Source organism: Colletes latitarsis, chromosome 12 (assembly GCF_051014445.1).
Source record: "Colletes latitarsis isolate SP2378_abdomen chromosome 12, iyColLati1, whole genome shotgun sequence".
NCBI lineage: Eukaryota > Metazoa > Arthropoda > Insecta > Hymenoptera > Colletidae > Colletes > Colletes latitarsis.
The window spans coordinates 21443294-22006108 of record NC_135145.1 but is presented as its reverse complement, the minus strand read 5'-3'; the positions used below and the strand labels follow the sequence as shown (position 1 = coordinate 22006108).

Genomic DNA, 562815 nt, shown 5'->3' with positions numbered 1-562815 from the left:
CCCGAAAAACTTTACGGTTTCCGCGTTTATTGGCGGCCCTACGCGTTCCCTCGACAACCAAACTGTGCCCCGTCGCGTTCGTCACGCCGAGACGCGTGTGGTGCTGTGTAGAAAGTGACCGTTCCGCGGACAAATGTGCCGACACGAAACGTGACTGCTGGTTATGCGGTGGTTCCTGTCACGGACAGCAGCCCTCGTTCAACCCCCGTTTCACGAGTCTCGCAGCAACGAAGGTGGGAAGCTCTGCATGATACTGGCGCGGAGGTCACTGCATTGCGGTGAGCACGAACGTTATCTCCTCGCGTTCACGCGGATATCTCGTCGAGCGGATCGGTTTTTATTCGCGATCCGATACACAAACCGACAGGGTTCATTACCCTCTCCGCGACGACAGTGTGCGCTCGCGATCTCGCGTTTCGGGGTTTTCTTCTCCCATCGTTCCCCTTTCTCTACACGAAATACGCGCGCCTCGGTTCGGAAATCTCAACGCGTACGATTCTCGGTGGGATCGTCGAACACGAGGGTAACGAACGTTCGTGGCGAGTTTTTATTCGACGCGTGACGAAGCGTCCCGTCGCCGGGCCACGAAAATTCCGGCGGAGACGCCTCCGTGGCTCGACCAATTTTCCCGCATCGCGTGCCGCGGCTCACGGTGCAATTAAATCCGTTCGCCGGCGGTTCGACATCGAGTTTTCGGACACGTACGCGTGCATAAAATATTCGCGTGCGCACGCAGGCGAGCACGTAAACCTCGGTGCGTCGATCGCGATATTCTTGTTGTCGTTTCGTCTTGAAGGCGATCCAAGGGCAATCGTCGCGATAAACGTCCAAGAAACATCCCGGTAATCGTCGAATCGAATCTACCCCACGGTAGTATCGTCGTGTTTGCGTAACGTGGTCGTAAACAATAAACGCCGGGAGAAAATAGACGCGTCCCGAGGTGCGTCGAACTCGTGTCGCGCGTTCGTGTGCCAAGGATAATTCGTAATCGATCCGCAGGATCCGAAGGTAAATCCCGGAATACACACTCGATCGTTGAAACTATTATTGGATTTATGTTTTATTTTCTACTTTTCGTAGGAAATTTTCCTTTTCACGAACCTTTTCCGGCAACTTGGTACATTTGACGTGCTTCGCGCGACCTAACCTCTTTCGATTACCTTTTATGGGTTCGCTAGGAAAGTTCGAATCGCAGAAGCGTGTCCATAGATTTCCCGCGGAACCATCGACGTGGTCGCGATCAGAGAGCAAATGAGTAGAAATCGTTTGCATGGAACTGGGCCAAATGCTCGATCGAGTAACCACGAAAAGAGACTATGGGTGTTAGGTTAACCGTGGGAAAAATTTTAATGGGAGATTCTAGGGGCCAAAATAAGACGAAAATCAAGAATATCAATTTCTTCACTGAGGTTTCGTTAAAAAGTTATTTACCTTTAAAGTTCTGATTGTATTGAATTTTTTTCTCGAAAATCCGCATGATTTCGGGGGTATGTCTGTTCACCAAAAATGATCGTAATTGACCCCCGTAACTGAAAATAATTTTTCCAAAACGATTTGAAATTTTTGTTTTTTCTGTCGAAAAATTTAGGCTCCTAATCAGATTTTCTATAATTTCTGATTTAAACAAAGTGAATATTCTAGCAAAAGGGCCACTTTCAATCCTTAAATTAACTAAATTGTATCAAAATAAAGATCTAAATATTTACATATAAGTCTGAGAAACCAATATGGCCACCATATCAATTGAAACTTATATCGTTCTTAAAAACCCCCTAAGACATTAACATCTCTATTAAAATTATAATTTCTGATTTAGAAAAAGTGAATATTCTAGCAAAAGGGCCACTTTCAATTCTTAAATTAACTAAATTGTATTAAAATAAAGATCTAAATATTTACATGTAAGTTTGAGAAACCAATATGGCCACCGTGGCAATTGAAAGTTGTATCGTTCTTTAAAAAATTTACCTCCCTTTTTCCCATAAATTCGCGTTAATTTATCTCGTTTTCGAAAATTTATTCATATATCCTATTTATTGGAAAACGGAAGGTAAATTGGTATTAAAATTGATTCACGACGGAAAGATAAATTATGGAATCGAATGTGGTGAAAATTGATGTTAAATGTGCTTTTAAAAAACTGTATTTACGACGAATAACTCGATATAAAGGAACGTAATCTCTATGGATGAGAAAAGAATTTATTGTTGCGGTCCAGATAGTTGAAATTGTTACCATAGGATATTAAAGTAGAATAAATTATTCAGTAAATATTTGACGGAGTATTCGTTGGAGAAAAAAATTTAGCGATTAAAGTATATTATTATCCATACACTCTTTTATGAGTTCTCAATAGTATTACAGTAACATTGTTGGTACTAAGAGCAATATCTCTGCGTTTGATCACGTATCTGTTAATTAGGCTCATTAGTAAGGCGTATCTGGTAGATCGTGCCTTCGAGGCAACGCGATTAATCGTTTGAATAATCTATTCAAACTAATTATCTACTAATAAATTATCGATTAATTTTGGGCCATTCCAACGATTATATCTGCTACAGGTAACGCTTAGTTTGTTGTATAATTATCATTGTTACAACAGAGAATAGGAATTTATTCGTATCAGTTATTGTTTAATTTCGATTCAGGTGTTTGTCTATGAAAAAAAAGGTTTGTTTTCGTTTCAGGAAACATGAAAGATTTTCCCTTGTCCCTAGTCGGCCCTCTGACACACCGGTGGCAGAGAAAAAAGGCGAACCGAATAGATTACTCGTCTCGAAAATTGATCACAGCCCCGAGGCTCGATCACTTTTCACGACAAATCTGTATTGATTTAGAGCCGCGGTGTCAAACACGCGAGACCTCGGTCCCCGGAAGCTTGAAATTGATTTTATTAAAACTTTTATGCTTCGTGGTACCTACGCGAGTTATTTTCTCTTTTGACGATCGATAAGACTCCCCGTGCCAGATTAACTAACGAAAATTTAACATCTGCATCGAAACTACAATTTTAGTTGGCAAAAGGATCCGTTCCAATGTAATTTTCAATCCTTAAATTAAATGAATCTTGTTAACTATCTACACAGAAGTTTGAGAAACCAATATGGCCACCATGCCAATTGAAACTTATATCGTTCTTAAAAAACACCTGAGAATTTAATATCAGCATTAAAACTGCAATTTCTGATCTAAAAAAAGTGAATATTTTGGCAGAAGGTAATCTTCGATTCTTAAATTAATCGGATCACGTGAAAATAAAGACCTGAACATTTACAGATAAGCCTGAGGAACCAATATGGCCGCCATGATGACTGAAACTTATATCGTTCTTAAAAAACACCCGAGAATTTAATATCTGCATTAAAACTGCAATTTCTGATCTAAAAAAAGTGAATATATTGGCAAAAGGTAATCTTCGATTCTTAAATTAATCGGATCACGTGAAAATAAAGACCTAAATGTTTACAGATAAGCCTGAGGAACCAATATGGCCGCCATGACGACTGAAAGTCGTATCGTCTCGGCGAAAACTGTCCAAAAAGATCGTATTTTAACCCCAGCATCGTTGACTCTGTGGTCAGTTTGAAGATCTGGCGAATTTTCGCCGGTCCTGCGATCTAGGGAACGATCGACGAACTTTTTAAGCGTGAATGCACGCGACTTTCCATTAATCTCCATCGGGACCGGTCGAAAACGGCTTACACCGCGCCTTACGCCCAAAATCAATACGGTCCTGCATCGCGTTCCCATTATTAAAGATGCTAGCTGCCGCGGGGATACGATTGTTCCCGTAGTGGCGGGTTGATAAATATTCCGGAGGTTGCGAGGAGAACAATCGCCGGGTAACGACGACGCCAGTGTCAGCTTGCGCCCCGATGCACGGAGGAGACGACGCTTTTGTACGACTCGAGCACGTAGCTTGCATTAGCGTTACACGGTAGAACAGTTATAATAGCTGACAGGATTCCAAGGAGTCGGTAATCGACGTGCTGTCCATACAGCTGTCCGAGTACTCGAAATTCGAGACGAGTAGAAGTCGTTTACGTGGAACCGGGCCAACCACTCGCTGGATCGTACGGGTAATAACTACGAACAAGAGTAGAATGCGACGTAAAGTTCGATTCGTCCTTAAATTTCGACCGATAAGTCTTCCACGAACTTTTCTCGTTGATAAATTAAATTAAAATTAACGTTGTATCGACCGCTGGCCAATTAATCGACTTACGAGGGTCGATCGATTATCGACCGAGAGTCGATTAATCGCCTGTGGGGGGGAGTCGAACAGTTATCGACCGAGAGTCGATTTATCGCCTAGGGGGTGTCGAGCAGTTATCGACCGCTAATTAATCGATGTGAGTCTTTCGCAAATTGTCGCTGAATTAAATTAAAAGTGTTTTGCGTTCTTCGTTACCCGTGTAACAGTTCAAATGGCGCATGGACGTGTATATTTCGTCGATATGTGTATTTAGCTACGGTGAGTGTCGATAATCGCGTGCAATTTGATCGATAACTGGGGGAACGATAGAATAGTGCATGGAAACATTATTGGACGGTTCGTAACATTCAGCGTACAAATTAATATCGATGAAACGTCAGAAGGCGACCGTTTGAAATTTAAAAAAATTATTTATGTAATGTGAATTATATAACTTGTCGATATATCGAATTCTTTAACGTGGTTGTTCTACATAAATTAATATCACCAAAATGTAGGGTCGAAATGTTCAATTAAATTCGATGCTCGTTCGGTTATGAAATTTGTATTATTAATTTCAGGTACAAGTTTGCAAAGTATGATTAATGTTTACGGGCACGACGATGGCATTTGAGATCGCGGAGGCGAAAAACATTCGTAAATAGAAGAGGGGACGATGCATATTTTAGTGATATTTCAACGATATTTCGAGTCTGCAAAGGTGCTTAAAATTTATTGCAAATTTTTGGAAAAGCGGAGGAACAGGATGTTTGGTCAACCCTGGGAAAAATTTTAATGGGAGATTCTAGAGGCCAAAATAAGACGGAAATCGAGAATACTAATTTGTTGATGGAGGCTTCGTTAAAAAGTTATTAACAATTAAATTCAAAAATTTCAAATCGTTCTAAAAAAATTATTTTTAGCTAAGGGAGTTAATTACAATCATTTTTGGTGAATAGACGTATCCTCGAAATCCTACCCATTTTCTAGAAAAAAATTCAAGAAGTGAAATTTTTCGACGGGGAAAAAAAAATTTTCAAATCGTTTTGGAAAAATTATTTTTAGTTACGGGGGTCAATTACAATAATTTTTGGTGAACAGACATACCCCCGAAATCCTACCCATTTTCGAGAAAAAAATTCAAATAGATGGACAAATTGCCGTTCTACAGCCGCAACTTTAAACGTTAATAACTTTTAAACGAAGCCTCCATCAACAAATTGATATTCTTAATTTTCGTCTTATTTTGGCCTCCAGAATCCCCCATTAAAATTTTTCCCATGTGTGGCCGAACACCGTCTATACGAAGACGTTGAAAACGAACTCGAAGACTCGCGTTTCGTCTTATTTATTCGCACGTATGTCTGCTCCACGTTCGCTGGCGAACGCTGGTTAATTTTACATCGACTCGTCCACGGAAGAGTAACTCGTTTCGGGCGAGTTTGACGCGAGCAAGATCGGTAATGCGATTACGTTAAATGGCTCGTAAGTGTCGTGCATCCTTTACGCGCGTCGGAAGCACGGTTTAAAGTGAATTCAACGATTCTACTCCGCGTACTTTCGCGAAATTAACGCGGTGCTGTATCTAGTTTTGAAGTTCCAATCCCCCCCGCCGCTCGCTCAGTTCAGCGAAACACGTGTCATCCGATTCCCTCGGCAGTTGCACCGCCCGCGATGATTCTGTACGTAACTTCCGGGTGTCTTTGACCAAATTCATTTAACGTAACCCCGGAAAGAGGATCGCGGGATTTAGCGCTGGAAAAGTAGCTTTTTCGAAAGTAATTGTCGACCTGGATGGGCTGTTTAATGTTAGGAAAAGTTGATGAATTTCTGTTTGCCTCGTATTTTATTCTTCGTAGCAGAATAAATTATATTTGTACGAATAATGAAATCGGTTGATCCTCGAAGAGTTGGACAATAGTGTTCATTGTTTCGCGCGAGCAAACAGAACACACATGCATGTGTAAACATGGCGTCACGTTTCCGTAACGTGCTCGAGACTATGGCGGGGCTGGAGATCGCGTGCGATGGTTCGTCACGAAAGAAACACGATTTACAGTCCACATCGTGCCCTATGCACGATCGACTACCGCGAATAGTCGGATACTTTGATGGATGTACAGACTGTTCGATAAGAAAACGATGTCCTCGAGTTATGCTGCCACATATGTTCCCGCAGATATCGAGTAAAAGTTCTCTTTTGATTCGGCTCTGGTAACGAAGATTGAGCGCGAAACGTGCCGCAGGGAGAAAGAAAGATTAGTTCTGGAAGTAACGGCGAGCCGTACTGGGTCAGACGTTTTAGTTAAGTCGGCGATTACGTAAAATTTATTAAGGACTGGCTGTTACCCACGGCTTCGCTCTTTAAGTTTTTAAATTTAATCTCCAACAAATTGTGTCGTAAATACTTTTGCTGTGAAAGCGAGAGATCGTACATTTTATAGTTGACGTCCCCTTTCGCCGGGAATTTTGCGATGTTGTGCAACTTATATTTCAAGTTGCCCTAGGAATCCCTTCAGCCGTTTCCTCGTCGAGCGGTAGCAAACACTAAATCACATTTAACAACAAAATTTCATTTGCAATTCCATATTTTAACATCTTGGTACTTTATTTACCGCTTAAGGTAAAAATAATGAAATGAAGATCGGTCGATAACCGTTCTCACTCAAAAATCGGTTAATGGATTAGCGGTCGATAATCGTTCGACCCTCAAAGCGATTAATTAACTAGCGGTCGATAACTGTCCGACCCCCCATAGGCGATTAATCAGTTAACAGTCGATAATCGATCACAACCCCCATGAGTCGATTAATTGATTAGCGGTCGATAATCGATCGACCCTCAAAGGCGATTAATTAACTAGCGGTCGATAATTGTACGACCCCCATAGGCGATTAATTAGTGAACAGTCGATAATCGATCGACCTCCCATAGGCGATTAATCAGTGAACAGTCGATAATCGATCGACCCTCAAAGGCGATTAATCGACAAAATCGGTCGATAATCGTTTGATCCCCAAAACACAAACGAAGTATACGAGTGGGCCCTTCACCTTATGGGCTTTCTGACTTAATCTGACTGCCATACCGACCTGAAAATTTGGAGGTGATTTTAGCGTCCTCTTCTCATGGATGACGGTCAGTTGAATTAGTATTGATAGACAAACAGCTGTAGTATGTACGTAAATAGTGAGTTGACTATGGAAGGTATTGAAATTCATTTCTTAATCTGTCGGTAATGTTGCAAATGACACGAAAATGGTAATGGGGTTTCGAGACCCCATAAAAATGAGCCGAAAAAATACATTGGGTTGAAGATCTATTAGTATATCTCGTTTTTGACAATATTCTAGAATCTTTGATGCATCAATGAGAATCAAAAATAATCTAGCGAAGAAGCTCTATATTTATGATGACCTATGCAAAGCGGATCGTAGTCAATTTGTTAATATTATTTAGTTTTTAATTAACAATTGCATTACCCAGCTGAGAGTATTACGATTATTAATTAAACGCTAAATTATATTAAGAATGGAGACCTAACCACCCTCCATTAATAAAGATCTTCTGTGACCAGCGATCGTTGATCAAAAAAGAAACAAACGAAAGTGCAATCAATGAAAGATGCACAACCAACGAAGTTGAAAGAGTTTCCAAAAGAATTTCTCTTCAAATAAGAATAACCTCCCCAACATAATGGCTAACCAAACACCAGCCTAACTATAAATCTAAATTCGTTTATTACATCAAGAAACAATTCTAAATTCGCAGCCATTAGCTCGGTGTCACCACGTGTAGGTTGCTGCAAATGGAGACCCAACCACCCTCTATTAATAAAGATCTTCTATGACCAACGATCGTTGGTCAAAAAAGAAATCAATAAAAGATGCACAATAAACGAAGTTGAAAGAGTTTCCAAAAGAATTTCTCTTCAAATAAGAATAACCTCCCCAACATAATGGCTAACCAAACACCAGCCTAACTATAAATCTAAATTCGTTTATTATATCAAGAAACAATTCTAAATTCGCAGCCATTAGCTCGGTGCCACCCACGAAGAGTAACTTTTCTATCGTGGGTGACACCGATTACCAGGTCTCACCACGTGGAGGTTGCTGCGAGTGGAGACCCGAAAGGAGATAGATGGAATCCAAGTTCCATCGATCTCCCTTTTACATCCTTAGAAACTAGATTAGTCGTGCCAAGTAATTATTTTGTTTAAAAGAGGGACGAAGCTAAATCGTGGGCGACGCGACGCGATACGACGCGATGCACCATGCAATAGTGCAAGGAACGAGGGACGCGAACCGAATAGCGAGGTCAAAAGGGCCAGCTCGTTGCCTCTTGGCAAGTCCGATCGAAGGGTAAGGGAATCGACGCACCCGACACAGGTTCCCCATTTCCCCCAAGCAGCCTGTTGGGAGCCAAATGGACCCAACTCGGGATGTCTGACAGAGAGAGGGATCCTGAGTCGGGGCTACCGTAGACAGGAACAGTCCCTGATCCCCTCTAAGGCCGAAATACCCTTTCCCTTGGATCGTCTCGCTAGAGGACGGCAACTGACCCTTCGGGCCAGCTAATCGGCCGATCACTTGCTTTCTACATGGAAGCAGTGGTGATCGGAGGGGACGCGAGACGAGTGAAAGAGAAGCTACTTGTTACATAATTACTTGGCATGACACGCGACTACACTAAAGACTTAAGTCTAAATACCAAGTAATTATTTTGTTTAAAAAGGGATGAAGCTAAATTGTTGGAGACGCGACGCGACGCGATGCTGAACCGTGCAGCAGATCTTCGGATCGAATCGACACTACCCTTGATAGACTGATTTCTATTTCTAGAAATCGATCTATCATTGGCAGGCGATTAGATCTTTCGGACAAACTGGACGGTCGATCACATGTTTCGTTCGACGAAACAGCGGTGGTCGAAGCAAGAAACGAGAGAACGAGTCGAGGGAAGCTACTTGTTAAATAATTACTTGGCATTATTGGGGGACGCATACAGTAGGGACTTAAAATTAACGTCGAAGCTCAAGTGTGGTCAAGTTGAAGCTAAAATTCGGACGATTGAAGGAAACAAAGTTCCTTGACTTAGTTCTACCAAGCAATTATGTGGTTAAAAAGAGGGATGAAGCTAAATCGTGGGATACGCGACGCGACGCGATGCTGAACCGTGCAGCTGATCCGAGGATCGAACCTACTGCCCTTGCTAACTCGATCTCAACAAGAAAACAGAGAACTGCAACCCCGAATCGAGGTCTCCATTTCTCCAACGCAACCCGCCGGGAGCCCGAAGGACCCGACTTAGGCTGTCTGACAAAGAGAGAGTACCTGAGACAGGGTCGACTTCCGCTGGAAGGTATGCGTTTCCGCAGAATACGGAAACTCCACACCTTCCAGCGAAGTGCCGTTTTCCCTCAATCAAGCTTACCAGGGGAAGGCGATTGGATCTTTCGGACCAGATGCACGGCCGATCACATGTTTCAATCGATGAAACAGCGGTGACCGAAGCTAGGAACGAGGGAACGAGAGAAGAAGCTACTTGTTTAATAATTGCTTGGTAGAACGCGGACATATGTACAATAAAGAAATCTTCGACGTTAATTTTAAGATTCGCGACGAAGCTTAAATCTAATCGACTTGGAATTAAATGTCCCTCGGCGGCTGTGGCGTACTCCCTCGATGTCCCTGCGAATAACCTGAAACTAAAATTGATACACGTATTAGTGACATACGAAAGGGAATTTAATAACCAACATGCAAACTAAACGAAGCGATGTACCTAAAAGTGAGAATCTATAAGATTCTCGATGCTAGACCTACCTAAGGAAATGTACAAAATTTACACATGTTAGGAACAAAGTATTCTACCTATACCTTAACCAAAAATTATTCGAAGAACCACACAAATTTCAAAGACGAACAGAAACACAGATTGAAAATCCAACGCAGAATTGAAAATCCAACGATGAAATCAAAGAAAGAAAATACCCAAGAATCAAACAAAATATCGTAGCGAAATAGAACAAGAATAAAAATCCTATTCTAATTAGTGACATTGAAATTCATGAAATAATATACAAACAAAATGCAGAAAATAATATGGAAACAAAAATGGTGCATGATCCAACACAATCATGCCAATTCAGAAAATAAGGCAGAAGTAGAAATAGAGGAGGACAACATAACAATCAGATAAAACCAGACAGTAAAACAACACAAAATTATGACCAAACAAATAAAATAAACTGGTCAGTTTTGTGATAATAATAGAAATAAGTAAAGTGGGCTTACTACTTGTTGAGCATTAGTTACCATTACCAAGGAAGCAGCACCAGAGGTCCAGCTGTAACATAAGAAACGATTCGTAATTTAGCAAACCCGTTGAACAGTTTCATAACGTTGAATTGGTGTCAAACGACAAAATAGAAGTGGGGAGAGCAATTTTAAATAGTTCTTACCAGTGGTCATCACGGTCCGGCACTGGTCAGTAGTGGTCAGTAGTGGTCAGTCGCCGGATCTCCACTGGTCAGCACTGGTCAGCTCTGGTCAGTAGTGGTCACTCCTGGTCACTCCTGGTCAGTCCTGGTCCCCCCAGTGGTCAGCACTCCACGAATAGCCTGACGTAGGCCCGCGAGACCCGAGTCCCCTGGATGCTCCAGGGGTACTGAAGAATTTGTCCAGCGGTAGTCTTCAAGTGGGGAAGTCGAAGAGTGGGGAGACAGTGTCAACGTGAGGAGTCAAGAACCGTTTGGTCTAGAGAATAACGCTATTTCGATTGGTCCCATCTCTTGACCATTTCTGCGTCTTCACTGGACCACTGACCTTGATGTCAGCCTCACTGTTGACCACCAGTGACCATAAGCTAGCCATTAATCGACCCATTAAAACCATTAGGAAGATTCAAGCCTTACGAGGATCCCCTCACAATTTGATGCATGATCTTTTTAACATTTTGTTCCACTTTGGAGGAGTGTATCTCATGTTATAAAACACACATGGTACAGCGATAGCTCTTTACCTCGTTTATGTGTAATAGGTACACATGGGTCAAGAAATAAAAATGCCTGTTGAGACTCAAAATCAAATAGGATTTCAGCCATCTCGAAAGCAAGAAAGACTCACATTCGCCTTCTTTCTCGAATTCCTGAAGCTGTCCAAAGCATCTAACCACACATACACATGATCGTGGATGGAGGAGTATACCTCGTCTGTGCTCATAAGTCGATGACTATCCGACCTCCCACATAAGCGACTAATTGGCTAATGGTCGACGACCACATGCAACAAAAAATTAACAAGCCAGTTGTTGACAAAGCGTTAACTCTAGAATGAATTTGTTGGTCCCACGTTGAGAAGTTCTGTGAGAAACGTGCGTCACAACGACGAACCTAGCGAGACTCGTTTCAGGGTAGAAATCGTGACCGTGTGTGTAAGTTTCGCGAGGGTCGGTGGACGCTGACAGGGTAACTTCGATTACGTGAAAACTTGGAAATGGTCATCGCGTCGCAATCCCACGGCGCAGTCGAGCTAGAAGTCCTACACGCTCGCCACGATTTCTTTGTCTCGTTCCGTTTCACTTTGGCCCCGGCGATAGCCGATGCTCCTGGTCAATACGTTTACCGGTCAATCGTTATCGACTTTCCTTTTGCACGGTTCCCTTTGTACGCCGGGGTTCTCGCATCAGTGATTCACCATCGCTACGGCACGATAACAATATTTTGTCGACCGATAACGCGATCTTCCCGGGACAAAGGGGCGCAGGGAGTAGGAGGAAAGGTGAGGGGGGGGGGGTGGCGAGGGGGGGGGGGATCACCTCAAGCCGTTTGTTCTCGATCTCTTCCCAGCAGGGCCGTTCCGTGTTTCTTCGACGTTCTCGTCGAGTTTAAAGGGATAAAATACACCGGGGCGTTCGATTTTTTCCCCTCCACACCCCCCCGCCTCTGCTATCAGATTATCGGTCTCGACTGCGTCCGTGTTCCTTTTCAGACGACGTGTGTACCTCCACGGTGCTCTCGCCCGGCAACTCGCGACGAATTGCGTTACGCGAATCGCTACGGAATGCGTTCCTAAGCTTATAAAGGAATTCAGGCTAATATGACCACCTGTGGGGGAATATTGCCCGGTATTGTTCGGGCGCTTTGAATACTCCCGCCTGCGGAATTTGATTGTCTCCTGGGCGGAGGGAGGGGGAGGGGTTGCGTCTGTTGTGACAACAGGGATCACGTTGTAGAAAACGAGACTTAAGTGATAATTCCGTCTTGAATTGTGTATGCTAACACGTTCACTGTCTGTGAACCGTATATGGGTCGTAGAGCCATGCTTTTGAATACGTCACTGAGAGACTGGACAGTGGAAACGTGTTAAAGAATTGTAAGTGAGATATCGGGTAGTCAGTCGAGCGCTTGCGAGAAAGTCGAGAGCGTAGACCTCTGGCGGAGAAGACGGGAGGTGACAGAGTTATTATTACTTCTAGAGTAAGAAAGTACACTTAAAATACAGGGTGTTCGGCCATCCCTGGGAAAAATTTTACTGGGGGATTCTGGAGGCCAAAATAAGACGAAAATGAAGAATAACAATTAAATTCAAAAATTTCAAATCGTTCTGGAAAAATTATTTTCGGTTACGGGGGATAATTCTAATCATTTTTGGTGAATACACATACCCTCGAAATCCTACCCACTTTCGAGATAAAAATTCGAGTATGGGGCAAATTTTTCTACAAAATTAAAAAATTTCAAATCGTTTTAAAAAAATTATTTCTAGGTTCTGGGGTCAATTACAATAATTTTTGGTCATTAGACATATCCCCAAAATTCTACCCACTTTCGAGAAAAAAATTCGAGAAGTGAAATTTTTCGACGGGGAAAAACATATTTCAAATCGTTTTGGAAAAATTATTTCTAGGTTCTGGGGTCAATTACAATAATTTTTGGTCATTAGACATACCCCCAAAATCCTTTCCACTTTCGAGAAAAAAATTCCAGAAGTGAAATTTTTCGACGGGGGAAAAAAAAAATTCAAATCGTTTTGGAAAAATTATTTTCAGTTACGAGGGTCAATTCTAATCATTTTTGGTGAATAGACATACCCTCGAAATCCTACCCACTTTCGAGAAAAAAATTCGAGTAGGGGGCAAATTTTTCTACAAAATTTAAAAATTTCAAATCGTTTTAAAAAAATTATTTCTAGGTTCTGGGGTCAATTACAATAATTTTTGGTCATTAGACATACCCCCAAAATCCTACCCACTTTCGAGAAAAAAATTCCCGAAGTGAAATTTTTCGACGGGGGGAAAAAAAAATTCAAATCGTTTTGGAAAAATTATTTTCAGTTACGAGGGTCAATTCTAATCATTTTTGGTGAATAGACATACCCCCGAAATCCTACCCATTTTCAAGAAAAAAATTCAAATAGATGGACAAATTGCCGTTCAACAGCCGCAACTTTGAACGTTAATAACTTTTTAACGAAGCCTCCATCGACAAATTAGTATTCTTGATTTTCGTCTTATTTTGGCCTCTGGAATCTCCCATTAAAATTTTTCCCATGTGTGGCCGAACACCCCGTATATAAATACAACTTTTGCAACTTTTCTATCTTGACGAATAAATTGAAAAAGTTTTCTTTTTATTAACACGTGCTTAACTAACGATACTTACAAGCAAAATCGAATCCCCGCCGGAGGAACGAAAATTAAAGCTAAACTCGAATTTAAAAATTACCCTTTTGTCGTAAAACGCGAAGATGGCGAGCCCTGTAATGGGAGGGCCAATGTGTCGCGATAAAAGGACACACCCGGTGTATGACGAGAAAAAAAAAGGAACTTATCGCGACAATAACAGTTTTTCCGCAGCCCTCAGCGTTCGTAAAAAGTTGCAAGGTGCAGGGGAGGGGGGGGACGATTCGTGAAACTGGCGGAGCCGTTAACCGACTACCGTGGATAAAATTCTTTTTGCGCGCGAGAAAAAGTTTGTCAGCCGCGGGGTCGTCGTAAGAAGAACGAAAAGAAGCTACACGGGAAGCGTATCGCGGAGGATGCGGAGTCCGTCGGTGTGTCGTTCCATCAAAGTCGCTCGTTCAAGGGCTGGTCGATCGTCCTTGGTCGCGCGATCAATCGAACCTTCCTCCCACGCCCCTTTGCCAATCTTGCGGCCGTAGACCTCTCGGCTATGACAGAATCCCGACACCCTGGCCGTTCGAAATTAACCCCGCGGTATATAGAGAGGCGAATTTGCATCGTATTTCGCTTTTTTTTTTTTTTTTCGCTTCTTTCCATCCGTCCTCGTTTTGTTTGTAATAAAATCGATAACGATGTCCATCGACCACGGACGGCCGAAGTGAAATACACTAAAAATTGCGGACCTCGTTCTCGCGTCGAACGTGTTTCGCGTTATCAACGACAAAGATAATCGACGAGCAAACGGGACCGGGGGACTTTTTTGCCCCTCGATCGTTCTCGACGGAACCCCGGAGTCCGCGCGGACGAAAATCTCCGCGATAAATCCCGCGAGGTGTCAGGGACGCGAGAACCCGGAGGTTCGAAGGTTATTTGTCGATGGGGTTAGGTCTGGGACACCGAACTGATTCGCTGGATGTTGTTCGATTAATTTTTCTAGCAATTTTTAGGCGTTTTATGGGAAACCCTTTCATAATGTCACTCGTTCCAGACTGAACAGCGACATTACGAAAGGGTTTCCTGTAAAACTAACATTTTTAGGCGTTTTATAGCGAACCCTTTCATAATGTCACTCGTTCAGACTGGAACGAGTGACATTATGAAAGGGTTTACTAAAAATTGCTGGATGAAATTCGATCCATCCTTATCTCTGTTCAAGTTTCAATAGGGGAATCTTAATTTATTCAGGTGATAAAGTATCGCAAGGAAGGTGTAATTAATAATGCAATAATACAGAGTAATTGTCCTTTTGGAATTATCATTTCCTCGTAACTAAAATGTTCTTGTAAATATCCTGCTCAGGTTGCTATTATTCGTTAATAAACTATTATAATTGAAGTTTTACAGATACCCATTAATAGTAACTGCAATATCGGTAAATCTAACAAAATAGACTCAATATATCGGTAATTGGTAATGTATGTACCCCCATGAAAAAATATGTCGGTAAATTACCGATAATTCCCGGTTTTGATCGGTAATTCGGTAGGTAAATAAAATCGTCGATAAATTGGCAGTCCCCAATCGTTACGTTTCTTTTCTTCTGTTGGGACTCGCGATTCTCGAGGGCTCGAAGCTTCGACTAATCAACTTTCTCGACTATCTATAGGTGTAGAATCGATTAGGGGCGCTCGAAATCTCTACGCGCGTGTATCGACCCAGGCCTCCGAGATCCCGTCTCGCCTCGCGATATATTACACCGTGGCAATGTAGGCGCGTGTATATAGCTTATCAGAGGGGAGACTGAGGTCTCTCTCGAAAATGGATGCAATTCCAGGGGCGTACCGAGCGTTCCTCTCGCGTTTAGTTCCGCGATCTTCCGCCCGTCGGTACATATGTATATGCATACATAGACCCCCGGAGGGGGTGGTGGGGGGTCCAAACCTAATATCGTGTTTTGACCTCTCTCTCTCTCTCTCTCCCGACTCCAACCGCCTCTCTCCCCGCCGGCGTAATCGTCGTCCTCATCCACTCGTCTCCCCGTCTCTGTCTACCTTTTGTGCTTGCGTAGGACGACACCCAACGGCAGTCATCGACACACAAGTTTGATGTTTACTGGCTGCGGTGGTGCGTACCGTACACACTCGCGTGTGCACAGGCACAAAGTGTTAAAAAGCTCGTGTAACCGCAATGCGGATATCTCGTGTGCCTATCGTCGGCGCGTACACGGATCGCGACGATGGCACTCGCTGGTTCAACAGTACCAGTCGTCGGTTGTTTCCTTTCGATCGCCGCCATCGATCTCCAATCGCAACCCCTTTTTGCTTTACGATTCTTTCGCTGAATCGCTCGCATCTCGAAGTTAAATTTACTAGGATTCTATAATTACCGTCCGAAAGTAATCGTAATTGTGAATATTTGTGGCTGTTGGCGGAAGAAGTGAGCTAAACAGCATCAGAAAATGAGAGGGATGCTTAATTTACGGATGTTTGGCAGAGCACTTGCGAGAAAGATAGTCCGAGCGTGGCCCCCTAGCGGCGAACTCGAGAACTGTTCCACGTATTTAGTCATATTATACCCATTAATTACGTGTTTTAAGGATGTTTCAAAATATTAAAGCAATAGTATCTATAGATAATCAATATATTATAATTGTTTTGCAACATCGTTACACCAGGGTGGTTGCTAATTAGTGTGTGCTGAAATTTACCAAGCAATTTATATCCCAAATATTGCATAATGTTGTTCCAGTAGCTAAATATAATATTAATCGCGTTCGGTGTTAATTAATACTGACATTTAGTGGCTATTTACTTACTTTATCGGTCGTATTTAATTGCAAAGTAATTAAAAGTGTTCGCGACACGGGTAGCAAACTAGAAATCGTTTCTCATTTCGCATTTGGTCGAGCACTTGCGAGAAAGACAGGTCAAGCGTAGCCACCCAGCGGTGAACTTAGGAATTGTCAATTGCCATTAAATTGTGTTTAATGGGAGATTCTAGAGGTCAAAATAAGACGAAAATCAAGAATACCAATTTGTCGATGGAGGCTTCGTTAAAAAGTTATTAACGTTTAAAGTTGCGGCTGTAGAACTGCAATTTGTCCATCTATTTGAATTTTTTTCTCGAAAGTGGGTAGGATTTCGAGGGTATGTCTATTGACCAAAAATGATTGTAATTGACCTGTGCAACTAAAAATAATTTTTTTAGATCGATTTGAAATTTTTTTTTTCCGTCAAAAAATTTCACATCTTCTTGAATTTTTTTCTCGAAAATGGGTAGGATTTCGGGGGTGTGTGTAATGACCAAAAATTATTGTAATTTACCCCAGAACCTAGAAATAATTTTTTTAGATCGATTTGAAATTTTTTAATTTTGTGAAGAAATTTGCCCCCTACTCTAATTTTTTTCTCGAAAGTGGGTAGGATTTCGGGGGTATGTCTATTCACCAAAAATGATTCTAATTGACCTCTGCAACTAAAAATAATTTTTTTAGATCGATTTGAAATTTTTTAATTTTGTCGAAAAATTTGCCCCCTACTTGAATTTTTTTCTCGAAAGTGGAAAGGATTTTGGGGGTATGTTTAGTAACCAAAAATGATTGTAATTAACCCCAGAACTTAGAAATAATTTTTCCAGAACGATTTGAAATTTTTGAATTTAATTGTTAATAACTTTTTAACGAAGCCTCAGTCAAGAAATTGATATTCTTGATTTTCGTCTTATTTTGGCCTCTAGAATTCTCCATTAAAATTTTTCCCAGGCTAGGCCGAACACCCTGTATACTATTACTCAATTTACAAGTTCTATTATAAACAACTATTTTCCAATCTCATTAGAGGGCGTTCGAAAATTAAGGTTTACCGAAATTTGCCAGCCAATTTATATCTAAATACATTCTATAATATCATTCCCAGTAGCCAAACATAATACCGGGGTATATTAAAATATTAATCGCGTTCGGTGGAAATTAACACCGACATTTAGCGGTTATTTACTTACGGTGATATTCGGTTGCAAAACAATCGAACGTTTCCGCGACGCGGGTAGCAAACCTGGAAATTGGCTCGAGAGCCAAAAACCAAGCTACGCAGCGCCAAAGAAATTTTCCAGACTCGAAATTCTGACCGCTGGGCGTCGAACAGCCGAGGAAAATTGAAACTCGTCGGATATATAGGGTGTTCGACCACCCCTGGGAAAAATTTTAATAGGAAAATCTAGAGGCCAAAATAAGACGAAAATCAAGAATACCAATTTTTTGATGGAGGCTTCGTTAAAAAGTTATTAACAAGTAAATTCAAAAATTTCAAATCGTTCTGGAAAAATTATATTCGTTTGCAGTGGTCGATTACAATCATTTTTGGTGAATACACATACCTCCGAAATCCTAACCATTTTCGAGAAAAAAATTCGAGAGTGTGAAATTTTTCGGCGAAAAAAAAATTTTTCAAATCGTTCTAAAAAAATTCTTGTCAGTTGTAGGGGTCAATTGCAAGCATTTTTGGTCAACAGACATACCCCCAAAATCCTACTCGATCTCGAGAAAAAAATTCCTTACCGAAAATATAATTTCTGACCAGAAATGATTCCCTGAAATTGCATGTATATCTTTAAAACGCTATAACTTCTGAACGGATTGGACGATTTTAATGTCTAAAAAAGCAAACGACGCGTATTTTAGTGTAGAATATGTAGAAATTCTAAAAATATTCGAAAAGTTGATCCTTCACCCCCAGAAATGTGAAAAACCCCATAAATATGGTCCAATTTTCAAACAGCCATAACTCCTATAATAGTGAATATATTTCAATGAAACTTTTTTCTGGAGTAGAGCTCATGGGTTCCTACGAAAAAGTATTAGACAACTTTTCTGTAGGGCGTCAAATAAAATTATCAAAAATGAAAAACTAATTTTCAAGAAAAATCGACAGGGGGTAGGTGCCTAAATTTTTTGGCGAAAAAAAAAATGTCAAATCGTTCTAAAAAAATTATTTCTAGGTTCTGGGGTCAATTACTATCATTTTTGGTTAATAGACATACCCTCGAAATCCTAACCATTTTCGAAAAAAAAATTCGAGTAGGTGGACCAAATTTTCTCAAAAATTAAAAAATTTCAAACCCTTCTAAAAAAATTATTTCTAGGTTCTGGGGTAAATTACAATAATTTTTGGTCATTAGACATACCGTCGAAATTCTACCTAATTTCGAGAAAAAAATTCGAGGAAGTGAAATTTTTCAACAAAATTCAAAAATTTCAAATCGTTCTGGAAAAATTATTTTCGTTTGCAGTGGTCAATTACAATCATTTTTGGTCATTACACATACCCCCGAAATCCTACCCATTTTCGAGAAAAAAATTCAAGGAGATGTGAAATTTTTTGACGGAAAAAAAAAATTTCAAATCGATCTAAAAAAATTATTTTTAGTTGCAGAGGTCAATTACAATCATTTTTAGTCAATAGACATACCCTCGAAATCCTACTCACTTTCGAGAAAAAAATTCGAGGATGTGAAATTTTTCAACAAAATTCAAAAATTTCAAATCGTTCTGGAAAAATTATTTTCGTTTGCAGTGGTCAATTACAATCATTTTTGGTCATTACACACACCCCCGAAATCCTACCCATTTTCGAGAAAAAAATTCAAATAGATGGGCAAATTGCCGTTCTACATCCGCAACTTTAAACGTTAATAACTTTTTAACGAAGCCTCCATCGACAAATTAGTATTCTCGATTTTCGTCTTATTTTGGCCTCTAGAATCTCCCATTAAAATTTTTCCCTCGGATAGTTGAACACCCTGTATTATACGGGGGGGGGGGGGGGGTGGGGCAATCTAATGGTTGTTCCCCGGTAGCACTTGTAAGATTCGATGTTTACTGGCTGGTTACAGTCGGGTAAGGGGTCGACTTTTCCAAAAGGGTATCAATGGAATCGTTTGAAGCCTCGCGGAGCGCGTTTTAACGTTATTCGCGAAACGGTGCTCGTGGTAAATCGAGCTGTCAGGTTGGTAATGTATATATTTTTCCACGGGCATTACCGTCCGCGACTTTTCCCTCGTCCGTTTGTTTCCACGTCCCCCCCCCAACCCCTTCGTTCGCCGTCTCCGCTGGCTTCCATTATCGTCGCATGACAAGAGCCCCGCGGAAAATAGGAGTTTGATTGGGACAGAGGGAATTTCAATCGGAATCCCAGGACCGTGTCGCGGCAAGAATGCCCGATTTCTCTGGCTCCGTCGACAACGGCGGGCGTCTTTGCTCGTAAATAACATTTGCCTCCTCGCGCGAGAAACGAAGTTACGACCACGGGAGGAAAGACAGAGGCTGCAGCCAGGTGGTAGGGGTCCTCTTCCGAGAGCCAAAGAAAGAAACGACGATTTACAAAGCGTCGAAGACCTCGTGGAAATCGAAGAATATGCATACCGCCCGCGTTCCGCGATTTAACTTGTTCGTAAATACGCGAGCACCCGAGGCGAGAGAGATTTCGCCGCGTATAAACTGCGGGAAAGAATGCTATGACCCGTCTGGCCTAACCAGCAGCGGGAAATTGCGTGTAATTGCGAGTATTCGTGACGAAAGATTCGAGTATGTAGAAAACTGGATTCCCAGTCGGTAAAGTCGGGTTAAAGAGTCCCCGGCGGTCGGGGGATCGAAATGCATGCTACGTAGGCGCGACACGAGCAGAAACGAAAAGTCACGGGGCGCTGGTAACAGGATTTATCGCGTTCCGTAGATCGTGCATCACGATATCGGTGAATTTACAGTTCGTTCCCCGTGCACCGGGCGAAAAATCGACGAGGAGACCTGCTCCGGGAATATTGGAAGAGACTTTCTACCGATTTTCGCTACCCGGGGATCTCCGTCGGGCGAAATGTTTGGGTGAGAAACGGGGAACGGTATTGCCGTTGGTCGCGAATGATTTACTAAACACGGGAGACTGCGGGGCGGCGATGCAAAACGAGAGGAACGCGCTACCGGGATCAACGGAGACGCCATCGGGAGAGAGAAAGCACCAAGACGTGCAATTTGCAAATCGTCGTGAACGCGGAAGCTTCGAAAATCAATTCCCCAGCGCCGAGAGGCCACGGGAAAACCCTGCTTTCGCGAGCAGATGTCTCTGCAAAGAGAAGAAAACCTGCGGGATGAAAGCGAGAGGTAGACCGAGCCAGCGTTTCCCAATCTTATCTTGACCGCTCGGAGAAAGTATGTAATTTACTCTACCGTAATCTTTTCTTTATCGCGAGGTTACATCTTATCGAAGTGGGCCACTAACGCCGCCTTCGAGCTGTACAATCGTAAACTAGCTCGCAGGAACTCCGAACTGGGTCCAATTGAAAACTAAATCCAAAGAAAATCGAGTTCACGCTGGTGAAACTTGCTCCGAACGCGAAAAGAAAACGTTACGATAGCTTCTCGGTTCATATCTTACCAACTGGCAGCCTGTTAATCGGTTATCGGCCCATTAATCGACTCCTTACCGATCGGTAGTTACCGACTGCAAGTCTATTAATCGGCTCTTTACCGACTGGTAATCTATTAATCTGCTTTTTACCGACCGGTTAATCGGCCTTTTGCCGCCCATTCTTACCGACTGGTAGTCTATTAATCTGCTTTTTACCGACCGGTAGCCTGTTAATCGCCCATTCTTACCGACTGGTAATCTATTAATCTGCTTTTTACCGACCGGTAGCTTGTTAATCGCCCATTCTTACCGACTGGTAATCTATTAATCTGCTTTTCACCGACCGGTAGCCTGTTAATCGACCTTCTGCTGCCCATTGTTACCGACTGGTAGTCTATTAATCTGCTTTTTACCGACCGGTAGCTTGTTAATCGTCCATTCTTACCGACTGGTAATCTATTAATCTGCTTTTTACCGACCGGTAGCTTGTTAATCGTCCATTTTTACCGACTGGTAATCTATTAATCTGCTTTTTGCCTAGAAATGCATAAAACATGTAACTTTGAAAACTATCCCGTTAATCCGGTAAGAAATCCGCATGCAGCACATTAGTGGGAGTTTGAGTAACGCTGTGGGGGGGCGGAGAACGAGCGAACGAGGGGAAGGGAAGAGGGATGACTAGAAAAATAGACTAGAGTGGCGAGTACGTTCGAAGCATTCGCGCACACGGGCGGCGCGCTGAATTCGTCGATATTTCGGTTTTCCCCCATCCCAGTTTCCGGGGTGGGGATCCCCCTTCGTCCTTTGGAATAGCTGAAGCGGCCCCGTCGCTGTACTTTCGGACGCGGCTTAATCACCGTGAAGGCTTCCCTCCCCAGTCAACGAGAAAGGATCCGGTCTTTATCTCGAGCGGCACACGTTGCGTCGCCGCCAGGATTATTCTGCATCCATTCAGTCGGTTCGTTAATTTCACCCATAGAATTACGCTAGCTCGGCTTTCGAACGCGATATCGAGCCCCAGAAAGTGTTCGGTTTCGGGCGCCATCTGGGAGACTTCACCACCGCCGCAAATAATAACGAATCCGATCGTTCCTTCACGCGATTAATCAGAAACGTGTAGGACATCGACGACGGTGCATGCACGCTATCGAAACTCGTACAAAATACAGCATTAGGGAGTTCCTCTACGTCGAACGCGACGAATTTCCGCGGTGGAAATCGTGTCCTGCCACCACCCACGCGTGGTACTTCATAAATACGCCGCCTGTGACCATAAAATCCTAACCAGGCGATTATGGTTGTGGCTGTATTCTCATCAGTCCCAACCAGCGATTTTTCATCGTCTTTCTTCGTCACCAGGCCTTTGGAATTCGTCGAAAACGTCACACGCGGGTCTTTGAACGCCGCTAATTATATTATCGTTAAATAAATTATCCAAAGAGACGCCAGCCTCGCGAAAAACGTCCCCTGGGATCCGACGCCGGCGCTCGCGTACGTCGAGACCTATTCACCCCGATGTTTTTTCTCTCCTTGGGCACGTAGATGTAATATATTCCGCTCTTCCGACCGCGTACTCTTTTGCGCGAACGCTCCCTGTAATTATCTCTTGCCCTTTGCGCGAGAGGTGGTTCACCGTGAACGAGGCGCTGGATGCTGCGTGTGTGCGTGCCCCTAACGGTATATTTATCGTTTCCGGATGCGCGCCGCCCGCGACGCTCGTGGAATCTCGTCCGTGTTTCTCTTCTGCCACTCCCCCGCCCCCGCCTCCTCCTTCCAGGTTGCTGGTTTCGCTGTAACTCCATCGCAACGCGACACGATTCCCCCCTCCAACCACGACACGCACACTCTCGGCCAAACAGTAGGTGTTCCGGGGACGCTTTCGAGCCTGCGAACCCCTTCGTTCGATCACGAACAACTTTACTTTCGACAAACAGTTTAGAGATGTAGCAATGATTAGCTGTGGTCTTCTTCATTCGATTAGGAACACCATTGGTGGTCAATAGTGGTCAGTTTGTGACCATCTGTGGTCAATAGTGGTCAGTTTATGACCATCTGTGGTCAATAGTGGTCAGTTTATGACCATCGACGTTCAGTAGTGGTCAGTTTATGCTCACCTGTGGTCAGTAGTGGTTACTTTATGATTATCGATGGTCACTAGTGGTCAGTTTGTGGTCATCGATGCCCAGAACTCTTCTCTGGGGTCATTGTTAGGGTCTAATGCATCAAACTCTAACAAAGATGATGATCAACCTAGGTAATTTTCACTCGAAATTCATTTGATTCATGAACTACCTGGTCCAGAAGAGGTAAGACCCTAACATGACTCCTCCATAGACAAAACACTAGTTGTTTCAGACTTCTTAACGATCCCAGGGTTGCTCAATTCACCCTAATTGCACCATTCATCCTGAAGGAAGTGTTTTACACTTCACGAGGTAAGTTTTTCCTCGAATGCCTCTCGCTGAAATCTAACGCAGCTCTTCCAGCAGCCCAACAAGGAACATCCCAGGCTCTAGAGCCTATAACCTCCCAGATCCGAAGATCACGGAACATATTCTACCCTCCGGGAGGGTTTGAACTCGGAATAACTAGCCCTCCCCGTCGTTATCCGCGTCATAAAGGAACGGTTACGGGGGGGTAGAGCCGCGGCCAGGCGCTGCGAAGTTTTCTCTCGGGCCATTTTAGTCGCTCGGAAATCTAATACAAGTTCCTACGGTGCCGTCGCGGCTTTCGAACGTTCGAGGTCTTCGAAATACGCGGGTCTCGTCGTTGACGGGTCTGAAAGTTTCGTCCCCTCCCCCCTTTCCCGGTAACCTAACACGGGGATCACGCGAGCGCTTAAGAAAACGATCGAATTAAACTCGCCTCGACGGAACCCCCTGGTATTTTTGTTATCTCCGTACTTAACGTTGCACAATATAATCTCCGGCCGTTATCCGTTCCGCCATTCATTTCGCGTTAGCGGCAGAGCTCTGGGAGCCTTATCCCGTCGAGCGCGCGAAGCTGCATGAAAAAAGACCGTCCAGGCGTCCGCTACGCTCGCTCCTTTTACGCCCCCGTCTCCCTCTGTTCCTCGACGACGCGCCACAGCGCTATCTCCGTCCCTCCGGCGTTAGGCGGTGCATTCGGTGCTCGGAGAAGTGCTTAGCCAGCGCCTGGCCCCGGCACGGAACACCGTGGATGCCTTGATTCCGCTGCGCAACGAGACCACCGGTGCATAGACGTTACGTCTGCTTCCCCGAGGGTCTACGAGAGAGGGGGGGGCACACGTGTGTCCGTGTACGCGTAGACTTACACGCGGATACGGCTGAGCCCCGCCGGGGAGGGGGAGTTTAATGCGGATACAGCTGGGGAAATTTATTTGGGGAAAAGGCACGGTCCGATGGAGTGCTCGAGGATGACACGTGAAAAACTTTCGAATCCGGGGTAAGGAGATTTGCACGAACAACTTTCCACCCCCCCCAGAGTGGAACGCTGGAGTTTGATACGATGGGTATGGGATGGGGATGAGAAAAGAAATTCTAGAGTTTGGTTCCCTGGGTTTATTAGCATTTTGGTACTTGCGGCTGCTGGGAGGCTTTGACGAAACCATCACTGGTATCTTCAAACTGTTCCCTGAGAGTAAAGACCATAAAGTGACCATCGATGACCACAAAGTAACCATTGTTGGCAATCGATGACGATAAACTATCCACTACTGGCCATCAATGCTCAGCAGTGGTCACTTTATGACCACTGATGGTCTCCAGTGGTCACTTTATGATCTTTACTCTCGGAAATACCATTGATGATGAAAAGACTGCTTGCTCCCAGACTTTTGGATCGGATCTAAGGGTCCTCGAGTACCACGGACGTCGAAGAAACATTGTTCGAGGGGAATATTTGACTCGAGTCGTATTAAGTTTTTTAAAATGGGCCCAAGGGAAGACTTCCTTACGCCGACTAAAGACCGTCGAGTCTCCCTGGTACCTTTGTGAGTCGTACGACGATGAAAGGACTAATTACTCCGAGCCCAATACCCCCTTACTGATGCGCTGGAGGGTAGAACATGTTCATGATCTTTGGATCAGGCAGGTTATAAATAGCCTGGGTGCTCCAGTGCGCCACGACGCGGAACGTACACTTAACCCCTTGCCTTGCGATTTAATACGAGACCGTGTATGCTATAGTCAGCCCCTGAATTTATCACGTGCCGGAACGGTGCCTCCAATACGCCATTGACGATCTAAAACAGGCGGAACAACGTGAGAAGGGTTCGAAAAGAATTCAGTTGTTGGATGACCGACCTTGTCCCTAAATTAAAACCAATGATCCTTAAGACGAGCATCGTTTCGATAGTAATATTCTTAGTTTAGTAGTTTTCAGGGAAGGGACGAAATTTGTTGGTTCCAACGGGGTGTTCCAGATCTTAAACATCACGATTCTGGTCGAGCTTAACAAATGGCACGCAATAAGCATGAATCTTTGCTAAAGCATTTAGCAATCGGGGATGAGGAACGGATTTTATACGACAATTTTTAACGAAATCGTAGCTGGACGATAAAGAACCATAGCAACGATGTCCCGAGCCAGGTTTATGGCCTCGTAAAGTCTCCGATATGCGTTCGCTAGGATCATCGAGGCATTTGGTATTTTGAATCGCGGCCAAGTAATAAAACTATTATGCCCCATATGCGATGGGTCAATTAGAAAAATTACCTTTCGATTTACTGTTGAAGCTAAACCTCACGTAGTAAAAAAATATATAAGAATTCTAGTTAAAAAGATGAGAAGTCTGATCAGGGATGGTACAATCCCCTTATATTCGATTATGTCCATAATCAGAGTGATCAACGATGTTAACGTCTATTTCGTGTGACCAATGACCATAAATTAACCATCATTGACCATTGTTGACCATTAATGACCATAAATGGACGACTTTTGACCATTAATGTTCATAATCTAACGACTGCTGACCATCAGTGACCATTAAATAATCACTGGTCCACTAAATCCACCGCAAAGTCTAAGATTAAAAACTTCATACAAGAATCTTCTTAAAATTTGATGTTGACCATATGTTTCGATCGAAATAAGAATGAATCCATTAAAAATTACCACGAGAATGATACCCTAGTTTATAAAACAGTTTAATTCTTGTTGAAACTAACACCACGGAACATCCCCAAAGCTTGTCCCTTTGTGCTCTTCGCTTCCGTGCGCCTTGACCCGTGCAGACCGTGGCACGTGTACCTTCGAATCCTTACGTTCGGTCAATTTAGGTTAAATACCGAGAGCTAACGCCCCCGGGAGGGTGAAGGGGTCACCGGTTCGAAGGGGGTGGCCGCGAACGGGACAGACCCTCGTGCTGCCTGGCAGGAAACACGAGAACCGACCTACCTTGCCGCCGGAAAGATGCCATCGGTGTATGGCGAGCTTCCGGCGCACGCGTTTTTCCCCTCCCGTGACTGCAGCCCATGCTCGGGGATGCATGGGGTAACGAACGAGCTGCACTCACGCGAAAAGAAATTGCGCGTAGTCGACTCCTGGCCCCCTCTTTCCGATTTGGGGGGGAAAACATCTTAAATGGTACCTTATTGCCCATTAGAAATAGTCGAGAATCAGATAGGGCTGTAAAAATGGGGTTCGTTATTTAATTTGGAAGATAACAAAGACACGACAACAGAGATATTTTGTTAATTGTTAGATTGTCCCATTTAGTTTGGAAATTTACCGTTTGGGAGGGTTTTGATGGAACATCGATGGTCGAAAGTGGTTAGTTTATGGTCATTGATGGTCAATAGTGGTTAGTTTGTGGTCATCGATGGTCAGTAATGAGAGCAAGGATCAAATGAAGAACCAGGAATGTTTAGAAGGTTTTAATCTGCAGTTTTGTGAGGATTTTAATGAATCAGTGGTCATCGATGGTCAGCAGTGGTTAGTTTATGGTCATCAGTGGCCAACAGTGGTTAGTTTATGGTCATTAATAGTCAATAGTGGTTAATTTCTGGTCGTAGGTGGTCAACAGTGGTTAGTTTGTGGTCATCGATGGTCAGTAATGAGAGCAAGGATCAAATGAAGAACCAGGAATGTTTAGAAGGTTTTAATCTTCAGCTTTGTGAGGTTTTTAATGAATCAGTGATCATCAATGGTCAACAGTGGTTAGTTTATGGTCATCAGTGGCTAACAGTGGTTAGTTTATGGTCATTAATAGTCAATAGTGGTTAATTTCTGGTCGTAGGTGGTCAACAGGGGTTAGTTTGTGGTCATCGATGGTCAGAAATGAGAACAAGGATCAAATGAAAGTCCAGGAATGTCCAGAAGGTTTTAATCTTCAGCTTTGTGAGGTTTCTAATGAATCAGTGATCATCAATGGTCAACAGTGGTTAGTTTATGGTCATCAGTGGCCAACAGTGGTTAGTTTATGGTCATTAATAGTCAATTGTGGTTAATTTCTGGTCGTAGGTGGTCAACAGTGGTTAGTTTGTGGTCATCGATGACCAACAATGAGAACAAGGATCAAATGAAGATCCAAGAATGTTCAAAAGGTTTTAATCTTCAGCTTTGTGAGGATTTTAATAAATTAGTGGTCATCGATGGCCAACAGTGGTCAGTTTATGGTCACCAATGGCCAAGAGTGGTTAGTTTATGGTGTATAAGACACTCTTGATTGACCCCGTATTTCGATCAAACTAAGATTACAACAAAACACAGATATAATTCATAATTATTTCCCTCCAGTATAAATTCCAGTAGATACTAAATTTTGAAATGATTCCGGAGGAAAGTACAGTGTCTAGTAAAGTCGTAGTCCGTTCACGGAGGAGCCAACACGCCGTGAAACGTATTATCCCAGCAGATCGAATTTAAGTAATGGAAAATAGTAAAATTCGTCCGTATTCCGTCGATTCCCACGGTGTCTGCGTACGTTTCCTCGTGCGCACAGGATAGCTTCGATCGGCCGCCATATAAAAGGACCACGTCGCCAACTTGTCCGGCTGATCGACGTCCACCGGTGTTTGCCGATATTTCCCAAACGCCGCGGTGCCGCCAGCACGTCGATTCGGGTTCAGTGGCCTTAATGGAAGCGCGGGGCGTCTACGTTCCGTCCCGCGGGACGAGCAGGTTGCGCGTTTCCGCGACGTAGACGCTTCTTCTTCTCGTCGGTGACGAGTCGAGCGTAACTCCGCGTTCTCATAAATCCGCGAATGCTTGGCGGAGTGTACCACGAGCCCCAGGTTAATAGATTTGTATGTTTATGGCCGCTGCACGCTCGGCTGGGCTCTCGTCGTTATATCGCGTGCAATTTATTCGCGTCCCGTGCGCGCGCGAGGGCGCCTCGTCGTCGGGACGTCTCCGTCGTTCGCGTCGCGGGACAACCAGCCACCTTTTACCCAGTTGGCAGCCTTTCCCCGTTCCTGCGGGGTCAAGAGTCGCTGAAATGGATCCGCCAAGACTGCTCTCTGTTCGTCTTTTCTTCCTTTTTTTCCTTCCCCCTCTTTCCCCCGCGTTCGAAGAAATACGCTTTTTCGGGTTACGACGTTCCCGTTCCGGGCTCCGGAATTTTCGAGGTCGATTCCTCCCACGCGTACGTGTTTCCGTTCCGGGTGTATCCTCGAGAACGTTGAATTCGCAATACGAAGATCGAACGATACGGTTAGAGTTTTATTTCCGACCGGGCTCGTAAGTGGAACGCGCCCCGGAAAAGATTCAGGCGAGGAAATACCGGGCGTGCAGGTATGAGAGATATTTATGCGTCGCGGATGGGTATGGCTGAGCACGAACGACAGGTGTTTCGGACGTAACGGACGGGATCGGGCGAACATTCCGATCAGGGCAGTCGACGGACTTTTTCCGGAAGGAGGTCGAATTATGTATCCACAATATACATAATACTACGTCCAGAGAATTATCGAGTAAATATTCCGGTCGAATGTGGAGTCACACTATCCTCGGGGCCAGCAAGTCTGAGACAATATCGTTTGCACGGTGAGATCTCACCTATTTTGGTAGAATTTTCCGATATAAGCACATTAATTTCATTGTTACAGGCCATCGATGGCCATAGACTAACCACTACTGGTCATTAATGGCCATTAAGTAACCACTACTGACCATTGAAGGCCATAAAGTTACCACTGGTGACCATCGATGGCCATGAACTAACCACTACTGACCATTGAAGACCATTAACTTGCTGGCCATCGGTAATGACCTCCTTCATTCCATCACAAACGACTTTGATGGTCAACAGTGGTAACGTTATGGTCTTCAATGGCCAACAGTGGTAACTTTATGGTCTTCAGTGGCCATAGACTAACCACTACTGATCATTGATGGCCATAAAGTAACCACTACTCACCATCAATGACCGTAAAGCAATCACTGTTGACCATTGAAACCCATAAAGTTACCACTGTTGGCCATTGAGGACCATAAAGTTACCACTGTTGACCATCTATGGCCATGAACTAACCACTACTGACCATTGAAGACCATTAACTTGCTGGCCATCGGTAATGACCTCCTTCATTCCATCGCAAACAAGTTTGGTGGTCGACAGTGGTAACTTTATGGTCTTCAATGGCCAACAGTGGTAACTTTATGGTCTTCAATGGCCAACAGTGATTGTTTTAAGGCCATCGATGGCCATAGACTAACCACTACTGACCACTGAAGACCATTAACTTGCTAGCCATCGATAATGACCTCCTTCATTCCATCACAAACCACTTTGGTGGTCAGCAGTGGTCACTTTGTGGCCATAGATGGTCAGCAGTGGTTATCTGCCATGACATATGATTCATCACGATCTATAGTCTCATAGATCCTATCAATCTCAATAATGTTGACCTTCCTTTCGAATCACAGCTAAATTAAAATTTACTTATTGGAATTCGTCATCTACACACCAAATAAAATGTCTCCACCAGTAAGTAAAACTGATGCTAATAAAAATTCACATTTTCGACTCTGCAGAAGAGTTTTGATGTAGGAAAAATTATCTAGAGGTGATCGATCACCTTCCGCGGGCGATGTCAGGGATTTTATTGAAATTGAAATATGATGTCCACGCGAAATTAATGGAGGTTTAAGTCATCCTTTTTCTGGTCTCGAATTTGTTTCTATATCGCTCGAATTTTATTTGATATTGCAATCGTTTCGTGCAGAATTAATGTACAAAAATTCTACTAATAAATACATTCTCACATTTAATTAAATGTATCTTTATCAGTATGGTACAAATTTTCTTTTACAAACGTCGCTCTTTTATTTATTCGGTGAGTTTTAGAGGGATTTTCTTAATTATTTATCGTTTGCCAATATTTTCTTTTAAACACTTCGTCCAATAAAATGTTCAGTGACCTGTAACCGAGTGGCCTTAAAACGATTTCAATAAATTGGAATTATTATAAACACAAGGGGCACGACCACTAACATACTTTATGTGCACATAAACTGAAAGAAAATAATACAGTTTTGGCGGTGAAGATCACTTTGTTACAGGTCATTGAATTTTTATCGGCTGAAATCTGTTAACTAAATAAAACACGTCGAGCTATTTAAAATATTTAAAGCCATCTCGTTGCCTCTGGGGAGTAGAAGCCGCGAGAAAAAGTGAAATGTTTCGACGAGCTCATTGAATACAACGCATTTCATTAAAATCAGCCTCCCGTAAAATCGATAATTAACGCGTTATTTAGATGGTAATACTTATTGTCTCGGCCTGTCCATAAAATGGGGAATAAAGGTTCATACAATTTTTGTGTGAATAGTCATTGAATATACGGAAATAATCGCAGTTAAATATACTATTTGTTTATCGAATTAACCGAGTTGTTTGCGCCAGACGCGGCGGTCGAATTGACTTTAAAATGTGCAACAATGCCAGAGCGAATAAACGAATGCAAAAGATCGAACAGAGAGGCAGTATTCGATCGAATGTGGCATAAATGTGGGGTGCTTTAATACACGCTTATAAAAGCTAACTATATACTAATATGTATCTGTTTAGAAACGCAAACGAACATGGTTGCGTCGCTGAAACCCTTTGACTCGTTGCGTATGGCGAAAGTCGCGTGAATAGTTGGAGTTTACAGTAAATTAGAGCTTAAAGGGATACGAATTCCGAACTCAAACAGTGCTTAAACTGGAATATATGGTTGTTTATTTAAACAGAAAATTGCAGAAGTGAAGCACAATTGGCGACTGACGAAACGGTGTATCTAAAAATTGGTATAAAATTGTATTGGGGTACAGAGAAATTAATCATTTAAAATCATTATTGGTGCAATTTTATTTTAAAACTCTACTCGATTGTTTGCAATTATCTGTGGAGACTTGTTGAGTTTGCTCCAGTGCGCATGCGTGGATATGGACGCCATGATTTAAGAAATTGACCAAGCTTAGTTTCTTCTAATCAAAATGATACATTTAAAAATTGGGGTAAAAGTGTTTTGAGGTAGAGAGAAATTCATTTTTTAAAATCATTAATGGTACAATTTTATTTTAAAACAATATATATTGCAAATTTTATTTTAAAACTATATAAGATACAAATTATGTATCTGTGGAGACTTGTTGAGTTTGCTCCAGTGCGCATGCGTGGCTTTGGACGCCATGATTTAAGAAATGGACCAAGCTTAGTTTCTTCTAATCAAAATGGTACATTTAAAAATTGGGATAAGAGTGTTTTAGGATACAGAGAAATTAATCTTTTAAAATCATTAATGGTGCAATTTTATTTTAAAACTCTACTCGATTGTTTGTAATTATCTGTGGAGACTTGTTGAGTTTGCTCCAGTGCGCATGCGTGGACGCCATGTTTCGATCCAAGAAATGAACAAAGTCCATAATTAAATCGTACGAGTTATTCTGAAAACTTTGTTTCCTTTCCACGTGTATATTCGATTCCCCAGCCCCTTGACTAGGGGAAGCTTGAAATATTTATCCATTCAACCCTTCTTGTAAACAGGTCGTCGACCCCCTGTGGAGGTTGTAGAGCTCAGTGGTAATTTAGTTTACAGGCATACGTACGTCTCTTTTTTCCCCCAATGAAACTCTCTGTCGTCTATCTAAAATTCCTAGAATCGTTTCTTTGATACGGCGACGTCGAAAGCGCGTCCCGCTCGTTAGGGGTGGTTTTCTATACGAGACGGATCGACGCGCGGGTGAATCTTTGCGACGCGGGGGTGGCTGTCACGTCGCCCGGAATTTCTATCGGGACGAGAAACATTGAAATGCACTTTTCTGAAATATGGGACGCCCGTTTCCTCGAATATAAAGCGATAAACGGACAGGGGAGTGTTTTATCTCGTAATATCGTAAACGGTACGCGCGGAAATCCGGTATAAATAACCGGAATCGATCGGTACACCGGGTGCCACTTCGATACAGACAATTAAGTGTAAAAATTACACGAATTTCCCGGGCGCCATTCGCCACGCGTATCATTCATCCCCGTTTTCGTATCGAGCGAAAAATTAACGTCGTGTAATTAACCCTTCCATCGTTGCACGAGGCTCGATATATACCACGGCCGCGTTTAATTTCACTAATTATACGCGGCCAGCGGGGATTAGCTCTCTGTCAGAGCCAACGGCCGCGTCATTATGCGATATCGTTCGGAACTAAAAGGATTAAAATCGCGCAACAGAGAGCGCAAAAAGAAAAAAAAAAAAAATTTAAGCCCGTGGAAAATGCTAGGCGCCTCGCGAAAGATATTGAAAAGGCTCGAAAGAGTCAAGCAGCCGGGCAAAAATCAGACAGAAAAGTCGATGCAACCGGTGCGCCGACGGTGCATTGAACGAGTGCATCTCGTGCGGATGCAGAGCTGCGCATCGTGTGCCGCAACAAGGTAGCCTCCTCTTCGCTCTTTCGACGCTTCTCCACACCTACGTCCCTCCCCTTCACTTTTTTGCCCCTCTTTTTCTCCGCCGAGGTTGCATTTACAAGAGCTCGTATTTCCATCGTCGATGCGCCCGCTGAAAATCGAAACGCACCGTTGCTTCTTCCTCCCCCCTCCCCACCGTCTTCCGCCACGGTCAAACGATGCTCGAAAACATCGTTGATGCGTCAACAGTGGTTACTTCGTGGCCATCGATGGTTTACACACTAAAATCTTACCTTATTTGGTAGAATCTTTCGATGTAAATAGATAAATTTCATGTTAAAAGGTTGTCAGTAGCCATCGATGACCACTAACTGACCACTGCTGAACTCCATTCGGTCACAAACAACGTTGGTGGTCAATAGTGGTTAGTTTGTGGTCATCGATGGTTCACACACTAAAAGCTTACCTTATTTGGTAGAATTTTTCGATGTAAATAGATAAATTTCATGTTAAAAGGTGTTATAGGCCATCGATGGCCACTAACTGACCACTGCTGAACTCCATTCGGTCACAAACAACGTTGGTGGTCAACAGTGGTTACTTTGTGATCATCGATGGTTTACACACTAAACTCTCACCTTATTTGGTAGAATTTTTCGACGTCAACAGATAAATTTCATGTTAAAAGGTTGTTACAGGCCATCGATGGCCATAAACTAACCACTACTGGCCATCAATGACCACAAACTGACCACTGTTGAACTCCATTTAGTCACAAACAACGTTGGTGGTCAGTAGTGGTTAGTTTGTGGCCATCGATGGTCAACAATGAGGTTAACATCGAAGACAGTGGATCATAAAGATCCAGGAATGCCCAGAATGCTCTAATCTTCAACTTCGTGATGTTTTCAACGAATCAGATCATTTTTCTAGTAGTCTCTTCGCTTTTTCTCACTGTTCTTCACACCTACGCCCCCTCACCGCTGTGTTACCCCTCTTTTCCTCCATCGAGGTTGCATTTACAAGCGCTCGTATTTCCATCGACGATGCGCCCGCTGAAAATCGAAACGCCCCGTTGCTTCTTCCACCCCCCTCCCACCACTTTCGCCACGGTCGAACGATACTCGAAAACATCGTCGATACGCCGCGGCTTTTCAGATTAGAATTTTTAAATATTCAACAATCCATTGTCCTCGCCGAAGACACCCCCTCCCCCTCTGGTTCCCTCTTTCTTTGTCGACGATCGATCCCAACGCGGCCCCATTCTGATATCGAAACGATCTTCGAACCGTTAGATTGCATTTTATATGGGCGCGTTTCCTGATAAATTAGATCCAGCGCGTGCCCGCGCAACGCGAATGAATTTTTCGAACCGCGTCCTGCTTTTACGGCCGATGCATCGAAATTGAAGAACGAACCGGGGAAAGTTTCGAAGCCCCCCCTCCCCAATACAGGAAATGGCGCCGAGTGTCGCAGAAATCGGCGCCCATCGTTCGAAATTCTCGTCGATGGGTCTTCCATTATCGTCGAATCGGTCTTTCAGTCGTCGAATTAGTCACGAACGAACGATTATTCGAGCCCATCGTGTGCACGAATTTCCCAGCGGCTTGAAAATCGATGTCTCGAAAACTTCTTCGCCTTTTTTTCCTCTCTTTTTCAAGGAAATAGTCCCTAAAGTAAGTTTTGTACGATTGGAGTCCTATTGCTGCTCTTCTTTGTCAAGTTTTTTAGAAGAAAATAGTCTACAAAGCTATTTGATATACTTGGACTGCTATTGCTAGTCTTCTTTGTCAAGTTTTTTAAAGAAAATAGTCTCCAAAACAAGTTTTGTATACTTGAAGGGCTATTATTACTCTTCTTTGTCAATTTTAAAAAAAAAATAGTCTTTCAAGCAGTTTTTGTATAGTTGAAGTGTTGATACTACTCTGTTTTGTTTTTAAAAGATGACAAATAGTCTTCGAAGTAGTCTGCAATGATATTACTCTATTTTCTTTTTAAAAAATGACATTGAAAGTAGTCTCCGAAGCAATTTTATATACTTGAATTGCTACTTCTAGTCTTCTTTGTCAAGTTTTTTAAAGAAAATAGTCTCCAAAGCAAGTTTTGTATACTTGGAGTGCTATTGCTACTCTTCTTTGTCATTTTTTTAAAGAAAATAGTCCACAAAGCAAGTTTTGTATACTTGGAGTGGTGATACTACTCTGTTTTCTTTCTAAAAGATGACAAATAGTCTTCGAAGTAGTCTGCAATTATGTATACTTGAAGTGCTAGTACTACTCTATTTTCGTTTTAAAAAATGACAAAGAAAGTAGTCTTCGAAGCAATTTTATATACTTGAATTGCTACTTCTAGTCTTCTTTGTCAAGTTCTTTAAAGAAAATAGTCTCCAAAGCAAGTTTTGTATACTTTGGAGTGGTGATACTACTCTATTTTCTTTTTAAAAGATGACAAATAGTCTTCGAAGTAGTCTGCAATTTTGTATACTTGGAATACTGGTCCTACTCTATTTTCTTTTTAAAAAATGGCAAAGAAAGTAGTCTTCCAAGCAATTTTATATACTTGAATTGCTACTACTAGTCTTCTTTGTCAGTCTTTTAAAAGAAAACAAATAGTCATCAAAGCAATTTTTGTATACTTGGAGTGCTACTGCTAGTTTTCTTTGCCATTTTTTCAAAAGAAAACAAATAGTCTACAAAGCAATATTTATACATTAGTTGCTCATAAAAGACTTGTGTTATTTAAAATTCTAATAGTAAATTATTTGCCCAATCCAGTAGCCAAAGAACAGTGTTTGAATTTCGAATTTAGACTGCTGCTGTTACTCTTTCTTGTTACTTTTTTAAAAGAAAACAAATAGTCTTCCAAGCAATTTTCGAATAGTTGGGCGTTCACGAAAGGTTCGTGCTATCTAAAATTCCAGTAGATTAGTCGTGAAAGCCAAGTACGAGGCCGCGGAATAGTGTTTGAATTTTATTCAACCAGCACAAGCAGAGTCGCTGAAACGTTCGAATGGCCGAGAAGTCGCAGCCTTAGTTCCCGGTAATAGGAATGTAATTCAACCTTTGTCAGTTTTCCTTCTGACAGTTAAATCTATTTGTCTTTCTCTCTTATTTGCACGTCTACTTTCCCATTCTTCTCGAGGGAATCGCTAATGCATTCGGTGGTCAACCGTAAGAAGACCGTACGACGCGTTGTACGAGGGCAGGTTCGCAAAAGTGAAAACCAGTTATTAACGATATCGGGCACAAGGTAAATACTCTGCACTTATTCTCGACACATAAAACACAGTAACTTTCACGTTGCTGGTTATTTAGAAAATATTACAAACTTCGCCGAAGTCTAATCTAGATCGTAGATCCTGGATTAGGCTTGTCGAACACGCTGTGGGGGCTCGATCCATTAAATTTCGCGGTCCGCTTGACTCTTTTATTACCAGCGTTATTATTCCCTCGCGACGCTAATCCTTTAACAATTCGATACACATTTAGTTCGCACGGATTATATTCCCACTCTGTTATTTTCTTGATAATATTCGACGGTTTATTTTCTGCTCCATAAAGATCAGTAACAATAGGAAATTCTCAAAAAACCACAGACTTTAATATGCAATAGCTCCCATTTCATCAATTCTGTTAATAATAATTAAATCCACCATTTTTGGGGGAGATTTTTAATTTAGAATCGCTTGGAGGTTTGACAATTTCGGTTAATCACTGCCAATGAGGCTAATTCGAGGCTCAATTATTTCGTTATAACTTTATGGGCGATAATACCTACTATGTATAATCTGTACATTTTTTTTTGTCCCAAATGTATTGCTTGTTCCAAACTAAATGGTTTCTTTTCCTTTCTGTTAATAAATGAGTAACAATAATATTGCAAGATATACCACGAGTCAGAGGGTTAAATTTTGGTGGAAAAACACGATTTAGAAACCTTGGGAGACGAATTAAAATGGAACGCCAAAACACGGTTAATCACTGCCAATGAGGTTAATTCGAGGCTCAATTATTTCGTTATAACTTTATAGGCGATATTACCTACTATGTATAATCTGTACATTTTCTTTTTGTCCCAAATGTATTGCATGCTCCAAACTAAATGGTTTCTTTTCCTTTCTGTTAATAAATGAGTAAGAATAATATTGCAAGATATACCACGAGTCAGAGGGTTAAATTTTGGTGGAAAAACTTGATTTAGAAACCTGGGGAAACGAATTAAAATGGAACGTCAAAACACGGTTAATCACTACCAATGAGGCTAATTTGAGGCTCAATTATTTCGTTATAACTTTATGGGCGATATTACCTACTATGTATAATCTGTACATTTTTTTTTTGTCCCAAATGTATTGCATGCTCCAAATTAAATGGTTTCTTTTCCTTTCTGTTAATAAATGAGTAACAATAATATTGCAAGATATACCACGAGTCAGATTGTTCAATTTTCGTGGAAAAACTTGATTTAGAAACCTGGGGAAACGAATTAAAATGGAACGCCAAAACACGGTTAATCACTACCAATGAGGCTAATTCGAGGCTCAATTATTTCGTTATAACTTTATAGGCGATATTACCTACTATGTATAATCTGTACATTTTTTTTTTGTCCCAAATGTATTACATGCTCCAAACTAAATGGTTTCTTTTCCTTTCTGCTAATAAATAAGTAACAATAATATTGCAAGATATACCACGAGTCAGAGGGTTAAATTTTGGTGGAAAAACTCGATTTAGAAACCTAGGGAAACGAATTAAAATGGAACGCCAAAACACGGTTAATCACTACCAATGAGGCTAATTCGAGGCTCAATTATTTCGTTATAACTTTATGGGCGATAATACCTACTATGTATAATCTGTACATTTTTTTTTTGTCCCAAATGTATTGCATGCTCCAAACTAAATGGTTTCTTTTCCTTTCTGTTAATAAATGAGTAACAATAATATTGCAAGATATACCACGAGTGAGAGGGTTCAACTTTGGTAGAAAAGCTCGATTTAGAAACCTAAGGAGACGAATTAAAATGGAACGCCAAAACACGGTTAATCACTACCAATGAGGCTAATTCGAGGCTCAATTATTGTGTTAAAATTCTATGATCAATAACACCTACTATGTATAATCTGTACATTGTTTTTTTGTTCCAAATGTATTGCATGTTCCATAATAAATTACAGTTCATCTTGCCCTCACAAACAGTAGAAAAAATCTTTAAAGAATCGTTTGGAGATTTGACAAATTCAGTAATGAAATAAAGAAATTTTCTTTGGTAATGGACGTATTTAAACCTGTCGAATGCACCGCTATCGAGACGATCTTCGAGGATTTCGTTTCCGGTATTCTTCGTTAGCTGGTCTTCCGGTCGGGTCGTTCGAGTTTTCGAACGGGTCGCGGCAACGCGCCAACTTCTCCGACGGATTACAATTTTTAAATATTCAACGTCCTTCCGTCTTCGCGAGGAAATACGAGAACGGCTCGCGCGTCAGCTACATCCTTCGGTATTATGATATATCGGAACGATCTTTGGTTTTAAACCGCGTCGCGCACCGGATTCGGCGGACATAAATTTCCCTCTATCGGGATCCCCGCGGTTTCGCAACGCGAGATTGTACTCTATTAACGAACATCCTCCTTTTGGGCCAACGAGCCCGGGGAAATGGATCGAGAGCGTATCTACGCCCCTGACGACGCTCGTTTCCACGAAACTTGCAATCGAGGCACTCCAAAACGCCCCATCTCCGGTCCAGTGTTTTTTAAACGACACCGAATCCTCTCTTATCAAATTTATTCTTATACAATCGCCCATTTGTCAAGTTTGGTAATGTATACAATGATTTGAGCCACTAGATACTCTGTTAACATTAAAAATCGTTCTAAAATCCATCAAACTCCCCCAAACTAGCCGTTTAAGAGCATTGGGATGACGCTTGTTCGATTAGGCTGTGGACAGTCGAGGTGTCCATTGTCCAAAGTGTTTTAATCCATTCAAACACTAAGCTACCACCTTGGTAAAGTGGGAAATAACTTATAAAAATGGTCTAAGTTAAAAATTTTGGCGGAGAAACTTTTCAGCGAAATTGAAAAATTTCAGATCATTCTGGAAAAATTATTTTTAATTGTAGGGGTCAAGTGGAAGCATTTTTGGTCAATAGACCTACCCCCGAAATCCTACCCACTTTCTAGAAAAAAATTCGAGAAAATGTGAAATTTTTCGATGGAAAAAAAAAATTTCAAATCGTTTTGGAAAAATTATTTTTAGTTGCAGGGGTCAATTCCAAGCATTTTTGGTCAATAGACATACCCCCGAAATCCTGACCGTTTTCGAGAAAAAAATTGTTTACTGAAAATTTCATGTCTGACCATAGCGTTGATATGTTTCACTGAAATTTCATGTGAATCTTTAAAACGTCATAACTTCTGAACCGATTGGACGATTTTAATGTTTAAAAAAGCAAACGACGCGTATTTTAGTGTAGAATATGTAGAAATTCTAAAAATATTCGAAAAGTTGGTCCTTGACCCCGCAAAATGAGAAAAACCCCCATTAAAATGCTCCAATTTTCAAACAGCCATAACTCCTACAATTGTGAATATATTTCAATGAAACTTTTTTCCGAAGTAGAGCTAATGGGTGCCTACGAAAAAGTATTTAACAAAATTTCTGTTCAGCGTCAAATAAACTTATTAAAAATCAAAAACTAATTTCTAAGAAAAATCGACAGGGGTAGCTGCTGTAATTTTTCGACGAAATTAAAAAGTTTCAAATCATTTTGAAAAAATTATTGTCGATTGCGGGGGTCAATAACAATCACTTTTGGTAATTAGACATACCTTCGAAATCCTACCCACTTTTGAGAAAAAAATTTGAGAAGGTGTGTAATTTTTCGCCGAAATTTAAAAATTTCAAATCGTTCTAAAAAAAATATTTTTAGCTAGGGGAGTCAATTACAATTATTTTTGCTGATTAGACATACCCTCGAAATCCTAAGCATTTTCGAGAAAAAAATTCCCATAGTCGGAGAAATTTTTCGTCGAAATTAAAAAATTTCAAATCGTTCTAAAAAAAATATTTTTAGCTAGGGGAGTCAATTACAATTATTTTTGGTGATTAGATATACCCTCGAAATCCTAAGCATTTTCGAGAAAAAAATTCCCATAGGCGGAGTCATTTTTCGTCGAAATTAAAAAATTTCAAATCGTTCTAAAAAAAATATTTTTAGCTAGGGGAGTCAATTACAATTATTTTTGGTGATTAGATATACCCTCGAAATCCTACCCACTTTTGAGAAAAAAATTTGAGAAGGTGTGTAATTTTTCGTCGAAATTTAAAAATTTCAAATCGTTCTAAAAAAAATATTTTTAGTTAGGGGAGTCAATTACAATTATTTTTGGTGATTAGACATACCCCCGAAATCCTAAGCATTTTCGAGAAAAAAATTCCCATAGTCGGAGAAATTTTTCGTCGAAATTAAAAAATTTCAAATCGTTCTAAAAAAAATATTTTTAGCTAGGGGAGTCAATTACAATTATTTTTTGTGATTAGACATACCCTCGAAATCCTACCCACTTTCGAGAAAAAAATTCCCATAGTCGGAGAAATTTTTCGTCGAAATTAAAAAATTTCAAATCGTTCTAAAAGAAATATTTTCGATTGCGGGGGTTAATTATAATCACTTTTGGTGGATATCTATACGCATAACAAGAAATGTTTCCACGAAACTTAATGCGTACGTTTAAAAAATCACAATTCCCAATCGAATGGAAGGATGTTATCGTTTTCGAAATGCAAACGACGCGTATTTTGATGAAAGATATCCCGAAATTCTCAGAATGTTCGCTCCGTTGATCTATCGGTGCTCGTTACCGATTCCCGCGGACTTGGAATGTAACCGTTGCAGAAAATCTGAAATATTCAACGGCGTTGTTGCGCAGAGCAAGATGGCGTCCTCGGAGCACAGTTTTCGATAGTCACGCGCGCGATACTCCTGATATCCGGGGAATACGAAATCGCGCATAACTATAACGCCCCCGGAATACGACTCCGGGCGTTTCTGAAAATATATATCTCGAATCGCTAGAACCGATCGGTCGTTATACTCGGGGACGTAGACCGTCCACCGTTCCCCACGTCGCGTCGTCTGCGTCCCCGGATGGGGGGAGAAGTTTTGACGGCGGCGGGTGCCAAGTAACTTTATTGAAAAGTATCTAGGTAAGTCCTGAAGAACAAAGGTAGTGCTTCTCTCGCGGTTCCTCCGCCACCCCCTCTTCGCGGCCGTTCCTCCCCCTCCTGTTCCACCCTCCGCGCGAGCTTCGTGCCTCTCGATCGCCCAGCTCGGCCCCGCTCTGGAACGGAATATTGCCTTTTCGTCGTCGTGCAAGCAAAATCCTTTCCTCCCGCTCGAACACTCGCTGGAAATTGACTCTGCTTATATCGGCTTACCGGCGGCTTTGCAGCCTCTTGGCTTGCGTTTCCTTTCTTCTCCGAACCCCCCCCTCCTCCCCCTCGTGTTCCTCGTCCTGATCGCGGGCCGCGCCTTCCGTCTGTCGACCGGGCCCCCTTTGTCACGTGTCTTCGCCCCCTGGAAACCACGCAAAGTACCATCGAATCAATTTTCGGTACCGATTTTCTCCTAGAATTTCATTCCACCCCCCGAATGAATAATTTATAGTTAAGAACACACGAGTGATAACACCCCCCCGAAAAGGCTCTTTTAATATCAGGGAACGGGTGGGGCTCGAACGAACGCGGTTTAAGTTTCTTCACGTTCGAGAAAGTCTCAACTAGAAAACTACGGTCAGGCTCGCCTGGGCTGCAGAACGATATTTGAAAAATAAATTTTATTTACTGGTGGATTGTTTGGTCCACTTTGAGGATCTTTTTTGGGAATTTCGTTTATTTAATGGACAGTGAAAGTTTAAAATATATAATTAAATGTATGCATGAGATAAATTCTAGTAATATAGATATATAATATAAATTCTAGTGTAATTGTGGCAAATTTACAATGAATCATAGATAAGATATAATAATATTTATTGAGCTTAGATTATTCAAAGAGGGAGACATTTTTTGCTCGAGAAATATTCAACTATAAAACTACGGTAAGATTCCCCTAAACTATAAAACAATATTTAAAAAATAAATTTAATTTCCTGTTAGATGGTTTGGTCCACTTTGAGGATCATTCTCGAGAATTTCGTTTATTTAATAGACAGTGAAAGTTTAAAATACATAATTAAATTGTATATATACATAAGATAAATTCTAGTAATATCTATATTACATAATATAAATTCTGAGTGTAATTGTGGCAAATTTCCAATGAATCATAGGTACGATATAATAATATATTTATTGTGTTTAGATTGTTTAAACAGGGAAATATTAATAAGTTTCTTCTAGCTCGAGAAATTCTCAAGTATAAAACTACAGGCAGATTTCCCTGGGCTTCAAAACAATATTTTAAAAATAAATTTAGATGGTTTGATGTGATGGTTTGGTTCACTTTGTCGAGAATTTTGTTTATTTAACATCCAGTGTAAGTTTAAAAAACATTGGATATGTAATAAAAATTATATTATAATTGTGACAAGTTCCCACTGAATCGTAGGTACTATAAAATAATATATTTATTGTATTTAGATTGTTTAAAGAGAGAAACATTAATAAGTTTATTACTCGAGAAATTCGCGAGTATAAAACTACAGGCAGCTTCCTCTGATCTATAAAACAATATTGAAAATATAAATATAATTTTCTGTTGGATGATTAGATGATTTTTGGCCCATTTCGAAGACCTCTTTTAAGAATTCCGTTTATTTAATCTGCCCTGAAAGTTTAAAACAAATTAAATACATAATATAAATTCTACTATAATAGTGACAAATTCCCCCCGAATCATAGATACAATAATATTTAATTTTCTCAAACTGTTTAAACAGGGAAATATTAATAAGTTTCTTCTTTGCTCGAGAAATTCTCAAGTACAAAACTACAGGCAGATTCCATTGATTTATAAATCAGTATTTTAAAAATAAATTTAATTTCCTCTCAGATGGTACTGTCCACTTTGAGGACCTTTTTTAAGAATTCTATTTTTCCAATATACCCTGAATATTTAAAATAAATTATATCCATAATATAAATCATATTATAATAGTAACAAATTCTCATCGAATCATAGAATATAATACTATTTCTCCCAAACAATTTAAAAAAATAAACATTAATAAAATCATTCGATTTTCAATTCAAGTATCTTCTTGCTCGAGAAATTCTCAAGTACAAAACTACAGGCAGATTTCCTTGATTTATAAATCACTATTTTAAAAATAAATTTAATTTCCTCTCAGATGGTACTGTCCCCTTTGAGGACCTTTATTAAGAATTCTATTTTTTCAATATACTCTAAATATTTAAAATAAATTATAATCCATAATATAAATCACATTATAATAGTAACAAATTCCCATCGAATTATAGATACAATATAATAATATTTCTCCCAAACAATTTAAAAAAATTATTCGATTTTCAATTCAAGTATCTTCTTGCTCCGAGAAATCCTCAAGTACAAAACTACGGGCAAGTTTTCCAGATGTGTAAAAAAATATTTAAAAAATAAGTTTAATTGCCCGACGTTAGTTCCATTTCGAGGACCCTTTTCGATAATTTTGTTTGATATACCCTGACGCAGTGTAACTTGCAAATTTCTAATTATTTTGTATGTACATGAAATTAATTGCGGTTCCCAGTGTCGGGGGCAGCGGTAATTTCGCGCGAAATGTATTTATTTAATCAAAACTGTTTCTGCGGTTTGCAAACGGTTGTACAAATATTTTTGTAAATTATTTCTCCGTCCGCCGATAGGACGTTCGCGTTTGTCAGACGATAAACGTCGGTTTAAATTACGCTCACCGATGAAAATTTACCGCCGCGATAAATTTGTTTAATACTTAGTCGGGTGGTTTTTTTCACGGGTACGGGCCGTGTATCAGTTTTATGCCTCCGTGGACAAGCGGGATAGCGTACGTGTGCCTGACACAGTCACGCCCGGAATGCACGCGTGTTCTTCTAATGACTCGTACCCCCGCTTCAGTATATCTTCTTTACGAGTGCTCGTGCGTGACTTATCTCCGTTGGTCGAAATTTACGCTGCGTAAATGCAAAATTAGGAGCGCAAAGATACTAATTGTAAGTCCTAATTACTATGCGCGCAGCCGCCGTTTACCGCCGACGCGTATTTCATCGTAATATCCGGTCCGAGCGTTGTAAAAGCGTCGCGATCGGACTGAAAATTGCGAAAACGTCGGCCCGGGAACGAAGATCGACCACCCTGGGAGCGGAGCGGGGGGCAATTGGTTTCGTTCAACGAATCTTGGACGATTTTTGACTAATTTATGGCCCCTTAAAAATAAATCTTAACGAACTCGAGGATCTGAATAAATTTTACTGGAAATGGGGGGTTCGAGTATATTCGTGGGGTTGTTAAATTTGAATATACCTTGTGTCGAAAGTTTATTTCGATTGGATTCTGTTTTAAGAACGCTGGAAGTTTCCAAACGCCATTTTGGAGAACCGTTAGTAGCGAATATGAGATTAATTTCTTGTTAGTAAAATGTTTTGAAATTCAGGTTCGATTAAAGTGTGAATCCACAGAATAATTTCGCGAGAATCGAGCTCTGTTAGGTAGAATCAAATATGCAATAGGAATTTCTATTCTGTTGCTAAAATTCTCAACTACAAAACTACGGTCAGACTCGCCTGGTCTGTAGAACGATATTTAAAAAATGTATTTAATTTACTGTTAGGTGGTTTGGTCCACTTTGAGGATCTTTTTCGAGAATTTTGTTTATTTAATATACAGTGGAAGTTTAAAATATATAATATAAATTATATATATATGCATGAGTGTTATATATATATGATGCATTTAATTGTCACAAATTTACAATGAATCATAGATACGATATAATAATATTCATTGAGCTTAGATTGTTTAAAGAGGGAGACATTTCTTGTTCGAGAAATACTCAACTATAAAACTACGGTAAGATTTCCCTAGGCTATAAAGCAATATTTTAAAAATAAATTTAATTTCCTGTTAGATGGTTTGGTCCACTTTGAGGATCTTTTTCAAGAATTTCGTGTATTTATATATAATAAAATTTCATAATATAAATTATATATATATACATAAGATAAATTCTAGTGTAATTGTGACAAATTTACAATGAATCATAGATACAATATAATAATATATAATTTTCTCAAACTGTTTAAAGAAGGAAATATTAATAAGTTTATTTTTGTTTGAGAAATTCTCAAGTATAAAGCTATGGGCAGATTCCACTATAAAACAATATTTAAAAAATAAATTTAATTTTCTGACGTTAAAACTATACTCTGAAAGTATAATACAACTCAGATCCACAATACAGACTCTAATCATGATAAAATGGCGAATGTATGCTTTAAGATAAAATTAGATAAAATCGATTATTCATTTATTGCTAAAGATTCTCAACTATAAACGCACGAGCAGATTCCTGTGGTCAGTAAAACAATATTTAAAACATAAATTTAATTTCTTGTTAGATGATCAGATCGTTTGGCCCACTTCGAATTCCTTTTTCAAGAATTTTCTTTATTTAAAATTCTCTGAAGAAAGTTTAAAATAAATTGGATAAATAATATAAATTCTAACGTAATTCTGACAAATTTTCAATGTATCATAGGTACGATATAATATATTTATTGTGTTTAGATTGTTTAAAGAGGGAAATATTAATAAGTTTATTCTTGCTCGAGAAATTCTCAAGTTTAAAACTACAGGCAGATTCCTCTGATCTATAAAACAATATTGAAAAGGTAAATATAATTTCCTGTTGGATGATTAGATGATGTTTGGTCCATTTCGAAGCCCCCTTTTAAGAATTTTGTTTATTTAATGTACCCTGAAAGTTAAAAACAAATTAAATACATAATATAAATTCTACTATAATAGTGACAAATTCCCCCTGAATCATAGATACGATATAACTATATTTAATTCTCTCAAACTGTTTAAAAAGGGAAATATTAATATGTTTATTCTTGCTCGAGAAATTCTCAAGTTTAAAACTACAGGCAGATTCCTCTGGTCTATAAAACAGTATTGAAAAAATAAATATAATTTCCTGTTAGATTAGATGGTTTGTGGTCCATTTCGAAGACCTCTTTTAAGAATTTTGTTTATTTATTATACCCTGAAAGTTAAAAACAAATTAAATACATAATATAAATTCTATTATAATAGTGACAAATTCCCCCTGAATCATAGATACAATATAACAATATTTAATTCTCTCAAACTGTTTAAAGAGGGAAATTATTAATAAGTTTCTTCTCGCTCGAGAAATTCTCAAATACAAAACTACGGGCAAGTTTTCCAGATGTCTAAAAACATATTTAAAAAATAATCCTAATTTTCTGACGTCAGTTTTACTCTACATCGAGGCCAAAAATATACCCCGAGCAAGTAAAATAAATGATAAAATATTGAATTAAATTAAAATTAGACGTGCAATTAAACTCGTCGCTGTAATATCCAGAGTTTCGTTAATTCCAATTGGGGTTTGTAAATGGAGGGAATGGTGTGCAACTGGCTATCGTTAGACAAATATCTTGGGCCCCCTGGTCGCATCTGCGTAAGCTTTATCTCGCATGTGGCGTCCTATGAGTCACGAAACTCCCATGCATACGTCCTGTGCACTTTTCTTACCCTCCACTAATATTCTCCGCCCTTTTTCCGGGCTGTGACTCCGACGGAGGACGTTAATGTTTCCGTGGGAGACTCCGTGTCCCATATTTCTGTTTTCCTTGGCCCCCCCTAACCACCCTGTCGACCGTCGTCCCCTTTTCTCCGTCAATTTGATGGATTCCATATTTAAAATTGCAGAACACGTAAATATTATTTTTTAACAATTGAATTTGATCGATGCAATGGCAAGAATAGATATTCTAATTAAAAGAAAAATCGTATTTTAAGGCAATCGTCAATATGGGAGGTATCAATGACTATACGTGCCTCTTGCCGGGGAATTTCGTAAAAATTCCGGGCGAAACAAACCGCGAACCCGGTCTAATTTACATCCGTAACGCGTACGCGCGGCTCATCGAGATTTCCGCGGCTGGTTTTTCTCGCGGGGGGCGTGTTTTCCAGTTAATTCGAGCGAAGTGCTACGGAGGTTCGTAAATAGCCGTGGAAACATAGCAAACGCGCCGGGGCGAGTACACCGTGGGTGTCTCGGTTAACTTCTCATACGTTTAAGAAACTTTCGTGCTAATTCTGTGCAGCGCCCAGGCTCGAAGCATTGTTCTTGACACGGCCGCGCAGCCTCGAAATTTTGTTTAAGTAAACTACGAAAGAGCGATTCGATGTCGCCGGGAACAACCTCGCCTGCGGAACTGTTCTTAATTTCATAATTATTTCACCACGGCTCGCTGGGAACGTTCGACCAAACGTTCGGTAGAAAGATTTTTTGGGGAAATGTAGATCGTTTTTGAAGGGGGTCGGTTGCTCTAATGTGGAAAATTTTGTGAATTTATGGGGAATTTTGTGCTCTTTTGAGTGGGTAATAGATAAATTTTAAATAGAATTATGGTTTGGGGAATGTTTACTCTTTTTAGGGGAGTATATTTATATTTATAATAATACAAAACTAATGCATTTATCTTATTACGTGTAATATTTGGTCAAAGGGTCAGTTTCAATGTGATCTTCGATTCTTTAATTAGGTGAATCTTGTTAAGATGGAGATTTAAATATTTAGAGAGGAATATGGGAAACCAATATGGCCGCCGTGACGACTGGAAGATGTATCGTTCTTAAAAACCACATGAGAATTTAATATCTGCATTAAAATTACAATTTCTGATTTAAAAAAAGTGAATATCGTGGCAAAAGAGTAAATTTCAATTCTTAAATTAACTAAATTGTGTTAAAATAGAGTTTAAAATATCTACACAGAAGTTTAGGAAACCAATATGGCCACCATGTCACTTGAAAGTTATATCGTTCTTAAAAAACACCTGAGAATGCAACATCTCTATTAAAATTACAATTTCTGATTTAAAAAAAGTGAATATTTCGTCAAAATAGTAAGTTTCAATTCTTAAATTAACTAAATCGTGTTAAAATAGAGTTTGAAATATCTACACAGAAGTTTGGGAAACCAATATGGCCACCATGTCACTTGAAAGTTATATCGTTCTTAAAAAACACCTGAGAATGTAACATCTCTATTAAAATTACAATTTCTGATTTAAAAAAAGTGAATATTGTGGCAAAAGAGTAAGTTTCAATTCTTAAATTAATTAAATCGTGTTAAAATAGAGTTTAAAATATCTACACAGAAGTTTGAGAAACCAATATGGCCGCCATGCCACTTGAAAGTTATATCGTTCTTAAAAACCACCTGAGAATTTAATATTTGCATTAAAACTACAATTTCTGATTTAAAAAAGTGAATATTTTGTCAAAAGAGTAAGTTTCAATTCTTAAATTAACTAAATCGTGTTAAAATAGAGTTTGAAATATCTACACAGAAGTTTGGGAAACCAATATGGCCACCATGCCACTTGAAAGTTATATCGTTCTTAAAAACCACCTGAGAATTTAATATCTGCATTAAAACTACAATTTCTGATTTAAAAAAAGTGAATATTTTGTCAAAAGAGTAAGTTTCAATTCTTAAATTAACTAAATCGTGTTAAAATAGAGTTTGAAATATCTACACAGAAGTTTGGGAAACCAATATGGCCACCATGTCACTTGAAAGTTATATCGTTCTTAAAAAACACCTGAGAATGTAACATCTCTATTAAAATTACAATTTCTGATTTAAAAAAAGTGAATATTGTGGCAAAAGAGTAAGTTTCAATTCTTAAATTAACTAAATCGTGTTAAAATAGAGTTTAAAATATCTACACAGAAGTTTGAGAAACCAATATGGCCGCCATGCCACTTGAAAGTTATATCGTTCTTAAAAACCACCTGAGAATTTAATATTTGCATTAAAACTACAATTTCTGATTTTAAAAAAGTGAATATTTCGTCAAAATAGTAAGTTTCAATTCTTAAACTAATTAAATCGTGTTAAAATAGAGTTTGAAATATCTACACAGAAGTTTGGGAAACCAATATGGCCGCCATGTCAATTGAAAGTTATATCGTTCTTAAGAAACACCTGAGAATTTAATATTTGCATTAAAATTACAATTTCTGATTTTAAAAAAGTGAATATTATGGCAAAAGAGTAAGTTTCAATTCTTAAACTAATTAAATCGTGTTAAAATAGAGTTTGAAATATCTACACAGAAGTTTGAGAAACCAATATGGCCACCACGTCAATTCAAACTTATATCGTTCTTAAAAACCACCTGAGAATTTAATATTTGCATTAAAACTACAATTTCTGATTTAAAAAAAGTGAATATCGTGGCAAAAGAGTAAATTTCAATTCTTAAATTAACTAAAACGTGTTAAAATAGAGTTTGAAATATCTACACAGAAGTTCGAGAAACCAATATGGCCACCATGTCACTTGAAAGTTATATCGTTCTTAAAAAACTATACCAACGCAAAACTAATGCACTTATTACGTATAATATTAGGTCAAAAATCACCTTTGCAAAAACTCTTGCAATATTTTCTTGAATATTTACATTTATGATTTTATTTAAATCGAATTCTTTAATATTTTGGTGGTCCAAATTGGGAATGTATTCCATTTCAGTGCAACTCGACCCTATTTATAGCAGAGGCCATAATCCAAATATTAAAATCTCCGTCTAATTAGTGCGAGTATAATAATCGTGCTTATCAATTTCTAATTTAATATTCTTTTTTCGTCCAGCCGGGGAATTTCCCCGGGCGTTTTTTGTCTCGGTTACCAATTTAAGGGATAATTATTTGTAACGGTCTGCCGCGTTTCTCGTTACGCTCGCGTTTTTTTCGCGAATGTTTGTCGACCGCCCCCGCGGGTGATATTTAAAAATTTGCGCGTGCTCCGGTTGTTTACTCGTTAACCGCGAACACACGGTGAAAAGAAAACCCGGGGAGCACGTAGATTTTTCACGATTAAATTTCAAAAATTTCTACACCACACAAATTTGGGGGAAATGTTAACTTGGATTTCTTACCTCAATTTATCACTCTTTTAACCCCCCCTGTGACCCCCTAAGGGGCAATCTTAAGCAAATTTTAGATTCCTTTAGTCACAAATTGGGCCTCAAAATTAATTTGCATAGCCAAAGTTGCCCCAAATCAACAAAAAACCATATTAACATACGTCGATTTTGGGGATGGAAATTTCAGAACAAATATTAACTTAGATTCTCTGTCTCAATTTTTTACTCTCCATAGGTCCATCAAATGGGCAATATTGGGCAAATTTTCGATTACTCTAGCTCCAAATTAGGTCTCAAATTTAATTTTCATACGCAAAGTTGCCCCAAATCAACAGAAAACAGTATTAACATACGTCGATTTTGGGGATGGAAATTTCAGGGAAAATATTAACTTAGATTCTTTGTCTCAATTTTTTACCCTCCATAGGTCCATCAAATGGGCAATATTGGGTAAATTTTCGATTACTCTAGCTCGAAATTAGGTCTCAAATTTAATTTTCATACGCAAAGTTGCCCCAAATCAACAGAAAAAAATTCTAACATACGTCGATTTTTGACCTCCCCAATTTGTTACTCCATCAACCACCCACTTTATTAACCCTTTCATCCTTCACTGTGTCCATCGAATGATCAATGCAGGGCAAATTTCAGATTCCTTTAGTCACAAATTAGGCCTCAAAATTAATTTGCATAGGCAAAAGTGCCCCAAATCAACAGAAAAATTTGTCACTCGAACCACCCACTTTACCAACCCTTTCATCCCCCCTTGCACCCATCTAGCGAGCAATTTCACCCAAATTTCAGATTCCTCTAACCCCAAATGAGGTCTGACACTTAATTCGTACAATAAATGTTGCTCCAAATCGACGTAGAAAAATTGTAAAATTCGTGGGAAGAGCTCGCCGGCCATTTTACACGTTTGGAGGTTTAAATCGGTCGGGAGTTTCCGGCCCGACGGCCACGCGGCTTCGAGGCTCTATTTTTATCCCTGGGGTATCCTGGCTCCAAGACGAAAAGCCTCCTTTCCTTTTTCATTTTTTTTTTCCACGTCGTGGCTGCCACCGAAACAGAACAGAAATGTCTGGCGTTGACAGGAAGCCTCGTCTCGCGGCGAAGGGCCGGAGTTTCGCTGTTTAGCAACCGAGGGCTGCGATCGTTGTTTAAATTAGGCAGTCGACCTATCCAATCACTTAAATTTCCCGACCGTACTTCCAATTTCTTCGCGCTATTCGCGTGACGGGCACATACAGCGTAGCGACGATCGATGCGTAGCTATTTCGGACCAGCTAAGCTCCGCGTCCTCTTTTAAACCGTACGGATATAGTTTAGATTGGCGTGGATCATAAAAAAGGCAGGTATCGGAGCCCCAGGGGGGTGTATTTTCGAGCTAAAGTTCTCCAGGCAACGGTGTGATTATATTTATTGCGATCAGACTCTTTACAGAGGGATGAAACATTCAGTTGCTTCGAGAAACTCTCGAGTTACAAAGTACGGGCATGGTTGGACTCCTTGGTTTGTACAATGATATTTTAGAAATTAATTTAATCGATCCTGGACTTAGGTTTGGTCTTTGAAGACCTTCTTTGATGAAATGAAATTTTTGAGAAATTTGTTTATTTAACATGGAGTGAAAGTTTAAAACAAATTGGATATGTGGTATAAATTTTAGTGTAATTTGGACAAATATTCATGGAATCATAGGCACGATATTTATTGCATTCAGACTGTTTACAGGGCGATGAAATATTCACTTGCTTCGAGAAACTCTCGAGTTAAAAAGTACGGTAATAGCAAAATTTCCTTGGTATGTAAAATATTTTAGAAATTAATTTAATCGATCCTAGACTTGGGTTTGGTCTTCGAAGACCTATTTTGAGAATTATCTTTATTTAATATACCCTGAAAGTTTAAAACAAATTGGATATGTAATAAAAATTCTATTGCAATTGTGACAAATTTTTATGGAATCATATATACAATATAATAATATTTCCAAACTGTTGAAAAAAGGAACCATTAATAAAATTATTCGATTTTCAATCCAAGTATCTTCTTGCTCGAGAAATTCTCAAGTATTAAACTACGGACAAATTGTCCAGATCTATGAAACAATATTTAAAAAATAATTTCCTGGCCTTACTTTTGATCCACGTTCGGAACAAGAATATACCCCGAAGATGTAAGGCAAATGAGACAATATAAACTCTAATTTTGGCAAAATGGCGGTTGCATACTCGAGGAATAAAAGGTTGTAACGAATCCTAGACACGAGTTACGAGAGCAGTAAGAATTTGGATCACGATAGATAGGACAGAATAAGTCGTTGTCGCATCTGGTGACAAAGAATTCATCGCGGCGTTAATCACGGCTTGAATAGAGAAATGCACATAAATACGAAGGCTCCGCCATAGAAACGACGAACAATGGATCGAGTGGCGTTTGCGCGAACGTTGAAGAGATTGAGATGGTCCTGTTTTCAGCAAAGTTTAAGCGCATTCACGATGAACTGGTTTTTGAATTAACAATGTGGCTGCTGGACGATGCAGCCGCTAGAACTTTGCCCAAGATCGATCCTGGTTTTGTAATCAAGCCAGGAGGCGAACGATTTATCGTAATCGAACCGAGGATTATTTATAATCGAGGATTAACGAAAGTTTTCCTACGAGAAATATTTCGAGTTTATGGAAAAATCTGTGTTTATGGGGAGTATTGAATTGTTTATTGGATTTCCAACTCTATCTGACAATCGACGTGTTAATGGTACTAGATTTGTCGCGTTTTACGTGTTTTTAGGATACTGTAATGATTTCTAAAATGATTCCCAAATGTGATTCGTAAATTGAACATTTCTATTTCTTTCAACCTTATTTGACAATCGATAATGATATTAGATTTGTTGCATCCCACGTGTTTTCTGGATACAGTAATGATTTTTAAAATGATTTCCAGACGTGATTCGTAAATTGAACATTTCTATTCCTTTCAACTCTATCTGACAATTGACGTGTTAGTGACACTAGATTTGTTGCATCTCTTGTGTTTTCTGGATACAGTAATGATTTCTAAAATGATTCCCAAATGTGATTCGTAAATTGAACATTTCTATTTCTTTCAACTTTATTTGACAATCGATAATGATATTAGATTTGTTGCATTCCACGTGTTTTTAGGATACAGTAATGATTTCTAAACTGATTCCCAGTCGTGATTCGTAAATTGAACATTTATAATTACAAATTGACATTTTATTAAATTACTGGGAGAATTTATAAGTTAATTTAATTCAGACCTAAACGTCAAGAAAATTGACCATGAAACTGTGTAAAATAAATAAAATAATTTTTGCTCATAGATTTTATATTATATATCTAGTTTTGTTTATGGAAAAGAATTTTATAGAATTGTTTTTGTGATATTTTGAACCTTTTTTGAGGTCTCCCCTGAATTTGTCTCTGTAAAGACACATTAAATTCACATTTGAACACCCAAAGTGGAGGCCATTTTGTTTTTCAGTAGATCTTTCATTGTGCACCGATTTAAACAACAGTTAACTGCACAATTTTAATAAACACACATAATAATATAAATAAATATATAAATCTCACATAAATAGCAATATTATTGCCAACGCCAACCTAATTTCATAAACATTTTCTCGGCGTTTCCGGTATTATTTGTTTTTATTTGTTTGTTTTACGATACTATATTGTGTATTTTCGAATTCTGTCGTGTGCATTTCAATATTGCTCGCTAATATTTGTTTTGCCAAAATATTGGAATATACTCACGGTGTTCTAAAAAATTCCCCAATCATGCTTAATATTAGATATTTCGATTATTAATATTAGATTATTTCGATTCTAAGAATTTTCAAACCCTTACTTACTAATAATATTTAAAAAATTACGCTTATAATGATTAACATAAAAATAAATACACCTCAGATAGATAAAAACATTTACTATTATTATCAAATTTTTCTAAACGAGATACAAATTTCCATAAAATATTTTTCCCCCATTTTTTTAAGTCCAAAGAGTACATTGACAAAATTTAGCCAAAAAATTTCTTAATAATATTAACAAAAATTACTTTCATAATGATTAACATTAAAATAAATACATCTCAGATAAAAATAGATTCAAAATGATAAATAAAAACATTTAACGATAGAAATTTGCACTGAGAATGTTAAAATGACCATTAAAGTCTGAAACAACCCCTAAAAAAATGGAGTACACGTCCTGTTTGCGTATCAGATTTTTCCAAATATTGTTATTCGAAAAGAATGCTCTCAGCATCGACGTACGTGCGTTTTAACTGGCGCAAGCAGCCAGCGACATAAACTTGTTTACAAGCGTAATTCGCGCCCTCTTCGTCGGCAGACAGTTTTATTTTTATCGAGAGGCTACCGGAAGCAGCGAGTCTTTTTCCATCGTTCTCCGGGGTAGATGGAACGCTCGCGAAGGAACCTGATGGATTTTTATGGATGTTTTTAATAAATCGAGGGTGACGAGCGGACGAGTCCCACCCTCTCCCCGCGACGTTAATTTCCATTTTCACTCTTACATCGTTGGAACTTATCTCCCGTCAATTTATCTTTCACGAAACGGCGTTAGAAATATAAAAAGTTTCCTCCCCGGGCTTCCGCTTTAATTATGTATCTATTTATCGGGGAGATTTTCAATTTACATGAAGTTATGTACCAATATCGAGGTACATTCTCCGTTAAGTCGAGATACCTCTCAACAACGCTAGAACCTTCCACCATTTTGGAGAACCGTTAGAAGCAAATATAAAATTAATTTCCTGCTAATTAAAATTAAAATGTGAGCAGATGGAGTAATTAGAGAATCGAGATGTTAGATAAAATCTATGCAATACGAATTTCTAGTACACGCTGTGCATTTGTTGCTAAGATTCTCAAGTATAAAAGTACGAGCAGATTATCCTGGTTGGTAAAACAATATTTAAAAAATATATTTAATTTTTTGGTGGATGATCAGATCGTTTGGCCCACTTCGAGGACTTTTTCCGAGAATTTTGTTTATTTAAAATCCTCTGAAGAATGTTTAAAATAAATTGGATTGATAATATAAATTCTTGTGTAATTGTAACGAATTTATAATAAATAATAGACACGATATAATAATATTCATTGAGATTAGATTATTTAAAGAAGGAAACATTAATAAGTTTCTTTTTGATCGAGAAATTTTCAACTATAAAACTACGGTATGATTCTCCTGGTCAATAAAACAATATTTAAAAAAATTAATTTAATTTCCTGTTAGATGATCAGATCGTTTGGCCCAGTTTGAGGACCTTTTCCGAGAATTTTGTTTATTTAAAATCCTCTGAAGAATGTTTAAAATAAATTGGATTGATAATATAAATTCTAGTGCAATTGTGACAAATTTATAATGAATAATAGACACGGTATAATAATATTCATTGAGATTAGATTGTAAGAAAGAGGGAAACATTAATAAGTTTCTTCTTGCTTGAGAAATTTTCAACTATAAAACTACGGGCAGATTCCTCTGGTCAATATTTAAAAAAATTAATTTAGTTTCCTATTAGATTAGATGATTTGTGGTCCATTTTGAGGACCTCTTTTAAAAATTTCCTTTATTTAATATACCTTGAGAGTTTAAACAAATTAAATACGTAATATAAATCATATTATAATACTAACAAATTCTCATCGAATCATATAATATAATAATATTTCTCCCAAACTGTTTACAAAAGGAAACATTAATAAAATTATTCGATTTTCAATTCAAGTATCTTCTTGCTCGAGAAATTCTCAACTACAAAACTACGAGCAGATTCCCCTGGTCAATAAAACAATATTTAAAAAAATTAATTCAATTTCCATTCTAGTAATCCATTCTGAGGGCCCCTTTTAAAAATTTTGTTAATTTAATATACCCTGAAAGTTTAAACAAATTAAATACATAATATAAATCCTATCATACCAGTGACAAATTTCCACTGAATCATAATAATATTTCTCCCAGACTATTTAAAGAGGCAAATAACTTCCTTCTTGCTCCAGAAATTCTCAACTATAAAACTACGGTAAGATTCCCCCTGTAAATAAAACAATATTTAAAAAAAATAAATCTAATTTCCCAACTTTGTCTCCATCCACCTCGATGGCAAAAATATACCCTGAAAATACAAGCTCTAATTTCGACAAAATGGTGGATGAACAAAAAGTCGAACAAAAAAATCTCCTTCCCCTGAAACACTCGTCCGTTTCAGAAGCAAACCATAAAATTAATTTGTATTTACACAGAGTTACGTAATAATATCTGCGTCCATTCTTCTTTGAGTCCCGGGATCTCTCTCGCTTTAAGACCGTCGTTCGCGACAACGAAACCGGTTCCAGACTTTTCCACGGCGAATAAATACGGCAATACGATCGCGGCGTTACTCGAGTGGCGCGTAACAGTCCAAGTTAATGATATCCGCGCTCGTATTCGCGGAAGACCAGCTTCCCAAGCGACACGGATCGCCCCCCCACGCCGACGAGTTTCGCTTTTATACGAGTCGCCTTTTGTTCTCGCGTATCTGTTATCGGCGGCCATTGTAATCGTCGTAAACGGATTTGCACGTGCAAATCATCGTTCCCGTCGTATCGGGCTAAAATTCAATTCCGCCCCCCGCCCCCCGCCAACCGTCGCGGAGGAAACATTCTTTTTCTTCTCGAATGGAAAGTCGATCGTGCGAATGGTGGAACGTCGTGGGGAGGGGGGAGGGGAGACAGAGAGAAATCGAGCAGAAATCCAAGGAGAGAGCATCGCAGGAACTCGGAAACGACGTAACGAAGTTTCGACTCGACGGAAGTCGACCGATACTCCGGGGTGCGTGGGTGGGACGCGATTTTTCCGCCCCCCCCCCTCGGCGGCACACGTACAGGCCAAAAATGGCGGTTAGGAATTCGCGTGCAAATTGAAATTTCCGCCAGTCGAGACCCCTTTTTTTCCTTTCCACACCCCAACCTCCCATTTTACGATCCCTTTCACTGGCGTTACCTCGAAGACGTTTCGAAGTCACTGGGACAAATCGATATTCAGGATCGGCCCCCGGCGGGGGATATTCGAAGCGTAATTACTCGCCCGGAATCGCTCTGCGATTTTTCGAGAGGGATTTCGAATAACGGGAATGTAGGTCGCGGGCGATTATCATGGAATTTTTATAAATCACCGAAACCTGCCCCCCCCCCTCTTGGGCTCCGGCGATGCGCAGCTCGTAATTCCGCGGACCCACAGGGACGTGAAAGGGAACCGGAAAGGGGATCCCCGAGACGCGAGAATCGAATTACGTCGGAAATGATTTATATTACGCGCACTCGCGGACGTAAATCCGTTTCTACGAATTTTAAGACGCCCTCCGTCCCCCCCTGTTGAACTCGTGGGAGAATGATAAAAAATTATTTTGGTCTCAAAACGGAAGCTTCGAGGGTGTCCAATTTGACGCGGGTTAAATTCTATTTTCTATTTTTATATTGCTGTTTATCGTCGGAGATAATTTTTGGCGGGAAAATTGAATTATGAAAGTAGTGGAAATTGATTTGGGCGAAATTTTATGGAAGTTCGAATTTTTTGGGTTCTTACCTAGTTTCTGTGAGTTTTAAGGCGATAAATAATATATAAGTTTGATGTAGGTTATTTTTCTTCAATTTTATATTGTAATTTATTGCTAGGAGTAATTTTTGGCGGGAAAATTTAATTTTAAAAATAATAAAAATTGATTTGGGCGAAATTTTATGGATGTTCTTCGAATTTTTTGGGTTTTTACCTCGTTTCTGTGAATTTTAAGGCGATAAATAATATAATTTTGATTTAGATTATTTTTCTTCAATTTTATATTGCAATTTATTGTTAGGAGTAATTTTTGACGGGAAAATTGAATTTTAAAAATAATAAAAATTGATTTGGGCAAAATTTTATGGAAGTTCTTTGAATTTTTTGGGTTCTTAATTCATTTCTGTGAATTTTAAGGCGATAAAAAATATAATTTTGATTTAGATTATTTTTCTTCAAATTTATATTGCAATTTATTGCTAGGAGTAATTTTTGGCGGGAAAATTGAATTATGAAAGTAATAGAAATTGATTTGGGCGAAATTTTATGGAAATTCATCGACTATTTTGGCTTCTTGACCCATTTCTGTCAATTTTGAGACGTTGCTCTTCTTCCCTCTCTATTGATATTTTGGAAAATGCTAAAAAAAAATAATTTTGGCCTGAAAATGGAAAATCTACACAAGAGATTCAAGTGTGTTCCCCTCAAGACAACTTAGATTGTTTTTCTTCAATTTTATATTGCAATTTATTGCCAGGAATAACTTTTGGTGGGAAAATTGAATTCTAAAAATAATAAAAATTGAAACCCCCAAACCGAGAACACCACAATTTTATTTTTAAATTTTTAAGCTTGCAATTTATCGCCAGGAATAATTTTTACCAGGAAAATTGAATTCTAAAAATAATAAATATTAAATTCCAAAAATAATAAGTATTGAATTCCAAAAATAACAAAAATTGAATTCCAAAAATAATAAAAATTGAACCCCCCAAACTGAGGACGACACAATTTTATTCAAAAATTTTTAACCTTGTAATTTATCGCCAGGAATAATTTTTACCACGAAAATTGAATTCTAAAAATAACAAAAAATGAATTCTAAAAATAATGAAAATTGAAGTCCCCCCAAAACCGAAGACGACACAATTTTATTTTTAAATTTTTAACCTTGCAATTTATCGCCAGGAATAATTTCTACCAGGAAAATTGTATCCCAAAAACAATAAAAATTGAACCCCCCAAATCGAGGACGACACGATTTTATTTAAAAATTTTTAAGCTTGCAATTTATTCCAAAAATAATAAAAATTGAACCCCCCGAAACTGAGGACAATTTTATCTAAAAATTTTTAACCTTGCAATTTATCGCCAGGAATAAATTTTGCCACGAAAATTGAATTCCAAAAACAATAAAACGTGCAGTCCCCCCACTGGAGGACGTCGCAATTTTATTTAAAAATTTTTATCCCCGCAATTTATCGCCACGAGTAATTTTTGGCGTAAAAATAGATCACTTTCCGAGATCCTCTTTTTGGATTTCCCGACTCCCGCCCCACCTTTCGTCGATTTTTGCCCCCGTTCGTCGCCTATCTCGCGCCATCTTTCTAGAAAACTCTTCGTAGAAGTTCTCCCCGTGCGTTACACGTTTCCGCGAGCCGGAAATTGTCCTGTCTCGCAAATCATGCTCCCGTTCCCCCTCCACGGGCGACTCTTCTCTGTTTCTTTTCGCTGTGCGTGAGTAACACTCGCGAGAACAAGGAGGCGCGACCATAACTCGTTGCACGAATACGCCGTAGCCATTCATATACCCGGCGCTCGAGAAAGCTTTCGTTTCTTTCGCCCATGGTGGCTGTTTTATGGATTTCAAGCTCGTTACTGTGTTCCAGATCCCGCGGAAGGATTTTAGATCCACCCCCCCACCCGCCAGCTAAATAAATTGCTTTATTTGAATTCGCTAATTAAGCCTCGAATTAGCCCCACTCGCCGCGATTAACCGTTTTTTGCCGTTACACTTTAATTCGTCTCCCTCGGTTTTTAAATCGAGCTTTTCTGCCAAAATTTAACCCTCTGACTCCTGGTTATTTATTAACAGAGGGAAAAAGAAACCATTTATTATGGAGCATGCAATACATTTGGAACAAAAAAAAAATGTACAGATTATACATAGTAGGTAATATCGCCCATAAAATTTTAACGAAATAATTAAGCCTCGAATTAGCCTCATTGGCAGTGATTAACCGTGTTTTGACGTTCCATTTTAATTCGTCTCTCTCAGTTTTTAAATCGAGCTTTTTCCACCAAAATTGAACCCTCTGACTCGTGGTATATCTTGCAATATTATTGTTATTAATTTTTTATCAGAAAGGAGAAGAAACCATTTATTATGGAGCACGCAATACATTTGGAACAAAAAAAAAATATACAGATTATACATAGTAGGTATCATCGACCATAAAATTTTAACAGAATAATTGAGCCTCGAATTAGCCTCATTGGCAGTGATTAATCGTTTTTTAACATTCCACTTTAATTCGTCTCTCTCAGTTTTTAAATCGAGCTTTTTCCACCAAAATTGAACAATCTGACTCGTGGTATATCTTGCAATATTATTGTTATTAATTTTTTATCAGAAAGGAGAAGAAACCATTTATTATGGAGCATGCAATACATTTGGAACAAAAAAAAAATGTACAGATTATACATAGTAGGTAATATCGCCCATAAAATTTTAACGAAATAATTAAGCCTCGAATTAGCCTCATTGGCAGTGATTAATCGTGTTTTAACATTCCACTTTAATTCGTCTCTCTCAGTTTTTAAATCGAGCTTTTTCCACCAAAATTGAACCCTCTGACTCGTGGTATATCTTGCAATATTATTGTTATTAATTTTTTATCAGAAAGGAAAAGAAACCATTTATTATGGAGCATGCAATACATTTGGAACAAAAAAAAAATGTACAGATTATACATAGTAGATATCATCGCCTGTATAATTTTAACGGTTGTTTAATTGCTGATATCGTGTAATTATTCACCTGATTCGTGTTTAGAATTTTTCTTTTTTAATAGAAGCGATTTAAAAGCGAGTTAAAATCGAAAATAACTCCAACTGCTTACATAACTAGAAAATATAATGAACCGTGTACAGAAGTGGGTAATAAAAGCATTTTAATACCTGCTGTTTCAAAGTAATTGCCCAACGTAAAATACGAAATAGCTCGTAAGGCGTTACCGGTTTCCGTGGTCACGCTTCCTGAAAAATCAATTTACGTAAAACAAAAAAAAATACACACTTTCGTTTTAAATAATTGTTCAGAATAAAAAATTGTATCATCCTAGGTTTCCATTGAAGTATTATATTATTTAAGATTTATTAAATTTCCATTTAATTTTCTATTTAAAAAAAACAAATGTGCAATTTTGGTTTTAAATGAAAAATTACATCATCCTCGAACTCTTTTTGCTATTTATTTAAGATCTATCAAATTTCCATTTAATTTTCTATCTATTTAAAACAAAATGTGCAATTTTGGTTTTAAATAAAGAATTATATGCAATATGAATTATGTGTAATAAGAAATATCTTGGTGTAAAATCTAGGATATGTTATTTTAAATAATTAATTAATTTGATCATTTCAACCCCCTGCAACGTGTATCATCAGTGAGAAAATTGAAATAGAATTTCTGTTGAAGTGATTTGCCCAGTTCTGTATTATATTATCGACGATTCCAGTTTTATATTGTGTTAATATGTTTTTGGTTCGATCGTGCGTCCGCGTATGGAATATGAACAATAATATACACTTTGCACGTTTCGCGAAGGGTGCCTTTGCCGCGACAGTATCGATGTAATAAAAGCTTCGAAACTGTTTTTCTCTCGGAGCATCGGGAGCCCCGGTATTATGTAAATATTGAAGTATTACCGCGGCCATACATTCCATTATTAAATAAAATTAAATACACACCAATTTTAGTAATTTACACGGCCCTTCGTCATGGCTGTAAATATCGAAGGTAGAATCGACACGTACCTTACCCATTGTTCTCAAAACATTTTCGTTAGAGAATATTTTAGAGTTAATAAATCCACGTTCCACGATTTCTGTAATCGAAACCAGATTAAATCACGCCACGCAGATAGTATTTTAATGTAATATTTAAACGTTACATTGTTGTTTTCGTGTCCATTCGAACAAAATTTCATTTCAATTATTCTATGGGAATATTTAGATCATTCAAACATTGTTTTCTCCTTTATTTGAACAAAATTTAATTTCAATTATTGTATGGGAATATTTAGATCATTCAAACATTGTTTTCGTGTTTATTTGAACAAAATTTAATTTCCATTATTATAATGAAATATTTACATGTTGCAAATATTGTTGTTTTCGTGTCCATTCGAACAAAATTTAATTTCAATTATTGTATGGGAATATTTAGATCATCGAAACATTGTTTTCGTGTTTATTTGAACAAAATTTAATTTCCATTATTATAATGAAATTTAGATGTTGCAAATATTGTTGTTTTCGGGTACATTCGAGGAAAATTTAATTTCAATTATTGTATGGGAATATTTAGATCATACGAAAATTTTTTTCGTGTTTATTTGACCAAAATTTAATTTCTATTATTATAATGAAATATTTAGACGCTACAAGCATTGTTGTTTTCGTGTTTATTCGAGCAAAATTTAATTTTTATTATTGTATGGAAATATATAGATCATTCAAACATTGTTTTCGTGTTTATTTGAACAAAATTTAATTTCTATTATTATATTGAAACATTTAGATGTTGCAAATATTGTTGTTTTCGTGTCCATTCGAACAAAATTTAATTTCAATTATTGTATGAGAATATTTAGATCATTCAAACATTGTTTCCGTGTTTATTTGATCAAAATTTAATTTTAATTATTCTAAGGGAATATTTAGATGATACAAACATTGTTTTCGCGTGCATTCGAGTAAAATTTAATATCTATGAGGGTGAAATCAGGAACAGTTCAGAGCGATTTCTACTGTGGTAAGAAAGGGTATTCCCGCGGGAGTTCTCCAGATACTCTATCAGTCAAGTAGGTCTTCTCATGACCCCCTTCTGACTCGAATAACGACGATAGGGCTAGTTATTCCGAGTCCAAAACCCTCCGCTGTGGATTCGTGTTCTTTTGATTACGACGAGAATGAGCCTCTTCAACTTCAACCGTTGCTACGCGGATCTCGTTCTTCACGAAGCTCAAAAATCGGGGGTCGGAAACGTTAAAGGGCGACGACAGGGGGAAAAAAAGAAAATAAATACGTCACGTCTAAAACACACTCAACTTTTAATTACGCGACTCCCACGTCGAATCAATAGTGTTGATTGCAACACAGATGCATCGTAGCTTCCTTCAGACATCAAAGCATCGATTGCGTGTGTCGTAAACAGGGGTGAAAAATTTCTTTTCATTCTGGACCTTATTTACGTACGTTTGGATTATTTATTTTACTTGTGATGTTGATTCTCTTCTTCGAAGTATCTGAAATGATCGGAAAAACAATTTTCTGGCAGCAATTTTGAGTTTCGTTTAGTAATCCAAAGGGGTGGTTTACATATTTCCATTTATCTCATTTTTATTCAGTCGATTATTTAGTCTGATGTTCAAAGAAATTTATAAATATTCTGGAAGTGTCTAAAATGGTCAGAAAAACAATTTTGCAACCCCAATTTTGAGTTCCATTTTATAATTTAAGGGGGTGGTTTACATATTTCCATTTATCTCATTTTTATTCAGTCGATTATTTAGTCTGATGTTCAAAGAAATTTATAAATATTCTGGAAGTGTCTAAAATGGTCAGAAAAACAATTTTGCAACCCCAATTTTGAGTTCCATTTTATAATTTAAGGGGGTGGTTTACATATTTCCATTTATCTCATTTTTATTCTGTCGATTATTTAGTCTGATGTTCTAAAATGATCAGAAAAACAATTCTGCAACCCCCATTTTGAGTTCCATTTTGTAATTATGGGGGTGGTTTACATATTTCCATTCATCTCATTTTTATTCACTCGATTATTTAGTCTAATTTTCAAAGAAATTTACAAATATTCTAGAAGTGTCTAAAATGATCAGAAAAACAATTTTGCAACCCCAATTTTGAGTTTCATTTTATAATTCAAAGGGGTGGTTTACATATTTCCATTTATATCATTTTTATTCAGTTAGTCTAATTTTTATTCATTTAGTCTAATTTTCAAAGAAATCTACAAATATCCCGAAAGTGTCTAAAATGATCAAAAAAACAATTTTGCAACCCCCATTTTGAGTTCCATTTTATAACCCAAAGGGGTGGTTTACACATGTCCATTTCTCCCGTTTGTACCGTCGACTATTTAGAACAATTTTGCAACCCCAATTTTGCATTCTATTTCACAATCCAAGGGGGGTGGTTTGCACTTTACCATCATCGAAACAAACCTCCAAAACAGTACAAAAATTCACTTTCTTTACCACTGTATTACCTATATGCCCCCAATTTTAATTTTAATTTTCTCGAATTGCGTTTCGATCCGTCTCCAGTTTTTGCAACCCTCATGGAGGGAAAAAAAGAAACTCGAATTAATTATTCGACGGGGCGAAGTAAGGACGAAGGATATACGGTTAACGGCACACCGGGGGCTTGATTATTACCTCGTTTATTTTTCTCTGGCCAAGGTTGCGCGAGCCTGAGCGAATTCAAGCAGGACAGGGGTATCCAATTTAGCGAAACTAGCCGCGTTGACGTGTTTACGGAGCGTCGCCGATAAAACGGGCCCCCCGGATCAGTTCGGGGTTCCCCGATTCCGCAATACTCCGACTAATTAGCGCGCGTTGCTAATCTCAGAGCCGTAACTAGACGAGCAGATTATCCCGGGGGCGATCTTCGCGAGGCGTACATGACACATGGCTATAGTCTGCGCGAGACTCCCACGCAGGACCATCGACAACGGTACAGCTTCGCGATTCCTGTTCCTGTCTAGCGAGTAACTTATCGAACTAACTCCACAGGGGGGGTGAAACGAGAGATTGAAGCAAAATTGTGGCCGAGGAAACTGCAATTTTACACTGTGGTCGGTTGCAAATCGAAATATTTTGAGCTGCGCCAATCAGGGTGTCTTTTGAGTTTGTTTTTAAATTACAGCGAGCTTTATTTGGTTTATTTTGTTTCGGAGGTCTCAATAGGTATACAATCTTAAATGTAACATGAGAAAATATAATTTAGTGTGTTAAAATTGTTTTATAGAAACATAGGGGTAGTTCGTTTGGACTTGACTTCGTTTCTTATTTATAGAAATTTTATTTACCCAGTTTATTTCATTTGGAAGATCTCACTTCCAAGAGAAGTGTACAATTTTACATACAGGGTGTTCACCCCCGGGAGAAATTTTAATGAGAGATTCTGGGGGCCAAAATAAGACGAAAATCAAGAATAGCAATTTGTTGATTGAGGCTTCGTTAAAAAGTTATTAACAGTTGCGTCTGTAGAAGCGCGACTCGAGAACAGCTGCGCACGCACGACAGTGGCTCTCACTCAGAACACTGTAACGCTGTCGATACGTCACTGAGTAGAGCCTCCTGTGCTGAGTGGGAACCACTATCACGCGCACGCAGCTACACACAGAACTTCAAACGTCAATAACTTCTTAAAGAAGCCTCCATCAACAAATTGTTATTCTTCATTTTCGGTTTATTTTTACCTCTAGAATCTCCCATTAAAATTTTTCTGCAGACTAATAAGAAAACAAGCAAATATTGAAAAGTTAATTGCTCGTATACTATACAAAAATTCGTCGACTTAAATGTCGCTAAAATAACATTGCAAAAATGGTCATTCGAGTGGTCGTGGTGCACTTATTCATCATTTACTTCATCCCTCCGTAAGAAATAAAAGAACACTCAGATTTTCTGGATTTCATCAACGGACCTCGCGAGACACACACACTTGTGCATCCACGCTCGATAAGAATTTAATAGTTCGTTCCGCGTCGCTGGCCGGGTTCGTTTATCTTGGAGTGTCGCTTCCGTTTCCGGAATTTTTAAACGAAGGCTAAAACTAAACTAGATGCGCCTCGATTACCGGGGGCTACGCGACGCCCAAAGTCTTTTCGAGATCTCGTAGTCCAGGAAACGCTCTCCCCCCCACAGCCCCCCTCTCGTATGAAACTCCGATTTAAAAACTCAAACAACTTTGACCCAGAAAGGGAACGGCCTCGTTGCCGGACGATTAATTCGAAACGACTTAATTAGTGTATCTTCGTGTCGAGGGGGTGAGGGGGGTGGGGGTGGGGGGGGGGAGCTCTGATTAGGTGGAAGCAAAGGAACTCGGGCGAGGAAAGTTTTTTAATCTATTACAAGACCCAAGTTTTTCTTTCCCCCGCGGCGAGCTCGTGTATCGGGGACGCGTGCACCCCCCACCCCCACCCCCCACACCCCTGATCGACTTATTTCCGGCGCGGATGGGGGGGAGGGGGGCCACTCTAATTTACCGAGACGCGAACACCGTTCTTCTTCTCACGCCCCCCCCCCTCCTCCTACCCCCCTTAAGAACCCCGCGAGGCATCGGTAATTCATCGTGTTGCCCTCGTCACGGGGCACAATACGATAGATCGTGATCGATCGATGCTATTGTTGATTCATTGAAAACTCCCGGGAAACTTCATTTCCGCGATCCGAAACGCGTTGGGGCGAGTTTGCGAAATTGATAATATTTTTCGAAGTTTCCCCGCTGCCTCCAATGGCCGCCATTAATGGAGTTTTAGGGTGCACTGTGCACTTTTGGTTACATCCACTGTCGTAAATATTGGGCCCCAACTGTATTAATATAGATGAAGCTAGATTTATTATTAAATTTAGGTTATTCAGTGAGTCGATTAAAAATAATAAATTTTAATGATCGTTGATAATTTTATTGTTACATTTCATTTATGGGGCCCCAAATTGTATCGATGTTTATTCTGATTTCGTGAAATATAGATGAATATTGATTCATTATTAAATTTAGGTTATTCAGTGAGTCGATTAAAAGTAACAAATTTGAATGATCGTTGATAATTTTATTGTTAGATTTCATTTATGGGGCCCCAAATTGTATCGATGTTTATTCTGATTTCGTGAAATATAGATGAACCTAGATTCATTATTAAATTTAGGTTATTCAGTGAGTCGATTAAAAATAATAAATTTTAATGATCGTTGATAATTTTATTGTTAGATTTAATTTATAGGGCCCCAAATTGTATCGATGTTTATTCTGATTTCGTGAAATATAGATGAATCTAGATTTATTATTAAATTTAGTTTATTCAGTGAGTCGATTAAAAATAATAAATTTGAATGATCGTTGATAATTTTATTGTTAGATTTAATTTATAGGGCCCCAAATTGTATCGATGTTTTGACTGTTCTGATTTCGTGAAAAATAAATGAAGTTTATTCAATGAGTCATATAAAAATAAGTGATCGTTTTTGTGGGGTATTGTTAAAATTGCAACTCTTTTAGTTTTTGACTGGGAAAAGTTTCGATTTGGGGGTTGAAACCTCCCTTTTAATAGCCTACGATCGCTAAGAATAATTTTAACCATGACATTTTGAAGACATCGAGGCCCAAGTGATATTTTCTCGAAGAAATAACGAAAGATCGAGTGGAACTTTGTTCTGTTTAATTACACCCCCTGTGTTAGGGGCAGTTTAATATACAAACGCATACACGGACGATTAACGAACCCCCTTTGTCTCTGACAGATATATGCACGCATTAGTCGTTGCTTTGAAATGGGTGACAATCATCATTAGTAGCCATTCTAGCACCCTCGTGTAAAAACCACCCTTACGGAATGAGTAGTACGATGTCCTTCGTCTCGATCTTGTTTTGTAAAATATCACACATCCAGGAACACAAAATTACAGTGCATATACAGGTATTTCTCTATGACAAAGGTTCGGTTCGCTGGCGAGAGGGAAAGTTGAATTTTGGGGGGTGAAAAGAGGGTGACGACCATGGAAAATTCCAGAACACAGAGTGGACCTTATGGGGGATGGTTTATGGCACTGCCTTCGCCGGTAGTTTGGGTCAGACATCGTTTTGAGGAATATTTCAATGCATGGTAACTACCCCTATTTTTGTGGAGAATTATTCCAACATAAAAGAAGTTTAGCACAAATTTTAACTCCATTTCAAAGTTCAATATGGTTATTTATTATATTATTCTTGGGGAAAATTGTAATGGGAGGTTCTAGAGGCCAAAATAAGACGAAAATCAAGAATACTAATTTGTCGATGGAGGCTTTGTAAAAAAGTTATTAACGTTCAAAGTTGTGGCTGTAGAACGGCAATTTGTCCATCTATTTGAATTTTTTTCTCGAAAATGGGTAGGATTTTGGGGGTAGGTCTATTCACCAGAAATTATTGCAATTGACCCCTGCAACCGAAAATAATTTTTCCAAAATGATTTGAAATTTTTTAATTTTGTCGAAAAATTTCACACATTCTCGATTTTTTTTCTCGAAAGTGGGTAGGATTTCGGGGGTAGGTCTATTCACCAAAAATTATTGCAATTGACCCCTGCAACTAAAATTAATTTTTCCAAAACGATTTGAAATTTTTTTCCCCCCTCGAAAAATTTCACACCTTCTCGAATTTTTTTCTCGAAACTGCATAGGATTTCGAGTGTATGTCCAATGACCAAAAATGCTTGTAATTAACCCCCGTAATCGAAAATAATTTTTCCAGAACGATTCGAAACTTTTTAAATTTGTCCAAAAATTTCACACCTTTTCGATTTTTTTTCTCGAAAGTGGGTAGGATTTCGGGGGTAGGTCTATTCACCAGAAATTATTGCAATTGACCCCTGCAACTGAATATAATTTTTCCAAAACGATTTGAAATCTTTTTTCCCCCTCGAAAAATTTCACACCTTCTCGAATTTTTTTCTAGAAAATGGGTAGGATTTCGAGTGTATGTCTAATGACCAAAAATGATTGTAATTAACCCCCGTAATCGAAAATAATTTTTCCAGAACGATTCGAAATTTTTTAATTTTGTCCAAAAATTTCACACCTTTTCGATTTTTTTTCTCGAAAGTGGGTAGGATTTCGGGGGTAGGTCTATTCACCAGAAATTATTGCAATTGACCCCTGCAACTAAATATAATTTTTCCAAAACGATTTGAAATCTTTTTTCCCCCTCGAAAAATTTCACACCTTCTCGAATTTTTTTCTAGAAAATGGGTAGGATTTCGAGTGTATGTCTAATGACCAAAAATGATTGTAATTAACCCCCGTAATCGAAAATAATTTTTCCAGAAGGATTCGAAATTTTTTAATTTTGTCCAAAAATTTCACACCTTTTCGATTTTTTTTCTCGAAAGTGGGTAGGATTTCGGGGGTAGGTCTATTCACCAGAAATTATTGCAATAGACCCCTGTAACTAAATATAATTTTTCCAGAATAATTTGAAATTTTTTAATAACTTTCTAACGAAGCCTCAGTCAAGAAATTGCTATTCCTGATTTTCGTCTTTGGCCTCTGGAATCTCAAATTATTCCCAGGGGTGGCTGACCACCCTGTATAAAATTCGAGGGGTTAATTTTAAGGGTCTCAGCAGCAAACTGTTCGATAAAGGATCGTCGACCTCGAAGGATTCGAAAATAACTAAAAATTTAAGAAATATTGTCGAACTACGGTTCTATTTACCATCGAATTACCGATCCGCGTATCCGGACTTGCGGTTTCGTACGAGCGATTCGTTAACGATCAAATCCCTCGTCCAGATTCTTCCGCGTCGATTTTAATGACGCGAGTCGAACGTATTTTCGTGGATTCCACATTCACCCCTGTCGAGATCCCGTCTCGACGAGGGGGCGCGTCCCGAATGTGGGTTAGAAAAATAGAAACCCGTGGAATCGTCGTCGCGGGAGTGCTTTCCTTCGATTTTCGGCGACGGAGGGAAAGCCCGTGTTTCCACGGGAAAAAGAACGGGCCGCGGGGCGGAGCGGCGGTAGAGAAGGGGATCGATAGCCGAACAACGGGGCAAATCCCGATGGAAAACGCGTGGAAAACGCGGATACGTTGCTCCGGCACTCGTCACGAAGGGTGAGAGGGCAAAAGTCGCGGCAGTCCGTTCGAGCGATCGAAGGGCGTGGAACAAAACCCAATTAAGTCCGTCGAACTCCAACTTCCGCCTAGCCCGTTACATGGAAAACATTTTCTGGGTGAAACTGGTTAGGCCATTTAAGCTGAGTCCGCGTATACCGTCGAGCTACGTTGAATACCAGCTTTAAAAAAAAAAAAAAAAGAAAAAATATAGGGAAAAAGGTTGCGCAGGAAAAACGTTTTCTGGATGGTTAGACTCATTGAAACCGAGGTCCGCGTACGAAGAATCGGGAATAATCCAGAAAGGGAGGCCGTGGTCACCCGAAAAATTCATTGTTTCGATCCGGCCACTTTAATGGGGACCCTTACAGGGTGTTCGTGGGAAAAATTTTAATGGGGGATTCTGGGCGTCGAAATAAGACGAAAATGAAGAATACCGATTTGTTGATGGAGGCTTCGTTGAAAAGTTATTTACAATTGAATTGAAAAATTTCAAATTGTTCTACAAAAATTATATTTAGTTACAGGGGGTAATTGCAATCATTTTTGGTCATTATACATACCCTCGAAATCCTATGCAGTTTCGAGAAAAAAATTCAAGAAGGTGGATAAATTTCTCGGCGAAAAAAAAAATTTCGAATCGTTCAAAAAAAATTATTTCTAGGTTCTGGGGTCAATTACAATAATTTTTGGTCATTATGCATACCCGCGAAATCCTATGCAGTTTCGAGAAAAAAATTCGAGAAGGTGTGAAATTTTTCGAGGGGGGGGGAAAAAATTTCAAATCGTTTTGGAAAAATTATTTTTGGTTTCAAGGGTCAATTGCAATAATTTCTGGTGAATAGATCTACCCCCGAAATTCTACCCACTTTCGAGAAAAAAATTCGTTAGTGAAAGTATGTCTGATCGTGAATGAATTATTCCACTAAAATTTCGTGTGTCTCAGATCGTTCTGAAAAAATTATTTTCGTTTGCGGGGGTTAATTGCGATCATTTTTGGTTAATAGACCTACCCCCGAAATCCTACCCAGTTTCTAGAAAAAAATTCGAGAAGGTGTGAAATTTTTTGGCGAAATTAAAAAATTTCAAATCGTTCTAAAAAAAATATTTTTAGCTGGGGGGGTCAATTACAATCATTTTTGGTCAATAGACATACCCTTGAAATCCTAACCATTTTTGAGAAAAAAATTCCTTACCGAAAATATTATTTCTGGCCAGAAATGTCTGCCCGAATTTTTATGCGAATCTTTAAAACGTCATAACTTCTGAATGGATTGGACGATTTTAATGTTTAAAAAAGCAAACTACGCGTATTTTGGTGGAGAATATGTACAAATCGCAAAAATATTCGAAAAGTTGGTCCTTGACCCCGCAATATGAGCGCAATATAAGAAAAACCTCATAAAAATGGTTCAATTTTCAAACAGCCATAACTCCTACGATAGTGAATATATTTCAATGAAACTTTTTTCTGAAGTAGAGCTCATGGGTACCTACAAAAAAGTATTAGACAACTTTTCTGTAGGGCGCCAAATAAAATTATCAAAAATGAAAAACGAATTTTCAAGAAAAATCGACAGGGGGTAGGTGCCTAAATTTCTCGGCGAAAAAAAAAATTTCGAATCATTCTAAAAAAATTATTTCTAGATTCTGGGGTCAAATACAACCAATTTTTGTGAACACACATACCCCCGAAATCCCACGTACTTTCGAGAAAAAAATTCAAGAAGGTGGATAAATTTCTCGGCGAAAAAAAAAATTTCGAATCGTTCAAAAAAAATTATTTCTAGGTTCTGGGGTCAATTACAATCATTTTTGGTCATTAGCTATACCCTCGAAATGCTACCCATATTGGAGAAAAAAATTCGAGAATGTGTGAAATTTTTCGAGGGGGAAAAAAAATTTCAAATCATTTTGGAAAAATTATTTTCTGTTTCAGGGGTCAATTGCAATAATTTCTGGTGAATAGACCTACCCCCGAATTCCTACCCAGTTTCTAGAAAAAAATTCAAGAAGGTGTGAAATTTTTCGACAAAATTAAAAAATTTCAAATCGTTTTGGAAAAATTATTTTCTGTTTCAGGGGTCAGTTGCAATAATTTCTGGTGAATAGACCTACCCCCGAAATCCTACCCAGTTTCGAGAAAAAAATTCAAGAAGGTGTGAAATTTCTCGACAAAATTCAAAAATTTCAAATCATTTTGGAAAAATTATTTTCGGTTTCAGGGGTCAGTTGCAATAATTTCTGGTGAATAGACCTACCCCCAAAATCCTACCCATTTTCGAGAAAAAAATTCAAATAAATGGACAAATTGCCGTTCTACATCCGCAACTTCGAACGTTAATAACTTTTTAACGAAGCTTCAATCAGCAAATTAGTATTCTTGATTTTCGTCTTATTTTGGCCTCTAAAATCCCCCGTTAAAATATTTTCCAGGGATGACCGAACACCCTGTATTTTTAATTATTCATCGACGGATGGATGACTTCGTCAGGAATTCGAGGATTTATATAAAATATTTTTAATCGGGCGCTTAACATCGAATAAAGTCTATTTAACGCCGTATTAAACGCGACGGATTGTAATTCCGTAAAATCTCCGACCAGAATGATAATATTGAATCCATTATTGGATGTAAACGGCTAAAATATTTGGAAATATCGACGAATCGTTTAACAGATTCCCGGAAAGTAACGCTCGGTGAACGTAATTTAAAAGCAAACGCCATTACGCGTACGAAAGAATCGAGATTTTTATATTAATTTTTTAAACTCGAATTCGTTCTCTCCGAATTTTTTTTTTTTGGAGATTCTTGTCTCGAGTATTTATAATTAAAAGCTAAATACGTTAATACGAAAGAAATTAAATTTTTATATTAATTTTCCGACTTTAAAATTAATCTTGCAATTTTTTTAATACGATAGTACAAAAGAAATTAAATTTTTATATTAATTTTCCGACTTCAAAATTAATCTTGCAATTTTTTTAATACGATAGTACAAAAGAATAGAAATTTTTATATTAATTTTTCAAATTCAAGTTTGTTCTCTTCGAATTTTTTCTTTCTTGTAGATTCTAGTCTCAGGGATGATTTTCGTGAACGTCCAAAAATTTTGTGGAAAATCGTCGGGGTTGTTTTTGATATTTCTACGTTCACCCCCGTTTCTGAAAGTGTGCTTTAAGGAAAATTGCATTCACCGTTCGAGGTTGCCCGTTTCCCGAGTTTATCGGGACTAGGGATCCCCGGCAGTTTATGCAGATGGTATTACAAACATCGTGTCTCGATGGCTATAGTGCAACGATTCGAACGGCGCATACTTCTATTAATAAAGTTATCGGAAGCAAAAGTAGAGAAGCGTATTCGTGTCCCAGCGGAAGAAACGGATGTCTATCTGCAGATACGTTCGGAGCAGAGCCAAGTAGACGATTTATGAAATTTTTCAATGCATCTGGACTCGAGAATACGGTGAAAATGTTCAACCAGTCGAGTATCTGAAGGATGCTCTTCGAGGTAAACAACGCTGATATTTTCGAGGAATCATCTCTGAAGAAATGCAATATATACTACATAAAAAATACATACTCTGAACAATATCTCTAAAAATTTTCAATACCAAAATATAAATTTCCTGTTTGAATAACGAAGATGCTCGAATAAAACTGACGAGCACCTGATATCGCTAAAAACTACGTCTGAATAAGTCTCTTTTGAGTTCACTGACCCTTTGCACCACGTATTCGATCCGTTTCGTAAACCGAGATAAATTATTAAACAATAGCGTCGAGCACGCGCGCCGATACCGTTTAAACGCGACTTGAAAATCGGTCGTGGTAAGAGAGATTGCACGGAATTGAAATCCTTTGGCGACGACAAGGCATATATCACTGACCTAGAAGAAAGATATTCGCCGCAGGCCGCGCGACACACTCGTTACACACGGCTCCCACACGTCCGTCTTTGACCGCACAAACGCAAAAGTAATCTCCCCTGTCACCTGTCGCTCTTCGGCAATATACTTGATGAATCCACGGTTGCGTGGGAGGGCCTTTTTTTCTCATTTTATCGACGTTATCCTCGGGGTATCCGGGTCGGGTTATACTTCACGCGGCCCTTTTCATCGCTACCCAAGGATTCGACCTTCCGTTCGTAGGATTCTGCGAATACTTTTATTTTAATTGCTGAAACTTCTTCAGGCGCGTAACGTCGAGGTAATATCAAACTAAATATAGAAGACAGCGAAATTGTAGAGAAAAATCGTGATATAGAACCTGAAAAAGCCTTCCTACGAAGCAATTAACCGGTACAGTAATTAGTAGGAACTGTTGAAACTTCTTTGGAAGTATAACGTCAAAGTTAATGTCAAAATAAACGTAGAAAACAGCAAAAATATTAACGACTATTATGCCCGTCAGATAGGGGATGAAATGCCTTTTAAAATGAGCGGTCGAACGAGGAGATAGCGTTATTAGTTCCGGAGATATGGCGATTTTAGTTTCAAGTGGATCGCGTGGCTTGTTTACGTTTCATTGTTTACGTCGCGAGGTCGTTCACCTCGCAGTAAATAGTAAACATGATGTCACCCAGTCACTCGGTCAGTCGGTCAACGTGCGACAAGGAGGTCCGACGCGACGCGTTAGACGGAGACACCGATAGTCGAATTAAGAAAAACTACCTTTCACATAAATTACGATATCTCCGAAACGGAAAGTCCGATCGTCAAAAACCAAAAACCATTTCAAAGAGGAAGCCTTGCCGCTTCTAACAGCGCCTCAATTATGAATAAAATACCAATAGCTTCAGAGCTGTACACGTGTAAAGTTGAACTACTTTTAATAGGGTTGTTAGACTGTTCTAAGACAGTGGAAACTGAACTCTTTCACATTTGCTATTTACTTCCTGTTCACATCGGAAGCTGAACAGAATTTGATACAAAATTTTATTTTTTTACTTTTTGTGGTCATTCGAAAAAATTTAAATGGTGACAAAGCGAGAGAAAAGTGTTGGACAGAGTCTTTGGTCTCGCGGGACGATTTCGCGAGCGTCTCTCCTTGCACCCTTCGAATCATCCCTCCGACGAGATCCTCGAGCGCACCCTTTCGTCGCCCCTTCGGCGAACGTCTTTCCTTCCGTCGTCTTTGATCGTTCTTGTACACGGTGCATAGCTTTCAAGCAAGAAAGAGAATAAAAGCTTCCACGACGCAAAGTGGGCTTCACCTTTTCCGATTCGCGAGCGAGTTATCCAATGACACGTCGTCGAACGTGTCGACAAAGTGATTCTTCCGACGCTGGGACTCTTGTTACGCGGACAAAAGTCTATTTAAAAAACGCTGCGACGGTTGCACGACGTGGAATTAAATTAAATCGAGGTTCTTCTCGGTTTTAATCCACCGATTGTTGTCTTAGTAATTTCTATAATTTTGCTCTATTCTTACCGAATAATCTATCGGATGATTGATCTAGATTTTTGCGTTAATAGGTACGCGTCCGACGGGTAATTTCAATATAGAGTTATTTTAGAATTGACATTTGGAACTATATTTAATCTTCACTGGTATCGATTCGAATTTGATTGATTTGGGACAATTTTTACATATGCAAATTGGGAGAAATCTGATAGATTTAATTCTGTGTATTGAACCGCCATTTTATTTTTACTTGAGCCTCCGGATTTAAGGTTTATATTTATTCAAAGGTTATTTGGAACTTTTCTGTAAAATAATATTTGAATTTGTTAGTGTAAATTCTATTTTATTATAAAATTGAAGGATATAACATTAAGTTTGTGCTATAATATGTGGTGGTATAATAAGAAATTTAGTATCTCCGTATAAATTAACATTTTGCAATTGAAAATTTACACAACTATTATTCAAAGTACATACTTTTAATATACCTATTGGAAATTTATATTATACATTGCATATCTTCGGAAATAATTCTCAAAAATCAACATTGTTTACCAGTTTTTCTCCACTTTTTCTTGAGCTTCTCTCCATAAAAATAAAAAATTTAGTATCTCCGTATAGATTTACATTTTGCAATTGAAAATTTACACAACTACTATTCAAAGTACATACTTTTAATATACCTATTGAAAATTTATATTATACATTGCATATCTTCGGAAATAATTTCCAAAAATCAACAGTGTTTCCCAGTTTTTCTCCACTTTTTCTTGAGCTTCTCTCCATAAAAATAAAAAATTTAGTATCTCCGTATAGATTTACATTTTGCAATTGAAAATGTACACAACTATTATTCAAAGTACATACTTTTAATATACCTATTGAAAATTTATATTATACATTGCATATCTTCGGAAATAATTCCCAAAAATCAACATTGTTTCCCAGTTTTTCTCCACTTTTTCTTGAGCTTCTCACTATACAAATAAAAAATTTAGTATCTCCGTATAGATTTACATTTTGCAATTGAAAATTTACACAACTATTATTCAAAGTACATACTTTTAGTATACCTATTGAAAATTTATATTATACATTGCATATCTTCGGAAATAATTTCCAAAAATCAACATTGTTTCCCAGTTTCCCAGAAGTCTGATAGATTTAATCCTGTGTATTGAACCACCATTTTATTTTTACGTGAGCCTCCGGATTTAAGGTTTATATTAATTCAGAGGTTATTTGGAATTTTTGTGTAAAATAATATCTATGAATTTGTTAATGTAAATCCTGTTTGATTATAAAATTGAAGGATTTAAAATTAACTTTGATCCATAATATATCACTGTTTATCTAAAAATTTTAATGAAAAAAAATAATGCATTTTACAATTTATCTTTTATCAATTTCCAACGATTTTGTAAACCATTTTGAACGAATTTCTTTAACAAAAAGACCACGTGAAAAATCGTTATCAAAGATAAGAAATAATTTTGCAAGCTCTAGTCCCAGGTTTTTAAACAAATGAAAAGGTCCACTGTTTTTATTAATATTATAAAATTGAAAGATTTAAAATTAACTTTGATCCATAATATATCGCTGTTTATCTAAAAAATTTAAAAATAAAAACCATGTATTTTCTAATACTGCAATTTATTTTTTTATCAATTTCCAACAATTTTGAACGAATTTCTTTAGCAAAAGGACCACGTGAAAAATCGTTATCACAGATAAGAAATAATTTAGCTGTAGTCGAGGCTTTTGAACACTGTTTTTATCAATATTATAAAATTGAAAGATTTAAAATTAACTTTGGTCCATAATACCTCACTGTTCATCCAAAAACTTTAATAAAAAAAATCATGTATTTTCTAATACTGCAATTTATCTTTTATCAATTTCCAACGATTTTGTAAACCATTTTGGATGAATTTCTTTAGCAAAAGGACCACGTGAAAAATCGTTATCACAGATAAGAAATAATTTAGCTGTAGTCGAGGCTCTTGAACAAAGGAAAATGTCGACTGTTTTTATTAATATTTCATTGGTCGTGTCGAATCGTCCATTATCCTCGCGCATCGCTGACCGTTCCAAGCCAGCGGCGTTTAAAGGCGCGCGTAGCGAGCCGGTCGCTGGTTTCGCGTATTATAGAGGGCTGTTCTGGCACAAACGCGTCGAAACCTGGCCAGGATGCAGCCCCCTGTCGCGCACACGACCAATCATGGCCGTAGGAATTAGGGGGTTCGACGTACGCCCTGCTACTTTTAATTCAGCAAATTAATGAACAGCGTCAACGTCGCCGACGTAGCGACGGCTGCCGCATACAGATAACCGGGTACGGAAAATTTTCGACGAACGCGGGTAACGTCGTTATCGCGGGGCAGCTGGGGTAAAAATCGACGCGGATTTTCGAGAGTATCGTCGCTTGTAAATCGGTTATCGCGTGTATTCGCGACTTTCGGTTATTTTCGCTCCGTACTCGATCGAATATTACGCGCCGTATTTCCCCTTTTCGTTAACACGGTTGTAACATTTCAGATTCACTTTTAAATTTAGATTTTTAGATATTCGTGTTGTTCGGTAATTTTGCACGGGAATAATTTGAACCCGCGTGCTTGATTGCGCCCGGGTAACCTTTTTTCCCTCCCCCCTGGGCCGATGAAAACATCGATGGAAATCATCCGCGCGTGGGAAGCCTCGATGGGGTATTATTAAATAAACATGGCGTTTTTTCGCGTTACTCGTCGCAGGGGCCCATCTTTTTCCCGTGGAATATCCGCGGAAGCTTCGCAAACGTAACGAGATGATCGTTAGCCGCACGGTTATTACGCTCTCTCAGCACCCTCGCGCAAATAAAGCGTGGTGAAATCCGTGCCGGCGCAAATATCCCCGCGGAAATTCGGGTCAAGAGCCAACGTCGAACAACGCGCCGAAAAAGAGCAAGAATCTGCGTGGGTAACTCGAGATAATAATTTGTCACCTGACGTCGGAGTGCGTTTTACATTAATCAAAACGTTACGCTAAAAAAAAACAACAGTTTTCGTCGCGGGCGTCTTAAACCGTCGAATCTGGAATAAATGCTGTTTTTTTTCCTCGTTGCAGATTGGCGGCGCTGCAGTAGCGTGGACGAGATACCAGCGACGAGGACGTCGAGGACGACGGCGGCGTGATCGTGTCGCGGGGGCGGCGGGGGTTGAAAATCGGCGCTTGCCCGGTGTCTCCTGTGTGTACCTCTCCCTTCGATTCCCCTTCCCCGCGTCCACCGTCCCCCCTCTCGCTTCTTACTCTTACCCACGTGCGTGAGGGACGAGCGTGCGTGGGCGGCGGCGCGTAGGACACGCACACGCGGGGACGCGCGCGTCAGAGAGAGAGAGAGGAGAAACGGTGCGTCGCGCCGGCGCGTCACCGTCGAGCGCGTCTGGTGGGGGCGAACGGCGTGGTGGGGGTCGCGTGTCACCTGTCGCGGCGCTGCACGGCGTCAGTTCGGTGGCGACCGTCGGCGGTTGCGGATCGTTTTTTTTCCCCCGTCGCGTGTTTGTACAGCGTCGTCGAGTGACTTCGTCGAGAGACACACTTCGATTGCGGCTCTCGGTCTCTCTTCCCCCCGTGGTTCTCCCCGCCCCTCTCGCGTCTTGCCACGGGTTGTCGTGCGATTCTCGTGAATGTGCGCGGCCAGGAAGCCGGTCCCGAAGGAAACATGCGTGAGCAGAGCTGGAGGACAACGACTGCGACGACGAGGAACACGCGGCACGTGACTGCGGCACCCTCGCACGTTCTGCTGCAGTGAAAGTGGAGAGAGAAAGGGAGGGAAAATCGAGTGATAGAAACACCACGTCCTTTCTCCTTCCATTGTTACCGGTATCGGAGGCTGTGCGTCGCGACAGGGAGTAAAATTAGAGTGCCCCGGTGGTTTGGTGCGGTATACGTATATCTGTACACGTGAGTTTTCTTTATTCGCGCCGCGGAGGAGGAATCCTGGCACGTTTCCGGCGACGCTCGAACCAACCCAGAAAAGATGAGGCGTACCATCTTGGGAACGAGGATGCATCCTGTGTTGTCCGGCTGGTGCGTCGTCGCCACGGTCACCCTGGCCCTAGCTGCCTGGCAGGAGAACATCAGGCCGAAGATGTACGTCCAGCTCGGTGAGTGACATCGTTATCTGCGCTTTGCCCTTGTCGCGAGGCGCGGTCGAGCCGCGTATGGCAATAACAAAGGACTCCGACGAAAATAGCTCGCCTCGAGTAACGGCGGGGAGATTAAGAGCTCCCTGGAATTCCTACGCTTCGAAATAAAAATGATACACCGCTCGTCTCGCTCGTCGGGTGCGTGGTCGAACGACGATGCGGAACGGAAGTTGCACCGGGTGCAGGGTCATGGACCTTCCCCCACTATTGTTTCACCCTTAGCGCGAAGGGGAGCTACGCGTGCAACCCGGTGACTGTAAACCCTAATCAGTGACATAACCGGGGGGGGGAGGGGGGATACCAGGAAAGAATATAAAGCTATCGACCACTTCGGTGTCCCGTTTAAATGATTAAAGCGCGCCGATATAACCGCGGTTCGCGGAAAAAGGAAACCTCGTATCGTTATTTCGCTCGTGCATCGCCGTTCGTTTGCTTCCATTTTCTCGCGCCTCGATCCAGAAATTCAGGGTGTGGGGGAAAAAAAATAAAAAAATACGTTCGATGGAGCGTGACGGATTAAAGTGTCCGGCCGTAATTAAAAAGCAACCACCACGGGGCACGACGATCGATCGGGAACTCGAGGAAATGCTTTGACTGTCGCTGACGGTCACCGGTGACCCCCGATTTAACCACTCGTCCCTTAAACGAAGGTTTCGGGGGAATACCTGGATACGAAAAGTCCAACTGCAGGTACCGTTGTTTGACCTCCGGTCATGGAAATTTTAGGCTCCATCGGGACCGATAATTATACCCATTGGATCCATAATTTCCCACCAGACTGCTGAAACCTTGATTAGAATTGCATGCAGTAATGCACGCGACAATTTCGACCGTGTTAAACACGGGATCCATTAGATATCATTAATTTCTTTCTTTTTAATTATCTACCGTTATTATTTACTCTTCGGACGAGAATCGAGTACAGTCGAACGAGCACAAAGGGAACGAAAGTTAGTTTGGGAAAAGAAACGGTTGGAACGATGAAGATTAATCTACACCTTTCGTCTCGATCGATGTAGAGAAGATTGTTATAGTCACCGTGCTCGAGAACAATGATATTTACGTTAATTAATGGCCCGGGCCAGCGGTGATCTTTCTTCATTAAAAACGTTTTATTACGATGTGACGTTTCGACCATCTCTTGGGATCTTCAGAGGAGCTATTTGAAGAAACTTTTCCTATTTAATTTATTTACCATTTTGTGTATTGATTTGTACGCCAGTTTATCAATTTTGTTCGTTAATTCTCGGAGGAAATAATTTTGTAATTAGTGTTACGTGATGAGTAGTTTATTCTTTACTTTTTATTTAAGATATTCCTCTCTGTCTGGCCGATGGCGGAGCACGGACGCGTTTCAGCGTGCAGTGTCGTCCCTTTTGGATCTTTTAGCCGTGCAAACGCGTCAGACGCGATCCTTTTTTTTCCCCATCCGATGAGTTTGTGCCGATGAACCCTTGGCATTGACTCGCGATCGCTGTTCGCTCTGATAACCCCTAGACTGGTCGTTGCTACGGCATATTCCGCTCCAAAGGGCCACCAATATCGCCACGCCTGAGAAATTAGGTTCACCGTTAATCGTGACGCGTCTGTTTCCAAGATATAAAAGTATACAGATCGCCACAACCCCTAGAATCTCGCATTTCTTCGATTTGAGACGCAAAGATCACTGATTTTTATTAGATTCGTTTCTGGACCACGTAACAATTTTTTTTATTTCAATTCTACATTGTAAATAAATTTTTTTTAATGTTGACGATCTTTCAGGATCATCTTACAGATTATCTGCAAATCTTCCTTGAATCACAATGGTATTTATAAACATTTTCTGAATTCTTTCGAATTTTTTTTTTATTATAATTCCACACTGTAAATTAATTTTTAAAAATACTGAAAATTTTTCAGGAATATCGTCATTAGAAACTAGGAAGTTTTCCCTCAATCACAATGGTATTTATAAAAATTTTTATAGTCAATATCTCATCAATTCTTTTGAATTTTTTTTATAATTCCAAGCTGTAAATTAATTTTTAAAAATGTTGAAAACTTGTCAGGGATATCGTTATTAGAAACTAGGAAATTTTCCCTGAATCACAATGGTATTTATAAAAAATTTCATAATCAATATTTTCTGAATTCTTTTGAATTTTTTTTTATAATTTTAAGCTGTAAATTAATTTTAAAAAATGGTTAAAATCTTGCAGGAATATCCTCGTTAGGAACTACGAAATTTTCCCTGAATCACAATGGTATTTATAAACATTTTTATAGTCAATATCTCATCAATTCTTTTGAATTTTTTTTTATTATAATTCCAGACTGTAAATTAAATTTTAAAAAGGTGTAAAATTTTTCAGGAATATTCTCATAAGAAACTAGGAAATTTTCCTTGAATCACAATGGTATTTATAAAAATTTTCATAGTCAACATTTTCTGAATTCTTTTGAATTTTTTTTTATTATAATTCCACACTGTAAATTAATTTTTAAAAATGCTGAATATTCTCATTAGAAACTAGGAAATATTCCCTGAATCACAATGGTATTTATAAACATTTTCTGAATTCTTTCGAATTTTTTTTTTATTATAATTCCACACTGTAAATAAATTTCTAAAAATCGTAAAAATCTTTCAGAGTCATCTCACAGATTATCTGCAATCTTCCTCGAATCACAACGATAGTTACATTCTCGTAAACATCTTCTGAATTCATCATAATTTTTTTTATTATAATTCTAAACTATAAATTAATTTAAAAAAATGGTTAAAATCTTGCAAGAATATCCTGGTTAGGAACAACGAAATTTTCCCTGAATCACAATGGTATTTATAAAAATTTCCATAGTCAATATCTCATAAATTCTTTTGAATTTTTTTTATTATAATTCTACAATACAAATAAATTTCTAAAAATGTTAAAAATCTTTCAGGGTCACCTGCATGTCTTCCTCGAATCACAGCGAAATTTGCAAACATTTTCGTAATCAACATCCTTCGAATTCGACTTCGAAAAAATTGGTTCCCCCGTAAATATTCCACAACAGTAATCGTCGAGTGTCGACGAACGAAACGGCCGATTAGAAGAAACCTGTGGTAACATTAAGGGCGGTTTTATGGCCCAGACAGATTAAAGGATAGGCTAATGACTGTGCACATTCAAACACGGCGCACGCGACAAACGTACTTGTAAAAGTTATTCGTGTTTTGCCACTTACGTTAATTGACGGTCGCGTAAATATACTTGTTCCGCAACTGTCGTGTTTGAACGCGTTACAGTTATCGTTACGACGCATCTGTTTCAACCAGTCGTTAGGATGCGAGCCGTTTCGCGAGAACATCGGCGCGAGGTGTATCAGAAAAGTGATAAGAGCAATCTTTTTCTCCTGTAACGGGGAAAACAGAATTGCCTCGAGCTACATCCTCCGGGTAATTTGAATACATGCGGTTCTATAATCGTTTGTAGACAAACAGGTCGCGAAAATGGAAAAACTATGTTACGCGATCGAGTTTCGCCGAGAAACCGTGTAAAGGATTCTCGATGGGGGGAAAATTTATTCGAACTTCATACGTTTCAAATATTATTAAAACACAGACTGAAAATATTTTATAAATTTGCTCCAGACCAATTACTCCACGGTAATCTCAAAGACCCAGAAAGTTAATTATTTTTCAAACAATCGGTATTGTTTAATTTTTTACGAAAAGGTTCACAGACACACTCGATGATAATACCCTTGTTTTGATCAATTTTTTAGTAACATGGTAGTGAAGTTTGTACGAAGTCCCGAGGTGACGTTTTCGAACGCGACAGCCGCCATATTGGTACTCGATATCTCTCGAACTAATCGAGATATCGAGAAACCGCAAGAGCAACGTTTTGTCGCTATCGAAGGGCAGAATATTTTCCAATGTCGAGAAATTATTCCACTGTACACAAATTGTGCCCAGTAAACTGTGCAGACGCTCTCGAGGGAGATCGGGGCCGTAGAAACGGGCGAAAGAGGAGTTTAACTTTCAAGAACGACCCGCCGGACGAAATGGTCGCAATTTTGGAAGTTTCGAGGACGGAGTCGGGATTTAGCGTACCGTGTAGGCTCGTTTGGCGATCCTCCGGATCTAGGGGGCGCTGGTAAACCGGAACGTAAGCTCGTTAGGTCGTTATGAATTTCGTCCGTGCGTTATTTTCCGATGGAGACGCGTATAGAGCCGCGGCAGGAATTGAAATTACACGAGCCACGTGTTATTAATACGCCACTGGCATTGCGGGAACGGCGCTGTTTTGCCCACTGAGCCAGAATTTCTGCTAATTCTACAACGCGGGGAAAACCACGCCGCAGAACCGAAATTGTAATCACCGGGAAATGCATATTGCCGTTATGAAAGGCGCTGGAGGAGGGGGAGGAGGGGGTGGGGGACATCGAGGAGGAGACTAGCCTTCGCTGACGCGAACGTTTTCCGCGCGTTGCGATTCCATGAACTGCTAATGCTTATTTTTACACGGTACCGCTTGAAAAGATACGCTGTTATCGTTAGCCGGTTACACCCGCCAATTAAATCCTCTTTGCACCGGTTTTGGCGCGGCTTGTCTCAACCATTAGACGCCCTATACTTTGACGACTTTTGTTCATACGCGATGAGAACCACGTTAACGCTGCATAGGCGTGACTATTGCACTTTCGAAGAGTACTCGAGTCTAAATAGGGGTTAATATACAGGGTGTTCGATGAACCGTGGGAAAAATTTTAATGGGGGATTCTAGGGGCCAAAATAAGTCGAAAATGAAGAATACTAATTTCTTGATGGAGGCTTCGTTAAAAAGTTATGAAACGATTAAAGTTGTGGCTGTAGAACTGCAATTTGTCCATCTTCTCGAATTTTTTTCTCGAAAATGGGTAGGATTTCGGGGACATGTCTAATGACCAAAAATTATTGTAATGGACCCCTGCAACTAAAAATAATTTTTTTAGATCGATTTGAAATTTTTTAATTTTGTCGAAAAATTTTACACCTTCTCGAATTTTTTTCTCGAAAGTGAGTAGGATTTCGAGGGTATGTCTAATGATCAAAAATTATTGTAATGGACCCCTGCAACTGAAAATAATTTTTCCAAAACGATTTGAAATTTTTTTTTTCGTCGAAAAATTTCACACCTTCTCGAATTTTTTTCTCGAAAGTGAGTAGGATTTCGAGGGTATGTCTAATGACCAAAAATTATTATAATGGACCTCCGCAATCGAAAATATTTTTTTCTGAACGATTTGAAATTTTTTAATTTTGTCGAAAAGTTTCACACCTTCTCGAATTTTTTTCTCAAAAGTGGATAGGATTTCGAGGGTATGTCTAATGACCAAAAATAATTGTAATTGACCCCTGCAACTGAAAATAATTTTTCCAAAACGATTTGAAATTTTTTTTTTTCGTCGAAAAATTTCACACCTTTTCGAATTTTTTTCTTGTAAGTGAGTAGGATTTCGAGGGTATGTCTAATGACCAAAAATTATTATAATGGACCTCCGCAATCGAAAATATTTTTTTCTGAACGATTTGAAATTTTTTAATTTTGTCGAAAATTTAGGCACCTTCTCGAATTTTTTTCTCGAAAGTGAGTAGGATTTCGAGGGTATGTCTAATGACCAAAAATTATTGTAATGGGCCCCTGCAACTGAAAATAATTTTTCCAGAACGATTTGAAATGTTTGAATTCAATTGTTAATAACTTTTTAACGAAGCCTCCATTAAGAAATTAGTATTCTTCTTTTTCGACTTATTTTGGCCCCTAGAATCCTCCATTAAAATTTGTCCCACGGTCGACCGAACACCCTGTAGAGGAGTACTTTGAAAAAGGTATTTCGAATGGAATTTTATTTTGGACGAAATTAACAGTTATAATGCAGTGGTAATAATTTGTGTGAAGAATTCTTCTATGGGTTTAGTTTGAAACGGTGTGGGGATTGAGTAGCCTAAATCCCCTGATAGCTGGGGATCTAGAGATTTCGAGATCCCCATTAACATATTCGGATAGAAGCTACGGTTCAGCGTTTCTCTGTTTGAGTTTCTAGGGTTTCCTTTAATAATAGCACTCCGTTAACACTATCATGAGAGCCACAATTAGTTTCATATTGCGAATAGTTCGTCGTAAACCGAAGTGGAACGGTGAACAGGATTCCACGAGTTGGTTTCCCATATGTTGCGCTGGTGTATATTTTTATAGGCAATATCTCGCGATGCCCTTTCCGAGGGAAGCTCGAATGCTCATTGGTGATAGCGTGGAGACATCGTATCGCCATCTTCGGATTGCAAAATGAAGAAAATGTTGATCAAAGTACCTTTAAAATTGGCTGCATTTATAATATAATGTCACAAACATTAACGAAAGAATTTTACATATATGCGTTAGAATATTTCCACGTTAAATGTATTAACAATTGTCCATAGTGGTAAGTTTCTCACAGAAAAGAAATTATTACTATTAGAACAATAGCGTCGTGGTGGTAGGGACGCTGGTAGAGTGGCTGGTCAGTCGATCTAAAAAGTGCAGCTGCATGGCGTCACGTACCCGACGGGATGGGTGACCGCTCGTTTTTCCCTGAATTTCTACATTCCACTAAAATTATTCCACAAGTTCTACAGCTTAGACGACTAATTCACAACCATCTAATGCACAAATATGTGGGTTATAAACAATATAAACAAATAAAATACATCTTCACTGTAAAACAATCTGTAAAAGGATTGTGTTATCGTATTCCCCCAGCACAAAGGGAAAGGTTATAAAAGCCCAACTAGTTACAGAGGGTTACTTTCGTCTATTAAAGCCTAGGTAATGCGCTTAGGTATTGCTGAGAAGTTACCTAGAGTAGGGCCGGGAATACTTGTGCACAATTTATCTTGGGATGTTTCTCCCGTGCTCTCACGTTTTAGGAACACAAGCTGTATAATAAAAAGAACGTTCTCAAAGTGAACAGAGAGAGAGAGTATTCGCGTGTAACCGGACTGGAACAAAATGGATACAGATCAAAGAACGGTAGCAAACCGGACGATGCAACCAAAAAGGCGGATGAAAACGTTCGTGGCGTATATATTCGCCCCGGCGTATATACGCGGCCATAGCAGTTAAAGGGTTAATCCGTAGACTTGCCCGTTTCGCGGAAAGGTCTCTCTACACGGGTACTGCTCGTTTTCTCTCTATTTCTCTCCGGGGCTTTTATCTTCCGGATCGTTGACCCCGAAACGTAAAAATCATCGACGCGACCGGCGGGCGATATATTTCGACGCATCGCGGGAAAACGGGAGCGCGAAAAAAAAAAACAAAAATATATATAGCTGCGTGAAATATCCACGCGCCTTTCGAACGTCGTAAATCAAGGCTCGGTGCGCGGGGGTGGGGGTGGGAGGGACGTTTAAAAATCGAAACCGCGACGCCTGGCCGCGCTGGCTGCCGATTACGAATAAAAGGGAGATCGCTGGACTGGAACCGCTCCCTTTGCTGGTCGAAAACTGCATTCGAATCGATAATAACGAGCCGCGAAAACCTATCTACGCGATGTGCTCTGGAAATTTCCCGCGAAAACCATTTTGGCGGCGCTAAATTGGACAAAGCGACGATGCACTTGTTAGCGTCTTTAAATTATTAAAGATAGGGGGACAGTTTGGAATTAGTATAAAAATGCGATCTTTCCTATGTTACGATTTTTATTTTTTATGAAAATGTACAGGGATATTATGGATTGTAAGGTAATTTATTTATTCCTGGTTCTTGGATTAATATGCTGATTTTTCTGTCCACGATTTTTGTAATAACAAATTACTGGATTTAAAAACGAAAAATCCCCGGATGAATCAATATGGAATATTATGAGAATTATTAGTATCAAATTTGAAGGTAATCGGTTGATCCGTTCAGCGGCGAGTCGTTTTTAAAAAACAGCTTTTCAAGGGAAATTTGTTCAACGATTCGTAATGTAATATCTTGCGCGTACGGGATTTAACTTGTTTAATAATGCATATTTCAACGTGTGATCACTTCTGTTTTACACGAAACGTCGATTGACTTTGACGAAAAACAAAAAATCCTTTTTCATTCACGAATTTAAACAAAAATTAGATATTATACATTTGAAAAATTATTTTAAGCAAATATATATATATATACTATTCCAATTAAAGTGTCTTTTATTTATATATATGACGTTGCATTTAATTTTGTAAAAACGATTCCATTTTTCTCATATTTTCTCATTTTAAAGTAGATAAATTCTGCGAAATTATCCCTGTAAGTCATTTGTACTGGAAATATGATAACACAATTTTTTTACAGTGAATTTTACAGTGAAGATGTACTATATTTATATTTTTATTTGTTTATATTATTTATAACGCTCAAATATGTGCATTATTCTGCGAAATTAACCCTGTAACTAGTTGTCATTTGTACTGGGAATATGATAACAATTTTTTATAGTGAATTTTACAGTGAAGATGTATTATATTTATATTTATATTTGTTTATATTATTTATAACGGCTCAAATATGTGCATTATTCTGCGAAATTAACCCTGTAAGTTATTTGCACTGGGAATATGATAACAATTTTTTACAGTGAATTTTACAGTGAAGATGTACTATATTTATATTTTTATTTGTTTACATTATTTATAACGCTCAAATATGTGCATTATTCTGCGAAATTAACCCTGTAACTAGTTGTCATTTGTACTGGGAATATGATAACAATTTTTTATAGTGAATTTTACAGTGAAGATGTACTATATTTATATTTTTATTTGTTTATATTATTTATAACGGCTCAAATATGTGCATTATTCTGCGAAATTAACCCTGTAAGTCATTTGCACTGGGAATATGATAACACAATCTTTTACAGTGAATTTTACAGTGAAGATGTATTATATTTATATTTTTATTTGTTTATATTATTTATAACGCACATATTTCTGCATTAGATAATTGCAAGTTAGTTGTCTAAGCCGTAGAACTCGTGGAATAATTTTATTAGAATGTAGAATTCAGTGAAAAAACGAGCGGTCACCCATCCCGCCAGGTACGTGACGCCATGCAGCTGCACTTTTTAGATCGACTGACCATCCACTCTACCAACGTCCCTACCACCACGACGCTATTATTCTAATATTAATAATTCCTTTTCTGTGAGAAACTTACCACTACGAACAATTGTTAACACATTTAATATGGAAACATTCCAACGCATATATGTAAAATTCTTTCATTAATACTTGTAACATTATACAGCCAATTTTGAAGGCACTTTGATTTTCTCCGTTTTGCTTTTAATTACCTTGAGACGCAGCGATCGAAAGTACGAGATTACCGAGTCCCGGCTAAACTTATGGTAGCCGGTACCAGAGTTTATTTTATTCGGTTCTTCCCTTCGGGAAATTATATTAATGCATCGGAACTCCCTGCTTTGAGGCGGGGGGGCACGTCACGATATAGCTAACGTCGGAGGAAACAAGTTTCTCGACGGGACTCGATATTAAAGAATTCGCCCAAGTTCTCGAGTCGATAACAGAATGGCCAACTAATCGTCCAAAGGGGGGGGGGGGACGCATTACGGTAGTCGTCAGAAATGACGCGAGAGAAACTTCATCCAAGTTTCGCGGGGGTTTAATCGTATTTACGATTCCCGTTTCGGCCCCAACCCCCCGGTTGCATCGCGGGGTCGAGTCAACACCCCCGATAAGAGGACACTTTAGCTCGTATTCTGCGAGGAACCAGAGCTCGGATCCGCCCTGACTCTCGTCAGCCCGCTTTTGACCTTTTGCTTTTTCCCTGGATCGAGCCGCAGAGAAGGGGGATCTTCTCGACAAAAGATTTATGAACCCCTCGGCAATGCCAGTATGCTACTTATTCTATCGTCGAGTACACACTCGAGGCACACAAAAAAATGCAGAGGGGGGGTGGTATGTACACGCGAACGATCCTCAAAGAGAAATCTTAAAAAGGGCGACCCCTCCTCGCCCCCGGTATCGAATCAATCATTTCCAGGCTCGAGGCCTCCTACACCTCGCCGATTGTCTGCCATTAATCTGGATTCGCGTTCCTACACCCCCTGGTGGCTTTACAAATTCCACCCCCTATGGGAAAATCTTGCAAAAATCCTCGAATTAACTCAATAAACTTGAATACTTATATTCGTACGTTCTATGGGCTTGGGAAATATTTTTTGAAACTATTTCAAAATGGTAGGAGAAACTCACCCCCCTTGGGGCTCGAATTGAATTGGTAAAAATTGACACGAATTAATCATACAAAATAAATGAATAATACATTATTTTATGAATACGTGAGGCACATATTAAATATTCTTAATATTTTTTTTTATTATTCGGAATTCACCCCCTTGAGGATCATTTGAATTAAATAGATAAAAATCGAGTTTGGAATTAAGCGAGTAAATTATAGTACTTCTTTGTGAATTTTACATTCTACTTGCTGAATATTAAATATTTATTAAAATTATTCATATAGGAAGAATTCACCCCCTTGAGGATCGTTTAAATTAAACAGTTAAAAATCGAGTTTCGAATTAAGCCAGTAAATTATAACACTACTTTGTGAATTGTACATTCTACTTGCTAAATATTAAATATTATTAATATTTTTTTTAATTATTCGGAATTCACCCCCTTGAGGATCGTTTAAATTAAATAGTTAAAAAGCGAGTTTCGAATTAAGCGAGTAAATTATAACACTACTTTGTGAATTTTACATTCTACTTGCTAAATATTAAATATTATTAATATTTTTTTTAATTATTCAGAATTCACCCCCTTGAGGATCGTTTAAATTAAATAGTTAAAAATCGAGTTTCGAATTAATCGACTAAATTATAATACTACTTTGTGAATTGTACATTCTACTTGCTAAATATTAAATATTTATTAAAATTATTCATATAGGAAGAATTCACCCCCTTGAGGATCGTTTAAATTAAACAGTTAAAAATCGAGTTTGGAATTAACCGACTAAATTATAACACTACTTTGTGAATTTTACATTCTACTTGCTAAATATTAAATATTTATTAAAATTATTCATATAGGAAGAATTCACCCCCTCGAGGCTCGTTTAAATTAAATAAATAAAAATTGAATCTCGAATTAATCGACTAAATTCGAACACTGCTTTATTAATACGTGAGCCACATATTAAATATTCTTAATATTTTTTTTAATTATTCAGAATTCACCCCCTTGAGGCTCGTTTAAATTAAATAAATAAAAATTGAATCTCGAATTAATCGACCAAATTCGAACACTGCTTCATCAATACATGAGCCACATATTAAATATTCTTAATATTTTTTTTAATTATTCAGAATTCACCCCCTTGAGGCTCGTTTAAATTAAATAGTTAAAAATCGAGTTTGGAATTAACCTACTAAATTCGAATACTACTTTATCAATTTTACTATTCATATAGTAAGAATTCACCCCCTTGAAGATAGAATTAAATTGGTAAAAATCGAGTCTTGAATTGATTAACTAAATTCAAACACTACTTTATGAATTTTACTATTCATATAGAAAAAATTCACCCCCCTGAGGGTCGAATAAATAGTTAAAAATCTACCATAAGAACACTAGCCTATCAACTGTACATTCTACGAGCCAAACAATAAATATTTCAATTATTTTTAAAACCCATTTATACATCAGATCGCCCCATATGTATCTATCGTTCAATAATTCGTCGATTCTCGAAATTTCTGAAATTCGACAAATTTGAAATAAAATAATAAAAACATTAAATTCGAAATAATAAAACGTACAATAAAATTCCATTACATATTTAAAATATTGCACTAGTAAAAAATTAACAAACATGTAGTACCACCCTAATAAAAAAAATTCACGCTTTCGAACGATTAAAAATTATATCCATACGCAGGAAGATCGCAAATTATTTTCAAAATTCATATTCCAGAGAATATAAACCTCGAACCAGCTTGTAAGCTCTTCTAATAAAAAGAAACTAGGATGAAAATAAAAGTAATCGCGTTGGTAGTTTTTGAACAGCAATCTTAAATTAATCCCAGTTTACGGGGGGGGGGGGGGGGGGTATCTTAAATTGCTTTCCGTACTTAAAGGATCGATTCTTCGAGATCTCGGTTCCCTCTCGAGGCTTCGTTGCATTCTCGTCGCTCCGCGAACCGATCGATCGGGCTCGAGGGGGTGGATTTTTCGGGCACCGTCCCTCCCTCGACGTACGTACCCGAAATTTCGATTACTTTCCCGATGTAACGGGCGTCGAAAGTGGAATTACGTTTCACGGTTCTCAAGCGCGGAGTCAATTGACACGATTCCCAGTAATTTTACCCCGCGGTCGGCCCGAGGTCAGGTTATACGTGCCGGGTCGCGTGTACGGTATGCTGAAACTAATCATAATGTATCCTCTCATCGGTTAGGGGGGCCCGGGCTGTGATTGGTCCGCTGCGGTATTCCTCGCTGCCAGATAAAGTTACCGTAATATGGATTAACTGGCCGCTATAGCCCCATATTCCGATCCGACGCTCCCATTTGACTGCGATGCAGTAATGAACTCGTAACCGGCGCTATTATCAACCGCGAATCCGATCCACGGGTGTCTTTTAATAACGCGTGAGCGTAAATGCATCAACGACGCGTTTACATGCCCCACCAGCGCCCCCCTGTCCCCCGAAAACAGCATTTCGACGACTGAAATTTTAATATTGATCGAGAGTAACATTTTGTGGCGTTTCGCCAGGTCTGAGGGAAATTTTAACGGGAGATTTTGAAGATTGTGGCGTGGGTTCCCACGCTGGCCGCCAGAGGGATCCGCGCTCTCGCAAGCGCTCGATCGACACCTCCGTTACTATGCAGAGTGATCGATAAATCCTGGGGAAATTTTATTGGGGGATTCTAGAGGCCAAAATAAGACGAAAATTAAGAATATCAATTTGTTGATGGAGGCTTCGTTAAGAAGTTATGAAACGATTAAAGTTGTGGCTGTAGAACTGCAATTTGTCCATCTTCTCGAATTTTTTTCTAGAAAATGGGTAGGATTTCGAGGGTATGTCTAATGACCAAAAATTATTGTAACCGACCCCCGTAACTAAAAATAATTTTTTTAGATCGATTCGAAATTTTTTTTTTGCCGAGAAATTTAAGCACCTACCCCCTGTCGATTCTTCTTAAAAATTCGTTTTTCATTTTTATTAAATTGATTTGACGCTGTACGGAAATATTGTTTAATACTTTTTTGTAGGTATACATGAGCTCTACTTCTCCCCAAAATTTCATTGAAATATATTCACTATTGTAGGAGTTATGGTCGTTTGAAAATTGGACCATTTTTATGAGGTTTTTCTCATTTTAGGGGGTCAAGGAACAACTTTTCGAATATTTTCATAATTGCTACATATTCTCCACCAAAATACGCGTCGTTTGCTTTTTTAAACATTAAAATCGTCCAATCGGTTCAGAAGTTATGACGATTTAAAGATTCACATGAAATTTCAGTGAAACATATCAACGCTATGGTCAGACATGAAATTTTCGGTAATGAATTTTTTTCTCGAAAGTGGGTAGGATTTCGGGGGTATGTTTATTCACCAAAAATGATTGTAATTGACCCTCACAGCTAACAGTATTTTTTTCAGAACGATTTGAAATTTTTTTTTTCGCCGAAAAATTTAGGCACCTATCCCCTGTCGATTTTTCTTGAAATTTCGTTTTTCATTTTTAATAAATTTGTTCGATGCTCTACAGAAAAGTTGTCTAATACTTTTTTGTAGGTACTCATGAGCTCTACTTCAGAAAAAAGTTTCATTGAAATATATTCACTATCGTAGGAATTATGGCTGTTTGAAAATTTGACCATTTTTATGTGGTTTTTCTCACTTTACGGTGTCAAGAAACAACTTTTTCAATATTGTTAGAATTTCTACATAATCTTCATTAAATTACGCGTTATTTGCTTTTTTAAACATTAAAATCCTTCAATCCGTTCAGAAGTTATGACGTTTTAAAGATACTCACGAAATTTTGGAGTGACATTTCTGGCCTGAAATTATATTTTTGGTAACGAATTTTTTTCTCGAAAATGCATAGGATTTCGAAGGTATATCTAATCACCAAAAATATTTGTAATTGACTCCCCTAGCTAACAGTATTTTTTTTAGAACGATTTGAAATTTTTTAATTTTGCCAAAAAATTTCACCACCTACTGGAATTTTTATCTCGAAAATGCTTAGGATTTCGGGGGTATGCCTAATCACAAAAAATGCTTGTAATTGACTCTCCTAGCTAACAGTATTTTTTTTAGAACGATTTGAAAATTTTTAATTTTGACAAAAAATTTCACCACCTACTGGAATTTTTTTCTCGAAAATGCTTAGGATTTCGAAGGTATATCTAATAACCAAAAATAATTGTAATTGACTCCCCTAGTTAACAATATTTTTTTTAGAACGATTTGAAATTTTTTGATTTTGCCAAAAAATTTCACCACCTACTGGAATTTTTTTCTCGAAAATGCTTAGGATTTCGAAGGTATATCTAATCACCAAAAATGATTGTAATTGACTTCCCTAGCTAAAAACATTTTTTTTAGAACGATATGAAATTTTTTAATTTTGGCAAAAAATTTCACCACCTACTGGAATTTTTATCTCGAAAATGCTTAGGATTTCGGGGGTATGCCTAATCACAAAAAATGCTTGTAATTGACCCCTGTAACTAAATATAATTTTTTTAGTACGATTTAAAATTTTTTAATTTCGTCGAAAACAGTCGATTTTTCTTAAAAACTAGTCTTTGATTTTTATTAAATTTGTTTCACTCTGTACAGAAATTTTGTTAAACACTTTTCTGCAGGTACCCACAAGCTCTACTTCAAAAAAAAATTTCAACAAAATCCATTCAATAACTTTTCAATGAACCCCCCAACCAAATATGCAAAAAAAATAAATATTTCCCCACAATTTTCCCCTTTGAAAATCAGATGTTACAATAAAAATTAACGTGACAAAATTCATTCAAATAACATCGATGCTCCGTATTACCATCGCGATAAGATTTTACTCGAAAGAGGGGGTCGTATCGTATGAAAAATATTATTTATTATTGGAATATGTTCGAAATAATTGGATAGCTGAGTGCTCGAATTTCGAGCAGTTTCCCGGAGCATCGAGTAATGCTTACGAACGGTCTATTAACTTTTTGTTGGAAATATTGCAAGCACGGATTTCGCGTAGCGTGCATCCCCTTGTTTATGCGCAACACCGGGAACGGCGGAGCAGCATAGTTTACGCGGCAAACAACCCTCCTCCATTGTTTATGAAGTTGATTCTCGCGGGGGGCGACCGTTGCGTTGTTGCTTTTGCGGAAAATATCCGCGTCGGAGAAATTCAATGGAGAGAATCGCATCATCGAGGCAACGCAACCCTCCAAGTTTCGTGCCGCGCGCGACCAGACGCTCGAGGAACAATCGATTTTCGCAAATCAGATCGGTTCTGCTCGGCTTCCAATACTAGACGGAAGTGCGATCGATTTTCCGTCCCATTAGAAACATATCGTCAACAATTCTGACGCAACGAACGCACCGTTATACAAAAACGAACTATCATAATCGATATTTCTTTAGTAACAGTTTTATACATTTTACGCTTCATCGAGGAGTATAAAATGTATAAATATAATTAGTTGAATCCCTTATCGTGCAATTGCAAGTCCATAAGCTGTCGATTTTTATATTAAAATCACATTTATTATTGTAGGAGTTGTGAACCTTCGAAGATGGAACCATGTTTATGTGGTTTTTCTCGCTTTACGGGGTTAAAGAGCAACTTTTTCAATATTGTTAGAATTTCTACACATTCTTCGTTAAAATACGCGTTGTTTGCCGTTTGAAACTTTAAAATCCTCCAATCCGTTCAGGAGTTATGATTTTTTGAACGTACGAGTGGAATCATTCAGTCTCTGGTCAGACATTGTGTTTTCGGTAAAGAATTTTTTTCTCGAATATGCGTAGACTTTCGAGGGTATGTCTATCGACCAAAAATGCTTGTAATCGACCCCTCCAACTGAAAATAATTTTTCTAAAACAATTAAAAAAATTTTTTTTTCTGCCAAAAAATTTCAACACCTACCCGATTTTTTTTCTCGAAAATGCGTAGGATTTCGAAGGTATGTCTAATGACCAAAAATGATAGTAATTGACCCCAGAACCTGGAAATAATTTTTCCAGAACGATCTGAAATTTTTGAATTTAATTATTAATAACTTTTTAACGAAGCCTCCATCAACAAATTGGTATTCTTCATTTTCGTCTTATTTTGGCCTCCAGAATCCCCCATTAAAATTTCTCCCGCGGTCGATCAAACACCCTGCACATCACTTTGAAATTTTAATCTACATAAGTCACTTGTATCGAAAAACGTTCCACGATTATATTTTAGATGCTCAATAACTGTATTTCCGTTCCAGGGGTCCCAATCTCTTCAATCCCAAGTATACTAACTACCACACGCTCTAAAACATAATCGTGCAACCGTCCTCGACGACACACGTAGCCCAAAGTTAGCCAAAGATTCGCGTAATTCCGCGAGACGCGTCCCGCGAGCGAATTCAATTCGAAAACTCGATTAAAGGGAGGTTCGCCGCGTAAAAACCGGGAACCAAAGAAACGTATCAACTGGCCTGTATCCAGTGCAACGGCGTGTACACTCGCGAGGAACAAAGATGTCACGGAAAAATCGCGAGCGAAAATCAACAATGGAGAAAAACCGATGTAATCGAGTTTGCGAAACTTGTTCACGAAACGCAGCGATGTCACGTACGTTGCTCTTCCGTTCTTCCTCATTTTTTGTTATATTCCCTCTTTCCCCCCTCACCCCTCTGTTAAACTTCCCGCCAACTCTTTTCCCCCGATCTTGCCCCCCCCCCCTTCGGTTCTTGGTCCCCTGCAGTTCCATTTTCGGGAGGGTGGTCTCGTTCTAACCGTGTACCTTGCGCTAATTCGTCGCGCTAAATTAATTATGCATTGCTTTTAGTTTAGAACACCGACATTTGCCTGTTTCGAGTCGGCGCCGTTATTATACAGACAGCAACGTTTGAGTTGGAAACGGATTTGAACGACGCAAGTGGTTGATTAAATATCCATGGATACGTTCTTAAAATAACTGGCGGCTTCAATAATCCAACGAGCAAAATTTTCTCCAAGAAAGACGGAAGAAAACTTTTAACAATTGCTCGAGAGACGCGAGAATAATTTGTTTAAAGTATATAATTGATAATAACGTAATTATTAACTTTAATTGTAATTTTTTATTACAATTTTTGTCATTTTTATTTGCAATTTCTATTTCAATTTAAATTCGTATTCGTAGATTTTATTTATTTATCAAATAAATATTTATTAATTCTCTTACAGAAAAGTACAGAAAATTTGCAAGAACCTAATCGACTTAATTTGTTACGATTTTTATTAGAAACGACCAACGTTTCGACAAATTCCATAGTTCCAGTTTTAAATTTCGCGCCAAAAGTCTTTTCACGATATAATTGATAATAATGTAATTATTAACTTTAATTGTAATTTTTTACTATAATTTTCCTAATTTTTATTTGCAATTTTTATTTCTATTTCAATTAATTTTAATTCCGATTTAATTTAAATTCGTATTCGTAGATTTTATTTATTTATCAAATAAATGTTTATTAATTCTCTTGTAGAAAAGTACACTAAATTTGCAAGAACCTAATCGACTTAATTTGGTACGATTTTTATTAGAAACGACCAACGTTTCGACAGATTCCATAGTTCCAGTTTGAAATTTCGCGCCGAAATTTGACCGAGGTCTCCGGGGGTCCGCAAAATGGCGTAGGGATCGAATAAGTTCGGAATTCCGTTGTTCGGGGCTCGCCTCGGGGCGTCTACGGACGCGTCGCGCCTAATTATTCGCGTGTCCTTAACCTACAGATTAAAATATCGCGTCCGGAAGGCGAGAGTTCCGATAACGAGGCGCTCCCGGTAAAAGCGAACGAGGAAGAGGTTAACGAGATTCTCCCCCCGTTCTCCTTTTTCTCGCGCGCTTTGGGTCAACCTGGCTCGATAAAGCTGTGGAGCGTCTATTTTCCTTCTCGAAGGCATTTTCCGCGTCATTGGATCGAATGATGAAATTAAATGGCGTCGTTCGATGATCTCGCCGCGGTTAACTGACCTCTTCGGATTCGCGTGACGCTTTCCTCTCTTGTTTTTCACCCCCCCTTTTATCGTTTCGGCTCGTTGTTGGCCCTTTGTTACCCGTTGCACACGTCCGTGCGCCCCGTGGACGATCTTTTCCTCGATTTGGCCGACGGAGAAATTGGTTTATCGACGGACAAAGTATGAATAATTCAAACCGGACGATTCACAGTCCAATCAATTCGGATACGAAACGCTGGCGGACCAAGGGGGTTGGAGACGCTCGATCAGGGTGGGACGAAAAGGGCCATCAGTAGTACGGTCTAGTCTAATGCGAAGGTCGGGTCATCCGTCGCGACGCACTCGCCCCAATCAGGTTTAATCACCCTCGAACTAAATGGCAAATTGTACGGACGGGAATACGAAAATAGAAAAAAAAAAAGAGAACGCTCGTTCTTTTTCATTTACGCACTTTTCCTGTTCGAAGGATGGAAACTTTGTTTCAATTAAACGAAACAAATTAGAGTAATACGGTCGACCGTTGCTACGGGGGTCATCCGCCCAATCAGGTTTAACGACCTTTCGAGCAAATGGGAACAATACTACAGAGGAAAACGAGCTTTTTAATTTACTTGGACAGAAATACATGTATAGGTGTTTTGTGGTGACTAACGGTACTTTTCAATATGATATTTTTCTCTGAACTGGGAGAAAATTTTAATGGGAGATTCTGGAGGCCAAAGTAAGGCGAAGAATACTGATTTGTTGATGGAGACTTCGTTAGAAAGTTATTAACAATTAAATTCAAAAATTTCAAATCGTTCTGGAAAAATTATTTCCAGGTTCTGGGGTCAATTACTATCATTTTTGGTTATTAGATATACCCTCAAAATCTTACCTACTTTCTAGAAAAAAATTCGAGAAGAAAATGTGACGTCTGATCATGAATGAATGATTCTCCTGAAATTTCATGTGTTTCAAATCGTTCTGAAAAAATTATTTTCGGTTGCAGGGGTCAGTTTCGATCATTTTTGGTGAATACACATAACCCCGAAATCCTACGCATTTTCGAGAAAAAAATTCAAGTAGGGGGCAAATTTTTCGACAAAATTAAAAAATTTCAAATCGATCTAAAAAAATTATATTTAATTGCAGGGGTCAATTACGATCATTTTTGGTGAATAGACATACCCTCGAAATCCTACGCACTTTCGAGAAAAAAATTCCGAAAACGGACAAATTTTTCAACGAAAGTAAAAAATTTCAAATCGTTCTGAAAAAATTATTTTCGGTTGCAGGGGTCAATTACAATCATTTTTGGTGAATAGACATAACCCCGAAATCCTACGCATTTTCGAGAAAAAAATTTAAGTAGGGGGCAAATTTTTCGACAAAATTAAAAAATTTCAAATCGATCTAAAAAAATTATATTTAATTGCAGGGGTCAATTACGATCATTTTTGGTGAATAGACATACCCTCGAAATCCTACGCATTTTCGAGAAAAAAATTCCGAAAACGGACAAATTTTTCAACGAAAGTAAAAAATTTCAAATCGTTCTAGAAAAATTATTTTCGATTGCAGGGGTCAGTTTCGATCATTTTTGGTGAATAGACATACCCTCGAAATCCTACCCGTTTTCGAGAAAAAAATTCAAATAGACGGACAAATTGCCGTTCTACAGCCGCAACTTTGAACGTTAATAACTTTTTTACAAAGCCTCCATCAACAAATTAGTATTCTTGATTTTCGTCTTATTTTGGCCTCCAGAATCCCCCATTAAAATTCTTCCCACTGTAGACCAAACACCCCTTATAAATTTGAATTTCTTTCTGTATACATCTCCGTGCCCCAATTAGTAAATTTATTAAAAGAATTTCTTATCTTGTATTTTCAAACCGCGTGCCTCCCCCAACGCGTCAGGATAAAGTCGTTAAATAAAAAGGAAGGGAACGGAATTGCTCGACGAATTTCCCGCGAAAGATTCGTCGGAAGCTGAGCGAAAGTTGGGCCCGGTTCGATGCCCTGCGAAAGTGTTTCCGGTTCGCTTAATTGACGCGCGAAAGGCAGATCGGTGGAAGAGAAGTTTAAAGTCGTCTCCTGGATCCCCCTGTAATCCGTTCGAAGGGAACGTTTCCAGCGGAGAAAGAATATTGCTCGCCCCCCCCCCCACCCCCCTCCTTCGCGTTTCATCGATGCCCCGTTAACTTTCCGGAGATCGTCGAGGATCCGTCCGTTTCGGCGCGGTCGAATTAATCGCGGGATCGGGGACCCGTTCGATCGAAACGATGATAATCGTAATTCCGCGTCGAACTTCCCGTCGGAGGGCTTTTAAAGATCTTAACGATACCCGCGAAGCGGCTGAAAGAGGTCTCGGAAGGGAAGAAAGGGCGACGCGGGAGGGACGGGGGTGGAAACCTCGGACAGAGTAGACGGAAACTCCAAGTTTAGAAACGCAATAGAAAGAGAAACGAGGGGAGGGGGAGAGAGGCTGGTATTGATCCGGCAGATACCGCTCGATTAAACCGCAAATTGCAACGGATTGGCGTAAGTTACAACCTACTAAGACTACTAATACCAAGTACGTTCGGTGGTTTCACGATGCTGCCGGAAGCTGCTGATAGCGACGCCCGGCGTCTGATATTAGACTGACGCGACCCGCGCGCGCGTTCAACGCGTGTCAAACCGCTGGAAAACAGACACACGCCAGGGCGAGACCCGCTCGACGAACTACACGACCCCGGATAACGTTTGGGTGCCTCCCTAATTCCATTTGGCACGATTCAGTGGGACTGCAACGTTTGAACTAATTTTATTCGTTAATGGAATGTACTAATATCGAATTTCTTTCTGTATATACCTCTATTGGGGTCCTATTGGTAAATTTTGTAGAGGAAGTTTTCGTATAAATGTGATATATCGAGATTTACGGCACCTCCGCGATAAAGCACACGAGTTCGGGACGCTTTAACGAGGTTGTGGCTTATTTCGATTCCTGGAGGCCTCGATTGCTTTAATTTCGGGTTCGTTAACGTTTGTGCAATGTAAAATATAATTATGGAATATCCATTGATGCAGCTGACATAAGTAGACTACAGTTTCAAAGTGGTATATATGAAAATATCAAATTTCTTTCTGTATATAGCTCTATTGGGGTCCTATTGGTAAATTTTGTAGAGGAAGTTTTCGTATAAACATGATAGATCGAGATTTATGGCACCTCCGCGATAAAGCACACGAGTTCGGGACGCTTTAACGAGGTTGTGGTTCATTTCGATTCCTGGAGGCCTCGATTGCTTTAATTTCGGGTTCGTTAACGTTTGTGCAATGTAAAATATAATTATGGAATATCCATTGATGCAGCTGACATAAGTAGACTACAGTTTCAAAGTGGTATATATGAAAATATCAAATTTCTTTCTGTATATAGCTCTATTGGGATCCTATTAGTAAATTTTGTAGAAGAATTTTTCGTATAAACATGATAGATCGAGATTTACGGCACCTCCGCGATAAAGCACACGAGTTCGGGACGCTTTAACGAGGTTGTGGCTTATTTCGACTCCTGGGGGGCCCCAAATTGCTTTAATTTCGAGTTCATTAACGTTTGTGCAATGTGAGATATAATTACGGAACGTTCCTTGATATAATTGACATCAATCAAAGAATACCAAGAAAATCAAGAATACCAATTTGTTGACTAAGGCAGCCATTAAAAAGTTATTAACATTTAAAGTTCTGCTCGTACTGAATTTTTTTCTCGAAAATGCGCAAGATTTCGGGGGTATGTCTATTCACCAAAAATGATTGTAATTGACCCCCGCAACCGAAAATAATTTTTCCAAAACGATTTGAAATTTTTTAATTTCCGTCGAAAAATTTCACACCTTCTCGAATTTTTTTCTCGAAAGTGGGTAGGATTTCGGGGGTATGCGTAATGACAAAAAATGATTGTAATTGCCCACTGTAACTAAATATAATTTTTTTAGTATGATTTGGAATTTTTTCATTTCGTCTAAAAATTTAGGCACTTTCTCGAATTTTTTTCTCGAAAGTGGGTAGGATTTCGAGGATATGTCTAATGACCAAAAATGATTGTAATTGACCCCCTCAACTAAAAATAATTTTTCCATAACGATTTGAAATTTTTTAATTTAATTGTTAGTAACTTTTTAACGAAGCTTCCTTCGATAAATTGGTATTCTTGATTTTCGTCTTATTTTGGCCTCTGGAATCCCTCATTAAAATTTATATACCTCTGTCCATGTCAAATTTATATTATTATAATCCAATATCCAATTTATATTCTTTAATTTCGAGTTTATTTACGATTATTCACTGTAAAATAGAATTATGAAACGTTCGTCGAGGCAACTGGTATATATATACACTAAAATTTCAAAGTGATTCGTAAAAATATCAAATTTCTTTCTGTATATACCCCTGTCCATGTCCCAGTAGAAAATTTAGTAAACTATTTTTCAAATCAAGTTACATTGTGATTTACAACACCTCCGCGATAAAGCATTCAATTTTTTGATGTTTTAACGAGGCAGAGACTGTATTTCGATTCCTGGAGTTCGAGTTTCTTTAAACTTGAGTTCATCAACTATCACACCCCGTAACATATAAAAATAACAATTTAAATGCACCAAATTCGAACTCTAAAAATCCCTCCGTTTCCTCCGCTACTTTCTTTCCATTTAACGACTTTATTCCAACAAAACTGGGGAGGAAAATGCAGGGACTCGAGCCACGCGCAACGTAGCTCAAAAGCACAAGACAAGAAAATGTTTCAGCGAATAAATCGAGAAACAAATACGAACGATGAAAACGCGCCGAGGCAAATGATTCGCCGCACGCGTGCATACGCTGCCGTTTAATTAGCCTTTAAAGAGAGCCTCCACAAATAACAATCGAAGTCGAGAGGCAATTGGGAGGTTCGTAACCCAGATCCATCGAGGGTTAATCCGCCATTAAGGCGAAACAACGAGTACAAACATTTTAATCGAATCAATTATGCTCGGGGCTCGTTGCAGTAATTAAAAATGCCCGAAATTGTGGGGGGGGGGGGGCTCGAAATTTAATAGAGGCCAGTGGAAACGTTTAACCGGAACGGACGATAATTTTTCGATTACGATTTACCCCGCTGGCCGTTTACAACGCTCTTCCATTAGCAACGGGTTTTCACCCCCTCCAGCTTGGCTGGTTCCCGTGTCGCGGATTCTTCTCCCGTGAATTTCATGGAAATTTCATAGGGAACGCGTATTACGTTAATTAACTTCGACAGAATTCGAAATCGTTCCCCGGCCCGTCGTAAATTTAAGAGGCGCACGCGAATCTCCAATTCCAAGCTGCCGCGAGAATAATTGCGACGATCGTCGGCGCGGTCGTGATAAATAAGCGTAATACCGCGGCATTTTAGCGCGGCTTTGTTTCACGGATGGTAATATCGCGGCCAGCGGAACGACGCCCGTTTTCCACCGCGGAGGGAATCCATTACGCGTATACCTTCCGAACGCTGTACAAAGAAAAGAGCTTTTCACGGGTTAGGACTCCTAACTTGGCGCTGCACGCTCGGCGTTTTGCTTTTTAACTCGTTCGCCGTACCGCCACTCGACGTTCTTTCCCTCCCGCCATCGAACGTTCCGACATTTTCAAACGCTCGACGATTCTTTCGTCGATGAAAGGCACCCTATTTTTATTTTATTTACAAGTGGCTCCAAGAGGAGGCCATTCTGCAAAATGAAATACAGTTCCTTTCGGAATAGAATTAACGTGGAAAGTTTGGGATACAATAGATAGCTGAGTTTCTATTCTTTTAAGTGGGAGCATAGAGAAAGGTGCTGAAAAGTGTTTTGAGACTTTGAGGATTTACAGTAGTGAGTGCATTGTAAACAAGTCGTCTTTGACGAATAACTATTGTCGGAAGTGGCTTTTCAAATGGTTTCTGGACTATTTTCGTTTTGGAGGTATCCTAATTTATATAAAAGGGCAGTTTTTTAAATTCCACTCTCCGTCTTACATAGGTCTATCAACGCGTATTAAAAATAGTAAAACTTTAGACACGTGCAGTTTCGAAACTATCAAAGCTTCGTCCAAAATTAAACCACCATTAGCAGCGGCAGAGCTTCCTCTTTAAAAATGGTTTCTGGTTTTTGTCGATCGGACTTACCGTTTTCGAGATATCGTAATTTATATAAAAGATAATTTTTCAATTTCCGCGTATTGAAACTACTAAAACTTTGGACACGTGTAATTCGGAAACTAATAGTGTTTTTTGAAAAACTCGACCACCATTAGCGGCGGTGAACCTTCCTCTTTAAAGTGGCTTTTGGTTTTTGTCGATCGGACTTACCGTTTGAAAGATATCGTAATTTATATAAAAGATAATTTTTCAATTTCTGCGTATTGAACCTACTAAAACTTTGGACACGTGTAATTCGGAAACTAATAGTGTTTTTGGAAAAACTCGACCATCGTTAGCGGCGGTGAACCTTCCTCTTTAAAATGGTTTTTGGTTTTTGTCGATCGGACTTACCGTTTGGAAGATATCGTAATTTATGTAAAGGGGTGGTCGAGTGACTCGGTGACCTATTTTCTACGAGGTGAATGACCTCGCGACGTAAACAATGAAACGTAAACAAGCCTCGACACGAAACTAAAATCGCTATATCTCCGGAACTAATCGAGCTATCTCCTCGTTCGACCGCTCATTTTAAAGGGCATTTCATCCCCTATCCGACGAGCATTACAATCATTATCATTTATGCTCTCTTCCATGTTTATTTTAACAATAACTTTGACGTTATATTTTCAAAGAAGTTTCAACAGTTTCTATTAGTTACTGTAGAGGTTAATTGCTCCGTAGAATGGAATATCCTCATCCATAATGAAAACTAAATTCTTTACATGCTTCCACGGCGAAAGATTTATCAGTTCTATTATTTCACGATTTTTCTTTGCAATTTTGGAGTCCATCCGCTTTCACAACGTATTTTCTACGTTGCTCTTCCCCCATTGTTTTCCTCCCGAACCAAGATCCTTCGTTTGAAACTCACGGTTCGAGAACCTCGTTCATTCGGTACCTAGTAACGGTCTTCAAAGGCACCGATACGCTCAGCAGCAGAACGCAAACGCTCGTGTACCGTAGCCCTTAAGGCGCGTTTCCACTAGAACATCAAACCCAATATCCACGGGGAACAATGTTGTTGCTCGCAAGGGTATGTAATTCCGAAAAGTATCTTCCACCACTTAAGAATAAATCTTCTGGGTAAATAACTTTCCAATAGAAACAGGTTCAAGAAAAACACTATTACACCAAATATTCTCGATGTCAAGTTTCAATTCACAATGGCTACTTGTCAAGCTTCATATTAAAATATTAAAATCAACACAGTTTTACATTCATCCGTAAAACAAATCTATCATTTCTCGTTCGAACAAATTTAAACGAATTTAAAAAATTATTTGGAATTATTTGGCTTATATATACAAATCTTTTTGCAAATTTTGGGCTCCAAATTGTTAATTAAATATTATGCATTTGAAAAATTGTTTAAAATTAAAGAAGTCAATAAAATATTGTCTAAATATTTACAAAGCTTATATATACAAATCTTTCTGCAAATTTTGGGCTCCAAATTGTTAATTAAATATTATGCATTTGAAAAATTATTTAAAATTGAAGAAGTCAATAAAATATTTTCTAAATATTTGCAAAGCTTACATTTAAAAATTTTTCTGCAAATCCTGGTCTGCAAATTGTTAATCAAATGACATGCATTTGAAAAATTATTTAAAATTAAAGAAGTCAATAAAATATTGTCTAAATATTTGCAAAGCTTACATTTAAGGATCTTTCTGCAAATTTTGGGCTTCAAATTGTTAATTAAATAACATGCATTCGAAAAATTATTTAAAATTGAAGAAGTCGATAAAACATTTCCTAAATCTTTCGAAACGTTGCATTTAAGAATCTTTCTGCAAATTTTGGGCTCCAAATTGTTAATTAAATAACATGCATTCGAAAAATTATTTAAAATTAGAAAAGTCAATAAAATATTTTCTAAATATTTGCAAAGCTTGCATTTAAAAATTTTTCTGCAAATCCTAGCCTCCAAATTGTTAATTAAATAACATGCATTTAAAAAATAATTAAAAATTAAACCGAACTTCAAGAAGTCAATAAAATATTTACGAAGCTTGCATTTAAAAATTTTTCTGCAAATCCTGGTCTCCAAATTGTTAATCAAATAACATGCATTCGAAAAATTATTTAAAATTGAAGAAGTCGATAAAACATTTCCTAAATCTTTCGTAACGTTGGATTTGAGAATCTTTCTGCAAATTTTGGGCTCCAAATTGTTAATCAAATAACATGCATTCGAAAAATTATTTAAAATTAGAAAAGTCAATAAAATATTGTCTAAATATTTGCAAAGCTTATATTTAAAAATTTTTCTGCAAATCCTAGCCTCCAAATTGTTAATCAAATAACATGCATTTAAAAAATAATTAAAAATTAAACCGAACTTCAAGAAGTCAATAAAATATTTACAAAGCTTGCATTTAAAAATTTGTCTGCAAATCCTGGCCTCCAAATTGTTAATCAAATAACATGCATTTGAAAAATTATTTAAAATTGAAGAAGTCAATAAAATATTGTCTAAATATTTGCAAAGCTTACATTTAAGGATTTTTCTGCAAATTTTGGGCTTCAAATTGTTAATTAAATAACATGCATTCGAAAAATTATTTAAAATTAGAAAAGTCAACAAAATATTTTCTAAATATTTGCAAAGCTTGCATTTAAAAATTTTTCTGCAAATCCTGGCCTCCAAATTGTTAATTAAATATTATGCATTTGAAAAATTGTTTAAAATTAAAGAAGTCAATAAAATATTTTCTAAATATTTACAAAGCTTATATATACAAATCTTTCTGCAAATCCTGGTCTCCAAATTGTTAATCAAATAACATGCATTTAAAAAATAATTAAAAATTAAACCGAACTTCAAGAAGTCAATAAAATATTTACGAAGCTTGCATTTAAAAATTTTTCTGCAAATCATGGCCTCCAAATTGTTAATCAAATGACATGCATTCGAAAAATTATTTAAAATTAAAGAAGTGAATAAAACATTTCCTAAATACTTCCAAACGTTGGATTTAAGAATCTTTCCGCGAATTTTGGGCTCCAGAACGTTTCGAGAAATATCGATAGCCGAACTATTCGAGCAGTGGGAACGTACACGGGACGATAATTCGTACGGATGCGCATACCCTTCGAAAACTATGCTCAATTTCCAATTAAGGAGTCATTGTGCCTCGAGGTGGGGGGGAGGACTCGCGTTACGCGCATTGTCGATGCGTTTGCGGCCGCGTTTCGACGGGGCAACGTGCGTGGAGAACGATAGCGGTTCCTCCACTTATCCCACAGTCGTACAATTTGCATGATGAGACGGTAAAGCCGGATTGGGCCGGCTACGACGACGGACCCTTCTCCGCCTTTCGACCCACCCCCCCCTTTCCGCTTCCTCCTCGTTCTGCACGTCTCTTCCGTCCCTCTCTCGGGCACATGGCTCTTCCATAATCTCCCCCGACCGTGGACGAGACAGGGACGGAGATATACGCGCGCTTGGAACGACGAGAAAGTCGTAAAGTGGGGGTGGGGGGTTGGGGGGGGTGGAACGACAAAATTCTATCGCTCGATGCATACGTATTGGGAACTGAGGTAGGAGGAGGGCTCTTTGACACGGGGCCAAGTCGACGTTTCGTCTCTGATAATTACAGCCTTAACTATCTGCCCCCCACCACCCCCTCGAACTAAAAATTTAGAACCCCTCGATTCTTTGCGATTTTTTTTTCAATGACAGGCGGGGTATTTTGCGCTGAGATTTTGGAGATATATTTACTCACGTTAGGAGGACATACTGTATTTTTTTTAGGGGAAAATATGGAAATTTGGGGGAGTTTTTCTTTGAAAACTGATTTCCATGATATTTCGAAATCTAGTGGACGGATTAAGTTGAAATTTGTGGGGAATATTCTGCAGACACGCCCCCATCGCTGGGGGGGTTAGAAACTCCAAAAAATACTGAGTTCTACTATTCTTTTTAATACACCAAACACCAAAAACAGAAAATCTCTTTCCGCCTCGGAAAGGGCGTTGAACAGGGAATTGTAACTCCCACAATTTTCGATATTTCTCCCTGAAAAAAATACCACACATGCTCGTGAGGTGGCTAAATATATCTGCCAAATTTCAGCCCGAAAGAGCTTGCCCTTCCTTATGAAAAAAATTTTGAAAAAAGCACCGTGCCCCTTAACGCGATTTCGCGAGGGCACGACGAATTATCGTGGAAATAATCGTCGAATAGGAAAGAAACTAACGTGGAGAGAGTGTCGTGGCACTCCAGGGGGGGATCAGCGCGGAGTGCCACCCGTGGTAGATTAAATTAAGTGGATTAGCAACACGGGAACGAAGGGGGGTAGAAATTCTGTCGATTCCACGGCCCTGCAAATATACCGGCTTCGTCCAACGCTCGAGGGGAGGAGGGTAGGATATTGGAAATGGCAATCGAGCATCGTGGGACACGCTACGAGCCACCGCCACCACCCTGACGCCTCCTTTGTTCGCGAGGACGTGGTCGTGAGCCAGCCGAGTCACGCCGGAACAGACGGGGAACGATCGTACCTCGAAATGCCGTGGCGTACGCGAGCTTTGTTCCGATCCTGCGTGCTTTCGTGTCGCCTTGGCATGCAGGTAGCCGGTCACCGTCCCAGAAGGGATGGGGAACAGATGCGCCGCAGCCCGTTTCAATAATGGAAACTATAACCGATGGTGCCCGAGACCGTTACGCGTTTGGACGACTGGGCAGGTGATTTAACATTTATTTTTTGGGGGTAAACAGTAACTCTTACTGAGACTCCATTGATGGAATGTTTGGTGTAAGATTGTGGTGGGTAGTATTTGTTTTTATTGTGCAATATGAGTAATATTCAAGTTTAGGAGCCATATATTCAATTTATGTAGGTTTTATTTTAGAATTATTGTGCATATTTTAATGGGGTAAACTGTAACTCTTACTGAGACTCCATTGAAGGAATGTTTGGTGTAAGATTGTGGTGGGTAGTGTACATTTTTATTGTGATGCAATATGACGTGGATAATATTCAAATTTATGTCTCATATTATATTCGATTTTATATAGTTTTTATTTTGGAATTGTTATGGACATTTATTTTCGGTGCTTTAATGGGGTAAATAGTATCTCTTACTGAGACTCCATTGAAGGAATGTTTGGTGTAAGATTGTGGTGGGTAGTATTTGTTTTTATTGTGATGCAATGTGACATGAATAATATTCAAATTTATGCTTCATATTATATTCGATTTTATATAGTTTTTATTTTGGAATTGTTATGCATATTTATTTTCGGTGCTTTAATGGGGTAAACAGTACCTCTTACTGAGACTCCATTGAAGGAATGTTTGGTGTAAGATTGTGGTGAGTAGTATTTGTTTTTATTGTGCAATATGAGTAATATTCAAGTTTAGGGGCCATATATTCAATTTATGTAGGTTTTATTTTAGAATTATTGTGCGTATTTTAATGGGGTAAACAGTACCCCTTACCGAGACTCAATTGCAGAAATATTTAGTATAAGATGGCTACCTAGCATTGGTTTTTATTGTGATGCAATATGACATGAGTAATATTCAAATTTATGCCTCATATTATATTCGATTTTATATAGTTTTTATTTTGGAATTATTATGGACATTTATTTTCGGTGCTTTAATGGGGTAAATAGTATCTCTTACTGAGACTCCATTGAAGAAATGTTTGGTGTAAGATTGTGGTGGGTAGTATTTGTTTTTATTGTGATGCAATGTGACATGAATAATATTCAAATTTATGCCTCATATTATATTCGATTTTATATAGTTTCTATTTTGGAATTGTTATGGACATTTATTTTCGGTGCTTTAATGGGGTAAACAGTACCTCTTACTGAGACTCCATTGATGGAATGTTTGGTATAAGATTGTGGTGGGTAGTATTTGTTTTTATTGTGCAATATGAGTAATATTCAAGTTTAGGGGCCATATATTCAATTTATGTAGGTTTTATTTTAGAATTATTGTGCACATTTTAATGGGGTAAACTGTACCTCTTACTGAGACTCCATTGAAGGAATGTTTGGAGTAAGATTGGTGGGTAGTGTTCATTTTTATTGTGATGCAATATGACATGAATAATATTCAAATTTATGCCTCATATTATATTCGATTTTATATAGTTTTTATTTTGGAATTGTTATGCATATTTATTTTTGGTGCTTTAATGGGGTAAATAGGACCTCTTGGAAGACCCAATTGTAGAGGGTGAACTGTACCTCTTAGAAGATTCAATTGCAGGAATATTTAGTATAAATTAAAAAATATGGATAATATTCAAATTTATGCTTCATATTATATTCGATTTTATATAGTTTTTATTTTAGAATTATCATGCACACTTATTTTCGGTGTTTTAATGGGGTAAATAGAACCTCTTGGAAGGCCCAATTGCAGAGGGTGAACTGTACCTCTTAGAAGATTCAATTGCAGGAATATTTAGTATAAATTAAAAAATATGGATAATATTCAAATTTATGCCTCATATTATATTTGATTTTATATAGGGTGTCCGGTCGACCATGGGAAAAATTCTAATGGGGGATTCTAGAGGCCAAAATAAGACGAAAATCGAGAATACCAATTTGTTGATGGAGGCTTCGTTAAAAAGTTATTAACAATTAAATTCAAAAATTTCAAATCGTTCTGGAAAAATTATTTTTAGTTACAGGGGTCGATTACAATCATTTTTAGTCATTACACATACCCCCGAAATCCTAACCGTTTTCGAGAAAAAAATTGTTTACTGAAAATATAATGTCTGACCATAGCGTTGATATGTTTCACTGAAATTTCATGTGAATCTTTAAAACGTCATAACTTCTGAACGGATTGGACGATTTTAATGTTTAAAAAAGCAAACGACGCGTATTTTAGTGTAGAATATGTAGAAATTCTAAAAATATTCGAAAAGTTGGTCCTTGACTCCGCAAACTGAGAAAACCCCCCATTAAAATGCTCCAATTTTCAAACAGCCATAACTCCTACAATTGTGAATATATTTCAATGAAACTTTTTTCCGAAGTAGAGCTCATGGGTACCTACAAAAAAGTATTACACAACTTTTCTATAGGGCGTCAAACAAAATTACTAAAAATGAAAAACGAATTTTCAAGAAAAATCGACAGGGGGTAGGTGCTTAAATTTCTCGACGAAAAAAAAAAATTTTGAATCGTTCTAAAAAAATTATATTTAGTTACAAGGGTCAATTACAGGCATTTTTGGTGATTAGATATACCCCCGAAATCTTACCCACTTTCGAGAAAAAAATTCGAGAAGGTGTACAATTTTTTGACGAAATTAAAAAATTTCAAATCATACTAAAAAAATTATATTTAATTACAGGGGTATATTACAAGCATTTTTGGTGAATAGACACACCCCCGAATTCCTACCCACTTTCGAGAAAAAAATTCCAGTAGATGGAGAAATTGTCGTTCTATAGCCACAACTTTAAATGTTTCATAACTATTTAACGAAGCCTCCATCGACAAATTGGTATTCTTGATTTTCGTCTTATTTTGGCCTCCAGAATCTCCCAGTAGAATTTTTAGGGGTGGCTGAACACCCTGTATAATTTTTATTTTAGAATTATTATTCACAATTTAGTGAAGTAAATATTACCTCATACAAGTCTCAATTGCAGAGGGTAAACAGTATCTCTTAGGGTTTAAATAATTTTCTATTCTTCCTCCAAGACTGTACTCAATATTAATTTAATTACTATGAACAACTATCAATTGCAATTTAAAAAATAAAAAAAATACACAAATTTCATATATTTTCTAAACTGAATTTGTGTTATCATAAACACGAATCCAGTCATAGATAAAATACACAATAAAATTACGTATTTAAATTTAAAAATAATTTCTATACAATATTACAATTTCTATTAGAAATTTTCGATTTCTGATAAACCATATTCCAATTAGTGAGCCTTTGAGACACAGACAAAACGATCGACAACAATTTCAAGCATCGAGGCTGGAAATATACGGCGATACGATGGTGCCCCATGCGAGATAAATTATTTAGTACAGTCGCGTAATTCCGGGGGGCGGGATGAGGACACCGGAAGTCGATTAAGGCGCGAGCTGACGATTCGAATCTGATTTCCTCGGCGACCCAGAGCCCAAGCTTATCTGCTCGAGGTATCCACGGACGCCAAAGTTGTTTTCTCAAAGGATCAGGCACGGCTGATAAATTCTCAGCGGTCCGTAGTCGGAACAGCAGCCTTAGTCCTGTTAATCGCAACTTCGTGGACAATCGTAGCAACTTCCTGGCCGACGTAAAAGTCGAGAACCTTCTAACAAATCGCCATCGTTGCATCCACCAAACGCAATTATGCTACATTTGTACCAAAGCAATTGAAACGAACCAATAGAAATAACAAATAAAAGTGTTCCATATCCTGGAAATACTCTGATGGCAAATGGGGTAAAAACTACCCTTAAATTCTGCAATTTTTGGGCTTTGCTACTCTCTGTAAAATTCAATCCTCTAGAATTTTTACAGAACAGTAAAATAATTAATTTTATTTGAGGGGGTTGTTCTAAGCTTGCTCTGTACTGAGGGGGTAGTTTTTAAAAAGTGTTGAAAAATTTATTCAGGCTCGTTTACTCTGTAAAATTCTTGGTAGAATTTTTATAGAACAGTAAAATAATAAATTGTATTTGAGGGGGTTGTTCTAAGGGGTGACTTTTCAAAATTGAGAAATTAATTAGGGCTCGTTTACTCTATGATTTAACACTAGAAATATCGACAATTATTGTCTATTTATTTGCACCAAAGAAATTAAAACGAACGAATAGAAATGGGGTAAAAACTACCCTTATGTCCAGCAATTTTGGGGCTTTGTTACTCTCCGTAAAACTCAATCTTGGTAGAATTTTTATAGAACAGTAAAATAGTAAATTTAAGGGGGTTGTTGTAAGCTTGCTCTGTACTAAGGGGGTGACTTTTAAAAATCACTGAAAAATTAATTAAGCCTCTTATTACCCTCTGATTATTGTCCACATACTTATACCAAAGAAATTCCAATAAATAAATAAATTTTCCAAAAATTCAGTCACTGCTCTGCACTAAGAGGGTGGCTTTCAAAAATCACTGGAAAAATTAACTAACTTCATTTACTCTCTGATACAACCCCAGTTCGACAATTGTCTATTTATTTGAATAAAAAAAAAAAAATACTCAAAAATTCCAGTCGAGTGTTTTCAAATTTTTATTAGAAATGGTAGTTAATATCGTTGACAAAGGACGATGCACCTGATAAATTCGTCGGAACAGAGTCGATTCTCCAGCTACCCTCCCGTCGTCACGGTGGAACGAACAGCGTGAGGGGGATGGCGTAGGAAGATACGACGTTGACCCCCAAAATGCCAGAGTTTCCCCGACGTTGGCATCATCGTCGTCGCGCGTGCATAACTTCGTGCTCTCTTGGCTGTGCCAGCAGCCGGCTATGGTATTGATCGGGGTGAACTCGCGAGGACCACATGGCGACTCGGGGTTCGCGCGACTTCGTGCGGGATCGGGCTGCCTCGTGGCCAACATGGCGCCCGTGGGCGGTCACGTGGTCGGCCACCCTCTCACCCAGCCGTACCACCACCGACGCAGCGGGCGCACTCGACCGCCACAAGGGATATATGATGCAGCCACCGATTCCTCTCCCTTGCTCCCTTGTTCTCCGCCATCCACCCACCCCCTCTACGGCTCTGCGGCTGTCGTACTCGTTTCCTCGCTCTTTCTTCCCCTGTCCCGCCCCGGCACTCTCTGTCTCGTCGGCCCGTGTCCTCTTCAGGGACGGCTTAAATATTTGCACGGCCAGGTTCAATGATATTACCCACCCCCTCCCCCCGTGGAAATTCTGGTCGCGTCGCGATAACGAGAAAACTGACCGTACGGCGTTCCCCGCGACCCTAAAACCGGGGGAAATCATTTTCTACATTCGCGAACGTTGACTAGCTCTTTTCGCTCGAAAGATGCACTGCAACCCCTTTGTGGACGCAAATTTTGATACCACATTTTTGAAAGGGTTTATTAATCCGGAATTCTGGCGTTAAGGGTGGTAAAAAGTGTCTACTTGGAAGATTGCAACCCCTTTGTGTGATGATTCTCAAATTTCTATGTATTCCATATAAAGTTTTGTTAATCCAGGATTCGAGATTTTAAGGGTAGTAAAAAGTGTCTATTGGAAGGGTTACAATTTCTATGAGATAATTCTAAAATTTCTGTATATTGCAAATGAAGTTTTAAAAAGAATTTATTAATCCAGAGTCGGAGGCGTTAAGGGTGGAAAAAAGTGTCTACTTGGAAGATTGCAACCCCTTTGTGTGATGATTCTCAAATTTCTATGTATTCCATATAAAGTTTTGTTAATCCAGGATTCGAGATTTTAAGGGTAGTAAAAAGTGTCTATTGGAAGGGTTACAATTTCTATGAGATAATTCTAAAATTTCTGTATATTGCAAATGAAGTTTTTAGAAGAATTTATTAATCCAGAGTCGGAGGCGTTAAGGGTGGTAGAAAGTGTCTACTTGGAAGATTGCAACCCCTCCGTGATGATTCTCAAATTTCTATCTATTCCATATCATATTTATGAAAGAATTTATTAATCCAGAAGTCGAGGCCCTAAGGGTAGAAAAATTGTATACTCAAAAGATTTCAACCCCTTTGTGATAAGTTTCAAATTTTCATTTATATTACTTATCACATTTTAAAAAGAATTTATTAACCCAGAATTCGAGGCGCTGAGGGGGGTAAAAAGAGTACTTGGAAGATTGCAACCCCCATGTGATGCATCTCAAATTTCTATGCATTCGATATCACATTTTTAAACAAATTATTAACCCAGAATTCAAGACGTTAAGGGTAGTAAAAAGTGTCTACTTGAAAGATTGCTACCCCTTTGTGTGATGATTCTCAAATTTCTATTTATTCCATACCAAATTTGAAAAACAATTTATTAACTCAGAATTCGACGAATTAAGGGTAGTAAATACCCCTTTGACTCTTTGAAAGGAAAGATTGCAACCCTTTCGTGATGTTTCTTAAATTTTTATATATTGCATATGAAATTTGAAAAACAATTTATTAACTCAGAATTCGACGAATTAGGGGTAGTTAAAACCCCTTTGAACCTTTAAAAGGAAAGATTGCAACCCCTTCGTGATGATTCTCAAATGTCTATTTATTCCATACCAAATTTTTGAAAGAATTTATTAACCCAGGATTCGACGAGTTAAGGGTAGTAAACACCCCTTTGATCCTTTGAAAACAAAGATTGCAACCCCTCCGTGACGATTCTCAAATGTCTATTTATTCCATACCAAATTTTTGAAAGAATTTATTAACCCAGTATTCGACGAGTTAAGGGTAGTAAACACCCCTTTGATTCTTTGAAAACAAAGATTGCAACCCCTTCGTAATGATTCTCAAATGTCTATCTATTCCATACCACATTTTTGAAAGAATTAATTAACCCAGAATTCGACAAGTTAAGGGTAGTAACCCCTTTGACCCTTTGAAAACAAAAATTGCAACCCCTTCGTAATGATTCTCAAATGTCTATCTATTCCATACCACATTTTTGAAAGAATTAATTAACCCAGAATTCGACGAGTTAGGGGCAATAAAAACCCCTTTGCCCCTTTGAAAAGAAAGATTGCAACCCCTTCGTGACGATTCTCAAATGTCTGTTCATTCCATACCAAATTTGAAAAAGAATTTATTAGTCCATCCTCCCAGCGAGGGTAGTTAATAAAATATCCGAGAATCTTCCCAGTCTGTCCGCGGTTGTCCCCTGTTCTCCGCGAAAACCACCCCTTTTTCGCGTACGATTTTTTCAACGCGTTCGCCAGCTCTCGCAGGAAGAGGGGGTCGGGGAACGAGCCAACTTTTAACCAACGTCCCCAACTTTGACCGGATTAAACGCGAAAAAAAAGGCTCCGGACGAGGGGTTGGGGGGGTGGGAAACTCGTATTCTTGACTCGTGTAAGTTGATCCGCGGAGAGCAACTTCTCTCGACCGGATAATGGAGTACGTCGCGGTAACGATAAACTTACACTGGATACTGTTACCGTTAATGTAACGGCGAGGGGGGGTGGAAATACGATGGAAATGCACGGATACGGTGGAAAAAGGGGTGGTTTTTCCACCGATCGGGACAACCGGATCGTAATCATTACGTTAAACTGCGCCTTTGAACGCGATCGAGTTTTCTCGTCGGAGCGCGACGAGCTAATTCGATATCTGGATTCGTCCCTACTGGTTGGAGGGGGTTGGTTTTTTTCTCCCCCTGTTCGGGGACGATTCCGCAGAGATGCACCCGGTCGATCGTACGTGTATCGGACATCTTAAGCCACGATATTAGGAGGAAGCTGCCAGGGGGCGAGAGAGAAAGGGGGTAGGCGACAGAATCGAGGGGGATGGGGGTGGGGAGGGTAGAAATGCAGACGCAGGAATCAGAGGGAGGACAGGGGTGGGAAAAGGAGGAAGAGAGAGTCGTTTCCGAGAGCAACGGTGGCCCGAGTCGAAGTACCCTCCGGACACCCTCCATTTGTCCCTACCATTCCCTCCCTTAGCCCTCCACTATCTCACAACTGACGCATCGTCCTGCAGAACGGAAGGGAGACGGAGAAAGAGACGGAGAAAGGACGATCGATCTTCCAGGATGCCAGTCGTACCGACGACCGATTGAAAAGCTTCTGATTCGCGAGAAATCCCCACCCCCCTCAGCCTCGAGGATCGATGTTTTTAAATTTTGAAAACATCCCTTAGTGGAATGTTTAAGAATCTCTTGATCGAGTGTTCTTGAAGACGAAAAACTGAGGTATCAGTCAAGGATGCTTTGGAAATTTTGGGGATTGTGGAGCAAAGGGTTTTAAATTTTAAAAAACATCCCTTAGGGGGTATTTAATAATTTCTCGATCGAATATGCTTGAGTTCGAAAACTGGAAAAGTGAGGTATCAGTCGAGAATTGGAAATTTTGGGGGTCGAGGAACAAAGGGTGGGTCAATTATGTTTTAAAATTTTAAAAAACATCCCTTAGGAGGCATTTAATAATCTCTCGATCGAATATGCTTGAGTTCGAAAACTGAAAAAGTGAAGCATCAGTAGAGAATTGGAAATTTTGGGGGTCGAGGAACAAAGGGTGGGTCAATTATGTTTTAAAATTTTAAAAAACATCCCTTAGGAGGTATTTAATAATTTTTCGATCGAATGTCCTTGAGTTCGATAACTGGCAAAGTGAAGCATCAGTCGAGAATAGGAAATTTTTGGGGGTCGAGGAACAAAGGGTGGGTCAATTATGTTAAAAAATTTAAAAAAACATCCCTTAGGAGGTATTTAATAATCTCTCGATCGAATGTCCTTGAGTTCGATAACTGGCAAAGTGAAGCATCAGTCGAGAATAGGAAATTTTTGGGGGTCGAGGAACATAGGGTGGGTCAATTATGTTAAAAAATTTAAAAAACATCCCTTAGGGGGTATTTAATAATCTCTCGATCGAATATGCTTGAGTTCGAAAATTGGAAAAGTGAAGCATCAGTCGACCATTGAAAATTTTGGGGATCGTGGATCAAAGGGTTTAAAATTTTAAAAACATCCCTTACGGAATATTTAATAATTTTTTCGATCGAATGTCCTTGAGTTTGATAACTGGAAAAGTGAAGCATCAGTCGAGAATAGGAAATTTTTGGGGATAGATGAGCAAAGGGTGGGTCAATCGATGTTTTAAAATTTTAAAAAACATCCCCTAGGGAATATTTAATATTCCTTTGATCGAATATCCTTGAGTTCAAAAAAAGTCAAGCATCGGACGAGAATTGAAAATTTTAAGAATCGAGGAGCAAAGGGTGGGTCAATCGATGTTTTAAAAATTTTAAAAAACATGCCTTATGGAATATTTAATAATCTCTCGATAGAATATCCTTGAGTTCGAAAACTGGAAAAATGAAGCATCAGTCGACCATTGAAAATTTTGGGGATCGTGGATCAAAGGGTTTAAAATTTTAAAAACATCCCTTAGGGGGTATTTAATAATCTCTCGATCGAATATCCTTGACTTCAGAAAAAATGAAGCATCTGTCGAGAATAGGAAATTTTTGGGGATAGATGAGCAAAGGGTGGGTCAATCGATGTTTTAAAATTTTAAAAAACATCCCTTATGGAATATTTAATATTCCCTTGATCGAATATCCTTGAGTTCAGAAAAAATGAAGCATCAGTCGAGAATTGGAAATTTTAAAAATCGAGGAGCAAAGGGTGGGTCAATCGATGTTTTAAAAATTTTAAAAAACATCCCTTATGGAATATTTAATAATCTCTCGATAGAATATCCTTGAGTTCGAAAACTGGAAAAATGAAGCATCAGTCGACCATTGGAAATTTTGGGGATCGTGGATCAAAGGGTTTAAAATTTTAAAAACATCCCTTAGGGGGTATTTAATATTCCCTTGATCGAATATCTTTGAGTTCAGAAAAAATGAAGCATCAGTCGAGAATTGGAAATTTTAAGGATCGAGGAGCAAAGGGTGGGTCAATCGATGTTTTAAAAATTTTGAAAAACATCCCTTAGGGAATATTTAATAATCTCTCGATCGAATATCTTTGAGTTCAGAAAAAATGAAGCATCAGTTGAGAATTGGAAATTTTAAGGATCGAGGAGCAAAGGGTGGGTCAATCGATGTTTTAAAAATTTAAAAAACATCCCTTAGGGAATATTTAATAATCTCTCGATCGAATATCCTTGAATTAAAAAAAAGGTGAAGTATCAGTCGAGAATTGAAAATTTTAAGAATCGAGGAGCAAAGGGTGGGTCAATCGATGTTTTAAAATTTTAAAAAACATCCCTTAGGGAATATTTAATAATCTCTTAATCGAATATCCTTGAGTTCGAAAACTGGAAAAGTGAAGCACCAGTCGACCATTGTAAATTTTGAGGATCGTGGAGCAAAGGGTTCTAAATTTTGAAAAACATCCCTTAGGGGGTATTTAATAATTTCTCAGTCGAATGTCCTTGAGTTCGAAAACGAAAAAAGTGAGGAATACTTTGGATATTTTGGGGGATCGAGGAGCAAAAGGGTGGCTTAAAAACAGCATTCGTAAAATCGAGGCACCGACGTCGAAGATTATATCGCGGGGCTGTGGGGGGCGAACGCGGTGGAAATTAATAACGCGACGTGTACGCGCGTGTGTGAAACTGATGTTCCAGGAGAAGGATCGGTGTACACAGGCCCGCGAGCGGACGGAATACGCGCCACGGTGACGCGTCCTGCAGGACACTCGAGAGACCGATCGATCTTGCAGGACACGAGTCACCGTTCTGCGGCAATGACCGCTGAAAAGCCTCCGCGATATCTCCCCGTTAGCCATTAACGAAACAACCGGATGAAAACGATAGACACCGCCTCTTGGAGCCGCGAACCGTCGCGTTTTGAACGAATTTTTGCTCTGAAGACTGCAATTTTAGACGTTATTCTGCGCAAAATGGAATTTCCCGAGAGAAAAACTCGTATTTTGAGGGGAAATCCCGTGTAGGATACGAAAATATAAAGGTGGGAATTAAATCAAATTAGATGGAGTCATGATTCGTAAAATGAACTCCTAATTCGTAAATTGAACGAGTCAATGAAGCCTGAAAGGGATTTAAACAATCCTCTAGAGTCGAATTTTGCCTTCTGTGTATGAAGAATGAACAAGTATTAACCCTGGAGGAATGATCATTTAAAGAATCATCACTATATATGCCTCAGGACAGGAATTCTGTACACTCTTAAATTCCTCGTCTAATAATCCTAATTTAGTGCATAGTTTGGTTCTCAAACAACGCAGAAATCAATTTTATTCGTTAGCTGTGAATCAAAGCAGAATTTTTGAAAAGAAAAATAAAATTGTTAAAGAAAATATGAAGTTAGTAATTAAATAAATTTATTATCTATTTTGACAAATGTTACAGAGTGAAAATATGAAACTAGAAATTAAATTAAATTAGATGGAGTCGTGATTCGTAAAATGAACTCCTGATTCGTAAATTGAACGAGTCAGTGAAGCCTGAAAGGGATTTAAACAATCCTCTAGAGTCGAATTTCGCCTCCCTCATATGAAGAATGAACAGATATTAATCCTGGGGGGATGATCATTTTAAGAATCATCACTGTATATGCCTCAGGACAAGACATTTCTGCACATTCATAAATTCCTCGTCTAATAATCCTAATTTAGTGCATAGTTTGGTCCTCAAACAACGCAGAAATCAATTTTATTCGTTAGCTGTGAGTCAAAGTAGAATTTTTAAAAATCAAAATAAAATTGTTAAAGAAAATATGAAGTTAGTAATTAAATAAATTTATTATCTATTTTGACAAATGCTACAGCGTGAAAATATGAAACTAGAAATTAAATTAAGTTAGATGGAGTCATGATTCGTAAAATGAACTCCTGATTCGTTAATTGAACATCCCCGTCCCCTGAGAGCCAGTGAAGCATGAAAGGCGTTTAAACAATCTTCTGTTGTCCAGTTTTGCCCCTCTTATATAAAGAATGAACAGGTATTAACCCTGGGGGGATGATCATTTTAAGAATCATCACTGTATATGCCTCAGGACAAGACATTTCTGCACATTCATAAATTCCTCGTCTAATAATCCTAATTTAGTGCATGTTCTGGCCCTCAAACAACGCAGAAATCAATTCTATTCGTTAGCTGTGAATCAAAGCAGAATTTTTGAAAAGAAAATAAAATTGTTAAAGAAAATATGAAGTTAGTAATTAAATAAATTTATTATTTACTTTGACAAATGCTACAGAGTGAAAATGTAAAGCTAGAAATTAAATTAAGTTGAATGGAGTCATGATTCGCAAAATGAACTCCTGATTCGTTAATTAAACATCCCCGTCCCCTGAGAGTCAGTGAGGCATGAAAGGCGTTTAAACAATCTTCTGTTGACCAGTTTTACTTTTCTTATATGAAGAATGAACAGGTATTAACCTTGGAGGGATGATCATTTAAAGAATCATCATATACCTGCCAGTTTCATCCTAAAACTTAGCGTTTGATCATGTTTGTTAGGATCTTATCAAACCACCCAGCAAATCTCGCAACATTTCGATGTTATTTTCATGCAAGTTCTTCTAAAATTGCAAAATAACCATAAAACTCAGTGTATCCCTTCCAAGCCCTTCCAAAAGCCCAATCAACTTAAAATTTGCATACCTCATCCCTCGCGAAGTTTAACGTGTACTCGTCTAATTAATTCGAGAAATAATTCAGGCGAAATCTGGAATGCAAACAAGTGGATTGGCAATTTTTAAATTATGGGGGTGAAATCGAGTTTCGGGGATGAAAGGCGAGGGGCGAACCACGTCGAAGATTTCGCCGAAACGGATGCCCCCCCCCCCCCCCCCCCGTGGGGCGTTTTTGGCGTAGACGATTGGACGATTAATAATTTCGACGAGCGTAATAAACTGCCTGGCGCTGAAAATAACTCCGCGGGCACGTGAAAAAGGCTCTGGAAGCCGATCTAGACGAGGTTTTCGACGGTGAATAGCCATCCAGCGATCGTCAGACTCTCAATGCGTGACGCAGATCCTCCAACAGTAATTAAGCGGCTAACGACACTCGTCAAATTGACCTGCCCCGCTATCTGGCTGCCATCAATTTTTATTAAAGCATTTAAAGTGCTCTCGTCTTCCCGCGTTCCCTCCGCGGGAGATCGATGAACCCTTTCGACGCGTCCGTTCGCCCTTCGCGGAGGGAAGAAGGAACGGTCGACCGGTTATAGGAGGAAAACTCGCGTGAAAAGAGAGAAAAAATAAACCGCGGGGGGGGATGAAGGGAGCAAACAAGGAGACGGTCGTAAGGGGCGCACGTGCCCAGACGGCGCGGCGCAGATGCGACATCCTTAAAGCGTTAAGTACACGCCACTATTTTCCGTGGGATTAAAGTCGGGAACGAAGGGTAAAAGAATGGAATACGTGGCTACGGCGGAGAGAAGTAGCTGGATTTCGCGGTGCACGGGCACCGAGCCTCATTGTTGCTATATTTTTATTAGCGAGTCCGGCGAACGGACTTCCCAACGCAGTCGCTAATTTCTCGTATAACCGAGCCCAGGACTCGAAAGTCTCGAGCAACTTTTAAATGCGAGCCGCGAACGGCCTGGGAAATATTCTGGTTAGCTTTGCTAATTGTCCAAACCCCCCCCCCCAGGAAAGTAAAATAAAATTGAAATGTTGCTTGGAGTTGCTGGGTGGTTTGGGAAGGTTGCATCAAACACTAGGTTCTGTGGTCAGTTTGCAACTTTCAGGATTGGGACTTGCATGAAAATAGAGTTGAAATGTTGCTTGAGTTGCTGGAAGTTTGAGAAGGTTTTATGAAGCATCATCATATAATAAATTCTATCATTCTGCAACTTTCAGCGACGAGACTTGCGTGAAAATAAGGTTGAAGTGTTGCTCGAGTTGCTGGGTGATTTGGAAACATTATCATACAATGAGTTCTATGAGAATGTTGCAACTTTCAGCAACGAGACTTGCATGACAATCACATTGAAATGTTGCTTGAGTTGCTGAGTGGTTTGAGAAGGTTGTATCGACCAGCATCATACAATAAATTCTATGAGAATGTTGCAACTTCCAGCAACGAGACTTGCATGAAAATAACACTGAAATATTGCTTGAGTTGCAGCATACAATATTCTGCAACTTTCAGCAACGAGACTTGCATGAAAATACAGTTGAAATGTTGCTAGATTTGCTGAGTGGTTTGAAAATGTTGTATCAAATATCATCATACAATAAGATCTATGATGATATTGCTACATTAAGCAACGAGACTTGCACGAAACTGAAGTTGAAATGTTGCTGTTATTGCTGGATGGTTTGAGAAGGTTGTATCGAACAGCATCATACAATAAATTCTATGAGAATGTTGCAACTTCCAGCAACGAGACTTGCACGAAAATAACATTGAAATATTGCTTGAATTGCTGAATAATCATAGAACTTATCGTATGATGACGTTCGATACAATAAATTCTATGATCATTCTGCAGCTTTCAGCAATTAGACTTGCATGAAAATCACATTGAAATGTTGCTCTTTGCTGGGTGGTTTGAAAATGTTGTATCAAATATCATCATACAATAAGTTCTATGATAATATTGCTACATTAAGCAATGAGACTTGCATCAAAATACAGTTGAAATGTTGCTTGAGTTGCTGGATGGTTTAAGATGATCATATGAAGCATCATCATACACTAGGTTTCATCACCAATTTGCAACTTTCAGCAATAGGACTTGCACCAAAATAACATTGAAATGTTGCTCTTGTTGCTGGGTGATTAGACACGGTTGTATGGAACATCATCATACAATAAATTCTATGAGAATGTTGCAACTTTCAGCAACGAGACTTGCATGAAAATAACACTGAAATAGTGCTTGAGTTGCAGAATGATTATAGAATTTATTGTATCAAACATCATCATACAATAAATTCTATGATCATTCTGCAACTTTCAGCAGTGAGACTTGCATCAAAATACAGTTGAAATGTTGCTTGAGTTGCTGGATGGTTTGAGAAGATCGTATGAAGCATCATCATACACTAGATTTTATCATCAATTTGTAACTTTCAGCAACAGAACTTTCACGAAAATAACATTGAAATGTTGCTCTTGTTGCTGGATGGTTTAACAAGGTTGTATCAAACATTATCATACAATAAATTCTATGGTAATTCTGCGACTTTCAGCAACAGGATTTGCACGAAAATAACGTTGAAATATTGCTTGAATTGCTGAGTAGTTCGTGAAGATTGTATCATACATCATCATATAATAAATTCTATGATCATTCTGAAACTTTCAGCAACGAGACTTGCATAAAAATAACACTGAAATATTGCTTGAGTTGCTGAGTGGTTCGTGAAGGTTGTATCATACATCATCATACAATAAATTCTATGATCATTCAGCAACTTTCAGCAACGAGACTTGCACGAAACTAAAGTTGAAATGTTGCTCGAATTGCTGGGTGGTTTAAGAAGGTTGTATCAAACATCATCCTACAATAAACTCTATCATCACTCTGCAACTTTCAGCAACGAGACTTGCACGAAACTAAAGTTGAAATATTGCTTGACTTGCACGAAAATAAAATGGAAATATTGCCAATAGAATCAGCAATAATCTCCACACTTAACTCAATATTTATCACCCCCCAAAAAACTATAAAATTTATCTAATTCAAGAGATACCTTGATGGGTACAATGCAATACATTTGACCAAAATTTCAGGGAAAAGAGGGTGGTTGGAAGGTCAACGTATGTGAGACTAAAAGTAGTGTTTGTAACGTACTGTTTTATTTCCAAAATTAATAACAGGCCAGATTTAGGAGCATCTTGTGGCTCCTTGTTTCCTCTCCTTTTCGAAAGTCTTCGTCGGTTTGAAACCAGTGGCCCAGAACGTGTTCCTTTAATTTTGGGGGCGGAGATTGCATTTGTGGGAAGTCTAGACAACACCGTGGACGGGGGCAAGACTTCAATATCAGACTTCTCGATTACTTTTGCGGCGTTTCCGGGCCTCTGTGCGGTTTGATATTGTCCGTAGCAACGAAATTTGTTTCCTGTTTCTCCAAACTTTTCGTAATCGTTGATCTAACCCCCGGTATTGCCATACAGCGTCTGGGGGTGTTTCTTGGACATCTAAATCGACCTGGAAAATCGAGATTTTTATGGAGTTACGTTTCGAAGTTTCTTGGTCGCGCGGTTGACGGTTTATGGCGATGCTTGTTGCTTATTAAACGCGTAATAGAAATGTCAGGAAACAATAGACCACATGTAATGCGTCAGTCCTACGGACCATTAATAATTAATAACATCGGAGGCATTACTTATTCAGCCCGCGCGCGCCCCGTGAATTAATTAATAGTTAAATTAAATAACAAATGAATCTACGAGGCCACCGTTGCATAAATTCTGCAAAATTATTAATTTTATTTGGGGTTATTGGATTTTATGGGAAATTTTTTTAATTTTATATTTTTATGTGTTTAAATTAATTAATAAAGTGAATAATAAATTACTGAATCTACGAGGCTATTGTTATTAAATTATGTTTATTAATTTTATTTGGGATTATGGGATGTTATGGGAAATTTTTTCAATTTTTATATTTTTATACGTGTTTAAATTAATTAATAAAGTGAATAATAAATTACTGAATCTATGAGGTTGTTGTTGTTAAATTATCTTTATTAATTTTATTTGAGATTATTGGATTTTATAGGAAATAATTATATCAATTTTTCAACCCCTTTCTGTGAATTTTATATTTTTATTAACATTAATATTATTATTTTATACTATTTTATATTTTTATACGTGTTTAAATTAATTAATAGTCAAAGTGAATAATAAATTACTGAATCTACGAGGCTATTGTTATTAAATTGTCTTTATTAATTTATTTGGGGTTGTTGGATTTTATGGGAAATAATTATATCAATTTTTCAACCCCTTTCTGTATAGTTGTGAATCTTATATTTTTATTAACATTAATATTATTATTTTATACTATTTTATATTTTTATACGTGTTTAAATTAATTAATAGTCAAAGTGAATAATAAATTACTGAATCTACGAGGCTATTGTTATTAAATTATTTTTATTAATTTTATTTGAGGTTATTGGATTTTATGGACAATAATTATATCAATTTTTCAACCTCTTTCTGCGAATTTTATATTTTTATTAACATTAAAATTATTATTTTATACTATTTTATATTTTTGTAAGTGTTTAAATTAATTAATAGTCAAATTAAATAATAAATGACGAGGTTATTGTTGTTTACAAGAAAACATAATGCATAAATTCTGCAAAATTATCTTTATTAATTTTATTTGGGATTACAAATTTTATGAGAAATAATTGTATCAATATTTCAACCCCTTTTTGTATAGTGGTGAGTGTAATATTTTTATTAATATCATTTTCTACTATTTTATATTTTTATACACACTCTTTTTGGACAATTAATTTCACACAAAATTTGATATACAGTATCAATGTTTTGGTGATCGATTTTTCCCCTAAAATTTGAATCGAGGACCCTTAAAAAGGCCCTTAATTATTTAAATTATACAAGCTCGATGGATAGTGTATTTTAGTTATGTTTACTTCTGGCAAATAATTATATAAATGTTTCAAACCCTTCCTCTACAATATTGAATCTCATATTTATTATTAATATTATTTTCCAACAATTTTATCTTTTTATACATCCTCTTTTTGTACAATTAATTTCACACAAAATTTGATATACAGTATCCAGTTTTAGTGACTAAAATTTTCCCCCCAAAATTCAAATGGTACCATAATTATTCAAAAAATAAAAGTTCGATGAATAATATATTTCATTAAAGTTTAGATTTTTCGTTGAATGACGATAAAACTACATAATTTTGTTATACATCCCCTTTTCGAACAATTAATTTCACTCAAAATTTGATACACAGTCCTAGTGACTAAGATTTTCCCCCCAAAATTCAAATAGTACCATAATTATTCAAAAAATAAAAGTTCGATGAATAATATATTTCATTAAAGTTTAGATTTTTCGTTGAATGACAATAAAACTACATAATTTTGTTATACATCCCCTTTTCGAACAATTAGTTTCACTCAAAATTTGATACACAGTCCTAGTGACTAAGATTTTCCCCCCAAAATTCAAATGGTACCATAATTATTTAAAAAATAAAAGTTCGATGAATAGTGTATTTCATTAATGCTTAAATTTTTCGTTGGCCAACGATAAAGTTGCAAATCAGCCGTTCCAAAGTAAAAAACCCCCGTTTAGTTGTCGGCCATTACGTGTCACGGTCGTGTACGTTAAGAGGTTAATTAGCTAGCAGCGCCATCTTCGTAGCAGTGGCTCCCCCTAGCTCGCGAACACGGTTTTTCTACCATCCGAAATTAATTGCCGGCGAATTCGAGCGACTCGGTGGAACTCGTCGCATTGGCCGGCGAACACAAAGGATTAAAGTGTTATTGGCTCTACGGCGGGGGCACGGTTTAGATTTATGACGCGCGCAATGCATTCTGAAACTCGACAGCGACCAGCGTGCATGCGCGTCGCATAATTAATCGGCGCTTTCGGGGCTCTGAAAAAGATCCCCGTGTTTGCCGGGACTTTGAATTCTCGAGTTTTCGTTTCGTTAATAATTCGAAATTATCCCTTGTTGCGTGGTCGTTGTATCTTTATCGTGCGTTAAATTCACCACCCCCCACCCTCTGTAAAAAGCAAACAGGAAGTTTACGTCGGGGGGTATAATTTCTGGATGGATTTGTTTGTCGGGCAATGTTTGGGTTAGGTCTGTGTGCGAAATAAAGCGCGGAATTTGAACGCGCGACAATAAACGCCGATTTATGGGATCGTCAAACGGCGAACGCATTTGGGTCGACCGAGTGTAACTTGTTAGCGACCAGCGGGGACGCGGATGGCGCGATACTCGACGCCACAAAGGGTGCAGAACGTGGCCTTAAACCGAATTCGTGGGGCGATAAAAATACTATCGAAGTCGGGGTTTTGCGTCCACGAAAATTGAAAATTGTGTCACTGTCGCGGGGGGAATTAAAAAAGGGAAAATCGAAGGTAGTTTAGTTTTAAATCGAAGCAATAATTGTCTTTTGGGGTTTAAAAAGAATTAAAAGCTGATGTTTATGTGTTTTTTTTACAATTGTTATGGGATATATTTAGGAGAAATGCTTGAAGAGTATTTAAGAAATATTTTTGATTATTTTTTATTTATAGGGGGGGAGAAATTGGTCCAAAATGGGGGGTTTTAATTATGGTGCATTCTAATTGAGGTGTGAGGGTGAAACTTGGCTCGAGTTGATGATTTCTTTTTTTATGGGGTGTCAAATTTGATTATACGAGCGAATTTTGGTATTTTTTACTCCCTTATTTGTATACACCCTCAGTATTTATGTAGAAATGCTAAAAAATTATTTTTTAAATATTGTAGTATTTATACAGTGGGAGAAATTGGTCCAAAATAGGGGTTTTCAATTTTCATCCCTTTAAATTGAAATATAAGATTGAAACGAGGACCAAAATTAATGATTTCATTTTTTATGGGGTGTCAAATTTGAAGAGGAAAAATAAGAGGGAATTTTGGTATTTTTTTCCCTTATTTGTATACACCCTCAGTATTTATGTAGAAATGCTAAAAAATTATTTTTAAGATATTGTAGTATTTATTTTTAATTTATACAGTGGGAGAAATTGATCCAAAAAGGAGGTTTTCAATTTTCATCCCTTTAAATTGAGATACAGGGTTGAAACTTGGCTCAAAATTAATGATTTCATTTTTTATGGGGTGTCAAATTTGAAGAGGGAAATTAAGAGGAAAAATAAGAGGGAATTTTGGTATTTTTGACTCCCTTATTTATAGACACCCTCAATATTTATTTAGAAATGTTACAAAATTATTTTTAAGATATTGTAGTATTTATTTTTAATTTATAGGGTGGGAGAAATTGGTCCAAAATAGGGGTTTTCAATTTTCATCCCTCTAAATTGAGATGTAAGATTGAAACTTGGCCCAAAATTAATGATTTCATTTTTTATGGGGTGTCAAATTTGATTATAAGAGGGAATTTTGGTGTTTTTGACTCCCTTATTTGTATACACCCTCTGTATTTATGTAGAAATGTTACAAAAGTATTTTTAAAATATTGTAGAATAATTTTTAATTAATGCAATAGGAGAAATTGGTCCAAAAAGGGGGTTTTCAATTTTCATCCCTCTAAATTGAGATACAGGGTAGAAATTTGACCTAAATTAATGATTTCTTTTTTTATGAGTTATCAAATTTGCTTCTACAAAACAAATTTGTTATTTTTTACTTCTTTATTTGCACACACCCCCTCAGTATCTATTTACAAACGCTTCAAAAATATTTGAAAAATGTCATATTTGAAACCCCATCAAAATTAATATTTTCTTTTTTAATAACTCATCAAATTTGATTATGTAAACTATTTTGAGTACTTTCGACACCCTTATTTGCACACACCCCCTCAGTATTTATTTACAAATGCTTCAAAAATATTTGAAAAATATGATATTTGAAACCTGACCAAAATTAATATTTCCTTTTTTAATAACTCATCAAATTTGATTATACAAACCATTTTGACTATTTTCGACACCCTTATTTGCACACACCCCCTCAGTATTTATTTACAAACGCTTCAAAAATATTTAAAAAATGTGGTATTTGAAACCTGACCAAAATTAATATTTCCTTTTTTAATAATTCATCAAATTTGATTATACAAACTATTTTGACTATTTTCGACTCCCTTATTTGCACACACCCCCTCAGTATTTATTTACAAACGCATCAAAAATATTTAAAAAATGTGGTATTTGAAACCCCATCAAAATTAATATTTTCTTTCTTAATAACCCATCAAATCTGATTATACAAATTAATTTGCCCCCTTTCGACACCCTTATTTCCATACCTCCTCCTCAGTATTCATTTAAAAAGAATATTTAAATCCAAGAATATTTAAAAAATCTGATATTTGAAACCCCATCAAAATTAATATTTTCTTTCTTAATAACGCATCAAATTTGATTATGCAAATTAATTTGCCCCCTTTCGACACCCTTATTTCCATACCTCCTCCTCAGTATTCATTTAAAAAGAATATTTAAATCCAAGAATATTTAAAAAATCTGATATTTGAAACCCCATCAAAATTAATATTTTCTTTCTTAATAACCCATCAAATTTGATTATACAAATTAATTTGCCCCCTTTCGACTCCCTTATTTGCACACACACCCCCTCAATATCTACTTACAAACGCTTCAAAAATATTTGAAACCCCGTCAAAATGAATATTTTCTTTCTTAATAACCCATCTCGTACAAATTAATTCCCCCACTTTCGACTTTCCACGCACAATCGATAAAATAATCCATCCTCGTCCCCAGTACTATTTCATCGCGCACGCATTAGCGTTCCTAACGGTTCGACGCTTTGATTGGCGATTCGAAAACACGTCGAAATTGGATTCGACGGCGGGCGGCGCCTTGGGGACGAAAAGAAAATACTGCCTGGCAGGTGGCAGTATTTCATCGGCGCGAGGGGGTGGCGGTGGCGGGCGTTAAACCGGCCCCGCGTCGAATTCCGCGCCAACGGAGACCGATATCGCGACCCAATCAGTTATTCCATCGACGAGCCGTCGTTACGAGCGTGTTCGACCGGCCTCGCGTTTGTCTCTATACACGTTGTACGACGTCGACGCCCGGCGTCTGTTTTTATTGGCAATTTCAGAAATTGCGTCCGAGACGTATCGTTTATTCCGTCCGATGGAAACGCGCGAAGGCACGAAAATTCCCCGCTTTTGTTTCCTGCCGGCGATCTCTCCGTTTTCCCGCCCCCGTTCCTCTTCAAACGCTCGATCCCCGCCGGAGGGGGGCAAGTTTCACTTTGTGGCGGTCCCCGCTGCAGGGGGAACCGTTATAGTGACTTATTGGTTCGCGATCCGTACGGACGCGTCGCCAGGGAAAAAGCGCAAGTCCGGCCTTTGTCTTTCCTCCGCGCGTTTTTGCCCATCGGCGACGAGGACGATCGAAAGTCCAACGAAACCAGGCCAGAATTTTCCAACGACCCCCCCTTCTGTTCGTATTGTCCCAGGGAACCCCCACGAGGACCGATTTCCGAATCGTAATCGAGCTAGCCCCCCCCTCCACATTTTTTCACGAGCAGAAACAGAGGGATTTCGAAATCAGGATTTTATATTTAATCTAGAATCTATTTTTTAATTTAAACTTGTGAAAATTGATTATTTCTCTATTTTTAATGAGATATATAAGTTTGTCACCCCCTCTACTAGTATTTCAGAGTGTTTTATTGAATTAAAAATAGTATTACACTCGAAGAATCTCTTCTGTATGCTTGTACAAGCGACAGAGCATCGAGTTGCTTCGGTTGGAACGCGTTATCGCTTCAGGATGAGTGTTTTTAGCTCAAATAACTTGTAAGCGACCATTCGGGAGTATCTCGCCCCATAGGAGTCAATTTGTCGTTTAACAGCGATATTAATCTATTAATTTGATAGAAACGTGTTATTTGACTAGTGTAACAGTAGCAAATCGATGGAATTAAAAATCCTAGACCTCCACAGAGTGTTTTATTAAATTAAAAACATATTACACTCGAAAAATCTGTCCCATATTCTTGTACAAGCAACAAACTATCGAGTTACGTCGGTCAAAACTCGGCACCGCCTCTGGATCAGTGTTTTTAGCTCAAATAACTTGTAAGCGACCATTCGGGAGAATCTTTTCGCCCCTATAGAAGCTAGTTTATTGTTTAATAACAGTATTAACTTCATTTTTTTTATTAAAAAGTGTTCTTTACGCAATGTAACAGTAACAGATCAGTTTGAGATAATAATTATCTGCCAATAAAAATCTTAGAGCCCTCTCACTCGAAGAATCTCTACTATATTCTTGTACAAGCAACAGAGTATCGAGTTACTTCGGTTCAAACGCGTTACCACTTCAGGATGAGTGTTTTTAGCTCAAATAACTTGTAACCGACCATTCGGGAGAATCTTCTCGCCCCTATAGAAGCTAGTTTATTGTTTAATAACAGTATTAACTTCATTTTTTTTATTAAAAAGTGTTCTTTACGCAATGTAACAGTAACAGATCAGTTTGAGATAATAATTATCTGTCAATAAAAATCTTAGAGCTCCCTCACTTGAAGAATCTCTCTCATATTCTTATACAAGCAACAAACTATCGAGTTACCCCAATTCAAACGCACTGACGCTTCAGGACGAGTGTTTTGAGCTCAAATAACTTGTAAGCGACCACTCTTAATATTATTTTCTTCATTAAATCGAGTTCTTTACGTACTGTATCAATAACAGATCGGTTTGAATTAATAATTCTCACTAAATAAAAAGTCTAGAGCCTCTTGACCCAAAGGATCTCTCCCATATCCTTATACAAGCAACAGAATATCGAATTACCTCATTCCAAACGCGTTGTCTTTCCTCTATGAGCGCTCACAGCCCAAATAACTTGTAAACGACCATTCGGGAGAATCTTTTCGTCCCCATAGAAGCCAGTTTATTGCTTAATAACAATATTAATTTTACTTTCTTTATTAAACTGTATTCCTTATCTACTGTACCAGTTACAGATCGTTTTACACTAGTAATTCTTAATAAATAAAAATTCTAGAGCTCCCTCACTCGAAGAATCTCTCCCATATCCTTATACAAGCAACAGAATATCGAGTTACCTCATTCCAAATGCGTTATCTTTCCTCAATAAGCGCTCACAGCCCAAATAACTTGTAACCGACCATTCGGGAGAATCTTTTCGCCCCCATAGGTGCCAATTTCTCGTTTAACAGCAATATTAAACTATTAATTTTATAGAAACGTATTCTTTGACTAATGTAACAGTGACAGTTCGTCGAAACTAAAAATTCTGAAGCTCCACAGGACGTTTTAATAAACTTTCGTATTGTCTCAAGGAAACCCCCCATAGGTCCAGTCTTCGAATCAGAATCGAACCAGTTTTCCCCACCCTCGTTCACATTTTCTCACCCCCAAAAGCAGAGGGATTTCAATTTCAAAATTTCAGATCTGATCTAGAGAATCTTTTTTTTTTTTTTAACTTTCAAAAATTAACTTTTTTTTTTATTTTTAACGAGAAATATCCGTCTGTCATCCCCCCCTTCACTCGTCCTGTTGCGTTATATTTTCTGACCGAGTTTTGGCAAGCAGAGATTGACGTTCGGCAATATTTTCGAGCATATTTATCGCCCAGCGTCGAGCAATTCGCGTCGTTGAGCTTTGACGGTGCGTATAAATAAAAAAAAAGCTGTTAGTCGTACGAAGAATCGTTCCCGGGGCTCTTTGTTATCGTTCGAAATTGCAGACGCGAGTCGTAAGAGGGGTAGAGGGTAGGTTTTTTTTTTCTTCGTAGACGCATTTCCATCCTTTTACGGCGGTAGCCGAATTCAACGAAACGTATACGCGCGTTTCTCGACGAGAAGCGTTTTCCCTTCGCAAGACGCTTTCTCCACCTCTCTGTCTAGCGTCTTTTCCATCTCAAAGAGTGGACTCGCGGTGGATCTTTTGCAGCGACTATGATGCACGACGGGGATGGAAAAAAATTGTCGCCGCGCGAGTACGTCGGTTCAGTGCCACGTATCCACCCCTCTAACTTAATAAAAATTATTTTTATTCGATGCTCTCCACCATACACGATTGTAAATTCAAGCATTATTGTGTGTTTTTTAATAATTGTGATGGATTTGTATTAAATAGTTGGATAAAATGTGGTTAAAATGTGGTGAGAGTATTATCAATGTATTGGTGAGATTCTCCCGATGAAAATGAGTACAAACACGACCTGGTTCGGTCTACTTTTAATTTTGACTCACTCAAAATATTTTTGAAAAATTTTTAATTATGTGTAATTAAAAGTTGTCCGAATGGTGTCGTGTTTGGACTCATTTTCATCGTCAGAATCTTGCCAATACATTAGTTATAGTGAAATTTGTATACTTATATCCTCTCCACCATATACAATTGTAAATTCAAGCATTATTGGGTGTTTTTTAATAATTGCGATGGAATTAATTTTTTTCATGAAAAATTAAAAGTTCTGTCGTACTAGATCTTTAGGAGCATTGAAGAGAGATTCGTAGAGTATAGGAAAATATTTTTTTAGTCCATTTCTTATTAAATAGTTGGTTAAAATGTGGTGAGGGTATTATCAATGTATTGTTGAGATTCTCCCGATGAAAATGAGTACAAACACGACCTGGTTCGGTCTACTCTTAATTTTGACTCATTGAAAATATTTTTAAAAAATTTTGAATTATGTATAATTAAAAGTTGTCCGAATGGTGTCGTGTTTGGACTCATTTTCATCGTCAGAATGTCGCCAATCTCATTTTGCAAATGATTCTCAAGAGTCTCTCATCGTGTTCCTAAAAACTGAAAAAGAAACTTTAATATTGACATTGTTACTCAAGAATCCCCCTTAAGTCTTTCAGATTAGGTGGATCAGAAATTGTCCCATACTTTGCTCAGTTTTCTATGCATTTTCCCCCCACTTTTTATTATTAAAAACCATCCCATGCAACTTGAATTTCGTTCCCTTTAAAATCCATGTGCCTCAAAGAGTTAAATTAATAATATCCAACTGTGAAAAAAACCTCTACTATTTAGGGTATCCCAATATCCATACAACCAAATAGGGGATGATTCCAGATAGGGAAAAAGCATCCCAAAAATGCATAATAAAATTTTTCTATTCCTCCCCCAAAAAACCAAAAAATCGACTCTAAAATATTCCATACTCCCCAATAAATAAAAACAATTATTACTACCAAAGTAACTCCAGTCTAAAAAATTTAAAAATTCAATCATCCCCCAAAAAAATCGTCAGTAAATATTCAGACCTATTCCATTCCATAAATTTCTAATTCCACCCCCTCGATTCGACATTCTAAGCAATTTAATAAGAGTACTATCGACTTCTGCCAATCTTTTGCAATTTTTTGGGTCCCTTTGGTGTACCGTTAATGACGGTCACATACTCGCAGGACGTCGTTGCACCGCCTCGGTGCATAATTATCAGTCTCCGAAGCACGGTGTGCGCTAATTACAGGGTAAGGTATTAGTTCGCGACGTCAGGCGTGTTAGGGTCGGTGTAAATATTTGGCAAGGGTCGAGCAGTGGCACGAAGTAGGGCCAACGGGCTCCCTGTCCTTCGGTTACACTGTCTTTAAATCACTATTAACGACCTGGTACACGGCGAAATTTGAATTTCGGATTCGGTTAATTGCCCAACGTTTTCGTTACTTTTTCCCCCGTCGAGCGCTAACAATATTAATTTTACTTTCTTTATCAAACCGTATTCTTTATCCACTGTAACAATTACAGATCGTTTTACACTAGTAATTCTTAATAAATAAAAATTCTGGAGCCCTCCCACTCGAAAAATCTCTCTCATGTTCTTGTACAAGCAACAGAGTATCGAGTTACTTCAGTTTAAACGTGTTACCACTTCAGGATGAGTGTTTCTAGCTCAAATAACTTGTAAGCGATCATTCGGGAGAATCGTTTCGCCCTATAGGAGTTAATTTGTCGTTTAACAACAATATTAAACTATTAATTTGATAGAAACGTGTTATTTGACTAGTGTAACAGTACCAAATCGATGGAATTAAAAATTAATTAACTAAATATAAATTAAAAACATATTCCACTCGAAAAATCTCTCTCATATTCTTGTACAAGCAACAGAGTATCGAGTTACTTCAGTTCAAACGCGTTACCACTTCAGGATGAGTGTTTCTAGCTCAAATAACTTGTAAGCGACCATTCGGGAGAATCTTTTCGCCCCCACAGGAGCTAGTTTATAGTTTAATAACAATATTAATTTTATTTTCTTCATTAAACCCTATTCTTTATCTACTGTAACAGTTACAGATCGTTTTACACTAGTAATTTTTAATAAATAAATATTCTGGAGCCTCCTCAGTCGAAGAATCTCTCTCATATTCTTGTACAAGCAACAAAGTATCGAGTTACGTCATTCCAAACGCGTTGTCTCTGCTCTGTGAACGCTGACAGCACAAATAACTTGTAAGCGACCATTCGGGAGAATCTTTTCGCCCCCACAGGTGCTAGTTTACAGTTTAATAACAATATTAATTTTATTTTCTTCATTAAACCGTATTCTTTATCTACTGTAACAGTTACAGATCGTTTTACACTAGTAATTTTTAATAAATAAATATTCTGGAGCCCCCTCAGTCGAAGAATCTCTCCCATATCCTTATACAAGCAACACAATATCGAGTTACCTCATTCAAAACGCGTTGTCTCTGCTCTGTGAACGCTGACAGCCCAAATAACTTGTAAGCGACCATTCGGGAGAATCTTTTCGCCCCCACGGGAGCGCTGTCTCTTTCCCCCAATTTTCCGTTCATTTTATCGCCACGCGATCCTCCATTCGACGAAACTCATTAACGTTTGTCAACGGAGGCGCGATAGAGGCAGGGGAAATTTGATATTTTCGCCGGTCGCTTAATTATGCGCCGCCGCGGATCCGCGGTCGATTCTTCCCGTCCCGTCGGCTTTTTATTTTATTTTCGCGCCCCGGAAAAAGTGAAATAGACCGTTCCCGGCGAATTAATCGAAGTTAAACAGGGGATTAATGGCATTTTTACGGGGGGGCGCGGGACTCGAGCGGAACTTCGTTTAAATATTTGACTTCGGCGTTGTCGGTGTCGATTGGATTTCGCCCCCGAAACTCGCTCGACCCCGTTCGCTTGTATGCGCTTTCCAAATACATTCGAGCCTCGTCGAACGTTGTTGCAAAACCGTCCGCAGGGAATCATCGAGCGACAAAGTCTCCGCTGGAAAGAAAGGAACGTTTTCCCCCCCACTTTCGCGACTGTTTTTCGAGCGTAGAGCTTCAAAAAAAAAAATGGCCGGAGAGACGTTTATTTCGATATATCGGTGCTGGGTGGAAAAATTTATCCCGAATGCTCCTGAGATGTTATTAAATTTGCAAAGTTTACGGTAACTTTATTGAAATTCGTTGAAAATTGTTGCGACTCAAATTGAGTTACGAACTTTCTACTTGTTGAGCTCCGTGGTCGAGTTTCGAGTCAGGGGAGGGAATCTGGAATTGCTGAGGGGGTTGAAAAAGCGCTGGAAGCAACAATTTTTGTGTCACAACTGCTTTTTATTACCGACTGTGAGTTAACCTCAAAATCAGATAGAAATAAATATTCTACTATGATCTGTGAATAATTTATCATGTTAGTGTCCTTACAAGAACATGGTTGACGTTTCCTTTTTGGTAGTAGAAATTCTAGACCTCCACAGAGTGTATTATTAAATTAAAAACATATTTCATTCGAAGAATCTGTTCTATATTCTTGTATAAGCAACAAACTATCGAGTTACGGCGGTCAAAACTCGGTATCGCCTCAGGATCAGTGGTTTTAGCTCAAATAACTTGTAAGCGACCATTCGGGAGAATCTTTTCGCCTCCATAGGAGCTAATTTATAGTTTAATAACAATATTAATTTTATTTTCTTTATTAAAACGTGTTCTTTACCTAGTGTAACAGTAACATATTGGTTCGAATTAATAATTCTCAGTAAATAAAAATTCTAGAGCCCTCTCACTCGAAGAATCTCTCTCATATTCTTATACAAGCAACAGAGTATCGAGTTATCTCATTCCAAACGCGTTGTCTCTCCTCTATGAACGCTCACAGCCCAAATAACTTGTAAGCGACCATTCGCGAGGATCTTTTCGCCCCCATAGAAGCTAGTTTATTGCTCAATCACAATATTAATTTTATTTTCTTTATTAAAATATGTTCTTTACCTAGTGTAACAGTAACATATTGGTTCGAATTAATAATTCTCAGTAAATAAAAATTCTATAGCCCTCTCACTCGAAGAATCTCTCTCATATTCTTATACAAGCAACAGAGTATCGAGTTACCTAATTCCAAACGCGTTGTCTCTCCTCTATGAACGCTCACAGCCCAAATAACTTGTAAGCGACCATTCGGGAGAATCTTTTCGCCCCCACGGGAGCTAGTTTATACTTTAACGAGGATCGTATAGCAAATTTAGCTGGTGTTTCGCGAATTCTGGAGGAAAATCGTGGTCGTCCACGGGATTTGAATCGGGAATGTTGGCGCCGTGTCCCGCGCGCGCGAAAAAGGAACAATCGACGTGTTCCGGAATCCACTTGCTTATCCACGTCATGCGCACACGCACGCAAAGTGGGAGCCTGTATGCCGTATAAACATATATTACGTTTCGGAGTACGTTACCTGAATTTCGCGTGGTAAAAGTGATTCCGTAGTCGCGTTCTACCCCCCGTATTCCCCGAGATTTTATATTCCAGATGCACTCGAGTTTACAAATATCGACTACGCCGGGGGTTTCTGGCTTGCCGCTGTAGAGTGACGCGGCGGAGAGAAATTTGCTGAAAAATCGTTCCGCCGCGAGGAATCCGTGCGCGGAATAATTCCCCGCCGCCTCGTCAAGACGCCGACGCCGACTACGCGAGTGATTCTTTTTAATTCGAACGAGCGCGACGCTCTCGCGCTCCTACGCGACGGAATGCGCCGTTTTATGCTCTTCGTCCAGCCTTGGGGGCGCGATGGAGGCACGCCATTGCGTCGAAAGAAAGGAACGGTATTAAATTCAATCTTGTTTTATTAGGACAAGATAAACAGTAAAGGCAATCTGCATTTTTATTAGTTTGTTTACACTTTGGATCGGTTTGCAATTCTTTTATATTTTCGAATTTATTTTTGCGGGGACATTTCTTAACAATTATTTTCATATCATTTTTCATTGGTGGACAGTGTGGAGTTTTTAATTTTGTTATGGTATTTTCAAATTTATTATGATAGTTTAATATTGCTGTGAAACGACAAATTGTCTCCTATGGGGGCAGAAAGATTCTCCCGAATGGTCGCTTACAAGTTATTTCAGCAAGAAACACTCATCCTGAAGTGGTAATACGTTTGAACTGAGGTAACTCGATACTTTGTTGCTTGTACAAGAATATGAGAGAGATTCCTCGAGTGAGAGGGCTCTAAAATTTTTATTTACTGAGAATTATTAATTCGAACCAATATGTTACTGTTACACTAGGTAAAGAACATATTTTAATAAAGAAAATAAAATTAATATTGTTATTAAACAATAAACTAGCTCCCGTGGGGGTGAAAAGATTCTCCCGAATGGTCGGTTACAAGATATTTGGGTTGTGAGCGTTCATAGAGGAGAGACAACGCGTTTGGAATGAGGTAACTCGATACTCTGTTGCTTGTATAAGAATATGAGAGAGATTCTTCGACTGAGGGGGCTCCAGAATTTTTATTTATTAAGAATTACTAGTGTAAAACGATCTGTAACTGTTACAGTAGATAAAGAGTACGGTTTAATGAAGAAAATAGAATTAATATTGTTATTAAACTATAAACTAGCTCCCGTGGGGGCGAAAAGATTCTCCCGAATGGTCGCTTACAAGTTATTTGGGCTGTGAGCGCTCATAGAGGAGAGACAACGCGTTTGGAATTAGGTAACTCGATACTCTGTTGCTTGTATAAGAATATGAGAGAGATTCTTCGACTGAGGGGGCTCCAGAATTTTTATTTATTAAGAATTACTAGTGTAAAACGATCTGTAACTGTTACAGTAGATAAAGAGTACGGTTTAATGAAGAAAATAGAATTAATATTGTTATTAAACTATAAACTAGCTCCCGTGGGGGCGAAAAGATTCTCCCGAATGGTCGCTTACAAGTTATTTGAGCTAGAAACACTCATCCTGAAGTGGTAACACGTTTGGAATGAGGTAACTCGATACTTTGTTGCTTGTACAAGAATATGAGAGAGATTGTTCTAGTGAGAGGGCTCTAGAATTTTTATTAACTGAGAATTATTAGTCCAAACCGATCTGTAATTGTTACATTTCTGAATTTTTTTCTCGAAAAACGATCTGAAATTTTTGAATAATTTTTTAACGAAGCGTTAGCCAAGAAATTGATATTCTTGTTTTTCGTTTTATTTTGGCCTCTAGAGTCTCGCATTAAAATTTTTCCGAACACCCTGTATATTAATGCATATTATATAAAACATATTTTGGCTTCCAATATAGCCTAAAACTAACAAAATATATATATATATATAAACAATAGTCATAAATAAAAATACAACTCTCTAATAAACGATACATAAGGGTTAACTATTTCAATTTACACATACAGTGATGCATTTACTAAACATATTTTGCCTTCCAATATTACCTAAAATTAATAAAAAAATATGTACATAAATAACAGCCACAAATAAAAATACAACCCTCCAATAAACGACACGTACATCACCAACATTAATTCCCACGTACACTAATGGATTCATTAAACGCATTTTCGTAACGCGATTTAAAAATTAATAAAGACGGATCCCGAATTTTCTCGGGGGGGGGCCTGCGAGCCATAATAAACGCCTCACCGCGGGGTACGGCATTAATCCCGCGAGAAACGATTCCCGGGCCGATTTTCAAAGACATAATGAAACTTCAAAGCCATAATTAACTTCCGCGGGTACGTAGCGGCGCGTTATATTTCTCCGAACGTTCCCGCGGAAAGGATAAAAGTAATCTCGTCGCGGAGGGGGGGGGGGGCAGAGCGCTCGAGGAATTTAATGCCTCGAAACACTCGTATATTTTCAGCGGCCATAAAATTTTCATAGGACCTCCTATGAATTTCCTTTTTATTCCCCGGGAAATATAATAACGGGTGACGCAGAAATCAACCCCCAAGGCTCGCAAGAGGAACCCTTGGGAAAAATTTTACTGAGAGATTCTGGAGACCAAAATAAGACGAAAATGAAGAATACCAATTTGTCGATGGAGGCTTCGTTAAAAAGTTATTAACGTTTAAAGTTGCGTATGTGAGAACAGCTGCGCCCACGCAACTTTAAACGTTAATAACTTTTCAACGAAGCCTCCATCGACAAATTGGTATTCTTCATTTTCGTCTTATTTTGGTCTCTAGAATCTCTCAGTAAAATTTTTCCAGGGGTTGTCGAGCATCCTGTATGAAAGCATCGCGAGTATAGGATTCTAGGGGGTGAAACGATTCACTTGGACGGTATTGCCGTCGCGGGGGCAGTAGGTCGATGACGTCACTGACCCAGGGTACATCCACCCTCCTCGGAATAATTAAAATACACCCCGGGTTCTTATCTGACCGCGCACGTAACGTCGTCCCGCGGCCAACTTTTACCCAGGAACGTTTTAAAAAAAATGATATTAACCGGAGTCGTGGAAACACCGAACCCGCGGAGAAAGACGGCATTAGTTTCACTCTAATTATACTATTTCTCTTTCGAAGCGGAGATAACGTTTAAACCGCGAGTCGGATAAAAACGTTACCGGGACTTTTCCGGCGAGTTAATTGGTCCGTGGTCCCTCCGATCCTTTTCGAAATCATTTTTTCCCAGCCCCCCTGGACTACGGTCTGAAGTCTCAAAGAACGACTGAACCGTGATCTGGGGAAAATTTGAAATAATTTAATGTTAAGTGGTAAACGTTGAAATACACATACGTGGAATGCTGTTTCGTTGAATGTTTAAATCGCGAGAAAATACTGTTTATACACTGGGTTTCGTGGGGAGGAAATTGGGGGTTGAAAGTAAAGGGTGCAAATTTTGGAATGTATTTTCTAGTGGAATGAGTGTTTTTTTGGAAATGTTTTTTGAATGCAGACGTCTTATTTTGAAGACAAAAGTATGTAGTATTATTGAAGAGGTAAAGGATAAAAATCTCTTATTTGCAATATTATTATTCTAAATATTGTAGTGTGAAATATTAGTGTTTGATGAAATATTAGTTTTCTATATTTTAGTGAAGTGTTTATTCCATAATACTGTTTCTGTATGGATAAACATGGGAAGATGAAAATGTTTACTTTTTATTTATTATTTTTTATTGTGTTTACTTTTTATTCATTATTTCATATTCACTATTTTTCAGCAAATATTTTCGTACGAGTTACTATTTTGTTTCACTATTTTTCATCGAATATTTACATTGTTTTTGTTATTTCATGTTCACTATTTTTCATCAGTATATTTACATTGTTTTTATTATTCCATGTTCACTATTTTTCATAAAATATTTGCATTCTATTTACTGTTTTATATTCACTATTTTTCATCGAATATTTTCTCGTTCGAGTTACTATTTCATTTCACTATTTTTCATCGAATATTTACATTGTTTTTATTATTTCATGTTCACTATTTTTCATCAATATATTTAGATTGTATTTACAGTTTCATATTCACTATGTTTCATCAAATATTTACATTCTATTTACTGTTTCATATTCACTATTTTTCATCAAATATACGCATACTATTTACTATTTCATATTCACTATTTCAATACAAATATTTACATTGTTTTTATTATTTCATATTCACTATTTCTCCACAAATATTTACATTGTATTTACTGTTTCATATTTACTATTTTTCATCAAATATTTTCGTTCTAGTTACTATTTCATATTCACTATTTTTCATCGAGTATTTACATTGTTTTTATTATTTCATGTTCACTATTTTTCATCAATGTATTTACAATGTATTTACTGTTTTATATTCACTATTTTTCATCAAATATTTACATTCTATTTACTGTTTCATATTCACTATTTTTCAGCAAATATTTTCTCGTTCGAGTTACTATTTCATTTCACTATTTTTCATCGAATATTTACATTGTTTTTATTATTTCATATTCACTATTTTTCATCAATATATTTAAATTGTATTTACAGTTTCATATTCACTATTTTTCATCAAATATTTTCGTTCTAGTTACTATTTCATATTCACTATTTTTCCACAAATATTTACATTCTATTTACTGTTTCATATTTACTATTTTTTCACAAATATTTACGTTCTATTTACTATTTCATGTTCGATATTCTTCCACAAATATTTACATTGTATTTACTATTTCATATTCATTATTTTTCCTTAAATATTTACATTCTATTTACTATTTCATATTCGATATTCTTCCACTAATATTTACATTGTATTTACTATTTCATATTCACTATTTTTTCACAAATATTTACGTTCTATTTACTATTTCATATTCGATATTCTTCCACAAATATTTACATTGTATTTACTATTTCATATTCATTATTTTTCCTTAAATATTTACATTCTATTTACTATTTCATATTCGATATTCTTCCACTAATATTTACATTGTATTTACTATTTCATATTCATTATTTTTCCTTAAATATTTACATTCTATTTACTATTTCATATTCGATATTCTTCCACTAATATTTACATTGTATTTACTATTTCATATTCATTATTTTTCCTTAAATATTTACATTCTATTTACTATTTCATATTCGATATTCTTCCACAAATACTTACATTCTATTTACTATTTCATATTCGATATTCTTCCACTAATATTTACAAAAAATAAATTTCCTTCGTACTTTAGTCACTTCCACCCTTAATTTTTTTCTCATACTCAAGAATTCATCCCTCTCAGCTCCCGACTACCGTCTATTTGCCCTTCTCTCGTATAACGTTCTTTGAATTTCGACGGTTCACCAAGGAGAATGGGAATTTCGACTTGTAAGGCAAAATTGACTGTTTAAAGTTTGATAAAAAGTTTACGGTTTTGATACTTAGGAACGGGGAACGACTGACCCGCAGCAGCTGTTTTCTCGGACCAGGAATTCGCGTGTGTAAATTTTTAATTTTTAATTTCGCGTGTTCCGTGCACTCCGCTCGTTGCACCTGAATCATTGCACCGGAGGTTATCGGTGCATACGGAACGAGTCGCGTGCATCGTCGACCCTCTGTGATTTCCCCGGAACCCGTAGTTATTGTTTTCGAAAATTTATTTATTTTACCACCCGGTGGAATTTCAAATGTCTATTTGCACTCACAAAACAATTGTTTAATTCTCTCTGGGGGGGCACTCATAATTTTTCTCTAAATTAGGTGGATGAATTTTGGGAACCCCTTTTATTAATCCACATTTCTATTATTAGTCAATAATTTTGGCAAATTCTCTCTTGGGAGGCACTGAAAATTTTTCTCTAAATTAGGGGTGGGGGGATGAAGGTTCAGAAGCTACCAATTACGTGTCCCAAAATGGCGTTCCCCTTAAGTAATTCAAATTAAAATATCGTTTTTCTAAGCACAACTTTGGAAACCCCTTTTATTAATTCATATTTCTATTATTAATCAATAATTTTGGCAAATTCCCTCTTGGGAGGCACTGAAAATTTTTCTCTAAATTAGGGGTGGTAGGGTGAAGTTTCAGAAGCTACCAATTATGTGTTCCAAAATGGCGTTTCTCTTAAGTAATTCAAATTTAAATATCGTTTTTCTAAGCACAATTTTGGAAACCCCTTTTATTAATCCACATTTCTATTATTAGTCAATAATTTTGGCAAATTCTCTCTGGGGTGGCATACAAATTTTTTCTCTAAATTAGGGGTGGTAGGGTGAAGTTTCAGAAGCTACCAATTATGTGTTCCAAAATGGCGTTTCTCTTAAGTAATTCAAATTTAAATATCGTTTTTCTAAGCACAACTTTGGAAACCCCTTTTATTAATTCATATTTCTATTATTAATCAATAATTTTGGCAAATTCCCTCTTGGGAGGCACTGAAAATTTTTCTCTAAATTACGGGTGGTAGGGTGAAGTTTCAGAAGCTACCAATTATGTGTTCCAAAATGGCGTTTCTCTTAAGTAATTCAAATTGAAATATCGTTTTTCTAAGCACAACTTTGGAAACCCCTTTTATTAATCCACATTTATATTATTAGTCAATAATTTTGACAAATTCTCTCTGGGGTGGCATACAAATTTTTTCTCTAAATTAGGGGTGGTAGGGTGAAGTTTCAGAAGCTACCAATTACGTGTCCCAAAATGGCGTTCCCCTTAAATAATTCAAATTAAAATATCGTTTTTCTAAGCACAACTTTGGAAACCCCTTTTATTAATTCATATTTCTATTATTAATCAATAATTTTGGCAAATTCCCTCTTGGGAGGCACTGAAAATTTTTCTCTAAATTAGGGGTGGTAGGGTGAAGTTTCAGAAGCTACCAATTACGTGTCCCAAAATGGCGTTCCCCTTAAGTAATTCAAATTTAAATATCGTTTTTCTAAGCACAATTTTGACAACCCCTTTTATTAATCCACATTTCTATTATTAATCAATAATTTTGGCAAATTCTCTCTTGGGAGGCACTAATATTTTTCCTCTAAATTAGGGGTGGGGGATGAAGTTTCAGAAGCTACCAATTATGTGTTCCAAAATGGCGTTCCCCTTAAATAATTCAAATTAAAATATCGTTTTTCTAAGCACAATTTTGACAACCCCTTTTATTAATCCACACCAATATTATTAATCAATAATTTTAACAAATTCTTTCTTATACTAACTCGATTTTTTCTCTTTTGTTTCAGGTAAGTCAACATACACAAATCTACACCTACGTTGCAAAAAAAATTTCTCCCAGCAGGTATTTATTCCAATTACAAATTGCAAAACTATACAAGATACGAATTCTCACATTCAGGGGTTGAAGCAACCCTCTACAAAGCCCCCATTTAATTAATTCTATAAAAATATTAATTTGCATAAATATCCACAGCCTACCAATGCTTGATAAATAATCGATGCATATTTAAAATTGAAAGAAGTATAAATTTTTATTGACTTTCTGTCTCCCCCACTTTGACACGCGTTTCAAGTGGGAGCGAAAACACGTATCGCGGTTCGATTAATAATTAAATCAGAGGAATGGACAATTACGAAATTGCGATATTGTTACATTTGCTGGGCTAATTATGTCTCGATTAAAAAATACGCGGATCGTGCTGGGAATACGTGGTCTACGTTTTCGGTACACGATGGTCGTAAATTCGATACCACCCCCGCTTTGGAAGCTACGGTAGAACGCGGTGGGGGTGGATCTTTCCACCTTTGTTGCCCCGTCTGGGCGACTCTTAACGTCGTTTCTCGTGCTTACCTTGCCAATCTCGTACGTTACAATCTTCCGTATCTCTCTCCTAACTCTTATCCTACTCGAAAATTCGCAGTTCATACTGTGATCGTTTATACGGGATCCTGGGGAACTGGGACGAGCTTTCGCGAATCTTCACCGAGCGAGGATATTTAAAATTCATGGTGGAAAAGTGTACAGCAGCATTTTATTTTGGCTAAACGAAGTCAAGTAACGTTCTCTAGTTTTTGATGTGCTTTGTATTTATTTTACAGCTCAATTTTTATTTTTTTTATTGTGTTGAATTGTTTCGTGTATGACAAGAGGGGAATAGTAGATTTTGTTCTATTTTTGAGGATTTTATTTGGTGTAATGAAGTCAAGTAACATTCTCTAGTTTTTGATGTGCTTTGTATTTATTTTACAGCTCAATTTTTATTTTTTATATTGTGTTCAATTGTTTCGTGTATGACAAGAGGGGAATAGTAGATTTTGTTCTATTTTTGAGGATTTTATTTGGTGTAATGAAGTCAAGTAACATTCTCTAGTTTTTGATGTGCTTTGTATTTATTTTACAGCTCAATTTTTATTTTTTATATTGTGTTCAATTGTTTCGTGTATGACAAGAGGGGAATAGTAGATTTTGTTCTATTTTTGAGGATTTTATTTGGTGTAATGAAGTCAAGTAACATTCTCTAGTTTTTGAGGTGCTTTGTATTTATTTTACAGCTCAATTTTTCTTTTAATATTGAATTGATTTGTTTTATGTATAACAAAATGAGAATGTTCAATTTTGTTTTATTTTTGAGGATTTTATTTGGTGTAATGAAGTCAAGTAACATTCTTTGTACTAGTTTTTGAGGTGCTTTGTATTTATTTTACAGCTCAATTTTTCTTTTAATATTGAATTGATTTGTTTTATGTATAACAAAATGAGAATGTTCAATTTTGTTTTATTTTTGAGGATTTTATTTGGTGTATGAAGTCGAGTAATATTCATTTACAGTAGTTTTTTAGACACTTTATATTTGTTTAACAGCTCCATTTTTATGGTAATATTGGATTAAATTGTTTTGTGTAAACAAGATGAGAATAATAGATTTTGTATCTTTTTTTTTGTGTTTTTTATTTGCAACAATAGAGTCGAGTAATATTCATTTACAGAAGGTTTTTTAGACACTTTATATTTGTTTAACAGTTCAATTTTTATTTTAATATTGAATTGACTTATTTTCTGTATAACAAGATGTGAATCTTCAATTTTGTTTTATTTCTGAGGATTTTATTTGGCATAATGGAGTGAAGTAATATTCATTTACAGTAGTTTTCAAGATCCTTTATATTTATTTAACAGCTCAATTTTTCTTTTAATATTGAATTGACTTGTTTTCTGTATAACAAGATGTGAATCTTCAATTTTGTTTTATTTTTGAGTATTTTATTTGGCATAGTAAAGTCGAGTAATCATTTATACTAGTTTTCAAGATCCTTTATATTTATTTTACAGCTCAATTTTTATTGTAATATTTGATTAAATTGTTTTGTGTATAACAAGATGAGAATAATAGATTTTGTTATTTCTTTTATTGTGTTTTTTATTTGCAACAATAGAGTCGAATAATATACATTTACAGTAGTTTTTTAGACACTTTATATTTGTTTAACAGTTCAATTTTTATTTTAATATTGAATTGACTTGTTTTCTGTATAACAAAATGAGAATCATCAGTTTTGTTTTATTTTCGAGTATTTTATTTGGCTTAATGAAGTCGAGTAACATTCATTTACAGTAGTTTTTCTAGACACTTTATATTTGTTTAACAGTTCAATTTTTATATTAATATTACATTAAATTGTTTTGTGTATAATAAGATAACAAAAATAGATTTTGTTATTTTTTTTAGTGTTTTTTATTTGCATCAATGGAGTCAAGTAATATTCATTTACAGTAGTTTTCTAGACACTTTATATTTATTTAACAGCTCAATTTTTATTTTAATATTGAATTGAATTATTTTATGCTCAACAAGATAAGAAGAATAGATTTTATTATTTTTATTTGACACAACAAAGTTGACTAACATTTATTTAGGCTAATTTTATAAATCCTTTATATTTATTTAACAGCTCAATTTTTATATTAATATTGAATTGAATCGTTTTGTGTATAATAAGATAAAAAAAATAGATTTTGTTATTTTTTTTTAGTGTTTTTTATTTGCATCAATGGAGTCGTGTAATATTCATTTACAGTAATTTTCTAGACACTTTATATTTGTTTAACAGTTCAATTTTTATTTTAATATTGAATTGACTTGTTTTCTGTATAACAAGATGTGAATCTTCAATTTTGTTTTATTTTTTAGTATTTTATTTGGCATAACGAAGTCGAGTAACATTTATTTACACTAGTTTTCAAGATCCTTCATATTTATTTAACAGCTCAATTTTTATTCCAATATTGAATTGACTTTTATATATACCAAAATGAGAATCATCAATTTTGTTTTATTTTTGAATTTTTTATCAATCACAATGAAGTTGAATAACACTCACTTCCCCTAATTTCTAAGATCCTTCATATTTATTCATCCCAATTTCTGGCCAAAAATTCTATTGAATCCTATTACCTATAAAAGGATGATGAGAACAGATCTCTCCAAAGAAAATACATAGTTTAACCTTACGGGTGGGACAAGTGCAAATGGATATTGCACCCTTCCGAACAAGGAAGCCATGTCATCAAAAGAAGCTCCGGCGGTGGGAGGTACAACATTTTCCTCTATGAATTTTTTTGCATCTTCGAAGAAAGCTTCCTAAAATTATTCCGTCTATAAAATTCCCTCCCATATACATTTTAACATACTCCCAGTCGAGACAAAGGTACACATTTACATACTCTCTCGAATCTGAAGAATTATCCATCAGAACCAAAAATAACATCGCGTTTAGAAGTCCGTGAAAATATTCTTTACTCTTGTATTTTATTTCCCTACTGTTGCTTTCGTTATTAAGAAACCCTCACCCCTTTTATTCCCTTTTTTCTAGCTTTCTCTTTTATTCCCCAAACGCTTTGTACAACTTTCCCCTTAGATTTTCATCTCGGTTTGATCTATTCCCCTTTCCTCGGATTAGTTTTATTCGCCCGCGTTTCGTACCTTCCTTTTCATTACTTGGATTCTCCACCCTCTGAAATTCATGATCTCTTTCAAACGCGCCACCTTTTATTCCCCCGAAACACTTTGCACAACTTTCCCCAATTTAGATTTCTATCTTATTGGATCAATTCCCCTGCTTCGTCTTGTTTCTCTTATCTGCGTTCGAGGTTAGATTTAAACATTAACCTTATACCTTAGTCGTACAAATCGTTTAATAAGTACAATCTGAATTTTCGCAGAGGGTGAACTTTACCAGCTTTATACAGTGTTCCCCTCGGGAAATTTTAATGGGAGATACTAGAGCCCAAAATAAGACGAAAAACAAGAATATCAATTTCTTGATTGTTGCTTCCTTAAAAATTTATTAACAAAATTAAATTGAAAAATTTTAAATCGATCTGAAAAAATTATCATCGGTTGCAGGGGTTAATTACAATCATTTTTGGTGAATAGACATACCCTCGAAATCCTACCCACTTTCGAGAAAAAAATTCAAGTAGGGGGCAAATTTTTCGGCAAAATTAAAAAATTTCAAATCGATCTAAAAAAATTATATTTAATTGCAGGGGTCAATTGCAAGCATTTTTGGTGAATAGACATATCCCCGAAATCCTACCCACTTTCGAGAAAAAAATTCAAGTAGGGGGCAAATTTTTCGGCAAAATTAAAAAATTTCAAATCGATCTAAAAAAATTATATTTAATTGCAGGGGTCAATTACAAGCATTTTTGGTGAATAGACATATCCCCGAAATCCTACGCATTTTCGAGAAAAAAATTCCTGAAGATGGATAAATGTTATCAATAATTTTGAACACTAATTTTATGAATAATAATGGAATCTACCATTAAAATTTTTCGTAAGGGTGATCGGAAACCCTGTATATTTCTCTCTACATAAAACATTTCCGTACAAAAGTCTCGTTTTTCCACAGAATCATCGATGACATTCTGTTTTTTGAAAGCTCGATTTTGTATTCCAACGTTTCAAAGGGGAAACGAGTCGCAATTTAAAAAAAAAAAATATTTTACATGGTATGATACGAATAAAAAAAAATCAAATTTCTATTCCTCGTATTGCAGTAGAAGTTTGCTAAATTTCGATTTGCTAGAGGGCGGTGGGGTCAGTGCAATAATAGCAATAACGATAGACGTCGACGGCCATGATGGTAATTAGTCGAATGCGTGTCAGTGGTTTCCGGGATCCTTTCGTTGCAACGCGTTACCATCGTACCGGAAGGCGGAACATTATTTTGACTGGCGTTTTGACGCGAACGGATCGATGGAGCGTCGCAAAAAGTTGAAGCGTGAATCCGTTTGATTGAGAACCCCTCCCCCCTATCGAAATTGGTCGTGAAGCGAAAATTGCCCAGGCAGGGTTCAACGACCGATTTCCGCGCGGAAATTAGCGTGACCGCGGAGCATTTTTGCTTCTCGCCAGTAATTTTTTCAAATGGACCCCTGCAATCAGCGCCATCTAGCGTCGCGCGCCAAATCCTCTCAAACTGTCGCTGCCTTGGCACTGCCTCGTGACATTATGAGAGACACTGTGACATTGGAACTTTCACTCACTCTCTCTCTCTCTCTCTAGAAGGAAATTAGTTAATTAGAACTTTATAATTAGAACTTCATAAGTTGCAAACTTGGTAGTTTAGCAGATATGTTACTGATATATTTATTACGTTGCTGAAGCAGTTTCTGCTCATTTATTTTTGGGTAATTTTGAGGTGGAAAATTCATTATATATTTGTTTGTTTTTGAGGTGGAAAATTCATTATATATTTGTTTATTTTTTAGGTGGAAAATTCATTATATTCTTGTTTATGTTTGAGGTGGGAAATTCATTATATCTTTGTTTATTTTTGAGGTGGAAAATTCATTGTATTCTTGCTTATGTTTGAGGTGGGAAATTCATTATATTCTTGCTCATGTTTGAAGTGGGAAATTCATTATATTTTTGTTTATTTTTGAGGTGGAAAATTCATTATATATTTGTTTATTTTCATGGTGGATAATTCATTATATTCTTGTTTATTTTCGAGGTGGAAAATTCATTATATTTTTCTTTATTTTCGAGGTGGAAAATTCATTATATTTTTGTTTTTGTTTGAGGTGGAAAATTCATTATATTCTTCTTTTTGTTTGAGGTGGAAGATCCATTACATTCTTGTTTATGTTTGATGTGGGAAATTCATTATATATACGTTTATTTTTAACACCAAACCTACCGCGACCGGTCAAATGACCATTTTCAAAATTTCGTTTAGAATTTCTAACACACAATATTATTTTAGCACCATTTAACTTCACAATTTTTCTTACAGTATACATACAATGAGTTCTACAATATTCACTTCTATTCTTATTGTTTTTTCCTCGAGAAAAATCTGTAATTTGTCTTGCCTACCACGACCGGTCATCTGACAAGTTGATTTATAGTTGAACTGGACAAAATTTGGTACCAAATTCTGGTTAACTTCCGATGTATCAGTTTCCACTGTCTTAGAACAGACCAACAATGCGTATTAAAAATAGTTAAACTTTAGGCGCGTGCAGTTCAGAAACTATTAGTGTTTCATTAATTATCGAGGCACTGTTAGAAGTGGCAAAGCCTCCCCTTTAAAATGGCTTTTGGTTTTTGACGATCGGACTTTCCGTTTCGGAGATATCGTAATTTATGTAAAAGCTAATTTTTAAATTCCGCTGTCTCTCGCTATCAATGCGTATTAAAAATACTAAAAGTTTAGGCGCGTGCAGTTCCGAAACTATTAATGTTTCATTAATTATCAAGGCACTGTTAGAAGCGGCAAAGCCTCCCCTTTAAAATGGCTTTTGGTTTTTGACGATCCCACTTTCCGTTTCGGAGATATCGTAATTTATGTAAAAGTTAATTTTTAAATTCCGCTGTCTCTCGCTATCAATGCGTATTAAAAATACTAAAAGTTTAGACACGTGTAATTCCGAAACTAATAGTGTTTTTTGCAAAACTCGACCATCGTTAACGGCGGTGAACCTTCCTCTTTAAAATGGCTTTTGGTTTTTGTCGATCGGACTTTCCGTTTCGAAGATATCGTAATTTATGTAAAAGTTAATTTTTAAATTCCGCTGTCTCTCGCTATCAATGCGTATTGAAACTACTAAAACTTTAGACACGTGTAATTCGGAAACTAATAGTGTTTTTTGCAAAACTCGACCATCGTTAGCGGCGGTGAACCTTCCTCTTTAAAATGGCTTTTGGTTTTTGTCGATCGGACTTTCCGTTTCGGAGATATCGTAATTTATGTAAAAGCTAATTTTTAAATTCCGCTGTCTCTCGCTATCAATGCGTATTGAAACTACTAAAACTTTAGACACGTGTAATTCGGAAACTAATAGTGTTTTTTGCAAAACTCGACCATCGTTAGCGGCGGTGAACCTTCCCCTTTAAAATGGCTTTTGGTTTTTGACGATCGGACTTTCCGTTTCGGAGATATCGTAATTTATGTAAAGTGGTATTTTTCTTAATTCGACTATCTCTGTCTTCGTCTGACGCGTCGGACCTCCTTGTCGCACGTGCGTGGCGCTGACCTATCCCGCGTACGTGACTGTCGTGACCTAGTTTCGAGCGTAGTATTTCCAAGAATTTACTACGCATTGATCAATGAACTCGCGAGCGCATCAGAAACGTAAACAAACTTCGAACTCTTCTATCTCCGTAACTAGCCACCGCATCGACTTGAAACTAAAAACGCCATATCTCCGGAACTAATTACGCTATCGACTCGTACGAACGCTCATTTTAAAGGGCATTTCATCCCCTATCCGATGACTATAAAACCAACTATAATTTATGTTATCTTCCATGTTTATTTTGACATTTACTTTGACTTTATATGTTTGAAGAAGTTTAAAAAATTCCTATTGATCATACGATTGATGTGGGATGAAACTTTATTGTAAATTGTTTATTTAATTGAAAATTAATTTAAATACGGGATGTTTGCGTAATTATTAGTTAGCAATTTTTATTAAATAGTTGTTTTCCCTGGAATTGACTACGGTATCGACTTGGAACGAAATTCATTTTCAAGGGTGTTTTATCTTCTATTCAAACGAAAATTCATTATATTTATTATGTTCTTGTTTATTTTCGAGGTGGAAAATTCAATATATATTTGTTTATTTTTGAAGTGGAAAATGTTCGGCTGGGAAAAATTTCAATACAGGATTCTAGAGGCCAAAATAAGACGAAATTCAAGAAAACCAATATGTTGATGGAGGCTTCGTTAAAAAGTTATTAACAATTAAATTCAAAAATTTCAAATCGTCCTGGAAAAATTATTTTCGGTTGCGGGGGTCAATTACAAGCATTTTTGGTCAACAGACATACCCCCGAAATCCTACTCAGTTTCGAGAAAAAAATTCAAGTAGGGGGCAAATTTTTCGACAAAATTAAAAAATTTCAAATCGATCCAAAAAAATTATATTTGATTGCAGGGGTCAATTACAATCATTTTTGGTGAATAGACATACCCCCGAAATCCTACTCAGTTTCGAGAAAAAAATCCAAGTAGGGGGCAAATTTTTCAACAAAATTAAAAAATTTCAAATCGATCTAAAAAAATTATATTTGATTGCAGGGGTCAATTACAAGCATTTTTGGTCAACAGACACACCCCCGAAATCCTATTCAGTTTCGAGAAAAAAATTCAAGTAGGGGGCAAATTTTTCGGCAAAATTAAAAAATTTCAAATCGATCTAAAAAAATTATATTTAATTGCAGGGGTCAATTACAAGCATTTTTGGTCATTACACATACCCTCGAAATCCTACCCATTTTCTAGAAAAAAATTCAAGTAGGGGGCAAATTTTTCGACAAAATTAAAAAATTTCAAATCGATCTAAAAAAATTATATTTAATTGCAGGGGTCAATTGCAAGCATTTTTGGTCATTACACATACCCCCGAAATCCTACCCATTTTCTAGAAAAAAATTCAAGTAGGGGGCAAATTTTTCCGCAAAACTAAAAAATTTCAAATCGATTTAAAAAAATTATATTTGATTGTAGGGGTCAATTATAAGCATTTTTGGTCATTACACATACCCCCGAAATCCTACCCATTTTCTAGAAAAAAATTCAAGTAGGGGGCAAATTTTTCGGCAAAATTAAAAAATTTCAAATCGATCTAAAAAAATTATATTTAATTGTAGGGGTCAATTATAAGCATTTTTGGTCATTACACATACCCTCGAAATCCTACCCACTTACGAGAAAAAAATTCAAGTAGATGGACAAATTGTCGTTCTACAGCCACAGCTTTAAATGTTTCATAACTTTTTAACGAAGCGTCCATCAACAAATTGTTATTCTAGATTTTCGTCTCATTTTGGCCTCCAGAATCCCCCATTAAAATTTCCCCCACGAACACCCTGTATTTCTGTTATTTTTTATATGCAAAATTCATTATATATTTCCACAGAGTATACGACAAATGCCTAACCAAAAAAGCCCCCCAAACCCAAATAAATTCACTCCCCCGATGCACCAAATTGTTTCCGTACGCCCAGGTCGCCAGAGATAATTTCCCCAGCAGGCGTGCGGACCTGGAAGTTGCAGAATTGGGTCGAGTCGAAAAAGAGACACACCGCGAAGGCAGAGGGGGCACACGGGGGGGTTCGCGCGTGAGGGAACCGGAACCTCGTAGCAGGGGACCTCCGCCATCTGCTCTCAGCCAGGTTCCTCCGTGAAGTTTCCGCGGCTGCAGCTGCATTCGACAAACTTTCGCGTATCTCATTTCGTTCTCCTTCAGCCATTGATCCTCCCCCCCCTGAGCTCTTCTCTCTTTTCTTGGGCGCAATCTCGCCTGATCAAGAGCCCCGAATACCTCGGTACGAGATCGTCGACCTCGAAATACGCGCGGCCTCGATAGACCCGGGTTGTATCTCGCGGTCACGTGCCCTGCATCGGATGAATTTCGACTTTTCAGCCGCGGAGATTGCCCTCGTACGCAAATACTGGAGGGAGCACGACGGATGCGAAATCCCGGAGCTTCCAACCACTCTTCGTATATAGGAAATCGAATTCCGATGGCTGGTGGGGGGGGGGGGGGCTCTTGCAGATCGATAGAAAAAAAGAGAACCGACACGAAGGTGGAAAATCGGTGAAAATCTTAGCGGAGAGTAATTTCGAGCAGAGTGTTTCGAAGGTGAATGCTTGGAGGTTCAGTTTGGGGGTACGTGGACACCGGATGTCAGTTTATTACCTGCAAACATCGTAAACCGGAATTCGTGGACGGCGGTGCACACGTGTCATGGTTTGCGAGCGTCAGTTGTCGTAAAGTGATTTCCACAGCTAGGTACAGTGCAGGGGGCCATATTCTATCCGTCATCCGTCCCTATGGCAGCCAAGGTGTCAAATATTTTGGCTGTGGATTGTCTGTTGTCCGTGACTTCCTCTACCGGGGCTTCAGCATCAGTTGTCCCTGCAAACCACGGGTTTGGAGGACCGTTAGAGAAGATTGGGTCGTTCGAAAGGTACGCAAATGATGGGTTGGAAGGTCGATTTATTTTTATCGTTGCGTGGTCTCGCGTTTGAGACCGTTTGAAGTGATCTGATGTGGTTTGAGAGCGTTTGTTTGAAGGTTTGAGGGGAAGAAATTGCAATTGGGCTACTAGAGTTGTTCGGAGGCTGAGATTTTTTAAGTGTTTGGCAGTTGTTTATGGTAAATTCAGTAACTCAGTTTCAGTAGATCACCACAGATTCCCTCTGTGAGGATCACGATGTTTCCTTTAATAAAACAATGCAAATATCTAAAGAACACGTTAATAATGATGCGGAGACCTACCAAAGCATTTTTCTAATCAATGACTTACGAAAATTCTCAATAAATCCTCAGTTTCAGTAGATCACCACAAATTCCCTGTGAGGATCACGATGTTTCCTTTAATAAAACAATGCAAATATCTAAAGAACACATCAATAATGATGGAGAGACCTACCAAAGCATTTTTCTAATCACTGCCATATCAAAATCCTCAATAAATCCTCAGTTTCAGTAGATCACCACAGATTCCCTGTGAGGACTGCGATGTTTTCTTTAATAAAACACTACAAATATCTAAAGAACACGTTAATAATGATGGAAAGACCTACCAAAGCATTTTTCTAATCAATGACTCACCAAAATTCTCAATAAATCCTCAGTTTCAGTAGATCACCACAAATTCCCTGTGAGGACTGCGATGTTTCCTTTAATAAAACACTACAAATATCTAAAGAACACGTTAATAATAATGGAGACACCTACCAAATCATCTTTATCATCACTACCTCATCAAAATCCTCAATAGAGAACAATTTCAGTGCACCTCCAGAGCCTGTACTAGTAAACAACACACGAATAACGATGGAGAGACCTACCAAATCATCTTTATAATCACTACCCCATCAAAATCCTCAACAAAAGACACTTTCAATGCATCTCCAGAGCCTGTACTAGTAAACAACACACCAATAACGATGGAGCAACCTACCAAATCATCTTTATAATCACTACCCCATCAAAATCCTCAACAAAAGACACTTTCAATGCACCAGAGTTGCTCTCTCTAAGGACTACGATGACTCCTCTACTGAAACGCTCCATAGACCTAAAGAACACATCAATAACGATGGAGACACCTACCAAATCATCTCTCTAATCCCTACCCCATCAAAATCCTCAACAAAAGACAATTGCAGTGTACCAGAGTTGCTCTCTCTAAGGACTACAATGACTCCTGTACTGAAACACTCCATAGACCTAAAGAACACATCAATAACGATGGAGACACCTACCAAATCATCTTTATACTCACTACCCCATCGAAATCCTCAATAGAGAACACTTTAAGTGCACTTCTAGAGTCTTCCTCCATAAGAACTGCGACGAAAGACTCCCTCTGTAAGGACCACGACGAAAGATCGTCACCCTAACCCTGTACAAGTAAACAACACATCAATAACTATAAAACAACCTACCAAATCATCTTTCTAATCACTACCCCATCAAAATCCTCAATAGACAACACTTTCAATGCACCTCCAGAGCCTTCCTCCATAAGGACCACTATGTAAGATCATCTTCCTTACCCTGTACAAGTAAACAACACACCTATAACGATGGAGCAACCTACCAAATCATCTTTGTAATCACTACCCCATCAAAATCCTCAGCAAAAAACAATTTCAGTGTACCAGAGTTGCTCTCTCTAAGGACTACGATGACTCCTCTACTGAAACACTCCATAGACCTAAAGAACACATCAATAACGATGGAGCAACCTACCAAATCATCTTTGTAATCACTACCCCATCAAAATCCTCAACAAAAAACACTTTTAGTGCACCTCCAGAGCCTTCCTCCATAAGGTCCACTACGAAAGATCATCTTCCTTACCCTGTACAAGTAAACAACACACCTATAACGATGGAGCAACCTACCAAATCATCTTTATACTCCCTACCCCATCAAAATCCTCAGCAAAAAACAATTTCAGTGTACCAGAGTTGCTCTCTCTAAGGACTACGATGACTCCTCTACTGAAACACTTCATAGACCTAAAGAACACATCAATAACGATGGAGACACCTACCAAATCATCTCTCTAATCCCTACCCCATCAAAATCCTCAACAAAAAACACTTTCAGTGCACCTCCAGAGCCATTCTCCATAAGTACCACTACGATCTCTCATCGTTCACCACACGACAGTCCACCATACTCCACCCGGGTCACCCAGAACATCGCGTGGTCCTCACCCCCCCGGGGGTTTGCTAGCCAAAATTCCCGTGTAACGACACCGCGTCGGGCGTCGTGTATCGATCGGGCGTCGATGCGTGCGGTCACGACGGATGAATTTCGCATGGTCCCCGGCAAATGGTAAACAGCAAACGGGCCGGAGCTTAACTCCACCGCAAAGTTTCCACGCGTTGCGCCCCTGGTCGGTACGCCATCGGGGCATAACCGTCTCCCAGCGTTCTCTCTTTGTTCCGTCCCCCCTCCCTGCAGTCTCCCAGACCGCACGGCGGTGCAACGCGGTGGCTGCGGCGTTGCGTACGTGTGTAAATCCAACGTTGGGAGGGTGTGGCACTACGGCGTCGTGTGAATATGCATGTACGCGCGCCCGTGACACGCTCGGGCACACAATGCTCGCGCGTCGCCCGAGGACCACGCGTTGTGTACAGTCGCGCGACGACCGCTGGGAAATTCGTCGATGCAACCGGAGATGCACTACTCGCACACGGAAGATCATGCGTGCGTGAGCTCGTGGAGTTTCGGAAGGTCGACGAAGACAAACTGACACGTGTCCTCTTTCTCGACTATCCCGAAGCTGCCCGAAGTAATTTCGGACCGCCTCGTGGGAGGAGAGAGAGAAAGGCTCACGTATGCCTTCTCGCTCTTGAACAGCTGAAATCTTTTTACTTGCCTTACCTAGAGTTCATTACTGAACGCAAATTACTCCTGGTTTCTATTTGCCTCTGATGACCTCTCAGTAGAGAACTCCTGACAACTTTTGACACCATACAGCGACTGTTAGCGACTGCTCCTGATTACTGCTTGCCTCTGCTGGCCTCTGCTGACCATTGCTTATGTTTCTGACAACCTACAACGATTACTACCGACTTCTGCTAACCCCTGTTGGTGTTTGCTGATCTCTGTCAGCGTGTGCTTGTCTCTGCTGAATTTTCCTGGCCTCTGCTGAACGCTACTGACCACTGCAGGTATTTCTGATAATGTATAACGATTAATACTTACCACTGATTCTACAAGTCTCTGCTTGCCTGTGCATGCCTTTGCTGGCCTCTGATGAACACTGCTGACCACCCCTGATGCTTCTGACATCGTATAACGATTACTACATGCTACTGTTCGTCTCTGGTGATCTCTGTTTGCCACTGCACGCCTCTGCTCGTCTCTGCTGACCACCTCTGATGCTTCTGGCAACATATGACGCTTACTACTTGCTACTATTCGCCCCTGGTGATCTCTGCTGACCACTGCTTGTATTTTTGGCAATGTACGACGATTACTGCGACTCCTGCCACCCTCTGCTGACCTCTGCCAACATCTCCCGACGTCATCTGACCATCACTGACCACTGCTGACCACTGCTGACCACTGCTGACTATCGCTGACCACTGCTGACCATCGCTGACAAATTGTGATACGATGTAATATAATATAATATGTTTATATGTATCAAAGTGTCGTGTAATGTAAATTTACGGCAATAAATGATATAATTTCAAAGAATTCTATCTGTTTTCATCATTTTTACCCTTCTTTTCCTATCGAAATCATTCCCTTAGTTATAAGGCACTTCGAATCTTTTAAAATTTTCCAAGTTCCCCAGAAGGATTTCAAATTTCCCGCCGCCGGGAATTTTTGCGAATCCCTGGAACTTACCGGGGTCCCTGAAACTTCTCGGAATCCCTGAAATTTCCAAGAAGCTTCAGGCAACGGCGAAAATTCCGGCCTGAATTTTTCGGCAAAAATTTTGAAGAGCCGTTACGTAATATTACGTAATATTACATAATGTTACGTAACATTACGTAATTTTTGCCGAAAAATTCCGGCCGCGAAAGATTTTAGAGAGCTATTACGTAATGTTACGTAATATTACGTAACGGCTTTTTAAAATTTTTGCCGAAAAATTCAGGCTGGAATTTTAGCCGCGGCCTGAAACTTCTTGGAAATTTCAGGGATTTCGAGAAGTTTCAGGGACGCCGGTAAGTTTCAGGGAACCGAGAATTTTCAGGAATTCTTAGAAATGACGTCATTTCCAGGAATTCGAAATTTAAAGAGGGAAAGAGGGGTAAAAAATGATGAAAATACATGGAATTCTTTGAAATTATATCATTTATTGCCGTAGATTTACATTATACAAAACTTTAATACATATAAAGATGTTATATTATATTACATCGTGTCACGAGTTGTCAGCAATGGTCAGCAGTGGTCAGCGATGGTCAGCTGACGTCGGGAGATGTTGGCAGAGGTCAGCAGAGGCTGGCAGTAGGCAGTAGTAATCGTTGTACGTGGTCAGAAATATAAACGGTGGTCAGCAGTGGTCAGCAGTGGTCAGTAGAGTCCAATGAAGGCCAGCAGAGGCATGCAGGGGCAAGTAGGGTCCAGCAGGGGCAAGCAGTAGCAAGTTGTAATCGTTATACGTTGTCAAAAGTATCAGGAGTGGTCAGTAGTGGTCAACAGAGGCTAGCAGTGGCAGGCAGAAGTCAGTAGTAATCGTTATACGTCGTCAGAAGTATCAAGAGTGGTCAGTAGTGGTCAGCAGAGGCTAGCAGTGGCAGGCAGAAGTCAGTAGTAATCGTTATACGTCGTCAGAAGTATCAGGAGTGGTCAGTAGTGGTCAGCAGAGGCCAGTGGAGGTGACAGAAGTCAGTAGTAATCGTCATACATTGTCAGAAATTCCAGGAGTGGTCAGCAGTGGTCAGCAGAGGCTGGTAGAGACTAACAGTGGCCAGTCGTAATCGTTATACGTTGTTAGAAATTCGAGGAGTGGTCAGTAGTGGTCAGCAGAGGCCAGTGGAGACCTGTTGACGGGAGGTCGGATATTAGTTGTTCAAGAGCGAGAAGGGAAGTGTGAGCCTTTTTAAATTGGGGAAATCGATGAGTCGTCGATCGATTTGACCCCCCCTACTCTTGTTCACCGTAGGCATGGGGGACAATTGCCCGTTTTAGCACGTCGAGGGGGTGAAAACCATTCTTGCGCTCGGAAAAATGGCGGGGAACTGGGGGACTTCTAGTGATTTTCTTTTGGCGAAATTTTGATATGTCTCAGACTTTCGATTCTTTAAATTAATTAGGATTTTACAAATTTTAATTGTGTGTTGTTTAGAATCGTTTGGAATCAAAATTTGGTCTTGTAAATGATTGTACAATTTTTATTTGTATTCAAGGGAAATTTCATTCAATAAAAATTTGGAAGACCTTCGTTCCTGTTTAAATAAAAACGAAATTTAGTGGAACTTTTATTTTTGTTCGAAATAAATTGAGAAAATAAAAAACAGTGTGATATGAATTATCGATTTATTAAGATTGACGTAATTGGGCGAATTCGGTGGGATTCCATTGTTTTGAGTGGGAGGCACGCTTTGCAAAACGCATTTGGATGGATATGTGTCGTGTTTATTGCTTTAGTTATCGCGTTGGGTAAATAATTGAGGTTAGAAACGGTTTTATGGAGAGATCCAATATGGCGGATGAACTCTTCGACAATTAAATAGTATATGTACTTATACTGACTGGTGAAAGTAAACAACCATCGATTATTTATTATAATGAAGATTACATGTTTGTTCTGGGGCGTACTTTTTGTTTACGACTTGATTGACAGCATGGAACGGGGCTTTAGATGCGGGCCAACCACGGGAAAATACATCGGAGGGAGTTATTTTTGCTCGAAACTGGAATGAAAATTTTACATGCACGGAAAACTCATTTCTGCGGTAAAAGTATGGAATTGTTTTCCCGACCAGGGCCAAAAATTGAAATTGAAATATATTCAAACCCCCTCTTGCGTTGCGACAATTCTTTCGTTTGAAAACCTGCTCCATTTTTCGATTCACCAAGGAACATGGAAAAACAAATTATCTCGTTCCTATGTATATCTAAGAAAATTATTATTCACCAATAGCAAATCGTAAACGATTCAGATTCTGATTTAATACATTCATCTAGCTTGAAACAAACTATAAACATTGGTCATCTTTCCAGGAGGCCAAACCCTTCTCGTGGCCGTCTTTCGAGCTTCGAACACTACATTCGTATTGGAAGCGTTGAAACTTCTAGTGTTTCTTTGACGCTATTGGACCATGATATTGGGCTATTAACGAACGTGTTTATCGACTTATTAAATTGTTCTGCAAATGTAGACCAAATCCTTCTCGTGGCCGTCTTTCGAATTTCGAACACTACATTCTTATTGGAGACGTTGAAACTCGTAGTGTCTCTTTAACGCTATTGGGCCATTAACGAGCGCGTTTATCGACTTATTAAATTGTTCTGCAAATTTAGTTCTGCTCGAATCCAGTCCTAACCCAAACCTCACCAAGTCCTAACCCAGTCCTAACTCAGACATAATCCAGTCCTAACACAGAAATAACCCAGTCATAATCCAGTCCTAACCCAGATCAAACCCAGTCCTAACACAATCCAGCCCTAACCAAATGCAGACCTAACTCAGAGTTTGTTCTTTCCTCGACTTTTAACCTAGACCTAACCCAGTCATAATCCAGTCATAATCCAGTCCTAACCCAGAACAAACCCAGTCATAATCCAGTCCTAACCCAGATCGAACCCATACCTAATCCAGTCCTAACACAATCCAGCCCTAATCAAATACAGACCTAACTCAGAGTTAGTTCTTCCCTCGACTTTTAACCCAGACCAAACCCAGTCATAATCCAGTCATAATCCAGTCCTAACCCAAACCAAACCCAGTCATAATCCAGTCCTAACCCAGATCGAACCCATACCTAATCCAGTCCTAACACAATCCAGCCCTAACCAAATGCAGACTTAACCCAGAGTTTGTTCTTTCCTCGACTTTTAACCCAGTCCTAACCCAAACATAATCCAGTCATAATCCAGTCCTAACCCAGATCAAACCCAGCCATAATCCAGTCCTAACCCAGAACAAACCCAGTCCTAACACAATTCAGGTCTAACCAAATGCAGACCTAACTCAGAGTTTGTTCTTTCCTCGACTTTTAACCCAGACCAAACCCAGTCATAATCCAGTCATAATCCAGTCCTAACCCAAACCAAACCCAGCCATAATCCAGATCAAACCCAGTCCTAACCCAGTCCTAACACAATCCAGCCCTAACCAAATGCAGACCTAACCCAGAGTTAGTTCTTTTCTCGACTTTTAATTCAGACCTAACCCAGAACAAACCCAGTCATAATCCAAACCTAACCCAAACCAAACCCAGTCATAATCCAGTCCTAACCCAAACCAAACCCAGTCATAATCCAGTCCTAACCCAGCTCTAACCAAATGCAGACCTAACCCAGAGTTTGTTCTTTCCACGACTTTTTTTTCAGCGAAATTATACGAAGAAGAGTGGGGGAAAGTGGAGCGTGCAAGGGTCGCCGGAAAGCTCTGGCAGCGTCCTTTTTTGGTTTCGAGAAAGATTCGAATTAAAATGCTGCTGGCGGCGCGCGCGCCTCGCGACGAATGCTAATGAGCTCGAGAGCGCTGCCGGGCCTAGTAAATATTAATTACGAAATTAATAATAGCGCGGCTGGGACGGGACGATGCTCCTGGGACGGCCTTCCTTCCACCAGGATTTACGCGGTACGCGTTTAAACGTCCTTAACGCGAAACTTATTTCCTCCGCGATTCCTCCGGTGGGGGGCGGCTGAACGTCGGCCATTACTGTTTGACTTTCGACTTAAATCTAACCCCGAACCGCCCGCGCTGGAAAACAGATGTTAATTGCCGCGATTTTGTCGTACTCGCCCGTCTCTGACCGACCAGTTTAAATTGCCGTTTAATTGGTTAGAACCGAGCGTTAATTAGGATTAAATTGGGATTTACCTGTTTTGCAGGTCGAAGATCGACGTTGGACTGCGTTCACGTGGTCGAGGTTCGTCTTTTGCAGCGTCGAAACACGACGATTTGATATTTTTGGCGTTTTTGAGATTTAGTGGGATTTTATCGATTTTCTGAAAATTTTTGCACCTGGTTTTTTTGTAAAATGAATGAATTAATTGGGAGTTTGAAAATAAGAGTACTAGTCACAATTTTACTCTTTTTCTTTTGTAGCGAAATTGATTGACAATTTTTGGAATTTTTTTTTTATAAATAGTGTTAGAAAATTATACTGTGGTTTTGTGATATACAGGGTGTTTGGCCACACGAGGGAATTTTTTAATGGTGGATTCTAGGAGGACAAAATAAGACGAAAATTTAGAATACCAATTTGTTGATGGAGGCTTCGTTAAAAAGTTATTAATAATTAAATTTAAAAATTTCAAATCGTTTTGGAAAAAATATTTTCCGTTGCAGGGGTCAATTATAAACATTTTTGGTGAATAGACATACCCTCGAAATCCTGTCCAATTTCTAGAAAAAAATTCCAGAAGGTGTGAAATTTTTCGACGAAAAAAGAAAATTTCAAATCGTTTTGGGAAAATTATTTTTGGTTGCAGGGATCAATTAGAATCATTTTTGGTCATTAGACATACCCTCGAAATCCTACCTAGTTTCGAGAAAAAAATTCCAGAAGGTGTGAAATTTTTCGACGGAAAAAGAAAATTTCAAATTGGTTTGGAAAAATTATTTTTGGTTGCAGGGGTCAATTAGAATCATTTTTGATCATTAGACATACCCTCGAAATCCTACCTAGTTTCGAGAAAAAAATTCGAGAAGGTGTGAAATTTTTCGACAAAATCAAAATATTTCAAATCGGTCTAAAAAAAATACCTTTGACTGCAGGGGTCAATTACAATAATTTTTGGTCATTAGACATATCCCCGAAATCCTACCCATTGTCGAGAAAAAAATTCGAGAAGGTGTGAAATTTTTCGACAAAATGGAAAAATTTCAAATCGTTCTAAAAAAAATATCTTTGACTGCAGGGGTCAATTACAATCATTTTTGGTCATTAGACATACCCTCGAAATCCTACCCATTTTCGAGAAAAAAATTCGAGAAGGTGTGAAATTTTTCGACAAAATTGAAAAATTTCAAATCGTTCTAAAAAAAATACCTTTGACTGCAGGGGTCAATTACAATAATTTTTGATCATTAGACATATCCCCGAAATCCTACCCATTTTCGAGAAAAAAATTCGAGAAGGTGTGAAATTTTCGAGGGAAAATGGAAAAATTTCAAATCGTTCTAAAAAAAATATCTTTGACTGCAGGGGTCAATTACAATCATTTTTGGTGAATAGACATACCCCCGAAATCCTACCCAATTCCTAGAAAAAAATTCCAGAAGATGTGAAATTTTTCGACAAAATTGAAAAATTTCAAATCGTTCTAAAAAAAATACCTTTGACTGCAGGGGTCAATTACAATAATTTTTGATCATTAGACATATCCCCGAAATCCTACCCATTTTCGAGAAAAAAATTCGAGAAGGTGTGAAATTTTCGAGGGAAAATGGAAAAATTTCAAATCGTTCTAAAAAAAATATCTTTGACTGCAGGGGTCAATTACAATCATTTTTGGTGAATAGACATACCCCCGAAATCCTACCCAATTCCTAGAAAAAAATTCCAGAAGATGTGAAATTTTTCGACAAAATTGAAAAATTTCAAATCGTTCTAAAAAAAATATCTTTGACTGCAGGGGTCAATTACAATCATTTTTGGTGAATAGACATATCCCCGAAATCCTACCCATTTTCGAGAAAAAAATTCGAGAAGGTGTGAAATTTGTCGACAAAATGGAAAAATTTCAAATCGTTCTAAAAAAAATATCTTTGACTGCAGGGGTCAATTACAATCATTTTTGGTGAATAGACATATCCCCGAAATCCTACCCATTTTCGAGAAAAAAATTCAAATAGATGGATAAATTGCAGTTCTACATCCGCAACTTTAAACGTTAATAACTTTTTAACGAAGCCTCCATCAACAAATTAGTATTCTTGATTTTCGTCTTATTTTGGCCTCTAAAATCCCCCATTAAAATTTTTCCCACGGTTGACCTAACACCCTGTATTTGTTTACAATTAATTTGCAATTGGAAAAATCAGAGAAAATTCGGGGAACCAAAATCCATCTTTTATGGGGTGTTTCGAGTTTCGTGAAGGCCGGTCTAATAACGATGCAGAACGCGAGAGGCGAGCTACGGCCCACCGTTTTCTTTTAACATTACGAACACGACTCGGTTGCATTAATTATTTATTCGACGTAACAGCGGCGATGAACATTAGCGATATGCCGGCCACGTTTACGTAATACCCACTGGCAGCGAATATAAATGTTCTTCCTGCGGATGGATAAGAGCCGCCCCAGCTCGGCGCGAACGCGAATCTCTCCAAATGCGTTTTGCAAAATGGTCCCCCCCCACTCAAAACAATGGAATCCCTCCAAATTTAACCAGTCAAATCGGTGTTAACGCTTTAATAATATTCATCAACACTGTTTTTCATTTTTAAAATTTCTTCTCTCTAATTTGTATCAAATTTTATTTTTATTTAAAAACTGTGTCTTCAATAGAAATAAAAGTCCCCCTAATTTCTATTCTATTTAAAAAATATGTCCTAAATAGGGTGAAAGTCGCCCCAATTTCTATTCAATTTCTTAAAATAATAAAATCCTCAAAATTCCAAACTACCCCAATTGAAATTGTCGGCCCATTTTCGTGCCCCCCTCATTTTCTCGAAAATAAATAGCATCGTTAAAAATCGTAGTCATTCGTTGGATTCAAAATATCAAAGTGGATGAATATAATCGTGTTGATAGGGGGGTGGCTTTAATCGCCACGAGCAAACTTTCCTGGGCCCCCCTCCCTCCCCCCTACGGGGTTGGCCCACTGACTTCCATCAGGAAATAACGTATTAACGCGAAAGCTACTTCCCCAGACCGAGTCGGGAGACAAAACGATCCGCGAACGAAAGTAACATTCTCGCCGGGCTCTTTTGTGCCAATTACAGCCCCGGCGTCGTTCGGCGGAAATTACTTCGTTAACCCCGGCGCTCGTTCTCGCAGGAAATCCACGCCATAGTGGCGCGAAAAATAATTAAAACTGTTCGTTGCGTCGCTGGCTCTCGACTTAACGTTCCAGGGGGGGGGCGCCCATCTCCTCGCGTTTATGTCTTTTACGAAGCGTGGGCGTTCAAGGCTCCTCGTATGATATTTATCTTGTCGACTTGTCCTATCACGCGAGCTCGATAGACAGTCTAATCAATTTAGGAGTTAGAACTGTCAATTTTAATTCGAACGATTGGGCTGTTGCGTTGGTCGTTCGGATTCAAGCAAAGTGGTACTGGGGCTCGATGAATAACTCATTTGGGAGTGTTAGTCGATATTAAATCTAATTTTTTTAATTTTTTGATGAAGAGTATGCTTTGCAAATGGGCTTGGAAAATATTTGAAGGCCTCAGGCCATTCTTTGTTGAATTTTCATTCGATTCTGGCGTTCGGATTCAAGCAAATTGATTCTTTTAAAGAGTAGAAGATCTGGTTTTGATGGATAATTAATTCAGGAGTGTTAATCGATATAAAACCTAATTTTTTTAATTTTTTGATGAAGAGTATGCTTTGTAAATGACCTTGAAAAATATTTTAAGGTCCCAAAGCCATTCTTCGTTCAATTTTAATTCGATTGGACCGTGGTGTTTGGATTCAAGCAAATCGGTACTGTTTCTCGATGAATAATTCATTTGGGAGTGTTAGTCGATATTAAATCTGATTTTTTTAATTTTTTGTTGAGGAGTGCGTTTTGCAAATGGGTTTAGAAAATATTTTAAGGCCTCAAGATTTCATTTGTGCAATTTTCATTCGATTCTGGCGTTCGGATTCAAGCAAATTTATTTTTTTGAAGAGTAGAAGCTCTCCTTTTTGATGGATAATTAATTCAGGAGTGTTAATCGATATAAAGCCTAATTTTTTAAATTTTTTGATGAAGAGTATGCTTTGTAAATGACCTTGAAAAATATTTTAAGGTCCCAAAGCCATTCTTCGTTCAATTTTAATTCGATTGGACCGTGGTGTTTGGATTCAAGCAAATCGGCACTGTTTCTCGATAAATAACTCATTTGGGAGTGTTAGTCGATATTAAATAAAATTTTTTTAATTTTTTGAGGAAGAGTATGCTTTGCAAATGGCCTTGAAAAATATTTTAAGACCTCAGACCATCCTCTGTTGAATTTTCATTCGATTCTGGCGTTCGGATTCAAGCAAATTGATTCTTTTAAAGACTAGAATCTCCCCTTTTTGATGGATAATTAATTTAGGAGTGTAAATCGATATAAAACCTAATTTTTAAAATTTTGTGACGAAGGGTACACTCACATAAATGGCCTGGAAAAATATTTTAAGGCCTCAAAGCCATCCTCTGTTCAATTTTAATTCGATTGGACCGTGGTGTTCGGATTCAAGCAAATCAGTACTGATTCTCGATGAATAATTAATTTAGGAGTGTTCCTCGATACCAAACTCATGTAAACATCATTGAAAAATATTTTAAAACCTCATGCTATTCTCTATTCAACTTTAACTCGATTCTGGCGTTCGGATTCAAGCAAATTGGTTCTTTCAAAGTCTAAAATCAATTGTTTAAATCTTGTGACGACGAGTACACTCATGCAAACGTCATTGAAAAATATTTTAAAGCCTCAGACCATCCTCTATTCAATTTTAACTCGATTCCGGCGTTCGGATTCAAGCAAATTGGTTCTTTCAAAGTCTAGAATCAATTTTCAAAATCTTGTGACGACGAGTAAACTCATGCAAACGTATTTAAAAATATTTTAAAGCCTCAGACTATTCTCTATTCAACTTTAATTCGATTCTAGTGTTCGGATTCAAGCAAATTGGTTCTTTCAAAGTCTAGAATCAATTTTACAAATTTTGTCACGACGAGTACACTCATGCAAACGTATTTAAAAATATTTTAAAGCCTCAGACTATTCTCTATTCAACTTTAATTCGATTCTGGCGTTCGGATTCAAGCAAATTGGTTCTTTCAAAGTCTAGAATCAATTGTTTAAATCTTGTGACGACGAGTACACTCATGCAAACATCATTGAAACACATTTTAAAGCCTCAGACCATACTCTGTTCAATTTTAACTCGATTCTGGCGTTCGGATTCAAGCAAATTGGTTCTTTCAAAGTCTAGAATCAATTTTACAAATTTTGTCACGACGAGTACACTCATGCAAACGTATTTAAAAATATTTTAAAGCCTCAGACTATTCTCTATTCAACTTTAATTCGATTCTAGTGTTCGGATTCAAGCAAATTGGTTCTTTCAAAGTCTAGAATCAATTTTCAAAATCTTGTGACGACGAGTAAACTCATGCAAACGTATTTAAAAATATTTTAAAGCCTCAGACTATTCTCTATTCAACTTTAATTCGATTCTAGTGTTCGGATTCAAGCAAATTGGTTCTTTTAAAGTCCAGAAGCTCTCCTTTTCCATGAATAATTAATCCAGGTTTCTTGATACCATCCCCTATTATTAACATCTTCTGACACAGTGTACACCCATGGAAACGTCCTTGAAAAATATTTTAAGGCCTCGAGCCTCCCTGGAAACGAAGGGCAGCGTTCCTCGGCGGGTTTCGGAGTGAATTATCGTTGAAACGGACCGAAAGATCGATCCTCGGGAGCTATCGAACTGGACCAGCGGTAATGTGGGTATAATGCAGGGGTTGGCAAATGACTGGGAATTTAAAGCGCGAGCCGTAGCCGTGATTGCGCTCGTTTCCAGCGTATTCGGGCCACGGATTCCCGAGGACAAGGCGTTTAACAAATTCTCCGACGATGTCACGTGTACAGGCCAAACAGGAAGCGCGAGTACAACGAAAAAATGTGGGGCTTCTATTAGAGGGAATCGTTTAGCCGGACTTCAAAGACCGGTAACGACGGAGAGAAACGAGAGAGCGGTACGCTTGAAATGGTTTCGAGGGTTCGATGTTCCTCGAATTCGTCGATACGGCAATCGAGGCGGAATATTTTAAACTCGATTAACCTTCGCGCGAAATGGCCGCGTTTTTACAGGCGAAACGGGGCGATAAATCAATCGACGCGTGCAACGACCGATTAAAAATAATCAAAGGCAACCGCCGAGGGGTGGTGGGGAGGGGAGGACGATCGAAAGTTTGGCCATTCTGCTGGCGAATTTCGGTCTCGAAAAAAAAAAAAAGAGAAAAAAATTGGAAATAAACGTAAAAACGGTTCGTTACGGTATTTTATCCAACGACGGCTCTATAAATTCGATTCTCCATTATCGCTTCCGGGTTAATGCGCCCGAAGACTCCGGGAATTCCTCCCCTACGCGCCGGAATCGCGAAACGTTCCATCGGTTCCGGATCATCAAGGAGTTTCGCGCTGACACTGCTTACGTAATTACTGGGTTATAACTTTGACACGACCGGAACGCAATCAGCGACGATTGTCGCCATTTTCTCCCTTGGAACGACTCGAGGCATGTTAGTCGACTGATTGGTAATCCATAATTTAGCGCGGAATTGTAAATAGTAGATATTCTTTAATATTTATCGATGATTTTTTAAATTAAAAATTTTCATACAAATTTTTTATTTTGATACTCTGAAAATTATTGAGGCTTGTTATTCGAGTGATTGGTAATCTATAATTTAATGGAGAATTGTAAATAGTAGGAATTTTTTAATATTTATCGACGGTTTTTTAAATTAAAAATTTTGATACAAATTTTTTGTTTCGAGACTCTGAAAATTATTGAGACTTGTTATTGGATTAATTGGTAATGCATAATTTAGTGCAATCGAGTAATATAATCGAAGTTGAAATTAAACATGTTTCGATAAACAATTATGACTTTAATTCTAAATTTCTGAAAGCTATTGAAAATTATTCTATTACTCACAGATGAGGAAATGATGTCTTACATTTTTATATTTTCCTGCTATTGTACCAATAATAAACGGGATGGCCTTACGAATCAAAAATTTCAAATTATTTAAATGTACTGAGTTGTTTTTCAGCCATCGTTTAAACTTTGCGTGGCTAATTTTAGCTTGACCCACGCTGGACTTTATTTCCCGTTCGTGTCTACGTACGCGGACTGTCGGGACGTAAACTTAGGCCGTTCTCGTACCTAACCGTCGCCGGAGCGATGCTTCGCGCGAATTATGGCTTGACAGTCGCGTTGCACGTTGAACGTTTAAGCCGTTCTGCCACATAAACGACGCCGCGACGATGCCCTCCAACAAATTACAGCGTGACAGTCGCCTGCTTACGCCGTTCTTCCACCTAAACTACGCGTACGACGATCCTACGAACAAATTATTACTCGATAGTCGACCCGCTTCCACCTAAACGATGCTCCCGCTAAATTACAACTTCATAGCTTTGCTTGTTGAGTCGTCTCTCGACCTGGGGGAATCTTCAACAAATTATGGCCTCGACAATTATCTTGATCGTTCTACTTATAGTGTTTTGAGGCCTTAAAATATTTTTCAAGGCCATTTGCATGAGTGTACTCCTCGTCACAAAATTGTAAAAAGTGGCTTTGGTATCGAGAAACACTCCTGAATTAATTATTCATCGAAAAGGAGAGATTCTAGTCTTTAAAAGAATCAATTTGCTTGAATCCGAACGCCAGAATCGAGTTAAAATTGAACAGAGGATGGTTTGAGGCTTCAAAATAATTTTTAATGACGTTTGCATGGATGTACTCTTCGTCACAAAATTTAAAAAATTGATTCTAGACTTTGAAAGAACCAATTTGCTTGAATCCGAACGCCAGAATCGAGTTAAAGTTGAATAGAGGATAGCATGAGGTTTTAAAATATTTTTCAATGACGTTTACATGAGTTTGGTATCGAGGAACACTCCTAAATTAATTATTCATCGAGAATCAGTACTGATTTGCTTGAATCCGAACACCACGGTCCAATCGAATTAAAATTGAACAGAGGATGGCTTTGAGGCCTTAAAATATTTTTCAAGGTCATTTACAAAGCATACTCTTCATCAAAAAATTAAAAAAATTAGGTTTTATATCGATTAACACTCCTGAATTAATTATCCATCAAAAAGGAGAGCTTCTACTCTTTAAAAAAATAAATTTGCTTGAATCCGAACGCCAGAATCGAATGAAAATTGCACAGATGAAATCTTGAGGCCTTAAAATATTTTCTAAACCCATTTGCAAAACGCACTCTTCATCAAAAAATTAAAAAAATTAGATTTAATATCGACTAACACTCCCAAATGAGTTATTTATCGAGAAACAGTGCCGATTTGCTTGAATCCAAACACCACGGTCCAATCGAATTAAAATTGAACGAAGAATGGCTTTGGGACCTTAAAATATTTTTCAAGGTCATTTACAAAGCATACTCTTCATCAAAAAATTTAAAAAATTAGGTTTTATATCGATTAACACTCCTGAATTAATTATCCATCAAAAAGGAGAGATTCTAGTCTTTAAAAGAATCAATTTGCTTGAATCCGAACGCCAGAATCGAGTTAAAATTGAACAGAGGATGGTTTGAGGCTTTAAAATAATTTTTAATGACGTTTGCATGGATGTACTCTTCGTCACAAAATTTAAAAAATTGATTCTAGACTTTGAAAGAACCAATTTGCTTGAATCCGAACGCCAGAATCGAGTTAAAGTTGAATAGAGGATAGCATGAGGTTTTAAAATATTTTTCAATGACGTTTACATGAGTTTGGTATCGAGGAACACTCCTAAATTAATTATTCATCGAGAATCAGTACTGATTTGCTTGAATCCGAACACCACGGTCCAATCGAATTAAAATTGAACAGAGGATGGTTTGAGGCTTTAAAATAATTTTCAATGACGTTTGCATGGATGTACTCTTCGTCACAAAATTTAAAAAATTGATTCTAGACTTTAACAGAACCAATTTCCTTGAATCCGAACGCTAAAATAAAATAATTTTCAATGACGTTTGCATGGCTGTACTCTCGGTCGCAAAATTTTAAAAATTGATTCTAGACTTACATTGAAAGTGTAGCTAAAAATATTCTTATTTTCTTAAATTGAAAATTCAGTTGAAAGCACTCTTTTCAACACTCAGTATATTTGAAGCCAATCCAGTGGGCTTCGTTGGAATCATAGAATGATAATCGATAATTAAAAAAACTCAAACAGTAAAAGACGTGTACAATTTACCCCCTTAAAAAAATAGATAGAAGAAAGTATGGATTTTCAGGGGCGTCTACGAGTGGTCTAATCCCTCGCCCCGGCGCTTGTCACCTGTGTCTTTTGTCCCTGCCGTAATTTTCGCGATGCTCGCCCCCCCCCCCCCCCCCGCGCGTTCGTGACCCCGATTCCACTTTGACGTAGCTCCAGCGACGGCCGAGTAAATGGATGTCGGCTACAGAGTAACGCCTCTGTCTAAAACGGAACACTTCAGGGTTTCTTTACCGGGCACCGAGCTTCTTCCTCGTCCTCGAGCTTTTTTAAGTAGCTGCCTCCGGGTAAGAAGCGGAAAGGATAAGGAGGACGTTAAGTGTATTAGTCGTGGCTCCTCCCGCTGGCCGGAAGCCCGCTCTCTGTAAAAATATCACCCCCAGAACCGCCAGCGCGCGAAAACACTCGGATTCCACGAAACAACAAATTCCCCCCTCAAAAAAAAACGAAAAAACCCGATACATTCGACTTCGGTCGACCTCGTACGAGCTGGTTGATTCTATAAACGGGCTGACACACATTCGAGCGGCCGATTACCCTTCTCAATCGACGTCAATTGTCCGTGACAGTGAGCAAAGAGAGGAAACAAGAGGGAACGGACGAAGGAGGGGGGGAAATTTCATTGCGTCGAATCGCATTGAAACGCGTCGAAAGTTTTCCCGCTTTATTTCCTCGTTGCTAAACTGCTCACGTAGAATGAATGGATAAAGAAGACGGGAAGGGGGGCAAAGGGGCCCTGTATATACGTCACTGTGGTCGTTTGGCGACTCGCACAATTTCGTTGTCCCTGTTCTCCAAAGGCACGCGCGCGCGCAGGAAGTTTAATGATTGGACGATACTTCAAAAAGTTCCGCGCTTTTTACCCCCTCCCCCTCTCTGGCAGCTCTTTCAGGGCTCGAGTCGACTTGTTTCCGCGCGGAAGAGGTGTTGTTACATAACCGTAACAAGGTTGAAAGCCGCGGAACATGTCCGGAATACGACTCGACGTGGAACGTGTCTACGCTTTAACCGAGATTCGAACGAGCGCGCCCCGGTTCGCGCGTGTGCTCGATCGAGGGAAGAGGGTGTGTTTGATCGATGGGAACCGCCAGCGGGCGATCCTTAAAAATTTAGAGCGATTTCAGGGGTTGGGAATCGTAAAAAAGTTGATAAGGGTTGTAGAGTCCTTTGGGGTGGTCAAGATTTGTTAAGGGTAGGTTGGGAATGGGCAGTTTTATTAATTTCAACAGCCCCCCGGAATTGTGTTATTGAATGTGTTCGATGGAAATTTATATTTATATATTTATTGTCGAATTTTTTTTATTCAGGGACACTTATATTTATGGGGATTTTAGGGGATGGAATTGTATAAAAGTTGGTAAGGGTTGTGGAATTCTTTGGGGTGGTCAGGAACGGTTCTTGTAACGCTGGGATTTTTTAAGGGTTGGTTAAAACATTATATTAATTTCAACACCCCAAAAATTACATTATTAAAGGTGTTCGATAGAAATTTATATTTGTATAATTATTATCGAATATTTTTAATTTAAGGACACTTATATTTATGGGAATTTTAGGGGGATGGAATTGTACAAATGTTGGTAAGGGTTGTGGAATATTTTGGGGTGGTCAAAATTTTGAATGCGTTGAAAATAAAACAATAGAGCTTGAAAAGTGATCCAAATTTGGAATCTACAGATCTGGAGACTGTGGGGCATCTTCCTTAAACAATTGTTCAATTTAAAATCACATTCTTTATATAATAAATCACAAAAAAGTGAAACAATTGAAGTGAACATTCCTAGAAGCTTACTTTCTAGCTTGCAAATATTAAAATAGCAATTTTTCAGTAAAAGACCGAAAAATAGGAGTATTTTTGTGTTGAGAGATGCGGAGGTGTCAATGGGGGTGTTGAAAATAAAACAATGGAGCTTGAAAAGTGACCCAAATTTGGAATCTACATGTCTGGGAACGGTGGCGCTTCTTCCTTAAACAATTATTCAATTTAAAATCACATTCTTTATTTAATAAATCACGAAAAAGTGAAACAATTGAAGTGAACATTCTTAGAAGCTTACTTTCTAGCTTGCAAATATTAAAATAGCAATTTCTCAGGGGATGGAATCATACAAAAGTTGTTAAGGGTTGTGGAATTCCTTGAGATGGTCGATTTTTTAAGGGTAGGTTAGAAATATAAATTTTTATTAATTTCAACACCCACACAATATCATTGAAGATGTTCGATGGAAATTTGTGTATACATATTTATTGTCGAATTTTTTAAATTTTGGGGACGTCTGTATCCAATTTCATTGATTCGTTTTTACTAATTCGCGCGCGTGCCCCACGGAGTTCGAAGGCCAATTATCTCGGATACGAAACCAATTACGAAAAAATATTACCGCGCGTTTTCGATTTATTTCCATAAATTGTGCCGCTCATTGCTGGATACACAAAAATAGTAAATTGTCGAACCGATAGTTTTCCAGAAAGCTGGCGATATTTTTCGACGCGTGAATTTAGTCAAATTACATTTATTAAGGGTCGTAGAAAATATTGAACTTACCACATATAATAAAATTTTTATCATTTATAGAGTTTCAAATTCTTTGCATAATTATTTGTAACAGATCGACTGTGAATAACATTACAATTATAGAGAATTTCACAGTAGAATTTATTAAATAGAAAATAGAATTGTAATGGGGGTTGAAAAACTCAAGAATCTTTTATTTGTTCCCTTGGATTGAAAATCCAGAAATTTACATGGAATGTTTACAAATGAGTCCAAAGATTCTATTCAATTTTTATAAACAGAATTATTTATAATCCACCCTTATATTTTTAATTTCAATTTAGTCTCGAATAGCCTCTTACATTCTTAAATTTACACCCCCTATTTTGGCCTCAATTCTCACAGTCAATTTTCATAAATAAAATTAATCATAATTCCGAATTCCACCCTTATATTTCTAACTTTAAATCAATTTCTAGACACCTGTCATATTTTTTAATTCACATCCCCCATTTTGATCTGCGCCATAAGCTAAAAAAAAAAAAAGAACCTCCATTTTGGACGATTGCAGAGACACTATAAATTCCCACAGTCAATATTCATATATAAAACTAATTACAATTCCGAATTCCACCCTTATATTACCCTTAGATTTAGTTTCTAGATCTCTGTAATATTTTATAATTCACATCCCCCATTTTGACCTGCGCCATAAGCTAAAAAAAAAAAAAAGAACCTCCATTTTGGACGATTGCAGAGACATTATAAATTCCCACAGTCAACATTCATATATAAAACTAATTACAATTCCAAATTCCACCCTTATATTACCCTTAGATTTAGTTTCTAGATCTCTGTAATATTTTATAATTCACATCCCCCAATTTGACCTACGCCACGAGCTTGAAAAAAATTAATAACCCTCATTTTGGACGATTCCATCCACATTTTGGATTCCCACGATCGTCCATGAGAAATCAGTTATCCGGGGGATGGGGGGGGGGGGGGTCAGATCGTCCAGTTTCCGGCCGTATATGGAAACGCAACGAACTATTTCGTAGGGCAGATCGTGTCCCCGTCCGTATAATCGAAAATGAAACAGATATTATAGTCGTCGCTTCCCCCCCACCCCCCCCCCCCACCCCCCCGCCATTGAGCGTATTTGCACCGGGCGGGCGAACGTCGTTAGAAATTAATTTAGCGAACAAATTGGTTGTGCCGATGCATGATTAAATTCTGTTCCCCGTGTAAATTGGCCCCGGCGCTAAGAAAATCCCCCCCGCGCCCGGGGAGACGACGATCACGTTTCGAGATTGTTACTCGAAAATCCTCCGCTATTTACCCGCGTCGCGATCAAATCGATTTCGAAATTTCAATATCCATCCGTCGAGTCGGCGCTCTCCATGCCCGATGACCCCGTTGCTCCAGGATACGATCTAAAAACGAACGGCCAACGCGCCATTTTTCTCCATTTTTCTCCATTTCGTACGATTACAATTTTACTACCCCTTAGGAGCACCTTTTTCGCATCGATTTAGTCACCGGGGCAATAATTTCATCGATTTTCCCCGAGAAATTCCAATTATTCCGAGCTCCACTTTCCACCCCCTTTGAAACTCACCCCCGAGAATTGCCGGAACACGGTGGAAAAAATCGCTGGCAAGGGGGGGGGGGGAGTTGCGTTTACCTGGCGTTCCTTGTGTATATTTTCATTTAGCAACTCATCCAGGGACCCGGTGTGCGATTACAGGGTGGCCCAGGGTGCTTTGACCCTTCGTCGATTACAGGGGGCGAATCCTGGCAACCCGACGCCGGCCTCTGATTGGCGAAACGCTCCGCGAGAGGATCTTTCCGCGTAAAAATTGCCAAGGGGTTGAAAAAAAAAAAAAGAAAAAACGCCCTCCCGATCTCGTTTTTATTTCCTCTGTTGCGTGACGCCTCCACTCGACGTAGGTCTTGTTAGCTCCGCGGGGGTCCTCGTGTTGAAAAGGGGTGACTGCCCCCGTTTCGCCCGGGTCCCGGTTCACCCGAGCGTATTTCACCACCGTGGTAACGCGATTAATAAAGATATCGCGATAGCCTTTATATATCGCCCCCCTCTCTTCTCCCAGAAGAGAGATCGGAGTAATTACACAGGTGAGAAAAGGCACGCACTCGTAGCAATCAATCTGTCGTTGGGGGGGGGGGGGATTGTCTGTCAAATTAATAATAATAGGGGACCGATAGCGTGCATAATTAAGCGACAAGACGCTCCGAAAGCGGTTCGAGAATAATTACGCGGCCCAGGGTTGGCAAATTGGAAGAAAAGATTTGCTCACCGTGCTCTCTCGTTAACCCTTGAGAGGTTGTTCCAGCTACCGTACACCGACTTTCAACGAGAACCGCCCTTTCAGCCCTTCAACTCCCTTCCCGTCGCCTGCAGCTCGGTTCTCGCGAAAAAACTGCACACTTTACCGACTGGGAGCCTATTAATCGGTGTTTCTTTACCGACGATGCTCCACCGATCGGTAATACATCAAGCGGTTTTTTACCGACAGCGTTCTGTCGGTCGGTAACGTGTGGATCGGTCGGTATAGTGGTAATATAAAATCACAGACGAGGCGAGTAGACCTAATCTGGAAATTCGTAGGTAATTTTAGCGTCTTCTTAGGCGAAATTAAAAAATTTCAGATCTTTGTACAAAAATTATTTTTGGTCGAGGGGGTCAGTTGCAATCATTTTCGGTGAATATACATACCCACGAAATCCTACGCACTTTCGAGAAAAAAATTCTTTACCGAAAATATGATGTATAAGAAACCATAACTCCTGAACGGATTGAAGGATTTTAATATTTAAAAGTACTTTAGTGAAGAATATGCAGAAATTCTAGCAATATTGAGAAAAACTCTACAAAGATTGCTCAATTTTCAAACGACCATAACTCCTACGATAGTGAATATATTTCATTAATCCTGACTCTTGGTACTTCTTTGGTCTTCGCTAGATCGCAGACCTCGATGCCCTTCTATACACTTTACCGACCGGTAGCCTATCAATCTGTCATTTTTACCGACAGTGCTCTACCGGTCGGTAACCTACCAATAATTTTCTTTACCGACCACGCTCCACAGTTCGTTGGCCGCTGAATCGGTCGGTAAAGCGTCAACGCAAGATCGCGAGACACGTTTGTGGGGCGATTCTCGTCGAAACGAGTCTCGCGGATAAGATACCGTAACGCGAATTGCTCGATCGAGTCTTAGGGGGCGATAAAGGCGGGGATGGAGCGGGTGGAACGATCTACAGGTCTGGAGACTGTGGCGCTTGTTCATTAAACAATCGTTCAACTTAAAATCGCGTTATTTATTTAATAAATCAAGAAAACGTGAAACAATTGATATAAACATTCTTAGAATCCCCCTGTCCAGGTTGCAAACCTAACAATTTAATATTTCTCATTAAAAGAACCCAAAAATAACGTATTTGGGAGTCAGAGAGATGTGGAGGACTCTATGGGGGCGTCGAAAATAGACCAGTGAAGCTTGAAAAGCGATCCAAATCGGGTGTCTACAGGTCTGGAGACTGTGGCGCTTGTTCATTAAACAATCGTTCAACTTAAAATCGCATTGCTTATTTAATAAATCACGAAAAATTGAAACAATTGAGGTAAACATTCTTAGAATCCCTCTGTCCAGGTTGCAAACCTAACAATTTAATATTTTTCAGTAAAAAAACCCAAAAATGACGCATTTGGGAATCAGAGAGATGTGGAGGACTCTATGGGGGCGTCGAAAATAGACCAGTGAAGCTTGAAAAGCGATCCAAATCGGGTGTCTACGCATCCAGAGAGAGTGGCGCATCATCATTAAACAATCGTTCAACTTAAAATCGCATTACTTATTTAATAAATCACGAAAAATTGAAACAATTGATGTAAACATTCTTAGAATCCCTCTATCCAGGTTGCAAACCTAACAATTTAATATTTCTCATTAAAAGAACCCAAAAATAACGTATTTGGGAGTCAGAGAGATGTGGAGGACTCTATGGGGGCGTCGAAAATAGACCAGTGAAGCTTGAAAAGCGATCGAAATCGGGTGTCTACGCATCCGAAGAGAGTGGCGCATCATCACTAAGCAATCGTTCAACTTAAAATCGCGTTATTTATTTAATAAATCATGAAAAACTGAAACCGGTCGGTAACCTACCAATAATTTTCTTTACCGACCACGCTCCACAGTTCGTTGGCCGCTAAATCGGTCGGTAAAGCGTCGACGCAAGATCGCGAGACACGTTCCAACGTTTGTGGGGGCGATTCTCGTCGAAACGAGTCTCGCGGATAAGATACCGTAACGCGAATTGCTCGATCGAGTCCGAGGGGGCGATAAAGGCGGGGATGGGGCGGGTGGGAGCTCGCGAGTGTCGTTACGAGGTCGGGAATTAAAAGCGCGCGGCTTCGTTCCGGCCGCTCACGCTCGTTAGCTCCGGGGGAATCGTCGGAAGGCTCGTTCCACGGCGGCTAGGTCGGAAAGGTAAGAATGGAAGGGTGCCCTCGGTCCGTACCGGGAACGACCGCCGCCCCCCCTCCGACCCTTAACTGCGCGCGATTACGTTACGGGTCTCCGTTCCTACGGCGGCGTCGGAATAAAGATGCGGGGCCGGGCCCCGCGGAGCCAACGTCGAAGACGCGTAACTGGGACGTCGAGGGGGATGGAGTCCGAGGAAGGGGTTAGGGGAGGCAAAGCAGAAGGGAGAGAGGACGGAGGTCTCATTAGGAGCTCTAACGACCCGGGTGCAGTACTCCCATCCCTATCGCGCTGAATCACCTCCCCCTTTTCTAGCGTACATTCTCTTCCTCCGACACACGAACGCCGACTTGGCACACACAACGACCCTCGCTAGGGTTCCTCGTGTCCCCCACCCCAGCCCCTCACGGCCTCCCTTTGTCCGTTGGCTCGCGCAACCCCAATCTGAAAGTCAAATTTTCTCGTGGCAACGGGTAGATGTCGTCCCTCCCGCCCCGCGGCACCTTTGGCCCCGTCGACCAGCCCAAACCATCCAGCGGCGGCAATAAAACTGATAACATCATCGGGAATGTAATTACGCGAGAACGAAGCCGCGGCTAGGGACGCTGGATCGAATTAAGAAGATACCGCCAGATGGCTGGTCACTCTCTTTCGCTTTTCACGCCACCCGGAGACCCTCCATTTCATTCCGCCGGGCGGATTGCGCTCGCTACACCCTCCCACCCTGCCTCGTCCCTGGGCTACCTGGCTCCGGTTTGGAGTCCGTCGTGGACGAGAGGTTGGATTTTTGCCATCGCGGCGGTGTACTCGACTCCGGTTTTTCTCGCTGCCGCGCGCGCGCGCCGGTGGATCGAGAAACGGGTCAATTCCGGTCGTTCCGCGCCCCTTATCTCGGTCAGCGGGCAAAAAGGCCCCGAAAGAACCCGGGAATTTCGCGGTTCTCGCCCGTCTACGTGTACTCGGACGGCTGTAAACGCGATAACATCGACCTGGGGGAACCTAATTACCAGCGACAATCCGGCGTGGCTATCGAATTAAACGGGGGAGGGGAAAAGGAAACGGGGTCTCTTTTGTTGGTTTCAAAGGGTTGATCTCGAGACACGAAGAGTCTCTGTAAGTTCGTTTTAACTTGGTTTTGGGAGTTGAAGCATCGAATGGAAGTGATATATAGGAGATCGAATTATTTACTTGTTTGGGGGGTAAAAATGCATTTGCAAGGGGAAATTTAATAGTTTTACAGTTGAGGTAGGGAATAGTGATTGGAGATGAGCAAGTAGTGGAATGTGAGAGATGAAATTATTTCTTTATTTTGTTATTGGGGCATAAATACATTTACAAGTGGTCAACCGTGGGAAAAATTTTAATGGGAGATTCTAGAGGCCTAAATGAGACGAAAATAAAGAATACTAATTTGTTGATGGAGGCTTCGTTAAAAAGTTATGGAACGTTTAAAGTTGTGGCTGTAGAACGACAATTTGTCCATCTACTTGAATTTTTTTCTCGAAAATGGGTAGGATTTCAGGGATATGTCTATTCACCAAAAATGATTGTAACCGACCCCTGCAACTGAGAATAATTTTTTTAGAATGATTTGAAATTTTTTAATTTTGTCGAAAAATTCACACCTTCTCGAATTTTTTTCTCGAAACTGGGTAGGATTTCGAGGGTATGACTCTTCATCGAAAATGATTGTAATTGGCTCCTACAGCCAAAAATATTTTTTTTAGAATGATTTGAAATTTTTGAATTTTGTGGAAAAATTTCACACCTTCTCGAATTTTTTTCTCGAAAGTGGGTAGGATTTCAGGGATATGTCTATTCACCAAAAATGATTGTAACCGACCCCTGCAACTGAGAATAATTTTTTTAGAACGATTCGAAATTTTTTAATTTCGTCGAAAAATTTCACACCTTCTCGAATTTTTTTCTCGAAAGTGGGTAGGTTTTCGGGGATATGTCTAATCACCATAAATGATTCTAATTGACCCGAGAACCTAGAAATAATTTTTTTAGAACGATTTGAAATTTTTCTTTTCGCCGAGAAATTTAGGCACCTACCCCCTGTCGATTTTTCATGAAAACTAGTTATTCATTTTTAATAATTTTGTTTCACGCCCTACAGAAAAGTTGTCTAATACCATTTTGTAGGTACCCATGAGCCCTACTTTAGAAAAAAGTTTCATTGAAATATATTCACTATTGAAGGAATTATGGTCGTTTGAAGTTTGGACCATTTTTATGGGGTTTTTCTCACTGTACGTGGTTAAGGAACAACTTTTCGTATATTTTTAGAATTTCTACATATACTCCATTAAAATACGTATAGTTTGCTTTTTTAAACATTAAAATCGTCCAATCCGTTCGGAAGTTATGATGTTTTAAAGATACGCATGAAATTTCAGTGAAACATATCAACGCTATGGTCAGACATGAAATTTTCGGTAATTTTTTTCTCGAAACTGAGTAGGATTTCGGGGGTATGTCTGCTGACCAAAAATGCTTGCAATTGACCCCTGTAACTAAAAATAATTTTTCCAAGACGATTCGAAAGTCTTTTTTCTTCGCCCAAAACTTTCAGCACTTACTCGAATTTTTTTCTCGAAAATGGATAGGATTTCTGAAGTATGTGTATTCACCAAAAATGGTTGTAATTGACCCCCGCAACCGAAAATAATTTTTTCATAACGATTTGTAATTTTTGAATTTAATTGTTAATAACTTTTTAACGAAGCCTCCATCAACAAATTGGTATTCTTAATTTTCGTCTTATTTTGGCCTCTAGAATTCGCCATTAAAATTTTTCCCAAGGTTGGCCGAACACCCTGTATAGATAAGAATTTTCAACGAGTCAAAAATAAACATTCAATTTTTTTATTTGATCTCAAATAATACAGAATTTTTCTGCTCCATTCACGAATTTAAATTGCAAAATTATTTGTTATTATTCTGTAAAGAATCCTCGAAACACTTAACAGTGTTAGAACATTTATTAATTGTAAAATAATTGGCTCTTAAATATCTGTAAATTCTTGTTATTAATAATTCAAAATTGTAACAACAAAATTGAAATTTGCTAGATTCAAGATATCCAAATTTCACGTTTCTAGGTAACTCAATACAGTGAAACGCTTGTTTAATCACAAAAAAATAACTCCCACGCAACAACAAATTTTTGTTATTAATAATTCAAAATTGTAAATCAAGATTGAGATTTTCTAGATTCAAAATATCCAAATTTCGCGTTTCTTGATAACTAAAAAAATTGAAAGGCTCGTTTAATCGTGAAAAAATTGGCTCTGAAACGATTACAAATTTTTTTCATTCACACTTGCACCCCAAAATTGAGATTTGCCAGGTTTCAAGTATCAAAAATATTCTTGTTTAACGCGACGAGCAAAAGTTTTCGCCTTGGCGGGTCCTCGTTTATCATTATTCGTGCAACACGCGATACAGTTATAAAACTGAAAAACGTTAATTTGAATTTTCGGTCCATGTTTTCCCCCTGACCGTGTCCCGGTTTTCGTGCTTTTTACGCCCACGCGTACGCGTTCGCGTTCCACGGGACTTCCCCTGTTCCGTCATGGAATCGTAAAACATTCGAAATGATTTTCATTTACAGCGAGCCGGCGGAATTTATCCTTAATTAGCGGCGAAGCGCGAACTTTAATACGAGCCAGGCGTAAATATATCGGTCCACGGTTGCGTGGGCGTAGCGCGACTGCAAAACGGGACGATTCGTTTAACGGGATTTACTTGTAAAATCGAATCGCTGAGAGCGGACAACAGTAACTTTTATTTCCATTCCCGTCCATAATTACAACCATTCGTAAACACGGAAATAATTGCAGCCAATAAGAATCGATTTTTTATTTAAACAATTTTCTAAGATCAATTAATCCTATTTCTCATTTTGTTTAATACAAATCTATCCTCAAATGGGTGTATTTCGTGTAGTAAATGGATTAAAAATTAAGTAAAGAAGCCAAAAAAATTCTCAAAATTCGAGATAAAAAAAAAAAACAACTCGCCTATCAGGTAGACAATGTTAAGCTGTGTAAGTATCGTATAAGCGAAAATACGCGTTAACGTACTCGTTTTCGAGTTATTGACGAAAAGCGGTTGCGAACGATCGGTCCGGCGCGTGAAATTTTCCAAATATATCACTTTTCAAATATATTAGAAAAATTAGCCCCTTTGCTCGAACACGGCCCACACGTGACGATTTCACAGTAAAATTTCACATTTTTAACAACATTGAAACGGCAGAGTTTTGCAGAAAGGAGTGAAGAGCCTAGGTGTCGAGAAAATGGCGACAGTTAAACGCGAGAAACAGAGGGGCGGTAACGCGGGACCCGCGCGGTATGCAATCACGACGTTAATGAGCGCTGTTAATTATGAAATCCCATAATTAAATTAAATGCACTCGTCTGCGTGTCGCGCGCGGCTCTTTTGGCGGTCGTAAAACCAGCGACAATTTGTACGCGGAACGAGATACGTGTTGTCATTCGCGGTGAACGTACGGACCGCAGTCGGTCGCGGGCACGTCGAAACGAACGGCTGTTAGTATTGTTAAATTGCACCAATCGACGCGCCATCATACGTTTCGAGCGTAATTAACGGTGTATTAATTTCTCCGCCAGTTACATCGACCGGGGTTCGACCAGCCAGGCGTCACACTCTGCAAATAAAAAAAATTCCAGCAGCAATTGCAGCGTTTAGAATGTTTGACAAGGGTCACAAATTTTTGTAAAAATATCTTTGGGAATGGATCTGAGTCGAATCGTTAAAAATTCGTTCGATAAATGAGCAATTCCATCTCGTGTATCCTTTAAAAATTGGTTTGACGATGTTCGACTAGGTTTGAGTGGGTTTGGAGACTGTGATCCTTCTTTATTTCGAGAATAAGTGTTTTCCTATTCACTCGTTGAAAATTCTCATGTATCCCCGAAAAATTCCAGCTGGTTTGACGATGTTTGACTAGGTTTGACTGGGTTTGGAGACTGTAATCCTTCTTTATTTCGAGAACAAGTATTTTCCTATCCATTCATTGAAAACTCTCACGTATCCCCTAAAAATTCCAACTGGTTTGACGATGTTTGACTGGGTTTGAAGACTCTAATCTTCTTTCACTTCCAAAACAAGTGTTTCCCTATCCACTCATTGAAAACTCTCACGTATCCCCTAAAAATTCCAGCTGGTTTGACGATGTTTGACTAGGTTTGAAGACTGCAATCTCCTTTCATTTCAAAAATAAGTGTTTTCCTATCATTGAAAACTCTCACGTATCCCCTAAAAATTCCAGCTATAATGTAAGTGTTTTAGTGTCTTAGAATCATGCTTTATAACCACGTACTGAAAATTGTTTAAGCAAAGTCCAGAAATTTGAAGCGAGCAGAAATAAAGAAACGTTTGTAAACATCGAATGTCGCAATCGCGTTGAATCTTCGAGTGGGGATGCCCAGTTCAAAGGGTTAATATCAATTGCCGTTGAGTCCCCTCGATTTTCCGTTTCTTTATTCGTCACCCTTCTCCAATGTGACGCATCGCGACAATTACGCCAGTGGACGATCCACGCGTGGCGAGGGGGGGCGTGGCGGCGGGAATAATTGTGCGGCGGGGTGCGGTTTTGCGACGCCCGGCGACAAAAATCGCGGGGGACTGCCATTAAGAAGATGAGAATTTATTATCGCGTGGAACAGTCCGGGCTCCGGAACGATTCCCGTATCCAGGGCCTCCAGGAACCTGGGGAATTACGGCGCAAAGCGGCTCGAACCGCTTTTGACTGACCCCCCCCCCTGTTAAGTGCAACGCACGCACCCTCCAACCATGTCAAACACGCGGATCCATTAGGTTCCCCACTTGATCCTTTCACTTTCTCTTTTGCTATTATCGTTCTTGGGAACTTTCATCGCTTGCAGCTCCCGAGTATCACGATGGAACGTAGCCTCCACATTCGTGGAGGACTAGACATCTTCAAACCTTGTCAAACAATCAGTTTGATTTGGTTTTTGATCATATTAAAATTCTTTCATTATCATTCCGACAAGCTATGTTACTTGCAATTGAGTGTTATGATTTTTTAGAATACTGGATTTAAGGATACTGATTGTACACACGTTAATAAACATCTTCAAACCTTGTCAAACAATCAGTTTGATTTGGTTTGAAGATCATATTAAAGTTCTTTCATTATCATTCCGACAAGCTATGTTACTTGCAATTGAGTGTTATGATTTTGTAGAATACTGGATTTAAGGATACTGATTGCACACACGTTAATAAACATCTTCAAACCTTGTCAAACAATCAGTTTGATTTGATTTTTGATCATATTAAAGTTTTTTCATTATCATTCCGACAAGCTATGTTACTTGCAATTCAGTGTTATGATTTTTTAGAACACTGGATTTAAGGATACTGATTGCACACACGTTAATAAACATCTTCAAACCATGTCAAATATCCAGAGTGACTTAATATATTTCATATTTCTTTTATTACTGTTATTTTGATAAGCTTGTTTAATACATGTGACTCTGAAACCTTCAACTCTTCCAAGACTAGACTTACTGGAGACTGACTTCAAACATCCTCAAACCCACCATGTTTGCGATTAATCAAATTAAACATAAATTTCTAATAAAGATAACCTTATTTTCCTATAAAAGGAGTCTGAAATTCGTCGAATTCCATAAATACAAAATTTAATTCACAAAGAATGATCGAACTGTCTAATCAGACTCCTGTTTGACGAAGTTTGAAGTAGTATAAACCCAGTCAGATTCCTGTTTGACGAGGTTTGGAATAGTATAAACCTTATTTCCCTACAACGAGAGTCTAAAATCCATCAAATTCACCACCATATTAATTTCACAAAGTACTGACCAAAATCTCCGTTTGACGAAGTTTGACGAAGTTTGAAGTAGCATAAACCTTATTTCCCTACAATCAGACTCTAAAATCTATCAAATTCCATACCCACCCTATTAAATTCACAAAGTACTGACCAAAATCTCCGTTTGACGAAGTTTGACGAAGTTTGAAGTAGCATAAACCCAATCAGACTCCAGTTTGACGAAGTTTGAAGTAGCATAAACCTTATTTCTCTACAACCAGACTCTAATATCCATCAAATTCCACAACCACCCTATTAAATTCCCAAAGAACTGACCAAAATCTCCGATCAGACTCCCGTTTGACGAAGTTTGACGAAGTTTGAAGTAGCATAAACCTTATTTCCCTACAACCAGACTCTAAAATCCATCAAATTCCATACCCACCTTATTAAATTCCCAAAGAGCTGACAAAAATCTCCGATCAGTCTCCCGTTTGACGAAGTTTGACGCAGTTTGAACACCAAAATTCGGCCATTTTCGTGCCCTGGGGCCTCCCGAGCGCTCCCTTGCCCCTAAAAACGATACGACTCGTTGCGAGTCCAGCACGCGCGACAGTTGGCGGCTGGACAACTTCGTAATAACCACGGGGACGAAATTTGCGACAACCCGAGGGACAGGACGCGTATGCAGGGGTTCGGACGTCGCCTCAGCGAAACGGAGAGTGACTCGACCCTGTCCGCGGCGTTCAGGCGATTCTACGGCGTGTCGAGTATTCGCGGAACGTTTCGAAATGGCGGACCAGGGCCAGGGCAGGCCAGCGGATTACGCGGAGGGGAATAATACCGCCGATTAGGAACGAGTAATTATCCGTTAATCGGAACGCAACCGAGCGGGGGCCGCGTATCGCCGTGAATTAATCGTCGACCGAGTTTCCTAATCGTCCGCTGATTATTTCCCGAAGACGACGCGATCCGTTCGAAAATGAAACCGTAAAGTGTGACGTTCGGTCGACGGGGGCTCGTCGTGCTCGTCGAATCAATTAATTTTATCGAGCGAGCATCCGGCCGAGCCCGCGTAGCCGGCGGCAATCTACCTAAATGAAAATCGATTCGTTCTCCATTACGGAGGTAAGTAGCGACCGAACGGGGGCTGTGGGAGGGTGAAGGTACGGCAAGACGAACGATCCAAGTCGGATACAACAATACCTATTAAGATAGCATCGTGACCGACCGCGAGCAATCTTAGCGGACAGCGATTTCAAGGGCTGTCGTTGCGCTTCCCCGATTGCACCTGACGTTATAATCGAACCCTTTCGATTTGTATCCGTCGTCTCCACATACCCCAGCAGCCACAAAGGAACTGGAGGAACCCCGAATCTCGAGGGATTGGCTCCAGTAATTTTTATCGATTCATTTCTCTGGGAATTTTATTTTGTGAACTCATGGTTTCGGTAGTGGAATTAATTAAATAGCAGACCCTCAACCCCTAAACAATTTTTTATGTTTTTGAATATCGAGTGCTTTCCGTGGTTTTTCCGAGAATTAAAATTCCCCCATATATCTTGGATCACAACACAGATGGCGCCACATGGTCGCATCCAGCGGCCATCTTGAATCTTCTCACTCAAGAATTAAAATTCCCCCAATAAATGCATAAAAATAATCAATCCCTGCGCATTACGAGGATCGTTTAAAACCCGAAATACCACGTGTGACAATCTATTTCGTAAAAATCGACCCAATTCAGGGCCCCTCTTCATTCCCAGCCTAGAAATCGAGCTGAAAGCCGTGGCAAAGTTCTCGCGATACCGTTGTCCCCCGAATCAAAGTCCAGACACTCCGACAAATTCCTTCCTCGCTTTCTTCTCTTTACTTTCTGTTTGCTCGCGGAGGAGCACCCGGGGGTAGACAAATTGACACTTCTATTTCTCTACTTCTCCACTTGGCTCCCAGTATCTCTTCCTGACTTAATATTTTCGAACGCTTTCCGTTCCCAGTGGCTCAACACGCGACTCGCACGAAACCACACGCCATTGAATCACCCGGAAAATAATAACACGAAACCACCGAACGTCGCTGTTCTTCGTGGCGAAATTTATTCGCTGAATCGAGATTTGATCGGGACGAATGCTCGTCGTTTCGTATGCCTGGCGCCCGTGTACACCCAGGAATAAACTTTGAACATCTCGTACGTATACTTTTTTTTATAGTTAGCCAGCCGTGTATGTATTCAAATCGCGGGGAGCCAATATATTCCCACAGTGTACCAAGAATAACGACGAGGGACCCACGAAATAAAAACGTAAATACACGTCGGTTGCGAGGAGGGGGGGTGAGCGTCGCGACGCCTTGGAATTTCTCGATCCAAACTTAGACTTCGCGACGCGCGATTTTTCACGAAAAGGAAACCACCGGGTTCACCCCCCCACCCATCGTCGCGGTTGTTCAATGTCGCAATTAACTAGGAACGTTCCGTAGAAATATTTCGGTATGGACGCAATATTTCGCCCCTCAGCAAACGAAATGGGCATTTTCTTGGGTCGTTACGGCGCGTCTGCGTTCTTACCGGTAGCCATTATTTTTATTAGCGAGCCTGGGACGCTCGAAATAGCGAAATGGAACCGGGAGATGAGGTCCAAACGTTTACGCCACGGCCACGTTGAATGGAGAAGCAGGCTGTGGGTAATTTATTGGCCCAACGGATCGGGATTTCTGAATTTAGTTTGAGAATCATCAAGCTTGGAACAAGTCGAGATATGGGGGATAATCGACGAAGAAAGGGGGATTGTAGTTTTGGGGAATTGTGGAAAATATTGCGATAGGATTTTGGAAAGTTTGGAAAGGTGAAATGGTTGATGGGAGGAAGGATTTTTAATTGGAGAATAATATGGACTCACCACGAGTAGGTTATGTTGTATTTTTTTTTGGGAAATTATCAATGAAAAATGTTAAAAATGGGGATTATAATTGAAAAGGGCTTCAAAGAATATTATGATAACACTAGATAAAGTTTACACGAATGGAATTATTAAATGAAATAAGAATTCTTAATTGGGGACCAAAATGGACTCCCTTCGAATGAGGTACCTTGTACTTCTTGGGAACCATTGATAAAAAATGTTAAAATAGTGGATTAAAATTCTACAGAGCCTCAAAAAGTATTATAGAAATATTATAATTATAGTAAATAATATTTAGAAAGGTGAAATGGTTGATTGAAACAAGAATTCTTAATGGAGAACAAAATGAACGTTGTATTTCTTAGGAACCATTGATAAAAAATGTTAAAAAAGTGGATTAAAATTCTGTAGGGCCTCAAAAAACATTGCAGAAATATTATAATTATAGTAAATAAAATTTAGAAAGGTGAAATTGTTGATTGAAACAAGAATTCTTAATTGGAGACCAAAATGGACTCCCTTCGAATGAGTTAACTTGTATTTTTTGGCAACCATGAGTGGAAAATTAAAAAAAATGGGGATTAAAATTCTCTAGGGCCTCGGAAAACATTGTAGAAATATTATAATTATAGTAAATAATATTTAGAAAGGTGAAATTGTTGATTGAAACAAGAATTCTTAATTGGAGACCAAAATGGACTCCCTTCGAATGAGGTAACTTGTATTTTTTGGAAACCATGAGTGGAAAATTAAAAAAAATGGGGATTAAAATTCTCTAGGGCCTCGGAAAACATTGTAGAAATATTATAATTATAGTAAATAAAATTTAGAAAGGTGAAATGGTTGATTGAAACAAGAATTCTTAATTGAGGACCAAAATGGACTTCCCCCAAATGCCTTACGTTGTATTTTTTGGGAAATTATCAATGAAAAATGTTAAAAAAGGGGATTACAATTCCTGAGGGCTTCAAAGAATATTATAATAGCACTACAGAAAGTTTACAAAAAGAAATGGTTGATTGAAACAAGAATTCTTAATGGAGAACAAAATGGACTCCCCCTCCAATAGTGTGCATTGTATTTTTTAAGAGTTATAGGTGAAAAATGTTAAAAATAGAGGGATTATAGTTTTAAAGAGCCTCAAAAATTATTATAATAATATTATGAAAAGTTTACAAAGCTAAAATTGTTGATTGAAACAAGAATTCTAAATTGGAGACCAAAATGGACTTCCCCCAAATGCCTTACGTTGTATTTTTTGGAAATTCACAATGAAAAATTGTTGGAAAAAGGGATTACAATTCCTGAGGGCCTAAAAAACTATTATAATAGCACTACATAAAATTTACAATAGCAAAATGGTTGAACAATAATTTCTAAACACATGTATCCTCCCCAATGAACTGTATTATATTTCAACACACAAATAAAAAATTTAAATAAATAGAAGATACTACATCTCCCGAATAACCCCTAAAGACTATTATAACCCAATCTACATATCTAAAGTTTACCAAAACTCGTAATCATGCTTCGAATATTGAATAAAAAATTAAGAAAGCATCTTAAAACAATTTTCTTCGATGGAAATACTATCGAAACGACACGTCGGTTTCCCCGAAGGAAGTTCGTCCACGTTAATTTTACAGGTCGTGTAACGAGCTCTCCCCGCTCTCTCAAAAGTAAAATTGTCTTCTTTACTGTACGTATCCACCGTGTAAAAAGGGAATTAAGCCGTATACTTCTTCGAAGCTGCATTTCCTCCTGGTTATTCAGCTCACGAGTCTCTCTATTCCTCTTCCACCGTCGCGATCCATGGCAATTACAACAAATTAGCCAAATTACCCGCACAACCGACCGGACGACCGGGCAGTATTTCACCGGAAAACGAACATCTTACTGCAATTTTGGATTAACAAGGAAAATGACCCCGGAACTTCTCCGTCTTTAATCTACCTTTGCAGGGATACTGGGAACCTTTTAGGGTACCTTTGCGCGAAATATTAGATCCCGTAAGTGGATCATTTCACAACAAATGGAGTTACACTATTGTGGGGAACGAAGAAGGGATTCACAGAAAGTAACTACTCACTCTAAGTCCCTTTTTGTTGGATATACTGGTTGTTTACAAGCCTATTTTATTTATAGATTACATCCCCTTTGTACTGGAAACAACAGCGAACGTGATATCACATTTTGCAGTGAAGATTGTATTTTGAACTGTTAAATCGTCTTTGTGTAACTATAGTGAACAACTATATTATTTTAAACAATAGAATTTATTGTTTCTGGATATAGGAAGTACAATATTATCGCATTAGAACACCATTAACTCTTGAACCTGTTGAGTTTCTAATCTTTTGAGGAATTTCGATGTTGGATAAACAATCTATCTGTAATTTCATAATTTATACATATGTTAAATTAACAATTTCTGTAAATCAATGATTTTTCGCCTATGGATAATTAAACAAATGGATAAAACTATTTATGTGTAAGAATTACGAGAAAAACTGGAGCGGTCACCCATCCCGTACGGGTACGTGACGCCATGCAGCTGCACTTTTTAAGATCGACTGACCAGTCACTCTACCAACGTCACTATCACGACGCTATTATTATAGAGTTAGTGATTCCTTTTCTATGGTGTTTGGGGATTACTACACCGCACTAATATATCTTAATTCGTTTTTGATAGTCAATTAAAACCCTGTTGCATGCTTCACTAGGGTTGTTTACATTTTTTAAATAATTCCAATCACGATTAAAATGGAGGGTTTCCTACATTATCGTCTAAAAATTTGTTTACAGATTATTGCAGGCCTATTATCGACCCCGATGCTTCACTTGTATTGTATTTATTAAATAATCCCCGTTGCTGCTATTTAGCAGAAAGTGACAATCTGGAATCCGAACGAGGGAAGATTAAAATCGAAGGCTCTTGGTAACAGACGCGTGGGCGTAGGAAAAGAGGGCGAAAAAGAGGGTGCGTGGGTGGAGCGAGTCTTTCGGGAACGAGGAATGTATGCGCGGAATATCGTCGCGTTACGTGTAACGTCCGTATCGATTGCTTGGCCCCGAAACGGGACCGAGACACTCGTAGCGAACGCCTCGTAGCTCGCCAGAGCCTCCCCAAAGCAAACAAGCCCCGAGTATTGCCGGCTGCTACTTACGTACCATGAATATTATTGATGCGTTAAGCGGCCTCCGCCAGAGGAATATTATTGCGCGATAATTGCCGCGCGAATTGGTACCCTTTGCTCGCCCGATTAAATTCACCGTCGATCCGAATAAGCGAGCAACTCGCGACTCAAACGAAGACAGCGCGGTTGAAAGGGCCGCCACTCGGTGGAAATTACACGGAGGGGCGCCGGGACGAGAAAACGCGCGATCTTAAATTAAACGATTGTTTAATGATGATGCGCCACTCTCTCCGGATGCGTAGACACCCGATTTGGATCGCTTTTCAAGCTATACTGGTCCATTTTCAACGCCCCCATAGAGTCTTCCTCATCTCTCTGACTCCCAAATGCGTCATTTTTGGGTTTTCTTTACTGAGAAATATTAAATTGTTAGGTTTGCAACCTGGACAGTGGGATTCTAAGAATGTTTACCTCAATTGTTTCAATTTTTCGTGATTTATTAAATAAATAACGCGATTTTAAGTTGAACGATTGTTTAGTGATGATGCGCCACGCTCTTCGGATGCGTAGACATCCGATTTGGATCGCTTTTCAAGCTTTACTGGTCCATTTTCAACGCCCCCATAGAGTCCTCCACATCTCTCTGATTCCCAAATGCGTCATTTTTGGGTTTTCTTTAATGAGAAATATTAAATTGTTAGGTTTGCAACCTGGACAGAGGGATTCTAAGAATGTTTACCTCAATTGTTTCAATTTTCGGTGATTTATTAAATAAGTAATGCGATTTTAAGTTGAACGATTGTTTAGTGATGATGCGCCACGCTCTCCGGATGCGTAGACACCCGATTTGGATCGCTTTTCAAGCTTTACTGGTCCATTTTCAACGCCCCCATAGAGTCCTCCACATCTCTCTGACTCCCAAATGCGTCATTTTTGGGTTTTTTTACTGAGAAATATTAAATTGTTGGGTTTGCAACCTGGATAGAGGGATTCTAAGAATGTTTACCTCAATTGTTTCAATTTTTCGTGATTTATTAAATAAATAACGCGATTTTAAGTTGAACGATTGTTTAGTGATGATGCGCCACTCTCTCCGGATGCGTAGACACCCGATTTGGATCGCTTTTCAAGCTTTACTGGTCCATTTTCAACGCCCCCATAGAGTCCTCCACATCTCTCTGACTCCCAAATGCGTCATTTTTGGGTTTTTTTACTGAAAAATATTAAATTGTTAGATTTGCAACCTGGACAGTGGGATTCTAAGATTGTTTACCTCAATTGTTTCAATTTTTCGTGATTTATTAAATAAATAACGCGATTTTAAGTTGAATGATTGCTTAGCGATGATGCGCCACTCTCTCCGGATGCGTAGACACCCGATTTGGATCGCTTTTCAAGCTTTACTGGTCCATTTTCAACGCCCCCATAAAGTCCTCCACATCTCTCTGATTCCCAAATGCGTCATTTTTGGGTTTTTTTTACTGAGAAATATTAAATTGTTGGGTTTACAACCTGGACAGAGGGATTCTAAGAATGTTTACCTCAATTGTTTCAATTTTCGGTGATTTATTAAATAAGTAATGCGATTTTAAGTTGAACGATTGTTTAATGAACAAGCGCCACAGTCTCCAGGCCTGTAGATTCCAAATTTGAATCACTTTTCAAGCTCCGTTATTTTATTTTCAACGCCCCCATAGACTCCTCCGCATTCTAGACCCTCAAATCTCCCATGTTCCTATCTTTCTCCCAAGAAATATTAAAGTTTAACACTCGCAACCCAGAAAGTAAGCTTCTAAGCACATTCACCCCAATTGCTCCACTGTTTTCGAGCCCCCAACTATCAAATAAAGAACGTTTCGAGGTTTCGCGGTGTATCAGCGACCATTAGAGACGAGCTTTCAAAGGAAACGCGTTGGAACGACAGGGGTTTCGGCCGGAAGAAAAATTATTCACCGCCGTAGTTTGCCCCGAAATCCCCCCCCCATCCACGATTCGGCCGCGTCATCGCGCTTTCCAGCCTCGTGGTTTCCAGGCTGACGTCGGGTTCGGTGGAAAATCCAAGTCACCGTAAGAACACCGGGGGACCTCCATCTCGAGGCATCGACGAGATAAGAAAGGAAAAGAGAGATCGATGTTGCCTTCGTCGAGGGAAGCTCTTACCGGGGTCTCCTCTCGCCGATTCCATTCTCACCCCTCCCCCTCCCCAGGCAATCCTGTTGTGTCGTTGGATGTCGAAGTTGTAAATGCTCCTCCCGACGCTGTACCGTACCGTTCGATGACACAACTACGCCGTGTCTATCGGAAATTGATGCGACGTAGCCGAGTTTAGATTGGCGAGTTACGTCCGCCATACAAAAGAAGAGTTGCGTATCGGTTTATCGAGGAATAGATGCGGGTGGAGCCTATCCGTGGACGCGTGTTTTCGTTCTAATTATGCGGGCCTCTCGACGATAATCACCGATAATTATTATCAACCCTCCACGAACGAGGAAATCGAGCAATATTTTGTCAATTCTCCATTGGCAACACATCCCCCGATTAATGGAGCTTTCGTGCAAGTACGGAGCTTGAAATACTGGTTTAAAATTCCGCGAGGACTCGATGTAACAGCACGGGGGAGCCAGAGGCTATTTTCAAACCCAAAAAGTTCAAGTTGATAACCGAAGGAGAAGTTCGAAGCGTTGACGAATGAAAAGGTACCAGGATGGAGGAGCGCTGGATAGAGGATCGTGAATCTCGAGGAGAAAGATAGGGGAACGAGACTTGGAATTTAGAAGCTCGATAAGACGGAGTAGAAACAGATAAGTGAGAACGAGTGTTGGCGATATGAAAGATCGTGAAACCGACAGGGCAAGAAGAAGAACCGGAAATTAAGAGTCTCGAAGATGAGGCAACAAACGTGCAGAAGCCTGTGCTTCGTATCGATCCTATCTGGCTTCCACAACAACAGAGAAACGCCATGGAACTGAGAAAGAAAGAGAAATTATAATTTGGGACCAGTGGACCCAAAATATAAAATTGCAAAGCTTGAAATTCCTCAGTTAGTTTCAGGCTTTTATTAGTACCAGACTGTCCATGCAATTGGCAACAATCTAATCGAGAAATTATCATTTGGGACCAGAGGACCCAAAATATAAAATTGCAAAGTTTGAGCATCTGCTTCGTGTCGATTCTCTTTGACATTCTAAAGAATGGAGAGACACCATGAAACCATCTACAATCTTGCAATAAATGAGAAATTATAATTTGGGACCGGGGGACCCAGAATATAAAATTGCAAGGCATTCTCAGCTCCATATCGATCCTATCTGACTTTCCAAAGAATGCAGAGACGCCAAGAAACCTTGTACAATTTTTCAATAATCGAGAAATTGTAATTTGGGACCAGGGGACCCAGAATATAAAATTGCAAAGCATTCTCAGCTCCATATCGATCCTATCTGACTTTCCAAAGAATGCAGAGACGACCTAAAACCCTGTGCACAAATTTTCAATAATCGAGAAATTATAATTTGGGGCCTGAGGACCCAAAATATAAAATTGCAAAGCTTGAAATTCCTCAGCTAGTTTCAGGCCTTTATTTTCGAGACATCTCCGATCGATCTGACGTTCTTCTTACGGGGCAACAACAGAAATGCAAATAGTCGTTCCCGTTCCGGACGAACAACTCCCCCGCAGTCTCCATGGAACCGGAAACGCGAACTCTGGTAACGAAATATGTCCGCTGTATTATTCGGAATCGTTCCCCGATCCCCAGGAAAGTTAAATCTTCACGGGTGTAATCGTATTCCTCGGTCACGGTTTCGTTACGCGATGGAATACCGGAATATTCCTCGAGTTTCGTCAGACGTCTTCCATTGTTTCCGGTTTCGACGTCGACGGCTAAGAATCAAGGGGGAGGCTTTTACGCGGCGATTCGAACGTCTAAAAACCGATACAACCGGCGTCAGATTTCTTTTCAACCGGAAACATTACCCTCGAGCCACTAAAAAATCGATCTCTTAAAATTTGATATATTTAACAAATTTATTTAATTAACGTCCATTTACTTTTCATCAGTTTTTGTAAGATTCTAGTATTAGGACAACTTACATAAATTTCATAAAAATTGTAACTAGGTATGACTTCTGGTACGTTTATGTTTAGTTGCAATCTGTAATTTTGTTACTCGTTCATTGTTATATAGTTTATAAGTTGTTCACATCAACTGTTTCATTTTTTAAATCGAATAATTGTCTAAGGAAGAAGCGCCACCCTTCCCAGACATGTAGATTCCAAATTTGGATCACTTTTCAAGATTTATTGTTTTATTTTCAACGCCTCCAAAGACACCTCCGCATCTCTCAACACAAAAATACTCCTATTTTTCGGTTTTTTACTGAGAAATTACTAGTTTAATATTTGCAAGCTAGAAAGTAAGCTTCTAAGAATGTTTACCTCAATTGTTTCAGTTTTTCGTGATTTATTAAATAAATAACGTGATTTTAAGTTGAATAATTGTTTAATGAAGAAGCGCCATCGTTCCCAGACATGTAGATTTCAAATTTGGATCACTTCTCAAGCTTCATTGTTTTATTTTCAACGCCTCCAAAGACACCTCCGCATCTCTGAACCCCCAAATACTTGCATGTTTCCATTTTTTTACCAAGAAATATTAAATTTTGATACTCACAAGCTAAAAAGTGAACTTCTAAGAATATTATGACAACTTACATAAGTTTCATAAGTCTTGTACCTAGGTATGATCTCTGGTATGTTTATGTTTAGCTGCATTTATAATTTTGTTACTCCGTTTCAAAATAAATAAATAAATAGGGGAATTTTATATAAAATTTTTGGGTGTAAAATCTCTCGTTATTTCTGTATTTAGTATTGAATTGCGAGCAATTATGCGTTAAGTAACAACGTGGCCAGCCTGACCCCGATTTTGGGTAGCCATTTGCGAGAAAAACCCCTTTAAAAGTTTGACACGAGCTCCATCGCGGGGAAATAAACTGCTCGGTCGACAAATTACTACCGAAATGCACTCAATTTCTCTTTCTCCTTACTTGACTCCCGGGGTTCCTAATGCGAAACACAATAGCGAGTTTAAAGTGGGTGGAAGAGTAATTGTTAGTCGCTACTTGAACGAAAACTACCCGAGGGTCGGCCTGAGCCGGAACGCCTGCCCCACTTCACCCAGGACGCTGTATCTCCGTCGGTTTCGCCAATTGTTAAACCGTTTACTTAACAATAATCTCCCCCCCAAAACATCTGCACAATTTCTATCCGCGACAATCATTTATTTACAGTCTTCTCCGAGGCATCGTATTCGTCAAACTATATTATTTAAACACAACAAATTTTTTTTTATAGTATCGTTCTGGAAAAATTATTTTCGGTTGTGGGGGTCAACCACAATTATTTTTGGTCATTAGACATACCCCCGAAATCGTACGCATTTTCGAGAAAAAAATTCGAGAATGTGTGAAATTTTTCGACAAAATTGAAAAATTTCAAATCGTTCTAAAAAAAATACTGTTAGCTGTAGAGGTCAATAACAATCATTTTTGGTCATTACACATACCCCAAAAATCCTACGCATTTTCGAGAAAAAAATTCAAGTAGATGGACAAATTGTCGTTCTACAACCGCAACTTTAAACGTTCCATAACTTTTTAACGAAGCCTCCATCAACAAATTAGTATTCTTCATTTTCGACTTATTTTGGCCTCTAGAATCCCCCATTAAAATTTTTCCCAGGTGTGGTCGAACATATATAATTTGAGGTAAAATAAAAAATTGATTATTTTTGACTCGTTGGAAATTTGTACCCTGTATTATTTAAGATCAAATAAAAAATCGATTGCCCATTTTTCACTTGGAAAATCCTATCTATATAATTTCACATCAAATAAAAAATTGGTTTATCTTTGACTCGTTGAAAATTCCTAAATAAAAATTGTTTATTTTTGTGAAATTCGTATCCAGATGGAAGTTGGTTAACGTTTGCAGGAAACTTGGGACACGTGGTGGCTGAACATTCGTCAGAGTGCCATGGACAGTTACTCTTGGCCGGCAGTCCAGTTCCCAGAATTGTTACGTTCCCAAGTTTTCGGGAACCCACTTACCCTCGAACCATTTCCTTAACCCCAACGACTTTCCCTCGGTCTGCACCGATCCGTCATCCACGCAGACGTGGCTGAAAACCGAGAGTTATGTTCCGACTTCCGAGAGTTACGTCTCAACCTTCGAACAGTTGCGGTCGAACGTCTCTAACAGTCAATCTTCCTAACGACACTCTTATCCCGCAGGATTCTCGTGTGTAAATTCCGTCGATGAGTCCCAGTGGTCAAAAAAGCATGAGAAAAGAAAGAATGTTGGACATTTCGTATGTAAATAGGGACCAGGTGGCCCCGGTACCTGCCATTGTTATTTTAGGGTACGCTGGAACGCTTCAAACAAGCATCAACATGGACCATCTGCAACGAGAATTCTTTGAAATATTGTGAATAGATATATTAAGGGTTGTTTGTTCATTGGGATTCATTTTTGAAAATATTTCGGTGCAGTGAAACGTTAGGAACTTGTCGATACTGGAAGATTTTGAGAGTAATTTCTATTTGTTGATGTTATAATTGTAGAAGAAACGTATGGATATTGATTATTGATTAGAGGAGTGTTAAAAGTATTGCAAATTAACCAAATGGTACCTAAAGAGTAGGTTTCTGATCCTCATGTCAGCAGCCATCTTTGTTCTCCAGTGACAAGAAAAATGGCGATTCCATAAAAAAATCATCAGTATTCTATGTTAAATTTGTAGGATAGAATTATCATCCCCCAAAGCTTTCAATAATTTAACCAAACCAACTGAGTCTCAGTAGCCATTTTGTGCTACAATTAGTAACAAGAAAAATGGCGATTCCATAAAAAAATTATCGATATTCTATATTAAATTGGTAGGTTCAAATTATCATCCCTCGAAGCTTAACATAATTCAACTAACTCTAACCTCATTTCAGCGGCCATTTTGTCCTCTAACTAGTGACAAGAAAAATGGCGATTCCATCAAAATATCGTCAGTATTCTATATTAAATTGGTAGGTTAAATTTATCATCCCAAAAAATGTTTCTTTCTTTCATCTTTGTTCTCTAGTTCAAAACAAGAAAAATGGCGATTCTATCCAAATTTTTATTATCAAAATATCATCAATATCCTATATTAAATTGGTAGGTTAAAATTATCCCTCAAAGCTTCCAATAATTCAACCAAACCAAAGTCTGAGTCTCTGATCCTCATTTCAGCAGCCATCTTTCTTCTCTAGTTCAAAACAAGAAAAATGGCGATTCTATCCAAATTTCTATCATCAAAATATCACCAATATCCTATATTAAATTGGTAGGTTCAAATTATCATCCCCCAAAGCTTCCAATAACTCAATCAAACCAAAGTCTGAGTCTCTGACCCTCATTTCAGCAGCCATCTTTGTCCTCCAACTACTAACAACAAAAATGGAGATTCCATCCCAATTTCTATCGTCAAAATATCATCAATATCCTATATTAAATTTGTAGACTAAAGTTATCATCTCCCAAATTATCATCTCAGCAGCCACCTTTGTCCTCCAACTACTAACAACAAAAATGGCGATTCCATCCCAATTTCTATCACCAAAAAATCACCAATATCCTCTATTAAGTTGTTCTATTAAAATTATCATCCCCCAAAGTCTCCAATAACTCAACCCAACCAAAATCTGAGTCTCTAAACAACAATCTTTGACCTGCGACTGCCAACGAAAAAAGATGGCGTTCCCATCAGATTTCTCGTTCTCTCTGAACTGCACCCCCTCTCCCCCCCGTGTCGAATGCCTCCCCGCTTGACTTCGTGACCGCGGCGAAATTCCGAGCCGTGATAACGATCGGTTGGCTTCCGAAACAGCTATCGTCCTAATTAGCGCCTCATTGTTCGCGTCCGTGATCAAAGCTAACGCGCGGCGCAAGATCGGCCGGATGGCGGATCCGACTGTGTGCGTTTCTGTTTGTGTGTCAGGGTCGTCGTCGCCGCGGAGGTAACCTTCCTTGTAATTCTCCGACACCGTTTCAACGAGCTAACGAGCTTAATGCAAAATTTAAATACCTTAAAAGCGATATTAACGCCGCGTAACGGGCGGCGCCCATGGGTATCTCGCGGCTGGCTGTAACCGGTTAATGCAATTTTCCCGTCACTCAAACCAGCACGAGTCCAAACATCGACCATGCCGACGATAACCGCGGAATTAATCGCGTTACAACCTTCATTGTTATTAATTATTACTACACCGAGTCCCGATCGGGGGAACCAGCCAACTTTCCGCGGGACTATTAAACGAGAAACCCGGCGAAACGATGGTTTGACGTGGTTTGAGCTGCGTCTGGCCTGCACACTTTGCGAACAGTGTCTCAAATTTTAATCACCTCAGGAAAGTTTCGATTAAAATTTGAAGTTTGACTACTTAAATTGTGAGGTGTTTACACTTCGTGTCAAACATGTGCAAACCAGAGCAAACATCGTCAATTTGCTCTACTTTTGATTAAATTCATGTTCCAAACTTGACTACTTAAATTGTGAGGTGTTTACACTTCGTGTCAAACATGTGCAAACCAGAGCAAACATCGTAAATTTGCTCTACTTTCGATTAAAGTTGTATTCGAAACTTGACTACTTAAAGTGTGAGGTGTACGTTTATATTCTGTGTCAAACATTTTCAAACCAGAGCAAACATCGTCAATTTGATCTTCTTTTGATTAAATTTAGGTTCCAAACTTGACTACTTAAATTGTGAGGTGTTTACACTTTGTGTTAAACATGTGCAAACCAGAGCGAACATCGTCAATTTGCTCTACTTTTGATTAAATTTTGTATTCGAAATTTGACTACTTAAGTTGTGAGGTGTTTACACTTCGTGTCAAACATTTTCAAACCATAGAAAACGTTGTCAATTTGATCTTTTTTTGATTGAATTTATGTTCCAAACTTGACTACTTAAATTGTGAGGTGTTTATACTTCGTGTCAAACATATTCAAACCAGAGCAAACATCGTCAATTTGCTCTTCTTTTGATTAAATTTGTATTCGAAACTTGACTACTTAAAGTGTGAGGTGTACGTTTATATTCTGTGTCAAACATGTGCAAACCAGAGCAAACATCGTCAATTTGATCTTCTTTTGATTAAATTCATGTTCCAAACTTGACTACTTAAATTCTGAAGTGTTTATACTTCGTGTCAAACATGTGCAAACCAGAGCAAACATCGTCAATTTGATCTTCTTTCGATTAAATTTATGTTCCAAACTTGACTACTTAAATTGTGAGGTGTTTACACTTCGTGTCAAACATGTGCAAACCAGAGGAAACATCGTCAATTTGCTCTACTTTTGATTAAAGTTGTATTCGAAATTTGACTACTTAAAATGTGAGGTATTCGTTTATATTCTGTGTCAAACATTTTCAAATCATAGCAAACATCGTCAATTTGCTCTACTTTCGATTAAATTTGTATTCGAAACTTGACTACTTAAAATATGAGGTATTTGTTTATATTCTGTGTCAAAAATTTTCAAACCAGAGCAAACATCGTCAATTTGCTCCTCTTTCGATTAAATTTATGTTCCAAACTTGAGATAAAAATTGTCCCAATATGGCACCTGTTGTAAGCAAGGAACTGCTGCATTTGGGGGGTGAATTTTCACCCATATTATTAAGGGTTAAATTCTCAAAATATTGCAAAACTCTCCACAAATAAATTTCTTTTTTTCCAACCCGCCAATATTCAATTTCTAATTTTCCTGAAACCTGAGACAAAAATTATCCAAAATGGCGCCGGCCAAAAGTAAGGAACTGTTGCATGCGGGGGTGTAGTGGTCTCTATGGCGGAATTCGGGGCATTTCGACGGTGGCCCGGGAGCGTTAATCAGGAGGATAAGCTCGGAACGACGGGATCCGTCGTTCTGGGGCAAAATTTTGGTCACGCGCCTATTCGCGCGCTAATTGACCGGGAAAATCGCGGACGTTTGAGTGGCAGCGAAACGACATTAAGCGCTCTGCCAATCAGTTTGCGCGGCCGATGATCGCCAATTCCTTTCACGCGCGCGAATTCCCAGCGCGTTCGAAACGCCACGAAAAGGGTCCCTTGGAGCCGCGAAAGAAGCTCGAGTTCCATTTTGCAGACTGAATTTCGATCTACCAGTTCCAAAGAAATTATTCCACACCTCTGGACCGAGTTAGGGGTAGTTTTTTGAAAAGAAGAAGGTATCTAAATTTCGTGTTGGAGCGTTGGTAAGACAAACAAAATTTAAACAAACGGAAGTTGACAAACGGTTCTGTGTTGTTTTGTATTTTGTGAAACTCAGTGTTTGTTATCGATATTTCCTGGTGATAAATCGTGGACGTAGTATCGACAGCAACGGAGGTATTTATACAGTGCTCGAATTAAGTGGGACACCAGGTATATTGATCAATAAATTTGTATCTAAATATAAAAAAACTCGCCTCTTAAATTTGACCTAAAAATCAGAACTTTACGTTCGAGCCAATAGCTATCGACCGATCGTAATTTCGCTAAATAAGCTCAAACTCCTTCAAACTATCGCAAACTTCTCAGTAACGATAATAATGTCCAGTAATTGGCGAGGAAATATCTCTCTGGGCTTAAATATAGCAAATAAACCAGAGTTTACTATTAGAATATTTTAAAAATTTCCTTTCGTTGCCGGCCAAAGTCACGTATACGTGAGTAGTATACTTATTCAAGTCACGAAGTGGTGTTCAAATTAAATTTTCAGAGGCAATTTTCATTAAATATCTCTCTGATCCCAAATATATCAAACAGAACAAAATTCACTATAAAAATTTTCTAAAAATCTCCTCCCGTTGCCAGCCAAACTCACGCATACGTGAGTACCAAGTCATCCAATCGACAAAGTGGAGCTCAAATGAAATTTTCAGAGGCAATTTTCATCAAATATCACTCTGATCCCAAATAAATCAAACAAAACAAAATTCGCCATAAAAATTTTCTAAAAATCTCCTCCCGTTGCCAGCCAAACTCACGCATACGTGAGTACCATTGGCCCAATCGACAAAGTAGAGCACAAATGAAATTTCCCCGTACAATCTCTTTGAAATATCGACGCATGGGTAATGAAAATCGATTTTTTGAACCTGTTACGCAGCTTCTGCACCCGGTACGCGTTAATATCCGCGCGTTTCGCACTTTCGAACATTCGTCTCCAGCGTCGAAGGTAATAACACGGCAGCTGCCGTACAATAATTCTCGTTCCAGCATTACCGCTCGTTTTTAAAGCATCGCGCCGTTGAGAACGCCATATTTCCATCTTCCTTCACCCCATGTGCCGCAACCCACCCCTCCCGCCACTGTTGCGCCCCTTTTCCCCCCCTTGCGTCGAGTATTTCACCCCTGGCTACCACCGACGGTCGAAATCGCCGCGAATATTACGTAATAAAGTACGCACTCGGCCGTTCGGACCTTCGAGCTTTACTCTGGCTCTCTGCTAATCGTGATTCAACGAAACCACCCCCCTACATTTCGATATTTCTTTTTATCCGGTGTCTTTAAGCCGAACGTTTCAATAACTTTCAATTTTTGTTTAAATTGGGAACTATCGAAAAACCGGAAGCTTCCATTTCAGTGGCAGGAAGATGTTCTCGCGTTTACTTCGTCGATGTGGACTCACGACGCCCGGGAAATTCAAACTTTTCGCCCCGCGAGACGCTTATGATGTTCGACTGCTTTCCTGTCGAAACAGAGTTTACAAGTTGTGCTGTTTCTATACAGGGTGTTTGACCGCCACTGGGAATAATTTTAATGGAGGATTCTAGAGGCCAAAGTAGACGAAAATTAAGAATAAAAATTTGTTGATGGAGGCTTCGTTGAAAAGTTATTGACAATTAAATTCAAAGATTTCGAATCGTTATGGAAAAAATATTTTCTGTTGCAGGGGTCAATTACAATCATTTTTGGTGATTAGATATACCCTCGAAATCCTATCCAATTTCTAGAAAAAAATTCCAGAAGGTGTGAAATTTTTCGACGGAAAAAATAAAATTTCAAATCGTTTTAGAAAAATTATTTTCGGTTGCGGGGGTCAATTGCAAGTATTTTTGGTCATTACACATACCCCCGAGATCCTGCGCATTTTCGAGAAAAAAATTCCTTACCGAAAATATAATTTATGGCCAGAAATGTCTGCCTTTATGCGAATCTTTAAAACGTCATAACTTCTGAACGGATTGGACGATTTTAATGTTTAAAAAAGCAAACAACGCGTATTTTAATAGAGAATACATAGAAATTCTAACAATATTGAAAAAGTTGTTCCTTAACCCCGTAAAGTGAGAAAAACCCCATAAAAATGGTCCAAACTTCAAACGACCATAATTCCTGCAATAGTGAATATATTTCAATGAAACTTTTTTCTAAAGTAGGGCTCATGGGTACCTACAAAATGGTATTAAACAACTTTTCTGTAGGGCTTCAAATAAAATTATTAAAAATGAATAACTAATTTTCAAGAAAAATCGACAGGGGGTAGGCGCCTAAATTTCTCGTCGAAAAAAAAAATTTCGAATCGTTCTAAAAAAATTATTTCTAGGTTCTCGGGTCAATTAGAATAATTTTTGGTCATTAGACATACCGTCGAAATCTTACTCATTTCCTAGAAAAAAATTCGAGAAGGTGTGAAATTTTTCGACAAAATTAAAAAAATTCAAATCGTTCTGAAAAAAATACTGTTAGCTGTAGGGGTCAATTACAATCATTTTTGGTCATTACACATACCCCAAAAATCCTACACATTTACGAGAAAAAAATTCAAGAAGATGGACAAATTGCCTTTCTACAGCCGCAACTTGGAACGTTAATAACTTTTTAACGAAGCCTCCATCAACAAATTGGTATTCTTGATTTTCGTCTTATTTTGGCCTCTAGAATCCCTTATCAAAATTTTTCCCAGGGTTGGCCGAACACCCTGTATAATGTACCTTCGAAAACTCGTGGATATCAAAAACAACGAATAATGGAACCATCAAAAATTCGAAGTCCCTTGTATATTTTTTCCTCGCCCATAAAGGAGTATATCTGTTGAATAAAAGATTTTTAATTCGGTTGGCAAACATTCGTTCCACCCAGTCTCCTTCGATTAATTCTTTTCTTGTTGGGGGGGCGTGGGGGCCAGGAAAATATTGAAACATATTTCTCTGGCGATCCTTTGTCGTGAATATCGCCCTTTTTATGGATGGAATTTGTCGTAAAACCATTGGAAACGGATGTCGTACACCGCGAGCATATATCATAGTGCGTGTAACGACCAACGAGAAAGTAAAACGTGGAATAAAATATTTTTTTCTACCGAGAGTTACGTTATCCGGAAAATTCATTTTTAAAATATTCCTTTTTTCTAAAGGGTAAAAGAATTTTTTAAATATTTTTAAACATCACGCAGGAGCGCAATAGATGGTTAAATTCATCGAACCGTTTAGCAAATAGCGTTTCAAGACCAATTATCTCGAAAACGGAGCCAATTACGAAAAATCGTTATAGACCGTTCTCGATCCATTTTTTTTTTTTTTAATTCATAGCTAGTCTGCACCGCTGATTGCGGGACACTTTGTACAACAAATAACCCAACAATATGAAATTGGTGTTGAATTGATAGTTTTTAGAAAGTGAGAAACATTTCGAAAACTCGATTGTCATCGAGTCGCGTTTGATAACGATTGCAAATATTGCGATCGAACCGTGGCAGTCATTAAAGCCCTCGACTGTGTTCTACAGTGTTTAAAATTTGCTCTAAAATTACTCAGAATCAACAAACAATAGAATTTATCAAATTAAAAAAATTGATTTTTAATTATATTTCATTTTAGGTGGGTTTCATTCGGCCTAACCAGATTTTTCGATCGACTTTTTGCTTTCCTTCCCCCGGTTTCGTTCTCAGTCTGCACGCGAGTTTGGGGTAGTTTCTCATGCCCCGAGCGTGACCGGAACCGTTGGAGATCTCGTCCGTGAATGCATCCCGTTTTGATTCCGACGAACCGACCGATCTGCCGGGTAATACTCCGCCGCGATAACATTCTGCGAAAAGTAGCTCCCGATACAGGAATTGGATCCGAATCATTCCCGGGAAGCCACGAAATATTTTTCGATCTTCCATTTCCCCCGGTCGAGGAGGCCGCGGAACGCTCCAGGATCGCCCGGGTTCTATTTATAGCGGAACTTGAACCGGAAACTCGAGCACGATAAGCTTCGACAGCGATTCGCCCCCGCACGCTCTCGTACATACGGTCCCGGAGTCGGCGTACGAGTGACCCGTGCTCGTCAGACCTTCCTCTCCTAATCCCTTGAATATTCCTTCGTAGCTACTCCGTCGGAAGTAATCCCGCCCGGGGGATTATCCTGAAATAATCGCAGATCGAACCTCGCGATAACGTCCGAACGCATTTGCCCTACCGCTTGTCTTCCGCCGTTTGATTCCACGCCGATAATCAAGCGAAGTGACGCCAGATGGTAAGCATTGGCGGTGGAACGCCAATTAATAGGCTATCGGTCGATAAAAACGTCGATTGGTAGGCTGTCGGTCGGTAAAACAGTCGATTAATGGGCCGTTGATCGGTAAAACAGTCGATTAATGGGCTAGTGGTCGGTAAAACAGTCGATTAACGGGCTACGCGGTCGGTAAAGTGTCAAGTTTTGTTAAGTTTGGCCCAGTCTTCGAATAGAGTGTTCTCGAGAGTGAACAGACCGGGTTGTTTTCCCATTTTGCTGGTTCAATTATCCCAAAAACGTCTCGTGCAATCGTCCCCTGTGGCGTTTCTGGGAGCCCTGGACAAAGGTGCTCCGTTTCCGTCGTTGAAACTGGTTAGCGGGGGACAGAAGAGATTACGTCCGCGTCAAAGGAACCGGATATAGGGACAGGTCATGAACGACGAACGGGGGAAGAACACAGGCGTTCGGTATTCGGCTTTCCTACGGCGGCTTTGCCCGTGGATGCCTTCCCTCGCTGATTGTGAGTTTGGTTTACCGAGGTATTCCACTTGCGAGAACCGAAGCGGACCTCGACGTCGTCGGACCGCGATCCATAATCCGCGATCCAGCGCGTTTTCGGCTGCAATTTCCACGCAGACGGAACCCACCCTCCGCTGGCCACGCATGGATCGCATTCTTACGTTCCCCGCGCGGTCGAACTGCTATCGAATCGGGGAAAACAACTGATTTTATATCGACTTTCATTTATTTTATTATTTTCTGAGATCAATAGTTTCTTTTCAATTTCAACTTAGAAGTATTGTCGTTCTTACTAACTAGATTTTCTCTTTTTGTTTCAGGTAAGTGAACTTAACATCCACTGCTAAGTTACAAGGAAGTTTGTCATTGCAGGTATTTATCATTATCATTCGTTGTTAACAAAGTACTATTAGAGTACTCTAGACCAACAAAATATTCTAAATAATGTGTTAAAAGAAGTATTGATGTTCCCCAATAGAAAAAACGATTCCATCTTTTATAACTCCAAAATTCTATACAGGAATCAAATTTTAAAACTCGTGAACACCTGGGAAAAATTTTAATGGGGGATTCTAGAGGCAAAAATAAGATGAAAATGAAGAATACTAATTTGTTGATGGAGGCTTCCTTAAAAAGTTATTAACGTTCAAAGTTGCGGGTGTAGAATGGCAATTTGTCCATCTATTTAAATTTTTTTCTCGAAAATGGCTAGGATTTCGGGAGTATGACTATTCACCAAAAATGATTGTACTTGACCCCTGCAACCGAAAATATTTTTTTTATAACGATTTGAAATTTTTTAATTTTGTCGAAAAATTTCACACCTTCTCGAATTTTTTTCTACGAAATGAGTAGGATTTCGGGGATATGACTCTTTACCAAAAATGGTTGTAATTGACTCCTACAGCCAAAAATATTTTTTTTAGAATGATTTGAAAAATTTTTTTTCTGCCAAAAAATTTCAACACCTACTCGATTTTTTTTCTCGAAAGTGGTTAGGATTTTGAGGGTATGTGTAATGATAAAAAATGATTGCAATCGACTCTTGGAACCGAAAATAATTTTTTTTAAACGATTCGAAAAATTTTTTTTTCTGCCAAAAAATTTCAACACCTACTCGATTTTTTTTCTCGAAAGTGGTTAGGATTTTGGGGGTATATGTAATGACCAAAAATGCTTATAATTGACCCCTGCAACCAAAAATAATTTTTCTAAAACGATTTGAAACTTTTGAATTTAATTGTTAATAACTTTTTAACGGTGTCTCCATCAACAAATTGGTATTCTGGAGTTTCGTCTTATTTTGGCTTCTAGAATCCCCTATTAAAATTTTTCCCAGGGGTGATCACACCCTGTATATCGATAATGACGGAAATTACAGATTCCACACCGACTGTGCACTCGCGTAATGGCGGCGGTCGAGTGTGCATCGTGCGTGAATGTCTCAGTTTCGAAATCGAATAAATAGCGTTAGAAAATCGACTCTAGTGTCTAAATTGTGATCAGAACTAAGGTGGAGGTAGTTAGAATCCTTCTAAGCCATTCAGAAATGTGCAGAATATTAGAATATAGCGATTTAGGCGCGACTGAGGAAAGTGTAAAATTCGAGGTTAGGTCGCGACACGTGAAACTGCGCAGTAAAGAAGCGAGATCCTGTCGCTACGCAGTATTTATCATAATTATTCGTTGTTAACAATACACTATTAGAATACTATAGTCCAACAGAATATTCTAAATAGTGTGTTCCATACAATGCACGAACGTTAAAATAAGTATTTTGAACATAAAATGACGTTCATCAACAGAAAAAACGATCCCATCTTGTTATAACCCCAAAATTCTATGCAGGAATCAAATTTTAAAACTCGCGAGAACAAAAATTAATTTCCATTCGGATACCGATAGCTCCATATATCGATAATGGCGGAAATTACAGATTCCACACCGACTGCGCACTCGCGTAATGGCGGCGGTCGAGCGTGCATCGTGCGTGAGTGTCTCGGTTTCGAAATCGAATAAATTGCGTTAGAAAATCGACTCTAGTGTCTAAATTGTGATCAGAACTAAGAGAAAGATAGTTAGAACCCCTCCAAGCCATTCAGAAATGTGCAGGATATTAGAATATAGCGATTTAGGCGCGACAGAACAAAGTGTAAAATTCGAGGTTAGGTCGCGACACGTGTCAGTGCCCGTGAAACTGCGCAGTAAAGAAGCAAGCTGCTGTTGCTACGCAGACGACGTAAATTCGCCCCAGAAACGATTATTCCCGCCGTACGTTGGCTGGGAACGCGTTACGTCTTTCCGTAAGTGCATATTTCTCCGAGTTGTCCCCATTCGTCAACCGATTTCAATCCGCGCGGAAAACGTTCGCCCAAGAAGTCGGTTCGCGTACGAAGGGAAGCGATTCGTTTTCGGTTGGCTCGTAAAGCGAAGTGGGAGCGTCTCGTATTTTCTTTGTCGTTTGTTCGACGAGCGTGCCGGGTAGACGCTATTACCCGTGTCTGGAAAGCGCCATTGAAAATAATCGAGGCAAAAGGTTGCACGGTGAATGCCGGGTCCGGCGCAGTCGGTTTCTGGGCGAAAATCTACTGGCGTTGGATAGTGTTCTCTCGTATCTCTCGTAACACGCGGAAATACGGCGTCGTCGCAGGAAGCCAAAGGAATAACATTGATCACCGGTAGAGGGCGGGGGTGGCGAAAACTCGAAAACGCTGACAAAAGCTAGAGGGGGGGGGGCGTGGGAGGGCGACGCGCCGATACAACGGACCTTTCTGGCCGATAATAAAAGACGTCTCGCGACCGGCTCCTGGCAACTTTGCTATACGTAATACGCGCGATAAATTCTCGTATTACGCGGCTGTAAAGCACGCCACGGCGTGTATAACCCATTCAGATCGCGATCCGCCGCGGGACTATACCGCGCTTATCCCCTGCACACGGTAGATGTCGCCCACGCACACGCAAACACGTAACGGATAGCCCGACAGATCCGTGCCGTAAATCATTTTTGCGAATCTCGTGTACGACCGAGGCGAGAAGCATCCGCGACGAGATCAAGGAGGAAAGGGTGGGTTGGTATTTTAGAGGGGGGTTGGAAAAGACGCGGCCGGAAAGGGAAAGGCGACGAGGGGGGAGGGGGACAATAACTTCACAACATCTCGCGGATGAAAGCGGCGTTTATTACCTCCTGGAACAAACGGGACTGGCGTTGCACCCCGCTGCAATGGCTCGTGGGTAACGTTTAATAAAATTAATTCCATCCCTTTCTCGCCCCTCTCGCCCTCCATCGCCCTGTTCCTTTTTTGATCCGGCCGTGCTTGTTGTCGCGCTTTCCACGGACGTAAATGGGTCTCGCTTTATTTCGTCGCACCGCCTTTCGAGTGCTCTTTTTTCCCCTCTCTCTTTCGCTCTCTTTATTGTTGCACCAGTGATATTATTATTTCGTCGCGCCACTTCTCCCGCTGTTGCTTCGAACCTTTGGGGACGTACGGAGTCGCGATAGCTCCTCGCGCGCGCGTATTAGACGCGATTATATTAGAATTTGTTTATGGAAAATTGAGTTTCACGATCTTCGTGGAATTATATTCCTAATTTGCAAGTTTCCTTCTATTATTTAGCCGCCTCATAGAAGGAATTTTGAGGCAGATCTCGGGGCGTACAAATTATCGAGAACAATTGTTTTGTTACGTTCTATTTTCATATTCCCAACTACAATCGCTTAAAAAGTTTGTTTATATTATATATTCACGCTAATATTTTCTGTAATTAAACGTTTCTCGTGTGCATGTGCAAATAATCTCGTGCAAACATAATTTGAAACGGCGAGGTGGATCAATTTTCTCGCGTTCTGGTGGCCATGTTGGATGAAATCAACGTCGATAAAAAATGGCTGATCGGTAGCGGGCTTACCGCTAATTTGCAAGTTTCTCTTATTTTGTAACTTTCTATTTTCATATTCCCAATTATAATTGCCTAAAAAATTTGTTTATATCATACGTTCACGGTAATATTTTCTGTAATTAAACGTTTTTCGCGTGCATGTGCAAATAATTTCTTGCAAACGTAACACGAAACGGCGAGGTGGATCAATTTTCTCGCGTTCTAGCGGCCATGTTGTATGAAAGCGACGCCGATAAAAAATGGCGGGGCCGGTAGCGGGCTTATCGCGGCCATTAGCGCGAATCTCGTAAACAGGCCATTATTGTCGACGGGCGCAGTATTCTTTAGAATCGCGAACGCGGCCTCATTATCGAGCACAAACCCCGGAAGCCGTGTCAGATCTACGCGAGAGCTGCACCTTGACGCGCGGAGGGTCTGGAAATTAGTTACATAGATCAAAGTTTCGTAACTCGAGCCGGTTGTTTCGGGCGTCTAACGTGGGTATCATCCGCGGCTGTTACCTGTTGTCACGATCGCATCTATCACTCCCGGGTGCATTAGCTAAGGAGACGGTTGGCAATCGCGAGATTAACGTTCAGACTACTCGAAACACCCCCTAAAATGAGCGAGTACAAGCTGATTTTAAACGAGACTTGGGAGTAGTTTCTTATCCGAACCAAGTGCATTGCAAAATTTATTCCGAAACAAACGGTTCCATCGATTCGTTTCAAATTTTTACCACTCATTTAGCAAGCTTTCACAGTGTTAATAATATTTTTTTTATCTCGATAGAGTGCATAATTTCGGTGGTATTATTTATGGAAGAAACAGTAAATTTTTGACGGAGTCAAGAATGTGGTTTAACACGTTCACTGTCCAGTCTCTCAGCGGCGTATCCAATAGTGTGGTGATGTGACCCATATATGGGTCATGGACAGTGAACTTACATGTTAATACATTTTTATTTTTATAAAATAAGTAATTTCGATAGAATTGAGAGAGTTTGTAAAGTGGTATTATTTATGGAAGAAACAGTCAATTTTTGACAGAGTCAAGAATGTGGTTTAACACGTTCACTGTCCAGTCTCTCAGCGGCGTATCCAATAGCGTGGTTATGTGGCCCATATACGGGCCATGGACAGTGAACTTACATGTTAATATAATTTTATTTTTATAAAATAAGTAATTTCGATAGAATTGAGAGAGTTTGTAAAGTGGTATTATTTATGGAAGAAACAGTAAATTTTTGATGGAGTCAAGAATGTGGTTTAACACGTTCACTGTCCAGTCTCTCAGCGACGTATCTTATAGCGTGGTGATGTGGCCCATATACGGGCCATGGACAGTGAACTTACGTGTTAGTATATTTTTATTTTTATAAAATAAATAATTTCGACAGAATTAAGATAGTTTGTAAAGTGGTATTATTTATCGAAGAGGCAGTAAATTTTCGACAGAGTCAAGAATGTGGTTTAACACGTTCACTGTCCGGTCTCTCAACTGCGTATCCAATAGCGTGGTAATGTGGCCCATATACGGGCCATGGACAGTGAACTTACGTGTTAATATATTTCTATTTTTATAAAATAAATAATTTCGACAGAATTAAGATAGTTTGTAAAGTGGTATTATTTATGGAAGAAACAGTAAATTTTCGACAGAGTCAAGAATATGGTTTAACACGTTCACTGTCCGGTCTCTCAGCGACGTATCCAATAGCGTGGTGATGTGGCCCATATACGGACCATGGACAGTGAACTTACATGTTAATATATTTTTATTTTTATAAAATAAATAATTTCGACAGAATTGAGAGAGTTTGTAAAGTGGTATTATTTATCGAAGAAACAGTAAATTTTCGACGGAGTCAAGAATGTGGGTAACACGTTCACTGTCCAGTCTCTCAGCGGCGTATCTTATAGCGTGGTGATGTGGCCCATATACGGGCCATGGACAGTGAACTTACATGTTAATATATTTTTATTTTTATAAAATAAGTAATTTCGATAGAATTAAGATAGTTTGTAAAGTGGTATTATTTATGGAAGAAACAGTAAATTTTTGACGGAGTCAAGAATATGGTTTAACACGTTCACTGTCCGGTCTCTCAGCGACGTATCCAATAGCGTGGTGATGTGGCCCATATACGGGCCATGGACAGCGAACGTACTTGTTAATATATTTCTATTTTTATAAAATAAATAATTTCGACAGAATTGAGAGAGTTTGTAAAGTGGTATTATTTATGGAAGAAACAGTAAATTTTCGACAGAGTCAAGAATGTGGTTTAACACGTTCACTGTCCAGTCTCTCAGCGGCGTATCCAATAGCGTGGTGATGTGGCCCATATACGAGTCATGGACAGTGAACTTACATGTTAATATATTTTTATTTTCACGAAATAAGTAATTTCGAATTGTGAGAATTTACAAGGGGTTGGTATAAACGGCGGGGTGAGAAACTGGACGATTTCTGGCGTACTATTTTCGAAGCAGAAGGAACGTAGTTTTAGGGGATGGTCTTCGACGAAAGTTTAGTCAATAGAGGCGAGTGGGGTTGGGGGGGGGGGGGTAGTTTGCGTGGGTTCGCTCGTACGGGTAGCAGATATCCCCGTCGCGGCGTTAATTGCTTTTAAAAGCGCGGTTCTGCTCGAATCCCAGAATTCGTTCCCTGTTACGGGGACAATTTCTCGCCGGCAGCTTCATTTCAGATAACAGGGGTGTTATCTGTAAACAGACGGGCTGGAACTTGAACGAACGTCGCCCGGCGCTCCATCCCCATAAAGATTCGTCAGCTTAAAATCTTGGCCTAATTAGCGGCGCTCCCCCGTAGCTCAGGCATTCCCGCTTTATGGTCTCCGCCCGAGCACGAACGCCGCTTCAGACAGCAAACTTGCCTTGTATGTGGGTCTCGGTTCATTCCGGTGGTCCGCGAAAGGGTAGAGAACCGAGAGAGACCTGAGGCGGAGGGGGGAAACGAAGAGTCGGCGGATAGGTGGGTGCTAATTATCAAGATCTCTCCCTATCGTCGAGAAAGTTGGCTGCGGAGAACCGATTACGTTGGAACGTGAGTATAACTAACGGCCGTTATTGTCATAGAACGACCCTCTTTGCGCGTCCTACCAGGGAATCGTTCTTACGTGGAAACCGCGATCGAAGACGACCGACTTTACCGTTTTCTTATTAATTTTAACGATAACTAGCTGGGGGGGGCTGCATTGAACTGCGGAACGCCCCTGTCGAGTCTTTATATTCACTATGCGGAGTGTTCGACCAAATCTGAACATCGAGAATATTAATTCGTTGATTGAGGCTTCTTTAAAAAGTTATTAACGTTTGAAGTTCCGTCTGTGGGGCCGCGATCTGCGAACAGCTGCTGGTGGTTCGCAGAAAACTGCAAGGCTGTCGATAAATCAGTGAGTAGAGTTTCTCGTGCCGCGTGAGAACCACTGACGGGCAAATGCAGATGTACGCAGGTTGCCTATCCACAGGCGCAATTGCTAATAACTTTTTAACGAAGCCTCAATCGATACATTGGTATTCTGGAAAACTTAGTTTTAGTTGCGGAGGTCAATTACAACCATTTTTGGTTATTAGATATACCCCCCAAATCCTACGCACTTTCGAGAAAAAAATTCGAGAAGGTGTGAATTTTTCGACAAAATTAAAAAATTTCAAATCGTTCTAAAAAAAATATTGTTGGCTATAGGGGTCAATTGCAATCATTTTTGGTGATTAGATATACCCTCGAAATCTTTCTCATTTTCAAGAAAAAAATTCCACTAGGCGGAGAAATTTTTCGTCGAAATTAAAAAATTTTGAATCATTTCGAAAAAATTATTTTTGGCTATAGGGGTCAATTGCAATCATTTTTGGTGATTAGACATACCCTCGAAATCCTTCTCATTTTCGAGAAAAAAATTCCACTAGGCGGAGAAATTTTTCGTCGAAATTAAAAAATTTTGAATCATTTCGAAAAAATTATTTTTGGCTATAGGGGTCAATTACAATTATTTTTGGTGATTAGACATACCCTCGAAATCCTACGTATTTCCAAGAAAAAAATTCGAGAAGGTGTGAAATTTTCGACAAAATTAAAAAATTTCAAATCGTTTTAAAAAAAATATTTTTGGCTCTAGGGGTCAATTGCAATTATTTTTGGTGATTAGACATACCCTCGAAATCTTACTCATTTCCTAGAAAAAAATTCGAGAAGGTGTGAAATTTTTCGACAAAATTAAAAAATTTCAAATCGTTCTAAAAAAAATATTTTTGGCTCTAGGGGTCAATTGCAATTATTTTTAGTGAAGAGTCATATCCCCGAAATCCTACTCGTTTCAGAGAAAAAAATTCGAGAAGGTGTGAAATTTTTCGACAAAATTAAAAAATTTCAAATCGTTCTAAAAAAAATATTTTTGGCTCTAGGGGTCAATTGCAATTATTTTTGGTGATTAGACATACCCTCGAAATCTTACTCATTTCCTAGAAAAAAATTCGAGAAGGTGTGAAATTTTTCGACAAAATTAAAAAATCTCAAATCGTTCTAAAAAAAATATTTTTGGCTGTAGGGGTCAATTACAATCACTTTTGGTGAAGAGTCATATCCCCGAAATCCTACTCATTTCCTAGAAAAAAATTCGAGAATTTGTGAAATTTTCGACAAAATTAGAAAATCTCAAATCGTTCTAAAAAAAATATTTTTGCCTATAGGGGTCAATTACAATTATTTTTGGTGATTAGACATACCCTCGAAATCCTTCTCATTTTCGAGAAAAAAATTCCACTAGGCGGAGAAATTTTTCGTCGAAATTAAAAAATTTTGAATCATTTCGAAAAAATTATTTTTGGCTATAGGGGTCAATTACAATTATTTTTGGTGATTAGACATACCCTCGAAATCCTACGTATTTCCAAGAAAAAAATTGGAGAAGGTGTGAAATTTTCGACAAAATTAAAAAATCTCTAATTGTTCTAAAAAAAATATTTTTGGCTGTAGGGGTCAATTACAATCACTTTTGGTGAAGAGTCATATCCCCGAAATCCTACTCATTTCCTAGAAAAAAATTCGAGAACATGTGAAATTTTCGACAAAATTAGAAAATTTCAAATCGTTCTAAAAAAAATATTGTTGGCTATAGGGATCAATTACAATCACTTTTGGTGAAGAGTCATATCCCCGAAATCCTACTCGTTTCCTAGAAAAAAATTCCACTAGGCGGAGAAATTTTTCGTCGAAATTAAAAAATTTTGAATCATTCCGAAAAAATTATTCTCGGTCGCAGAGGTCAATCACAATCATTTTTGGTGATTAGACATACCCTCGAAATCCTACGCATTTTCGAGAAAAAAATTCATTACCGGAAGCCTAATGTGTGGCCAGAGGTCTTCCAAGAGAAAAATGGCGGACGGTGTTTTGTAACTCGCGTGCCAAAATCACAGCGGCGACGTTTCCCGTGGAATCCCGCGGAGACCGCGGAGACATCGCCGGCTGTTTAGAATGCAACCGCGGTTTGCGTCAATCCCATTGGTCCTCTGCAGAGCATCTCGTCCCCGGTTGCTTCCGCGCTGCGAGCATCGAGAGGCAAGCTACGTCGCTAATTGATTGGCACGTCTCTGTTGCGACAGAGAGGCAACGAGACGTGCATGGAACAGCGCAGAGAGAGACGCGTTTGGCTCTCTCTGCCGTGCATATACATATTTAGCATACTCAATGATTGGTCGCCGGCTTATTACCATTGAAATAGGCTCGCGTGTCGCTACCGCCGCTATCCCAACTCGCGTGACAGCCCTGCTCGGGCTTCGACGTGCATAATAAAGTTCACTGTCATACTTATTCACCGACGTCGACGACGACGACCACCGCCGCCGCCGCCCACGCCATTCTCCGTCCGCGTATTCTCGTCCGCGACCGTCTACACGGTGATTCGAAATGTTTCACAACCGCGTCCACGCTCGTTTTCGCCACGAAATTCATTTCGTTCGCTTCCAAACAAGCCGATGCTTTCAATGGTACACCAGATTTGTCCACTCAGCATTTCTTCTTTCTGTTTGTTTGTGCACGCCATTTTGGAATTGAATTCTTTTGGTCCCGTCATGGACAATCTGGAAATAGTTGGATATTTCATGGTATTTAATTTTGCATGGGTCCGGGGAACACGAGACCAGAAAGTAAAATTAATTCCAGCGTTCGGATTCAAGCAAATTGGTACTGTTTCCTGATGAATAATTAATTCAAGCGGTATTGAAAAATATTTTAAGGCCTCCGAAGCCTTTCTACGTTCAATTTTAATTCGATTCAAACCTCGACTGTTTGGACGCGTTGGTCGTTCGGATTCAAGCAAATTGGTACTGTTTCTCGATTTTTAAAATTTTGTGACGAGGAGTACACTCATGCAAATGGCATTGAAAGATATTTTAAGGCCCGAGGCCTCCCAGTGTTCAATTTTATTTCGATTCTGGCGTTCGGATTCAAGCAAATTGGTTCTTTCTAAGTCTAGAAGCTCTCCCTTTTGATGAATAATTAATTCAGTGATGTTTCTCGATATCAACTCCCATTTTTAAAATTTGTGATGCAGTGTGACTCATGCAAATGGCCTTGAAAAATATTTTAAGGCCCGAGGCCTTTCTCTGTTCAATTTTAGTTCGATTCTGGCGTTCGGATTCAAGCAAATTGGTTCTTTCTAAGTCTAGAAGCTCTCCCTTTTGATAAATAATTAATTCAGTGGTGTTTCTCGATATCAACTCCCATTTTTAAAATTTGTGATGCAGTGTGACTCATGCAAATGGCCTTGAAAAATATTTTGAGGCCTCCAGTCTCCCTAAAAACTAAGATAGTGTTCCCCAGAGGGTTTGGAATTAATCCAGGATTCGATCTACATATCGAAAACATGTAAATATATTTATTATCGTTAACCTGTGGCCATCATTTATTTCATGGTTAGTGGACAAATTTGGTACAACAAATTTCTAGGGATTGCGTTTTCACAAACTGGGGCCATTTCACCCAGTCTGGACACGCGATTTCAACCGTGAATGTCGCGACACCTGGTACTGCGCGTTCCTCGTGCACTTGCAGAGACAACGGCCATTTTTCTTGCCGATTTTCTCGTCGTTCCTCGCGAGCCTGCCACGCAGAAACGTCGCGGCAATCTGCTAGAGGCGGCCTCGTCTCGACAATAAATAAGCTCGCGACATGCGATTCCGATGTTAAGGTCTTCTCTGCTACCAAAGCGTAATCGATTCCAGCTAGTGATACTCGCCATTTTTACTTTCAAACGATACGGGAATCATAATTGCTGGAAACGATGAAACCTCGATAGTTGCTCGAGCGTGCTTTTCAGTTCGTTCTTCCAAAATATAATCGATTCTAGCAACTGATGCCATTTTTATTTTCATACGAGAATCATAATTGCTGGAAACGATGAAACCTCGATAGTTGCTCGAGCATTTTTTTCAGTTGTTCTTCCAAAGCATAATCAATTCGAGCAAATGATATTCGTTATTTTTACTTCCAAACGATACGAGAATCAAAATTGCTGGAAGATATGAAACCTATACTAAAACCTCGATAGATGCTCGAGCGTGTTTTTTAGTTCGTTCTCCCAAAGCATAATCGATTCTAGCTAGTGATATTCGCCATTTTTACTTCCAAACGATATCAAAATTGCTGGAAACGATGAAACCTCGATAGTTGCTCGAGCGTCTTTTCCAGTTCGTTCTTCCAAAGCATAATCGACTCTACCAAGTGATACTCGCCATTTGTACTTTCAAACGTTACGAGAATCAAAATTGCTGGAAAATATGAAACCCGTACCAAAACCTCGATAGATGCTCGATAGTGCTTTTTACTTCCGTTCGTCCAAAGCATAATCGATTCGAGCAAGTGATACTCGCCATTTTTACTCCCAAATGATATCAAAATTGCTGGAAACGATGAAACCTCGATAGTTGCTCGATAGTGCTTTTCAGTTCGTTCCTGGGGGAAGAAAGGTTTTGGCAAAAAATCGGTGACATTATACTCCACGTATCGGTTTGATTAAAGAGCGCGGGGGGAAAGAAACTTATATATTACTTACCGTGAAAGGGTGGAGCAAATAGACGGATGGAGAGATCCGAGATTACCAAACGTTTTCATCGCTGGCGCGAATGTCCTTCGTTTATCGGAAGCTCGTTAAGGGGGATCAAGGATAAATCGCGTCGGGATCGAGGTCGACGCGAAAAGTATCTGTCGCGGGAAGATATCGTCCCTGGTGACGCGGATAGGGGGGGGGGGGGGATATTTTTTAATAAATTATTACACTCAGTAACGTCAAGTGAATTTTCATATAAAACGAGCCGCGTCAAGAGGAGGATTTAACCAATGTGCCGGGACATAATCGGGGTTAACGCGAAATAACCTGCGCAAAAAGTAATGCGCTTATATCCCGTAGAATGGATTTCGCGAAATGAAATAGAGATCAACCGCGCCTCCGCGGCTTTTGTGTTTCTCGTTTTGTTCCTGCCCCCCTGCCCCCCTCTCTTCGCCTCTCCTCGTCCGTCCCTGCGTCGTTGGGATAATCAAATTTTTTTTTTCCCCCCCCCTATTTCCTTCTTTCCTCCGGTATTGAACATTTTGCGCGCCAACCGCGATTTCGTTTCTCCTCGATCGCGGTGCATCTTCCCATTGTTGCGCGCTGGGATTCGCAATTCTTTACCAATTTCGCGCCAGTGATAAATCTCGCTTTCCAATTCGACTCGCCTTACCCCGGAATAAAATAAAACGAGATTTATTTACACAGCGTCCGGTCGCATTAATAGACGCATAAGCTGGGGATGAATCTCGAGCCAGGAAATTGGAAATCTGTGTGTTTGTGATTCCCTTAGAATCTTTAGTTTCTGTATCCCGAACAGTGAGAATATAGGTCACTTGGTTTCAGAGGATATTAAGGGAAATAAATAAATAAAATTGCAAAGGGTGAATCTCGACGTAGAAAATTCGAAATCTGTGTGTTTGTGATTTCTAAAAGACAGAATTCTCAAGTTAAGGTGAACGAATAAAATTGTAAAAGAGAAAAAGCCAATGGTCTCGGGCTCTGTGTGGATCTGTATGGGTTTATGTTCTTGGAGGATCCGCGGGACATTGTCCCGTACGTGGTTTCCCCAAGCAAAGTCGTTATTTCTGCCGTTAACCGAGAAAATCGTTTCGGCTGGAATACGCCACGGGAACAACAGTTTTCGGCGCCGTACCGTGGTTCGTGATCTCGAGCGGTCCAACCAATATCCGCCCGCATCGTTCGCCGCCTCGTTCTCGTGGGCGACGCATCTTCGTCACTGGTCGCTGGACGCAGTAAAATGCTTAACGACCGGGCTACCCTCGCGCCAGAACCGCACACTGGCTTTCCAGCGTTCGCGTCCGCAGATAAACGCAACGAATCCGTTCTGGGTAAGCCAGGATTCGCCGGCGCTATAGCTCGAATCAAATCAAACGAGCCTCCAAGGTCATCAGTGGCCTCCATGATAGATAGCATGCCTCTGATTGGTAGATTCTTCGTCTAAATTAGTAATATTTGTTCTGGGTAATATTTTTTGTATAGCTCGAATCAAAGGAAATGGGTTCTCAAGGTCATTAGTGGCTTTCGTTGTAGATAGATGCTTCAAATAGATAGATTCTTCGCTTAAATTAGTAATATTTCTGCTAGGTATTATTTTTACTATGGCTCGAATCAAATGAAATGAGCCTCACGGCCATCAGTGGTCATTAGTGGTCATCAGTGGTAATCAGTGGTTGGCAGTGGCCATTAATGGTCGTCAGTGGCCACTAGTGGGCATCAGGGGTCGTCAGTGGCCACCAGTGGTCGTCGATGGCCTCTTAGTGGTCGTCAGTGGCCACCAGTGGTCGTCAATGACCTCTTAGTGGCCGTCAGTGGTCTCTTAGTGGTCGTCAGTGACCATCAGTGGGCATCAGAGTTCGACAGTGGCCGCCAGTGGTCGTCAATGGCCTCTTAGTGGCCGGCAGTGGCCATCAGTGGTCATCAGTGATCATCAGTGGCCACCAGTGGTCTCCATGCTGGATAGATGCTCCTCAAAAGTAATTATATCGCAAAAAATATGTTTGCTATTTATAAAATGGTGTATAAATTAATCTTTTGTTCTTAAAATTGCATTCAGAAAGTGTGAGAGAATGAAATGTAGAGTATGTAGGGAGTAAAATGGTGGACGACCTCGAGGGTCCATTTGACGTGGTTCGACCTATAGATTCAGCCCGTCTTGGCAGGGTCGCGAGCACGACGTTTACGCTAGCGACTTTATAGGCTTCGATACGGTGTTTTGCCGTCGTTTCATCCCTCCGTCTTATACGTTTCACGCCCGACGGCGCGGAAGACGACGATTCCACGGGTCGTTCGCTGGGAATTTTAAATTGTAACGTTCGCCAGCGTTTTCGCTGTTTCCGGCCGGGGAGACGGCACCGTTGAATAGTCTCTCCTTTTCCACGGGGGGGTTTTTTCCCCTTTCTTTTTTTTGCGGTTCCAGAGAACGTGCAACGCGAAAATTTATCCAAACGCGGCCACGTTTTTGTCTTTCCGCCGGAAAGTTCGAAAACCCCCGCGACTCCGTGGAGTTTCCAGACTCGGAGGTACAGTTTCACTTTGGAACGATTTCAAATTTCCGTGCAATCTTTATCTCCCGCTCTGCTTTGGCTTGGAAATTAACACGCAATGTCTCGTGAAATTTTATTTAAATAATACTCCGACTGAACATTTATTTTTAGAGTATATTTGATTCCAATTTACACTGTCAATTATTATCACTATTAACAGACACAGAAATTTATATTTTCTTTCAAAATAATTAAAAAAAGTGTTTTATTTAAATAATACTCCGGCTAAACATTTATTTTTAGAGTATATTTCATTCTAATTTACGCTGTCAATTACAATATTATCGATGTCAACAATCGCAGAAATTTATTTTTGATTTTAGAATAATTAAAAAACCTCTGATGAAATTTTATTTAAACGATACTCAGACTAAACATTCATTTTTAGAGTATATTTGATTCTAATTTACACTGTCAATTATTATCACTACCAACAGACACAGAAATTTATATTTTCTTCCAAAATAATTAAAAAAAGTGTTTTATTTAAATAATACTCCGACTAAACATTTATTTTTAGAGTATATTTCATTCTAATTTACACTGTCAATTACAATATCATCGATGTCAACAATCGCAGAAATTTATTTTCGATTTTAGAATAATTAAAAAACCTCTGATGAAATTTTATTTAAACAATACTCAGACTAAACATTCATTTTTAGAGTGTATTTGATTCTAATTTAGACTCAATTATTATCACTATCAACAAACACAGAAATTTATATATCCTTCCAAAATAATTAAAAAAAGTGTTTTATTTAAATAATACTCCGACTAAACATTTATTCTTAGAGTATATTTCATTCTAATTTACACTGTCAATTATAATATTATCGATGTCAACAATCGCAGAAATTTATTTTCGATTTTAGAATAATTAAAAAAAGTCTGATGAAATTTTATTTAAACGATACTCAGACTAAACATTCATTTTTAGAGTGTATTTGATTCTAATTTAGACTCAATTATTATCACTATCAACAGACACAGAAATTTATATATCCTTCCAAAATAATTAAAAAATTTCGACGAAACGAAAACAGATGATAAACACGGTTCGGATAATTACCGGTCCCTGTTAAAATTGACCATTGTCGGGCAACTAAAATTTCAGAAAACCCGCTGGTTAACGGGACGCGCTAATTACGCGTGCTGTGAGCATAAAGGGAGTACATCGTGTAACGATGCGCTCGCAGTTCACCGATCGCGAATACGATTCGTAGTGTCTGTGCGCGGGCCCGGCCCAGCCCACGCCCGTACGTGCGTGTGTATCGGTCGGATACGTTCCTCGCGGTTACAAATCAATACAATTACCGCATTCGAGAGTTAACTCTTATGCAACTCGACGTGTTCCGCTCCATCCGGTGCCCGGCCACAGACAGCGGGAGACCCGCTTCACCTTTTCTTCTCTTCTTCCCTTTCGCCCCGTGGCTTTCTGTTTCCACTTGACGGTGCGGAAGACGATCCGACGTTCCACGTCTGAATAGCGAACGCCCCGTTGCGGCCGCCGCAGACACACACGCGCGTTCGGGAAAGAAGGACGAGAAGCGAACGCGCGATCGAGTTGCATCGCGGTAAAACGAGCCCCGTACCCTGTCACGGTCCTCCCGGTCCTCCCTTTCCCACCCCCCTGCCCCCTCCCCGCAGCCTCTTCTCGCGAGCATCCCCTTTGGCTCTCGTTACTCCGCGTTGCCATACGTCGCTACTCCCGTGGCCCGAATTAAGCATTCAGGGGGCCACTGGAGAGCCTCGAGGCTCCCGAGTGTCCGGTTGTTGTCGTTATTTTGGACCCTGGCACTGGGTAAAATGGGTAGTTTGCGGTGGAGGAGAAATTGGACCGTGACTTTTATCGAGGGAGGTGCCTGAAATTTGATTTGGGTCGAAATAAGTGGAAAACAATGTTATTATACTTGGAAAAGTCCTGTTATTGTCGTTATTTTGAAGTCTGAGATTGGTAGAATAGACCACCCAACTGTTGTGCATGGATATTTTGTGTTGGAGGAGAAATTGAGCTGAGACTCTTATCGAGGTAGGTTTGATTTGAGGGATAATTGGAAGGAAATGCGATTTTTCTAGACAAAGTCCTGTTGTTGACGTTATTTTGGACCCTTGGAATGGGTAAAATGGACCACCTGATCGCTGGGAATGGGTAGTTTGTGGTGGAGGAGAAATTGGACCGTGACTTTTATCGAGGGAGGTGCCTGAAATTTGATTTGGGTCGAAATACGTGGAAAACAATGTTATTATACTTGGAAACGTCCTGTTATTGTCGTTATTTTGAAGTCTGAGACTGGTAGAATAGACCACCCAACTGTTGTGCATGGATATTTTGTGTTGGAGGAGAAATTGAGCTGAGACTCTTATCGAGGTAGGTCTGATTTGAGGGATAATTGGAAGGAAATGCGATTTTTCTAGACAAAGTCCTGTTGTTGACGTTATTTTGGACCCTTGGAATGGGTAAAATGGACCACCTGATCGCTGGGAATGGGTAGTTTGTGGTGGAGGAGAAATTGGACCGTGACTTTTATCGAGGGAGGTGTCTGAAATTTGATTTGGGTCGAAATACGTGGAAAACAATGTTATTATACTTGGAAAAGTCCTGTTATTGTCGTTATTTTGAAGTCTGAGACTGTTAGAATAGACCACCCAACTGTTGTGCATGGGTATTTTGTGTTGGAGGAGAAATTGAACTGAGACTCTTATCGAGGTAGGTTTGATTTGAGGGATAATTGGAAGGAAATGCGATTTTTCTAGACAAAGTCCTGTTATTGTCGTTATTTTGAAGTCTGAGGCTGTTAAAATGGACCATCTCACAGCCAGGAATCGTTATTTTATACTAAACGAGAAATTGAGCTGACTCTTATCGAGGTAGGTAGGTGAAAATTGATCTGGGTCGTAATAAATGGGGAAAAATGTTATTAACCTTGAAAAAGTCCTGTTATTGTCATTATTTCGAAGTCTGAGGCTGTTAAAATTGACCGTCTCATAGCCAGGAATCGTTATTTTATACTAAACGAGAAATTGAGCTGACTTTTATCGAGGTAGGTAGCTGAAAATTGATCTGGGTCGTAATAAGTGGAAAGAAATGTTATTATCCTTTAAAAAGTTCTGTTATTATCACTATTTTGAAGGCTAAGACTCTTAAAATAGACCATTTGACAACTACGAATTGTTATTTTCGCAACTCTTATCAAGGGAGGTAGGCGAAATTTGATTTGGTTTGAAATAATTAGAAAAAAGAGTGATTATACTCGAAAGAGTCATGTTATTGTCGTTATTTTGAAGTCTGAGGCTGTTAAAATGGACCATCTCACAGCCAGGAATCGTTATTTTATATTACACGAGAAATTGAGTTGACTCTTATCGAGGTAGGTAGGTGAAATTTGATCTGGGTCGTAATAAGTGGAAAAAAATGTTATTATTCTCGAAAAAGTCCTGTTATTGTCATTATTTTGGAGTCTGGAATTGTTAGAATAGTCCTCCTAATTGCTGTGAATGTCTATTTTGTATTTGAAGAGAATTTGGACCGTGACTTTTATCGAGGTAGGTCTGATTTGAGGAGTAATTGGAAAGAAATGTGATTTTTCCTGACGAAGTTCTGTTATTATCATTATTTCGAAGACTCAGACTCTTAGAATAGACCATCTGACAACTACGAATTGTTATTTTCGCAACTTTTATCAAGGGAGGTGTGTGAAATTAGATTTGCATTTGCTCAATTCTTTTCTCCAGCATGGTAGAAATTAGAATTATTCTAATTTCAATATATATCGATAGTGCAACGTTAATACAATATTTAATAAAATTTATGCAACCCAAGAAGAAACCCACAAATAAAAATAAAAATATAAAGAAGCTTCTGTCATAAAAAAATATAATTTTTAATATTCACAATTCTCTCCACTCTGGTAGATACTAGAATTTTTTAAATATAAACATACAATGATAGTACAATTTCCCACCATATCTCTATCTATTAGTTCAATAAAATAAAAATAAATAAACCATCTTGATACCAATTTTCCAAAATTTCAGTCTCCCAAAAACACCGACAATTTTGGCTGAATTCCAAAAGATATCGCCCATGCAGGAACAAAGATTCCATTTAAAAAAAACTGACGGTATATCTTCCAAGCAAAACAAAATGGGGGCAGATTCCCCATCAGCCTTCTCCATTGTTTTCGACGCTGAAGTGGTACCCGCATGTCGCGATGCATTATTCCGTGTATCCTCGACGATCAACGGCGTTAACGACGTAAGACTGGCTCAATGGACGAGGTGATCGACGACGAGCTGTTTTAGGGAGGGGGAGGGCGAAAAAAAAAAATTCGACAAATAGCAGAACGTAACAGACCGAGTAATACGAGCGTCGCTGCGGAGTGAATTTATGTGTACAGAGAGGAGCGTTGTGTGTTTCGATTCGAGTGATGGATGAGTTTTATTCGCGCGGCACGATTTTGTCCTCCAAGTGAACGGTAGTTGTATATCATTGGTTGTCTTCTTGGGGGGGGGGGGGGGGGAACATTATTGGCGAACGAAACGTGGTCTTTGAAATTCTTGATAAATATTTAATTTTTACCGTATTGTTGGGAGACTCTTTCAATTTTACGATGCTTTTCTAAATATAAATATGATATTCCTCGAGTATATCATTCCTGAGACGAGCTCGTGACGCGATAATCGCATTTTCATTGGATTATTCTGAGAATTATCAAATTTTATGTATCTTCCTCAATAAGAGTCTTTTTGTGGTAGTAGAAACTGTCTATTTATTTTTTTGTGAATGATTAGATAGAGGGAGACCTTTTTTGGGGTTTAAGAAATTCAATTAAATGTTGTATTGTTACTGTATATTAAAATTAAAATATTTCTAATGTTCTGTTAATCTAGAGAGAAGTGTTGCTCAAGTGTAATAATAAGAATTTAATTTTCTTCTGAAAGAAGCTGTTTATTTATTCTGTATAAATTCATAGATATAGGTGGACCTCATTTTGGGGTTTGACAAATTCAATTAAACATTGCATTGCCATTATACAGTTCGACCATCCCTGGGAAAAATTTTAATGGGGGATTTTAGAGGCCAAAATAAGACGAAAATCAAGAATATCAATTTCGTGAATGAGGCATCGTTAAAAAGTTAAAAAATTAAATTAAAAAATTTCAAATCATTTTGAGAAAAATATTGTTAGTTACGGGAGTCGATTACAATCATTTTTGGTCAATAGAGATATCCTCGAAATCCTACGCATTTTCGAGAAAAAAATTCCTTACCGAAAATACAATCTGAGGCCTGAAATGGTTCCCCGAAATTTCATGCAAATCTTTAAAACGTCATAACTCCCGAACGGATTGGACGATTTTAATGTTTAAGAAAGCAAACAACGCGTATTTTAATAGAGAATACATAGAAATTCTAACAATATTGAAAAAGTTGTTCCTTGACATCGTAAAATGAGAAAAACCCCATAAAAATGGTCGAATTTTCAAACAGCCATAACTCTCACAATAGTGAATACATTTCAATGAAACTTTTTTCTGAAGTAGAGCTTATGGGTACCTACAAAAAAGTATTAGACAACTTTTCTGTAGGGCATCAAATAAAATTATTAAAAATGAATAACTAGTTTTCAAGAAAAATCGACAGGGGGTAGGTGCCTAAATTTCTCGGCGAAAAGAAAAATTTCAAATCGTTCTAAAAAAATTATTTCTAGGTTCTCGGGTCAATTAGAATCATTTTTGGTGATTAGACATATCCCCGAAATCCTACCCACTTTCGAGAAAAAAATTCGAGAAGGTGTGAAATTTTTCGACAAAATTAAAAAATTTCAAATCGTTCTAAAAAAAATATTTTTAGCTGTAGGAGCCAATTACAATCATTTTTGGTCAATAGAGATATCCTCGAAATCCTACGCACTTTCGAGAAAAAAATTCGAGAAGGTGTGAATTTTTCGACAAAATTAAAAAATTTCAAATCGTTCTAAAAAAATTATTATCAGTTGCAGGGGTCGATTACAATCATTTTTTGTGATTAGACATATCCCCAAAATCCTACGCATTTTCGAGAAAAAAATTGAAGTAGATGGATAAATTGTCGTTCTACATCCACAACTTTAAATGTTTCATAACTTTTTAAGGAAGCCTCCATCAAGAAATTAGTATTCTTCATTTTCGTCTTATTTTGGTCTCTAGAATCTCCTACTAAAATTTTTCTCAGATGTGGTCGAACACCCTGTATATTAAAATTAAAATACTTTTAATATTAAGCAAACTAGAGAGAAATGTTGCTCAAGTTTAATATTAAAAATTCAATTTTCTTCTTGTAGAAGCTGTTTATTTACTCTCTATAAATTAATAGACACATGTGGACCTCATCTTGGGTTTGACAAATTCAATCAAACATTGCACTATCATATATTAAAATTAAAATAACTCTTCTAATCTCTACCAATCTAGAAAAAAACATTGCTCAAGTGTAATATTAAAAATTCAATTTTCTTCTAGTAGAATCTACTTATTTATTCTCTACAAATTAATAGAAACATATGGACCTTTCATTAGGTATAACAAACTCAGTCAAACATAGAACAATCCCTATATATAAAAATTAAATTCCAATCTCTACAAATCGAAAAAGAAAAGTCACTCAAACCATACTACCAAAAATAGAATTTCCTTGTGTTAGAGGTGCCTCGAACGATAAAAGTTAACCCTCCCAGTGGGAGTTTAAATAAACAAAATGGGGTCGATCGTCAATTTGCCTCCGGGGGACAGCTGCGTAGATCGAGGAACGCGAGAGATTCGTGCGGAATTGCGTGAAACGGGTCGACGTACTCGTCATTGGGCAATTAACTTTCATGAAAGAGCCAACAACCTCCGAAAAGGAACATCGGAGGCTGGACACAGTGGCAAAACCCTTGGTGCCTCGAGTTACGCGAATCGGTCTTCCCGGAGCCTGTTTTTCCTGCGTTCTCTTCGTCCTCCCCCTCTCGGCGCGTCTCGTCTTCCACTGTCGGAAACACGCGCGGATAAGAAGGATGCTGTGCCGTACCATTTGGGTCAAACTGGTCTGCCATATGCTGCGGCCAACCGACCAACCGCGTCACGCGGCACGAAAACGTCCGCGGAAACGAGGTCGAGACCTCCTGGACCCCCTCTGGGACCTTTTAAATGCCAGTTGAAAGAACTGGCTAGGGCTAAATACGAACGACGGTTTTTCATACGCCTCCTCGCGCTCTTTTGTCGCCCGGACCCGACCCACGGACGCTTTGATCGCGTACTGCGTCCGGGGGTGAGCTCCACCGACCCCCCCGCCATGAGAAACCGGAGACAAAGACTCTGAAATTTAACCTGCTAATTTATTCGAACTCGATTCGATCAACTTTAGTATTATTCTCTCTGGAATTTCGCTTTAATTTGGAGAAAATTGTTTTTTGTTGTCGATGTAACCAATTGGGGTGTTTTTGTGGGTTCTGTGGACTGGTGTTCAGGGTGAGTGGAGCTAGAATTAAATTGGAAGGGAAGAAACTCATTTTTAGTTTTTTAAAATTAATTTTTATGTTATTTTTTCTGGAATTTTGTTTCAATGTGGATGAAACTATTTTTTTAGGGGGTCTTTAACGAATTGGGGTGTTTTTGTGGGTTTTGTGGACTTGTTGTTCAAGGTGAGTGGAGCTGGAATCAAATTGGAAGGGAAGAAACCAAGTTTTAGTTTTTTAAAATTAATTTTAATGTTAGTTTTTTCTGGAATTTTATTTCAATGTGGATGAAACTATTTTTTTGGGGGGTATTTAACGAATTGGGGTGTTTTTGTGGGTTCTGTGGATTGTTATTCAGGGTGAGTGGAGCTGGAATTAAATTGGAAGGGAAGAAACTAATTTTTAGTTTTTTTAAATTAATTTTTATGTTATTTTTTTCTGGAATTTTATTTCAATGTGGATGAAACTATTTTTTTGGGGGGTATTTAACGAATTGGGGTGTTTTTGTGGGTTCTGTGGATTGTTGTTCAGGGTGAGTGGAGCTGGAATTAAATTGGAAGGGATGAAACTAATTTTTAGTTTTTTAAAATTAATTTTTATGTTATTTTTTTCTGGAATTTTATTTCAATGTGGATGAAACTATTTCTTTTGGGGTGTTTAACGAATTGGGGTGTTTTTGTGGGTTCTGTGGACTTGTTGTTCAGGGTGAGTGGAGCTGGAATTAAATTGGAAGGGGAGAAACTAAGTTTTAGTTTTTTAAAATCAATTTTTATGTTATTTTTTCTGGAATTTTATTTCAATGTGGATGAAATCATTTTTTTGGGGGTGTTTAACGAATTGGGGTGGTTTTGTGGGTTCTGTGGACTTGTTGTTCAGGGTGACTGGAGCTGGAATTAAATTGGAAGGGAAGAAACTAAGTTTTAGTTTTTTTAAATTAATTTTTATGTTATTTTTTTTTGGAATTTTATTTCAATGTGGATGAAATCATTTTTTTGGGTGTGTTTAACGAATTGGGGTGTTTTTGTGGGTTCTGTGAATTATTGTTCAGGGTGAGTGGAGCTGGAATTAAATTGGAAGGGAAGAAACTAATTTTTAGTTTTTTAAAATTAATTTTTATGTTATTTTTTCTGGAATTTTATTTCAATATTGATAAAAATATTTTTTTAGGGGGTGTTTAACGAATTGGGGTGTTTCTATAGATTCTGTGAATTATTGTTCAGGGTGAGTGGAGCTGGAATTAAATTGGAAGGGAAGAAACTAATTTTTTGCATTAGTTTTTTAAAATCGAAGATTTGTTTACTCTGTGAGAATTACAATTTAAATATTGATTTAGAAATACAGGGATGTCTATCATAGTATTTTAATTTTCTAAAATTACTTGTACCTATTATCTGCTCTTTTGAAGTCTCCTTTAATCACCCATGTGTATTTATTATGATTGCACAGTATTATTATAAATAATGTAGTTGGAACTAGAATAAAAAGGAAGAAATTAATATTTTACAACAGTATTTTAAAATCAAAGTTTTATTTACACTCTGAGAATTGTAATTTAAATATTGATTTAAAACCAGATGTCTGTCATAGTATTTTAATTTTCCAAAATTACCTATCTATATTTATTGTGATTTCAAAGCAATATCGAGACCTTCTTCAAAATTTTGTTACAACACAGTAAACACAGTTGGAAGCTTACAAATTTATTAGAATTTATCTACAGTATATAATTTGTATTGCAGATGGTTAAAAATTCATTTTGATGGGGGGGTTATCATTTCTGGGTGAAGAATTTCCATCTAGAATTTCTAGAGGCCACTGTAACAATATATAGAGAAGCATTAGCTTCAATATTCAGTGCAAGACAGCAGCTGGAGAGTCTGGACCTTAGGTACACCATAAGGTCGAAATTCCCCAGCGTCTAGAATCCCCCTACTTAATGGTGCCTTCAACAACGAGGCGTATTGAAAAGGTTTAAGTCCCTTTTATTGACCCAAACGAGCTGATAAGCAGCCACTGCCTCGGGGGTCAGCGCAGAAACAAAACTCTCCACAAACATCCTCAAAACTCCCCCTCCTTCACTCCATGAATTCTTAAATAAAATTTAAACTGTAACCCTTCCCTAAATCTCCCTTAAAATCACTCCTTCATTATTACAAAATTCTTTTAAATATTTAAACCTTCCATCTCACTTATTGCTATTCAAATCTTTTGATTACTGTTCCATTTCTTAATCAAAATTAATACAACAAATTTACAAAATTCTTTTAAATATTTAAACCTTCCATCTTACGTATTGTTACTTAAATCTTTTGATTACTGCTCCATTTTTTACACAAAATTAATATAACAAATTTACAAAATTCTTTTAAATATTTAGAGCTTCCATCTCACTTGTTATTTAAATCCTAGCTTTCGATTACCGCTCTATTTTTCACCCCCGACGAGAGCAAAGTGTCGCCTGATACGCGAAAGGGAATAAAAAAAAAAAAAATCCTGACGAACGATGACAGGGGGAACCGGTTCATCGATTTGTACCGCGAAATATTTTTCTCCCCCCTCTCGCCCCCTCGCAAAAACGAAGCGGTTTGAAGGAGGGTTGGGGGGGGGGGACAACGAATTGTTTCTCGTTTCGTTGGCCACCGTCGAACAGCAACGGGACAGAGAACGTCCATTCTGGTGGACTTTGAACCGTGATGGAACGGGACGGTCGGGGTGGGGGGTGTCTGGGGGAGGGGATGATGCGGCAACGAGGTACTTCGACCCTTTAACCAAACGCAATTTTCCAGGATTGCGTATCTTCCCGTCGACCTGTATTCCTGTGTCGTCCCTTTGGTCAAATAAATTTCAAACATTTTTTTCTTTTTTTTTCTCTCTCTCTCTCTGGTTCCCAGCGGACCGATCGGCGGCAAGAAAATCGCCCGCGACCCAGATCCCCCGTTTTCCCGCGTCGAACGTTCGAAATTGCGTCGCTGGGATCGAATTAATAACTCGAAAGCGATCGGTCGCGACGGCGGAACCGCGGCTGGAGCCTCCCTCGCGCCGATTGCTCTTCGGTAATAGTTTCCCCGCGAATAATAGTCCGATAAATATGCTAATTTCGGCGGGAATTTTGTGCCCGCGTTTCGTTACCGTTGGAAACTCCGATGCTCGATTTTCTCTCGAACTGTTTCGAGAACTGAGGGAACAGGGGGGTGTAAAACATCGAGAGGGGGGCAACAGGCTTTTTTTATTTTATCTATTTTTTAAATGGAATGTTTTATTTTAAATATATAGATTTCGATTTAAAAAATTCTGTTTTGATTTTATTATACGTGGCCTTTTTTATTTTATTTGTTTTTTAAATGGAATGTTTCATTTTAAAAATAGCGATTGCGATTTAAAAAATTCTATTTTGATTTTATTATACGTGGTCTTATTTATTTTATTTGTTTTTTAAATGGAATGTTTCATTTTAAAAATAGTGATTGCGATTTAAAAAATTCTATTTTGATTTTATTATACGTGGTCTTTATTATTTTATTTTTTCGAGAAAATTAAAACATTTCAAATCGTTATAAAAAAAATATTTTTGGCTGCAGGGGTCAATTACAATCACTTTTGGTGAGAAGCCATATCCCCGAAAACCTACTCATTTTCTAGAAAAAAATTCGAGAAGGTGTGAAATTTTTCGACAAAACTAAAAAATTTCAAATCGTTCTGGAAAAATTATTTTCGATTGCAGGGGTCAATTACAATCATTTTTGGTCATTACACATACCTCCGAAATCCTACGCACTTTCGAGAAAAAAATTCCTTACCGAAAATGTCATGTCTGACCATACCATTGATGTCTTTCCCTGAAATTTTTCGGAAATTTTTTCAAATCGTTATAAAAAAAATATTTTTCGCTGTAGGGGTCAATTACAATCACTTTTGGTGAAGAGCCATATCCCCGAAAACCTACTCATTTTCTAGAAAAAAATTCGAGAAGGTGTGAAATTTTTCGACAAAACTAAAAAATTTCAAATCGTTCTGGAAAAATTATTTTCGATTGCAGGGGTCAATTACAATCATTTTTGGTCATTAGACATACCCCCGAAATCCTACCCACTTTCTAGAAAAAAATTCAAATAGATGGACAAATTACAGTTCTACATCCACAACTTCGAACGTGAATAACTTTTTAACGAAGCCTCCATCAACAAATTAGTATTCTTCATTTTCGCCTTATTTTGGCCTCCAGAATCCCCCATTAAAATTTCTCCCAGGGTGGTCGAACACCCTGTATAAACTAAAATTTATCTCAGTAATAAATTAATTTTTTCCCCCCTAGTGATATGTTAAATCCACGTGATATTTGCAAAATAAAAATGTTGAGTTTCTATAGCAGTAAACAACGCAGAGATTTTGAGGCGAAATCGTGCGTAGAAGGTTCCTCGTGGGAGGTGTTCTCCACATTGTTGCATTTTGATATTTCCACCTCGGACAGTTCAGTTAATTAAAACCCACGGTATCTAACACGACAGCAATTTTCCAGAGTTTCGCCCGCGAACGTAGCTGAGTATCGCGAATGAAATTAAATTTGTCAGAACAGGGACGGGGGCAGATATGAAAATTTCAGCGAGCAGTTCGATCGTCGGTGGTTCGAGGGAAATTTCCCTACGGCCCGGTGGCGACTTTCGACATCGAATACCGATGGAAAACGGCTCCGCGAAAGAATTACTCGGACCCACCTCCGTCGGTCGTTTTAAGATGTAATCGCGGCGGAAGCGACAACGATTAAATTAGCGCCGTACGCGTGGAAACTGCCTCGAACGAGAATCGACAACGAATAAGGGTGGCCCAATATTTTCGGTGGAGAGCAATAATCGTAGGAAAATCGACGATAGGGCAGGGAATATGCTGATTTCGATATCGTATTTTGTCCTGGGCGATTCTATCTGCCCTTCGAGCCACTCTCGACGTTCCTTTTCGACGCTTTGACTGATGGGAACCTTTACATTTTTTAATAGAAATCTGATTTCAGGCCATTTGTTCACTTTATCATTTAGGACTCATTTTTGTAATTTTTCTAGTTTTATATTGTAAGATTTAGTCGTACATATATTTTGCAAGACTAAAATTTTGATTCTAGGTCATTGCAGAGTAAATAACTTAAAATTTCTATCAGTAGTTATTTTGTTAACATTCTTGAAATTCATGAATTTTATTTAAATTTATTTCTATTAATATTTCCAGCTGAGAGTCAATTTTCCAAATTTCATAGTGAAAAGTTATGTTATCTATATATTTTGCAAGCCTAAAATTTTGATTCTAGTCCATTGAAAATTAAATAACATAAAATTTATGTTAGTATCTATTTTTGTAACATTCTCAAAATTCATGAATCTTCAAATCTATTTTTTATTAATATTTCCAGCTGAGAATCAATTTTTTCAATTCCATAGTGAAAAGTTAAGTCGTCTATATATTTTGCAAGCATAAAATTTCGATTTTAGATCATTGCAAATTAAATAAATTAACATTTCTATCAGTATTTATGTTCCTTACATCCTTAAAATCCATGAATCCTATTAAAATTTATTTCCCTTAACATTTCAACTTGAGAGTCAATTTTTTTAATTTCATAGTGAAAAGTTATGTCACCCATATATTTTGCAAACATAAAATTTCGATTTTAGACCATTGCAAATTAAATAACTTAACATTTCTATCAGTATTTATTTTCGTAACCTCTTTAAAATTCATACATTTTATTTAAATTTATTTCCCTTAACATTTGAGCTTGAGAATCAATTTTTTTAGTTTCATAGTGAAAAGTTATGTCACTCATATATTTTGCAAGCCTAAAATTTTGCTTTCAAATCATTTCAAATTAAATAAATTAACATTTCTATCAGTATTTATTTTCCTTACATCCTGAAAATCCATGAATCCTATTAAAATTTATTTCCCTTAACATTTCAACTAGAGAGTCAATTTTTTTAATTTCATAGTGAAAAGTTATGTCACTCATATATTTTGCAAGCCTAAAATTTTGCTTTTAAATCATTACAAATTAAATAACTTAACATTTCTATCAGTATTTATTTTCGTAACCTCTTTAAAATTCATACATCTTATTTAAATTTATTTCCCTTAACATTTGAGCTTGAGAATCAATTTTTTTAATTTCATAGTGAACAGTTATGTCACTCATATATTTTGCAAGCCTAAAATTTTGCTTTTAAATCATTACAAATTAAATAACTTAACATTTCTATCAGTATTTATGTTCCTTACATCGTTAAAATCCATGAATCCTATTAAAATTTATTTCCCTTAACATTTCAACTTGAGAGTCAATTTTTTTAATTTCATAGTGAAAAGTTAAGTCGTCCATATATTTTACAAGCCTAAAATTTCGATTTTAGACCATTGCAAATTAAATAAACTAACATTTCTATCAGTATTTATTTTCGTAACCTCTTTAAAATTCATACATTTTATTTAAATTTATTTCCCTTAACATTTGAGCTTGAGAATCAATTTTTTCAGTTTCATAGTGAAAAGTTAAGTCGCCCATATATTTTACAAGCATAAAATTTCGATTTTAGACCATTGCAAATTAATTAACTTAACATTTCTATCAGTATTTATGTTCCTAACATCCTTAAAATCCATGAATCTTATTTAAATTTATTTCCCTTAACATTTCAACTCGAGAGTCAATTTTCCAAACTCCATAGTGAAAAGTTAAGTCACCCATATATTTTACAAGCCTAAAATTTCGATTTCAGACCATTGCAAATTAAACAAATAAACATTTCTATCAGTATTTATTTTCGTAACCTCTCCAAAATTCATAAATCTCCTTCAAATTTATTTCCCCCAACATTCCAGCCCCAGAATGAATTTTTCCATCCCCACACTGAAAAGGTTCCCCTCCCCACACGCGGCAGTCAACCCGTTAAGGCAGAAGCGTCCATTCGAACGCAGAAATTAGAATATCCGCGTTAACGAAGAGAGAACGCCTTGGAAAATTTCGTTTCCGTTCGACAGGCGAAAGAAAAAACCGTTCCCGTCGGGTTATGGTGTCTACGGGGGTGGGTGGTACGCGAGAACACGGAACAACGTTGATTTTAGAGGCGATTAGCGTGGGGTAACGCGAAACTATTATCCGGGCGCGTAATTATCCTCGTATTGTAACGAGCCATTTGGAAACTTCTCGCTGTAGTGTACGCGCCATGTAATTTGCGTTGTTGACGACAGGTAGCATACTTCCGGCATTAATACCTGAAATTTCCATATTAGCGTGGGCGACGGTCTATTGATTTCCCCCCGGCCCGTTCCAGAAAATAACGAAAATTCCTGCGACGCCGTAACGCGATGGTATCTCGGTAGAGCGAATAAAAAGGACGAATTTCACTTGGAGCGTGTTCGAGCGACACGCGAGCACCGCGATCTTTATCGTCGACGCTTCGAAAATTGAATCTTCGATCGAGTTTTCGGGAAACACCTTCCGACGGGGACGCACAAGGGTCTACGTGAATTTGCGACGGCACAGGGCCTTCGTATCGCGTCTAGTTTTCGCGATAATGTCGTTAGCGCCGGGGGTAAATTAGCTCTTTGTGGAGGTTTCCGTGATTGGCCAGGGGCCGTTGGCCTTTCCACGATGAGGGAAAAGGAGACGCCCCGGCGTCCCGATGCCCGGAAGCCTTGATATCCACGGTCCCGGGCATTAACTATGGTCTGAACGGGAGGATCGGATAATGGGTGGAAATACAACGACACGCAATCGAAGCGCGCGCATTAAACGCGGAAATTTATTAACGGTTGATTCGCTTAATTATTAATCTACAGTACGTTCGCCTCTCGAACGCGTACACTCGCATTATCGAATTACATCGGAACGTCGGTTATTCGAATTAATTGGGGAGACGGGCCCGCGCTCGGTTTCGATAATTAATTGGCTTCCTTTGGAACGGATCCGACCGCCCTTCCGGGCTCCCATCCTAGCTCCCGACGGGCAACGATCCAAAAAGAAACTGCGAAGTACAAATATTTGTGTATTTTATAGCCCACGATCGTGCAATTTACTTTTGGTAAAAGTACACGACTGCATATATATTCTTTAGGAGGCAAGGGACTTCTAATTGTTGCATTATATAATCGAATTTTATTATTGAGACTTCTTTGGGTGCGTAGAGTCAAAGTAAATGTCAAAATAAACATAGAAGACACAATGAAAAATAATAGTTGTTAGGTGCATCGGATGGGGGATGAACTGCCCTTTAAAATGAGTGGTCGAACAAGGAGATAGCTTAATTAGTTCCGGAGATACGAGGATTTTAGTTTCGAGTCGATGCGGTGGCAAGGTACTACTAATTTTGGCATTATATGCATAGAAAATTGTGTTTTAATGCTGGATAGTGAATACGCATCCTGTATATGAATTTGAATTCATTTTGAATTAAGTAAACAATTTATATTTTATTATTGAAACTTCTTTGGGTGCATAGAGTCAAAGTAAATGTCAAAATAAACATAGAAGGCAAAATAAAAAATAATAGTTGTTAGGTGCATTGGATAGGGGATGAAATGCCCTTTAAAATGAGTGGTCGAACAAGGAGATAGCTTAATTAGTTCCGGAGATATGAGGATTTTAGTTTCGAGTCGATGCGGTGGCCAGTTACAACGCTCCAAAGGGTCAATGACCGCGCGCGTAAATAGTAAACAGTGCGCAGTGCATTCTTGGAAACACTGCGCTCGAAACTAGGTCACGAGAGTCACGCGCTAGACGGAGACAGAGACAGTCGAATTAAAAAAATTACCTTTCACATACATTACGATATCTCGAAAACCGAAAGTCCGATCGCCAAAAACCAAAAACCATATTAAAGAGGAAGGTTTACCGCCGCTAATGGTGGTCGAGTTTTGCAAAAAACACTAGTAGTTTCGGAATTACACGTGCCCAAAGTTTTAGTAGTTTCAATACGCGTTGCTGTGGGCTTCCGTGAGGCGGACCGCGAGGCATACCGGGAAATTGAAAAACGATCTTTCACATAAATTGCGATATCTCGAAAACCGGAAGTCCGATCGTCAAAAACCAAAAACCATATTAAAGAGGAAGGTTTACCGCCGCTAATGGTGGTCGAGTTTTGCAAAAAACACTAGTAGTTTCGGAATTACACGCGTCCAAAGTTTTAGTAGTTTCAATACGCGTTGCTATGACGAAAAAAACGATCTTTCACATAAATTGCGATATCTCGAAAACCGGAAGTCCGATCGTCAAAAACCAAAAACCATATTAAAGAGGAAGGTTTACCGCCGCTAATGGTGGTCGAGTTTTGCAAAAAACACTAGTAGTTTCGGAATTACACGTGCCCAAAGTTTTAGAAGTTTCAATACGCGTTGCTATGACGAAAAAAACGATCTTTCACATAAATTGCGATATCTCGAAAACCGGAAGTCCGATCGTCAAAAACCAAAAACCATATTAAAGAGGAAGCTTTGCCGCAGCTAATGGTGGTCGAGTTTTGCAAAAAACACTAGTAGTTTCGGAATTACACGTGCCCAAAGTTTTAGTAGTTTCAATACGCGTTGCTATGACGAAAAAAACGATCTTTCACATAAATTGCGATATCTCGAAAACCGGAAGTCCGATCGCCTAAAACCCTAAATCGTTTTTAAAGAGGAAGCTTTGCCGCAGCTAATGGTGGCTCAAAACTGAACAAAGCTCTAATAGTTTAAAAACTACACGCGTTTGAAGTTTTACTATTTTTAATACGCGTTTTCGGCCGGCTCTGAGACACTGTCTTCTCTCCTCTCGATCGAACGACGGCGTTCAGGGAGGATTTATTATCAGAATATTTCGTTTCTGTCGCCGCCGGACGGCGGTGTCTGAAAGTAATTAAAGTTACGTCGCGGCCGTTGCCAGGCCGCGAAACGAAACTCGTTCTCGCCCAGTCGTCGTAACTGCAATTTACGCTGGCTGCTAAACCCACGGTGTCCTAAACTGTGTTTTACATAGTTTGGAGGGGGGAGGTGGGGAGTCCCGGCGATATTGGCAGCCAACGGTCTCGTTAGCGTTTAGTTTCAGATACCAGTGCCTCTTCTATAGATGAGGTGGGGGGGCAACGATGAATAATCGCGATTATAAGCGCCTAGTCGACTGTTTACGAGACTCTGATTAACCCCCCGTTATACACCGGTTAGACGACCCCGGTCGAGGGTACGTCGGCCCTTCTTAATTAGTCGCGATTAATCGTTCGAGCCACCCGCAACTGGGTTAAACATTACGATGGCTTTGCATGCCATGTCGTAATAGTTACTTCTAATCGAGGAAATTTATACACGAGCCTCTCGAGCGTCCCGTAGAGAGGGGAACACGAACTCGACACCTGGTGCTTTTCTCGATATTTTGTTTATTTTATTTTCTTTATAGAACAAATTCGTTGTTTTGAAACGGAAGTTATTTCGGTGCCCTCGAACAGGGGAGACGAAATCGATTTTTTCGGGGATTTTGTAATTTGTTAATTTTTGATGCTCGTGAAGATTGAGAAGCTCGTTTTAGGATGGTTTATTATTTATTTAGTGAATATTTATAATATTTATATTCTTCAAGTGTTTACTTTTCATACGTGCAATGGTAAATCCGTGAAATCCACAGTCGTAATTTTCGCGATTCTGTTCGAAAAATTATTGATACGTCGGTACGAATATTTATAATAATTGTATCGGGCTCTCGTTGGATACAAACGCTTCTGGGTAGCTCTGAAAGCAAATTATACTTGCCGTGTTCGTTTGAAGACTCATTAATTTCCACGTCATAATAAATTTATTCGCGCGATTCGTTTGACGGAATTTATTTTTTCCAAACGGTCAAGTATCAATATTAATGTTTTATTATTAAGTTGTGGATTAAATCACGAGGCTGGTGATTGCTCTCGTTTTGATTAATTGCGTTACACCGAGCATTTCGTAATCGTGATTAATTATTGAATTAGAAAGATTATAACTATTGTTTAAACGTTAAACTTTTTGGTTTTGTTTGTATAGATAATTTAATTTAGAATATTTAAATCTTGGTAATAAATAGAATAGTAACTTTGTGATTAGAATAAATAGTAATGTAATTCTTATCAAATTGAAGTGGTGTAATTAATTACTGAATTAAAAAAATTCAACGATTTTTTAAACATGAAATTTTTAAATTTATTTACATAGACAATTTAGTTTAGAATATTCTAGTTTCAGTAATAAATATAATAGTAACTTTGTGATTAGAATAAATAGTAATATAATTTTTATCAAATTGAAGTGGTGTAATTAATTATTAAATTAGAAAAATTTATCGATTTTCTAAACATTAAATCTTTAGATTTATTTACATAGACAATTTAGTTTAGAATACTCAAGTCTTGATAAAAAATATAATAGTGACTTTGTGATTAGAATAAATAGTAATATAATTCTTGTGAAATGGAAATAGTTAAAAATAGTTTTAAAATAGTTTAAAATTTGATTAAAAATCTTTAAAATTTGCAATTTTCTTTGACACTTTGACTGGCAGATCAAACTCCTCAAATATAAATATAATAGTAAGTTTATATTAAGAAAAATATAGTAATAGAATTCTTATCAGATGGAAATAGTTAAATTTTATTCAAAATCTCAAAATTGCCATTTTCTTTGACACTTTGACAGTCCAAATCTCTCAAATATAAATGTAATAGTTACTTTATATTAAAAATGCAGCAATATAATTCTTATCAAATGAAAATAGTTAAAAATAGTTTTAAAATACTTTAAAATTTTATTCAAAATTTTTAAAATTTACAATTTTCTTTGAAACTTTGATTGCAGACCTAACTCCTCAAATATAAATATAATAATAACTTTATATTAAGAAAAATATAATAATATAATTCTTATCAAATGGAAATATTTAAATTTTACTCAAAATCATCAAAAATTTGCAATTTTCTTCGAAACTCTGACTGCAAACCAAACTCTTTAAATATAAACATAATAGAAAGTTTGTGTTAAGAAAAATATAGTAATATAATTCTTATCAAATGAAAGTAGTTAAAAATTGTTTTAAAATAGTTTAAAATTTTGAATAAAATTTTAAAAATTTGCAATTTTCATTGAAACTTTGACTGGCAGACCAAATCCCTCAAATATAAATATAATACCCACTTTGTATTTAAAAAAAATTAGCAATATAATTCTTATCAGATGAAAATACTTAAATTTTATTCAAAATCTCAAAATTGCATTTTCTTTTACACTTTGACAGACCAAATCCCTCAAATATAAATATAATACCCACTTTGTATTAAAAAAAAATTAGCAATATAATTCTTATCAGATGAAAATACTTAAATTTCATTCAAAATCTCAAAATTACATTTTCTTTTACACTTTGATAGACCAAATCCCTCAAATATAAATATAATACCCACTTTGTGTTAAAAAAAATTAGCATTATAATTCTTATCAAATGAAAATACTTAAATTTCATTCAAAATCTCAAAATTGCATTTTCTTTGACACTTTAACGGACCAAATCCCTCAAACATAAATGTAACAGTAACTTTATATTAAAAACACAACAATATAAATCTTATCAAATAAAAATACTTAAATTTCACTCAAAATCAAAAAATTCCAAATTCTCCACCATCGTCAATTCACCATAAAACCAATTTCTACATTCAAAATTCAACACTCCCATCCACATTTACATTCCTCGACATCTACCCCTGGCAATCATAACATTTCCACAATAAATCATCCCCGTTACATTTCCACACACCAAACCATCGCCCCCTCTATCGATAACAGCCCCCCTCTCACGCTATTAACGCAAAATAATTTCCAAGAGAGCTCGGAATAAAAAGGGAAAAAAATCGAAATTTCCCGACAGCGTCGAGGGGGGGGGGGGGGGGGTGGAAAAAAAACCCGAGGGGTAAAAAGAGAGCCAGGGATAAAAGGCGTGGACGAGTACCGGGTCCGTCAATTTTTCCTACATGCGGCTACATTTTTTCCCATTTCGCGAAATCAAATAGACATCGCGAAAGGGAGCGATGGACGGAGCGAGGCGGGCAAAAAAAAGGGTAAGCAGACGGCGTACGTTCGTGTGGGGGGAGGGGGGGTAGACAGAGAGCGGGCGGAATCCTTTCTGCGTCGAGAGAAAAATTAATAATCTACCGTCGAGCAGTTACGGCTGAATCTGGGCCAACTATTTCCACCGGCAACATCGCAGGGGGATTCATCAGTTAAAATGCTCGACAGGCAAAGGCATCCTGGGCCCTCTCCCTTTCCAACCCCCCTCCATCGCTGACGGGATACGCGAAAAAGGAAAACCTTTTCAATTATCACTCTTTGATCAGAAATACCGCGGGGTAGAATTGACGCGAGCGTGCGTACGTCCCGGTCGGATTCACTTTCGGTATAATAAAACCGCGGGCCGGAATTAATGTCAAAGAATAAGGCAATTAGCGGCGCGGAGCTCTGATTACATGAATATTAATGCACGGGACGCGCCTTTTTCCAGCGTCGCGGCACGAGACGTTCCCGATCGACGGAGTGGGGGGGAGTGAAAAACGCGCGTTTTCGGAAGGAAACAAGGAAGAAGCGCGGGTAATCAAATGAAATTTGCAAATGATTTTTTCCGTCCCCCGGCGAGGTTCACGCGAACGTTTCCGAACCGCCCGGATTTCACTCGGCTTTCGCGTCGTTTCCCTTGTTTGCGGAGAGTTTCCCTTTTACTTTCAGCCGAGTCGCGCCTCTTTCCGTCAATTACGGGCACGCAGTGGCTCGCGGTAATCGAATTTCCCTACGCCGGGCGGGAAACTTGCCGTTGACTCGCGAATTTTACCGAACGCGGAAAGAGAAGAAGTTAAAGGGTGATTCGATGGAAAGATCTCTCTGTTGCGTAGGTGGGGACGAAGTGTGAGATGCTGGTTGTGTTAATGAAATGATTTATTAGCGAAGTGCGTTGGTCTACCATGGCGAGGACCTTTGCAATATTCTGTGTTATAGGGGATGTTAGGACAAGCCTGGGAAAGATTTTAATGGGAGATTCTGGAGGATAAAATAAGACGAAAATGAAGAATATCGATTTGTCGGTTGAGGCTTCGTTAGAAAGTTATTAACGTTCAAAGTTGTGGATGTAGAACTGCAATTTGTCCGTCTATTTGAATTTTTTTCTCGAAAATGGGTAGGATTTCGGGGGTATGTCTATTCACCAAAATTGATTGCACTTGACCCCTGCAGCCGAAAATAATTTTTTCAGAATGATTTGAAATTTTTGAATTTTGTTGGAAAATTTCACACCTTCTCGAATTTTTTTCTCGAAAGTGCGTAGGATTTTGGGGGTATGTGTAATGACCAAAATTGATCGTAATAGACCCCCGCAACAGAATATAATTTTTTTTTAAGGATTCACAATTTTTCAATTTCGCAGAAAAATTTAGCCACCTACCCCTTGTCGATTTTCCTTAAAAATTGGTTTTTCATTTTTAATAAATTTGTTTGACGCGCTACGGGGAAGTTGTTTAGTACTTTTTTGTAGGTGCCCATGAGCTCTACTTCCCCGCAAAATTTCATTGAAATATGTTCACTATTGTAGGAGTTATGGTCGTTTGAAAATGAGATGACTTTTATGGGATTTTTTTTCAGTTTACAGGGTTAAGGAACAACTTTCCGGATATTTTTAGAATTTCTACATATTCTCCACCAAAATACGCGTAATTTGCTTTTTCAAACATTAAAATCGTCCAATCCGTTCAGGAGTTATGATATTTTAAAGATTTGCATGAAATTTCGGGCAAATATTTCTGGCCAAAAATTATATTTTAGGTAAGGAATTTTTTTCTCGAAAATGCGTAGGATTTCGGGGGTATGTGTAATGACCAAAATTGATCGTAATAGACCCCCGCAATAGAATATAATTTTTTTTTAAGGATTCAAAATTTTTCAATTTCGCAGAAAAATTTAGCCACCTACACCCAGTCTATTTTCCTTCAAATTTAGTTTCTCATTTTTAATACATTTGTTTGACGCGCTACGGGGAAGTTGTTTAGTACTTTTTTGTAGGTACCCATGAGCTCTACTTGGCCCCAAAATTTTATTGAAATATATTCACTATTGTAGGAGTTATGGTCGTTTGAAAATGAGATGACTTTTATGGGGTTTTTTTCAGTTTACGGGGTTAAGGAACAATTTTCCGGATATTTTTAGAATTTCTACATATTCTCCATCAAAATACGCGTAGTTTGCTTTTTTGAACATTAAAATCGCCTAATCCGTTCAGGAGTTATGACATTTTAAAGATACACATGAAATTTCAGTGAAACATATCAATGCTATGGTCAGACATGGAATTTTCGGTAATGAATTTTTTTCTCGAAAGTGCGTAGGAATTCGAGGTCATGTCTATTGACCAAAACTGATTGAAACTGACCCCTGCAACTAAAAATAATTTTTTTAGTCTGATTTGAAATTTTTTATTTTCGGCGATAAATTTGTCCACCAACTTGAATTTTTTTCTCGAAACTGAACAAGATTTCGAGGGTATGTCTATTCACTAAAAATGACTATAATTGACTCTTCTAGCTAAAAATAATTTTCTCAGAACGATTCGAAATATTTTTTTCTCGCCAGAAAATTTAGGCACCAGTCGATTTTCCTTAGAAATTCGTTTTTGATTTTTAATAGACTCGATCGACGCCCTACAGAAATATCGTTTAACACTTTCTTGTAGGTATCCACGAGCTCTACTTCGAAAATAAATTTCAACGAATTGCATTCACCGTTGCGGTAATTATGAAACTTCGAACCGAAGTTTTCGAACCAAAGTGCAGTCTAATAAATCTTGCATAAACGAACAATGCCGATCCGGTCGTCGATTACGCAATCCTCGATTCAATATACAATCAAGAATTATATATTCCGTCGCATCTAGGTTGGTCTTGGGATTGGAAATACTCCTGGTAATGTACTTTCGAGTATTGATCGGCGTTCTCTATCCCCGTGAATATTCCTATCCCCCGGTAATCGGTCTTATGGAGGAGCGAGGAACGATTAGACGAGAGCGGATTCGAACCGACGCAGAGCGAAATTCGATAACGGACGGTGCTTCGATCTCTCCGCGACCCGTTCCATTTCGTCCAAAAACAAACCGGGATCTGGAACAACGATTCAACGGGTTGCGTTCCACTTTGCGACGCCGGTCGCGTACACGACATATTAACGATTTATCCCCGAGAGGGCGCGTATGCCGATAACAATTTACGAGCTCCGGCTAGCGCGTACTGGATTAACGCGCGAGGACTCCGGTTAGACCCCGCGTTTCCTGTTTCGCGGTGCACTAAATTCGCCCAGAAACTCTCTGAGAGAACATCCCCCACGGATCGCTCTCCTCCCAAAATAAAATGGTACCCTTTCCCCTCAAAATAATTACTTACACCACCATTTCACTCTATGAGATCGTTAACACCGTAATTGGTTCAGTGAGTCAGATTACGTAGCAAATCAATTCTTCGCAAAAACAAAACAATATTTACTATTTCAAAGAGCCATAACTCCTAAAATAGCGAATATATTTCAATGAAACTTTTTTATGAAGTAGAGCTCATGGGTATCTACAAAAAAGTATTACACAGTATTTCCGTACAATGTCAAACAGAGTTACTAAAAATTAAAAATTAATTTTTAAGAAAAATCGACAGGGGGTGGCTAAATTTTCCGGCGAGAAAAAAATATTTCAAATCGTTCTGAAAAAATTATTTTTAGCTAGGGGGGTTAATTACAATAATTTTCAGTGAAGAAACATAACCCCGAATTCCTACTCCTTTTTGAGAAAAAAATTCAGAAAGGTGGATAAATTTTTTGACGAAATTGAAAAATTTCAAATCGTCCTGAAAAAATTATTTTTAGCTAAGGGGGTCAATCACAATCATTTTTGGTGAATACATATAACCCCGAAATCCTACTCACTTTCGAGAAAAAAATTCAGAAAGGTGGACAAATTTTTTGACGAAATTGAAAAATTTCAAATCGTCCTGAAAAAATTATTTTTAGCTAGGGGGGTTAATTACAATAATTTTCGGTGAAGAAACATACCCCCGAAATCCTACTCACTTTCGAGAAAAAAATTCAGAATGTGGACAAATTTTTCGACGAAATTGAAAAATTTCAAATCGTCCTGAAAAAATTATTTTTAGCTAGGGGGGTTAATTACAATAATTTTCGGTGAAGAAACATACCCCCGAAATCCTACTCCTTTTCGAGAAAAAAATTCAGAAAGATGGACAAATTTTTCGACGAAATTGAAAAATTTCAAATCGTCCTGAAAAAATTATTTTTAGCTAGGGGTGTTAATTACAATCATTTTTGGTGAATACATATAACCCCGAAATCCTACTCACTTTCGAGAAAAAAATTCAGAAAGGTGGACAAATTTTTTGACGAAATTGAAAAATTTCAAATCGTCCTGAAAAAATTATTTTTAGCTAGGGGGGTTAATTACAATAATTTTCGGTGAAGAAACATACCCCCGAAATCCTACTCCTTTTTGAGAAAAAAATTCAGAAAGGTGGACAAATTTTTCGACGAAATTGAAAAATTTCAAATCGTCCTGAAAAAATTATTTTTAGCTGGGGGGGTTAATTACAATAATTTTCGGTAAAGAAACATACCCCCGAAATCCTACTCACTTTCGAGAAAAAAATTCAGAAAGGTGGACAAATTTTTCGACGAAATTGAAAAATTTCAAATCGTCCTGAAAAAATTATTTTTAGCTGGGGGGGTTAATTACAATAATTTTCGGTAAAGAAACATACCCCCGAAATCCTACTCACTTTCGAGAAAAAAATTCAGAAAGGTGGACAAATTTTTCGACGAAATTGAAAAATTTCGAATCGTCCTGAAAAAATTATTTTTAGCTAGGGGGGTCAATTACAATAATTTTCGGTGGAGAAACATAATCCCGAATTCCTACTCCTTTTTGAGAAAAAAATTCAGAAAGGTGGACAAATTTTTCGACGAAATTGAAAAATTTCAAATCGTCCTGAAAAAATTATTTTTAGCTAAGGGGGTCAATTACAATAATTTTCGGTGAAGAAACATACCCCCGAAATCCTACTCACTTTCGAGAAAAAAATTCATTACCAAAAATGCAATGTCTGACCAGGCGTGAATGATTCTCCTGAAATTTCATGTCAATCTTCAACACATCATAACTCCTCAACGACTTTACGAATTTTATCATTTAAAAATGCAAAAAACTTGTATTACAGTGAAGAATATTAACAAACAGCAAAAACATTCAAAAAAACATTCCCCAACCCCTAAACATAAAAAACCTCCATAAAAGTGCACCCATTTTCAAGCGACCATAACTCCTACAATAGTGACTATATTTCAATGAAATTTATTCGAGAACTAAAGCTGGTAGATACCAACAAAAAAGTCCTAAGAAACATTTGCCCAAAACGCGAAACATTTTTAACAAAAATCAAAAACAAATTCCCAATTAGCTTCAAGATTTGCAACGTCCCCCATCTTGCCCCCCGTTTGCAACAACTTCTCGTAGAATGTCCCCATGATCCACGTAGCTTTCGTAGGACTCTCTGTCGCGGAACACGCGAGCCATGATTTCTTGCATCGCCCGGAAGTCCAAGCCTCGCGTTTTATAAATCTTTTTTCCAGCCGGACGGCCAGCAGCGACAGCGCTGTAAATTTCGCGGGCGGGGGATCCGTAGGAATCCGCTTGATTAAAGCGGAAATACGCCCCTCTACGGCGAGGGGGGGCAAGAATCAATCCTTCGGACGGGCGGCGCGTCGAACTCGGGCCGAACTTCGCCCGTAATTAATTTCCCCGCGTGTTGCCGTGCACGAGCGAAAAAGTAATCTGCATTCGGCGAAAAGTTTCGGACGTTCTCGTGACTGCGGCCGCGCCAACCCCCTCGCGGGGGGGAACGATTAACCGAGAGAAAGGGGGAACAACGGTGTCAATGGCGGACGGGCACGAACCTCGCGCGATTCTTCGATTACGCTCGCGGTACGACGCCGGAATACTTTCCCGCCAATTTCGTCCGTCAGAAACTTTGCCCCCCTCCACCCCACCGTGGGGTTGGATTTAGGCAGACGGGCGCCGATTAACCCGTTAAGAGATTTGAGGGACGTTGGACTCTCTTTTATTGGTATCAGGACTCGTTCAGGGGGAATGGAACGCCTCATTTTTAGGCTCGAAACGTGGGGAATTGATGGTAATGGGTTTTATAGAGAGATAGGGGAGGTAATTTAACCCTTTGGTTTGGGGTGATGAGGATATATTCGTTGAGAGGTGTTGATGGGGCACGTGGTGGGAGTTGAAGATGGTGGGGAGGAAATCTTTGTAAGGAATAGAGGTGGCGCCCTCACCGATCGACCGTGTGGCGCCCTCTGTCCACCGATCGACCATGTGGCGCCCTCACCGATCGACCATGTGGCGCCCTCGATCCACAATTGTCTTCAATAAGAGGTTATGGGGGATTAAATTGAAAATACTTTTTTATATTGATGAGATAATTGTTAAATAAATCTGTTCCTTTTGTTGTGGTCATTTCTGGTCTGTCTGGATCCACAATTGACTTCAATGAGAGGTCATGGGGATTAAATTGAAAATACTTTTTTGTATTGATGAGATAATTGTTAAATAAATCTGTTCCTTTTGTTGTGGTCATTTCTGGTCTGTCTGGATCCACAATTGACTTCAATAAGAGGTCATGGGGATTAAATTGAAAATACTTTTTTGTATTGATGAGATAATTGTTAAATAAATCTGTTCCTTTTGTTGTGGTCATTTCTGGTCTGAACAGTTTTTTAGATTGCAATTAAATAGTGTTCATTTGGGAAATTATTTGGAATTGAATTATGAATCCAGGGGTTGATCAGTGGTTTCTTGAGAAAATAGAAGATAGTATAGCTGTGGAAATTGTATAAACAGAGCTTTTTTTAAATGTAATTAGATAGTGTATATTTAAGAAATTATTAAAAATTAAATTATAAATCGAGGAATTGATCAGTGGCTTTTTGAGAAAATAAAATAGCATAACTTTGGAAAATGTAAAAACAGAGCATTTGATACACAATTGTCATTTTTTCATTAATAATAACAATTTTGAAGAATGAAAATTCTTAGTATACAGTAAACGTGCCCAAAATTTATCTGGAGAGCTTTTTTATATGAAATTAGATAGTGTATATTTGAGAAATTATTAGAAATTAAATTATAAATCGTAGGGTTGGCCAATACAATTTTGAGAAAATAAAATAGCATAGTTTTGGAAATTTGGAGCTTTTGACACACAATTGTCATTTCTTTACTAAAAAATGAAAATTCTAAAAAATAACATTTCTAAAAAATAAAAATTCTAAAAAATAAAAATTCTTAATATCTATTAAAATTTTTAAATGAAATTAGATAGTGTACATTTGAGAAATTATTAGAAGTTAAATTATAAATTGAGGGGTTGATCAGTGCAATTTTGAGAAAATAAAATAGCATAGTTTTGGAAATTTGGAGCTTTTGACACACGATTGTCATTTCTTTACTAAAAAATGAAAATTCTAAAAAATAAAAATTCTTAAAATCTATTAAAATCTTTAAATGAAATTAGATAGTGCAAATTTGAGAAATTATTAGAAATTAAATTATAAATCGAGGGGTTGATCAATGCAATTTTTAGACAATAAAATAGCATAGTATTAGAAATGTATAAACAGAGCATTTGACACACAATTGTCATTTCTTTACTAAAAAATAAAAATTCTAAAAAATAACATTTCTAAAAAATAAAAATTCTTAAAATCTATTAAAATCTTTAAATGAAATTAGATAGTGTAAATTTGAGAAATTATTAAAAATTAAATTATAAATCGAGGCGTTAGTCAATGCAATTTTTAGACAATAAAATAGCATAGTTTTGGGAATTTGGAGCTTTTGACACACAATTGTCATTTCTTTACTAAAAAATGAAAATTCTAAAAAATAAAAATTCTTAAAATCTATTAAAATCTTTAAATGAAATTAGATAGTGTACATTTGTAAAATTATTAGAAATTAAATTATAAATTGAGGGGTTGATCAGTGCCATTTTGAGAAAATAAAATAGCATAGCTTTGGAAATGTATAAACAGAGCATTTGACACACAATTGTCATTCCTTTACTAAAAAATAAAAATTCTAAAAAACAAAAATTTAAAAAAATAAAAATTCTTACAAATAAAAATTCTTACAAATAAAAATTCTTACAAATAAAACTTCTAACAAATAAAAATTCCAAAAAATAAAAATTCTTAGCATACAATGGACGTGTCAAAAATGTTTCTCGACAGCTTTCTATTATTTTTATTCTCCAAAAATGTCTGCCACAACACGCATAAAAGACGCACAAATCTCAGCGCCGTAACACCGTGGCCCGATTTGCGTAAACGCGCGCTTCGAAGGCGCTTCCGGAAGATCGTAAAACGGAACGGGGGTCCCATAATGGCGGGAAAATGTGAAAACGATGCAGCTTGCGTTTAGATAATACGAATCCAACGTCCGTTTCAATGGTATCGCGTCGATGGTAATCAGCGGTATCGAAGAGTCAAACGCACCACGGCGCAGAAGGCAGTTTAGTAATTATAATAATCCCGCTGACAGGTCGCGATTTGCGCGACGCTCGCGGCTGGCTGGTAAACGATTAATTACAATAATTGAATTACTAAGTGTCGCGCTCGATACGCGGTCTCGCGATTAATCGTTGTTCATTCCGGCGCCATTTTAAAGTTTTAAAAGCCCCCCTTCCTTCTCACTCAATTTTCATCGTTACATAAATTTAGAAACATCGAAATATTGATTTATGAACTCTGAAAAATCGATAGAAATATTTGGAGAATTTCTTTCTTAAAGAAAAAAATAAAAATACAGTGTTTTGGTTTAGAATCCTGTTTATTTCGTCGCCATTTTGAAGCTTGTCGAGATTGAAAGCTCCCCTCCTTTTCTATGGACAATTTTCAGCGTTATATAAATTTAGAAACATCGAAATATTGATTTTTGAACTCCAGAAAATTATAGAAATATTTTCTAAATTTCTATCTTAAAGAAAAAATAAAAATACAGTGTTTTCATTTAAAATTCCTGTTTATTTCGTCGCCATTTTAAAGCTTGTCGAGATTGAAAGCTCCCCTCCTTTTCTATGGACAATTTTCAGCGTTATATAAATTTAGAAACATCGAAATATTGATTTCTAGACTCCAGAAAATTATAGAAATATTTCCTGAATTTCTTTTTTAAAGAAAAAATAAAAATACAGTGTTTTGGTTTAGAATCCTGTTTATTTCGTCGCCATTTTAAAGCTTGTCGAGGTTGAAAGCTCCCCTCCTTTTCTATGGACAATTTTCGTCGTTATATAAATTTAGAAACATCGAAATATTGATTTTTGAACTCTGAAAAATCGTAGAAATATTTCGAGAATTACTTTCTTAAAAAAAGATATAAAAATACAGTGTTTTGGTTTAGAATCCTGTTTATTTCGTCGCCATTTTAAAGCTTGTCGAGATTGAAAGCTCCCCTCCTTTTCTATGGACAATTTTCATCGTTATATAAATTTAGAAACATCGAAATATTGATTTTTGAACTCCAGAAAATTATAGAAATATTTTCTAAATTACTTTCTTAAAAAAAGAACTAAAAATAAAGTGTTTTGGTTTAGAATCCTGTTTATTTCGTTGCCATTTTGAAGTTTGTCGAGATTAAAAGCCCCCCTCCTTTTCTATCGATAATTTTCAGTCTCACATAAATTTAGAAACATCGAAATATTGATTTTTGAACTCTAGGAAATCATAGAAATTATTTTCTAAATTTCTTTCTTAAAAAAAGAAATAAAAATACAGTGTTTTCATTTAAAATTCCTGTTTATTTCGTCGCCATTTTAAAGCTTGTCGAGATTAAAAGCCCCCCTCCTTTTCTATCGATAATTTTCAGTCTCACATAAATTTAGAAACATCGAAATATTGATTTTTGAACTCTAGGAAATCATAGAAATTATTTTCTAAATTTCTTTCTTAAAAAAATAAATAAAAATACAGTGTTTTCATTTAAAATTCCTGTTTATTTCGTCGCCATTTTAAAGCTTGTCGAGATTAAAAGCCCCCCTCCTTTTCTATCGATAATTTTCAGTCTCACATAAATTTAAAAACATCGAAATATTGAATTTTGAACTCTAGGAAATCATAGAAATATTTCCTGAATTTCTTAAAAATAAAAATAAGGTGTTTTAGTGGTTTTGAAAGCAGACAGTTTGCAGGTGAATGGGGGTTGTTTGTAGTCGTTAGTGGGGCACGTTTGCACGATAAATGCGATTAAATTGAACGCAGATACGTCTTAAATTTCTAGCAAGAACGTACAATTTAAATGGTTCGCGAATATCTTCGTAATGCAACTGCACTGGCCGTGTACGAACAACCTCCATTTCTCAAGAGTCATTAAAGCCAAACGAGAAAGCATGAATTCGTGATTATGACATGTTGCTCGTACCAGGTATTCGCGTTGCCCTTTCTCGATAAGAGAACTATGGCTGCTGAGATAGGAGCATCGGAACAATGCTCGAAACTAGCACTTCCCATCTAGCAACATTTTCAATCTGTTTTTGGAAAATAATTCACTAGTCTCTTACAAAACTTATTTTATTTTCAAGCGAAATTTAACTTCTGGTGAGAGCAAATCTTCCATAGAAATTTCTGATAAATTTTTATTGTTAATTGTTTTATTTCTTCTGGTGTTTTAATATTGATAAATTAACATTTAAATATTATTTTTGAACGTGGAAGTCCATAACCGTAACTTTCTAACTGATATAGTAATGGTCACCTTTTTTTAATTTAATCGTATTAAATTTTGTAAATAATAATTGTACGTGTAAAATGGAGGATTATTATTGCGTGGGCGTATATTGTCCGGTGACTAAATTGCGTGGACACTTGGCTGCCGAAAAGGTTAATATTTGTGGAGCAAATGCTATTAAATTACGCTATATTCTGTCAGTATTAAAGCTAAACAACCAGAAGTGTAAACTTTCAGTAATTCCAAGGGCTTGTAATTTGTACAATATAATAGTTACTGGAATTGATAGCATTTCGCGACTCTGTACGTATAACGAGCATGCATGTAGTTATATCAATAGAATTAGATAAGTAAATACTTCGCTACTAAATTATCGAACAACGTCCATTAGTATAATTTGTAATTGTGTTAAAGATAAACCCTGTTCTCGTGATGAGATAGTTTGAACAAAACTCAAAATACAGTACCACAAACTAACTTAAACTAAATTCCACAAGTGTGCACAGGTTTGAAACAGTTTGGTACACGTTTTGACCCATAGTTCGACGAACTTGATCAATCAAATAGAGATTTAATAGTCATATACACACAATTCCCTTGCAATTTACATTCAGGTTTGAGATAGTTTGAACAAAACTCAAAATACAGTACCACAAACTAACTTAAAATGAATTCCACGAGTGTGTACAGGTTTGAAACAGTTTGGTACACGTTTTGACCCATAGTTAGACGATCTTGATTAATCAAATAGAGATTTAATAGTCATATACACACAATTCCATACAATTTACATTCAGGTTTCAGATAGTTTGAACAACACTCAAAATACAGTACCACAAACTAACTTAAACTAAATTCCACGAGTGTGTACAGGTTTGAAACAGTTTGGCACACGTTTTGACCCACAGTTCGACGAACTTGATCAATCAAATAGAGATTTAATAGTCATATACACCCAATTCCATGCAATTTACATTCAGGTTTCAGATAGTTTGAACAACACTCAAAATACAGTACCACAAACTAACTTAAACTAAATTCCACAAGTGTGGACAGGTTTGAAACAGTTTGGTACACGTTTTGACCCATAGTTCGACGAACTTGATCAATCAAATAGAGATTTAATAGTCATATACACACAATTCCATGCAATTTACATTCAGGTTTGAGATAGTTTGAACAACACTCAAAATACAGTACCACAAACTAACTTAAAATGAATTCCACAAGTGTGGACAGGTTTGAAACAGTTTGGTACACGTTTTGACCCATAGTTCGACGAACTTGATCAATCAAATAGAGATTTAATAGTCATATACACACAATTCCATGCAATTTACATTCAGGTTTGAGATAGTTTGAACAACACTCAAAATACAGTACCACAAACTAACTTAAACTAAATTCCACAAGTGTGTACAGGTTTGAAACAGTTTGGTACACGTTTTGACCCACAGTTCGACGAACTTGATCAATCAAATAGAGATTTAATAGTCATATACACACAATTCCATGCAATTTACATTCAGGTTTGAGATAGTTTGACCAACACTCAAAATACAGTACCACAAACTAACTTAAAATGAATTCCACGAGTGTGGACAGGTTTGAAACAGTTTGGTACACGTTTTGACCCATAGTTCGACGAAGTTTTAAGCATCGAATGGGGTTTTTGGGGCGTGTAATTTTTAGTTTGGAGCAAAAATGGCCAATTTCGCGAAGATAAAGCGACAATGGCGTTCGATTTCTAGTTCGCGGAGCTCGTTTCGGAATCCGTGGACGAGGGGGGATGTCGCGTCGTCACGGACACGCTCCGTTCGCTCTGTATTCGGGAAACGTCTCTACGAGGAGGGGGTAGCGTCCCATGGGAGAGCACGCCCCTGTTCCTTTATCGGCCTTGATATTATCCGCGGCGAAACTTCAGCTATACCTCCTTCGATACGCTTCTATCAGCTCCCACACGCGGCGTCGAACACGTACGGATGCGTCTACCTGTACACAGACTCGTCTTGGGAACCGTCGACACACACGGCGTCGCCAAGCACGTAGAACATACGCCTCGCGAATCCACCAACAGGCTAAAGAAAGATGATTTATCGACGCATGTGGCCGTTGTCTCCCAATTTAGGTAGGCCTTTAAACTTGCTCAAACGTGCTACGACCAGTGGCTGCAAGGTACCTCGAGAGCCCTCCATTTTGTAGTCAAAAGCAACTATCTATATGGGTTTGCACTCTGATTATTGTCGAATTTCATTTGACTGAATTTTCGAATATTTAATTTGACGAATGATTTATTTAATGATAAATTTTCGTGCTCGAAGAGACTTAATTTGGTAGTCAAATTAAAATTCTGATACTTTCCCTACTCTCTGCATCGTAGAAACTATTTTTAGTAGAACTAGAGGCTTCGTTAAAAAGTTATTAACAATTAAATTCAGAAATTTCAAATCGTTCTGGAAAAATTATTTTTAGTTACAGGGGTCAATTATAAGCATTTTTGGTCGACAGACATACCCTCGAAATCCTACCCACTTTCGAGAAAAAAATTCGAGAAGGTGGGGAAATTTTTCGACGAAAAAAAAGACTTTCGAATCGTCTTGGAAAAATTATTTTTAGTTAGAGGGGTCAACTGCAATCATTTTTGGTCATTACACATACCCCCGAAATCCTACGCACTTTCGAGAAAAAAATTCATTACCGAAAATTACATGTCTGACCATAGCGTTGATATGTTTCACTGAAATTTGATGCGTATCTTTAAAACGTCATAACTTCTGAACGGATTGGACGATTTTAATGTTTGAAAAAGCAAACAACGCGTATTTTGATGCAGAATACGTAGAAATTCTAAAAATATCCGGAAAGCTGTTCCTTAACCCCGTAAACTGAAAAAAACCCCATAAAAGTCATCTCATTTTCAAACGACCATAACTCCTACAATTGTGAATATATTTCAATGAAATTTTGGGGGAAAGTAGAGCTCATGGGTACCTACAAATAAGTATTAAACAACTTTTCCGTAGCGTGTCAAACAAATTTATTAAAAATGAAAAACTAATATTTAAGAAAAATCGACAGAGGGTAGGTACCTGAATTTTTCGACGAAATTGGAAAATTTTAAATCGTTAAAAAAAAATCATATTCTGTTGTGGGAGTCTATTACGATCATTTTTGGTCATTACACATACCTCCGAAATCCTACCCACTTTCGAGAAAAAAATTCGAGAAGGTGTGAAATTTTCGAACAAAATTCAAAAATTTCAAATCATTCTGAAAAAATTATTTTCAGCTGCAGGGGTCAAGTATAATCATTTTCGGTGAATAGATATACCCCCGAAATCCTACCCATTTTCGAGAAAAAAATTCAAATAGACGGACAAATTGTAGTTCTACATCCACAACTTTGAACGTTAATAACTTTTTAACGAAGCCTCAACCAACAAATCGATATTCTTCATTTTCATCTTATTTTATCCTCCAGAATCTCCCATTAAAATTTTTCCCAGGGTTGTCCTAACATCCTGTATAGTTAATTATTTCAAATATTATATTATAATTTGAATATTTCGAGTAAAATATAACGAATCATTTCAAATACTATATTATAAGTAGAATAATATTTGGAGTAAAATATAATAAATTATTTCAAATATTATATCATAATTTGAATAATATTCGAAGTAAAATATAATGAATGATTTAAAGTACTATGCTATTTTGGTCTCACAAATAAACAATAAATAATTATATGGTTTGTACTCTGAAAATAGTCTAATTTTATCTGTCTGGCTTTTGGACGATTAATTATTTATTTTATGTTACAAGTTTGGAGTGTTTAATTTTTCTAATGTAATATGCATCATGCCCCCAATTCACAGTCTTTCATTAGATGATTGTGAATTCTGCGGTTTTATATGTACGAATCTAATTCTGTCTGCTCTTTATTTAATAATAAATTGTAACTGGTAATTAAGATAAACTAGTTTTCCGATTTTACAGTCTTCCAGGCCAAGAAGACTTAATTTACTAATTAAATTAGAATTCCGATATCTTCCCTATTCTCCATGTCATAGAAGCTACTTCTCTTCTATAATTCGTGACATAAAAATAGAATTATATTAGAAATAAGATACTGTAAATTTTTTCAAATATTATGTTACAATTTATATAACATCTGAAGTAAGATATAACAAATTATTTCGAACACTATATTATTTAATCTCACAAATAAAATACAAGCAATTATTCTGAACATTAAATACTTTTTACGTCGCAAATTACACAAGAAAAATAGTTGCTTGCATTATTTTATTTCCTGTTGTTCCGAGACACGACACAGTTCTAAAAAGAAAACAGTAAAAGTTCATTAGGAAACGAATATCTTGGAGCAACGTAATAGCAGAGATAATAAGATTTTCCTTTTTACTGTCGCGGCTTCATTTATCATCGCACGCAGCCGTCTGTTAAAGAAATGGCTTGGAAGCATTGTTGAAAACACTGTTAACGATGCGGAATAAATAACTAATTACTGTCGTCGAGGTTCTACGGCAGACTCGAATAAATATAGGAGCATGTGTAAATAAAGTTGCTGAGACAATGGGTTGGTAAACAAATCCCGGAAGAAATAATACGTTATATAAGGGACTAATGATGTCCTTTGAATATTCATGCGGGCCACGTGTGTGTGTGTGTGTACGTCGTACGTTCATGTACTACTTTATGACGCATAATTAACTCTGGTCGTGCGAGACACGTAGCTGCAAAATTCTGCAGGCAACGCGTGAACGTGTCAGAGTCGACGCTGGGCGTTAAGTGTCTGATAAGCAACGCATGCAATCCTCGTAAATATTTATAATGATAATAGTAATAATAACACATGCAGATTGATATCAGCCTCTTTGGATTTGAATTTGTGATTGGGAACGGTCGTTACAAAATTTCAATAAAGGGTTTGTCTTTTCTTTTTGTCGAGATAATATTGAGTAATAATCCAGAATTGAATTTGCTTCATAATGATAATAATAATAACGATTGTGATGATAATAATGGGAATAACGATGATAATAATGGCGATAATGACGATGATAATATCCATGATAATATCAATGATAATATTGATGATAATATCCATGATAATGTCGATGATAATATCCATGATAATATCGATGATAATATCCATGATAATATCGATGATGATATCCATGATAATATCGATGATAATATCCATGATAATATCCATGATAATATCCATGATAATGTCGATGATAATATCCATGATAATATCCATGATAATATCGATGATAATATCCATGATAATATCCATGATAATATCGATGATAATATCTATCGTAATATCGATGATAATATCCATGATAATATCCATCATAATATCGATGATAATATCCATGATAATAATATTAATAATAATGCATGCAGGTTGGTATCAGCCCCTTTGGATTTGAATTCGTGATTGGGAACAGTCATTATAAAATTACAAGAAATGGATTGTCTTTTTTTGGTGAGATAATATTGAGTAATAATTCAGAATTGAATTAGTTTCATAATAATAATAATGATGATGATGATGATGATGATGATGATAATGGCGATAATAATAATAATGGGGATGATAATAATAGTGGTGATGATAATAATAATGGGGATGATAATAGTGGTGATGATAATGATAATGGGGATGATGATGATGATAATAGCGATTATAATAACGAAGATAATAATTGTGATAATAACGATGGTAATAATGGCGACAATTACAATGATAATAACGATGATAATAGCGATAATAATAACAATGATGATGATGATGATTATGATGATGATGCAGATTGATATCAGCCCCTTTGTTTTTGAAACAGTCATTACAAAATTTCAACAAAGGGATTTTCTCTTTCTCGTTGAGATAATACTGAAGTAATAATTCAGAATGGAATTAGTATAATTACAAACGTGACTCGTGTTTGTCGTGTTCGATACGGATCAGTTTGTATTACAAGGGGTTAATATTTTACTATTTTGTTTGACTAAACTTTGATTAGTGTTTAGCATGCTTCAGCCCTATAAAGGGCGAGATTCGACGATAGGTTGATGTTGAATCTAACTATGCTAAGTTCTGGAGTTAAATAGAGAAGCATAGTAATGGAATTCTGATAATAATTGGAGAGACAGTTTTAATAACAGTGCAAAAGTTGTCAAATTTGTTTATTTGGAGCAAGATATAATGAATTATTTCAAATACTATGTTATAATTCGAATAATATTTGAAGTTAGATGAGGAATCATTTCAGATATTATATTATAATTCGAGTCATATTTGAAAGAGGATATAGTGAATTATTCCAAATATTATAGTATAATTTGAATGATATTTGATGGAAGATATAATGAATTTTTTCAAATAGTATATTATAATAATATTTGAAATGGAATATACTAAATTATTTCAAAGAATATATTATTATTTGAGTAATTTTTGGAAGTAAGATGAGGAATCATTTCAGATATTATATTATAATTATAATAATATTTGAAATAGGATATAGTAAATTATTTCAAATACATAGTATATTATAATTTGATTAATCTTTGGAGCAAGATATAATGAATTATTTCAAATACTATATTATAATTCGAATAATATTTGAAGTAAGATAAGGAATCATTTCAAACATTATATTATAATTCGAATCATATTTGAAAGAGAATATAGTGAATTATTCCAAATATTATAATATAATTCGAATAATATTTGAAATGGAATATACTAAATTATATCAAATAATATATTATAATTTCAGTAATTTTTGGAAGTAAGATAAGGAATCATTTCAGATATTATATTATAATTATAATAATATTTGAAATAGGATATAATAAATTATTTCAAATACATAGTATATTATAATTTGGTTAATCTTTGGAGCAAGATATAATGAATTATTTCAAATATTATATTATAATTCGAATAATATTTGAGGTAAGATAAGGAATCATTTCAGATATTATATTATAATTCGAGTCATATTTGAAAGAGAATATAGTGAATTATTCCAAATATTATATTACAATTCGAATAATATTTGAAATGGTATATATTAAATTATTTCAAACACTATAACATTTTTATCACACAAATAAAATACCCAAAACTATTTAAAACATACAAAAAAATATAAAAAAAAAGCTTTATTTCCCACAAGAGATTATGCTGAGATTATTTCTCATTCAATTCGAACGAACGACCTCCCATTTTGAGTACAACAATCAAACCCCGAATGCAACAATTTCTAATCAAATTATCTCCGATTTGAAACGCGGTCCAAGTGTTGGAATCCTCGCCCCTTATTTCGATGATGGCTTCGAACCACTCGAATCTAACGTCAGGGAATTTCTGGCATCGGTCATAATTTTTCCGCGCGATCGACGTGCACCAGGAGGCAACGTCCTAATATTCCGATCCACGGACGGCCATCGATTAGCCTCGCGATTCCGTATTCAGGCGACGTTGTCGTTCAATTTCGAATCGGTGGCTACCCCCAGCACCTGTCGACCAGCCACCCCCCCTCGAAGCTCTAACGAGGATATTATTTCCGTGATCGCGAATTAAAGGGCCTCCATCGAATCTAGGGGGGAATCTAGCCTCCCCTCGAATCGAGAAATTTTTAACCCTCGACGGTATTTGCTTCTGTTCGAAGACGCTGTTTACCGTTACTCGAGGGTGAAAATCGAACGTAACAGCCAGTGCAAACTTCGCGAGTTTTTTGCTATGGCGAACGACGAGGGAACTTCGCGACTTCTTGTTTTCGTGCTTCTTGCGCCGCGAAAACAGCGCCCTTTGTCTTTCGCGACGTCGCAAGAAGCCAGAGGGTGGCTCTTAACCCTTTTAAGCTGACAATCGAACGACACCGAGATCCCAACGTTATGCTAAAAATTGCAAGCGTCGGGGGGAAATAGTCGAGGAATTCGAGGGTACCGATCTTCGAGTCGCTGGTCGGCCATTCGTGTCGACGCCATTGCTTTCGATTCTATAGATTTCCGATCCCACGGAATTTTTTTACATCTGAGGGGAGATGGAAATACCCATCAGTTCGAAAGATTTTACTTTTGTTTGATTATACATCGTTTAACGTTGGTTTATTGTATTTGTAGCTTCTTTTAAATTTGATAATTCTATTTATTTTTTTAATTTCTCAAGTTTTTTAATTTTATAGTGAGGGGTTGTGTTATCTATGTATTTTGCAAGCTTAAAATTTTGATTTTAGTCCATTGAAAATTAAATAACTCGAAATTTGTATGTTTTATTGCTTTGTTGGTTTGTAGCTTTTTTTAAATTTGAAAATCGTATTTATTTGTCTAATTTCTGAAGTTTTTTAATTTTATAGTGAGGGGTTGTGTTATCTATGTATTTTGCAAGCTTAAAATTTTGATTTTAGACCATTGAAAATTAAATAACTTGAAATTTCTTTGTTTTAGTGGTTTGTTAGTTTTGTAGCTTTTTCTAAATTTGAAAATTCTACTTATTTTTGTAATATCTCAAGTTTTTTAATTTTATAGTGAGGGGTTGTGTTATCTATGTATTTTGCAAGCTTAAAATTTTGATTTTAGACCATTGAAAATTAAATAACTTGAAATTTCTTTGTTTTAGTGGTTTGTTAGTTTTGTAGCTTTTTCTAAATTTGAAAATTCTACTTATTTTTGTAATATCTCAAGTTTTTTAATTTTATAGTGAAGAGTTATGTTATCTATGTATTTTGAAAGCCTAAAATTTTGATTTTAGACCAGTGAAAATGAAATAACTTGAAATTTCTTTGTTTTATTGGTTTGTTATTTTTGTAGCTTTTCTTAAATTCGAAAATAGTATTTCTTTTTGTAATATCTCAAATTTTTTAATTATATAGTGAGGGGTTGTGTTATCTATGTATTTTGCAAGCCTAAAATTCTGATTTTAGACCATTGAAAATTAAATAACTTGAAATTTCTTTGTTTTATTAGTTTGTTATTTTTGTAGCTATTCAAAAATTCAAAAATCGTATTTATTTTTGCAATATCTCAAGTTTTTCAATTTTATAGTGAAGAGTTATGTTATCCATGTATTTTGCAAGCCTAAAATTTTGATTTTTGACAATTGAAAATTAAATAACTTGAAATTTCTTTATTTTACTGGTTTGTTAGTTTTGTAGCTTTTTCTAAATTCGAAAATTCTGTTTATTTTTTTAATATCTCAAGTTTTTTAATTTTATAGTGAAAAGTTAGGTCATCTGTATATTTTGAAAGCCTAAAATTTTGATTTTAGACCATTGAAAATTAAATAACTTGAAATTTCTTTATTTTACTTGTTTGAATCTTTGTAGCTTTTCTTAAATTTGAAAATTCTATTTATTTTTTTAATATCTCAAGGTTTTTTAATTTTATAGTGAAGAGTTAGGTCATCTGTATATTTTGCAAGCCTAGAATTTTGATTTTAGACCATTGAAAATTAAATAACTCGAAATATGTGTTAGTATTTATTTTTATAACTTTGCTTAAACTCAATAATAAAATAGAAAAGAAAAACTCATTGCCTACAAATAAATATTTCACTTCGTAGCTGCTTTCGTTCGAATATTAATGGCTGACACATTCAAACCAGTAACAATTCCACTCATTCACGAAGAATCTAAACAAAATAAAAACAATCTAATACACCAAAGACAAAAACCTTAAAAACAAATTACAAAATATCTGACACATTCAAACCAGTAAAAATTCCACTCATTCACGAAAAATCTAAACAAAATAAAAACAATCTAATACACCAAAGACAAAAACCTTAAAAACAAATTACAAAATATCTGACACATCCAAATCAGTAAAAATTCCACTCATTCACGAGTAATAAAAAGAATACCTAAATAATCTACTACACCAAAGAGTATAAATAGCACACGAAAGGAAAACAAATTAAAAAATGGCCGACACGCGACTAAAAATAACACACTCGGAATAAAAAAAGAATTTACGAAGCGCTCTTCACCGGTCGGGAAACGACTAAAAGGGGGAGCATTTCGGCTAAAAAAAATTCCGTCTGGGAACAATTTCCCAGGAACGAGATCGTCGATGAAGAAAGAGAACGTCGACTGGAAAAGCTCGAATGGGGCGGGAAGAAAATTGGGTAACCGAAAAAGAGTATGGAAGGCAGACGAATTCCGGGGGCGTGGGGCGGCGGGGGGTGGTGCACCGAACGTGTAACCGGCGGCGATGGAGCCGGAGCGGCGCGTAAACCACGAGCTGCTGCAGGCAGGTGAAAAGAAAAGGCTCCACGAAAGGGACGTGGCCTATTTTTGTCCCCGTGGCATTTCTCAACGGCTCTTAAGAATTTTTTTTCTCTCCTCTTCCCGCGACAGCCAACGAGCCCATGGTAATTAAGGCCTCGAAAGAGCGCGGCCAGGAAACAATGTTCGCCCCTCAGCTTCCGGTCGCGGGGTTTCTCTCGATCGCACGGTTGGAAACGATCGCGTTTAGAAATTCCTTCTCTCTGCGCGGACCTTCCGCTGAATTCTGGGGACCTTGTCTCTAGTCTCCACGCTTGGAAATCCACTGTAAACTGAAATGTTGTAATTTGGCTTGTCAGCCATTTTGAGATTCGTTAGTTTCTTAATTTCGAGTCGAATTTAATGGAAATTTAATAGAAATGTTTCAATCGTACAATTTTTCTGTAATATTCTTTTCAGGGTTGCCATTTTCCTCGAGTTGAGTTAGGAACAACAATTGTGTTCGGCCACCGCTGGGAAAAATTTTATTGGGGGATTCTAGAGGCCGAAATAAGACGAAAATGAAGAATATCGATTTGTCGATTGAGGCTTCGTTGAAAAGTTATTAACGTTCAAAGTTGTGGATGTTGAACTGCAATTTGTCCATCTATTTGAATTTTTTTCTCGAAAATGGGTAGGATTTCGGGGGTAGGTCTATTCACCAAAAATGATTGTACTTGACCCCTGCATCCGAAAATAATTTTTTCAGAATGATTTGAAATTTTTGAATTTTGTTCGAAAATTTCACACCTTCTCGAATTTTTTTCTCGAAACTGGGTAGGATTTCGGGGGTAGGTCTATTCACCAAAAATGATCGTAATAGACCCCCACAACAGAATATAATTTTTTTTTAACGATTTAAAATTTTTCAATTTCGTCGAAAAATTTAGCCACCTACCCCCTGTCGATTTTCCTTAAATATTAGTTTTTCATTTTTAATAAATTTGTTTGACACGCTACGGAAAAGTTGTTTAATACTTATTTGTAGGTACCCATGAACTCTACTTACCCCCAAAATTTCATTGAAATATATTCATTATTGTAGGAGTTATGGTCGTTTGAAAATGAGATGACTTTTATGGGGGTTTTTTCCAGTTTACGGGGTTAAGGAACAACTTTCCGGATATTTTTGGAATTTCTACATATTCTACACTAAAATACGCGTAGTTTGCTTTTTTAAACATTAAAATCGTCCAATCCGTTCAGAAGTTATGATGTTTTAAAGATACGCATAAAATTTCAGTGAAACATATCAACGCGTTCATTGAAACATATCATCAGAAGCACGCGTTTTAAAAATATTTTTAATTGTATCACAGTAATATTTGGATCACCATAAAGTTTGAATGTTCTAGTATATCAGGCTACTGTAAAGAATATTTCGAATTTTGATATGTTAATTTATTCAGTTGAAAAAAAAGAAATTTTTAATTATACAGGGTGTTCGGCTACCCTTGGGGGAGTCTAGAGGCCGAAATAAGACGAAAATGAAGAATATCGATTTGTCGATTGAGGCTTCGTTGAAAAGTTATTAACGTTCAAAGTTGCGGATGTTGAACTGCAATTTGTCCATCTGTTTGAATTTTTTTCTCGAAAATGGGTAGGATTTCGGGGGTAGGTCTATTCACCAAAAATGATTGTACTTGACCCCTATATCCGAAAATAATTTTTTCAGAATGATTTGAAATTTTTGAATTTTGTTGGAAAATTTCACACCTTCTCGAATGGTTTTCTCGAAACTGGGTAGGATTTCGAGGGTATATCTGATGACCAAAAATGATTGTAATTGACCCCAGAACCTAGAAATAATTTTTTTAGAACGATTCAAAAAAAATTCAGGCACTTACCCCCTGTCGATTATTCTTAAAAATTCGTTCTCTATTTTTAGTAATTTTATTCGATGCTGTACAGAAAAGTTCTGTAATACTTTTTTGTAGGTACCTATGAGCTCTACTTCAGGAAAAAGTTTCATTGAAATATATTCACTATTGTAGGAGTTATGGTCGTTTGAAAATTGGATCACTTTTATGGGGGTTATTTCCAGTTTACGAGGTTAAGGAACAACTTTTCGGATATTTTTGGAATTTCTACATATTCTACACTAAAATACGCGTAGTTTGCTTTTTTAAACATTAAAATCGTCCAATCCGTTCAGAAGTTATGACGTTTTAAAGATATGCATGAAATTTCAGTGAAACATATCAACGCTATGGTCAGACATGAAATTTTCGGTAATTTTTTTCTCGAAACTGAGTAGGATTTCGGGGGTATGTCTGCTGACCAAAAATGCTTGCAATTGAACCCTGTAACTAAAAATAATTTTTCCAAGACGATTTGAAGTTCTTTTTCCCCCTCGAAAAATTTCACACCTTCTCGAATTTTTTTCTCGAAACTGAGTAAGATTTCGGGGATATGTCTAATGATCAAAAATGATTATAATTGACCCCTGCAACGAAAAATAATTTTTCCAGAACGATTTGAAATTTTTGAATTTAATTGTTAATAACTTTTTAACGATGTCTCCATCGACAAATTGGTATTCTTGATTTTCGTCTTATTTTGGCATCTAGAACACCTTGTATAGTAAATAATGGACATTGTGAGATCGTGCACGCGTAGGTCGAAAGGGTTAAGGGTCCAGGGGGGCAGACTTTCGATAATTTTAGTCTCCGCGACGTCCATTGTCCACCGGTAATGGAACCCGATCGAGAACGACGGGCACTCGGCGTAGATCGGAAGACAAGCTCGAGAGGTCGTCGATAGCGGTGTGAACGACGACGACGGCGTCCCATAAAGGCGTTTATATCGACGTGATTTACTTTAAAGGAGCCTCGCTACTCGATGCGCTCATCGTTTCTCCCGGTCATTGGTCGCATTGGGCCAAGGATCGCCATTAAACGACCACCGCCGTCCACATAAAGAAAAGCAAATGGCCGTCGAAAAATCCCCCCATACGATGCCTCTTAGCGTACCCGATCGATCCTTTCTTTTAAAAAAAGAAGGACGAATTCTTTCTTAGTCCCGTCGAAAATCAGAAAAACATTCAGTATTTATTCCGGATTATTTATTTTGATAATTTACTGTGGTTTTCTGCGGGAAAAAATAAATATAATGCAATGGATATAATTTTATTTTTTGCTCATAGAAAACCACAGTAGATTGTAAACAATATAGTTGATTGAATTTTTGATAATTTACTGTGGTTTTCTATAAGTGAAAAAATAAATTATATTTATTTTCTTCTTTCATAGAAAACCACAGAAAATTTGCAAAAATTCAATCGACTATATTTCTACAATTTTCAATGAAAACCACGAAAAATCACAGCCAAAAAATTCCTTTTCTTCGCTAAATATATTTACAAGATTCTATAATTGCTAGAGCCCCCCCAAGGAATTCCAAGTTTCCACGACCATCGAGCCCCCCTTCTTGCGTGTTTTCGACTTCAGAACCCCCTCTGGAATAAATTTTCCATCGACGATACGCTCGTAACGATGAATGGCAGGTTGCTCACGATGGAGACGGTAGTTGGGCTTCGCGAGCGTTTAGGAAAAACCGAAGCCCGTTGTTTACCGTCAATTTTCATTCCGTGGTACGCGACTGGGTAAAAATTCAACGACGATGTCGGTCTCGTTGAGTAAGTGGAAGCTCGTTTCCCCGACCAAGTGATCTCGAATTGCGCGCCGTGTAAACGAAAGCCATCGAAATTCTATTTCCGAGCTCGTCGTTCCCCCCTGGAACTTCGCGTTATCGGGACACCCCCGCAAACTGTTGCGCCGAATATTGTTCCTCGCTGTCGCCAAGGACCCGTAGAATTTTTATTCGAGATTTACTATTCCATGCAAGACGTAAAATTTGAGTTAAAGTAGAAAGCTATTGTGTTTTAAGAAACATTTTTTAGATAGAAGAAGTATCGAAAATAGAGACGTGGAAATTTAAATTTTAAAATATTGATGGACTAGAAAGGGAAACGAAGAAGAAATGGGGAAGGAAATGTAGAATTCGAGTTAAAATTAGAATAGCAAGCTAGAAAAATTGGGATTGTATTAATGTAGTTTAGGAAAATTCTTTTTAGAAAGAAATAGACCTGAACATCATGACTAAAATTCAGGTTTAAATATATTGAGCTAGAAATGGGGAGGAAGACGTAAAATTTGCATTAGAATTAAAATATTTCTGTGCAGAAATTGGAATTATATTAATGTGTTTTAGGAAAAGTTTTTTAGAAAGAAAAAGACCTGAAAATTAGGAAAATTTATCTAGAAAAAAGACCTGAGTATTAGGAAAATTTATCTAGAAAGAAAAAGACCTGAAAATTAGGAAAATTTATCAAGGAAAAAGACCTGAGAATTAGGAAAATTTATCTAGAAAGAAAAAGACCTGAAAATTAGGAAAATCTTAGAAAGAAAACCCTGAAAATTAGGAAAATTTATCTAGAAAAAGGCCTGAGAATTAGGAAAATTTATCTAGCAAGAAAAAGACCTGAAAATTAGGAAAATCTTAGAAAGAAAAGCCTGAAAATTAGGAAAATTTATCTAGGAAAAAGACCTGAGAATTAAGAAAATTTATCTAGAAAGAGACAGGCCTGAAAATTAGGAAAATTTACCTAGGAAAAGGCCTGAAAATTAGGAAAATTTATCTAGGAAAAGGCCCGAAAATTAGGGAAAATTGTTGAGAAAGAAAAACCTGAAAATTAGGAAAATTTTGTTTAGAAAGAAAAAAACCTGAAAATGAAGAAAATCATAGAAAGAAAACCCTGAAAATTAGGAAAATTTATCTAGGAAAAAGACCTGAGAATTAAGAAAATTTATCTAGAAAGAAAAGACAAAATTCTTTTAGTTTTAGTTTCTCAAAATTGTAAAAAAAGACGTAAAATTCGAGTTAAAATTAAAGTAGCTTCAACAAAAATTGGGATTATATTAACATGATATTTTCTAATATACTTTTTTGGTCATGCATTTGCAATTGTTTGAAAGTTACTCAAAGAAAGAATTATTGAAAATCGCGACTGAAATTGATTTTTCAAGATATTAATAGGCCAAACAGGGAAATAAAGTGGAAGAAGACTGTTTAGAAAGAAAGAGCTTAGACTGAGAACAGATTCGAGGATTCCAAGCGTAGCGAGCGCTCTATAAATTACATATCTGAGTTATGGTAGCTAAGTCGACATGAATAATGGTGTGTTTCTCTAGGGCCTTCCAGGAACATAAAAATTGATTTTCTCGAGCCGTGGATATTTAATACCGTGCTACGACCATTGATCATCTTCAGGGCGAGATTGAATCGTTGACATCTAGACCAGTGGACAGTAGATCAGTTAGAATATTAGCATAAACGTGACCCAAAATCAGCTTTTACACAATTTTACATCGATTTTAAAAAAATATATAAATTAAATACAATATAACATAAAAATAAAGATATTTAATATTCGAAAATTATTTAAAGAGCCCTGTGGAGATTTTAGAGAAATTTTAGATTTTTTATTTTATGGTAAAATTTAAAATATCGAACTGAAGATTTTCCAAAATAAATGGCTAAAAATTGGAAGTTGAAATGAACCTTTCAGATGTCAAAAATAAATAAATTTAATGTTAGGGGATTATTTAAAGAGCCTTATGTAATTTTAGAGCTGAAAACAATTGCAAAATTTGAATATAAATAACTAGAGATTTTTCAAAACAAATGGCTCAAAAATTCGTCGTCAAAAATCTTTCAAATGTCAAAAATAAATAAATTTAATGTTAGAATATTATTTTAATACCCTTATGTAATTTTAGAGCAGAAAACAATTGCAAAATTTTAAATTCGGAATAATTAGAGATTTTCCCAAATAAATTGCTCAAAAATTCGTCGTCAAAAATCTTTCAAAAGTCAAAAATAAATAAATTTAATGTTAGAATATTATTTTAATACCCTTATGTAATTTTAGAGCAGAAAACAATTGCAAAATTTTAAATTCGGAATAATTAGAGATTTTTCCAAATGGATGGCCCAAAAATTCGTCGTTAAAATGTGTTTTGTAGATTCGTAGTTTGAATTTCTAACAAAACGTAATCGTTTACTCTGTCGAGCGTTTCACAAGGATCTCCGTACAAATAACTATCTTGAAATCGCTATTCTAGAGCAGAAGAAGGGTAGATACAGTACACTGGTTCCCCATTTGTAGACCTTCCACTAGCGACTCCATGTTGCGCGTCAGAAATAATATTAGCCTGGGATGAAGCGAGCTTGTTAACTATGCTCCTAAGGAGTTTATATTTCCAATTGGAGACGCCAAGCTTAGAAGATACGTTCGCTTATTATGGCGAGCAACCCTCGAATACAATAGGAAATAATTACCTTTAAATTACGTAACTTACATACGATTTACAAAATTTCCATTTCCCTAAAACACACGTTAAACCCCATCCACACTTTTTCAACCCCTTTTGTGTATCAGAGAATTAGAAAATTAGAAAATAAATAAAATTTAAATGGACTCTGAAATATTTTTATATTTTGTAGCAAATAATTATTTTTAAATTATGTAACACATACACGATTTTCAATATTTGCATTTTTATAAATTCTACGATAAATTCAACCCCTATCGATACTGTCTCAACTCCTTTTGTGTATCATTTACAATCGAATCACAGAAATATAAAATAAATAAAATTTAATAGGACGTTGAAACAGTTTTATATATTAAATAATAGTAAATAATTATTTTAAAATATAAAATCTGCTTTTTTATAAATTCTACGATAAATTCAAGCCCCATAGATACTTTCTCAACCCCTTTTGTTTATCATTTAAAATCGAATCACAGAAATATAAAATAAATAAAACTTAATAAGACTCTGAAACATTATTATAATTGTGCCCAGAATTTTATTAACTTTAAGGAATAATTCTATATAAAAATTCACTTTCTCGTTGACCAGATCAGTTTGCATATTCCAAGAACCACCGGATCCACCCCATTCAGAGTAAATCATTAAAATTGCGCGACAGACTCGATCGATCAATTGATTCGCGTAATATTAGAGAGCAAGACAAACGACCATTTGTAGGTCGTTCGCGTTATTAATGTTAAAGCCCTCGAGTTCACAAGGATAATATAATTATCTGTCGATCGCTTGAAAATATCGGGGTTAAGCTTGTTATTCGTGCACGAGTAGGTTAATAAGAACAATTGCAACATATCAAGTGTCGTCGTTGTTATTATCGTTGAACGTCTCATCTTTTTTACTCGTATCTTTTAATTTTTTTCCCCCGTATATTTCGACGAAATTACACGGTCCAGTGGACCAACGACACGCTGGTGGTTGGCGACTGATCGGTTCGCAATAGTAAACGTAATCCTAAGCGAGAAGCTCGCGCCTCGGTTCGACCTCTGACGTCTTGATTGGATTCGTCTTCATCCGATCGGTTCGCTGAGGTTTCGTAGACCGTGTCACTGGCTCAGGGTGTCGTCGAACTTCCCTCTGAAACGTCGTACAAATTGACTTCGCCGCGGACACGTAGGAATTCCGGGTTAATTCCGGATGAAAGCATTCCGCGCGTCGCTAAAATCTTCCTCGAGTCGTGCGCCTCGTTTCCGTTTCAAGACGGGCTTTCGAGGGCCACGAGTGGCCCTGGAGGGGCTCGGATCTCGCGCAGGGATCCCCCGTTACCCCCTCGAATCACGAAAACGGCTCAAATATCGTCCAATCTTTTTAGACGAATTTAAACAGCAATTTAAATGTAAACGCTTCGAAGTCTGTTTACATTTTATTTATTTTACATTTCGATTTTAAGTGATACACAAAAGGGGTCGAGAAAGTATCGATAGGGGTTGAATCTATCGTAGAATTTATAAAAATGCAGATTTTATATTTTAAAATAATTATTTACTATTATATTATATATAAAACTGTTTCAGAGTCTTATTAAATTTTATTTATTTTACATTTCTGTGATTCGATATCGATAGGGGTTGAATTTATAGTAGGATTTATGAAAATGCAGATTTTATATTTTAAAATAATTATTTACTATTATATTATATATAAAACTGTTTCAGAGTCTTATTAAATTTTATTTATTGTATTAGAGTAACTCTTTCTATCAATACTAAAAATTTCAAGTAGAATAGGTCGACGTGAAATCAGACAGTCCACTTGAAGCACATACTTAAAGCCACAATAAATACTTCGAAACCATAGACACAATATGTGTTTCAGAGTGGCGAGAAAAATTCTTCAATAAAGTGGGAAATAATTTTACAAGCCCCCGTATTTAATTTTTAAATAACCAGTTTATTTATCTCTTATTCCCTGCAGAAAATGTATCAGATTTCCCCCATTACTGAACAACGAAAATCTGTTCCCAAGGCAGTATTTTTACTGCACGAGCTCGTTAACGATCCCCTGCGCAGCGAGAAAGCAGTTTTCTTGTTTCCGCCCGTCTAAGTAGGGAAACAATAAAGATCGCGACACAGTGTTTAAAATCACGGAGGCAAGATCCGTTTCACACGGAAAAGGTACTCGGGGAACGCGAGTAGGCGCCAGAGGCCACTCCGGGCCGATAAAAAGTATTATTTAAATTTGTTCCTTGTCGCGGAACGCGAATGGCGGTCGCGCGAAACGTAAATACTCGGCTGGAAATCTCGTCGAGAAGGAACAATAAAAACAGCAGAAAGTGCACGGTAGTGCTAAAGCCTTGTCACGATTTTTTGTTTCCGGATTATGCTCCTTTCCACGACGCTGTTTCGTGCTATTTTCGTTAGGTTTCCGAGAGAAATCGACTTCAAGTGGAGGAGCTCGACGATACGTCAGACCGTCCGATCTCACGTCGACCTATTCTACTTGCAAGTTTTAATATTGGCAGAAAAAGTCACTCGAATATAGATTTTTATCAGTATAATCATTCTAATAAAGATTCAAAGTTTTCTAGACAAAAGAATAAACTGAAGAGTTTATTAGGATATTTGCTAATTTTTCCAACGAATTTGGGTAAAGTTTATAAATTATTTTAAAGTCTAGATTGCTATACTGCTTTGGGAATTTTTTTAGAATTTTTCTCGAATTTTTAGAATAGGTTTTCAACGTCTCCATCGAAATTAACGAGGTTGAAATATTTCGTAATCTGTACAGGACTTAATCAGGATATTTGCAAACTTTTCTGACGAATTTTGGGTAAAGTTTGTAAATTATTTTAAAGTGTAGATTACTATAATGCCTTGGAAATTTTTTTAAAATTTTTCTCGAATTTTTAGAATAGGTTTTCAACGTCTCCATCGAAATTAACGAGGTTGAAATATTTCGTAATCTGTACAGGACTTAATCAGGATATTTGCAAACTTTTCTGACGAATTTTGGGTAAAGTTTGTAAATTATTTTAAAGTGTAGATTACTATAATGCCTTGGGAATTTTTTTAGAATTTCTCTCGAATTTTTAGAATAGGTTTTCAACGTCTCCATCGAAATTAACGAGGTTGAAATATTTCGTAATATGTACAGAATATTTGCAAACTTTTCTGCCGAATTTTGGGTAAAGTTTATAAACTATTTTAAAGTGTAGATTGCAGTAATACCATAAACAGTATTGTAATCTTAAAATATTAGAAAAAAGAGTTTGTTTTGAAATTAGATTTCTCATTTTTATTGTAACATGTACCATTCACAAAAATGTTTGCATCCTAGAATTTTCACTTCTGAAGACCCCTTGAACACTATTGTAATGTTCAAAATATAAAAACAAAGAGATGGGACTGAAAAAAGAACGAAATTCAGAAAATAATCGGTTTTTGGAGGGTTGGAGGCAGCCGATTTTCCGGTTAACGCGGTCTCACACTGTAAACCGCGTTACAGGGGTGGTGGATTTTGTAAAAATCGTCACGAAAACCGGTGTAAATACCCGCGACGCAAACTGCGAGTGATCCCTCGAAAATCAGCGCCGGCAGTGTGTGGGTTTAGGGTCACTGTATATCGCGCCGGAAATCCAAGAGCTTTCCCAAAGCCTCCGGGGAGTTTCGCCCCCCGAAACCGCGCGAATCGATGTCTACGCGGTTCCTTTCTTCGCATATAAAAATCGTAATCCCCTCCATGGTCCCGTGAACGCCAAATTCGCACGTTTAATCGACCCACGTCTTACGGAATTTCCACCCCCAAAGTCCATCGACATCAACAAGTGTATCGTCGCTAAAATTTCGAGAGTCTTTCAACTTTCACGATTCTGGCTGCACATTTATTCGCAACTAAATAAACTAATAATATTCAGGGCACGAAAAATCGAATCTTAATCGCCATCTTGAAAGTCTACGAAATTCCAAAAGCGTCGATACCTCAGATTTTTCATTTAATCCTAACATTTTCTTTGGTCTCATATTCCTATATTTTCGGTTTAATTGCGTAAGAATCGTTTGAAATGATTCTCCCCCAACCCTTGTACGGATTTTCTCGACGAGTAAAATAACTTCGCCGGCCGATAGCGCGTGTTATTGCACGGGGAACGATCTTGCTCCAGTTTTTTTCGCGATTTCCCGCGTTGGAAAACGTACGGTGGTCCTCTCCGGGCTTTCCTTAATCTCTCTCATTTTGTTTATTTGCATCATTTATCAACTTCTCCCCGCGCGACGGAAAAAACGCAGTCGCGGAGCTGGAAGCGAACGAGCACTGGCTGTTTGAGGGGGGTGGTCGGGGGGGTATGCACTTGCATCTCGTCGGTGGTCGTCGGAAAAACGAGAGGAAAGAAATTTTTTACCCCCAGCGTCGACGGAGGCCAACCGTGTGTCAACCAGGTTTTACCAGTCCTCCCTCCCTCCACGGTGCTTTGCTTTCTCTATTTTGCCCCAAAGCATGAATAGAACCGGAGAGAATCGACGCGCCTATGCCGATGAAACCTAATTTAACGAATACCTGCGCCCTTTCCACTGCTTTTTACGCGTTGCAACGCTTTTTCGCCGAGAATTCATCGTTCCTCCCAGACGTATTACCCCAGGGGGATCGCGTTTCCGTCGCCAAAGACCGTCGATGAATTCCCGCTAAACGATTTCTGCATTCCTCCAACGAGATATTGCTTTCCTTACGAATTAAGCCCAGAGGAACATCTGCGACACGATCTTTGATATAGAGATTACGTTTGACAATTTTTTGCGGGGTTTTTCTGGGGATTTTGGGTTTAGATTGTAAATTATTTTAAAGTAGAGATTGTTAGGCTGCCCTGGTAATTTTTTGAGAATTTTTCGAGAACTTTTGGATTGGGTTTTCAACGTCCCCATGGAAATTGACGAGGTTTAGATGTTTTATGATTTGGACAGGATATTTGGTCATTTTTCTGGGGATTTTGGGTCTGGATTGTAAATTATTTTAAAGTAGAGATTGCTGTAGTGCCTTGGGAATTTTTAGAGAATTTTTTGAGAGTTTTTGGAATGGGTTTTCAACGTCTCCATGGAAATAAACGAGGTCCAAATATTTCGTAATCGGGGTTTATTGGGATAATTGCTAATTTTTCTGAGGATTTTGGGTCTAGATTTTAAATTATTTTAAAGTAGAGATTGTTAGGCTTCCCTGGTAATTTTTAGAGATTTTTTTGAGAAGTTTTGGATTGAGTTTTCAACGTCCCCATCGAAATTAACGAGGTTGAAATATTTTGTAATCAAGGCAGGAGTTAATCAGGATATTTTGCAAACTTTTCTGATAAATTTTGGGTCCAGATTGTAAATTATTTTAAAGTGTAGATTACTATAATGCCTTGGGAATTTTTGGAGAATTTTTTGAGAATTTTTGGGATATGTTTTCAACGTCTCCATCGAAATTAACGAGGTTAAAATATTTTATGATTTGGACAGGATATTTGGTCCTTTTTCTGAGGATTTTGGGCCCAGATTGTAAATTATTTTAAAGTAGAGATTGCTATAGTGCCTTGGGAATTTTTAAAGAATTTTTTGAGAACTTCTAGAATATTTTTTCGACGTCTCCAGAGAAATAAAATATATTTCTCGAGTTTCTCTCTAAAATTTCAATTTTGGTGGTCCTAGAACGACCATCAAAATTCCCCAATCAATTCAAATAATTGCTTTACCATATAAGTGACGTATTAAAAAAAAATTCTGAAATTCTGAGGGGGTAGTTTTCTTCGAAGAAGTTTCAGATAAAAATCAATGCAATGGAGGATTTTTGGGGCCATAGTTATCGCGATGACTGAGACGGATCAACGCGTATCACTCGTTAAATTAACTCCGTAACGTATACGATCCCGAAATTATCGTATTCTCCTTTTTTGGTCCGATCGTTCCGGTGAAAACGATACGAGTATTCCGATAATCCAGTTGTAAATAACGAGCCGTTAAACTCGAGCGGCGGGCCAGCGGTAATGTCGATAATCGGGGATTTCCCAGGGTAAAGGATGATTTGTATATGATCGATTATTTATCTGGCGTGGAACTGGCGTCGGCGGCTCGCCAGATCGCGTAGCGGGGGTTGTTCGCGTTCAAGTAAATAAACGTTGATGTAGGACCCTTTGCCGCGGCGTATCGCGGTAATCGAATATCGTATTAATTGGACAGGATGCGTTGTAAATTTCGAGCGTTCGCCTGCCGTCGACGTCGACCATCCTAGACGAGACCCCACCACTCTCTGACGAAAAACACACCCCACTTGGGGCGTTCAAAAGATCCACCAAATCACATCTTTCGTTTAGATTCTACTTATTGGCGACTAAAATTAATATTCATAATCTAGAATATCGTGGGAATTAAATAACTGAGCAGAATCGCGAAGGAAACTCGAGAATTATATTTTATTCCTATGGAGACGTTGAAAACATATTCTAAAAATAGAAGAAAAATTCTAAAAAAATTTACAAGATACTATAGTAATCTAGACTTTAAAATAATTTACAATGTGAACCCAAATTCACAGGAAAAACTAGCAAATATCCTATCCAAATCATAAAATATTTCAACCTCGACAGTTCCTATGGAGACGTTGAGAAAATACTCTAAAAATTAAAGAAAAATTCTAAAAAAATTTCTAAGGCACTATAGTAATCTAGACTTTAAAATAATTTACAATCTGGACCCAAAATTCATCAGAGAAGTTTGCAATTACCCTGATTAACTCTTGTACAGATTATGAAATATTTTAGCCTCGTTAATTTCGATGGAGACGTTGAAAACCTATCCCAAAAATTCTCAAAAAATTCTCAAAAAATTCCCAAGGAATCATAGTAATCTAGACTTTAAAATAATTTACAATCCGGACCCAAAATTCATCAGAAAAGTTTGCAAATATCCTGATTAACTCCTGTACAGATTACAAAATATTTCAACCTCGTCAGTTTCCATGGGGACGTTGAAAACCCAATCCAAAAATTCTCAAAAAATTCTCTAAAAATTCCCAAGGGAGACTAACAATCTAGACTTTAAAATAATTTACATTTTTTGTTCGCCCGTGTGCTGGGTTGCGTACTTTTCAATTTTCCTTTTCGTCGGTGCTCTTCTTTTCATCCACTCCTCTATTTTTCTTCTCTCTTTTTTTATCCCATGTCTGCCAACGATACCGCGACTCCTCTCGCACTCTCGAATTACATTGTAGGTCCGGGGGACCTTGGAAAATCGTGTCGGTAGGAAATCGGGCTGTGTCAAGAGAAATTCCGCGCTCTTCTCGTCCTCCTCGAGCAGCGTTATTTCCTTTTTCGACCCTTTCGCTGCTCTTCCCTCGATTGCGCGGAATAGAGTGTCGAGTAACTGCTACCCGATGCCTCGGCCGCAGTCGACGGAAACGTTTCCTGCGACAGTATCTCTCGTCGTCTGGCGTTCTCGCGTTTCAGCGACGAGGACAAACAGTGGAAAAGACACTGCGACTCTTTCGCGTATTCTGTCGACGATTATGAATCTTATCTGGAGTTCTACGAAACGGAGGACACCGGTGCTTTTAACACATACACGTTCGATGTTCCAGATACATTTATTGGTCAAACATTTCACAATAAACCACTCGGGGTCTTTAAAAAAATGTTCAAATGCTACAGTGTTATATTATGTTTGTTATTTTGTATATTTTCTCAACACACATGATTTGGGTTGGATTAAATATTAAATTTATTTAAATGGTCGAATTATGTTAGTGTAAGTAGATGAAGTTGCAAAATTGTTGTTGATTTTATTAAAATTTATTTCACGGGAATCATTGCATGCAAAATTTATGTAAAAATGTATATTTGCAAGATATACATGGGAAATAGTATAGGTAGAGAAAATTTTATTTTTGAAATGAAATTTTTGCAGAAGATTTTGACAAAGGTTTTGCAGGAATAAGAGCGTGGATATTTTGGATAAAATCTTGAGAGAGTGCTTTTAAAATTGAAGGAATATAGGTTAACGTAGCTGTTTCGTTGTTTTCCAATTGGATTTTTGAAGTATGTAAATTTTACAAAGAGAAATCGACAACTTTTGATGTATTCTTGGAAAGTATTGGATGGGAATTCGTACGTGCAGCGATAGAGAATGTTATGGCGAATGTACAGTTCAAATTTCAAGTAAATTGGATAAGTAGTTTCCGAGGAAAGTTACCCGGCAGTTTGGAAAGCTCGGTTTCGAGAAAAACGCGTTTAAAGTTTAAGTTGAGCTACCTGGATGCCTGGAAAATGCTCTGCAAAGGCTACATATTTGTTAATACGACAACACATCCGTTCAAAATTGTTATTATTCGAACAAAACATATCCTCGTGAAGTTTTCTAAATAAAAATTAATTATTAGAAAAATTCAGTAAGAAAATCGAAGCAGTAATAATTTATACATCGATAAACAACAATTTTCCCAGCACGGACATTATAAAAAAGAACGTGAAACCGACCTCTACCTAAAAATTATTAATTTTAATCACATTTACTACTTTTTGCTATTATTTTATTATAAAATTTCAATTTTATTATCGAGGTTGAAATATTTCGTAATCTGTACAGGAGTTAATCAGGATGTTTGCAAATTTTTCTCATGAATTTTGGGTCCAGATTGTAAATTATTTTAAAGTCTAGATTACTATGATGCCTTGGGAATTTTTGGAGAATTTTTTGAGAATTTTTGGGATAGGTTTTCAACGTCTCCATCGAAATTAACGAGGTTAAAATATTTCGTAATTTGTACAGGATAATTGCAAACTTTCCCGACGAATTTTGGGTAAAGTTTGTAAATTATTTTAAAGTGTAGATTACTATAATGCCTTGGGAATTTTTAGAGAATTTTTGGAGAATTTTTGGGATAGGTTCACAACGTCTCCATGGAAATTAACGAGGTTAAAATGTTGTGTAATTTGGACAGGAGTTAATCAGGATATTTACTAATTTTTCTGATGAATTTTGAGTAAAGTTTGTAAATTATTTTGAAGTGTAGATTACTATAATGCCTTGGGAATTTTTGGAGAATTTTTGGGATATGTTTTCAACGTCTCCATCGAAATTAACGAGGTTCAAATATTTCGTAATCTGTACAGGACTTAATCAGAATATTTGCAAACCTTTGTGATAAATTTTGGGTAAAGTTTGTAAATTATTTTAAAGTGTAGATTACTATAATGCCTTGGGAATTTTTAGTGAATTTTTGGAGAATTTTTGGGATATGTTTTCAACGTCTCCATCGAAATTAACGAGGTTAAAATATATCATAATCTGTACAGGACTTAATCAAGATATTTGCAAACCTTTGTGATAAATTTTGGGTAAAGTTTGTAAATTATTTTAAAGTGTAGATCCCTGTAGTATCCTGGAAATTTTTTTAGAATTTTTCTCGAGTTTTTAGAATAGGTTTTCAACGTCTCCGATTTCCTCTCACACGATCTTCCAAGGTCCCAGGACTTGCAATGTAATTCGAGGGTGCGAGAGGAGTCGCGGTATCGTCGGCAGGCACGGGATAAAAAAAAAAAGAGGGGAAAAATAGTAGAGCCCGGGGTGAGTGGATGAAAAGAAAAGCACCGACGAGAAGGAAAATTGAAAAGTGCGCAACCCGGCACCGGGGGACAAAGAGAACCAGACGCAGGGATCGTCCTTGAGAGGCGCTTCCTTTTTCCACGGACGGAGGATATATTTTTAGTACCTCTTACGTCCGGAAATTTTTCCACGCTTCGGCTGCGGCGATTTTTGCGCCGTTTCGCGGGATCAAAGACCAAGCCCGACCGGAAACAGAGCGGGGGTGGGGCTCTCGAGCTAAACGCCAGCCACGTTTTAATAAAACACTCGGTCGAGTTGCGTGCGCGAAAAACAGCTGGGCTCTTCCCTAATTAACTCGAGACGGTGCACGCGGACGGAGACAAAGGAAACCGGAAAAAGCTCGTCCGGGAGGAGGAGGAGGGGGGGAAGAAAAGTTCCCTTTGGAAAAATATGGTTAATCCGCGGGTGGAGAAATTGTTGTCGTCGAAACTGTGGGTTAGGTACGGCCCTGGATAAAAAAAAAAAGATGAAATGTTGCTCGCTAATTAATTGGTGCTCGTTGATGTCCGGTGTGTCTCGGGTTCGAAATCCTTTCGCGCCATTTTCTACGTTGTAACAAAAGCCACACCCCGCCCGGCAAACTGCAAAGGACATTACTCATTTATTTGAATGCAACGCGTCGGGGCCTTTGTCTTCCTGGATTAACCTGATACGCCGTCGCACGCCCTTTAAACGCGACACTGTCCGCGAATTTGTTCGAGAATTCAAGCCTGGGGGAAACAAAGATGGCGATAAATAGAAAGAAAAACTCGTTGGATTCGTTTTGTGGATTCTCGAACGACCACTCGGGTGTCAGTGTCTAAAAACGTCCTCCTCCTAGTCCATATTTTTAAAGAGAGAATATGGCAAATTTTAAATACTATAATTTTTTGTTTAGAGAGTGTTTTATTGCAAAATGAGATTGGCGAGATCCCCCCGATGAAAACGAGTACAAACACGACACCATTCGGACAATTTTTGATCATACAGAAATCAGAGTTTTTCAAAAATATTTTGAGTAAGTCGAAATTAAAAGTAGCCCGAACCAGGTCGTGTTTGGGCTCGTTTTCATCGGGAGAACCTCACCAATACATTGATGGTACTATTTTCATACCAAAAGAAAATGTGTCTTCATAATGCTATAATTTTTAGAATTTTTCATATTTTTTTTCTGGTTTTTAAGTTAGTCTCTGCATCCTTGTACAAATAATAGTAGCGTTGCACGAAAAGACAAAAGTTGATTCAGGAAATTAATTTCACTCGCTTTGAAACTATAATTTAATAAATAAACGCGTGTTAAACGACTCCTGCTTCCCTCTGATAATATTTCAAAGCACGACTTTGATAAAGGATCCAATGAATTATGTTTAACTCCGACTGATAAAACGCAGTATAAATATTGACCCTGCCACCTGTGGTCGGGGGGAGGGAGGGTTCGACAACCGCTGTTTCAAAATACAGCCCCTCCGTGTGCAGCCCCGTCCCAGGCATAAATTATCGCGACCGAGGGAAGTTTGTTCGTGGAAGCCGGTAGCGGAGAACAAGCAAAGAGATTAGAAAGCAGCACGGTAGCCTCGTTTTCGCATAAAGACAATTTCGTCCCTTAAAGACGGAGCCCCGGGGAGTCTGACGGTTCCCTTGAAAGCGGGGTCTTTTCTGTCGCGCGACGACCCGGGCTCGCCCCCTGAGAAGAAACATTTTCTTTATTTCAAAGAGCAGCTCTCGCGGAGCCTTCTTTCACGAGAGCCGCCCTACTCGTGCTCGCGCGACCGGAAACCTGCTCTCGTTCGAAGATCATTTCAGCCCCTTGGAATTCTACCCTCCCACCCCCTCCTCGCCATTGGGACGTGTTTCGACCAACAGTCTTCGCAGAAATTTTTTTCCACGACGCATACAAATCGTGTTCTGTCAGGGGGGACAACAAAGTAATGCGATTTTTAAACCAGGTTCAATCGTCAGGATAGTGCAATCGACACCCCTTTTTCGGGGTTGTTATATTTCTATGGATTGTTTTACAATTTTTGAGCGATTATTCGTAAATTGAACATTCGCAACAAACGCTCAATGACAGTAATATTTTCATGGATTGTTTTACAATTTTCGAGCGATTATTCGTAAATTGAAAACGTGATTCGTAAATTGAACATTCGCAGCAAACGCTCAATAATAGTAATATTTTTATGGATTGTTTTACAATTTTTGAGCGATTATTCGTAAATTGAACCTGTGATTCGTAAATTGAACATTCGTAACAATCGCTCAATGACAGTAATATTTTTATGGATTGTTTTACCATTTTTGAGCGATTATTTGTAAATTGGACACGTGATTCGTAAATTGAACGCTTGATTCGTAAATTGAACATTCGTAACAAACGCTCAATGACAGTAATATTTTGATGGATTGTTTTACAATTTTTGAGCGATTATTCGTAAATTGAACATTCGTAACAAACGCTCAATGACAGTAATATTTTTATGGATTGTTTTACAATTTTTGAGCGATTATTCGTAAATTGAACACGTGATTCGTAAATTGAACGCTTGATTCGTAAATTGAACATTCGCATCAAACGCTCACTAACAATATTTTTATGGATTGTTTTACAATTTTTGAGCGATTATTCGTAAATTGAACACGTGTTTCGTAAATTGAACATTCGCAACAAACGCTCAATGACAGTAATATTTTTATGGATTGTTTTACAATTTTTGAGCGATTATTCGTAAATTGAACCCGTGATTCGTAAATTGAACGCTTGATTCGTAAATTGAACATTCGCATCAAACGCTCACTAACAATATTTCTATGGATTGTTTTACAATTTTTGAGCGATTATTCGTAAATTGAACCCGTGATTCGTAAATTGAACGCTTGATTCGTAAATTGAACATTCGCATCAAACGTTCAATAACATCGCTATGTGCGCATATCTGCTCGAATTTCGAATTTCAGCTTAAGAATAATCGAATACAAATAAAAATTTGCACCCCTCAACTTCGAAGATCGTATATCGCGAGGGAGTAAAACAGTCGAACGAGGACGTGGTTTATTAGTTGTTGGGGTAAAATTCCGGCGATCCCAGACCGTTTATACCCCGAGACGTCATTCCAGGGGGCGTGGGGCCAGCTCCTTATTGCCACACGCGTCGTAATTTGCCTTTCGAGGAGGGGGGGGGGGGGGGTGGAAACTTTTTCCAATCTCGCGGCTCTCGAAGAGGTTCGCGGGAACGCCGTTACTGTCTCGGAAACGTCGCCCGGCGTTTGTTAAATTGAGTTTCAAGGTGCCCCCCCGCCCCCTGCTACGTACGCCCGGAACGTGATCCTCCGACTTGGAACGACTTTAATCTTTCCCCGGGGCGGCGCACCTGCACGCCTAACAAATGCAGTTGTATTCGGGTAATGGCGCTGCAAATTATCGGCAACGCGATCGACTCTTACGAAACGCGTTCCCCCCAGAAGAGGGGGGCAGGGAAAAAACGGCGAAACAATTGCACGGCCCATTATTCCCCCCACTCCGCGCGACCAATTTCGCCCCCGCTCACTAGCAAACCACTCAACCTGTCCGGGCTTAACCTACATTTGCAAGACTGTACGCCGCTAAATATTTGGTCCGATAACTCGATAATGGCGCTGATTTAAGTAATTAAACCCTCCACCGTCCGAACGTGGAGTGTCTCCAATTTAATTCGTCCAAGACTTCTCCGTCTGTCCAAATAAAACAAGCTTCAGTTATTTATTTATTCACGAGGAGAAAGAGGGGGTAAATAATCCATTAATTTACAAAAACAGTTCATCAAAAATACAGTGAAAAATTCACCAGACTATGTCCCCGTTCTTTGCACAATTTGCGTTCTCAAAATAAAAAAATTAATTCAAACTTCAAATTAAAGAAACAAATTCGAGAAACCATCAAATACAACGACGTGAAACATCCCAACGCATCGATCCAAACTTTAAATTAACAAAACGATGCGTGATAAAGTTCTCCAGAGAAAAGTTTCGAGCCCAGAGGGGGGTTTAAAGGCGCGTAAAAATGTAGTCTAGTTCCTCGAATCTCTCGGTGGTTGTTTCGAAGTCTTTCGACGGGGGGCGCGAGATCGAACAACTTCGTTAGCGTTTGGTTTTCGGGGGGGGGGGGGGGGGGCAAAAATTGGCCCGAAAGTAGCGTGATCGAGCTTTAATACATTTTCGTTTCGCCCTTTAATTGAAGTTGCTTCAGCGAGCGCGTTGCGGCGGAATAAATAGAAGCGCGGACCGACCGGCGGCAGCGCGAATCGATCGCCGCTGCGAAGATTCGCGGCCGCGCTGGCCCTTTATTTGGCTCCAGGAGCAGCATTAGCGTAACTTCGGGGGGAAATTGATGTTTTTACGTTCGCGGGTGGCGGGGACGGAGGGAAACTAATTCAACGAATGGGCATGTACGCCGTTCCGGGATCGGGGCGAATGGCGGCCGGCAGAAACCACTTTTTCCCGTGGCCCCTGGTAATGCGAAGCTTTTCACCGCGAGTTCTTCGACGTCGTTTTTTGGCCCTCGCCCCACCCGTGACCGCAGCACCCCGAGCCTCCCTCGCGCGCCAAAGAAACAACCTGTTCTTCGAATTAAGCAAATGGCGATGCCCCCCTCCGGAGGAAACGGATCGGAGGACCGTATCCCGCGATTTGTATCGAGGCGTCCTCCTTTCTACCGTCAAATTCGCTCTCTGGGAGCCTCCTGGGGGGTGGGTTTATTGACGGTGTCAAATTTATTTTATAGAAGCTGAGAAATTCATGCAAAATACAAATAAGGTGGGGGAATTTATATAAAAATGTTTTTGGCAAAATATGTAGAAAATAATTAGATTAAATTTTTTATTTGGCCTCTGGAGCCTCTTGAGGGGTTGGAAATTATTTTTAATTTTGGTAGAATTTATGTTTATTGGGGGTTGAAAGTGTCGAATTTATTTTATGGAAGCTAAGAAATTGATGCAAAATACAAATAAGGTGGGGGAATTTATATAAAAATGTTTTTGGCAAAATATGTAGAAAATAATTAGATTAAATTTTTTATTTGGCCTCTGGAGCCTCTTGAGGGGTTGGAAATTATTTTTAATTTTGATAGAATTTATGTTTATTGGGGGTTGAAGGTGTCAAATTTATTTTATGGAAGCTAGAAAATGAACACAAAATAGAAATAAAGTGGGGGATTTGTATAAAAGTTTATTTACAAAATATGTAGAAAATAATTAGATCAAATCTTTTATTTGGCCTCTGGAGCCTCTTGGGGGGTAGGAAATTATTTTTAAATTTGTTAGAATTTATGTTTATTGAGGTTGAAAGTGTAAAATTTATTTTATGGAAGCTAGAAAATGAACACAAAATCGAAATAAGGTGAAGGAATTTATATAAAAATGTTTTTGGCAAAATATGTAGAAAATAATTAGATTAAATTTTTTATCTAGCCTCTGGAATCTTGTGGGTAGTTGTGAAAAATTTGACACACTGTTTGCAACGTTGAGAAATTATTTTTCATTATATTAAAATTCATATTTATAGGGTTGACAGTAGTATAGATAGATTACATTTAAAATTCTGTCTTCAGGGGGTGAGAAATTATTTTTAATTTTATTAGAACTTGTTTGTGGGGTCGAAAGTGTCAAAGTTATTTCATGGAAACTACAAAATAGAAATTGAGATTACATTTCAAATTCAATCTCAAAATTATTTTTAATGCCATGGAAATACAAAATGGGGGTTAGTGAAATAATTCATGTTATAAATTTTAGAGTATTTAGATCAAATGGTATAGAATCAGTGTGTTTCAAAATCAGTATCAATTTTTAATAAATACTCAATTTTTAAAATTTCCCAAAGAACTCAGTGACCAAGAAAAAAACAGAAAAATAATTGAGATTCCCCCCGAATGCGTTCTCAATGCTTATCAATCGCTGTTTTATACTTTCGTTCCCTTTTACGCAAGAAGTTCCCTTCGAATGAAGATCGAGGTCGAGGAAAGAAAGAATCGGGGTCTCTGTATCGGTTAAATAGACCGCGATCGTTAATTAATTCGGGCAGCTCGTTAGTCGGTTTGATAATTAAAAGCGTTCGGGTCGATCGATGCGGAAAGATAAAGCAACAATGCAGCTGCGCCAACGAAGTCGCTCGCGCATAATCTCCTGCGCACGATCGATCGATTTTTTAGTAAATTTTTTAGTCAGTCACTTAATTGAATTAGTAAATTTTCAATTTTAAATTGTAAATTGTGAATTGTGAATTCACAAAGTTGGTAAATTTTTTAGTTAGTTAGTTAATTGAATTAGTAAATTTTCAATTTTAAATTGTAAATTGAAAATTGTAAATTCACAAATTTGGTCAATTTTTTAGTTAATTATTTAATTGAATTAGTAAATTTTCAATTTTAAATTGTAAATTGTGAATTGTGAATTCACAAAGTTGGTAAATTTTTTAGTTAGTTAGTTAATTGAATTAGTAAATTTTCAATTTTAAATTGTAAATTGAAAATTGTGAATTCATAAATTTGGTAAATTTTTTAGTTAATTATTTAATTGAATTAGTAAATTTTGAATTTTAAATTGTAAATTGTGAATTTATAAATTTGGTAAATTTTTTAGTTAGTTAGTTAATTGAATTAATAAATTTTGAATTTTAAATTGTAAATTGAGAATTTATAAATTTGGTAAATTTTTTAGTTAGTTTGTGATTTAATTGAATTAGTAAATTTAAAATTTAAAATTTAAAATTGTAAATTGTGAATTTATGAGTTTGGTAAATTTTTTAGTTACTTAATTATTCAATTATTTAGTCATATATATCATTCAATTCACCGAGCAAATTTTAAATTGTGAATTATGAATTTATAAGTAAATTTTTTATCGTATTTTTTTTAGGAAGTGGAAGACTCGTTTCTTTCCGTGTTTACATGGCTTTTAACCGTAACTGGTCTCATATTTTTCACTATTAAACGTAATCTTCCGTCGTCTCTTTCCATTCTCGCGTACCCTGTAGATCTTCCGGCGATTTAATGCGCCCCCCTCCTCCCCCTGGTCACCGTAAACTTTTTGTTTACATAATTAACAACGCCCCGACCGCGTCCCATAATTTCTACTATTTTTCTCCGCGCATTACCCTGTTTAAGAAGTTCAATTATTCTTAACTTCGTATCGTTGGAATACTGTTCGCGCCATGGCGTACCTCCTCGAACACTATGGCGGCTGCGACCTCGATTTATGCTCTCACGTTTGTACGTGCGAACTTATCTGCTATCGCGATTGCCTGACCGGAGCCACGTAACAATGATAACTCGAAAACCAACCCCCTTCCAATCGCAAACATCCTTCATTTCTCTGTGTTGACTCTATCTTTGTTTTTATTTTTACTTTACCATTTTTACTTTGGTTATTATGTCATTTATTACGTAATCTAAATTTGGAAGAAAATTTGTGTGTTGCATCGCTATTAACGAAGCAGTTTTGTAGCTTTTCTCTGTTTTGTTTCATTATAATTTAATTTTACTTTTAATTTTAATTTTAACGGTGGTCTCCAAGGCGCTACAACCCTTAACAAAGTTTCTTTTTAATTTATTCGTAATCAATTCATAAGCAACAAGGATTTTTCACATTTATAGTGAATCGTTATTATAGTACTGTATATATTTTCCTATTGTAACGATAGAATTTTAAATTCATTATTAATTATTAAGAGAAGAATTCTATAAAAATGGTCCAATATTCGAACGACCATAACTCCTATAGTAGTGAGTGTATTCGATTGAAATTTATTTGTGAAGTAGAGCTCAAGGATACCTACAAAAAAGTATTAAACAAAATTTCCGTACAGCGTCATCTAAATTTATTAAAAATCAAAAACGAATTTCCAAGAAAAATCGACAGGGGGTAGGTGCCTAAATTTTCGACGAAAAAAAAAAATTTCAAATCGTTCTAAAAAAATTATTTTTACCTAGAGGAGTCAATTATAGTCATTTTTGGTGAATAAACATACTCTCGAAATCTTGCTCACTTTCGAGAAAAAAATTCGAGTAAATACTGAAAGTTTCGGTGGGAAAAAAATTTTTCAAATCGACCTAAAAAAATTATTGTCGGTTACAGGGGTCAATTACAATAATTTTTGGTGATTAGGCATACCCTCGAAATCTTACCCATTTTCGAGAAAAAATTTCCTTATTGAAAATATAATTTCTAGCTGGAAATGTCACTCCAAAACTTCATGCGAATCTTTAAAACGTCATAACTTCTGAACGGATTGGACGATTTTAATGTTTAAAAAAGCAAACTACGCGTATTTTAATGAAGAATATGTAGAAATCGCAAAAATATTCGAAAAGTTGGTCCTTAACCCCGTAAAGTGAGAAAAACCTCATAAAAATGGTCCAATTTTCAAACGACCATAACTCTTAGAATAGTGAATATATTTAAATGAAATTTTGGGGGCAAGTAGAGCTCATGAGTACCTACACAAAAGTATTAGACAACTTTTCGATAGGACGTCAAACTAAATTACTAAAAATGAAAAACTAATTTTTAAGAAGAATCGACAGGAGGTAGGTGCCTAAATTTCTCGGTGAAAAAAAAAAATTTCGAATCGTTCTGAAAAAATTATTTCTAGATTCTAAGGTCAAATATAACTATTTTTGGTGAATACACATAACCCCGAATTTCTACGCATTTTCGAGAAAAAAATTCAGAAAGGTGCCCAAATTTTTCGACGAAAAAGAAAAATTTCAAATCGTTCTAAAAAAATTATTTTTAGCTAGAGGAGTCCATTATAGTCATTTTTGGTGAATAGACATATCCTTGAAATCCTGCTCACTTTCGAGGAAAAAATTTTTTCCCTAAAACAGGTCTGACCAAACATAATATAATTCCCCTGAAACAGAAAAAATTTCAAATCATTCTAAAAAAATTATCTCTACCTAGAAGAGTCAATTACAGACATTTTCGGTGAACAGACATACCCCCGAAATCCTGCTCACTTTCGAGAAAAAAATTCTCAAACTCTCATCACGTAATACAGCTTCAAAATAAAATTTAAAATCAACAAAAATTTAGACAAAATTTCCAAATATTCGCTACCATCCCATCACCCATATGTCACACACAAATTTAAAATAAAATTCCACTCAAAATGAATGCAAATTAACGGTGGTCTCCAAGGCGCTACAACCCTTAACAAAGTTTCTTTTTAATTTACTCGTAATCAATTCATAAGCAACAAGGATTGTTCTCATTTATAGTGAATCGTTATTATAGTGAAGGATTACGAGTAACTGTATATATTTTCCTATTGTAACGATAGAATTTTAAATTCATTATTAATTATTAAGAGAAGAATTCTATAAAAATGGTCCAATATTCGAACGACCATAACTCCTATAGTAGTGAGTGTATTCGATTGAAATTTATTTGTGAAGTAGAGCTCAAGGATACCTACAAAAAAGTATTAAACAAAATTTCCGTACAGCGTCATCTAAATTTATTAAAAATCAAAAACGAATTTCCAAGAAAAATCGTCAGGGGGTGCCTAAATTTTCGACGAAAAAAAAAAATTTCAAATCGTTCTAAAAAAATTATCTCTACCTAGAGGAGTCAATTACAGACATTTTCGGTGGATAGACATACCCCCGAAATCCTGCTCACTTTCTAGAAAAAAATTCTCAAACTCTCATCACGTAATACAGCTTCAAAATAAAATTTAAAATCAACAAAAATTCAGACAAAATTTTCAAATATTCGTTCCATCCCATCACCCATATATCACACAAGAATTTAGAATAAAATTCCACTCAAAATGAATGCAAATTAGATTAAAAAAATTTCACCAAATCTACGGAAACATAGTCCAGGGGTGAAATGGTATTTCTTTTTTGAATCTCGTCGAGGCTGGTGGAAATATAAATTCCTGGCGACGGTTCGGGGGTCCTGGACGGGAGGCAATTGTCGTAAAAAATGCGAGTGACGGACGAGTCGACGGTAACGAAGATGCTAGGACTCGGGTCTGGTACGTTGCCAAACGTTGACAAACGCGAGTCTCTCGCGGTGCACGCGATCCAATCCGTTTTTCCGTCTCTTCTCGCGTCGGTTTCCCGTAATTGGTTGCGGACCTCGCATTCGGATTTATTACAGAGCCGAACCGGAAGCCCCCGGAGGTTATTCTTTGGCGTTCGTCGTTCGTGCGCGTCTGTTTCCTCCCTGGTTCCATTGAAACCCGTGTATTTAGATATTTCCGTTTGATGCGCCCTCTTGCTTTATTCAGTGGCAATCTTCCCCGGGATAGGAACCTATATTTCAACGACTCAAAGGGTCCTCTTCAGACCGTCGAAGTTTCCTCGAGGAAACGTTACGCGCGTCTCGGTTCGATAGGAATTCATAAACCGGAAGCGTCTCGTTACCCATATACACTGGACGATAAATAATTCGATCGATAGGGGAACGAAGAAGGGGGAGGCAGCTGGCGGAAAACGTATCGAGTTCGCGAATAAATTTCGTTAACAAACAGCCTGGCTCTGTGGATTTTTAATAATCGTAATCATTATTATAACGAGTACAGAATGGGGAAGAGGGGTTTCCGCCATTATTCAAAGCTTTGAGCCGCCTTAACGAATCGAAACCAACCCCCTCCTCGATGGGGAGAAAGCAAAGTGACTCTCGAACGGAAAATCCGCGATTCCGCGAGCTTCGAAACGTTTCTACGGTCAGACTACGGTCGAACTACGGTCGATTCGTGCGCGACACTTTTGGAGAGAGTGACTCCCAGAATGATCTGATCAGGTTCCTTAAGGGTAGTTTTTAAGGGTTTATTTTGGGGGAAGAACGAATCGTCGTCGAGTGTTTTGTGTGAATAATTAAATATTATTTTGATTCTGTGTATGATGTACTTTGTACCAATTATTTTCCTTGTAATTGTATGATAAATTTTCGTGATTAGATTTTTCTTGCTCTGTTTGAACATCCTCTGAGATGATACAATTTTTTTTTAGCCATAATTACACTATTACAAATTGTTTTAAATAATTAGAATATTAATTCTGGGTGTAATATGCTTCTTACAATCTTGACTATTATTTTTCTCGTAATTATATGCTAAATTTTCTGGATTAGATTTTCCTAGCTCTATTCGAACATCATCTGAGACGATAAAATTTTTTCTAATCATAATTACACCTCTAAAAATATTCTTAAAAATAATTAGAATATTAATTCTGTCTATAATATGCTTCTCACAATCCTGACTATTATTTTTCTCACAATTATATGCTAAATTTTCCTGATTAGATTTTCCTAGCTCTATTCGAACATCATCTGAGATGATAAAATTTTTTCTAATCATAATTACACCCCCAAAAATATTTCTAAAAATTATTAAAATGGAAATGATGATCGAATTAAATCTTTTCTGCGACTAAAATAATTAGAAAATTAATTTCTGTCTATAATATACTTCTCACAATCCTGACTATTATTTCTATCACAATTATATGCTAAATTTTCTTGATTAGATTTTCCTAGCTCTATTCGACCATCGTCTGAGACGATAAAATTTTTTCTAATCATAATTACACCCCTAAAAGTATTTCTAAAAATGGTTGAAATGGAAATGTCGATCGAATGGAATGTTTTCTCCGAATGGAACGATTAGAATATTTAATTCTGTGAATATTACGTTTCTCACGATCGTGACTATTAGTCTTCGAGTGATTATACGTTGAACTGTGCTGATTAAATTTTCCTGGGACTGTGCATTATTAAAAGATTAGTGCACCGAGCAAATAGTAAGGGTTGCAATGGGTCCCCCCCCCCCCCGCGTGTCAAACACGGCTGGCCTAGATCGAGCCTAGATCAATCATTCGCGTACGGTTTGCATGCAGAGATTTAGATATAGTCGAGGAAGGGGGAGAAAATTACTTGTAAATTGCGATTCAACCGGTCGAATCGCTTAAAAGAATTATTAACTGAAGTGCAGCAATTTTCGGAACGGAAGAGACTCTCAGAGGGGGGACATCGATCAAACTTTTCACTAGAATTTTTCTAAACACTCGTTGTACAAGCATATTTTCTAATAAAACTTAAAATCTTACGTGGGAATAATTTCACTCTTATATGGTGACTATTTCTGACAGGATGAATTCAAGTTTGCAATGTTGAATTGAAAATATTAGGAATTAGGTTGTTTTAATATATTTTATTTTATGATCGAAGCCCAAAAAATTGCTAAAATCATGAGTAGATTGAGGATATGTTTATGCACAATGGGAAATTATAATTTTAAGAAACTACGGAATGCAAAAATTTCTAATTGTTCTGGAAAAATTATTTTTGGTTGCAGGGGTCAATTATAGTCATTTTTGGTCATTACACATACCCTCGAAATCCTGCTCATTTTGGAGAAAAAAATTCTTTACTGAAAATACAATGTCTGACCAGAGACAGAATCATTCCCCTGAAATTGTAAAATTTCAAATCGTTCTAAAAAAATTATTTTTATCTAGAAGAGTCAATTATAGTCATTTTTGGTCATTACACATACCCTCGAAATCCTGCTCAGTTTCGAGAAAAAAATTCAGAAAGTTGTCTAAATTTTGCGACGAAAAAAAAAAATTTCGAATCGTTCTAAAAAAATTATCTTTATCTAGAAGAGTCAATTATGGTCATTTTTGGTCATTACACATACCCTCGAAATCCTGCTCAGTTTCGAGAAAAAAATTCAGAAATTTGCCTAAATTTTTCGACGAATTTAAAAAATTTCAAATCGTTCTAAAAAAATTATCTTTATCTAGAAGAGTCAATTATAGTCAATTTTTGTGGTTAGACATACTCCCAAAATCCTGCTCAGTTTCGAGAAAAAAATTCAAATAGGCGGACAAATTTTTCGACGAATTTAAAAAATTTCAAATCGTTCTAAAAAAATTATTTTTATCTAGAGGAGTCAATTATAGTCATTTTTGGTCATTACACATACCCTCGAAATCCTGCTCAGTTTCGAGAAAAAAATTCAAATAGGCGGACAAATTTTTCGACGAATTTAAAAAATTTCAAATCGTTCTAAAAAAATTATCTTTATCTAGAAGAGTCAATTATAGTCATTTTTGGTCATTACACATACCCCCAAAATCCTGCTCAGTTTCGAGAAAAAAATTCAAATAGGCGGACAAATTTTTCGACGAATTTAAAAAATTTCAAATCGTTCTAAAAAAATTATCTTTATCTAGAGGAGTCAATTATAGTCAATTTTTGTGGTTAGACATACCCCCGAAATCCTGCTCAGTTTCGAGAAAAAAATTCAGAAAGTCGCCTAAATTTTGCGACGAAAAAAAAAATTTCAAATCGTTCTAAAAAAATTATCTTTATCTAGAAGAGTCAATTATAGTCATTTTTGGTCATTACACATACCCTCAAAATCCTGCTCATTTTGGAGAAAAAAATTCTTCACCGAAAACACAATGTCTGACCAAACATAGTATGATTCCCCTGAAATAGAAAAATTTCAAATCGTTCTAAAAAAATTATTTCCAGCTAGAGGAGACCATTATAGTCAGTTTTGTTGAATAGACATACCCCCGAAATCCTGCTCAGTTTCGAGAAAAAAATTCAAATAGGCGAACAAATTTTTCGACGAATTTAAAAAATTTCAAATCGTTCTAAAAAAATTATTTCTAGCTAGAGGAGACCATTATAGTCAGTTTTGTTGATTAGACATATCCCCGAAATCCTGCTCAGTTTCGAGAAAAAAATTCAAATAGGCGAACAAATTTTTCGACGAATTTAAAAAATTTCAAATCGTTCTAAAAAAATTATCTTTATCTAGAAGAGTCAATTATAGCCATTTTTGGTCATTACACATACCCTCAAAATCCTGCTCATTTTGGAGAAAAAAATTCGGGACTGGAAATTTTCAAATTTCCCGCCAAATTGCTCCAAAACGATTTCGATCGTCGCTGGTGAAGATGTAGAATTTTTTTAGTGAGTGTTGGACCTAGAAATTTTGTTGTCGTTTTAGTTACGTTTAATCTCAGCCCCCGGCTGCTTGGTTTTCGCTAAAATTAATTCGGCCAATTAGACTCGGAAAAAACTGCACGCTGTTGCTTTAAACGCGCCAATTTATACTCTCGTTTCCTTGCTTTCAGTGGGCTCGCGATTAGATTAGAATGTAAATTCTTGTCCAGCGAATGCTGGTTTATATCGCGAGCACTGTGGGGGACTTTATTAATGCTCGTCTTGTTTATTACACTTTGCTGTATCAGAGCAACTGCAACAAAAATCCTCCGAGGAGATTCATATTTTTCGAATGCATTTTTTTTATCTTTTTGTATCGTTAGTTTCACATTTTGGATAATTATTACATCGGGGATGATTATTTACTGGGCAGTGTGTACACGTTGTTATATATTTTCTGGTAATTGTATCTTTAACGAGGGTCGGAAACAGATTGGTTAAATATACCTTTTTCGAATTTTAATTATACGTGGAGTGTTTACTCATTCATCAGAATTCTGGAGCTCCAGCCAGACGGTAATAAATCTATTCCTAGCTTGGTTTTAAATTCATCAACAATTCAAGGTAAAATAATGAAACGGTGACAATTTCTGTCGAGCGTCCAAATATAAACTCAAAATCCCCACGTACGTGCTTCGTATTAATTTTACGAAGAGTCTGGGTAAAATAAAAAAATTGCAAAGTATCGCTGGACGCGATCGGGGAATTTTCTCCTCGGCGAGGGAGGATTTTCACGCGAATCGCGATAAGATTCAGAGAAAGGAGACCAATCGAGGTCTCGTCGAGATTCACGAGAATGGAGACAGGGCCAAGGAATCGTATACCTAGTCCTGACTTAGCACAGATGAAATTGAACGGCACGAAAAATTCCAAATTTTCACGAAGATCAATTTTCATCAATCACAACCAATCCGGACTCAATGGAAATGATATGTAATTGAAGAAAAATTACGATTTCCGTTAATCAGACCTAACACGGGCGTAGTGCAGATGAAATTGAGACTGTAAGACATTTCAATTCTTGGCGAAGATCAATTTTCATCAATCACAACCAATCCAGACTCAATAGAAATGATATGTAATTGAAGAGAAGTTACGATTTCCATTAATCAGACCTAACACAGGCGTAGTGCAGATGAAATTGGGATTATAAGACATTCTAATTCTTGGCAAAGATCAATTTTCATCAATCACAACCAATCCAGACTCAATGGAAATGATATGTAACTCACGAAAAATTCCAATTCTTGGTAGAGATCAATTTTCAATCAAGCAAACCAAACCCAGACTTAATTGAGATGAAATTGAACTTATAAGAAATTGAAATTCTGCGTAAATATCAATTTTCATCAATCAAATCTAATAAAGACTCAGTGTAAATGAAGTAGAAAACGAAAAATTCCAATTCTTGGTAGAGATCAATTTTCAATAAAACAAACCAAACCCAGACTTAATTGAGATGGAATAGAACTTACAAGAAATTCTAATTTTAAGCAAAGATCAATTTTCATCAATCAAACTTAAACCAGACTGTGTGTAGATGATATTGAAACTCACGAAAAATACCAATTCTTTGCAAAGATCAATTTTCATCAATCAGACTCAACCCAGACTTACTAAAAATAAAATTGAACTCACTAAAAATTCCAATTCTTCGCAAAAATCAATTTTCATCAATCAGACCGGACTCAAACTCACTAAAGATGAAATTGAACTCCCGAAAAACTCTAATTCTTTGCAAATATCAATTTTCATCAATCAGACATAACACAGACTGAGTATAGATGAAATTGAACTCACTAAAAATTCCAATTCTTCGCAAAGATCAATTTTCATCAATCAGAACCAACCCAGACTTACTAAAAATAAAATAAAACTCACCAAAAATTCCAATTCTTTGCAAACATCAATTTTCATCAATCAGACTTAACCCAGACTGAGTGTAGATGAATTTGAACTTACCAGAACTTTCAATTCTTTGCAAAAATCAATTTTCATCAATCAAACCTAACCCAAACTTACTAAAACTAAAACTGAACTCACTAAAAATACCAGTTTCTTGCAGAGATCAATTTTCATCAATCAAACCTAACCCAAACTTAATTGAATCAAAATTAAACTTACAATAAATTGCAATTCTTCACAAAAATCAATTTTCATCAATTAAACCTAACCCAGACTTACTAAAACTAAAATTGAACACACCAAAAATTGCAATTCTTCGCAAATATCAATTTTCATCAATCAAACTCAACCCAGACTTACTAAAAATAAAATTGAACTCACTAAAAATTTCAATTCTTCGCAAATATCAATTTTCATCAATCAGAACCAACCCAAGACTTACTAAAAATAAAACTAAACTCACTAAAAAATTCCAATTCTTCGCAAATATCAATTTTCATCAATCAGACTCAACCCAGACTGAGTATTGATGAATTTGAACTTACCAGAACTTCCAATTCTTCGCAAATATCAATTTTCATCAATCAAACCCAACCCAAACATACTAAAACAAAAATTGAACTCACTAAAAATTCCAATTCTTCGCAAATATCAATTTTCATCAATCAAACCTAACCCAAGACTTACTAAAACTAAAATTGAACTCACTAAAAAATTCCAATTCTTCGCAAATATCAATTTTCATCAATGAAACCCAACCCAGACTTAATTGAATCAAAATCAGACTCACAAAAAATTCCAATTCATCACAAAGACCAATTCCCCCACGTTCTCACTCTGTATTATTTTTACACCCTGAAAATCCCACCCAAATAAAAAAAAAAAGAAACTATCGTTCGACGCGATCGAAGAATTTTCTGCCCCGCGAAGGAAGTGGATTTTCACGCGAATCGCGATAAGATTCAGAGAAAGGAGAGCATCCAAGTCTCATCGAGATTCGCGGGGGTTGGAAGACAGGGGCCCGGAGCCGTATCGCCCGGGGAATTATCCTCGAATTTCTCGAGATCAAACGCCGTGACCGGGTTATTCGTGTTATATTCGATTCCCGCGCCCCGAAGTTGGGAAATTTACGGTCTACGTCCCTGGGGAGGCGGGGTGGGGGGGGTTTCGAAAATTCCTGGGGAAGTTTGCCCCCGATACCCGCGTCGATTCCCAAGTTTTCCATCGGTCCGCGGAAACTCGTCGGTCGCGCGAGCATATCGAGATTTCTCCAATTTCCACCCGGGCTTCTCAAAGAGATTTACCTCGCGCGAACGGAATGCATAATATGCACAATAAGAACGATCGCGGAAACATCGATTCGTCTCTGTGAAACTTTCTCGTGGCTCCCTTGTCGGCGTTCGTCGAAAATTGAAATGCTCCTTGGTGAAATAATTGGCGTTCCGTAGACGGGGAACACTCGTACGCGAAAATTAAAACGGTGAAACGATGTTCGAGAATTTTTTTGTCTGACACTTGTAGAGGGTGTCCGATCAACCTAGGGAAAAATTTCAATGGGGGATTCTGGGGACCAAAATAAGACGAAAATAAAGAATAAAAATTTGTTGATGGAGGCTTCGTTAAAAAGTTATTAACGTTTGAAGTTCCGCGTGTGACGCTGGCGCACGCAGCTCTACGCATCTACAGGCGCAACTGTTAATAACTTTTTAACGAAGCCTCCATCGACAAATTGGTATTCTTGATTTTCGTCTTATTTTGGTCCCCAGAATCTCCCATTAAAATTTTTCCCTGCGTTGGTCGAACAATATAATAGCCAACAGCCATAATCTATACAATTTCTCAGCTCTGTAACCTATATAAATAAATATATCGATAGCCTAACGTTATATAGAAGCTCTCAAAAAATTAGCCAAGGTTTTTGAAAAATTAAAAATTTCCCATTAATGGATAAACAATTTTTAGCTTCAATGATGGTGTTTGATTAAAATTTCGTGAATTTTGTACTTGGTGTATAATATTTGCTATTGTTGTGTTGAATTTGTGTCTTGATATGTTAGAGAATATACATGGAAAGTGGCGAGAAGTTTCGTGATACTTTTATTCTGTAAAAAAATTGTCAAATATCGCTTTTCGTTTCACCATTTTACACGAGTCTCCGCCCCTTATGTTACGGAAATTTGTTAAAAGGATTCTCTGGGACAGGAGCAAAAATTAGAAACTGAAAAGTGTCTGGGGGGCAGAGTTGGGGGGGGGGAGTGGAGTTTGAATTAGTTTGAGCGAGAATGGGTGGAAATTTGGGAACAGAGGGAAATTTAGACAAAACTTGATGGAAGGATCTTGTACAGGAGGCGGGATTCAGCGGGAAAGTTGGGGCAAAGTTGTGGTACGACGAGCCAGCAGGAAGACATCGGGGCGTATGTTGAATAAAAAATGATAATCAAGGGGAGAGTATGAGGGCAGGGACGTAAATCGAGGTAATGAAAGGGTGAAACTAGTGTGTGTTCGCGAGAAGTTGAGGCATAGGGGGCGGAGAGTAGACTTGGCTCCGCCCATATCCCCACTCTTGACGTACGTCATCGTCGTTTGGGCCAATGACGACGTTGTGATTCTTTTCACTTTCATTAATTTCACTTGCCAACTCCTGATGCATTTACAGTACGTTTTTTTTATGAAACAGTGTATGAAACGTTGAGTTTAGATGATACGAAATCATTTATATTAGAGAAATTGTTGGGAATGTTTATAATTCGCGAGCGTGTTGTTAGTAATCGAAACGATTACTGTGTTTTATTGTTAGTTATTCTTTTACAATAAAATAAATAATTGAAACAAAATAAACTTAAAAAAAAAAAATTGAACCCCCGAAAAAATTCCAAATCATCCCAGAAATTAATTTCAACCTCAACAACCTCATTGAGAACCAATTTTGGAGAAGAAAAGTTTCAAAAAACAATAGAATAAATAATTGAAGCAAAATGAACTTACAAAAAGAAAAGAACCCCCAAAAAAATTTCGAAGTGTCCCAAAAATCAATTTCAACCTCAACAACCCCATTGAGAACCAATTTTGAAGAAGAAAAGTTCGAAAAAGTAATAAAAATATAATTGAAACCAAATAAACTTACAAAAAGAAAAGAACCCCCCAAAAAATTTCAAATCGTTCCAAAAATCAATTTCAACCTCAACAACGCCATTAAGAAACAATTTTGAAGAAGAAAAGTTGCATAAAACAATAAAAAAAATAATTGAAACAGAATAAACTTACAAAAAAAAAAATTGAACCCCCCAAAAAAAATCCAAATCATTCCAAAAATCAATTTCAACCTCAACAACCCCATTGGGAACCAATTTTGAAGAAGAAAAGTTCCAAAAAATAATTGAAACAGAATAAACTTACAAAAAAAAAAAAATTGAACCCCCCAAAAAAATTCCAAATCATCCCAAAAGTCAATTTCGACTTCAACAACCCCATTAAGAACCAATTTTGAAGAAGAAAAGTTCCAAAAAATAATTGAAACAGAATAAACTTACAAAAAACAAATTTGAGACCCCCAAACAATTCCAAATCATCCCAAAAGTCAATTTCAATCTCAACAACCCCATTGAGAAACCATTTCGAACAATTAAAGTTCCAAAAAACAATAAAAAAAATAATTGATACAGAATAAACTTCAAAAAAAGAAATTGAGCCGCCCAAAAAAATTCCAAATCATCCCCAAAGTCAATTTCAACCTCAACAACCCCATTAAGAACCAATTTTTAAGAAGAAAAGTTCCAAAAAATAATTGAAACAGAATAAACTTACAAAAAAAGAAATTTAAACCCCCCAAAAAAATTCCAAATCATCCCCAAAGTCAATTTTAACCTCAACAACTCCATTGAGAACCAATTTCGAACAATTAAAGTTCCAAAAAACAATAAAAAAAATAATTGAAACAGAATAAACTTCAAAAAAAGAAATTGAGCCCCCCAAAAAAATTCCAAATCATCCCCAAAGTCAATTTCAACCTCAACAACCCCATTAAGAACCAATTTTGAAGAAGAAAAGTTCCAAAAAATAATTAAAACAGAATAAACATACAAAAAAAAAAAATTGAACCCCCAAAAAAATTCCAAATCATCCCAAAAGTCAATTTCAACTTCAACGACCCCATTAAAAACCAATTTTGAAGAAGAAAAGTTGCACAAAACAATAAAAATATAATTGAAACAAAATAAACTTACAAAAAAAGAAATTGAACCCCCCAAAAAAATTCCAAATCATCTCCAAAGTCAATTTCAACCTCAACAACCCTATTAAAATCCAATTTTGAAGAAGAAAAGTTCGAAAAAATAATAAAATAAATAATTGAAACAAAATAAACTTACAAAAAAAAAATTGAACCCCCAAAAAATTCCAAATCATCCCCAAAGTCAATTTCAACCTCAACAACCCCATTGAGAACCAATTTCGAACAATTAAAGTTCCAAAAAATAATTGAAACAGCATAAACTTACAAAAAAAAAAAATTGAGCCCCCCATAAAAATTCCAAATCATCCCCAAAGTCAATTTCAACCTCAACAACCCCATTGAGAACCAATTTCGAACAATTAAAGTTCCAAAAAGCAATGAAATAAATATTCCAAATAACGTCTCCTCCAGAGCACTATACCTACAGATACGTTTCGAACGTTGAAACGTCCGAAGGGTTGAAGAAAGTGCGCTGGAGTGGGGGGGCACGATTTACCAGGCGTTGTTTCAATTCGCTAATCAAGGGCATTCAATTAATTCCCTTCAGGTAGCGCGGCGACGATAAAGCGATGCTCCCCTTTTACGTAACCGCGATTTCTGGCGTTGCGGGGGGTTGGCTCGGGCGGCGGTTGCAGTGGGGCCAGTTTATACGAGAGCGCCCCCGGTAGCTGAAGAGATTTTATCGGCGGCGTTAACGGCTCGCGGCTCGTATACTCGTATTTTAATTAACTCTAATTCGAGGCTAGGAAGCCGGCGGTTCGTTCGTCCGCCAGGACAAAGTGAAATAATGCCGGGGCAGAACGACGACGACGACGGTGAAACCACCCCCCCCACGGCCAGGTCGGCGGCGGAGGACGCTGCGCGTCGAAATTTATATTACGACGGGACACGACGACGTCTCGCGTCACGAAAGCAATGTATATTCATTTGCACGCTTCCCAGTCGCTGGTCCCTCGTTCCTCCCGACCATTTACCCCTCTGTCGTTGGCCCCCGGATCGTATGACCCCCTTGTAAACGGTTTGTAACGATTTAGAACGTCCTGTAACACCGAACGCGTTCACGCGAGCCCCGGTATGTATGCAACCCGAGTGCACCGTGGCGCGGCGGCTTCCGTGCGGTCTTACTTAACGTCCCGTCGACAAGAATCTCGCGGAAAGATACCACCCTGTACAGCCCCTGATCGATCGTCCTCGCTGGGGAGGCTCGAGGAACTGGGGGTTGCTTCCACCGCTCGAAAAGGGACGAACTGGTACGATGGAAAGGATTTTTTTTGGGATTCTTTTGCCACGTGAAAACCTTGGATAATTTGGCTATCGATTATTGTGTATATTTATTTATTTATGTAGGTTACAGAGCTGAAAAATTTTAATGGGAGATTCTAGGGACCAAAATAAGACGAAAATGAAGAATACTAATTTGTCGATGGAGGCTTCGTTAAAAAGTTATTAACGTTGAAAGTTGCGGATGTTGAACTGCAATTTGCCCATCTATTTGAATTTTTTTCTCGAAAATGGGTAGGATTTCGGGGGTAGGTCTATTCACCAAAAATGATTGTACTTGACCCCTATATCCGAAAATAATTTTTTCAGAATGATTTGAAATTTTTGAATTTTGTTCGAAAATTTCACACCTTCTCGATTTTTTTTCTCGAAAGTGGGTAGAATTTCGGGGATATGTCTAATGATAAAAAATGATTATAATTGATCCCTGCAACGAAAAATAATTTTTTTAAAACGATTTGGAATTTTTGAATTTAATTGTTAATAACTTTTTAACGAAGCCTCGATCAACAAATTGGTATTCTTGATTTTCGTCTTATTTTTGTCCCTAGAATCTCCCATTAAAATTTTTCCCACGGATGGAAACTCGATTATTATACATATTTATTTATTTGTGTAGGTTACAGGGTAGAGAAATTGTGTATTGTTCTGTGACTATGGATTTTGGCTGTTTTTTATAATGTGAACGCTTTGGATAATTTTATTGTGTATATTTATTTATTTATGTAGGTTACAGAGCTGAGAAATTGTATAGATTATGGCTGTTGGCCATTATAGTGTTCGACCAACCCAGGGAAAAATTTTAATGGGGGATTCTAGGGACCAAAATAAGACGAAAATGAAGAATACTAATTTGTTGATCGAGGCTTCGTTAAAAAGTTATTAACAGTTGCGTCTGTAGATAGTTTCGAGGCGAACTCGTTTCTATTTAAGTGCAATATTTACATTGATATACGAAAATTAATTACAAAATAATAATAGCTTTTGGGAGTGGTTTTATGATAGATGGTTCACTATTGTCCGCTGTATAGATCGACAACAATGACGTGCACCAGCCATGGCACGTTCTAAAAGTCATAAATCATAATCACCGTATAAAAACTCCTTTTAGAACCAGAGATCCTAATCAGAACCTTGACCCTATAACTATTCGTACCGGAAACTGTCGACAATATTCAAATAAATTTTTTCCTGTATTATTTTTTTATTGTCTGTTGCTCGAACGCCATTTTATTATTTTAGTATAACGAGTGAGTAAAATCTGTACTTCACACCAGTTATAGCATGTTTTAATAGTCACATAAACGTAACTACCATATAAAAGTCCTCTTGAACTTGGAGAAACCGTGTAAAATTATTTTGGATCTGTTTATTTGTTTATAAAACCTCGCTAAATGAGTATAATCAATAATTAACAGACTGTGGATGTTTATGCATTCTAATTCTCAAAAAACTACAAAATGTTGAATTATTATATTTAGGGGTTGAAACAACCCTCCATAAAAAGCTCCCAATTCCATTAAATTCTATCTATAAAAATATGAATTTGCATAAATATACACAGTCTAATAATTTATTTCATTACCAACCCCATTGGAGTGTTCAAATTTGAAAAATGAGGGTTGAAATTGATAAACCGTGCCTTAAAAAATTTCGTGAATCTCAATTATTCAATTAGAATTTTCTAAATTGAAAATAGAAGAAAATGGAGGCTTGCAGGAGCTCTGAAACATCCCTTAAAAAATAAATATCTCACAGGAAACAAAATTTTGCCCCCCCCTATTATTTTTAGAAATAAATTATGAAGAACACAAGACTTGCAGGAATTATAAAACATCCCCTAAAAAATAAATATCCTACAGTAAATAAAATTTTACATCCCCCAAAAGATAAATATGCAACTGCAAATAATATTTTGCCCCCCTCCCTCTTATTATTCGTGGAAATAAATTGTGAAAAATGTAAAAAGATGAAGATTTCTAGGAACTTTGAAACATCCCTTAAAAAATAAATATCCAATAGCAAATAAAATTTCCAGGAACTCTGAAACACCCCCCAAAAACTAAATATCCAACAGCAAATAAAATTCTGCACCCCTCCCTACTATTTTTGGAAATAAATTATGAAAAATACAAAGAGATAAAGACTTACAAGAATTCTGAAACGTCCCCCTAAAAAATAAATACCCCATAGCAAACAAAACTTTGCCCCCCTCACGATTCTTAAAAATAAAAGACCTCCAAGAAACAAATATCCCACAGTAAATAAAATTTTACATCCCCCCCCAAAAAAATAAATATCCCACATCAAATAAAATTCTGCACCCCCCCCCATTATTTTCGACAATAAATCCTGAAAAATACAAAAAGACGAAGACTCCCAAGAACTCTGAATCCCCCTCCACAATTCGTGGCAATAAATTGTCGTCGAATTGTACAATTTGAACTCGAGATTTTTACGTGTTCGACGCTAATTACATCGAACGTTGCGTTGGAAACGCCGTTAATATCTAATTAGCCGAGTAATTTTATTATTTCGTCGAACTCGCGTTAAAAACTGGCCCGCATGTATTCCGTGCGCATAAATTCGTCGCTCTACGGGCGGTTATTGTTACGTAACGCGGGGAATAATGCGACCGTAAATGGCGGACGGTCTCGTCTCGCGGGCCCCCGTCGGTCAGCGGCGACGTTTCGAGCATTAGCGTCGTTAATTACGCGAAGGACCGTTCCCGAACGCGGCATCGAACAAGAGACAACGGCGGAGTTTCGTTGTTCACGGTGAAAACCGGCGTGCACGGTCTGTCACGCGAAAATTAACAGAAATAATTAGTACGCCGCGCGCAATTTATCGCGACGCGTCGGTGGATGGTGTATTACGTCTCGTCGGACCGAATCAAAATAATTCCCGTGGAATTTTCAGCCGCGTTGCACCGTACCAACGCCGCCAGGGAAATGGGCTCGTAACTGAAAACGCAACTTTTGCTACCGCCCGCGGAATATTTCCGCGATAATCGACGCGACCCGGTCGGTTTACCTTCGAAATTACTTGATTACGATTCTCATTAAAAACGATCGAGAAAATGCACGCTCGAGGGACGCTTATGAAACTCAGTTCGATTCGAGCAAAACGACTGTTTACGCTGGGGGGCGGGGGGAACTTTTTTCTTGGTACGTTACTGCGAGATATTATAATTATAACAAATGAAGAAATACTCGATAGACTTATGGAGCAGTTATTTTGTATTCATGATAAACAATGACATTATTGGGGAAATATTTTAGTGGAAAATGGGGTGAAAACTACCCTCAAGCAATTTTGGAACGTTATTGTAATCTGTGAAAATTTTGGTAGAATTTTTATTCTGGTGAAACAATTTTTTTGAAAGGGTTGGGGGGAACTTTTTTCTTGGTACGTTACTGAGAGATATTATAATTATAACAAATGAAGAAATACTCGATAGACTTATGGAGCAGTTAGTTTGTGTTCCTGATAAACGATGAGGGAATTATTGAGGAAATATTTTAGTGGAAAATGGGGTGAAAACTACCCTCAAGCAATTTTGGAACGTTATTGTAATCTGTGAAAATTTTGGTAGAATTTTTATTCTGGTGAAACAATTTTTTGTGAAAGGGTTGGGGGGAACTTTTTGCTTGGTACGTTACTGAGAGATATTATAATTATAACAAATGAAGAAATGCTCGATAGACTTATGGAGGAGTTAGTTTGTGTTCCTGATAAACGATGAGGGAATTATCCAAGAAATATTTTAGTGGAAAATGGGGTGAAAACTACCCTCAAGCAATTTTGGAACGTTATTATAGTCTGTGAAAATTTTGGTAGAATTTTTACTGCAGTGAAATAACAATTTTGTGTGAAAGGGTTGGGGGGAACTTTTTTCTTGGCACGTTACTGGGGGAGATATTCTCAAGGTTAAATTTGTAATAGAAATGTTCGATATGGAGCAGTTATTTTGTATTCATGATAAACAATGAAATTATTGAGGAAATATTTTAGTGGAAAATGGGGTGAAAACTACCCTCAAGCAATTTTGGAACGGTATTATAGTCTGTGAAAATTTTGGTAGAATTTTTACTACAGTGAAATAACAATTTTGTGTGAAAGGGTTGGGGGGAACTTTTTTCTTGGCACGTTACTGGGGGAGATATTCTCAAGGTTAAATTTGTAATAGAAATGTTCGATATGGAGCAGTTATTTTATATTCATGATAAACAGTGAAATTATTGGGGAAATATTTTAGTGGAAAATGGGGTGAAAACTACCCTCAAGCAATTTTGGAACGGTATTATAGACTGAAAATTTTGGTAGAATTTTTATTCTGGTGAAACAATTCTTTGTGCAAGGGTTGGGGGGAACATTTTTCTTGACACGTCACTGGGAGGCATCTTCGATATTACAATAAATAGAAATGTTCGATAGAACAATGAAATACTTATTATTTTGTATAGTATTCCTGATAAATGCTGAGGGAATTATGGAGGAAATATTTCAGTGGAAAATGAGGTGAAAACCACCCTCAAGCAATTTTGGAACATCGTTACACTCTTGAAAATTCCTGGTAAAATTTTTGTGCTGCAGTAAAATAACAAATTTTATGTTAAAGGGCTGTTCTGGGCTGCCTTCGTACCATGGGGTAGTTTTTAAAAATTATTTACAAATTTATTCCATGCTTTAACACTTAAACTACTGACAATTATTGTGTATTTATTTGTGCCAAAAAAATTGAAATAATACTTGAGGAATTCTCTTAAATTTGCAAAAATTCAGTCGAGTAAATTTCTAACAATTTTTATTATAAATTACCAATGGGTCATTTTTACCGATTCTTGTGTTAAAGACATTTTAATTTCAACCCTTAATTGACAGCCCAATCACTCTGTGATTTAGTTTATTCGTAATCAAAATTGAGTCCTGTAATTCTCAACGCTGAATTTGCTTGTCATTGTTTAAAAATATATTTTAGTATCACGATACTATTTAGGGGTTGAACTGACCATGTGGCAGGCCTCAGCTTTCTTACGTGTCATGGACTAATAGGAATTGTGATCCTTTGTCGGTCTTTCGACTGACAATGAAATCTAAGGGTCCTGTTTCTGAGGGGTATTAGACTCTGTCACCTAGGGGTAACTTTCTTATGCCAACTAGAGAGGGCAAAGTCTCGCCAGTTCCTTTATGACTCTGGTAACGATGAGGGCTAGTTATTTCGTGACCCTGCTAGTATTTCATCTTCGTGGTCTTTGGGTCAACTATAGACTTAGCTACAATGATTCTGAGATGAAGTCTCGAACAACAACAATTACTTGCAAATAAAATATCCTTCCATACTATATTAATAAACGAATATTAAAACTAGGAATATTTTGTTTACATTTCAACTAGCCCCTGAAAGGGATTTAAATTTGATAAATAGAAAATTGAATGTTTATAATTATTTTTAAAAGGCGTTTTTTCGCGAGCAACGATGGTTTGTTTAATCTTTGCGTTTGTAAATAAATATTTGAGGAAAGCGTGCGTTTTTCACTACGTACGGGAATATTGATTTACAGGAAAGAAATATGCGAACCAGGGCCGACTTCCGTGGAAAAAGGCACGCGCGTGTGGCAGAGAATTTTTTAATTTTCCATTCGTCGCGAAATAAAAAAAATTATATTGTTTCGGACTCGGGTATGGACCGTAGCCATGGGCGAAACTACAACGAGAACGGGACTATTGAATATTTTTTAAATAACAGTGATGTAAAGGAAAATAGCGAGCAAAATGAAAAACTCCCGACAATAAAGACACGTTTTCTTCGCAGTGTCGAGCCAGAGATTCGCAGAAATTTTGTCTACCAAATAAAAATTAGAATTTCCGATGTATTTTATTAAATATTACAAATAAACGTTGGGGTACGATTTTGACTGGCTGGGGGGATGATTCTGCGTGTTAAACTGGGCCGAAAAGCTGGAATAACATTTTCCAGTTCGAGTCGTCGTTTTCGAGATAATCGAATTTTTGTGTGTTCGGCGCACGTGAGAGATTCGGTGCTTGTCTGACCATTCGTTGATGTTTCTACTTAATTCTTAGTTCAACTGGGGATATATCATAGTCGTTCGACTTTGATTCGATTGAGATTTTGTGAGTTGGTAGCAAATGGGTTTCTGAAGATCTATATAATAAATTAAAACTGTGAGTTTAAAAATTATAAACAAATATAGTTACCTTATTGAATTAAGTAAGCCTTCGATCGAAGAAATGTTTGGATCTCAGATAATTTCATTTAGAGTCTTGAAACTTTCGATGAATAATAATAATAATACTAAGCGGGGTTCTAAAATTAATAACATCAATAAACAAATAGAATAACGCAAAAATTAAAATTAAATTAAATTTAACTTGTTCTGTGAGTGGTGAATAATGAAATTCAGATTTTGATGCAAATCGTATAAATTTTATTTGAATTTTGATCTCGTTTAGACATTTAAGCTTCCATGTTTCACTATTTATAGGAATAAAAACACAAGAAATTGTACGTAATCTACGAACCCCAATTTTCCCCCCTAAATAAAAATCAAAATTTCAATTATTCAATATTTTTATGATATATTTTATCAAGGATAAAAAATAAACGAATAAAATTTTGCAAAATTCGCGATCAACAAATATTCCAGAATATTTTTCACATATTTATTAAAGGGTAGATACCCTATAAAAGCTCCTGTTAATTTCGATCGAGAAAATCAACCCTTGCCTTTATGAATGCCCCAGTCAAGAGATATTGAATATTTAATATTTTATCAAACATAAAAAATAAATAAATTTTGCAAATTCGTGGTCGACCAATATTCCAGAATATTATTCAAATATTTATTTGAGTGTTGGTACCCCATGAAAGCTCGCGTTAATTTCGATCGAGAAACTCACCCCTTTTCGTAAGAATGCCTTAATCAAAAGATATTGATTATGCAATTTGGGAGGTCACAGTCGGTCTGCCGCGGATTAGGTGGAATCCTTGGCGATTTTCGCGCAACGTAATCCGGGGTACCCTCGAACAGGGTAGTTTGGGGGGCGAATGTCCCCCCAACGTTCGTTCTCATCCCTGATTATATCGTCTCGTACGATCTCCCATACGACTTTGACACCGATAAATCGCCCTGGAGATTTGTATCCAATTTTCAAATTACCATTTACCAAAAACTACCCCTAATTATTTTATTCGTCGCTGGAAAATAACTCGATTTCCGACCATTATTTCACAATCGACCATCGAACAAACCGAGATTCAATTTCGTGTTTTTTCACCCTTCGGTGGCCTTCGATATTACTTCCGTCTTTGCAACCCTTGCGCGGATGCTGTGGTTTCCGTTTCGACCCCGCAGGAATTCGCGACTCGTTTCCGGTGGCTCGTTTCGCTCGAGATGAAATTACGGGACGAAAAATCGTCGGCCAATTTCGAGCATTGGAAAGATCGTCGTAAAAATTCCATTCCACCCCCCATCCCCCCATCCCCCAAACGTCATATCTCTTGGTGAAGAATTACCGCGAAAACTGTCTTCCCGTTTCGGTCCATTTTCGTCCCCGGAATTCCAAAGCGAACCGGATGCGACCGTCCAGCGAGCCGTTAATAAATTTATTTGCGTTTCCGCGTTCCGGTTCACCCCTAGAAGGAATGCGTCGCCTCCGCCAGTTTTCGCGGGCTTATTCCGAGGCCACCTCGAGCGGAAATCTCTAACAAGGTTCCGGCGAAGAGTTCTTATAATGGACGATGGGATCCGTCCATTTTGGTGCCACTAAAAACCTTGGTATTTTTTTTTTTTAGTTTACAAGACTTTCAACTTTAATGTAACGAATCTTGGAATGGGAGATTTTATTATTATACACAGGGTGTTCGACCAACCCTGGGAAAAATTTTAATGGGGGATTCTGGGGGCCAAAATGAGACGAAAATCAAGAATAGCAATTTGTTGATGGAGGCTTCGTTAAAAAGTTATTAACGTTCGAAGTTGTGGATGTAGAACTGCAATTTGTCCATCTATTTGAATTTTTTTCTCGAAAATGGGTAGGATTTTGGGGGTATGTGTAATGGCCAAAAATAATTGTATTTGACCTGAGAATCTAAAAATAATTTTTTTAGAACGATTCGAAATTTTTTTTTTTCACCGAAAAAATTAGGCACCCCCTGTCGATTTTTCTTAAAAATTAGTTTTTCATTTTTAGTAATTTAGTTTGACGCCCTATCGAAAAGTTGTCTAATACTTTTTTGTAGGTACCCATGAGCTCTACTTTAGAAAAAAGTTTCATTAAAATATAATCACTATTCTAAGAGTTATGGCCGTTTGAAAATTGGACCATTTTTATGAGGTTTTTCTCACTTTACGGGGTTAAGGACCAACTTTTCGAATATTTTTGCGATTTCTACGTATTCTCCATTAAAATACGCGTTGTTTGCTTTTTTAAACATTAAAATCGCCCAATCCGTTCAGGAGTTATGGTGTTTTAAAGATTCGCATGAAAATTCAGGAGAATGGTCAGTCATGGTATTTTCGGTAAAGAATTTTTTTCTCGAAAGTGAGCAGGAATTCGGGGGTATGTGTATTCACAAAAAATGATCGTAATAGACCCCTGCAGCCAAAAATAATTTTTTCAGAATGATTTATAATTTGTTAATTTAATTTTTTAATAACTTTTTAACGATGCCTCAGTCAAGAAATTTATATTCTTGATTTGGGAGAATCGTTAAGGGTTGATTCTCAAAATTTGTCCAACCCCAGTATCAATTATCAAAAATTGATATTCAAATAAAATTCCAGATACTATCAGTCACCTTTCGAGAATTTTTAATTTCCAGTAAGGGGTGGAAAAAAAATTATTTTTCGGTTCTTTGACCCAGAGGGGTGGCGGAGGGTGCGTGTGGTCTTCCGATGGGCCACGTATACCCACGCGTACAGGGAGATACGTGTAACTATAGGAGTAATCGGAGCAGCGACGCCAGCGCCGCGCCGCGGCGTGTTATTGATCGGCGCCCCTTTTCGCCACCCGTCGGTCCGAACCTTCCTTCCTTCCTTCCTTCTGGCAGCTGCTGGCGCGGCCCTAAGCTTTCCACGAGCCCCGAACGCGCTTGAATACACATCCCCCCCGACGAAGATGCACGAAAACTGGACTACGGTCCTGGACAACCCCCGCAATGGCGTCTTCTTTCGCGACGGGAAACTTCGAGGCCCGTCGAAGGTCATCGGGCAGCACCTCGAGTGCTTTCACAAGTACAGAATACCAAGGGTTAGTGCTTCAATCGACTGGGAACGTGTATTTAATTGCCGGCCAATTAGGGGATTGTTTCAACGTTTCGACAGCCTTCCTTTCATCGAAACTCTGCGGGGTGGAGTCGCCGAACTTAGTCCTCGGGAGGGTGGGGGGTTGTTCGAAATGTCTTTCGAGGCCTCTGATTAGATCCCCCGAAAACTTGGAAACTAATTTTTAATGGTGGCTGATGCTTCGGGGGGGAAATACAACCCTCAATATTTAAAATTATTTTTGTCAAAAGATAGCTTCTGAAAAACCTTTTTTAAAATTTCTAATTTCAATTTTTGTAATAAGAATTTTTGTAATTTACTCATAGAATGATCCAGTATAAATTTGAAAAGAAATGCCTCCAGAGATGGCCACTGTATTCTATTGAAAATATAAGGGTTGAAATTTCTACCCCTGACCCTAACCCACTCTCATTTCTAGTATTCCTAATTTTTATATTCACCAATTTAGTTAAAGATAAATACCTCAGTGTCCACTGTATTCTGTTGAAAATATAGGGGTTGAAATTTCTATCCCAAACTTAACCTCCTCCCTCATCTAATATTTCTAATTTCAATTTTCTAGTACACAAATTTTATTGGAAATAAATACCTCAGTGCCCACTATATTCTATTCAAAATATAAGGGTTGAAATTTCTACCCCAAAACTAACCTAATCTCAATTCTAATATTGCTAATTTCAATTTTAAAATTCACAAATTTAGTTTAAGATAAATACCTCAGTGCCCACTGTATCCAATTAAAAATATAAGGGTTGAAATTTCTACCCCAAACTTAACCCACCCCCTTTCTAATATTTCGAATTTCAGTTTTAGAGATCAGAAATTTTCTAGTTTACTTATACGATGTTCTAATGTAAATTTTTGAGGGGAAAAATATCTCAGTGTCCACTGTATTCTATTGAAAATATAGGGGTTGAAATTTCTATCCCAAACTTAACCCCCTCTCTCATCTAATATTCCTAGTTTCAATTTTAAAATTCACAAATTTTATTGGGAAATAAACACCATAGTGTCCATTGTATTCTATTGAAAATATAAGGGTTGAAATTTCTACCCCAAACTTAACCCCCTCTCTTTCTTAATATTCCTAATTTCAATTTTCAAATTCACAAATTTAGTTAAAGATAAATACCTCAGTGCCCACTGTATCCAATTAAAAATATAAGGGTTGAAATTTCTACCCCAAACTTAACCCACCCCCCTTTCTAATATTTCGAATTTCAGTTTTAGAGATCAGAAATTTTCTAGTTTACTTATACGGTGTTCTAATGTAAATTTTTTGGGGGAAAAATATCTCAGTGTCCACTGTATTCTATTGAAAATATAGGGGTTGAATTTTCTATCCCAAACTTAACCCCCTCCCTCATCTAATATTCCTAATTTCAATTTTAAAATTCACAAATTTTATTGGGAAATAAACACCACAGTGTCCATTGTATTCTATTGAAAATATAAGGGTTGAAATGTCTACCCCAAACTTAACCCCCTCCCTCATCTAATATTCCTAGTTTCAATTTTAAAATTCACAAATTTTATTGGGAAATAAATACCACAGTGTCCACTGTATTCCACAGAAAATATAAGGGTTGAAATACGTCACTTCGCCTGATAAACAACCCCGAAGACGCGTTAAGTAAAAGGAGTCGGTCGCGAGGATCTATGGATCCAATTTACGAATTGGGTCAGCATATTATTCGTCCGTTCTCTTCTTCAATCTCGAACGATCCATCGGGAATGCCAAGGAAGAGATCGGGGGGGCTAAATGGGGGAGGAAATCTTGTTTCCAAGAACGTTTCGAGGCCGCGGTAATGCCCTTCGATGGGAATATTTCCGCTACGACCGGTTCCCGGACGCCTGGGTGCGCGAATACGACGTCCACCGGAAGTACATTCGGTCGCGGAACGATCCCCAGGGTGCAAAGGTAATCGTCGAACGCGCGAAGTGGACCGTCGTAATTCTCCCGGATCCAATTTGCGACGAGATTTCTCGTTGTGTTCTTTCTATCGGGCCTCGAAACCTGGGGGTAGTTCACCCCCTTGAAAACGCGGTCGAACTTTAAACAATCGATCAATCGATATTCCGTACGCGGACGCGATTAATTACAGTCGAGCGCTCCATTTGCCAGGTTAATTCGTTTCGATAGCGTGCAACCTGAAATGCGCAAACAGAGTGCAATCTTAATTTCGAAAAGTACTATTTATAATTATGATATCTGGCTACATTTGGGTGGAGAAAATTTTTTAATGATAGATATTATTATTCTTTTTCTGAGGTGTACTGAGAATAATTTTGTACTTATTCAAAATAGTACGATTTTAATTCAGAAAAATACTATTAATACTATCAATACTATTTATAATTATGATATCTGGCCCCATTGGGTGGAGATAATTTTTTAATGATTGATATTATTATTCTTTTTCTGAGGTGTATTGAGAATAATTTTGTACTTATTCAAAATAGTACGATCTTAATTTCGAAAAGTACTATTTATAATTATGATATCTGGCTCCATTGGGTGGAGATAATTTTTTAATGATAGATATTATTATTCTTTTTCTGAGGTGTATTGAGAATAATTTTGTACTTATTCAAAATAGTACGATCTTAATTTCGAAAAGTACTATTTATAATTATGATATCTGGCTACATTTGGTGGGGAAAATTTTTTAATGATAGATATTATTATTCTTTTTCTGAGGTGTATTGAGAATAATTTTGTACTGTTTCAAAATAGTACGATCTTAATTTCGAAAAATACTATTAATACTGTCAATACTATTAATAATTATAATGTCTGACTCCCTTGGGTGGAGAAAATTTTTTAATGATAGATATTATTCTTCTTTTGAGGAATATTGAAAATAATTTTTCTACTTATCCAAAATAGTACGATCTTAATTTAAAAAAATACTATTAATAATCACAACATCTGGCTTCTTTGAATGAACAAAATTTTTAAATAATAGATATTATAATTCTTCTTCTGAGGAACATTAAAAATAATTTTTCTACTTATTCAAAATAGTACGATGTTAATTTCAAAAAATACTATTAATAATTACAACATCTGGCTTCTTTGAATGAAGAAAATTTTTAAATAATAGATATTATAATTCTTCTTCTGAGGAATATTGAAAATAATTTTTCTACTTATTCAAAATAGTACGATCTTAATTTCAAAAAATACTATTAATAATTACAACATCTGGCTTCTTTGAATGAAGAAAATTTTTAAATAATAAATATTATAATTCTCGTATTGTGAAATATTGCAAGTAATTTTGAATTTATCCAAAATTGAAGTAGGACTTCTCACAAAATTTTCTAAATTGACTCTTAGGGGTTGAAACATTTTAATTTGAAAAAAATCCAGTGTTTTAACCATTTCATTACAGTTTTCGACCACTGTTGAAATTCTGTTTCGCGACAGAATCGACGTCGATTGTTCCTTCGGCGATGAACGAAGAAAAAAAAAAATCTCACCCCCTCGTTTAGCTTGCACCGGCGCTTGTTTGCGCGGGTATATTATTTTTGCAGCGACACGCGTTAGAAACGCCGCGGGAATCGATACAAATTGATCGACCTTCCCTTGAATTCGTACGTCCAATATTTATCTACCATCGGGGTCCGGACACAACAGAACAAGTGCCATTATTCCCGTATTCTGTATACTATATTTTTTTTTTTTATACTGTCGCTTTTTCCCCCCCTCCACTCACCCAGTATCATTGTTGCTTCGGTATTGACGCGTTCGGGATATGATTGTACGGTTTTCGCGTTTCGAGTTTCCGAAACCTTGCTTTTTCCCCCGGTACGAAACGAGCGCGAAAAAGAGTACGACGATGACACGATGCCACGAGAATAACGTTTCCACGGTCGACAAAGTGGATTACCCCCACCCACTGTGCCCGTTCCTCGTCGCCGCGATTTGTCTTCGGCGATTCGCGACGCTCGGACGAAACAATTTTTCCCGCGGCTGAAAGTCGGTTTCCAAACTCGTTCGAAAAGTTTCGCGCGACGTTTTCGTCGGCTCGTAAATTGTTTTCCCGGGCGCGACTTAAACGGACCGTGCACGTTACGATTCCTCGCGCGAGAAATGGCTCGAGAAGTCCCATCGACGGTGATTAAACCACCGAAACGGGACTGGGGGATGATTCTGCGTGTAAAAGTGAGTCGAAATGCAGGAATAACATTTCCACGTACGAGTAATGGTTTTCGAGATAATTAAACTTTTGTGTGTTTGGCGCACGTGAGAGATTTGGTGCTTGTCTGACCATTCGTCGATGTTTCCACTTAATTCTTAGTTTAACTGAGATTGAAGCATAGTTATTCGACTTCGATTTGATCGAGATTTTGTGTGTTGGTTTCTGAAGATGTGTGTAAAATATTAGATAAAAATATAAATAAATAAAGGTACCCTATTAAATTAAATAAACCCTCCAGAAAGTGTTATTTGAGCCTCATATAATTTCTTTTATAGTCACGTTACGATTTCTCGAGGGAGAAATGGCTCGAGAAGTCCCAACGACAGTATCTAGGCCCCCCTACACGGTTTTAACCGGACAGGCGGTGATTAAAACACCTAAACTGGACTGGGGGATGATTCTACGTGTAAAAGTGAGTCGAAATGCAGGAATAACATTTCCACGTACGAGTGATGGTTTTCGAGATAATCAAACTTTTGTGTGTTTGGCGCACGTGAGAGATTTGGTGCTTGTCTGACCATTCGTCGATGTTTCCACTTAATTCTTAGTTTAACTGAGAGTAAAGCATAGTTATTCCACTTCGATTTGATTGAGATTTTGTGTGTTGGTAGCTAATAGGTTTCTGAAGATGCATGCAAAATATTAGACAAAAATATAAATAAATAATGATACCCTATTAAATTAAATAAACCCTCGATGAAGTGTTATTTGGACCCCATATAATTTCTTTTGGAGTCTTGAAACTTTCGATAAATTACAATATTGATACTAAGTGTAACATCAATAAACAAAGAATTCGATAACGCAAAATAAAATATGATCATCGATTCAGAATAATGCATTGCAATAATTATTTTGATCTCCAGGTTCTATGTTTCGCTATATATCGAAATAACTACTTAAAGAAGTAATTACTTGCTTCGAATTTTTTCAAAATAAGAATTGACGAGTCACAGAAAAACAACCCCTTTCTTCCCGCGATTTTAGTGTTTGGTTTGGCGTGGAATTGATTTAGAAAAATTTAGAAATTATTCGCGTGGCCTTAGGGTTACGTAAACGCGACGAGTTTGCAATCGGTTTGAACGTCGATTTCCCTCGCCTGCAGTCATTGTCTGGATAATTTGGAGCGCATATGCGTGGCAACAATCGAGTTAAATTAAGCGGCAACGCAACAATACTCCTCGATCCAGCAGGAAATCGTTGGCTGGGCTCCGGCGACCGGAAAAAAGAGTCAGTTGCAATTTCCTGAAAACGAATATTCCCATGACTTACGTAGGGGCCATCCGCGCCGCATTAACCATTCCAGACTCGAATTTCGGGCGTGGTTTCCGGCCCAGTTCCTCCAATTTCTTTCACAAAACAGTAATTCACAAGCTCCGAATGAACAGCGAGAAGGCAAGTGGAAAACTTTGTCACGCGATGCTCAGTTTTCGAGGTAATTAATTTTTTTGTTGGATCTTTTGGTGCAGGTGTTTCGTTGTGGAAATTAACAGTAATTTGTTAATTATTTGTTATCTATTTGAAGTTGGAGCAAACAAATAGCAGTGATCTGTTTTGTGGAGATTTAGAGTGAGTAGATAAATCGTGGCATGGTCAGACAAACTATAATGGTGACGTATATAGAAGATATTTTTATTTATTTTTGTGGTTGTAAACATTGATTTTGGCGTAGTATTGTCTCTGTTTCGATGGCCTTTACTGTCTTAGAATTATTCGAAATTGGATGAAACGAATAGCTACGTTTTCACTCAGAGTAAGTAGAAAAATCAAGAAATGGTCAGACGAACTGTAATAGTAACATATGTACAAAATTTCCACTGGTGTTTATGTTTTCAAACATTGATTTTAGCACAGTATTATATATGTTTCAATACCTTTTTTGTCTTAGAATTATTTGAAATTATATCAAAGGAAAAGTAGAAATGTAAGTAGAAAAGTGGAGATATGGTCAGACATGCAACTGAATTTTCAAAGTGAATTATCTCGAGAACAAACGCTCGTATGGAAAAACTTTATTCTACATTTTCGATGCAGTTTTTCATACTGAATCACCATATTGTCGCTTGCAATAATAATTGTTAACCACTTCGTATATTATTACAATTTTCTACAAACTTGTATTTTTATTCTTTTCTACGCTGATTCTGAGGAATTCCTCTGGTTTAAAATTTTAGAACAGTGTTTACACTTCCGAAATCCTACCCATTTTCGAGAAAAAAATTCGAATAAGTGCTGAAAGTTTTGGGTGAAAAAAAAGACTCTCGAATCGTCTTGGAAAAATTATTTCTAGTTGCAGGGGTCAATTGCAAGCATTTTTGGTCAACAGACATACCCCCGAAATCCTACTCAGTTTCGAGAAAAAAATTCAAATAGATGGACAAATTGCAGTTCTACATCCGCAACTTTGAACGTTAATAACTTTTCAACGAAGCCTCCATCAACAAATTTGTATTCTTGATTTTCGTCTTATTTTGGCCTCTAGAATCTTCCATTAAAATTTTTCCCTGGGGTGGAACACCCTGTATATTAAAATCAAGTTACAAAACAATTAATTTCACTGTCATTTCTCTAGCCATATATGGATTTATTTCAAACTATCATTTTATATATCACCCAAAAATAACCCCATTCATTTCGTATCTTTTCGTCCCCAAAATAAGGATCTCCTCCACCCCCCAAAGAGCTATAAATTAGAATTTTACCAGACAGCTCGCAAAACGAGGAGGAATAAAAATGATTCGTTCGTTCCACGGGGTTAATGAATCTCCATACTTGTACCGTAACGTCGAAGGATCACCGTGCGCCATATATCGCGACCCTATGACTTATGGCGCGTCTAGTTATATAAATCTCACGCACTGGCGAACGCGAACGCTCGTCGCGATAAGTTAACGCTTACCGATGGGTCGTTATTCTCCTTTAAGCGTTATTTATACGACGGGACGCGTATTTATTAATTTCCCGTTTACGAGGGACGATGTTGCCCGTAATTATTTTCTACTTACACCGTACGCGCGTCCATCTGGCGAACAAACGACTGGGAATTCGAACGCGAGGAAAAACGACGCCCGGGTTCGTATCGGTTGAATTTTTTTGGCCGAAACTCTTTTTCTCGAACGGGGCTGCGCTCTCGTTTCCGCCGCGACTAATTAACGACGAGCCCCGAAAACCAGGAGGAACGCTCGAGACGGTGGCGCGGGGCTGCACGTGACCGCCTGTATCCGTATCATTCCATTACGCTGTAATTATTATCGACGATCTACGAATTCTGGCTCGAATAACCAATTCTAACCGCGTTGCGTGGGTCCGGTTTCCCCGGGTAAACAGAGGAACGTGGGAACGTCGACGCAAAAATTCACTCCGTATAATTTAGGTCGAAACGCAGGAGAAAATTGTGGTACGGAAATAGTTAAAAATACTGGAAGCGTCGAATATAGAAAGTTATCGAAAATGTCTCTGGATTATTTAAAAGTCGACGTTCGATGTGACGTGAGTTACATTTGCAGGCGGAAACAGTCAGTCGAGGAATGGAATAAAAATAAAGTGAGGCGAAATGGCCGCCCGTTGACCCGCCCAAGGCGAGGTTAATCGTCAGTTAGGCTTGTTGAGTCCAATCGCCGCTCAGTTCGTCGATCTTCGAACGAAAGATCCTTGAATGACTTCTGAATCTTGATTACTGTGAGAGATCGAAACTGAAAATTCCTACAATAATTTTTAAAGAATCAGACTCCATTTGTGGGGGTTTTTTCATGAATCGAGGGAGATTCTCGTGCAGTAATCGAGGCACTACTGTAGGGACAAGGAAAGAAATTGATAATGTTTTGATGCTTTCGAAGAATCGATACTAATTGTATTTTTCTTTTCTGTTGCAGGTACGTATAGCAAATGCCATTCTTGTTGAGCAACATGGGGGGGTGAGTGTTTCTACGATTACTATTGGCAGAGACTTAATTATTCGCAATTTAAAATACAAGTAGCTCTACAGTAAGTACAACACTTCAAGATTAATATGTGAATGTGTATCTTTTCTCATTCTTTTTCTGTTGTGTGTTCGAAAATGGACGTACAACTTGGGCCTGGTAAAATAATATCCCAATTTCTGTTTGCATAGGACTAAACAATTCTAGCCCTCTTAGGGATTAAACATTTTGGTATTTTTCGCCCCGTCGGGCTAAATAGCGAAAGGGTTAACACGCACGGTGGAACTCAGCCAGGCAGTAAATCGGTTACAAAAGCTATCTGAATCGAATACGTCCTTCAGTTCGAAGGGGTATTAAAAGATCGACTACGTTCCAGTAGATAAAATCAACAAAAAAAAACAACGGACCATGTAGATGGAAAATTTCGCTACGCCATTTTGGCGCAGCAACAAAGCGTATGCAGTTTTACACCGTGGAAACTTCGTATTGTGTCGGGAATTATAACTTCCGCGTATTGGAGTCGTTCTGTGTTTCGAAACTGAAAAAAACATATCGACCGACCGTGGCAGGGACAGAGTCGAATTTTATCTGCGAATAACAAATAGAAAATTTAAGTTTATTCGTTAACTGATGGTCTGCCCGCGGCTTCGCTCAGTTTTGAAACTCCGGTAATGGAACCTGAAATGTGTGTTCGTTATTCGGTGAATGAAATTTGCCAGTGTCTGGGGCTTGGATCATCTATATGGTTCGATTCGGTAACGAGAATGCTTTTATTTGATAAAATATTCCCTTAGAAAACGTGTTTGCGACGAGGAAAAGTAATCTGGGCACATACGGCCCTCGGTGGACAGCGTGGCAGCGCTAGTGTCGAGACAGAGTGGCCTGCGCACCAGCGCCGCGCAATGATGGCTTCCGAAGGGCAATATGGCGTCGTTAGTTGTCGCGTGATCTTGTGTGCGCGTGTTTGTTCGTAATTTATTTTGTTCTGTCAACTCTAAATTGGTGTGGTGCCTGTATTTCACGTGAAGGATGAGGTAATATATATTATTAATATAAACATACTGTGGAATTAACGTTTGTTAGTTAAATACGAGTGAAAATGAACGAGTCTCGGAACGATGTCGTCTTCGTGACAATCCGTGTAGTAGGCATTGTAAAATAGTTACACATCGTCTGATATACCTATTCTTTAACTAGTATTGATAAATATTGGTGAATATTGTGATATTTTCAATTTGTACCATGATTGACACAAATTTTGTTGCGGACCCCAGTGGACATGTATTTATTCACAGTATACTTTGTTCTATTAATGGTGCAGTGTCTCTATTTCACATTAACAGTATAAATACAGGACAGAATACACGTTTATTGGTTAGATACAAATGGAAATTAACGAGTTTTGTACAATGTTATCGCAGGAATCAGTACAGTAGGCGTTCCACAGCAGTTAGTATCGCTACTAACCTCATCTGATCTACCCATCATTCAACTAGCATTCTTATTATAAATCTGCCCAGCTTCTACCAGAATTCTGAAGGCTCTACTAGTGCGAGACAGTTTTAATTCATATTGTAGCTGACGCAAATGTTGTGACGTCCCCAATGTTCATTCATAGTATATTTGGTTCCGCTAACTCTAAATTGGTGTCTACGTTTCATACAAAGAACAAGATACATTTCTAGATTAAATACAAATAAATGAACAAAGTTTTCACAACAATTATACTTAGGATTCCAAAGCAGTTAGTATCGCCAGTGTCTACCCATTCTTTAACATTGTCATCGCAAATCCTTCCAGGCTTCCATCAGAATTCCAGAAGACTTTGAAGACTTTGAAGACTTTGATGTAATTAATTTGTACAATTGATTAATAAAGTACCAAGCGTGTAGTTATAGAGTTTGGGGTCAAAAAAGACCCCAAAAGACCCCAAAAGGCCCCAAGAGACCCCAAATGCGTGTCGTAGCGTTGTAGACGTTAGTTTAGATCGTCGTGAGTTTCCGTTAGCCAGCTAGTGGCAAGAAATCTCGTCCCTGGTAGTGGGGGGGAAAGTAGACGTTTGAGAAACGTCGGACATCAGGCTAATCAGTTTCGCAATAACGATAACGAGAGCCGTCCATTAGCCGACAAGCCGTTCTATTCCATGGCCGACAGTCCGTTAAAAGCGGTACCGTTTTTCCAGGGTAGAGGGGGCCAGCGTGGAAAACTAATTCCCCAGCAACGTAATATCCAAGCGCGTCTTACGATGTTTTTACGTTCGTGATGTATGTCCTGGGCGGAACGCGCGGACGGCTAATTTCCTGCAGCTCGGCGTCGGGAACTCCCGGTGATTCAGTTAAATTCTTTCCCTCCTAAACCTCCCCCCTCGAACGGCCGACGACAAACAATTAGGACGTCGAAACAGCCTCTCCTGAATCCCGACGGACAGAGACACACGCCGATCCGGGACCCAGAAAATCGCGCGCGGCCGGCGTTCGACAGGTAATCGATCCGAAATTACGGAAAAGCGAACGACGTTGCCCGGCTGGAATCCCGTGCAATCTCGATACCTTTTCTTTTGCCCCTTGGACAACTCCCACTGCGACCTGGGAACCACGTTCCCTCGACTCGTCCGCGAATGAATTTTCAACGAGCTCTGGGGAACCCCCCTAACCTCAATTCGAAAATTTACGATCCTTTACAATCGTCCATTTCGTTAGATTCTTAATATTGCTCGCGTTATAATAAATACAAGTAAGGTAATTTGATTTCTTAGTGTTTCCCGCGAATTTCGTGTCTAGATGGCGCCCTAGTCGACCCATAGAGCATCATGGGTAATCCCATACTCGATTCCAGGACCAACTTATTTGCAATTTAATATTAATAAGTGTAAACTCTACGTTTCTAACAATTTATTTGCACTGGATAACTCCCTGAATTCTCAACGAGCCCAGGTTAACTCCCCTAACCTTAATTCGAAAATTTACGATCCTTTGCAATCGTCCATTTCGTTAGATTCTTAATATTACACGCGTTATAATAAATATAAGTAATTTGAATTCCTAGTGTTTTCCCGCGAATTTCGTGCCTAGATGGCGCCCTAGTCGACCCATAGAGCATCATGGGTAATCCCATACTCGATTCCAGGACCAACTTGCTTGCAATTCCTATAAAATAGACATCTACATGAATTTTTTGGTAATTTAACGTTGGTAAAATGTTATTTTGCCCCGGCAGTTCAAGCTCTACCTTTTTACTAATTTATTTGCACCATCTTGCGTTGCATAACAACGCGATATAGTGTCTGGTGTGTGATACTAACGAGTAGAAAATTAACCCAACTCATTGCGCTGTTAAACTCGGGGTAAAGTTGGATAATAAAGCCCCCCCGTTTTGGAGGCAACATTCTTTATACACTGGAAATGTGTTGTAAAGGAGAGGGTCGAAATTTAATTTCTGGGCCGCGTACTTCCGCCTGCACGTCCAGCTCTCGGTGTCGTTAATGGGGCAGAAAAATTTAATTATGCTTTTCGAGAAATGCTAACGCAGAAGACATTTGGAAATGTTTGGGCATCGGTATCGTTATTACTACTTTCGTCCTTGGGTTAATTGGGTCTTCTGAAACAGAATTTGTACATAATACGAGATCTACATTGCATCGAGAATCGCTTTGCGTTACCCAGTGGGTAGATTGTGACAATTTGCGCTATTGAATGACCCTCCATTTCTATTGAATAATACCTAGAAAGCTTGTTTTAGTACTGGTCGAAGCTCCCGTTTGTGCTACATTCTAGTTATTTTGTGCTAAATCTATTCAAACAAGCTGAATAGCTGTCTTTGTTCACGTTGTTGCACGTTCTGAGTTTGATCCACTTCTGTCCCTGGCAAGTCGTGCAATTTATTCAAAATCAGTTCAATAATACAGCAATAAAATTGATTTCTATACGAACTATTCAGGCTACAGAATTTTTCAATTGTTTCGTATATTTTTATTCGTGTTCAAACGTTGTTTAAAATCTGTTTGAAGTTATTCTCTTGTATAATTAAATTATTGTGTAATTAAACAAAAATTAGTATAAATAGCCTTCCATTTTATAGAAATTGCAAATAAATTGGTCCCGAAACCGAGTATGGGATTACCCATGATGCTCTATGGGTCGACTAGGGCGCCATCTAGGCGCGAAATTCGCGGGAAAACACTCCGAATTCAAATTGCATTTAAAATCTCGGTAGAATTCCTCGAGAAACGTCGATTATCGAATCCGATGGATGGTGCACGCGAATTTAATTGCCCTTTGACCTTCTTCCCTCGTCTCTCTCGCACCTTTCGATTTCCTATCGACGTTAATTCCCGAAGCCCCGGTTCCGGTTTCTCTCCGTTCGCAAGATCGATCGACCACGTTAAGAAACTAGCTTCTCAGGTGGAGGAACGTTTCGGGGCCCCGATCTTTGGCCCTGATAACGCTCGTGTACACGTGATAGCGTCGTGTTGCGGTTCGCGCGCCTGCTTGATCGCGATACGCGGCTGGGAAAGTGAATTCAACCGGATCGGGGCTGCTTTCGCGTCGAAAGCGACGCGTGCAGCTACCGATGCACGAATTCCGGAAACGTCGGGCGCAGATCTCGACTTATCGATTACCGATCACCAGCGAAATTGTTTAGCAACGGAAAGATGCTCATTCGAGGCTCAACGTGCCCATTTTCTGAATTTTTATGCAATTTTAACAATCATCAGACGACTTGTTCTTAGTCAATAGGGCGTAATTAATATATTAGTTCGACTTTGGGTACTTCGAACAGCTCAATCGTCCGTTAATAAAATTCTTCGGTGGTGGAAATCGCCATATTTTAGCGTTCTGTTGTTTGGTGATGATTCAACCCCTTATGAGCATATAAGAAGTACATTTTATTTTAATTCAATGTTGAGTATGTATCTATCAAGGAAATCAGTTTTTGACCATTTATAATAGTACTTAGATTAGATATTTTTGCATTTATGGGGAAATTTAAATTTTTAGAAGATTACAGAATGCATTCAGTATTTAAAAATGCAAGAAATACGTAAGAATTATTGTATTTAGTTGTTGAGACAACCCTTCGCATAGTTCCCATTTCATTAATTCTGTTATTAACGAAAAAATTGTCAAAATTCGAGATAAAACAAAAACGAAAACCCCATCAGGTAGAGATCGTGAAACTACACAAGCATCATATAAGCGAAAATAAGCGTTCACGTGCTAGTTTTCGAGTTACGAACAAAAAACTGACGCGAACGGTCGCTCCGGCGGCAAAAATCGCCGTAGGGCAAAATTTCGACACGCTATCCCGTAGGAAAAAATCACGGGATCACGATGCCGTCATTAAAAGCATTGGTCGTCGTGCTCGTTTGCGAGAAAAAGACAAAATAAAATTGTCAGAATTCGAGGTGAATAAAAACTGCATAAAGATCCACAGTTTATGTATCAGGCACAAATTGTAGGAATTTGTTAGAATGGGTTTGCAGAGTTTGCTGATTTCGAGATACTAAGTTTCGTTTGAAATGTTTCTGTTTAAATTTGTGGCTCGAGAACCACTGTTCGCGAAGGGCGTGTCGCACGAGAGTTCAGCCTGATGTGTAGTCGAAGCGATAAAGTCGCGGGGGGCAACATCCTCCGGTGCCAAAGTGTCAACCAGAGACCTCTGTCTCACGCGTACACGTGAATTTCGAGTTGCACGTGAGATTGACACGTGACACTAGTCGTCACGTGTTTATACGTGTGGACTGACGGGCACACGGCATCTTGCGATCGATTGTTATTGCTGCAATTGATTCCCACAGTTGGAAATGCTCGCTACGTATAGCTTTACGTACCGAAAATAATATATTCAATTTGATGGAAATCGTCCAAATATTCGGAATTCAAATCGAGATTAAAATTCTTCTGAGTATCATTAAAAGACCCCAAATTAAATATCCCCACAAAAAAAAAAAATGAAAAGGTCGATAATTAATATTGCAATTTTCCACGATCGATAATACTTAAAAAATAGTAAATTAGGAAAGAATATTTTTTGCAATGATAAAATGGAGAAGTGTTGGTAAATAATTATTTGGAAAATGGTGATTGCAAATAGAGACTAAGTCGTGTTCCAGTTTGTGTGCTATGAAAATGTACACTCCGCCATATGTAATGTACACCGGACGTAATGCAGATTGTGGTATTCCTAAGAAAAACAACGGAAGCTTTCTGTTGGACTTTCGATGGTCGTCGAGCAACGGCGGTAAACATTTCACTCGTTAATTATTACGCGTCGTTACGCGCGGTTAATGCCTCGCGGTGTTTGGACAAGAATTTTCACGATGCATCGTTCCACGTGCGCTGGAATTACTAGATACTTGGTTTACGGGCGCGAGTTAAGGAAACGGGGCTCTCTGTACTCTGGGAAACGAGTTCCTCGGTATCAGCTTTTCTGCGATCGACAGACGGGGTTGCGCGAGACGTTCCCATTTAGTCTACGCACGTTCTCCTACGGGGTTTATTTGTTTCCTTTATTCGGGGGGAATAGAGTCGTGAAAATTTCGCTGACAAACGTTATTAAATGTTTTATGCACGGGGAAGGGATTACTAAGTGGACGATATTTAGTTTTTTGTTGATATTCTGATCGAGAAAGAATAGATTCTCTATTGTAAATAGATTTAAATTTATTTTAAAAAAAAAGGGGGCATCTAAAATATTTTTGAGGTTAGAATAATTGGTGAAACTTATTTATTTTTTTAAATAATTATTCTTGATTCAGAAGCTAGTGACCAAACAGTCGTTACCAAAATGGAGGCTAGAATATATTAATATCCCAATAATATTTGTGAAATAATTATAAAATGGACAAAATTTATTTTTAATTCAACATTGTGGTCGAGAAAGAATAGATTTTCTATTGCAAATAGATTTAAATAGAGTTTCCATATGAGTTCACTGATAACTGAGGATTCTAAAATATTTTTGAGGTTAGAATAATTAGTGAAACTTATTTATTTTTCCAAATAATTATTCTTGATTCAAAAGCTAGAGACCAAACACTCGTTACCAAAATGGAGGCTAGAATATATTAATATTCCAATAATGTTTGTAAAAAAATTATAAAATGGACAAAATTTATTTTTAATTCAACATTGTGGTTGCAAACGAATAGATTCTCTATCGTAAACAAATTCAAATAGAGCTTTTTAAATATTTTTGAGGTTAGAATACTCCGAATATACATATTTATTACTCTAAATAATTATTCTTGATTCAAAAACCACAAACCAAACACCAGTTATCAAAATGGAGGTTAGAATATATTAATATCCCCATAATGTTCATACAAAAATTACTAAACAGATAAAATTTATTTTTAATTCAATATTGAGGTCGAGAAAGAATAGATTCTCTATTGTAAATAAATTTAAATACATCTTTTTGAACATTTTTAAGAGAAGAGGAGTTAATGAAACTTCAAATATGTATAATTATGTTTCTCCATAATTATTCTTGATTCAAAACCCACAAACCAAACACTAGTTACCAAAATGGAGGCTAAAATACATTAATATCCCAATAATATTTGCAGAATAATTATAAAATGGACAAAATTTATTTTCAATTCAATATGGTGGTTAATATAGTTTGAATAAATTCTCTATTGTCAATAAATTTAAATAATTTCCATATGGATACTGAAAACTGAGGCCTCTAAAATATTTTAGAGATGAAAATAATTACCAGAACTTGAAATATACATATTTATTTACCAAACAATTATTCTTCTTCGACAGTTAGGGACCTAAACGCTACCAAAATGGAGGTATGTATTAATAACCCCACAGTTGGGGACCTCATCGATCTACCCCCGTACGACAGGGAAACTTGCAAGCTCCTTGTATCGAACACTGCAATCATTCGCGACACGTTTTGCGCAGTATCTGTAAGCTTCGTTGAACGGAAAATTATATCTTCGACAACCATCGCGCACAAAGGCATATCTCTCGTCGTTTTCAGTCCATACATAGAATACACACTCATTGTCCTGGGTAGTATCGATCGTTAGATCTTTTCGAACACGTGTGAAAATTTGCTTCTGGTGATGGCTGGCAAACGCTGGTCAATACTACTCGCTGGAAACAATTTCGAGCGTTTGTTTGGGCGTCCCAGATTCACCTAGTTGACACAGTGGGGGGTGGTAAATATTTTCCCATTGATTAGTGAATTTTTATTTTCGCTGCATATATTTTTTATAATTTACTTTACACTAATTCTTAATTCTTCTCTTGCTTATATTTTAATACTGTTTTTAGATTCTTGTAGAGTCGAGTGGGGTTGGGGGTGTTAAATAATTCTCCATTGGCTTTTAAAATCTCCCTTTCTTTCCATTCCTATATTTTTTAAATAAATATTTATTTTTTAAATCCAAAAGAAAAATAAATTTCTAAAACAAGGATTTTCACTTCCAACAGGGGTAGCCATTTTCTTAAATACATTAATTAAATAGCCAAAGATGATGCTCCCAATAGGAGCCCAAATAAAAGACTCTGGAATATTCAGTGTCGCCAAGAGCGTTTCGCAGATCTTTTTTCAAAATGATCTTTTTCCGAGGGTTCGGTAATTTGAGGGTTGCAAGAAGTTTGCTGCCTCGGTGACAGGAGAAAGTAGATAAAAGTTGCGTCGAGGACGCGTAGCGAGAATCGCGTGGTCCTTAAAACAACCTGAAAGGGGGGGGAGAAAAGTTGTCCAGGAGCGTGTCGCGAGGGAGTTTCTTCGAGAGGCTGTGCTCGTAAAGCATCGTTCCCCGGTTACGAGTTGGCGTGGCTCGCTGAAAGCCATTTAGATAATAAAATGCAGTTCCGCGGTGATAAGACACGGGTCGTTTGTTTACGTTCGCGAACCACCCCCTGCGCCCACTTTCGCTCGAGGAGCCCGAGCACGCGGGGGCGACAGTTTTATTCGCGTAGGGCCTTGTTTACAGCGAGGCGGAATCCTTAAATCGGTTCCCCGTATCCCGGCGAGCGATCTCGAGAGTCTTGCACGCGACTACCCGCGAGGCGTTTAAATTCCTTCCGGGCGACGACGTGTCGCTACAACCCCGAATTTCCCGCGAACCACCCCCTTTAATCGCGAGTTGAAATATCGTTGATCCTCGCTAGGGAGGGGTTGGTTTTTCTACTTCTGGAGACTTTCGGTGCATTTATTCTTTATGCTTGTATTTATTTGCCACATTTCGGGTGTACAAAATGGCGGATAAATGGAATTAGAAACCACATATAAAAGAGGAAATTTTGTTTGTACGTAGATGTCTGTTTTCATTTAAAATGGGGGATTCTAGGGGCGAAAATAAGACGAAAATCAAGAATACCAATTTGTTAATGGAGGCTTCGTTAAAAAGTTATTAACGTTCAAAATTGCGGCTGTAGAACGACAATTTGTCCATCTATTTGAATTTTTTTCTCGAAAATGGGTAGGATTTTGGGTGTATGTCTATTCACCAAAAATTATTGTAATTAGCCCCTGCAGTCAAACATATTTTTTTTAGAACGATTTGAAAAAATTTACGAAAAATTTCAGGGAAACATATCAATGGTATGGTCAGACATGACATTTTCGGTGAGGAATTTTTTTCTCGAAAATGCGTAGGATTTCGAGGATATGTCTATTCACCAGAAATGATTGTAATTGATCCTCACAACCAAAAAGAATTTTTTTAGAACGATTTGAAATTTTTTAATTTTGTCGAAAAATTTCTCACATTCCCGAATTTTTTTCTCGAAAGTGGGTAGGATTTCGAGGGTATGTGTAATGACCAAAAATGATTGTAATCGACCCCTGAAACCAAAAAGAATTTTTTTAGAACGATTTGAAATTTTTTAATTTTGTCGAAAAATTTCTCAGCTTCTCGAATTTTTTTCTCGAAAGTGGGTAGGATTTCGAAGGTATGTCTAATGAACAAAAATGATTGTAATCGACCCCTAAAACCAAAAAGAATTTTTCCAGAACGATTTGAAATTTTTTAATTTTGTCGAAAAATTTCTCACATTCTCGAATTTTTTTCTCGAAAGTGGGTAAGATTTCGAGGGTATGTCTAATGAACAAAAATGATTGTAATCGACCCCTGAAACCAAAAATAATTTTTCCAGAACGATTTGAAATTTTTTAATTTTGTCGAAAAATTTCTCACATTCCCGAATTTTTTTCTCGAAAGTGGGTAGGATTTCGAGGGTATGTGTAATGACCAAAAATGATTGTAATTGGCCCCAGCAACCAAAAAGAATTTTTTTAGAACGATTTGAAATTTTTTAATTTTGTCGAAAAATTTCTCACATTCCCGAATTTTTTTCTCGAAAGTGGGTAGGATTTCGAGGGTATGTCTAATGAACAAAAATGATTGTAATCGACCCCTGAAACCAAAAATAATTTTTCCAGAACGATTTGAAATTTTTTAATTTTGTCGAAAAATTTCTCACATTCTCGAATTTTTTTCTCGAAAGTGCGTAGGATTTAGAGGGTATGTCTAATGAACAAAAATGATTGTAATCGACCCCTGAAACCAAACAGAATTTTTTTAGAACGATTTGAAATTTTTTAATTTTGTCGAAAAATTTCTCAGCTTCTCGAATTTTTTTCTCGAAAGTGGGTAGGATTTCGAAGGTATGTCTAATGAACAAAAATGATTGTAATCGACCCCTGAAACCAAAAAGAATTTTTTTAGAACGATTTGAAATTTTTTAATTTTGTCGAAAAATTTCTCACATTCTCGAATTTTTTTCTCGAAAGTGCGTAGGATTTAGAGGGTATGTCTAATGAACAAAAATGATTGTAATCGACCCCTGAAACCAAAAATAATTTTTCCAGAACGATTTGAAATTTTTTAATTTTGTCGAAAAATTTCTCACATTCCCGAATTTTTTTCTCGAAAGTAGGTAGGATTTCGAGGGTATGTCTAATGAACAAAAATGATTGTAATCGACCCCTGCAACTAAAAATATTTTTTCCAGAATGATTTGAAACATTTCAATTAAATTTTTTAATAACCTTTTAATGAAGCCTCAGTCGAGAATTAAATTATTTTGGCGTCCAGAATCTCCCATTAAAATTTTTCCGAACACCCTGTATATATATTTAACATATGAATTACCCAATTCATGCTTCAAATTTTAAAAAACACTCCCCCCTAATCCCCTGTTTCAGAAACATACCGAAAACTAGAATTTGTCAAAATGTGAAATTGTTGAGCACCCATTTCGTGATTTGTATATCCCAAAATCGACCAAACTGACTACACGAATTACCCAAAATAGTAATATTTACGAGTCTCATAATTTTAAATTACAAAAAGAGAGGGTCCAGTTTCCGTGGACGTTGATTTATTCGCCCCCAAAAAAGAATGTTCCTTATTTTACCGGATTCGAACGTGAAATTAACGGTTTGCTGAAAGGCAGCGGAAGTCCGGGGGGGTCGTTAAAGGTCGGGGAGAACGGCGAGCCGTGGACCGGAAGTTGAAAAGCTCCGACGACCGACCGCAAAAGGAGAGTCGCCTTTTAGCCACCGACAATCGCTCAGGGCAGCGTAATATCGGCAGATTTTTCGCGAACGATCGCTCCGGTGTCTCTCGTTATCAGATTCGCCCTTGAAAGTCTATCGTGCGGAGGTTAATTTCCAAGAGGGGGGGGGGGGATTGGGAACCGAATGCACGCAAACGAGGGGGGGAGGGTGGAGCAATAGAGCGAGAACGAAAGGGGGTGGTCGGGTGGCGAAAAGGTGGACTCTTTTGTCGGCGAAAGCGGATCATTAAAAGCGGTGAAAAAAAATTGCTTAACGAGGCACGAGCCATCCGGAGGTGTTTCGTTACCTTTGATTGCGTTTCCCGCGGCACGAGCCCCCCCTCTCGCGAAAAACTTTTAATTAATAGTATCGAGAGGAAGAAAAAATATCGCTACTATCTGTAAAACACTCGGGTGCGTATTCCACCCCCCCTGTCGTTCGCTTCGAGGAAATTATTTCGTTCGGGGGTGGCAACTTTCGCCTTTGCGAAGAATTAGCTGGAGAAAATAAATAACTATTGGAGCGCTTTCCTCGTGGAAATGTTAATAAAATTGAAATGGATGGCGCAGTTCGATCTGTAATGATTTTTTAATACTTCTAATGATAGGTGGTTCAAGATAAAATTAATTTTGAGAAAGATTTTCGGGGTTATCTTGACTTTGTATGGTAATTTTTAGTATCCTTTGCGGAGATGTAATTTGCCACGATGGTAGGAGATTTGGAGAATATGATCGAAGGGGTGGTTGGGTCTCAAGTGACCCTGAGTGAGGAGGAATTTTTGGACGAAAGTAAAGAATTTCAAATCATACTAAAAAAATTATATTTAGTTACAGTGGGTGATTACAATCATTTTTGGTCATTATACATACCCCCAAAATCCTTCGCATTTTCGAGAAAAAAATTGTTTACCGAAAATATGATTTCTGGCCGGAAATGTCTGCTCGAATTTTCATGCGGATCTTTAAAACGTCATAACTTCTGAACGGATTGGACGATTTTAATGTTTAAAAAAGTAAACGACGCGTATTTTAGTGTAGAATATGTAGAAATTCTAAAAATATTCGAAAAGTTGTTCCTTGACCCCGTAAAGTGAAAAGAACCCCATAAAAATGGTCCAATTTTCAAACGACCATAACTCCTAGAATAGTGAATATATTTCAATGAAATTTTGGGGGCAAGTAGAGCTCATGGGTACCTACAAATAAGTACTAAACAACTTTTCCGTAGCGCGTCAAACAAATTTATTAAAAATGAAAAACTAATTTTTAAGAAGAATCGATAGGGGGTAGGTGCCTAAATTTTTCGGCGAAAAAAAAAAATTTCGAATCGTTCTAAAAAAATTATTTCTAGATTCTCAGGTCAAATACAACTATTTTTGGTGAATACACATAGCCTCGAAATCCTACGCATTTTCGAGAAAAAAATTCAGAAAGGTGCCCAAATTTTTCGACAAAAAAAAAAAATTTCAAATCGTTCTAAAAAAATTATTTCTAGATTCTCAGGTCAAATACAACTATTTTTGGTGAATACACATAGCCTCGAAATCCTACGCATTTTCGAGAAAAAAATTCAGAAAGGTGCCCAAATTTTTCAACGAAAAAAAAAAATTTTAAATCGTTAAAAAAAAATTATATTCGGTTGCAGGGGTCTATTACGATCATTTTTTGTGAATAAATATACCCCCGAATTCCTGCTCACTTTCGAGAAAAAAATTCTTTACCGAAAATACCATGTCTGACCATAGCGTTGATATGTTTCACTGAAATTTCATGCGTATCTTTAAATCATCATAACTTCTGAACGGATTGGACGATTTTAATGTTTAAAAAAGCAATCAACGCGTATTTTACTGTAGAATATGTAGAAATTCTAAAAATATTCGAAAAGTTGTTCCTTGACTCCGCAAAATGAGAAAAACCCCATAAAACTGGTCCAATTTTCAAACGGCCATAACTCCTACAATTGTGAATATATTTCAATAAAACTTTTCTCTGAAGTAGAGCTCATGGGTACCTACAGAAAAGTATTAGACAACTTTTCTGTAGAACGTCAAACAAAATTACTAAAAATGAAAAACTGATTTCCAAGAAAAATCGACAGGGGGTAGCTGCTGAAATTTTTCGGCGAAACTGAAAAGTTTCAAATCATTCTGGAAAAATTATTATTAACTGTTTAACAAAGCCTCCATCAACAAATTGGTATTCTTGATTTTCGTCTTATTTTGGCCTCTAGAATCCCCCATTAAAATTTTTCCCAGGGGTGGCTCGACACCCTGTATAATTTTCAATGTTATATTTATCTTGACTTTGCATGGTAATTTAATTAACTTTAGTATCCTTTGCCATACTCGAAGGGATGGTTGGGTCTCGAGTGACCCTGGGGTTTCGAGGGGGTTCGAAAACTGGTATGGCGGCGTAATTTTTGCTCGACGCGTAACATCCTGGTAGGCGTCGCTTTCAAATCCGATTCCGAAGGTAAAACACGCTTCTGCACTCGACGCAAAACTTCCCTTTGCGCTCCCCTTTTGTTTCTGCTCCGACACGGGCGCTTGTCTCGTCTCGCCCTCACCCTCGTCGCGAACTGACCAAGCGAGGCTGCACGATGGACTCGTATAATTTATTTAAATCGCTTTCATAAGCTTCCCCAGCGTTCGCTTCGGTTTCGCCGACCACCAGCCCCAGCGTTCCTCGAATAAAGTCGATATTCCCATTATCGACACATTTTTTGACGTTCGACGTTAACGATTTGCAGTATTATTTTACATACAATTAACCTCTCGCGCTGGGGTCAGGAATCAAACAGCGAAGCACTGTTCATCTATTTGTATTTTACGTTAGATCCCTAATATTTAATAGAGACGTTCCCTAAAAGTATTCAACCAAAATACAAATTCTTCTCTTCGACTAGGCTGTGCTGACCCCTTCCAGACGTCTGCTAGGTCAGTTATCATCATCGTTCAACAGAGTTCCCAGTATAATAAACAAAACCCCCCCAAAAAATTGCATCTCCAGCCCCTTCGAAGAATGCCAGAGTCGTGAAAAGGACTCGCGAATCGATGACGGTATCGAGACGTCGTTCCTTGTTCCTGGGGAGTCCCCTTTCATCGGAAGCAATTGTCGCGAAATCCAATATTTAGAGAACGATCGAAGCCAGGAGGTTCGAGTTGCGTTGGACCAAGCCCCTGTAACAAAGCTCGGTCCTCGAATTCGCGCGTTCCCGCAATCAGTACCTCGATATATGCAGACCGCGTATCGATTTCGACAAACGAGCGCCAAGAACAGGTTACGAACCGTCCCCTTGCGCGTCCGTTGGCCGGCGAGCGCAGTTGCGTCCGTCGCGCACGCGTACGCGCAGCTGCGCGTGCGAGCGAAACGTACGCCGCACACGCGTCGCGAAGCCAAGCCACGGCAGTCGCGTATATTATTTTCTAACGGTAATGGGAGAAATGGCGTAATCAACAGATGCTGCAATTACCGGGACCGGCCACAACCGTAACCGCGACAGACGAGAACGCGCGGACGGCCAGAGGTTTACGATCCCCGTTGCATCGCGATCGATTCGGACTCGCAATTTTCGGACTGGGCTTTTCGACGACTGTTTACGGAACGTTTCACGCTCTCGAGACCCGTTCTGCAAACGAAATAATTCGTGTGCACGACACTACGGCGAGGAAACAATGCAACATTTTCTTTTGTAACCTCAGTTAGCTTTTTATTCTCTGTTTATTCGTTAGTATAGAGCGTTTTTTCAAGGGTTATTCTCTAGGCTTGCGATTCTATTTCAGCTTTTTACGAGTAGATAAATTTCTCATCTTGAATAAGATTGTCCCAGACATCGAATTAAGATACTACACTTTGTGTCAACGCGTTCACTGTCCAGTTTCTTAGCGGCCTATTCAAAAGCCTGACGTTGTGATCCATACACGGGCCACGGACAGTGGTCCAGAGTGAAAATTCGTTTAAATTATATGTAACAAGGGGAAAATTTTTTTAAAAATCGATGATAGTATACTCCCAGTGTTTCTTCAGGGCCAATCTTCTGCTTTCGATTCTATTTCAGCTACTACCCTTTGTGCCAATGCGTTCACTGTCCAGTTTCTTAACCGCGTATTCAAAAGCCTAACGTGGTGACCCATACACGGGCCACGGACAGTGATCCAGAGTAAAAATTCGTTTAAATTATATGTAACAGGGGGAAAGTTTTTTAAAAATCGATGATAGTATACTCCCAGTGTTTCTTCAGGGCCAATCTTCTGCTTTCGATTCTATTTCAGCTACTACCCTTTGTGTCAACGCGTTCACTGTCCAGTTTCTTAGCGGCCTATTCAAAAACCTAACGTGGTGACCCATACACGGGCCACGGACAGTGATCCAGAGTAAAAATTCGTTTAAATTATTCGTAACGGGGGGAAAATTTTTTTAAAAATCGATGTTAGTATACTCCCAGTGTTTCTCCAGGGGTAATTTTCTAGGCTTTCGATTCTATTTCAGCTTTCTACAAGTAGATAAAATTTTCACTTTGAATAAGATCGCCCCTGATATCGATTTAAGCTACTAATTTTCGTGTCAAAGCGTTCACTGTCCAGTCTCTCAGCGGCCTATTCAAAAGCCTGACGTTGTGACCCATACACGGGCCACGGACAGTGATCTAGAGTAAAAATTCGTTTAAATTATATGTAACAGGGGGAAAGTTTTTTAAAAATCGATGTTGATACACTCCGAGTGTTTTTTCTAGATTTTCGATTCTATTTCAGTCTTTCGCAAGTAGATAAAATTTCCACCTTGAATACAATTGCCCCAGACACCGATTTAAGCTACTATCCTTTGTGTCAACGCGTTCACTGTCCACTTTCTTAACAGCATATTCAAAAGCCTAACGTTGTGACCCATATACGGGCCACGGACAGTGATCCAGAGTGAAAATTCGTCTAAATTATTCGTAACAGGGGGAAAATTTTTTTCAAAATCGATGTTGGTATACTCCCAATATTTTTTCAAGGGTAATTCTCTAGGCTTTCGATTCTATTTCAACCCTTTACAAATAGATAAAATTTTCACTTCGAATAAGATTGCCCCAGACACTAATTCAAGCTACTATCCTTTGTGTCAATGCGTTCACTGTCCAGTTTCTTAGCGGCCTATTCAAAAGCCTGACGTTGTGACCCATATACAGGTCACGGACAGTGATCCAGAGTGAAAATTCGTTTAAATTATTCGTAACAGGTGGAAAATTTTTTTCAAAATCGATGTTGGTATACTCCCAGTATTTTTTCAAGGGTAATTCTCTAGGCTTTCGATTCTATTTCAACCCTTTACAAATAGATAAAATTGTCACTTCGAATAAGATTGTCCCAGACATCGAATTAAGATACTACACTTTGTGTCAACGCGTTCACTGTCCAGTTTCTTAGCGGCCTATTCAAAAGCCTGACGTTGTGACCCATATACGGGCCACGGACAGTGATCCAGAGTGAAAATTCGTTAAAATTATTTGTAACAGGGGGAAAAATTTTCCCCTCCGTTGCTTCAGGTCGCAGCCCAACCCGGGCGTCGGCGTGGCAATTACGTCGCGACGCCGGTCGCCGGATATTGTGCACGCGAAGAATTTTAGCGCGCGAGCCACGGTGTGCGGCGGTTTCTGCGTCTGGTTCGCCGAAAGTTCGACGAGAATTGGACGAAACGCGGACGCGACAACGCGCTGATGCGCTCCTCGCGCGGCGTGATTTATTAGCCCGAGCGGCATTAACGAATCCGCGGCGCGCCATTGCAGGTTATAAATCATATTTAATTGCGTTCTCGAGGCTGTCATGGGAACGGAATGGCTCCCGGCGAAAGTCGGCCACCGGGGAAGATTACGCGCGCCGTTCTGTCCGCGATTGTACGCCGCGGTACCGTTGTTGATGACACCGTTACCAATAAATACACACCTGTCAGTTGAGAGTCGCCGTTGAAACGTCACGCGATCATTTTACGCGGACTTGAAGATTCCTTTTTTTGTCGCAATGTTTGTGCAGATGGTTCACGAAAGGTTACGAGCACCTCAGAACCGGGGCAAGTCAAGTCCATTTTTCAGCAGAGATTAGAAACTAAATGTATATTTTAGTGTATTGCTAGCCACCTTTAATGTTATTGTTTAGATTATAATATTGGAAATAAAATGAAAGCTACAATCTCTTTGAATTTCAAATTTGTCAATGGAAGAGTTAAAGTGAAATAATTGTCGATTTTTCCTCCCCCGTGCAAGGTCATAAAAATAAATTTTATACAATGGACGATGTTACATAAATCCAATTTCCGCTATGTTTTTTTCAATGAACCCGGCCCCGGGTCATACATCCTACCGACGCGCGTTCAACATTGACATCGATTTGTTTTATTCAATATCGCGACGGCGCAAAAAGGAATGGAAATGCTGGAAATCTACGTCGAACATAAAAACGTTTCCCCGCCCACGCACACGGCGTCGCATTATGCCCGAGGTTTGCCGCAATTCTCCGCGTTTGAGGGAAATTGCGTTGCAGAAGCTTCGTATTATACGATGGGCAATCTGTGTTTGAATTTATTTAAGATCTCGTATATGAAGATCTCCAAGTCGCCTAATCTCGACCGATATTAGACAGACGTATACATAATACCAGATGGAAAAGATAATATTTAAATAAAAGGTGAAATTCTAGTTTGACCGTAGTTTTATTAATACATCGGGTAATCTACGGTCGAATTTATTTAACATTTCACGAAGATCTCGAGATTGCCTAATTTGGACCTATATTAGATACAGGTATACGCAATATAAGCCACGTGAATAAAATAAATAATATTTAAACAGTAATTGAAATCCAAGTCTGACCGTACTTTCATTGTATTGGGTAATTTGTGCTCGAATTCGTTTAAGATTTCGTACAGATCTCGAGATTGCTTGCTTTCGTTCGATATTAGACACACGTATAATACAATCGAGGTAAATAAAATAATATTTAAATAGCAGTTGAAATCAACGTCTGACCGTACTTTTATTATATATTTCGGTACGTTTATTGTACGTTGATTAATCTGTGTTTATTTTATTTAAGATTTCGTAAGATTGCCTATTTTTGATCTATATTAGACATTCACGATAATATAATTCAACTGAATAAATAATATTTAAATAGCAGCTGAAGTCTAAGTCTGACCGTAGTTTCATTATATATTGATTTATCTATGTTTGAATTTATTTAAAATTTCGTAAGATTGCCTATTTTTGATCTATATTAGACATTCACGATAATATAATTCAACTGAATAAATAATATTTAAATAGTAGCTGAAGTCCAAGACTGACCGTAGTTTCATTATATATTGATTTATCTATGTTTGAATTTATTTAAGATTTCGTAATATTGCCTATTTTGAACCTATATTAGACATTCATGGATACATAATATAAATCCACCTAAATAGAATAAATAATATTTAAGTAGCAGTCGAAGTCCAAGTCTGACCGTAGTTTTATTATATATTGATTAATCTCCAATTTATTTAAGATTCCGGTGAAATTGCCTAATTTTGCCCTATATCAGACCCCCATACACAATAAAAATCCAACTAAATAAAATAAATAACATTTAAATATCAGTTGAAGTCCAAAACTGACCGTAGTTTTATTATACATTGATTAATCTCCAATTTATTTAAGATTCCGGTGAAATTGCCTAATTTTGCCCTATATCAGACCCCCATACACAATAAAAATCCAACTAAATAAAATAAATAACATTTAAATATCAGTTGAAGTCCAAAACTGACCGTAGTTTTATTATACATTGATTAATCTCCAATTTATTTAAGATTCCAGTGAAATTGCTTAATTTTGACCTATATCAGACCCCCATACACAATAAAAATCCAACTAAATACAATAAATATCATTTAAATAGCAGTTGAAGTCCAAAACTGACCGTAGTTTTATTATACATTGATTAATCTCCAATTTATTTAAAATTCCGGTGAAATTGCCTAATTTTGCCCTATATCAGACCCCCATACACAATAAAAATCCAACTAAATAAAATAAATATCATTTAAATAGCAGTTGAAGTCCAAGTCTGACCGTACTTTTACTACACATTTGTATTTTTTTATTTATTTACTATCACTATACATCGATTAATGTCTACGTAATTTATTTAAAATTCCTGTGACATTGCCTAATATTGACCCATATCAGACCCTCCCATACACAATAAAAATCCAGCTAAATAAAATAATATTCAACCCCCATTCGAAATCCAACTCTGACCGTAGTTTTCTTCCGTCGTAAATCGTCGCAAACGAATGAAATATTTGTCTCCCCCCAGTATCCGAAGTTTCCCTTAAAACCGCAACAAACCACTTCACGCCCCCCTCGCGTTAATTCCGTGCCCCAATAATTTCGAAATTCCATCGCGCACGCCTTACATTCGCCCGCGAGTCCGTCGAACGCAACCCTGCATCGACGGGAATATTTCACGGAATATTTTCGCTAGACTCGTGTTTTCTTTATTCGATGGATCTTCGGGGGGGGGTTCCCGGCAGCGTCGTTGGATCCATAATACATCCGTTCCCGCCGTGGGGATTCCTCCTAAAAGATTGATTCCGGGATCGGAATGGGGTCTCCCTTTCGATCGAGCGCGTTTCGTAGGCAGACGACGCAAAAAACGATCGAGGAGGGGGGTTGATGCGGCAGACGCTCACCTGTCCCCCGGAAACCGCGTTTTCCAGGACTCTTGCCAACTGTACAGGACCCGATCGATGCTCGAGCACTCGCCCCCGGGTCTACAGGGCTAATCAAAACGTCCGAGAAATTCGTTTCGAACTCTTTCCATACACCCCCAATCTTCCAGCCCGATCTAATCAGTCGAGCCTGTACAAATCTGCAGGAATTTAGGGGCCGTCCTTCCGTTATCTAGATTATTTAGTGTCTGCTCGACTCGTCTACCCCACCCACCCCCCTGGTTCCACCCCTCCATTTGCCTCCTGTTCGCTCTTTCGAGCCACCCCTCGTGCCTTTGTGTCTTCCTTCTGTTGCACTTCCGCGTCCCTACGGATCTCCCTGGAGTTTCTCTGTCTTCGACCCTCTCCCTCCGCCAGCCGCGTTGTCGCAGCGGAAGTGGATGCACGCCAAAGCCGAATTCCGAGGGTGCATGCGCAATAAGAGGGGGGGCGCAAGTTTTTGTCCAACCGGGTTCCGTTTGCTCGTCTGCTTTCGTCTGCTCTTTGGAAAAGAGGACACGAAGTCCGACGATAAATGCTCGCTCGTGTCCACGCGAGCCTCGAAACGCTTCGAGTCGGGTGTTTTGAAGGGGAGGGGCCCCGCAGAGGGAAATTGGACCTATTGTTAGGGGGTAGTTTTACCAAATTGGGCGATATAACTGAAGACTTTTGCAGAATATGACGAAGTTATAATTTTCAGGGTTATATTTATCTTCAGATGGTGATTCAATTATTTTTAGTATCCTTTTTGCACTGATATTTGCTGTAGTCAAAAGGGATGGGTCTCGAGTGACCCTGGGTGAATTTTAAAGAAAACATAATTCTCAGTGGGTTATATTTATCTTAATTTTGTATGATAGTCTTTAGTATAATTGACTACCGTGATAAAAGATTTGTAGAATATGATCGAAGGGGTGGTTGGGTCTCAAGTGACCCTGAGTGAGGAGGAATTTTTGGACGAAAGTAAAGAATTTCAAATCATACTAAAAAAATTATATTTAGTTACAGTGGGTGATTACAATCATTTTTGGTCATTATACATACCCCCAAAATCCTTCGCATTTTCGAGAAAAAAATTGTTTACCGAAAATATAATTTCTGGCCGGAAATGTCTGCTCGAATTTTCATGCGGATCCTTAAAACGTCATAACTTCTGAACGGATTGGACGATTTTGATGTTTAAAGAAGCAAACTACGCGTATTTTGATGGAGAATATGTAGAAATTGTAAAAATATTCGGAAAGTTGTTCCTTGACCCCGTAAAGTGAGAAGAACCCCATAAAAATGGTCCAATTTTCAAACGACCATAACTCCTAGAATAGTGAATATATTTCAATGAAATTTTGGGGGCAAGTAGAGCTCATGGGTACCTACAAATAAGTACTAAACAACTTTTCCGTAGCGCGTCAAACAAATTTATTAAAAATGAAAAACTAATTTTTAAGAAGAATCGATAGGGGGTAGGTGCCTAAATTTTTCGGCGAAAAAAAAAAATTTCGAATCGTTCTAAAAAAATTATTTCTAGATTCTCAGGTCAAATACAATCATTTTTGGTGAACACACATAGCCCCGAAATCCTACGCATTTTCGAGAAAAAAATTCAGAAAGGTGCCCAAATTTTTCGACAAAAAAAAAAAATTTTAAATCGTTAAAAAAAAATTGTTTCTAGAATCTGAGGTCAAATACAATCATTTTTGGTGAATACACATAGCCTCGAAATCCTACGCATTTTCGAGAAAAAAATTCAGAAATGTGCCCAAATTTTTCAATGAAAAAAAAAAATTTTAAATCGTTAAAAAAAAATTATATTCGGTTGCGGGGGTCTATTACGATCATTTTTTGTGAATACACATACCCCCGAATTCCTGCTCACTTTCGAGAAAAAAATTCTTTACCGAAAATACCATGTCTGACCATAGCGTTGATATGTTTCACTGAAATTTCATGCGAATCTTTAAAACACCATAACTTCTGAACGGATTGGGCGATTTTAATGTTTAAAAAAGCAATCAACGCGTATTTTACTGTAGAATATGTAGAAATTCTAAAAATATTCGAAAAGTTGTTCCTTGACCCCGTAAAGTGAGGAAAACCCCATAAAACTGGTCCAATTTTCAAACGGCCATAACTCCTACAATTGTGAATGTATTTCAATGAAACTTTTTGCTGGAGTAGAGCTCATGGGTACCTACAGAAAAGTATTAGACAACTTTTCGATAGGACGTCAAACTAAATTACTAAAAATGAAAAACTAATTTTTAAGAAGAATCGATAGGGGGTAAAAAAAATTTCGAATTTTGTCCAGATATAATTTGCAATGATTTTTATCTCTCTGAAGCTGCATCACAGGCAAAATTGATAAAGACTTAGATCGAGTGGATTAGAGAATGATATCCAAAGTTTGTTTATTTAAATACTCTGTATTTTATTTCCTAAATTGCATGATTATCGACGGGTTATTTTGTATCTCTGAGAATAAATTTAGTATAAACCGTCGGCCATTGTATGTACGAAATATTCGTTTGACCAATTAAATATATTTCATTTGTGGGTAATTGAAAGCATCCGCTAGGGTGGATACCGGTAACTATAAATGTAGCGTGGTTTGTGGCGGACAGTTTTCCGGATGAATGGTGATAGCTAATGGCCAGAATTCTCTGATATCGCGGCGATATTAGATGTATATTTCGTATTGGAGGCCACTGACCCTTTGTTTCCATTTTTATTTTCATCGTCAAAAGAATTCTTTATATTTCATTCTTTTGGTTAACATTGATCTGAAATTAAGTGCCTTGGCAGCCATTAAAAAATAGAATTTTTGATAATTAAATATGAATTCCAAGTCAGTGTGAATCCAGATAAAAATTATGAATTTTACCTCTCATGTCCATGGCTTATATTCGTAATTAAATCTAGCTTCACTAAGAAAATTGATGTATAGAGTTACTTATATTAGTATTTGTACACTATTATGGTGATTCAATATAAATGAAAGAAGCTTTGTATATGAATAAATTAGAAATAAAAGATACCAACGGTCGTGGCACGTTGGGAACACTGGCTCTTGTCCGGTCACCGAAGTGCAGCTGCATTGGGCGCGGTCAGTTTGGGGATGGGTGACCGCTCGAGAAAAAAAACCGCATCCTTGCCGTTATATTATCGATTATACTTCTATATCAGTTTTATAATTAAGACAATACTTTCCAATTAATATTAACGTAAAAATACTACTTCCTAATTAAAAATAACACCAGTAATAATAATAACAACAAATAACATTTGGTAAAAGTGAATGGGGGAAAGAATTCCCAAGAAAACAATAGTAAACAAATACGAGAGAAAAAGTGTGTTAATATTAAAAACAAAGACTAATCTTCATAATATAAAAATACCACAGGTTGCAATAAACAAAATTCGAGTAAGAGAACAAAGTTTCATTTATAAATCACAAATAGAACAAATAGGTATTAAAGAAAAGTGGGAACAAGATAATGTTTAACATAAAAATAACCAAAAATATAAATGAGAAAAATTCCTAAGAGATTTATATTTATACTACTTTAAAGCAGATCGTAATTGCATCGTGTAAATTTGGATCTCCGAGCTGAAACCACCCCGAACGAGTTCGCCCCGTTCGAAGCAGTTTGCACGTTTTTCGCGGCCGAGCAGCCAAATAGTGGGTCGCGTTAATGCAACTAGACCGAAGGTACGTTATTATTATTGCACGCAGTAAGGTATCAAGAATTCCTGCGGCCCCGTGGACGTCGCGCGAGCCCTTTCTCCCGATGGACCTTGCCTCCCCCCACCCCGTACCCAATTGCCACCGCCTTCCATTCAACGTGGGCCCCCGCAAACTCCCAACGTTTACATTTCCGTCTCTACATTATTTCGGGGGTGGGTTTAATGCTCTCCCAAGTTTGCGACAATTACAGGGCTCGGTCCGGGGCCGCCATGTTGCATCGCACGGTTCGTTAAATGCGCGATGAATCTTTGATCGGGCTGGAGAGAGCCAGGGAAACGCGTGCCACGAACGGTCCGACGTCTAGTGAAAATTTCATGCTCGAAACTGGAGCAACGTGGTCGCGCTTGTAATCGATCTAGGGGGGGGGGGGGGGGGGTGTCTGGATTATCGTTACGTTCGAGTGACCAACGGGTCGCTTAATTATCCGCTTCTTGGCCTTAATATGAACTCTGCACGCGAGTGTCGGACATCAAACTTTCGAAAGTTACGTTTGGAACATTTTATCGGTGTATTTTGGGGACTCATTGGGGGCCTCAAGGTGACGTAAGATGTATCTAACTTTATAAAAGTATTTGAGAAGATGCTGACGAAGTTCGACTTCTCTGTGGAATTTTATAGTTTTTGATGGGTGTATTTGGGGACTTATAAGGGGCCTCAAGTTGACGTAAGATGTATCTAACTTTATAGAAGTATTTGGGAAGATTATTGACGAAGTTCGACTTCTCTGTGGAATTTTAGTTTTTGATAGGTGTATTTTGGGACTTATAAGGGGCCTCAAGGTGACATAAGATGTATCTAACTCTATAATAGAGCTATGTTCTCTGAGGCTTCTGTACGAATCTAGAATAAAAAGTATTTGAGAAGATCATTGACGAAGTTCTACTTCTCAGTGAAATTTTACAGTTTTTGATAGGTGTATTTGGGGACTTATAAGGGGCCTCAAAGTGACGTAAGATATATCCAACTTTATAAAACTATTTAAGAAGATACTGACGAAGTTCGACTTCTCAGTGAAATCTTCCAGTTTTTGATCGATGTATTTGGGGCCTTATAAGGGGCCCCAAGGTGACGTAAGACGTATCTAACTTTATAATAGAGCAATGGTCTCCAAGGCTTCTGTACGAATTTAAAATAAAAAGTATTTGGGAAGATTATTGACCAAGTTCTACTTCTCTGAAATTTCATAGTTTTTTTACGATCGTCCACGAAGTTTTACATACGTTGACTTTGATTCCAACGGATAGAGAGACATTTTGTTTTATGCGCGTGTCGATTCACCGTGCTCACGGGGACGTTACATCGACGACTTCGAAGTGTGTCGTTTCGGGGAAAATGGCTCGAAAGTTTGGCGTACAACGTCACGGAGTAAGAGAGTCGAGTTTCCAGAGTTACCCTGCGTCGCCAGTTTTTGAATGCCCCCCATAATCCGCGGGATAACGCTCCTGAGACTTTTGGAGAAATTATTCTGGGCGTACTATATAATTTCTTGAAAATTGCGCGATATCGTACGTTTTCACCATTCTCCATTAATTTTTGAAGTTCCTAAACTTTTCCTTGCCTCCATTGCATAGTGTTCGTGAAGATTTTGGCAGAATAATATTAACAGTCATTGTTGTGAACTCATTATTTAATTTTGACAAAGATTCTTCTTTAGAATAGGCTTTTGAACAGTCGATATTGAGTTATCCCTCTCTAAGGTTCGCTCAGGGCGAACATTATCGAGGGATGCAGTGGAAATTGGTTTATCGTACGTTTAAGTCGGTTTATCGTACGTTTTCATCATTCTCCACTAATTTTTCCGGTTTTCGTTTAAACAATTCCCGGCCAAATGCAAAGATCGCGTCACGTTCGCGGTGACAGACGACGCGACGCGACTTCCGCGACAGAAAGATAGGTTCGCTTGATTTATTTATCTCAGAGTCGCATAAAACGCGAAATCCCACGACTGTGTATTCTGTGGCTCGTTTCGACTGCAATGATATTAAGAATACTGCATCTCAGAGCAAAACTACACGGTAACTGTTTTTAATATTGAAATAGAATTTATTAGAAATCCGTATGAACAGTTTTCTTTGATTTCATCGATTCTATTGCAAGTTGAAAATATTTCTTGGCTATTTATGTTGAATCTGATGCACGCAAACATTCATTTTAATATTAAAATGAGTGACAAATAGCTTCATTGCAATTTCAAAATATTTTGTAGCAATGCAGGTTCAATTTCATCGATGCAGGTACTCAATTTGAGATTAAACTGCGCATCAAATAGCTTCATTGCAATTATAAACTATTTTCTAGCAATGCAGATTCGATTTCATCGATGCAAGTACTCAATTTGAGATCAAAATACGCATCAAACAGCTTCATTGCAATTCTAAAATATTTTCTAGCAATGCAGATTAAGTTTCATCGATGGAAGTACTCAATTTGAGATTAAAATGCGCATCAAATAGCTTCATTGCAATTCTAAAATTTTTCCTAGTAATTCACATTGAATTTGATCGATGCAAGTACTCAATTTGAGATCAAAAAGCGCATCAAATAGCTTCATTGCAACTCCCACATATTTTCTAGTATTTCACATTGAATTTAATCGATGCAAGTACTCAATTTAAGATTAAAATGTGCATCAAATAGCTTCATTGCAACTCTCAAATATTTTCTAGCAATGCAGATTCAATTTCATCGATGCAAGTACGCAATTTGAGATCAAAAAGCGCATCAAATAGCTTCATTGCAATTCTAAAATTTTTCCTAGTAATTCACATTAAATTTCATCGATGCAAATACTCAATTTAAGATTAAAATGTGCATCAAATAGCTTCATTGCAAATTCCAAATATTTTCTAGCAATGTAGATTCAATTTCATCGATGCAAGTACTCAATTTAAGATCAAAAAGCGCATCAAATAGCTTCATTGCAATTCTAAAATTTTTCCTAGTAATTCACATTAAATTTCATCGATGCAAGTACTCAATTTAAGATCAAAATGCGCATCAAATAGCTTCATTGCAAGTCCAAAGTATTTCCTAGTAACTCACATTCAAATTGATCGATGCAAGTACTCAATTTGAGATCAAAAAGCGCATCAAATAGCTTCATTGCAACTCCCACATATTTCCTAGTATTTCACATTGAATTTAATCGATGCAAGTACTCAATTTAAGTTTAAAATGAGTCACAAATAGCTTCATTGTAACTCCCAAATATTTTCTAGCAATGCAAATTCGATTTCATCGATGCAAGTACTCAATTTAAGATTAAAAAGCGCATCAAATAGCTTCATTGCAACTTCTAAACATTTCTCAGCAATTCACATTCAATTTCATCGATGCAAGTACTCATTTTAGTATTAAAATCAGCAACAAATAGCTTCACAGCAACTTCCAAATATTTTCTATCAATTCACACTGAATTTGATCAATGCAGACATACATTTCAATTCTAAAATTAGCATCAAATAGCTTCGTTGCATCTCTCAAATATTTACCAGCAATTCACATTAAATTTGATCGATGCAAGCACTCATTTTAATATCAAAATGAGCAGCAAGTAGCTTCACTGCAACTCCCAAATATTTCCTATCAATTCACACTGAATTTGATCAATGCAGACATACATTTTAATCCCAAAATGAGCGTCAAATAGCTTCGTTGCATCACTCATATATTTCCCAGCAACTCACATTCAATTCCTGCAATTTCATTTTAATCTAAAAATTAACCACGAGTGCGGAATCGTATTACCTCGCGTTGCCAGTAAATAGAAGCGTCTTTCACCCACTGTATCCCGAAATTGCCGGTAAAATGGCCGTCAGCGTCTCCAAAATGTCGGCCTCGACGACTTTAGCGTCGCATGAATGAGCATCTTGAGGGATCGCTGGAGCGACGAGGACGATTCGTCGTGCATTAGTGCCGATAGGAACTCCCGATAAGTGGCTACAGAGTCGGAGGATCGATCGTTGGAACCTGTGGGAAGGATTCTTCCGCGTCGGTCGAGATTTACTCGAATACGTCGCGGCCGCCGCGAAACGTCGACGATTTTGCGGCGTGGGCGGGGGTTATATAATCGCTGGGCGTTATACCGCCGTGCCTTGTAACACGTGTTACTGACGTGGCTCGTACGATTTACGAGAATCGATTCTCCCCCCTTTTTTTTCTTTTTTTTTTTTCCTTCACACTCTCTTTCCTTATAACGGCGAACTTGGCCGTAAATTACGTCGAGCCCCGGGAACCCCCATCGGTCGCGCTTAAGTATTCAGCATCGAGCCACTTACGCGTTCGTTCGATGCATTTTTATGCGGCTGATTATCTTTTTCCTGTTCCCGTTCCTTCCACCGACAGGATTCTGGATTCACGGCTGACGCGACTTCCGCGATCGTTATCCCCCGCGTACGGAATAAAACCGACCACTAGAATCGTCCTCCAATACTTTCCAACGCGTTACTATCACGAAATCTTCGATATTACATGCACCTCAAGCAGCTAGATTCATTTATGTTTGAGTTGAGGGCCGAGAAAAATGATTGTCAAAGTGGTAGATTGTTTTGGAATTGAGTATTTATTAAGTGGAAATTATTTTAGAATTTTGGGACTGAGCAAATCATTTTTTAGTACTCAAGTAGTCGGTTTGAGATTCAAATGTGCATCAAATAGCTTCATTGCGAGTCCTAAATATTTTGTGGAAATGCAGTTTAAGTTTTGTCGATGCAAGTACTCAATTTGAGATTAAAATGCGCTTCAAATAGCTTCATTGCAATTCCAACATATTTTCTAGCAATGCAGATTCAATTTCATCGATGCAGGTTCTCAATTTGAGATCAAAATGCGCATCAAATAGCTTCATTGCAAATTCTAAATATTTTCTAGCAATGCAGATTAAGTTTCATCGATGCAAGTACTCAATTTGAGATCAAAATGCGCATCAAATAGCTTCATTGCAATTCTAAAATATTTTCTAGCAATGCAGATTAAGTTTCATCGATGCAGGTACTCAATTTAAGATCAAAATGCGCATCAAATAGCTTCATTGCAATTCCAACATATTTTCTAGCAATGCAGATTAAGTTTCATCGATGCAAGTACTCAATTTGAGATTGAAATGCGCATCAAATAGCTTCATTGCAATTCCAAAATATTTCCCAGTAATTCACATTGAATTTCATCGATGCAAGCATTTATTTTAATATTAAAACGCGCATCAAATAGCTTCATTGCAATTCCCAAATATTTCTAAGCAATTCTCATTCAATTTCATCGATGTAAAAATTCATTTTAATATTAAAATGCGCATCAAATAGCTTCATTGCAACTCCCAAATATTTCCTATCAATTCTCATTCAATTTCATCGATGCAAGTACTCAATTTCAGATCAAAAGGCGCATCAAATAGCTTCATTGCTACTCCCAAATGTTTCCTAGCAATTCACATTGTATTTGATCGATGCAAGCACTTATTTTAATATTAAAATGAGTCACAAATAGCTTCATTGCAATTTTCAAATATTTTCTAGCAATGCAGATTCAATTTCATTGATGCAAGTACTCAATTTGAGATTAAAATGAGCATCAAATAGCTTTATTGCAACTCCCAAATATTTTCTAGCAATGCAGATTCAATTTCATTGATGCAAGTACTCAATTTTAGATCAAATTGCGCATCAAATAGCTTCATTGCAACTCCCAAATGTTTTCTATTAATTCACATTGAATTTCATCGATTCAAGCACTTATTTTAATTTTAAAATGAGCATAAAATAGCTTCATTGTAAGTTCTAAATATTTCTAAGCAATTCTCATTCAATTTTATCGATGTAAAAATTCATTTTAATATTAAAATAAGCGTCGAATAGCTTCATTGCAACTCCAAACTATTACCTAGTATTTCACATTGAATTTAATCGATGCAAATACTCAATTTAGGATTAAAATGAGCATCAAATAGCTTCATTGCAATTCCCAAATATTTCCTATCAATTCTCATTCAATTTCATCGATGTAAAAATTCATTTTAATATTAAAATGAGCGTCAAATAGCTTCATTGCAACTCCCAAATATTTCCTATCAATTTACATTGAATTTGATTAATGCAAACATACATTTTAACATCAAAATGATCAAGAAATAGCTTCCTTTTAGCTTTTAATCATTTCTCAGCAATCCATATAGAATTTAATCGATGCAAGTACTGAATTTCAGATTAAAATGCGCATCAAATAGCTTCATTGCAACTCTCAAATATTTCCCATCAATTCTCATTCAATTCCATCGATGCAAGTACTCAATTTAAGATCAAAGTGCGCATCAAATAGCTTCATTGTAACTCCCAAATATTTCCTATTAATTCACATTGAATTTCATCGATTAAAGCACTTATTTTAATATTTGAATGCGCATCAAATAGCTTCATTGCAACTCCCAAATATTCCCCATCAATTCTCATTCAATTCCATCGATGCAAGTACTCAATTTAAGATCAAAATGCGCATCAAATAGCTTCAATGCAACTCCCAAGTACATTCGAATTTTAATGCATGTTAATAAATTAAATTTACGAGTTTGAGTAGTCGCAGTACTGTTTGGGATTAATATTCTTCGAAATGCAGTCTGAATCGATAGCGTCTTGCCATCAGAGTTCGAATTTCGTTCCGAAGACCTGTTAAATCCAGGGATGTGGGGGGGTTATAAATTTACCAATTACGAAGTTTAGGGCGTTTTCCTAATTTCTGCAACGGCGAGCCTGATGCGTTCGTCCCGTATGCAGGCTCTGCGGACGTTGCGAGAGAGTTAGTTTCGTGGACGCTGGCCCATAAATTAATCCTTTGGAGAGGAACGGCCGCCATAGTGGCCCGTCCGCGAAACTGTCCTCTGTGTAAGAATCTCCGCCTCTACCCGGGGGCAGCTTACTAATAGGTAATTAAATTTCATATGATGGCAACTTTTTCTCGTCGAGCATTTACATCGAAAAGCTCGGGCCAAAAATAGTCAAAATTTCGATTATTTTACCACGATTTATCTAACAATTTCAAAATTTCACATAGATTAATTTACATAAATTATATTAACTAAAAACATTAAAAATTTTAAATATTGTCCAAAATTCAATTTTATCTACCTAATAGGGATTATTATCCATTTTATAATTTCACCCCTTCCTCTGGTTTCAATTTTATTTTCTATTACATATGATATATAACCCAAAGTCTACTAAATTATATTTTGAACACCCTAAGAACATTAAAAATTCAAAATATTGTCCAACAATTCAATTTTATTTACCTAATAAGAAGTATTTTATTTTGATGATTTTATAATTTCACCCCCTCCTGTAATCTCAGTTTTATTCTCTGTTACATAGAATAACATCATCCAAAGTCCACTAAACAATATTCTAAACACCTTAAGAACATTAAAAATTCAAAATACAACAATTTTGTTTACCTATTAAGGTTTTATTTTCTGTTGCATATAATAACATCATCCAAAGTCGACTAAATGATATTTTGAACACACTAGTAACATCAAAAATTTTGTTTACTTAGTCTGGAGGAGGCTACCATAACAGGGACCTAAGTGGAACCACGGCGCGTTTCAAATTAGACGACAAAGCTACCCGTCGGGTTCAGCGTAAACGCCCCCGCGGAGGCAGCGTCATTTTAGCGGGAGTTAACGGTCGGAAATGCCGTAAGTCGTTAGTCGCTTTCGACGAATCCACCGCGAAGACGTTCCTCGTCGACCTTCCGCTCGCTGGTTGTTTTACGAGCCCGCGGAAACATGAATCATGGCTCCGTAAAGATGCTTCTAGTTTATTGCGACGCCTCTCGACGGTATTGCACTCTTTCTCGTGGCTTTATTGGTCCGGTGTACCGGAAACGGAAGTCCTCCACCTCCGAGAAATCGAGTTACACTCTACAGACGTCCTTGGACACATTGGGGTAACTCGATCATCCCTTAATGTAATTTCTCGGTGGTCGAAATCACCATATTCTGGTGCCCTGTCGTTTGGAGGTTATTCAGCCTCCCATGGGCGGCCATTTTGGAGAACGGACGATGAAAAAATTAGTGGATGTCGTAAAATTCAGTGTGGAAATTTTGTTTTTGTTCAGTGGGATATTTATCTATTAAGAAGACAATTTTTGGCCATTTATAATTATTATAATTAGGTTGGATATTTATAAATTTTATATTATTAATAAAAATTTGAATTTGTGTGAAGATCTACAGTTTAATAATAATTTATTTTGCTTGTGAATTTTATTTTAGTTCGATGGGATATTTATCTATTAAGAAAGTCAATTTTTGACCATTTATAATTATAATAATTAGACTGGATATTTATAGATTTTATATTATTAATAAAAATTTGAATTTGCGTGAAGATTTACAGTCTAATAATGATTTATTTTGCTGGTGAATTTTATTTTTGTTCGATGGGATATTTATCTATTAAGAAGACAATTTTTGGCCATTTATAATTATTATAATTAGATTGGATATTTATAGACTTCATATTATTAATAAAAATTTGAATTTGCGTGAAGATTTATAGTTTAATAATAATTTATTTTGCTGGTAAATTTTATTTTAATTCGATGGGATATTTGTTTATCAAGAAAGTCAATTTTTGGTCATTTATAATAATAATTTATTTTACTAACCCCATTAGAGTATTCGAATGATCCAGTACAGAAAATAACAGTACGATTCGGCCATTTTGGAAGCCAAACAATAACAAAATTAAGCTTGTGAAACCCAGTATGTAAATTTTATTTTATTTCAATGAGATATTTATTTATTAAAAAAATCAATTTTCGATCATTTATAATAATAATTAGACTGTGAATATTTATGCATTTATGGGAAATTTAAATTGTCAAAAAGCTGCATAAAACAACCAAATATGCAAAAGAAACACTCCAAGTGAGATATTTATTATTTATACTGTTAATAAAAATTTGAATTTGCATGAAGATCCACAGTCCAATAACAATTTATTTTTCTAACAATCCCACCCCTATTAGAGTGCTCAAATAATCCAACACAGAAGACAACACGATTCAACCCTTTATGGTCGGCCATTTTGGAGAACAAACGATAACAAAATTAAGCCCCTAAAACCCAGTATGTAAATTTTATTTTATTTCAATGAGATATTTATCTATTAAAAAAATCAATTTTCGATCATTTATAATAATAATTAGACTGTGAATATTTATGCATTTATGGGAAATTTAAATTGTCAAGAAGCTACATAAAACAACCAAATATGCAAAAGAAACACTCCAAGTGAGATATTTATTATTTATACTATTAATAAAAATTTGAATTTGCATAAAGTTTCACAGTCTAATAACACAATTTATTTTTCTAACAATCCCACCCCTATTAGAATGCTTAAATAATCCAACACAGAAGACAACACGATTCAACCCTTAATGGTTAGCCATTTTGGAGAACAAACGATACCAAAATTAGGCCTCCAAAACCCAGAATGTAAATTTTATTTTATTTCAATGAGATATTTATCTATTAAAAAAATCAATTTTCCTCCATTTATAATAATAATTAGACTCTGAATATTTATGCATTTATGGGAAATTTAAATTGTCAAAAAGCTACATAAAACAACCAAATATGCAAAAGAAACACTTCAACTGAGATACTTATTATTTCACAATCTAATAACAATTAATTTTTCTAACAATCCCACCCCTATTAGAGTGCTCAAATAATCCAACACATTAATAATATTTTTCTGAATTTTGAATTTGAAAAATAGATGATGTATCTAAGCTAAAAAAAATTAAAAAACCCTGATCGATGGCTGAGTTCATGGGGGGGGGGGGGGCAAGCCCCCGTATTATCCGGAGCTCTGTCGAGGGGGTGGAGGCCACGGGGTACGTGACAGCGTTGGCCCTCGTTTTACGCGAACTCGAGCAAATTGCGAATCGCGAAACACGGGAATCGGGAGTCGCGAGAGGAGCAGACGAGGGTGGAACGGGGGTGGCGAATGGGGGTTGTAACGAGGGCGAGCACAGAGGGTTGCGTTTCCCCGTCGCGAGATGAAAAGCGGGTTCGCGCGTAGACGCGAGGCTGGAATATCAATTCTTTCCTGTCGGCGCTTCCGGGGCCCCCTTTTCGACCGATTTCCGTCCCTCGTACGCCCCTGGACGCCCGCGACGAAGCCCTGGGAAGCTTTCGAGGGTCCGTCTCGGACGATTGGAAAGTTTCCCGAGCGGAAGAAACTTCCCGCGGCTTCGACGAGGCTTTTTCGGGGAGGATCCTCGAAAGAGCGTGAAAAACCTCTCAACAGGGGTAGCAGTCTTCCATCGAAGCTGGTGCACCCTGGCCAGTGCGTAGTTTCTTTGCAACTTCCGTTGTTATCGATTATTCAAACTGGCGCTCGATAGTTTCGATATTTCGAGCCATTCCGACACTTTGCAGGGGGTTTTACATTTTTTTCATCCCCCCCAGGTTCTTGGTTGATCCTTTAGGGGGGGAAGAAATTGTTTTTAAATTGCTCTGAGTAGATAAGTATTTTTGGATAGGGGGAATTATTGGGGGAACGTTAGAAGGGGTTGCAATTTGTACAAAGAAAAATATTCTGTTTTTGTTTCAAGGGGAAATTGTTGCATCTTGGGAGAAACATTTATAAATTACTTTGAGTAGAAAAACATTTTTAAAACACATAAATATTGGGGGAAATTTCGTTGGAAGGGGTTGTAATTCACCCTAAGGAAAAGTAGCAATATTCTGTTTTCCTCACAAGGAAAAATTGGAAGAAAAAATTATTTATAAATTACTCTGAGTAGAAAAACATTTTTAAAACACAAAAATATTGGGCGAAATTTCCTTGGAAGGGGTTGTAATTCACCCTAAGGAAAATTGGGAATATTCTGGTTTTTTTCCAAGAAAAAATTGTTACATCTTGGAAGAAAAAATTATCAAAATTACAATTTATAAATCACTTAGCTATTTAGAAATTACTTTGAGTAGAGAAACATTTTTAAAACACAAAAATATTGGACGAAATATCATTAGAAGGGGTTGTAATTCACCCTAAGAAAAAGTAGCAATAGTCATTTTTCTTCACAAGGAAAAATCGTTACATCTTGGAAGAAAAAATTATTTATAAATTACTCTCAGTAAAGAAACATTTTTGGACCACAAAAATTTTAGGGGAAATTTCATTAGAAGGGGTTGTAATTCACCCTAAGAAAAAGTAACAATATTCCATTTTCCTCCCAAAGAATCGTTACATCTCGCAAGAAATTCCGCAATTTGCCAGAATTTATTGAATGAAATTATTATTCCCAAGGGAGGAGGACGTTCGATAAGAAAAGACTTTTATCTTTGCACCCCATTCGTACGACAGAAACATCCGTAAACCACCTCTTCTTGAATCTAGTGAATTAATACCAATAAATATTTCAAATCGTCATTAATCAAATCAAATTACAAAACACTGTCTAATTTTACTCTATCCTCTTTCTAAAACTTATAAAACATCCCCTGAAGGGTGAATTAACCCTCCAAAACAAATGTCTCAAGTTTCTCCAGTCGTGACATTGTGAATCCTTGAATCTAGTAAATTAATATAAAGAAATATTTCAAATCTTCACAAATCAAATTAAAAAACACTCTCTAACTCTTTCAACTACTCTATCCTCCTTCTAAAACTTCTAAAACATCCCTTAAAGGGTGAATTATCCCTCTTGAATCCAGTAAATTACTATAAATAAATATTCAAATCCCCATTAATCAAATCAAATTACAAAATACTGTCTAATTTTTTCGATTACTCTATCCTCCTTCTAAAACTTCTAAAACATCCCTTAAAGGGTGAATTATCCCTCTTGAATCCAGTAAATTACTGTAAATAAATATTTCAAATCCTCATTAATCAAATCAAATTACAAAACACTGTCTAATTCTTTCAACTACTCTATCTTCCTTCTAAAACTTCTAAAACATCCCTTTAAGGGTGAATTATCCCTCTTGAATCCAGTAAATTACTATAAATAAATATTTCAAATCCTCATTAATCAAATCAAATTACAAAACACTGTCTAATTTTTTCGATTACTCTATCCTCCTTCTAAAATTTCTAAAACATCCCTTAAAGGGTGAATTATCCCCCTCGAATCTAGTAAATTAATACAAATAAATATTTCAAATCCCCATTAATCAAATCAAATTACAAAACACTCTCTAATTCTCTCAACTATTCTATCCTCTTCCTAAAATTTCTAAAACATCCCCTGAAGGGTGAATTATCCCTCTCGAATCTATTAAATAAATATAAATAAATATTTCAAATCGTCATTAATCAAATCAAATTACAAAACACTCTCTAATTCTCTCAACTACTCTATCCTCTTTCTAAAATTTCTAAAATATCCCCTGAAGGGTGAATTAACCCCCCCAACAAATGTCTCAGGTTTTCCCCAGTCGTGACTCATCAGAAGTTCCCCGTTTACAATTTTCAGGAGCGCCAGAAAAAGCACAAGTGGTCGCGTTACGAGTGGTAGAAAGGCTTTTTGCAACCGGAGAAATTAATTGCAATGGCGACGATACCGTCTCCGGGTCTCGAAGACCGTGAAAGACGATCCCGCGAAAAAATCCGCCATTTTAATGAACGTCGCCGGGGCGTCGGTTACCCGGAGGGTCGCTAATTACGCCCGCGATCAGGATTTCGCGTCGCGTAGGGCGTCTGAGGGTGGTTCTCGATGGTCCCGACGAATTGAAATTCAACGCGGGCCGCGCGAGTGGAGGCCGTCGACGTCGCCATTCGAGGAGATCGCAATATCTACGTCGACTCTTCTCCGTCCATTGACGCGGCACGGTTTGCCTGATTGCACCTTTCCGCGCCTATACATCCCGCGGCGTGAATGAAACGGAAATCACGCGTGCCGTTTATTGCACGGACAACGCCTACTCGCGAGACGACGCGAGCATTCGCGAATTCCGCCCACGATCCTCCCAAAGCGAGTACGGTGGCATTTTCAAGGTGACTGGGTGCTTTTCAGGGAAATTGGGCCCATTGTTGGATAGTAGAACGTTTTTGGGGCTCGATTTTCTATTTGTGAATTTTTTATTGGGCCCCTTTTTGATGATTTTTAGCAGGGAAGTATTTGCAATTGTTGTTATGAGCCTTGAGAAAGATTCTTCTTTGAAATGGGCCTCTTAAACAAAATGGTGGAATTTTCAAGGTGACTGGGTGCTTTTCAGGGAAATTGGGCCCATTGTTGGACAGTAGAACGTTTTTGGGGCTCGATTTTCTATTTGTGAATTTTTTATTGGGCCCCTTTTTGAAGATTTTTAGCGGGAAAGTATTTGCAATTGTTGTTATGAGCTTTGAGAAAGATTCTTCTTTAAAATGGGGCCCTCAAACAAAATGGTGGCATTTTTAAGGTGACTGGGGGCTTTCCAGGGAAATTGGGACTATTGTTGGATAGTAGAACCCCTTTAGGGCTCGATTTTATATTCCTGAGAAAGATTCTTCTTTCAAATGGGGTCCTTAAACACAATGGTGAAATTTTCAAGGTGACTGGGTGCTTTCAAGGGAAATTGGGCCCATTGTTGGACAGTTGAACCTCTTTGGGGCTCGATTTTCTATTTCTGAATTTTTTATTGGGCCCCTTTTTGAAGATTTTTAGCAGGACAGTATTCGCAATTGTTGTTATGAGCTTTGAGAAAGATTCTTCTTTGAAATGGGGCCCTTAAACACAATGGTGAAATTTTCAAGGTGACTGGGTGCTTTCCAGGGAAATTGGGCCCATTGTTGGACAGTTGAACGTTTTTGGGGCTCGATTTTCTATTTGTGAATTTTTTATTGGGCCCCTTTTTGATGATTTTTAGCAGGGAAGTATTTGCAATTGTTGTTATGAGCTCTGAGAAAGATTCTTCTTTGAAATGGGGGCATTTTTAAGGTGACTGGGGACTTTCAAGGGAAATTGGGCCCATTGTTGGACAGTTGAACTTCTTTGGGGCTCGATTTTATATTCCTGAATTTTTTATTGGGTCCCTTTTTGATGATTTTTAGCAGGGAAGTATTTGCAATTGTTGTTATGAGCTCTGAGAAAGATTCTTCTTTGAAATGGGGGCATTTTTAAGGTGACTGGGGGCTTTCCAGGGAAATTGGGCCCATTGTTGGACAGTAGAACCCCTTTAGGTCTCGATTTTACATTCTTGAAAAAGATTCCTCTTTAAAATGGGGCCCTTAAACACAATAGTGAAATTTTTTAAGGTGACTGGGTGCTTTTCAGGGAAATTGGGCCCATTGTCGGACAGTAGAACCCCTTTGGAGCTCGATTTTACATTCTTGAGAAAGATTCCTCTTTAAAATGGGGCCCTTAAACACCATGGTGGCATTTTTAAGGTGATTTGGGGGCTTTCCAGGGAAATTAGGCCCATTGTTGGACAGTTGAACCTCTTTGACGCTCGATTTTCTATTTCTGAATTTTTTATTGGGCCCCTTTTTGAAGATTTTTAGCAGGAAAGTATTTGCAATTGTTGTTATGACCTCTGAGTAAGATTCTTCTTTGAAATGGGGCCCTTAAACAAAATGGTGACATTTTCAAGGTGACTGGGTGCTTTCCAGGGAAATTGGGACTATTGTTGGACGATGGAACCCCTTTGGGGCTCGACTTTATTTGCAATTAATTCGGCAAAAAAAACATTTTTTCAAATCGTTCTAAAAAAATTATTTTTAGATTCTCAGGTCAAATACAACTATTTTTGGTGAATACACATAGCTTCGAAATCCTACGCATTTTCGAGAAAAAAATTCAGAAAGGTGCCCAAATTTTTCAACGAAAAAAAAAAATTTTTAATCGTTAAAAAAAAATTATATTCGGTTGCAGGGGTCTATTACGATCATTTTTTGTGAATACACATACCCCCGAATTCCTGCTCATTTTCGCGAAAAAAATTCATTACTGAAAATTTCATGTCTGACCATAGCGTCGATATGTTTCACTGAAATTTCATGCGAATCTTTAAAACGTCATAACTTCTGAACGGATTGGACGATTTTAATGTTTAAAAAAGCAAATGACGCGTATTTTAGCGTAGAATATGTAGAAATCCTAAAAATATTCGAAAAGTTGTTCCTAGACTCCCTAAACTGAGAAAAACCCCATAAAAAATGGTCCAATTTTCAAACGACCATAATTCCTATAATAGTAAATGGATTTTATTGAAACTTTTTTCTGAAGTAGAGCTCATGGGTACCTACAAAAATGTTTTAGACAACTTTTCTGTAGGGCGTCGAACAAAATGATCAAAAATGAAAAACTAATTTTTAAGAAAAATCGACAGGGAAGTAGGTGCCTAAATTTCTCAGTGAAAAAAAAAATTTCAAATCGTCCTACAAAAATTATTTCTAGATTCTAGAGTCAAACACAACCAATTTCGGTGAATACACATACCCCTGATATCCCACCCATTTTCGAGAAAAAAATTCCGAAAGTTGCCCAAACTTTTCATCAAAAAAAAAAAATTTCAAATCGTTCTAAAAAAATTATCTCTAGATTCTAGGGTCAAACACAACCAATTTTGGTGAATACACATACCCCTGATATCCCACCCATTTTCGAGAAAAAAATTCCGAAAGTTGCCCAAACTTTTCATCAAAAAAAAAAAATTTCAAATCGTTCTAAAAAAATTATCTCTAGATTCTAGGGTCAAACACAACCAATTTCGGTGAATACACATACCCCTGATATCCCACCCATTTTCGAGAAAAAAATTCCGAAACCTGCCCAAACTTGTCGAAAAAAAAAGATTTCAAATCGTCCTAGAAAAATTATTTCCTGTTACAAACGTTATCGAAGGAGGTCCGTGAGAATTGTCGATTTTCCCCCAATGTATTGTCATAAAAATCAGGGAGTCTTCCAGAAAATTGAGAAGCCTCCAAATAAAATATTCTCAATTCAATCACAATATCTCCACTATTTTTTCCATTAGAAATCGTGGACAGTTTCAGAGCCCATTCATCGCTCAAACGGAGCAACTCGTCGCCCAAGCTGTATCCACCTCGAACTACAAGTCGTCCTAGCGCATAACTAATTACACGGGGGAGACTTGTTGGCGCGATATCGAGTCTGTGGGGGGTTGGATCTCACAGGTGTACCGCGATATTTAGTCTCCCAACGAGGGACGAAGTTCGGTGAATTTTCATCTTAGCCAAGGACATTTTCTCGACCCAGTGTACACACGAAGACGAGACCCATATTTCACCGTCGCGAGGAAATCGAGATCTCGCTAGCTCTCCGCGGGAGCGTCTTCGAGGGTGAATTTCACCCTGAGAATATCGCGGGATCGGAAGCAGCGAGCCCCGATACGCGGATTTGTTTTATGCCTCGTATTTCGTTATGTTTTACGGACGTTTCGCTGCTGATAACGCAAAACGACCGTAGAAACTCGACGTGGGAGGGAACTTTGACCCCAGACACGCGATAGAAATTCCTCGATTAACGTTCTCCAGCGGGGTAGTGTAATTCGAGGTTAATTTAATAAGCCCCCTCGTATCCGACGAAATAAAATGCAAATATCCCGAGCGATATATTCTCGCGTGGAAATTCGCGGGGGCCTTCTACTTCCTTTTCGAGAAACACCGGGATAAACTACCTCCCTATGCAGATGCAATCGTGCACCGAGCTAGGAGCCGCCATTCTACGAGAAACCACTCTCGCGGGCTTCCGCGCTGGGCGACTTTCTTTCAGCTTTTCCCGCGGTTCCCCCGGGCACGTAACATCTTTTGAATCAACGTCGATCGATCCGCTGGTAAATCCACCGCCGAGTTACACGGCCACGGATCGACGAAATTCTGTCGAAAAGATCCGTGAAGAAACACGATGTCCGTAGCTACTTGGAGGGTCAAGATGGGAGTACGGTTGAAAACACGTGAAAATAGTAAAACTTTAAATGCGTGCAGTTTCGAAACTGTTAGAGTATTATCCATTTTTGAGGCGCCATTAGCAGCGGCAAGGGTTCCTCTTTAAAAATGGCTTATGGTTTTTTGCGATCGGACCCTCCGTTTTGGAGATATCGTAATTTATATGAAAGCGTAATTTTTAAAATTCCGCTCTCCGTCTTAAGAAAGCCTACTAAAAATAGTAAAACTTTAGACGCGTGTAGTTTCGAAACTGTTAGAGTATTATCCATTTTTGAGGCGCCATTAGCAGCGGCAAGGGTTCCTCTTTAAAAATGGCTTATGGTTTTTTGCGATCGGACCCTCCGTTTTGGAGATATCGTAATTTATATGAAAGCGTAATTTTTAAAATTCCGCTCTCCGTCTTACGAAAGCCTACTAAAAATAGTAAAACTTTAGACGCGTGCAGTTTCGAAACTATTGGAGCTTCATCCAGTTTTGAGGTGCCATTAGCAGGGGGAAAGCTTCCTCTTTAAAAATGATTTTTGATTTTTTGCGATCGGAACCTCCGTTTTGGAGATATCGCAATTTATATGAAAGCGTAATTTTTTAAATTCCGCTCTCCGTCTTAAGAAAGCCTACTAAAAATAGTAAAACTTTAGACGCGTGCAGTTTCGAAACTATTGGAGCTTCATCCATTTTTGCAGCGCCATTAGCAGTGACAAGGGTTCCTCTTTAAACATGGCTTATGGTTTTTTGCGATCGGACCCTCCGTTTTGGAGATATCGCAATTTATATGAAAGCATAATTTTTAAAATTCCACTCTCCGTCTTAAGAAAGCCTACTAAAAATAGTAAAACTTTAGACGCGTGTAGTTTCGAAACTATTAGAGCTTTGTCCATTTTTGAACCGCCATTAACAGCAGTAAAGCTTCCTCTTTAAAAATGGATTATGATTTTTTGCGATCGGACCCTCCGTTTTGGAGATATCGCAATTTATATGAAAGCGTAATTTTCAAAATTCCGCTCTCCGTCTTAAGAAAGCCTACTAAAAATAGTAAAACTTTAGACGCGTGCAGTTTCGAAACTATTGGAGCTTCATCCATTTTTGAGGTGCCATTAGCAGGGGGAAAGCATCCTCTTTAAAAATGGCTTATGGTTTTTGGCGATTGGACTCTCTGTTTTGGAGATATCGCAATTTATATGAAAGCATCATTTTTAAAATTCCACTCTCCGTCTTACGAAAGGCTACTAAAAATAGTAAAACTTTAGACGCGTGCAGTTTCGAAACTATTGGAGCTTCATCCATTTTTGAGGTGCCATTAGCAGGGGGAAAGCATCCTCTTTAAAAATGGCTTATGGTTTTTGGCGATTGGACTCTCTGTTTTGGAGATATCGCAATTTATATGAAAGCATAATTTTTAAAATTCCACTCTCCGTTTTGCGAAAGCCTACTAAAAATAGTAAAACTTCAGACGCGTGCAGTTTCGAAACTATTGGAGCTTGATCCATTTTTGAACCGCCATTATCAGCGGCAAGGGTTCCTCTTTAAAAATGGCTTATGGTTTTTGGCGATTGGACTCTCTGTTTTGGAGATATCGCAATTTATATGAAAGCGTAATTTTTAAAATTCCGCTCTCCGTCTTAAGAAAGCCTACTAAAAATAGTAAAACTTTAGACGCGTGTAGTTTCGAAACTATTGGAGCTTCATCCATTTTTGAACCGCCATTAGCAGCGGCAAGGATTCCTCTTTAAAAATGGTTCATGGTTTTTGGCGATTGGACCCCCCGTTTTGGAGATATCGTAATTTATATAAAACGTAGTTTTTTAAATTCCGCTCTCCTTCTTGCGAAAGGCTACTAAAAATAGTAAAACTTTAAATGCGTGCAGTTTCGAAACTATTGGAGCTTCATCCATTTTTGAACCGCCATTAGCAGCGGGAAAGCTTCCTCTTTAAAAATGGTTTTTGATTTTTAACGATCGGACTTTCCGTTTCGGAGATATCGTAATTTATATGAAACGTAGTTTTTCAATTTTCCAGTATCTCGCGCGGCCCGCCTAACGGAAGCGTATACCAACGCGTATTAAAAATAGTAAAACTTTAAATGCGTGCAGTTTCGAAACTATTGGAGCTTCATCCATTTTTGAACCGCCATTAGCAGCGGCAAAGCTTCCTCTTTGAAAATGGTTTTTGATTTTTAACGATCGGACTTTCCGTTTCGGAGATATCGTAATTTATATAAAAAGTAATTTTTCTAATTCGATTGTCTCTGTCTCCGTCTAACGCGTCGGACCTCACTCTCTGTCACGTGACTAGCGACCGAGTGACCGAGTGACCCAGTTACGTCACGTTTACTCTTTACTACGGTCACGTGCGGTCAATGACCTCGCGAATGTAAACAAACCCTTCGGAGCCTCGTATCTCCGGAACTAATAACGCTATCTCCTCGTTCGACCGCTCATTTTAAAGGGCATTTCATCCCCTATCCGATGCTCCTATCAGCAATCATTACTCCCGCTGTCTTCTATCTTAATTTCGACATTTACTTTGACTCTACACACCCAAACAAATTTCAGCAGTAAAACTAGATTACAAATCGTTCACTTAACTCAAAATGAATTTAAATTCGCAAAAAATACACGCGAGTATACATGGTCGGTAGGTTTACTTTGCAATAAAACGAATATATAACAATTTTTACTTCACGGACGTGCAATCGAACAAACTTATCGTTGAATAATTAGCGACGCGAACGTCTGGGGAATCGAATATCGAGTGAAACGCGATTATTTGCGCGGCGAGCGCGGTCCCGTTGGCCCCAGCGCGTTTCCGCGTGGCCGGAAGATATACGCGCGGATCCCAGCCGTCGGAAGCGGATTCGCGAAGCCAGATAGAACGGTCTCGGGCGTCGGTTACGTTGATTTAACGCGTCTGCAACAGAACCCGCCGCGCCGACGCGGCTCGCGAGTTCTCTCTGCCCCGTCGCGACCAGAGAACACCGCTGCTGGTAATAGATACGACAATGAGCGCGGGAGCAAAGGTCGCGCGGCACGTCTCGCCATTGTACCGCTCCCCATTGACATCCGTGGACCGTCTAATTGTCCCCTATCCGCGCCCTCGGAGAATACGCGACCACTTACGTAACCGTACGTGTCGTTCTCCTCTCGCGGTACTCGCCGAGGGATCGCGACTCGGATTCTCTCATCCACGACCGCCGAGAGCCGCTCCAATCCCGACTGGAAATTTTAATTGGCCGACGTCTGTCGACGCACCGACGTCTTCTAAACGCTCGGCACCCACCAATCTTTTTTGATGGCTCAGATTTTACTGTTTATTCAAAACTATCGAGTGTAAAAATAACGTTGCACTGAATTCTTTCTGTAAGCACAGTTTTGTGTAAACTATTGTAAGATGGTTTAGATTTTATTGTTGTTGGAGTGAAAGTATCGAGCGTAGAGAGTATTGGAGGCGCGTGTAGAAGAAGATGGCGTCAAGGATTCCGTAGTGGTATTAAACGCGAAGTGCTCTGGGGTTAAATGGTATCAAATGACACCCGTTAGTTACGTGACTTTACGTCTCGTCGGCAGTCTTAGCCCCACCATGCTCGAGCCGTTCCCACAGGGATCTTATCTAAGTCGTAGAACTATACATCTTACTCGCACTGACAACAACTTCGGAGACCTGTTTCGTGCCCCAGACGCGATGCTTGCGAATTGATCCGTGTCGATACAAACCCTTTCCACAGCCCCCGCTGTAGCCATATGGGCACACGTTCGGAATTATTGGATACAACGTTACATCAGTTCGAGTTTAGTTTTGCATACGTAGCGGCAACATGTCGTACAAAGCACTGCGTGGACTAGAAATGACAAATTATTCGTTGATAAGATATTTCCTGCTATTTGGCAATTTCAAACATTTTTAATCTTTGATATTTTCATTTTTAGTTTGCTAGGGACTAGGGTGATAGAGTAAGAGGGGTTTTTCGGTGTAAATAAATTAATTAATTTGGGAATGAGAGTTGCTGAATGTTAAATTATTTTCTAAATTCATTTAATTTAATTTCATTTTGATTTTAATTTTAATTTCATCTTCTTCGAGGTTTTCTTTGTGAATAAATTAATTAATTTGATGATTGTGGGAATCCCCCAATTGATGAACATTTTAAAAATGACAAATTATTTTCTAAATCCATCTAATTTTATTTCATTTTGATTTCAATTTTAATTTTACTATCTTTTATAGAGTTGATGGTTTTTCCTCTGTAAATAAATAAATTAATTTGATAGAAATGGGAATCCCCCAATTGTTGAACGTTCTAAAAATTTCAAATTATTTTCAAAACCCATCTAATTTAATTTAACTTTGATTTTGATTTTAATTTCACCATCTTCGAGGGGGTTTTCTTTGTAAATAAATTAATTAATTTGATGGTAGTGGGAATTCCCCAATTGCTGAACATTCTAAAAAAGGCCAAATTATTTTCTAAATCCATCTAATTTAATTTAATTTTGATTTTAATTTCAATTTCACCATCCTAGAGAATTTTTCCCCCCTAAATTAATTTAACTTTGATTTTAATTTCAATTTCACCATCTTAGAGGGGGTTTTCTTTCTAAATAAATAAATAAATAGATTAGAAAATGGGAATTCCCCAATCGTTAGACGTTCTAAAAATCTCAAATTATTTTCTAAATCCATCCAATTTAATTTAATTTTGATTTTAATTTTAATTTCACCATCTTCGAGGGGGTTTTCTATATAAATAAATAAATAGATTAGAAAATGGGAATTCCCCAATCGTTAAACGTTCTAAAAATGTAAAATTATTTTCTAAATCCATCTAATTTTATTCCACTTTAATTTCAATTTTAATTCTACTATCTTTTATAGCCTAGAGACTTTCTTCTCTATAAATAAATAAATAAATAAATAAATTTGGGAATGGATTTCCCCTTATCCTAAATCCATCTAATTTAATTTCGATTTTAATTTCAATTCCACAATCCTAGAGAATTTTTTTCTCCCTAAATTAATTTAACTTTGATTTTAATTTCAATTCCACCATCTTAGAGGGGGTTTTCTTTCTAAATAAATAAATAGATTAGAAAATGAGAATCCCCCAATCGTTAGACGTTCTAAAAATCTCAAATTATTTTCCAAACCCATCTAATTTAATTTAACTTTGATTTTTATTTTAATTTCACCCTCTTAGAGGGGGTCTTCTTTCTAAATAAATAAATAGATTAGAAAATGGGAATCCCCCAATCGTTAGACGTTCTAAAAATCTCAAATTATTTTCCAAACCCATCTAATTTAATTTAACTTTGATTTTAATTTCAATTCCACCCTCTTAGAGGGGGTCTTCTTTCTAAATAAATAAATAGATTAGAAAATGGGAATCCCCCCATCGTTAGACGTTCTAAAAATCTCAAATTATTTTCTAAATCCATCTAATTTTATTCCACTTTAATTTCAATTTTAATTCTACTATCTTTCATAGCCTAGAGACTTTCTTCTCAATAAATAAATAAATAAATAAATAAATAAATTTGGGAATGGATTCCCCCCAATCCCAAACCCATCTAATTTAATTTGAATTTTAATTTCAATTTCAATTCTACTATCTTTTGTAGCCTAGAGACTTTCTTCTCAATAAATAAATAAATAAATGAATAAATAAATAAATAAAAGAATAAATAAATAAATAAATTTGGGAATGGATTCCCCCCCGCAATCCCAAACCCATCTAATTTAATTTTACTTTCAATTCCACCATCCCAAAGGATTTTTCCCCCCAAATAAATAAATAAATTTCCAAATGGAGGTGTCCAAGTTGTTAAATACGCATGGATCGCGGTTCCAGACGATCTCGAATTGGACACGGTTGGATTTCGATCGTAAATAACCGCAAGCATAATTATTTCGGGGCCCGGGCATCCCAAAGGCTCGGGATTCGCAGGGGTTCCCCCCATCGTGTAAGTGCGGGGAGCGATCGAGCCCCGGATATCGAGGTTTCAACACGAGGGGGGGGGGGGGTGAACGTTACGCGCGCATCGTGTAACATGGCAGATAGGCTGGCATCGCAAATTGCATAATGGCGCGGTGGAATGAGGCCTCCGAGGCGCTCTGGGACACGCACCATTGACATCCATAGACGGTCTAATTGGGCTCGGTTCGTGACCCAGGAGGATTGGCCCGTGTCGTGCATATTTCTCTCCTCGCGAAGGTTACGGAACAGCTTATAAATTCAGCCCTCTTTCTCCGCGGTGCTGTCGTCGCGACGACCCCTGACAAAGGGGAACCCCTCGAACAAAAAAGAAGAAAGACGGTTTTTAATTCTCGCTTCTTCCTTCGATGTTCTTGGCGGAGTAACGAGATATGGTCAAATTGAAACCTCCGGGGGTCCACGATCATTAACAAATGATCACACGTACGAACAAATTTTTTTAAACTTTCGTTTTACTTGAAAATTTAACGTAGCATTAACTGAGTAGGTATTCCTATTTATTTTTGGGGTAAAGAAACTACCCTTTGTATCGTGTAAACATTCAGTGGATAACCATTTCAGAGTATTAGAACTTGACTCGTCGTAAAATATTTAAAAATTTAACCACTCTGCAGAATCTCAATTCAAATAACGATACCGGTTACGTACGTGTGATTCTGATTCTTTTCCGCTGTGAATTTTTATCGATGCATATATCCCGAGCCTATCGTTCCGGTGATCTATGATTCGAAATCAAATTGCACCCGGAAAGAAGCAATCCCAGCTTCCGCGAAGCACGCGCGAAGGGTTCGATCCGCAGTCGTTTTTATTGGTCCCCAGCCAGTCATCGGCCATCCCCGGTTAATTTAACGCCGTTAGTAAATTATGCGTCGGTTTTCAAACTCGATATCGCTTTCGGAGCCACGGTATTCCGAACAATAATAATTCTTGTCGTTAATTTATCGGGATCCCCGAGCGCACTTGGCCCCCCCTCCAGGCCCCCTGCAAACATCATACCGCGTTACTTGCCCAATTAATTCGCGTTCGTTGCTCTTTTCGTCTTTCTGAACGTTTTCTCATGGAAGAAATAAATGATTTGTATAGGAGGAATCAATCTTTGCAATGTGCATTCGGGTCTGAGGAACGCCATTTTGTCTGGATTGGTTAACAGATTGGTTTGTTTCTGTGGACTCGGTCAAATTCGTCGATGATATTGGGATTTGTTGACTTTAATGTGAGAATGACTGTGTCTTGAAGCGGCCATCTTGGCTGGGAGACTAAAACATTAATTTTAGGGAGTTATTTACTAGATAAAGTTTGTTTCATTAGTTATTTCTGTAGACTCAATAGAATTCTACGATTCTATTCGAATTTGTTCGCTTTAATATGTCAGATGACTGTGTTTTAGAGGAAGAAAGTGTCGAAGTGGATGTTTTTTAAGCGTTGGTAGCGGCCATGTTGGTTGGGAGACTAAAACCTTCATTTTAGAGAGTTATTTACTAGATAGAGTTTGTTTCAATAGTTATTTTTGTAAACTCACTAGAATTCTACGATTCTATTCGAATTTGTTCGCTTTAATATGTCAGATGACCATGTTTTAGAGGCAAAAAGTGTCGAAGTGGATGTTTTTCAAGCGTTGGTAGCAGCCATCTTGGCTGGGAGACTAAAACCTTCATTTTAGAGAGTTATTTACTACATAAAGTATGTTTCATCAGTTATTTCTGTAGACTCAATAGAATTCTACGATTCTATTCGAATTTGTTCGCTTTACTATGTCAGATGACTGTGTTTTAGAGGAAGAAAGTATCGAAGTGGATGTTTTTCAAGCATTGGTAGCGGCCATCTTGGCTGGGAGACAAAAACATTAATTTTAGAGAGTTATTTACTAGATAAAGTTTGTTTCAGTAGTTATTTCTGTAAACTCATTAGAATTCTACGATTCTATTCGAATTTGTTCGCTTTAATATGTCAGATGACTGTGTTTTAGAGAGAGAAAGTGTCGAAGTGGATGTTTTTCAAGCATTGGTAGCAGCCATCTTGGCTGGGAGACTAAAACCTTCATTTTAGGGAGTTATTTATTAGATAGAGTTTGTTTCAGTAGTTATTTCTGTAAACTCACTAGAATTCTACGATTCTATTCGAATTTGTTCGCTTTAACATCTCAGATAACTGTGTTTTAGAGAGAGAAAGTGTCGAAATGGATGTTTTTCAAGCGTTGGTAGCAGCCATCTTGGCTGGAAGTCTAAAACATTAATTTTAGAGAGTTATTTACTACATAAAGTATGTTTCATTAGTTATTTCTGTAAACTCACTAGAATTCTACGATTCTATTCAAATTTATTTGCTTTAACATCTCAGATAACTGTGTTTCAGATAGAAAAAATATCGAAGTGGATGTTTTTCAAGCATTGGTAGCAGCCATCTTGACTAACAGTCTAAAACCTTCATTTCGAGGAGTTATTTACTAGATAAAGTTTGTTTCAATAGTTATTTCTGTAAACTCACTAGAATTCTACGATTCTATTCAAATTTATTTGCTTTAACATCTCAGATAACTGAGTTTCAGATAGAAAAAGTATCGAAGTGGATGTTTTTCAAGCGTTGGTAGCGGCCATGTTGGCTGGGAGACTAAAACATTAATTTTAGGGAGTTATTTACTACATAAAGTTTGTTTCATTAGTTATTTCTGTAAACTCACTAGAATTCTTCGATTCTATTCGAATTTATTTGCTTTAACATCTCAGATAACTGTGCTTCAGATAGAAAAAGTATCGAAGTGGATGTTTTTCAAGCGTTGGTAGCGGCCATCTTGACTAACAGTCTAAAACCTTCATTTCGAGGAGTTATTTACTAGATAAAGTTTGTTTCAATAGTTATTTCTGTAGACTCACTAGAATTCTACGATTCTATTCGAATTTGTTCGCTTTAATATGTCAGATGACTGTGTTTTAGAGGGAGAAAGTGTCGAAGTGGATGTTTTTCAAGCATTGGTAGCGGCCATCTTGGCTGGGAGACTATAACATTAATTTTAGGGAGTTATTTACTAGATAAAGTTTGTTTCATTAGTTATTTCTGTAAACTCACTAGAATTCTACGATTCTATTCAAATTTATTTGCTTCAACATCTCAGATAACTGTGTTTCAGATAGAAAAAGTATCGAAGTGGTTCACAGTTCCTATGGCGGCCAAAAATAAGAACTGCTCGTATACAAGCAACAGCGTTCGAACAAACATCACGTACCCAACATCCCCTGTCAAAGGACCCAAAAATCTAGATCCCCAACTGAAAATTAACATTGATATAACCCCGGAAACGAACGAACCAAGTGTTCATCGATCGTTTCAGGCAAAAATTTCGCGACGTTGGAGCCTGACGGACGCGACCGATGCGCCATTATCGGACGGAACATTTGTTTCGCGGTAAGACGCGTCTGGTAGTCGGAGTAAATCCCGCCGGGAGTCCCCGGGATTGCTTGCACCGAGGGGGATGTATGCAGCCGGCCCGAACAAAGTACGTCCAAGGCTGGTAAAACGAATTTCGTCGGATTTGGTAGGCGGCCGAGTTTTCATTTATTCCCCGCGCGTATTCCGATGCAATTTCGTGAGTGCGACGCGCGGCCAGATTCTACCGCGACTTGGTGGAAAGGGAGGGGGGGGTGGACGTAGGGCGTCCCGTCTCGTCGTTAATTTTCAAGACGATGCACAAGCGCGATCCACTCCCAGAGACAGTGTGTATGCACTTCTGCGGATTCGAGGCCACTTCGTTCCGGATCTCGAGCCACGAGAATATGTACATGCATTCTGCTTTACGTGCACACACATATCCATACGCGCTAGGCACCGTGTACTGCGAGGGCCCAGGCAGCTTGCAACCCGTGAGTCGTCGGTCGATAAGGCTTATCAACTCCTTAATTTGCCCTCCCTCTCGTACATTAGCGTGCGCCTGGCGTACATTAGCCCGCATTACCGTTTGACGCGATCGATGATGTTGGCAAGCCTATCGTCGCGCCAAATGCATCGAGAACCGCACGCGACTCACTGCAAACACGCTCCTACTCTTCTGGGCGGCCCACAAGATCCGTTCGTGCGCTCCTTTCTACGCAATTCATGGACTTAGCAGTCTACTTGCATTAGTGGACCAGAAAACGAGGGATATATGGACTCTTTTGGAACGACAGATGAGCTTGGAAGCGTCTTTTGCTTGTATCCGAACGGTCATCTTTTTCATTTGACTACTTGTTTCACGATTTAATTTGACGGGCTACGTGTCTCTGATAGTCGATCAAAAGGCGAGGAAAATGAACTCTGTTGGAATGACAGATGAGCTTAGAAGCATCTTTTGCTTGTATCCGAACGGTCCTCTTTTCCATTTGACTCCTTGTTTCACGATTTAATGTGGTAGTCTACGTGTCTCTGATAGGCGATCAAAAGGCGAGGAAAATTAACTCTGTTGGAATGACAGACGAGCTTGGAAGCATCTTTTGCTTGTATCCGAACGATCCTCTTTTTCATTTGACTCCTTGTTTCACGATTTAATTTGGTAGTCTACGTGTCTCTGATAGTCGATCAGGAGAAGAAGGAAAGTGGAGTCTCTTGGAATGGCAGACGAACTAAGAAGCATCTTTTACTTGTATCCGAACGGTCCTCTTTTCCATTTGACTCCTTGTTCCACGATTTAATTTGGTAATCTACTTGTCTGTGATAGTCGATCAGGAGAAGAAGGAAAATGGACTCTTTTGGAATAACAGATGAGCTTAGAAGCATCTTTTGCTTGTATCCGAACGATTCTCATTTCTGTTCGACTCCTTGTTCCACGATTTAATTTGGCAGTCTACTTGTCTCTGATAGTTAATCAGAAGACGATGAAAAGGGAGTCTCTTGGATCGACAGATAAGTTTAAAAGCATCTTTTGCTTGTATCCGAACGGGTTCTATTCCCGTTTGACTCCTTCTTTCAAGATTTAATTTGAGACTACATTTGGACTTAGCAGTCTACTTACATAGTCGACCAGAAGACGAGGAAAATGGAGTCGTCTAGAACGCCAGATGAACTTAGAAGCATCTTTTGCTTGTATCCGAACAGTCCTTTCATGATTTAATTTGAGACTATGTATGGATTTGGCAGTCTACTTGTCTCCTATAGTAGATCAGAAGACACGAAAACTATAATACTGTTAAAAGATAAATATTTAAATTGAAAACGAGGCTTTTGGAGTGACAAGCAAGCTTCGATCTGTTTTATTTTTTTAAATAAAATCCATCCATTATTCGCCAAAGATCAGACTCACTTTGCACTATAATAAATAATCTGTTTACCCATTTGATTGTCACTCTATTTTGCTTTTGCCAAAATTTTTGTCGAGATAAGGATTTGTCGTGTCTCTGTGGCAGTTGGAGGGACAGGTTGTGGAAATTTGATCGCTTTTATCTCCTACCAGCCTTTGTATTCATTGGGGACAGGGGTAAATAACAGCAAGACCGAACGAGATACAGTGAAAGCGAGCGAGATACGGTACATTTGATCGCAGGGCGCGGTTCATGCATTATACAGTCCGGGACCTCCATAATTCGGACCTATTTCGGCCCGGAAAGTTTCTACAAATCGTACCTTTATTCATTATCCCTTCGCGGATCCCCCGATAACTCAGAAAATAAACAGAATTTAACCGGTTATCGAACGCTTGGGCTACGCGGCTCAAATGTGTATAAATCGACCACCATAACTCGAAACTGTTTGCGGAATTGTAATGGTTCCGACCATCAGTCGACTGGTAATTTGTTTCTGTTCCCTTTGCGTTGCGTTCCCTTATGCTACAATTTGTTTCCTTGATTCTTGCGGCTACCAGGGTCTGCGTTCGCGAATAAATTGCTGTCAAAATTAACTCTGCCCGAAACTGCACTAATTTAACGTCCCTGGGCCAGACTGAAATTACAATTACACTGTAAACAATAGAAATGGATTATAATATATCAGTCGCCGCTGCGATGATCACTTTCACACAGTCGCAAAATAGATTCCGTTTCTCTTCAAAGTTTTGCAGTTTTTCAAATCAGTGAAGACAACTTTGTGACAACCTGAGGGGCGCAATATTCGGTATTGTGTCCTTGTTGTTTTCTAATCGACTGACAGAGGCAAGTAGACGCGTATTAGGACTAGGTAAGTCCATAAGTAGCCTGAAATTGAATGGTGAAACGAAGGTTCGAACGAAAATAAGAACTGCTCGGATACAAGTGAAAGTGTTCGATCAAGCAGCACACACGTGACTGTTTTCGACATGTATTATTCAACATTCCATGTTTTTTTAGTCTTTAGACAAGTAGACTCTAAAATTAAGTCGTGAAACAAGGAGTCGAACAGAAATGAAAACCGTTCGGATACAAGCAAAAGATACTTCTAAGCTCATCTGTCACTCCCAAAAGAGTCCATTTTCCTCGCCTTCTGATCGCCTATCAGTAGACTGCCAAAAATTAAATCGTGCAACGAAGACTTGCACGAAAATGAAAACCGTTCGGATACAAGCAAAACATGCTTCTTAGCTCCTCTGTCTTTCCAAAAGCCTCGTTTTCAGTCTAAATATTTTACTTTCAACAGAATTATATTTTCCATGTCGTCTGAACTATCACAGACAAGTAGATGTTTATCATAAAATAAATAATAAATAAATCGCGAAACGAGCGATCTCTGGGACCTCGACACTAATAATCACCCAATAATTATGTCCCCCAGGTTGTCACGAAGTCCGTGTCACTGCTTGCAAATGAGAGAAATTGAGATCGACGATCCTCGCCATAATCGCGACGTAATTCGAATCCTCGATCGCGTTGGACAAATTTAACGCGTATCGATCTTATCTGGTTTCACCTCCGGCTCGTTAGCTTCGGTTCGAAGATCAGCCCCGGCGATATCCAAGCCACGGGACGTAATTTTCTTTTCTGGAAGCCGGTTCCCCCACGTCCACCCCCCCACCCACTCTCCCTTTGATTCGTCGACGACGACGAGCGTATTTATTATAAATCCCGGCAGCAAACGAGTCCCCAGCGACCCGGGGCTCCTCAATTATCGGCGGGGAAGTTTTTCTCGCGACACGTCAAATTGTCGCCGGGGATAATCGAGCCCCGGATACGATCGGGGGCTTTATTTTTCCTTTGCCCCGGGCTCATCAATCACCGTCACTCCCCAAGAAACGATACCGAGCCGCACGTGCATCCCGGGCCGGATGCGGCGAGTTAATTCCGCACGAGCGACCGTCGGCCAACGTCTCGTCGCGAAAAAACCGATCGACCGCGTCGCTGATACCATTTACTCGCCTACCGCCATTTTGTTTCGCTGGAAAATTCACCCCTTTGCTCCTGAAAACGCAACGATAAACGTTCGAAACGAAAACGGAGCTTTTTGGGACGATTGACTAGCTTGGAAGCATCTTTTGCTTGTATCCGAACGGTGTTTGTTTTCGTTCGAGTCTTCGTTTCACGATTTAATTTGGGAATCTACTTGTCTGTGATGGTCGACCAGAAGAAGAAGGAAAATGGACTGTTTTGGAATGACAGACGAACTTAAAAGCATCTTTTGCTTGTATCCGAACGGTGTTTGTTTTCGTTCGAGTCTTAGTTCCACGATTTAATTTGGCAATCTACTTGTCTATGATAATCGACCAGAAGAAGAAGGAAAATGGACTGTTTTGGAATGACAGACGAACTTAAAAGCATCTTTTGCTTGTATCCGAACGGTTCTTCTCTTCGTTCGAGTCTTCGTTTCACGATTTAATTTGGCAGTCTACTTGTCTATGATAATCGACCAGAAGAAGAAGGAAAATGGACTGTTTTGGAATAACAGACGAGCTTAGAAGCATCTTTTGCTTGTATCCGAACGGTTCTTCTCTTCGTTCGAGTCATCGTTTCACGATTTAATTTGGCAGTCCACTTGTCTCTGATAGTCGATCTGCAAAACAAGGAAAATGGAGTCTTTTGGAACGACTGACGAGCTTAGAAGCATCTTTTGCTTGTATCCGAACGGTTCTTCTCTTCGTTCGAGTCTTCGTTTCACGTTTTAATTTGGCAATCTACTTGTCTGTGATAGTCGACCAGAAGAAGAAGGAAAATGGGGTCTTTAGGAACGACAGACGAGCTTAGAAGCATCTTTTGCTTGTATCCGAACGGTTCTTCTCTTCGTTCGAGTCTTCGTTTCACGTTTTAATTTGGCAATCTACATGTCTCTGATAGTCGATCTGCAAAACAAGGAAAATGGACTCTTTTGGAACGACTGACGAGCTTAGAAGCATCTTTTGCTTGTATCCGAACGGTTCTTCTCTTCGTTCGAGTCTTCGTTTCACGATTTAATTTGACAGTCCACTTGTCTCTGATAGTCGATCTGCAAAACAAGGAAAATGGACTCTTTAGGAACGACAGACGAGCTTAGAAACATCTTTTGCTTGTATCCGAACGGTCCTCTTTTTCATTTGACTCCTTGTTCCACGATTTAATTTGGCAGTCTACTTGTCTCTGATAGTCCATCAGAAGGCAAGGAAAATGGACTCTTTTGGAATGACAGAGCTTAGAAGCATCTTTTGCTTGTATCCAAACGGTTCTTCTTTTCGTTTCACTCCTTAATTCACGATTTAATTTGAGACTATGTGTGGGGCTTAGTAGTTTACTTGTACAGTCGACCAAAAGACGAAGAAAATGGAGTCTTCAGAAACGACAAACGAGCTTAAAGGCAACTTTTGCTTGTATCCGAACGGTTCTCATTTTCGTTCGAACCCTCGTTTCACCATTTAATTTCGAACTACTTACAGACTCACCTACTCCTAATAAACATCTACGTGCCTCTGTCAGTCAACCAGAATACAATAAAAATATAATTTCCAAATTTTGAAATTGTTGAAGCAAAATTCAGTGATCAAAAATCTCCGTTCCACGTACGGTTCTCTCAGTCGTGTGAATGGTGAAACTCTGTTACAGCTCGAGGGACTCTCAAGTGACGATTATGGCACGCTCATGCTCGTGGGACACGTACATTAACATGTTCAACTACTTAGTACGAAGACCGTAATCTCGGATCGTAGCCTGGTTTCATATTTAAAACGTTCCCTTGGAAATTTGTCTAACAAGGATTTAGCAAGGATAGTTTCTAAAACAACGTTTTAAAATTGCAGTGGAACTCTGAGAACTCATGATCGCTTGAGGGATTAATCGTCAAAGATCACACCAGCTCGGCCATTATTCGGTATAATTGCGACCAGGATCTAGGGTAACCAGCTAATTAGTTTCTAACTAAATTCTTGCTCTTTCCGGTTTCCTTCTCGTTCTTCAGCGCCCGGAAATCAGATATCCCTGTAAACGCTCCACGGTTACGGTCCACCCCTAAAATAGACGTTATTTACCTGTTAGAAACCATAGTTGCTCGGATTACTGTAATACACTGTGTCCACGTTCGTCTAGATTCTTTCCTCCCCATTGAAAATATCCATTTCCATTCACCAAAGCAAGTATAGAAATATGAGAGCTTCGATCAACCCTTGGACTCCATCTTGACCCAATTATAAATTGTACTATTCCTCCATTGCAATTTTATTTTTGTCTGATGTTTATTAAATTTATTATTGAGCTCACAGGCTCTGAAATAAAATTTGCAAGGGTTGAAACAGCCACCAGTGTCCCATTAGTAAGTTGAGGAGTCCTCGGGAGTCCAACCCTTGGACACTTGGACTCCATTTTGACTCAAATATAAATTTCACTGTTCCTCCATTGCAATTTTATTTTTGTCTGATGTTTATTAAATTTATTATTGAGCTCACAGGCTCTGAAATAAAATTTGCAAGGGTTGAAATGGCCACCAGTGTCCACCAGTCAGGGGGTTGAAGAGTTCTCAGCCCATTCTGACCCAAATATAAATTTTACTATTCTTTTTCCCATTCTAATTTAATTTTTACCTCGTATTAATAAAATTCTCGAATTATTAACCCCACGGAATATTCTGAAATAAATTTTGCAAGGGTTGAAATAGCCACCAGTGTCCCATTAGTAAGTTGAAGGGTCCTCCGGAGTCCAACCCTTGGACACTCGGACTCCATTTTGGCCCAAATATAAATCTGATTATTTTCACCCCATATATATAAAATTCTCGAGTTATTAATGCCAGAGAAGATTCTGAAATAAATTTTGCAAGGGTTGAAACGGCCCTCCAGTGTCCTGCGAAGGGGTTGCAGAGTCCTCAGGAGCGGAGTTTTGGGTAACAACGCGTCTCGTCTCGTCTCGACGAGAAGTTTATTTAAGGAAAACCAATAACTACGGTTCGATCTCGCCACGGAAGCAATCTCGAGGGTCGGCTCGCAATTATCTCGCGTTTTTCGCCGTAGTCATCCCTCGCAGGGGTGTGCAATCACGCGCTACGGCTCGCGGATTCGCTGGCGACATTGAATTCCGTGGAAATTCTCTCTCGCTGGCCGATTACTCGGAGACAATGACGCTGTTCCGCGATTTACCCGACGCCCCGCGACAATTCTCATCCCCCGTGGCGCGCTGTGTGCTCGAAAATCCTCAAAAAGTTGGACAGAAGCGTACCCTTTTATTCGACGATCCCCATTCTACGAACCACGTGGAAAATATTAGCTGGTGCACGCGAAAATGCAATCAATTCTATCTCAGTAGCAGTGACCATTGTTTATTTAAAATTATTTTTTATTAGATAACATTTTTCAGTATGATATTAACGATATTATTTGTGGGTATAATATTGTGAAGTTGGTTTGTGAAATGGTACAATTTGTGACAGTTTTCTGAGGGTTCCAATTATTCTCCAAAATGGCCACGATAATTCTTTATAGCATGATTTATTAAAATTATTTTTCCTCAGATTTCTCAGTATAATATTAAGGATATTATTTGTAGGTATGATATTGTGAAGTTGGTTTGTGAAATAGTACAATTTCTGATAGATTTCTGAGGGTTCTAATTGTTCTCCAAAATGGCCACGATAGTTCTATATAGCATGGTTCATCAAAATTAATTTTTCTTAGATTTTTCAGTATAATATTAACTAAATTATTTGTAGGTATAATATTGTGAAGTTGGTTTGTGAAATAGTAAAATTTCTGATAGATTTCTGAGGGTTCCAATTGTTCTCCAAAATGGCCACGATAGTTCTTTATAGCATGGTTTATTAAAATTATTTTCCCTCAGATTTTTCAGTATAATATTAAGGATATTATTTGTAGATTTAATATTGGGAAGTTGGTTTGTGAAATAGTACAATTTCTGATAGATTTCTGAGGGTTCTAATTGTTCTCCAAAATGGCCACGATAGTTCTATATAGCATGGTTTATTAAAATTATTTTTCCTCAGATTTTTCAGTATAATATTAAGGATATTATATGTAGGTATAATATTGTGAAGTTGGTTTGTGAAATAGTACAATTTCTGAGGGTTCCAGTTGTTCTCCAAAATGGCCACGATAATTCTATATAGAATAGTTTATCAAAATTATTTTTTCTTACATTCCTAAGTATAATATTAACGATATTTGTAGATACAATATTGTGAAGTTGGTTTGTGAAATAGTACAATTTCTGATAGATTTCTGGGGGTTTCAATTGTTCTCCAAAATGGCCACGATAGTTCTTTATAGCATGGTTTATTAAAATTATTTTTCCTTAGATTTTTCAGTATAATATTAAGGATATTATTTGTAGATTTAATATTGTGAAGTTGGTTTGTGAAATAGTACAATTTCTGATAGATTACTGAGGGTTCTAATTGTTCTCCAAAATGGCCACTATGATTCTATATAGCATGGTTTATTAAAATTATTTTTCCTTAAATTTTTCAGTATAATATTAAGGATATTATATGTAGATATAATATTGTGGAGTTGGTTTGTGAAATAGTAAAATTTCTGAGGGTTCCAGTTGTTCTCCAAAATGGCCACGACAATTCTATATAGAATAGTTTAACAAAATTATTTTTTCCTACATTCTTCAGTATAATATTAAGGATATTATATGTAGGTATAATATTGTGAAGTTGGTTTGTGAAATAGTACAATTTCTGACACTTTTATGGGGGTTCCAATTGTTCTCCAAAATGGCCACGATAGTTCTATATAGCATGATTTATTAAAATTATTTTTCCTTAGATTTTTCAGTATAATATTAACGAAATTATTTGTAAATATAATATTGTGAAGTTGGTTTGTGAAATAGTAAAATTTCTGACACTTTTCTGAGGGTTCCAGTTGTTCTCCAAAATGGCCACGACAATTCTATATAGAATAGTTTAACAAAATTATTTTTCCCTACATTCTTCAGTATAATATTATGTAAATATAATATTGTAAAGTTGGTTTGTGAAATAGTAAAATTTCTGACAGTTTTCTAACTGTCCCAGTTGTTCTCCAAAATGGCCGTGAAATGTTGGAATATTTCTCCAGCGCAGCTGATATGCAGATTTATTCGCGAATAATGGAATCAAACTTTTTTAATCCATTCATAAAGCAGCTTTTCCCCCTGCGAGTTAGTTTAAAAATATTTTTTAATAGGAACGACCTGTTACGAGTAGAAACAGATTTCGAATGGGTGCACTTAAGCTACGATTCCTGGACAGCCTCGCAATTTGGTCTGAATTTAGAGCCACGGAGAATGGGGGCAAAGAAAAATTCTGGGTAAAGTTGCGGTCTCGAGCGTCAGAGTATATTTAGTAGGGTAACCGCGTGCAATATGGATCCTAAAAGCCTGCCAAAAATAGAAAAACAGAGCCCTCTTTGTGGCAACCAATTCTAAAATGCCATAAAATATTTTCAAATATAGCTACATTAATATATCGACTTTCAAATTAAAACTGTGCAATTTTTTGTGAGATCAAAACTTCGATTTTTGACAATTCTAAATTACAAAAATTAAAATTTTCGTAACATCTAAAATTTATGAATCCTATTAAAAATTATTTTTTTTAATATTCTAGATTGAGAATGAATTATTTCACTTCCAAAAATGGTGGTCAAAGTGTTAAATTTTCGATGGTTCAAAAGGAAACTCTATTTTTGCAATCGAAAATATTTATTGCTAAAATAACACAAGATATTTATAAATATAGATATATTGATATATTGACTGTCAAATTAAAACTGTGCAATTTTTTGTGAGTTCAAAACTTCGATTTTTGACAATTGTAAACTATAAAAATTAAAATTTTATATTCATGCATCTTATTCAAAGTTTTTTTTTTAATATTTTCGACATATTTATAAAATTCGGGAGTTATTATTGTCACAGAAGACTCTGAAATAAAATTTATAAGGGTTGAAATGGGATCCAGTGTCTATCAGGGGGTTGAAGAGTCCTCAGAAGCTCATTCTGACCCAAATTTAAATTTTATCATTCCCCTCTCAACCCTCAGACACTTGGACTCCATTTTGATCCAAATATAAAAAATAAAAATTTTATTATTCCTTTCTCCCAATACAATTTAATTTTCACCCCATATTTATAAAATTCTGTAGTTATTATTCCCACAGAAGACTCTGAAATAAAATTTATAAGGGTTGAAATGGAATCCAGTGTCTATCAGAGGGTTGAAGAGTCCTCAGAAGCTCATTCTGACACAAATTTAAATTTTATTATTCTCTTTCTCATTCCAATTTAATTTTCATCTCATATTTACAAAATTCTGTAGTTATTTGACAGAAAATTTTGAAATAAATATTGCAGGGGTTGAAATGGAATCCAGTAGGGGGTTGAAGAGTCCTCAGGGGTTGATTTCAACCCAAATCTTTATTCCATTATCTCAATTTAATTTCAATCTCATACTCATAAAATTCTCCAGTTAACATCACAGAAAATGGTAAATATAATTTTTGCAAGGGTTGAAATGCCCCCCCCCCCCCCCCAAGTAAGTGTAAATCACTCAGAACTTGAGTCTACTAACCACCGAATAATTACTCTAATAGTCCCCTATCTCCTACAATTGCAAACTGAGATTACATTCCACGACTCAGATTGAAATTTTTCTAACGGAAGAGGGATTATTTATTTTTCACTCTACATCCGGTTGGCACCGTTTCGCGTCGACGAGGCTCGAGAAATCGGCGAGGAAGCGTCGAGTATCGCCGCGGAACCCTATAACCCCGATTTCCCGCGTGTTCCGACGATGCTCCAAAAAGGGGGGAGAGCTCGAGCGTCGTCGGGGCCCCGGTGGAAAATAAGAGGCCTCGAGAAGTTTAAAACGTAATCTCGACGCGTGTCACGTTCCTCGAGGAGCCCGAAGAACCATCTCGCGAGCGTTTAACATGTCCTCGGGGCCTTGATCGCGCCCTGTCAGTGAGGATTTACTGTCTCCTACGAAACGAAGCTATCTGACGTTTCCACGCGACGGATAAAACAGCAGAAACCATCCACTTCCGCCACGAAACAATCGGTAAAAATTAATGCAAACTAAAGTCGATGGACAGATGCAACTGGATGCGTTTAAAATATTTTTTTTGGACACTCAATTCTATTTTCCATTCTGTATTTGGAGTTGCACGAATAAGGAGGAATTTTATTTTTTTATTGTATAGTTTGAGGGTTGGAAAATAGTTGGGGGGGTGTCTGAGTGAGAAGAGTGTATTCATAGGGGATGTTTTTTTAGTTGTAGTGTAGACGAAGAAGGGATGGTTTTTTGAGATAAAATGAGTCCAAAATATAGTAAGAATTTTTGCTTGTAGTGTTTTAGAGATTAGATAAAATTTGTCTGGGTTAGGGCTGACCATCACTCGATGTTTCTACTTCCTTTTTAAGTACAGTTTGTTTCAGTATCTCTAGCAAACTGTGTTTAAGAAATCAATTTTGATAATTATTTAGTAAACAGAGAAAAGGTTGTAAAAATTTTAAATATTGTATTTTTATCCCAACTACCCTCCAAGCAATGTTACCCTAAATCAGTTGAATATAATATTTCATACAAAATGGAATATTAAAATATTTGCAGATGACTTTTTTACTGTTCCAATAAGAAATCAATTTTAAAAATTATTTACTGAAATGAGAACAGATTGTACAAATTTTAAATATTGTATTTTTATTTTAACTACCCTCCAGAAAGTTCCACCCTGAGTCCACTGAATATAATAATTAAACATCATACAAAATGGAATATTAAAATATTTGCAGATGACTTTTTTACTGTTCCAATAAGAAATCAATTTTAAAAATTATTTATTAAAAGAAGAACAGGTTGTACAAATTTTAAATATTGTATTTTTATTTTAACTACCCTCCAAACAATTTTACCCTAAGTCAATTGAATATAATGCTTAGCATCATACAAAATGGAGTATTTAAATATTTGCAGATGACTTTTTTATTGTTCCAATAAGAAATCAATTTTAAAAATTATTTATTAAAAGAAGAACGGGTTGTACAAATTTTAAATATTGTATTTTTATTTTAACTACCCTCCAGAAAGTTTCACCCTGAGTCCACTGAATATAATAATTAAACATCATACAAAATGGAATATTAAAATATTTGCAGATGACTTTTTTACTGTTCCAATAAAAAATCAATTTTAAAAATTATTTATTAAAAGAAGAATAGGTTGTACAAATTTTAAATATTGTATTTTTATTTTAACTACCCTCCAAACAATTTTACCCTAAGTCAATTGAATATAATAGCATCATAAAAAATGGAATATTTAAATATTTGCAGCTGACTTTTTTATTGTTTCATCAAGAAATCAATTTTAAAAATTATTTATTAAAAGAAGAATGGGTTGTACAAATTTTAAATATAATATTTTTATTTTAACTACCCTCCAGAAAGTTTCACCCTGAGTCCACTGAATATAATAATTAAACATCATAGAAAATGGAATATTAAAATATTTGCAGATGACTTCTTTACTGTTTCAATAAGAAATCAATTTTAAAAATTATTTATTAAAAGAAGAACAGGTTGTACAAATTTTAAATATAGTATTTTTATTTTAACTACCCTCCAGAAAGTTCCACCCTGAGTCCATTGAACACAATAATTAAACATCATACAAAATGGAATATTAAAATATTTGCAGATGACTTTTTTACTGTTCCAATAAGAAATCAATTTTAAAAATTATTTACTGAAATGAGAACAGGTTGTACAAATTGTAAATATAGTATTTTTATTTTAACTACCCTCCAAACAATTTTACCCTAAGTCAATTGAATATAATGCTTAGCATCATACAAAATGGAGTATTTAAATATTTGCAGATGACTTCTTTACTGTTCCAATAAGAAATCAATTTTAAAAATTATTTATTAAAAGAAGAATGGGTTGTACAAATTTTAAATATTGTATTTTTATTTTAACTACCCTCCAGGAAGTCTCACCCTGAGTCCACTGAACACAATAATTAAACATCATACAAAATGGAATATTAAAATATTTGCAGATGACTTCTTTACTGTTCCAATAAGAAATCAATTTTAAAAATTATTTATTAAAAGAAGAATGGGTTGTACAAATTTTAAATATAGTATTTTTATTTTAACTACCCTCCAGGAAGTTTCACCCTGAGCACAATAATCTTAATATTCTCACTCTTCTATTCCAAAGTATCTAACCCCTGAATATCAGCCTATTTCATCCCCCCATACATATAAAATTCTAAAATTATAGAAATACACATTTTGCAAATAAATAAACCTCGTCTGGGGGGAGGGGTAGCCGCAGAACTTCAACGAAGAAACAAAGTAGCCGGTGCAAGGGATTAAAGAGACCGAATTCCAAGAAGAGTTAATTAAGATCGTCCGTGAAGTTTGTCGCGCGATTTAGGGGTAGGGGGTTTCGGAAATAATCCCGCGGACGGTGCGTCGCGACGCCCCGGCGGTGGGGCGTCCCGCGGCGCGAAGAATTATCCACAGTAACAGCGTGTACCCGTTGCGAGTTAAAGTGGATAAAATGGCGGTTCGGTGGCCTGGCTCGCGTTCGCGGCTTAATCGAATTATTTATCGACTCCTCCGCTTGCGACTGGTTCCGCAAAACTGGCGGAATTAATTCCGCGGAATCGTCAAGCCACCGTTAACTTTCGAACGCGTTAAATCAATTTAAACGCCGCTCAAATAATTTCTTATAACATTCTACTATATATGAATACTTTTTCTTCGATGGAAGTATTGTTTGAGCCTGTTTGAGCATACGATAAAATCGAAATAATATTAATATGTGATATAGATGCTTTCTTCGATACATCGAGCATCGTTTATTTGTGGAAAAAGAATTGTTTGATCGTGTTTGAGCCTGTTTGAACCTGTTTGAGCCGGTTTGAGCATACGATAAAGTGAAAATAATATTAATATGTGATATAGATGCTTTCTTCGATACATCGAGCGTCGTTTTTGTGGAAAAATTAATTGTTTGATCGTGTTTGAGCCTGTTTGAACCTGTTTGAGCCGGTTTGAGCCTGTTTGAGCATACAATAGAATCGAAATAATGTGAATCTGTATTATACATGCTTCTTTCGATACATCAAGCATCATTTATTTGTGGAAAAAGAATTGTTTGATCGTGTTTGATCGTGTTTGAGCCTGTTTCAGCCTGTTTCAGCCTGTTTGAGCATACAATAGAATCGAAATAATATTAATATGTATTATACATGCTTTCTTCGATACATCAAGCATCATTTATTTGTGGAAAAAGAATTGTTTAATCGTGTTTGAGCCTGTTTGAGCCTGTTTGAATATACAATAAAGTCGAAATAATGTTAATATATATTATAGATGGTTTCTTCGATACATCGAGCATAGTTTTGATAGAAAAATTGTTCGATTTTGATTGTTTGAAGTTGTTTGATCATGTTTGAGCCTCTTTGAGCCTATTTGAGCTTACAATAAAATCGAAATAACGTTAATATGTATTATAGATGCTTTTTTCGATACATCGAGCATAGTTTTTTTGAAAAAATGAATTGTTTGATTGTGTTTTAGCCTGTTTGAGCATACAATAAAGTCGAAATAATGTTAATATGTGTTATAGATGCTTTTCTCGATACATCGAGCATAGTTTTGATAGAAAAATGAATTGTTCGATCATGTTTGAGCCTGTTTCAGCCTGTTTCAGCATACAATAAAATCAAAATAATGTTAATATGTATCATAGATGCTTTCTTCGATACATCGAGCATAGTTTTGATAGAAAAATGAATTGTTCGATCATGTTTGAATCTGTTTGAGCCTGTTTGAACCTGTTTGAGTCCGTTTGAGCCTGTTTGAGCATACAATAAAGTCAAAATAATGTTAATATGTATCATAGATGGTTCCTTCGATAGGTCAAGCATAGTTATGGTAGGAAAATGAATTGTTTGATCATGTTTGAGCCTGTTTGAACCTGTTTGAACCTGTTTGAGGTCGATTAAGCCTGTTTGAGCATACAATAAAGTCAAAATAATGTTAATATGTATCATAGATGCTTTCTTCGATACATCAAGCATAGTTATGGTAGGAAAATGATCATGTTTGAACCTGTTTGAACCTGTTTGAACCTGTTTGAGTCCGTTTGAGCATACAATAAAGTCAAAATAATGTTAATATGTTTTATACAAGCCTTCCTCGATACATTAATCATCATTTTGGCAGAAAAATGAACCCTTCGAACCTATTTGAGCATACAATAAAATCAATACCCCCAATAACCATACAAAACAGCCCACACCCAAAAATCTCCAAACCCTCCACCGAATAAACAACTCGAAACTATCGAAATATTAACCAACCAAAAATCGAACAATATTTAAAAAAAAAAACCCATAGAAATTTTCCAAAATGAAGTCGTCAAACGATCCCACTATTCTGAAATATTATTCTAAATATGAGACCTAACAAAATAAATTCCTCCAATTTAACAAAAAATCTGATGCCAGAATGCACGGATTCCCCCGTCTGACGAGATTCGCGACCTCCCTCGCGGAAGATCGAAATAAAAGAACGATTATTTAAATTTCCACGGGAATCGGGTCTCCTCTACTAGGTTTTTTCGCGGATCGAGAAGCCGTCTCGTTCGGTTAACGACCCCATCGAACCCGTGGAACCAAGACGTTCCCTCCCTTTTTACTCCCGCTCTTTCGTCCCCCCCCCGCGTCTACGCGGCTCTTCCGAGGACTTCCGTTTGTTAACTCCACAAGTATTTACCGCAATGCATACCCGGGGACGTCGGATTCATCCGCGAGCGGATTTCGAGAACTTCCCTCCTCTCCGGGAGTTCGATGTTTGCTTTTCGTCGCGCGACAGCAGTTCGAGGGTCGACTCGAGAGCGATCGCACGGAAACGAGTTCCGAGTGTATTAATGTCTACGTTTCGAATGGATCGCGGTCAGTCCTCGGGGAACTTCTTAGACGGCGTGCAAACGCTCACAAACATGGCGATCGCGAGTCTTTGGACGTTCGTTCGATCGAATGGGCACTTTCGTCGACGATAGAGAACTCGTGCTGAAATTTTTGTTCCTTCGAATTAGTGATCGATTAGAGATTTTTTTGAAGAGTTTGAAAGGAGTTTGAGGAGGCTTGATGCACAGGTAAATTTGCTTTATTTAGATGTAAAATAAATTTTGATTTTGTGGAGGAATATGGTTTTGAAAATTGAGACAGTGTTTTGAAAGACAGAAATTTGTTTTAATTATTGATTTGGATAATAAAATTTGATTTTATGTAGAATCATGTATTTTTTAAGTTGTATATAAGGTATTATGAGATTTCAAAAATGATTCAGTTGTATTTGAAGACTCCAAGATAGTGTTTTGGAAAAAAATTTGTGGAGGCTTAATACAGAGTCAAATCTTTTTGTCGAAAAATTTGTTCACAATCATGAATTTTTTTCTTGAAAGTGCGTAGAATTTCGGGGGCATGTGTAATGACCAAAAATGATTGCAATTGACCCCTGCAATAGAAAATAATTTTTTTAGAACGATTTGAAAAAAATTCCTTACCGAAAATCTATTGTGAAACCAGAATGCTTCCTTGAAATTCCATTCGAATCTTTAAAATGTCATAACTTCTGACCGGTTTGGGCGATTTTAAAGTTTAAAAAAGCAAACGACGCGTATTTTAGTGTAGAATATGTAGAAATTCTAAAAATATTCGAAAAGTTGTTCCTCGACCCCGTAAAATGAAAAAAACCCCATAAAAATGGTCCAATTTTCGAACGACCATAACTCCTAGAATAGTGAATATATTTCAATGAAATTTTGGGGGCAAGTAGAGCTCATCGGTAGCTACAAATAAGTACTAAACAACTTTTCCGTAGCGCGTCAAACAAATTTATTAAAAATGAAAAACTAATTTTTAAGAAGAATCGACAGGGGGTAGGTGCCTAAATTTCTCGGCGAAAAAAAAAATTTCGAATCGTTCTAAAAAAATTATTTCTAGATTCTAAGGTCGAATACAATCATTTTTGGTGAACACACATAGCCCCGAAATCCTACGCATTTTTGAGAAAAAAATTTAGAAAGGTGCCCAAATTTTTCAACAAAAAAAAAAAAATATTCAAATCGTTCTAAAAAAATTATTTCTAGATTCTAAGGTCAAATACAACCATTTTTGGTGAATACACATAGCCCCGAAATCCTACGCATTTTCGAGAAAAAAATTCAGAAACGTGCTAAAATTTTTCGACGAAAAAAAAAAATTTCGAATCGTTCTAAAAAAATTGTTTCTAGATTCTAAGGTCGAATACAACTATTTTTGGTGAATACACATAGCCCCGAAATCCTACGCATTTTCGAGAAAAAAATTCAGAAAGGTGCCCAAATTTTTTCGACAAAAAAAAAAAATTTCAAATTGTTCTAAAAAAATTATTTTCACTTGCAAGGGTCGATAACAATCATTTTTGGTCATTACACATACCCCCGAAATCCTGCTCACTTTCGAGAAAAAAATTCATTACCAAAAATTTCATGTCAGACCATAGCGTTGATATGTTTCACTGAAATTTCATGTGTATCTTTAAAACGTCATAACGTCTGAACGGATAGGACGATTTTAATGTTTAAAAAAGCAAACGACGCGTATTTTGATGGAGTATATGTAGAAATTCTAAAAGTATTCAAAAAGTTATTCCTTAACCCCGTAAAATGAAAAAAAAACACATAAAAATCGTCCAAACTTCAAACGACCATAATTCCTACAATAGTGAATATATTTCAATGAAACTTTCTTCTGAAGTAGAACTCATGAGTACCTACAAAAAAGTGTTAAACAAAATTTCCGTAGAACGTCAAACAAAATTATTAAAAATCATAAACGAAATTTTAAGAAAAATCGACAGGGGGTGCTGCCTAAATTTTTCGACGGGAAAAAAAAAATTTCGAATCGTTCTAAAAAAATTATTTTCATATTCTAAGACCAAATACAACCAATTTTGGTGAATAGACATACCCCCGAAATCCCACGCATTTTCAAAAAAAAAAAATTCAGAAACATGCTGAAATTTTTCGACGAAAAAAAAAAATTTCGAATCGTTCTAAAAAAATTATTTCTAGATTCTAAGACCAAATACAACCAATTTTGGTGAATACACATACTCCCGAAATCCTACGCATTTTCGAGAAAAAAATTCCTGTATCCGAGAATTGTCCATTTTCGAATCCGAAGCGGACGTAAATTGAAAAGACGATTCCATTTGGCGCGCATCGCCGCGTATGAAAGTCCCCGGGTGTGTACAAAGTTCAGCCGATCCGTGTGCCGTGTGAAATATGAAAATCCGCGCGAGAAAAAAGGAGGAACGCCGCTGGAACGTGTTAAAGTATAAAAAAAAAAAGAAAAAAGCAAAGATCGACGGGGTGAAAGCAAATATCGCGCGATATATATTCCGACCGGGACAAATATCAGTTTCCCCGCGGTGTATTTGATAAAATCCTCGCTCTGGCCGTTCAACTCGACACGGCGTCTCCGTTTATCGAGATCCCGCGCACTGGTCCGTCACTGCGCGGACCATCGGTTGTATTTTTTAATCAATCATCGTGTCACCGTACGCAAAGCCGTCTCTAAACCAGTATTATCCCCGGATACGGAGATCGCCGGCGTCCATTACACCCGCAGCGATTCCTCCGCGAGTTTTAACTCCGCCGTTTATCAACCGTCGCGAATCACGACGCGTCGATCGCGCTTAGAGGCACGATAAATCCCTCTGGTCGGTCACAATACGACTAACGTCGTTGCCACATTGTCAAAAGAAACCTAAAAACGCCCACTAGACGTCAGACAACTCTACTTACAATTTGAAAAATAATTTGGAGTCAGAATTTAAAAATTTAAATTTCCTCTGATGGAAATTCAGAATTCACAAAACCAAAATGTAATAATTGAGGAAGTTCACTCTTTTGTAAATGTTCTGAGAATACAAAGGTTTTGTTTTGGATTTTTCGGATGCAAACGTCGTTGCAACTTCGTCAAAAGAAACCTAAAAACGCCCACTAGACGTCAGACAACTCTACTTACAATTTAAAAAATAATTTGGAGTCAGAATTTAAAAATTTAAATTTCCTCTGATGGAAATTCAGAATTCACAAAACCAAAATGTAATAATTGAGGAAGTTCACTCTTTTGTAAATGTTCTGAGAATACAAAGGTTTTGTTTTGGATTTCTCGGATGCAAACGTCGTTGCAACTTCGTCAAAAGAAAGCTAAAAACGCCCACTAGACGTCAGACAACTCTGTTTTCAATTTGAAAAATAATTTGGAGTCAGAATTTAAAAATTTAAATTTCCTCTGATGGAAATTCAGAATTCACAAAACCAAAATGTAATAATTGAGGAAGTTCACTCTTTTGTAAATGTTCTGAGAATACAAAGGTTTTGTTTTGGATTTCTCGGATGCAAACGTCGTTGCAATGTATATTTTAATAGGCAAGTTTGCAGAAACCGGTGATTGTCGTTCCTGGGCGAAACAATATCGCGCCGCAGCTCTTGTGCACGCGAACTAAACTACGACAAACCGTTGCGAGCCTGCACTGCGCTCGCGGTCGAGGAAATGGCCCCGAGCAGGCAACGCGAGTGTGCCCAATAACCGCTGGGAAATTAAGTTGTCGCGAGAGCAGCAAGTGCTGCCGGAGAAGATCGATCCGTGGTTCGACGAAGCTCGCTTATAACTGATTCTGCGAGACTAAACATCACTATGAACCTAAAACTACCTATTACAGTAATTAAAACTCTAATATGTGCTCTATTGTACGAGTTATGGGGGATCAAACAGGTTCAAACTAGTTCGAACTGGCCTTAGTACAAAAAGAAATTCATAGACGTGTCTTCTCTGCTAAAATGAACATAAAAATGCTCAGAAATCATCTAATAAACCAATTCAAAGTCCTCTATGTGCTCTATTGTTTGAGTTATGGGGGATCAAACAGGTTCAAACTAGTTCGAACTGGCCTTAGTTCAAAAAGAAATTCATAGATGTGTGTTCTCTGCGGAAATAAACGTAGCTAGAAACCTAAACCTACCTATTACAGTCATTAAAACGCTCCTATGTATGCTATTGTTCGAGTTATGGGGGATCAAACATGTTCAAACTACTTCGAACTGCCTTCAGGTCAAAAAGAATATCGTAGATGTGTCTTTTATAACTGACTTTGCAAGAATAGACATAGCTATGCTCAGAATTCATCTAATAAACCAATTGCAACTCCTCTATATAGTCTATTGTTCGAGTTATGAAGGATAAAACAAGTTCAAACTACTTCGAACTGCCTTCAGGTCAAAAAGAATATCGTAGATGTGTATTTTATAACTGATTCTGCAAGAATAAACATAGCTATGCTCAGAATACATCTAATAAACTAATTAAAACTCCTCTATGTACTCTATTGTTCGAGTTATGAAGGATCAAACAAGTTCAAACTAGTTCAAACTACACTTAGTCCAAAATGAAAATCATAGACTTGTCTTTTCTGCTAAAATGAACATAAATATGCTCAGAATCCATCTAATAAACCACTTAAAACTCCCCTATATACTCTATTATTCGAGTTATGAGGGATCAAACAAGTTCAAACTACTTCAAACTGCCTTCAGTACAAAAAAATATCATAGAAGTGTCTTTTATAACTGATTCTGCAAGAATAGACATAACTATGCTCAGAATTCACCCAATAAACCAATTAAAATTCCCCTATATACTCTACTGTTTGAGTTATGAAGGATCAAACAAGTTCAAACTAGTTCAAACTGCCCTTAGTTCAAAATGAAAATCATAGACGTGTCTTCTCTGTTAAAATAGACATAAATATGCTCAGAATCCAACCAATAAACCAATTAAAACTCCCCTATATACTCTATTATTCGAGTTATGAAGGATCAAACAAGTTCAAACTAGTTCAAACTACCCTTAGTCCAAAAAGAAATTCATAGACGTGTCTTCTCAGCAAAAATGAACATAAATATCCTCAAAATCCACCCAATAAACCACTTAAAACTCCCCTATATACTCTATTCTTCTAGTTATGAAGAATCAAACAAGTTCAAACTAGTTCAAACTACCCTTAGACCAAAATGAAAATCATAGACGTGTCTTCTCAGCTAAAATGAACATAAATACCCTCAGAATCCACCCAATAAACCACTCAAAACTCCCCCATATACTCTATTATCCTACTTATAAAAGATCAAACAAGTCCAAACTACCTCAAACAGCCCTCAGTTCAAATAAAAAATCCTTTACGTGTCTCATAACCGATTCTGCGAGAAGAAACACACCCATGGATCTTATCAAATTAATTATAACTTCCCCACGGACTCTATTTTTCGACTCATGGGTGGATCAAACACGTTCGAACAACTTCGAACAATTTCGAACAACTTCAAACCGTCCGCCAAACGTCGAATCCGGCACTCTGGGGTCGTGAAAATCCTAATGGATGCTTCTAACGTCGACGTGGAAAATATGCAACTTGGTTTGTCGTTCGAAGTTTCGTGTCCAGCCCCCCCCACCCCCCACCCCCCACCCCCCACCCCCTGCAGGAAGTTTTGGTTTACCGATCAGTCGGCGAACGCGTTTGAGAATCGCGCCCCAACGACCGTGGCAGCCGTCTCGAGAGTTTCGTGGATCGACCTACATATTTTCGCGTCATCGGACCGTGATCGACTTCGAAGGGTAGCATCCCCTGAAACTATAATGCGGCGCATCGACGCCCTGGCATTGCTCGGTCGCGTCTGCTCGCGATAGACGTTTTCCACGGTGCACAACGGGGAAGTTAACCGGTGCATACCAGTGCCTGGAACTGACTTCGCGAGTTTCGAACGTATAATCACCGGGCGAGGTATGCGAGTAGACCTTTCACCTTACGGACTTTCGTGGCCCGATCTGACTGGCATTTTAGCGTACCGATCCCGTGGATAGCGGTCAGTTGGGAAACTTCGCTGAATTGGTATTGATGGACGGATAATTGTAGTGTGTGGCGAAAACAGACGCGAGTTGACCGTGGGAGGGATGGAAAACGGCCATAACTCCCGCAATAGTGAATGGATTTGATTGAAATTTATTTGTGTAGTAGAGCTCGTGGATATTTAGAGAAAAGTATTAACGGAGATTTCTGTAGAGAGTGAAACGAATTTATTAAAAATCAAAAAGGAACTTTTGAGAAAAATTTTCAAATTGTTATAAAAAAATTATTTTTGATTGCAGGGGTCAATTATAATCATTTTTGGTGAATAGACATACCCTCGAAATCTTACTCATTTATCAGAAAAAAATTCTTTACCGAGAGTACAATGTCTGATCAGGAATGAATGATTCCCCTGAAATTTCATTCGAATCTTTAAAATGTTATAACTTCTGAACGGATTGAAGGATTTTAATGTTCAAAAAGGCAAACGACGCGTATTTTAATGGAGAATATGTAGAGATCCTAAAAATATTCAAAAAGTTGTTCCTTGACCCCGTAAAGAGAGAAAAACCCCATAAAAGTCATCCAAACTTCAAACGAGCATAATTCCTATAATAGTGAATATATTTCAATGAAACTTTTTTCTGAAGTAGAGCTCATTGGTACCTACAAAAAAGTATTAGACAACTTTTCGATAGGGTGTCAAACTAAATTACTAAAAATGAAAAACTAATTTTTAAGAAGAATTGACAGGGGGTAGGTGGCTAAATTCTTCAGCGAAATTGAAAATTTTTAAATCGTTCTAAAAAAATTATTTTCACTTGCAAGGGGCGATAACAATCATTTTTGGTTATTACACATACCCCCGAAATCCTGCTCACTTTCGAGAAAAAAATTCATTACCAAAAATTTCATGTCCGACCATAGCGTTGATATGTTTCACTGAAATTTCATGCGTATCTTTAAAACATCATAACTTCTCAACGGATTGGACGATTTTAATGTTTAGATAAGCAAACTACGCGTATTTTGGTGGAGAATATGTAGAGATCTTAAGAATATTCAAAAAGTTGTTCTTTGACACCGTAAAGTGAAAAAAACCCCCATAAAAGTCGCCCAAACTTCAAACGACCATAATTCCTACGTTAGTGAATATATTTCAATGAAACTTTTTCCTGAAGTAGAGCTCATGCGTACCTACAAATAAGTACTAAACAACTTTTCCGTAGCGCGTCAAACAAATTTATTAAAAATGAAAAACTAATTTTTAAGAAAAATCGACAAGGGGTAGGTGCCTAAATTTCACGGCGAAAAAAAAAATTCCGAATCGTTCTAAAAAAATTATTTCTAGATTCTGGGGTCAAATACAACTATTTTTGGTGAATACACATAGCCCCGAAATCCTACGCATTTTCGAGAAAAAAATTCAGAAAGGCACCCAAATTTCTCGGCGAAAAAAAAAATTTCGAATCGTTCTAAAAAAATTATTTCTAGATTCTAAAGTCAAATACAACTATTTTTGGTGAATACACATAGCCCCGAAATCCTACGCATTTTCGAGAAAAAAATTCAAATAGGTGCCTAAATTTTTTGGCGAAAAAAAAATTTTTCAAATCGTTCTAAAAAAATTATTTTCGCTTGCAAGGATCGATAACAATCATTTTTGGTCATTACACATACCCCCGAAATCCTGCTCACTTTCGAGAAAAAAATTCATTACCAAAAATTTCAAGTCTGACCATAGCGTTGATATGTTTCACTGAAATTGCATGCGTATCTTTAAAACGTCATAACTTCTGAACGGATTGGACGATTTTAATGTTTAAAAAAGCAAACTACGCGTATTTTAGTGTAGAATATGTAGAAATTCTAAAAATATTCGAAAAGTTGTTCCTTTACCCCGTAAAATGAAAAAAAAACACATAAAAATCGTCCAAACTTCAAACGAGCATAATTCCTATAATAGTGAATATATTTCAATGAAACTTTTTTCTAACGTAGGGCTCATGGGTACCTACAAAAAAGTATTAAACAAAATTTCCGTACAGCGTCAAACAAAATTATTAAAAATCATAAACGAACGTTTAAGAAAAATCGACAGGCGAAGAATATGTAGAAGTTCCAAAAATATTCTAAAAGTTATACCAGAACCCAGTAAAATGAAAAAAAACCCCTATAAAAGTGGTCCAATATTCAAAAGGCCATAACGTAAGGGTTAACGTAAGCATTACCGAACAACACACACATGGATGGACGAAGGGAACATTTGAGTCAAATTTTGAGGTGTTTGAAGCCTCATTGGTCGATAGTATAATCATCCTCAAACCCAGTGCTTGAAACCCTAACATACCAAGTCAAACAAAATAACTCCCACAATCTCAGAATCTATTACACTAAAGTCGAAAAAAAATTGAATGCATGGATGGACGAAGGGAACATTTGAGCCAAGTTTTGAGGTGTTTGAAGCCTCATTGGTCGATAGTATAATCATCCTCAAACCCAGTGCTTGAAACCCTAACATACCAAGTCAAACAAAATAGTTCTCACAATCTCAGAGTCTATGACACTAAAATCGAAAGAAAATTGAATGCATGGATGGACGAAGGGAACGTTTGAACGAAGTTTTGAGGTGTTCGAAGCCTCAATTTTTGATAGTGGTGTCGACGAGGCGAGGCGCGACGGAGGGGAACGCTATCGGGAAGAAAGTGTCGGCCACGATGGCGTGCGTGTTCGAGAGGAAGCGTGCCTAATCGTTTGCTCGCAATTGTTGGCGTCAACAAGTGGCAATTGGGGGGCGGAGGGGCCCTGGGATAGACCGATACCGATGCCGATACTTCGACGACGTACGAACGCACGCGACCGCGATGACGGCTGTCACGACAGCCTGTTCGACCAGCGGTTTGTCGGCCAACTGGACACGGTCGATACTACGCCCGAGTTTACCTGGAACGCTTTTTCCTCGTACTCGGCCACCTGGCCGTTCGATATTTCCGCGCTGCTTCGCGAAATTTACGAGCCACCGACCGGAGGGCCACCCACCCCCCATCGTTCGCGTTCCACGCACACCATGTCCAACAAACCAATCGCCAAAACACTGTGTTTCTTCGGTAATGTTGCTTGCAACGTTCTTCTGTCTTCCCCGTCGACGTCGTGGTTTGGCGATGTTTAATGATAATAGCGAGTGAGACTCTCAAATTTACAATGGTAATGGTCAAGGTATAGTTACACACAGGTCTAATCGAAGAACTGAAATTGCAATGACAAACATCAAACACAGTCAAACAATTGCAAACCCCCATCTTCCTCGTCGACGTCTCGGGCGAACTTCCTCCGAAAATGGAAGACGAGCCGCGCCGGATGTAGGCGCGCTGTGCTTGGAACGGCTGTAAATTTCCGGTTTAACGCCGCGCACCGGGGCGATCCGATCCGCGATCTGGCTATAAATAAGTTGTTTCGCGCCTCCCGCGATACGCGAAACGCCGGAGCCTGGTTTCCGGGGCGCCCGTGCTCGTAAATAGGCGTATTCGACTATTTTAGTCGCTGACGTTGCCCCGCGGCGGTCCCTTGACTCTTTGAGCTCGCTCTTTAGCTCGTTCGTTGCCTGCTTTAGCCCTTTGTGCCCGGTGTTTGACTGGGGGAACGTGCTCGATACGGGTGAACTGGCACTCGTGTGCCATCAAACTTCTTCAAACCTTCGTTTAAACGGTACACGGATGCCCATTGTGCTCGAAAACTTCGAAATGGGTAATCTAGGTAGCATTGATATGTGTTTACTGGGTTAGATTTGTCCTCAAACCTCTTCAAACCTGTTCAAACCTGTTCAAACTTCTTCAGACCTTCGTCTAATTACAATACTGGTACCCATTGCTTTCAAAAACTTCGAAATGGTCACTTTATATATAATTGACACTCGCTTATTGGGTTAGATTTGCCCTCAAACCTCTTCAGACTGCTTCAAACCTCTTCAAACTTCTTCAAACCTTTGTCTAAATACTGTACAAATACCCATTGGCTCGAAAACTTCGAAATGGTTACTTTATATAAAATTGACACTCGTTTATTGGGTTAGATTTGTCCTCAAACCTCTTCAGACTTCTCCAAACCTCTCCAAACTTCTTCAGACCTTCGTCTAATTACAATACTGGTACCCATTGCTTTCAAAAACTTCGAAATGGTTACTTTATATACAATTGACACTCGCTTATTGGGTTAGATTTGTCCTCAAACCTCTTCAGACTGCTTCAAACCTCTTCAAATCTTCGTCTAATTAATATATAGAGACCCATTGGCTTCGAAAACTTCGAAATGGTTACTTTATATACAATTGACACTCGTTTACTGGGTTATTTTTGTCCTCAGACCTCTCCAAACTGCTCCAAACTTCTTCAAACCTCTTCAAATCTCTTCAGACCTTTGTCTAATTACAATACTGATACCCATTGCTTTCAAAAACTTCGAAATGGTCACTTTATATACAATTGACACTCGTTTATTGGGTTAGATTTATCCTCAAACCTCTTCAGACTGCTTCAAACCTCTTCAAACTTCTTCAAACCTTTGTCTAAATACTGTACAAATACCCATTGGCTCGAAAACTTCGAAATGGTTACTTTATATAAAATTGACACTCGTTTATTGGGTTAGATTTGTCCTCAAACCTCTTCAGACTTCTCCAAACCTCTTCAAAGCTCTTCAAAGCTTCGTCTAAATACTATACAAATACCCATTGACTTGAAAACTTCGAAATGGTCACTTTATATAAAATTGACACTCGTTTATTGGGTTAGATTTGTCCTCAAACCTATTCAGACTTCTTCAAACCTCTTCAAACTTCTTCAGACCTTCGTCTAATTACAATACTGGTACCCATTGCTTTCAAAAACTTCGAAATGGTTACTTTATACACAATTGACACTCGTTTATTGGGTTAGATTTGTCCTCAAACCTCTTCAGACTGCTCCAAACCTCTTCAAACTTCTTCAAACCTTCGTCTAAATACTATACAAATACCCATTGGCTCGAAAACTTCGAAATGGTTACTTTATATAAAATTGACACTCGTTTATTGGGTTAGATTTGTCCTCAAACCTCTTCAGACTTCTCCAAACCTTTTCAAACCTCTTCAAACCTCTTCAAACTTCTTCAAACCTTAGTCTAAATACTATACAAATACCCATTGACTTGAAAACTTCGAAATGGTCACTTTATATAAAATTGACACTCGTTTACAGTGTTAGATTTGTCCTAAAACCTGTCCAAACTTCTCCAAACCTCTTCAAACTTCTTCAAACCTTCGTCTAAATACTATACAAATACCCATTGGCTCGAAAACTTCGAAATGGTCACTTTATATAAAATTGACACTCGTTTACAGGATTAGATTTGTCCTAAAACCTGTCCAAACTTCTCCAAACCTCTTCAAACCTCTTCAAACTCCATCAAACGTTCGTCTAATTACAATACAGACACCCTCTCGCAAGCACTCCATTCCTATACAATTATTTATTCCCACTTGTATTGCTATAACAGCGCTGTAATATACTCGTATACACTATAACAGTAATTTACTATAATTAAAAAAATACTTTTCGAGTCCATCGTTTCATACATAGAGATTCGCGAGGGTTTATATAAAAGTAAATTAAAAATATATCTCGTGGGCGGTCGTGGCACGTTGGAGACGCTGGCTCTCGCGCGATCGCTGAGGTGCAGCTGCATTCGTTGCACTCTGGGATGGGTGACCGCTCGAGAAAAAAAACACGGTACTATCGACTTTTATACGCTGTTTAATATCACTATCAATTTCATAGTTGCTGATTAGTAGTTAATACTTAAAAAAAAAATAAGTACCATACGGAAATGATAGTAAATAAAAATAGTAGGGAAATTGGAATTGATGCAAAGGTCGAGAGAGCTTAATCCGATCGAGTGTTAAGGGAGATAAAGTGGTTCTAGCTGACGTCAGGGCACACACAGGGATAGTTGGTAAAACTATAGTTTCCGTGGCGATAGGGAAACCTCCCTTTGAACGGGGAAATATTTAAAGAGGCGGTGTTAATATGCGCGGAAGGTTAATGGACTTCTTGCCGTGTAGGGTCGCTTTAACGAGACCTTCGGTACCTTGATTAATTAAAGCGAGCTCCATTTGCTCAGTCGGGCAAAGACGACGGTGCTGAATGACGGATGACGATCGATACCTTGCTTAGAGAGCTTGTTCGTTATCGCGGCGGGGTAAACTTCACTCGAAATTCGAAAATTCCCTTCGCCACCGCGTTTCGTCGATTAACGGTTTGATTGATCGCCCATGGAAGAACCATTCTGCTCCTGGGCCACGTGGATACGGCTAATTTCCCGTGCAAGCCCCTCGAAACGCAGAAACAAAGACAAACCGGGCTCCGATATTAACTCGCCCCCCCCCCAGCTTTGTTAATTAATAGACGTGTTTTCGCCGCGTAACTTCGCGCAAAATTGCTTTAAAACTTTGCATATTTAATCCCGCCGTAGCTGGCTTTCCGCTTTTATTCGCGTATGGGCCGAGTTAATTGCCAACTTCGACGGGAACGTGATTATTAAAGTAGGTTGCGAATATTTTAAATAAACGCTAATAAAGTTACCGTCTTTTCGGCGATCGAGTATCGTTGGAAATTCGAAACGCGGGAGAACGGCATTTCGCGTGCGGCGTCCTAATAAAAACGTCATTACAACCGGCGTATGCACGTTTCGCCGCAATTCGAACGCAGTTAGCAAGTACTGCAGGGAGCCATAAAGATCGCGAACGATGTTTACGACGCGAGAGAAATCCGTCTTCTCGTAAAACGCGTTTCCACGATAGCGGGCGCTGTTAATCGTTGCTCCTGGCGATGGAAAATATTGACCAATGGCGAAATAAACGTAAACACGCTTGTGCATATAATTTACTGTCCCGCGTTACGACTCTAATCTCTTAACAGGTCGTATTAACGTTTGCAACGACGTTAAAGTTTAATTAAAACGTGATTTTTTCAGTTAATATATTGGAGGGTAATGTTAAATATATTTTGAGAAATGTTTGACGTGAGTGTGAATTATTTGTAAATTATTTTCTCTTAATTTTGTCTCGTTTTTTAATATTGTTGCAATTTGCAATAAAATTCTGAGTATATAGGGAATAATTTTAATGGGGGATTCTGGAGGCCAAAATAAGACGAAAATGAAGAATATCAATTTGTTAACAATTAAATTCAAAATCTTCAAATCGTTCTGGAAAAATTATTTTTAGTTACAGGGGTCAATTGCAAGCATTTTTGGCTATTATACATACCCCCGAAATCCTACGCGTTTTCGAGAAAAAAATTCCAGAAGGTGTGAAATTTTTCGACGGAAAAAAAAATTTTTGAATCGTTTTGGAAAAATTATATTTAATTACAGTGGGCAATTGCAATCATTTTTGGCCATTACACATACCTTCGAAATCCTATCCAGTTTCGAGAAAAAAATTCCAGAAGGTGTGAAATTTTTCGACGGAAAAAAAAAATTTTTGAATCGTTTTGGAAAAATTATTTTTAGTTGCAAGGGTCGATTACAATCATTTTTGGTCATTACACATACCCCCGAAATCCTGCTCACTTTCGAGAAAAAAATTCATTACCGAAAATGTCATGTCTGACCATAGCGTTGATATGTTTCACTGAAATTGCATGCGTATCTTTAAAACGTCATAACTTCTGAACGGATTGGACGATTTTAATGTTTAAAAAAGCAATCGACGCGTATTTTAGTGTAGAATATGTAGAAATTCTAAAAATATTCGAAAAGTTGATCCTTGACCCGGCAAAATGAGAAAACCCCCATAAAAATGGTCTAATTTTCAAACAGCCATAACTCCTACAATAGTGAATATATTTCAATGAAACTTTTTTCTGAAGTAGAGCCCATAGGTACCTACAAAAAAGTATTAAACAATTTTTCTGTAGGACGTCAAACGAAATTACTAAAAATTAAAAACGAATTTTTAAGGAAAATCGACAGGGGGTAGGTGCCTAAATTTTTCGATGAAAAAGAAAATTTTTAATTAATTCTGAAAAAATTATTTTCGCTTGCTGGGGTCAATTACAATCATTTTTGGTTATCACACATACCTCTGAAATCCTACGCATTTTCGAGAAAAAAATTCGAGAAGATACTGAAATATTTAGGTGAAATTACAAAATATCAAATCATTCTGAAAAAATTATTTATGGTTGCAGGGGTTGATTGCAATCATTTTTGGTTATTATACATAATCCCGAAATCCTACGCACTTTCGAGAAAAAAATTCGAGGTGTGAAATTTTTCGAAGGAAAAAAAAAAATTTCAAATCATTCTGAAAAAATTATTATCGGTTGCGGGGGTTAATTGCAATAATTTTTGGTGAATACACTTACCTTCGAAATCCTATCCAGTTTCGAGAAAAAAAATCGAATAGGTGGTGAAAATTTTCGGCGGGAAAAAAATTTTTCGAATCGTTCTGGAAAAATTATTATCGGTTGCAGGGGTCAATTACAATCATTTTTGGTCGTTACACTTACCCCCGAAATCCTACTCAGTTTCGAGAAAAAAATTCCTTACCGAAAATCCAATTAATGTTAAATATTTGTTGAAAAATTCTGTTTTTAATAATTATCGAGCAAAGTGAAATTGCACAATAAATTTAAATTGTGTGATCATGTTTACTGTGAGTGTGAATTATTTGTAAATTATTTTCCCTTAATTTTGTGTCTCATTTTTAATATTATTGCAATTTGCATTATAATTTTTGGTGAGCTTCTGTGTCCAAAAACTCATGCACTTTCATTAGCATTAATTCACGTGTACAAACATTAATTTCAAAGCAGAATGCAATTAGTTGATGTTATTTTGATTTATAGTTTTGCTTGTGAGACGAATCGTGTGTACATGTGCAAGATCTATTGTTGGAAAAATATCTAGTTGAGATTAATGTTGGGCCTTCTGGAGGCTGAGTGAAACGTCTGACCCATTACCAACACGATCTACTGTCACTCTAATGCATTCTCTCAACAAAAGTACAGTGAATCATATATTCTTAGAATTTCGAAAATTTCTCGAAAAGAATATTACATTTTTGACAAATTTTATAACCACTTTAGAGTTGTAGTAATAACATTTTTAAATAATCGAAGACACATTAGACAGAGAATTATTTTTCATTAAATTGTGATCGTTAAAAAATTGATAAATCATACCGTAGAATAGAGAAATAAATTTTCGAAAATTACGGCCCCTCAAAACATAGGATCAACGAGCAAAACCATAAATTGGTCGCCTAATAATTGCCATAAATCCGTCGCCACCTCCCAGCTGTTCACGCGGAAAATTTCTGCGCCGGAAGTGGCCCTGGAATTACAGATCGATCGACTTTATCGGGAGCAGCTAACGTTACGGTTGGAGTTCGATAACGACCGAAATTCCTCCATGGTTCCCCATAAATTTATTATTGCCGTCGCCCGGCGTTAACCGCCGTAAGAATATACGAGCCGTTTCCTAAGCGTCGTGTATAGTTATTCTCGAAGGGTAAAACCCCCAGATAACGCGAACGGTTGAAAACTTGAACAGGTTTTCCTCCTCCTTTTTCGGTTTTCCCTTCCAAAAACGGGTCGCGTAACGGGTATTTTGCGCGAAGTTCGATAACAACCGGGACGTTACGCCTGCCATAAATTCATTATCGTCGGAACGAACGCGACACGGCGTTATTGTGGAGAACGGGACGCGAGGAACGTGCTCGTTTCCTGGTTTCACCGCGTGACGGGACAGCCCCGCCGATAACGGGCGAGAAAATTGAAACGAAGTCGCGAGGACCGGGTTTTTCGAGGGAACGATGGAATCAAGGACAATCCCGACGATGCTCCTTCAATCGACCGTCGTAATTGTTGCCTCGATGTAGTAATTAAAAGCAAACTCCTCGTTAGAACATGACATTTTAGAGAAATATTCGGTTGGGCGTTCGGGGTATAAAGGAATCGTCGAAATCTGTGTTAGGAATACTTAAAAATAGGGTATCAGCAGCTTTGTAATAATAGAAAATTGTTAGAGACGTAGACGTAGTTGTTAAGCCTTCTCTAAAACTGTTATTCACCGTTCATTTGTCATTATTACCGTCAGAGTGATTGTACACTACCTTTCCCACAGAGTAATTACACTCTACCTTGCCGACAGAAGAGTCACACCCTACCTTATCGGCAGAATTAGTACTACCTTACCTGCAGAGTAGTCTACTGTACCGACAGTGGGCTGTTCTACCTTACTGACAGAGCAGTCTACCCTACCGACAGTGGGCTGTTCTACCTTACTGACAGAGTAGTCTACCCTACCGACAGTGGTCTGTTCTACCTTACTGACAGAGTAGTTCGAGCTGTTTTATCGAACAAGTAGTAGGCAAGGGTTGAAAACGTCTAACTTGCAGAAACTTACGAGATGACCCAAAGTGCTCCAGCCCCGGAAACGTGAAAATAGTTTTATTTAAAAATATTTCGCGATCCTTTTGGCCGTGATTAAGCGTCGATCGCGTTCCTTTCCGGAGTGCCCCGTCGGCGATCGGTCGATTCCAGTCGACGGTTTTTAATTAGATAGCTCGTTAGCCGGTTTCCTCTGGCAAACAAACAAATTGGAACGTATTGTAACGGGGTCAGGTAGATGTTTCGCGAAACTTTTCGACGGCCACGGAGATGACGGACGTAATAGAATCCCGAGGATATTTTCGAATATAACTACCGTCGATGAGCAGCTGGGAATTGGAACAGCGTATCCGCGATTGTTATTCGAGCCCTCGATTCTGGAACGAGATATATTCGAAAAAAATATTCTCTAATCTCGTATTTTCTACGCAGCCCGGACTCTTCGTTGTTTCGTTCCGTCTTTCCATGGAGGAATTATTTACGCGTCCGTGCATTAATTAATACTCAAAGTAAACAATCAACGGCTGAACCTGCAGGTCTATTAGATGTCGCCATAAAAAAATAAAATCATCGTGCGCAAATCCCGTAAAATTGACTCGACGAACTTCGCTGGGGATTGTTTTTATTAGGCGATCGTTGCACGTTGTGAGAAGGTTGAAATTATAATTAATTTTCGAGACCTTCCAAACGACGGATTTTTTTAAAAGGTAACTCCTACGATAATTTTAATTTTAGTGGTCAGAAATTTTAGAAAATATTATTTAATATTAAATGGAATTTTTTGTTACATTAATTAATAGTAGTATAATGGTCAAAGGTACTATACAGGGTGTTCGATCAAACCTGGGAAAAATTTTAATGGAAGATTCTAGAGAAAATCAAGAATACCAATTTGTTGATGGAGGCTTCGTTAAAAAGTTATTAACAATTAAATTCAAAAATTTCAAATCGTTCTGAAAAAATTATTTTCGGTTGTAAGGGTCGATTATAATCATTTTTTATGAATAGATATACCCCCGAAATCCTATCCAGTTTGGAGAAAAAAATTCCAGAAGGTGTGAAATTTTTCGACGGAAAAAAAAAATTTTAAATCGTTCTAAAAAAATTATTTTTGATTGCAGGGGCCTATTATAATAATTTTTGGCCAGTAGACATACCCTCGAAATCCTAACCGTTTTCGAGAAAAAAATTCTTTACGGAAAATATAATTTTTGGCCGGAAATGCAACCCTGAAATTTCATTTGAATCTTTAAATTGTCATAACTTCTGAACGGATTGGACGATTTTAATGTTCGAAAAAGCAATCGACGTGTATTTTAGTGTAGAATATGTAGAAATTCTAAAAATATTCGAAAAGTTGTTCCTTAACCCCGTAAACTGAAAAAAACCCCATAAAAGTCATCTCATTTTCAAACGACCATAACTCCTACAATAGTGAATATATTTCAGTGAAACTTTTTTCTGAAGTAGAGCCCATAGGTACCTACAAAAAAGTATTAAACAACTTTTCTGTAGGACGTCAAACGAAATTACTAAAAATCAAAAACGAATTTTTAAGAAAAGTCGACTGGGGGTAGGTGCCTAAATTTCTCGGTGAAAAAAAAAAATTTCGAATCGTTGTAAAAAAATTATTTCTAGATTCTAAGACCAAATGCAACCAATTTTGGTGAATACACATACTCACGAAATCCTACGCATTTTCGAGAAAAAAATTCGAGAAGGGGGCAAATTTTTACGACGAAATTAAAAAATTTCAAATGATTCTAAAAAAATTATATTTAATTACAGTGGGCAATTGCAATCATTTTTGGTCATTACACATACCCACGAAATCCTACGCATTTTCGAGAAAAAAATTCGTGTAGGTGCCTAAATTTTTCAGCGAAATTGAAAAGTTTCAAATCATTCTGGAAAAATTATTTCCGGTTGTGGAGGTCAATTATAATCATTTTTGGTGAACAGACGTACCCCCAAAATCCTACCCACTTTCGAGAAAAAAATTCATTACAGGCGGAACTTTAAGCTCGAAAATAATAAATAAAATTCTAAATTTAATTGTATATATTTTTTCTGCACTGATCGTCCCACCAGATGAATTAAAAACGCAATATTTTTTAATTAAATATTATCTTCTTTGATTTAAAAAATTCACTGTAGGTATGAATAAAAAAAAAAGAGTTTGTGCAGAATTTTCGTTTCAAAATTGAGACTGGTCAATGAAAAAAAAGCAATATAATGGTTTTCGATAGTCACTGATGGAGTTTGACATGTTAACATTTGGTTCGAGCCGAAAGAAAGCGACTGGTCGATCGATTGCACACAAATTGCACGATTCGAACGTATAATTACAACACCAAAGATGGCTTCGACGCGTTACCAGCGTAAACCCGAAGACGCGAATCGAGATTCGTGGAGACTTCGATTCGCGATGGTAATTAACCATCCGGGGCCGAATTTCGCGGCCTCCGTGTGCAATTTGAATGATTAATCCTGCATTTGCGTTAACCCGCACGCTCCAACGGCACGATGCAGTTTCACAAACGATTCACGGGCTGTGGCCCGCCAATTATTGCGAATCGCGGTCGAGGTTTGCTCCCTCGAGCCATCGTCTCCACCCTCGCTTTACCCGAAACCGGCAGAAAACTCGCATTAATTTAATGGGAAGCGATTCCGCGTGTATTCTGGGATTTGTCATAGAACTTCCCGTACTTGCAAACTTCCTGCGTCGCTGTATGCAAAATTCAGGTCAATTCCACCGTATAGATTCGCCAAATGTTTCGTCAGAAACCTGGTTCTCGCATTGCGTCTCGAAAACGTGGATTTTAGAAAGTTAACGAGATATTGTGGCGATTAAAAGTGGCCATTTTGAGTCTAAAACACTCCTAAAGTCAACGTGCGTCATTTAAAAACTGCATATCATACGTTCACTGTAGTAAAAACACAAGCTCGCTACTTTACCAACCGCTCTGAGTCGGTAAAGTGGTAAGAACGCTTCCTTATCGGCTGCGGTGAACCGCCAACAGTCGGTAAAGTGTTCACCTGCCGGTAACATAGTTACAATCGAACTTTCTCACATTTTCTCGACTAGATCACACAGTAAATCGTACTCGTCGCTTCAGTGGACGATAATCATCGCAAAAAGGGAAGCCTCCGCCCCATAACGAGCGCAAGAAGCTCGACATTAGGCGATCGTGATCTTCGATCGACGGTTTTCGCGCGGAAGAAAACGCGAGCGCGATTCCCCGGTTGACACACAATTCGGGGGTGGAATTCGTTGGAGAGGCAAAGTGCGATACGGTGTAACGCGAACGTATCGACGCGAGAAATCCACTTAGCTAACCCGGAGAGGCGATTCAGGCCTCGTCCTCGGCGATATCGGAGCTCCCAGCATCCACGTAGGCGCTTCCTGTTCACCGTCAACCAGAGGCTGGGGGTTCATCCTTGACTTATCTCGACGATAAGGACGCCTCTGCCCGGGACGCGTCTGGGAAACTGGGTCGAGACCCGGGAAACATCATTTTAACTCGTTCATATTGGAAACTTTATTCCATTAATCTTGCGCAATTTTTATTTACATACAAATTTTAAATGGGGGATCCATAACTGTGCAAACTTCTTGTCTGAGGCTTCCTCCATTTTGTTTCATCCCCCCCAGTGGGCCTACATTACCGACTGGAAAGAACGTTGGACTCCCAGACGATAAAGAAGCGCACGTTAACACTTTACCGACACATAACGGTTAACGTACGCTTCTTTATCGACTGTGGTCAACCGCTATCAGTCGGTAAATTAGGTAACCCATTAACCCTACATATTTCTACCAATCTCCTGGTACTGTTCCGTGTATCAGACGCTTCTCTGCCCGAGGATACGTCTGGGAAACTGGGTCGAGACCCGGGAAACATCATTTTAACTCGTTCATATTGGAAACTTTATTCCATTAATCTTGCGCAATTTTTATTTACATACAAATTTAAAATGGGGGATCCATAACTGTGCAAACTTCTTGTCTGAGGCTTCCTCCATTTTGTTTCATCCCCCCCAGTGGGCCTACATTACCGACTGAAAAGAACGTTGGACTCCCAGGCGATAAAGAAGCGCGCGTTAACGCTTTATCGACACATAGCGGTCGGTAAAGTGTTAAGCACGCTTCTTTATCGACTGTGGTCAACCGCTATCGGTCGGTAAATTAGGTAACCCTTCAACTCTACATATTTCTACCAATCTCCTGGTATTGTTTCATATATTAGACGCTTTTCTTGACGATATCCTTGTTTTGTTTCTCTTTTGACCCACATACGGCTTTCATTTACTTACGGATCCTTTTCTTATCGTCTTAAGGTCGAAGATAGATTCGACGACGTAAGTTCCAGGAATGCACCGGTTAGAATTGCGACGTTAGGATCCGGGGTATTCGCTTGAAAGGGACTATTGAGAGCTGACCTCCTTTCCAGGGCGTCGCGTGCCTCGCATCCTATAAAGCGTTACTGTTCAAGAATCGAACTCCTATCTGGCACATTCCTTAGATTGTTAGGGCTCCTTTCTGTTACGGGGAGGGTTGACCTCCCCCCCTCGATACTCTGGAAGAAGCAAAATGCATCCAAAGTTCACGTCTTTCAAACTTTCGGTCGTGCAATTTTTTGAGACTGTCTCTTGGACTCTGTTAAGTGTTTTTATAAATTACGAGGAAGGGATGACCTCCCCCAATATTTTGGAAAAAAGCAAAAATCAGAAAACCATCCAAAGTTCCTCTTTTGAACATGTTTTGAAGTTGTATTTTTCTGATTATTCTCCAATTTTTTTAGACAGTGTATCTCCGTTGTTTGACGTTGTTGAACGCGTCGAGCTGTTCATCGACTCGATAAAAATGTCAGGGTCAAGCCCAAACTCGAGAGCCCTTGTGCCCAAGTGTTAATAATCGAATCGATCGACGAAGAACCCCAAAAAAGAAGGTGAAACTATTCCGTTGACCATTTTCCTGGAAAATATCGCGTCAATTAACATCGTGGTTTATTATAGGGGTCACCGAGAGACTCCCGCGGAGGGTTGTTTGAATAGAAATATGTATATAACAAAGTAAACTGAATTATGCTAAACTCTATTCGTCTCTCCACTCTGGGTGAAGATTCTCTGTACACACTTCGTGCTTCTGCACTGACTCGTTCAATTTCTCACATATGCATATAGTGTTGGTCGACGCGAGCAACCTCTGATAAGAATTCACCACTTTTCATCCCTTCGTCGAACTTGGTACTTTAAATATAATTAACGATACGATTTGAAAAAAAAATTGAAATTTTTTTTAATATTTTCACTCAAATCGAAGTCAGAGGCATTTTTTGAATATTATAAAATAATAAATTGAGCTGTAGAATAGTTATTTTATAATTTGGAAAAAATATTCTGGGATAAATAAACCCAAATGTGGCTTTTTCAGAACCACCCTGTATATATTTGGAGTATTGTAAAATAATAAATTGAGCTATAGAATATTTTTATTTGTTATTTTATAATTTGAAAAAAAAAATTGTGATAAATAAACCCAAGTGTAGCTTTTTCAAGACCAGGATGTAAACATTTGAAATATTATAAAATAATAAATTGAACTATAAAATATTTCCATTTGTTATTTTATAAATTGAAAAAAAAAATTGTTATAAATAAACCCAAGTGTGGCTTTTTCAGAACCACCCTGTATATATTTGAAATATTATAAAATAATAAATTGAGCTATGGAATATTTTTATTTGTTATTTTATAATTTTAAAAAATATTCTGTGATAAATAAACCCAACTGTGGCTTTTTCAGAACCACCCTATATATATATATGGAGTATTCAAAAATAATAAATTGAACTATAAAATATTTTTGTTATTTTATAATTTGAAAAAAATATTCTGTGATAAATAAACCCAATTGTGGATGCAAACATTTGAAATATTATAAAATAATAAATTGAGCTATGGAATATTTTTGTTATTTTATAATTTGAAAAAAATATTCTGTAATAAATAAACCCAGTGTGGCTTTTTCAAGACCAGGATGCAAACATTTGAAATATTATAAAATAATAAATTGAATTATAAAATATTTTTGTTATTTTATAATTTGAAAAAAATATTCTGTGATAAATGAGCCCAATTGTGGATGCAAACATTTGAAATATTATAAAATAATAAATTGAGCTATGGAATATTTTTGTTATTTTATAATTTGAAAAAAATATTCTGTAATAAATAAACCCAGTGTGGCTTTTTCAAGACCAGGATGCAAACATTTGAAATATTATAAAATAATAAATTAAACTATAAAATATTTTTGTTATTTTATAATTTGAAAAAAATATTCTGTGATAAATAAACCCAGTGTGGCTTTTTCAAGACCAGAATGCAAACATTTGAAATATTATAAAATAATAAATTGAACTATAAAATATTTTTATTTGTTATTTTATAATTTAAAAAAAATATTCTGTGATAAATAAGCCCAAGTGTGGCTTTTTCAGAACCACCCTGTATATATTTGGGGTATTATAAAATAATAAATTGAGCTATGGAATATTTTTATTTGTCATTATTCTGAGATAAATAGAGTTTTTCAGAATCAGGATGTAAATATTTGCAACAGAGTGACGAATCGTTTGAGATGTTTCTTTTTAGATGCACCCCCCCTACTTTGAGAAATGCCTATCGATTTTGGTCGAATGCAAGTGTCGAGGGCGTCGATTGCAGTATACTGTGACATCGGCTAGCACGAAACCAGAGGCCACGCGACGCGACCAAGCCAAATCAGCAAAGCTCGTTGCTTTGATCTTGCATCTGTAGGGCTCGCTGGTACCGTCGCTCAGGTAAACCCCAAATTCACTGTTTGGTGCTGCGATAGTGGTGTTGGTGGCACAGAGAGCCACCTGTGTGAAACCCTTTCCGTAATTCAAATCTCAAAACACCACTTCTCCATGAATAATAATTTTATTATTCTCCCACTTGGTAAATATCCAGTTATATTTACAAATTCTTACCTCGACTAAAAAAATCCTGCTCGTCTGTCTGGTAAAACTAAAAATAAGCCAAACTAATTCCCGTCTTCTCTCGAAAGGGTTGCGTCGTTTTGCATGGAATTTCCAGCGTTCACGGGGGCTGGTTTCCCTCGTCGATGCTCGTTCTTGCGTCCAGAGATCGTCGCGCGAATCGTCGGCGATAAAAAAAAATGTTTAGAGGCGAGTATCGTCGTAAGCCGCGCAGAAACGTGGGAGGGGATCGTATCGAAAAGTGCTCGAAGGCAACGTCCGATAGAGGAGGGGGGGGAGGGTCCAGTCGATTCGCAAACGAGACGCTTCGATTGGTGTCCCTCGTTAGCGATGTAAACTCGACGGGGAAAATAAAAGGTAAATACGAGGCAAGAACGTTCAGGGAACATCTTCCACGACGACGTAACGACATTGTGGCGGAATCGGATCGTTAGGTCCTTCCGATAACGTTTGGCCCTTCTCTGCGAACGGAATTACGTGCTCGACAGCGTCGATACGCCGCCTCCAGCCCCGATATATTCCGCCATTTCTGCATCGAGCGTCTACAATCCCGAGTTACGGTTCGTTCTGTTGGAAACGTTTTTTTTAACTCGCTCGAACAATCCCTCTAAATCCTGCATCGTTTCCCTACGAACACACATTTCATATTGGGAATTTTTATTTAGATACGAGTTTAAAATAAAGGATGAAGGGGGCTCTCTTCCTCCATTTTGTTTTATGTCCTCCGTTACCGACACTGGGCTCCCAGACGATAAAGAAGCGCGTTTAACACTTTACCGACCGCTATGAGTCGGTAAAGCGTTACCGTGCCCTTCTTTATCGATTGTGGTCGACCGTTCAGTCGGTAAATTAGGTAAATTTGACGCTACACCCATTTTATACTGCAAACTTTGTTCTATTAGTCTCATGGAATATTATAGATACGATAGATGGAATATTGTAAGCGTTGACGTGGTCTCAGGGCAAAAAAAAACGAATAACTTTCCCACAGGCAGTCTTGTGGGAAGCTCTCTAGACATTCGAACGAGGAAGTTCCTGTACGTAGTTCTGTAGAACCGATAAAAAAACCGTCAGCTATTCATAGAACAGATGGGTCAGCCCGTGAACTGGTAACATATGGACACCATACGCGCGGGCAACGGATGTTCCGTAGGTGCTTGTATCTACATAGGAACAGTGGGAAACGCAAACGAAACTGTACACCAGGCGTGTCGAACTCATTTTTGCCCCAAGGCTAATTTGCACTTTGCTAACTACGCCTCGGGACGCGCCACGATTATTCCGCAGCGGTCAAAAATATGTTAAAGCCCGTTTCCTGGTAATAGAAATCCCAATTATCGCATCGTTGCATCAGAAATAAACATATATAGAATTCTAAAAAAAAAAACATTCCACAAGAGCAAAAAAAAATGTATAAAAAGTCAACCCTGGGGTGAATATATTATTAATTTAAAAAAACGAGCCTAATAGGAACATTTTGCATCTATACTTTTAATTGAAAAAGATCAACCATCTTGTATAGGCTTGTTGAAATAGTCGTCGACCTGTTGTGGTTGCAGAGAAATTTTTAAAGTGCGTCAGAGTCGTTAAATCGACCAAGAAAGTCGCGAAGAAATCGTTTGCATACGTGGAGGAGGGGGGTACAATTGTGTGAAAACGTCCCCCTTCGAGGAACCCTCGTCCACGGGCCGATTACCCCCGAGAAACGGCGTCGGATTTGAATCTTTCTCGGCTCGATTGTTTTTTCTTTCCCCTCGTCCCTCCCCCCGCGTTCTCCGTTTCTCCGGGGATTGCCTCAGCCAAGGAAGCACGTGTTGTCTCAACGAAATTGAAGTGCACCCAGCAGGCCCTGCTAACGCGTCGCCCCCCGCCCCCCACCGCCCCACTGCCGCGGCGCCGGGGACGTTCGCATGACTGGCCGGGAACAGTGGTCGCTCCACGGAAGGGTAATTTTTCAGGAATATCCCCGTGTCTGTTTTTTGCGACGGGCTCCTCAAAGAAAATTGAGATCCACGTGAGAACGCGTGCACGCGGGGAACCGACCGCGGCTAATTTAATTAAAAGTTAAATTACGGGAGGCGGCGTCGCGCGGATAATAAAGTAGAATGCGCACGAGAGTCGAGGACGCTCGATCTGCGCCATCGCGGACGCCCCCCTCCTTTTGTTGGATGCAACGAACATCTCCGCGCGATTGGCCAGGGTCCTCCTTCAATTATCGTAGAATATCACTTGAAAACGTTATTAATATGCCCTCTAGAATCCAGAGAAAATCGATCTCTAACTCTTCTCTAGGGTCTCCACCATTTTGTTTCACCCTTCATTACCGACCAGAAGAATCACTGGGTTCGCAGACGATAAGGAAGCGTACTTCCCACTTTATCGACTCATAGCGGTCGGTAAAGTGTTAAGTACGCTTCTTTATCGACTGTGGTCAACCGGTAACAGTCGGTAAAGTGTCAAGTAGGCGATTTTTCGACTTTTCGACCGAGGGTTAATCGAAGCCATCTTGGTAGCGGGAAATTGCGATTCGAGGCAGCTTTTTTGCGGGCAGGATAAAAGCAGCGGGAGAAGCTGGGTCGGGGTTGATGGGCTCGTTCATTAGTCATGGTTTAACCGCGGGTCGAAGACCGCGGCGTTTCCACCTGTGTGCGTGCGTGGAAAACGTGGTCCGTGAGGGGAGGTAGCTGCGGGGGGGCCGTTAAAAAATAATGGCCTAGGGTCGTTCCTGGCGGTGCCGTCACCCTGGCACGTGCGAAACTTTAATGACTTTCGCTCGACATAACGCCACTCCGTTTCGCCCTGTTCCCCCCCCGTCGGCCCTTCCGCCGAACCCTTCTGTGTGTGCAAACCCGGGGACTGCGGGGTCCACTCGTGTGGCGAGCCGCCACAGGAGATAATCCACTTCACGGGGACGAGCTCGATGGCCAATGGCGTGTTCCTACCCTCGCAGACGATCGAATCAGAGATAAACGGAGGCCTCTTTATTAATTCAACGCGCGTTCTTCTTCTTATCTTCGACTCGACGTGAAAACGCTCCTCTGTAAATGGGAACTGGGGAATCGAGAGAGTAATCCTGGTTTCTGGATCAAAGACTTCGCGCTGGAAACGGTATGAGAGATAAGGTAATATCTAGACGTTTCTTCTCTGCCAAGAGAATTGATTCATAACTGTATTCGTCCTCCATTACCGACAGGAAAAAACACTGGACGCTCGGGCGATAAAGAAGCGTACGTTGACACTTTACCGACTCACAACACTTCTTTATCGCCTGGGTATCGAATAAATTGCGAATGGAATCTTTAATTCTGGGTATAATCGTTAGTAATTCTCAAAATACTGCATGCAGCATGGGTTGAGAAGCGTAGGGAGGCTCGAGTAACATTTTACCGACTCATAGCGGTTGACCACAGGCGGTAAAGAAGCGTACGTTTACCACTTTATCGACCGGAACGGTCAGCCGGTATCGATTACCACTTTACCGACTCATAGCGGTCGGTAAAGTGTTAATGTGCGCTTCTTTATCGCCTGGGGTCAACCGTTATGAGTCGGTAAAGTCAATCGAGCCTCCCTACGCTTCTCAAACCCATTCTGCACGCAGTGTTTTGGGAACTACTGACGAATATACATAGAATTAAAGATTCTATTCGCAATTTATTCGACAGAAGTGGTTCGATCCCAGGTGTTCACTGGAAAGTTTCACTCTCGAGAATCATTATCGAGAATGAATCGAGGCTCTCTGACGGAGTGACGAGGCAACTCGACGGGGAAGAACCTTTCCCGTAAAAGAGCCTCTCGTTCTCGATATCGAGTCCGAGGAACTCTCGAGTGGACAACAGGCGTAAAAGCCTCGTAATCAATTCGGGGTTCGCGAACTCGGCCGCGATCGTTGGAGGGGGGCGACAGGGGGCAGGGGGTGGGGGATACCTCGTTCGACGCCGGAACGTGGAACATCGCGAACACCGTGCAAAGTTACGCGCGAGTTCCGGGGGACGAATTTCCGAAATTGTTCGTCCGCTCGTGGTCGTCACGCTGATTAAACGGAGCGAACTCGTATCGAGGAAAAGTTTAGCCCCGGATACCTGTCGAATTAGCGAGACTGGACCCCGGGACGAAATTGCGTCCGGATTTCGGCCCTGGCAGCCATTGGACACGCGTCGTTCGTTTCAATTTTCTCAGCTTTTCTTTCCACTTTAGGAAAATTTTTTCTTTTTCAGTATCATGTGTCCAACATTTATGCATTATTTATCGTGCTATAATTATTTTTGTAATTATTATTGTTATTTTTGTTTGATATTATGGGTCAAGCATTGCAGCTATTTTTTACATTATTTATTGTATAATAGTTGTTTTTGTAATTATTGTTGTAATTTTTTTTTTTAATATTGTATAGCAAGCATTGCAACTATTTTATACGATATTTATCGTAGAATAATTGTTTGTGTGATTATTGTTAGTTTTGTTTAATATTATGGGTCAAATATTGGAGCTATTTTGTAGAAATATTTATCGTACGATAATTGTTTGTGTAATTATTATGAATAAGAAATTATTTAAAATAAATTTAATTAAAATTGTCCATGAATATATATGGTCGAACAAAAATATCCAAGCATAGAAACTGCAAATTTAATCCATTGTGGAGATACCAGAAGGGTGCCTACCCCTAAAAAAAACATATATATACAGGGTGTTCTGGGAAAAATTTTAATGGGGGATTCTAGAGGCAAAAATAAGACGAAAATGAAGAATACCAATTTGTCGATTGAGGCTTCGTTAAAAAGTTATTAACAGTTGCGTCTGTAGATGCGTAGAGCTGCGTGCGCCAGCGTCTCACGCGGAACTTCAAACGTTAATAACTTTTTAACGAAGCCTCCATCAACAAATTTTTATTCTTCATTTTCGTCTTATTTTGGTCTCTAGAATCTCCCATTAAAATTTTTCCTAGATGTGGCCAAATGTACCCTGTATATTTAATGGAACAATAGTCGTGTTTCGAACCACCGTTTTGCAACTTTAATTTTTGTTGACTCTGTACATGAAAGGACCGAGAATTACTCGTGTTCTTGGGCGGCGGGGTTAAACGTTGAATCGCTCGGAGGAACAAATTACTCGAGTAGAGATCCGCGGAAGGGTAGCTGGGGGATGATCGACGCGGAGACGCGCGAATGGCCCGACCCCCGGGCTCCGTGCATTTAATTGCTATTTCCCGAGCGTTCCATCTTTCCGTGTTAATCGCGCGACTGGAAGCCGACGTTCACCCCGACAACGATCCGCTCGAGAATTCTGCTCGTTCGGGCCAGCTTTAAGCGCGATTCCCACCCTTAGGGCCATCGCCATTCAAGACGATACAAACTCCAAATAACCCAAAGAGACACTCCCGTGACATCACGATTTGTCGAAAATTTCGAGTGCAACACTTGTTATCATTCTTCGCCCCAAAACCACCCCCTTGCAATTTAATCTCACTTTTTATTCGAAGAATTTTCAAATCGTAAACTTGAAAATTAATTCAGGGACAAAATTACTTAATTTATGAGTATAATATTGTATTTTATTTATTTGTATATGTAGATATATATTTTGGGGTTGTTTAATATTAATTACAATATTTGAAAATTTAAATGTTCAATAGAAATTAATTAATCGATCACTATTCGAAATAATATCATAATTTGCCTGTATTCATCGTTGGAAAAATTCGAGTGCAACATTTGTTGTCTTTCTTTGCCCCAAAACCACCCTTATACGATTTATTTCAATTTTTATTTGAGTACTTTTCAAACAGTAAATATGAAAATGAAAACGGGAACGAAACATAAAAAATTAATTTACAATCGAGTTTAAATGTTTCACTATGTATTTTTCAAACAATAAATATGAGAAAAACGAAATTTTTATCGAAGTATTTTTCAAACAATAAATATGAAAATGAATATAGGAACGAAACGTAAAAAATTAATTTAACGACCGAATTTGGATGTTTCACTGGTTGTTTGAGAAGAAAATATCTAGATTTTGGTGATGTGGGTGTACTGTAGGGGTCCTTGGCGGTTTTCTAGGGGACGAGGGGGGAACGATCTCGCAAAGTTCGATCGCGGAAGTTTGACGGCCGGAGTCGTAACTTTGGACGCGTTCAATATTTTCGAATACGCGGCCTTCCTTTCAGGCGAGGGCACCAGCGCCACGGGAAACTTATATACGTGATTTGTGGCCTCCCACGCCACCCCCCGGGGGCCCTCCGGACCGGACAAATCCACCTCGGTCAATTTTTTACCGGTCCACGGGCGATCGTACCTGCCACGCTCGAGACGCGATGAAATATTGAGCATCCATCCTCCAACGGATTGTTACGGCCATTGGGGGTTGCAAAAACACTTGTACCTTTTGAACGACGCCGATATTGTCGCGTCCAGCCCGTTCACTCTCCCAGACTTTTAAAGAAATTGTAAGAATCAAAAAATCCCACGTTAAACATTTCTAAAAATATTGTTCGAGGAATACAGATCACTAAAATGTATGATAAAAATTTATATTGGAAACTTTATTCCATTTGCCTTGGGGAATTTTTATTTTAGCAATTTAAAATAAGGGATGGAAGGTAAACATCTACGGGGATTCCTCCATTTTGTTTTGTCCTCCAAGTTGTACTCCCTTACCGACTGGAGAATGAGTTCTCAGGCGGTAAAGAAGCATACGTTAACACGTTACCGACAGTGTGAAGCGCTATGTGTCGGTAAAGTGTTAACGTACGCTTCTTTATCGCCTGGGATGAACCGTTGAGTCGGTAAATAATTAATCGAAACACATTTTATACTGCAAACTTTATTCTATTAGTCTGATGAGATATAATATTGAAATATAACAGATAGAATATTGTAAGCTTTGACACTGGGATCTCAGGCGATAAAGAAGCGTACGTTAACACTTTACCGACACATAGCGCTTCACACTGTCGGTAAAGTGTTAACGTACGCTTCTTTATCGCCTGAGATGAACCATTGAGTCGGTAAATAGTTAATCGAAACACATTTTATACTGCAAACTTTATTCTATTAGTCTGATGAGATATAGTATTGGAATATAATAGATATAATAGATAGAATATTGTAAGCATTGACACTGGGATCTCAGGCGATAAAGAAGCGTACGTTAACACATTACCGACAGTGTGAAGCGCTATGTGTCGGTAAAGTGTTAACGTACGCTTCTTTATCGTCTGAGATGGCCAGTTATGAGTCGGTAAATAGTAAATCGAAACACATTTTATACTGCAAACTTTATTCTATTAGTCTGATGGGATATAATATTGAAATATAACAGATAGAATATTGTAAGCATTGACACTGGGATCTCAGGCGATAAAGAAGTGTTCGTTAACACATTACCGACAGTGTGAAGCGCTATGTGTCGGTAAAGTGTTAACGTACGCTTCTTTATCGACTGAGATGACCCGTTATGAGTCGGTAAATCGTTAATCGAAACATTCTAAATCAAAATACATTTTCACAATTATAATTTAACAAATTTCCAAAGTGTTTTAGACGACGTTAGGTAAAAATATCGCCCAATTGCTGGGTTTTTCCCCGGTTGTGGAGTCGTAGGGTCACTCTGGCGTACGCAGCGATCAAGTTGTCCCAAGAACAAACGGTGTTAGCGCTAAAAAATGAATCGTCGAAATGAAAGTGGACAGGAAGAGGCGCCGTCGCGGCGCTGGCGGGCCGCGAAACGCGCTTAAACGCTTTGTGCGACGCCTGGAAGCCCCGCCGAAAGGTCGCTCGTTAAAAAGTGCAATTACGATTGTCGTGGCAGTCGGAATCCCGGGGTCGCCGATGTCGGAACGCGACGTTCCGCTCGGTAACTACGCGAAAGCCGATATTCGCCTTTGTGGCTTGCGTTTTGTATCGGCTTTCACGGATATCACCGGCTCCCTGTCAGACGAAACTCGACGTTGACCGCAAATGGCTGCCAAAGACGCCATGGCGATACACCATCCATCCTGTCGATGGCTAAACACCACAAACTTGCCCCCGTCGCGTTCACTCTCCACTCAAAATGGCGTTTAAAAAATTCCACACGCTGTGAAAACAATCTTTAATTAAAAACCACGAAATTTATATTATGGCGAATCAAAAATATGGTCAAAAAAATTTCTAACACTCTGTGAACACTTCTCTGGAAATTAGAGGCTTTGTTATTGACTCAATTTGTAGTGTGTCGAATCAAAAATAGAGTTAGAAAATTCTTAACACTTTGTAAACAATTGATTGGAAATTAGAAATCCTCGGTAATGACACAATTTGTATTATGGCGAATCAAAAATGTGGTCAAAAAATTTCTAACACTCTGTGAACACTTCTCTGGAAATTAGAGGCTTTGTTATTGACTCAATTTGTAGTGTGTCGAATCAAAAATAGAGTTAGAAAATTCTAAACACTTTGTAAACAATTGCCTGGAAAATAGAAATCCTCGGTAATGACACAATTTGTATTATGGCGAATCAAAAATGTGGTCAAAAAATTTCTAACACTCTGTGAACACTTCTCTGGAAATTAGAGGCTTTGTTATTGATTCTATTTATATTATGTTGAATCAATAATACGTTCAAAAAATTCTAAACACTCCACTGTAAATTGAAAGTTCTATTATTGACTCTATTAGAAGCTGTATTATTGACTCAATTTATATTATGTGAATCAAAAATATATTCAAAAAATTCTAAACACTCTGCAAACAATTGTTCATAAATTAGAAACTCTCATTATTGATTTAATTTATATTAAATCGAATCAAAAATACGTTTAAAAAGTTCTAAACACTCTACAAACACTCCTCTGTAAATTAGAAGTTTTATTATTGATTCTATTTATTATTAACTCTATCAGAAGCTTGATTATTGACTCTATTTATATTATATCTAATCAAGAGTATATTCATTGATTCTAAACACTCTGCAAACAATTCTTCATAAATTAGAAACTCTCATTATCGACTGAATTTATATTAAATCGAATCAAAAATACTTTTAAAAAGTTCTAAGCACTCTGCAAATACTCCCCTGTAAATTAGAAGTTTTATTATTGATTCTATTTATTATTAACTCTATCAGAAGCTTGATTATTGACTCAATTTATATTATATGTAATCAAAAGTATATTGAATGATTCTAAACAATCTGCAAACAATTTTTCATGAATTAGAAATCCTCATTATTGACTCGATTTATTCATAACGAATCAAAAATACGGTCAAAGAAATCTAAACACTCTGCAAACACTCTTTTGTAAATTAGAAACTATTATTATTGACTCAATTTATATTATATCTAATCAAAAGTATATTGAATGATTCTAAACACTCTGCAAACAATTGTTCTAAAATTAAAAACTATAATTATTGACTCAATTTATATTATAACGAATCAAAAATACGGTCAAAGAATTCTAATCACTCTACAAACACTCCCCTGTAAATTAGAAGTTTTATTATTGATTCTATTTATTATTAACTCTATCAGAGGCTTTATTATTGACTCAATTTATATTATATTGAATCAAAAATACGTTCAAAAAATTCTAAACACTCTACAAACACTCCTCTGTAAATTAGAAGTTTTATTATTGACCCAATTTATATTATATCTAATCAAAAGTATATTCAATGATTCTAAACACTCTGCAAACACTCCTCTGTAAATTAGAAGTTTTATTATTGACTCTATTTATTATTAACTCTATCAGAAGCTTGATTATTGACTCAATTTATATTATATCTAATCAAAAGTATATTCAGTGATTCTAAACACTCTGCAAACAATTGTTCTAAAATTAAAAATCATAATTATTGACTCAATTTATATTATGTGTATCAAAAATACGTTCAACTAATTCTAAACACTCTGCAAACAATTGTTCATAAATTAGAAACTCTCATTATTGATTTAATTTATATTAAATCGAATCAAAAATACGTTTAAAAAGTTCTAAACATTCTGCAAACACTCCACTGTAAATTAGAAGTTTTATTATTGACTCTATTTATTATTAACTCTATCAGAAGCTTGATTATTGACTCAATTTATATTATATCTAATCAAAAGTATATTCAGTGATTCTAAATACTCTGCAAACAGTTGTTCTAAAATTAAAAACCATAATTATTGATTTAATTTATATTAAATCGAATCAAAGGGACGTTCAACTAATTCTAAACACTCTGCAAAAAATTGCTCATGAATTAGAAGCCTTATTATTGACTCAATTTATATTATATCGAATCAAAAATACGGTCAAAGAATTCTAACCACTATACAAACAATAATTCATAAATTAAAAACCCTTAAATTAAACCCTTAAACAATTCATAAATTAAAGAACCCATTATTATCAATACAATTTATTTTTATTATCAATTTCAAACTTAATTGTGATTATTAAATAGTGCCTTTTTTTACACCCATATTTTGCAATGTTTTATCATTTTTTACCAAGTGTGCTCTCCACACTGTTGGTCAATCGAGGACCCAAAAGTCTCGAAAAGTCGGTGCAACTAAAACAGTGTGTTCGTCCAGTTTAGAAGGTCAACAGCTTTTCGAAACATCCGGTCCCCATTCGCGCGTCGCAATTTCCAGTCGGCCAGCAACGCGGAAAGTGTCTCGATTCGCGCCCGTGTGCGAGCTCCGCCGGAATTGGAGTGGCCGAGGTTCTCCAGTTTTTCCCGCGATTGCAATCGAGCAGCTAATTTTGGAAAGCGATAACCCGGGGGGCGAGCCTAGGATCCGATGGGAGTTACAACCTGCCCCGTTTAATTTCAGAGCCAATCAGCGGAAGAGACCGTGTTTCCGCTTCTCATATCAATCGATATCTACGCGATGTCCGTAAATATCCCGAGAAAAATATTACTTTTTCGCGATGACCGCGTGGCGTCGTTTCAAACTTTTTTTAAAGACTCCCGGACACTACGGTCGCGTTATTGCGTCGGAATATTATTCGAGCCGGGGGAATTTATTTACACAGAGTTATGGTGCACTGTGAACAAAAGAAAATTTGTTTATCACGAATTGAAACGTTGTTTTTATTATCGAGATACGGGTTAATACACGAGCAAATTAAAAGTGTCTTGTGGGACGGTCGTGGGACGTTGGAGACGCTGGCTCTCGCGCGATCACCGAAGTGCAGCATCATTGGGGCGGCGTGCAGACTTCGGGATGGGTGACCGCTCCCCGAAAAAAACTCGTATTAGTCCATGTGGAGTTTTTAAAATTGTTCTAACCTCCCTATCGGGTTTCTAATCAGTCGTTACTTGTTTCTATCATGAAATAAACAAAAAAAAACCACTTTGTAAATAAATATAACCAACAATTAGAAATAAAATAAATAAGAAAAATTGAAAGCTTCTATACAAATAAAGATCAGATAAAATAAATAAGAAAAATTGAAAGCTTCTATACAAATAAAGATCAGATTTCCCGGGTTGTTATAATAATTATCCAGGGACGTGTTTCCACGCGGAAAATGTTCCGATAAGCGTAGGGGGGGCCGGGGGATATCCGATCACATCCATGAACGGATCTTGTTCCGGATTTTCCATCAGAAATCTCGCCGTCTCTCTCGGGCTTTCCCGTCGGGCGAGAGACACACACCGGGAATGTAACGCAGGACAACGGTGACGTTAATTCGTTTCCAGTGCAAGACGTATGATCCCTCCGATAATGGGGCTGCGCGCCGCCTCCCGTTCGCCGATATTCCGCGGCTATCTGCGACCCCGAATCGAATCGCATACGCGGGGACACACGACCCCGTCGAATCATCGATATCGACTGGGCGTCGGAGGGGCCGCGTTAATTGCACTTCAGACGTTGCCTGCTGGGAAACGATAGATAATCGTCCGGGGCGAATTTCGAGCCCTGTTGCGTTTGTCACTCGAGTGTTATACATCCCTGGGTGCCCGGGGAATCATTTTCCGCGAGAAGGCGTCGTGTTCCCAGCCGCCGGAATCCCACCGCTCTCCAAATAACCACAGGGAAACGCGAAACGTTTCTCGAAATCTTGGCGAGCACCCTAGGGGGGGCAAAAATTGATTCAAAAATGCATCATTCGAATTTGTGAAAGCCACAGTAACATTTACGATAACTTATACAAACCATTCTAGAATTTTGAATATTCTCGACCCATGAGGGAGGTTTCGAATTACCCAATTCCCATCGTTGTTCTTTCCGGGAAGGGTTTGAAGACTCTTAAGGAATCGTATCTCATTGACCGCGCTCGTTCTTCCGTTCGTAATGGACCTTCGAGCCGGATAGACGAAGTAAGGAAACTACGGGGAGATAGATGAACGGATCTCGGCGGAGGCAGACGCGCTGGAAGTTGATCGGAATTACGTTAATTGCTTTAGCGAGCGTCTTGCAAAGGCGAGCTTGAATGGCTCCCGCGGAGGGCGCGGTCCTTCCATAATGGCGCCCCCCCCCCCCTCTTCACCGTAGCATCCGTTCATTGTTACCGTTGATGCTATTGCGTGCTTATCTGCGACCTAAATTGCATCCACCGGATACGAGGGACCAGTCCGGCGACATTGACTGACGTCGAAACGCGGAAACACCCCGATAATTATGCCAGAGGCATGAGGGATGTCGATTAGAATCTGGCTCGAACGGTGCGGCTCGGTGTCCGCGGGTTCCGTCCGGTGATCTGCAATTTGGCACGATTCTGACGAATCCCTTTCCCCCTCTATCCATCAACGACAACGTCGAAAGTATTCTACGAAACGTGACTGCGGACTACTAACACATTACCGACAGGTAAATCACCTTTTTACCGACGACGCTTACCGGCCGGTAAGCCTGTTAATCGGTACATTACCGACCGGTGGCCCGTTAATCTCCTCTTTACCGACGACACTTACCGATCGGTAAAGCGTTAATATTAATCGAGTATCGACTCGAAATACTTAGAAATCCAACGTGGGAATCTTCCTCGAAGGGGCGGGCGAGAAAGGGCCGTTGAAACTAATAGATAGGTAATTAGCGGATAATGAAGTAGCTTCCCGAGGGCTGAAAAAATGCCCCTAGATCGCCGGGGGTAGATCCGTTAATGATCGATCGGGGCTTTGTGCCGTAGGCCCGCGGTCAAAAGGAACTTATTACGCTTATTAAGTCGACTTCCTGGCCCCCCCCCCCCTCCCCCGGTCGACGCGGAGTGCAAAGGATTCGAGAGGACGTCTTCGTCCTGCGTCGGTTCGCTAAAGGGACGACGACTAATTAGATGAATAAGATAATTCCACTTTTCAAACGACGGAACAAAAGCCAACGTTTCTCTGCTTTTCTTTTCCAGGTGCGGAGGATGTGTTCAGGTTTACGGGAAACGAGACGCACACAGACTACTTTCGGCTGGTGCTGCGGGACGGGAACTATCTTCTGGTCGGCGGAAGGTAAATAGAGGATTCATTTGAAGCGAGTGCTTTAATTAAAGGACCGCTTCTTCGTCTTCTTCTTTGGTACTTCGAGGGGCCCCCGTGCGATCACACGGGGGCCCTCTCGATGTGTACGTGTGCGGAGTATTTTCCTTCGGCGAGGGGATCTCGTTTCCACGGATTTCCCGTCTCCTTTTATCCACGACGGTGAATTCCAAGAACGGCCACCCGAGCGCTGTTCTTCCCTGTTAATGAGATCGTCGAACTTTATTTAGAAACTTCTTTGTACGCTTTATTTTACGAGCCTGCGAATCCGTGGCACCGAGCAACGATCTTTAAAGAACCCCCCATCCCCCCACCTTGAAATAGAAAAGGCGGTTAGTTGTAATTAAAACGCGAGAGACGCCCGGAAAGTAAAGAAGTAACTAACAATTTCGTTACATTTGCAATTCGACATTTTTAATGAGTTTTGTTTGGAATTATCTCGGTTTTTATTTATGGAATTGCAAGTTTATTCGCCCCCAATTGGGTCACTGGATTCGATACTGTCGCTGGGGCTGTACGATCGATTATCTTTGGTCGCGATAATTGGGTCCAAACGGGTCGACGGGCCACGGTTTTTACCCGCCAACAAAATGGCGAACGCTAGGGGATCCGTCGGAGGAATATTAATCTCGAGACGCGCGCCATAAATCCACCGCCGTTTGTAATAAACGGACCTGGCTCGAATCTTCCGCGGTTCCGCAGTTCCGGTCTTTCGATCGACCTTTTTTCCTCCCCCGCTGTCGATTCGACGCGACGGACGTTCCCTAGGTTACCGACGGATAAGCGGAAAAGGCAAAAGGACGAGACTTCGCTCGGTGATTAATGTGGGATCGGGAATACTCTTTGTGGGCATAGAAATTGGGGATAACCTCTGTGTGACCTGCAGTTGACCTTTCGACAAAATGGCGCCGCTAAAATACTGTTCAAAGACTTCGAGAACTTTGGTTGTTAGTTTGAAATCATTGTGAAATTTGTAATATTTAATTTTACATTTTTGGGTTAATTAAATCATTAATTATTTTAAGTTTGTGGGTTTGTGAAACAGTGAGGGAGGTGTTTGATCTTTTCTGGAATTTGAAATATTTAATTTTATGTTTGGAGATAATTCTGTGGGTTTGTGAGCCAGTAAAATGATTTATTCTTTCAATATAATTTTGTGGATTAGTGGAACATTTAATTTCGTATTTTAAAATAATTCTGTGGGTTTGTGAGGCAGCAAAATGATTTAATCTTTCAATATAATTTTGTGGATTAGTCATACATTGAATTTGAAATATTTAATTTTATATTTTAAGATAATTCTGTGGGTTTGTGAGGCAGGAAATTGATTTAATCTTTCAATATAATTTTATGGATTAGTGGAACATTTAATTTCGTATTTTAAAATAATTCTGTGGGTTTGTGAGGCAGTAAAATGATTTAATCTTTCAATATAATTTTGTGGATTAGTAAAACATTTAATTTCATATTTTAAAATAATTCTGTGGGTTTGTGAGGCAGTAAAATGATTTAATCTTTCAATATAATTTTGTGGATTAGTAAAACATTTAATTTCATATTTTTAAATAATTCTGTGGGTTTGTAAGGCAGTAAAATAATTTAATTCTTCAATATAATTTTGTGGATTAGTGAAACATGGAATTTGAAATATTTAATTTTATATTTTAAGATAATTCTGTGTGTTTGTGAGACAGTAAATTGATTTCATGTTTTAAGATAATTTTGTGGGTTTGTGAACATTGAATTTGAAACCATTAATTTCACATTTTAAAATAATTATGTGGGTTTGTGAGGCTATAAAATGATTCTATATTTTGAGATAATTTTGTGTGTTTTTGAAACATTTAATTTCACATTTACTTCTGTGGGTTTGTGAGGCAGTAAAATGATTCCATATTATAAGATAATTTTGTGGATTAGTGAAACATTGAATTTGAAACATTTAATTTCACATTTTAAAATAATTCTGTAGATTTGTGAGACATTGAATTGATTCTATATTTTATGATAATTTTGTGGATTCGTGAAACATTGAATTTGAAACATTTAATTTCATATTTTAAAATAATTCTGTGGGTTTATGAGGCAGTAAAATGATTTAATATTTCAATATAATTTTGAGGATTAGTGAAACATTTAATTTCATATTTTAAAATAATTTTGTGGTTTTGTAAAACATTGGATTTGAAAACCTTTAATTTCACATTTTAAAATAATTCTGTGGGTTTGTGAGGAAGTAAAATGATTTCATATGTTAAGATAATTTTGTGGATTTGTGATGCATTGAATTTGAGACATTTAATTTCATATTTTAAAATAATTCTGTGGATTTCTGAGACATTGAATTGATTCTATATTTTATGATAATTTTGTGGATTAGTGAAACATTGAATTTGAAACATTTAATTTCATATTTTAAGATAAGTCTGTGTATTTGTAAGACAGTGAATTGATTCCATATTTTAAGATAATTTTGTGGATTAGTGAAACATTGAATTTGAAACATTTAATTTCACATTTTAAAATAATTCTGTGGGTTTGTGAGACAGTGAATTGAATCCATATTTTAAAATAATTCTGTGGGTTTGTGAGGCAGTAAAATGATTCCATATTTTAAGATAATTTTGTGGGTTTGTGAAACATTTAATTTCACATTTAATTCTGTGGGTTTGTGAAGCATTGAATTTCACATATTAAAATAATTCTGCCGGTTTGTGAGGCAATAAAATGATTTAATCTTTTTGTGAATCAGCAAAACATTGACTTTAAAACGTTTAATTTCATATTTTAATTAATTACCTTCTAGATATTTCCCCCCAGAAAGTGTTAACTGCAGGTACTCTAATCCCCAAAAAGTCTCTCGAAAATATGCTTGGAAATATAAATCGAACTATATCAAGTGCGGCTTTTCAGAAAATGTAAACCGTAGGGAGACAAATCGAGTCGATTATACGATTATCGGGCTCCGGTTGGCTGGTTCCAGGGATGTTCCATTTGACAAACTGCGCCATTCAGCGAACGTTGAAAAGACTGTCGCGCACAAAGGGGCCGGTTCGTGGCTCGCCCAACAGCGTTCAATCTCAGAAACCTCTTTTTCCACCCGTTGCAGAAATCTCGTGCACAACCTGAGCCTGACCGATCTGACCGAGCAGCAGAGGCTGACTTGGTACTCGTCGGACAGCGACGTGAAGATGTGCCTGGTTAAAGGCACGCCGGAGGAGAATTGTCAGAATTACGTTCGCATCCTGGTGAAGATGGACGCGAGCACGTTGCTGGTCTGCGCCACGAACGCGTTCAAACCGATGTGCCGGCAGTACGGCGTGCACGCCGGGAATTACACGATACTGGACGAGAAGGTGGGCCAGGCGAAGTGCCCCTACGACCCACGACACAACAGCACCTTCGTCTACGTGGATGGCGAACTCTACACGGGCACGGTGGCCGATTTCGCGGGGATGGACCCCATCATTTACAGGGAGCCGCTGCAAACGGAGCAGTACGACTCCAAGAGCCTCAACGGTGAGTCTTCACTTGAGAATCTCTCGATGAAAATCGTCTTGCATCAATATTTGTTCACATTATAGCGTCAAACTTGGAAATATTCTATGATCGAATGATGAATTTAACGATATTCCAAATTAAAATGGCGTTATTTACAATTTCAAGACCTTTCTGTTGTAAATAATATTGCTACACGTGAGTTCAAAGTGTCGGTCACCGGTGACCACCACAGCAATTATCTTGTTAATAGAGAAATTTTATATCGTGGCAAGCCTTTTGTCTTTAAAACGTGATAATAATATCTCCTTCGAATCATTAAATTCGTTTGACTGGCAATATGACTCCAAGAGCCTCAACGGTGAGTCTTCACTTGAGAATCTCTCGATGAAAATCGTCTTGCATCAATATTTGTTCACATTGTAGCGTCAAACTTGGAAATATTCTATGATCGAATGGTGAATTTAACGATATTCCAAATTAAAATGGCGTTATTTACAATTTCAAGACCCTTCTGTTGTAAATAATATTGCTACACGTGAGTTCAAAGTGTCGGTCACCGGTGACCACCACAGCAATTATCTTGTTAATACAGAAATTTTATATCGTGGCAAGCCTTTTGTCTTTAAAACATGATAATAATATCTCCTTCGAATCATTAAATTCGTTTGACTGGCAATATGACTCCAAGAGCCTCAACGGTGAGTGTTCACTTGAGAATCTCTCGATGAAAATCGTCTTGCATCAATATTTGTTCACATTGTAGCGTCAAACTTGGAAATATTCTATGATCGAATGATGAATTTAACGATATTCCAAATTAAAATGGCGTTATTTACAATTTCAAGACCCTTCTGTTGTAAATAATATTGCTACACGTGAGTTCAAAGTGTCGGTCACCGGTGACCACCACAGCAATTATCTTGTTAATACAGAAATTTTATATCGTGGCAAGCCTTTTGTGTTTAAAACATGATAATAATATCTCCTTCGAATCATTAAATTCGTTTGACTGGCAATATGACTCCAAGAGCCTCAACGGTGAGTCTTCACTTGAGAATCTCTCGATGAAAATCGTCTTGCATCAATATTTCTGATATTATAGTGTGAAACGTAGAAATATTCAATGATTCAAGGGTGAATTTAATGATATTTCAAATTAAAATGACGTTATTTACAATTTCAGGGCCCTTACTTTATAAATAATATTGCTACACGCGAGTTCAAAGTGTTAATACGGAATTTGTCTGTTGTCACAAGCCTTTTATCTTTGAAACATGATAATAATATCTGTTTTGAATCATTAAATTCGTTTGTCTGGCAATATGACTCCAAAAGCCTCAACGGTCAGTGTTCACTTGAGAATCTCTCGATGAAAATCGTCTTTTATCAATATTTCTCACATTATAGCGTCAAATTTAGAAATATTCTGTGATTGAATGGTGAATTTAACGATATTCCAAATTAAAATGGCGTTATTTACAATTTTAGGGCCCCTCCTTTGTAAATAATATTACAATAAATGAGTTCAAAGTGTCGGTCACCGGTGACCAACGTATATTAAAATGCTAAATTTGTTATTTTACAATATTCCAAATTAAAATAGCGTTATATACAATTTTACATTAGAATTCTTCCATTGTAAACAGTATTGCAACACATTGTGAGGTCAAAAGTGTCGGTCACCGGTGACCACCAAGTCAATTATTATATTAATACAGAAATTTTATATCCTAGCAAGCCTTTTGTCTCTAAAACATAGTAATAATATCTGTTTCGAGTCGTTAAATACCCCGTTATGAGTCCAAGAGCCCCTACGACCAGTACTTAGTTTTCACCTGAGAATCTCTCGAAAGAAAACCATCTTCCACCAACATTCGTTCACATTACATCGTGGAAAACAGAAATATTCGATAATTCAATGTTAAATTTCACAATAATCCACGTTACAGTAGCATTATTTACAATTTCACAAGTATTACAGGTTTGTAAATTCAAAGTGACGGTCACCGGTGACCACCGTGGCAATGAAAGTGTTATTTAAAAACGATATATCGTCACAAGCCTTTTCTATTTAGAAAATAAGAATTCTTTCACCTAATTCTACCCTTTATGATTATTCAAAATACAACCCTTTACTCAAAACGATTTCTCCCATTCAAATTGAATGAATATTACAAAACTTCGTTTCTGTTCCAATATTCGAAAACGCTATGTGGTCTGGGTTCATCCTTTATAAAATGGCCAGTAAAAAATTCGATTTGAAAAACGTCCAACCACTTAGATTAAATAAATGTTTCACTCGATTAAATTCGATAAATCCCTCGAGGATCGTTTTTAAAATACATTCACAAAGCAACAGTAACTAAATAAAGTTCGAATACAGTTTGTGTCGAAGAAATAGTAAAATGTAACCAACGAATATTCCGAATAACGTGCGTCGTGACGTGTGTGACACTGATTTATGGTTCCTCCATGTTTGGTGCACGTGACGCGCGAAAGAATGAGGGAAACTATACAAAGAGGAGCCCTCTGCATCATTCGAATTCAAGAGAAGGAAGTGAATGACGCTATAAAATAAATTACAGCCAATTAAATTTGTCGTGAAACGTTCGGGAGAGCAATTTCTCGAACTACCCTTCCGTCTTAAATCGACGCAGGGATCGCGTTAATGGAAATTCGGGATCCAGAGGAACCGTCGTGACGTGTTTGAGCAAACAGATACCCTTCGAAGAGGCTAAAAAGTCGCGTATCAAAATGGGGGAAAGGAATTAGAAAAATGCCAAACAGGGGATGATATGTCGGATGGGGGAGGGTACGATGATGAATCGACGTTGGTAACGTCGATGTTCCCGTTTAAAAATTAAAATAAGGGTGGACTCGATGGGGTATTGAAGGTAAACAGCCCCAGAGTGTTTTTGATAGTGGAAGAAGGTCGAAGGAATTTATTGCTCCCTTATACTAAAAGGTCCTCGCCAGAGTGGAAGGAAAACTTTGCATTCTCTGGTAAGAAAAGCGATCAGTTATTGGGAAATGGAAAAATAATTCACCAGAGAAACCGTCAATTTTTTATCAATAACCAGTCCGTAGAAATTTTTAAATATTTGTCAAATTTATTTTTCTCGCCGAAGGGTTGAATTTTTCGAGGGGTTTAATTAATTTAAAATAGTTCGAATAGCGGGTAAAAATAAATAAAGACTGACTTTATATAATACTTGCTTTGTTTTCTTTTTTAAAATAAGAGGAACGTGAAAAGTTTTCCTCGCGACGAAGCAATATGGCCGCCAGGCGTATTGGAACCGCTTCTTTGACGCGACAGAGTCTCTGTTTTTATTCAATTCACTCATAAAACAGATTCCTAGTGAAATAAATGCACCCACGACTGCGTATTGTCGTTGGGAGTAATTTTAACCTCGACTTGGGGGGCAAATGTTTAAATAAAAATTCTAATTTTTACGTTTTATTTGCTGTATATTTTTCATTTAATGATTGCTGTAAAATGAAGGAAAAATGCAGAATTAATTTGAAGTAATTCTGACATTTTATTTGCTGTATATTTTTAATTTCATGATTATTATAAAATAGTGAACAAATTTGATGTATATTTTCTAATTTCATGATTGCTATGAAATAGTAAAATAATTCTTTAATTTTGATGAATTAAAACCTTTTATAAATATCTTTCTACTCTTAATTACGATTAACAATAGTCGAGAAACGATTTATTATTTTTATAGAAATTAATTGCCACGTTCCATGTCCAGAAATTTTACAGCTCAATACTCTGTTACGCCAATTAGACAAAAGACAATAAAAAAATATTTCAACAACATCGATCCAATCAATACATTCAAACTCTATGAAATAGATAGAATTCCTTTTAATTAGATCGCACTATGTTTCATTCTATTTGCTGCACTTACTAATTATTTTTTAAATTTTTAGTTTGTTTCCCGTAGTATTTAAATCAAATTGTTCTCCAGAATAAATTGTTCCATTTGGGTTTGTGAAACGATTTTATATTTTAAAGATAATTTTGTGGGTCCGTGAAACTGTGGAATGATTTCATGTTTTGAGATAATTTTGTGGGTCTGTGAAACAGTTGAATTATTTGATGTTTCAAGATTATTTGGTGGGTTTGTGAAACAGTGGAGTGATTTGCTGTTTTAAGATAATTTTGTGGGTTTGTAAAACAGTGGAATGATTTCATATTTCAAGATTATTTGGTGGGTTTGTGAATCAGTTGAATTATTTGATGTTTCAAGATTATTTTGTGGGTCTGTGAAACAGTTGAATGATTTGATGTTTTAAGATAATTTTGTGGGTTTGTAAAACAGTGGAATGATTTTTTATTTCAAGATTATTTGGTGGGTTTGTGAAACATTTGAATGATTCGATGTTTTAAGATGATTTTGTGGGTTCGTGAAACAGTAAAATCATCTCATTTTTGAAGCCAATTTTGTGGGTTTGTGAAACAGTAGAATGATTTCATATTTTAAGATAATTCTGTGGGTTTGCAAAACAGTGGAATGATTTCACATTTCAAGATAATTTGGTGGGTTTGTAAAACAGTGGAATTATCTCATAATTTAAAATAATTTTGTGTGTTAGTACAATGGTGAAATGCTTTCATATTTCAAGATTATTTTGGGGTCTGTGAAACAGTAGAATGATTTCATATTTTAAGATAATTCTGTGGGTTTGTAAAACAGTGGAATGATTTCACATTTCAAGATAATTTGGTGGGTTTGTAAAACAGTGGAATTATCTCATAATTTAAAATAATTTTGTGTGTTAGTAAAATCGTGAAATGCTTTCATATTTCAATGTTATTTTGTGATCTGTGAAACAGTAGAATGATTTCATATTTTAAGATAATTCTGTGGGTTTGTAAAACAGTGGAATGATTTCACATTTCAAGATAATTTGGTGGGTTTGTAAAACAGTGGAATTATCTCATAATTTAAAATAATTTTGTGTGTTAGTAAAATCGTGAAATGCTTTCATATTTCAAGGTTATTTTGTGATCTGTGAAACAGTAGAATGATTTCATATTTTAAGATAATTCTGTGTGTCTGGAAAACAGTGAAATCATCTCATATTTCAAGACAATTTTGTGAGTTTGTAAAACAGTTGAATGATTTGGTGTTTTAAGATAATTCTGTGGGTTTGGAAAACAGTGGAATGATCTCACAATTTAAAATAATTCTGTGTGTTAATAAAATCGTGAAATGATTTCATATTTCAAGATAATTCTGTGGGTCTGTGAAACAGTGAAATCATCTCATATTTCAAACAAATTTTGTGAGTCTGTGAAACAGTAGATAATTTTGTGAGTCTGTGAAACAGTAGATAATTTTGTGAGTCTGTGAAACAGTAAATCATTCTGTGGGTTTGTGAAATGACTTTCCAAAGCTCTGATAACTTAACCCTACCAATTTTCTTTGAAATACCACCCCCGAAAGTTTCAAGGAACACTTAAAATAAGTTATCATCGTTTAAAAAAATCCTGATTCGATTCGACGGGGAACTTTCACGAATAAGTCGTTCAGCCATTCCGTGGTCGTAGTTCTCGACTTTGAAAATTCCTGGCCCGTAGCCACGGGGGTGAGAAATTGTTCGAAACGTCGCGATCGGCCGCGGCAACGACCGTCGGCGCTTCAGCTTTAATCCACACGGTGTAATTCCGAGATTAACCGTGCGTGTACGTGGATTTCGCCAGGCTCCGCGCTCGCAGAGATTATTCCACGACCCCTCCATACCTGTGTAATGACAAAGCAGCAACCCCCCTCGGCCACCCCCCCGTTCCCTACGAAATACGTCTCCGTCGATGGGAAATTTTAATCCGGATCAAAGAGTGCCTCTGCCCCGTTCGACGACCTCCGCTGCACGCTTTTTCCACCAACTGTTGTCGCTAACTCTTTTATCGGGCCACCCCCTCCCCGGAAATTCCACCCTCCGGATCATAATTGCCCATTGATTTCGTTCAGAAACACTCTCGACCCTCCCCACGTACACAAATCAACACTTTTCATATTTTCTTTACCATGAATAGACTGTGGGATATTTTTGCAAATTTTTATTAACAAAATTAATCGATTTGGAGCTTTGTCAACCTTTGAATATAATAATTTAATTTTTTATTTTGTTTTTATTTTTGAGATTTGTATTTTTTGTGTATTTGTATGCTGAGTGGTTTAGGTAGCTTTTTGAAAATTAAAATCTTGAATAAATAAACATAAACATTAGCAGTATAATTTATGAAATATTTATTTAGAATTTGGGGAAACATTGTAATCACATGATAATATTAAAATAGACTTCTGTTTTGAGATATGTGGCAATTTTGACATTTTTTGTTAAGGGTAGTTTCTCCTAGAATTAATTATTACAAAATTGTGAGAAGCTTGTGAATGTTTATACAGGGTGTTCGGTCAACTCTGGGAAATATTTTAATGGGGGATTCTAGAGGGCAAAATAAGACGAAAATCAAGAATACCAATTTGTTGATAGAGGCTTCGTTAAAAAGTTATTAACAATTAAATTGAAAATTTTCAAATCGTTCTGGAAAAATTATTTTCGGTTGCGGGGGTCAATTGCGATCATTTTTGGTCATTACACATACCCCCGAAATCCTAACCATTTTCGAGAAAAAAATTCCTTACCGAAAAATGTCATGTCTGACCATACCGTTGATATGTTTCCCTGAAATTTTTTCAAATCGTTCTAAAAAAAATATTTTTGGCTTCAGGGGTCAATTATAATCATTTTTGGTGAAGAGTCATATCCCCAAAAACCTACTCATTTCTTAGAAAAAAATTCGAGAAGGTGTGAAATTTTTCGACCAAAAAAAAAATTTCAAATCGTTCTAAAAAAAGTATTTTCGGTTGCAGGGACAAATTGTAATCATTTTTGGTCAATAGGCATACCCCCGAAATCCTAACCATTTTCGAGAAAAAAATTCGAGAAAGTGTGAAATTTCTCGATCAAAAAAAAAATTTTTCAAATCGTTCTAAAAAAATTATTTCCGATTTCAAGGGTCGATTATAATCATTTTTGGTCAATAGGCATACCCCCAAATTCCTACGCATTCTCGAGAAAAAAATTCCTAATCGAAAATGTAATTTATGGCCAGAAATGTTGCACGAAAATTTCATGCGAATCTTTAAAATGTCATAACTTTTGAACGGATTGACGAATTCTAATGTTTAAAAAAGCAAATGACGCGTATTTTGCTAGAGAATATGTAGAAATTCAAAAAAATTTCGAAAGGTTGTTCCTTGACCCCTTAAAATTAGAAAAACCCCATAAAAATAGTCAAAGTTTCAAACAGCCATAACTCCTATAATAGTGAATATATTTCAATGAAACTTTTTTCTGAAGTAGAGCCCATAGGTACCTACAAAAAAGTATTAAACAACTTTTCTGTGGGGCGTCAAATAAAAGTATCAAAAATGAAAAACTAATTTTTAAGGAAAATCGACAGGGGGTAGGTGCCTAAATTTTTCGACGAAAAAAAAATTTTTAATTCTGAAAAAATTATTTTCGGTTGCGGGGGTCAATTAGAATCATTTTTGGTCATTACAGATACCCACGAAATCCTACGCATTTTCGAGAAAAAAATTCGAATAGGTGCCTAAATTTTTCGACGAAATTAAAAAATTTCAAATGATTCTAAAAAAATTATTTTTGGTTACAGGAGTCGATTACAATCATTTTTGGTCATTACACATACCCACGAAATCCCACAATATAGACCTCCATTTCGAGATACATGTCAATTTTAACATATTTTGTTAAGGGTAGTTTCCCTTAGAATGAATTACTACAAAATTGTAAACAGCTTATGAATGTTTACATAACTGTAATAAAATAACAATATTAAAATAGACCTCCATTTCGAGATACATGTCAATTTTAACATACTTTTTTAGGGGTAGTTTCCCCTAGAATGACTTATTACAAAATTCTGAACCATTACGTAAACATTCAGAAGCTGTTTGCAATTTAAAAAAGTACTCTAATAAAATAACAATATTAAAATAGATCCCCACCTCGAGTTACATCAATTTTAACATACTTTTCTGGGGGTGGTTTCCCCCAGAATGACTTATTACAAAATTCTGAACAGCTACGTTTTTATTCAGAAGCTGTTTACAATTTAAAAAAGCACTCTAATAAAATAACAATATTAAAATATCCCTCCACTTCGATATTTTGCTAAGGGTAGTTCCCCTGTGGAATAAATTATTTCGTATCCTGACCCACTGCGTCCACGTCGCGAAAAAACGAAGTTACTACCCCTTTAAAAATTTATATTCGAGGTTGGAAGAATTACGAGATTGTCGAGGGGGTTGACAGTACGCATAGAGGGGGGTGGTAAATTTTTACGAGCGTGTATCGACGTCTCGAGGCGTCTTCGTGGTGTCCGGAAGCCGGAGGACGCGATAGAATTGACGCGTCGCCTTGTTCCGGGGGAGTTGACTCGTCCGCTAGAGTATTTTAATTGAACGGTCTACGAGCGCTAATCAAGTTTCTCCGCCCGCTGGATAATATTGATTTTCCCTCCGTTCGTTGAAAATTCAATTTTCCCCCACCCTCCCTGCCCTCTGTTTCCCCGTCTCGCTCCCTCCCGTTCGGAATTCCCGTCGCGGACAAATATCGAAATCACTGTTGACGCCTCCGGAGGGGGGATGAAAAAAAAACCCACCCCCGGTGCACGGTATCGCGGTAATTTTCGTTTTTGGACGGGCGGACTAATTAGGTCGTCGCTTCTTCTCGTCGAATAATTATTCGCGTTCCTGTATCGAGCTGACAGTTTTTGCCCCCCCCCCCCCCCCCCCCCACAGAGCAAAAAGGATTTTTTTTTTTTAAGGGATGAACTTGTAAAAATCTTGCTTCCGTTCGGTGCACTTTGTCTCGATGGAGGCGCGGTTAAACGCGAAAAGAAAAGAGCGGGGTGGAAACGAGAGAGAAACGGGGGAGGAAATTTATGGGAGACCGTCCCCCCGGATATACCTACGCGGGCGCGCGAGATTAATATTACTTTATGAATCCTAAGAAGCTTATGAAAACCCTGTCAAGTTAATAAATCGATAAAGTTTTCTCACTTTATCGGGCACTTGTGCGCGACGAGCGAATAGGAGAGAAAAATTGAGAGCGTAGGGGGGGGGGGGTGACTGGGGGGAGGGAACCGCGTCGTTTCACCGCGCGACAGCGCTCGAATAACCCCGAGAAAATAAAGGGGCCTCTTACGTATTCGTAGTTGGCTTATTTCCGCGCCCGCGGAGAAGCTGTCGCGGTCCTCCCGGCGCCATAGCGGTGGTTGAAATTGATTTTTACGACGGCGAGATCCGCCAGGCCAGTAATTGGAAACGACCCCCGAAAGGGGTGTAATGATTTTTTAACGTGGAATCGATAACGCCGATGGAAACAACGCCGGGATTATCCTTCCATTTGTGCCCCCCCCTCCTCCCTCCTACGAACCTCTGCCAACAAACAGGGGCTTACGATTCTCCATGAACCCGGGGAATCTCTAACGAACGACGCGTCTTTATTTCCCAGCCACCGTTATCTCTATAGTTTATTGCGTCCATTGTCCCCGTCCGGCTAGTTATCACGTTCGTTTATTTATAAGGGAACTTTACGGACGCCATTTACCGTCGCGTCCCAACGTAATAACAATAATAGCCTTGTAATGCCATGCGCGATTCTAATTGCAGCGCCGAACTTCGTGAGCTCCATGTCCCAGGGAGACTTCGTCTACTTCTTCTTCCGGGAGACCGCCGTGGAATATATCAATTGCGGCAAGGTAAGTAGTTGCGCGACGCTTAATTGCGCAATTAGTTTCGCGAACGTGGATCCATTCCGGGAAACGACCGGAAAATCGACGACGATTAAACATCCCGAAACTGTTACGGACCCTCGAGAACTTTAACGGCCGAACCACGGGCCTGTCCAACGCGATACTCCCTTCCTTAATATTTTACTGCGTCGTACCCACTGCTGCGCGTAAAACCCCGTCAAACGTCGCTATTTAACACTTTACCGACCAATAACGGTTGACTCCGGGCTGTCAGTAGGCTAGTGGTCGGTAACATGTCGATTATGTAGGTCACCGGTCGGTAACATGTCGATTATGTAGGTCACCGGTCGGTAACATGTCGATTATGTAGGTCATCGGTCGGTAAAACGTCATTACCAGTGGTGCAAATTACATAGACGTTGATTTTTATCATTGAAAGTAGGTTTTATCTCAATAAATACAATCGTAAAAAGGATATAAATAACGTGGACAGGCTGACAGGCTGTCAGTTGGTACGCTTTGGCGGAAAACAGGTAACCAGTAGGCTAGTGGTCGGTAACATGTCGATTATGTAGGTCACCGGTCGGTAACATGTCGATTATGTAGGTCACCGGTCGGTAAATGTCGATTATGTAGGTCACCGGTCGGTAAAAAGTTGATTAATAGGCTACCAGTCGGTAAAACGTTATTACCAGTGGCGCAAATTACATAGACGTTGATTTTTATCGTCGAAAGTAGGTTTTATCTCAATAAATACAATCATAAAAGATATAAATGTCTACCAAGGTGGGTAAATTCGTTCGAAAAGGCGCGATAGCGGTCGATTTCGACCAAGGATAAAAGTCGACCATTTCCGACCCTTTTCAAGCGTCTTAATGACTCCTTGCGCCACGCCTTGTAGCAGTGGGAACGTGTTCTCGGCCGAATACAGTCGCTTGGAACTCGATGTGACGACATCGTAACGGTGAAGGACTCGTTGGAGCGGTGCTCGAGCTTCGTTCTCAAAGTGTACGAACAATTTTCGCGTCTAGGGCGAGCCTCGAGCCCAATTTGTCGACAAAGGTGCCGCCAACGAGTTCTTCCTGCTCGTCAGGATATCGTATAAAATTCGTCTCATCTCTGACGCGTGTATGCAGAGATAATCAAGAGATCGACAGAGGCGCGATCTTATCAAACAACTGTCAACGACCCGGATCCACGGTTCGCGGTGGAGGCCAGAATTAGCGATGGGATCGAGTCAATATTTACTCGCAAATTCGAATCAAAGCCCCGACAACCAAGTACTATTCGTGAGAAATTCATTGTACATGCACTGTATGAGCTGGTTTCGAATTTCAGAATAAACGATAACCATGTTTGATCCCGCCGGGCACATGCTTTTGATGTTCGAATAATTTACGAATGGCCTCGAGAGGTCTCTGTTGGGATGGAGCTACTCGTTTGGTACTTGATCCCATCGCTGGCCAGGTCTATTCGCGCTCATGCACTCGTTTCGTGTTTCAGACCGTTTATTCTCGCGTGGCGAGGGTCTGTAAGTATGATCGAGGCGGGCCACATCGGTATCGCAATAGGTGGACCTCGTTCCTGAAGTCTCGTCTTAATTGCTCCGTCACCGGAGACTTTCCTTTTTACTTCAATGAAATACGTAAGTACAGCCTTTGTTCCCCCTTCGACGGCTCCAGCGATCGATCTCCGTTTCAACCCGACGAATATTACCCCTCTCTCGGTGAATAATATCTTCAAACAAAGAAAAGAATTGCAAAAATCGACGGAACATTCGGAGATCGATCCGTACGCTACTCGACCAAACACTTCTAACTTCGCAAAATGTGAGCGGAGACCCCCAAAAGGCCATGCTGCAACAGAGAGTTGGACATCAGAATCGCGAGAAGTGTTTTTTCCCCGGTCGAGTAGCGTTATTAAAGAGCGGCGTTTGCCTGGTCGGGGTGGGATCGGGGAAATAAATTTCGCCGAGCCCGCTCGTAAATGTCTCCGCGACCAGGGGGCGAGTGCGTTCGCGCAAACAAAGGGCTCTCGCGAAAATTACAACGGGCGTTATTCGCAGAATCAACGACGGAGCTGATATCGGGTCAGTACGGGAATAAGTCGGCTCAGTTAATATACGGCACGTTCACCACCCCTGTGAACAGCATCAGCGGCTCGGCGGTTTGCGCCTTCTCCCTGCAGGACATCGCCGACACCTTCAAGGGCAACTTCAAGGAGCAGAGCGCCATCAACTCCAACTGGCTGCCCGTGCAGAGCGCCAAGGTCCCGGACCCGAGACCCGGTCAGTGCGTCAACGACTCACGCACCTTGCCCGACCTGACGCTAAATTTCATCCACACGCACTCTCTCATGGACGAGCTGGTTCCCAGCTTCTTTGGGCAGCCCATCGTCATCCGCACCAGCTTCCAGTAAGTGCAATAGTCGACAAATACCTTTACCGACCGCTCCGATATCCGATGAGCAGGCTACCGGTCGGTAAAAAGTCGATCAGTAGGCTAGCGGTCGGTAAAACGTCGGTCAGTAGGCTAGCGGTCGGTAACAGACCGACTGGTAGATTAGCAGTCGGTAAAGTCGACAGTCTGGAGTGTATTTTCTGACGAGATATCTTTCGAAATTTCAGCTACAGGTTCACACAGATCGCCGTGGACCCCCAAGTGAAGACCCCCAGCGGAAAGACGTACGACGTGCTGTTCATCGGCACGGACAACGGGAAGGTGATCAAGGCGGTGAACGCGGAGTCTGCTGACACCCACACGAAGGTCAGCCCGGTGGTGATCGAGGAGATCCAGGCGTTCCCGTCTACGGTGCCAGTGCGGGGTATAAAAGTGGTGAGGGCGTCGCAGGCGGGCGACGGCCTCGAAGATGGCAGACTGGTCGTGATCGCCGACAGCCAGGTCCAGGCTCTGAGGCTCCATCGCTGCTACAGCGATAGGATCCTCTCGTGTGGCGAGTGCGTGGCCCTGCAAGACCCTTATTGCGCCTGGGACAAAGTGGAGGGCAAATGCAGAGCTCTGGTAGGACCAGTAGCCACAAACGCCAGCAGGTTCCTGCAAAGCGTCGCGACAGGGTTGCACAGCTCCTGCCCGCCAAGCAAAGGTCTGAACAAGGACGCTGGAAGCGTAGGCGCCATTTCCGCGAACCAGAACAAATTCCCCCAAGACTCCATGATCCCCAACAAGGAGGGCCAGGGTGGGGAGATCATCAACATCATGCAAGACGACGAGGAACAGAATGGTTCAGGTAATTGACAACCCCAGGATTCTTACGATAGTGTTTATTGTATCAAAAACTTGGTTACATTTGAGTTTCTTTTCTGATCCAGGTCCAGAGGTCACTGCAGCAGACTCGCCACCGCCGCAGTACTCCTTGAAGACTTTGGTGATAGCGGTGGTAGCCGGTGCATTGGCGGCACTGTTGGTCGGTTTTGTGGCCGGCTGTCTGTGCGACAGGAAATGCAGGAAAGACGAGGACGACAATCTGCCGTACCCGGACACGGAGTACGAGTACTTTGAACAACGCCAGAATGTTAACAGGTGAGGACAATTGACTATTTTAAGTTTCTAAGGAGAGATCATTCGATGACTGGCAACTTCCACTTAGTATTGAGCCCGTGTATAGTTTAATTAATTATAACACACTCTGTACACCTAGTCAAGTAGTCTGCACCCCAATGATCTCTTCTAGTCAAAAAGATCCGAAGGAAAGACAGAGCAAATTGACAATGAGTTCGATGCATTTAGGCTAGCACCGGAGCCAAAGTTGCTGCCTCAGGAGGAAGTGACGTACGCGGAGCCGGTGTTGGTCCCCCAGCCACCCAAGCTCCATTCACCGAAGGGGACGATGCGAAAGCCGCCACCTACGCCTACGGAAACGCTGTTCCAGTTCCCGGACGGGTACGGTTTCCGCGGGCCCAGGGACAACTTCGGGACCCTGCGGTCCCACCAGGGCGACGCGTATCGACGCAACGACGGGTTCGCGACCACCCGCAGCGTGAAGAAGGTTTATCTCTGAGAAACGAGCGAGGAGGGAGGCGGCCGTCACCGGAGCCTAGGACGGCCAGCTCGCAATCGCCGTAACGCGATTGTGACATCCGGGGGACAGTCGAACCGAGAGCTCGCGGGACCGAGGGCGCTAGAGTCGCCCTCGCCGCCGTCGAGCGTGTCGTCCAGTTCCCCGTCGCCTCCCTCCTCGTCACCCTCGCCGACCCTCGTACCGATGGCCATGACAGGCGGCTCGCCGCCGCCGCCTACGCCACCGTGCAGCTTCATCTACCGATCATAGTCGTCGTCGTCGTCGGCGTCGGCGTCCACCTCACCGCCGCCGTCGTACTCCGCTTCTTGTTACGCGACGCCAGCCGCCGGGACGCCGTTCTACGGTCCCGCTGCGCGTTCCGATCCTGTATAGTAAGGCGTTCACGCGAGTCGTCGTGCCCTGGAGAGAACAAACCAATCGGCCTGTGCGCGCTGACTTTCCCTGGTTTTTTGCCCGGTTCCGTTGCGGTGTTATCCATGCGTTGCGTTCACAGACCGCTGGAATCGACGGTTAACTGCACAACACGAGCGTCGATCGAGTCCGGGGACCGTCGAACAGGCGTTTCCCCGCGCGAGAGGTCGCGTCGATCGAGGCTCGGTCGACGGTGGCGGCATCCCGCGTCGATCTCCGTAGTTTTCATCCCGAAGCGCGTAGTATCGCGGCAAGGTTTACTTCTCGCGTGAAGTCAATTAAAAGAGACTATCGTCGGGACTCGCGTCGCGATTTTTCTAATGTTGTAATATTTAACGAGCGATCGACAGTGCCATTATTGTTCGCGTAATACTACCGCGTGCCTGGAAATCAAGGGAGAGGAACAATAATTCGAGCGTCGACTCGGAGAGAGATGCTTTGGGAACCGTGAGAGGGCGTATCACGCGACACGCGACACGCAACGTGATCGTTTCCCCGTAAAATCGCGGAGATCGGCGCGTTGCCTTTTCAGGAATGGGGTTGGTCGATCAGCTCGGACTCTCTTGACTCTTTGCCACGCAAAGGGACGATTTAAACGGACATTTGATGCGTGGTGGGGGGGTTATGTTCCGTGGAGCGAGGGTTTAACTACAGTCTGGTCGCCAACGACATGTTTCCCGCGGCCGATTCCTAATTTTGTCGTATGTACGTTTCGGAGACGCGCGTTTCTACCACCTGCACAATATACGTAAGAGCGAAGAGAGTAAGGGGGGGGGGGGAGAGAAAGCGTGTGTGACAGGTGTGTCTAAGGGAGAACTGAGGAGGAATGGGAGAAGGAACGAGAGAGAGAGTACGGGGCTTGTATGTAAATAATATATACAAAAAGAAATTGAAAAAGAGTAACATTATACAACGGTTAGAAGGATTGTTACGAACGACAGAGGGGAAAATGGGGGACGAGAGAATCGGTCCATCTAGAAATCTGAGCCCGATGGTACACGTAGAAATCTATCTTAAAGTGCTTCTTATTTCAGTGTGTTTAGAGGTAACGCGTATGTGATATATTCTATATGACAAGATGTTTTCTAGGCGTTCAGAGAGAGAGAGGGGAAGAGAGAGGGAGCGAGACGGTCGGGGGAGGGTGGTACGACTCTCTTCGACGAATTTCAGACGATGGACGCCGATGCACGCTGCGATCGACGGTCCCCTTTTCGGAACTGGCCCGATTATACGATGCGTCGAGAACTTGCGCTTTTATTCGTCTAAATTTCTACGGAAATAAAAAATGAAAATAAGACTGAAATGTTACGTAAGAAAATAATCCATAAATTACGCTGTTTCTCTCAGTTTAACCCTTAACTGGACTCTCAGCCTCAATCGAATTATTTCACTTAACGTTGATTTTTATCGAATTAATAAATGGAAATCAACTTTCCTTCGAAGTATTTAAAAAGTGATGAATTGACGAGGGATGATATCAATTTTTACATAATTGCATTTACGGGTATCAACGCGTTCACTGTCCGGTTTCTCAGCGGCGTATCTAATAACACGGTGGTGTGACCCATGTGCGGGTCATGGACAGTGAATGTATTAAACAAATTGTTAGTTTAAACTTGCGGAGGACCGCAATAATCCATTTAAGGGTTAACACAGGACAAGACGAGATATATATGCAACGTCATAAACATTATTCAACAGCGTTTACATCTTCAATATCTTTACCATAACTTCTTAACAAAGCATTTACGAATCTTTTGTTACATAACATTTTAGTCTTATTTTTGTAGTACATACTGCCAAACACCCTGTATAATGATAGTGAAGGTTAACCCTTTGATGAATAATTTTTGAAACGTATTGAATTTTATTTAAATTTACTCGTGCAAGGAATGGCCACGAGAAAGAACAGATGTTTGATACTTGACGTACTCTCAAGGGGTTAGGTCTGGATTAGGTTAACGCGCCCACTGTCCATGACTCGTATACGGGTCACAACCCCATGCATTTAGATACGCCGCCAAGAGATCGGATAGTGAACGCGTTAGTCATGTTTGATTCTTACAAAATGGACGCTTCTCTGATAGTAATTTTTATTGTACACTCCTCAGGGGATATCGAGCATACAGAAACGTGGATTTTACAGTTCAAAGAGAGGAAAGATCGCCTAGAAGCGCAAGTTTCGATAGATTTGTGATTTTGACTCGATGACGTAGCCTCAAAGGGTTAGGTTAACGCGTCCACTGTCCATGACTCGTATACGGGTCACAGCCCCATGCATTTAGATACGTCGCTTAGAGACTGGACAGTGAACGCGTTAGTCGCGTCTGACTCTTTCAAAATTGTTAGTAATTTTTATTGTACACTCCCCAGGGGATATCGAGCATACAGAAACGTGGATTTTACAGTCCAGAGGGAGGAAAGATCGCATAGAAGCGCAAGTTTCGAAGACTAGATTTGTAATTTTGACTTGACAACGTAGTCTCAAGGGGTTAAGTCTGGGTTAGGTTGACGCGTCCACTGTCCATGACTCTTATACGGGTCACAGCCCCATGCATTTAGATACGCCGCCAAGAGACCGGACAGTGAACGCGTTAGTCGTGTTTGACTCTTTCAAAATTGTTAGTAATTTTTATTGTACACTCCCCAGGGGATATCGAGCATACAGAAACGTGGATTTTACAGTTCAGAGAGAGGAAAGAGAGGACTAGATTTGTGATTTTGACTCGATGACGTAGTCTCAAGGGGTTAACGCGTCCACTGTCCATGACTCGTATACGGGTCACAGCCCCATGCATTTAGATACGCCGCCAAGAGACCGGACAGTGAACGCGTTAGTCGCGTCTGACTCTTTCAAAATTGTTAGTAATTTTTATTGTACACTCCCCAGGGGATATCGAGCATACAGAAACGTGGATTTTACAGTTCAGAGAGTGGAAAGAGAGGACTAGATTTGTGATTTTGACTCGATGACGTAGCCTCAAGGGGTTAACGCGTCCACTGTCCATGGCTCGTATACGGGTCACAGCCCCATGCATTTAGATACGCCGCCAAGAGACCGGACAGTGAACGCGTTAGTCGCGTCTGACTCTTTCAAAATTGTTAGTAATTTTTATTGTACACTCCCCAGGGGATATCGAGCATACAGAAACGTGGATTTTACAGTTCAGAGAGAGGAAAGAGAGGACTAGATTTGTGATTTTGACTCGATGACGTAGCCTCAAGGGGTTAACGCGTCCACTGTCCATGGCTCGTATACGGGTCACAGCCCCATGCATTTAGATACGCCGCCAAGAGACCGGACAGTGAACGCATTAATCGTGTTTGACTCTTTCAAAATTGTTAGTAATTTTTACTGTACACTCCCCAGGGGATATCGAGCATACAGAAACGTGAATTTTACAGTTCAGAGAGAGGAAAGAGAGGACTAGATTTGTGATTTTGATTCGATGACGTAGCCTCAAGGGATTAACGCGTCCACTGTCCATGGCTCGTATACGGGTCACAGCCCCATGCATTTAGATACGCCGCCAAGAGACCGGACAGTGAACGCATTAGTCGTGTTTGACTCTTTCAAAATTGTTAGTGATTTTTATTGTACACTCCCCAGGGGATATCGAGCATACAGAAACGTGGATTTTACAGTTCAGAGAGAGGAAAGAGAGGACTAGATTTGTGATTTTGACTCAATGACGTAGCCTCAAGGGGTTAACGCGTCCACTGTCCATGGCTCGTATACGGGTCACAGCCCAATGCATTTAGATACGCCGCTAAGAAACTGGACAGTGAACGCGTTAGTCGTGATTGACTCTTACAAAATGGACGCTTCTCTGTTAGTAATTTTTATTGTACACTCCCCAGGAGATGTCGAGCATACAGAAACGTGGATTTTACAGTCCAGAGAGTGGAAAGAGAGGACTAGATTTGTGATTTTGACTCGATGACGTAGCCTCAAGGGGTTAACGCGTCCACTGTCCATGGCTCGTATACGGGTCACAGCCCCATGCATTTAGATACGCCGCCAAGAGACCGGACAGTGAACGCGTTAGTCGTGTTTGACTCTTACAAAATGGACGCTTCTCTGTTAGTAATTTTTATTGTACACTCCCCAGGGGATATCGAGCATACAGAAACGTGGATTTTACAGTCCAAACGGAGGAAGGATCGCATAGAGGCGCAAGTTTCGAAGCCCTCTGTTATTAAGAACCGTCGAGTCGCAGCGTCCCGGAGGTTCCCCGAGTCGAGCGTGGGTGTCACGCCGCTTTCTTCTCGTTTCGTTCTTGTTCGACACGCACACGACATACACCGAGAACACACGAGGACCGACAGTGCACGTTATTTAATTTCTGTTGTCGTCGACCGGCCCGATTTCCAAAACCGAGAAACGAAACGGCCCGCCCTTTGTTTACACTCGCCCCCCTTAAAACGGTAAGACTGACAAAGAACTCCTCTCGAGAAGGGGCGGGCCCCGTCTATCCGTTCCTCGTTCTTAGAGTACCGTCTAGATCGGCAGAAGACGAACACGAACACGGTTTCCTTTGTCGACAGTACAAAATGTAATACCCGCTGCCGTCCCCGGGGCCCTTTCCACGCTACGAATTCTAGAAGAACCCCCCCCTGTAAAGCGTGGAAAGCAGCCGGGACGTGGCCAGCGTGGCGACTATACACGGACACGATTTATACACGTGCATACAAACGGGAAAAGAAAAAAGAAAAAAAAAATATGAAAACACAAAAAACACACAGAGGCGCGGGTAACCCGCGCGTTTCGAAGCTGCCATTGTAGAATCGAGACGCTTCTCGTCGTTACGAAATATCTAATTGTACCTGCCCCCCCTCCCGGGGGTGGGTGAGTAGTATTTTTAAAAAAAAAAAAACTATAAACGGCTTGCTTTCGTTCGTCAGGGAGCGGACCGTGTTTTTTCTAAGTTTGATACGACTAAACCGAGCGTTTTAATCCGGTTAAGGTTCTACCGAAACAAATAATCACCCTTTAGCGATCGTTTCGCGAACGAAAGACTCAGGCACGATACCAAAGATATTAACACGTAAACGTAGGCACCGTTTTTGGTCGTCGCGACGATGGCTCGGAACGTGGAGGCGCACAAAATGGCCCCTTAGCACAAACACACACACAACCCTGCTGTCCCGTGCACCTCGAGCACCTTTGGACCCGTATTCGTCGCCCGTCGGAACTTTGCTATTTTTATATTTACCCCCCCCCCCTGCCCCCCCTTGAGCCGCAACGATCGTTTGTTGAGTCTTTGTATCTGTTTACTGGACGTTTCCCCCGCCCCCCCCCCACTTTGCCAAAAAGTTACACTGGCTGATTTCGCTGTACCTTTCTCGAGGGGCGAACGAACCGGGTCGAGGGGGGCCTCGAGGCTCCGCGTGGACGGAGGGACACGAGGGGGTTCAGAATGGCGTTTGAGAACGTTGGAATCAAGTAATGCATGGAAAACCGGATCAGAGAGATATTTTTCGAAACCAATGGGACACGAATCGCCGTTATGAACTTTAGCAAGGGGGGGGTGAGAAACAGAATTGTATAATCTTTAACGATATTTATTAAGAGTCGATTAGACGTTGATTCGATGTTGTTTAAGCCAATAAGGAACGGATTCCATCCAAGATACTTAAAAAAAAAAAGAAAATAAACAAAAAACGATGAAAAATTGTTCGCGAAGGGGTGGTTGAATGTTTCCAAGCTGGAGATGGATTTTTGAGAGGGGGGGGGGGCGAGAAGGGGACGAGGGATTTCATGCATTATTTAATTTCAATCGGAGGGCTCGAGTTTAATTTGTCTGTACATTTCTAACCGGGAGCGCAAGGGAACGAAAATAAGGGTGGAAATGTTTTGGGGAGCGAATGATCGTGTGCTTGAGAGGCGTGAGAGGAAATAAAAAAAAAAGTTTAGCCAGTTATTACGATTATTAAATTGAGAAAAAAAAAATATTAGGTAGACACACACACACACACACACACACACATACGTTACACGTACACACAGGTATACACACACATAGAGACACGGTTTAGAGATCGCAAGCATGTACGAAGACAAGAGTTCGACGATGAAAGCTTAGACGTAAGTAGAGGATTAGCGAATGGTATATAAATATAAATATAAATATAAATATAAATAAATATAAATAAAAAATATATATATATAGAACGCTTGAAACGTATATTAATATTATAACTTTTTATAAATATATTTTTCCGTCGAAGTCTAGCCTAGTTGGATACATACACGGTTATTAACGACTATTAATTTATCCGATCTGATTATTAATATCGAGGATCTAGCGTTAATTCGAAACATTTTAGACGTCATAGTTTTACAATGATATAGGGGGTGGGAGGAGAAAGTTGTACGGGGGGTTCGCGTACTCGAATAATTCGCGGGGGGAAGGGGGGGGGGGGGAAAAAGCGATGAAAACGACGAAGTCGAGGATGAAACACATTAGTACCTAAAGTTATGAGATTTAACTATTAGCGTTGAGCGTAATTTCGCGTGAGGGGGTCGAGCTCGTCCGATCGCCCCCCCCACCTCCCGGGAACAGACGAGCGCGGATTGAAATTTCTTTGGAGAAAAAATAAAAAAAAAAAAAAATTGTTGGGAATCGTAATGTTACGAAAACGAAATCGATAAATTTTCGTTCGTCGTTCCAGGGAGGAGGGGGGGGGGGGGGGGGGGGGGGGGGGGGTTTCCCGTCGATCCACTGCGTCCCTCGACGACAGAGGGGGGAGGGATCCGGCGAGTCCTTTTTCGTGCTTTGTAATTAAGTGAGAATTAATTAGAGAATGGGAACGAGTGTGTGAGAACGAGTATACATACGCATCTATACATAGTCCACGTATACATAGAGACCCTTCGTTTCTTTTCTCTTCTTCTGTTTCCTCTTTGGTGGTTTTTCCAGAAGGAAATGAACGGGAGAGAGAGAGAGAGGGCCCGAGGCTCTCGCGGGCCCTCGTCGCGCGTTCCGATCACGGGCGAGCACCGATTTACAGCATCGTAACGCTAATTAATAATTACCGATAACCAACGGAGTAATAATCACACCGATAAACGCTAAAATAATCGAGAACTAAAAAACGAAGATCTTTTCAGCGGCTGGAGAGAAAAATAACGAAACGATCACGAAACGCATATAGTATTTATTCAACGATAAAGTAACGAGAAACGTAACACGTATTTTGCTTCTTCCTAATACAGTGCCGTTTACGCTATTTTTTACTGTAAACTGTTAGAAATTCGGCCGGGGGTGCGCGGGCGCGCGGCGTTCCACCCTTCCAGCAGACGTTCGCGAGATTTTCTGTGAGTGTGCGTGTGAAAATGGAGCCTCGAGGCGCCGCGACTCTGGCACGGATCGAAACCACCCCCCTTCGAAATGAAAGATCGATCTTGCAGAAATCCATTTTCGCCATCAACAATGTCTGTCGTTGGGGAGCATTCACTGTCAATTACGACCGAACCACAGCTTTCCTTCACTAGCAATCTCATCCGTGTCCGTGTCAAAGCACTACTTTTTAGTTTTCTCGTTTGAGAATGGATTTCCATTGGCCAGAGTCGCGATTTCGGCGATGACGTTAGGGTCGGGCCTTTTACTTAAATTGTTCGCCGTAATTCACTAGTGAGAACACCATTTTCGAGATTAACCGATGCGTGTGTGGTTGCGTGACTGTTGGAGAGATGAGAGCGACGAGAGAAGGGGAATTCCATTTGTTCACACGGCTCGGACCGATTTTAAAAGAGTATAGTACCCCGGGGGAATAATAATTAATAATAATATTAACGATACCTAATAATATTGCATTAATACCGATGGTATATTATTGCCGATAATTATATTGTAACGACACGAGGATGATATTACGTAATACTCTTTAAAGAAAAATGAAAAAAAAAGAAACGCTGGGGGGCGCCAGCGCGACGAAGCACGCAAGATTTTCGGGTGTGCATGGGTTAGAATGGGGGTTGCATGAGGGGGGGGGGGGGGGGGGGGGATAAGAAAATCGGAGAGTGAATGGGGGAACGATAAATAGTAGATTTTTTCGCAAGTAGGCTGACCGGGTAGAGGCGCGTCTACTATTAATGGTGAATAAAAAAAAAAAGAGAAAAAAAACAGAAAATAATTAAAAAAGTAAAGTAAAAAATATCATAACGCGAAAAAAAGGTACAGTAGTGATTTACTATCGGCTGACACGTAGCGTGAATGCTGACATAGGAGAAGCATGCTGGCAAACGAGTGCTTTTTGTGGATTCCGAGGCGGATGTTGAACGACCTCGTTTCCGCGTCCCTCGCCCCCGCGTGGACCTTGTGGCCATTTAGGTTCGGTGCACACTGTTAACTAAATCAGGATGAATTATGAGAGGGTGTTCGATCTGGGAGAAATTTTACTGGGAGATTCTGGAGACCAAAATAAGACGAAAATGAAGAATAGCAATTTATCGATCGAGGCTTCGTTAAAAAGTTATTAACAGTTGCGCCTGTGGATGCGCACAACTGCGTGCGCCAGTGTCACAGGCAGAACTTTGAACGTTAATAACTTTTTAACGAAGCCTCGATCGAGAAATTGGTATTCTTCATTTTCGTCTTAGTTTTGGCTGTAGAATGGGTCAGTAAAATTTTTCCCATGGGTGGCTGAACACTTTGTGTAAAATTTGCGTTAGAATTCTCTGTAATTTGAATAATTGTTTCATTTAATTTGTGTATACTGTTACGTGCGTATACTGATTTGTAAATAATTTTATTTAATAGTGCGTTAAGGGAAGAGATTAGTGTTTGTAGATAGACTGTGAATCTTTATGCAAATTTTTGTTGGTGGAATCAATTAAATGGGAGGTTTGTAGATTGGCCCTCTGAATACAGGGTGTGCAGCCCTGGGAGAAATTTTAATGGGGGATTCTGGAGGCCAAAATAAGACGAAAATCAAGAATACCAATTTGTTGATGGAGGCTTCGTTAAACAGTTATTGACGTTTAAAGTTAATATAGTAAAAATTTCACACCTTCTTGAATTTTTTTCTCGAAAGTGGGTAGGATTTCGGGGGTACGTCTATTCACCAAAATTGGTTGTATTTGACCTTAGAATTTAGAAATAATTTTTTTAGAACGATTCGAAATTTTTTTTTCACCGCGAAATTTAGGTACCCCTGTCGATTTTTCTTAAAAATTCCTTTTTCATTTTTAGTAATTTTATTTGACGTCCTACAGAAAAGTTGTTTCATACTTTTTTGTAGGTACCTATGAGCTCTACTTTAAAAAAAAGTTTCATTGAAATATATTCACAATTGTAGAAGTTATGGCTGTTTGAAAATTGAATCATTTTTATGGAGTTTTTCTCATTTTGCGGGTTCTAGAATCAACTTTTCGAATATTTTTGCGATTCCTACATATTCTCTGGCAAAATACGCGTAGTTTGCTTTTTTAAACATTAAAATCGTCCAATCCGTTCAGAAGTTATGACGTTTTAAAAATTTGCATGAAATTTCAGTGAAACATATCAACGCTATGGTCAGACACGAAATTTTCAGTTATGAATTTTTTTCTCGAAACTGAGTAGGATTTCGGGGGTATGTCTGTCGACCAAAAATGCTTGCAATTGACCCCTGCAACTAAAAATAATTTTTCCAAAACGATTTAAAATTTTTTTTTCCCGTGGAAAAATTTCACACCTTCTGGAATTTTTTTCTCGAAAATGCGTAGGATTTCGGGGGTATGTGTAATGGCCAAAAATGATTGCAATTGTCCACTGTAATTAAATATAATTTTATTAGTATGATTTGAAATTTTTTAATTTCGTCTAAAAATTTCACTACTCGAATTTTTTTCTCAAAAATGGTTAGGATTTCGGGGGTATGTATAATGACCAAAAATGATTGCAATCGACCTTCTTAGCTAAAAATAATTTTTCCAGAACGATTTGAAAGTTTTGAATTTAATTGTTAATAACTTTTTAACAAAGCCTCCATTTTCGCCTTATTTTGGCCTCTAGAATCCTCTATTAAAATTTTTCTCAGGGTTGGCCGAACACCCTGTATAATAATTTGTATCTTTAAGTATTATACCTGCATAAACATTCACCGTATCATTATTTACCGATTAACTGCGCAATAATTTTTGTAAAACACCAGAGAAGGGCAACATAGTATTCTAAATAGATTCTACGATAACTCTAAAACAAATTGTATTCCACAACGTAATATATTATTCTTCAAAATTCGCATGGAACGTTTGCTCTTCTCTGGTACCAAGATGGCGACCGTGTGCACCATTCGAACGAATTCGTTTTCCGGCCAAGAAACAGCCCCCAATCGGGAGCTCGTGAATTGAGAAAGATGGGGGGCGGGGACGCGAGAAAAAAAGAGGGACTCGTTTCCATTACCGTATTGCGTCCGTCGTGCCTGACATAGTTCGCTGTTAACCCTAGAAAGACCAAGCCGTTTAGCTTCATCCAACGTTCCATATTTTTCATCGACCGCCCTCGAAACTTAGTACCATCGCGTAGGATTTTCTACGATAATTTAGAAAAATTTGCTTCGCGCCATGTTTATTGAGACGCAACAGATACGAGTGAAACGCACAAGTCTGTTTTGATAATTTTTATACAACGTGTAGACACTGAGATACGATATAGTTTTGTAAAAAGAAGCTTCTGGAATTCGAAGTTTGCTTGAATTTCGCGGGGAAAGGGTACTTCGTGAAATCTGCGTAACAAATGGACAGAACGTACCCACCCTGGTAGGTCTAGAGACGAAGTAAACACGTCGAGAAGTGTGCTTCGAAGACTCGGTCTTTCTAGGGTTGAGTTTCGAAAGGGGTCGAAGGGGGTGGACGAGAGAAGGGAACGCGGAGGCTGGCGTAGAGGAAGGATCATGGACGAATACGAGAGAAAGGAGAGAGCCAGACACAGCGAGAAAATGGAGGAATGAGAGTAAGGGAGAAAATGAATAGGCGCGACTGTAGATTCGGAATGTCACTTAGCCAGCAGACTGCTGTTCATAGTGCCCTGTTATAGTGGGTTCCCTAGGCAGAGCGGCAGAGACGCGATTTAAAAAAAAAGCGAGAACGACGGATACGGACTTTGGGGTGGAAACGAGAGTGCTTGGGGGTGGGAGAAAGGGCGCAGGGAATCGGAAGAGACGCTTGCAACCACCCGGATACGCGAGCTGCCCTTTCTTTTCGTAATCGAGGGCCTACGTCGGTCGTCAGACATAACCTCAACGACCATAACCGTTCATTGTCGTCCAACTTCCCCGAAATCGAGCTATATTCCAGTCGATGACTAATTAAATACTTGTTATGGATTTTAGGTTAGGTTTGCTTCACTGTGGACACTTTCGATGAGAAATTAAATACTCGTTACGAATCATAGGTTAGGTTCGTGTTCCACTGGTGACGTTTCTTTCGATAGAAAATTAAATATTCGTTGGGAATTATAGGTTAGGTTTGGCTTAGTCGATTTTGAATTTTTAATCTTCAATGATTTCCAGTTCTCTGAAAATCGAAATTTTCTTTTCCATGGACTGTGTGGACACTTTCGATTAGAAATTAAATATTCGTTACGAATCTTAGGTTAGGTTCGTGTTCCACTGGTGACGTTTCTTTCGATAGAAAATTAAATATTCGTTGGGAATTATAGGTTAGGTTTGGCTTAGTCGATTCTGAATTTTTAGTCTTCAATGATTTCCAGTTCTCTGAAAATCGAAATTTTCTTTTCCATGGACTGTGTGGACACTTTCGATGAGAAATTAAATACTCGTTACGAATCATAGGTTAGGTTCGTGTTCCACTGTGGCATTTCTTTCGATAGAAAATTAAATATTCGTTGGGAATTATAGGTTAGGTTTGGCTTAGTCGATTCTGAATTTTTAGTCTTCAATGATTTCCAATTCCCTGAAAATCGAAATTTCCTTTTCCATGGACTGTGTGGACACTTTCGATTAGAAATTAAATATTCGTTACGAATCTTAGGTTAGGTTCATGTTTCACTGGTGACATTTCTTTCGATAGAAAATTAAATATTCGTTGGGAATTATAGGTTAGGTTTAGCTTAGTCGATTCTGAATTTTTAGTCTTCAATGATTTCCAGTTCTCTGAAAATCGAAATTTCATTTTCCATGGACTGTGTGGACACTTTCGATGAGAAATTAAATATTCGTTACGAATCTTAGGTTAGGTTCGTGTTCCACTGGTGACGTTTCTTTCGATAGAAAATTAAATATTCGTTGGGAATTATAGGTTAGGTTTGGCTATCCTCTCAGTCGATTCTGAATTTTTAGTGTCCAATGATTTCCAATTCCCTGAAAATCGAAATTTCCTTTTCCATGGACAGTTTGAGAATTCCATGAAATTTTCTTACGATTTGTAAATCGTATTGTTTGAGGTTAGAATGTGGCTCGTTTTTGGGGGGTGAAAGAAGAGCGTCGTTCCGGGAGTTTATTTTCTTTCGAGGGACAGTTCACCAGGCGAGAAAACATGGCCGCCGGGTTTGTCGAGAAATAGTAACGAGCGATATCGTATGGTACTACTATTACGAATCTACTATTAATGCTAGGGCTACTATAACTTTTACTACTATTACCGTTTACGTCGGTTCCTGTTTCCGCGGATCGAGATCGATGGATGTGGGATTTGGCGTGGATCGATCGTGTGTCTGATGGCCGACGTGGACGCTGGAGATAGGAAAGATTCGTGGCTCTGTAATAAATAAACGAGTTACTCCGCCCTCTGCCCACGGGACCCTGATCTATTTTTCAGAATACGCTATTGTGATTATTACTATATGATAACAATTTAAAAAAAACCCACTAAAACCAGAAAAAACACCTTGTACTATTGTTTATTATACGATTCTGACGATTATTATTTATAATGTTAATAATCTATATTAACGATAATTACCGCATTATACCATTATTATATTTAGTACTATTTAGAGAGTGAGGCTGCTACTATATTAATGAATTAAGTACTATAAGTAACGGATTAAGTAATTCATTAGACTTTATATATAAATATATAAATATTACTAAACATACTCTTCGCGTCAAAACTGCGTTTATCGGTTTTTCTCTTCGTATACACGTTGATTTCCTATACATATACGAAATATATATATAAATATTATAAATATGAATATACATAAAAGTATTTAATAATCACACCGTACGACTGCCTCTGACTCGATTTTTTCTTTTCCGGCCGTGCTTGTTCAGTCGGCGTTTACGAGCGTTCTTTCGTTTCACCCATTTACATTCGACGACTACGTTATTTTATATATCATAAATAGACATAGACTGTACCACAAAATATTAAGTAAAAATAAATTTGATTAGGTAATATTAGACGATCTCATTTACATACCAGCACCATCCGACAATCCAGACTTTTAATCAGATGGCGAAAACACTTCTGGTCATCGATTATTCTAAAGGATTGATAAATCCAAGAAAATCCATTTTCCTAACTTGTAATAGTATTTTAATTCAAGTATGTATGTTCATAGACAAGTGGTCAATGCTGACAGCGTATAACGACTACTGCTGCCCTCTACCAGCCTCTGCTGACCACTCCTAATACTTCTGACAATGCATCATGACTACTACATGCTACTGCTTGCCTCTGCTGGCCTCTGCAAACCACTCCTAATACTTCTGACAATGCATCATGACTACTACATGCTACTGCTTGCCTCTGCTAGTCTCTGCTTGCCTCTGCTGACATTTCTGATAAGGTATCACGATTGTTACTGACCACTGTTCCATTTCTGACAATGTATAACGATTGTTACTAACTACTGTTGGCCTTTACTAGCCTCTGCTTGCCTCTGCTGGCCTCTGCATACCACTTCTAATACTTCTGACAATGCATCATGACTACTACATGCTACTGCTTGCCCCTGCTAGTCTCTGCTTGCCTCTGCTGACCCCTGCTAGTCTCTGCAAGTCAACGCTGACATCTCTGATAAGGTATCACGATTGTTACTGACCACTGTTCCATTTCTGACAATGTATAACGATTGTTACTAACTACTGTTGGCCTTTACTAGCCTCTGCAGGCTTCTGCTGGCCTCTGTCAATCTCTTCTGGCCCCTGCTGACCACTGCTGATATTTCTAGCAACGTATAACTATTACTACTGACTGCAGCCAGCCTCCGCATACCACTCCAAATACTTCTGACAATGCATCATGATTACTACATGCTACTGCTTGCCCCTGCTAGTCTCTGCTCGCCTCTGCTGGCTTCCACTGACCTTTGCTGGCCTCTGCTGACCCCTGCCAGTCTCTGCTGTCCTCTCCTAACCAACGTTGACATTTCTAATAAGGTATCACGACTGTTACTGACCACTGTTGATATTTCTGACAATGTATAACGATTGTTACTAACTACTACTGTTTTATGCTAGCCTCTACTGTCCTCCCATGGCCTCTGTTAACCTCTGCTGGCTTCTTTCAATCTCTTCTGGCCCCTGCTGACCACTGCTGATATTTCTGACAACGTACAACGATTACTACTTCCTCCTGCTTGCCCCTGCTGGTCTCTGCATCCCTCTGCTGACTTGCAGATGACTCTACTGACCTCCATTGGACTCTACTGACCACCGCTGACCACCGCTGACCACTACTGACCGTTGCTGACAACTTCTAACATGATTTATTTGTATTAACCTTTGTATAATGCAAATCTACATCAATAAATGTTATAATTTAAACAAATTCTATCTGTTCTCATCATTTTTTACCTTCTTTTCCTCGTAGTTTACGTAATATATAACTTAATATATTGTTTCCAAGAAGTTTCAGACAGCGGCAAAAATTTTAAAATGCTATTACGTAATATTACGTAACATTACATAATATTACGTAACATTACGTAATATTATTCCGGCCAGAATTTTTCGGCAGAAATTTTAAAGTGCTATTACGTAATATTACGTAACGTTACATAATATTACGTAATGTTACGTAATATTATTCCGGCCAGAAATTTTCAGCAAAATTTCGAAGAGCTATTACGTAACATTACGTAATATTATGTAATGTTACGTAATGTTACGTAATATTATTCCGGCCAGAAATTTTCAGCAAAATTTCGAAGAGCTATTACGTAACATTACGTAATATTATGTAATGTTACGTAATATTATGTAATGTTACGTAATGTTACGTAATATTATTCCGGCCAGAAATTTTCAGCAAAATTTCGAAGAGCTATTACGTAACATTACGTAATGTTATGTAATGTTACGTAATATTACGTAATAACTCTAAAATTCCGGCCAGAATTTCTCGGCAAAAGAGCTTATTACGTAATATTACGTAACATTACGTAATTCTTAGAAATGACGTCATTTCCAGGAATTCCCAGAAATTTTTGGTGGCGGGGGATTTGAAATCTTTCCGAGGAACTTAGAAAAATTTTTAAAGATACGGAGGATCGATCGATCGCTTGCTAGAGAGCCTTATAACTAAGGGGAGGTAAAGAATAATTAGAAAACATAGAATTCTTTGAAATTATGGCATTTATTGTTATAGTTTTACATTATACAAGTGTTTATACGTATATATCATGTCAGAAGTTGTCAGGAATATCAGGAGTGGTCAGCAGCGGTCAGCAGAGGCCAGCAGAGGCAAGCAGGGGCATGTAGTAATCCTTATACGTTGTCAGAAGCATCAGGGGTGGTCAGCAGAGGCCAGCAGAGGCCAGCAGAGGCAAGCAGGGACATGTAGTCATCGTTATACGTTGTCAGAAGCATGGGGGGTGGTCAGCAGTGTCAGGAGGGGTCAGCAGAGGCAAGCAGGGACATGTAGTCATCGTTATACGTTGTCAGGAATATCAGGAGTGGTCAGCAGCGGTCAGCAGAGGCCAGCAGAGGCAACCAGGGGCATGTAGTAATCCTTATACGTTGTCAGAAGCATGGGGGGTGGTCAGCAGTGTCAGGAGGGGTCAGCAGAGGCAAGTAGGGGCATGTAGTAATCCTTATACGTTGTTAGAAGCAGCAGAAGTGGTCAGCAGAGGCCAGCAGAGGCAAGCAGGGACATGTAGTAATCCTTATACGTTGTCAAAAACATCAGGGTTGGTCTGCAGAGGCCAGCAGAGCTGCAGAGGTTAAGCAAAAGGCAACAGTAGTTAGTAACAATCGTTATACGTTGTCAGAGATATCAACAGTGGTCAGTAACAATCGTCATACCTTATGAGAAATGCCAGCGTTGGTCAGCAGAGTCAGCAGAGAGGCTAGCAGAGACCAGCAGAGATCAGCAGGGGTCAGTGGGGGTCGTTGTACGATAGCAGAGGTTGCCAGGAGTCTCCTGCTGTCGTTAGGCAGTGGTCAGCAGAGGCTAGCAGGGGACAACAGTAGCCAGTAGCCGTCTTCATGTGTTGTCCAACGTTGTTAGGAGTTGTCTACTGTTGTCAGCAGTCAACAGTGGTCAGCAGAGGCAACCAGTGTGCTGCAGGAGCCAGTAGCAATCGCTAAATGCTGTGAGAAATGTCAGCAGTAGCCAGCAGAGCCGAGCAGTTGTCAGCTCTAACATAAAACAATACTCTGAGCAATTTAATCGTGTTATGAACTTGTTCATCACCTGCAGAATGCCCAAATATTTGGAGAAATGGTTTAGAATATGTATCGTGTACCCTTGAAATAAATAAAAACGTCTCGTTTCATTTAGGAAGGGGTGTACAAAACAATACGCTCCTCCATTTTTATCCACCTTTATTTAATCGTAGCACATACTATTTCAAAGAGTCATAAGTACGATAAGTGTAGATAAAAAAGTACAAATATTTACAAAATACTGTAAAAAAGAAACGGATTACAAAACGTCTAGGGATATGAAAAACGTCGTCACTTTTCATTTAAAAAACGGATCTTGCGTTCGCTGCTCGCTTACACTTTTTTTATTTTTCTTCCCCCACCCCCACCGTGTATGACTAGACACATTAGGCATAATAATAGGTCGCTTCGTTAAAAATCACCGGTGCAGCGTTTCTTTTCTCTTTCCCTCTCTCTCTCTCTCTCTCGATCCCTCGTCTTGCCCTCCAATTACGCGAAACAAGCTGTTCCCGGCGGTACGGCCGCCATGATGGACACGCGTTATCGCCCACGGAAAGTACGATCAGCGAATGATATGAGCACGGTTTGGGCTCGTCGAAACACGAAATCGATTACGGCCTTAACGTTTACGAAGTACGAAGTTGCTGCAAAAATTGTATGCGCCTGACACACTTTACATTACAAGAATATCTTCCTGGCGTATATACTGCGAACATTTAGGAAGCATCTGGAAGAATCCAGACCCAGCCGACTTGCAGGCCCTCTAGCTGATCGTCGACGACTTTCACTCAACGATTTAACGCCCAATCTTTGTTTTATTCGCCCCCAAGGTTGGCTAGATTCATTACGAGCAATGGAAGAAGTTTAGTTTGATTAAAAATTCGAAATTTCGATCGACGAGGAGGTTCGAGGGGTCTGCAAGATGGCGGCCCCCACGCAGGCTCGAGACTGACCGATATTAATTGGAGCATCGATCCCCCCGCCTTCGGTGCGACGAGGGTGCATTAAATTAGGGGAATGGTCGTATTCGCTATGATTATGAACCTTTAACGTTACAGAGATTACTCATTGACAGTGTTTACCTTAGTGTCTCGTACATCTAGATGCGTATATGATACATTATATATTTTATGTGCGCGATACGTATGCAGAGGCGAGCTCAGCACGTTTCAAATACCCAACGATCTTTTACGATAGCAATCGTTAGTGATAAATCCCTCAATGATTCGTATAAATAAGTCTTGTATAAGTTCGTGTCACCGTTAAAAAAAAAAGTTCATTCTGTATTTAAAGGTTTCTTTTTTTTTGATGTATACAAAGTGGAATAAACCCGTTAAATAAAGAATTACTATTAATATATCTGCCCCACTATCCTGTACTCGGATTTTTCATGCAAAGAGCAAGGGCCTAACTGCGTGGCTAACAAGAAATATCACTCGATTTTGATGGAACTTTCCCCGCAGATCAAGTTGAATAAATACTCCATTTTTGTCCAAGGCTGACGAAGCAAACCTTTGAGAAATTACAGTAGACAAATAACTAGAAACTTTGTAGTTAATATTTCTCGTAAAAAGCGATTTTTCATTTCAAAAATTCGCCAATACAAAAAAAGGACTCCATTGTTAAATATTAGAATTTAATTTAAAATAAAGTGTCTATGCAATCTGACAAATAAAATCTTCAACTCCAACGTTTAAAGAGTGTTTTCACCCCCTAAACAAAATGGACGACTACTGAGAAGTACCTGTGGAGTATTTTAAACGACTCTGCCTGCCTGACAAGTTCCACCAAGATGAATTCAACACCTGACGTTTCTCAAGTACTCCTCAGACTCTGATCGCGAGGAATAAATTTCCCCCCGGGTGCTCAAGAGGTTAAACACAGTAAAAATCAAACTACTTTGTCGTACGCGTCTCCCAGGAATCCCCCTAAATAAGACTCTCGAGAAGCGAAACTATTTAGCCCGCGGTGCTCGTGGAAAGAAACGAGAAACAACGAGAACGATCGTGATCCCTCGGAAGTGCAATGAAAAACGAAACCTCGCGATTGTACTTAACGAACAAACTTACAGTTATATACCCTCGGTATGTACAAGGCCGTTTGCTTAATCCTCTTCGAATCGTCTTCTTCTCCCTCTGTGACGTACATTGGGTGACCCAACTGCATCGAAACCCTTCACGCAGGATCAAGTATTCCCTAACCTCTCAAATGTGTAACAAGCCTTAAGTCGCTGCGAAGTTATCGAGATTTAAAAACACACACAAAAGTTATGGTGTAGAGGTTAAAATGATCATCTGGTATCACGAAGAGTACCGATTAGATGGTTCACCCTGTCAGCACGTGCATACACAGAGGCCCCCGGATAACTGTCGTCGTGACTTAGGCCCAGGGACGCTCTGCATATTATATACATATTCATATATAAGTGTACGCTATAAATAATCCTTAAGCATTAGACCTTAACGGAATACAACGAGTGTAGACGTGAATTAGGCGGATATAAAAATCGTCGTTCAACGTTGATATGGTCGTGATACTTTCTTAATGCATTCACACTGTAGCCTTGCGATCTCGGCCGGCGTAACCGGCGATAGCGTAATTAACTTACGAGTATTCGATGTGCGGTGATCGGTATACCTATGTCGTTACACTGATACTGATTACTAAATATTGCGTTAGTCGTATAATATTGTAGCGTTGTACGGGACCGTACGGTATACTTATTTAACCCGACGTTAGCAGTCATTGGAGCGGATCCTTCTGTTACAAATAAATTATATAATCCTTAACGGCCTAATGGACGCGACGGAATACCGCGACACGAGCGAACCGGGCCCCCCCTACGCTCAGTACCCGGTTAACTGTTACCCCTGCCACGGTATCCCCCGATTTAGAGCCTCGTGGCGTCGTCTAGCAGCCTAGAGGCAACTGTCGACGACAATTTCACCTATTTTCGAGACGATCTCGTCGAAGGTCGGTCTCTCCCTCGGATCGTTGGCCCAGCATTGATTCTGCAGCTCCTGCAACGCGGGGGGCGCGGCTTTGTGCGGCTTCCACGCGAGCGTGCGCGACTTGAGCGCCACCAGCACGGACTCGTCGTTCATCTTGTTGAACGGTAGCTCGCCCTGGTGGAACATCTCCCAAACGAGGCAGGCGAACGAGTATACGTCGCTCTTGGTCGAGTACTCGTCCTCGTAGACCACCTCGTATGGCAGCCATCTCAGGGGGATCACCTGGTTCCGGTGCTTGGTGTACTCCTGCTGGTAGGGCTCTTTGGTCATGCACGGCATCGAGATCTTGATCGTCAGGTTGCTGGCAATCAGGCAGTTCCTGGCGGCTATGTCCTCGTGCACCAGACGGTTGTCAGCGATGTGCTTGAGCCCCTTCGCCGCCTGGTTGGACAATGAAAGGATCTGAGCGACGGAGAGCTGAGGGGCCCGCGCTGGCTTCGATTCGTGGGTGGGGCTGGGGTTGTTGTCCTTCCGCGAGGCGATCAGGAACTGCTTCAGGTCGCCCCAGTCGGTGTACTCGAGGATCATGTGGTCCATCTCTTCCTCGCGGCTCAGACCGATCAGCTTCACGACGTTCTCGTGGTTCAGCTTGCGCAGCAGGTCCAGGTGGCGCCTGAACTCCTGCAGGGCCACCTCGCCGGTGTTCAGCAGGCTCTTCACCATCGCCAGGGACTCCTTGTCGCCGTCCGCTTGGTACTTGGCCGCGTAGATCTCGCCGAATTCCCCACGACCTAGTGGCTTCAGATCCTTCAGGTTCCCGCGAGATACCACTAGCTTGTCATAGTAAGACTTGGACTTTATAGACTGGTTGCTGCTGAGACTAGTGTCTGCTCCGTCGCTCTTGTTGTGGGAGTCGCGATTCTCCTTCTTCTTGCCCCCCGTGGAGTTCATCTTGCTGTTTGCCGTGGTCTCCTTTAGCTCTGTTTGTTCCTCCTGGACCTCGCCGTTCTCCAGTTTCTCTACAGAAAAGATCGGGGAGTTAGTTTTATGGTGACAAAGGGTTTGGATGAATTTGGATTACCATCTGCTTGCTCTTGAAGGTATTGCTGCTTCCTGCGACGACGCCTGTAGCGACAGTAGAGCATGAGACCGACAACCAGGACCATGTAGGCTGCCGCAGCGCTGAGAGTGATCATGACAGTCTTGGTCATCATGGATCCATCGTCCCCTTCCTCGAGGTCCATGTCGAACCTGTAGGTATCTCCAGCTAGAAACGCAGATTGACTCGTTACACCAGGCGACTGAGAAGAGATTGGAGGTGGAAGAGGATGGAAGATAGTTACGTTTGACGTTCAGTTGGACCTCCTCGCGCTTCAGACCTCCACTGTTGCCCGCCATGCACCCGTACTTGCCCTCGTCGCTCAAGTACACTTCAGTTATGTACAGACTCCCGTTGCTCAGCACCTCGAACCTGGAATTGTTCAGGTTGCTCATGCGGAGGTCCTTGTCCCACTGGATGGTGGGCTTGGGGTCGCCTTCAGCGGCACAGTGCAGCATCACTGGGTAGCCCTCTATGGCCTCCGTGGGATTCTGAGGTTGGACGGTGAACTTCGGCGCAACTGTGGACGAGGAACATTGTTAGATGTTTGGGGGTTAGAGGATGAACTGTGGCGCCACCAGAGTTGACTCGATATCCTAAAAAGCCTTACTGACGAATCCACCTACACAATTCCCTAGAATCCAGCAAAGTAGCGCCACAGTTCGATGGACGAAGGGCATTGTTAAATGTTGGAAGTTTACTTACTGATTACGTCGATGTTGATGGTGTGGTTGATCGATCCCTGGGTGTTGCTGGCTATACAGGTGTAGCGACCCTTGTCCCCCTCGAGCACTCCATTGAAGTGAAGGGTCCCATTGATATCTTGCACGTGCTTCGGGAATTCCTCCCCGACGCCCTCCTTGATCCACTTCACCATGGGATTGGTGGCGCCCTGAGACTTGCAGGGCACTTTGGACGTCGAGCCAAGCTCCAGCCGCTTGTCCACCGGCTCCGGGGAGAACTTGAGCTTCTCCTCGACGGCCAGGTTGGCCGGCTCAGAGAGCACGGGGGGGAAGCCCTTGGTAAATACCTCGCACACGTAGGCGCCCTTGTCCGACAGGTCGGAGCTCCTCAAGTACAGGGTCACGTTGCCGTGGTGATCGGATACATTGTGTCTGCTGGGTCCACCGGCCTCCTTCAGAGGCTCTCCGTCCTTCAGCCAACGTACCTGGGTCACCGGTGGATCCATGCCGGAGTACGAGCACGTCATCGTCACGGAGTCGCCTTTCATCACGCTCTGGCTCTCCGGCGAGCTTATCAGCGTTGGCGGTGCTGAAATCACACACGGAGATCGATAGTTAATTAAGAGAGCGTCGTTCGGGAACCCCACCTTTCAGGGGCTCTTGGAAACGAATTTAAATGGATAATTATGCTAAATTTTAAGCTACGACACGTTCACTGTCTGTGAACCGTATGTGGGCTACATCACCATGCTATTAGATACGCCGTTGAGAGGCCGGACAGTGAACGTGTCGACACCGGAATTACTGATAATTCTAATGTATTTATTTGTACCAGAGAGATGAAAACTACGTTTTGCAACAATCCAGTAGAGAATTTTTTACGATTTGGAGGAGTTATTTTATGGATTATTTAATGGTACAGTTTAACAATTTTTTAAGGAGTTAACTTACAGTTTCAAAAATCGAAACATCGAATGGCTACATGCACATGCTTTCCACGCATGCGCGGGTATATATATATATTATTCATAAAAAAATTATTGATTTTAAATACCCGGTCTGTCTGATAAATGATTGGAGCGGATATTCCGTTATTAGCAATGCAAACACGAGGTATTAAAACACTGTAAATTGTAGCAAAAGATGCGGTTTTATGCGATTAAAACTCTCAAATTTGATTTTATTTTGTCTTTGTTTCAATCATAAGACAATGGAACTCACTGGAAATAAGGACTTGGGCGGATATGTCGGTCTCTCCAGCCATGTTCTCAGCCACACAGGTATAATTGCCATCGTCCTCGCCCATGCGAGCCTTGGCGACGATGAGGGTATTATCCTGCACGCGCACCGGCCCGGAATCGCTTATAATGTGACCCTTGGGATCCCTCCAGTAAACCTTGGGCGCTGGCAGCCCCAAGGGCTCCAAGCAGCTGACCTGGAGCTCCTGGTCCTCCCCGACCACCGCCACTTGGTTCGGCAACAGGGGCTCGAACGACGCCGCACAGAGGTTCATTATGTCTGGAAAAATACAATTCGTCGTCCGTCATGGAGCTACTTCGAGAAAAATGCGCTTCAGCAACCTGAGGACCCGCCTTTCAGACGAACCTCGATACTCAAATTAAAGCACAAGTGGCTAAATCTGTGATCCTTATACAATCAACGAGACTCCAGTCATTCTATTTCAAAAATGCAGGCAAAGATGAATGAAAGATATTTCAGTTTGGAACAGTGCTTTATAGAATTTTGCACCCCCCCAAAGAGGGATCGTTAGACACTGAACAATGAAAATGGTAAGTTGGACCACACAATTCCCAATTCTGGGTTAATTTAAGTTAGATAAATTGACCACTGACCACTAGTGGTCACTAATGGCGGAGACCATTAAACACTCCACAATGAAAGTGACCATTTAGACCACACAAGGCTCTCATAGTTCCTAATTCTAGATTCATTTAATTTAGATAAATTGACCACTGGTGGTCACTAATGGCGAAGACTGTTAAACACTCCACAGTGGAAGTGGCCATTTAGACCACACAAAACTCTCGTAATTCCTAATTCTGGATCAATTTAATTTGATGGCGAAGACCATTAGAGACTCCACAATAAAACTGTCATGCAAAACTCACATAATTCCCAATTCTAGATTAATTTAATTTAGATAAATTGACCACTGGCCACTAATGGTCACTAATGGTCACTAATGGTGAATACCATCAGAGACTCCACAATGAAAGTGTCAATTTAGACCATGCAAAGCTTCCACAATTCCTAACTCTAAACAAATTTAATTTACCCAACTGACCACTGGCCATTGACCACTCTGTGGACGAAATGAAATGTACTCACATGCTATTTGAAGCTCGACAGTGTAAGCAACGAAGGTGTCCCCTCTCTCCGCGCGACAGGAGTAGAATCCTTGGTCGCTTTGGTCGACGGAGCGTATGACCAAAGTGCCATTCTCGTAGATGGTGCTCTCGTCGTCCGTTTCCAGGGGGCCCAGGTCCTTGAAGTACCACTGAACAGAGACTGCGTCCTCGAAAACGCAATCGAGAACCGCTGGCTCGCCGCGTTTCACGATTAGATTCCTCGGTACGATACTCCTCGTCGCCGTGTCGTTTTCCGACACGATCAGGGGGTAGCTTTCCATTTTCGGCGACGATCCAGCCTTGTTCTTCGCCAAACAGCTGTACATCCCGCTGTCTTCAAGAACGGCTCTGTGGACGTGGAGATTCTTCTTCTTGATCTCGATTCTCTCCGTCCTCGCCACTGGCTTGCGGTTTCTAAAACGATTTTCTCGACGTTAGCCGAGCTCCACTTCGATTTCAGTCGCGTGGATCACTAGGGGGAGGGGGTGGGTATAATTAATAATTTTTCCAGAACGATTTGAAATTTTGTTTTCTCGTCGAAAAATTTTGGCACCAAATTAGATTTTCGGTAAGGAATTTTTTTCTCGAAAGTGCGTAGGATTTCGGGGGTGTGTCTAAAGACGAAAAATTATTGTAATCCACCCCTGCAATTGAAAATAATTTTTTTAGAACGATTCGAAATGTTTTAATTTTGTCGAAAAATTTCACAACTTCTCGAATTTTTTTCTAGAAAGTGGGTAGGATTTCGGGGGTAGGTCTATTCACAAAAAATTATTGTAATCCACCCCTGCAACTGAAAATATTTTTTTCAGAATGATTCGAAATGTTTTAATTTTGTCGAAAAATTTCACACCTTCTCGAATTTTTTTCTCGAAAGTGGGTAGGATTTCGGGGGTAGGTCTATTCACCAAAAATTATTGTAATTAACCCCTGTAACTAAATATAATTTTTTTAGAACGATTCGAAATGTTTTAATTTTGTCGAAAAATTTCACAACTTCTCGAATTTTTTTCTCGAAAGTGGGTAGGATTTCGGGGGTAGGTCTATTCACCAAAAATGATTGTAATAGACCCCTGCAACTGAAAATAATTTTTTTAGAACGATTCGAACTGTTTTAATTTTGTCGAAAAATTTCACAACTTCTCGAATTTTTTTCTGGAAAGTGGGTAGGATTTCGGGGGTATGTCTGTTGACCAAAAATTATTGTAATCCACCCCTGCAATTGAAAATAATTTTTTTAGAACGATTCGAAATGTTTTAATTTTGTCGAAAAATTTCACAACTTCTCGAATTTTTTTCTCGAAAGTGGGTTGGATTTCGAGGGTATGTCTGTTGACCAAAAATGCTTGTAATTAACCCCTGTAACTAAATATAATTTTTTTTAAATTTTGCAATGAATTTAATAAATTGAGGGGTTGAACTCGACCATTTTAACTAAATAAAAACAATCAAACAGTGTATTTAAAATTCATTAAAATTCGTATGAATAAAAACTAAAATTTTGCAATGAATTTAATAAATCAAAGGGATGTACTCGACCATTTCAACTCGTGTTAATAAAAAAATAAAATTCTATAATGAATTTTACAAAGACAGGGGTTGAACGTATTTCAACTAAATAAAAACAATCAAACCCATTAAATAAGAATAATCAAGTGGATCTAAAATTCGTACAAATAAAAAACGAAATTGTGTAATGAATTTTATAAAGCAAAGGGGTTGAATTCGAGTATTTCAACTAAACAAAATAACCAAGTAAATCTAAAATTCGTACAAAAACAAAAACTAAAATTTCGCAACGAATTTAACAAATTAAAAGGTTGAACTCTATTTCAACAAAACAAAACCAACCAAACATTGTATTTAAAATTTATTAAAACTCGTATTAATAAAAATTAAAATTTTCCAACGAATTTAATAAATTGCGGAGTTAAACTCTATTTCAACAAAACAAAACCAACCAAACAGTGTATTTAAAATTCGTCCAAATAAAACCTAAAACTTTCCCAACAAATTTTTAATTTATACAGGGGGTGGAACGCGACAAATTCCCCCCAAAAGAGACACTCAGCTAAATCTAAAATTCCCAAAACAAACGAATCAAATTTTCAAAACCAATCAAACAGTGCATTTAAAATTTATTAAAACTCGTATTAATAAAAACTAAAATTTTCCAACGAATTTAATAAATTGCGGAGTTAAACTCTATTTCAACAAAACAAAACCAACCAACCAGTGAACATAAAATCCGTCCAAATAAAACCCAAAACATTCCCAACGAATTTTTAATTTATACAGGGGGTGGAACGCGACAAATTCCCCCCAAAAAAGACACTCAGTTAAATCTAAAATTCACAAAACAAACGAATAAAATTTTCCAATGAATTTTATAACGAATGTCTAGGTTTCTCGTCGACGGGGGGGGTGGAAAGGCGAAAACCAGCGACAGGCTTGGCGGGGAGGGGGGATCCAGGGAAAATGTCGCTGGATAATTCAAGGGTAGTTACGTAAACGACGGGTGTCAGTTACTGCGACGCGATGTCGAAGTTAGTTCCGAGTTTCGGGGGTGGGGCGCGTAACCACCCTCGAATTCGCAGATTTCCTCGAAATTATCGGGCCCCCGGGGGGGTTGTTCGCAGAGGGTAAATAGCAGGAAGTTATGTTATGCAACGAACTTGAACCACTCGTATTTCATGTCTCCGGAGCCATCGACGTGACATCGTAGTTTAACCTCGTCTCCCACGCGTACCGCGCTGAGCAACTTCGACTGTTCCAGCTGCACGCTCGACTCGCTGATCCCTGAAACAGAAATTCCCGCGGATCGATCAGCCCACCGGTTACTCGCGAATAATTCAGCGGCTTCGCCACCGCCGTGTACAAATTTTATTCGATATCGGGTGGAATACTTTCAGAGTTAGAGGGCGGGGAGTTTCGCGGATAAAATTCCATCGAGTTCGCTTTACTTCGCGTCTGGATTCAAGGTTTTGTTTCAACGGTCGCCAAACATTGCACACGAGTGGATAGAATTAAATTTTTCGGGGTGGTAATGACACTCGGTGGGTGGTTTGTGCATGTTGGGTCGACGGATGTTTGCAAACTGGCCTCTAATAACGAGTACATGTGTTATTCTCATCCATAACCGGGGCCACAATGGCGCAGATCTACGCCACAGTGTTCCCCGGGATAGATGGGCCGCGAAATGACAGTGATAGATCGCCTTGGTAACCGTGGCTTGGAGTATTAAAGTCCCCAGAAAATAGCAGGCTGGAGAATGAAAAAAAAAAACAATAGGGGGGGTCAAAAAGGAAATAAAATTATAGATAGTATCAAGAAGGAACGAGTGAGATTTCGTGTAACAAAGATCGACGTACATTAATATACAGGGTGTTCGGCCAACCCTGGGGAAAATTTTACTAGGGGATTCTAGAGACCAAAATAAGACGAAAATGAAGAATACCAATTTGTTGATGGAGGCTTTGTTAAAAAGTTATGAAACGTTCAAAGTTGCGGTTGTTGAACGGCAATTTGTCCATCTATTTGAATTTTTTTCTCGAAAGTGGGTAGGATTTTGGGGGTATGTCTGTTCACCAAACATGATTGTAATAGAACCCTGCAAATGAAAATAATTTTTTTAGAACGATTCGAAATGTTTTAATTTTGTCGAAAAATTTCACTTCTCGAATTTTTTTCTAGAAAGTGGGTAGGATTTCGGGGGTATGTCTAATGACCAAAAATGATTGTAATTAACCCCAGAACCTAGAAATAATTTTTTTACAACGATTCAAAATTTTTTTTTTCATCGAAAAATTTAGGCACCTCTCTTGTCGATTTTTCCTGAAAACTCCTTTTTCATTTTTAGTTATTTTGTTTGACGCCCTACAGTAAAGTTGTCTAATACTTTTTTGTAGGTACCCATGGGCTCTACTTTAGAAAAAAGTTTCATTGAAATATATTCACAATTATAGGAGTTATGACTGTTTGAAAATTGGACCATTTTTATGGGGTTTTTCTCATTTTGCGGATTCTAGAATTAACTTTTCGAATATTTTTGGAATTTTTACATATTCTCCATCAAAATACGCGTAGTTTGCTTTTTTAAACATTAAAATCGTCCAATCCGTTCAGAAGTTATAACGTTTTAAAGATTCGCATGAAAATTCAGGCAGACATTTCTGGCCAAAAATTATATTTTCGGTAAACAATTGTTTTTTCGAAAATGCGTAGGATTTCCGGGGGATGTATAATGACCAAAAATGATTGTAATCGCCCACTGTAACTAAATATAATTTTTTTAGTATGATTTGGAATTTTTAAATTTTGTCGAAAAATTTCACATCTTCTCGAATTTTTCTCTCGAAAATAGTTAGGATTTCGGGGATATGTGTATTCATAAAAAATGCTTGCAATTGATCCCTGCAACTAAAAATAATTTTTCCAAAACGATTTGAAATTTTTTTGTTCCGTCGAAAAATTTCACAGATTCTGGAATTTTTTTCTCGAAAATGGTTAGGATTTCGAGGGTATGTCTATTAACCAAAAATGATTGTAATTAACCCCAAAACCTAGAAATAATTTTTTTAGAACCATTCAAAATTTTTTTTTTACGCCAAAAAATTTAGGCACCTACCCCCTGTCAATTTTCCTTAAAAATTAGTTTTTCATTTTTCATAATTTTATTTGACGCCCTACAGAAAAGTTGTCTAATACTTTTTTGTAGGTACCCATGAGCTCTACTTCCCCCCAAAATTTCATTGAAATATATTCACTATTGTAGGAGTTATGGTCATTTGAAAATTGAACCATTTTTATGGGGGTTTTCGCATTATGCGGAGTCAGGGAGCATCTTTTCCAATATTTTTAGAATTTCTACATATTCTTTACTAAAATACGCGTCGATTGCTTTTTTAAACATTAAAATCGTCCAATCCGTTCAGGAGTTATGGCATTTTGAAGATTCGAATGCAAGGAAGCATTTCTGGTCTCACATTAGATTTTCGGTAAGGAATTTTTTTCTCGAAAGTGCGTAGGATTTCGAGGGTATGTCTAATGACCAAAAATGATTGTAATTGACCCCCGCAACCGGCAATAATTTTTCCAAAACGATTTGAAACTTTTAAATTTAATTCTTAATAACTTTATAACGAGGCCTCCATCAACAAATTGGTACTCTTAATTTTCGTCTTATTTTGGTCTCTAGAATCCCCCATTAAAATTTTCCCCAGTGATAGCCAAACACCCAGTATATTTAACATTATTAAAATATACAAAAAGGTCGAAAATAAAGTCACAAATAACATCAAACAACAAAGCTGATTCCATACAAGCAAAAATGAATTTCCCAAAGTTACAATTTTTAAATTTAAAAATCCATGTCCACCCATGCCAGAAACGACCCCCCCAACCATAATTAGCAAACCTCCAGGCCTTATTTCGCCCAGCAACGTCGAAGCACGACGAAGTAACTTGAAAGCGATCGGCGGCGAAAGCGACCAGCGGCGAGACTCGAGCCGTAAACAGCCCCAGTCCGTTCCGCGGATCATTTTCGAGAGCAAGGTCGTTCTCCCTGACAAAAACCTAGTCCACGCGAGGGGGGGGGGGGGGGGCGGGAATCAAGAGGCCTTTCTTCGAAAAAAAGCTGGAGGGGGTCGGGTTCATGAATCCTTAAAACGCGGGCGAAGTTATTTGCCGACGTCTCTCGACAAAGTCTGGGTAAATTAAGAAAAAAGGAAGAGTCCCCCCCGTCCCCCCTGAGCGTTTGTTCCGCGCAAACCGTGGGGGGGGGGACATCGGCGAAAGACGGTCGTCGAAGGGAGCTCTTTTCATCCTTTTATTTCCCTTTCGCGAGGGATTGTACGTCGTCCTGTCGCGAAAGGAGAGCGAAAGGGAACGAGGAGAAACAACGAGGAAAGAGGAGGGCTGGAAGACGGCTTTGGGCCGCGATGTTTTATTTGATTCGATTAAATCCGTGGGTTTCGAAGGCACCAAGGTCCTCCGGCGGGTTACGCTCGCCCCCAGGCCGCCGCTTGATCCTTTCGGGGCAAAAAGGAACCGTAGGATTCGAGCTGACATTCCCAGGGAGCCCCCTCCAGCCACCTCGTCTTGGTCTCCCGCGACCTGGAATTGCTTTCCCTCCCCATTGTCCTGCTGCTCTTTCCACGTCCCCCCCTCCCGCCGCAAGGAGCCTCAGACAGGACTTCAGGAGACTCTTGGCTCTCGTGCTCTCGGCCACGACCTCCTTTCCACCGGTTCCATACTCCGTACGCGACCTTCCCGCGGCCTAAGTGAAACGTAGAGGCCACCCGGAAGCCCTGGGACAACCTGTCGACGCGGAGGCCAACCGTGGAGTTGATCCTGCGGCGGGAAACACGAGATATCGGGGGCTGACTTGCCAGGGACAGTTTACGCCAAGGCCGTCGACAAGGTACGGCTTCCTTCGTTAATTTGGCTCCGTCATCGATCGTTGGGCTGACTTAGGAAACGGAAATGCAATCTCTAGTTTCCGGCCATAGTCGAGAGGGAGCTTCCACGATCCCAGTGGGGTCGTTAAAATCGTGAATTTTTGTTTTTGGAAGCCTCGAAACACGATTTTTTAATTTATTTTTAAATTTGTTTCTGTCTTGGAAAAGGGGTGCATTTCATGGACTATTATTTATGTACAGGGTGTTCGACCAGGGGGAAATTTTAATGGGAGATTCTAGAGGCCAAAATAAGACGAAAATGAAGAATACCAATTTGTTGATGGAGGCTTTGTTAAAAAGTTATGAAACGTTCAAAGTTGCGGTTGTTGAACAGCAATTTGTCCATCTATTTGAATTTTTTTCTCGAAAATGCGCAAGATTTTGGGGGTATGCCGAATGACCAAAAATGATTGTAATAGACCCCTGCAACTGAAAATAATTTTTTTAGAGCGATTCGAAATGTTTTAATTTTGTCGAAAAATTTCACTTCTCGAATTTTTTTATAGAAAATGGGTAGGATTTCGAGGGTATGTCTAATGACCATAAATGATTGCAATTGACCCTCAAAACTGAAAATAATTTTTTTAGAACGATTTGAGATATTTTTTTTCCGTCGAAAAATTTCACACCTTCTCGAATTTTTTTCTAGAAAATGGGTAGGATTTCGAGGGTATGTCTAATGACCAAAAATGATTGTAATTGACCCTCAAAACTGAAAATAATTTTTCCAAAACGATTTGAAATTTTTTTTTTCCGTCGAAAAATTTCACACCTTCCCGAATTTTTTTCTAGAAAGTGGGTAGAAATTCGGGAATATGTCTAATGACCAAAAATGATTGTAATTGACCCTTCCAACAGAAAATAATTTTTTTAGAACGATTAGAAATTTTTTTTTTTCGGTCGAAAAATTTCACACCTCGAATTTTTTTCTTGAAAATGCGTAGGATTTCGGGGGTATGTCTATTGACCAAAAATACTTAAAATTGACTCCTGAAATCGAAAATAATTTTTTCGGGACGATTTGAAATTTTTCAATTTCGCTGAAAAATTGAGGCACCTACCCCCTTCGATTTTTCTTGAAAATTCGTTTTTGATTTCTAATAATCTTATTTGACGTCCTACAGAAAAGTTGTCTAATACTTTTTTGTAGGTGCTTGTGAGCTCTACTTCAGAAAAAAGTTTCATTGAAATATATGCACTATTGTTAGAGTTATGGTCGTTTGAAAATTGAACCATTTTTATGGCGTTTTTTTTTCATTTTGCGGGTCCAAGAATCATCTTTTCGAATATTTTTGGAATTTCTACATATTCTCTGTCAAAATACGCGTCGTTTGCTTTTTTAAACATTAAAATCGTCCAATCCGTTCAGGAGTTATGACATTTTAAAGATTTACATTAAATTTCAGTGAAACATATCAACGCTATGGTCAGACATGAAATTTTCGGTAATGAATTTTTTCCTCGAAATTGAGTAGGATTTCGGGGGTATGTCCAATGACCAAAAATGATTGAAATTAACCCCCGCAACTGAAAATAATTTTTCCAAAACGATTTGAAATTTTTTTTCCCCTTCGAAAGATTTCACACCTTCCCGAATTTTTTTCTCGAAACTAGTTAGGATTCCGAGGGTACCTCTAATCACAAAAAATGATTATAATTAACGCCTGCAATGAAAAATAATTTTTGTCGAACGATATGAAATTTTTCAATTTCGCTGAAAAATTTGTCCGTCTTCCTGAATTTTTTTCTCGAAAATACGTAGGATTTCGGGGGTATGTCTATTGACCAAAAATAATTGAAATTAACCCCCACAACCGAAAATAATTTTTCCAAAACGATTTGAAATTCTTGAATTTAATTGTTAATAACTTTTTAACGAAGCCTCCATCAACAAATTGGTATTCTCGATTTTCGTCTTACTTTGGCCTCTAAAATCCTCCATTAAAATTTCCCCCAGGGTTAGCCGAACACCCTGTACATAAAAATCGAATTTTCAAATGATACATATACCAAACCTGATCATCTCAAATATTTAATTCATCTTCCACAATAGAAAGAACCAAATTCCAATTCCAATAAGAAAGAATACCAAATAACTAATTAATATAACACATAACTCAATAAACCAGAAACAATCAAATATTATGCACGGTGCATTGCCATAAACCGAACAAGCGGCATAAAAATTCAAGAAACTCACCCCGGTAATCTCTTAGTAAGATTGCACACGCTTCGAATGACTGACTGTACTCGAGGTTCGAAGTAAAAAAAAATTGTGACGGTTCAAGCGCATAAAATTCCACCCGATTTTTATATACACCCCCCCCCCCCCCCCCTGGAGCCGTCGACTCCATTTCATTACGCAGCGCCATCGATCGAATTCCCCCATTAAAAAATTATCCACCTGGCGGTGGTCGTAAATCCTTAATTTTTAGCAAGAGCCTGTTTGATTTCCCGCGGAATCCTCCCGAAATTCCGAAAAAAGTGGCGTGAGATAGGTGGTGGTGGGGGGGTGGGTGGAATTCGCTTTACATGGATGCCTGGTTACCCGTGAAATGGAGACGACTAGTCACCCCGACCGACGTCGTTCCCCAGGTGGCATTATTAACAGCCGACTGAGCACCGGCGCAGCCTGTCCAATCCCTTTACTCTTATCCGCGATGATGCTTCCGCCGTCGACGGCTTTTTTATCGCGTCGAAGCCGAGACGAGCGTCGAGAGGCCCCGGAGCTTTTCTACAGTTTCACGGGGACGCGGCGACGCCGCGACGCCTACCGCGCGAGACTTCCCTTACGGGCTGATTACTTTGCGAATTAATCTTTCCCGTTAATGCGCGACGGTTTCCACCGTCCGCTTTCTTCCTGCCCGCGACACGTGATTCTCGCCGGGACGAGCCGATTCCCCGGGAAAAAGCTAACACGGAATATTGGAACAAGGTTTTTCTAACACCTTCCTCCGTCGACGGGTGATTAAAAGTTTGTTAAAGACCGTTAACTAGCGAGTTTTATCAGTTTTACCATCGAGGGGGAGGGCTGAGTTTTCAAAATTCGCGGTTTGTTATTGGTGGTTTATATATACGCCCCCTCGAGTGACCACTGAGTGACCACTGAGTGACCACTGAATGACCATTGAGTGTCACATGAAGTGCTTCCTTCTGCTTTAGTTTCAATTCGATAAAAACAATTTTAAATTGTCATTTTCCACTCTTAGCCCAATTCGTAGAGGGTTACACTCGATTAACTTTCGCGCAAGAGATCGTGTGGCAAGAGGTTTCTATATATATGCACCTCAAGTGACCATTGAGTGACCACTGAATGACCACTGAGTGACCATTGAGTGTCATATGAGGTGGTTCCTTCTGCTTTCCTTTCAGTTCGATAAAAACAATTCTAAATTGTCATTTTCCTCCCTTATTCTAATTTGTAGGAGGTTACAGTCGACCAACTCTCACGCAAGAGCTCAAGAGGCCTTCCATTCCTATATATACATCCTCCAAGTGACTATTGAGTGACCACTGAGTGACCATTGAATGACCATTGAGTGTCACATGAAGTGCTTCCTTCTGCTTTAGTTTCAATTCGATAAAAACAATTTTAAATTGTCATTTTCCACCCTTAGCCCAATCCGTAGAGGGTTACACTCGATTAACTTTCGCGCAAGAGATCGTGTGGCAAGAGGTTTCTATATATACATCCCGTAAGTGACCATTGAGTGACCACTGAGTGACCATTGAGTATCACATGAAGTGCTTCCTTCTGCTTTCCTTTCAGTTCGATAAAAACAATTCTAAATTGTCATTTTCCACCCTTAGCCCAATCCGTGGAGGGTTACACTCGATTAACTTTCGCGCAAGAGATCGTGTGGCAAGAGGTTTCTATTTATATGCACCTCGAGTGACCACTGAGTGACCATTGAGTGTCACATGAAGAGCTTCCTTCTCCTTTCCTTTCAGTTCGATAAAAACAATTTTAAATTGTCATTTTTCCCCCTTATTCTAATCCGTAGAGGGTTGCGCTCGATCAGCTCTCGTGCAAGAGCTCGAGAGGCCTTCGATTCCTATAGATACATTCCTCAAGTGACCATTGAGTGACCATTGAGTGTTACATGAAGTGCTTCCTTCTCCTTGTCTTTCAGTTCAATAAAAACAATTTTAAATTGTCATTTTCCCCCCTAATCCCAATCCGTAGAGGGTTACACTCGATCAGCCCTTGCGAAAGGGCTCGAGAGGCCTTCGATTCCTATATATATATCCCTTAAGTGACCATTGAGTGATCACTGAGTGACCATTGAGTGTCCCCATGAAGTGTTTCCTTCTCCTTGCCTTTCAGTTCGATAAAACAATTCTAAATTGTCATTTTCCCCCCTAATCCCAATCCGTAGAGGGTTATACTCGATCAGCTGTCGCACAAGAGCTCGAGAGGTCTTCGATTTCTATATATACACCCCTCGAGTGACCATTGAGTGACCACTGAGTGACCACTGAGTGACCACTGAGTGTCCCCATGAAGTGTTTCCTTCTCCTTGCCTTTCAGTTCGATAAAAACAATTTTAAATTGTCATTTTCCCCCCTAATACCAATCCGTAGAGGGTTACACTCGATCAGCTCTCGCACAAGAGCTCGAGAGGTCTTCGATTTCTATATATACACTCCTCGAGTGACCATTGAGTGACCACTGAGTGACCATTGAATAACCATTGAGTGCCCATTGACTGACCACTGAGTGATCACTTCGTGCCTCCTTCTCCTTTCCTTTCAGTTTCACTTCCCCAAATAAACAATGGCTCGATAAAAACAATATTAAATCGTCATTTTCCCCCCAATTCCAATCCCAGTGCCTCATCCAAAACTTCCAATGCAATCGCAACGTCCAAATTAACGATGATAATATCCCCCCGAGCGCGAATCCACCAAAGTCTGCGAATAATAATGATCACACAATCGATCGACAGACGCAGAGAGAGAGGCGGAGAAGGGAAAAAATAAAGAAAAAGAGTAAATGTCCTTTGATGTATCTCGATTGCTTCGCACCTATACCGGGCGTTCGTGTCGATATTAATTACTAGCAATTAGCGGCGCAGCTACCCGCTATTATGCCCGTAGCCCGGGCGAGTAAAGCGTTTCCCGGCGGCGCGTTAACTTCGCAAATTACTCCTTTCAATACCCGGGCATCGAACAACGCCACTGGAACAACGTTCCCGCGGACAAAGCCGTGTCACGCGTCGAGGGTGGAAAAGGAAACAGCTGGCACGAAAACACACGGGTCCGGGATGCCAGTCCAGCCCCACCTCTCGCGTTTTGCTCATACTTTCGCCCTTTTCCGCGCGGGAGGGCCCTGGCTGCGCGAACGGATTAAAGGGCCGCGTTAAAATGCCCGCGAGAGCTCTCTTTCTCTCTCTCTGCTTCTGCATTGAGTCCATTAAGAAGCATTAATCTCGAGGAGTTATCCTCGAGGAGATATTCGAGGGCTGCGGGACAATAAAGAGCGACAAAGCCGCGGGAAGAAAGACGGAAAAATCACCAGAAGAGGGGAGGGGGGATGACCGTGAGAGAGCAATGGAAGATGCGAGAGAGGGGTGCGTAAGAAGGGCTCGTTTGTAATCGCGAAACTCACTTTGCGTCTCTGAGGTCTCCGCGAGATTTAGCTCCAGCCTCTCTTTCTCTCTGTCTGTCGGTTTACAGGGTTTCCCCCGTGTCCTCCTCGAGCTCCGGCTCTCTCCACTACTCGGAAAGCCGTGTTTAAATGCACAAACGAAGCGAGAGATCAAAGGCACCGCCGGGAGCGCGCGCGCGCTAAGTGAGAGGACGAGGAGAAAAGACGAAGAAAAGGAGAGCGGCAGCCAGCGAGCGGAGCTCGTCGAGAGAGGGAGTCGGGAAGAAAGGGAGAGCAACGTTTATTATTATCATCGTGCAGAGTCCGACAGCCCCACCTACGCCTCCTCGGGCATCCGCCAACCACAGTCGAGATTAACTTTCGCGTAAACACCCGTGGAAAACCCGTCCCGACACCGATCCTGGCATCCACAACCCTTTTCCCATGCGTGCAACACTGTTCGAGTCGTCTGGTCGCTTGGTATCCGTTGGAGAGAATTCGAAACAGGTGCATCGTATTCCGCGTGAAAAAGTGCACAGAAAAGGAGGAATAAGATTTTTTCGTTGGGGGCTTCCTTTCCCGGGAAATGGGCCTCGAAGATGCGAGTGCGTCGGTGCAGGGGACATGGCGCCCAGCGCGGGTCACGCGTGCCCCATCAATTCTCGAACTCCATTATCTCCGAAACGAAGCCTCCGATTAAAAAATGTTACTCTTCGCTTTCGACTCGTTTTTGAAGCCCCTAAAAATCGCATACGGGTTAGAATCGAAAAATTCAATATGTTCCCAGAAAATTGAGATCGAAGAATCAGGGAATGAGAACGCTCGAGCGCGTTCTCCCCTCGCTAAACGGGTTTCCGTCGGCAGTCTAAATCCGTACAAAGGTAACGCACGAAAATAATTAAAAATTAAAGGAGGCCAGGGCTCCGACGAGCCGTCTGGGATCCTCGTTTTTCCGAGGGGAGATCAGGAACGGATCGAGAACGCGTCGACAGATGCGTGTAATCTTCCGGGAGGGGGTGACAGAGGACCACCCAGATACCAGTAGTTTCAGCCAGCCCGTGGCCAGACGCGGTCAAATTAGTGGAAACGTGTTACGCGACAATTATCGAATCATTTCACGGCATCTGTGTTCCCAGAGACATTGTTCCCGACGAGATAATTCCGGCGTTGCTCGGAGACCAGCCTCCCGGTTATCGGGGAACGACAAGAAATGCAAATTACTCGCTGAATCGAACCCAGATTGCTTTCATATCACCTAATGCGCTATTGTCAAACATAAAACACTCTCTGAAATATTTCCCAGTGATTATTTTTTATTGTATTCAAATTGAAACTGTTGATAACGCAGGTAACTGTAATCGATAATGTAAACCAACATCACCTAGCGTCTAATTACGTGATTAATAATATCGGTAAAAATGTAGGAAGTTGCATTACCGACCGATCTATAATCAATGACCCCTCCAGCAGGTGGCGGTCGATTAGTCGTCTTTTTTATCGACAGAGTGACGCGTAGCATTATGTTTTCTCGTTATTACTGACAGAAGGGAAACGCGAATGCAATTTTACGAACGTTTCGACGCGAAAAAGAGGAGTTCGCGTTTCTGGGGGGAAGCAATGCCTCCCAGCGGTCCGTGAGCCCCGACAAACCCTCGTTTTCATCGCGAAGCGAGGAGTATCGAGGCTGAGACAATAGTTTACGAGCTCGAGGGTGCCACGGGAGCCCGAGGCGGACGAAAAACAGCCGCGGAAACAAACGACGGAAGTGGCTTTTCCACGACGAAAAAGAGGGGAAAAAATTCAGGCGATCGCGCCAAGGGGGGGGGCCGATATTGAACTGTACTTTGGTCGCGGGCGAAAACGATCGAAATAATGGTCGGGGGCGGGTCAAAAGGCGCCCTCTGAGCGGCTCCTTTCAAAAGCCACCGGCGTTATTAAACTTTTAATACGACCGTAAACCGAGTGGCGGCCCGTAAAAGTATAAACGACCAATGAGTCACTTCTCGGACCAAAGACTCCGTCGATAAGCTCGGGAAATAACCTCTATTCGATATTTAGGGGGCGGGGATTCCGCAAAATGGGGGAAACGACTTTGAAAAATTATTAAATAGCAAAGACACTTTTAAAATAGAAGATACGTTCGAATTGAAGTGAGATTTCATTTTCAACAATTTATAAAGAGAATTTGGGGCGCTGTTGGGGTGTCGTTTTGGTTAACAATCGTCTCACGTTCGATAAACTTTAGATACTTAGTGTGAGAAGCTCGCCCAACGCAGTGATGTCACCCACTTCCAACGATTATCTTTTCTCGGAAGGAACACTGTACACGCGATAGTATTACGATCGTTCGGGCCACGTGAAATTTCTTTAATAAACACAGCATCGTTCGCTCTGCAATTGTTCCCAAACCACCCGATAGTATCGTATTCCAATCGTGAAATCGAGGACTTCTTTGATTAATACGGTGCCTCCAATTCTGAAATTTTTCCATTTAATTTCTTAACAAATTGCTTGGAGAGCCAATTTCTAAAATTTCAACTCTCCACTCCGTGTATATTAAATTATAACTCGGTTTACAGACGCTCTGAGGAGGAGGATGAAGCGAGTCCTAGGTCCACAGAGGATCCAGAACTATTCTGGCGCAATTGCGAACTACTCTGGGATCGTATCGATCCGTTGGATCGCCTGGAGCTTTTCTTAGGAGGCACGGGCCACTGTCTGACTACGGTCGGAAATTGTGCTCTTCGGTGAAAACCGAATTAATGGAGAGCAACGGGGCTTAAGACCCTCCCGCAGTCGCGACTGAGGGAACTACGGTGGCCTTTATTTACGTTTACGCGTCTGGCACCGCTACGACTCCGACGTTGATTGTAGTTCCGCGAATCACCGAGCTACGGAGGCTCTGGAATACAGGGTTATTGGACTCCTCATCTTTTTCGAATCGAGATCGGGTGCTCTGCTTGATCAAAGTGCATTGTCGGGACGTTTCCCCTTGGATCTTTCTCGATAGTCTATTATTTAGATAGGAGACCCCGAGATGTGATCTGAGACATACCAATTCTTGCTTGGAGCTATAGAAGTCTACTATCTACTGCAATTTATATTAATAATGGGGAATGATAGGTAAAGGAATGAAAATAAATCTCACACAGTCGATAAAACAGAGTGATTTACTTTCATCTGCTGGATCATCGATTATATTTCAAGTTTTCATGGTATACAAGTCTATTGTATACTGTAATTTATGTTAATAAGGAGGAATGGTAGGTAAAGGAATGAAAATAAATCTCACACTGTCGATAAAATAGAGTGATTGATTTTCACCTGCTGGATCATCGATTATATTTCAAGTTTTCATGCTGTACAAGTCTACTGTATACTGTAATTTATGTTAATAATGAGGAATGGTAGGTAAAGGAATGAAAATAAATCTCACACTGTCGATAAAATAGAGTAATTGAATTTTATCTGCTGGATCATCGATTATATTTCAAGTTTTCATGCTGTACAAGTCTACTGTATACTGTAATTTATGTTAATAATGAGGAATGGTAAGTAAAACAATGAAAATAAATCTCACTCTGTCGATAAAACAGAGTAATTGACCTCCAATTGCTGGACCACCGATTATATTTCAAACTTTCATGCTATACAAGTCTACTGTATACTGTAATTTATATTAATAATGAGGAATGGTAGGTAAAGGAATGAAAATAAATGTCACACTGTCGATAAAACAGAGTAATTGACTTTCATCTGCTGGATCATCGATTATATTTCAAGTTTCCACGCTATAGAAGTCTACTATCTATTATAATTTACATTAATAATCAGGAATGATAGGTAAAAGAATGAAAATAAATCTCACTCTGTCGATAAAACAGAGTAATTGACCTCCACAAGCTGGATCACCGATTATATTTCAAGTTTCCACGCTATACAAGTCTACTATCTATTATAATTTATATTAATAATGAGGAATGGTAGGTAAAACAATGAAAATAAATCTCACACTGTCGATAAAATAGAGTAATTGACTTTCACCTGCTGGATCATTGATTATATTTCAAGTTTTCATGCTGTACAAGTCTACTATCTACTGTAATTTATATTAATAATGAGGAATGGTAGGTAAAAGAATGAAAATAAATCTCACACAGTCGATAAAACAGAATAATTGACCTCCACAAGCTGGATCACCGATTATATTTCAAGTTTCCACGCTATACAAGTCTACTATCTACTTTAATTTAATTAATAATCAAGAATGATAGATCAAATAATGAAAATAAATCTCACTCTGTCGATAAAACAGTCACCTGCTGGATTACCGATTACATTTCAAGTTTTCACAATATTTGTGAGAAATGAAACGTAGATAATTAAAAAATACACAGTGTATTGGAAACGTAAAAATTTCAAAATGGAGGAAATTGATTACCAGAGTTTGCAGAGTTATTTTTGTAAATCGAAGCGTTTCAACAATCTAATATCTCTATTTCGCGGGTAGAAAAGGATCAAGGAAGGCGCGGGACGATTATATCCGTGCCGTGGGGGCAATTTAGCGACTTTAATTCCCGTTAACGGTCGCGTCTCCGGGCTTTTTATCTCGCCCGACCAGAAAGGAAGGATCCTCGAGCGGGAGTCGGGCTCGAAACGGCTGCTGGGCTCGAAAAAAATGCTACTCAAAGGGAATTCTCCGTCGTTTCCTCGCCGGGGGTTTACGTACATACATTGTAAACGCGACGCCCGGTGAAAATGAGCCCTCTAAACTTGAAAAGGACTCGAAAGAACGCCCAAAGAGCACGCGACGCCTATCCCTCATCTCGACCACGACTTAGAAACTCAATATCGAACGTTTAAATAATTTTCTAGGGCACAGTAAATCCATGTCTAGCTTATTAAAATTCTAAATGATGAAATTAAATGGAGGAAATATCAATTGGACCCCTAAAAGAAGCCCCAAGAATGAAGAGCCATCTTGAGGAGGCATATTGATCTACTAACTTGTATTTAATAATTTTAACAACTAAATCTCAACGTTTAAATAATTTTCTACCATATAGTAACACTGTATCCATCTTCTAAAAATTGTAAATGGTGAAATTAAGTAAAAGAAATATCAATGGACGTCTAAAAGAAGTCCTCGAGAAGCCATGTTGAATAAATCGACGAACTAAATTATATTTAATAATTTTACCTACTGAATCCTGATGTTTAAATAATTTTCTATTATACAGTAACACTATACCCATCCTCTACAAATGATAAATGTGATAATTAAATAAAGGAAATATCAATTGGACCCCTAAAAGAAGCCTCAAAGATGAAGAGCCATCTTGAGGAGGCATATTGATTTACTAACTTGTATTTAATAATTTTAACAACTAAATCTCAACGTTTAAATAATTTTCTACCATATAGTAACAATATATCCATCTTCTAAAAATTGTAAATGGTGAAATTAAGTAAGAGAAATATCAATGGACGCCTGAAAGAAGTCCTCGAGAAGCCATGTTGAATAAATCGACGAACTAACTTGTATTTAATAATTTTACCTACTGAATCCTAATGTTTAAATAATTTTCTATCATACAGTAACACTATATCCATCCTCTACAAATTATAAATACCATCAAAACTCATCCTGAAGAAATTGATGAGCCAAAATACTATTCCAAAAGCACCCTCATCAAAAATCAAATAAAGTAAAGTTGAAGTCTCCGTTAAAAATTTAGTGTATCGGTAAGTTGTGAAGGCTCGAAAAGGCTTCGAAGTCGGTCCCGCGAGCCCTGGGGATCGGGGCTCGCATCCACTCGAATTAAAATTTTCCACGGATCCGCGTAAACGGGAAGAAAAGAGGCGGGGGGAGGAGGGTGGTTCGAAACAACGAAACGCGGCGAGCCGTGACGAGACGGGTTCTTGAAAAGCACCGGCGGTGGATATAAAACGAAAATAATTTTCCGCGGTGAATTGAAACGATTCCCGCGAAAGAGGCATCTCGACGGCCCGGGGAGCTAAAAGCGTCCCGTTTCAAATCTAATATCCCTCGAGAAGACAAAGCACACTCCCCCTGGAGATCGTTTACGTACATTGTAAACCGAAAAGGACATGAAAGAATGCCGCCAAAGGGGTGACGGACGGCGGGAGCGCGAGACGGGGGGGGTTGGAAAAGCATCGTCGAGGCGGGGTTGGGAACGCAAACGGGTCCCGTCGACGTTTTCCTCGCCTCTACCCCGAGCGATCCCGCCTTTCCAACGGGGCCGCTGTTTATCCTAGACGGGCAAACAAACCGCGGTTTTCTCTGGAAGCCCTCCGCGTCGACGGAAAGAGCGCGAGACACGCGGACAGTGTCGACGCAGAGGAACCCGCCGTCACCTGGCTACTGTTTAATTATTAGTGCATCACGCTGTCGACAAACGCGTAACACTCTTTTCTTTCGCGGGAAACCACCAGATAATAGCAATTAGAAAGAGACTAGAGGAGTGAGAGAGCTAATTCGTGGACGAGAGTGTCACGAGACTTTGGGGGCGTAGGAAATGCCAAATTCCAATCGTAATTTCGACGATATTTTTTTGGAGATAGCTTGGAATAGTCCTGAACTCTCTGAGAATCCTTTCGTATCGAGATTTTCTTCCTCGAGAACCCACGAGATAATAGACGAAAGGGAAAACGAGCTAATTCGTGCACAAAACTTTGGGGGCGTAGGAAATGCCAATTTCCAATCGTGGTTTCGACGATATTTTCTTGTAAATAGTTTGGAATAGCCCTGAGCTCTCTGAGAATCCTTTCGTATCGAGATTTTCTTTCTCGAAAACCCACGAGATAATAGACGAAAGGGAAAACGAGCTAATTCGTGCACAAAACTTTGGGGGCGTAGGAAATGCCAATTTCCAATCGTGGTTTCGACGATATTTTCTTGTAAACAGTTTGGAATAGCCCTGAGATCTCTGAGAATCCTTTCGTATCGAGATTTTCTTCCTCGAGAACCCACGAGATAATAGACGAAAGGGAAAACGAGCTAATTCGTGCACGAGACTTTGGGGGCGTAGGAAATGCCAATTTCCAATCGCAGTTTCGACGATATTTTCTTGAAGATAGTTTGGAATAGCCCTGAGCTCTCTGAGAATCCTTTCGTATCGAGATTTTCTTCCTCGAGAACCCACGAGATAATAGACGAAAGGGGGAACGCGCTAATTCGTGCACGAGACTTTGGGGGCGTAGAAAATGCCAATTTCCAATCGTGGTTTCGACGATATTTTCTTGGAGATAGTTTGGAATAGCCCTGAACTCTCTGAGAATCCTTTCGTATCGAGATTTTCTTTCTCGAGAACCCACGAGATAATAGACGAAGGGGAAAACGAGCTAATTCGTGGGCCAGAGTGTCACGAGACTGTGGGGGCGTAGGAAATGCCAAATTCCAATCGTGGTTTCGACGATATTTTCTTGTAAATAGTTTGGAATAGCTCTGGGCTCTCTGAGAATCCTTTCGTATCGAGGTTTCCATCGTTCGTGTCAGGAAGATGCTGGAGGGCACTTGGGTTAGTGAGAAATTACTGGCGATCAAGTATTGGAGATATTACTGTGTTCGATACACGCTTTCAGTGGCTTGGCCGCGAGGAAATGGGGAGCAATTGAATTTACCTGCGTTTTATTGTATCATTTTCTGTGATACAATGATGGGTCCTGAGATATAAACAGTAATAACTATCGTAGAAGAGAAATAACTATTATAGTTGCTACTTTAATGCTCAGTAATGTTATAAGATGGTTTGGACTTGAATTGAAAATTGTTGAGGAAAATTGAAAACTGGAGGAGTTATTTTCCTGTAAATGGAGAGTTTCGATGAATTCGCGTGGGAGGGCGATGGACGTGGATGGAAGGAAACTTTTGTTTGCGTTTTTTCACGGTCGAAGAAGTCGTAAAAGCATTTGAGCCAGTTCCACGCTGTCCAGCCCGACGAGAAAGCGACTGGTTTAACCCTTGCGTTATCAAGATCCGATCCCGATAGCTTTTAATGTTCCCGCGGTGGCTTTAGTGCTTCCCCGAACTTGGCCACTTGAAAACACTTCCAAGGTTCCCTGGAGATTTACCAAAAGTTCCAGCGAAGCTCACAAGAATTTCCCGGTCGAGCGACTATCAGTTGAATTTTAACGAGTCTTTTTAAAACTGTGTTCTTTGATGTCAGGGAAATACTGACAGAAAAATTGTTAAATAATCAGGAGTGGGTATCTCGGATTATTATAAAGAGGATACTTGGAATTATAGCGATTTTCAAGCTAAATTTTATCTTGTATTAAACGATGCAAATCTGTCCAGAAATTATGATTTTTTTCTGGCCACATTTTAAGTAAACAATTTTTTTCTCGAAAGTGGGCAGGATTTCGGGGGTATGTATATTCACTAAATATGATTGTAATTAACCCTCTTAGCTAAAAATAATTTTTTTAGAACGATTTGAAATTTTTTAATTTTGGAGAAAAATCTGTTCACCTTTCTGAATTTTTTTCTCGAAACTGGACAGGATTTCGGGGGTATGTCTAATAACCAAAAATGATTGTAATTAACCCTCTTAGCTAAAAATAATTTTTTCAGAATGATTTGAAATTTTTTAATTTTGGAGAAAAATCTGTTCACCTTTCTGAATTTTTTTCTCGAAACTAAGTAGGATTTCGAGGGTATACCTAATCACAAAAAATAATTGTAATTAACCCTCTTAGCTAAAAATAATTTTTTTAGAATGATTTGAAATTTTTTAATTTCGGAGAAAAATCTGTTCACCTTTCTGAATTTTTTTCTCGAAACTGAGTAGGATTTCGAGGGTATATCTAATAACCAAAAATGATTGTAATTAACCCTCTTAGATAAAAATAATTTTTTTAGAATGATTTGAAATTTTTTAATTTTGGAGAAAAATCTGTTCACCTTTCTGAATTTTTTTCTCGAAACTGGACAGGATTTCGGGGGTATGTCTAATGACCAAAAATAATTGTAATTAACTCTCGTAGCTAAAAATAATTTTTTTAAAACGATTTGAAATTTTTGTTTTTCGCCTAATTTAGGCACTTATTTTAATTTTTTTCTCGAAACTGGACAGGATTTCGGGGGTATGTCTAATCACCAAAAATGATTGTAATTAACCTTCTTAGCTAAAAATAATTTTTTTAAAACGATTTGAAATTTTTTTTTTTCGTCGAATTTAGGCACTTATTTTAATTTTTTTCTCGAAACTGGATAAGATTTCGGGGGTATGTTTAATAACCAAAAATGATTGTAATTAACCCTCTCAGCTAAAAATAATTTTTTTAGGACGATTTGAAATTTTTGTTTTTCGCCGAATTTAGGCACTTATTTTAATTTTTTTCTCGAAACTGGATAAGATTTCGGGGGTATGTCTAATAACCAAAAATGATTGCAATTAACCTTCTTAGCTAAAAATAATTTTTTTAGAACGATTTGAAATTTTTGTTTTTCGCCTAATTTAGGCACTTATTTTAATTTTTTTCTCGAAACTGGACAGGATTTCGGGGGTATGTCTAATAACCAAAAATGATTGTAATCAACCCTATTAGCTAAAAATAATTTTTTTAGAACGATTTGAAATTTTTGTTTTTCGCCGAATTTAGGCACTTATTTTAATTTTTTTCTCGAAACTGGATAAGATTTCGGGGGTATGTCTAATAACCAAAAATGATTGTAATTAACCCTCTTAGCTAAAAATAATTTTTTTAGAACGATTTGAAATTTTTTTTTTTCGTCGAATTTAGGCACTTATTTTAATTTTTTTCTCGAAACTGGATAAGATTTCGGGGGTATGTCTAATAACCAAAAATGATTGTAATTAATCCTCTTAGCTGAAAATAATTTTTTTAGAACGATTAAAAATTTTTTTTTTTCAACTCCTACCCCCTGTCGATTTTCCTTAAAAATTCATTTTTGACTTCTAAAAATGATTAAAATTTACAATAACGCCTAATATAGCGTCTATACAATGGACCAAATGTTTGGACAATGTACCTAACGACGGAAATAACTCATAGAACCTAAATTATATCTCAAAAAAACTAATTTCACCAAAAATATTTTTTCAATCTTCTACCCTCTGCAGTCGAGCTCTGATCGATAATATAAAGGTATGTAATCGTGAAGATAGTATTTTAATCACTCTGTCTACCCCACGCGGGTAGTTTCGAAACATTCATTTTTTGAAATCTATATTTTCGTATCTCTCGTAAACGAACCACGGCAAAAACGAATCGATTTATTACTTTGATTTTCCCCCAGCGTACATGTCGGTTTTTGATTATAAAGAGTGGTTCGCGAAACCAATGATATTGGACAGACCGCCATTTCCTTTTTTATACAATCAACCCCCGTGCAACACGATACTTCCACTATAATTACCAAAACAAAATAAGTTTCAATATTCGTCAACACTGGAACCACCAAAAGTGGTAAAATTACAGGAATTTAAAAAATTTAATTTTCTATAAAAGAGTAAATAAACATTCATTTAAAAAAATTTACAAATTTTCCCCAAATTTAATTTCTTAGATACGAATAAATGCATCATAATTATCGGTAATTTTACAGGGGTTGATCGTACCAAAAAACATGGCTACCTGAGGGGGGTGGGTGGAAGGTCGAGTTTCCGCGGCGTAACCCAAATTCGATTGGACTTTGTACTTTCGATCGATGCCCCTCGATTCGCTCGAACGATCATCGCCCAGCGCAGACGATGAAAGCATTCCATCCCTTTAAACTGCACGCATCGGCCGGAAAGAATCGCGGCTGCGCCCTTTAAAGAGATCGAAGGTTCTGAATGGAATCGGTGACCTATAGACGACGAGGGGGGTGAAAAAAACGTTTCGAGGCTTATAAAAAAGGATCCTCGCGTACTCGAGCGCGCCGATGGCGCAAAAAAAAAAAAAAAGGAGGTTCGACGCGCCACTGCCACCAGATCAGATAAAAAAACGCCGACACAGAAAAACCACCGGGACTCCCGAGGCTCGTGTAACCCGACACCCAATTGTAGCCATCGAACTGGCCATAAGTAGCCATTGCGAAATCTGATACTCCCATTCCCGCTCGTTTCGTCCACCATTGTGGACTTTGGTGGTCGAGATTACGTACGAGTGTCGTGTTTCGTTAGTGTGGATCGTGTATCATGGATTTGTATTGTGGTTACTCGAGGATTGGTGTTGGTGAAATATTTTGGGCGATGGTGACTTCTGGTTTTTGTTTAAACTGATTATAAGAGTATAGGAATATTGCAGTTTTTAGGGTTGGATACTTTTGTTAATGTGGATTCGTTTTAGAGGGTTTGATATTTATTTTATTAGCATTGTCTAGTCTTTATTAATGGAGGATTATTTTGGAGTATTTGATATTTATTTCACTAGCATTGCGTAGTTTTTATTAATGCAGGATTATTTTGGAGTATTTGATATTTATTTTACTAGAATTGTATTATTTTTGTTAATGTAGGTTTATTGTAGAATATTCGATATTTATTTTACTAGCATTGTATCATTTTTATTAATATAGGTTTATTGTAAAATATTCGATATTTACTTTACTAGCATTGTATCATTTTTATTAATGTAGGTTTATTGTAGAATATTCGATATTTATTTTACCAGCATTGTATAATTTATATTATGCTTCTTAAATGGTCCATAACGATGATATTAAAATTCTTTTATATAATAAATATTATCTACCACCTTTCCTCGAAGATTTAAACCAGTTTCGAATAAAAATTTACTTTTTTTAAAGAAACTACGACTTAAGAAACTGCATTACACACAAGTGGACCAATAAAATATTTCTCCTCCAGTTTTTTGAACTTGGGGGCCCAAGAAAAACCTCCATAGCAATCATATAAAAATTCTTTTATATAATAAATATTATCTACCACCTTTCCTCGAAGATTTAAACCAGTTTTGAATAAAAATTTACTTTTTTTAAAGACGCTACGATTTAAGAAACTGCATCACTCACAAGTGGATCAATAAAATATTACGCCTCCAGTTTTTTGAACTTGGGGACCCAAGAAAATCCTCCATAGCAATCAAATAAAAATTCTTTTATATAATAAATATTATCTACCATCTTTCCACATAGGATTAAACCAGTTTTGAATAAAAATTTACTTTTTTTAAAGACGCTACGATTTAAGAAACTGCATCACTCACAAGTGGACCAATAAAATATTACGTCTCCAGTTTTTTGAACTTGGGGGCCCAAGAAATTCCTTCATAGCAATCATATAAAAATTCTTCTAAATAATAAATATTATCTACCACCTTTCCTCGAAGATTTAAACCAGTTTTGAATAAAAATTTACTATTTTTAAAGAAGCTACGACTTAAGAAACTGCAATACACACAAGTGGACCAATAAAATATTTCTCCTCCAGTTTTTTGAACTTGGGGGCCCAAGAAAATCCTCCATAGCAATCATATAAAAATTCTTTTACATAATAAATATTATCTACCATCTTTCCACATAAGTTTAAACCAGTTTTGAATAAAAATTTATTGTTTTTAAAGAAATTTAAGACACTCTACACAAGTGGACCAATAAAATTATTACGCCTCCAGTTTTTTGAACTTGGGGGCCCAAGAAAAACCTCCATAGCAATCATATAAAAATTCTTTTACATAATAAATATTATCTACCACCTTTCCACATAGGTTTAAACCAGTTTTGAATAAAAATTTACTGTTTTTAAAGAAATTTAAGACACTCTACACAAGTGGACCAATGAAATATCACTCCTCCACTTTCTGGCAACTTGGGGGCCCAAGAAAATCCTCCATAGCAATGATATAAAAATTCTTTTAAATAATAAATATTATCTACCATCTTTCCACATAGGTTTAAACCAGTTTTGAATAAAAATTTACTGTTTTTAAAGAAATTTAAGACACTCTACACAAGTGGACCAATAAAATATCACTCCTCCAGTTTCTTGCGACTTGGGGGCCCAAGAAAATCCTCCATAGCAATCATATTAAAATTCTTCTAAATAATAAATATTATCTACCACCTTTCCTCGAAGATTTAAACCAGTTTCGAATAAAAATTTACTTTTTTTAAAGACGCTACGATTTAAGAAACTGTACACAACTGGATCAATTTTATTTTATCTGGATTTCTTTGCCCCCCAGAAGTTTACATGAATTTCAACGATTAATTTGCATGGAAATTCGCGATGAATAAAATATTCATGTTGATCGTGGCCTACTGGGAAGAATGAACGCGTTTGCTCGCCGCAGATTCCCGTGGCGACGCCTCGGGAGATCGTCGGTGGCCGATTGCTTTGGAAATAAACAAATTTCCTGGCCGAGACACGCTTCGATTTCGTTCTCTTTCAAGCCGTATCTCGCTGGCGGCGTTTCCCTTGGAACTCGAGACGATACGCGCCAGATAAGCGACCCCGGAGGCGTGCTGCAACGGACGCACGCAAGACGGATCGGGACCGCCAGAAGGAAACGGAAAGATCGCCATAAACGTGTGTACTGGTCCAGAAGCGAGTTCCGTAAACCGTGAAACAGGAAAGGAAGACCTTGGCCAGACGCGTTACGTGCATCCTGCCCCCCTCCCACCCACTTGGAAGAAACGTCGATACTTGGAAGCTGAAAAATCGAACGCTAAATTGGAACATCGATAATTTGTTTTTTTTTTATTTGCAAAGTTACGATTCTTGAATATTTATTTAATATACGAGGTGTTCGGCCAACGGTAGGAACAATTTTAATGGGGGATTCTATTTGTTGATGAAGGAATACCAATTTGTTGATGGAGACTTAGTTAAATAGTTATTAACAATTAAATTAAAAAATTTCAAATCGTTCTGGAAAAATTATATTTAGTTGCAGGGGTCTATTACAAGTATTTTTGATGGATAGACATATTTCCGAAAACCTACCCATTTTCGAGAAAAAAATTCGAGAAGGTGTGAAATTTTTCGACAAAATTCAAAAATTTCAAATCGTTTTGGAAAAATTATATTTAGTTACAGGGGTCTATTACAAGTATTTTTGATGGATAGACATATTCTCGAAACCTACCCATTTTCGAGAAAAAAATTCGAGAAGGTGTGAAATTTTTCGACAAAATTAAAAAATTTCCAATCGTTCTGAAAAAATTATATTTAGTTGCAGGGGTCAATTACAAGTATTTTTGGTGGATAGACATATCCCCGAAATCCTACGCATTTTCGAGAAAAAAATTCGAGAAGGTGTGAAATTTTTCGACAAAATTAAAAAATTTCCAATCGTTTTGGAAAAATTATATTTAGTTGCAGGGGTCAATTACAAGTATTTTTGGTGGATAGACATATCCCCGAAATCCTACGCATTTTCGAGAAAAAAATTCGAGAAGGTGTGAAATTTTTCGACAAAATTAAAAAATTTCCAATCGTATTGGAAAAATTATATTTAGTTGCAGGGGTCAATTACAAGTATTTTTGGTGGTTAGACATATTCTCGAAAACCTACCCATTTTCGAGAAAAAAATTCGAGAAGGTGTGAAATTTTTCGACAAAATTAAAAAATTTCAAATCGTTTTGGAAAAATTATATTTAATTGCAGGGGTCAATTACAAGTATTTTTGGTGGATAGACATATTCTCGAAAACCTACGCATTTTCGAGAAAAAAATTCGAGAAGGTGTGAAATTTTTCGACAAAATTCAAAAATTTCCAATCGTTTTGGAAAAATTATATTTAGTTGCAGGGGTCAATTACAAGTATTTTTGGTGGATAGACATATCCCCGAAATCCTACGCATTTTCGAGAAAAAAATTCGAGAAGGTGTGAAATTTTTCGACAAAATTAAAAAATTTCAAATCGTTCTGAAAAAATTATATTTAGTTGCAGGGGTCAATTACAATTATTTTTGGCCATTACACATACCACCGAAAACCTACCCACTTTCCAGAAAAAAATTCGAGAAGATGTGAAATTTTTCTACGGAAAAAAAAAATTTCAAATCGTTTTGGAAAAATTATTTTCACTTGCAGGGGTCAATTACAATTATTTTTGGTTATTACACATACCACCGAAATCCCACCCAGTTTCGAGAAAAAAATTCGATGAAATGAAAAATATTCCAAATCGTTCTAAAAAAATTATTTTCGGGGTCGATTACAATCATTTTAAAATTGATTAAGGAAACCAAACAAATTGGTTTAGAAATAAATATATTGTTCCAAATTATAATAAATATATTCTTGTTCCAAGTTATAATAATTATTATTCCAAAATTTGGAGCAGACCTGTCAAATAAATGTCAACACTTTACAGAGGATATCTTTAAATATTAACATTGCTCGAGTACATTTTCGTGAAAGATTGCAACTATATTTAGCCTCAGATATTTTCCAAGTAGATTCCCGTCGTCTTCGCGAGTTCAAAGCTTCTGTCGACCGAACAGATTACAGTTTAATGTCTGAAAATGTCACATAATAAGATTTGTCCAGAGGTAGCCGTGCCACGGGTGTTTACAGACTCGTTGGACAGCGTGATTCGCCCATCTGTCCACATTATTTATGACCCAAGGGTGCTTCGAGCCTCACCGATGGCATTAATCATGATTTCCGCGATGCTAATAAAACCTCCAACTTCGCACAAAGACTCACGACAAATGTCACTAAACTATACAAGCCAACAAATTTCCCCCATTTAAAATACGTGTCCGTGAAAAAAAAATACAGAATACTTTAACAAGGGATGAAAATAAAATTCAGAGCCCATCTAGAAGCTTAAAATCGACGGCCAAAGGGGTTGAAGACGTCTTTTAGCCCCTCTATCCCTCATAAAAGTGCATTTGGAGCATACAAGGGGTAGTAACAGTATTCTATAAATTTTTCCCATTAAAATGTGTGTTTTTATCTTGACAAAAATACAAAATTAATTTTTAACAGTACAGAAGGGATGAAAATAAAATTCAGAACGCTTAAAATCGAAGATATAATCCCCATATAATATTCTATAAATTTTCCCCATTTGAAATATATGTCTATATCTTAAAAAAATTCAGAGACCATCTAGAAGCTTAAAATCGAGGGCCAAAGGGGTTGAAGGCATCTTCTAGTCCCATCATCCCTCTCAAAAAATTTTTCCCAATAGAAATGTATCTCTATACCTTAAAAAAAATACAAAATTAATTTTTGACCGTGCACAAGGGATGAAAATAAAATTCAGAGGCCATCTAGAAGCTTAAAATCGAGGGCCAAAGGGGTTGAAGGCATCTTCTAGTCCCATCATCCCCCTCAAAAAATTTTACCCATTTGAAATGTACCTCTATACCTAAAAAAAATTCAAAATAAATATTTTAACAATGCACAGGGGTTGAAAATAAAATTCAGAGCCCATCCAGAAGCTTGAAATCGAGGACAAGGGATTGCAAGGGCGGAAAGGGGTTGTAGGTGTCTCCTAGTCCCCTCATCCCCCCGGTGGAAGTGCAATTGGCGCACACGGGGGGTGGTAACGGGGAATATTCTTGGAATATTTAGCGTTCGGGACGAACAACTGATTTTTCGTTCTATCGCCGAGCGTGGAATCAGCCGGTTTCTGGTCGCAGCAGCGTCAAGGGATGGAAAGGAAGCGAAAGAGAGGGTGGCAGACGTGGCTGTCCGAAAGACGAAGAAAGGGTATCGAGGGTGAGACGGCCAGATGCAAGGGAGGGAAGGGGGATCGTTGGGAAGAAAGACGAAACGAGAGACACCGAGTCGCGAGCGAGAGAGCAAGAACTAGGGTGGGATGGAGAAGGAGAGGGATGCAGGGTGGCTCTGTTCGGGGGTCGGTCGTTGCCATGGGGATGGTGGTAAGGCGGGGGAAGGGAGGGTCGGTCGATGCAAACGCACCATAAAGTTTTATGGCTCTCCAGAACTGTACCTATCCGCCCTCGTCTGCCAGCTCTGGGTCGACTCTGCCGGGGAAACTATACTCGCCTAACTCCAAGGGATATCCCTTTTCCCGGCGACGGAGGATCGACGACGATTTCAGGGGGAAAAAAATGAAGAAAACTACCGCCGCCGTAATTATGACGACTCTTTAATTTGGGAGACACGTTAAATGGACTTTGAATATTTAGTGATTTTTCTATTTTAAACACTGTGGAAATAGGCGATCTGTTTCTTGGGGGGCCAAGGGTCAGTGAGGATTCTCGAAAACAAAATAGAAAAATAGAAAACACCACTCATAACTATTTAATTTAATTTGAAATTGAATAAATTCTGAATATTTGGTGATTTTCTATTTATAAAATGGCTAGAATCTCTTTGAATCGACGTTTTGTTCTTTGGGGGGCCAAGGATCAGTGAGGATTCTCGAAAACAAAATAGAAAAATAGAAAACACCACTCATAACTTTTTAATTTAATTTGAAATTGAATAAATTCTGTATATTTGGTGATTCTCTATTTATAAAATGGCTAGAATCTCTTTGAATTGACGTTTTGTTGTTTGGGGGGCCAGGGATCGACGAGGATTCTTGAGAAGAAATAGAAAAATAGAAAACTACCACCCATAACTTTTTAATTTGATTTAACATCGACTAAACTCTGAATATTTGGTGATTTTCTATTTATAAAATGGCTAGAATCTCTTTGAATCGACGTTTTGTTCTTTGGGGGGTCAAGGATCGACGACGATTCTTGAGAAAAAGAATAAAAATAGAAAACACCACTCATAACTTTTTAATTTAATTTAATATCGAACAAACTCTGAATATTTAGTGATTTTCTATTTAAAAAACTGTGAAAATCTTTCCAAATAGACAATCTGTTTCCTAGGGGGCCAGGGGTCGACGAAGATTCTCGAAAATAAAATAGAAAAATAGAAAACTACCACCTATAATTCTTTAATTTAATTTAACATTGACTAAAATCTGAACATTTGATGATATTCAATAAAAACAACTACGAAAATCTTTCTAAAAAGACGTTCTATTTTGGGGGATCAGAGATCGACGAGGATTCTCGAAAAAAAAAAAAATAAAAATAGAAAACACCACTCATAACTTTTTAATTTAATTCAACATCGAATAAATTCAAGATATTTGGTGATTTTCTATTAAAAAAAACTGTGAAAATCTGTCCAAATAGACGATTTGTTTCTTAGGGGGCCAAGGATCGACGACGATTCATGAAAAAAAAAATAAAAATAGAAAACACCATTCACAACTTTTCAATTTAATTCAACATAAAATAAATTCAAGATATTTGGTGATTTTCTATTAAAAAAAAACTGCGAAAATCTTTTTAAATAGACTTTTTGTTCATTTGGGGGGTCCAAGATCAGCGACGATTCTCGAAAAAAAGAAATAAAAATAGAAAACACCACTCATAAATATGATGACTTTTTCATTTAATTTAATATCGAATAAACTATGAATATTTGGTGATTTTCGATGTAAAAATCGCTAGAATCTTTGTAAATAGACACTTTGTTTATTTGGGGGGCCAAGGATCGATGACGATTCTCGAAAAAAAAAAAATTAAAAATAGAAAACACTTGTTAATTTAATTTGAAATCGAATAAACTCTAAACATTTAATAATTTTCTATCAAAAAAAAAACGCGATAATCGACGACGATTCATGAAGAAAAAAAAAAAAATAAAAATAGAAAACTCTCAACGATAATTGTATCACCAATAACTTTTTAATTCAATTTAACTCCGAATATTTCGTGAATATTTTTACAAAAAAAAAAAATAGAAAAATAGAAAACTCTCAGCTATAATTATGTCACCAAATTCAATTTAACTCTGAATATTTTGTGAATTTTTTCACAAAACAAAAATAAAAATAGAAAACTCTCAGCTATAATTATGTCACCAAATTCAATTTAACTCTGAATATTTTGTGAATTTTTTCACAATACAAAAATAAAAATAGAAAACTGTCAGCTATAATTATGTCACAAATAACTTTTTAATTCAATCTTTTTACAAAACAAAAATAAAAATAGAAAACTCTCAGCTACAATTACATCACAAATAACTTTTTAATTCAACTTAACTCTGAATATTTTGTGAATATATAAAAAAAAAAAAAGAGAAAAACCACGAGAATCTTTTCAGATAGACGTTCCACGAAAGCCGGAATACGCGATTAACGAAGATCGTCGCCAGCGAAATCGCGACGACGTGAAAAGAACATTTAATGTTAATTATCCGTCGCGACGAGAGAAATCGAATCGTTTTAATGGAGCGCCGGTGGAATCCGCGAACGTCCGAAATCCGAAATCCGCGCTCCGTTAACGAGCCTGGAATCGATTCCATCGATAGTTTCGTGTCGACCGTGCCAGGGGCTCGATTCGATTCGATTCGCGGGACAGGGGTGTTCCTGTTAATGGAAATAAAGGGTGGGGCGACGAGAGAGGGGCCGAGGGCTGTCGGAGATTTTTTAGGAGCGAAGTTACTAACGAACCCGGGGCCTCCGTGTCTCGTTACTTCTCGCGCCGCAATTATTTCGCCGTGCTTCGACTTTCAAAGCTGTTTATACATTAAACATCTAACGCTTCGATAGAGCCATCTCTCCCTTCCCTCGCTCTGGGGTCTTCCTAGACCCAAGCACAGGACAGCCTCAAACGAACTATCTAAAAGCTCTAGTAAAATCCAGGGGAATCATTTTTAATATTTTTCAGCATCTACGGGGTAGGTCTAGGTTAGAAATTATTTTTTATATATAAAATAATACGCAAAATAGCCTTAATGCAATTTTAAAAGATCTGTAATTTATGATTTATAGTAAGTATTAGCTAGTAATATTAATTTCAAAAGAATTGTGTCGCCATTTTTAATAGGAGATTCGCCAAAAATTTTAATAGGAGATTCTAGAGGCCAAAATAAGACGAAAATCAAGAATACTAATTTGTTCATGCGGGCTTCGTTAAAAAGTTATTAACGTTCAAAGTTGCGGTTGTTGAACGGCAATTTGTCCATCTATTTGAATTTTTTTCTCGAAAATGCGCAAGATTTTGGGGGTATATCTATTCACAAAAAATGATTGTAATAGACCCTTGCAACTGAAAATAATTTTTTTAGAACGCTTCGAAATTTTTTAATTTTGTCGAAAAATTTCAAACCTTCTCGAATTTTTTTCTCGAAAGTGGGTAGGATTTCGGGGGTATGTATAATGACCAAAAATGATTGTAATTGCCCACTGTAACTGAATATAATTTTTTTAGCATGATTTGAAATTTTTTAATTTCGTCTAAAAATTTCAATACCTACTCGAATTTTTTTCTCGAAAATGGATAGGATTTCGACGGTATGTCTAATGACCAAAAATGATTGTAATTGCCCACTGTAACTAAATATAATTTTTTTAGCATGATTTGAAATTTTTTAATTTCGTCGAAAAATTTCAGTACCTACTCGAATTTTTTTCTCGAAAGTGGGTAGGATTTCGGGGGTATGTATAATGACCAAAAATGATTGTAATTGCCCACTGTAACTAAATATAATTTTTCCAGAACGATTAAAAATTTTTTAATTTTGTTGAAAAATTTCACACCTTCTCGAATTTTTTTCTCAAAAGTAGGTAGGATTTTGACGGTATGTCTAATGACCAAAAATGATTCTAATTGACCCCCACAACCGAAAATAATTTTTCCCAGAACGATTTGAAATTTTTGAATTTAATTGTTAATAACTTTTCAAAGAAGCCTCCATCAACAAATTGGTATTCCTCATTTTCGTCTTATTTTGGGCTCCAGAATCCCCCATTAAAATTTCTCCCAGGGATAGCTGAACACCCTGCATTTATCTCGGTGCCCTATTTTATCGACCGAGGGTCCCGAACCGCGGGAAATTCAAATCTGAGAAATGGAACTATCAATTCTATTGCACCGTCTCGAAATAATATACATTTCTAATAAAAAAAGAACACTCAACAGAAACTTTAACTACTCCATATACGATTTTAAAAATGTCCAACTAGAAATTTCAATTTTTATTTAATAACGGAGATTTAAAACACAGTGGAACTGACAAATCTAGGAAATATCGATGTGAAGATATTTTTTCTGGCTACAAACCGCGCTAAATTGTAGCGTGGAGACGGTATCGGCGACCTCGTTGACAGCGAGACACCGAAACGCGTTTGCATCGTTTACGACGCGTCGTAAAATGGACGAGATAAATCCTCTGTCGGAACGCGGAGACGGGCCAGTGTCCGAGATACGATATCGCTCATCGCCGATGACGGGACGCCGGGATTACCCGCGACGGTAATAAAAACCCGGCGAACGTCGATCCGTTTGCTTTTCTGGAGAACAGAATCCAGTAGAAATCATCGTCCGGGGAGATACTGTTCGCGCAACAGATAGCGCCGTGAGAATCGTGAGCCGCGGAGCACCTTTGAACGAAATAAAAAGCAAATATTGAAAGGAGCCCGGGCTCCTCCCCCGTTTGCACGGACTTCTTTCGAGACCCGCGACGACATCCGATCCCGGAGTTTAACTTAAACTGTTTAACAACTTGCCTGGGGCGTCGTTCGTCCCGGATAACTGCTACGAGATTTGTCGAATCTTTTATTCGGGTCGAATCGCGCCCATTCGCTGACTCTACTCGCGGGGGCGTTGAAAATAAGAGACAAATGTGGTATTTTCTGGGTAAATGATGGTTGTGTATGGTGTAAATATTGGGAGGATTGTTAGAATTTAGTGTAGGTATTTTTTTAGAATAGATTTCAAGGCTAAAAAGGTTGATACAGCAGTGGTTTAATTGGATTTGCAGGCTTATTTTTGGGGGCGTTGAAAAGACGAAGTAAATGTATTAATTTACGATTAATTGACAGTTGTGTACCTTGTAAATATTATTAGGATTGTTAGAATTTATTGTATGTATCTTTTGAACAAAGATTTCAAGGCTAAAATGTTAAATAGAGCAATGATTGAACTGGATTTTCAGACTCACTTTTGGGGGCGTTGAAAAGACGAAGTAAATGTATTAATTTACGATTAATTGACAGTTGTGTGTCTTGTAAATATTATTGGGATTGTTAGAATTTATTGTATGTATCTTTTGAACAAAGATTTCAAGGCTAAAATGTTTAATAGAGCAATGATTGAACTAGATTTTCAGACTCACTTTTGGGGGCGTTGAAAAGAAGAAGTAAATGTGTTAGTTTCTAGTTAAATGATGGTTTTATATGTTGTAAGTATTCGTAGGATTATTGGAATGTAATGTATGTAATTTTTGAGGAATGTTTTCAAAGCTAAAAAATTTAATACAGCAGTGGTTACATTGGGTTTGCAGACTCACTTTTGAGGGCGTTGAAAAGAAGAAGTAAATGTGTTAGTTTCTAGTTAAATGATGGTTTTATATGTTGTAAGTATTGGTAGGATTATTGGAATTTAGCGTATATAATTTTTGATGAAAGATTTCAAGGCTAAAGGGGTTAACAGAGCCAGCGATCGAACTATGGTCGCACGTATTAGCGATGGGAAATGATATCGAGTGAATGCTATCGACGTCGTAAATTATAATCTGGTATCGAACAAAATCAAATACGTAGTTATCAAACGGATTTGATGCACGAAAATATCGATACCGTCTGGCTCGAAAATACGACGAGTATACTCGTCAAAATAGTCCGTCAATATTCTAAATAATATTCTAGAGTAAAAATATATTTACAGATCATGATAGAATATTAAGTAAGGAATCATTTTAACTACAAAAAATATAACCAGAAAGGCACCAATTTTTAATACATCAATATTCTAGAATAAAAAAATACTCATAAAACATGATAAAAAATAGTTTGTAAATATTCTACCAAGAAAGACACCATGCAATTTTTAACGCAAATACGAAAAGTTCACGTATGCTGTCGTTTTAGAAACGGAACAAGTAAATAAATGAAAGCCACGAGACGTTTTCGACATCGAGATCCAGGAGATCAGCGAGGAAATAAAGCGTTTACGAGAATCCAGCCCCCCTCCTGGCGAAAAAACAAGGCTCGCCTCGAAACGTTCCTGAATTATCTAATTCCGGCGGAACCAGAAGATCGAAGAGAGGGAGAGAGAGGAAGGAGAGTTGAGGGAGACGGAGTGTATTGCGAACGTGCCCCGAGTGCCAATCCTCGAAACCACCCCAGCAGGAATACAAAAACCCATGGCGAGAGGGACGGGGACACGCGTGAGAGTGGAACACGGTAATTATTTTCGAACCGTCAAACCTGGTCGCGAGAGGGTGACGCCAGGCATCATCTGGAAGTCAAGGGTTACCTAGGCGAATAATACTTAAGGTTTTATTAGGGATGCGTGGCCCTGCTCGAAGCATGCTCGAAGCAATCTTCACTGTTTGGGGAGGGACCCCAAACTGTCCAACTCAGATTTTAACTGGTCTTTGCAGGGTGATATATAGTCCAACAATTTTCAAAATATATAAAATTTTAAACTATACATGTGTACCATGAGTATACGTACTCGAATTTGAGATGACTTTGGTGGGGTGGCTAGAGTGTCCAACTGGTAAATCCAAGGTTATGGGTTCGATTCCCCAGTCAGTTGATGTACGTTTTTTTCTATTACAAAAATTACATATGCAATCAAAATATAAATGATAATAATAAATATGTCTTATTTAATATTTAAAGTTATAATTTACAACAATAAACAATTAATATAGTGCAAAAAACCTTACAGTGTATGCAATTTTTGTACGTTTTAACACAATCTATATTAATTGTTTATTGTTGTAAATTATTAACTTTAAATATTAGATACGACACATTTATTGTTATCATTTATATTTTTATTGCATATGTAATTTTTATAATAGAAAAAAACCTATATCAACTGGACTGGGAATCGAACTCATGACTTTGGATTCACCAGTCGTACACTCTAGCCACCCCACCAAAGTCATCTCAATTTCTAATGTGTATATTTATAGTAGAGATGTATAGTTTATAACTTTAAAATTATCGAGTATCCACGCTCGATATTTTACAATATCACTGGGGATATATATGCTATCGCCTTGCAAAGACAAAAGGAGCTGAGTCTCGTACAACTGGCCATTCGATGTATGTAATTCAATAACGTTCGATCGTTGTCTATTTTCTCCCCTTTCGAGCTACCGTCTGGCCGAGAAGATCGAACGAAAACATCGCAAGAGGCTCTCCAGCAGCGTCCACAGCCTTTCATCCCCCCCCCCTGGAAAGCTACCCCCGAAGCTTTAATTAAAAAATCTATTCCCAATGTAGACTTCGTTTCCAACTGGTCGCGATTCTAACGCTTCAGGTTTGCTCCCCGCGAAACGGTATCCGGGAATAAAAGCTCTTTAACGCGAGTAAATGGCGGATACTTCGCCGTGTCCGTGTGAAAGGGCCTTTATTTCGCCTCGTTTCACTTCCTTGGGCGTTTATGTTTCGATGTTTTTCTTGTTATTCTTTGATTTCACCTTTAAATGAATCGAATTCTCGATACTCTTGATGGCGACTGGCTGGGGGAAAAACTTCGACGGACGACATAGGCGTGGGATCTAAAAGTATAATTTATGTTTTAAATTCTGGAGTGAATTGTTGGAACATATTATAGAAGAATGCAATTTGTATATACAAATATTGAGGTTGCAATAAATTGTGAAAGTTATAAAAAGTTTTATGTTATTTTATTGTAATTCGAACATAACCTAAAAGTAAAAGTAAAAGAAGTAAAATCTAAAGTAAGAAATTTATAAAGTATGATTTTACCTATTGAATAATTAAATGAATCAAATTGTCAATATTTTACTATTACTTTTGGTGAAATCTGGGGGAAAAATTCTTCAATGGACGACATAGGCGTAGGATCTACCAGAACAATTTCTATTTCCAACCCCAGAGTGAATTATTACATTATAAGATAATGCAAATTACTATAAAATATACCAAATGCTGTATATTATTTTACTAGAATTCTAACCTATACCTAACAGACTAAATATTGAAACTAATTGTAGGTTAAAAAAATTTCCATCTATTTTACGAGCTTCCAGTAACGATTTCGTGAAAATCGACGGGATTGGAAAGGCAACCGGTTGTGGATCGTTTGAGATCGTGATCGAATCCCCCCCCTGGCGGGTTGCCCTTCTTTTTCCTCGATTTCTACATAAGGGAAACGGCGGCGGTGTCACGGATGGCCGCGTTCGCCGCTGGAGAATCTCAAACGCCTTAATGAAGCACCGAGTCGTGCTATTCGCGCGAGTTAATGTTCCCCGGGTTGCATTTGACCATGTGCGAATCGATAAAACAAACTGTACGCAGGTGCATGCTCCGTTGCACCCGGCGTGGCGACCTCCTTGACGAACTGCGAACAACCACCAGAGGGATAGGTATCGAGATAGGTTGTTGTCCCCACCAGTTATCGATCAGGGGTCAATTCGAATACGGGGGTTGCCCAAATCATTGACGTGCACCCCCCTCCACCATTTTATCTTACACTTTCTGGTACCAGTTCTCGAGATTTCAAATTCAACTCCCATATCAGAGCTACCAAATGTCAAAATTACCCATTTTGAATTTTTAATGAAAATTGTAGAAAATCGAGTGCATTGAATTTTTTGAAATTTAGTGTACTTTAAAATAATTTCTATTATTATTACCGAAATAAAATGTTTGTTTTATTAGTCGTTTATGCTAGAGCTACCAAAAGTAAAAATAATTAATTTCTAATTTTTAATGAAAATCGTGGAAAATTTAGCGTGTTGAATTTTCCAAAAATTGTCAAATTCGTAATTTCTAAACGCTCTCAGACACCGATAATGATTAAATTACTTCGATTTCGCGATTATTTAGTAAAATAATCGAATCAATCTGATTTCTCATTCAGGTTAGTGAGTGCCACGCAAAGGTTTCAATCGCCTTTCGAAAACATCTCGTCGAGAATGGAAACGTTCGCCAACAACGCGTTTAATGCAAAGTGTGCTAGAAACGTCTCGACCAGACGGAAGAACAAAACGTAGCCAACGACGAGCGGAGTTAATCGCACCGTGTCGTTACACAAGCTTACGGAGATTCCTCACTCGTCGTTCCGTACACGCGTCTCGGTTAAATACGCTACTGGCATACGTCGTTTTAGTAATAATATCACCCGTGTCCGCCAGCGTAACTAACTTTGCTTTGAACGATTCACAAATGCAGGAGATAATTCCCTCCTCGTTGTACGATTCTTGGGATCACGAGAGAAGCTAGACACTCTTTAACATGTTCATTGTGTAGGTTTTGTATCGAATTTGGTTAAATTATTGGAGATTTTTCACTGTAAATCATTTTGGAGCATGTGAGTTTGACGGTCACCGGTGACCACCATGGGTAAAATAAGATAATTCAATGGGTAGAGGATAAATTTTCGGTTTAATATGTTTGTTAATCGGGTTTTATATTAAATTTGATGAAATTATTAGAGATTTTTCACTGTAAATTACTTTAGGGCATGTAAGTTCGACGGTCACCGGTGACCACCATGGTAAAATAAGATAATTCAATAGATAGAGCATAAATTTTCTATCTAACATGTTTGTTAATCAGTTTTTATATTAAATTTGGTAAAATTATTGGAAATTTTTCATTGTAAATCATTTTGTAGAATATAAGTTTGACGGTCACCGGTGACCACCATGGTAAAACAAGGTAATTCAATGAGTACAGGATAAATTTTCCGTTTAATATGTTTGTTAATCAGTTTTTATATTAAATTTGATCAAATTATTGGAGATTTTTCACTGTAAATTACTTTAGAGCATGTAAGTTTGACGGTCACCGGTGACCACCATGGTAAAACAAGATAATTCCATGGGTAGAGTATAAATTTTCTATCTAATATGTTTGGTAACCAGTTGTTGTATCAAATTTGATGAAATTATTGGAGATTTTTCACTGTAAATCATTTTAAAGAATATAAGTTCGACGGTCACCGGTGACCACCATGATAAAATAAGATAATTCAATAGATAGAGCATAAATTTTCTATCTAACATGTTTGTTAATCAGTTTTTATATTAAATTTGATCAAATTATTGGAAATTTTTCACTGTAAATCATTTTGAAGAATGTAAGTTTGACGGTCACCGGTGACCACCATAATAAAAGAAGATAATTCCATGAATAGAGTATAAATTTTCTATCTAACATGTTTGTTAATCAGTTTTTATATTAAATTTGATCAAATTATTAGAGATTTTTCACTGTAAATTACTTTAGAGCATGTAAGTTCGACGGTCACCGGTGACCACCATGGTAAAATAAGATAAATCAATAGATAGAGCATAAATTTTCTATCTAACATGTTTGTTAATCAGTTTTGATCAAATTATTGGAGATTTTTCCCAGTAAATTATTTTTAAACACGTAAGTTTGACCGTCACCAGTGACCACCGTTAGAATAACTTTTGAAACGCCATTTTGGTGGATGTGAATATTAAATATCAATCCAATAGTCTCAAAAATAAAATTAAATCCCAAATTAAATATACATCAAATAGATCAACAATTAAAAATTTCAAACAACGTAAAATGTTAATAGTAAAAATAAAAATTTCTAAAATAAATAATCTGACTTGTTCGTCGTCTGAAAAAGGTTGAGGAAGATCTCCATTTGACTTTCGAAATTTTTTTAAAAAGACACAAACTTATTCCATAGATCGTCTACCTCGATCTCGCGATTAGATCGACTCGTGATCGCTTTCTGTGAGGATCGTGGGCTCGTATATTATTTTTGTCGTCAAACGAAATCCCCCCGTGGCGCATATTGCAATTACAACCGGGTATATCCGCGCGAGTATCGGAAGCAATAAACGAAAAGGCGAGGAGGATGGAAAAATCGAGGCTGGCTCGCTTTGGAATCGTCCCGTGGCATGCGAAAGTCGCGTTGGCGTCAGATAAAACAGCTGAAAATAGTGTCGCGTATCTGCGAACAGATACAACGATACACCCACGACGGAGACGTCGAGACGCGGAGATAAATTAGTTTTTTACCCCGCGGTGCAACGCGGCTAGCTACGAGCATGGCCACGTGCAGGTTTTGCATTTTCACGAAACGATTCCGCCACTCCAACTAGCACTAAACCTTCCCCAAATCGTGGAGCGTGAAAAATTCTAGTAAATCACATTTTTCGTGGGTAAAAATTCCTTTAGGAACGAGTATTCACACGTGTGAATTGTCGAAGATGTCCAGAAGGATCTTAGTACGCTTCTGTGGCCGCCATTTTGTCGACTGGGGGGGCCCACAACGGCGGGAAATTTGAATCTCAAAAGTGGTACTAGTGTCTCAAGACAAGAACATATAGAAAAAAACCTAAACAGGCATTTTAAAGGAGAACAGGATGGATTTCTAATTGAAAAAGAACACTAAATAGGAATTTTAGAGAAATTTTGGAAAATATAGAAAGCAGAAGAAGCTAGATTAACTTTCTTACGTACAATCTGGTCCCTGTAAGTGGATTTATCTTCCTACGCCATCTTGTTGACCACGGGTCCACAACGGCGGGAAATTTGAATCTCAAAAGTGGTACTAGTGTCTCAGGACAAGAAAATATAGAAAAAAACCTAAACAGGCATTTTAAAGTAGAACAGGATGGATTTCTAATTGAAAAAGAACACTAAATAGGAATTTTAGAGAAATTTTGGAAAATATAGGAAGCAGAAGAACCTAGATTAACTTTCTTATGTACAATCTGGTCAGTGTAAGTGGATTTATCTTCCTACGCCATCTTGTTGACCACGGGTCCACAACGGCGGGAAATTTGAATCTCAAAAGTGGTACTAGTGTCTCAGGACAAGCAAAATATAGAAAAAAACCTAAACAGGCATTTTAAAGTAGAACAGGATGGATTTCTAATTGAAAAAGAACACTAAATAGGAATTTTAGAGAAATTTTGGAAAATATAGAAAGCAGAAGAAGCTAGATTAACTTTCTTATGTACAATCTGGTCAGTGTAAGTGGATTTATCTTCCTACGCCATCTTGTTGACCACGAGTCCACAACGGCGGGAAATTTGAATCTCAAAAGTGGTACTTGCCTCTCAGGACAAGAAAATATAGATTTCTATTAGAAAAAAAATTAAACGATCCTTCTAACTATCGTATAGAGTTGTAAAAATGAAAGTACACGGGGGAATGGGGTTGAAAAGGGTAAGAATGATTGGAGGGAGCAAACATCCGGCAGAGTTGGAACGAAATTCCGATTTCCCCCGGAAATTTGGAGCCTCCGACTCGGACGATCGTTGACCGATCAAAAGGCGACTCCGCGGATCGTTCTAGCGATTCGAGGGATGAAAGGAGTTCCGCCCAGGGGGATGCAACAGCGATTCTGGGAGAGCGTGGATCATCGGGAGGGGCTGGAGGGGGATCGAGGAAACCGGGAAAACGACAATCCCGATAATACCCATAGTCGGAGTCGCGAATTTCGGTCCGGAATGATTTACGAAGCGACGACGGGGATCGGCTCGACACCCCTTTTCGAAGCGAACGCGATGCCAGATCGTCGAACAAAAGCGGCCATTGTCGCGACTGAAAATCAGAAACGGCGAGATCACTTCCGTCCCCCCCGTCTGTGCTCGAGTTCGAGGGTCGAGCTAGGCTCGTTCGCTTTCTCGCGTGAAATTGAGCCAAACAATGCGCGGCGCGCGTCGATCGATGGCCTCGCGCCGGCCCTGTGCAACAATTCCGCTGTATTGCGATTCCTTCCAACCGTTTCCTTCGCGATATTTCACCGCCAATTGCCCCCCGATACTCCATATCCAGGAACAAACGTCCCAATACCATGTAAATGTAAAGAGTTTTTTACGGTTATGACACGGAACTCGATGGACGGGGTGCACGCGCACGGACTGGCGGGAAATTTGAATTTTAAAAGCGGTACGATGGTCTGAATTGGGAAGGAAATCTAAGTCTCGATTTTGAATATTGCTTTGGGCTGATATGGACACCGAAGGGGGCTCGTGGGATTGTTCAGAGTAACGGGAAATTTGAATTTTAAAAATGATACTTTAGATTCCTATTTTCCAATTTATATTTCACTGTTTTGAATTGAAAAGAACAACTAAGCCTAAATTTTAAGTACTATATTGGCTTGATTTGTTAGATCTGGAAACTGGAAACGGGGGTGGACTTAGGGGATTCTCTAGAGTGGCGGGAAATTTGAATTTTAATAATGATACAATAGTAATGTTTCGAAATGAAAACGGAAACTAAGTTTGAATATTAACTATCGTATTCAGTCGATTTGTAAGACCTGGAAATCGAAGACAAGGGTGGAATTTTCTTTCGAACAGCGGGAAATTTGAATTTAAAAAATGGCACAAAGCAAATTATTGATATTTCTATTGCATCGTTGCAAAATATGACACTATTTCGAATTGAGAAAGGCAATCAAGCCTCAATTTTAACTGTTGGGTTGATTTGTTAGTTCTGGAAACCGTAGATTAATGTGGGCTCATGGGGGTTCTCAAAGTGGCGGGAAATTTGAATTTCAAAAATGGTACAAAGCAAATTACTGATATTTCTATTCAATTATTACAAAATAGGATACTATTTCGAATTGAAAAAGACAACTAAGCCTGAATTTTAAGTATTGGGTTGATTTACTAGTTCTAGAAACCGTAGATTGAGGTGGGCTCATGGGAGTTTTCAGAGTGGCGGGAAATTTGAATTTTAAAAATGGTACAAAGCAAACTACTGATATTTCTATTCAATTATTACAAAATAGGATACTATTTCGAATTGAAAAAGACAACTAAGCCTGAATTTCAAGTATTGGGTTGATTTACTAGTTCTAGAAACCGTAGATTAAGGTGGGCGCATGGGAGTTCTCAGAGTGGCGGGAAATTTGAATTTAAAAAATGGTACCAAGCAAACTATTGATATTTCTATTGCATTATCGCTAAATAGAATACTATTTCCAATTGAAAAAGACAATTAAGCCTGAATTGTAACTTTTATATAAAACAAATCTCGAAAAGAAAATTTTACTACAAAATAGAAAACTCTTCCAAGGATTATGACGATTTTAAATTTATTCTCGCAGTGTAAAACACTCTGTGTCACAGTTTTCTATATTAATGTAATATTTAAGAAGATCCACAAAGATGAGAGTGGACTGGCGGGAAATTTGAATTTCAAAAATGGTACAAAGCAAACTACTGATATTTCTATTCAATTATTACAAAATAGGATACTATTTCGACTAGAAGAAGACAACTAAGCCTGAATTTTAAGTATTGGGTTGATTTACTAGTTCTAGAAACCGTAGATTGAGGTGGGCTCATGGGAGTTTTCAGAGTGGCGGGAAATTTGAATTTTAAAAATGGTACAAAGCAAACTATTGACATTTCTATTCAATTATTACAAAATAGGATACTATTTCGACTAGAAGAAGACAACTAAGCCTGAATTGTAACTTTTGTATAAAATAAATCTCGAAAAGAAAATTCTACTACAAAATAGAAAACTCTTCCAAGGATTATGACGATTCTAAATTTATTCTCGCAGTATAAAACACTCTGTGTCACAGTTTTCTATATTAATGTAATATTTAAAAAGATCCACAAACCAAAGGTGAGGGTGGACTGGCGGGAAATTTGAATTTCAAAAATGGTACAAAGCAAACTACTGATATTTCTATTCAATTATTACAAAATAGGATACTATTTCGAATTGAAAAAGACAACTAAGCCTGAATTTTAAGTATTGGGTTGATTTGTTAGTTCTAGAAACCGTAGATTAAGGTGTGCTCATGGGGGTTCTCAGAGTGGCGGGAAATTTGAATTTCAAAAATGGTATAAAGCAAACTATTGATATTTCTATTGAATTATTACAAAATAGGATACTATTTCGACTAGAAAATGACGACTAAGCCTGAATTGTAACTTTTGCATAAAATAAATCTCGAAAAGAAAATTTTACTACAAAATAGAAAACTCTTCCGAGGATTATGACGATTCTAAATTTATTCTCGCAGTGTAAAACACTCTGTGTCACAGTTTTCTATATTAATGTAATATTTAAGAAGATCCACAAAGATGAGAGTGGACTGGCGGGAAATTTGAATTTCAAAAATGGTACAAAGCAAACTACTGACATTTCTATTGAATTATTACAAAATAAGATACCATTTCCACTAGAAAAAGACAACTAAGCCTGAATTTTAACTTTTACCTAAAATAAAACTTGAAATAAAAATTTTGTTCCAGAAAACTCTCCCGAAGGCTCCAACGTTTCTAAACTTATTCTCACAGTGTAAAGCAACCTCTATCACAATTCCCCAAACTAATTTACTATTTAGAAACGATTATCCATCGAAATATCGCGCAAAAGTGCCGAAAGAAACACGATTTGCCACTCAGCAAGCAAACAAATCGCATCCGCGAAAATGGCGTCCCTTTCCAGCGAAATTCGTCATTAAATCGGCGCTTCACCTCGATTATTCGTCCATGCAGCACATACGAAAAAAAAAAAAAATACAATTTCCGTCGTAAAAGAGCCACGGGGACCGAAAAGTTCCCGGCCGTGGAATCGATGGCGGCGTCGTCGACCGACGTCAGCGTAATATGAAAAATACATTCGCCGTGTCCCGTGAAATAACCAATTCCGCGGGTCCGCCGGTTATTTTTTCGCCGTTTTCACCCCCCCCCCCCCCCTCGTGGCTGTCCATTTTTCCCGTGGAAAAATCCGCCCCGGCCGCGTTCGCGACGGTTCCGCGCGCCGTTTACATTGAACGTCGCTGAAATAAAACGGGTCGCCCGTCGATTTTGCAGGTGGTTTTCCCGAGTGGCGGCCGTTAATTCTCCCCCACCCCCCGTTCCACCCTCGCCGCCCCTCTCGTCTCGCTCGTTCAACCTTTTCTGTTTCTCAGCTCCGGCGTGGATGCACCCGGAGGGGGACGCGGAAGCGTCGCGAAACGACGTTTTTTTCTTGTTTTTTTTTTTTTCATTTTTATTTTTCAGACGGTTCGTCGTATTCGTACAATCGTCCGGTGAACAGGTGTCTCATCGCTTAACGCGACGACTTACGTGCGCCATGGGTTTTTTTTCATTTTCTTTTTTTTTTTTTATCTCGACGCGCGTCCCGCTGGCACAACTAATTAGGGAAAAACGCGCAAGGTTAATTAGTAAGGAGACGTAATTAATGGAACGGGCAGGGTCTTGCTCATTCATCGGACAGATCCTCGCGATAGGGTGGATCTTTCCTTTCTCGCCTCCTCGTTCCTTTTATCCGGGACCTTTTATTATTTCTCTCTTCCACCTTCGACTTTCGCCGTGCCTCTCCTTCTTTCCCTCATTTTTTCGAGCGCCCCGCTATTACTCGCGGAATGATCACCAGATGGGGTGGGCGGAGGGGGTTAAAATGCCACGACGCCGTACACTTGGCCCCGATTGTTCGCCTCGATGACGGTAATTTGACAGACAGGGGTTGCGTGCCGTACGGGAGACAAAAGTCGCGCGAAACAAATCGACCGGGAACGCTTCGAAAACGGGGGGAGGATCGCGAGGAGATCCTCCGTCGTCGAGTGCCGCGAGCTTTCAAGCTTGGAGAAAATGAAAAAAAAATGGTGTTCGACGCGTTTTACCAGCGATCGCTACGATCGACGTGCATTCTACTTTGCTCGGCTCGAAAAACATATACAGAGTGTACGGACAACCCTGGGAAAAATTTTAATGGGGGATTCTAGAGGCCAAAATAAGACGAAAATGAAGAATACCAATTTGTCGATGGAGGCTTTGTTAAAAAGTTATTAACGTTCAAAGTTGCGGTTGTTGAACGGCAATTTGTCCATCTATTTGAATTTTTTTCTCCAAAATGCGCAAGATTTTGGGGGTATGTCTATTCACCAAAAATTATTGTAATTAACCCCCATAACCAAATATAATTTTTTCAGAATGATTTAAAATTATTTAGTTTTGTTGAGAATTCTGTCCTCCTACTCGAATTTTTTTCTCGAAAGTGGGTAGGATTTCGAGGGTATGTCTATTCACCAAAAATGCTTATAATTGAGCCCTGCAACGGAAAATAATTTTTCCAGAACGATTTGAAAATTTTTTATTTCGCTGAAAAATTTGTCCAACTTCCTGAATTTTTTTCTCGAAAGTATGTAGGATTACGGGGGTGTGCCTATTGACCAAAAATGATTATAATTAACCCCAAAACCTAGAAATAATTTTTTTAGAATGATTCAAAATTTTTTTTTTTCGCCAAAAAATTTAGGAACCTACCCCCTGTCGATTTTCCTTAAAAATTCGTTTTTCATTTTTAGTAATTTTATTTGACGTCCTACAGAAAAGTTGTCTAATACTTTTTTGTAGGTACTCATGAGCTCTACTTCAAAAAAAAGTTTCATTGAAATATATTCACTATTGCAGGAATTATAGTCGTTTGATATTTTTACCACTTTTATGGGGTTTTTCTCACTTCACGGGGTTAAGGAACAACTTTTCAAATATTTTTAGAATTTCTACATATTCTACACTAAAATACGCGGCGTTTGGCTTTTTGAACATTAAAATCGTCCAATCCGTTCAGAAGTTATGATTTTTTAAAGATTCGCACGAAATTTTGGAGTAACATTTCTGGCTAGAAATCATATTTTCGGTAAACAATTTTTTTCTCGAAAATGCGCAGGATTTCGGGGGTATGTATAATGACCAAAAATGATTGTAATTGCCCACTGTAACTAAATATAATTTTTTTAGTATGATTTGAAATTTTTTAATTTCGTCTAAAAATTTCAGTACCTACACGAATTTTTTTCTCGAAAATGGGTAGGATTTCGACGGTATGTCTAATGACCAAAAATAATTGTAATCGACCTCCATAACCAAATATAATTTTTTTAGAATGATTCAAAATTTTTTAATTTCGTCAAAAAATTTGCCCACTTACTCGAATTTTTTTCTCAAAACTGAGTAGGATTTCGAGGGTATGTGTAATGACCAAAAATGATTGTAATTGACCCCCACAACCGAAAATAATTTTTCCAGAACGATTTGAAATTTTCATTTTCCGTCGAAAAATTTCACACCTTCTGGAATTTTTTTCTAGAAATTGGGTAGGATTTCGGGGGTATGTCTATTCACCAAAAATAATTGTAATCGACCCCCATAACCAAATATAATTTTTCGAGAACGATTAGAAATTTTTGAATTTAATTGTTAATAACTTTATAACGAAGCCTCCATCAACAAATTGATATTCTCGATTTTCGTCTTATTTTGGCCTCTAAAATCCCCCATTAAAATTTCCCCCAGGGTTGGTTGAACATACTGTATATATACTGTTAAATTTGCTTGTCACACAAAACACTTTTAGAATTTGAACGCTTCGAATTTACGTATTTCGTAAATTTAGTGTTAATAAAAAGGACGTTAGAGGCTCGGTCGGTTTCCGTGAGGGACAAAAAAATTCTTGGGGGGGCATTTCCGTGGGGGGGAGATGGAATGGACCGTTAAAAAAAAACAGGATTCTTCACGGTTGAGGGTACCAGCGCCAGGAAGACGAGATGACGCTGCAAATCGCCATTTTGCCCGAGTCATCTGGCAAACGAAGCTTTTGCAAGGGCCGACGATTCTTTCGACTGACCAACGCACGGTAATTATCGCCAGAAAATTCCCAGGGTATCCTTTCTGTGTTAATTCGAGGCGAATTTCAATATCAAACAGAACCTACCATTTTGGTTTTTATTATATAATAGATTTGTTACTAGATTTCTCCATTGCAACTGCAGAAGCTGCACTATAAAAATTAAGGGATGTACACCCTCAAATATTTTCAATAAAACGCCACTTTCCCTCGTTAGAAAATTCCTACCCTATGGTGATCGATTCTATTATTATTTCTATTCGAAAATCCTAGTATTATACTAGATTCCTGCAACCAGAACATCAAAATGGCGTCGACCTTTCTAGCCACAAAAGTTAGAAACTAAGGAATATTTTTACAGAATTTTACTGGAAGATTCTAGAGACCAAAATAAGACGAAAATCAAGAATAGTAATTTTTCGATTGAAGCTTCGTTAAAAAGTTATTAACATTTGCGCCTGTGGAGTTGCGCATCTACAGGCGCAAATGTTAATAACTTTTTAACGAAGCTTCCATCAAAAAATTACTATTCTTCACTTTCGACGCATTTTGGTCCCCAGAAGCTCCCTTCAAAATTTCTCCCAGATCCAAACACCCTATATATGTTTTTCGAGCTCAGAAACGCGTCGAACGCCATTAACCCTCGTCAAAAACAATTTTATTAATTATATTCGAAGATCGTCGCTATGAATGTAGTACCAAAGGGGGGTTGTAAAAATTCTCACGCGACAAAGGGGCGAGAAATTCCTGGTACAATTCACCGTTGGAGGGGTTGGAGGAACACAACCGGAGCGGAGTCGAGGGCGATTCCACATTTCGCAGCGAGACTACGGGAAGATGTTTAGACGGAACAGTGGAGGGGGAAAAACACGTAACGCGCTAGGAGGGCGCTGCAGTTTCCTTTTTTGTTTCCTCCTTTTAATCCGTCTCGCGAGCGCGCGAAACACGGAAACACCGGTGGAAGCGCAATTTACGGAGGCAGCGCGTCGCATTCTGTTTACTCCTTTTTTTTTTTAGGGTCACCCGAGAGTAGCCCGCGCGCGTGCAATTCATCCGGCACAATGGCGCCGGGGCCACTGCCTAGCGAGAATCCGCGAGAGCCGGCGAAGAAAGAGGAACGAAGGGAGGCGGAAGAACAGTTCCTCCGCGCGACGCGTTACGCGACGAGACACATTCGTGGTGGTGTTTTTTAAAAATGCAGCCGCCCCGGGCTGCAGCCTCAACGATTAGCTTACCCCCTCCCTCCCCCCTTGCCCCGTCGTCCCCGCCCCCCACTCTTCCTCCTGGAAACCCCTTTTCGAAACCCCCCCTCCGCGGCGACGTCGACGACGACGACGTCTACGACGACGCGCGGGAGGCGAGACAATGAAAATGCAAGCAAACCCACCCCTGAATTGAGTTCTCCACCTGCGCGCCACCGGAGAATCCCTACAGCCTCGAGATCTCGCGGATTTCCTCCCTCGAAGGGGGATGTAATTCCAAGCCACCCACACAGGCGTTTCTACTGATTTCTTTTTTCTGGTTTCTTTTAGTTTTTCGGTTGGGACGACCCACCCCCTGGCTGGGAATGTTTTATGGCGAATCCTGTTGTTTTGGTTCTTGGTCTATTGTTTTTGGTATTGGATGCCTACTTATTTGTTTGAGGGCAGTTATTTTATTTTTGTGGAGGCATATGAGGTTTGCGTTTTTTGGTTTGCAAACCCACCCCTAGTAACAAATATTTGATAGTAAATCCTATTGTTTTGGTTCTTGGATGTCTACTTATTTGTTTGAGTGCAATTATTTTATTTTTCTGGAGGCATATGAGAATTGCATTTTTTTTGGTTTGCAAACCCACCCCTAGTGACAAATATTTGATAGTAAATTCTGTTATTCTTGTTCTTGGATGCTCATTTATTTATTTCTGTGCAATTATTTTATTTTTATGGAAGCAGTGTGTGAGATTTGCGTTTTTTGGTTTGCAAACCCACCCCTAGCAACAAATTTTTAATAGTAAATTTTGTTATTCTGGTTTTTGAATGCTCATTTATTGGTTTTTGTGCAATTATTTTATTTTTGTGGAGGCATATGAGATTTGCATTTTTTTTGGTTTGCAAACCCACCCCTAGCAACAAATTTTTAATAGTAAATTCTGTTATTCCGGTTTTTGGATGCTCATTTATTTATTTTTGTGCAATTATTTCATTTTTATGGAGGCAATATATGAGAATTGAATTTTTGGATTTGCAAACCCACCCCTAGCAATAAATATTTGATGGTAAATTATGTTATTCCGGTTTTTGGATGCTCATTTATTTATTTTTGTGCAATTATTTCATTTTTATGGAGGCAATATATGAGAATTGCATTTTTTGGTTTGCAAACCCACCCCTATCAACAAATTTCTAATAATAAATTCTGTTATTCTGGTTTTTGGATGCTCATTTATTTGTTTGAGTGCAATTATTTTATTTTTATGGAGGCATATGACATTTACATTTTTTTTGGTTTGCAAATCCACCCCTAGCAACAAATATTTGATAGTAAATTCTGTTATTCTAGTTTTTGGATGCCCATTTATTTGTTTGAGTGCAATTATTTTATTTTTGTGGAGGCATATGACATTTGCATTTTTTTTGGTTTGCAAATCCACCCCTAGCAACAAACGTTTTATAGTAAATTCTGTTATTCCAGTTTTTGGATGCTAATTTATTTGTTTGAGTGCAATTATTTTATTTTTATGGAAACAGTGTGTGAGAATTGCATTTTTTGGTTTGCAAACTCACCCCTAGCAATAAATATTTGATGGTAAATTATGTTATTCCGGTTTTTGGATGCTCATTTATTTATTTTTGTGCAATTATTTCATTTTTATGGAGGCAATATATGAGAATTGAATTTTTGGATTTGCAAACCCACCCCTAGCAATAAATATTTGATAGTAAATTCTGTTATTCCGGTTTTTGGATGCTCATTTATTTATTTCTAAGCAATTATTTTATTTTTATGAAGGATTTTTATGACATTTGCATTTTTGAGATCAGTTTAGTTGATCAGATCCATTATAAATTTTCTATTATTATTTTATATTGTAAAAAAGTTGTTCTGCAGTTTGAAAGGTCTTGTAATACTAAACGTATTTTGCAAAATTCAGATTAATTATATAAACATTTAGCAAGTGGCATTAAAATGTAATTTTGAAAAATGGGATAAATTTCGAGCATTATTTTTGACTACAAATTGAAAAATTCGCTACAAATTGTGGGTAGTATTGAAATCCACGTTCCTTTATTAGTATTTTAAGATATATTAAACTATAAATTTTTATTTCTTTACTTCTTTATTATTATTATATAGATATTATTGTTACAGAGACATACACTGTATGAGATTTGTATTTTTGAGAAGAGTTTAGTCGATCAGATCCATTATAAACTTTCTATTAGAAATATCTATTGTAAATATAAAAAGTCTATCCATTTTGAAAGGTTCGAAAAATATTAAAACTTTCTAAAAATATAGTTCGAGTAATATTTTCTAGGATATGAAACTGTTACGTGAAAACACCCCCCTCGAGAATTTGTGAGCTTCCATATTATCGTAAATATCAACACTAAAAAATACTAGAAAAGAGTTTTATGGTCTCTAATATTCCACCCTTATCTCCAACCCTTCGACCACGAGTATATACGAGCAATAAATTTTTCTTTAGTGTTTTATTCAACTGGTACGCCATTGGGGTTGTTTTCATATTTTTTAAATGTAACTTAGTCTCAATTTCGAATTGATCAACCCCTATTCACAAACAATTGGTCGTTTAATAATGACAAATTAATTCTGATTGAAAAAAATATCAATGCCTATATAATATTATTTACAATTGGTCATCTACTAAAAAAATCAGTGCTAAAAATTTGTATTACAATATAGCCTACATTGCAGCTGTATATAACACATTGCACATACACAAAGATGGAATTAACGGTGCAGTAATGCATTTGAAATGAATTGCATTAAATTTACAAGCCTATTTCATAAATATTACCGTCTCGATCCAATAAAAATATTACGATCATTGTTGTTGTATTAACCCCATCGATGCACAGAAAAATCAAGGAAATGTATGGCGTTTTCGAGCACGTTGGGGGTATTGAATTCTCCCGTGAACCTTCCCCCGGAAACTAGAGTGCTTTCGTAACGCCGTGGAACATGATTAAAATTTCTTTTTTTCCGTTTTACGCCGCGAGTGAACATCGCGGATCGAACCGGCTGGAACAAATGTTTGCGCCAGAAAGGGGTAAAAGTCATTAGCGCGTAAAATGCGAACGAGTGCGGCTCGGTTTGCTCAAATTCTTGCTACTCCCGTCGAATCTGTCCTGGTGGGACAAACAACGCTCCGAAATGGCCATTTTCCAATCGAAAAACAATACTTAATTGACGCGAGAGAGCTCCAAACCCCTCAAACATGCAGTTCAACCCTCGAATATGCATTTCGTCTTCTTAAATTATATTTCGTGCTCTGTTTAACCTCCATCAAAGAGGAAAGAATTATTCTTTTAAACAGAAAACAAGGCCTTCTATAAAAAATTTTGGAATTATTCAAGTGTGTGTTTTATCTTATTTTTAAATTACATTTCAACTGTGTTTCAGGTTTTTTTTAACCTCCGTTGGATAATTATATGTACAATTGTTCGAAGAATTGTTTTTTTAAATAGAAAACAAGGCCTCGTATAAAAAATTTTTATTGCAAATTTTCGAATTATTCAAGTGTGTATCTTATTTTTAAATTACATTTCAACTGTACTTTTTTAACCTCCGTTGGATAATTATATGTACAATTGTTCGAAGAATTGTTTTTTTAAATAGAAAACGAGGCCTCGAATGAAAATTTTTTTTTACAAATTTTCCATTTCTTTTCCGATACGAAGAATAATTTTCCCATTGATTTAGCGATATATTTATTGAAAATAAAGGTCGTGGGCTCACAATTTGAGTCTATTATTTTACAACGCACAGTTGTATCTTTTCCACCGAAAATGGCGGGTTTCAACCCTTCGACAAGTAACTAACGTCAATCTAAATCAATTCGATGGTCGCCTCGATCCGTTGGCCCGTGAAATAGTCGACGTGCGTTTGATTTATCGTCCAGGTGTCATTTAATATGCCGATGAATCTGGATCAAGCCGCACCCCTGACGCGATAAATTCATCGTGGTGTTGTAGGAGGGTTGAGAAGAACGCGAGCCTCCCTGAAAAATGGCTATTGTCGCGTGTAGGGACAACACAGGAAGCCTAATTGCCCTTAGGCCTCGCATTATGCGTCCAGTCGACCAAATTTAAATTCAAATTCAAATTCGAAATCGGAAATAACTTAAAAATTGCGATAGAATTCTCACAAGTGTCCTCGAAAATTCGAGTTCTATTTTTGCAACCACTCATTTGACATTTCTATTTTTATATTTCAACTATCTTAGGAATTGAAATTTAAGAAGTGACACACGTTGCACGAAAATCCGACTCTATTTTTGCAACCCCTCGTTTGATATTCCAAAATAGACACTTATGAAATTTTCTGGGAGATCTGTATTTTATTTTTGGACAATTGTAATTTTTATATTTTAAATGAGATTTATTGATGTCTTGTTTACATTCATTTTTCTTGAAATTTCACGATAAGGGTTGATTTTATTGGCTCACTCGAATACAATTTTGGAATATTTCAGGGTTGGATCTGATCTTTGTCTATTTATATACTGAAAAATCTTTATCTGATGAATGAATAAAATAAATTTTAAAAATTTAAGGAGAGCCTCGGAAGGGGTTGTTGGAGTCTGAAAAATCCAATGACAAATATTCCAAAAAATCTCTAATATGCATATAAACTCATACAAAGTTTAAAAAAATAATTCAAAAACCCCAACACAATTTTTACAAGCCCCCCTACACAAAAATTCTTTGCAACCCCTAATTTCATATTCCAAAACAGAAATTCAGAAAATTCTCTAGAAAATCTATATTTTGTTACCTAACAATTGACTACTAATTTTCATAAAATATTTTAATTAAAATTCTATTTACATTAATTTTCCTTGAAATTTTTCTATAAGGGTAGATTTCTTTGTCTCACCCTAATATAATTCAATATTTCAAACTTGCATTGACCTCTACCCTATTATCTTTGTATTCCAAAGTATTTTTCATCAAAAAATAAATAAAAAAAATATTGAAAGGGGTAGGAGTCTCGAATGGAAGCAGTAGGAGGGTGAAAAATCTGATGATCAAAAATCTGAGTTCCAAAAATTCTCAAATATGCATACAAACTCATACAAAGTTTAAAAAAATAATTCAAAACCCCCAACACAATTTTTACAAGCCCCCTTACACAAAAATTCTATTTTTGCTACCCCTTATTTCATATTCCAGAATAAAAATTCAGAAAATTCTCTAGAAAATCTATATTTTATTATACGACAATTGTCTACTAATTTTTGTATAATATTTTAATTAAAATTCTATTTACATTAAAATCTTCAAAATTTCACAATAAAAAAAAAATTAATAATTGCACAAAAATTGATTTCTTCGTCCCAACTCTAATATAATTCAATATTTCAAACTTGCATTGACCTCTATCCTACTATCTTTGTATCCCAAAGTGTTTTTCGCCATAAAATAAATAAAAAAAATATTGAAAGGGGTAGGAGTCTCGAATGGGAGCAGTAGGAGGGTGAAAAATCTGATGATCAAAAATCTGAGTTCCAAAAATTCTCAAATATGCATACAAACTCATACAAAGTTTAAAAAAATAATTCAAAAACCCCAACACAATTTTTACAAGCCCCCTTACACAAAAATTCTACTTTTGCAACCCCTTATTTCATATCCCAGAATAAAAATTCAGAAAATTCTCTAGAAAATCTATATTTTATTATGCGACAATTGTCTACTAATTTTCATATAATATTTTAATTAAAATTCTATTTACATTAATTTCCCATGAAATTTCTCTATAAGGGTAGATTTCTTTGTCTCACCCTAATATAATTCAATATTTCAAACTTATATTGACCTCCATCCTACTATCTTTGTATTCCAAAGTATTTTTCATCAAAAAATAAATAAAAAAAATATTGAAAGGGGTAGGAGTCTCGAATGGAAGCAGTAGGAGGGTGAAAAATCTGATGATCAAAAATCTGAATTCCAAAAATTCTCAAATATGCATACAAACTCATACAAAGTTTAAAAAAATAATTCAAAAACCCCAACACAATTTTTACAAGCCCCCTTACACAAAAATTCTACTTTTGCAACCCCTTATTTCATATCCCAGAATAGAAATTCAGAAAATTCTCTAGAAAATCTATATTTTATTATACGACAATTGTCTACTAATTTTTGTATAATATTTTAATTAAAATTCTATTGACATTAAAATCCTCAAAATTTCACAATAAAAAAAAAATTAATAATTGCACAAAAATTGATTTCTTCGTCCCAACTCTAATATAATTCAATATTTCAAACTTATATTGACCTCCATCCTACTATCTTTGTATTCCAAAGTATTTTTCATCAAAAAATAAATAAAAAAAATATTGAAAGGGGTAGGAGTCTCGAATGGAAGCAGTAGGAGGGTGAAAAATCTGATGATCAAAAATCTGAATTCCAAAAATTCTCAAATATGCATACAAACTCATACAAAGTTTAAAAAAATAATTCAAAAACCCCAACACAATTTTTACAAGCCCCCTTACACAAAAATTCTACTTTTGCAACCCCTTATTTCATATCCCAGAATAGAAATTCAGAAAATTCTCTAGAAAATCTATATTTTATTATACGACAATTGTCTACTAATTTTTGTATAATATTTTAATTAAAATTCTATTGACATTAAAATCCTCAAAATTTCACAATAAAAAAAAAATTAATAATTGCACAAAAATTGATTTCTTCGTCCCAACTCTAATATAATTCAATATTTCAAGCTTGCATTGACCTCTATCCTATTATCTTTGTATTCCAAAGTATTTTTCATCAAAAAATAAATAAAAAAAATATTGAAAGGGGTAGGAGTCTCGAATGGAAGCAGTAGGAGGGTGAAAAATCTGATGATCAAAAATCTGAGTTCCAAAAATTCTCAAATATGCATACAAACTCATACAAAGTTTAAAAAAATAATTCAAAAACCCCCAACACAATTTTTACAAGCCCCCTTGCACAAAAATTCTACTTTTGCAACCCCTTATTTCATAACCCAGAATAAAAATTCACAAAATTCTCTAGAAAATCTATATTTTATTATACGACAATTGTCTACTAATTTTTGTATAATATTTTAATTAAAATTCTATTTACATTAATTTTCCTTGAAATTTCTCTATAAGGGTAGATTTCTTTGTCTCAACTCTAATATAATTCAATATTTCAAGCTTGTATTGACCTTTACCCTATTATCTTTGTATCCCAAAGTGTTTTTCGCCATAAAATAAATAAAATAAATTTTAAAAGGGGGAGAAGTCTCGAAGGGGTGGCTAGAGAGGGAGTAGTAGGAGGCAGAAAAATCTGAGTTCCTACAAATTCTCAAACATGCATACAAACTCATACAAAGTTTAAAAAAATAATTCAAAAACCCCAACACAATTTTTACAAGCCCCCTTACACAAAAATTCTACTTTTGCAACCCCTTATTTCATATCCCAGAATAAAAATTCACAAAATTCTCTAGAAAATCTATATTTTATTATACGACAATTGTCTACTAATTTTCATATAATATTTTAATTAAAATTCTATTTACATTAATTTCCCATGAAATTTCTCTATAAGGGTAGATTTCTTTGTCTCAACTCTAATATAATTCAATATTTCAAACTTATATTGACCTCTATCCTATTATCTTTGTATTCCAAAGTATTTTTCATCAAAAAATAAATAAAAAAAATATAATAAAATTAAGGAGAGCCATGAAAAGGGTTGTTGGAATCTGAAAAATCCAATGACAAATATTCCAAAAATTCTTAAATATGCATACAAACTCATACAAAGTTTAAAAAAATAATTCAAAAACCCCAACACAATTTTTACAAGCCCCCTTACACAAAAATTCTACTTTTGCAACTCCTTATTTCATATCCCAGAATAAAAATTCAGAAAATTCTCTAGAAAATCTATATTTTATTATACGACAATTGTCTACTAATTTTCATATAATATTTTAATTAAAATTCTATTTACATTAATTTTCCTTGAAATTTCTCTATAAGGGTAGATTTCTTTGTCTCAACTGTAATATAATTCAATATTTGAAACTTGTATTGACCTCAATCCTACTATCTTTGTATTCCAAAGTGTTTTTCGCCATTAAATGAATAAAATAAATATTGAAAGGGGTAGGAGTCTCAAATGGAAGCAGTAGGAGGGTGAAAAATCTGAAGATCAAAAATCTGAGTTCCAAAAATTCTCAAATATGCATACAAACTCATACAAAGTTTAAAAAAATAATTCAAAACCCCCAACACAATTTTTACAACCCCCCTTACACAAAAATTCTACTTTTGCAACCCCTTATTTCATATCCCAGAATAAAAATTCACAAAATTCTCTAGAAAATCTATATTTTATTATACGACAATTGTCTACTAATTTTTGTATAATATTTTAATTAAAATTCTATTGACATTAAAATCCTTGAAATTTCACAATAGAAAAAAAATTAATAATTGCACAAAAATTGATTTCTTCGTCCCAACTCTAATATAATTCAATATTTCAAACTTGCATTGACCTCTATCCTACTATCTTTGTATTCCAAAGTGTTTTTCGCCATAAAATAAATAAAATAAATTTTAAAAGGGGGAGAAGTCTCGAAGGGGTGGCTAGAGAGGGAGTAGTAGGAGGCAGAAAAATCTGAGTTCCAACAAATTCTCAAATATGCAAACAAACTCATACAAAGTTTAAAAAAATAATTCAAAACCCCCAACACAATTTTTACAAGCCCCCTTACACAAAAATTCTACTTTTGCAACCCCTTATTTCATATCCCAGAAAAGAAATTCAGAAAATTCTCTAGAAAATCTATATTTTATTATACGACAATTGTCTACTAATTTTTGTATAATATTTTAATTAAAATTCTATTGACATTAAAATCCTCAAAATTTCACAATAAAAAAAAAATTAATAATTGCACAAAAATTGATTTCTTCGTCCCAACTCTAATATAATTCAATATTTCAAGCTTCTATTGACTTCTACCCTATTATCTTTGTATCCCAAAGTGTTTTTCGCCATAAAATAAATAAAATAAATTTTAAAAGGGGGAGAAGTCTCGAAGGGGTGGCTGAGGAGGGGGTCGTGGGGGTGCGTTCGAACAGTGGCGGCGTTTTTCACGGCGGAAATGAGATGCCAGGAGGACGATGGCTCATTGTCGACGACGCACAATGCGTGAGGTCTAATTGTCGGAGTCAGAGACCGGGCGTTATGGCCGCGAAGAAGGTGAACGTGGTCGTTAGTCGCGGCCACAGACCCATTAGAAACCCGGAGAGACAGGATTTTTCACGCTGGCTGGAGCCACTTTTCGATCTCATTATCCACTCGTCCCTGGAATCGCGTTAACACTTTCGCCGGGGGTTGGGGGGGCCCTTAAATTGTTAAGTCTCGCGAACCATCGAGCCGGGTCCAAGAAAAACGAGATTAATCAGCCCTCCGAGCCTGGCAAAGAGGCTCCTCCGCGACACCGTTTCTATTAGCCCTCCAAACTGGAGATCTTCAACCCACATACCTGAGAAAGCCCCCCATTCAATTGGAAAAATTGAATTTTATTCTCTCTTTGTGAAGGGTTAGGCTAGGTCTGGGTGAGGAAGATCTGTATTTTGTTATGTGACTATTGGCTACTGAGTTTTATATTTTAATTTCTGTTTACATTGACTTTTTTTGAAGTCTCAGAATAGGGGTTGATTTGCTTGGTTTGCTCGAATGTAATTTATTGATGGTTTTAACTTGGATTTACTTGGGCCCTTTGTATCTCAAAGGGTGTTTTCTTGTCGAATAAATAAATAAAACCTTTGGAGAGAATGTATCTAGCAGAAGGGTTGATTTGTAAGTCAATAAGGGAATTATAGGTCTCATAAATCAGTGGAAAATTTGAGTAATGAAAGAATTTTCACCTGCGTTTGGTAGCCTTAAGTGTAAAGTTTCAATAATAGTTTCATTTATCATGAATTTGATTTTAGAATTTTTTTTATATTTTTAATGGGGTGACGATTTGAAATTTTTTAATTTTGTCGAAAAATTTAGGCACCTTCTCGAATTTTTTTCTCGAAAGTGGGTACGATTTCGAGGGTATGTCTATTCACCAAAAATACTTGTAATTGACCCCTGTAACTGAATATAATTTTTTTAGTATGATTTGAAATTTTTTAATTTTGTCGAAAAATTTAGGCACCTTCTCGAATTTTTTTCTCGAAAGTGGGTACGATTTCGAGGATATGTCTATTCACCAAAAATACTTGTAATTGACCCCTGTAACTGAATATAATTTTTTTAGTATGATTTGAAATTTTTTAATTTTGTCGAAAAATTTAGGCAACTTCTCGAATTTTTTTCTCGAAAGTGGGTACGATTTCAAGGGTATGTCTATTCACCAAAAATTATTGTAATTGACCCCCGCAATCAAAAATAATTTTTCCAGAATGATTCGAAATTTTTCAATTTTGTCGAAAAATTTAGGCACCTTCTCGAATTTTTTTCTCGAAAGTGGGTAGGATTTCGAGAATATGTCTATTCACCAAAAATACTTGTAATTGACCCCTGTAACTGAATATAATTTTTTTACTATGATTCGAAATTTTTGAATGTAATTGTTAATAACTTTTCAACGAAGCCTCCATCAACAAATTGGTATTCTTCATTTTCGCCTTTTTTTGGCCTCCAAAATCCCCCATTAAAATTTTCCCCACGGATAGCCGAACGCTCTATATAAATTTGCCTTCGTTTAAAGCAAAGCCAATGAACATATGAAATTTAAAAATATTTTCCTGACTTCTGGGCCGTCCTCGTAAAAATCGTCGATCGTAAAAATAAAAAGCCCGACAAGGTCCCAGCATGAGTGGATCGTATACTCAGAAAAATTCCTTATCTCTTAAAGAATGTTTGCTCTCTGGATGCCCAGGGTCGTATACTTCCCAATCGTCTTGCATTCGAACAGTGGGGGTTTGCATTTCGAAAAAATTTGCCTTTTACCTTGCATTTCCAAAATTAAGAAATCTGAATTCAATTTAAATTTAAATCGACGTCCAAGCTTGGCCAATTTAGGGGTCCCTGGCGCCCGACTTCCAAAAAGTTAATATTTTTCAATTGCATTTAATTCTACGTCGTTTGTACCCGTATTTATTGTACGGAGGGGTGAAAAAAACCCAGAACCCCACTTTAATAATTTTGAATTATCTCGTTTTCGTTTGTACCCGAAAGGGTTCGGTCGAGCCACGCTTTGAAAAATCGTCGAGAGGTACAAACGAAAATAAGGGTGGTACAAACGGGGTGGTACAAGGGTGGCAGGTTCCAGGTAGGTCTCAATGCTATCTCTCGCGAAGGAAGTCGTGCTTTCCACGTGTACGCCACGGTATAAATCAGATAGGATCTCGCGTAAAGTCGACGATACGCGACTGGCTGAGAACGCCAGCCCCTCTGTTTCACTCACCCCCTTGGTTCCCCGGGTTGCCGTAGCTCGGGGCTGAACAACTTCCTATCCATTGTCGCGTATCGCAGCGGGCTCTTCCTCGTCGCGGAGCGAGATGTTATTTTTTTATTTGGACAAAGGATCCTCCTCGGCGTGTTATTACCCCCCGTGCCTCCGTTGCTCCCTCCGCGCGCCGGGGTCTGCGGCCGCGAGGGGTTGGAAATTAAAAGAGGGATGGTTTTTCACGTCGGAATATTCACGGCGGGCCAGCTCGTCATCGCCGAGCGTGTTCGAGAGATCACTCGTCAGACGCTCGACCTTTCGAGGGTGGAAAAACCCGAGGCTCACCCCCGTCGACGTCGCTTTTCGATATCGCGAAAATTACCACGCCCGAAACTACTCGATTTAATTACGATAATCTCGTTTAGAGAACGTGATATTTATTCTTTTTCGTTAATAATTTCGCGAAAAATTCTACCACCCCCACGGGGGGGTAAATGCATTTGCGTTGTTTCTAAAAACTGATCCGACTGTCTATTTAACGGGGAAACGTACCGTTTCGAGATTATGTGTATTAAACATGTTATGTCATGTTTACAACCCTTTTCGAAGTATGGAAATTTTATACGTGTCGATGTAATTATTTGAAAATTTTTGTAATCTCTTGAATTTATATTAATAATTATTTGTTACATGTGAATGTAATTGTTCGAATATTTTTTAGTAGTTCTCCGTTAGTTTATTATTTTCTAAATGCTTTAAAGTGAATTGGTAAATGGGAAATCAATTTTCCTTTAAAGCAATCAAAAAATAATAAATTAATGGAGGATTAGTAAAACATTTAAAAAATTTATTTTTAGCTAAGAGGGTTAATTACAATCATTTTTTGTGAATAGACATACCCCCGAAATCCTACGCATTTTCAAGAAAAAAATTGTTTACCGAAAATATAATTTTTGGCCAGAAATGTCTGCCCGAAATTTCATGCAAATCTTTAAAACGTCATAACTTTTGAACGGATTGGACGATTTTAATGTTTAAAAAAGCAATCAACGCGTACTTTAGCGAAGAATATGTAGAAATTCTAAAAATATTGAAAAAGTTAGTTCTTGACCCCCGTAAAATTAGAAAAACCCCCAAAAAGTGGTCCAATTTTCAAACAGCCATAACTCCTACAATAGTGAATATATTTCAGTGAAACTTATTTCTGAAGTAGAGCTCATGGGTACCTACAAAAAAGTATTAGACCACTTTTCTGTAGGGCGTCAAATAAAATTATCAAAAATGAAAAACTAATTTTTAAGGAAAATCGACAAGGGGTTTTTTGCCTATATTTTTCGACAAAATTAAAACATTTCAAATCGTTCTAAAAAAATTATTTTCGACTGCAGGGGTCAATTATAATCATTTTTGGTCAATAGACATACCCCCGAAATCCTACCCATATTCGAGAAAAAATTAGAGTAGGGGGCAAATTTTTTTACGAAATTAAAAAATTTCAAATCGTTCTAAAAAAATTATTTCTAGGTTCTGGGGTCAATTACAATAATTTTTGGTCATTAGACATACCGTCGAAATTCTACCTGCTTTCGAGAAAAAAATTCGAGAATGTGTGAAATTTTACAACGAAAAAAAAAAATTTCAAACCATATTAAAAAAATTATATTTAGTTACAAGGGTCAATTACAAATATTTTTGGTGAATAGACGTACCCTCGAAATCCTATCCAGTTTCGAGAAAAAAATTCGAATATGTGCCTAATAAATTCAACGAAAAAAAAAAAATTTCAAATCGTTCTAAAAAAATTATTTCTAGGTTCTGGGGTCAATTACAATAATTTTTGGTCATTAGACATACCGTCGAAATTCTACCTACTTTCGAGAAAAAAATTCGAGAATGTGTGAAATTTTACAACGAAAAAAAAAAATTTCAAATCATACTAAAAAAATTATATTTAGTTACAGGGGCCAATTACAATCATTTTTGGTGAATAGACGTACCCTCGAAATCCTAACCAGTTTCGAGAAAAAAATTCGAATATGTGCCTAATAAATTCAACGAAAAAAAAAAAATTTCAAATCGTTCTAAAAAAATTATTTTTATCTAAGAGGGTTAATTACAATCATTTTCGGTGAATAGACATACCCCCAAAATCCTGCGTAATTTCGAGAAAAAAATTCAGTACGGTTGAAACTTAAAACGTTAAGATTTAGAAATTTCCCCAAAAAATTGCAAAACAAACTTTACTTTTCATTAGACAATCAACATTAAACACACTCAGAATTATCCCGATTTCTGCCGGAAGATTAACACAAGGGGGATGAAACTCTGAGCAAAGTTTGCACATCCTCGTCTTAGAGTCCGCGCCACGATAGCGGAGGATACAAGGGTTGGTTGCGTCAATCGTGTTTGTTTCCCCGATTGATTAATTAACCCGTCCTCGTGGGTCGAGTCGCGATCATCGATCTTCCGGGGCGAGAGATCGATCAGGGCTTTGACCGAGCCCCGAGCAGCCCTTAATTCGATTCCATCCGGAATCTGGAATCTCCATTGGACGCACGCGATCCGAGAGATTCGGTTCCAGCGTGACACTGGTGCGGTGGACGAGTATCCGATGGCTAATTAAGCGGCCTCTAATATTAACGCCGACCGTCCCGCGCGATAATTACACGCTCCAAGTCCAAGGTCGACGCAGGAATGTTGGAGAACCACCCGCTGTCTTGGGAACGCGAATCTTTCAACGCTAATGCATACCCATATACGTCTTTTACGAGGCGAGGTATTTTTAATTTCAGCATTATACGACAGAGAAAGCTTCACCGCCGGCTAGTAATTACGTAAACAGCGTTCGAATTTATATTCACTTTCAATTCAGTAATTTACAATGCATTGTGTCAAAGTAAATTAGAAAATAAATGTACCAATTTGCGCGTTATATGTACAGGAAGCTGCCAGCGATCATGCAAACATCCTGCATGTGTATTTAAATTCATTTTCGATCGAGTAAACGATTTACAATTTAATTTTATTACTGGAACTTCTTTGGGTGTATGGTGTAGAAATAAATTAGAAAATAAATGTACCAATTTGCGCGTTATATGTACAGGAAGCCGCTAGCGATCGTGAAAACATCCTGCATTTTCGATCGAGTAAACAATTTACAATTTAATTTTATTACTGGAACTTCTTTGGGTTGTATAGTGTAGAAATAAATTAGAAAATAAATGTACTAATTTTCGCGTTATATGTACAGGAAGCTGCTAGCGATCATGCAAACATCCTGCATGTGAATTTAATTTCATTTTCGATCGAGTAAACAATTTACGATTTAATTTTATTACTGGAACTTCTTTGGGTGTATGGAGTAGAAATAAATTAGAAAATAAATGTACTAATTTTCGCGTTATATGTATAGGAGGCTGCTAGTAATCCTGCATGTGAATTTAAATTCATTTTCAATCGAGGAAACAATTTACAATCCAATTTTACTGTTGAAACTTCTTTGGGTGTATAGTGTCAAAGTAAATGTCAAAATAAACATAGAAGACAAAATGGAAAATAATAGTTGTTGCGTGCATGGGATAGGGGATGGAATACCCTTGAAAATGAGCGGTCGAACAAGGAAATAGCTCAATTAGTTCCGGAGATATGGCGATTTTAGTTTCGAGTCGATGCGGTGGTCAGTTTCGGAGATACGAGGCTCGAAAGGGTTAATGACCCCGCGCGTGTAAATAGTAAACAAGTTCTTGGAAGTGCTACGAAACTGGGTCGCGACAGTCACGTTCGTGGGGTAGGTCAGCACGATGCACGTGCGACAAAGAGGCCCGACGCGTCAGACGAAGACAGAGATGGTCGAATTAAAAAAATTACCTTTTACATAAATTACGATATCTCCGAAACGGAAAGTCCGATCGCCAAAAACCAAAAACCATTTTAAACAGGAAGGTTTATCGCCGCTAACGATGTCCGATTTTCGCAAAAAACACTAGTGGTTTCGGAATTACAGGTGTCCAAAGTTTTAGTAATTTTAATACGCTTTGGTATAGGCGGACTGCGAGAGATAGTGAAAATTACCCTTTTATATAAATTGCGATATCTCGAAAACGGAAAGTCGGATCGCCAAAAACCAAAAACCATTTTAAAGAGGAAGGTTTACCGCCGCTAACGATGTCCGATTTTCGCAAAAAACACTAGTGGTTTCGGAATTACAGGTGTCCAAAGTTTTAGTAATTTTAATACGCTTTGGTATAGGCGGACTGCGAGAGATAGTGAAAATTACCCTTTTATATAAATTGCGATATCTCGAAAACGGAAAGTCCGATCGCCAAAAACCAAAAACCATTTTAAAGAGGAAGGTTTACCGCCGCTAACGATGTCCGATTTTCGCAAAAAACACTAGTGGTTTCGGAATTACAGGTGTCCAAAGTTTTAGTAATTTTAATACGCTTTGGTATAGGCGGACTGCGAGAGATAGTGAAAATTACCCTTTTATATAAATTGCGATATCTCGAAAACGGAAAGTCTGATCGCCAAAAACCAAAAACCATTTTAAAGAGGAAGGTTTACCGCCGCTAACGATGTCCGATTTTCGCAAAAAACACTAGTGGTTTCGGAATTACAGGTGTCCAAAGTTTTAGTAATTTTAATACGCCTTGGTATAGGCGGGCTGCGAGAGATAGTGAAAATTGGAAAATTACTCTTTTATATAAATTGCGATATCTCGAAAACGGAAAGTCGGATCGCCAAAAACCATAAGCCATTTTTGAAGGGGAAGCTTCGCCGCTGCTAATGGCGGTTTAATTTTGGAGAAAGCTTTAATAGTTTCGGAACTGCACGCGTTCAAATTTGCTTATACTTTTAAGGGGGGAAACTAGAAGCGATATTTGACAATTTTTTTGCAGCATAAGGGTTTCACGAAACTTTTCGCCACTTTTCACATATATTCTTTAACATTTCGGGATACAAATATTTTTTCCCGTTACGTTTTGTCGACTTTGAATGTTCTTAGTCAACAAAACATGTGAAATAATGTAAATTGTGTATTCTATTAAAACAAACTTCTATAATATTTATTCCCCCGTTGATAAACAAATAATTATTGCAAGGAGAAATAAGTAGAACTTTCAGGCCTCATAAATATCACCGAAAGTGCCCAAAGCAATGAGAATAAACCAAAAAACTACTACTGAACGTTTTATCGAGGTAGTAGCACGACGCTTTAACGAGGAACCCTTTTCTCAAACTCCACCGAATATCTCCCACGACTCGATTCGAGGTTTACAGTACAATATGAACAATACTGAGTCAACAAAATCAGCCAAACAATTTGAATTCTCCATTCTAACAAAACATTTTGCAATAATATTTATTCCCCCCCCCATATAAAAAAACAAATTACCTCGAGAAACAGTAGTTAAATCTCTCAGGCTACATAAACATCACTAAAAATTCCCAAGACGATGAGAATAAATCGAAAAACAACACCTCGACGTTTTATCGAGGTAGAATCGCGACGCTTTAACGAGGAACTACTCCTATCGCCTCGCAACTAACGATTTCGCCGCGTGGGCGTATTCCAGACACGAAACCCGGCAGATTTGCAATTAATGCGAGCCTGGAAATCGTTATTATCGGTCCCAAAGAAGATATTATATCGATTAACGCGACGGAGCGTCGCGCGATAATGGACCGCGCGTTCCTTCGCGCTTAAACACGCGGATTTTTTAACAAGCCGCGACGCCACTCGTCCACGGCCGTCATTTAATTAATAACGCGACGCGAGACCATCGCGCGATTAATTTTTAGCGCGAGTTTCGAAACCGATAAACCGATATACAGCGGCAATCCGAGCTGCTTCACGGTCCCGTTGCTTAATCGACAAAGTACGAACGTAGACTCGGTTCGGGGGGGACGACGACGACGCTGAGGACAGTTCACCCCCTCGAAGAGGGGGGTGGATTCTAAGCGACAGGGATTTTTACCGTGGCTATGTTATTCTCACGGCACTTTTTAATCGCCCTTTCTCCGCAAAAGCGCAGATCAAACGCCTCCTGTGCGGAGAATTACGCGTAGCCCCGGTCAAAGGGGGACGAGCAGAAGTCGCGGCGGACCGGGACGGATAAGGGTGGGGAAAGAAAAGGGTCGAAAACGCGGGGAAATCGATTCGCGATGGACTCGCGTCTCGTCCCTGTCCAATTATTCGCCCAGCGCGACATTAATTAAGCAAGATAATTTGCCCTCGAACCCCGCGGCTGCCCCAATATGGCGTCGACGGGCGTAGACGCGCGTTTTAATGATTCGAAAACGCTTCGAGGGTCGGGAAATAAATCCGTACGACGACGACGACGACGACGACGGAAGAGGGAGAAATATATAATGTTACCATTTTTCTCTCTTTTTTTTTTTTATATTCCTGCCTGAAAACACGCGTGAAACCGGGGAGGGGGGCCTCCTGCTCCCCCCCCCCTCCGGCGAGGGAACGCGGTTGAAACGACGAAAAAAAATATATGTACGCGCCGGGGGGGTGGAAAGGGGGCGGCGATACTGAATGAATAATGAAGAAATTTGCGAAAAAAGAAAAAGTACATATTATTAAATCGGGGAAACGTCGAGCACGGCTGCGAAGAAGAGAGGGAAATAGTGGTGAAATGGTTGATGGGGTTGGAGGGGAGAGAGAGAAACGACGCCAGGGCGTCGTTAGCGGACCCCGGCACCTCGTTATCATGTATCGTTTCGTAATTATTATTACACGCTGCTGGCAACCCGGTGAAGTGCACCGAGCAACGAGTACATTTAGCGCGTGCTTAATACCCCGTCGCCGGGGCTCGATTCCTTTTGATAATTGCGATAAATATAATAATGATAATGACGATGGGAACGTTTTCTTCGACGCGCGACCGTTTTCCGCCCCCCCCCCCCTGACGGGATACCTCTCGTCTAGTCGCGCGATTTCGAGGAACGAAACCTTTTCACCGTGCCGGATGCTTTGAAACGTTCGCGAACGGGTGAAATCGTTAATGAAAATGCAGTTTGTCCCGGGGGAACGATCGAAAATTATTGTGGAGGAACCGTCGAATTGCCAACCCCATGTTTCCTTCATTCTTGGGATCCTCTTTGTCCGTTAAAATACAAAAATGGAAAACGTAGAGGCATTTGGGGGTGAAAGGATGAAATTAAAATTGATAAGAACTTATAATACAATGAAGGTGTAAATTTTTCTAAACGAAAGAAAAATAGTACTGGGGAATAATAAAATAAGGGTGGTGCATGGTTAAGGAAATATTAATTAATGAAAATCGTTTATAAAAATGGAGGAAAAGCGAATTGCCAGCCCCATGTTTCTTTGGAGATATTCAGGAGACTTCGAGAAAGGGTTCCTCGTTAAAGCGTCGCCCAACTCCCTCGATAAAACGTCCGGGAGTAGTTTTTTGGTTTATTCTCCATTTTCAGAAAGAGTTTTTGGTAATATTGATGACTCTTGAGAATTCTACTTATTTTTCCTTGGAGTAATTATTCGTTTATCGACGGGAGAATAAATATTATAGGATATGTTTTAATAAAATTGACAATTAAAATTTTTTGAGTGATTTTGTTGACTAAGAACTATTGATATTATACTGTAAACCTTGAATCGAGTAGTGGGAGATATTCAGGAGACTTCGAGAAAGGGTTCCTCGTTAAAGCGTCGCGATTGTACCTCGATAAAACGTCGAGGTGTTGTTTTTTGGTTTACTCTCATCCTTTCGGGAATTTTTGGTGATGTTTAAGTAGTCTGAGAGGTTTATCTGTTGTTTCTTGAGGTAATTTGTTTTTTTATATGGGGGGAATAAATATTATTGGAATTTGGTTTGATAGAATGGAGAATTAAAATTGTTTGACTGATTTTGTTGACTCAGTACTGTTCATATTGTACTGTAAACCTTGAATCGAGTAGTGGGAGATATTCAGGAGACTTCGAGAAAGGGTTCCTCGTTAAAGCGTCGCCCAGCTCCCTCGATAAAACGTTCAGGAGTAGTTTTCTGGTCTATTCTCATTCTTCTGGAAACTTTTGATAATATTTATGAATCCTGAGAAGTTTATCTTCCTTTTCTTGAGGTAACTTGTTTCTTTATCGACGGTGGAATGAATATTATAGGAATTTATTTTGACAAAATAGAGAATTAAAATGTTTGACTTGGTTTCCTTGACAAAATTCGTTTCATAAACCTTGAATCGAGTCGTGGTAGATATTCTGCAAATACCGTCATTAGAATGCAAAGGTGTATAATTAAAATTCTAAAAGAATGAAGACAAAGCAATAGTTTCATGAGGATGACAACAAATAATATTAAGAAATCTAACGATCTGTAAACGAATGAACAAGAGTATGAATTAAGAAAATAATTCACTCACATTGTATGTCGATTTTCACAGGCGAACTCTCGATGGAGTATCCAGTCTCGTCGTGAGTGGCCACGCAGACGAAGTTTCCACTGTCCAGGATACGATTCACCCTGGTGATCCTCAGGTCGCCGTTGTCCAGGTGCCTCCTAGGGCTCGGGGCCAGGGGTTGGCCGTCGATTTTCCAGGAATACTTGACGCTGGCTGTTGGCTGAGCCTCGCATCTCAGACGAACGGGAGATCCCTCGACCACAGAGTGTTCACCGGGGCTCACGGAGAAGTAGAGGTCGCCGTCCTGCCCGAGCACCGCTGCCACTGCACAAACACGTCCATCAAACGTTACACGGGCCAATAAAACTACCCTCGGAGTCCCTATCGCGACGCTCGTTGGTCAAGAACCACTCAAACCCCAAACAAATATAAAATAAACGATATTCCAATTGCTTAGAATATTTTCTTTTTTCGTTATTATCTTGTTATTTAATATCTCGATCTATGCATTCACCAATATATGTGTTACTGTTTTAATCGATATATTTATTCAAAAAATTTCTATTGGAATTCATTGTAAAAATAGTGTAATAGAGTTAGGTCAGAATTTTTTTTTATTTTGTGCATTCACCAATATATGTGTTACTGTCTTGGTAAATATATTTACTCAAAAATTATTGACTTAATAATTGTGATTAGAATAATTAGGAGTTAGAATAATGGGAATTAGAATGATTAGAATAACGATAATTATTACATGTGACAAGAAAACAATAAACAGTACAAGAATAAAATAGAAATTAATCTTGCTTCCAAAAATCAACAAAACCTATAATTAATATATTATAAAATTTTAAATTCTTTGATATTTATTTCGAAGTCTTTTGATATGAAAATGCAACTATTGATATTGTCGAAATATAATTATAATATAAAATGGAAATTAATCTTCCAAAAGGCAGATTAGAGAGGATTTTTAGTAGAGGATTCTAGAGGTCAAAATAAGACGAAAGTCAAGAATACCAATTTGTTGATCGAGGCTTCGTTAAAAAGTTATTAACAATTAAATTAAAAAATTTCAAATCGTTCTGGAAAAATTATATTTAGTTACAGTGGGCAATTACAATCATTTTTGGTCATTATACATACCCCCGAAATCCTACCCACTTTCGAGAAAAAAATTCGAGAAGATGTGAAATTTTTCGACGAAATTAAAAAATTTCAAATCATGCTAAAAAAATTATATTTAGTTACAGTGGGCAATTACAATCATTTTTGGTCATTATACATACCCCCGAAATCCTACCCACTTTCGAGAAAAAAATTCGAGAAGATGTGAAATTTTTCGACAAAATTAAAACATTTCGAAGCGTTCTAAAAAAATTATTTTCTGTTGCAAGGGTCTATTACAATCATTTTTTGTGAATAGACATACCCCCAAAATCTTGCGCATTTCTGAGAAAAAAATTCAAATAGATGGACAAATTGCCGTTCTACAACCGCAACTTTGAACGTTAATAACTATTTAACGAAGCCTCCATCAACAAATTGGTATTCTTGATTTTCGTCTTATTTTGGCCTCTAGAATCCTCCCTTAAAATTTTTCCCAGGTATGGCCGAACACCCTGTATCACAATATTTACAATTAATTATAAAATTTTAAATTCTTTTGATATTTATTTTTAAAGTCTTTCGGCATTTTTTCTATTTCCCATATCGACGTTTCCGCATGAAAATCCGACTAATTATTGGCGGAACAGCGATCGAACGCAGGGGCGTCGGGGGACCAGAGTAAAACGGATCCTCATTAAGCCGATTGATAATTAGCGCGGGGGCAATGGCATTGTATCGATGTCCTTTGATTTCCAGGGGATAACAATAATCTTCCAACAAACCCACCCTCGGTTATTACACCGTTTAATCCAATTTTTTTTCTCTCTTTCTCTCCGCTTTTCCGGGATACATTTCCCCGGAGCGACGACCGGAAGATCCGTCGAGGAATCTACAGGGTAACACCGTCATTTGAGAAACACACGGCAGGTGCTGCCCGCTGAGAATCGGCATTTGCATAAAGTGGCCGTGAATTCGATCCACTTGGCCGAGAAACGAGTATTAACGATCGCACGTATTAACGAGCAAACCTCGAGAGCGGTCTTTTTCAATCGAATATGCGAGTCCACGCACATAAGCAAGCGGGTAAAAGTTCGAGTCGAGAAGGAAATCTAAATCACGGGGCATTCCAGCGCGACTCGATCGAAATATTTTCGATAAACGATGAAATGGGCTTAATTAGACCGCGAGAATTGCATTCGAGCACATTTAATCTGTCGTCGAGGAGCGTACATATAGGAATGGAGCCCCAATGAAACGCTTGCGAGAGATAGGAGAGCGGGTGGCCCTCTGGCGGCGAGTATACGAACTGTAGAATACATTAAGATACTTTTTTGAAAATATCTCGAGAACTAATCAGTTTTTTGCTACGATACCTTAATAATTTTTTATGTAGAATTGATAAGGGAATGGATCTGTGCAACAAAAAGTATGCATTTTCATTTAAATAAATGATGCAATTCTTAATTACAAATGCATTGTCGAATTTGAAAGAAATCTAAGGTCCTAGAGACGTAGAACTCTTCAAGCCATTTAAACTTTCTCCTTTGGAATTTTTTCGAAAGTGCATTAATAACGGAGTTATGAACTAGAAAATAAACGCTTGCGAGAACGCGTGGCCCTCTGGCGGCGAGTATTGTCAACAGATTCATTTCGATGCATCTGTGTCTAATTTTCAGAACGCTGAAAGGACCCAAAAATTTCAAATCAGATTAACAGCATCCCTCGTTCTTTTTAATCAATTTTTGCACAGTGTATTATTATTAATCGAGACTTAGAGAGGCAATATTCCCAGAATTACAGATTACAATGCATCGAGATGAAGATTAACCTCTAAAATATAGTCGACGTTTGAATTTACCGGAGCCAGGACAGAGTCGAACGCTAATAAGGCTATTAATAATTTAGAACAAGATGGCGGCGCGCCTATTAAGTTTGCATATCAAGTCAGCTCGTGATCGCCATTCGTCTTGCCCTTCCGACATCCCCAGAAATTTTGATTATGGTCGAGGAATGTCGCGGAAAATTAACTGAAAGTTTCTCGTATTAAAAAATACTAATCCCGTTGACTCTTTGAGGTTAGGTCAAAAACTGTTCCACCTCATTTCTTAACCTCAAAAAGTTGATACATATTTTAGGTTAAGTACATTTCAATTATTGAAATCCAAATTTCACAGAATGTTTTTCAATACACAAATTAGTAATAAATTATATAAATATGTAAATACTGTTCCACCTCATTTCTTAACCTCAAAAAGTTGATACATATTTTAGGTTAAGTACACTTCAATTATTGAAATCCAAATTTCACAGAATGTTTTTTAATACACAAATTAGTAATAAATTATAGAAATATATATTTCGTGGTAACAGTTTACGTTAATTGAAATTTATTTAACATGAAATATATTTTGTATATTTAAAAACATTCTGTGAAAATTGAACAACAAAGCGGATGAAAATCAGTCGGTTCCCCAGTCGATTAATATTTTTCCCATCCAGGTATTTCGTATCGCGATTCTCCCATGCTTGATATTCGAATTCCGGGTCGGCTAACGCTAGTTCGTTCGAGATTCGAAACGCCCGTAGATTTAAACCGTCAACCACGAGCAGCCTGGATCCATAATGCCCGGCCATAAATCTATCGAGGGCCCCTTTTGGTCCTTTATTTACCCCCGGGGGCCCCCCTGATCCCGTTGGCCAGGTAAGGGCCCCCCTTCCGTAGTTTTCGAATTTCGTACGTGTCCTTTGCGGATCCTGTTATTATCTCGCTCTGGGCCTGAAATTAACCCTTAAAATCCCGCGCGGGACCGCAGCACCGCAATTTACAACTCTCGGAGGGGGCTCGGTAATTTCCAGGTCCCCCCCCCCGACTCGCACGATTCTCGAAAATAATTATTACGCGCCCGTAAGAATTGCACACAACGGGCCCTCGTCTATGGGAATTACGCGGTTCCTTAACTACATACATATTTTCATTCGAATCAGTGGGGAATTTCTGTGGGTTTTAAGAATGAGTCGAATCTGACCCTCACCGATTTTGATGATATTTTGCAGGTTTCTAAATTCACGCGTGCAATACTCGTAACCGGAATAGAATTTAAAAAAATTACTTGGTTCGATATATTTTAGTCATTAATCTCTCGAGGTGGACAGAGTAGGAAAATAGTAATTTTATAACCCAGGTTCGAATCCTCTAAGGCATAGAAATTAAAAGAAATTTTTTTTATTATTAATCGTACTACTCTGTGATAGTTTTTAACCCCCCCATTAAAAAAATTTAATAATTCTTATTTAAAAAGTATCATTTAAATTAGTTAATAGAGCTTTTTAAAACGAATAGAATACGAAATAATTCCTCTGAGCTAATTTTCACGTAGAAAAATCGTCTAAAAAATTTGTATACTTTTCCCCACGCAAAATAGTACCTTTTGTATTGCACCAACGATTGAAAAACATCTACTGAACGTAATAGGAATGGTTTAGTCGAAGGAAAACGTTTGCAAAATGTCCTGGATCGGTGTCCCGATGCTCGCGAACCGTGTCTTCCGTTTAACGAAAATTATTACGACCCCTGGCTAATTAATTACCGCTCGAGAGGCCGGACGAGCGTAAACGAGACGAATGCAGGTGCGCCCGTGTGCAGCGACGATGCAACGGTGCACGTAACGCTTTCTGCCGCGGAAACGCAACAATCGATTTTCATCCCTCGAATTTAATCCGCCCAGGTTACACCCGGTGCTTGGAAAATCGACATCGCGAATCCTGAAAATCACGGTTTTCCATATGTTTCGTCGATTTTTTCTCGTTTGCTTTGTTCTCGCGAGTCGAGAAAAATATGCTCGAGCGGATGATTCTTGTTACTGGCCTTTTTTTAATCTCTCCCTTTGATCACTACCAATCACTGGCAAAATAAAAATATTCATAGAAAAATGCTGATACAAAAATCTGAACGATCAATGTTTAAATTGATTAATACAGAGTGCAATTACTTGGGAATTTTATAGATGTATCAATAACTAAGGAAAGAAAGATGTGTACAAAAAAATATTGATACAAAAACCTTGACTATCAATTAATTAAGTTTAAATTGATTGATACAGGGTCAACCCTATACAATCAATGTTAAAATTGATTAATACAGAGTGCAATTATTGGGAAATGTTACTCATGTATCAATAACTAACGAAACAAAAATATTCATACAAAAATCATGACAACCAATGTTTAAATTGATTAATACTGAGTGAAATTACTTAGGAATTTTACACAAATACCAATAACTACTAAAATAGAAATATCCATACAAAGGTACTGACACAAATACCTGAACAACCAATGTTTAAATTGATTAATATAGAATGTAATTATTGGAGAATTTTAAGCTTGTCAATCAATGTTTAAATTGATTAATATAGGATGCAATTACTGGGGAATTTTACAGAACTATCAATAACTAACGAAAGAAAAATAATTATACAAAAATATTGATACAAAAACCTTGGTAACCAATGTTTAAATTGATTAATCCAGAGTAAACCCTATACAATCAATGTTTAAATTGATTAATGCACATGAATGCACTCACTGTGGAATTTTTCAGAACTATCAATGACTAACGAAAGAAAAATAATTATATAAAAATATTGATACAAAAACTGGAACAATCTACGTTGAAATTGATTAATACAGAGTACAATTATTGAAGAATTTTGCAGATCTATCAATAATTACCAAAACAAAAATATTCATAGAAAAATATCGATATAGCAACCTTGACAATCAATGTTTAAATTGATTAATATAGAGTAAACCCTATACAATCAATATTTAAATTGATTAATGCACATTAATGCACTTACTGGGGAATTTTGCAGAACTATCAATGACTAACGAAAGAATACTAATCATACAAAAATAGTAATACAAAAACCTTGTCAATCAATATTTATATTGATTAATATAGGACACTGTTATTGGGGAATTTTACAGAACTATCAATGACTAACGAAAGAATACTAATCATACAAAAATAGTAATACAAAAACCTTGTCAATCAATGTTTATATTGATTAATATATGATGCAATTACTGTGGAATTTTACAGAACTATCAATGACTAACGAAAGAAAAATAATTCTACAAAACTATTGATACAAAAACCTTGACAATCAATGTTTAAATTGATTAATACAGAATGCAATTACTTGGCAATTTTACAGATCTATCAATAACTACCAAAATAAAAATATTCATAGAAAAATATTGATATAAAAACCTTGACAACCAATGTTTAAATTGATTAATACACACGAATGCACTCACTGTGGAATTTTGCAGAACTATCAATGACTAACGAAAGAATACTAATCATACAAAAATAGTAATACAAAAACCTTGTCAATCAATGTTTATATTGATTAATATAGGATGCGATTACTGGGAAATTTTACAGAACTATCAATGACTAACGAAAGAGAAATAATTATACAAAAATATTGATACAAAAACCTGAACAATCAATGTTGAATTTGATTAATACAGAGTGAACCCTACACAATCAATATTTAAATTGATTAATACATATGAATGCACTCACTGTGGAATTTTGCAGAACTATCAATGACTAACGAAAGAAAAATAATTCTACAAAAATATTGATACAAAAACCTTGACAATCAATGTTTAAATTGCTTAATACAGAATGCAATTACTTGGCAATTTTACAGATCTATCAATAACTACCAAAATAAAAATATTCATAGAAAAATATTGATATAGAAACCTTGACAACCAATCTTTAAATTGATTAATGACAAGTAAACCCTATACAATCAATATTTAAACTGATTAATACACATGAATGCACTGTGGAATTTTGCAGAACTATCAATGTCTAACAAAAGAAAACTAATTATACAAAAATAGTGATACAAAAACCATAACAACCAATGTTTAAATTGCTTAATACAGAATGCAATTACTTGGCAATTTTACAGATCTATCAATAACTACCAAAACAAAAATATTCATAGAAAAATATTGATACAAAAGACCTTGACAATCAATGTTTAAATTGATTAATACACACGAATGCACTCACTGTGGAATTTTGCAAAACTATCAACGACTAACAAAAGAAAACTAATCATACAAAAACCTTGACAACCAATCTTCGAATTGATTAATTGATTAAATCTCACCCATCTACCAATGACAACCAAACTAAAAACCTCGACACCCTCACGAGAAAAGAACAAAATCAGAAAATCTCTACTCGACCAGAACATTGAACCAACAATCCACCCGAGTTCTAACGATAGAAAATACTTTCCCAAGCACGAAACGGGAGCAGGAAGATCGTAACGAATAACTCTCCCCCGGTCGCGTCCCCCGGAAAATGGCGGCACGACGCAAACGAGAAATTACGTCGATGAACGTCGATGGTCGCCCAGGGTTTATCAGCGCGCGAGGCAACGGGGAATCCTAAAAACAGAACAAAACACGCACGGTCGGTCCCGGAGCCCCCGCCGACCCTGGAACCACCCCGGTGGGGTAAACACGACCGCTTTTACGACCTACTCTCGAGATTACTTTCCTTCCCGAGCCAAACATCTCCTTCGCGTCCCGTCCTCTCTCGATCCCGAACGGCTGCAGCTGTTCCCTAGCGTCGTTTTATGGCGTTTACACAAGCCCAGCCCCGGCCTTTCGGGCTCCCGTTCCTCCTCGTCGTCCACGTGTGCGTTCGCGGACCCGGTGACACGCGAGGAACATTCGACGATCGGCTCGTAAACCACACGCCTGCCCCCCCCATTCGCCGCCGTCGATCCACTTCCGGCGAAGATCAAAGCGGCGCTATTTTCTCTCTCCGGCTAAGAGATCGCTCGAACCGAAGATCTGAGGATCCCGCGAGATACGTTTGATTATTATTCGCTGGCGCACGGCCGGAGAAAAGAAGCCCCTGGAACTCGCCTCGTTACGTCTCGAAATCTTTTCGTTATCCAGCCTCCTCCCCCTCCCCACCCACCTGGATAGTCGCTCGTTAAAGTCGAAAAATCATTAGCCGGATTCCTTTCGTGCTCGACGTCTCCTAGAATGGCACTCGAGGCTTAATGACACCGCTTTAGTTGCTCATCGACTCTTACGCAATTATGCATTGTGTTCCTTGGAGCAATAAACTAGGGGGAGAAAGGAGACTGATTATCGTGTGTTCTTTGTGTTTTCGGGGGGGGCAATTTTATGTTTTGAATCTCTCGTGTGGGTGATTGGTGGTTGGAAAGTGAGTAGGTTATGGGTTGGGAACTGTAGATACTTTTTGGAAGTGGAAGTTGATTTTTGAGGGTGATTGTTATTTGTAGAAATTTGTTATTTTGTGTCTTGAGTGAGGTCTTCGAGGTTTTTGAGATAATGAAGTAGTTATTCAGAGGGGGTGGGAGGTAGTTAAATGGGTTTGATCATCCTCATAGTTTTTGGTAGAAGTTGCTTTTAAATGAGTATCATTTTCTTTGTTTATTTATGATTTAAATTTGTAAGAAACTCTAAATATGAAATAAAGGTTTTCAGGATAAAAAAATTATTCAAAGGGGGTGAATGATAGACTAGAGTATAAGGGAATATTTAAAAAATATTTTTATGGGTCTTTAGAGCCCCATTACCAGCAGGTTACACAAATGAACACAAGAGGAAGTGAGACAGAAAATGAAATTACAAAAACATTCCTGGCCAGATATTATATTTTCTTTAAGGAATTTTTTTCTTGAAAATGCGTAGGATTTCGGGGGTATGTCTATTGACCAAAAATGATTGTAATTGACACCTGCAATCGAAAATAATTTTTTCAGAACGATTCGAAATTTTTTAATTTTACCGAAAAATTTGACTATTTACTGGAATTTTTTTCTCGAAACTGAGTAGGATTTCGAGGATATGTCTAATGACCATAAATGATTGTAACTGACCCCTGCAATCGAAAATAATTTTTTTAGAACGATTTGAAATTTTTCAATTTCGCTGAAAAATTTGTCCAAATTTCTGAATTTTTTTCTCGAAAATGCGTAGGATTTCGGGGGTACGTCTAATGACCAAAAATGATTGTAATTAACCCCCTTAGCTAAAAATAATTTTTTTAGAAAGATTTAAAATTTTTTTTTTCTGTCGAAAAATATAGGCAGCTACCCCCTGTCGATTTTTCTTAAGAATTCGTTTTTGATTTTTAATAATTTTGTTTGGCGATGTATGGAAATTTTGTTTAATACTTTTTTGTAGGTACCCATGAGCTCTACATCCCCCCAAAATTTCATTGAAATATATTCACTATTGTTGGAGTTATGGTCGTTTGAACACTAAACCATTTTTTGGGGGTTTTTCTTATTTTGCGGGTTCAAGAATCAACTTTTCGAATATTTTGGAATTTCTACATATTCTCTGGCAAAATACGCGTCGTTTGCTTTTTTAAATATTAAAATCCATCAATCTGTTCAGAAGTTATGGCGTTTTAAAGATACACATGAAATTTTGGAGTGACATTTTGGGCCTGCAATGATATTGTTCGGTAAAGAATTTTTTTCTCGAAAATGGTTAGGATTTTGAGGGTAGGTCTATTGACCAAAAATAATTGCAATTGACCCCTGCAATCGAAAATAATTTTTTCAGAACGATTCGAAATTTTTGAATTTCACCGAAAAATTTGACTATCTACTGGAATTTTTTTCTCAAAACTGGGTAGGATTTCCAGGGTATGTCTAATGACCAAAAATGATTGTAATTAACCCCCCTATTTAAAAATAATTTTTCCAAAGCAATTTGAAACTTTCCAATTTCAAGTAAGTTCTATACCTCAAACCTCACACTCTAAGACAATATTTTAAAAATATATTTACTTAAAACCTCAAACTATAACACAATATTTCAAATAAATACTTCAAACCTCAAACTATAATACAATATTTAAAAAATAAATATATATTTAAAGCTTGGAACATAAATTACTAAAATATTTCTCAAACATTGTCTTACAATTTGACGTTTCAAGTACAACTTCCTCGACTATACATCAAAAAATAAATTTGTCAAATATTAAAAAGAACATAAATGAAATATAGAAAGATTGTAAATTGCGAGCATTTAAAAATCGTTCCAAGAGAGGGACAGTTTAAATAAAATTCCACCCAAGCCCCCCAGTGACTATACATCAAAAAATAAATTTGTCAAATATTAAAAAGAACATAAAAGAAATATAGAAAGATTGTAAATTGCGAGCATTTAAAAATCGTTCCAAGAGAGGGACAGTTTAAATAAAATTCCACCCAAGCCCCCCAGTGACTATACATCAAGAAATAAATTTGACAAATATTAAAAAGAACATAAAAGAAATATAGAAAGATTGTAAATTGCGAGCATTTAAAAATCGTTCCAAGAGAGGGACAGTTTAAATAAAATTCCACCCAAGCCCCCCCAGTGACTATACATCAAAAAATAAATTTGTCAAATATTAAAAAGAACATAAAAATAAAAATACAAAGATTGTAAATTGCAAGCATTTAAAAATCGTTCCAAGAGAGGGACAGTTTAAATAAAATTCCACCCAAGCCACCAGTGATTTCTCCCGAGGTAAATTCTCAGAGAGCAAAGGGTTAATGGTCGAAGGTAACGGATTGGCGTGAAATCGTTGGAAGGAGACGCTCGTCGCGGCGGCTGCGGTGTTTCGAATCTCGCGGCCGTCCCATGGATCCGCGGGCGCGCGTATCGAACGTACGTCACACGGTGACGTCCGTTTAATGCATGCAGATGCATAATTCATCGCGCGTACGCGGAACGCGCACTTTATCACGCGGCTCCTAGCCAACGAACAACACCAAGGTACATGATTTACGTCCACGATGCGAGCCACAGCGCGTGCTACGAGAATGTGCGCGGACGCGTGGGTGAATGGGGTGAATGGGGTGGGGGGTGAGCTTGCAAAAAGTTCCGGCGACATGGAAAATTTTGGTGCAATCAATTTTACAGATTTATCAATAACTATCAATAATCGTCAATTACAAGGAAAATATTGATACAAAAATATTGATAATCAATGTTCAAATTGATTAATATAGAGTAAACCCAATGCAGGCAATGTTTAAATTGATTAATACGGAGTTTTTACTGAACTATCAATGACTACGGAAAGAAAAATAATCATACAAAAATATTGATGATATTGATGAAAAACCTTGGCAATCAATGTTTAAATTGATTAATACGGAGTGCAATTACTGGGGAATTTTACAGAACTATCAATGACTAACGAAAGAAACATATTCAAACAAAAAACCTTGTCAATGAATGTTTAAATTGATTGATATAGGATGCAATTACTGGGGAATTTTGTAGAACTATCAATGACTAGCGAAAGGAAAATAATCACACAAAAATATTGATACAAAAAACATTGATAATCAACGTTTAAATTGATTAATACAGATTAAACACTATACAAGCAATGTTTAAATTGATTAATACGGAAGTTTTACAGAACTATCAATGACTAACGAAAGAAACATATTCAAACAAAAACCTTGTCAATCAATGTTTAAATTGATTGCTATAGGATGCAATTACTGGGGAATTTTATAGAACTATCAATGACTAAAGAAAGGAAAATAATCACACAAAATATTGATACAAAAATTGACAATCAATGTTCAAATTGATTAATACAGAGTAAACCCAATACAAGCAATGTTTAAATTGATTAATACGAAGGTTTTGGAGCACTATCATTGACTGAGGAAAGAAAAATAATCACACAAAAATACTGATGTTGATATTGATGAAAAACCTTGGCAATCAATGTTTAAATTGGTTAATACGGAGTGCAATTACTAGGGATTTCACATCAATCAAGAAATAACAAAAGAAAAATATTCAAAGAAAGATATTGATACTAAAAGCTTGACATCCATTCATAAATTGATTACTACAGAGTGCAATTATCGAGGAATTTTACAGCTCTATTAATAACTAATGAAAGAGAAATAATCATATAAAGGAAATCCTTGACAACCAATGTTTAAATTGTTTAAAACATAGTGGAATTCCTGGACAATTGTACAGATGTATCAATAAGTAATAAAAGAAATGTATTTATACAAAAACCTTGTCAATTAATGTTTAAATTTATTAATACATAGCATAATTCCTGGGGAATTTTAAATATCTAGCAATAACTAATGAAAGAAAAATATTCATGCAAAAATATTGATACAACAACCAAAACAACCAATGTTTAAATTGATTATTATACAGTGCAATTTCTGACGATTTTTACGGAGCTATCAATAACTAATGAAAGAAAAATATTCATGCAAAAATATTGATACAACAACCATGACAACCAATGTTTAAATTGATTATTATATAGTGCAATTTTTGACGAATTTTGCAGAGCTATCAATAACTAATGACAGAAAAATATGGATACAAGAACCATGACAGTCAATGTTAAAATTGATTAATGCATAGTGCAATTTCTGAAGAATTTTACAGATCCATCAATAACTAACGAAATAAAAATATTCATAGGAGAACATTGATACAAAAACCTTGACAATCAATGTTTAAATTGATTAATATAGAGTGCAATTATTGAGGTATTTTACAGTTCTATCAACAACTAACGAAACAAAAATATTCATACAAAAACCTTCACAAGCAATGTTTAAATTGAATAATAGGGTATGCAATTACTGGGGAATTTTACACAACTACCAATGAGTACCAAAATAAAACATAATTCATAGAAAAATACTAATACAAAAACCATGACAACCAATGTTTAAATTGATTAATGCAGAGTGCATTTACTTGGGAATTTTACACTTCTATCAATAACTACCAAAATAAAAATACTCATAAAAAAATGCAGATACAGAAACCTCGACAATCAATGTTCAAATTGATTAATACAGAGTGCAATTATTGTGGAATTTTACAGATCTATCAATAACTAACGAAATAAAAATATTCATAGGAAAACATTGATACAAAAACCTTGACAATCTATGTTTAAATTGATTAATATACAGTGGAATTATTGAGGAATTTTACAAATCTATCAATAACTAACGAAACAAGAATACTCACAGAAAAATGCAGATACAGAAACCTCGACAACCAATGTTTAAATTGATTAAAACAGTGTGCAATTACTTGGAAATTTTATACATCTATCAATAACTACCAAAATAAAACTACTCATAGAAAAATACTGATATAAAAACGATGACAACCAATGTTTAAATTGATTAATACGGAGTGCAATTACTTGGAAATTTTATATATCTACCAATAACTAACGAACGAAAAGTATTCATAGAAAAATACTGATACAGAAGCCTTGACAACCAATGTTTAAATTGATTAATACATAGTATAATTCCTGGGGAATTTTACAGATCTATCAATAACTACCAAAATAAAAATACTCATAGAAAAGTACTGATATAAAAACCTTGACAACCAATGTTTAAATTGATTAATACATAGTATAATTCCTGGAAAATTTTACAGATCTATCAATAACTACCAAAATAAAAATACTGATACAAAAACCTAGACAACCAATGTTTAAATTGATTAATACAGGGTGCAATTACTGGTGAATTTGACAGATCTATCAATAACTACCAAAATAAAAATACTGATACAAAAACCTTGACAACCAATGTTGAAATTGATTAATACAGAGTGCAATTACTGGTGAATTTGACAGATTTATCAATAACTAACGAAAGAAAAATGCTACGAGAATGTGCATGGACGCATGTGGTGAATGGGGCGGGGGAAAAAAAGAAATTTCCACGTCTAGGTCCGCCCCGCGGTTGCATTTTCACGGAGTCCTGGCCACGCGCTGGTCGTCGTCGGCGCAAATTGTGTTCGGAGTGCCGCCTTCCCAGACGCTCCGGAGCACCGTGAAATTCACACTCTCCGGGACGTTTTTCACGATTCTGAATGCGCCCTGAGAGCCTCCTTTCATCGTCTCGGGGCGTCGAGACAAGACGCGAGGAAGCTTGGTGGGGGGGAGGGTTCTTATTAAAAAAGGAAAACCCCCTCCGACGGAGGGAGAAAGGTAGGGCGCGCGGAAAAGGAAAACATGGAAGACGCGGATCCAGAAACGCGAAACGCGTCCCTCCTTTTGACAGCGAGAGACCGACGCCACTCTGTCGCGCCTCGCGCTGACTGACACAAAAGCGAAGGACGAATTAGCGCCGCCGCGCGGAGGCGTCGCTGAAACGATCTGTCGCCCTTAAAAATTTCTTGAGTCTTCCAGCAGGACCTGGTGGCCACCGTTCGTTAAGACGTTATTGGACGAACCGGGGGAGAATAAAGCGAAACTTGAGAAAAGAAACGCGGAATACTCGGAGGGAAAGATGCGTTGGAGGCCTAACTCGCTTATTGGACGTGCCCAGACGGCCTGTCGAGGGAACATGGGAGCCTCTCGATTATGGTCCAACGATTTTCCTACACTCCCTTCAGGGAAACGTGCAGTCTCGGAATTTTGGGTCTCAGACTGATTTTTATTAATTATTTAAAGTTATGTAATATTGAGGGCATACTCTAATTATTTTCTATTATTAAAAATTGTTATATGGAAGACTGACTACTTATTCCTATACTCCTCAACTTGTATTCGTGCAATATGTGACTATAAATTAAAAATTGAATGGAAACATTTTAAAAAACTGGTCGATTTTTTCATATATTGGATAAATCGAGAATAAAACTTGTGAATGGATGTGGCACGTTGGATACATTAGGTCGTGTATGGTCATCGACGTTAAGCGGCTTTGGAGGTGTTCGAATTCAGTACTTTAGGATGGGTGACCGCTCGAGAAAAAAAACACGTATTCTCGATATTTGAATTATAGTGTTTATATTATTGTAATAGTTCTATATCTGTTTAGTAATTGGGCATTACTTGACCATCAATATTTAAAAAATAAAAGTACTTTGCAAATAGAAGTATTACAGTATAATAAACAATATAGTTGGTAAAAATAAATGCAGAAAGAATATTCATAATAAGAAACAAACTGCCATTATAAAGTACACTGGAATACGAGTGATATATAGTCCCTCGAACTGACCAATATTGAATGACCTGACCCAATGTCCAGGGTCCCAAAGGGCCTGTTACAGGGTATAATGAACAAAATATATACTTGGTAGAAATAAATGGAGAGAATTCTCATGGTAAGAAACGAAATCACCATTATGAAATACCGAAATTCGAGTGAAAGGGTAGGTAACTGTATGTACACTTCTCGAATTGACCAATATTGAAAGACCTGGCCCAATATATCTAAGGTCCCAAGGGCCTGCTACCAGTATAAAGAACAAAATATATTTGATAAAAATAAATGGAGAGAATTCTTATCATAAGAAACGAATCACCATTATGGAATACGAAACACGAGTGATAGGTACATTTCTCGAACTGACTATTGACTGACCCACCGTCTAAGGCCCCTGCTACAGTAATAATAAACAATATGTTTGGTAAAAATAAATGGAGAGAATGTCAAATCTCTGTACGTACAAAATCAGTGTACAAATACGAGTGAGAAACTGACTAACTATCTGGGCCTGCTAGGACTGAGTCCCACTATCCCAACTCAGGATGGATAACTCCCTCTCCACTACCCCATACATTTATCTCTTATTATTGAAACAATAACGTCATTTTACACAAAAAATACCACTTTGAACTTGCATGTACCCCAACCAGGCCCAATTTACGGGCCCCCACAATCGATCCCCGAGTGCACAGCTTTACGAAACCTATCACTCACTAAGAGAATAATTAAAAGAAACGTTTCTACATGTAATAATAGCTCGATAATACCGCAGGAAGCGTCATGGCGATAATTGTGGGCCCCTTGACCCACTAGAAGGATCTATGACTCTCTCTCCACCACCCACACACACTTATCTGATATTACAGAAACATTCAACCCATTCTATCCAAGAAATACCACTGCGAACTTGCATGGACCCCAAACAGGCCCAATTTACAGGCCCCCACGATCGATCCCCGAGTGCACAGCTCTACGAACCCCATCGCTCGCCAACAGAATAATTAAAAGAGACATATCTCCGTACAATAATAGCTCGATAATACCGCAGGAAGCGTCGCGGCGATAATCGCGGGCCCACTGACCCCGTCAACCCAAAAACGACACGCCCCCCCGAACGAGGAACGTGCCTCTCGGTGGATATCGTCGCGTTACACAAATATCGTCGGCGATACGGAGGTTGGAGGTTTCCGGTCCCCGAGTTTCGACAGGAAACAGCCTCTTCTGCCCAGCGGAGGGGGGGAGGGGGGTCTCGTTACTCTTTTATTTTCCGCGATTCGGTCGGGCGCGCGTGCAGCGCCTGAAAGCGCGTAAAACGGTTCGTCGCGGGCGAAAGCAGCGTTTGATGACCCGCGAGCGGAGCCCAAGAGACGCGGGATAATATATTTCGAGCGCTGCACGGCGATAGGCCTCGCTTTGAAACCAGCTCGCGCCTCGTCGCCGCGCGCTCGATCGGCCCTTTCCGTTCGAATATACCCCTTTGACTCGGCCCACCTGAATGGCGCCCTCGTGCACCCCCCACCCCCCGCCCCTTTCGACCGATTTTTCAATTTTTTTTTTTACACGAGTGCCTCTCTATCGCCTCCGACCCCTCGCGACTCTGTTCTCCTCCGCGCGAGTCTCGAGCCGCACGAGTGGACGCGAGCGCCCACGCGGCCCTTTCAAACGGGGCGCTCGGCCGATTGTTTCGACCGAACCTTCGCTCGAATCGCCGCGCGGGCGTGAGCTTTAGCGGCGTAATGGAGCACCAGTACCCCACAAAGCACTCGAGGGCCACGGAGGTCCAGATCAGTCTGTTTTTTATTTTTAATTCGTATTAAAATTATTTTGGATTCGAGGTTTTTGGGGCGAAAAATATTTAAAATTCTGGAGGACATTTTGAAATTTCAACATGGATGCAATATCTTGGCTTTTTCGATAATTAAATGCTCTTTCGATTGGATTTTTGGGGATATTTTTATTTGGATGACGAGTTTTTTGGGGGTGAAAAATATTTAAAATTCTGGAGGACATTTTGAAATTTCATCATCGATGCACTATCTTGGCTTTTTCGATAATTAAACGTTCTTTCGATTGGATTTTTGGGGATATTTTTATTTGGATGACGAGTTTTTTGTGGTGAAAAATATCTAAAATTCTGGAGGACATTTTGAAATTTCACCATCGATTGGATTTTTGGGGATATTTTTATTTGGATGACGAGTTCTTTGTGGTGAAAAATATTTAATATTGGGGGAGTTGTGATTTTTGGTGTACCCTTGTTTTTTGGGGTGAAAAATATTTAAAATTCTGGAGGACATTTTGAAATTTCATCATCGATGCAATATCTTGGCTTTTTCGATAATTAAATGCTCTTTCGATTGGATTTTTGGGGATATTTTTATTTGGATGACGAGTTTTTTGGGGGTGAAAAATATTTAAAATTCTGGAGGACATTTTGAAATTTCATCATCGATGCAATATCTTGGCTTTTTCGATAATTAAATGCTCTTTCGATTGGATTTTTGGGGATAGTTTTATTTGGATGACGAGTTTTTTGTGGTGAAAAATATTTAAAATTCTGGAGGACATTTTGAAATTTCATCATCGATGCACTATCTTGGCTTTTTCGATAATTAAATGCTCTTTCGATTGGATTTTTGGGGATATTTTTATTTGGATGACGAGTTTTTTGGGGGTGAAAAATATTTAAAATTCTGGAGGACATTTTGAAATTTCAACATCGATTGGATTTTTGGGGATATTTTTATTTGGATGACGAGTTTTTTGTGGTGAAAAATATTTAATATTGGGGGAGTTGTGATTTTTGGTGTACCCTTGTTTTTTGGGGCGAAAAATATTTAAAATTCTGGAGGACATTTTGAGATTTCACCATGGATGCAATATCTTGGTTTTTTCGATAATTAAACGTTCTTTCGATTGGATTTTTGGGGATATTTTTATTTGGATGACGAGTTTTTTGTGGTGAAAAATATTTAATATTGGGGGAGTTGTGATTTTTGGTGTACCCTTGTTTTTTGGGGCGAAAAATATTTAAAATTCTGGAGGACATTTTGAAATTTCACCATCGATGCAATATCTTTGCTTTTTCGATAATTAAATGCTCTTTCGATTGGATTTTTGGGTATATTTTTATTTGGATGACGAGTTTTTTGTGGTGAAAAATATTTAATATTGGGGGCGTTGTGATTTTTCGAAATGTGAAGGATATTTTGTAATTTCTGTATTGATACAATATCTGGGTTTTTTGATATAATTAAATATTCTTCTGATTATGCAGAGTCTAATGTTTTGTAAAATCTGTTACAACTATATTTATTTGTGTCTAGTTGAACAATAAAAGCGTTCCACTCATTTTCCACGAACAGGAAGAGGCCTATTATGGAGCAAGAATGCCTAATGAAGATACGAATCGGGAGACTGAATTCATTTAGAAAACCTGAGAACTCGTTCATAGATGGTCTAAGATACATTCCCCGTAAATTATTCTGAAAAATTTTGTTTAAGATAAATACAAATGCACGAGTGATTTTAATTGAACAATTTTTATCGCGTATAAATAAATTCTGAAATATACGTGAATTATGGTAGGACATCATAGTTTGATGAAATGTAAACTGGTAAAGATATTGACAATTATAAATGTATTTTCAGTGTTCGTGTATCAATAAAAGTTTAAATTTTGTGAATTTCTGGACAATGATAGGAGTATTATTTTTGTTGTCAAAGATACTAATAAGGGGTGGAATTTTTAAACGTGTTAATTAAGTTAAAATTGACTACTAATTGGGTGTATTGATTAAATGGAAATTTTTAAATGTATCAATTGAATTAAAATTGACTACTAATTGGGTGTATTGATTAAATGGAAATTTTTAAATGTATCAATTGAATTAAAATTGACTACTAATTGGGTGTATTGATGAAATAGAAATTTTTTTGTGTCAATTGAGTTAAAATTGACTACTAATTGGGTGTATTGATGAAATCGAAATTTTTTTGTGTCAATTGAGTTAAAATTGACTACTAATTGGGTGTATTGATTAAATGGAAATTTGTAAATGTGTCAATTGAGTTAAAATTGACTACTAATTGGGTGTATTGATTAAATGGAAATTTTTTTGTGTCAATTGAGTTAAAATTGATTGTTAATTGGGTGTATTGATGAAATGGAAGCTTCGTGGAAAGTGAGATGAAGATTTTACGTTACGCTAGCGTTTCGAAACACTCGTAAAAAGAGGTGTGTCGAAAATAGTATAAAACACTCGTCTTTTTAGCTCAGTATGGCAGTATTATATTCGTCGTCGAGTAAAAGCACCGACGTGCAGACGATGAAATTACTTTCAACGATCTTCAAGGATAAGAACCACGAAAACGCATTCGCGAAACATTCGAGTCATCGTAAATAAGGATCGGCGAAGCATAGACGCTTAGGAGGAGGAACGTGCATGGAATTCTTAGCAAAAACATCAAAGGGGGAGGAATAACGAAGTTCAGAGCGCGGTAGTCAAACTTCTCTAATATTCGCTGTTGAAAGCTGGGATGTCGACTGGGGTTCATTTTGGAGCGAATAAAAATCTGAAAAATTAAAAAAGTGAGTAGACAAACCAAAGATGAATCTATCAACTATATGTATACCAAATTTCGCGAAGAAATATTTAAAATTGCAAATGTTATCTTACAGACTCCAAAAAATTGGAGTAACAAAATATTGGTCTCACAATTTTAAGTATAACTTCGTCAAATTTTGGAATATTCTATTGAAATTTTCACAGAATATTCTTCATACTGTATATAATAAAATAGGTAAATAGAAAATCGAACTATCCTTTGAGGGTAGTAAGTTAGGCAAACTTTTCTAATATCATCCCCTGTTAAAAGCTTAGATGTTGATTGAAGTTCGTTTTGGAGTGAATGAAAATTTGAAAAATGAAAAAGTCACTGGTCGAAGAAAAGATAAACTAATCAACTAATTATATACCGAATTTCACGAAGAATTATTCAAAATTGGAAAAGTTATCTTGCAGATTCTCCACAGAATTGAAGAACAATACAATGTCTCAGAATTTTAATTATAACTTCGTCAAATTTTGGAATATTCTATTGAAATTTTCACAGAATATTCTCCATACTATATCTAATAAAATAGGTAAATAGAAAATCGAACTATCGTTTGAAGCTAGGAGGGTAGTCAATCTTCTATAATATTAGTTGGTTGAAAGTTGAGATGTCGACTGGGGTTGATTTTAGAGTGAATAAAAATGTGAAAAATTAAAAAAGTGAGTCGACAAACCAAAGATAAACCTATCAACTATATGTATACCAAATTTCACGAAGAAATATTTAAAATTGCAAAAGTTATCTTACAAACTCTCTCGAAAGTAAAGTAAGAAAACATGCTCTCACAATTTTAACTATAACTTCGTCAAATTTTGGAATATTCTATTGAAATTTTCACAGAATATTCTCCATACTATATCTAATAAAATAGGTAAATAGAAAATCGAACTATCGTTTGAAGCTAGGAGGGTAGTCAATCTTCTATAATATTAGTTGGTTGAAAGTTGAGATGTCGACTGGGGTTGATTTTAGAGTGAATAAAAATGTGAAAAATTAAAAAAGTGAGTCGACAAACCAAAGATAAACCTATCAACTATATGTATACCAAATTTCACGAAGAAATATTTAAAATTGCAAAAGTTATCTTACAAACTCTCTCGAAGGTAAAATAAGAAAACATGCTCTTACAATTTTAACTATAACTTCGTCAAATTTTGGAAAATTCTATCGAAATTTTCACAGAATATTCTCCATATCATATCTAATAAAATAGGTAAATAGAAAGTCGAACTATCTTTTGAAGCTAGGAGGGTAGTCGATCTTCTATAATATTAGTTGATCGAAAGTTGGGATGTCGACTTGAGTTCATTTTGGGGGTGAATAAAAATCTGAAAATTGAAAAAAATCACTCGTCAGACCAAAGATACACCTATCAACTATATGTATACCAAATTTCACGAAGAAATATTTAAAATTGCAAAAGTTATCTTACAGATTCTCTCGAAAGTAGAGTAAGGAAACATGCTCTCACAATTTTAACTATAACTTCGTCAAATTTTGGAATATTCTATCGAAATTTTCACACAATATTCCTCACACTATACAAAACAAATTAGGTAAATAGAAAATCGAACTATCCTTTGAGGGTAGGAGGGTAGTCAATCTTCTATAATATTAGTTGGTCGAAAATTGGAATGTCGACTTGAGTTCATTTTGGGGTGAATAAAAATCTGAAAATTGAAAAAAATCACTCGTCAGACCAAAGACAAACCTATCAACTTTATGTATACCAAATTTCACGAAGAAATATTTAAAATTGCAAAAGTTATCTTACAAACTCTCTCGAAAGTAGAGTAAGAAAACAAGCTCTCACAATTTTAACTATAACTTCGTCAAATTTTGGAATATTCTATCGAAATTTTCACACAATATTCCTCACACTATACAAAACAAATTAGGTAAATAGAAAATCGAACTATCCTTTGAGGGTAGGAGGGTAGTCAATCTTCTATAATATTAGTTGGTCGAAAATTGGAATGTCGACTTGAGTTCATTTTGGGGTGAATAAAAATCTGAAAAATGAAAAAAATCACTCGTCAGACCAAAGATAAACCTATCAACTATATGTATACCAAATTTCACGAAGAAATATCAAAGATTGCAAAAGTTATCTTACAAACTCTCTCGAAAGTAGAGTAAGAAAACATGCTCTCACAATTTTAACTATAACTTCGTCAAATTTTCGAAAATTCTATCGAAATTTTCACAGAATATTCCTCACACTATATAAAATAAAATAGATAAATAGAAAATCCAACTATCTTTTGAAGCAAGAAGGGTAGTCGATCGTCTATAATATTAGTTGGTCGAAAGTTGGGATGTCGACTTGAGTTCATTTTGGGGCGAATAAAAATCTGAAAAATTAAAAAAATCACTCGTCAGACCAAAAACAAACCTATCAACTATATGTATACCAAATTTCACGAAGAAATATCAAAGATTGCAAAAGTTATCTTACAAACTCTCTGAAAAGTTAAGTAAGGAAACATGCTCTCACAATTTTAACTATAACTTCGCCAAATTTTGGAATATTCTATCGAAATTTTCACAGAATATTCCTCACACTATATACAATAAAACAGTTAAATAGAAAATCGAACTACCATTTGAAGTTATCCAGAAAATCAAACTTCTACAATATCCCCTACTAAAAGCTTAGATGTCGACTTGAGTTAATTTCAGAGTGAACAATAATCTGAAAATTGAAAAAAATCCTCATCAAACCAAAGACAAACTAATCAACCATGCACGCCCCAAATTTCCCAAAGAAACATTCAAAATTGACAAAGTTATCCCACGAACTCTCCATAAAGTAAAATAACAAAACAATCTCTCGCAATTTTACTAATAACTCCTCCAAATTTCTAAAAATTCCATCGAAACTCCCGCAGAATATTCCTCGCCCTATCAACCATAAAATGCCCCCAAAAAAAAAAGCCAAACATCCCCCGAATCCATGCTACGAGCCGCCGCGAGTTTTCTAAACGCCCCGCGAGACAGGCAACCGTCTCGACGCCGGTGCGCGCGCCGCGCCGCGCAGGCGTTGTTTTCTCAGCCGCGGGACGTCGCGTCGTCACAAAGACGCCCCGAGCGTCGGCCCTGTCGGCGTCAAAGAGCCGCGAGCGTGACTTTTCGGTCGGCGGCGCGTCCGCGCAAAGGCCGCGGCGGCGACGAATCGCGCGTGACCCTGTCCCGGCTCGCTTTTCCCCGGGAAAAGCGCGTCGTTTTCGCTTCTTTATGCGTAAATAGCCGCATTACGCGCGGTCCTCTGCTTTTATTCGCTCACTTCCACCCGGGAGTCGTTCCAGCCAGCCAAGGGATCAAAGGGCTAATACAATTTTTCTTCGTTCGCCCCGACCCCTCTCGACCCTCCTCGTCGCGCTCGTTTCAGAAACGTGGCGAGCCTGGAGAGAGACGGAGAGAGTGGGTATGCAAGTAACTCCGGGCGGGGTCTGAATAACATTCGGTGTATAAAATAGCCCGCGCACGCCGGCCCGCGGACAAAGGGCCTTTAGTGGCAACCAGTGTAAAAAAGATGTACTGAGACGAGGAACCGAGGGGAGGGGAGGGGGAACGGGGTAAAAAAAAAAAGCGGCAGTGTACTGGTACCCCTTTTCATTTCAGGGCACAGGACGTCTCCGAACGCCGGGACGGTCGTTCTCATCCGTAACCCGAGACGTGTAATTAGGAGCACCGGACCAAGATGAATAGCCAAGTGGCCGATGGGGGCAACCGACCGCCGGAGAATGGAAAACTGCGGCCAGGGAGGCAGGGGAGGCGGGGTGGAGGCTACCGACGCATTTATTTACAGGCGACACTGTCCCGATGCAACCCGTGATTCTGCGAGACAAAACTTAGGAAAGATGTTTGCACGTTTTGATTTTGGGATCTTTTTAAAAGGGGGGGAATTGTTATCGTTTCTTGGTCTTGGGGATTTTGGGATACTAGATTGGTACCTGTGAGCTTTGTTCGTTTGGGCACTTTGGTGGGGCTCATTAACGATGATTTGGGTACTTAGGAGCCCCCCACTGGGTACCCCCTATGATTTGAGAGAGATATTGTTCTGAGACACCGTTCCTGGGCGCTTTTGACCCCACCTCCTTTGAATTTTGCTGTCTTAGATTATTTGTCCCAACAGTGGACAAATTTCGTGTATTTTTTTGAGACACCATTTCTGGGCACTTTTGGACCCCTCTGAACTTTGTTTATTTAGTCACTTTATTGGGGAAATAATCTGGAATAGTAGTGATAGAATTTTATGTAGTTATTCTTCTGAAACAGTATTGCTAGGTACTTTGGACTTCTTTATCTTCCTCACAACTCTGAATTTTATTTATTTAGCCCCTTTGTTAGAACAAATAGTGATCTGAAAGAAGCTATTCTTCTAAGACACCATTTCTAGGCACTTTGGACCCCCCCATTGGGCCCCCCTCTCTGAGTTTTATTTAGTTAGCCACATTATTGAGGAAAATAATGGTAAAGATGTTCTCAAGACTGTTAACCCCATGGCTAGATCATGTTATATCTCAATCTGATATTGATCTGAGGTAACAGTGATCAAATTTCACATACATTTTCTTCTAAGCACCACTGACGTGGCTATTTGTCATTTATACTATAATTTGTACACCTATCGTTGGTACCATATAATTTAGTGATAATTGAGAATAATATAGGGTTCTATGCATAACTTTTCATTCAATGTGACTATGATAGATGATAGTATAGCTAATGCTTGCAAAATTGTGAATAACGATACTGGTATTAGGAATGCTATAAAATAACAGGTACTCATATTACAATATTATCAAATATTTCTATGTACCACGTTACAATTTAAATGAATATTGAAGTCATCTCCAAGCAATTAAAAAATTGGATTCAAAATATTAAATATTGTAAATTTTGTAGATCAATATTCACAAGTACAAGAACTAATCTCCCAACAAAGATGGCTGAAATTTTCGTCCAAATAGTGTTACTAGAAATATTATAAAATACAAGATACCCAAACTACTGAATTATCAAATATTTCTACCTACATACTATAATTTCTATAATTAATGAAATCTCATATTATAATTTCATGGAATATTAAAGACGTCTCTATGCAATTAAAAAATTGGAATCAAAATATTAAATATTGCCAATTCTATAGATCAATATTCATAATATTCACAATATTCATACAAGAAGAACTAACCTTCCTAAAAAGTTAGCTAAAATTTTCGTTCAAATTCTGTTACTAGAAATATTATAAAATACAAGATACCCAAACTACTAAAATATCAAATATTTCTACCTATCATATTATTATTTTAATCAATTAAATATATTGTAATTTAAATAAATATTCAAGTCATCTCTATGCAATTAAAAAGTTGGATTCAAAATATTAAACATTGTAAATTCCCTAGATCAATATCCACAAATACAAGAGCTAACCTCCCAACAAAGATGGCTGAAATTCTCATCCAAATACTAGAAAACTAGAAATTACTAGAAAGTTACTAGAAATATTACAAAATAAAAGATACCCAAACTACTAAAATAATTCCTGCCTATCATATCATCATTTTAATCAACTAAATATATTGTAATATAAATAAATACTGAAGTCATCTCTATGCAAGTAAAAAATTGGATTAAAAAAAGTACAAGAACCTCCCAAAAAGAAGGCTAAAAATTTCCCCAATAATAATAACAAAACCACCAAAAGAAAGTGAAGCACCTGCCCATTAATTCCCCTCGGTTAAATAAAAATACTAGAATTATAAAACGAAGAATAATGGAAACGTTCGTTCTGATAAATTGCCACACATCGGTTTTATCGGTTTCATGTTACTCGAATAAAATTTCGCCTATCTTTGTCCCCCCCGGAAACCGGCGTCGAAAGTTCAGTGGATCGATCTTGTCCTTAATTTTAATCCGTGCATCCGAGCCCAGCGAGCCACAAACGCTCGAGTCTCCCTTATCGTCTCGCGTGCATGCTTTTTCCATCCGGTTTGTCTGGATTACAACAGAGAGAAAGTCCTCCATCTGGCTTCGACGTTCCGTGTCGCGGAAGAAAGCTTCAATAAGATTCCGCCATTTTAATTCGACCCTTTTCAGTATCTCAACAGATATCAATACTTGAAAAAATAATACTCGCTACTGGAAAATGATAATTCAATATTGTAATTTAGATTTCAGGTAGATTTTTGATATTTGAAAGAGAAAAATGACGAACTTTTGGTCCAGACTGTCGCAGAATGAAAGATTCAGGGAATCGATGTCGCGGTAAGTCTATTTCCATCGCGAATCGATTCGAAATGGTCCAAATTGTTACTCGAGAGCGACCACCATTGAAGGATTCCCACAGAATTGTATTATTTATATTTAGATTCTATTGGGAAACAGTTTTAAAGAAAAAGAAAAATCGAAAACTAATTTTTGGAAACACTTTAGGTAATTGAAGTCTATATTGAGACTGAATTGTTCAAAAACAGTGCAGAAAAGTAAATCAATGTCAAAGAAATCCTTCAAATTATATATTTAGTTCAACAAATTAAAATTTATTTACTAAAAATATCTTCGAGCACACAATATGACGTCGAATCATTAAATTTATGGGAAATATCAAGTTTAAAAAACATTCTAGCAAAGATGGAAGTACTATTTGACGAACATAACCTCCAAAAATCTCGCCACCTGCGATTTTAATACTTCGAAAACAGTGCACGAAAATATTGACAAAATTAATAGGCTGAAATAACTCAAAAGATTCAATGGTCATTCTAACCACAAATTTACTTCGACAAATTAAAATTTCTTTATTAAAAATATGTTCGACCATACGATATGTCGTCGAATCATTAAATTTATGGGAATTATCGAGTTTAAAATACATTCTAACAAAGATGGAAATACTATTCGACGAACATAACCTCCAAAAATTGTACCACCTGCGATTTTAATACTTCGAAAACAGTGCACACAGATATTGACAAAATTAACAGGTTCGAATAACTCAAAAGAATGAATGGTCTTTCTAACCACAAATTTACTTCGACAAATTAAAATTTCTTTATTAAAAATATGTTCGAGCACACAATATGTCGTCGAATCATTAAATTTATGGGAAATATTGAGTTTAAAAAACATTCTAGCAAAGATGGAAGTACTATTCGACGAACATAACCTCCAAAAATCTCGCCACTTGCAGCTTTAATACTTCGAAAACAGTGCACGAAAATATTGACAAAATTAACAACCTTAAATAACTCGAAAGAATCACTGGTCATTCTAACTACAAATTTCCTTCGACAAATTAAAATTTCTTTATTAAAAATATCTTTAAGCACACAATATATCGTCGAATTATTAAAGTTATGGGAAACATCGAGTTTAAGAAACATTCTAGCAAAGATGGAAGTACTATTCGACGAACATAACCTCTAAAAATCTCGCCACTTGCGATTTTAATATTTCGAAAACAGTGCACGAAAATATTGACAAAATTAACAACCTCAAATAACTCGAAAGAATCAATGGTCATTCTAACCACAAATTTACTTGAACAAATTAAAATTCCTTAAAAATATACATTCGTCAAGTACCCAACGTTAAAACGAATAATTCATACAGAATATCGAGTTTAAACAATCCACTCCCAAAGAACAGAACACCATAACCTCCAAAACTCTCCAATGTCGAAACATCCATTCCAAATACAATTTCATAAAAAAAATAACCTGTACACCGTAGCGTGAAACCCAGCTTGGTTCGACTGAAATACTTCGTTAATGTCTACACGTATGTATATAGAACGCAAATCCCTCGTTCTTAACGAGCAGCCATTCAGGATTCGATTTGCACGTAGAAACGCGCGTGTCCTTCGCGATCTCGGGGCACAGCATCTTCCGGGCGGCCGTTACGCGCAGTACGTGCCCCGTTTGCCCCCCTCGTGCGTTTCGAATTTTTAAAATAATGGGGAGATCGGCTCGCGAGAAGGGGGGGGGGCTCACCGGGAGAGGCGATTCCAGTTCGCAGCCATCGCTACTAATTACACGTGCAGCCGCACGTATACGACGTTACCGTCGATATTAGGTAGGTGGATACGTAATATGGCCCCCCTTTTCCGCCGAGTCTGCGTATACTGGTCCTTTGTAGGTGTGCATGGCTATCGAACCGGTTCTCCTCTTCGAGGGGGGGGGGGAGCAACGAGGAGAGAAAGAGAGAGAGACGGGAGCAAGGCAGCGGGGTAACCGGCCGGCGTCATGGACGATGGAGAGAGATGCCCTGGTCAGCATCCAAACGACCCACCGCCGACCATCGGGCCCGTGCACGTGAGATCGCCGCGACCGATCGGTCCGCACAGCTGCAAATTGGACTCGCTTTTCGGTACGATCGCGTTAAAGGTCCAATCGACGTATACTTCGATCCCATCTTGCTCCAAGGACCAAACGCGATTTCGAAGTTCGAAGAATTCACCGACGGACAAAAAGGTCGGAAATTCCAAAGGGGGGGGAAAGATTGCGGAAGCAAATTGCTCAAAGGGATCGTTTGTCCCGGACAGTCGGGGCCCAATTAACCCGTAATTATAGCCGCCGTAGGAGGGAAGAAACGAGCACGGATCCGCGAGAGGCAGGGAGTCGAACGAAGTAAAAACGAAACCGTTAGGTCGCCTATGATGTACCATCCGGAGCTCCGTTTCTTTCCCCTTTCCGTGATTCACTGCCGCGAGCAGGGCGGCGCGGTAGAGTGGGAAAAGAATCCTGCGAATCGTCCTGCGTGTGTGTGTGTGCGTGGTACTCACCGAGGCAGAGGAAAACCGCCGCTACGTCGAGGCGCCGCATCCTCTGTCGACGGTTGGGAACGATGGAAGCACGCGACGGGCCACGGGAATGTACACACAGCCCAGGAGCCTGAGACGAGAAACGACGAGTCCCGTGTTTTCAGAGCCCTCGCCTCGCTGTCATTCTAGTCAATTCCCTTTTCTGTTTCAAGCGAAGCAAACGGAACGAGCACACCGCACGAGACCCGAGACCGAACGATCCGAACACCACGAAACGACGCGCGATACTGAGGGCCGCTAACCCACGCCGCGCCGGAGCGACCCCTACCCCCGAGGGTTCACGGCCGATCGAATGCGTCGGGCTGCTGACGACAGATGGCGCCGTTTACCGGCCGATACACGCACTTACCGACGCGTCCTGTGGGGGATGCAGACTTTAAGGGGTTTCTCCGTCGATATCTCGAGAAATAATTAGAGAAATATCGAGCAGTTAATTTTTGGGGCTTTGTAATATCTCGAATGGACTTTCAATCACAAATTAAATTTTTTAATTAATGTTTTTTTCTACTAAATTGATAAATGGATGTTTCATCGTATCTCGAGAAATAATTTTAGAAATATTGAGCAGTTCTTTCAATCACAAATTAAATGTTTTACTTAATGTTCTTTTCGTACTAAATTGGTAAATGGATGTTTCAACATATCTCGAGAAATAATTATAGAAATATCGAGCAGTTAATTCTTGGGGCTTTGTAATATCTCGAATGGACTTTCAATCACAAATTAAATGTTTTAATTAATGTTGTTTTCTACTAAATTGGTAAATGAATGTTTCATCGTATCTCGAGAAATGATTAAAGAAATATCGAGCAGTTAATTTTTGGGACTTTGTAATATCTCGAATGGACTTTCAATCACAAATTAAATGTTTTACTTAATGTTGTTTTCTATTAAATTAGTGAATGAATGTTTCAACATATCTCGAGAAATAATTATAGAAATATCGAGCAGTTCTTTCAATCACAAATTAAATGTTTTACTTAATGTTGTTTTCTACTAAATTGGTAAATGGATGTTTCACCGTATCTCAAGAAATGATTAAAGAAATATCGAGCAGTTAATTCTTGGGACTTTGTAATATCTCCAATGGACTTTCAATCACAAATTAAATTTTTTACTTAATGTTGTTTTCTATTAAATTAGTGAATGAATGTTTCAACATATCTCGAGAAATAATTATAGAAATATCGAGCAGTTCTTTCAATCACAAATTAAATGTTTTAATTAATGTTGTTTTCTACTAAATTGGTAAATGGATGTTTCATCGTATCTCGAGAAATGATTAAAGAAATATCGAGCAGTTAATTCTTGGGACTTTGTAATATCTCGAATGGACTTTCAATCACAAATTAAATTTTTTAGTTAATATTGTTTTCTACTAAATTGGTGAATGAATGTTTCACCGAATCTCGAGAAATGATTAAAGAAATATCGAGCAGTTAATTTTTGGGACTTTGTGATATCTCAAATGGACTTTCAATCACAAATTAAATGTTTTAATTAATGTTGTTTTCTACTAAATTGGTAAATGGATGTTTCACTGTATTTCGAGAAATAATTAAAGAAATATCGAGCAGTTAATTTTTGGGACTTTGTGATATCTCAAATGGACTTTCAATCACAAATTAAATGTTTTAATTAATGTTGTTTTCTACTAAATTGGTAAATGGATGTTTCACTGTTTTGGAGAAATAATTAAAGAAATATCGAGCAGTTAATTTTTGGGACTTTGTAATATCTCGAATGGACTTTCAATCACAAATTAAATTTTTTACTTAATGTTGTTTTCTATTAAATTGGTAAATGGATGTTTCACTGTATTTCGAGAAATAATTATAAAAATATCGAGCAGTTAATTTGTGGGACTTTGTGATATCTCAAATGGACTTTCAATCACAAATTAAATGTTTTACTTAATGTTGTTTTCTATTAAATTAGTGAATGAATGTTTCAACATATCTCGAGAAATAATTATAGAAATATCGAGCAGTTCTTTCAATCACAAATTAAATTTTTTAGTTAATGTTGTTTTCTACTAAATTGGTAAATGGATGTTTCACCGTAGCTCGAGGAATAATTATAGAAATATCGAGCAGTTCATTCTTGGGACTTTGTGATATCTCCAATGGACTTTTAATCACAAATTAAATGTTTTAGTTAATATTGTTTTCTACTAAATTGGTGAATGAATGTTTCACCGTAGCTCGAGAAATGATTAAAGAAATATCGAGCAGTTCATTCTTGGGACTTTCTAATGTCTCAAATGGACTTTCAATTACAAATTAAATGTTTTACTTAATATTGTTTTCTATTAAATTGGTGAATGGATGTTTCATCGTATCTCGAGAAATAATTTTAGAAATATCGAGCAGTTAATTCTTGGGACTTTGTGATATCTCGAATGGACTTTCAATCACAAATTAAATGTTTTAATTAATGTTGTTTTCTACTAAATTGGTAAATGGATGTTTCACT

The 562815-nt window shown here is 38.1% G+C and overlaps 2 protein-coding genes across 6 annotated transcripts; one reads left to right on the top strand and one right to left on the bottom strand.

Moving 5' to 3' along the window:
• The first annotated feature begins 78750 nt into the window (after positions 1 to 78750).
• Positions 78751 to 444223, top strand: Sema1a (semaphorin 1a). 5 transcript variants are annotated; one of them, XR_013080845.1, is made up of 10 exons: positions 78751 to 79478; positions 421464 to 421560; positions 424697 to 425106; positions 434808 to 434896; positions 436394 to 436535; positions 436956 to 437304; positions 437517 to 438136; positions 438219 to 438429; positions 438637 to 441532; positions 442291 to 444223. XR_013080845.1 is itself a non-coding variant. In XM_076779613.1 (9 exons), exons 1-9 carry the CDS (start codon positions 79352 to 79354, stop codon positions 438905 to 438907), a joined length of 2316 nt encoding a protein of 771 aa, XP_076635728.1. In that variant the 5' UTR covers positions 78751 to 79351; the 3' UTR covers positions 438908 to 444223. The 5 variants fall into 5 exon arrangements, 3 of the variants coding, with proteins under 3 accessions (XP_076635728.1, XP_076635729.1, XP_076635730.1); XR_013080844.1 differs by having other exon boundaries at positions 442051 to 444223; XM_076779613.1 differs by having other exon boundaries at positions 438637 to 444223.
• An 11821-nt stretch (positions 444224 to 456044) lies between these two features.
• Positions 456045 to 560403, bottom strand: LOC143348891 (inactive tyrosine-protein kinase 7). Its single transcript, XM_076779606.1, has 9 exons — positions 560302 to 560403; positions 531682 to 531984; positions 465680 to 465803; positions 462985 to 463418; positions 461857 to 462153; positions 460658 to 461224; positions 460197 to 460472; positions 459935 to 460120; positions 456045 to 459872 (listed from the first exon to the last, which is right to left on the bottom strand). Exons 1-9 carry the CDS (start codon positions 560339 to 560341, stop codon positions 458821 to 458823), a joined length of 3279 nt encoding a protein of 1092 aa, XP_076635721.1. The 5' UTR covers positions 560342 to 560403; the 3' UTR covers positions 456045 to 458820.
• Positions 560404 to 562815: the final 2412 nt, after the last annotated feature.

Bases quoted from the DNA above. Each gene is read 5' to 3' on its own strand.
- Sema1a (XM_076779613.1), top strand. From the start codon at position 79,352: ATGAGGCGTACCATCTTGGGAACGAGGATGCATCCTGTGTTGTCCGGC. The intron at 79,479-421,463 runs GTGAGTGACATC...TTTCTTTTCCAG, and splicing joins GAAGATGTACGTCCAGCTCG to GTGCGGAGGATGTGTTCAGG. The intron at 425,107-434,807 runs GTGAGTCTTCAC...TTCTAATTGCAG, and splicing joins CGACTCCAAGAGCCTCAACG to CGCCGAACTTCGTGAGCTCC.
- LOC143348891 (XM_076779606.1), bottom strand. From the start codon at position 560,341: ATGCGGCGCCTCGACGTAGCGGCGGTTTTCCTCTGCCTCG. The intron at 531,985-560,301 runs GTGAGTACCACG...GTGTTTGTGCAG, and splicing joins GGCGGTTTTCCTCTGCCTCG to TGGCAGCGGTGCTCGGGCAG. The intron at 459,873-459,934 runs GTAATCCAAATT...TCTTTTCTGTAG, and splicing joins CCTTCAAGAGCAAGCAGATG to AGAAACTGGAGAACGGCGAG.